Source organism: Meriones unguiculatus, chromosome 11, assembly GCF_030254825.1.
Source record: "Meriones unguiculatus strain TT.TT164.6M chromosome 11, Bangor_MerUng_6.1, whole genome shotgun sequence".
In the NCBI taxonomy this organism is placed as follows: Eukaryota; Metazoa; Chordata; class Mammalia; order Rodentia; family Muridae; genus Meriones; species Meriones unguiculatus.
Window position 1 is genome coordinate 99,144,654 of NC_083359.1, and position 548,616 is coordinate 99,693,269.

General features: G+C 45.2%; 5 protein-coding genes, 1 long non-coding RNA gene and 1 pseudogene across 29 annotated transcripts; 3 read left to right on the top strand and 4 right to left on the bottom strand.

Annotated features, from left to right (window-relative positions):
• The first annotated feature begins 91,411 nt into the window (after window positions 1-91,411).
• Window positions 91,412-297,298, top strand: Cdc42bpa (CDC42 binding protein kinase alpha). Of its 19 annotated transcripts, none has more exons than XM_060364788.1 (40): window positions 91,412-91,546; window positions 92,031-92,275; window positions 137,947-138,038; window positions 173,441-173,524; window positions 176,842-176,937; window positions 183,340-183,488; window positions 196,247-196,340; window positions 200,162-200,362; window positions 203,174-203,422; window positions 205,461-205,540; window positions 208,037-208,203; window positions 210,640-210,762; window positions 220,433-220,566; window positions 224,928-225,170; window positions 225,396-225,506; window positions 231,275-231,522; window positions 235,342-235,447; window positions 238,654-238,778; window positions 240,763-240,868; window positions 241,255-241,403; window positions 243,557-243,648; window positions 246,904-246,980; window positions 247,993-248,040; window positions 252,619-252,657; window positions 263,797-263,880; window positions 266,068-266,173; window positions 267,115-267,251; window positions 267,843-267,982; window positions 269,240-269,321; window positions 271,204-271,420; window positions 272,098-272,160; window positions 273,897-274,490; window positions 276,521-276,618; window positions 278,500-278,584; window positions 279,499-279,622; window positions 280,616-280,733; window positions 285,377-285,562; window positions 289,167-289,284; window positions 293,303-293,460; window positions 293,769-297,298. In XM_060364788.1, exons 2-40 carry the CDS (start codon window positions 92,098-92,100, stop codon window positions 293,898-293,900), a joined length of 5,433 nt encoding a protein of 1,810 aa, XP_060220771.1. In that variant the 5' UTR covers window positions 91,412-91,546; window positions 92,031-92,097; the 3' UTR covers window positions 293,901-297,298. The 19 variants fall into 19 exon arrangements, with proteins under 19 accessions (XP_060220771.1, XP_060220770.1, XP_060220779.1 ...); XM_060364801.1 differs by lacking the exon at window positions 91,412-91,546 and adding an exon at window positions 166,400-166,557 and having other exon boundaries at window positions 92,258-92,275; XM_060364787.1 differs by having other exon boundaries at window positions 91,540-92,275.
• Window positions 297,299-298,301: 1,003 nt separating this feature from the next.
• Coq8a (coenzyme Q8A) lies at window positions 298,302-328,705 on the bottom strand. 2 transcript variants are annotated; one of them, XM_021659758.2, is made up of 15 exons: window positions 328,567-328,705; window positions 314,849-315,034; window positions 311,684-312,097; window positions 311,376-311,442; window positions 306,290-306,364; window positions 303,475-303,597; window positions 301,852-301,937; window positions 301,586-301,726; window positions 301,136-301,217; window positions 300,918-301,011; window positions 300,598-300,739; window positions 300,323-300,430; window positions 300,142-300,207; window positions 299,862-299,948; window positions 298,302-299,115 (listed from the first exon to the last, which is right to left on the bottom strand). In XM_021659758.2, exons 2-15 carry the CDS (start codon window positions 315,023-315,025, stop codon window positions 298,828-298,830), a joined length of 1,950 nt encoding a protein of 649 aa, XP_021515433.1. In that variant the 5' UTR covers window positions 315,026-315,034; window positions 328,567-328,705; the 3' UTR covers window positions 298,302-298,827. The 2 variants fall into 2 exon arrangements, with proteins under 2 accessions (XP_021515433.1, XP_060220789.1); XM_060364806.1 differs by lacking the exon at window positions 314,849-315,034 and having other exon boundaries at window positions 328,567-328,676.
• On the bottom strand, window positions 323,824-323,893 carry LOC132646668 (U6 spliceosomal RNA; annotated as a pseudogene).
• A 152-nt stretch (window positions 328,706-328,857) lies between the features above and the next one.
• On the top strand, window positions 328,858-329,991 carry LOC132646506 (uncharacterized). The gene is made up of 2 exons (XR_009584804.1): window positions 328,858-329,731; window positions 329,845-329,991. It is a non-coding gene; the product is annotated as an uncharacterized LOC132646506 (long non-coding RNA).
• A 31,846-nt stretch (window positions 329,992-361,837) lies between these two features.
• Psen2 (presenilin 2) lies at window positions 361,838-386,227 on the bottom strand. 3 transcript variants are annotated; one of them, XM_060364808.1, is made up of 12 exons: window positions 385,252-385,706; window positions 384,944-385,164; window positions 375,897-376,039; window positions 374,536-374,750; window positions 372,698-372,839; window positions 369,392-369,459; window positions 368,534-368,754; window positions 367,839-367,937; window positions 365,028-365,111; window positions 364,608-364,709; window positions 363,628-363,746; window positions 361,838-362,554 (listed from the first exon to the last, which is right to left on the bottom strand). In XM_060364808.1, the coding sequence occupies exons 3-12, from the start codon at window positions 376,017-376,019 to the stop codon at window positions 362,399-362,401; spliced, it is 1,329 nt and encodes a 442-aa protein (XP_060220791.1). In that variant the 5' UTR covers window positions 376,020-376,039; window positions 384,944-385,164; window positions 385,252-385,706; the 3' UTR covers window positions 361,838-362,398. The 3 variants fall into 3 exon arrangements, with proteins under 3 accessions (XP_060220791.1, XP_060220792.1, XP_060220790.1); XM_060364809.1 differs by lacking the exons at window positions 384,944-385,164; window positions 385,252-385,706 and adding an exon at window positions 386,124-386,227 and having other exon boundaries at window positions 361,838-362,454; XM_060364807.1 differs by lacking the exons at window positions 384,944-385,164; window positions 385,252-385,706 and adding an exon at window positions 386,124-386,226.
• A 49,056-nt stretch (window positions 386,228-435,283) lies between these two features.
• Window positions 435,284-454,972, bottom strand: LOC132646548 (uncharacterized). Its single transcript, XM_060365099.1, has 3 exons — window positions 454,938-454,972; window positions 453,713-454,434; window positions 435,284-437,695 (listed from the first exon to the last, which is right to left on the bottom strand). Exons 1-3 carry the CDS (start codon window positions 454,970-454,972, stop codon window positions 437,532-437,534), a joined length of 921 nt encoding a protein of 306 aa, XP_060221082.1. The 3' UTR covers window positions 435,284-437,531.
• On the top strand, window positions 453,865-542,013 carry Itpkb (inositol-trisphosphate 3-kinase B). 3 transcript variants are annotated; one of them, XM_021654927.2, is made up of 8 exons: window positions 453,865-453,999; window positions 455,250-457,338; window positions 530,070-530,169; window positions 530,980-531,193; window positions 535,495-535,699; window positions 537,457-537,558; window positions 538,582-538,653; window positions 538,951-542,013. In XM_021654927.2, the coding sequence occupies exons 2-8, from the start codon at window positions 455,449-455,451 to the stop codon at window positions 539,164-539,166; spliced, it is 2,799 nt and encodes a 932-aa protein (XP_021510602.1). In that variant the 5' UTR covers window positions 453,865-453,999; window positions 455,250-455,448; the 3' UTR covers window positions 539,167-542,013. The 3 variants fall into 3 exon arrangements, with proteins under 3 accessions (XP_021510602.1, XP_060220793.1, XP_060220794.1); XM_060364810.1 differs by lacking the exon at window positions 453,865-453,999 and adding an exon at window positions 454,411-454,785; XM_060364811.1 differs by lacking the exons at window positions 453,865-453,999; window positions 455,250-457,338 and adding an exon at window positions 503,281-503,594.
• Window positions 542,014-548,616: the final 6,603 nt, after the last annotated feature.

A 548,616-nucleotide genomic window follows, 5' to 3' on the forward strand; every position in this document is an offset into this window, starting at 1 on the left:
GCTGTCTCTTGACTAACAGGTCGTATCCTTGTTTTCTCCCCGGGTGTCTTCATTTAGGACAGTGGTTCTCAAGTTGATGAGTGTGTCTGAATCACACAGAGAACTTATTAAAACACGTACCTGAGTTTCTGATTCAGCAGACCTCAACAACCGTGGTTGTGAGATGCTGCGGATGCTGCTGGTGTGAAACAATGCTTTGAGCGCCTCGGCCAGGCCGAGGGGTCAGGAGAAGGCCTGGTGAAGGGCTGACGGCACAGACATGAAGACCTGAGTTCGGATCCCCTGCACCCACATTAAAAAAAAAAAAAAAAAAAGGATGTCCCAATAATCCCAGGCCTGAAGGTTCCAGACAGAAGGGTCCTGTGGCTCAGTGGTCAGACAGTCTAGCTGAATCAGGAAACTCTAGGCTCAGAGCCTGTCTCCAGAATATGACCTGGGGCTGGCAAGATGGCTCAGGGGTCATATGTACCTGCCACCTACCTGACTACCTAACTCCAGTCCTCAAGACCTACACGGGGGAGGAAGAAAAACAACCCTTACAGGTTGCTCTTTGACCTCTGCGTGTGTGTCACGGTGTGCGGGTACCCACCGCACACAAAGTAAACACGGGCAATGGGAAAATTTAACAAAGCCGATAACGACTGAGGAAGATGCCCTGACACGGACCCCTGAATGCTCACGGGTAGGCGTGCACACGCTGCGCACACTCACTGCACACTCACGGGAACATATGCAGCCACTGCTTACGTCAGCCCTGGTGGCACGCGTCTGGGGCGCTGGCACTTAGGAGACAGAAGCCGGGGGATCACTGTAAACTGAAGGCAAATGTATCTAAATATCCAGTTCCAGAACACCTAGGGATCCAGAGCAAGAGCTGGCCTCAGAAATGAAGTAGAGTAAAGATGAAAGAGACAGGCAAACGTAAAATAACCGTGCTTGTGATGTGATTCTGTGGTAGGTCTTATCTGTTGCAAATAAGAGGTAAACGAGGCAGTAAGTGTTTCCCGGTGAAAAGATCGGCTGGGCAGTTTTGTACAGTTGTGTGTTTTACTCGTGTGTGTAACTGCCGTGGAATTAGAGAGTGGGAAGGGGCACACCAGCGTGTCAGCCCAGCAGTACCCTCCGATCTTACGGCAGCCCCTTCCCGTCGTCCTTGTTGGAAATTTGCATCCCTAAGACGTTCTTCCATGCTCTCTTACCCTAGCTGCCTCCAAACTCGCATGCTCAAGGCAGCCCACTGTCCCCTTTTCTTGTAGCTGGGACCACAGGACCACGGGACCACAGGGCCACAGGGCCACAGGGCCACAGGGCCACAGGGCCACAGGGCCTCAGGGCCTCAGGGCCACAGGGCCACAGGGCCACAGGGCCTCAGGGCCTCAGGGCCACAGGGCCTCAGGGCCACAGGGCCACAGGGCCTCAGGGCCTCAGGGCCACAGGGCCACAGCCTTGTGCTACCATGCTCAGCGGTGCACATTCTTTTTAGGAGTACAAATCTGTGTCTCGGAGTTTTACAGTAAAACTGGTATCCGAAGCCATGCCTTCAGGAGTCACTTTACGTTCTCATCTTGCTTGCCGTTCCCATGGCAACGCTTCCTCCACAAGCCGGTGGAGTATCTGTTGTCATCTGTCCGTGCCACCCTCGGAGGACCCATGTCTGGAGGTTCTGCAGTCTCCTGACACAGTTGAGAGCTGGTGTTATAAGAGCAGCCGGGAAGCAGATCCCTGAGTGTGTGTGCTTTGTGTCTGGAGAAAAGAGCGAGGCCAGGGGTGTGGAGAGATGCATTTTGTTTGCATGGGTCAGTGAGCACCCCAGACCATTCGCACTGTTAACATTCAGCGCCGGGAGGAAGACTCCTAAACCAACTGTGGTTCGCATACTTCACCAGGAAGAACAGAAGGCATCGCGCTGGTAATCTGTACTCTCTCTTCTTCTATGATAACATAATCTAATTTTGCTATGACTTTAATGTAAGCTGCATTTTTATGTGTTTGAGGGTTTTGCCGTAAGCCTGTGTACCATGTATATGCCCGGTGCCCTCAGAGGCCAGCAGAGGGCAGCAGATCCCTTGGAACTGGAGTTAACAAAGGGTTGTTAGCCTCCAAGTGAGTACTGGGACTTGAACCAGGTCCTCTGGAAGAGCAAGTGGCTTTAACCACTGAGACATTTCTCTGGCCCCGAGTCTTTAATTTTAAAGTGGTGGGCAGTCCCTGTGGAGTCGTGGTTGAACGTTGTTATTTTCTCTATGATCACACGCTGTGTACACAGGGAACCCTACTAATCTTTCCATTGTTCTCATTTATAGGAAAGGTTAAGCAGTGTCTTAAGGTGGTAACTTCATTTTTCGTAGTACACTTTGGGAGGTTTTGTTAATGCACATTATAAGCATGTATGAAAATCTCCTGATGAAACCGGTTCTTTTGTACAGTTAATTTACACAAACGAGAAGGGAATTATCTGGGAAGGTGGGCGGATTACAGAGGCTTCTTGACTTCTCATGGGGTTAGGTCCTGATAAACTCACTGAACATAGCAACTGCAAAATGCATCTATGACCAACCTCCGGAACACCTCAGCAAGGCAGCACACCCACCTGGAGCTGCAGGTGTTTTCTTTCAGGATCTGCCTTGCTTCCTGCTCCTGCCCCCTAGGGTGGGGCTGGGGGTTGGGGCTGGGGGGGTGAGGCTGCGGGGAGGGGAAATCACGGTGGTTACATTTGTGTTTTAATGTGCCTCACCATTAGATGGCGGTATAGTAACAGACATAACACCTCGGGGACGGAGGCCTGGTCTTTTTACTCACTTTAAATACATTCAGAGGGTTCTAAACGGGACCTTGTCAGCCCGCAGAGTAGATTTGCTTCTGGAACCTCTGCTGTAAGCCTCTGTGACAATTCAGATAGAGTGAACGCTAGAAACAGGATTTTCTTTTCTTCTCATTTGTTTAAAGATATAAAAAAATAGTTATGTGTGTGCATAGGTGTGTCTATGTCTGTGAGTTGCCCACTGAGGCCACTGATCTCTCGGAGCTGGAGCTACAGGTATTCATATGTGGATGCTGCAGTCTTAACGGGTTCTCTGCAAGAGCAGTATATACTTTTAACTCTAGACCCCTGCACTTTTGCATTTCCCTCTCTTCCTCCCTCCTGCTCTTCTTCCTCCTCCTCAGTGCTGGGAAGGGAACTCAGGGCCTCATGTATGTCAGGCAATCACTCAGCTACTAAGATGCAGCGGTAGCCCCAGAATTTAACTTTTGACTTTAGGGTGCCCTGTGACCTCCAGATTTGGGATAATGCTACAAGCCTCAGAATGCTTAGACACATGAGGAGGCATTGTGAGACATCTTGGCATGACTCCCGGCTTTGCTCCCTTTCTAAGTATGAATGCAAGAGTGATAACTACTTTATAGAGTCTCATAATGTAGTCTAGGTGCCCATGAACACTGGACCCTCCTGCCTCCCAAGGGGTGGAATTCCAGTCCTGTGCCACCCTCTTCTGCTCTCAACATAAACTTTGTTGCTCTGACATCCATACCCTATACATTTCTTCCCACTAGTGTTCATTTTCTGTCCCCATGTCCCAGCTTTCATAAATTTATGGGTTATTTATTTATTTATTCATTCATTTATTTTTAAGGCAGGGCTAGTGCGTGGTGACTTCTCACATTTGGGATGCGGGAAAGACAGGCCTGGCTTTTCCATGGTCCAGTTCCTCCTCCTCAGTTCAGGCCACCTGCCCTTTGACCCTCCTGCCTTGTTTTCTACAGTGAGTCAGTCACAAGGTGTCCTCAGGGATTCTGTGTCCCTAGAGGACACAGGAAAACTAGGTCAAGGGAATTTGCATGGACGTTTAAAGGTTTTTGAGAATGGCACGTTTGGTTTAATTTCTCACATAATTGAAAGGCTCTGATGGTATTAGAAAGCTAATGGGGCTGTTTGTGGGGCTGTAGAAATAGAAACAAATCCAATTAGACCTACTTTCAGAAAAGAAAACGAGACCAAGAAGAAAAAAAAAAAACACCCAGTGAAACAGAAATAAGAGAGTAGGTTACATTTATAAATGTTTTCCTGGCTTAGGAACCAAGGTGATAGCCTCTCCTGGGGCCTTGAGGGACCTAGACCCCTGGGAGCTCAGCAGCTCAGCCCAGGACCCACCCACTCACTGGCCCACTGACAAAGGGTACTTCCCCTTTTCGGGGAGCATGTCATTGTCACAGCCAGGAACTGGCTCTCTATATTCTACTCTGGAGCGCCATCAATCCTGGCCTTGTCCTAGTCTGGTACATTCCATGACAGTGGGAAAGCTGCCAAGGCAAACGAACCCAAACCTTGCCTGCCATGCCCAGTGTGGGCAGACAGCACAGGTCCTCCTGACTCTCCAAGTTCCAGGACAATGTCCACCATCGCAGGTGGCTACTGAGGCCCTCTCTGTTTTCTTATGAAATAGTTGTCACCATCAGGGTCTCTCACCTTCACTGGCCGGTGATCAGTGGGTGGCCGTGGGGCCATAGACATCCCACTGCCTGTGGGCTGGTCACTTGGATGCTCTGGAGGACATCTTCTTTGCCTTTGGGCACTGGGAAAGACTAGTAGGAGCCAAGGTGTCTATAGTCCCAGGGTGGGCTCTACAGCCCTTCCCTAAGTGGGCTTCTCCCTAGCATCCTGTCTCGCTCCTTCCCCACCCCTGCTGAGAAATCACATTCCCAGAAGATGGGGGCTTCCTCAAGACCCTGGGAAATCCACTGAGCTCCCTTCCAAGTGTACCCAGGGGAGACGATGCAGGGACCTCTCCACTGTGGCTTTACCAGGAAGCCTCTCTTTCTAGCCATGGGACACAAAAAACAAAACAAAACAAAACAAAACAAAACAAAACAAAACAAAACAAAAAACTGTGCTACATAAATAGCTAACAAATGTACTGTGTGTACAACAGCATTTGGTAAAACACTAATTCATGTTAGCTCTGGGAGGGGAAGGTGGGGGAAGGTGGATAAGATGTAGCCTTTGCATCTTTCCATGCTGTGAGCACTTGGGACCTGCATCTGGGTGAACTTCCCAGAAGGCTACACAGCCTTGGGAGGGAGTTGTGGAGAAAGAGGAAATGGGGCGGCATTGGTGAAAGCACTGGGCTTCCAGGAGAGCGAGGTGTGTGTGTGTGTGTGTGTGTGTGTGTGTGTGTGTGTGTGTGAGTGTGAGTGGAGTCCTCCTGGTATAGAGAGGTTGAGAGATATTCTTCATTTGCTCTAAGTGGAGTCTGGGAAGCTGTCGCCCGGCTCTGTGTTTTCCTCTAGGCTGCAGGGAAGTGCTCGGAAACAAATCTGGAAATGACTATCACAACAGTTAGGGATACTTGGCTCAAGATACCTGATTCCTGAAAAGAGAGTATGTTTTTGTGATTGAAAATGTCCATACAGGACTGGGGACATAGGTCAGTGGGAAAGCCTTGCCTCGTAGCACCCACAAGTCTCCAAGCTCCATCCTTAGAACCACTATAAAACACACACACATACAGATGTATAAATTAAATGTCCATACAATGATCTGATACCTCAGAGTGAGCAAGAAAAATCCTCGGAGGGTTTTTTCTCTCTCTAAGATTCACTTGTTTTTATTTTATGTGCATGAATGTTTTGCCTTATGTATGTGTACCATATGCATGCCTGGTGCCTGGAGAGGAGAGAAGAGGAAATCAGATCCCTGGAACTAGAGTTGTGAGAACCATGTGGGCCCTGGCAGCTGAGCCCTGGTCCTCTGCAAGAACAAGCACTCTTACCTGCTAAACCATCTCTCCAGACCCAGGAGTTCTTAAACTATCATCACCATTGTCATCATCATCACCATCACCACCACCATTACTATCACCACCATCATCACCATCACCTATTACCATCACACACCACCATCACCATCACCATCATCATCACCACCATTACCATCACCCCATCATCATCACCACCATCACCACCATCACCACCATCATCACCATCATCACCATCACCCCATCATCATCATCACCATCACCCACCACCATCACACACCACCATCACCATCATCACCCACCTCCATCACCATCACCACCATCATCACCATCATCATCACCACCATTACCATCACCCCATCATCATTACCACCATCACCACCATCACATACCACCATCACCACCATCACCCACCACCATCACCATCACCACCATCATCACCATCACCACCATCACCACCACCATCATCATGATGTATGAGATTGGAGGACAGTTTTCAGAAGTTGGTTCTTATCTTCTCCCACGGGATCAGGTCATCAGGCAAGTGTCTTTACAAGCTGAGCTATTTTGGCCTGGAGGTTTAAAACCAAAGGACAGCAAAGAACTTTCCTTATAGCTACATCTCAAAGGAGCTGTGGGTGACAAGATGTACTTGTTTGGACCGCATTCAATGAGCGGTGCTGGATCAAAAGGTGGATCTGGAGGTTGGCGGTAGCTGATGGCCCTTCCAGGACCAGCCCAGTCTGTAGGGTCCCTTGCCTTGGGTCCAGAGCAGGCAGAGGCACTGGGGAAAGTCATGCCAGCCCTGTGGACACCATCTTTTAATAAGACACACATCTGCAGACAGTTTCTTTGGGGCACAGTTTCTCCGTGTCTTCTGTAGCCTGTGCAAAAATCTCCCAGGCCCTCCTGTGACTCATAGAGGGTGGGAATTTCCTCCCCAAGTTTTGAGAACCTTATGCTGACATCTACCACACTAATTTTCACCCTGTGGTATTTTGGAAAACCATAAAGAGTCAGGAGAATTACCATGAGCAGAGCCTGAAGGCAGATGACGGGTCCAGTCTGGAGAACTGGGCTCTCCCGTCAAGTGGCCCACCCCCTCCTTAGGAGTCTTGATGAAAGACGTTAATGAAAACTGAATTAAGGTCCAACGTCCTTATAGGGCTCAACCGTCCGAATCTTTGCCACTCCTCAGGCAATGTGGTGTTCAGTAGGGTGTGTGTATCCTGGGTTTGTTTTTCCACGTTCAGCCCGGGCCACCGTCAGCAGCGCAGGCTGCAGCTGGTGTTGATTGGAGCAGAAGCGCTGAGTCACTGGGTGCTCAGTGACCCTTACATCACGCTATTGTCCTTTCTTCTTGTTAGGCCTTTGAGGACGCGGGCAGCGGTTTGTTTTGTTTTGTTTTGTGTTTGCCTGGGGCCTAGCCTAGCTAGGAAATCAGAGTGTAAAAACCGGAGGCGGCCAGGCTCCCCAGCCAGTGGCTCTAGCCGGACCTTTGAGCACAACCCTGCACCCTAGAATCGCCGCGGGAGGCGCCCCGGCTGGGCACGTGCCCTGGCTGTGGGCGCAGGCTCACATTTCTCGGCAGCCCTCCCCGTGGTGCTAGTTTTGACCGAGCTTCCCAATCCCTTGTTCTGCGCGGGGGTTTGGAGCACGCGTGCAACAGGTGGGGCTAATTTTAGTCCGTGTGACATAAATCCTCGGAGAAGTAGCGCCCTGACAGCGCTACACCACTTCGTTTAAATAACTATTTGGACTAAGCTAGCTTGTCATTTTATTAACCTTGTATTTTTGGTATTTATTATGTAAAACAAACAAACAACAAACAGAGAAAAAGAAAAAACGTAGCACAGAGGTGTGTGGTTGACAGGAAAGCATGAAGTAAAAATTAGGCAGGTACACACACCTACACAACCACTCACACGAACTCACAATCCCCGGTTTCAGTTCTCAGGGACACCCTTTCTCACAGAAATGTCCTCAGCCCATCACCCAACAACGATCACAATCAACTTTTTTTGAAACTTTAATGAAAACATGCCATTATCCATTTTTTTATTATAATTTTTATATGGTTGAAAATTTCATGTATGAGTACCGTACTTAATCATCCTAGCGCCAATTTTTCTTGTGCCCTTCCCAATTCATGACTTTTTGTTTGTAATCGATGCTGTGACACACACACACACACACACACACACACACACTGTACCTAGCCCATTTGATGTTGCTATGTGCTCATGCTATGTCATCACTTGGGACCGGATGATTTACCAGGCCCTCGCCCCTGGACATTCTCCCCTTTCTCAGCAGCCATCAGTTGCCTGTAGCTCTTCGTCTAGGGTTGGGGCTTTTTGAAATTTGCCCTGTCTGAGTTGGCATGTTAACTGAGGTCGTTGTAAAAGTCTTGGTTATTGCTTTTTGAGCCGGCGTCCCATGAAGCCCAGTTTGGCCTTGAACCCTATGTATCTCAAAGAATGGCCCTGATCTCCTCAGCCCCCTTGCCTTTACCTCTCAGGTGTTGGGATTACAACCACCATATCAATGTGCAATATTCCATTTCCTCCCATATATTTAATGATACATACATGACTACATTTATATGATTGGGGCCATATTATACATTTCATTAAATGAAAAGTGTACTTATATTACTAAACTGTATTTTAGAAGCGCTGTGTAGTATCTACAAAGATATGGATATGGTTATGTTTTTAGTTTGTTTCCATCACTACTGTGTGTGTGTGTTGCTGAATTGAACCAAGGGCCTTGTGCATGCTAGGCCAGTACTCTACCACTGAGCCACATTCCCAGCCCTGTCAGTACCCCTGGCTAGCTTATTTCTTTCTGTTCTGTCTTAGTCAGGGTCTCTATTGCTGCGACAGAACACCATGACCAGAAAGCAAGCTGGGGAAGAAAGGGTTTATTGGGCTTAAATAGCCACACTGTAACCCATTGTTGAAGGAAGTCAGGACAGGAACTCCGAGTAGAAACCCGGAGGCAGGAGCTGGTGCAGAGGCCATGGAGGGGTGCTGCTTACTGGCTCGCTCCCCATGGCTTGCTCAACCTGTTTCTTATAGAACCCAGGACCTCCGGCCCAGGGATGGCCCCACCCACCATGGGCTGGGCCCTCCCCCATCAATCACTAATTAAGACAATGCCCTATCGGCTTGCCCTATTGGCTTGCACTGGTTGATCTTATGGAGACATTTTCTCAATGGAGGATCCCTCCTCTCAGATGGCTGTAGTTTGTGTCAACATCTTGTGTCAACCTAAATCTAGCCAGCGTGCTTTCCTCTCACCTCTGCAGGATCCTGGACACATTTTCCTCCTTCTGATAACCATCTCACATCATCTCTTGGTCCTTTGGTGCCATGGCAACTCTTAAGCTTTGTCTGTCTGGACCGGGTGTTTCCAACCTTGAGCAAGCATGATGGTCTGCTGGGAAGCTTGTCAAGAGCTCGCTGTAGGGCTGGGTTGGTGAGAGAAGATCCCAAGAAACAGCGCCATGTTGGTCGTCTTGGAGAGCCACTGACACAAGGAAAGGGTGACCAGTTTGATTACCGTAAGCCCTCCTCCAGTGTCACTTCCTTACCGTTCACTCCCTCACATTTATCTTCTCTCCAGAATTCTCCGCTGGGTCACAGACAGCTTATTCTTGTTTATAGATGCGAAAGGCAAGATGTTTTCACAGCATTGGGCCAGTGCATACACAGCATTTTAAAGACCCCTCGTTTCATTCCCAGTACCCAAGATCAATAAAGTAAACATGATAAAATAATAGAAACAAAATTCTTAATGAGGGGTTAAACTTGAGAGATTTTAGAGGAGGCTGCCAGGAAGCAGAAGCCAGCGTGATTTGTCTTTCACTCTTACTACATCAGATCCTCCTAAGGGGCTGGCTCAAGAGGAAATGCACAGATGCCCAGACTATTTGCTAAAGGAAATGACACGTTCTCCTCTTCCCCACATCTGGTAATTTCTGAGAGACAGTCAAGCCCCGACGATGTTGCTGGCTCCTTGGAAGCCTGTGTCTTCTTTCCCAGGGGAGTGGGGGGAGTCTATTTTCAGTGGTCAGCCACGGGGATGCCTTGAGGAGAGGGCAAAGGGTCACCAGCAATACGGTCCTATTCTGGGACAGAAACACAAGCTTCCTTCCTGTCCAGCTCAGCCTCGGACTCTGTAAAGCTGAAATCTTTCACGGGGAGGGAACCTGAAAGGATTTGGAAATGCTCTTCTGGGCTGGGGCTGCTGGCTTCAGGATGGAGGGACAGAGTGGGTGGGGAAAAGAGGTTTGTCAGTACGCTCAGTGGCGAAGTTGCAGCAGAGTTGGGACCACTGTAAGGCTGACGGCTGTCACGACGTGGAGTGGCTTGGTGGCATCCCGCTGTAACTTTTGCTTTTCCTGTGGTTCCTGGGACAGAATGGAGGCCTTGTACGCACTCGGCAGGCACCCTCTGGCTGAGTAGCACCTCAACTTAAATCAACCATTCTCTTCAACTCTAAGGCATCTTCACAGTGTTAAATGTAGCATGAAGAAAAACCAGAAACTATGTGAACGGGGTGCCCTGAATGGAACCAGAAAGCTGACTGGGTTAGTGGACTTTATGTAAGTCCAGAGGAAACACCCTGAGACTTGGCTGGGGGTCAGGGGAATGTGTGTCTCTTCAGTGACCCCATCCATCGACTAGAGCAAGGTTAAGTTGAGGGCTGAGGAAAGAAACTCTCCTTAAATGAGCAGAGGTCCTCCTGGGTGGGGGAGGGGCTGGCGAGGGGCAGATAGGCCACCTCTGCCTTTGGATCTGAGGGCATTTATTGTACCAGGCCTTTGTTTTGCTCCAGCCAGGCACTCTGGTGAAGGCATCCTGGGAATTTGGCCTGCAAACAGAAAGGGCATTTCCTTGTGTGGATTTCCTGTTTAGGTCTGTGTAGAAACCCAAAGGCTGGCTGGCCTCATAAATCCTCTAGACATTACTGGTGTGGACACTCTGGCTGGATGCCATGGGAACACTGCACAAAAATAGAAAGGAGAGAAGTGCACTCATTCTCTGGGTGGGCTTCAGGCTCCTGTTTGCCAGCCCTAGACAGAGGAGATGAGCACCAGACTCCTTCCAGCTGTGGTGTCTTCAGGTTCCTCTTCCATCGTCAGGGTCCTGCCTGAGGCAGCTCAGTCATGGGAGGCACCTGAGACTTCACCAGGGGAAAAAAAGGCATGATAAAAGTTTTACCTGAAGCAAAAGGAAGTGGCCCTATATGTCTTTTAGAAGTTTTTGTTTTTTTTGTTTGTTTTTGTTTGTTTGTTTTGTTTGTTTTGGTTTTTTGGGACAGGTTTCTCTGTGTAGCCTTGGCTGTGTTGGACTCGCTTTGTAGTCCAGGCTGGCCTTGAACTCACAGAGACCGGCCTGCCTCCCCAAGCACTGGGATCACAGGTGTGCACCGCCATGCCTGGCTAGAAGGTTTTTGTTGTTTTTTTTTTGAATTCTGGCATTTCCCAGAATTTCCTAAACACTTGGCATATTTCACAAACGACAGCCTCTGGCCTCCAGCCTCCGCAGGGCTGTGTACCCTTGTGGCTGGGTTCTGACCGAGCGAGGTGATGAATAAGATATTTGTTGAGGAGATGTTGCTCATTTCCCCACTTCCTGTTTTCCTCACATATGTTCAGAGTACAGCTTGGCTTTCAGAGTTACTGGCTGGGTGAAAGAAGCCATGTTTTCATACTCGTTCTGTGGCTGAATTCCGTGACTTGGAGACTGACCAGGTAATACAGCGGCTCTCAACCTTCCTCACACCATGACCCTTTAATGCAGTTCCTCATGTTGTGATGACCCCAACCGTAAAATTGTTTTCGTTGTTGCTTCATAACTGTAATTTTGCTGCTGTTGTGATTCATAACGTAAATACCTGCGTTTTCAGAGGGGTCATGACCCGCAGGTTGAGAACCACTGATCTCACGGAAAGCTCAGATTGGCCTCAAAAGTCTTTTTTTTTTTCCCTCTTTTCAAGACCTGGTTTCTCTGTGTAGCCTTGGCTGTCCTTAATACAGTTCCTCATGTTGTAACTCTTGACCATAAAATTATTTTTGTTGCTGCCTAAAAGCTACAATTTTGCTGCTGTTATCAACCATAATGCAAACATCTGTGTTTTCTGATGGTCTTAGGAGACTCCTGTGAAAGGATCATTTGACTCCAAAGGGGTCGTGATGCAGAGATTAAAAAACGCTGGTCTACAGGGGTTGGGGGGATGGCTCAGAGGTTAAGAGTGCTGGCTGCTCTTCCAAGAGGCCCCGAGTTCGATTCCCGGCAACCACATGGTGGCTCACAACTATCTATGATGAGATCTGGTATGCTCTTCTGGTGTGCAGGTGTACATGCAGGCAGACACTGTATACATAATAAATAAATCTTAAAAAACCCAACAACACTGGTCTATGAACTGCAGGCCATAAAACCTGTTCTTAAAATGTTAAAAAACCCAACAACACTGGTCTATGAACTGCAGGCCATAAAACCTGTTCTCAGAGGTACTAACGTAACAGCAAAGGAACCTTGCCTCCAGGGCCCCATCCTGCTATTTAAATTTTAGATTTTACTTTTCTATGTCTAAAATGCACCACATTTCCCCTCCTCCCCCATTTTGATCTAGCTCCTCAATAATGAAGTGGGAGGAAGAGGGAGGGAGGAAGAGGGAGGAAGCCCCCTGGTCACGCTTTGGAGGTTCTGTCTCTGAGGGTCAAAGGTTGGGGCTGGTGGTGCGGTTTAGTGGTAGGGGGCTTGCCAAGCATGCACAAGGCCCTGTGGTCCAGCCCCGTCACTACAAGGGGGTGATCTGAAAGTTCACGTAAAGAAAGAAATATGCTTGGTGCTGGAGCTATTGTTCAATGGCAGGGTGCTTGTCTAGCCTGTGCGAGGCCCTGGGCTCGACTCCCAGCATTGCAAAAACAAAACAAAAACCATGTTTAATTCAGCGTTTCCCAAAGCGACCTGATAAGGAAAACCTCTATTTTGTGTCAATAGTTCTTCTTTTCTTTGTTTTTGTTTTTCGAGACAGGGTTTCTCTGTGCAGCCCTGTGGTTCTGGAACTCACTATGTAGACCAGGCTGGCTCGAACTTACAACGATCCACCTGCCTCTGCCTCCTGAGTGCTGGGAGTAAAGGCTCCACCACCACGACCCAGCCTGTAGTAGTTCCTAACAAGCACTTTGAAAAATGCTGCTGTCAGCCAAAAGATAATGTTCACTGTCTCCTCAGAGATATTTATATACATTCGTACAAAAACATTTCCATATGTTTATGCACATATCTTTCTAAATACATTACACATATATCCATATTTTCAAATTATTATATTGGCAGCTTGGATGGTGGTATCATGCCTGAAACCTCAGTACTCTGGATGCTACGGCAGGAAGAGCTTAAGTTTAGGACTAGCCTGGGCTTCATAGTAAGGCTGTCTCAAAAAAAGTTGGGATGAGCGTAAAGAGAGAGCCCAGCAGGTAAGAGGCGTAGGACCTGAGCTTGGGTTAGTTCCCAATATCCACATCAGGTGTCTCACAACCGACAACTTCAGCTCCAACGGATCTGATGCCCTCTTCCTGAAGAGCCCAGCTCCAGGAGCATCTGTACACACATGTACACCACACACACAACACACACAAACACTCACACATGTACAACACACACACACATGCTTGCACTCGCGTGCGCTTGCACACACACATGGAAACACACGAGCACACACTTAAAAAATAAATCTTTAGCGGGGCATGGTGGGTAATTAGTCCCAACACTTAGGAGACAGAGGCAGGTGGATCTCTGTGAGTTTGAGACCAACCAGCAGACAAAATATTCAAAACACTTTTTGAAAGTTGATAGTAACCTAGGAATCACAGCTATGAAAAGATTTTCACAAAAAAGACATTTGGATGGAAAATAGCTCCTAATCATTATTTCTCACCATTCCTGTGTTTTTAAAATTTTATTATTACAATGTATTCACTTTGTATCCCAGATGTAGCCTCCTCTCTCATCCCTCCCTATCCTGCTCTCCCTCCCTCTTCTCCTTCCATGTCCCTTCCCCTTTGGAGCTGACTTTCTATTCCATAATAGAGGAATCCTTAAGGAAATCATATCACACTCTATCTAGAATGTGATATTTCAATGGACTTGTTTAACTGGGCCACTGCACAGCAAGGACATCTATCTTGTAGCCATTGAATAACTGTATAAAATATTTATTTGAGCCAGTATCTACAGTCATTTTTCAAAAACCATAAACAATGGGACCTTTATTTGAGGATAGCATGTTGATTCAGGTTCTTCAATGCAAGATTTCAACCACTTTAACACTCAAGGGAGTTCCTGATATCAGCTCTTAAAAACAAATTTTAGAGATGGCCCCTGTACCCCTTACTAGGAAACCCACTAAGAAACTGAGCAGCCAATGTGCTTCCTTTGAACAGGGGATCTAGGTCCTCTCCATTATGGTCCTTAGTTGGAGTATCGGTCTCTGCAGGCCCCTGGGCCCAGGATTTTTGGCTGTTGTTCTCCTTGTGGAGTTCCTGTCCCCTCCAGGTCTTTCTATCTCCCTCTTCTTTCATAAGGATTCTAGTACTCTGCCCAAAGTTTGGCTCTGAGTGTCAGTATTTCCTTTGATACCCTGGTGGATAGAGTCTTTCAGTGGCTGGCTCTTTGGTGCAGCCTTGCCAGGCCACAGAGGAAGATGATGCAGCCAACCTTGATGAGACCTCATAGACTAGAGTCAAATAGAAGGGGAGGAGGCCCTCCCCTATCAGGGAACTAGGGAAAGGGCATAGGGGGAGAAGAGGAAGGGAGGGTGGGACTGGGAGTAGACAAGGGAGGGGGCTGCAGCGGGGACACAAAGTGGATAAATTGTAATAAACAAATATATAAATAAAATTAAATTTAAAAAAGACATTTGAAACACACAGAAGTTTTACTTTTGGATCTTGGTGGCTGGTAGAAAGAAAAGTGATCCCCTTCCCCGCTTTCTTTCTTTCTTTTTTGTTTTGTTTTGTTTTAAGACAGGGTTTCTCTGTGTAGCCTTGGCTGCCATGCACTGGCTTTGTAGAGCAGGCTGGCCTTGAACTCTCAGAGATCTGTCTGTCTCTGCTTCCCGAGTGCTGGGATCACAGGTGTGAGCCACCACACCCGGCTTCCTCCCTACGTTCTATTTTTGTTTTCTCCAAATCATCATGCATGTGAATTATTTCTATACTTGAGGTATGGAGCAAAATGAACCAGATAAATGAAAATAAAACCAGATCAATACTTAGAGTCCTGTTACTGTTCTCAGCCAAACACATTCACCTCTGTGCCAAGAGCACTTCAGTCCATTCTCTCACCTGTCTCAGGCATCACCAGGTCTCTGCATACCCTTCCCAGATGTTTCCAGGGCACATGAATCCTCAGAGAGAGGCATTCGTGTGTGCGCGCGTGTGCATGTGTGAGCCTGTCCTGATCGTTTCTACTATACTAAGTTGTTTCTGGATACTGTCTGTGTTCATGAGGGAAAGATTGGCATGTGGTTGGAATTCTTTGATAGCAACTGTGTATGTAACTCTCAGGTGGGTAATGGACTTACTGGAGAAATGTTTCTTAGCTCTCAGAATCCATAGGAAGGCTGGGGAGCTGGGTGATGAAATGAGAAACTAGAGGTTTGCAAGGGATAAAGATGCTGGTCGCCATGTCTGACACCCAAGCAAATTTCTGGAACCCCGTAGTAAAAAGAGGGAGCCAACTCCTATATGTTTTCCTCTGGTCTCCATAAGTGTGCACACACAATACACGTGGAGTTTGTTGTTGTTGTTTTGCTTTTGTTTTTTCAAGGCAGGGTTTCTTTGTGTAGCCTTAGCTATGTAGACCAGGCTGGCTTCAAACTCAGATGCACCTGCCTCTGCCTTCCGAGTGCTGGGATTAAAGGTGTGCACCACCGGGGGGTTCCTTGCAAAGAAGAAGGGCATTTACAGACTGGGCAGCCAAGAATAACCGGTGTGCATATTCATGAACAGCAGTCCCCTGATACCCACACTTTCAGTAACTTGTGGTCAACCACAAAAATTAAAAAAATCCGGAAATCCCAGAAACGAACAGTTAACATTTTCTAAATCAGCTTCATTGTGATATGTCCATTATCGCCTCAGTAGTCGATATTATTGCAGTTTATTTCTGTACCTAACAAACTTTATTGTAAGTATACGTAGGCTGTATGTTGCAGGGGTACCTGCGGTTTAGGCAACCCTTAAAGAGCAGTCGCATGGCAAGGCAGGCGCCTTCAAAGGTGGACTCTCCCGTGGCTTCAGCTACACCGATCGGTGCAAGCTGAGCATGCCCAGAAGCATTCTTGCCTATCACTTTAATCTCCATGGCTGCAAACTGAGTGTGCCTAGGAACAGAATGGACCAATATGTCTCTTCCCACACTCTTCTTGCCTGCTACAGGTAATTCATCTCTCTTTACTCAGTCGTGTCTTAGCTGTGCTTATTTTGGCTTCGGACTCACCAAGATGTAGGCCCGTCATGTTCCGCTACACAAGAGCTTGGAAAAGACAGGACCCAAAGCAGCCCATCTGTGGTGAGCAGTGGGCCTCCTCGGAAACGTGACTCACAGGGCGGCTTCCCTTCAACCCAGACTCCTGATATGGGAAAGACTTCTGTTTCCATGTGGTTACAAATATACCCTTCTGAGGAACTGACCTCTCTTAATGAAGATCACACTAAGTTAAAAGCTAAGAATTGCTATTTGTCCAGACCAAGCAGAAAGCCAGCTTGTTAGCCACACAGAGGAAAGGAGGGAGTAACAGAATGTCTGGAGAATTCTTCTTCTTCCTTTGAGAAATGTGCGGTTTACAGAAGTCGATTAAATAGATCTGTACTACCCCAGAGAAGGGCCCACCTTGTAGGTTCAGGGAATGGGAAAGGCGAAGAAAATGTAAACATGGATCTTTTTATTAACTTCCTTGTTTGGGAACATGTTTTTTGCTTGTAAATGTCCAAACACTGAGGTGGAGTCCGGAGACCAGAAGATGAAGTTCAAAGACAAAGTTGGTATCCCTGTGGCCCTTTTTGGATTCTTAGATACCAAATACAGACACAAACCTAGTCTGTGCCACTGGGAACCAGTGGGTTGGAATCTTAGGTGTGGTACTGGAAGCCAGTGACTCCTGAATGAGAAGAACCCCTTTGTTTTGGACTGGATCAGGATCCGCTCACCTCAGGGTGAGGTATAGTTTGAGAGCTTCGGGACACTGGCTTTACGTAATCTCTAGATTGCAATACTTTTTTTTTTCCCCCTAAAAACAAAGAGCTGAATTCTCAGTGTCAGTAAATGTGCAATTTTCATGGTTCCTTGGGGCCTTTTGAGGATCTTCTATATTCACAGAAGAGGGGTTTTCCTCCCCCCTCTCCCTCCCTTCCATAGTTTCACCATGTAGCCCAGGCTAGCCCTGAAGTCACCATCCTCTTGTCCCAGCCTCCTCAGGGCACCACCACACCCAGTAGGAAATGGATTCTGAGTCTAGATTCTTCAGCTAGGGTCCAGGAATCTTCTCAGAGATGAAAACAAGAAACCAAATCAGGTCTATCCCTTTGGGTGGGATATATTCTTACAGGGTGGACGTGAGATCTTGTTGATTCTAGGAACACAATTGAGAAGTGGGAGATCAGGTGCCCACGGAGGGCAGAAAATTCTGGATGGCTATACTGTAGCAGGGCTGGGTGCGAGAGGCCAGCCTCCCAGCCCAGATCCCCACTGCAGCGGAACTTCGCTGAACAGACAAGGTTTGATGAGCAGTAGGCCGGCACGCCCAGGTTATGATAACCGAAAAACCAGTGAGGAGTCAAGGGATGTCGTGGTATAGGAACCTTTCAATTCCTGGGAAGGTAGAGCTCAGCCACAGCGCCTCTCCTGAACTTCATAGCCTTGTGAGGAAACCTCTGATGGGAAAAAGCTATTAGGTAGATGAGGGAGGAGGGTGGGACAATGCGCAAGGGACTTCTATCTATGACACAGGGGCTGTGGGGACAGTCGGTGGGCAAAGCATCCTGTAACTTTTCATGTTGCAGCACCTTTGGCTATGACTCGCTCATGAGCAGAGAAATATGTTCTCAAGAAAAGTTGAAGATTTTAGGGTGCGAAGTTCGCCCTCTACCATACAAGTAGACCCATGAGACAGTCCCACTTATCTACGGCAGTGGTTTTCAACCCGTGGGTCGCGACCCCTCTGTGGATCGAATGACCCCTTCACTGGGGTCGCACATCAAGTACCCTGCATATCGGATCTTTACATTACTCCTCACAACAGTGGCAAAGTGACAGTTATGAAGCAGCAACAAAATAATTTTATGGTTGGGGGTCACCACATGGGGAACTGTGTTAAAGGGTCGCTGCATTAGGAGGGTTGAGGGGCGCTGCTCTAGAGGGTCACCTGACACAAACAGAAGATGGGGAAAACAGATTGTATGAATGTGACCACCGTAGGACAGCCAGGGCTGCAGGGAGCTGCAAAGGGGGAAAGGGTGCTGCCAGCCGGTACCTTGATCTTGGCCTAGTGAAGTGAAGGTGGTTTCAGACTGGTGAACACTTGGGAGAATACATTTGTCCTAAACTGCTTGTTACAGCAGCTATAGGAAACTAATACGGAGCCTGGTCACCACTCCGTCAAGAAAACTGTTGAGATGAAATGGAAAGATTGTATCTCACAGGAGGAAGCTGAGAGCTTCTAAGTAGGCTGTATCTTTCTTCCTTCTTCCTCTTTTATTATTATTTTATTGTTGTTGTTGTTGTTTTCTAGACAGGGTTTCTCTGTGTAGCCCTGGCCATCCTGGAACTCACTCTGTAGACTAGGCTGGCCTCACACTCAGAGATCTGACTACCTCTGCCTCCTGAGTGCTGGGATTAAAGGTGTGCTGTTGCTCCCTCCGCCCCCTTCTTCTTCTTCTTCTTCTTCTTCTTCTTCTTCTTCTTCTTCTTCTTCTTCTTCTTCTTCTTTCTTCTTCTTCTTTCTTCTTCTTCTTTCTTCTTCCTTCTTCTTCTTCTTCTTCTTCTTCTTCTTCTTCTTCTTCTTCTTCTTCTTCTTCTTCTTCTGACAGGATCTCACTGTGCAGCCAAATCCCAAGAGAATATTTCTATTGTGTTGTTTATTCTTCAACTCCAGGCCAGCATATGCGTAGAAGAAGCAAAACAAAACAAAATAAAAATTCTTTGTGATGACATAGACTTCCACAGTGAGATGTAGTGAGTGGAGACCTATATTATCATTATTTTTAAAAGTGAATGAAATCAAATGATAATCTTTTGCCTGAGCATCTGTATCCTTGGTGTAGGGGACCACATTCTCACCTGTGCCTGTCATTTTTCAAAATTGCATTTATTTCTTTATGCATGGGCATGGGCACGTAGGCTATGGATCCATGCATATGTGGAGATCAGAGGACAGCTTACAGAAGTTCATTTCCTGGAGATCAAATAGATGTTGTCAGGCATGGAGGCAGGCACCATTATCTTATGATCTCCTTAGCTCTCGCCTTATTTTTTATTTTTATTTTATATTTATTTATTTATTTATTTATTTATTTATTTATTTATTTGTTTTTTTAGGTAGGGTCTCTTCCAGAACCCAGAGCTCCTGATTCAATTTTACCCACTGGCCAGCAAGCCCCAGGGATCCTCCTGTCTCTGTTCAGAGCTGTGAGAGCCACTGAACTCCTGATTTATACGTGGGTCTTTATGTTTGTGCTCCAAGTATTTTACCAACGGAACCATATCCCCAGCCCTGACAATAACATTTTAATGTTCATGGCCTCAGCACTCATGCGGTTTCCTGACATTCCAAAAGATGCTCAATTTGGTTATGGACTGTGGTTTTTAAGTCTGAGAATTCTTTAAACAAATTCGAATGGTGGGCAAACAGAGGGTGGCCTGCCTGGCTCAGCTCTCTTCGACATGGGCGAGGACACTCCTCTGGAGCACAGACCTTAGAGACTTAGGTTTCCTCAAATCATGGCCATAGAACTCATGGCTATTCAGGCTTCCAAGCTTTGACTGTGACTCCAAAGACACATTCTCTCTCCTGCAGGGCATCCTCTCACCATGGCATTCTGACCCAATAGAAGAGGAGGCATTGCCTGACAAAGAAGGGCAAGGAGGTCTTTGTGAAGCTTGGCTGTGATACTAATCGCAAGACAAGCTGGAGCAGAGAGTCTGAAATAAATTCTGGCCGTATAGGAACTTAAAAGAAAAGGATATTTCCCTTTCTCAGCATAGACCCTTCTGCCAAGTTTTGCAGCCCTGTCATGCCCCCTTAAAACATCAAACATGATAGTCACATTCTATTCAGCAGTATCTTAGGCAACGGCCTCATATGTAAACTACAGACGATGATACCGTTGGTGACTCCATATAATTATACCCTTGCTCCTAAACCACATCTTTCTATGCATCCAAAGCACGTGAGAGGCGTTGTCGCGTTGCATTGTCCATCACTTTTGTTGGATAGTAGGGAGCAGGCACCACCCTTGTCTTCATCTCCTATATGTAGGGAAAGCTTTCCCAAGAGCGATCCATTGGCAATAAGAATCACTGGAAAGGAAATGGCTGGAGCCTTAATTTAAAAGACAGGACTTCCTGGAGCAGCAACTCCAGGTCCCCATGCTGGGATATTTCTAACTTCAGGACTCCTCGAAGCGAGAGGGCGCAGAAAGCTTGTTATTTTCTGTCTGTGGATGGCTAGGAAGGACCCGAGGACAAGATAACTCAGTGAACTCAGCGGTGCACATTGTAGAGTCTACAGGGATGTCCATTACGTCCTTCCTGTCCAAGACGGCAGAGACTTTGCAAACACAGCTCCACAAAGTAGGATCCAGGGCAGAGTCTGGAAGAAAGTGTGGTGCTTTAGAATTTCATGGGCTTTGCTGGTAGAAATGATCCCAAGGCAGGGATGTGGCTCATTGGGACCCTGATTGCCTAGAATGTGTGAGGCCCTGGATTCAATCCCCAGCCCCCTCGTAAATAAATACAATAAAGTAACTAAGAGGAGCAGTTCTGTCTTTGACACTAATTAGCTGTGTGAGTTTGAGAAAGTTTCGTGGGTGTTTTAGTTCAGTTTCCCGTTTCTGGAAATGGAATGCAGAGTCTTGGCCACGCAAGAGCCCACTAACTAAGCTGCCCCCCCCAAGTCCATTTAACACTTCCAGCCCCTCGGGATTTTCCTGTTCTTCTAAAATTTATTTTTATTTACCTGAAGCTTTTTTTCTCAGGCGAAGTCTCATATACACTAGGCTGGAAAATATGCAATATACTTTCTTCTATCTTTTTAGAGTCTTAGTCTATAGCCCAGGCTGACTCCAAACTAATATCAGTTCTCCTTACAACAATTCTCCTGCCTCAGCTTCCCAACTGCTGGAATTACAAGTCTGAGCTACCCCTCCCAGCATCTCCTACCTCTTTTGAAATGAGGAATATCACCGCTATCTGTACTCACCTTGCTGTGTAACAGCACCCCAGAAGTTACTTTTCTTGTTAGCTTAGTATTCACTGACTGGCCTGTTCTCATTCCTCTGTCTTATTTTTTGTTGCCTATAGAATGGGCACAATATTTTCTTATTCAATGGCTATGATGATAAAAGGAGACCAAATATGCAAAATGCTTTCTAAATATAAAACACTGTAATATATATCATCTTATAGAGATCACATATAAGATTATATATGATATATTATATTAGCTTATATATAATATATATTATATGTTATATAATATATGTTTATTATCTATTATTATATGTAATATAATATATATTATTATATGCTATGCATTAGATATGTTGCATATAATATATTATTATATGCTATACATTATATATGTTATATATAAGATTTTATATAATATACACGATATATAATATAATTATTATATATTATAATTATTATATTTATATATAATATATTTATTTTATATAATATAATTATTATATACTATATACTATACAGTATATACTATATATAATTGTAATGATTATATATTCTATAAAACTTTTTTTTATAGAATATATATGATATATAATATATTATATATAATCTTATACATTATCATTATATCTATCATACATACATATTGGACTACCAAAACCACGTACTCTAATATAGGTTGTATTTTCTGCCTGGGATGCCTATTTCTAATGAGTTATCAATGCAGAGAACATGCCTTTAAATCTGTAAGTTAGTGTTTTCCTGGACAATAGAAGGGGAGAGACTGAAATGGGGCAAGGAGGCCCTGGGCTGCAGCGGTATGGCAGTTTAGAGACTGTGGAAAAACAGACTGCATTTGGGGGCGGAAGTCAGGGTTACATGCCCTGCAGGGAGCAGAAAGCGTGGAAAACAGCTTTTTTGTGCCTTCTGGAATGTGAGCCGTTTTGTCCAGAAACTTCGAGGTAAAGGAAGTATTTGTTTAATTAACCGTAGCTAGAACTTAGTTGCAGGTAAGCTGGATTGCACTGAGCGGTGTTAATTGCTTCTTCCACTAAGATGTGTGCTTATTTGAAGCCAGGAGCAAGCCCATAGGATTTGAACCCCTAACCTTTAAAACACAGGCAGCTCCGGTAGCTACCAGGCGAACCGGTTGGTTCCTGTTTGCCAGGACTTGGAGTGCTTAGGCAGACAGAGCCCCATTGATTCCAGGGTCCCCCCAGACTAACACCGAGCAGCCGGAAGGAATGAGGTCTGTGGCCCTGAAAGGGTTCCGGAGCCTTGACTCAGTTACCACACTTTGAGGCGGGGCTTGCAGCGAACCCCCATCTGTCTGTAATGACACGTTGTGAGGAGAAGGAGGGCAATTTTCTCGGGCATCCCTCTCAAGCTAGAACACTCTCGGCAGCTTTTCTGTTTTGCTTTTGGTCTATAAAACTCTCCGGAACAGAGCGGGCACTGCCGGTGTCTCTGGATGGCAGAGCTGTGACCACATGGGCTGCTGTCCAGGGCTGGTCATTAAAATCAAAACTCTTTTCAGCCACTTGGCATTCAAATAACCTTTCTCCAAGCAGTCAGAATTGGACTGCCCCCCCAGCAAGTGATTTTAATGATCGCATCAGAAGAACAATTCTCTTAAAATAGAGTCAGACTTGAGCTCCAACAAAGAATTTTAAGTTTAGAAGAAAAGAAAGAGAGAAAAAGCTCAAGATTGAGAGCTGTTCTAACATCTGGCTGGGAAAAAAATATTTACTGTGACCTGAAACATGAAAAAAAAAAAAAAAAGAAAAAAAGAAATAGTTTGTGGCATTATGTAGCAAAAGGAACGAAGACATTCTTTAAAATAATAAAAAAATAAAAATTAAAACAAAAATGGCTTGAACCTTATTCTCTTCAGGTTTAAAGATAACCTATGCCAAAATCTGCTCTCTGGAATGTGTTTTTGGACCTGGCTCCTGCCGTCAGGTTTGGCTGGGACCGTGTCTTGGAATGTGTGAGTGTTAAAATCATACACTGCTCCCCTTCTTTACAAAGAGCAATACTCTGGCAGGCCTGGGTGCGCGCATTGAGTCTCTTCTTGCTGTAGTTCAGAGCCGTGGACTAGAGTGTGAGATTTTGGGTTCGCCTCTGTCTGTGCACTACCCTCCCTGACCACAGTGAAGGAGTGACTTTGGACTGGAGGTGGCTCGTGGGAGGCCACCTAGCAATTTGGGTAGAGACGCTGGATTAGAAACTCAGAATTTCCACCTCCTTTGAGACTCTGCAAACATGGTCCACAAACACAAAGCTTTCCTGAGGTGTTGAAGCCCGAAGGTGCACGCGAGCCCCAGGCACAGGGTGTGTCCTCACCTGGGAGCTTGGCCTGGGTGCAGGGGTCAGACGTGGACCAGTTAGTGAAATCATTAATAACTTGCTGGGGCAGAGTCAGAACTTAACATTGTCTGACTGCAAGTTACTGTGATCTACAGCATATCCTGATTCAATAGAGCAGGGAACTGCAACTCACCCTAAGTCTACTCCGGTCAGCAAAGAGCAGATCTGAAAAGGTATTGTAAGGTCTGTCTCATGTCATATCTCATATGTCACATACTTAGCAAACCAGTGGGAAACAGAACGTATGGTCTTTTACAAAACCCGAGAGTCCACCTCAGCAAGCTAGAGCAAAGAGGAAGCTAAAGCAGAAAAGGTCATCTCAGGAAAGAGGCAAATACTGAGATCCGCGTTGCAGGATCTTTGAATAAAGCAGATCTTCGTGCTTCAGTGGGAGGTAGAATGATCCAGGAGGACCCGGGAATGAGCATCACCAAGAACCAGAGTGCATCTCCAGGCTGTTTGAGGAGCCACGGTGGGTTGGGACTCAGAATTCTCTGCAACAGCAACAATGAGAACGTGGGATCAGCGACAGTATGTGTCTTAGGCAGGTTTCTATTGCTGTGACAAAACATCATGACCAAAAAGCAGGTTGGAGACGAGAGAGTTTATCCAGCTTACACCTCCACATGGCTGTTCATCACCAAAGGCAGTGAGAATGGAACTCAAATGGCAGGAATCAGCAGGCAGGAGCTGATGCAGAGGCCGTGGAAGGGTGCTGCTTACTGGCTTGCTCCTCATGGCTTGCTCAACCCACTTTCCTATAGAAAGGACCGTCAGCCCAGGGATGGCCTTACCCACAATGCTCTGGGCCTTTCCCCATCACTCACTAGTTAAGAAAATTCCCTACAGCTGGATTTTATGGAGGCATTTCCTCAACCAAGGCTGCTTCCTCTTTGATGATTCCAGCTTGTGTCAAGTTGACATAAAACAAGCCAGCACAGTATTCGATTCAGAAGAGGATCAGAGGAGATACTGAGCCATGGCCAAAGGAGCAGGAGTGACCAGAAGTGTCTCCCTCGGTCATGTTCATCATAAAACCGGAGCTATACTTTATGTTATCCATACATTTGTCTTGTACCCACACATTTGTCTAAGTTAACAATTGATAGCTTTTCTAGGGTGCCCCTATCTTCTTCCTATACTATGTCTGTTGACCCCATAAAATCACTAAAGCCATTTCTTTGTGTACTACCAGTCATAATTATTAGGGACTTTGGGGCCCTACTTGATCAATTAAATCTGTTTTGTGGTAGCGTTACCTGATCCTCTAATGTGATTGTAATCATAGCTGGGCAATCTTCTCCTTGGTTTGTTTTCTAGGGACAAATAAGTCAACTCCATGAAAGTCCTATGATATAAGGATCTGTAATTGTCCCTTCCCATCCTCAATGACGGCATCCTAAAAACTTCGATGCTGATAACTGCTCTAACATATATAGCCCAAACTTGAAGCTTCATCCACTTTATTTATTTATTTATTCCTTGAGCATGTACTCTGACCTTGACTTACAGTAAGCTTATCAGACTCAGTCCAGGCACTTCTGGTACTTACAGCTGACCGGGGGAATATAGACATGAAATGAACAAACAGTTCAATGCTTAGGACTACAAGACACATAAAGCACTGTGAGGGAAATGGATGTCCATTCACACCATTGGAAACCACGAGAAGGTAGCAGATTTTGATCAGGAGACCAAGAAGCTCTCTCTGGAAACAAACAAACAAACAAACAAACAATTCAAAGGGAAGAATGGTAAGGTTCTTTTTGTTTGTTTGTTTAGATTCACTTATTTTAATTTTATGTGTATGATTATTTTGTGAGCAAGAAGGTATGTCCACCATGTATGGACAGTTCTTGAGGAGGCCAGAAGAGGCCATCAGAGTGGTGGAACTGGACAGTTGTGAGCTGCCATGTGTGCTGGGATTGGAACCCAGGGCCTAAGAAGTGGCCAGTTTCCTTAACTGATGGCGCATCTCTCTCTCCAGCATCCAGGATGATGGATTTTAGGTAGAAGATCGTGGGGAGGAGGGAGCAGTTCAGTGTGTAAGTGAAGGATGTGAGATAAGAGGCTCTAGATGTTAGGACCTGAAACATTCCACGTGACTAGAGCGCCGCAGGCAGGAGAACAGCAGGAGGTGAGGCTAAATGACACAAATAAGCTAGACACGGAGGCACAGGCCTTTAATCCCAGCACTCGGGCAGAGGCAGGTGGACTCTGGGAGTTCAAAGCCTGCTGGTCTACGTAATGAGTTCTAGGCCAGGGGAAGCTACACAGTGAGGCCCTGTCTCAGAAAAAAACAAAACAAAACAATTAAAGTGACGTCTAATCATGTAGGTAGGTGCTTGAAGGCCATAGGATGGTGCTTTATTTTTAATTAAATACAATGGAGCATAGCCGTGTGGTAGAGCGCTTGCTTACTATGTGGAGACTCTGGATTCTAGCCCTAGCAGTGTCAATGAATGAATGAATTGATGGTGGTAATGGGAAGCTAAAGAAGGCTTAAGCATGTTCTCCAAAGTTGCTCTAGCCACTGGGGGTGGGATGGGGTGGCACAGGAAGGAGGACCGAGGAGGTTTCAATGGGGCTTAGGATCTCAGTGGCAGGAGTCCATTGGAGAGGCAAATGATGGGTGTGTGGCGAGGTACAGAGAACTGAGAAACAGTTTGAAAGTGGAGTCGATAGTATGTTGTAATGGCTGACTGTTATAGGAGGGGCACTTTGCAAAAAGATCTCTGGTCGGTCTGTGGCTTTAGCAAATGAGCCACTAGAAGGGAATTCTGTTTAGACAAAGAAGATGGGAGGAGGAGGAGCAAGACTCCTACTTCAGATAAGTTTGCCATGAGATATTTGAGCAGCCCTTTGGCTTACATCATCCTGGAACTCAGAAAAAGGTTCTGGAATGGCGATAAATATATACGTGTTAACAGTACTTGCTGGTATTTAAGGCTACAGGACTGGATGAGATCACAGAATGCAAAGTGTGGGGAGAGAAGAGAAATGGGCTCCAGAGAAAACGCAAAGTGTCTCTTACATATGGAGGAGAAAGGCCTGGATATGCGCATTGCATTAACCTGAGCCTAGGAGAAAAGAGGACAGAGCAGTGACATGGACACTGGGATGGTGTTTTAGTAGTGGTATCAAATTCTACGCTAACTAACTCTTCCTGAGAGGCTGAGCGGCGGTCTAGAGAGAACCGGGTTTGGTATTGTAGCTGTTTTGTTTTGTTTTGTTTTTTAAAGTAGTCTTTTTTAATTAATTGATTTTCTTATTAATTACAGTTTATTCTCTTTGTATCCCAACTGTAGCCCCCTCCCTCATCCCCTTCCAATCCTACTCTCCTCCTCTCTTCTTCACCCATGCCAAGTCCACTATAGGGGAGGTACTCCTCCCCTTCCATCTGACCCTAGCCTATCAGGTCTCATCAGGACTGGCTTCATTGTCTTCCTCTGTGGCCTGGTTAAGCTGCTCCTCCATCAGGGGGAGGTGCTTAAAGAGCAGGCCCCTGAGTTCATGTCAGAGACAGTCCCTGTTCCCCTTACTAGGGTACCCTCTTAGACACTGAGCTGCCATAGGCTACATCTATGCAGGGGTTCTAGGTTATCTCCATGCATGGTCCTTGTTTGGAGTATGTAGCTGTTTTATGTGTTGAATCTGAGAGCTGACGGCAACTCTTCCCAATTCTGTGAACAGTAATGACGGGTTGATAGCTTGAATTCAGCCATGGTGGGAGTGCTTGCATCACGGAAATTGGCAGACACTTCCAGAGGTTTTGGGTTGTTTTTGTTTTCTCTAAAAAATTGGTTTTAGATTTCTGTATTTTGTGTATGAGTACTTCATTTGCATGTATGTGTGTGTGTATCACATGAGTGCCCGATACCTGAAGAAGTCAGAAGAGGGTATTGGATCCCCTGGAGCTGGTGTGAGGGCAGTTGTGAGCTACCATGTAGGTGCTGAGAACAGAACCTGGGTCCTTTGCAAGAGCAACAAGTGCTCTCTGAGCCATCGCTCCAGCCCTTCTCTTTCTTTTTGACAGCTGTTTGTTAAATGTGTCCCAACATGCCAGTGCAGTGCCATTTGTGAGGAGGAGGAGGGACCTGCCTCCTTGCTCTATCAGGTTCCATCAGAAAGGTTCAGAAGATTTTTCATGGGTATGAGTTCTCTTCAGAGGGGCCAGCTGGGTGTCTAAACTTCCTTTGAAGTGGGCTCTTACCTTTGCCACAGAATTCTTTAAAGTCTTAGCCCATTGGTAACCAACCTTTGCAAATTTGATGCAGACCAACGTGGAAAAAAAGATTCAATGTGGTCGTATGAAGAATGTCTCCCAACCCTGAGATGCTATAATTCTGCAATGGCTGCAGAAATTCCAGGAAGTATAAGCAATAAACCACATTTCATTTACTCCTGGGCTTGTTTACATGGTAAAAAAAAAATCATTAGAAAATTCCAGAACTCAGGGACCAAGAAATTTCTCTCAGTTATTTTTTTTCTTAGAAAAAAAAAATATTGCTGTTCTATGAAGATTAGCTGGAAGGTAGAAAGTTTAATATTTTCAATACTGTAACAACTGAATTAGATCATTTGGTAAGCTAATTAGATAAACAGATGAAAGACAAAATTATTTAAAAGACTATTGCATTTTTTCTTCCTTTTCAGTGCTGGGGATGAAGTCCAGGGCCTCCCACACCCTAGACAAGCAATCTACCACTGAGGTACACTTTCAGCCCAAGAACTATTATTGACTATGCAGCAATCATGTACTTATGAAACAATTGCTTATTTATGACACAACATTGTAAATTCTGCTGCTGTCTAAAGGGGAGCTAAGGATGAAAGTGAGGACACCCAGTGTAGACTCTTCCATCTGCTAAGGGGGTCCCTGGAAGTTTGCTGTTTGACACATCTTTCCTCCAAACATGTAGCCATGATGAAGTTTATCAAGATTAAGAATGAAATAAACACGCTGTAGTTCAAAACTGGAACAGAAACACAAAGTTGTGAGCTGAGCTGAAACCACAGGCTTATGGGATTTGGAGGCTGGAACCAGGCAATCGTAACTAGAGTTTGGCTCTTCCCGAGTAAATGAAAATCAAAGAGCTCCTTGCCCAGATGGGAGACTGAAGCCAAACACACTGCTTGAAGCCACAGGAAGGGCAGGCTTCTCCTGCTTGTGAAAGGAGGCTGAAAGAGAGCCATTACTGCCCGAGGCTGCAGCACTCGCCAGCCATGGACTTTACGGACAGGGTAGACATAGCCATAACCTGAGACCAGCAGGAAGGGTAGCTGGTCCCATCTGCGCTGTCCTAGTGTCACTGGGGTGGGGACTTGGAAGCCTCCTTTGTAGTTGGAGTCTGAAGGGTCACACTCCATACAGCCAAGTGCGAAAGGCCAGCCCCCAGTCCACAGCACAAGGAGGGAAAACTGTGAGGCATTGGGGAGAGAAAGAGGGAGAGAGAAAGGGAAGGAGGGAAGGAGGAGGGAGAGAAGGAGAAAGAGAAAGAATATGCAAGCCTCATTTCCAAATGAGCTTTTCAAGCAAATTCAAAGCTAAGAAAACCACCAACAACAAAAATAAAAGAATGTGCATGTACTCCTTGTCCCAGTCACTGTTCTGTGGCTGTAAAGAGACACCCTGACCAAGGCAGATAAAAGAAAGCATTGAGCTGGGGGCTTGCGTACAGCTTCAGAGGGTTACTCCGTTAGCGCGGCGGGGAACATGGCGGTACTCATGCCATAGCTGAGAGCTATATCCTGCCGGGGGGGGGGGAGGAGAGAGGAAGAGAGAGAAGGAGAGAGAGAGACAGACAGAGCGACACACTTCCTCCAACAAGGCCTACCCACTCTAACAAGGCCACAACCTCACAGTCCTTTCAATCCCTTCAAACAGTTCCACTTCCTGGTGACTAAGCATTCAAATAGATCAGTCTATGGGACCATTCTCATTCTCAGGGCACAGGGTCACAAGTTCAAGGCCAGCTGGTTTGCTCTAAACAGCAAGTTTCAAGCCAGACAAGTCTATATAGCAAGGTTCTCTCTCTCTCTCTCTCTCTCTCTCTCTCTCTCTCTCTCTCTCACACACACACACACACACACACACACACACAAACACATGCACACAGGCATGCAGAGGCAGAGGGGGGTGTAGAGGTGTGAAAGAATAACTTCCATTGAGCAAAGGAAGGCACTATGGGGAAAAAAATCAATGTGAACAAAATCAGAATAGATTGTGAAAAGAATTAGAAATCTTGGAAATGAAATACATACTCATTAAAATAAAAAATCCAGTAGATAATATGTGCTATAGACTGAAGACAGTTTCAAGAGAAAACTAGAAAACTGGTGATAATGCTGAGACTCTCTCCATGGAAACAGGGCAGAGGGACAGAGAGGGGCAGTTATGGGCCTGGAGCGTCCCTGACAGGCTCTGACGTGTGTTCACTAAGAGTTTCCGAGATGCGGATAAAAGGAGTTACAGAGAAGCAGTATCTGTAGAGATAACAGTGAATCAATTTTTATAGCTGAAAAAAAAAAAAAGAATTGAGGGACTAGAGAGATGGCTCTGTGTTTAAGAGCACTTGCCACTCTTGCAGAGGACCTGTGTTCAGTTCCCAGCACCCACACGGTAGCTTACAATCATCCATAACTCCAGTTCCACGGGAACCCCTTCCCTCTTCTGACCCTCCAGGGCATCGGCCATGCACTTAGTGCACATACATACATGCAGGCAAAATACTCATACACATAAAATAAAATCTATTTTTTGAAAGAAATGAGCATCGGTGGGATAGCCGAGTGGTTAGGGGGCGTGCTTCTGCAGCTCTGGTGTGGCCACGTGTGTGGCTGTAACTCCAGCGCTGTGGGGCAGGCGGGGCTGCTGGTTGTCAGCCTGGGCTCCAGGTTCAGCGAGAGACTCAAGGGAATAAGGCGGGGGGCGATAGAGCAGGTACCTGACAGCCTCCTCCAGCATCTGCAGAGCATATGGGTGCATGAGCTCACACACGTGTGTGCACAGGCACTTCAACATACAACGCACACACAGGCACACACATGAGAGCTCATCTAGAACTCCAAGTAGAATAAATATCATCCACCTATACATCTCAGTGAAGTTATATGGCATTAAAGACAAAGAGAAAGTGTAACAGCCGTTAGAGGGAAGAGAAATGAGAATTTGACTGATTGAATGACATCCTCTAGGCAAAATCTGATGCCAGAGACAATGAAATTGGCTTTACAGTGCCAAGGGAAAATAACCGATGACCTGAAATCACACACCTTTAAAGATAATTATTCAATTGTATGGGCCACTAATGAGCATGTTCAAAAATAGGTCAAGCAAGATGAATAAAATAACACCGACTACCAGGAAGATAGGAAGGGACCATTTAAAGGTTTGAACTAACACACATCTTGATAGTCCAGACTTGCAAAGAAAAAGAAAATGTAGTTCTTTATTTTCAGGTCCATCTAGAACTTTTATAATAGAAAATTTTCACATGTAAGTTAGTCTCAGCAATTTTTTTTAAAAAACTGGTATCATAAGACTGTAACCTGATTATAATTCAAGTGAATTAGAAATCAGTACTAAGGATATATTTATATTGTCACGCACTTTGAAGCTAAAAAAATTCACCCAGGCGTTCGAGATTGAAGAGGAAAATGTGGGGCTGAGAGTCCAGCACAGTGGCAGGGGCTGCCTAGCCCTTAGATGAGGGTCCAGCACAGTGGCAGGGGCTGCCTAGCCCTTAGATGAGGGTCCAGCACAGTGGCAGGGGCTGCCTAGCCCTTAGATGAGGCTCTGTACTGAACACGAAAAGAAAACCTTAACCAAACCCACATCGTTCAAAAAGAAGTTGGACAGGGGGGTATGTACCCCCAACCCCAGCACTCAGGACCGAGGAAGAAATCCCAATGACAATTACCCAAACATTTGTAAGTAAAAAAACATTTAGACATGGGAGATGGGCACTGGCAAGATGACTCAGAGTGTAAAGGCACTTTGTCAGACAAACCTGGAGACAAATCCAGGGTCAAGCTCCGAATGACATGAAGACAGAGAACCATCACCACAAAGTTGCCTTCTGACCTGCACAGCTTCAAGGCGGCACGGGACACACTGCCCGCCTCATCATGTATTCACACATGCGCACACACACACTCACTCACACACTTATACGCCTCCCCTCCTGCAGAGAAACACATTTTTTTTTTAATTATGAAAATGAGAGACATGAGAATGTAAGGTTGGAAACAAGTCCTTCCAGGAAAACAACAGGGTAACAACGAACTTAAAGGAGGGAGAAGAGCAGGGAGCTGGGGATGGTGGCCCATGCCTTTCATCCCAGAGCTTGGGAGGCAGAGGAAGGCGGGTCTCTGTGAGCTTGAGGCCAGCCTGGTCTACAAAGTGAGTCCAGGACAGCCAGGGCTCTGATACGCAGAGAAACCCTGTCTTGAATATCAAAAAGAAAAAAAATGGAGAAGAAAACCTAATTATTTTCCAACACACCACAAGGTGAAGTGGCGTAAAACGACAGACATCTATTGTTTCATAGTTCTAGAGGCCAGAGTTTGCAATCAATGTGCCTTCTGGGCCATGCTTCCTTGCCGGAGCTTGGAAACTACATACTCCGTGCCTCTGTCACAGCTCTGGAACTGCACAGTCCCAGAAAACCCTCGTAGCACCATCATTCAATTCTGCCTCACCAACATCTCCTCTCCTTGCATCCTCACATCCTCCTTCTTGTGTGTCCACACTTCCTCCTCTTCCTCCTCCTTTCTTCTTCTGTGCTTGGATAGACTCCAGGCCTGGAACTGGTAAATGCTCTACCACAGTTTTTGAAATATTTCATTACATTTATTTTTATCTATTGTGTGTGTGCGCGCGTGCTCATGAGCATGACAGAGCACACTGTGGAGGTCAGAGGAGAAGTTTAGGGAGTCAGTTCTCACTTATCAGGTGGGTCTCAGGGATGAGCTCAATAAGGCTTCCGCTTTATTGAGAGCCATCTTGCACACCCCCTGCCTTTTCTCTAAAGGACATTAGACGTGCTAGATCAGGGGCCCACCCTGTTTTGACAGCATCAGGTTTTAGTTGACTCTATCTGGGGGCGGGGGAATCTAACATGAATATGGATTTTTTTTTTTTTAACAAGGCTGGTGTAAAACCAAATCAAACCAAAGCAAACGATTCAAACAGACATCAGGAATCATGAGGGTGGTCAATTTATATGTGGCCAGGAGGACTGTGAAAAGGATGCTAGGGACACTTTGGGTATTTGTAGCTTCTCAACGAATAAGAAAAACTAGAAAGCACAAATGATTCTCTCTCTCTCTCTTTTTCTTTTTGAGACAGGGTCTCAAATAGTCCAGGCTGGTCTTGAACTAACTGTTTAGCTAAGAACAGTCTCGAACTCCTGACCCTTCCGCCTCCACTCCACACCCCGAATACTCAATTACAGGCGTGCACCCGTGTGCCCAGATTAATGAACGCTTCTTTTTAAAATACAAGTTGACAGTCTTGTCCAACACATGAGGCTTCTTTGGTCGTTGTTTTGACTTATCTGAGTGCTTGGGGATCAGCTCTGGAATGTTATGCATGCTAGGCAAGTTCTCTGACGCTGAGGTTCACCCCTCGCCAGGAGCGTCTCGTCAGAATCAATTTGATCTGAAACACCACAGTCAAGAATCAACATCTGAGGCCTGGGCTTGGAGCACAGTGGCAGAATTCTTGACTTGGCACGCACAAGGCCTGGGTTCCATCTCTAGCACCGCCAGCAAACAAAAAGTCATGTCTGGCTACAGGTTCACTTCTGCCTTCTGTAGAAAAATAAGGCAGAGAGGAGCCTGCAGGGATTTTGTCAAAGTTTCGTTTTGCCCACTTGAACATAGTGCCTAATGGTTGACGTTAATTTCATACAGTGAGGACAGCCACCTGTACGGATAGCTCACCTCGAGGAGCTGCGAGGTTGAACAAAGTTTCATGCACAAATATGGATGTGGACTCGGTAGACAATTCACATCTGTTTTTACGGCAACTCGTGGCCATGGCAAGTCAGGCTATTTTAAAGATCTCGTGTGGCAGGCGACTCCTGACATCACTATTTAAAACAGCAGTGTCTCTTCCCTGGCCTCACACTGGAGCTCATTGGCAACATTTAGAAGAGAAAGTGACCGGTGCTAACAGCCAGCAGTGACCTGTGGGGTTAGGCAAAAAATCCCAAGAAGTCTCAATTCTAATCACTGGGTGGGTACTTTGTTGTATTTGGACACACCAAACACATATTTGCGCTTGCACAAATTTTTCGGTGTGGTTATAAAAATACGTATAGAAGAAATAATAATGTAACTACTGACAGATCTCTGGTACAGCTGCAGACTGCAAATATTTCTTCTCTATGTATATTCATATCCAATAAGAGATAGAGATCTGCGAACCCGCTGAGCTGGTATTTCACTGACAGGCTGTTTTCTGTCTGCTTCTTAGCAAGGGACGACACGTCCCGCATCTGATTCGCACAGAAGTCCTACCTCTGTGGTTCAGGCCGCATTCTTTCCACGTCGGCTTAACCGTTTAGTGGTCTGTGCGTTTCTGCTCCCTCGCCTTCTGATTCTGACCTGCTCTGTCCTTAGAAATGTCCCATAGCTTTCTTGACTGTTTTCTAGAAATGTTCTCTTGCTCACGTTTTCCACAAATGGCAACCTGTTCCCAAGGAGAGGGAAATTAGTGACAAATTCTTCAGTTCTACCTAAAAAGCACATTAAAATGAAGATACCATGGCTCTCTCTCTCTCTCTTTTTGCAGTATATTCTAACTTTATTTCTGTTTCTGTGATAAAATACCACATCAAAAAGTACGCTGGGGAGAAAGGGGGTTTATTTCAGCTTACAGTTCCAAGTTACCTTCCATCGTGGAGGGAAATTCAAAGCATAAGTGGATGGTCCCATTGCAAACACAGTCAAACAGAGCAAAATGAATGCGCCCATGCAGCCTGCATGCCTCCTCTCTCCTCACCTAGCTCTCTCTACTCTCACGTAGCCCAAAACCTCAACCCTGAGGTGGTACCGGCTGGAATGGGCTACATCCCCCTACCTGACTCCACAATCAACTCACTCTCCCACAGACACACTCACAAGCCAACTTGATCTGGATACTTCCTCACCAGAGACTCTCTACCAAGGTAAGTCTAAGCCATGGCAAGTTGACATTTAAAACTCTCACAGTGTACTTCTCCTATTTGACCTAAACTGTGAAGGTGTGGGCAAAATTTTGCTTTCAGTTTTTCCTTTTCAAGGGTTCTTTTTTTGGGGGGCGGGGGGGGGCGGTGAGGAGCTTGTCTTAGAATTAATATAAAGCCCAGGTGTAAGAGAACTCCGCCACACACCCAAGCCACGAGGTAAGCAATGGGGCCCATCGGTCACGGACAGAAACCTCCGACACTGTGAGCCCAGACCTACCCTTTCTCCTTGTAAGCTGATTCTCTCAGTTATCCGTCCCAGTAAGGGAAAGAACAGCATGGGTCATATTTTCCCTCTTGTTATTGGGCAATTCGAGGCTGGAATGTTTTCTATTCAGGCTTGTGCCTCTCTTCTTACCTAACCTTGTATTAGCAGAGGCTCATTGCATACTTATTAAATTAATGGAATGCCTTTTGGATGCTGGATAACTTGCGGCCACAGAAAGCATACAAAACCAGCCACTGTGGCGTGCCAGCCAGCTCGGGGAACCCTTTCAAGCTATGCCTTCATGGCTCTGCCTTCACATTTCTGTGGCTCTGGACTTTGTGTAACAATGGAAATATTTTATAATGTGTGTGACCCAACATGTTACAGCGGCCGCATGAAACCGAAGGATTGAAAATTTAATTATTGTGCAATTTAAATGAATCCATATCAAAAAAGTCAAGTATGTGGCTACCACATTAGATGGCACAGTCCAGACTACCTTGGCACTTGGTTCTGTTGAGTCTTCTTGTCCCTTTGGAACTTGCCTGAAAAGCTCTAGCTTGTTTGGTGAGACATGGGCTTCTTGTGCTCCAGGCTCCCAATCCCACATTCTTCATTTTTCCTAGAAGAAGAGGGGGCTCCAGCGGCTTCTCCAACGCAACCCCTCCCTTCTCGTCTGCCCTGACCCCTGCACTCAGGCTTGGTCTGTGATGTATAGGTATCACGTCGCTGTTTTCTGCTGTTGTCTTTGAGCTTTGAGCCCACATCTGTGCGTGCCCCTGCTCATGCTCGCCCGCCAAACTGCATCCCCGGCACTGTTTGCTGTTGTTTGTTTTGAATCTCAAACTTTTCTCCGAATATATATGTATATATATATATATATATATATATATATATACATATATATATATATATATTTAGCTGGCATGGGTATGTGTTTTATGTGAGCGGGTCTGCCCGCACAGCACATGTGTGGAGGTGTCCAGCACACGGTGTCAGATAGTGGTCCTCATCGCCCAGGTTGCTTTTGTGGCGGTCCCTTTTACTGTTTGCTGCTAAGCTGCACACTACAGGCTAGCTGGGGCTTTAGCGTCTGGGGGCAACTCATGCCTCTGCCTCCCCTCTGGAGGCAGAAGTAGGTGGACTGGAAGGTCAAAGCTATCCTGAGTTATGGAGCCAGTGTGAGGCCAGCCTGGCATATAAGAGACTCAGTTTAAAAAAAAAAAAAAAAGGGTGGGGAGTGGGTGGGCTCTCAAAAGAGCTATAAGTTTCTTCCTTCCTGTTAATATTTGTAGTATACACGGTGTCAGTTTTCACTATGGAGTTTTCAGACCTATATCATTATCCTTTTTTCTTGTTGTGGGTGAAGTCTGTGAATCTCAATGCAGAGATTTTACCAGCACACTGAGGGATTGTGAGGTCCTAAAAAGAACATCTGGTGAAAATAGGATATGAATTTGTCTTTATATTTATTTAAATTTCTCTCTCTTTAAATTTCTTCCCTCCTCTCCTCCTTCCCCCCTCTTTTCTCTCTCTCTCTCTCTCTCTCTCTCTGAGACAGGATCTCATACTATAGTTCTGGTTGTCCTGGAACTCTCTATGTAGACCAGGGTGGCCTCTAACTCACAGAGATCCGCCTGCCTCTGTCTCCCAAGTGCTGAGACTATAGGCTTGTACCACCATGCCTGGCTTAAAGTTTTCTCTTTAAGGAAAGTTTTTCTTTTCTTTTCCTTTTTCATTTAAAAGATGGGGTTCCACTATGCTGCCCAAATTGGCCACAGACTCCTGGGCTCATGTGGTCCTTCTGCCTTGGGTTTCTGAGTGTTGGGACCACAGGCTTGTCCTGACACCTAGGTAAAGCAGGCTTTTGAAAGCCATCTTTTTGTTTTGTGTGTGTGTGTGTGTGTGTGTGTGTGTGTGTATGAGATAATCAAAGCAAAGAAATTAGAGTTTTGCCTGAGTCTATGAAAGCACTGTTTTATCTTTCCTCTAAACACACTTTAGCATTCTTCAAGGAACCCAGCTTGGGACACAGTCCTTTGCTGACCGCACGCAAAGGTGGGAGCAGTCCTCACGACCTACACGGAGGGTCCCGAAGGAGCTCAAACAGAACTCTGTAAGTTTAAAGAGCTTCAGAGTTAGAGGGCCAGCCCTGAACGTGGCCTCTCAGTGCAACCGTTCTGTGGCCTGTGCTACGAACACTAGCTCACGAGGTCCAAAGTATGAAAAGAAGTGGCCAGAAGGGAGTGTTCTTGTGGGGCAAGAATTTTAGCTGGCAATAGTTAACCACATTTCTCCCGCTATTTGACATGTGTTATATAAGAGAACCAAATCCAAGACAAAACAAAAATAAAATGCTTTGACTATAAAGTGAAAACACCAAATGAGTTAGAACTGACTTCCTTTAAATGTTTTTTTTTTCTTTTTTAAATTTATGTGGGATGGGTTGCCTGAACCTTCTTTTTCTTACTTCCTGATGCCACAAAATAAAGTGTGTTATTTTCCCTACTATTTATTGTACTGCCAATTTTCATACATTAAAAATATGTTTTCAATTTTCTTGAAATGTTTATGAATTACGTGCACACATGCATCTGGACAGTAAATTACTTTTATGGTACTAAGAAACTCTGGCATTCTTCTGTAGCTTGCTGTAGTGCAAAATTTCACGGCATTTAGCCCTGACTTGAATTCAGTGCTCACAAAAATGAGTGGCTTACAGTTTGCTTTTGACTAGACACATACAAATCCCAAGAAAAAATGGAACAAATAGCTTCCCTCTCATCTGTATCTACACCAACCCCAATGCAGAAAAACACGCTCTCTATTCTGTAACAGTCAATCTGTTCCTGTTGATATAAAAATATTATCAAAATGTTTGTAGCTTCAAAGCTATGCTTCTGCTTTGGACGTCTGTCCTGAACTCTAGGGTCATGTGTATGATTTCCTCTTAGGTGTCCGCGATGGTTAGTATTCCCTGTCAACTCAGCACCCAAGAAGCAGGCTTCCGGGCGTACCTGTGTGGGACTGTCTAGTTGAGCCTCTGGGGATACCTGTGAGGGAGCTGACTGAGGAGGAAGAGCTGCCAGTGTGGGTGGAATCGTTCCCCGAGCAGGAGAGTTGGGGCTGTGTAACCCGGCAAGGACTGTGTGAAAACTCGAGGCGAGCACCGGCCTGCGTGCATCGACTCACTGCTCACGTGACTAGCTCTCCCACGCTTCTGCCGTTGCGATTCTTAACGTGGATCATCTATACACGCAAAAGAACAGGAGTTTTCATTTCCCGTCATGTACCGAGCAGGCGGGACTGTCACCAGGTTCTGTGCCATCTTTACAAGGGGTAGCCCGACTGTTGTCCAGGGTAGCTGCCGATTTCCAGTCTCACCAGGAATGTCTGAGAGGACCAGCCTCCTCTCGTTCTCCGCCACTGCTGCGCTTGAGCTGGACGCGTGCTCTTACTGCGCTTTTAGCTTGCATTTCACTGGTGCTTACATACTGCCTGCAAGCCCCTTCCAGTAAAGCGTCTAAGTGCTTTTTATTTTCTTCTTTTCCCTCCCTTTATTCTAAAATTGCATTTTTATGTATTACATATTTATTTACATATTTATATGTTATTTATTTATTACATATTTATTTGTTTGTATTTGTATGTGTGTACACAAGCAGAAGCCAGAGATCAGCGTTGAGTGTCTTCCGCTATTGCTCTCCACCTTATCTTTTGAGTCAGGATCTCAGAGCGAACCCAAAGCTCACTGATTGGCTTGGCGGCTTGTCCACCAAGCTCTGAGGGCGAGCCGGCCTCTGCCTTGCCAGCCTCAGGGTTACAGACGTGTACAACCAAGCTAGCTTTCACATAGGAGCCAGGGATCCGAACTCAGCATGCTCGTGTGAGAGAGCTGTCGCCCCAGCCCCAACCTCATTTGCATCAGGAGTCTGTGATTGACCTGTCACGTCTTATTTGTGAAAGTACTTCCTACGACAATGCCATATTTCTCAGAACATAATCCAATTGTTATGCAACATGTTTGTGTTTCAAAACAATTCCTTCCCCTACTCCTGCCAGAAGGATAGGGAACTTTCATTCAGTGTTAACTGGGAGAATCTGATAAGGCACCAGCAGGTAAAACTTATATTGTACCTTCTTCCTCCAGTCCAGAATGACGCCCTTAGTGTGTGTGTGTGTGTGCGTGCCTGAATGTGCACGTGTGTGTGGCAGGTGGGGGGAGATCTTGCTGTACAGATCTGTCTGGCCTGAAACTCACTGTTTAGGGCAGACTTAAACTTGTGGCCCGCTTTCCTCTGCTCCCTCCGTGCTGAGATTATAGATTATAGGCAGGAGCCATCACCACTGGCAGCTCCTTCATGTGTCTTATTCACATTTCATCTTATTTAAACCTTTTCTCATTCTTTGTAGCATTGGCTGTCCTGGACTCCCTTTGTAGGCCAGGCTGGCCTCGAACTCACAGAGATCCTCCTACCTCTGTCTTCGTGAATGCTGGGATTACAGGTGTGGGCCACCGAGCCAGGCTTTGTTTTTGTTTTTTCTAACAAGGGTTCTGGGAATGGAACTCAGGTCCTTTGGTTTGAACAACAAACATTTGCCCAACTGAGTTATCCTTTTATCCCAAACCCCAGAGGTTTTGACTCAGGCTCATCTGTACGAGATCTCCAAGTACTGTCAATTGTAGCTCAAGTTTCCCCAGCCTGCCCTGATGCTGCGGCAATTTCTTTTTGCTGGTTTCAGCTCTCCTGCAGCGTGATTCTTTGTGTCTTCATCTTGCCTGTCTCTCTAGCCTGGAAGATGGCAGTTTGCTCCAGGGCATCACTTTTTTCACTTTTTCAATTTGCTCAGCCTTTTACTTGTAGTTAAAATGCAGCGGCTCCTGACATGCCGGACTGACTGTGTGGCTTGGCTTTTAATCCACCATGGTGTATCTCTGAAAACAAAAACATCTTAATTTATATAAAATCCAATTTCCAATCTCTTTTCCTCATACAGATCAAGCTTTTGTGCTGTACCTAAGAAATGTCTGCCTAGCTCAAGGTCACAGGATTTTTATCCCTCAGAACTGTGCTTTCAAGTACAAATCAGATAACATCCATTACTCCTGCCTAAATCCTCCAAGGGTTTTCCTTCACCTTAGAATAAAACTGGAACTCTTCCTTCTGGGCTACAAAGTGTCGCCTGATCTTGCTTTCTGCTTTTCTCCCTTTTCTCTCTCTCCTCTCTTCTACCCATCTCCCCTTCTCACTGTATAGCCCTGGCTTTCTTGAAACTCCCCCTGCAGACCAGACTGGCCTTGAACTTACAGGGGTCCTCCTGCCTCTACCTCTCCCAAGGAAATGTACCAGCCTATGCTAGGCCTATTCTTGTCTTCTTGCTGTACCGCGTACCCTCCGTAGGGCCCTTGCACGTTCTGTCGCCTCTGCTTTCATTATTCTTCTTCAGATTTGGCTTATTCCTCAACACTGAAGACTTGCTCACCTTTTTTGAAATACTTTTTTTTTTTATGTCGATGAGTGTTTTGTTTGCTTGTAGGGACACCATGAGTGTGCAGTGTTCAATGCCAGAGGAGAATGTTTGATCCTTTGGCACTGGAGTTATAGATGGTTGTGAAAGTCCAGCAACCAAACCTGGGTCCTCTGCAAGAGCAAGTGTTCTTCGCTGCTGAGTCATCTCTCCAGCCGGGACTTGTGTTTGTTTTATCATCCTCTTGTGGGAGTTATTGTTAACAATTCTTTTTTTCCTTTCCTTCTGCCCTTCTTTTTCTTCTCCTCCTCCTTCTTCTGCATTGACAGCAAAGCTGTGTTTATTTTAATTTTATTTTTAAAAACTTTTATTGATTCTTTGTTTCACATCATATACCCAGTCCTGCCCAGTCTCACTAGTCCTGCAAGGTCTGTATCCAGCAGAAGAGATGACGGTTTTAGTGAAACTCTCTGGAGAGAGGAAGCCTGTCAGTCTGGAGCCTGCTGAGCAAGGCCAATGCCTGTTTTTTAAGAACAGTTGGCCTGTGATCCTTTCAATTAAGGAGGATGGGAGAGAGATCAGCAGCGGAACCCATTGTTTGTGTCCTCCAAGCCGTGGGACCCAGAGTTTACTGTCACTTTGAGGGCTCTTTGAGCTCCAGATTTTATTGCCTTCAGTTTTACTTGCAGAGCCAAAGCTCAACAGAAAAAAAAAAAAAAGTTGTGTCCACAAGCCTTCACGTCTTTGCTCAGTTGATTCTTCATGGAGGCCAAGAGTGAAGGGAGACTCAACAAATGTCCCTGGGACAGTAGATACTTCAAGTCACTCTCTAACACTAACTCAAGAGGATTATAGGTCCAAATGGAGGGGCCAGCAGCACCCAACTCCTAGAAGAATATCTGGCATGACCTTTCCATAATCTTGTGTTATGTGAGAGCTTCTTAATATGATAACAGGACACAAGCATCATAAAAATTAAACACACACAGGAAAAACTGAAGCCTAATAAATTAAAAAGATTAATTTAGATGAAATTCCTTATTCTGGGCTACAAAGTGTTGCCTAATTTTGGATAAATTGGACGTGAAGAACAAAACAAAAACTTTTGTGCTTTCCAGGGCAATGTTAGAGAAGTAAAAAGACAACCTATAGAATTAGGAACAAAAGTTTGCAAACCATATACCTGGCAAGAGACTTAGAATTCTTACAACAACAAAAAAAGATGAATAAACCACTTTGAAAATGGGCAAATAATTTCTTTAAAGAAAATGAACAAGGAGCCACTAAGAATATGAAAACATGCTTAAGGTTATTAGTCACAAAGAATGGCAGAGAAAACCCATACTCAGAAACCATGTTACACCCAACAAGATGGCAAAGAGGGACAGAAACAGGAGTCAGTGACAATGCGGAGAAATTCAACCTTTCTGCATCACTGGTGCAAATGTGAAATGGCACTGTTGCTTTGGATAATGGCCCAGCCATTCTCCAAAAGTTTATACATGTAGTTTATACATTGCCCATAAGTTTCACTTAAATAACCCTACCTACCCCCCAAAATGAACACAGTGTTATATCACATATGAACTTTGAAAAATTATATTAAGTAAAAGAAGCCAATCATGAAATATTATAAAAAATGTGATTCCATCTAAATGCTGTGTTCAAATGGACAATCTCTGAGTATCCCTGACTGTTCTGGAACTTGCTCTGTAGACCAGACTGGTCTTGAACTAAGAGACACCCCCCCCCAACCCTGCCTCTTCTCCCAAGTGCTGGAATTAAAGGTGTGCACCACCATACCTGGCCTAAATTGTATACTTTGAATGGTATTTAAATTATTTCTCAATAGAATGGGTTTTTAAGGATTTGTAACTGGTGACATTGGCTTCAGTGGTGTCTCTCCATTACTTGTTGATCAGCTTCCACAGGCTACATGCTGTAGTTATCAAGAGCATTGAGGCCCAGGGCTACCCTTGGCCCCTTAATTCACAACTGAATGAGTTCAGACATATATGTTGAAATTCAAGCAGGGATTTGTTTGATTAGAGAAGGCAAAATGAGTCACCATGCCCAGCACACTTGGAGTAACCTTCGGAAGAGATGCTACATCATTAGAACTCACTTGGCAAAGTAAAAATTTGTTAGTAAAAATTTCACAAAAGAGGTGAAGTGGAAGTTTCTGGTTTCTTCGGAAACTCAGTTCTGTCGTGTGAATATGTTTTTTTGTTTTAGTCCCAAGTGTGGGATGTGGGACTCTTTCCCCCCTGTGAAAACAGCCCCCGAGGAAAACAACCCCCACAGAAAACAGTCCCCGTGAAAAGGTGAGTGGTGTTTTTCAGCTGGAAACTATCTTGTATGAGGGGCATGGTTTTTGTGAGCTGGAAAACACCCTCGTGTGGACTCTGAGAAAAGATAAATAGAAGCCCACAGACAGTGAGACAGCGCTTTTTGCATCTCTACGTTTTGCAACGATTTGCATCTCTTTGTTGGTATTTGAAGGGAGAGACACTCCCAAGAAATGTTCTTGCTGCTTTGGAGGCATTTTGGCGCTTTGGCGGACTCTTGCCATTTGGACAGAGTCTAGATGATTCTACTGTTCTGCTGTTGTTGACTCATGTTGCTGCTGTTGCTGCTTTGCTGTTTTACTAAACTGCTGTTATCCTGACAACTGAGGTTGGTAATCCCCAAAGAACCTTTGATATCCTTATCAGCAGGAAGTAGCTAAATGAGGTCTACAGTCCCTTTTCCTACTAATCTTCTACTTAAGGTTGGGGGTTGGAAGGCAGGTAGAGGCATTTAAGAACCTCAAATAAAGTGTGTGTTTGAAAAATGTAAGCCTACAAAGCGGAATGAAAGCAATGGAGAGGGCTGGAGAGGGTTGAGTGGATAATCCCAGGCCCAGGAACTGTGACTGTGAAGGCCCAGAACTGTGGGAGAGACTACAGCATTCAGAGCATTCAGAGACTACAAATGTGGCTGGATGGAGCTTGATAAGGAGAAGCCTGTTTCTTGACTGCCTTCTCTCTGAAAATCCCTCTACATACATGTAGACTGGCTCTTACAAATACATTGCCTTAATTGTGTACATCCTGGAATCAGAACACAGCTTTGTGTGCTTTCTAAAGGTGGACATGACCAATTTGCATATATATATATATATATATATATATATATATAAATCCTCCATTCCAGATTAGTCATTTATAGCGTTAATGTAACATCCTTACCGGATGAAGTGAAAAGGGTGATTTCTGGTGCTCTAATTGAAGCTCAAGTACAGGTTTGCTCTGTGACCTTGGACGAACCATTTCTAATCACAGTGTCTTCATCTGTAAAATTAAATGATTGGGGTCAGTGGGCTGGCTCTCCGGGTAAGGGCAGCTGCCGCCAAACCCAACCACCTGAGTTTATCCCTGGGAGTCACATGAGAAAGGGAGACACTAACTCCTTCAGGTCATCCACTGACCTCCACACACGTGCTTTGGCATGCATGGCCACACGCATACAAATAAAATAATTAAAAAAAAATCAAATGGCTGGACAAGCACCGGCGCATCTGGAATTTATGTGCCGATCGACAGCTGCTGTTCCTCGGGAGCTCCAGGTGCCTGGATCAGTCTTTGGGGACCTGGGAACTAACTGTAGGCTTAACCCATGCCATGCAGTGAGCCTCCCAGCCTGCTTCCCTCTCCATCCGAGGCTGAAGCCCACCCAAAGTAAAGACTCCACAGACGTTCTAGCCCGTGTCCAGTGCTGGGGAGATGTTGGTAGGTGGCGGGCGGAAGTATGCATACGGTGGCCATTTAATGCTGGAAATGCATACCAGTGCCATGGCTTTAGGACAAAGACACAATAAGTGATGCCTAAAGTTAATTGTCAACGTCACAGACTCTAGAACCCTCGAGAGCTGAGCTTCTGGGCATGCCTGTGGGGATTGTCTTGAATATGAGAATTGACTAGGGGACATCCAACCTGACTATAGGCAGAGTGTTCTCGAGGCAGGGGATGCTGGGATGTATGAAATGGAGAAGCTGAGTGCAGCTCTAGGGATCATTCACGGGGCACAGAGAAAAAGACTTTCAAAGTAGTGAAGAATGCTTTCTTAAATGCTGGTGCTTTGTCTAAACACACAGGCACACATACCCATGCTAGCGCGCGCACACACACACAGGTACACACCAACACTGATGCCATTCAGAATTCTGAAGAGAGTTCATTTCTTTTGGTTCCTCAGTTCACCGAGACTGGTGCCAGTCATTATGATCTCCAAAGGCTCCATTCGAACCATCATCCTCAGTGCCTGCTTGAGTGCCCCAAAGCCTTGAAATGGGCATCACTTCCACCCAGTCTAAGCTTTTGATCAGGGTAGACAGACAGAACAATACAACACTGAGAAGTAAACAAACAAACCCTACCCAGAAAACATACACAGTTTTAAACATCGACGTTCTGAGCAGGGCGTAGGGCTTGTTCTCACGCTCTGGGTTAAGACTGTTGGAACCAGGCCAGGAGTGTGAGAGTCGCTCCCCTGGGTTAACACAGGCTGGGTGGTTAACCTCCCCGTCTCCAAACAGGCGGTCTTGAAATTCATTCAATAAATATTTATTCTTTTTAAAATATCAAAACCAAATATAAATTGCGTTTATTGATTTGTGTGTTTATTTACTTATGTGTGAGGGGCCTCTGAGCACCACACTACATATGGCTGTGAGAGGGTATGTTCAGGAGTTGGTTCTTTCTACGGGGGGGGGGGGGGTCCTGGCGAGCAAGTCAGGTCATCAGGCTTGATAGCAAGCCTCTGTACGTGCGGAGCCATTTCACACACCTTTTGTTTAACAGGGCCCCACAGAGTAGCCCTGGAACTATGTAGCCCAGGCTGGCCCCAAACTTGGAGCTCCTGCCTCTGTCTCCTGAGCCACAGGTATGTGCCACCACCCTTGGCCCATTTCCTTTTATTTTCTAAAAGTTACCTCTTGAACTTATGGAAAAATATAATGTCCATTTTCCTGCTTTTGGGGAAATCAAAGAAATACAAATATGGATCCTTTTTATGAAAGTTAAAACACTGGGCTGGAGAGCTGGATCAGTGGTTAAGAGCACGGGCTGTTCTTCCGGAAGATTCGAGTTCAATTTCCAGCAACCACATGGCGGCTCCCAACTATCTGTAGCTTCAAGGAGACCCAACATGCTCATATAGACACACACACAGGCAAAACACCAATGCACACGAAGTAAAAATAAATAAATCATTCAAAAAACAACAACAACAAAAAAAGAAAGACATCCAAATCCAACTCCAAATGGGCACAGCGATACTTAGATTTCTCCCTAAAATCAATTGGATCTTTATGTTTCACCCAGAATGAGTTAAGAGCCCACGTTCACTTATTCCATGGGAATTTCCATAATTGTCTTATTGTAAATTAATTGGATTTTTTTGTGGGTCAGGTGGGTTGATCTCATTTGAACCAGAGGCTCTTTTTCCTCCTTTGTAAAAGTCTATTTGTGGGAGGCAGCCGACCTAGGTGGATGAGGACCACGGCTTATTCGCACACAGACACGGCAGCTGGGGCTTCTCTGTAAGGAACGGTTAGACACAAAGGGTTCTGGGCGCCATCCTGCCAGTTGGGTCCCACGCAAACCATCCCTACGTTTGTGTTCCATTTTTCTGACTTGGGAGGACATCTCTTAGCAACAGCCGAGTCTCTCGTATGCTGGATCCTCTGAAGATCTGTTATGAAAATTTTAATGAGCCGGGATGGAGAAAATAGACCTAGGGCCCTCAAACCATTCCCTTCCCCCAGGACATAGCAACTGCCACAAACCAGCATTTCATACCACCAGACTGTACTCACAGCATGAAGGCTGGCTGGTGACATGGATTTGGTCAAGGATGTGATATCAACTTTTTCCATATGGGGGCTGAGGCTTTATGGAACTACAAAAAAATTTTTTTTTTTTTAAAGACAAGATCTTACTCTAAAGCTCACCTGGAACTCATGGGAATCCTCTTGTTTTAGTCTTCTGGGTGCTTGGGATTATAGGTCTGAGACACCACACTGAGCTTATAAATTGATTTTTTTTTTTCTGAGCTGTAATTTGATTTTTCTTTTTTCTTGCTGTCTTAATTCTAGATTTGCCTTATGCCAAGTAACACTTTGGGTTATAAATCCAGACTTTTCCAGAAGTTTTCCCTGGTTTTTATAGAGCTGATTTTAAAAACAGCCTCTCCCTCCCTCCCTCCCTTTCTCTCTCTCTTTCTTCTTTTTCGAGATTCTAAAATACCCTTTGCACACCCATAATCCTAGCACTCAGGAGGGACAAGCAGGACGATAGGGAGTTCAAGAGCATCTTCATCTGCACGACAACCAGGCTGACGTGGACCATGTGAAGCCCCGTGTCAAGAAATAAATATCGTAGCATTTTGTGTCCACTGCTCCCCCCTGCTTTCTGTCATACACACCAGAAGAAGGCACCAGATCTCACTATAGATGGTTGTGAGCCACCATGTGGTTGCTGGGGATTGAACTCAGGACTTTGGAAGAACAACCAGTGTTCTTAACCTCTGAGTCACCTCTCCAGCCCCCCCCCCCGCTTTCTACGCATAGTTATTATTATTTATTTGACTATGATTCTAGGCTTCTTAGAAAAGCCATAGCTTAATTTCTTCTATGTTTAGTCCATGGTACCTGTTCTAATTTTCTTTCCATTGCTATTGAAAAACAAAGTGGGAAAAACACCGGCCAAAAGCAACTTGGGGAAAGAAAGGGTTTATTTGGCTTACACTTCCATGACTAAAGTCAGAGGGAGGACTCAAGCAGGACCCTGGAGGCAGGAACTGAAGCGATGGCTGTAGAGAAGTGCTTCTAACCGGCTTGTTCTCCATGGCATGCTCAGCTGTCTGATACAGTTCAAGCCCACTAGCCTAGGGATGGCATTGCCCACGTGGACTGGGCCCTCCTACATTAATTAGCAGCGACGAAATGCCCACAGTTTGATCTGATGGAGGTAGTTCCTCAGTTGACACTCACTCTTTCTAGGTGACTCCAAATTATGTCAAGTCGACAAAAAGGTGAAACACCATAATAGATATTTAACAACATGCATTTTAAATCAGTCAGTCGTTGCATGGACGTAGGAATATGTACGGGGAGATGAGTGTGAGTTCCATGGAGGATAAAGACGTTACCAGACATAGCAGGATCTGGTGGTCCTTTGTGGTGCCAAATCTGTCCCTTTACGGGGCAATCAGTCATCAACTATAGTATTAGGACCGACTCGAATCCCATATTGAACATGAGGCCCAATGTGCAAAGCAGACATGTCTCGGCTAATCTGCCTGGGAAGTGAGTCTGGGTCATCAGAGCTGCTTTTGGGAGATGAGTTTCAGAGAAGGAGAGAAAAGGAGCCTGAGGACATAGGGCAAGTAGAGGAGTCTCGGGCATCATGGGAATGCCTCTGAACCAGCGGAGCTCAGGTCTGGGCTTAACAAAGAGATGGGAGACAGCTCGCCTTAAAAGAGCCTGGTGCATTTGCAAACCTTGATTCCTAGGAAATTGTCAAGGGGCAAGGGTCGGGCCCTCCGAGAATAGTTTAGAAGCACTTGTGATGATGCCAGGGGCCAAGGAACCAGCAGTCAGGCTGTCTGTGTTAGCTGTGACCGAGTGTGGAGAAAGTGAGGACTGCTGCTCAGTCCTAAGAGAGAGGACAAGCACCCCAACACCTTTCACCCAGCAACTTCCAGTCTGCCGACCCGAATAAGAAATGAATTTTGAAATCCTGAAATTGAGCCTCCAGGCAACAGTCAGATTCTCTCCCCTGGCCTCAGCCTAGTCACGGCCCCACCAAACCCAGCTTTGTCTTATTTATTTTCTAGTGTTGACATTTGCCAGAAAAAAAAAATTTCCTTTTGCCATCGGATGAGGAATACTTGTATTAAGAAAGGAAACTACGGAGTCCCCCACGTCTGGCTGCTTACAGAGAGGCAGAGGAGCAAGCAGGAGATACTTAACCTTGAGCAAACAAATGAGTATGTCATGGTCAAGTCAGAACCAGGGAGGGGAGAACGAAGCTTGCTTTTTGAAAGGACACGGTTCCAAGGAATGAAAATAGTCCCTCAGGGAGCCCCATGAAAGGGGTTTAACCCCCCCAAAATAAATTATCGAGACAAGTTAAAGCGGAATAGACTTAGCATCAGCGGGCTGCCCGTGCATGTTGGAGGTATCATTTAAACAAGCAGAGCCATGAGGCGCTTTCCTGTGGCAGAGTAAGGCGGCTGTGTGGCAATTGCCTGCCTTGCTGGTTAGACTTAAAGGGGTGTGTGTGTGTGTCGGGGCACACGTCCCTCTCTGGCTGCCGGAGAAAACTGCAGAGTAGGATTGTGGGAAAAGGTCAGATTTTATCCGTGGTGGCCGCCTGTCCGTCTAATCTGATGTTCTTAGCCCCCTGTGATCTCAGATCCCACATCATCCTTGCTGGTTTTACTAACAAATCTCTCTGCCGGTGAGTGTCTGTAGGCGTTGGTGGCCCGGCCTGTCCTCCGTTCCACTTACTGAATGCTGCTCAGAAACCAGACTGGGCTCTCTGCAGAGTGCCTTGGCCAGCGGGCAGAGAAACTGGTCCTGTTTCCTTACATTTTGAATGCCAAGGCATGGCTTGGTAAAAAGAGGATTATGCCAGACCAATGCTATTTCCTTTTACGCTAAAGGGGCAGGATCTACGGTAGTGGGAGGCGGCGGCAGAGACTGGGATGAAGTAGCCTACATGAATGTGAATAGGGGGGTTGATTTTATGTCTCAGGAGACTTAAAGCCCAGAGCCGAACCGCTGGTAACGATTAGTCTCTTGAAAAAAATCTCTAAGCAGTGCTGTTCACTAGCTCTTTATTAACCTCAGGACATCCTGGGCGAATGTATTCTATCACTAACTAACTTTGACAGAGATCTTAAAGTTGCCAGATTTGCAAAGGCCACCCATTTGCAGGGTCAGAATGCGATCAATTTGGATGTTAGGAGTGGAACCCAATGTGACTTTTAAATACCAGTAAGTGTCCATTAATAACAAAACCCGCTTTTAGCTCTGGCAGGGACCAGTGCACAGGGGAAGCTGCAGGAATCAGAAATACAGGCTCAAGGCGGCATTAAGCGCGGGCCACTAATGCAGGGGAAAGTGTTTCCCGGGTCAGAGTGAGGCACGGGCAAAATGAGTTAGCAACCCAGCACTATCATGAAAACAATTTACTGTGGCTCAAGGATAAATGAAGGAGTGTGCTACACAAGAAATCATCTCGCCATGGTGCTTAGGTGCTTGGCAGTTTGCTTTCTTAGAATCCTTTTTTTTTTTTTTTTTTTTTTTAGAGCAAATACAACAACAGTGATGACAGGATGGACAAAGAGCTGTCCGCTGTCCGTGCAGTTCATCCTGCTTCAGGTGCCTGTCATCCAAGATAGTATTGATGGACCGCAAGTACTTTTTTTTTGTGTGTGTGTGGGGGGGGCGCTCTTCTGGCAGGATCATATTTTACAGCTTTGAAACTCAGTTTCAACGACTAACGGGGAAAAAAAAATAGGTAAGCTGACGGGCTAAAATTAGCTGCTAATTATTTGCGGAGTCCTCCTCTGGCAGGTTCTCCTCGTGTTTGGCCCACTTTTCTTTGTCCCTAAGCTATAGGGAACATTTATCTTTTCAAAGAAATGCAGACTCACACTAGTACTTTCGAGCCTGAAATTCAGGCTTCTTCTGAACGGATTCTAATCAGTTACTGCTCTTGGCTAAGATGTTAAACCATGAATAAAAAAGGTTGCTGAGATACTCGCGTCTCTGAACCGCCACGCTGGGAGCAAACCCGGGGCGGGGGCTGCTCGGGGCGCGTGTGCGGAGAGGGGCCTCTTTGGACCAGCGTGATGACTTTGTCTTTCCTCCGTCCTGGCATCTGGTGCACTCTTCTCGCCTTGTACTTCTCTGTTTAGAAGTTCGTGGTGTAGGTCAGGGCTTCTTGGAGTTTACGGTGCCCTCGGATTACCTAAGGCGGATGTTTAGCCCAGCCGGAACATCACAGTGATATGCGTGCATCAGAGCGTGGACTCTGGGCAAAGCGGTACCGCAAGACGCACCAAGGATGCCTGAAATCTTGGTAAACAGGGCACCTGCTGAGGTGCCTCCCTCTGGAAAACAGTGACAAAATTGAAATCAGCCAGCGCTGGCTTCAGCACACTGGCTCCTTCTGTGGCAAAACCGAGATGCAGAAGCGGGCTCTGGTACAGTGATTCGTGCGTGAAGACAATGGACAGTGAGCCAGGACCTGTATCACCCCTTCTGCAGTCTGCATCAGTTCAGCCATCAACACCCCCCCAAAACCCCAAACCCAACAAAACAAACAAAAGCGAAGGCGTTGGAAGACCCGTGGAAGTGCTGCCATTTGCGACCTCCCTAACTTACAATAACCAGGTTAAGTGATGTTAAAATATCATAATTCTCCCCATGACTACTTAAAGTTTTAAATGTGTCTGTATACCGGCTAAATTTGAAATTGAAAACAAAAAAAATCAAAATAAACTAAGTTGGGAACCTTGTTTAAAAACGCAGGCTTGGATTCAGTCGTTTCAGGGTGGGGCCTGAGAATCTGCATTTCTGGGGTGTACTTATGGGAACTAAGTGCTGTGAGGCTTGGGGAGGGGAGTCCTCGTGATTGTGCGGTAAGGTTAACTCTGTGGCAAAAGGCTGGGGACGTAGTTCAGCTGTAGAACAGTTGCGTATCATGAGCAGAGCCCTAGGCTCTATCCCAGTCCACGAGAGTTGAACAAAAATCTCTTGCTCTTTCATTTTTCTAACCTTATTATAGAAGTGTAGCACATGCATGCAAATGCATGCAAATCACCACCGCTCAGTGCCTTTCCAAGCAGCTAAGAACACGGGTAGAGCCAGCCCCCGGATCAAAGCTAGAATCCGGCCAGCTTTTCAGGAGCCCTGGAGCCTCTCATTTCTCACAAAGGTAGAGGGAGGATGACCTCATTCCCTTCTGTGGTTGGCGGCAACACTCCGGCTTGCAGATGACTGCGGAGTCCCATGCTTGCATTTCCCCGGGGCGTTACCTAGCCTCCGTTCTGACTGAAATGGCGAGATGATGCTCCCCCGGCATTAGTGCCTGTATCTGTATCAAATGCAGCATGACTCAGATGGCCTATGCCTTTGGAATCAGACTGATGAATGATTGATAGAAGAAAGCCCTTTAGGTTTTCGTGAAGAGATAAACAGAATGCTTATGATCAGTGCTGCTCTGATGCCTCAAATGTGTTTGGTCCTCAATTTAGAATATAATACAACAGAATTCGTTGGCAGTGGGTCTGCCAGCATTTAAAAAATTATAGTTATGTATGTGTGGGAGTGTGTGTGCACATGCATGCATGTATGGCAGTGTGCATGTGGAGGTCACGGGACAGTTTGCAGGAGTTGGCTCTTTCCTTCTATCACGTGGATCTGCAGGCCCAAGTTGTTAGGCTTAGATGCAAGTTCCTTCGCCCACGCAGGGGTCCTCAGCCATTCTAACGCCGCACCCCTTTAATTCAGTTCCTCATGCTGTGGTGAGCCCCGACCTTACAATTGTTGAAGTTGCCACTTCATAATTGTAACGAACTGTAGGGATCGCAGTTTAGCACAGCTATAACAGCTACTGCTATGAACCATAGTGAAAAATATCTGATAATGCCACCCCTGTGAAAGGGTTGTTTGATCCCCAAAGGGGTTGTGATCCGAGAGATGAGAACCCCTACACTGAGACAGCTGTCCAATCCATGGGCCTGGCATTTGGTAAGGTATATCTTGCATACGTTTGCAGTTTGAGAAATGTGATGTTTAGTATTTGTTGTCAGCTTGACAGGATCTAGAACCTCCTGTGAGACCCACCTCCAGGCATGAATGTGGGTGTCACTATTACACGGGCTAGGGACTTGGACCAAATAAAAAGGAGACAGCAAGCAGAGAAGCGGCCTCCATCTCTCTCCGCTTCTTGGCTGTGGTCCAGTGTGACCTGTAACTGGCCAGTCTCAGGCTCCATCACTATGGCTTCAGCCCTGTTTGTGCCGCACTTGCCCTCAAGCTTGAAATAAACTCTTCCTTCCTTGAGGTGCTCTCATCAGGTATTTCGTGATGGCGGCAACACGCCAACGAGCAGGGATTGTTTTCCTTAAAATGTGATAGAAGATACCTGTATCTAGATGACATATTCCCAGCATTACTGAGGTATTGCTTAGGATCAGGGTTTGGCAAGGACTGAGCTGGGTAAGTTAGAGTAAAGTTTCTGTCATTTTGATAACAAAAGCACTCTGGCACTTATTTGATTCGGTAGCTTCTTCAGTTCGGTAGCTCAGGGTGCAGGGCTAGACATAGGACCCAACGCCACCTGCGAGTTAGGTAAGTGCGCCACCTCTGAGCCACACCCACCCCGGGTCTCTGATGCTAGTCTGTGTAATCTACAAAGGGTCAAACAGAAGTGGGATCACACGGCCGAAAAAGACAGTTGTCTGATTAAACAAAAAACTATACTTTGGTGATTCAATTTATACAATGGACTCAGTGACCCAGAATATAATTTTACCATCATCTAGAACTGTAGATTTAAGAGTCTCTGTGCTGTCATCTAATTCCTTTTTTTATAAAATGTTGACTCTTTTATTGTTTGTTTGTTTTTTGAGACAGGGTTTTTCTGTGTAGCCTTGGCTGTCCTGGACTCATCTTGTAGACCAGGCTGGCCTCTAACTCACATAGACCCACCTGTCTCTGCCTCCCCAAGTACTGGAACTAAAGGCGTGCGCCACCATGCCTGGCTATCATCTGAATCTTTATGGTAACTTTTACAAGAGGACTTTATGAATGTCTAGGGCTGATATTTGTTTTGTTTTTGAGGCAGGGTCTCCTGTAACCTAGGCTGCTGTACTCACCATGTAGCTGAATATGACATTCAACTTCTGGTCTACCTCCCCACTGCCAGGATTACAGGTATGAACTAACACCTCCGCTTTCCCCCCTCGTACTGAGAATTGAACTCGGAGCTTCATGTATGCTAGGCAAACACTCTACTGAGCTGATTTCCAATCCCACATAGTTGATTTTTTTTTGTATTCAATATTAATACTTTGCCAGGCTGCTTTGAAGGGATTTGGGGCTTTATAAAATTATTTGCATATTTTTTTTTCATTCTCTAATTGTTGTTTGACCCAGAGATGGTTGATATTTTCCTTTATAACTCAGGTAAATTCCCTGGAGATATGACCCAATCTAAGTTCCCAAATTTAGTCTTGGTAGAGACACTGACAACTTTCATATCTAAGTGCTTTTGAATGAATATGTTTAGCTGGTGGATATTAAAAATGTGTAACATGCAAAAGCTTAGCCATTCGGTTTAGACATCTGGAGGATAAGTATGATGATTAAAATGATACCTATACCATTATAGTATATTGATTTAGTATGTTCAAGAAGCTGGCTAGAGCTTGATGTACATGCCTACAATCCAAACACACAAGGAACCGAGGCAGAAGGATTGCTGTGAGTTCAAGGCCAGCCTGTGTACACAGTGAATATGAAGCTATCCTGGATATGAAGTAAGACCCTCTCTCAACACCAAAAACAAGACAAAACAAAACTAAAACAACAACATTGAATAGGATTATGAAAAAAATTTTCTTGTCATACATGCAGATCACTTAGTATGTTCTTGTCACTAAAAGCAACCAGAGTTCATGCATTCATTCAGAAGGTGCTGTATGTCAGATGCCCTGGTGGGCACTTGGAGCATGAAATGCATTTGATGTCCTGGTTGGACAAACACATAAATTAACATCCAAAATTACAGTGAAAATGTTTAAGACATCACATTCTACTTCATAGCAAAATAACCTCAAGCTTACCACAATAAACACTCAAAGAAGGCAGAGCGTCTAATGTATGGGAATCTTCTAAATTCAGCCTGGCATGGAGTGAGGTGGATGAAGCGGAGATTCTTCAAGCAGGCTGAGGTAGGCAAAAGAATGACCCTCCAAAGACATCCATGCCTTAATTTCCAGGAGCTGAGACTATGTAGGTAGCGAGGAAGACTTTGCAGAGACTATTGAGCAGAACGTTTTATCTACATGGGGCCTATGTAATTTGTACGAGAGTCAGAGCCTGGAGGAGAGGCTGGACAGAAGCCGTCTTAGTTAGGGCTTGTATGGCTGTGAAGAGACACCATGACCACTGCAGCTCTTATAAAGGAGAACATACGATTGGGGCTGGCTGACAGCTTCAGAAGTTTAGTAAACTCATCATGGTGGGAGCACGGCAGAGCGCAGGCAGACATGGCGCTGGGGGAGGAGCTGAGAGTTCTACATCCTGATTTGGAAGCAGCAGAAAAAGGCTGCGTGTCATATCGGGTATAGCTTGAGCATAAGAGACCTCAAAGCCCGCCTGCACAGTGACAGAGTTCCTTCAACAAGGCCACACCTTCTGATAGTGCCATTCCCTATGGCCTCATAAGCAAACATATGAGTCTATGGGGCCAGACCTAATCAAACCACCACAGAAACAAAGGGTAGCATGACGCCATTGTGGAGAAGGAGCCAGAAGCAAGGACGTCAGGCAGTGCTTGGGGTTGGACATAGGCAGAAGGCTCTGCACTGAGAACCAGCCTGCTGACACTTTGAACACTAGTCAGACTGACCTTGGCCCCTGATCTTCGAGACTGTAGGAGAAGAGAATCCATTTGTATCGGATGGAGCTGCTAAAGTTGTGGCAGCCTGTGAGAGCAACAGTAAGGAACAGACAGGGGGCCTCACTGTCATCCTTTCCAACACACAGCTATTGCTGATGTCTGCACGTGCACAGAAGTCCTTAGCTCCAGGCTTCTGGAGACCTTGTTTTCTTTCTTGTCATCACAGTGATCACCACTGTTTCAGTCAGTCACCAGTAGTCTCAAGCCTTCCACAGGCTCTCTCCAGGGTCCTCTCAACCACCACTTTTCACTTCAGCCCTCTTTCCTACCCTGTCTGCTCTCACCAAGCCTAGTACACCCACAACCCCACTGGTCCTCCAGTCCATGAATTCTACCACCTGTTCATTGCCCCTCACCCCATGATGTGGTCATTTCTCTTCACCCCAACTTAGAGTTCTTGGGCAGTCACTGTAATCATTCCCCTGCCCACACATTCGACTTCCTGGCTTCTTTCTCACTTTGACGCATTTGCTTGCCAGAATTCCACCCCTGCTTCTGTCCAGTTTTCAGCCTACTCCTTGCCTGCGTTTGGACAGCTGACTGTGGCTGAAGGAAAACACACAACCAGGCTGCGCTGGTTTGAACTTAGGCTTCCTGGCTGTCCCGTGCTTCCACAGATCTCTCTTCCATTTGCCCCCTGACAATTTTACACCTGCGCCCCTCTCCAACATTTTAACAGGTTCTTCCTTCCCTCTCCTTTACTTCCAGCTTGACAGCCAACGAAAACAGGACCATCCTTTGTGATGGCTCCTCCCACAGCTCCTGCCTGCCTCCCATGTCACTGTCTACAAGTTCATCTTGGCTCTGAATGTGGTACTTTTTGTGCTCCTGACCTGGGCCAGATTCTCCACTTTTGCACCAGTTCTTTTTCTGTTTCCTCTGATCAGGGTCTTTGGCACTGGCCTTCTTTTATTTTGAATGTCATTGTTTTCTTCCTAATTTTATGGGATCACTCCTATTTTATAACCAAACTCCTTGAAAGCACCGTCTTTCTATCCTCTGTGTCTGTGTCTGTCTGTGTCTGTCTCTGTCTCTCTCCCCCTTGTTCAACTGAGAATGAATCAGGTTGAAGGCTGGATTGTGGCACATATCTGAGGTACCAGTTACTCAGTGGGTGAGAAAGGAGATGGTCCAAGAGTTAGAAACCAGCCTAAGTGACACCGGAGATGAGATAAGAGAGAGAGAAAAAAGGGGGGGTACTAATATTTCTTTCAATGGCAAACCCCAGTAATCTAAGATCTCCCCCTAGGTACAACCTCTTAAAGGTTCTACCAGCTCTAATAGCAGGCCAGGGACTAAACCTTTGGGGAATAGTCTGGATCTAAATTATAGCACACCTCACACATAATCATCAACCATTCCTGCCAGCTGTACTTCTACAGCAGGTCAGGGTCCAGCTACTTGCCAGCCCTGTCTCTAACCTGGTGCCAGCCACCAGTCATCAGCTGTTACCATTTCTTTTTGGGGCTACTGTCTTGATCTCACGATTGGTCCCCTTGTTTCTAGGTACTGGCCTGCCTGTCCCCACAGGGAGAGTCAGTTTTCAGTGTACAGGTTACTTATCTAATGAATTTGTTAACTGAGTATTGACTTTGTCTAAAATATGAAATCCAATCTCATGTCTGCTCTGGAAACCTCTAGAGGGGCCACCTTTGACTTTGTTTCCTAGCTACCTGTCCTGGTAGCTCTTCTCCAGCTATGCTGGCCTCCTTGCTGTCCCCTAATATGCCAACTCTGCCTTCATCTCCGGGAGTAGGCTCTGAGGTCCACCTGGGAAAATGCATTCCCCTTATCTTGCTTCCTTCCTCTTTCAGAGCCCTGCTACATTTCACTATCTCAGTGGGCTCTTGGGAGAACAGCAGCGCTCACTCCCACCCACACTTCCTGTTCTCCTGCCCTCACTTTCTTTTCCTTTGTGGTATCGGTTTATGTTTTAATGATATGCTTGAATATTTACTTTCCTGCTTATTTACGGCCTAACTCCAGTCACTAGAATGTAAACTCAACAAGAGCAGGAATTTGGAGTTATTTTATTCATTGCATTAATCCCAGGACTCAGTAGTTACTATCATATGGTAGATGCTCCACAAATATTTGAAGAATGAACAGGCTTGCTAAATAAGGTATACAGGAATAAATATTTTCATAGGATATTTGGGTATACTTGTACTAAAAACTATTTGTTGTTTATTTGAAATTCAAATGTAACTGTGTTCTGTATTTTATTTACTAAATCTAGCAATGCTACGAATGAATAAACTCTCAGAGTCTTAAAGAATGAATAGAATTCTGTAGGAAGGCAAGGGGTAAGAGAGGACGTTCTGACTGAATTCGCAAAGGCTCACAGTGTGGAAGCAGCCGGGCATAGTGGTGCACACCTTTAATCCCAGCACTCAGGAGGTAGAGGCAGGCAGATCTTTGTGAGTCCAAGGCCAGGCTCATCTATAGAGCTAGTTCCAGACCAGCCTGGGATACACAGAGAAACTGTCTCACAAAAGAAAAAAAGAAAAAGAAAAAAAGAAAAGAAAATGTAGCTGGTTCTTAACTCTGCCAGAAGCGCTTTTCTGGAGAACACATTTATAAAGGACATATGAAGCCAGGCATGGTGACACATGTCACAACCCTAGCACTCAGGAGGTGAAGGAGGGAGATTAGGGAGTTCAAAAGTTAACACCCATTTCAGGTCTTGTTGTCATAGATGGTGCTCTAGTCTGCTTTCTGCTGCTCTGATGAGTACCACGACCAACACACCCTAGAGGAGTCAAGGGGTTTATTTCAGCTCTCACTGCCAGGCCACAATCTAGCCTTGAGGGCAACCAGGGCTGAAACTCACCGAGACCCACGGAGGAATCCTGCTCACCCGCTGACACTGCTCACTGCCCCACAGAACACGCACACACATGGGCCATTTTGATGATGGAAGTTCTTCTGCTGGTGCTCCTTCTTCCTGGCTGAGTCTAGGTTGTGTCGGATGGGAAATAAGAGACGAACCCTGGCAGATGATGATAGCACAAGGTCACGAGGAGTTCGGTAGGCTGGGTTTTCTTCCTTCATCATGTCCTCATTACAGAGAAGGGTACACAAGACATGAAAAGAACACCCTTCGGGCCACAGAGGACACGCTTCCCCCCTCTCGACCTATGAAGTCATTCACAACGACCACACTAATAATACTGCCGATATTTTTAGGTCTCATTCGTCTGGGCTAAGTCTCCTTCCTCACAGTGGAAGACCTTATGCGTTTATTGGTTCTTTTCATCGGAGGAAGAAATTTGCTTTATGTGGTGGACGCGCGGTGCCCACAGGCCTGTTGGAGACTGAGGGCCCGATTCACTCAGCTGTTGGGAGTGGTGGGGACAGGCTGACTGCACTCAGCTGAATTATTTCCTATGATTTACCATCAGCTAAAGAAAGCCACTTGGCTCCAGCCCCGCAGTCTCCCTAAAGAGGCCCAGTAGCCCTCTGTGGGATCAGCTGAAGTCTTCTGGGGCTTGAGCTCAATTCATCTCCTTCCTCCCTTGCCTCCTCAGCCCTTTTTCTATCCGCGGAGCTCTGGCAACTTCCCTCACTATGCCATCTCAAAGCCTGCTCCTCTTGAGGCATCCAAGGCGGCCGGCTCTGGGAATGGTCTGGGGGAGCCGACAGCTAAGTTACCTACAGGTCCCAGGCAATGAGGATGCCATCAGTAGTGGCTGGTAAAGCAAGGGACCATGCTTATCATGCTGTGGCCTTGCAACTGGCAAAGTTCTCCCTGCTGGCCAGCTGAGACAGGCCATCTGTGGTCAGGTGATGTGGTGACGCGGCCCCCGGAATCACTGTTAAGGGTTTGGTTGCCAGCTAATAGGATTCTGACCTAATCAAAGGAATAAGCCCTTTGGTAGATTCATAACATGGAGGCATTATTGGGAGGAGAGGCCTACGTGAAAAGAATTGGAGAAATGCACCCCACCTCTTGCCTTTTCTTCTTGCCCCCTCTTCTTGGTTACCATAGGGTGAGCAGTCCTCGCCTCACACTCGTGCTACCATGATGTTCTGTCTCGTCTGGAGCTCCAAGCTGACGTCGGGCTGAATCTTCTAGCAGTGTCAGCAGAAACAGACCTCCCCTCTCTTATGTTATTCATCTCAGGGCTTTGCCATAAGGGTCAAAAAGAATGGCTAACGCAGGCACGGAAGACCCAAGTAGAGCGGGTGGCATTATTGGCAGTTAACACAGAGCCCTTGCCCTCTGACTGGTCCCCTGTGCTGTCACAACGGGCACAGAAGCAGAGAGGCTATGGTGGCGGTTGTTTAGGCTGTAACCAGGCTAATGGCGTGGACTCCCACTCAGTAATGCTGATCCAGTGGCTGCTACTGCCAAGTGTCTGGCTTGGCTTCTACACAAATCACTGTGCATAGCCATCTTTTACACTAGAGACCATTTTGGTGCGAGCTCGGATCCTTTCTGTATCGGAAAGGTCAGCGATTAATCCTGGTAAGAATTAAACATATGGATATAGATTCGCTCTTCATGCCTTCCGATATCAACCAGCATTTTCTCAATGGTTGCCAAGTTCTTGATCCACAGATAGGGCTTACTACTATGACCTTGTACCCATTTGAGGGATCCCATTCACAGCAAGGATGTAGAAAAAGTGAATACAAGACCACGGAACCGGCAGAATCTACAGATATTATGGCGCTCAGACCCTGACAGACCGTTAGTAGGATGAAATGGACTTTGAAAAGACCACAGGTGCTCCGGCTTGGTAACTTGGCAGTGCAGGGTGCCACCACCCAGGTTTCAGGACACAGCCTGAGTGAGGTGGGACGGCGGGGCGTGGTACTGCACCCCTGACAGAAGGAGCACTTAGGTCTAGGAAACAAGTGGAGGCAGGGTGGGTGTGTTTGCCTTCACCATCTGTCAGCCGCTCGTGCTTCCCGCGCTTGCCACCCTGACTCTGCCAGTCTGGGGGGTCTTACGTGCGGAAGGGGAACTCCTACCATCAGGAACACAGCACTCGGCCCACTGAGCTTTGCCACCGCAGCCCCTCAGGTTTGTGTAATGAATATGAGAAGAAAAGAAGAAGTCATCATTCTGAGGGTGTGTCACACTGGGGACGAAGTCGGGGTGACTGACTGCAGTCGTCACAGGAAGCGGGGATGCTGATATACGCTGGCTCCTGGAAAATGGCTGTGACACTCAATTGTACTTCAATCTCATTGTACTTCCTGCACCATTCTGGTGGCAGGTTTAAGTGTACGAGTGCCACAATTTCAGAGAGACAGGACCTGCGAGGTTTCAGAGCGTCAGTGATGAAGGTCTAGGTCTGCCCATTAGGGAAGTCACTCAGAGGAGGAGAGATGCTGGCCAAGGGTAAGGGCAACCTGGGATGGGTGTGTACGGAGCTGTCTCGGGATTCACTACTGCAGAACAACCACCACAACAAATCAGAGCCCTAGAGGAACTGTTTATAGGACGTAATTTATGGAAACAGGCTAAGCAGCAGAAAGGGTGGACGGTGGGAGTTCTGGGAAGTGCTGTTCAGAGCCTCTCTTCAGAGTTGCGTGCAGTACTGTTTTCCCCAGCTACTGTGAGCATGGGGCCATGTGGTTCTCACCAGACTCTCTCTCCAATATGATGCTCTCAGCCCCTCTCTGGGGCCAGTTCTCTACCAGTCACCAATGGATGAAGGACAAGACCCGCTGTCCTGACTGATAGGTACTCTCCACTGATGAAAACCGAATTAAAGTGTAAAGGCAGGTTTATTGGGGGCAGCTCTTGGGAGGGTTCACTCTTCCCAAGGAATGGGAGAACAGGGAAATTGCCATGCAGAGGGAGACAGAAAAGTGGGGGGGGGGGGAGGAGAGAGAGAGAGAGAGAGAGAGAGAGAGAGAGAGAGAGAGAGAACCAAATTGTCTGGAAACATTTATAGTGAAGAGCCTCTGGGGGAGAAGAAGCCCCACCTGGTCTAGAAAGTTCAGCATAGAAAGTGGGGTGTGCCAGCCATGCCCTGTAACAGGTAGGGACTGAGGCATGCTGGGAGAACCTGGTGGCCAGGTCTGCTTTGGTTAAATAGGCACCCCAGCCACTTGTCCTGGGTCTGAATCCCAACACTGAGCTTCTCTTTAGCTGCATCCTGGTTTTTGTTGCACCTGCTCCAGTAAAGCACCTCCTAGCCAGTCCCTATTCCTTCCCATTGGTGCTAATCCCTGACAGACTTCTGCACACAGATGTCTAACTCTGAAGCCTGGGGGCGCCTGACCTTAGACACTTTCAGCTCCAATGTATTAAAGTGTATAAACAGAGAGAGTTAAATCACATGAAAAACCGCCAAAAGACATAGATCTGGTAATTCACAAAGAAATCTAAAGAGAAGCTGGATAAACTGTGCTACTGGTAAGAATGAGGTTGGGTCAGCTTTTGCGGGTGGAGAAAACTTATGTTGCGATGGTTTCCAGAGAGAATCAGAGCGATGCATAATGAAATGGGGTGTGTGGGGAGTAAAGGGAGTAAGATTAGGCGATGCTCTATAAAAGATGATAAAGACTCTTTTTGTATATTATTTCTCTGTCAGTCTCTTCCTTTCCTTTCTGTCTCTTCCCCTGCCTCTTTCTTGCAGCCTTGGGACTGAAACCCAGGGCCAACCACTGCTTTATGTTGGAAGATGTTTTTGTGCACTGTGCATTCAAATGCTGATTTCTGTAAGCAGAGATCTGATTACAGGCTGAACTTTGATGTTGTCATTATTATGAAGCATCTCCCATCTTGGTATAGTGTAAACGTTTTCTCCATCACCTTCTGATTGGTTAAATAAAGAGCCGAACAGCCAATAGCTGGGCATGAGAGGATAAGGTGGGACTTCCGTGCTCAGGAAGAGGGTCTCAGGTGGGGACCAGAGGGAGGAAGAGTGGCCATCTGGACAGGGATGAAGAAGGGGCTGCCAGGGTGAGACTAAGATGGCAGGTAAATGGGCCTCGTGGCTGAGAAGCATGCCAGACCAGAATTGTCAGGTTAGAATAGCTGAGTATCTGCTCAGCCATAGTGCTTGAAGCTTTTAATAAATATAAAGGTCTCTGCATCACTGTTCGGAACAAGGGTGGGCAGAGAAAACAAAGCCTTGCATTTTACAGGGCTATATCTAAGGCTTTTGGTATGTTAGCTCACCGTTTAATTCTGCCATTATGTGGATGTGGGTGGTTTTGGGGTTATGTGGTATGGCAACGCTGGCTTCTTGTTACAGTGATTCTACCCTCTGACACTGGAGTGCAGCTCCGCCCTTTCTTCACCATCCACATCTGCAGAGTGTGTTGACAGCGGGACTGACAGTCCTGACAAATATGTGGGCTACCCTTGGAATCCTTGGGCAAATTCCGGCGCGATCCTCATTACCACACTAATGTCCTAACCTGTTTGTCAGTACCTCACCTCTGCAGTAGCCCGTTCCTCTTAATGCCTCTCACTTTCTGCCCTGAAGCTGTCTGTAGAAGCTGGCTGGGCATCCTAACACAACGGCTATGCAAACTAATCAGGGGTTTCATTAACCTTTGACCAAATGCAAAAGGACTATAATTTGTACAAACGAACAGGAGAATCTTGGCACGATGCCCAACTGATGACTCCAGTTGCCCACAGCGATGACTGTAATAGTTAATTTTTATTGTTTACTTGGTAAGATTTAGAATCGCCATGAAAAGACAGCTCTGGGGGTATCCGGGGTGTTATCACAACAGCGTCATCAACAGTGAAGACCCTCGTTGAGTGTTGGCCGCGGCGCCCGTAGGCTATGGTCTTGGACTGAATAAAGAAGATTGAATGAGCCGGGTGCCAACATCCACTGCTCTCTGTTTCCTGACTGTAGGTGTGACATGACCAGTGCTGTATGCTCCTGCCGCTCTGCCTTCTCCACCATGATGCGCTGTTCTCTCGAACTGCAGGCTAAACAAAAGCAATACTGTATCTCGAGAAAGGCTGTGGCAACAGGCAGAGGGGTGCCAGGGCGACAGCTCCTGTCTCATCGCTATTTGACTCAACTTGTATAAACCCTTCTCAAATGCATATGGATGGGGCCAGGCAGTTACACGTGTAAAAAAGCCGAGTATAAAAGAGTGTGCCAGTCCTGACAGAGGCTGAGAAATGGGGGCAGAGACAGGAGAATTCCTGAAGCTCGCTAGCCAGCCAGTTTAGCCAACTCAGTAAACTTCAAGTTCAGTGAGACACTGACACGAAGACCAAAGTGGAGAGACATTCAGAAAGACACCAGCTTCTGACCTCTGACCTCTGACCTCTGCCCTCCACATGCACCCATCTCTCTCTCTTTCTCACACCCACATGCATGCACACACCTGTGCACACACATGCAGACACATGCTTGAACACACACACACACGTGCTTTTTCCCCAATGCCTGTAGAAATATGGTCACATGGTCACCGTCTTTTTCAAAGGTCTAGGTATTTTCCGCTACAACTTCCAAGGGACCTTGGCTGCCTCAATCTTCTGTGGAGTTGGAACATAACACTTGCCATCTGGATTGGGCTCCTTTTGATTCAGTGAGCAGGAGGTGGGGAGAGCATTGGATGCCCTCATAAAAATATGGGTCAAAGAGTAGGAAGTAAGCGCTGTGAGGATGTATGGATGGAGGTAGGTAAGTTACAGACAAACCCTGAGTATTTACGGTGGACTTCAAAGCCAACCTCAGTGGTGCACAACAGGTAGGATGTGCCAAAGAGGTGGAGACAGGAGGATCGCAAGTTCCAGGCTGGCCCATAGCAACTTTCACAGCAGTTATGCTTGTGAGGGTAGGTCCAGACATCAGTGTAATCTATCCACCAAAGACAACAGTCAGAAAGGGCTGACAGGGGTCCCCGGAGGACAGTCCCCAGCTGTGTGTGTGGTTACTGGCCTTCCTCAGGCTTTAGTAGTGTGAGCACACTTCAGCTGCAGAGTAGAAGGCAACAGAAAGAACCTGAAATGAGGATTTTTCCTTGCTGTTGACAGGAGGATCTATTGGTGTGTTCCACTATAAAGTAGCCGACCCTAGAGAGCACAGGGCCTGGGGGTCACACCTAGACACATTTGACCCTACAGCCATCTGGTATAAGTCACCACTATGCCACCATGTTTTCTACATCATCCGGATTAAATGTGGTCAAGTCCCACATGAGGGTCCTCTGGAGGCCAGAGAACCTGACTTTGTCCTGCCTAACACAGTCTTGCTCTGCAGTGTGGTGGAATAGAAGCGATGACTCGGCCAGAGTGGACTTCCACAGTAGCTCCTGACGCTTCCCACAGGCACCCGGTGTGCTCACCGGCATCTGTCAGCCCTGGTACTAGCAGATGAGCTAGTTGATCTGGGTGGTGGGGAAAAGGCAGGGTATTGTCGCCGCTTTCACTGTGTACACCTACAAGTGGCCTAGGAAAGCGCCTCGCTGTCACGTGGTCACAGGGGAAATGGCTTTGTTGTCAGTTGTCCGGTGATCACAGAGGAAGGCGCTTCGTTGTCACACGGTCCCAAGGTGGGGACGAATACATCATTTTTCTTTCAAAGATCGTAGATCTGGGTGTGTCAGGAGCGCCTCAGTAGAAGTGCAACCAGGTCTAGCTTGTGCTTAGAAGGTGATACGGGTCAGGGCAGCTGCCTCCAGGACACACCAGAATCTTTGTGTGGATGTACGCATGTTCATGTCTGCAGTAGTCCATCTCTGTACGAGTGTGTGTGCGTGTGTGGAGGGGGCGGATCAGGGGACAGCCCTGGCTGTCAACCCTCAAGTGCTCTATCCTTTGTTTTTAAGACAGGCTCTCACCAAGCTAGACCTTGCTGAATAATGTAAGCTAGATGGCCAGCAGGCCCCAGAGGTCTGCCCATCTCAGTCTCTCCAAGGCTGGTATTATACATGTGCTACCTCACCCAGCCCACACCAGAATCTTCAGTGGAAGGATTGTCTTCTTGTTGGGGCTGAGAAGAAACCGAAACAATGTGATTTTCTTACACACATCAGCAGTTATCGCCATTGGTGAGAGAAAAACATGAATGAAGGCCATGGGGGAGGGGAGCAGTTGGGTGTGGACGCTGGCACTACAGGCTGTGAGAGGATGTGAAGGCCCTCAGGATAGTGAGCCCCAGGGAAGCAACAGTGCCTGAGACGTGAAAAGTAAAAAGCTGGGCCAAGTAAAGCCCTGGCAGGGGGAATGTGGCAAGGTAATGATGAGGGAGGACCATGATGAGGCTCAATGACAGAACACTTGCCCATAGAGCACTTGGATTCAGGGCCCTGGGGTCCATTCCCATCATTGCAAAAGTAAAATAAGAGGGAAGGCAGAGTTGCGTTTCAAAGAGGGAGATGCAGTGTCATTCAAGGCTGAGAGAGTTGAAATAGTTCAACGTTGAGTCCGCAACATTTTATAGGGAGCCTAGTAGGTCCGATTGACCCCACTCTTTAAAAGGACAATACATCTTAAAAAGCTTCCTAGCCCCTCTCCCACGTGAAAAACTAATTTCAGGAAAGAAAATGTCAAATTATCATAAATATTGTTTTTAAAAGCCATTCTCAAGGATGGACATGGTGGTGTACCACTTTAATCCCAGCGCTCTGGAGACAGGGGCAGGCAGATCTCTGTGAGTTCCAGGCCAGCCAGAGTTACATAGTGAGGCTCTGACTCAAAACAAAGAAAAATAATTTTCATTTTTTTGTTAGAAATACTAGGTTCGTTTATTTTAGGCATTTTATAAACTACAAATTAGCTAAAAGGAAAGAATGCCCATAATTTTATCATTTAGATAAAAAGAAATGCCATTGTTATTTTCATATTTGCTGTCCAGAGGTATTATACATATACTTTATTTGAATACAAATATAGCATCATGCTGTGTGAGGTGATTTGTATCATTTTTGTCTGTCAGAAGAACCATAGTGTTTCCTTCAAATTACATTCAACTTAAAAGGAATCTTATGGTAAGAATGTTTTCTTAAATATTTTTAGAAATTAGTTTTAATTATGTGTACATGAGGGTGTCTCTGTACACAAGTCGGTACAGGCGTGGAGCCCTGAGCTGTCAGGTTCCCCCTGGGGCTGGAGTTACAGGCGGTTGTGACCTATGGTGTGGTTGCTGAGAACTGAACTCAGGTCCTCTGCAGGAGCAGAATGTGCCATCTCTCCAGCCTTTGGTATTCTTTTTTCACTTTATTTTTCCTGAGAAGTGCTGTATCATTCTGCCACGAATCCAGGGTCAGGCTGGGTTTAGCCTGGCTTTCCTTTTCCTCTGTTGAGCTCCACAGCCTCCCTGACGTGACATCATCAGCTAGCTGACCCACATATTGCATTTACCTTTATGGGCCTTGTCCTAGTTAGCGCTCTGTTCTGGGTAAACACCATGACCAAAAGCAACTTAGGGAGAAAGGGTTCATCTGGCTTACAGCTGACAAACCACCATCAGGAGAAGCCAGGGCAGGGGCTCAAGTGGGAAGCGGAAAGCAAGAACTATAGCAGACCCACGAGAAATGCTGCTTCCAAAAGCTGGCATGGCGGCATGCTTGTAATCCCAGCCCTATGGAGGCAGAGACAGGTAAATCCCTGGAGACCAGCCAGTCTCCCTTCTTGGGAAATTCTAGGCCATCTAGAGACCCTGCCTCAAAAATCAAGATGGGCAGAACCTGAGGACAGCTAAGGTTGTCCTTTGGCCGCTAAACACACACACACACACACACACACACACACACACACACACACACACACACTATGGGTAGCCATGAGGAAGAAAGTGAAGCTTTCCTGATCTTATTTTTTGTCAATTATCTACTAAAATGGAACTGTGAGTAAAGGAGAGCCAAGTCTAATCCCTCTCTTCTACATTTTCAAACTTAACATTTACTGTGAAAGGTCACGGAAAAATAGAGTGCTCATGTTTTACCAGGAGTTGACCTTTACATAAGACCCAATAATGTTTCTTTGGTTTTGCAATAGCCTTCTGCCCTGTTTGATTCTTTGACAGAAATTTAAAGAAGAGGCAACAATAATTTTAAGAATTAAAAAAAACAACAACAACCCACCCTTCATCTAGAATCTTCTTTGAACATTAGTAAGAGCTTGAATTTCAGAACCTGTGCTGACACAGTAGCTGGACTCTGCTTTAGTGCCACATAAGTAAGCCTTTGTCACAGGCTGTTTTAGACGGTTTCAAGGACCAAAGTGATGCAAAGCAATGCAAGGTTGAAAAGGCCAAGCCATACCCAGACTGATGCTCATTTGAATGAAACCATCCACTTACAGTTCATGCAAAAACCAGGAAATCCCAGGGTTATGGGATCCCCCAACTCTTATGTTGATCTAGCTACATAGAACATTTAATATAGTATATGCTATGCCCTAGTAATATAAACCATAATGTTATCATGCTGTCCAAAGAGAAAACAGGAGGACCAGATCATGGCTGAAATGAATGTGATTATAACAATCTTTGGATTTTCCTTATATATTTTTTTGTGTGTGTTTTCATCATGTATATCCCTAACCTGTATGTTTCATTAATATGTGCTCCCCTGGGGTTAGATAGAAGTCACATTAACAAAAATAATCATTTCTTAAGTAGAATCCTTTCTTGAAAAATTTTCAACCAGGAAGGCTTAAGTCATGTTTTTTTTCCAAAAACCCACAAAATATTCTGTTCTGTTCTGATTCATGTCACTTAAGTCTTCACAACTTTAGGTTGGCTTCATTTTTACCCCCTTCCTCTGATGGGAGTACATTTCTGCCAAGTTTGAAGTCTGTTCCAATCATTTTTGAATGATATAAATGCCAAAAAAAGAAAAAAGAAAAAGAAAAACTCAACTGTCTGTCTGGACAGGAGAAATTAGATTTCTTTAACTCTTGTTTTATTGCGGACATGTCTAACTATCTTTATAAAATATTTTTTTCACAAAGTAGAAAGTTTAATACCAATATGTTGACTTAAGACCCAAACTAAAATTTTCTAGGAAGGCCTTTGGTGAATTAGGAAAGATGACATTGTTTTAAATGTTATTAAGTTTAATTTTTCTGGTTTCGGTTTTCACTGACTTGAATGATCTAGGCAAGGCAAATGCTCTTCCTCAATTTCTCTTTCTCATGGTAACAGTGACAACAGCTTATGTAACAGGCCACTGTAGCTCCTGCTCTTTTGCTTGCCCAGCATGCTTTCCCAAGACCCTTCCTTGGTTTCTACCTCCTGTCCCAGGAGTCCGTCTCTGAACTTCGTGGTTTAGAGATGGGAGGATTGGATAGGAGGACCTTTTCTCCTCCCAGAAGAGCAATTCAGATTCTAGGGACATGTGGGGTACATGGGCTTGCTCAAGGCTTAAAGGGGTGACCATCTTCCTACCACCAGCGAAAGCCTGTGCACAGCAGAAGAGGGTCTAAATTGGCAAGGAGAGAAATGGTCAACAGCACGTAGGCTCCTGGGTGATGGCAGATGGAGCTGGTGTGTGTATTCATGAGTGAGCACAAAGACCCCCAAATGCAGGTCTTGTAGATCCTAATTGTTTTTTTTTTAATCTTATCTCACACAACAAGACATTATGTTTTATGCTAACGGTTGCTGTGTCCGTGTTTTACCAGCTGTACCTGAAACCTGGACGGTCCTGGTTCCAACCCACACTGCATAAAATAAGAAAAACAGTGCCTACAGATGTTGAGACCTTTACTCTACATTGCTAAGAAAGCAACTCTCTTGCCCTCATTCTCCAATATCAATACAATAACTCTGAATGTTCATGGATGACCATAGCCAGGCTTCATGTTATAGTGTATCGAAAGTTCTAACTTGAGGGGTCTGGAGAGATGGCTCAGAGGTTAAGATCACCGGCTGTTCTTCCAAAGGTCCTGAATTCAATTCCCAGCAACCACATGGTGGCTCATAACCACCTAAAATGAGATCTGTTGCCCTCTTCTGGCATGTAGGCACACATACTGTATAAATAATAAAAATAATAACTCTGAAAAGAAGAAGTTCTAACTTTGAGAAGGTAATTGGTTTTGCTAGCTTCCAGGGTTCAGTTCTACATTGCCAATCACTAAAGTGGCTCACCAGCTAGAAATATTGTGAGGGAAAGAGGTCCCGTTTGCCCTTTAAATTGTTGACAAAGAATAAATTGTATGGAACAAACAGCCGTGAAGATATACAGGATGGCTGACGTTACATTTTTATTGTTAGGCAATCTTCTTTTAGGATGGCTTCTTGTGGGCTGGGAATGATGCTCAGGGGGTAGGCGTGCTTGTACAGCATTCAGGAAAGCCCTGGTCGGATCTCTGGCGCCGCATGAGCCTGGAGTGGTTGCGCAGGTCTGTAATCCCAGCACTGAGAGGTAGAGGCAGCGGGATCATAATTTCAAGGTCATCCTCCGCTACATAATGAGGTTGAGGCCATCCTGGGCGCTATCATGAACCCTGATCCCACTCACCTCCCTGTCCTTTTATATCTGTCCTTGCCACCTCCCCTCCAAAAGAAAATAAAACCAAAACCAAGCCAAACCAAACCAAACCAAACCAAACCAAACCAACTGAATCTCACTGTAGCATGTCACAGTAGATCTCACCTTAAACCCTCTTGTCCACACATCTTTACTTACAAATGTTCATTGCAACGAGTCATTGGTCTGCTTTGAGGCCTCTGGCTTCTGCTATGCTATTAATGTGCTGGCTTCTCACTGGGACTCCTCTTGGATACCCTGTCATTGGCCTGTGTCACGGAGACCCTTCAGCTTTGGATCTACAGGACCAGCCCCTTCACATGCTCCAGCATTTCACAGATGGGGTGGACTAACCCAAAGCCCCGGATCTGGGCCTGGGTGAACGCTGAGTTGGCCATCCCGCCAGCCCACCAGCTAGCCAGCTCTCTAACACCCACACCACCACAGTGAGCGTTCTAGCTTAGCTGTAGCTGGCAAGGGACAAGGCCAACTCTCCTGCTCTCACGCCCTGTGTTACCCAGGGGTAGCGCAGGGCCTGCTTCCCTGGGTACGGCAGCCAGTACTGGCTCTGCATGGCCCTCGGACATCTGTATGGTTCCAGGCGGCAGCCTAGACCAGAGACATCCTCACGGTCTTTGGTGGTAATGTGGGCCATGAGCATCGGCAGAAATCCCCACCATGGATCTGGCCCTCAGCAGCAGCCCTGGCTGGGACTTCACCATGGCCTCAGGTGGCAGGCTACTCAAGTCAGGCTCTTCTTATCCAGCTCCCCCTCTTCGTCAGGCGCAGACTATTCCGATTCTCCTTCACTCCCGTCTGTCCATCACACACCTGCACATTGCAGCGGCCCCGCTGCGGGTGAGTGTGTGTTAGGTGGGCCTCTGGGGGTATTCCAACCGCCCACCCTGCATGGCAGCCTGGCCAGATTGCTTATTTCTAATACAAGGTATATATTTCATAGGAACACGCTCAGGCATACATGAAACTGGTAGAACCAAGACAGATACATTGACTGTTGAGGGGTGCCCATGAATAACCGGAATTGAATATATTTAAATAACCTCTGAATATACCGTCTACATTAGTGTGGAGATGCTTTTATTAAAAAGAACAAATTCAAATGAAATAATTATCGTTTTATGTTTTGAAATAATATATGTATACACATTTATGGGGATCTGCCACTCACTAATCTTGTTACTTCAGTGGAATCTCAAGATTCTTCAAACGCTCATGAGCTTTTTGTTGCCCGTGTATTAAAATTCAAAGATTGAAGCAGATGTTCCTTCTATTTTTTTTTTTTAAGTTAGCATCCTGCAGTATTGGGAGGGTTAGGAAGACATATGACTCAGGAAGGTTTCTTTTATCTCTCAGTTTGTTGTAGTCTCTGTAATTTTAAAGTTGAAGCTATGCCCCGCCTTTGTTTCGGGAATGGAGACGCTGAAGAAAACGAGAGGATGTGGGTCAGCATTGCGGTTAGAAGGAACAGAGTTCGAGGGAGGCTGGCCCAGCCCGTCCTTACGGAGAGCACCTCCTCCAACGCCACGGATCTGGGATTTCTCAGTGAATTTCACACTGAGCTCTGAGGGGGAGGGCGGTGACACTATTCACTCTGTTATTTAAGGACGAACGGAAACTTAGGAAAGCAATTTGTTCAGCTTTGTGCAATGAATGAGTTTAAGAATCAGACTTAATAAGCTGGAAATTTAGGAGACCGACAGTCGTTTGAGGATCCTGGAGAACTGACCCGAAGTGTAGAGAGTCTATGTCAGCAGCTTCCTTTCCTATCAACGCGAAGACTAAATAACTTCAAAGGTGGTGATTGCGTGGGAGCATTCCATCATTACTATTTATAAGAGTCCATTTGAAGTACGACGCCAACTCGCTTTCCACCGCTGCTGAAAACTAAGCAACCGGCTCAGAGACACAAAGGCGATGCGGTATGGTTAAACGGAAGTCTGAACAGTTTGTGTGAGCGCGCTCATGACAGATGGACTGAGGGGAAGTAAATGAAAGGCATTGAGGAGTTTGTGCAGAGGGGAGTGTGCATGTTTTAAGTCTGAGTTCTCTGGTTTAGAAGGGATTAACCAAACTCAACAGAAGGGAAGCCAAAGGAAACATTCGCTTCGTCTATGGAAAAAGTCGAGAAGACTTAAATTTCTCTCGATGGCGGTGGAGGGCTAGAGGACAACTTGATCCTTGGGAGGGCCAGTTCTCGCCTACTCAGCTGATAATATAAAACAGTCTCTGCCGCTCCGTTGAGCCTGTTGGCATAATTCACAACAGACAAAAGACACACACCCTCTGGCAACTTTGGGCTTACCATCCGGAGAATCTGATGTCTGATATATTTAATAAAAGAGAAAAGCTGGATATTACATCTCTGCTGAGCAGAAGCATTCCAAGAATGCACACAGAGAAAATAAATACGAATATGATTCTAGCAGAGAAACGGAGACAAATGTGGAGCTGGAGATACAGCAGATAAAGAGCAGAACTGGGGCTGGGGGTGTAGCTCAGTGGTAGAACACACTTCCAGCATGTGTGAGGCCCCAAGTTCATCCCGCAGGCACCACAAAAGCAAAAACAAACAAAGAATTGGATGAGTTTCATAAACTAAACATTTTCAGTGCCTGGAAATTTATTATATGCTGACATCAGTTTGGAAGCTCATGCATCCATTACTCTTGTGCTATAACCAAGAGTTATATTTTAACCTTAAATATGGCATGAAACTGGGTGTGGTGCCACATGCCTGTAATTCCAAGATTTGAGGGGTGGAGGCAGGAGGATCGGCAGTTCAAGGCTAGCCTGGCCTACAGGTGACCCTGTCTTAAAAAAAAAATTATCATTTGATCCAATGGACATAACAGACTACCATGTTGAGAAATTGATTCACATAACTAGTTATGGCCGCAAAAACTGTTTCACTAAGCCCTGAGCTTCGTGCATAATGAAGAAGGGCAGAGGAAAGCATGAGGATTGAGACCAAGGAGGGTGCCTGCGGCACACCGGGTGGTCAGCAGAGTCATAGGATAACAGTGAACGAGGCTGCAGAGGCCTCCCTCTACACTGCTACACCAGATGGCTGTATGCCCACCCAGCTAGATTTTCTTATTTTCCGGATTCTTTACCTGTTCTGTGTTTTGTTTGTTTTTGAAGCAGGGTCAGGCTATGTCACCCAGGCTGGTTTCAAACTTTCAATCTTCTTCCACCTTCCAAGTGCTACCCTTACTGGCATGAACCACACTCGGCCCCACTGCATGTATTTTCTATGCTCTGGCATTCGGGGGGTCTTGTGGACCTAATCATCATCCTTCCCAGGATTGACTAAATCCCACAGTGATCAAACTCATCTGTCAGCATATCTTTGATGAGCAAACCAACCAACCAACCAACCAACCCAGCCCTTATTTCTTATTCCATTTTCATCAGACACCTACATTTGGGGACCCTATCCCCTGCCAGCTACCAAGCATGTGTGAACCACCCCTGTAGCCCAGAGCCCACTGGGATTGTTCAAACTCTCTGAGCAGAACCTTATTATAGAGATTCCCTGTGTGCCCGCCTCCATTTCTTGCTGCCTAAATCACAATAGAATCTTCCACTCACAGATTTTATCTCCCTGGCAGCTTCCATCGTTTCAGTGTTTCCCATGGGTACCTTGTGTTTTGTGCCATGCCTCTTGCTTTTGGAAACTGAGTATGGTAACTCCCTTTTTTGTGACAGTTCTTTTCATGAGTCTGTGTTTCATGGTACCTACTCAATACATGTATTGGGCATATTTTTAGAATATTAGTATTCTAAGTGTCCGACTTCTTTCAGTTATCCGTACATACTGTTCAGACTAAACTTGCTCGCGGATGTCACCCACTTTATCCTTGCTATACCTCTTCACTAAGTATTTTCCTGATGCTTTGGCTATGACATCATAGTGGTTAGTTTCAGATGGCTCAGCAATTCTTTTTCCTGCTCTTTTGGAAAATAAGAAGTTTCCTCTGCTCTCAAATTCCTTTGTTTAGTGCTGTGCCCTTATTGGCCCCTGGATGAGCCTGGAATATAGCTGGACTAGTCAGTTTCCACGAGGCCTGGGTCTTGTATGAGAGAAGGACCAGAAATGATGGTGTTGATTTATTTTGCCATTGGTACCTGAAAGAAAAACATTTTTTTTTTGGTATTACTGTACTGATTTTATGTTGTCTCATAAGCTAGTGAAGTCCTACGTTAAAGTTAGTCCCTGTTGCTTGTGGAACCTCAACAGGTACTCGTGAATGAACAGAGAACCTGCCCATTAAAGTAAATTTCACAGGGCTTTCTGAGGGGCAGGTGGAGTTAAGAGGGCTTGAGAACAAAGACACTTTAAACGAACTCGTAAAGTATGCGTTGTATGTCAGCAACTCTGCAGTTCTTTCTGTACCTCTCTTTTACATAACCCGTTAGCCTCTAATAAATAATGTAGACGCACACATTGAAGGACAGATTGTGAGCTGACAGGTAGGTGGATGCAATCAGTTAATCCTTGTACTAAGTGGAGGTATTTGGTGTGTAAGAATGGTCTTGCTGGACTCTTGAATCCAGGACCTGCTCAGCTTCCATGAGCTCTGGGTTTACTCCCTACTACAAATGAGAGATGGATGATACAGAGATAGATAGATAGATAGATAGATAGATAGATGATAGACAAACACACACACACACACACACACACACACACACACACACACAGAAACATCACAGAAACCCAGAGAAACAAGAGACGCTTCAGCTTTCTTTCTCACAGTACAGGCCCACCCAAGCCTCCTTCACCAAAGGGTCAAGCAGCTGCCTCTCCCAGTATGCTCACTGCCCATCTGCACTGTCTCTTTTATTCTGTAATTGATCTGAGAAATGCGTTCACCATGATTTGAGAATACCTGAGGCAAACAGGCTTAACTTTTGGAACATAAGTTTTATTTATTTATTTTTTGCATCTCTCCTTTTGTATCTTTTGTCTCAGTCATTTTGCATAGATAGGACCATTCATGAAGAGACTGAGAAGGTATGAGACTCCAGGCCAGGCTTCCTTTGCTAGAAGTTGGTGCCAGAGCTCCAGAAAATGGTAGAGTACCTTGATGCCTCTCTTGGGCACCACGTGGACAAGGATAGAATGTGGGTAGTGCTGTTTTTTTGGGCAATTCCATCCTTAACAGCACATCCTTCGAGTTAGTCAGTGAATACTCATTTGGCTATATCTATTATCTACAGTTAATCATGTATTGTGATTCGGGAGTACTCACACCCTACCAGTTTTCTTTTGGAGTACCATCTCATGCTTAACACAAGCTAGAAGCAGTTTGGGCTGTGTGTAGTGGGTCCAACAATATTTGCATTTTTCAGGCCTTCCTATATCCAAAACCTTTACACCACATTTCCTTCTATTCAGAGATAAAGTCCATTTTGCTGCTCCCTGGATCTAAGCTGGACATGTGATTTTGCATTGGTCAGAGTACTAAGGTAAAAGTGAGAGAGTACCAAATCCAGTTGTGGACTTTTAGAGGTCTCGTGAATCTCTACCTGCTCTTTTGGGACCCTCAGATTTGCCATGTGAGCAAGGTCAAACTGTCCTGTTAGAAAATGAGACCAGGTGAAAGAGATCTGAGTCAGCTCGTTTGTCCCAGGGAGGCTCCAGATTGCCTAAACCAGTTTGTAGCTTTCACGGGTGCGTGAAAGAGCCTAGCAGAAGAGCCGCTATCAGAAAAGAGTCTAAGTTGCTGACCTTTAGGTATAGGTTGTGGTCATACGCCCACGATGCTGTCTTAGTTGACGTTGGGTTGCACAGACAATGGTGGTCCCACTAAGTTCCATCACCCTACTGCCGTTGTGGGCCTGAGGGTTTGTGTAAGTGCACTGTACAATGCTTACACAAGGACAAACTCATCCAACGACACTGCGGTGAATGCAGCCTTCTTATTAAGCGATGCACAACTAGGGATGCTTGATCGGTCAAACCACGTGGCTTTAAAGTGGATTGCTATGCAACAGCGCACTGATATTGTATGTTCTTATTCAGGCTAATTAGACTGCTTGAATGATTAAGACAATCCAGTAAGGCATTAAATCCTTTATCAGTGGGATCTCCAAGAAGAAGCTTTTGGATTCCCATACTGGGTCTGTGAGTGAGTTTTTCAATTCTATAATTCTCAAGTTCTGCAGTGTGGTGGGTTTTGTTCTATCATTCCAAAGATAGAAAAGCATGTTATTCTCTTATGCACAGGAATAAAATTTGGCACATTAATATTGAAGTACTCCCAAGTTAATAAAGAACACATTGAGTTTCTTGGACTCATAAAGCCAACTAGTATCCAGGTGTGGCGAGGCAGGCCTGCTGTCCCAGGACTCAGGAAGCCAAGTGGGAGGATTACTTGATCTCAAGAGTTTGAGCCAGCCTAGGTAACATAGTAAAACTATATCTAAAAATAAAAACAGAAAAAAAAACCAAATATGTATGTATGCATATATATGCATGCATATATTAAATAATTTATGTCTGTTTACATGTAAATAGTAACAACTGCTGAATCTCCTCAGATGCTGAGAATGTGGTAGTTGCTCTGTCCTAGAGGCTGGGAGCCTCAGTAGGTGGAATATTCCCACAATGGCTGTCTGATGCTGGGGGAACGGAGAATCTGGTAGTTACTCTGTCCACAAGGCTGGGAGCCTCAGCAGTCACAATCTCGTGCCCAAATATGAAAGGTTCCTAAAGAGCTGGTGGTCATTAGTCCACAATGAAAGCCTAGAAATGCTGGCTCTGACACTAGTGAAGAAATCATCATCATCATCATCAACACCACCAGCAACAACAACAACAAGGCAAATGAACTCCAAGGCAAGCAGGAAGCCAAGCAAGCAGGAGGCCAGTTCCTTTGCTTCTGCCATGCCCGCTTTGTACCAGGACTGCTGCTGGAAGGTGCCACCCACAATTGGGTAGGCCTTCTTCCCACAACAATGAAGGCAATCAGGATGGGCTTTTAGATGAGGCTCCCTCTTCAGGTGATTCTAATTTGTGACAAGTTGGCTTTAAAACCAACCCGAATAGGTGTACTAATGATTTTTCCAGTTCAGAAACTTCTGGCTCTTGCTGTTTTGAATCCTGCTTATGTGTCCAATGCTCTTATATTGAATTGTCTGTGCCAGGGACCTCGTGCACAGAGCTGATTGAGAGTAACACGCTGTGGCCATGAGCCCTCAGAAACTCTCACGGGGGTCCCCTTTTATGACTTGACTTTTTTTTTTTTTTCTGGCAGAGATGTTTAGTTCAGGACAGGTCCCCCGTTCAGTCACAGTGGGCTTGGACACAGTGGATCCTGGCACCAGCTCTGCCTCTTACTTTCTTCGCCTGTTTCCACAACTGCAGGTCATAATCCTGCCTCCCTCCTAGGTGTGTTGAGGGAAGCAGAAAAAAACTGAGTGAGAAAATACTCAGGACAGACTCCCTACTGGACGTGCACGGATGACCCACTTTTCACTGCCCTTGTGGAAAGCCCCGTGTGTAAACCCTTCCTTTATCCATCTGCCCTCAGCAGTTGCCAGCAAACACATTCCTGGCATTGTCTTCCTTTGGTGCTTGTCTCCTGTAGGTAACCAGCTTATCCAATCTGTGTTGTTTGCCCAGAGCTTGATGTATCCAGCAGGAACTTCCTGAAGAGTATATATATGCATTTTTTTTCTAAATAATTGAAATCTAGTTCATAGCAACCATTTTTAATAGAATGGACTCAGCATTATGAGAAGTTAAGGGGAAAGAGGGTCATGGTATGGTAAGGTAAGGGAATGTATAAGAGAGAGACACAGAGAGAGAGAGAGAGAGAGAGAGAGAGAGAGAGAGAGAGAGAGAGAAAGAGACAGAGACAGAGAGACAGACAGAGAGCTGGGCAAAGTGGCTATGCCTGTAATTCCAGTACTCAGGAGGCTTGGGCAGGAACACTGTCAGTTTGAAGCCAGCATAGGCTACAAAACAGGGAAAGGGAGAAGGAGATGGAGGGAAGAGAAAAAGAAAGGGGGGTGTCAAAGAGAAAGTGGAGAAGGAGGAGAAGGAAGAGGAGAGATTAGAAAAGAAAATGGAGGGTGCAGAAGTAAAATAAAATTGCTGCAGAAAGATGTGTTCACAGACTGAATGCTCAGACTTCACTAGCACATTGTCTGGCATACAGTCAGGGCTCAGTGTATGTTTACTGAATAAGCGTGCAGCATGTGTGAGAAAGATGAGGAAGAGCTGTGTAAAGTGTCACAATCATAGCACCCAATTGCCACCTTATTGTTCCTTGAAGGGGGTGTTATACCTTCCCTAGCTCTCCTGGTGACTTTCCCTTACAAGGCTAATTTGCTTGTAAGCCAGGCTTCAGAGTTCCACAATAGTTCTTCATTATTTAACCTTCTGGGGTTCCATACGGATAGGCTCAGCAGCAGCCAGCTAGGGGAGAAAGCGCTCGCACCTTAGCTCCTGCGGACACAGTCCAGTATACTAACGGGCAGGCCACCCAAGCTTTCTATCCAGTGCAGCCTGTGAAAGACATCCCAGGACTTGACCTCACCCAGAGTAAAGGCCAGACTGTGCCGCGTGTTGGGCACAGCAGGGTAGTGAGGGAGAGAGTTTTAGACCGACGGTATTTATCAATGGCTGTCCTGGTTTCATCCAGATAACCAGCAGTGATGACCCCATAGAGGACCTAGGCTAGGGGTAGATGAATTGTATGCTTCCATCGCTGTAGGAACTCTGACCAGTAGGTAGCAGGATGTCTTTTTGTTTATTTGTGTTTGTGTATGTTTACATGTTCATGTGTGTGCATATGCTCATGCAGGTATGAAAGCAAGTGTTTGTGTGTGTGTCTCTCTGTGTGTGTAGAGGTTAGATTTCAATATCAGGTGTCTTCCCCAATCACTCTGTACCTCATTTTGGGAGAGATGGCAGGGGCTGCCACCAAACCTGGAGCTCCACAGTTTGGCTTGACTGGCTGGCCAGCAAGGACCAAGCATCCTTCTGTCTGCTTCCCAGAGCTGGAATTACAAGAGTGTACTGCTGTGCCTGGCTTTTATTTGGGGGTCGAGGGATCCAATCCTGGGTCCTTACCCTAAGGTGGGAAGCATTTCACTCACTGGTCCACCTGCCCAGCTCTGTTGGTTTTCCTTTTTTTTTTTTTTTTTTTTTTTTTTATCTTTAAGACAGGCTTTCTCCCCGTAGGCCAGGTTGGCTTCAAACTCCTGGTCCTCCTGCTTCATGCTTCCAGGCACTGGGGACTACAGGCATGTCTGTAAGATGCTGTGGATGGGCCTTGCTTCCATAACTCGTGGAGTCGCATTCGTGTCCCAGGCACCTCAGGGAGCTGTTGGCTGATCCCTGGCCCTTCACCTGGTTGGATTGTGTGTAAGCGATTGCACTGTGGTTTCTGTCCCAATTCTCTGCTGAAACTGAGCCTGCTAGGTTGAACTCTGGATCCTCTCCTGGGCTCCTGCCATTTGGCCTCTTCCTCCCTCTTTTAATAACCCGTGCTGTTCTCACCTGGAATAATCGCTATCGTGTATAACCCCCAACCCACCAGACAACCACAGCTGTCTCCTCTCAAAAATGGCTCCCCATAGCCCTGACATCAGAGAATTAGGCATAGGAAACATAAGTTGGACATGCATGGTTTGGTCATCTGTTCCATTGTCCCCTCCTAGAGGGACCCGATTCTTCCCTCTCTGCTTGCTTTCTACAGCATGGATGTTGTTTTATTCCTGTCTTTATTGGAAAAATTCCTCTGTCATCTTTGGCACATCATTTTTGAGTGCTTTAAAGGTCACCAAAAGGTATTGTCCTCACTCATCTTCTCAAGGAAAATTCTTTGCTTCATTCTTTTCTACCATCATCTTTCCCTTCCAACTAAAAGGACATTGATAATATTGGTGCATCTTGTTTTATAATTCATAAAAAAGTATATTTTTGGGGTTTTATGCAATGAGGTTTGGAGATTATTTACCTATACCTTCTTCTCTGTGCCTGATATAAACTGGAGGTTTGCTAAGTACTTGTGGATAACTGAATGAACTAAGCTAGCTTGATAATATTTATTTATGTTTACTTTTTATGTAACTGGGATGGGACAAAGGGACTCATGCATGGTGAATGAGCACTCTACCTGTTAAGCTAACCCTTAGACTTTAGTAATATCTTTAAAAAATAACCTGGGCTCTGGAGCAGTGGTTCAGAGGCTAAGAGCCACTGGTGTTCTTGCAGGGGACCCAAATTCAGTTCCTACTACCCAAATCCATCGGCTGACAACTACCTGCAACTCCAGCTACAGGGGATCCAATGCTCACTCAAGGGACTTGTACAAATGTGTCCACAAGCATGTGCGCACACATACACACAGACACACACACACACATATATACACAGAGAGCGGGGAACAGATACACACACAGAGAGACACATACATGCACAGACATAATTAAAATAAAAACTTGTTTAAAAAGAATTTGGTATTTACTAGTGACTTAGTTAATGCTTTTGTGGGATAATTAATTACTGTCTTAAGTATGAGCTACTTAATGCTTTACCACTGTCTAGACTATTCTGTTTAAAAGTTTTGTTAATTAATTAATTAGTGTGTGTGTGTGTGTGTAAGTCTGTGGATGCACCACAGGACTTCTGTGGAGGTCGGAGGACAACAGTGGGAGTTGACCTTTCAATTTTTATGTAGAGGAAACATTTGCTTCCAAGTCACACATGATATTTTACCTTCAGGCTGTTAAATAAATCATGTCGTGATAAGGCAGAATGAGCAAAAAGATATGGATGGTTCACGCATTACTCAGGCCCACTGCTCAGAAAATGATCCTGCAGTGAACAATTGTTTATATAGGACAGCACATTATCATTAGTAGAAACAGTTTCAAAGAACTAGAAAGCTTAATTGCTACAGTCTGGATCTTAACGGTTCCTCCAGAGGTATCTCTGGTAGAGGCTTGTGCTCCCCAGGAGGGAGATAGGAGAGGGATAGAACCTTTAATGATGGAGCCTAGTAGGATGTTGTTGTACTTTGAATAAACAATGTCCCTCACGGGCTCAGGACTTGAGTGCTGCATCCCTAGCCTGTGGTCCTATTTTGAAGGTTGTGGAACCTGTTGAAAGTGGAGCTTGGGTTGTGGGTCTTTGAGGGTTGTAGCCTCCAAGGCTCTGGGCTTCTTTGGCTTCCTGGGCTATGCCAACACCTACTGCCCAGTCAATGGCCACTACCATGTGCTCCTGCTGGCACTGATGGAGCTGCTCCCATCCCCATGTCTCTTTGCCACGGTGCACTGAAACCGTGAGCTAAAACAAACCTTTAGCTCCTTCTGTTGCTTCTGCTGGGCATTTTGTCATAGCGACAAGCAAGGTGACTAATAGGAAGTCCTTAGCCTCTCTGAGGGTGAGCTCTTGAAGGGGAGTATGGGACTCCAATGCCTTCACCTTCCTCTATTTTACTCTCCAGACATAAGGTTAGTTTTGCTTTGTCATACATTCCTGCCATGATGTGATGCCGCAGGCCCCAAGTAACAATGGCATCAACCACAGTCGGGAGCCTTCAATACTTAGCGAGTTCACTGCTTTTCCCTTTATAAGCTGATTGTCTCAGTCATTTATTATAGTGATGGAAATCTAACACAATGTTGCAATGAAGAAAAATACTTTCTTTTTTTCTTCTGCTGTCATTCCTTGATGTGGTTCTCTAGGTTTTTCTATTCTAGCCCAAGCTGTTCTAGTATCTGAACAGGGAGTTAGGATAAGGTCCCACATCTATAAATTATAAATGGTGTTTTTTGTTTTTTTTTACAATATTTCTTACCTTCTGCTTGAATTTTTCCTTATGTTCTCCAATGCTTGGGGTCTTTCTTATTTGAGGGAAGCCCCAGTCAAGCTCTCAGATAGAACTTTAATTTTTTTTTCTCATTCCCATGAACGATAATTGCTCGTGACATCATTCTATGTCTGGGTTTTACCTTGGTTCTTGTTATTATTTTATTATTCTTTGTTACATTTCTCATTGTAAAGCACATTGCTGACGGCACAGCATTTCTTCCACTTGTAAATGCTGATGCTGCTATCCTCTGGGTCAGAGAGAGGTCACAGTCTATTCTAAAGCATAATCGCTAGCTCCAGCGTTTGACTGTGAGCTTAATTAGTCCCCCATACTGGTGTGGAGACACTGAACCTTGCAGCTGAATGGGACCCGCAGAGAGCATCTGTTCTCCTCACTTTACCTTCTGGCAGGTGGTTTCTGAGCCATCTGAAGGATGCCTGTTAGAACTGAACTGCACACTCCCAAGATACTCAGGGACCGCAGTCCCACAAGCTCTGTCTGGTTCTGGAACTCACTGTCATGATAATAGAGAATTTTCCCTTTGGTTTTTGTAAAATAAATCTTCTTTATTTTCTCTTGATTTTCTTACCTTTAAGAAGAAAAACATTTGACAAAAACCTCTGCAGGAAAATGTTTTCTGTGCTTCAAGGTTATAGTCAATTCATTTGGGTTTTTTTTTTAATTATTTTTTTTTCAGTTCAATAGTAAGGCATATTCTAATGATTGATTGCTAACATTTGTTTTACTTTATCATGGGGTAGGTTAGGACAGTATTTCACTCAAAGCACACAAGCTTTACCATGAAGATTTTGCTTTTAGTTTTAGGTTGTGTGTATATACATGTATGTGTGAGTGTGGTTTGTGCATGTGAATGCGTGCCCCAGGAAGACAGAAGACATGTCAGATAACTTGGAGCTGAGGTGACAGGTGGTGTGAGCTGCCTAGTGTGGCTGCTGGGACCACCGACTCAGGTCCTCTGCAAGAGAAATAGACACTCTTAACCAGTGTGTCATCTCCCTCGCCCCACAAGCTTTGCTTTTATTAATTTAATTCAGTGCTGTTTTTTGAGTTATGGTCTTGTTATATAGCCCAGGCTGGCCTTGAATTCATTATCCTTCTGTTTCAGATTCCTGAGTTCTGAGATGACAGCTTTGTGCCAGCAAGATTGGTATAAATTATCTCTTATAAAAAACATAAATATTACACATGCTAATGCAGTACCATGTGACGCTTTGATTGGTGTGTACAATGTTTAAGTCAGTTTAAGCATTTTTATCTCAGCCTTTTATCAGCTATGGTAAGAATATTCAAATTCTTCCCTAGTTTTTAATATATAGTGCAGAGTCTATGTATCTATAGTACATATCTATAGTCACCCTGTTGTGGGACAGTGCCCCCCAGATCTCCTTGCTTCTATATAACTTTACCTTAGTACTTATTGACCAATGTCTCCTCCCTGCTACTTTCCACAGCTTGTGGTAATCACAATTGTATTCTCAGTGTGTGTGTGTGTGTGTGTGTGTGTGTGTGGTGTAGTTGGGGAGAGAGTGGAGGAGGTTGGTGGAAGGGATGGGTGCAGAGGTCAATGCTGAATTCCTTTCTTAATTGCTCTTCGCTTTATTTTTTTTGAAACAGAACCTGGAGTTCAGCAATTTGGCGAGACTGACTGGCCAGCAAAGCCCAGGGATGCTCCTCTCTCCATCTCCCCAGGGCTGAAATGACAGGCACACACCTCTGAGCCAGGCATTTTACGTGAGTGTTTGGGATGTGAGCTCAGGTGACCACTCCTGTGCGGCAGGTACTTTACCCATGGAACCCTCTCTTTAGCCCTAGACTGTTCTTGAGACAGGATCTTGCTGTGTAGCTCTAGGCCAGCCTTAAATACATGATTGTCCTAGAGTTCTGTGATTATGGGCAGGTGGCATTCAGCTAAGCCTCTGCATGCTGTGAGATTTTAAAGGGAACTCCGTGAATATAAAGCCTCAGGTGCTTAGCAGAGAGGTCGCTCGGTGCAGGCCAATCATTCTTATTGCTGTTTGATGGCCATCAAATAAGAAAAGACATTGCTGGAGCCTAGCATAACTCCTCTGAGAGGCTTCACCCAGCAGCTGATGGAAACAAATTCAGAAACCCACAGCCAAACATTAGACAGAGCTTGAGGATTCATACGAAAGAGTTGAGGGAGCTGGAGGGGTCAAGGACTCCCCAAGAAGACCTACAGAGCCAACTAACTTGGGCCCATGGGGGCTCACAGAGATTGAACCATCGACCAAAGAGCATGTGTGGACTGGTTCTAGGTCCCCTGCATATACGTAGCAGATGAGCAGCTTGAGTCCCCCAGGGATTGGAGCGGAGTGGGAGCCCTCTCTGATGCTGAGGCCTGCCTTTGGATCCTGTTCCCCTAACTGGGCTGCCTTGTCTGGCCTCAGTGGGAGAGGATGTGCCTAGTCCTGCAGCAACTTAATGTGCCAGGGACGGTTGGTACCCATGGGGGATCTTCCCCTTCTCTGAGGAGAAGGAGAGGGGAGGATGGGAGAGAGGGGTATGTGTGTGCTGGTGTGGGGGGGTGGACAGGAAAGATGGGGGGTGGACACAGAAAGATTCTGTGATCAGAATGTAAAGTGAATAAATAAATTAATGAATGGACAGAGAAAAAAAAGACATTGCCAACATGCTTGGTTTCTTTAACGAAGTCTAGGGCTGGCAGTGCAGCTAAGCAGCAGTCCTTGCTTAGCATACACAGGCCTGGGGTCCAGACGGCTAGCACCAAAGAAACAAACAGAAATCCTCAGAAGCCAGGCAGGGTAACAGGAAGAGACTGACAGGGATAGCTCCTGGCTTTCTGAGGGAGCTTCCATGCTGTACAAAGAACAGGACAAAGCAGAGTGCGAGCAGAAGCCGCTGTGGTGTGCAAACAGCGTGTTGTCATTTCTACCTTCACAGAGGTTTAGTGGAGAAATCCAGCTAAACACTCATGTGAACAAATAATACACAATGCCATAAATGCATAAAATATTATGAAAAAGTATAAGAGAATATAGAATGGCGTGATGGGTGGGGGAGAGTGGATGAAGTGATATTTGAGCAAAATCTTGAATGGGGCTATGCTGTGTACGGGCAAAGAATATTCCAGGCAGAGAGAGTGGCAAAGACTGCAGAGGCTGGAGGCAGGAGTATGGTGGGGGGGATTGATGTTAGCACAGTAAACTGGGTAGATGGGAGTCAGAGGGGCAGTCGGGGACCAGATCATGGAAGGTCTTATGAGCGACAGTAGGTGTGTTGGTTAGTTTTTGTCAACTTAACACAAAATTAGAAATGTCTGAGAACGGGAAACCTTGTAATGGAAGTTGTTTTATTTTTTTTTTTTAACTCAGTCATGTTATGTAAACATGTTTTTGTTTTAACCCCAAGAGTGAAATTTTAGTTTGGGCTTTCGTTTGTCCACAGCTGATAATCGCCTCCTGCAGGACGTGCTCTTTGCCTTCATGCAGCACGGAGAGGGGCGTGGTCTAGGACTACGAGGGATATAAATACAAGAGCCCAGAAAGAGAAGGTGTGACAGTCTGGAGAGACCAGAGGTGGATAGTGTGGTGGCTTGGAGGAGACAGAAGAAGAGAAACATTTCAACATAGTGGCTTTGAGGAGACTGCTCGCTGTGTTTGCTGTTCTTGGAGATTGGTATAGTCCCAAAAGACCCCACTGACCCTAAATGGCTGGGAGAAATAAAGGGGTCTCTGCCCCCTCTCCCCACTAATCTTCTCTGTCTAGGGAAGGGTTAAAGAGTTGGCAGAAGGGAGGTAGAGGCTTAAATACCCCAAATAAAACAAGCGCAGCAGAATCTCAATGGAGAAAATGGCCAATAGTGGCCTGTAGGCAAGCCTATAGGGGACTTTCTTGATTGATGTGGAAGGTCCAACTCCATTGTGGGCAGAACCACCCCTAGGCAGATGGCTCTGGGTTGACTGAAGAGCAAGTTGCATGAGCTGTGGAGAACAAGATAGTAAACCATTCTTTATGGGTTTCTTCTTCAATTCCTGCCTCTAAGGTCTTGTCTTGATTCCTGCCCTGAATTCTCTTCATGATGGGCTATAACCATAAGCTAAATCAAACAGTTTCCTCCCCAAATTGTGTCTGGTCAGTGTTTCATCACCAACATGAAAACTTCCAGCCGAGACAGCACCTTTGCTCACATCACATCTAGTGACTGATGTTGTCGAGAGACGCCAAATGAAAGTGATTTATGGTCCCTACCAGCATGAAGCTGAGGGACGGTTGACTTTCACACAACTGAATGTCTTACATGCCAACTGCAAGGTTCCAATGGGCAACTCGAGGCCACATGACCTTACATGGTCCAGCCGGCCCGTTAGGTAGTCACTTCTGTTGCATTCTATTTGTTCCAAGTGGGTCACTTGAGGGGATACAGACCTAAACTCTCAGAAGAGATGTTAACTAATTTGTCACATTTTTCAAACCATGACAAATAGTATATAAAGCTTTAAGTCTTTTGTTCTTAAAGCTAAAGCATTCGTTTCAGCTCACAGCTTCAGAGGTTTCTGTCTACAGTCACTTAGCTCTCATGGCTGAGTGGAGTAGAGATGTTTATTTCATGGTGACTAAGAACAAAGGAAGGAAGGAAGAAGGGAAGGGGGAATAAAGGAAAGAAAGAGAGAGGGCGAGGAATATAATGAGGACAGTGCATAATCCTCGAAGGTATACTCAAAATAGCCTAATTCTTCCAACCGGACTCCACCTCCTAGAATCACTACCACTTTCTACAGAACATTAGCTATGAAGCCCTCAGTGAGCGAATGTACCCATCTGTGAGGAACCCTTATGACACAATGGCTTCTGAACGGTGCCGCACGGGGAACCAGACCTTCAGCAGACAAGTCTCTGAGAGACACTAGATCCAAACCTTAACAGAGTTAATTGAGAGAGCCCATTGGCAGGATGAACAGCTCTGCTGCACCGCAGGGTTTGGCGATCAGGAAGGTGAGGAGGACCCAGTAAAGGAGACCAAGAAAGGAGGAGGAGGAGGAGGAGGAGGAGGAGGAGGAGGAGGAGGAGGAGGAGGAGGAGGAGGAGGAATCTGTGTGAAGAAGCCATGTGAAGAAAATGCTTCAGCTGGGAAGCATGATCGGGGCAATCAAATGTTGTTCAAAGGTCAGAAGAGAGGTGGACTGCGGATGGATTTTTACTTCAGCGATATTGAAGTCACTGTGACTGAGCCCAGAGTTTCCGGAGTGTGCTAACTAGATCCTTCGACTCTCGTTTTGTTGGCTGTCAGCACCTAGGCTCCAGCTGCATCACTCCCATCCCCACCCCAGGACCAGGAGAGACACATTGCCTTGATACTGTCACCACATAGTAGCCTAGAGTCTTACTAAATGTGCCCTGTCCTGTGGATAGAATTTATAAAAGATCTTGCTGTCTTTTCAGTGTTCAAACTTACCAAACAGCACGAACAGTGGATACTCTCTGTGATATGTTTGACCATAAATAGTTCTGAAGATTCTGTTTGTAGGAGGGCTTGTTTATGTAGTGCTTTAACGAGAGATGAAAAGATAGTGGAAAATGGACACGATCCACTGACAAGCAGGTGGGAAATATTAGTCTGTGAACCCAAGTAACCAAATACATACATACACATGCACAGCACACCCCACACCGTACCACCCCCATCATACCACATCTCTGTCTCTGCCTCTCTCTCTCTCTCTCTCTCACACACACACACACATACACACACACGGATATAACTTTCTGTGCCTGTTTTTGTTGTTTGTGTGTATATATGATTTGAGGACTGACTACTCTGCACTTTATAAACCATCGCAGAGGCTTGTTCCTGGGAGAGGCTAACCTCATCCCAGCGGTCATTAGTCACCTGTAGTTCTCTGTCTAGGCTTAGGTCCCCACAGAAACATCCCCTTGCATGTTAAGTCCATTGAGAGTGACTTTGCCCCAGCCTTGTTTATGCAGCCATTTTTAGGAGAGTCCATTTCACAGCAGACTTCTCGGTGTTTTGGTTCTTACAATATTTCCACCTCACCCCTCCTAAGTGTTCCCTGAGCCACAGATGCAGGAGCTGTGATGTAGAAGTATTTGTTGGGGTTGGGCTCCCCACAGTCCATTGATCTCTGCATTGTGTCCAGGTGTGGTTCTCTGTGATGGTCTCCATTTGATGTAAAGAGATGTTTCTTTCGGGAGGGGTGCTGGCCACACTCACCCAGGAAAGATGGCCCATGCACAATGATTCAAGGGTACAGGTCTATAACTTAGCTATATTGACTTGTTTATAAAATATTGACAAACAAAAACATGTGTATATTGTTAGTATATTTTCCATCTGTGGTTGGTGACAGTGAGGACAAAAACCCTTCAGATACGGAAATCTGACTCTCCAGTAAGTCCTACCATGCACAAACCTTCCTTTTGACCCTATTATTATTGTATGTATATATGTATGTATATGCTCCATGTGTATAGTTGTACATTTGTGTGAGGTTGTAAATGCACTGATGTGGAACTCGCCATGTAGGCTAGTCTGGCAGGCCAGTGAGCCCCAGGGACCTGTGCGGCTTTGCCTGCTGTGTGCAGAGGTTCTGAGGGCCTATGGCTGTGCTTAACTTCTTACGTGGGTCCTGGGGGAACAGAACACAGGTCCTCCCCGCTTGCATGGCAAGCACATTCTCTACAGAGCATTCTCCCTAGGCCCTGCTCTCTATCACCGAAACTGTTTATTCTCGAGTAAATGTACCAAGCTAAGCATGGGGCTGGCTGTTGTAAATATTAATTGGTACACGGCTTCTTTTATTCTTAGCCCTGAATTGAAGAATTAATTGGAAAGCTTACTTTGGGGACCGCTTAAACACTTGTGTCCTTTCTTAATCTACCATTCTGTCTTCCTGTCTTCTGTCTTTTCTTTCCTGAAAGGTAGGGTTAATTGTCAACATCTTCATAAAACTCTCTGGTTCTTTCTGTCACACTGGGTGTTTTCTGTGGTATAGATTTAACTTTGGGTTCTTGAGCTGAGTTTCACAAAGACCTTCCCCCAGGCTCTTTTCCCAAAGAGCACCCTGCCAGACAGCCTGTGTTTTGCTGTAGCATGTCAGGGGCTGTACCACCACTGGGGCAGCTCCTTTCTTTGGCTTAAGCTCAGTTTCATTAACAAGCATGTTCACACTTCAACTGGAACATTTAAAATAGCACCCGCACAACGTGTTTAGTGTTTAGTTAATTATTAAGTCTCCAAGCTTGAATTATTCAAGCAAAATTGATTGGGTTCAACCTTTTTCCTTCTCTTTGTGCTTTAGAAACAAAATAAACTCTCTCCGCGACTCTCTGAATAATTTGGGAAGGGTTATTTAATAAGTTTCAATACCCCGGTCCGTGGGTGGTACCCAAGTGCGAATAGAATAGGTAGAGAGGACAGGCAGCTTGAGTCTTTTGTTAAAAATTGTGTTTAAGGCTGGGCTGCGGCTCAGTGGGCAGAGCTCTTTGCCACCCTGTATTCCTTTCCAAGCCCTGGGGAAAAAACAAAACAACAACAAAAAAAAAAACAACAGCATCTGCAATTCATATATTTCTATCACCAGTGTGACATTTAAAGATAACTTCCTCTATAATTGCTTTTAGACTTTAACAAATTACGTTTTATTTATCTGTGCACGTGCATGCCACTGCACGAGTCTGGAGGTCAGAGGACAATGTGCGGGAACTGGGTTCCCTGCTTCTATCGGGTTGCTCCCAGGAATAGAACTCAGGTTGTCTAGCTTGGCTGCAGATGCTTTTCCTGCTGAACCACCTGGACTGTGTGTGCTCTTTATTACTTATTCTCAAGAATAAGTGAAATTGTTAAAAATATGTTGACTTCATCCTTAAAAAAACCCTGGTGGTTGAAGAACATTTCTTGACCTAGATAGATAATTACAGAAGGTATAAAACTTTCCTTTACTGTGTAACGTGTTTGTTAGAATAGGGAGAGAGAGAGAAAAAAAAAAACAAGTGTAAACACCAATGACAATGAAATAACAACTATATTATCAAAAATATAACAAATACATAATAAAATATATTATCTACTTTAGGATTACATTTCATGTTTACAGTGTCATTTATTGAACAGACACACACAAAGATGTTTCGGCTGGAAATGATTAACCTTTTGTCTGAACCCATCTGAATATCACTCACAAGTCAAGGACACATTGAAAATAATGCAGTCCTTATTTATGCCAGGCAAGAACAGACCTGGAAAGTATAAGTTTCGGAAAAGATTTACAATAGCCTGCGAATCACGGCAACTTTAACCGGAGCCTTCATTTTCAGTCTTCACGCCTAGGCCTTCATTTCTAGTTCTCCCCCTGCTTTCGTATTACTGAGATGTAAAAATGATTCATTACACGCACTGCCATGGAAAACGGGTGTGGGGAAGGAACAGAAAACCATCAGAGGAGGGGGCAGATGTGGAGCGCGCACAGATAACAGAAGTGCGGTGACCCAGTTTAGCTGTCTGAAAAGTAGGTTCTTCCCCCAGCATTTTGGAGGGAACTCTCTCCCCAAAACCAAGCTCCCAAAACCCCGAAAGGGCCCCACCGGCAGCAGGTGCCTCGGCCCTTCAGGGACTCGCTTTTGCTGCATTGTGCTGCCGGATAGCAGAGTGGCTCTGCGGGTACCTGGAAGTGTGCTGACAGAGGGGGCTGTAGGTTTGGTGACAGTGGCGAGCTGTCTTGGTTGGGGGAGCTGGGTAACCTTGGGTGAGGAGTAACAGGCACGGTCTAGGATCTTTCCGGTGGGGAAAACACCGGGCTGCACACTGGAAAACTTTGGGGAGTAGCAATGGGAACCTCTCCCGTTCGAGGTCCCGCAGGCGCGACGCGGATGGTGGGGCGCACCAGCCTCTGATTATTCTTCAGTCCTGGGGAGATGACACAAGTGCGGTGAATTAGGAACACGGGAGAGCGGGGCGTGGGAAAGCCGAACGCGGGCAGGGCGGGCAGGTAGCCAGCGTCGGGAGAGGCTGGGAGCCGAGGGCACCCGTGCGGGACAGACCCGGCCCCGGCCCGGCTCGGGGGTGGTCGCGGATCCCGGCGGCGAAGCGGCGGGGCGCGGTGCCCAGCGCGTGCCTGGCCGGGCCGCCCGGCCGGACCCCGCTGCCCTCGCCCTCGCCGCCGCCGCCGCAGCGCCGCGGGCCGAGGCGGTCCCCCTCCCGCGGGGCCCGGGCTCGGCTGGGCCGCAGCGCGCCGCTGGGCGCGGGGTCGGGGGGCGGGGCGCGCCGCCATCTTGGATCCGGACGGTCCGCGAGCCTCCGCCTGCGCGCCGCGGCGCCGGGAGCGGCCTCGGGGAGCCCAGGGCGCGGGCGCGGAGGCGGGCGCGAGCGGCGCGGGCGGGCGGGGGAGGCTGGCAGAGGAGGAAGGGAGTGGTTGGGAGCCGGGCTGCGGCAGCCTCCGGTCTCCTCGGCGGCGGCGGCGCCCGCCGGTCCCGCGCCTCAGCCTCCCCGCGTCCGTCAGGAAGGATGCCCTCAGCCCGGGGCCGTGAAGAAGGCAGCGGAGTCGCCGCCCGAGCCGCGCCGGCCGCCCGCGTCCTCTGAATTCGTCAGCGCAGCCCTCCCCCCGCCCCCGGCCGAGGGGCGGCGGCGGCGGCGGCCGCGGGGCGCGAGCGGGAGCCCGGGCGCTGCGCCCGGCGGCACGGCGCGGTCCCGCCGGCGGCCTCGGGCCATGGGGCGGGCTCGCGCGGCCGAGTAGCCGCCGCCCCCGGGGCCCCCCGCGCCACAGCCGCCCGCAGCCCGCCTCGTCCCCGCCGCGCCGCCGGCCAGGCCCCGGGAGGAGCCGGGAGGGAGATGACGCGTCCTCGCCGCAGTCGGCTGGCAGCCGGACTCGCCGCGGAGCCCTAGGAGGAAAGAGCCCGGGAGCGGAGGCTCGGCGCGCCCCGGGCCGCGGGAGCCGCGGCAGCCGCGTCCCCGCCGAGGACTCGCCCCGGCGCTCTCCGAGTGGAGGTTGGGAGCATTTGCAGCAGAATATTTTGGCTTTCCCTCCCCCCTCCATACATTTCCCCCTCCTCCTCCTCCTCCGAATTTTCTTCCTCCCGGGAAGTGAATTGCTGATGCCAAGGGGACTTTATTCATTAATGATGCAACCGGATTCGTTTCAGGATTATGTTGCACGAATTGAATTTTGAATGAAGGAGTTTTTTTTTTTTGAAAGAAGTGTTGACTCTTTAGTTCGTCGTACTTTTAATTATTATTTTATTTAAGTATACAATTTAATTGTGTTATTCTCTTAAAAAATATTAAATCTCTATTTTATGGAAACTTACCCTCAAGATATATATGTTTATGGATGAAATTGAAGACGCTGCCGTCAAATGAGGTGGCTGGTGTGTTGGATGTTTAATTCAGCACCGGCATTGCATGACAGTTGTTGAAATAACAAGTGGTTTATTTTATTTTATTTTTTTAAACCACGTCTTTGAAATTTTAGGTTCAGATAGTTAACAGTAGACATCGTAAGGGCAATCACAAGAAAACCAGCAGAAATCGCAGCAAACATGTCCGGAGAGGTGCGTTTGAGGCAGTTGGAGCAGTTTATTTTAGATGGGCCAGCTCAGACCAATGGGCAGTGCTTCAGTGTGGAGACCTTACTGGACATACTCATCTGTCTTTACGACGAATGCAATAATTCTCCATTGAGAAGAGAGAAGAACATTCTTGAATATCTGGAATGGGGTAAGTTTTTTTTTTTTTTATTATTCTTAACGTGTAGTGGAGTATGAGCGTTGCTAACTCTAATGAAAAATATGCATATATGTACTTAACAAAAGAACAAACGCCCATTAGCGAAGACTTTCCTTCCCTAGGGGAGAAAAGCCAGGAGTATCGCTTTCGCCTTGGTGTTGGGCCTTGTGAACTCACAGCTTTTCGGGCAGCAATGAGAGCTTTAAAACTAGTGCCGGGGTGGGCAGAGGGGACTGAGCGCAGTTGTCTCGCACATGGCAGTGTAACAGCCATTCAGCGGGAAGGTATTTGTTGGTTGGAACATTCCTTCCCAGTCTTTGGAAATCACTGGAGATGGGAGGAGATGTTGAAGTCTCTGTGTGTATTTTGGGATAACAGGAACGTGGAGGTGGTGATCAGTGTGTTTAATTTCATTTCTATATAGCACAGGCAAGGGAAACATGGGCTTTCCAAAAATTACTGGTTTCCTGAGAGAAAATAGAAATAGTGTGTGTGAAGCAGACAGTATTTGGAGAATGTTTGGCTCCACCTGCCTTAGATTTTATTCTAAAGTGATCTTGTCTACATTGGTTAGAGTTTTGCCTCCAGTTTTCTCAGTGTGGATGTGACTCAGACGGCCTGTAATTGTGGACTAGATCAGTGATGCCAGCAAAGGCTGCATGTGACCTTCAAGCTAGAAGGCTTGTCTGAGTTCCTTGAGCCTCTGATGTCACTCACTCGGTGAGTGAAGACTGGCATCCAGCAGTGGCCACCCTTGCCCAGGCTGGTAGTGAGTGGTACCATTTAGCTAGCTGGAAGGATTTAGGCCATCTAGAATTTTGTGCTGTTGAAGTACCTTTGAGCTAGCTAAATGGTTTTTATATTGAAGATCTTTATTCCCAAGAAAGCTTCATTTTCTGAAGTAAAACTTGAGTGCCCATTGTTGTTTTAGCTTTCAAATTCATTCAGAATTTGTTTCTCAGGTCAGCTCCCAATTTAAGAATGCCTACACAGAGCAATTTCAATTCTCCAATTTTCCGGTATTAGAAGATTGCTTGCTAGTAGAGTGATGTTACAAGGTTTAAAAAACTGTGAATGGAATGATTTTTTAGAAAACAGTTTGCCGGCATCATGCTGGGAATGTAAGAAATCATAAACCATTAGTCAGGCGATTTCTCTCTTGAGAGGAGGTAATTTTTATGTTGGCACTGGCATCTCCCTGACTTTTTATGTGTAGGATACAATATTTTATGAAGCATATGGAATTTTACACCTGGTGTTTCATAAACTTAGGAATTCTGTGGTGTTTCTTTTTTGAAGACTTAAAAGGTTTCAGTACTCTCAGGGTTGGAATTTGAGTACTTACGGCTCATAGTGACACTCTGGACTGGGATTATGAGAGTCATTTAATCCTTTTCATCTGCAAAACAGTAGGAGAACTCTTTGTATGTACCAGTGTCAAATATAATTTAAAATAGTGTATGATAAAAGAGAAAACTGTATTTTCTTGGTTTCCTGCTATGTAGTAGTTTTATGCTATGGAGTATTTTGACATATTATTAAAATAATCTATGTATCTTTTCTTGGATGTTTCATTTTCTATGTTTATGAAAACACTCTGTAAACATACATACATATTTACATATAAAGTAAAAAAAGGTCAAGTGTTTGGCTGCATTTACTATATTTTTTAATTTTCTCTAGGAGAGAGTCTCATGTAGCTCATGGTGGTCCTGGCTTGCTAGGTAGCTGAGGCCGGCCTTGAATCCCCAGTTTTTCTTCCTTTCCGTGCTGGCATTACTGGTATGCACTGCTGTGTGCAGATTATATCCTGCTGGGAATTGAACCAAGAGCTTCCTATCCGCTAGGCAAATACACCACCAATTGAGTTTGATCCCCAGTCCAAATTCACCCTTTTCTTACTAATTTCATGTCTTACCTTTTTAGTTGTTTGATAGATGGCATGACGAAACCCTACAGTCTCATAAACCATTACTAGAGTTTTAAAAAAGATTTATTATTTTAAACCGTGTATTTGTGTGTGGGTCTGGTGTAGGTATGTGTTGCAACTCCTGAGGAGGCACCGGACATCTGATCCCCTTGGAACTGGAGGCCGGTGGTTGTGAGCTGCCTGACAGGGGTGCTGGGAATCAAGCTCAGATCCTCTGGAAGAACTGCTTGCCCTCCAAGCTACTGAACCAACTCTTCAAGAGAAAAGCTTAACACTTAAAAAAAATTATTTGTTTTATTTTTATGTTATGATATAATTACATCATTATCTTTTTCTTCCTTCCAAACCATTCCTTAGCTGCTTTCTTTCCAATTCATAGCCTCCCTTCAGTAATTGTTTTACACACACACACACGGACTCCTAAGCACATAAATACAGCGTGCTTACTCCGCAGAATGTCTCTTATATTTCTGTTTTCAGGGCTGAAGAGTTGGTTTTGGATAACCAATTAGTGTACTCTTCCCTGGGGAAGGGAGACTAGAATTTTGCAGGAATTATTTGAGGCTCTTAAGCCTCTGGCATGTTCTTCCTTCCATAAGAATTAACGCGTGGCAGTGTTGCAAGAGATGCCTCAGGTGTTTCATTTATAGTCTTTAAGCTGTTGGGGAGCTTAGGTTAAGAATGATAGTATCTTTGTATTTAAGTATTGCAATGAATCATTCCTTCTTCACATGCATTCAGTATATTTTGGGAAATGTTCTATATCGTTCCCACTTCAATATATATATATATATATATATATAGCTATCTAGATTAGGTTATCAGACTGTGAATTGACTTCAGTTTAATTGTTCAGTGAATTATTAGTTAATAATTATTAATAATTAAATAAAATTTTGCAGTGGAAATTTACAAGACTATTAAGGTTGATTTGACAATTTAGATTTGCTTCATGATGTCATCTTTGATTTGATTTGAATCATTCAAAAAGTATTGTTTTTAAGTCTTTAAAAGACCTAGTAGTTGAAATGGAACAGTGTAGTTAAATATTCCATAATACATGCTGAATATTTGTGTTTGGTATTTGCATTAATGGAAGTACCACCTCGTGCTGCATGTCTTTACAAGGAATGATTGGTTGCTTTTAAACATGCAGTCAGATTCTGTGTGTATCACTTGGAGCAGTTTCATTTGATTCCTAGTTAGGTCCATTTCATTTCTGGAGTGGTACAGTTAATGCTTTGTCCGTAACAGCACCGTAGTGAGTGGTACCGGCACCGGTGAGAAAACCGACTACTCCAAGTCAAGTTTGCTGCTTTTCTTCTGTAGCATTTCTTGGTTTTGGTGCTGACGAGAGGGAGAAAAGTAGATCAGGAGAGAGGAAGAAGGGATTAAGTCAGTGAGTTCTAGCTCCAGGGGATAAAACCACCTTAAGACCATAGGTCACTTCTGAGCTTAATAATGTATATTATTGTCTGGTCACAGCAAGCAAGATTTGAAAGCTTTCTTTCTTTGGTTTTTGAGTTTTTGGAAAGATTATGGTTTCTGTGTTTGTTTATATAGTTTGGATGTCTGAAGCAGAACTCGTCAGCTCCAGTGGAGCGATAAGGGTAAAATAGTGGTGACGTGAACTGATGTGTCAGTGATGACTAATACATTCGCTGCTCATAAAGTTGGTTTCCCTCTGCTTCTAAATGGGAAATTTGAATGTTAAGGAATTACCAATTTATTTAAAAAGTAGATGTAGGATAATACTCGGTACAGAAGGAACTGCCAGGGTTCTCTCTATGCCGATTACTTTGGCATGCTCTCTGATCTTTATTTTATAACATTTCATGTAAGTTACTGTTCATTGATTTTATAGCTTATTTATTCAGATTGTATGTTACCCTTATAAAATAGTCTGTTTATTAGACTTATTACTAGGTCACATCAGCAGTATTATGGGATAAGCATTTCCTTTTATTAGAATGGCTTTATTTTATATTTTTATTTTTGTTTTTGTTTTTGTTTTTTTTTTTTGAGACAGGGTTTCTCTGGGTAGCCCTGGCTGTCCTGGAACTCACTCTGTAGACCAGGCTGGCCTTGAACCATGAGAGCTGCCTGCCTCTTCCTCCCAAGTGCTGGGATCAAAGATGTGCATCACCATAACCTGGCATAGAGTAGTTTTAAAGATTATTCTCATTTTTTCTTGTATGAGCTGGAATAGTGATGGTTTGACTGAAAGGAACTGAGTAATTTCTAGAATACTTGGTTCTTTATGTCTACTGTTTTTCACTGTTAACTATTCCTGAGTAGAATTATTTATCATACAGAATTGTTAAGATATTCGTTGAATACAGTTGATTAAATTAATTTTTAAATAAATTCATTTGGGATCATTGTAATGTGTTTAAAATATAGGTAGAACACTTGTTTCTTTTACACTGGTCATGTAATACTCTGTTGTAAGAATGGGTATGGTTTATCTGAACAGTGTGATAGGTGACAGGAGCAAACTCAATAAGTGATAGGTTGATGCACCATTTTTTCCTCCTTCCTCCTTTCTCTCTTTCCTTTCTGCCCATTTCTTTCTCAGGTAGTTGCCAAATAATATTGGTTACTGCAATAACTTGTAATATTGATTACTTGATTAATAAGCAGTTTAAAATTATAATGTGTTATGAGTGAGAACAGGGTGTCCAGATTAGCATTAAGAATTTTAGAACTATTTCATATGGAAGCAAGGTATACCTTATGAAAGCAGTGTGAAAATAAATACTGTAATATGCTGGGTGTTTTATAAACTGTTCTGTAAATCTTAGGCCTTGATTACTTTACATGGTGATCCCAGTTTGCTTTAGGGTAAAAAGCTATTCAGATTTTTTCTTGTTTGGTAGACTTACTGACAGGAAATTGTGTGTAAAGCTTGTTCTTTTTCATCCAGTTGGTTGTGATAGTTTTAAAAACCAATATATAAAGTTTGACGAGCCTTTAAAGTTAGGCTAGAATAGAAAACATTCAAGTTCATCACACACAGAAAGAGTAAATATTGGTATGCAAAGCATTTGTGGGTTCCTGTATTTTTACTCTTATATCTTATAGCTTGAGACCAGAGGAGCTTAGGATGTTGTGTAGGTGCATATATATACAGATATATGCATATATTTGCATATATGTTAGCTAATAGTGAAAATATTAGAAACATGGTTTCTATTTTCAGAAAGGACATTTAATAGATTCAGGACAACAAATAGATAATTTAATGAGGGGGACTGTACATATGGACAAGATTTGGGGAACAAGATAGGAGGGTGAGAGAGAGGAAAAGGAGAGCTTGGGCTAGGGAGAGGATGAGATTGAGTGGCCAGAGGGAGGGTGAGTGAGAGCAGTTCCATTCTGTTCCTCAGGTGCTGCTTCAGACTTATGGAATGATTGGCTGTTTTTAATTTAGAAGAATATACTGGTTATAAGAATTAACCTCGGGGCTGGAGAGAGGGCTCAGTGGTTAAGAGGACTGCCTGCTCTTCCAGAGGACCCAGCTTCAATTCCCAGCACCCACATAACAGCTCACAACTGTCTCTAACTCCAGTGTCCGACACCCTCACACAGACACATGCAGGCAGAACACCAGTGTACACATACACACAAAACATCAGTGTTTGGCACTTAAATTTTTTTTTGTTCCAATGTTTTTTATTATATATTTTTATTCACTTTACATCTTTGTTGTAGCCCCATCCTACCTTCCCTTCTAGTCCCACCCTCCCTTCCTCTCCCCGTCCCCTTTTCCTCAGAAAAGGTTTGCTCCCTTTCCCATCCACCCCAGCTCATCAGGCTGCATCAGGACTGAGCTTGTCCTCTTCTCCTGTGGCCTGACAAGACAGTCCCACCGGGGGGGATGTGATAAAAAAGCTGGCAAATGAGTCCAAGTCCCATGCAGTCCCCGCTTCCCTTACTAGAGGACCCACACGAATCCTAAGTTGAGGGGGTCAACTCAAGCAGAGACTCCTGGTAGAAGAGGGCATAGAGACTGAAGGAGACACCCTCTAACTAGACTAGTCTAGCAGACGGAGGGGAACACCAACCCACCCACAAAAACTTTGACCCAAAATTTACCCAAAATTTACCTACAAGATGTGCAGGGGAAAAGATAGAGTAGATAGAGCAGAGATTTGTTTCGCCTAACCAATGCCTGCCAACCAAAGGCTTTCATACTAAAAAAAAAAAAAAAAGTTATTGCCTCTTTTATTTTCTTTTTGTGGCAATGATTAACTTTCATTGATTGTCAGAGGTGTATTATTAGCTTTTGAACTTGAGGGATAAATGGTAATGTCTTGGCTCTTTGTTCCTATTCCAGGTCAACTTGTGAGAATTAGTTTTCTCATTCTTGTCACTCAGAGACTGTCAGTGAAAATGACTTCATGTTTAAGTATTGGAGACCATGAATTACTCAGCTGTTTTTGCTGAATCTGCCTAAGTTAAGCAGTTCTTTCTAAAATCACTTCTTTTTCACTGACCTGCACTCGTAAGGATAAGCTATTGCAAACACAAGTGTGAGTGTCCTTTGATGTTACTGCATAGGAAACTGCTCTCAGGATGCAGAGGTCTCTCTTCTTCCCACCGATGCTGCTCAGAGCTTTGGGCTGCCCTTCTCCCCAGCTCTCACCCTTTGCAGGGCAGTTTTCATGTCTTTTTCAATCAGCTGGTGAGAATGGCTAGCCCTCAGTTGGTCAGCCTCTCATCTTGGATCTGCCACTGGTATAGAGCTGCATTTGGCTTTCATCGGAACAGGGACCACAAGGAGCTGGCTCCTCATTCTCAAAACCACAATTTGTCTTTGAGTTCTTCTCTGAACTGTTGCTTCTATTTTCAAATCAGAGCTTCTTTATCTAGTTTTCTTCTCTAGTTTCAAAGGGTGTTCCTTAAATTCATGGGCTGTTACTAAGTTCTCTCTCTCTCTCTCTCTCTGTTTGTGTGTAGCTTGGAAGTTTGGAAAATTAACTCAGATATAATTTAACTGAAACACTGCAGGTTGTCCTAGAATTTATAAAGTTTATCAGATTCCATTATCATTGTTTTGAAGACCGTCTGTAGGGTAGATGGCACATATTCTAATGCATATTTATAGGGAAGCATTGTTTCTTTTTAACTTTTTGTTGGAGTTAGAAGGAAATTTTGAGAAAATTGTGGTTTGGAAAGAGAATCTAGCTTTGTGTAAGTTGTATTTTTAATTAGTGCCTATAGACTTACAATTGTGTGTGTAAAAGTCACATGGTCTGAGAGATAAACTTAATCATGGTGAAATAGTAGTGATGTTGTTGGTGGAATTCCATTTGAGAAACACAGTGCTCAAAGTGGAATTGGATGGTCTACTGGTGAGCCTGTGCTGTCTCCTGGGATGACTGACATGTTTCTAAGACATCCTTCTGGTTCTAATTGAGCTTACTCTCCATGTAGAGGCATTTATACAACATTAAACACAGAAATTCTCACTTTGCTTTTATAGCTTCAGTTACTATAATTTTAACATGTTACAAAACTTTGTATCTGAAAATATTTTGTTCATTATGATGTTTAGGGAAGAAAATGCCTTGAACTCTTGCAAATTTCATAACCCATTGTGTTTGTTTTTTTCCCCCAGGGTAATAGTGTTTTAGTTAAGCAGTTGGTTTCTGTGATCTCAATTGTGTGAGAACTTTTATTATTGTGTATAATGGTGTATGCATTTCAAGTGTCAGCATTTATTTATTTACATGTATTATAAGGAAACCAGACTATCACTCCTCTTTATTAAGGAGAAACCTATGCATAACTGGTGTTATTTTGACAGCGTGTGAACAGCTGGAACTTTGTGATTACTGTAAAGTTTTATTCTAAGTTTTAGCATGGCAGATAATAATAATGCTACAGATAATAATAGCAATCAACTTGATTGCTCAAAAACAAGTGAAGAGCTTTGGATTTAGACTGAATCCTTTAATTATTGGCTAGGTGATCTAGGCAAGTCACTTAACTTCTTGAATCAGTGTTACATCAGCTGTAAAGAAGTGGACATTATTGCTATACTTTGCCAAAAGATGAAAGCCAGTTTAGAAGTTTACCCATCAATCATATGAAAGAAGGGGAGTTAGTATGATGGGGAAAGGACAGGAGCTCCACAAGGACCAAATATATCTGGGCACAGGGTCTTTTCTGAGACTGACATTCAACCAAGGACCATGTATGGATATAACCTAGAACCTCTGCTCGGATGTAGCCTGTGGTAGCTCAGTAACCAATTGGTTTCCCATAGTGAGGGGAACAAGGACTATTTCTAACAGGAACTCAATGGCTGGCTCTTTGACCTCCCCAACCTCCAAGGGAGGAGCAGTCCTGTTAGGCCACAGAGGAAGGCTTTGCAGCCAGTCCTGAAGATACCTGATAAAACAGGATCGGATGAATGGGGAGGAGGTCCCCCCATCAGTAGACTTGGAAAGGGGCACGATGGAGATGAGGGAGGGGGGGTGGGATTGGGAGGGAATGAAGGAGTGGGATACAGAGTTAATAAAATGTAACTGATAAGAAAAAAATAAAATAAAATAAAAAGAAGTTTTCCCATCATTTAGAATTTATTTTCTTGGTTTCAGTCCCATTCTGATTTTTTCTTTTTTGATGCAGGGTCTCATGGGGTCTTTGAATTTATTATGACCTTGAACTTCTGATTGTCTTGCCTCTGTTTCTGAAGTGCTAGGGTTAGAGGTGTGAAGTACCATGTTTGCTTTACATTGTGCTTGGAATTGAATCCAGGAACTTGTGTAGATGCTATATCCTCATTTATATCCCCAGCTTTCATTCTGATATTTAAATTTCTGTTCTATTTAGCATTAAAATAAAGGTAGAACTAAAATGCTACTTTGGGGATTAAATTCAAGCTAGTGTAAAGTAGTACTAATTAAAGGATATTAATAAATTTACTTAACTATCAATAAACATTTGTATCTTCTAGATAGTATCTTATTAAATTATTGTTATTACTTTTAAATTTTATTTAATTGTATGTGTGTGGATGGTAAGCATGCCTGTGCACCATGGAGGCCAGAGGAGGGCATCAGATCCTCTAAAATTATATTTATTGAAGGTGTCTTTCTCTGCAAGGCTATGCAAACAATCTTAGGTATTCTTCTAGGATATTTTACATTAGATTTTTTGTTCTTTTTAGCTAAGCTATTAGGGGGTTAAACAGTAAGCTGATACACGGTCTTTTCCAACTCCAGTCACAGCCATTATGCTGTAACTAGTAACACTTTACTTTTGTATTTGTATGCCTTCAATCTGCAAATTAGTGGTAGAGTTCTCAACCTCAACTCAGAAGGTTAAAATTCTTACTGATGTGTTGTTCATGTAATACCTTTTATGGACTAAAATTAGGCAGCACCCATGGATTCATGTGGTCTTTCAGTAACTATGAAGAAAATGAACACTCCACAAGTATTTCCTAAACTGGATTTTAAGAGACATACTGGATATTCCACAAATTATGGGTTAATTGGATATGTAAGGCTCTGGAGACATGCCTTTTTAGTTTATCATAGAAAAAGTTTCAAAAAGCTCTGCGCAGAAGCCTTAACTTTGTTGTGCACAGTTGTCCCAGATCACTCTAACTGGAACTGTGAGGAGAGCACTGACTGAACTTGGGGCACTGTGGCCACGTTAGGAAACCATAGGCGATGTCCAGAGTCTTTCAGCAGGTTTGGGAAAAGCACATTTTATTTTTAAATATTGTCACAGTGCACGAGAGCACAAACACAGGTAAGGGTTTGGCTCATTTCCGTCATCTAGACACCAGTGTAGCAGAGTTTAAGCTGGGGTGGAATACAGCCTCAGACAGGAAGAGCCGACTGTGTTGCAGAGTTCCGACACGCAGCTTCTGGTTGGCAGAGCTGCTTCTCTAACCTTGTGCTGGTTGTCTTCTCAGTAAAGCATGGTCATCTTCTAGTCGCTGGTTCAGAGAAACTGCATGAAATGGAACAAAGAGAATTGGATTTTTATGAGAACTTTGTAAAAATGGTGTAATTGTCCAGTTATAGCAAGAACCTTGTCCTTCCTTAAGTGTCAGCACTTCCTCGGGGTGGCTAATACCTCAAGTAACCCATATCTGGTCAAAAGTCGTCAGCAGTACTTCGAAGTGTTCTGTGCTCAGATGTAAAAAAATTCCTGCTTAACGTGACGAAAGCCCCAATTTGAAATTCCATTGCTAACTCCCTGGGGTTTTGTCCTGACCAAAAATGTTACCATAAAGAAACATTTAAAGTAGACCGAGAGCTCAGGTGTTTGGTGAACCTGACATATTAATGTAGTACCAGAAAGCATTTTCATACTGTACACTTATATTTTCTTACAGTTTATGGTTAGAAACACAGTCTTTGCAAAATGAGCATGATTTCTGTTTCTAACTTTTAAAGCTGCATGCCTTTGTAATGTGTCGTCCTTTCTGACTGGTGCGTGCTAAGCTAACAGCTCCTTCCAGAAGTCCATTACCGAGCTTGAGATTGTGATTGATGTTATCATCATGTTTCTTTTGTGTCTATAACTGTGAGGTAGTATCCGTTAGGAACAGCATCTCATGTTGTCCTGGTTTTATTCTGTTTCTGTGCACCTGGCTTGATTTACTTGTGAATATAGGTTTATACATTGCGGGGTCTTACTGTTTTTCACATCAGATAGCAAGTGGCCTTTAACATTATGTATCTCTAACTTGAAAGTATGTTCTTATATGTCCTGGTGGAATTTCATAAAACACGTAAATTTATTTGTGATTTCATGATTTGCCTCCTCCTCTTTTTTTTTTTTGCCTTGGCTGTCCTGGAACTCACATAGACCAGGCTGGCCTCAAACTCAGAGATATACCTGTCTCTGCCTTCTGAGTGCTGGGATTAAAGGCATGTGCCACCACTGCCTTGCTTATACATGATTTTAAAATCATGCTCAGTATCTTCCAGTCACCATGGATAGCTTTTCAGGATAGTTTCATTTAAACTACTTAGCATGCTACATACTTTGTCTTTTCTTTCTTTTTTTAGAGGTGTGGTTTCTCTGTGTAGCTTGATTGGCCTTGACTTGTGCTCCATCTACCCCGAGTGCTAGAATCACAGGCATGTGTACCTACAGCACAGCTTTCATATACTTATCTATCCATTAGATATTAACCTTAAAAAATTTTTAATTTAACAATTGTATAAAACTGTACAAAAATTGCACGTATAGTATACTTTTCCCCCAAACCATGAGACTAATCTGTCTACTGATGTTCGTGCCTTCTCAATGCATTTGTGTGCATATCTACATACTTTTACATGACCATCATACAGCTTTGAAATCAAGAAACTGACACTGATGAGACACTGTCATTTGGATTTTAGAATCTTCATTTTAGTTTATCGGTTGATATAATGATTTTTCTACAGCAAAGGAATTCAGTCTGGAGTCCTGTGTCACATGTGGATATGAAAATGCATTGTTGGTTGAGTCAGGTCTTTAGGTTTTTTCTTGACTTTCACAACGTGGGCTCTTTTGAAGATTGCAAGACATTTGCAATAACCCCATTTGGATATTCTTCACAGATTTAGACAAAACCTTGTTAGTATCACGGAAATGATACGGTGCTCTTCTGGCTGCATCTTGTCAAAGGAGGCGCAGATTTCATGCTGCCTTATAACATGTTATGCTGGCATTCACCAGGTTTCTTCACTGTAGTTATTCTTTGGGTGAGGTGTGGTGGCACATGCCTGTAATCTTAACACCAAAGGGGCTGACACAGGAGGATCATGAATGAAAGCCCTGCTGGGCTGTGTAAGTGAATTTGAGGCTAGCCAGAGCAACTTAGTGAGCCCTGTTTTAATAACAGTAATATGAAATAAAACAAACCAACCAACCAAAATCATGACAAAACAAGTTACTTTTTTCCCTTTGTAACTGTTGGAGAGGTATCTTAAATTTTTTTTTTTTATCTCATTAAGTTGTTCTCATACATAGAATGGCTTATGGTTTCTTGTGTTACTCATTAGGTTAGAACGCTTTACTACACATTAGTAGAGGAATTACCCAAGTGCTTCAGGAAAGAACAAATTGTACTGTACCCACATTTTTTCTATATTTGGAATGTTTCAAATAAAAAAAGTGAAAACATGATTAGGGAAGTAGACAAGGGCCATAAATGAATTGTATGTGCCATACTCAGAGGGTGAAATGCTATCCTGAAAGCTGTCAGTAGTAGCTTTCTATATTGAGGCTTGGCTTGACCCAGGTTTAGTCAATATGGGCTCCTTCAAATTGGCTTGTGTGTCCTTTGACATGTCCCATGACTTCTTGAGTACTTTCTTGCCTTCTGGGGTAACAAGATAGGCTTGTTCTGTTCCTTCGTTGACCCTGCCTTGGAATCAGCAAGTTTTCAAGGACTCCTGGCACCTTTTAGTAGAGGAACTTAACTCTGTAGGAGACAGGATGAGGTTTGCCTCCTGTGTACCCACTGCTTTAGTGGACAAAGCTGTTCTCCGTTAGTCCATCCAGATCTGCTGCACTATCTAGTCATCTACCTGTTCCATGTGTATATTGATATCTGTATTTCAAATCATGTACTTTGGTAGGTACTTGTTTCTGTCAGATTATATAGAAAAGATAATTAATTTGCACCATTATCCCTAATTCTAACACTACAGGGTTCATTCTAGTTTTTTTGTTTGTTTGTTTTGTTTTTCCATATTGTAAATTTCCTTACCAGCAGTCAGAAGTGTGGATCCTGTTATCTTTCACATATTTATGACACACACACACACACAGCGAGTACATGTATGTAGGTGAATGCAGGTGAGTGCATGTACTCTTTAGGAGGCTAGAGGCCTCAGCTCCCCCAGGAGCTGGCATTAAAGGCCACTGTGAGGCACTTGCTGTAGGTGCTGGAAGTTGGTCTCCGCTCCTCTGCGGGAGCAGTACTTGCTTCTAAGTGCTGCGCAGCTCCGTTTATTTACTTACGAGATCAGTCTGTGAGGATTTAAGTGGCCTTTCATCAATACTCCCCTCCCTCATCCAGACAGTCTGTTCACTGTGCTGGATTGTTGTTCTCCTCGCAAAGCCATACTCCTCACCTTGCGTTGTCTGACCACCGCACCAGACTTGTCTCTTCACCCCTGTTCCCCAGGCTCTGACATTCCAGTGCCTGTAGCCCTTTGTGCATGTCTGTACATGAGCTCAGCTCATGTACATGTGACTTTTTTTTGCTTTACTTTGTTCTGCCGTGCCCACTGGCTTTAGGTGTGGATTGTTCAGCAAGTAGGAATGACTATTTACCTAGGACATGCCTCTTTTTAGAATAGGAACACGGTATGAGAAAGGTTTCATTAAATGACTTTGTGGTATGAACATCGTGGAGTGAATTTACACAAACTTAAGATGCGTAGGATGTCAGCAGAAGACATAGTCATATGGGACCACTATTGTAGATGTCTGTCATCAAGCAGTGCTTATCTGTATACATACATTTATATGTATAATTTTATTTATATGATTTTTTTTTGAGATAGAGTCTCACTAAAAAGACTAAGCTAGTTTTGAGCTCAGCTCCACTTCTTTCCCTCCCAGCTTTTGGAATGCCCAGCTTTCCCTACTCACTCAAAAATTAAAAAAAAAACAAAACCCTTTAAAGATTTAGATAATATAACAGTCTTTTTGATGCATATCCTCTGAGCTTTAAAAAATGCAGAGTCATGGGACAACTAATATGGCTAAAGTACAGGGCAGCGTGCATTGGCCCCACAGTTCTCTTGGGCTGCCCTTTTGTGCTACACTCAGCGCTTATTTAGCTAGACGGAAAACTGTTAGTAATGAAGGAATGTCTGCTTAGTCCGGGGAGGCTTTACATCCTGGTAATGTTTTTTTTTAAATTCTTTTTAAAGACAAGTCTAACTTCCCGTGCCTTTCATAGCAAATGCATGGGATATAGCAGATTTAGCAATGCCCTCTTAGTTTTTATACCCAAGGCTAAGAGCCATCTATCTTTCTAATCTTGAAATGCTGCTTGAAAATTATGCCAGAAAATTGTTATTTCTTTTATTTATCCTGCTTTATTTCAAAAGTTATTTTTTTTCCTTTAAAAAAAAATCTAATTTTAATGGCCAAATGAAGATTCAGAAGTGATGGTTTATGATTTTCCTTCATAGCAGTTGACAGTCTATAAATAAGTGCTTAGTAGAATGAGGTAAAGAAAAAGAGTAAGGACCAGGGTAAAATGCAAATAGTCCAATTTGTTAATCAATGTTTTCTTTCATTTTATATTTAACTTTATTTGCACTGTAACCTGAATAAACTGCAGAGCCTAGTATTGATGAATTGAACATATAAGTAGAATTTCATTTTCTCTGCAACCCTACTGAAACAATAATAAAGATTTTTAATCATAACTGTTCTGAAATGAGAAGAACAGGGAAGGAGACCTGAAGCAGTTTTGTTTGTGAGGGTGAAAACATGATTGACACTGACTCCAGAGGTCTGAGAACATTGTATTCCAAGTTAGCATTCGTGGAAGCTGAGGACCCACCCAGTTACACTGGCAGAAGCTAACAGAAGTGGAGTGATTATAAAGGTTGAGATGTGGGCCCGGCTGAGACAGAGGGACCAATTAAAGCTGTTCGGAGGTGGGGAGTCTAGAGCTACTGCTCTCTTTCTGTGGACAGGCTGCTCATGCTCAGTAAATCGACCTCTTCTGGGTTAAGTGACACCAGGCATAGAACAGTGCAGGCATCAAATGCTGGACATCCGGGGAAGCATTTAAAGTTGCTTAGAAAATGAAGCAAATTGAAAAAGAGCTGTTACGTATAGTGGGACTTTTGAACCCGTTAGCAGTACAAATAATGACACAGAGGCTTTTTAATATTTTGAAGCTTAGGCCTTTAGCGGCACAGATTCCCAGTCTAGCTTAACGTGACGAATCCTGGCACTACATCATGCTGTGTAGCAGGCTATACTTCTCTGCTCCTGTTCATGTCCACCCACGTCCTGCTGGCAAATCTCCTGCCTTGCTTTCTTCTCTCAGCATACTTCTCTCTATTGGAAGTTCCACCCTCTACTTCTTGCCCAGCTATTGGCCAGCAGCTCTTTATTTCAACCAATAGGCAAGTGAGAAAGGACAAATATTTATAAAATATAAGACCAGTGATGGGCAATAGAAATAACAATACCAAGATCCAACTAGTTTGTAGCTCTCTGCTGGTTTAGTGATCAACAATTGAATATACAGAGACACACCTTCACAGATTATACCCTAACATCTCTCCTGTTAGCCAATATATGGCTTTTTCTCTAACATTAATAAACTATATACAATAAGAACAATTATGAGAAGTATCAGCTAAGACTTACATTCACAATGTCCAGTCGATTTGTATTTGGCAACCTTGAAGAAAGTATTTCACTATCTATCTTATCTTGATGAGGCCAAAGTTCTGTACCAAAATCACTTTCTTCTCACTATTAAAGCTTTCACATCCTCTAACCTTCGGAAGTTGCATTTACCAACCTTAAAACACCTTCTTAGACTCTGAAACACTTTCTTAGATCCTAAACAAGTTAAGCTTTTATGCATTCAGTCTTTCTAAATCTAATGACAAGGAAAACTGTAAGACTATAACTATCTAGTCTTTAATCCTGTCAGAAACCCGAGAAAGATAAATTTTACCTGAGTAACAGGACGTGCAGAGCAAGTCGCTTTGGAAACAAGAAATGACAGAGACTTACTGGCTGCCTAGACAGTCATCCAAGGTTCTTCTGTGTTGGTGGGGCACGCACCAGGCCCAGAAGATCTGATAAACTTTTTTTGTGAAGCAGGAAATTTGAAGGACTATCCTATTCGTATTTCAGCAAAATTGGGCAGTTGACTTTCCAGGGTCCTGCTTGTCCACAGTTTGGCCATAGGGCAGTTTTCTAATCAGTGGCCATAGGGCAGTTTTCTAATCAGTGGCCACATTTGAAGCAAGCTCTGTGTGGAGGTTCTTCAGTTCCCTTCATCTTTTTTGGAGTAGAATGGGGTGCTGCCAGGAGCTGATGTGTCTTATCTGTCAGAAAAGCTTTTTATTAGTGAAACATCATAAATGCCGTATTTTGCAGATCACTGAAGTGTTTGAGGACCATCTGTCTGTCTGTCTGTCTGTCTGTCTCTCTATCTATCTATCTGTCTGTCTGTCTACCTAATATCTGAATAGACAAACATTGCTTTTTCCAGCTATTTATTATCTGCTTAACTTTGAAAAAATATTCAGGAGGCTAAATAAAGCTTATTTCTGCAGTTAACTAAACTAGTACCTAATAAGACTACAATTAGCATTGTTTATACATGACTAAGTACTAACTTGCATTTCTAACTATCCTAAACAGTTTACAGTAGTAGCTTTCAAGGGCTAGAACTTTATATTTTTAAATGAGTTGCATACGCATAATACCTTAAACAAGAGTTGAATATGTAGATAGTATATAACCTTTACAAGAAGCCACAGTAATATAAAATATTTGAGACTTGTTGCTTTCTAGTCTAAAAGGAGATACAGTAATTCACTCCTACTTTTTTCCTACCCTTCTTTGTCCTTATATTACTGTATCTCCCGCACTTCCCTCTTTTACTCACAAAACCAGAGAGGAGAGAAAGAGATCCATGAATCTAACCTTTTTTATTTTGTTTCTTTCCTGACCATGATGAATAATGACTTGTACCCAACCCCCACCCTTTTAAAGGGAACATTGTAGGTACATTTCTGTATTAACACAAGTGTAAGAATGTACAATGTGCACAAATCAGCTATGATTCTCTGCTCTGAGAAGGGGAACGCATCTGTCAATTTTTATAAGTCCACTTGGACTGTATAACCAAACTCTAATATACATCTTAATCCATGCCATATGAAGGAATGGCATGAAATAATAAGTCATGAGGACCTGGTAGTCAAAAAGATTCATTGGCTATGCAGAGAGGTTCATGTCTCAGCCTGTCTCTTGAGTTGTTGCCATGTAAGAGGATCAGCAATCATGTCACTGGTTTTGCTGTTCTTCAGTATCTTTTCCTTCATGTCTGAAGCCATGATTTTCAGGGGATCTTTTGTGGTCACATCTAATCTTTATTAACTTTGAAGGAATTCACAGCATTTTGCTTCCTGTTCCCCAATACAATAATACATTTCCTGACTTCCATTCTGAGGTTACCATTTCCTTAAAGTATACAGGAAGATTTAATTCAGCAGTCCTTCCTAAAATCCAGTGTTTTTCAGCAGTTGTGCTATCTGTCTCATTGACATTTAAAAAGTTTAAAGTCAATAAAGCATTATTTAATCTATCTCCGAGAGACCTTATATCCCCCTTTCATTTTATGAGCATTTTCTTTAAAGTATGGTTAGATCTTTCCACAATTGTTTGACCTGTAGATCATAAGGTATACCTGTAACATGTTTTATGTTATAGTGTTTAAAAATAGTTTAATTTTACTGGAATATATATACACACATACATAAATATATTTACCAGCGCACTATCAGTTTTAATCTGTAAAGGTATCACTAAAATAACCATCTAACAATCACTTCTAATAAATGTGTAATTGCAGAATCAGGCTTTTCAGAACTCAATCCAGAAGTCCATTAAAATCTTGAATAGGTATTAATTGTATGATGTACATACTTTAATTTCCCAAATTCTGCAACATGAAACAGATCCATTTACCATATTTTATTTCTTTGGCTACCTTCAGGGTTACTTCCAGCAGGTAATGAGCTTGGTTATACAAGGAACAAGCAGGACAATAATATAATTTTCTTGCTTGTCGCCAGGTTATAGAAAATTTTTCTTTAAACTTCTATTTATGTGATGCCTTTTATGAAAATTTGAAGCTTCTACTACATTTCCTATTAATTGATCTATCTTCTTATTTCCTAATGCCAATGGCCCAGGCAAATTTGTATGAGCTCGAGTATGGGTTATATACAATGGATGATCTCTGTTTCAAATTACCTGTTGTAGCTGTATAAATAACAGTTAATTCTGAATCATCTGGAATAAGTTCAGCAGTTTTTATATGTGAAACAATTCTTTCTGCATATTGAGTCAGTAACTATATTAAAACATTCTGGAAAATCTGATTGAACCATGAGACTAGCATATAGTTCTGATTTTTTAACTGAAGCATATGGACTATGAATTACTTTACTTATATTTTCTGACTTATAACCTGTCATACATGATTTATTGGCATGTGTATAAAATGTAGGAGCTTTAGAAATTGGTGTTCCTTTCACTATATGAGGAAGAATCCAATTAGTTCTTTTTATAATCTGAAGTTGCTTGCTTTTGGGATATTTGTTGTTAATTTCTCCCAAAGAAATAACTGCAAGCTCTTTGCCAATCCTCATTGATTATCCATAATGAGGTAATTTCAGCATTAATGGAAGGCACTGCAATCTCTGCTGGGTCTGTTCCTGCTAATCGATGAAGTCTGTTCTTCCTTTCACAATCAACTCAGACATTTTCTACATAGGTCTTTAATTTTTCACTCTGTTTCTGTGCTAAAAATATCCATTCTAAGATGTTATCTTCTCTCTGCATAAGAATTCCTGTGGAGAATGAGTGGAAGGCAAAATAACTAAAATATGATCAAGCTTTAGATCCAAATGGTCCACATGTGCATCCTGTAATTCTTTCCTACCAGAACCATTTCTCTTTCAGCTTCAGCTGATAGTTTTCCTGGACTGTTTAAGTCTGAATCACCTTGTAAGGTTTGAAATAAATTATGCAGCAGTTCAGTAGTTAATCCAATTGTGGTCCTTAGCCAATTAATAACTCCCAGTAATTTTTAAAAATTATTAAGAGTTTGTATTTGGTCTCTTCTGATCTTTCCATTTTGTGGATGAATTTTTTATATTTATCTTATATTCTAGATAATTAATAGAATCTCCTTTTTGTATTTTTTCAGAAGCAATTTGTAATTTCTAACAAGGCAAAATTCTCTTTACTTCATCAAATATTTTGTAAAGTATCTTTATCAGCCAGCAAGATATCATCTATATAATGATAAATTATAAATTGAGGAAAGTGTTTACAAATTATTTCTAATGGCTGCTGTACAAAATATTGACACAAAATAGGATTGTTTAACATTCCTTGTGTCAATACCTTCCAGTACCTCCTAGTTGGTGTTTCATTGTTAAATGTGGGCACAGTGAAAACAAATCTTTATCTTGTTTCTCAAGGAGTATTGAGAAAAAGTAATCCTTTAAATTAATCACTGTAATAGGCCATGCCTTAGGTAACAAAGAAGTTAGAGGGTTTCCAGGTTGTAGAGAACCCATAGCCTGAATGACTTTACTGATCGCTCTCAAATCTGTCAGTATACTCCATTTTCCAGATTTTTATTTTTATTTTATTTTTTTTCTTTATTAATTACACTTTATTCACTTTGTATCCCCCCTGTGGTTCCCTCCCTCCTCTCGTCCCAATCCCTCCCTTCCTCCACCCTCTGCATGCATGCCCCTCCTCAAGTCCACTGACAGGGGAGGTCTTCTTTTCCTTCCTTCTGATCCTAGTCAATAAGGTCTCATCAGGAGCGGCTACATTGTCTTCTTCTGTGGCCTGGTAATGCTGCTTCCCCCTCAGGGGGAGATAATTAAAGAGCAGGCCAATCAGTTCATGTCACAGACAGTCCCTGTTCCTATTACAATGGAACCCACTTGGATACTGAACTGCCATGGGCTACATCTGTGCAGGGGTCTTAGGTTATCTCCATGCATAGTCCTTGGTTGGAGTATCAGTCTCAGGAAAGACCCCTGTGTTCAGAATTTTTGGTTCTGTTGCTGTCCTCTCCAGATCTTACTGTTTCCCACTTCTTTCATAAGATTCTCTGTACTCTGCCCAAAGGTTGCCCATAAGTCTCAGTATCTGCATTGCTAGTCTGCAGGGCAGGCTCCTGACTTGTTCCCTCTTTTCTCCTTCTTCTGATGTCCATCCTCTTTGCCTTTCTGGATAGGAATTGAGCATTTTAGCAAGAATCCTCCCTCTTGATTAGTTTCTTTAGGTGTACAGATTTTAGTAGGTTTACCCTATATTATATGTCTATATGAGTGAGTATATACTGTGTGCATCTTTCTGCTTCTGGGATAGCTCACTCAGGATGATCCTTTCCAGGTCCCACTATTTACCTGCAAATTTCATGATTTCCTTGTTTTTCATCGCTGAGTAATATTCCATTGTGTAGATATACCACAATTTGTGCATCCATTCCTCCACTGAGGGGCATCTGGGCTGTTTCCAGCTTCTGGCTAATACAAATAAGGCTGCTACAAACATGGTTGAGCAAATGTCCTTATTGTGTACTTGAGACTCTTTATTGGACCAGGGGTTCTAGTGCCTATAACTTTTTTTTTTTTAATTTAAAGGCATTTGATCTACCCAAAGAGGCTTGCCAGTTATTGGTAATCTATAAGCAGTGGCCCGCCCTCATAAATTTGGAGAGCCAACTTCTGTTGTGTCCTGCTGTCTTTGATACCATTTTTCATACCTTTATCAGGAATGTCTTCTATTTTATGGCTTGTCTCTGAGGTTGGAGGAATGCTACTTTGTGCTTTCCATTTTTGCACTAATTTTCTTACCCAAAATTCATAGCTATATCTGCCTCATATGGCTTTAACTTTACTACCTGATCTTCTGGTCCTATACTTTTAATCTATTTTAGAAGTTGTTTTACCTCATACAATGTTCTAGTCCCTAGGAGCTGTGTAGATATTTTTTGAAGTGGCCAATGAGATTTTGGGAATCTTGTGAAATTATTGTTACATCTGCTGTGGTATCCACTAGGCCTTCAATCTCAATTCTATCTAATTGGATTTCAACCTTGGTCTCTTATCACTTACAGCAGTGTCCCAAAGTATCTGTTTTCTGGTATCTTCAGAATCTTTTGTTCTGTCTATTGGAGCTGCTCTGTCTCTGTTGAATGGTTTAGCTAGGTTTTGGGCAGCGTTGTTTGTTCTATCAGGCTTTAATTTTTTAGTTGCTCTCTTTGGCTGACAGGAAATGAATGGCTCATGTGTTTTTTTGGGGGGGGCTTCAGCAAAGACCCCCACACAGTTTTCTGACAGTAGTGAATTGCCTACAGTCTTTTAGTAAATGACCTGGTCTTTCACAGCCAAAGCATTGGACATTCTGAGCTTTCATACTTTTTGTAGTTGTCTGTCTAATCACAACTGAATTGTAAGCATTAGATCCATAGTAGCTTTTTATTCATTAATTTATTTGTTTGATCTGTAGTAGGTTAAGTAGGTGTGGTTCTGGCCCTTAAAGATCTGATAGCCTTTTTGCATGCAGCATTAGCATTATCGAAAGCTAATGATTCAGTTAAAAATTCTCTAGCATCTGGACCTGGTATTGCTCTATTTAGAGCTGAAGTTAATCTTTGTAAAAAAATCAGTGAAAGGTTTGTCTGAACCCTGAGATATCTCTGTGAATGATTCAGATAGTTTTTCCCGTTGTTCAACCTTGTCCCAAGCATTTAAAGCTACTATACGACATTGCTCTAATATGGCATCATTAAACATAATCTGTATTCTTAATTCTGAATATTGACCTTCACCCAGGAACTGATCCTTGACACCATTAATGCCTCTAGTCCTAGTGCGTTGTTCCATAGCTGAAGCCTCATCTTTCTACCATGTCAGCCATTGTAATTGAGGGCCAGGTTCTAAGATGGCTGACATCATATCTCTCCAATCTTTTGCAGTTATACAGTATTTCATGGCCCAGTTATTAAATATGTTTTATGTAAGGTGAGGCATTCCATAAGCCATTATTGCTTCTTTAAATCTTTTTAGATCTGGCATCTCTGTGGGCTGCTAACAAATGACCTTCACACAATGTATACCAAAAACTGAAAAAAAATTGTGAAGGAAAGAAAAAGTTACTAATTTACATGGTTACTGTAATGTCGGCATTGAGTATTGATCTGACCAAAATTTGCAGGGTGATATAGGGAGGGGAGTTGAAACTTGCCTTAATCCTGAGTGATGACTGTGCATATGAATAATGGATAAATGTGAAAAATTAAAACATGGTTTTAGCTTTTATAGAATTAAAAAGTACATTTCTTTTAATCCTTCTTCATTGATCATATTTAAATATTTGTTCTTTTTGAGTTATTTCTGGGATTTGCAACTAAGGTGTCAAAACTGGACAGTGTAAATAGATTTGCATTAGAATTCATGAGTATGGTTTTTGAGCAGATCAGTGGTTCTTTTTTATTGGTTGGTCTGTTCTCATAGATGACAGTGTAAGTATCTTTCATCTAATTTAAGAGAGTAGTTTATTCTGGGAAAAGCTATGTAGGTTAAATCCTTTATATATGTTTTTAAACATTTACATAGCTACTTCTAAAGTTATACAAGGCACATATGTAATGCTCAGCTGTTTATGGAATTGAACAACCAGCAAATGAACTCCAACAGAGCAGTAAAGACAAAATGAATCACATAAATGATGTAAATTGTGTTTTGGGCTCTAAGTAATGGAGAATCCTGTTATAAGACCTTGGTGACCCGTCAGCCATCAAAATAAAGACACTGTGACCTTTTACTGTTTTAAAGCTAAGCTTAGGCCTTAGCGCGGCTGACTCTCAACTAGCTCATCTAAGTTAACCTGACCTTCTAGCTCCTAACCATAGTCTGTCTCCTGTCTCCTGGCAAAAAGAACCCTCCTCTTTCTTCTTCCCAGAAGTCCCACCTTCCATTTTCTCCCTAGCTGTTGGCCGTCAGCAGTAAGATACATGATACAACTTTTAATGTTAATTTTAATTTTTTTTCTTCACAATTTATTCATTATATATCCAGATGATACAACTCTTAAGCAGGACATTGTGACTTTTTTTAGAGTTTACAAAACAGGAGGCCTGTAATGGGTCATAGTAATGATAATAGCACAGAGACGCACCTTAATATAAAAATGTGAATGAAGGTCACCTCTACAATCCAGTACAAACTGGTTCCAAAAGTAAGAAAATTTTGCTTTTTACTGACCCATCAAGACCAAAGATGGCTTGAACCTTTTGGTTTAGTGGTTCAGCAAATATCCAGGTTCTGTGAATCTAGGGCAATGCAGACTTTTTTTTTTTTTTTTTTTTTTTTTTTTTAAACCACCTCCCAGAGGCTATAGGATGGCTTTGGAGCAGTGCGCTCCCAAGTTAGTGGGGAAGGAGAGAGGAATGGCTTTCTGAACCCAGGATAAAAGCTTCTGCTCTGGTCTCAAATAGCCAGAATTAGATCTCTGTCTGTTTGTGAGGGAGGCAGTCATCATGCTGGAGGTGATGGCGTTGTTGAGGTACCTGAGCTTTGTGAAGGAAGATGAAAAGGTTTTTTTTATTTTAATTAATTAGTTAATTTTTATTACAATTTATTCACTTTGTATCAAATTTAGAATCTGGGGAGATGGTGAGATGGTTTATTCATTAAAATGCTTGCAATGCAAATAAGAGGACTTGAGTTTGGAGACCAGGCAGCCATGTAAAGCCAGGCTTGTGTGCATCTGCACACTCTAGCACTCAGGAAAAGAGAGTAATGTGGGGTGGAGCACAGGTTGTTCTGGTTAGGTTTTTCGTCAGCTTGATTCGGACTGGGTTATTTGGGAAAAGGGAACTTCAATTGAAAAACATGCTTTTCATCAGAGTGGGCTGTAGGCAAGCCTGAGGGGCATTTTCTTGATTAATGATTGGTATGGGAAGGCCCAGCCTACTGTGGGCAGTGCTACCTCTGAGCAAGTGGTCCTGGGAGATATAAGAATGGTAACTTGTGGGTCTGGAAAGCTGGCCAGTAAGCAGCATCCCTCCATGGCTTCTGCTTCAACTCCTGTTCCGGCTTTCTTCAGTAATGGACTGTGTTCAGGACTATAAGCTGTAAGACGAGATAAAGCCTCTTTTCCTTACATTGATTTTGGTCAGTGTCTTAACAGCAACAGAAGGCAACTAGAACATAAGTGGACCCCTACACTTTACTGGCTAGTTAGTGCTAGCCAAATTGGTGAGTTCCAGTTTCAGTAAGAAACCTTCTATCAAAAAAATATGGAGGGTTTGGAGGAAGGAAAGGGAAGGGAGAAGTGATGTAAATGTATTATAATCTCAAAAATAAAAAAATGAAAAAAATAGAGTGATTGAAGAATACATCTACCTAATGTAGATGCCTCTCCATGCAGGCACACTGACTTGCATAAACATGTGTGTACATACATGCACACACCTGTGTAGCACATACATAAATTAAAATCTTAATTATAAAGAGAATCTGGGTTCTGGTTAGATTACAAGCAGTCTTCACTGCAGTTGGCTTTGTGGTTTACCATTTATTGAAGCATTTTCATTACAAATTACTAGTGCTACTGTAAAGTTTGAAATAACTTTTTGGCTTTTTTTGATCACCTATAAGAAATGCCTTCTCTAATGGTATAGTTTTGATTTGTAGAATCCGGGCTAGTGCCTCTGTGTGGAAGAGAGAATGGAATGCATAAAAAATATCTGTGGTTAAATTTTAATTTAAGAATTATATATGACCATTGAAATGTTACCATTTACACTTTGCCATTCTTTATTGACTTATCCCTCCTCTGAATGCCTATAAAACTTGTTTAGAGTGCTGCTTTGGCCAACAGTATGAACTTTGGATTATTACTTGTCTTGTCAATATATGTCATACTAGGATCATCTGTAATAACTAGAGATGGTGTGGTCAGGTCTGTTTAAAGTCATTTTAATAAATAGTTCTTGTGCAAACTAAGTGTGTGTGTGTGTGTGTGTGTGTGTCTGAATTTGATATGGTGGGAGTCATCTGGGAGGAGGGAACCCCATTTGAGAAAATGCTTCCATCAGATTGGTTTGTAGGCAAATCTGTGGATCATTTCTTGATTGATAATTGGTGTTGGAAAGCCCTAGCCTATTGTGGGTGGTGCCACTCCTACGCAGGTGGTGCTGGGTTGTGTGGAAAAGTAAGCTGAGTAAACCATGGAGAACAAGCCAGTAAACAGCCCAGCAAACAGCACCTTTCCATGGTCTGTGCTCCAGTTTTGCTTCTGGGACCTGCCTTGAGTTCCTGCCCTGACTCAGAAGTCATTTTCTTGAGTGTTCTAGTTGCAAGGTAGTCTCTCCCTCATCCTTCACCCTATTTTAATTTTACATGTATTATTGTTTTGCTTCATGTTTGTCTGTGCACCACATGTGTGCATTTTCTGTGGCGGCCAGAAATTGTTGGATCCTTTGGAACTGGAGTTACAGAGGTGAGTTCTGGGAATGGAACTGCTCTAGCCCCCTTATACTCTTTTAAAAAAGAAGTGTGCACTGTCCAGGATTTTAAGAGTTCTTAGGGCTAGAAGTACACTAGGGTACCAAGTGGGCATTCCTCACATTGCTCCTACTCCTCTGCTTTGCTTCAGGATTTGTCTTCTGGCAATTGTCTCAGTGAAGGTACTTGCAAAAATTTTAGGTCTGTGTAGTGTGTGTCTGTGGACTCTTAACCGTTGCTGGGTGCTCAAGCCCTCCAGGATTGACCTGCTTTTCCTCTGGCCTTCAGGGCAGGCCAGGGACCTGCAGACTTGGGGTCAAGGGAGGCAAGCCTGGCTGTGGGATGCTTCCGGGAACCCTCATGTTCCTTATGGATTTTTAGGTCCAAGGGGAGGGCCTTTTCTTGGAATTGTAGGGTTGGATCAAGGTTAGTGTTCTTGGGTCTTACAAGCTGCGGGACTTCAGCCTGATGTTTGTCTTAGGAACTTTGGGGTTTCTGTTTGGGTTGTGGACAAAAGGGAAAACTGAAGGTTAGGGCATGAAATCTATTCACCTCCATCTGCTTCTGGGTAAAACAGAACAACCAACAAGGAAAAACAATTCTAATGATAAAAATGACCTAAAAAAGTAGAATATTGTAGCGTTTAAAAGGTTTTAGAGAACAAGAGACTGACTTCCAGAGTTTGCTATGGGACTCATTTTCATGTCCACTCAGTGTTCTCCAGCCTCATCCAGGCCACAGTATTGGCAGAGGTTGGAAGTTGAGAGAAGGTGATGGAGAGGAACAGCAGCTTCGGCTGAGTATTTAGGCCGTGAGACAGACACCAGACAGTGTTGGTGGACCCTGGACCTTTTACAACAAGTTACAGACACAGCCTTAGATAAGTCATACCGATCTGAGTTGCTGTGCTTGGTCCCCTTTATGGGAAGCCTTTTCTTAATGTGAGGAGAAAAGGGACAAGCCAGGAAAATTGTTCTCTTGCATGCAAAGTAACATGCCTCACATAGGCAGATGTTCCTACTAGGAAACAAAATCCTCTAAAGGGAGTCTATTTTTAAGGTGTTACCATTCATTTGTATCTGAGTCAGTTAAAAATGCAATTAAAATATAAGCTGACAATCTTTCATCTTAAGAAATGTACTGTGGGATGGAGAGAATGGCTCAGCAGTTAAGAGCACTTGGCTGCTTTTCCAGAGGTCCTGAGTTCAATTCCCAGCAACCACATGATGGCTCACAACCATCTATATTAGGATCTAATGCCCTCTTCTGGCGTACAGGTGTACAAACAAATAGGGCACTTATATACATAAAGTAAATAAAAAAATAATTAAAAAAAAGTCTACTAATGGTCAGGAAATAATCTAGTGTAGTCTCTCCACAGTGAAGTATTTCTACCCATGGTATGTGACAACTTCTCAGGGCATATGTGGGTGCATAGAGTTTCAGTTTATAATCTTCCACTTCCTTAAGTAGTCTTTAAAATTCCCATCTGCTTGAGAACACTTGGAAGTCAGTTGATTTTTCTCTTTCTTCTGTTTGACAATTGCCCATTTCCCACTTTGTAAACTAAAGCATGCTTTTCATCCATCCCTAGTCTGGGTTATACATAGTATCTTGCGTTGGAGCACAACCTCGGCAGTTCAGGAACCTGCAACAGGTCTCAGCAGAGGAGACAAGCCTGGAGGCTCTGGGCTGCCCCGTGTCTGTGGGCAGCTGCTTTGGAGAACCACATTTCTTCTGGAAGATGTGGGATGTGAAGAGAAGGGACTGTTTGAAAAGATTAACTCCCTAGGCAAGGTAAAACAAAGAGGAGGTGCTGTCAAGTGTGGGGCTTTATCATATTTTACGAGTTCACAAGCCAGTGGCCGAGCCTGAGCATCTGTCTTCCTGGAAACTGTCCCACTGGAGATCCTGCTATATATGGTAGTAACACATTTATTTGAATAAAGAAAGAGGTGTTTCAACAGAATTGTCTTACTTTCCTTTTTTTTTTTTAAAAACAAAACAAAAAAACAAACAACAAAGTAGGTCACATTTCTCCCAAGTAATATTGGTATTGTTTCTCAAAAGTACTGGGAAGCCAGGCTTGGTAGTGCATATCCTTAGTCCCAGAACTTGGAAGGCAGAGGCAAGCTGATTTCTCTGAGTTGGAGGCCAGCCTGATATGCATAGTAAGTTACAGGACAGCCAGGGTTACATAGTGAGATCCTGTCTGAAACAAACAAACAAACAAACAAAACCAAACAAAAACAGATTCAGTGCCAAACCTGTCTCATCCTTGAATTTTCTTCATGGGATGATTGTAAATTAGATCGGTCTCTTTTATTTGATATAAGGCTCTTCTAGTTTTCTTTGACTTGTTGGTTATTTGACAAGTTGGGTTTTTCTAAGAAGTTGCACTTTCATTATTTAACTTGTTTGCAAATGATTTTTCCAATATAATATTTTTCTCGATTAGTTTGGAATTTCATATTATGAACTCTTATTATACTCCTCAATCCCCTGGTGTTTGCTCCCTGTGACCTCTACCTGCAAAAGAAAAAGAAGAAAGAAGGGGGAAAAAAAAAGAGAAACAAAACGAAACAAAACAAAACACCAACTCTATTTTGTATTGTCCATCTACTGGCTGGAGCGTGGCCAAACTCCCAGTGGTGCTCCCCATCCCAAGTAAAACAGTCTTTCTCTGCCTGCACCCCTGCCAGAAGCCATCAGTTGTGGAGAGCAACACTTCACCATTCCTGGCACAATTTTAAAGGGTTCTCCTGATGGCCTCCTTTTTAGGCTGTTACTTTTGCGGGGGTGGGGGGGAGGTTGGGGTGGAGATGGGCACTGCCACACAAGCCTTCAGTGTTTCTCTTTCTCAAGTGTGGGTCTGTAGTCGTCACTACCACTGCAAAGAGTAGCTTCCCCGCTCTTCACACTCAGCGGGAACATGGATCCTGGGCTTCTCCATGGATTCAGGCAACAGCAGGGATCATGAACGTCCACATGGTCTCCAGCCTCAGCACTGCTCTTAGCCAGCTCTGACTTTGCCTTTCTAAATACCATCTTAGTTGCCTCTTACAAGTGTTTTTTGTTTGTTTGTTTGTTTTTGTAACTTTCTAACTTTTGTTCCATTTTAAGTATTTTCTATTTCTATTTTCTCTTGGTTTATGAGTGTTTTGATTTATTCTGTTCAAAGTCACTAGTCGCTAGTTTAACATTTTCTACCATGTACCACACTACCATTTGTTTAATATTTGTATATTCCTTATGGTTTTCAAAATATCGTATCTTTAGCTGGGTGGTGGTGGTGGTACACGCCTATAATCCTGCACTCAGGAGGTAGAGGCAGGCGGATCTCTGTGAGTTTGAGGCCACTCTGGTCTACAGACCAAATCCAGGACAGCCAAGGCTACACAGGAAAACCCTGTTTTGAAAATAAATCACATCTTCTAGATTTAGGTTGCTTAAAGTTTTGTTTGCTTTACTGTCAATTATTGAAAGATGTACATAAAAATTACACCTTAATGGAAGATTTGACAGTTTTCTATGTAATTCTTGTTTTTGTTCATCATGGATTTTGATGCAAGGTTAGATTCATGAAGTGTAGAATCATTTTGCCTAGTGAGCTGCACTTTTTATTTAATAGTCATTAGTGCAGTAGGGTTTTTGTTTTAAACTTCCTCTTTTACCTTTATTTAAATTTAAGTTATATGTCTTATTTGGTTATTATTCATGTATCTTATCTTTTTAAAACCCTTTCATTTTCATTTTTTCTGAATTACTGAGTATGAGTGGCTTGTGGAAACATCTTATAACGGGCTCTTGCTCCTCAGTATGAAGTGTTGTAATTTTGACTGGCGCATGCGTGCTGTTTACGTTTATTGGATGTACACGTTTATGTGAGCATTCATTTTATCACTTCAGTACATTTTCTGTATTTACTTTGTATATATTGTCACTATTTTTGGGGTTAATTCTGTGTATTTTCCAGAGCCAGTATTCTTTCTACTTGTGTGGCATTTTCTTCTTCTGGGTGTTAGTTGGAACTTGCACATGTATGTTGGGTGTGTGAGGCCAGCTGCTGTCTCTTCTGCCTCTCCAGAGGCTCCTGGCTTCTGACTCTTACTGTGTGTGTGTGTGTGTGTGTGTATGTTTTTTTTTTTTAATTGGGAAAACTATAATCTGATCGGGATAGTGTGGGTATAGTGTCTGCTGCTGCTGGATCATAGCTCTTGGAAGGCTGGAACTGTAGAATTACATGGCAGTACTGCCACTGGGGACTTCTCCCTGCTCCTTACCCTACTTTGCAGTCACCTTCCCAGCTCACGGTGTTGACTTTGATCAGCTGTGTCAGGAGGTGCATACAACGCTGTTGCTAGAAAGCCAAGTACATCTAGTTCCAGCAGTCGTTCTGTAAGATGTTAAAACGTGTATTCCACCCACCTCCTCCTATTTCCATCTCCCCCTTTCTCTCCCCACCCATAACCTCTCTTCTCCTCTTCCATCTGCATTCCTACCTCTTAAATAGAGTCTAAGCTGTTCTAAAAACTTGGGATATATGTGTTTTTAGTTACAAAAGTAGAAATCCCTTCTCAGAGTCTCTATTAACTTCTTCCCTTGCAGAAATTGGCTCTGATTCTTTGTTCAGTGAGCATTTTCTTAGGTCTTGGTCATTGTTACTAACATTATTTGTTTTAAGAATTGTTTGTGTTGACTTTTAAGCATTGAAAGTCAATGTTTAGTCATAGTTTAGTGTTGCTTATATTATGGTCCTTTAGAAGTACAGTTGATTTGGGGTTTTGCTTATGCTTTCAAATTAAAAAAAATCTATATAGGAGATAAATGAATATAAAATACTGAGTTTGTTAAGAAAGGACTGAGTCTGAAAATTTTGAGTTCTACTCTAAGTAAGGAGAAATTAGAAAAATTCCCAAACATGTATAGTTTCTGTTTACAAACTTGGAGACAAAATTTTGACTAAGAGTAAAGTTGCCAGAGCTTCTATAGGTTATCTGTCATGGGAGAGAGAAAATCGTGTTTTGAGTTTGTTTTTAGTATTTGTAACTGGAAGTGCTCGGCTCTACTAAAGAGGCTGTTGACAGTGGCTTCAAACATTCATTGGAAAGCAAGAAGTCGGAGGGAGGCAGTCCCAGGCCAGTTCACTGGCTCAGCCACACCAGTACTGAATTAGGTCATGTTACTTGGCACAAGACAGCTGTCTCTTAAAAGGGTGCATCATTATCTTAAGCATCATGAGTAGAAAGAGGGGCGTAGGGGAAGGGTTTAGCCCTTGCTTTTACTACTCTGAGGAGAAACCCCCTCCCAGGCACTCTCAAGCCCTTTTGTATCATTGGTTCAAATGATTGAAAACTAGTTTTGTGCTCATGACTGACTGAGCATTATTAGACAAGAGGAGAGTGGTTGTTATGGCTGGCATATGGTTCGCAGAGTATCAGGCTTTAAAGTAGCAAACAAACCAGTGGTAAGCAAGATCCCCTGAATTCATGAGAACTGGTTTTCCGTCCTTTCTACTATTCATTTAATGTTGGTAGTGCTGAGAATGGAGTCCAGGGCCCTACACAACCTAAGCTTTCTGTCATTGAGTTCTAGCCTCGGCTTAGGCACTTCCTTGTCCCTGGAGTGCTTATAAGTCTCAGAACTCAAAAATTCTTACATTGGATTATCAGATTTGTTTTACTTTTGTTACAGGGTGTTATTATATATCCCAGGTTGACCTTGAACTCATGATTTTTCTACCTCAGCTTTCTGAGTGACAGAATTACTGCAGTGTATCACCATGCCTACAAAACCACATTTGTTCATCTCTTAATGGCACCACTAGCTCTATCCTGGGTGTTGAGCATCAAAATTTACATTATTCCATTATCTGAAGATCTTAGGTCTCTCTTTACTGGGGAATGCTGATTCCAGTTCTCTCCCTCCTAGGTCACCAGCATCACCTCATTTCTTTATGCATATAGATTTTAGGGGTTATGCCAGGACCAATATGCTTTAAATTAAAAAAAAAAGAAAACGTTTATCTTAATGTGTATACGTGTTTTGCCTTCATGTATGTATATGTACCACACATGTGCCTTCAGAGGCCAGATGAAGATATTGAATCCATTGGAACTGGAACTACAGACAGTTACAAGCTATCATGTGGGTGCTGAGATTGAACCCTGGTCCCAAGGAAGAACAATCAGTGCTCTTAACCCCTGAGCCATCTCTTCAGCTCCCTAAATTAAAAAAAATATTATTTTTATTTTAAGTGTATAGTGTATTTCTTGCATATATGTCTGTGTTAAGTGTCTGGATTTTTGTCTGTCTTGTCGGTGTCAGGATTTCTGTCTGTTTTATCTGTGTCAGTGTCTGGGTTTGTTCAATTGGCTCAAATCACATACTGTAGAGGCTGACAAATCCTGTGATGGCTGTCTGCTGGCAGGATGGCTAGGGAACCAGTCATGGTACTGTCTGTAAACTTTCAAGCAAAAGAATAAAGGATGTGATGATACAATCTTGAGTCAAGGCTAAAGGCCCAAGAGTCCAGTGGGTCAGGATGGGAGGTGAGGTTGGTCTAAGTCTCAGATAGAAAGATCAAAGGACCTGGAATATGATGTCTGAGAGAGAGGGGAGTGGGAAGGTGGTGGGGGGGGGGAGAAGAGCGAAGGGGAGGGGGGAGAGAGAACAAGAGTTATTACCATTCTCCCAGTGAATTGCATGATGCCTTTCCACATTCAGGGCTAGTTGTCCCCACTTAGTTTGCTGACTCACTTGCTAGTCTTTCAGGAAACACTCTCACAGATGCACCAGTGATGCACACAGATGCTTTACGAATTCAGCATCCCCCAGGCAAGTTGACACCTTAAATTAGCCTTCACGTTGGTACTCCTCTCTCTTATGAGTTTCATTGTGTATTTTTTATGGCTGTCCATTTTACTTAGCCTTCCTTGTGTATATTATGTGTTTGTGAGTGTACAGTGCCCATGTGGCAGTCAGGGGTCCACCTCAGGAGCTGGTGTTTGCCCACCATCTTGTTTGAGACAGGGTCTCTTTCTGTTAGCAGCCGCATACTCTAGGCTAACTTGCTGGTGAATGGCGATTGTCTTGTCTCTTGTTCCCTATCTTGCTGTAGGAACATTGGGGTGACAGGTGTGTAGTACTATGCATAGCTTTCTGTGGGTTTGGGGGTTCTTAGGCTTATATGGGAGTGCTTTACCCACTGTCATCACCCAGCCTCTTAACTCAGCATTTCCGTTCTGTGTTGTTGTGTGTGCTGATCTTGTGACCTCTGCTAATCCTTTTGACAAAACTATATGCACGTAGGGACTGTTTGCAAGCTTTGTTTAGTAACTCAGTTATTATCAGACTGTTTTTTTTAGTATGTACTCTGAAAGATGAAAAAATAGTTTAAAGTACTGTCGTTGCCAAATATCTCAGACACTTGGAACTTTATCTTTTATACAAATGATTGTGAGCCACCATTTGCATGCCCTGAATCAATCCCAGGTCCTCCGGGAAAGGCAGCACTAGTGGTGGTGAACGTCTTTGCATGGGGTTATTGTCTGTTTATGTTATCTTGTTTGAAGATATATTCTAGTACTAATCCTTTGTCTTTTAAATATTTGTCTTATAGATGTTTTTACTGTTCTTTTGGGCCTTTCCTTCTCTTTCCTGACAGTGTCTTATAATAAAAGTTTACATTTTGATGACATCCAGTTTATCTATTTTCTCTTCTTGCTGGCATATTTTGTTCTATATGTAAGAAATCATTACCATATCTGATGTCATACAGATTTCTCCATGTGTTTTCTTCTAAGACTTACAGTTTTAGCTTCTTAAATTTTTCTTTTTTTAATTGAAAAAAGTTATTTCATTCAGGATATTCTGATCACATGTTTTCCCTCCCCCAGTTCCTCTTAGATCCTCCTGGCTCTCCATCCACCCAATTCCATGCCCTTTGGTTTTAGGTCCTTGACTTATTTCAAGTTAGATTTGTGGATGATACAGAGTAAGGACCGAGGTTAATCCTGCATTTGTCTGTGTGTGTGTGTGTGTGTGTGTATGCACACGCATGCATGTGTGTATAGATGCACATGGAGATCAGAGATTGGTGTCAAGTATCTTCGTCAATCATTCTCCCTGTTATTTAAACTTATTTATTATTCCTGTTACTAGTGTATGTACGTGTATATGCCCAGTTATCCTGCTTGTGTTTTCTTCTTGGCACTTGTTTTGAAATCAATTGAACACATAGGTGTGTTTCTGAATTCTTTGATTTATTCCTTTGACCCATAAGTCATTATAGCAGCATTATACTGTTTTGATTATTGTAGTTTTGTGGTGAGTCTTAAAATTATGATGTGAGACATCTCTCATTTGCAATTGTTTTGGCTATTCAGTCTGCATTGAGATTTCATATGAATTTTTGGATAGGTATTTCTGTTTTTATTAAAACAATCATTACAGTTTTGTGAGGATTTGTCCTGACTCAGTAATTGTTTGGGCATCATTGTCATCTTAGTAGTATTAAATCTTTCCAATCCAGAATATTTCGTGTTTCCACTCATTTAGGCTGCATTTAATTTTTTAAAGCGGTATTTTATACTTTCATTATCTAAGTGTTTTACCTCCTTTGTTAAATTTATACCTATTTACTTTATTGTTTTGTTGTCTGCTTGTTTGTTTTAAGCCAGGGTCTCACTGTGTAAACCTGGCTTACTTGAAACTCTTTCATATAGTCAAGGCTGGCCTCAAACTCAGAGTGATCCACCTGCTTCTTCCTATTAAGTGCTGAGATTAAAGGCATACACCACAAAGCCTAGCTCCTTTTTTAAAAGTTTGATTGCAAATGTAATTAAACTATTTTCTAATTATTTGTTGTAAATATATAGAAAATTTCCATTTTATAATTTTTTTGAGTCAAAGTTTCATTAAGTTGTTCAGGCTAGCTTGAACTCATTCTGTAGCTCAGGCAGGCCTTAGACCTGTGATCCTCAGGCCCCTGTGTAGCTGGGGTCCCATTGGCCTGCTTTACAAACTGGTTTTAAAAGTAGCTTTAGTGAGATATTATATACATCTGACAGAACTCACAGACTTAAAGTATACAATTTAATGTGTTTAGTTCATTTGTGAGTGTGTCATTATCACCACTGCTCAACTTTAGGCCATTTTTACCACACCCCAAGATAATCCTATATCCATTAGCTGTCATATAAATAATACTATCCCTAAGCAACAACAAACCTATTTATAGGTTTGCCTATTTTGTTTAAGTGGGGTCAAGTATGAAATGCAGCTGACTTTTGTGTATCGATTGTATAAGCTATAGCTTTGCTGAATTCCTTTCTTTACTTTGCATTTTGCTACTTATTCGTTAGTGTTTTTTTATGTATGATATCATGCCACATGTAAGCATTTTCATATGCAAGCTGTTAACACAGCTTTCATTATCTATCTATCTATCTATCTATCTATCTATCTATCTGATATACTTGTTCAGGCTTTAACTTCTAGTCTTAGGCTCAATAGAAGTAGTCAGAGCCAGGCATCCTTACCATGTTTCTGATCCTGGGGAAACTTTTCAAATTTTTATTTTTCACAAATTATTTGATCTCTTAATATTTTCTTTACTTTTTATAAGTGTTAAATCTTGTTTGAAAACTTTGTATTTTGAAAATTACCATGTTATATATTATTTGCTACTGAAGATGATTTGTGAGCGGGATGTTTTGTTGAAATCAGACTTAGAATGGTTGCTTTCACTCAACTATGCATTTAAGAGTCCTTCATATCTCTCTGTGGCTTGATACTTCATTTCCTTTGTATGTATGAACTATATTCCTTTGAATGACTGTCCCACAAAATCATTATTTATATACCACTGCAAGCAGTATATATGTTTGACAGGTAAAACAACTGTAGACTTTTTGAAAAGGAAAATCAAGGGGTTAGAAGTTGCAAAAACAGTGTAATGATTTTGTGTATAATCTTCTAGGTTTATCTGTTAGGCTTTGTTTTTGGATATTTTGCCATATTGTGCTGTTTTTTTTCTTTCTTTGTACACAAGCATAAATATCATTTTGGCAGAATCTTCTAAGAATTAAATTATTGCTATCAAACCCCTTTAATTTCAATACCTCGGTCAGTAGAGACTTTTAGAGGTCATCTGTGGCAGGCTCCTGTCCTGTTCCTGTCTCCTGCTTCTGATGTCTACTGCGTTTGCCCTTCTGAATGAGGACTGAGCATTTTCCCTAGGGTCTTCCTTGTTGTTTAGCTTCTTTAGGACTATAGATTTTAGCGGATAAACTATAGTTTATCCTGTATAATATGTCTAATAACTACTTATGAGTGAGTATATACCATGTGTGTCTTTATGTTTCTGTGTTACCTCACTAAAGATGATCTTTTCTAGTTCCCCCTATTTGCCTACAAATTTTATGATTTCCTTGTTTTAAGACATTTTAAATTATTATCATTTATTACAGTTTATTCGATTTGCTGTCTGTGTCCCCCTCCCTCATCTCCTCCCAATCTCACCCTCCCTTCCTCTTCTCCCCCTATGACCCTCCCCTAGTCCACTGAGGACTTCCTCCCCTTCTAATTGACCCTAGCCTATCAGGTCTCATCAGGACTAGTTACATTGTCTTCTTCTGTGGCCTGCAAAGGCTGCTCCCCCTCCCCTCTGGGAGAGGTGATCAGAGAGCTTGCCACTGAGTTCATGTCAGAGACAGCCCCTGCTCCCCTTATTAGGGAACCCATTTGGAGACTCGGTCTATGGGCTACGTCTGAGCCAGGGTTTTAGGTCCTCTCCATACATTGTCCTTGGTTGGGGTATCAATCTCTTCAGGTCCTCCAGGGCTCAGTTTTTCTTTTTTTCTTTCTTTCTTTTTTCTTTCTTTTTTTTTTTTTTTTTTTGGCTCTGTTGTTCTCCTTTTGGAGCTCCTGTCCCCTCCAGGTCTTTCTGTCTCCCCCTTCTTCCATAAAATTCCCTGCACTCTGCCCAAAGTTTGGCTATGAGTCTCAGCCTCTGCTTCGATACCAGAGTCTTTCAGAGGCCATCTGTGATAGGCTCCTGTCCTGTTCCCTGTCTTCTCCTGCTTCCAATGTCTATTGCATTTGTTCTCCTGAATGAGGATTGAGCATCTTCCCTAGGGTCTTCCTTGTTTAGCTTCTTTAGGAGTATAGATTTTTAGTGTGTTCATCCTATATTATATGGCTGTTATTCACTTATGAGTGAGTATATACCATGTGTGAATTTCTGCTTCTGGGTTAACCTCACTCAATATGATCTTTTCTAGTTCCCACCATTTGCCTGCAGATTTCATGATTTCCTTGTTTTTAATAGCTGAGTAGTATTCATTTCTGTATCCATTGTTTTGTTGAGGGACATCTGGGTTGTTTCCAGATTCTAGCTATTACAAATAGAACTGCAACGAACATGGTTGAGCAAATGTCCTTGTATATTTGAGCATATTTGGGATATATGCCTAGGAGTGGTATAGATGGATCTTGAGGTAGCACTATTCCCAGTTATCTGAGATTGATTTCCAAAGTGGTTGTACAAGTTTACATTCCCACCAGCAATGGAGGAGGTTTCCCTTTTCTCCAGAAGAGATGGCTCAGTGGATAAGAGCACTATCTGCTCTTCCAGAGATCCTGAGTTCAATTCCCAGCAACCACATGGTGGCTCACAACCATCTATAATGAGATATAGTGCCCTCTTCTGGCATGTAGGTGTACCTGCAGATTTCCTTTTTTTTTTCAGACCTTGTATGATTTCCATTTTATATTTAAATTATTCATGCTAGATATAATGAGATCATGAAACATTAGTTTCACTTCAAGTATTTTACATTGTCTATAGAGTTAAACTGAAGCCTGGACCCAGCTATACCCAAGCCTAAATTTTCCTGACAAGAGCTTTGGCTACTCTAATCTATTTTCCACTTGACACACTGCATTTCTCTCTCTCTCTCTCTCTCTCTTTTGTAACTTAAAATTTTTTTAAATTAATTACAGTTTATTCACTTTGTATCTTAGCTGTAGCTCCCTCCCTCCCTCATCACCTCCCATGCCCCTCCCAAAGTCCACTGGAGACAAGAGCTCCACAAGGAGAGCAACAGAACCAAAAAATCTGGGCCCCGGGATCTTTACTGAGACTGATCCTCCAACCAAGGACCATGCATGGAGATACCTAGAACCCTTGCACAGATGTAGCCCATGGCAGCTCAGTCTCCAAGTGAGTACCCTAGTAATGGGAACAGAGACTGTCCTAGACATGAACTCAGTGGCTGGCTCTTTGATCACCCCCCCCCCCCCCGAGCGGGGAGCAGACTTATCAGGCCATAGAGGAGGACAATGCAGCCAGTCCTGATGGGACCTGATAGGCTAGGGTCAGATTTCCTTGTTTTTAATTGCTGAGTAGTATTCCATTGTGTAAATGTACTACAATTTCTATATCTATTTCTCCATTGAGGGACATCTAGGTTGTTTCCAGATTCTGGCTATTACGAATAAAGCTGCTACAAACATGGTTGAGCAAATGTTCTTGCTGTATAGTTGAGCATATTTTGGAAATATGCCTAGGAGTGCTATAGCTGGATCTTAAGGTAGCACTATTCCTAATTTTCTGAGAAGGTGCCAGATTGATTTCCAAAGTGGTTATACAGGTTTACATTCCCACCAGCAATGGAGGAGGGTTCCCTTTTCTCCACATCTTCTCCAGCATGTGTTGTCACTTGAGTTTTTTATCATAGCCATTCTGATGGGTGTAGGTAAATCTCAGGGTCGTTTTTGATTTGCATCTCCCTGATGACTAAGGATGTTGAACATTTCTTTAAGTGTTTCTCTGCCATTTGATACTCCTCTATTGAGGATTCTGTGTTTAGTTCTGAACCCCATTTTTATTTATTTATTTATTTTTAAATTTTATTTTTCTTTTTTTTTTTTTTAATTTTTCTTTTTAGTTACATTTTGTTAACTCTGTGTCCCAGCTGTATCCCGCTCCCTTATTCCCTCCCCAACCCCACACTCCCTCCCTGGTCTCCTCCCTGCCCCTTTCCAAGTCCACTGATAGGGGAGGACCTCCTCCCCTTTCATTTGACCCTGTTTTATCAGGTTTATATATACTGGATATCTTCAGGGCTGGCTGCAAAGTCCTCCTCTGTGGCCTAACAGGACTGCTCCTCACCTGGGAGGGGGGGCGGTGTCAAAGAGCCTGCCCTTGAGATCCTGTTAGAAATAGTCCTTGTTCCCCTTACTTTGGAAAACTAATTGGTTACTGAGCTACCACGGGCCACATCCGAGCAGAAGTTCTAGGTTATATCCATAGGTGGTCCTTGGTTGAGTTTCAGTCTCAGAAAAGACCCTGTGCCTGGATATATTTGGTCCTTGTAAAGCTCCTATCCTTTCCATATCATACTAACTCCCCTTCTTTCATATGATTCCCTGCACTCTGCCGAGGGTTTGGTTATGAGTCTTAGTGTCTGTTTTGAAACACCGCTAGGTAGAGTCTTTCAGATGCCTTTTGTGGTAGACTCCTGTCATACGTTCAATGCACATCCCATTTGTCTTTCTAAATGAGGATTGATCATCTTCGCCTGTGTCCACTTTCTTGATTATCTTCTTTAGGTGTGTAGATTTCATTATGTTTATCATATCTTGTAGGTCTATATAAGCGAGTATATACCATGTTTGTCTTTCTCTTTCTGGGATACTTCACTCAGAATGATCTTTTCTAGATCCCACTACTTGCCTGCAAATTTCATGATTTCCTCCTTTTTGATTGCTGAGTAGTATTCCATTGTGTAAAAATACCACAATTTCTGTATCCATTCCTCCGTTGATGGACATCTGGGTTGTTTTCAAGTTCTGGCTATTACAAATAAAGCTGCTACAAATATGGTTGAACAAATGTCCTTGTTGTGTACTTGAGCAAATTTTGGGTATATACCTAGGAGTGGTATAGCTGGGTCTTGAGTTAGCACTACTCCTAGTTGTCTGAGAAAGCGCCAGATTGACTTCCAAAGTGGTTGTACCAGTTTACATTCCCACCAGCAATGGAGGAGGGTTCCCCTTTCTCCACAACCTCTCCAGCATGTGATATCACTTGAGTTTTTCAATCTTGGCCATTCTGATGGGTGTAAGGTGAAATCTCAGGGTCGCTTTGATTTGCATTTCCCTAATGGCTAATGAGGTTGAGCATTTCTTTAAGTGTTTGTCTGCCATTCTATGTTCCTCTTTTGAGAATTCTCTGTTTAGCTCTGTTCCCCATTTTTTAATGGGATTACTTGGTTTGTTGCTTTTCTGCTTCTTTAGTTCTTTATATATACTGGATATTAGTCCTCTGTCAGATAAAGGATTGGTGAAGATTCTTTCCCAGTCTGTAGGCTGTTGTTTTGTTCTGGTGACAGTCTTTTGTCTTTTGCTTTACAGAAGCTTTTCAGTTTCATGAGGTCCCATTTATTGATTGTTGCTCTTAGAGCCTGTGCTGTTGGTGCTGAACCCCGTTTTTAAATTGGATTGCTTGGTTTGTTGCTGTTTAACTTCTTTAGTTCTTTATATATACTGGATATTAGTCCTCTGTCAGATAAAGGATTGGTGAAGATTCTTTCCCAGTCTGTAGGCTGTCGTTTTGTTCTGATGACAGTGTCCTTTGCTTTACTAAACTTTGGGAAAAGTGCATGAAATTTTATGAAAGAAGGGGAAGATAGAAAGACCTGGAGGGGGCAGGAGCTCCAAAAGCAGACCAACAGAACCCAAACCAAAACAAACAAATAAACAACAAAACAAAACAAAAAAACTCTGGGCCCTGGGGCCCCTGCCAACCCCATGCATGGAGAGGACCTAAAACCCCTGCTCATATGTAGCCCATAGACTCAGTGTCCAAGTGGGTTCCCTAGTAAGGAGAGCAGGGGCTGGCTCTCTGATGGGGAGGGGTGTGCAGCCTTACCGGGCCTCAGAAGAAGACAATGATGAGAGCTGATAGGCTAGGGTCAGATAGAAGGGGAGGAAGGACCTCCACTATCAGTGGACTAGGGGAGGGCCATAGAGGAGAAGAAGGAGGGAGGGGGCCACAGCTGGGATACAGAGTGAATAAATTGTAATAAATAATTAATAAAAAGATTTAAAAACCCTTTACTTTCACCGATTTCCTCAGAATAAATACACTGTCTTGCATTGCTTTGTAATATGGCTATCAACAAATTTAACTTCGTAATAACTGAGAAATTTGAAAATTGTCTTTAGTGTGTGTGTTCATAGACTTCATTCAGTTGTCATAGTGGCTTGTGTGAGGTCAGAGGACAGCTTGCTGGAGTCTGTTTTCTCCTTCCACTGTGGAGTTTCTGGGGATCGGACTCAGGCTGTCAGGCTTGGTGAAAAGGCCCCTTTTCACCCCTTGCCCACTCAGTCATTTTTATCTGTTCTGGAATAGTAATTTTGTGTACTCTACATACAATTTTGAAATTTAACTATTATCCCAATAATATTCTTACAGCAACCTCCATTTTTTATTTTTTTGATTGAGAATCCAATCCATAATTATTCCCTGCACTTACTTGCGTGTCTCTTTAATCTTTTGATGGGCCTTATTTTCATATCATTGCTCTATTCTAAAACTTGTCATGTCACAAATTATTTGTTTTGTAGCCTTGTTCCCCATTTAAGTTTGTCCAGTTGTTTGCTGGATTTGGATTCCGATGCTTTTCTTGGGCACAGCAACACTGCGTGGCTCCCTTCCACTGCTGGCTTGGAGTCAACCACTTATTACTGCGCTGTACTAGTTAGAGCTATTTCTCCAGGACCTTGGGTCTTCTGGAAGGATGATAAATAGGAAGTTATACCTGTGTGCCAGTGATTTCTTTAGTGCCTTCAGAGTGTGTCATCACTTGTGCATTTTTTTGCTAGAACTTGTAAAGTTGCTACCTATTGGTGGTTTCTTTCTGGAAGACTAATACACTGAGTCATTTTATTTATTGACTTTAGATTTTCAGGTTTGAAAAACAATTAGCTACTCTCTGTAAGAATAATTTGTTACAGTAAATTTAGCATCAAAGGTTGCTTATGATACTTAATCCCAGTCACGTTGTAAATTTGTTCAAATTTTTTCCTGTGGTTTTTTAAAAAAATCGTTTTTAATAAACAATCTTAAAATTTTTATATTAATTACAGTGTATTCACTCTGTATCCCAGCTGTAGCCATCTCCCGCATTCCTTCCCAATGCCACCTTCCCTCCTTCTCTTATCTCCTCCCATGCCCTTCTCCAAGTCCATTGATAGGGTAGGTCCTTCTCCCCTTCCATGTGACCCTAGCCTATCAGGTCTCATCAGGACTGGCTGCATTGTCCAACTCTGTGGTCTGGCAAGGCTGCTCCTCCCTCAGGGGGAGGTGGTCAAAGAGCCAGCCCCTGAGTCATGTCAGAGACAGTCCCTGTTCCCCTTACTAGGGTACCCACTTGGATACTGAGCTGCCATGGGCTACATCTGCCCAGAGGTTCTAGATTATCTCCATGAATGATCCTTGGTTGGAGTCTCAGAAATGACCTTTGGGCCCAGATTTTTTGGTTTTCTGGCTCTCCTTGTGAGGCTCCTGTCCCCTTCAGGCCTTTCTATCTTCCCCTTCTTTCATAAGATTCCCTGCACTCTGCCCAAAGTTTGGTTATGAGTCTCAGCATCTGCTTTGATACCCTGCTGGGTAGAGTCTTTCAGAGGCCCTCTGTGGTAGGCTCCTGGCCTGTTTACTGTTTTCTCCTCCTTCCAATGCCCATCCCGTTTGTCTTTCTGAGTGAGGAGGGCTAGTATCCAAATTATACAAAGAGCTAAAGTTAAAAAGCAACAAATCAAGTAATCCAATTAAAAAATGGGGTACAGAGCTAAACAGAGAATTCTCAATAGAGGAATATCGAATGGCAGCACTTAAAGAAATGTTCAACATCCTTAGTCATCAGGGAGATGTAAATCAAAGCGACCCTGAGGTTTCTCCTTACACCCATCAGAATGGCTAAGATCAAAAACTCAAGTGACAACATATGCTGGAGAGGATGTGGAGAAAAGGGAACCCTCCTCCATTGCTGGTGGGATTTTAAACTTGTACAGCCACTTTGAAAATCAATCTGGCACGTTCTCAGACAATTAGGAATAGTGCTACCTCAAGATCCAGCTATAGCACTCCTAGGCATATATCCAAAATATGCTCAAGTACACAACGGGGGCATTTTTTTCAACCATGTTCGTAGTAGCTTTATTTGTAATAGCCAGAATCTGGAAACAACCCATATGTCCCTCAACTGAGGAATGGATACAGAAATTGTGGTACATTTCCACAGTGGAATACTACTCAGCAATTAAAAACAAGGAAATCATGAAATTTGCAGGAAATGGTGGGATCTAGAAATGATCATCCTGAGTGAGGTATCCAAGAAGCAGAAAGACACACACCACATATACTCACTTATAAGCGGATACTAGACATATAATATAGGATAAACCAGAAAAATCTGTGCATCTGAAGAAGCTAAGCAAAAAGGAGGACCCTGGGTAAATAGTCTTTTTAAGCCTTTTAAAAAATTTAATTATTTTGTGAATGCCTTTGTGGATGTCTGTGTGTGGGTATGTACTGAGAGTGCTGGTGCCCTTAGAGGCCAGAGGCATTAGGTACTCCCGGAGCTGGAGTCTCAGGCAGTGGTAAGCTTCCCAGCTTGAGTACTGGGAACCAGATTTGCGTTCTATAAAGAGCAATATGTCTTCTTAACCACTGAGCAGCCTTTCTAGCCCCAAGCCTCTCTATTGTGTGCTTTTTTTCAAATTAAGCAAGTTGATTCATTTCGCTTTCTCTTTGTTATATAGGCAGGGTCTGTGCTCCTGAGTTTAGTTCTAGTGCTTTTTTTTTTAATAGACTTTTTCAGACTTGGTTTTTACTTATTTTTGTAAATGCCAGTTTAGTCTATATTCCCCAAAATTTCACATATAGTGTTTTACGTGTAGTTTCTCATTACTTATTTCTTCCCTTTTATTTCAGAGCTTATTGGCATTTTTTGCTTATCTTTTATTGATAGGCAGTTCATTGCATGATATAACAATTTGGTTTTTATGTTTTCAATACTTTGTGTTTTATTTTCAGTGGTTTTATGGATTGATATTGTCAAAATCTGTGGAATTGAATGTGTTTGAAGATAATATTGTCCAACTGTTACAGTGCCATATCTATGTGTTATTCAGATATAGTGTTTTGGTATCTGTTTGAGGTATCAGTTACAGAGAAAGATTTGAAGTAAAATGTTTTTCTAGGAAGGTGTGATTCTAAGTTTTGAGTTTACATATTTTGAAGTTATGTTATTGGGTACATAGATATTTAGAATCTTCTTTTCCCTTCCCCAAGACAGGGTTTTTCTGTGTAGCCTCGGCTGTCCTGGACTCACTTTGTAGACCAGGCTTGCCTTGAATTCACAGAGATTCACCTGCGTTTCTCTCCCTAACACTGGGATCACAGGTGTGTGCTGCCTCACCTGGCTAGTACTTAGACTCTTGCTGTGCTTAGTTGAACTTTTGTTTTTGCTCTAATGTCTATATGTAAATATTGAAATGACTTAATTATTTTCTGGAGGTAGGGACATTAATGCCAACTAGCCTCCACTTAACATTTTCTGTAAATTCAGTTTATAATCTACAGAATAGATTCACAGAAATTTAGAAAGGATCAAGAAAACATGTAATTGGAGGGTGTTAGTAAATATTCAGACTTTCAACAATAGTGATAAGGAAAAATAGTGAAAATAGACTATTGAAAACCAGTATTAGCCATTCAGTAAGGTTTATCATCCTATCCATATGGTAGAGTTTTGAAAAGAATGCCATTAGTAACCTGATTTCTAAAATAATGAATTTTTATAGAATGCTTAATTTTATAGAAATTACATACTAATTTCATAGTTGTCATTTGTAGAAACAGTGATATAACAACAGGAAATGAATCAACTATCAAAGTCTACTAAGAAGACACATAGGCTAGATACTTTATTAGACCTTGAAGTCATGGCCAGCTGAATTGTTTTGAAGGTTTTATTGCTCTATTTTTCACATTTACATCTTGAAACAAGCTGGAATGATGATGCTTCAGTGGACAGGACAGGGATGACAACTCCCAGGTTTAGTGAGCTGGGCTCTCCATTAGCGCCAAACTAGATGCAGACCCTCCAGGGGAAAGGTAATTATAGACACGGTTTGTTTACGAACACAGAAGGAAAACTTCTGAATGAAATCAAAGCAGAGGAATTTCAGCTGTCTATTGAAAGAACTATTAAAGTCAAATACAGGTTCGTCTCAAAATTTAAAAAAAGTTTCAAGTTCTGTAGGCTGCCTGAGTAGTAGTATGTCCTATCAAGACCATGAAAAAGAAAATAATAACTTCAGCGTCAGTGAACAGTTCTGGCATTACACATTACTGTGCCTGTTAGTGATGTTCTTGTCAATACCTAGCCATTTCAGATTTTAAACCACATTTAGTTATTAATGAAGAATTCTATTAATTTGCATTTCCCCCGTTTTTGTAGTGTGAGCAATATTTTTAAAAAATAAATTAGCAATTTTTATTAAGCCACACTGAAAATTTTAATAGTTTTTTTGTATAATTTGTTTACTTAGAGACAAGATTTTTTTTTTCTTTTTCTTCATGTTAGCATCTCTAACATCTTGGAAAATACTTGGTGAACTGGCAGTATTGAAATAAACTAGTTTTTAAACCAGAGTAACTGAAATTTGATTCTGGTAAGCACATGCTTTTTAAAATGATGTTTTAGCAAAGGTTAAAAGAATGGGGGTCTTAAGAGGAAATAAAGGACAGTATCTTTCTACACAGAAGCATATTCCCTAAAAGTTTAAGGCAAGCAAATGCCATAGAATTCTGTATGAGAAATAGGAATCTGACAAGTACCAGGTCTTGTGCAGGCAGGTAGTAACATAAATGGGCTATGAATGTCACTGTTTCCTCAGGAAGTTCAGTTTGTTACTCATTTGTTCAGTTCACTCATGACTCCCAAAGTTGTACTCTCACCCCCACACGTATATATACAACATACAACACACATAAATTATATACATATTTCTTGAGGGTGTAGTGGTACACGCCTATAACCCCCTTAGGCCGCTACTTTAACGGTAGAGGCAGCTGGATTACAAATTTGTCTGGGCTGCACAGTGACTTGCAGGTGGGCTACATGCCCGAGACCCTGTCTCAACAACAATAAAAAAACAAGTACACATCAAAAATGCAGTTTATAGAAACAGTGCTTTTTTGTACGAGTCAATTTGTGCTCCTGTAGTTTGATACTTTAAAGATACTTTGGTTTAGTCTTAATCATACTTTGAATTTTTACTACTTAAGAAATACACATCTATTGCATACCTAATTTGTACTGCCTTTCATTAAGAAAGTAACTGATATTGCTCTTTCGTTTCAGCTAAACCATTTACTTCTAAAGTGAAACAAATGCGATTACACAGAGAAGACTTTGAAATATTAAAGGTGATTGGTCGAGGAGCTTTTGGGGAGGTAAGAGATCCTTTATGGAATGTTTGCTAATTGCTGTAGAAGGTGTTTTATGAAGTGGTGAGAGATACTTGCTGTTATAGCAATATGGCTGATCAGAAAACAGATTAAACTTGTGCATGAAATTGTTTTCTCTGATGCTTCACTGTTTAGTATGTACTAAATTTTGTTTCTTGGCTGTTTTCTTCTTGTGCTAAGGCCATACTTGTGCTCATGTCCTACTTCATCTCCTGAGAAGTTGTGGTGTGTCTGGTAGTGTGTCTTCCTGCTGCTCCTGCTCTTCCTCTCATTGTGTTTTCATATTACTTTAGAATCACATTCATTTTTACACACGCGCACATACGTACTCACGCACACACATGTTCATGCACGCACACACACACACACACACACACACACACAGAGGGAGAGAGAGGGAAAGAGTGGGATCTGAAATTTGGGTTGAAATTCCATTGAAACTAGAGATGAGTTTATAACTAAATGAAATTTTAAGCTGAGTTAGCTTATCCATGAACATGATATATTTATTCTTTTATTTAGGGATTTGTAAGTTTGTAGCTTCATTTGGTATAGAGGATTTCACATTTCCCAGCAGGTTTACTAGATATTTCGTATTCTTGAGATTATTTTTAATTAAAATGGCTTAAGTTTCATTTTCTAATTTTTGAAAATACAGATAATTGCAATTATTTTTTTCATTAACCTTATGGCTAATCATAGTAATTTTAAGATCATCTATGTGTTGCGTTTTAATAACATACTTCCTCTACATCTGTTGAAACACTGGAAAGTTTCCTCCTTTACTTGGTTAATGTGTTGAATTCCACTTGTTAATTTCAAATGTTAAACTAACTTTACATTTATAAAGTGATTCCAGCGTGGTTGTGTCTTATCCTTTTAATGCACCAGTGGATTTGGTATGCTTTAAAAATGTGCATATTTAATTTTTTCCACCTTTTCTTGTTTGTTTGCTTGTTTTGAGTCAGGGTTTCTCTGTGTAGCCCTGGCTGTCCTAGACTCTGTAGATCAGGCTGTTCTCAAACTCAGAGATCCTCCTGCCTCTGCCTCCTGAGGGCTGGGATGAAAGGTGTGCACTACCATTACCTGGCCTTTTTTTCCTTCTTTTTACCTGTTTTTGATACAGAAATTGGCCTGTAACTTTCTTCTAACACCTTAATCAGATTTGGGGATCTTGGCTCTGTTAGTTCCACAGGAGTGTCCATTTCTTGCTGCTTTCTGCAAGCTTCTGAAGTGATTACCATTTTCCTTATATGCTTCTGGTATTTCACAGGCCAGGCCGCCTGGGCCTGGAGTCTGTTGCTGAGATCGTCAGTATAATAATTTTTACAAAATGGATTTTAAAACATTATATGTCAGTTTTGTTGTATTTGTTCACCTCATATAACTTTTAGAACTTAGCATTGTATTGCTCACTTAATGATTTATATGACCATTGATTGATCTCATTTTTAAATTTGTTTTGCTAGGGAGTTGTCCATTTTCTTTGTTTTTCAATAAAATAACCTTTAGCCTCTTCAGTTTTGCTGTTGTAGATTTGTGCTATTAACCTGCCACAAATTTGTACTTCTGATTTACTGGAGTAGATAATTTAGAATATTGGTTTCTAGTTCTTCTTATAAAATGTGCATTTGGGCTGTTTTCCTCCAAGCAGTATTATCTGTAGCTGGTGAATTTTGAGATGTCATCCTTCCATTATTTTTGCTTTAATTTCCAGTATGATTTTACATTTTGAGGTTGTTTTGTGTCTATGAGTTTAAAGCTTCATCACTGTTTCTAAGTGCCCTAAGGATTTTCTAGTTGTATTTTTGCATTGAATTATAATGTGATCAGAGCTGAGATAGCATATATTGTATGAGTAGAATTTATTATTATTATTAAATTAGTTAACATAAATTATAGTTTTTAATTATAAATTAATTATAATTTAGCTACTTAAAATTTCTGTTTTAAGTTTTGTTTTCTCTTGAGCTGCCATTTCTTGAGAAAGGGGTTGGCTTATTTCAGTTTTTTCTTGATTCCTTTTTTTTTAAATCTTGATCTATTACTTCCTAGAGAATTTTTTTTATTTCTTTCAGTTTTTGCTGATAATAAATACATTTTGTTTTCCTAATGATGAACTCTTGTATCATTTTAGAATGTTCTTGTTATCTCTGTGATGTTCTTCTGACATATGTTAGTCTGATATTAGTAGAATTATTTTTAACTGTTAGCACTAAATTTCTATCTGAATTCTTTTAATTTGTTTTTTGTAACCTTATAGTATATTTGCTGCTGAGTAGAATACCAGTTCCTTCTTGGCCCTCTGCTCGTGTGGACTTGTGTGACCTGGTTTTTAGTTTTTAGCTTTATATTAATAGAATTATTTACTATATATCATTGTTTCTAGCTTCTACACTCTACATTACACTTATGTGACACACCCTGGTTTTTATTTTCTCCTGTTCTTTTACTTTTGTTTATTATCCATTTATTTGTGTGTGTCTTTGCGCTCTCTCTCTCTCTCTCTCTCTGCATGTATGTATGTGTGTGGATGTGCCATGGCATGTGGTGATCAGAGGGCAAGGCAACTTGTGGGAGCTCTTTCTCTCTTTCCAACATGTGGGTTCTGGAAATTGAACTCAGGCTTGGCAGCTAGTGCCTTTACCCAGTGAGCCCTCGTACTGGCTCCACATCCTAGCTTTCCACTAGCTCACACCATTTCTGTATATGAATATACCATATGTTTTTATTCGTAATAGTTTTGTTGACTGCTAAGTTACTTGTGATTTTTTTTTTTTTGGCTGTTCAGAATATTGCTGTCAGAAGTCTTACATTTTTGGTGAGGTATAAGCATTTATGTATGTTTAATATGAACTTAGGGGTGGATTCCTGTGTTCTGGTAGGCATAGTTAGCTTTAGTAGACAGTGCCAAATAATTTCCTAAGTACTGAGTCATAGTCATACTCCCTGTAACACCAATCTCATTTTCCTGATCTTAAGCTACTTTTGGTAGGTGTGTAGTGGTTGGTGGTTATGATGACTCCATTTTGCATTTTCTGCTAAGTCTTAAAGTTCAGTAACTTTCATATCACTTCATATCTTGTGGATATCCTTTGAACAATAAACATTTGGGATTAGGGAGGTAGGAGTTGAATATTATTGGTATACTCTGGATGTAAGTGATTTCATGGACATAATAAGGTTTATGTATACAAAAAGTGCTTTGGCTTTTCCTTTCCTGGTAGGTCTTGTATTGAAACAAAGTTCAGTAATTAAGCTGTAATGATTAATGATTTCTGTGTTCATTTTAAGAAAATTTTTCCTAACCTGAAGATCATGAATGTTTTCCTTTCATCTTAAAAAAAAAAGACATTTTATTTTATGTGTTTGAGTGGTTTGTCTGCATGTATATATGGGTACTGTGGTGCCCACTGAGTGCCTGGTTCCTGAAAAGGTCAACAGAAGGTGTTGGGCCCCTGGAACTGGAGTTATTGAAGGTTCTGAGCCACCAGTGGGTGATTGGAATTGAACCCAGGAACTCTGCTAGAGCAGCAAGTGTTTTAACTTCTTTTTAAAAATTTTTATTTATCACAGGTAATTCACTTTGTATCTGAGCTGTAGCCCCTCCCTCATCCTCCATCACTCCACTCACTTTCATTTTTTTTTTTTTTTTTTTAGAAATTCTTTCTATAAAATACCAGGTGTGATGGTGCACACTTGTAATCCCAGTACTGGGGAGGCTGAGGCAGGAGTGAAACACCAGTCTTGGCTATTTAGTGAGTTTGAGGCTAGCCTGGGTTACAGGAGACCGTGTCTCAAAAACAAAAACAGCCCCCTCTTCCAAAACCAGAAATTCTTTCTGTAGTCTTTCCAGAAAACTTTTTCATTTAGGTCTGTGTCTGTGATCCAATTGGTATTGATTATTTTGTGTTTTCTGAAGTATTGTTGAAACGGATACCTTGCTTTTATTGAAATACTTTTGTTAGTCCTTGAGTATAGAAAAGAAATTGACTTGCGTTGTAAGTGTGGATGGGTTGTGAGCTGCCTGTTCTGTCACCTTGCCTAGCCTGTGTTAGCACCACAGTGAATTGATTCCGTGGCTTTGTACTAAAAAGTTTAGAGCATGCAGTGAATGACGTGGGAGTATAAGGGTTATGTTAGATTCTAGGACTAATCCATTTTGGAACCAGCATGTTCAATTTCCACCATGCCTACTAGTTTGGAGCTGAGTCATCGACTATATAGATAGACTTTGGGAAAACTGACATTCTCATTCTGTTAAATCCAGGAATTTCTGTTTTGAAAACTTGTGTGTGTATTGGTGAAGCACTTGTGTAACGGTGTGTGTAAGGTAGGTGTTGACTCTCACCTTCCACCTTGTTCGAGAGCAGGTCTTTTTGTTCATGGCTGTGTACTGGAGACAGCTGGCCTGTTAATTGCCGGGGATTCTGGCTTCACCTCTTAGCTGGAGGAGCACTGGGTTACAGTTTTTCTTGGGTCCTAGGGATTTGAACTCGGATTCTTATACTTGCATGGTTAGAACCCACTGAACCATTTCCGCAGCACTCTCCTTGTTATGTGTAGTTTGTTAAATTTATTCCCCAAGTACTGATGCTTTTTGATTTGATGACAAATGACTATAAACTTTTTATGTTCAGTATTATGTTTCTGATATGTAGGTACACTTGATTTGTATATCTGACCTGTTTTCCCTGATGTCCTATTCCATGTCTTTGTTTTGGCACAAGCTTAGGTGGCTATTGCAGAGTTGCACAGGTGTCATGAGGTGGACATGCTTACTCCATTGGAATTTAGGGAAAAGACATTAAAAAAAGGTTGAGAATTAAGGATTTTTAAGGATTTAAGGATTCAGTTTTCACTGTTAAATAATATGCTTTGATGGATATGACCTGTTTGATTAAAAAGTGTGTCCTAATACTAGTTTCCGAGGTTTTAAAATTTTAATCATTAATGAGTGTATATACTGGAATAATATAGATTTTCCTTTTTATTCACTTACTGTGATGATCTATTTTGATTTTTTTGATCCACTTAATTGCTTTATTTGGTGTTTTTTGGTGTATGTATGCATGTTTAGTTTTTTTGAATTCTTTATCTATTCTGAATCTTAACCCCATTAATAGTTGGTACACATTTGCCCTCATTCTGGAGGCTGTCTCTTCTCCTTGTGTCCTGTTTCCTTTTCTGGGCAGAACCTTCTTACCTTGATGCAGTCCCACTTGTTATTACTTATTATATTGTTTCATGAACTATTAAAATTCTCTTCACAAAGCCCTTGGCTGTCAATAATTTAAGTATTTTGCTTGTTTTCCTTCAGATATTGCCATAAGGCCTTTGATCCATTTTAACTGATTTTTATGTAGGATGAGAGTTAGAAATCCAGTCTTGTTTTTCTACATGTGAATATTCAATATTCCCAGCACCATTTATTGAAGAGACTTTTTTTTTCCCAGCATAAGTTTTGCTCTCTCTGCAGAACATGAGATGGCTATTGCTGCAAGGGTTTGTTGCTGGTTCCTTTACTTTGTTCTGTTAGTTAAGTACGGCATTTGACCTAGCTAGTTTTATGTCACCTTGACACAAACTATAGCCATCTGAAAGGAGGGAACCTCACTTGAGAAAACACCTTCATAGATCCATCTGTAGGATGTTTTCTTAATTAGTGATTGATGGTGGAGGGCGCAGCCCTCTGTGGGTGATGCCTTCCCTGGACTGGCGGTCCTGGGTACTATAAGAAAGCAGGCTGTGTAAGTGTTACATACAGCTCTGAAGGGTGTACCCTGGTGGTCAGGAGCCAGAAACAGTGCACAACAAGCCCCACGCAAGAGACTCACTGGGAAAGGCACAAGAGAGTGGCCTCCTCTGCTTGGGTGAGAAGCAGTAGGAGACTGACACTGAGACAGGCTTTCTATAGGCTTTCTCGAGGGAGGAGTTTTCCAGGGTGGAAGTTCCCAGGATAGGGATTGATGGGATTTCAAGCTAAGCCCAGTGATGGTAGGTTTTTGGGCTCAGGGATTGGTAGGTTTTGGTAGGTTTTCAAATCCAAAAGTGAGCTCAGGCCTTTTACCCTACAGGCTGAGCAAGCCATGAGGAGCAAGCCAGTAAGCGGCACCCCTCCATGGCCTCTGCATCAGCTCCTGCCTCCAGGTTTAAGCCTGGCTTCCTTCTGTGACAGACTACACTGTGGAAGTGTAAGCCAGATAATTCTTTCCTCCCCAACTTGTTTTTGGTCATGGTGTTACATCACAGCAATTGAATCCCAACTTAGACAATACTGGAGCATAATTTGAAGTAAGGTCTTGTGATACTTGCAGCATTGATTTTTGCCGAAGTGTGTGTGTGTGTGTGTGTGTGTGTGTGTGCGTGTGCACATCTGCCATGTGAAACATTATCCTTTGTATTACAAAACAAGTTTTTAATTTTAGTGAAATTCTTATTATTTATTATTTTCATGAGTTATGTCTTTGGTGTTGGTGTATTATTGATTTTCAACTATTAAAGCAATTCTTGGTACAGAGTCTGTTAGATTAGGATCATCTTTCAAGATGTTTTTCTCTTCAGTTAGTAAATTTTTGTAAGCTAGTCTTACGCCTGTATTCATGGAGAGTGTTGACCCATATTTTTTTTTTTGTTTTTATCATTTTCAGGCATTGAAATTAAGGTTGTGATGAATGTAAGTAAGGAGTTGGGGTGCTGTTTTTGTTTTTCTAATGTTTGGAAGCTTTTGTACTTAAATGTTTGGAATTTAATAATGCATCTATCTGAACTTGGGTTTTTAATACTCATAATTGCTTAACACTTAATGGTTATAGAGTTGGCTAGCCAGCTTTTTCTTTTTTGCTTCAGTTAGCGTCAGCTTCAGTATGCTTTATCTTTCATTTGCTAACATTGAAGTTACCAAATTTATTGTCATGAGGCTGTTTATATTTTTTTAAAAATTAATTTTGCTCTTAAAGTCTGAGGCAAGGTTCCTTTTATGATCATAGTGCATGCTTTCTTATTAGGGGTTTTCCAATGCTCAGAGCTACTTGTGTCTGTGTAGGTTGTCACTCTGTGTATACACACACACTCACATGCATGTTATGTGTGAATTGTATGTAAGTACACATGTATGCAGAAGCCAGGGCAAGAATTGGATACCTTCTATTGTTCTTTTCATAATTGCACTGAGATAGTCTTTCACAGAACTGGAAAACCGCCTTTGGGCCAAGTTTGCTGGCCAGCTAGCATATGGATGGATGTACCCATGTTTGCTCTCTGATACTGAGGTTTTATACAGGTGCAGCCATGCCTTGCTTTTTACCTGAGTGCTGGGGATTCAGACTCAGTTCTTTATGCTTCAAAGCAAGTCTGTTTACTCATGGAGCCATCTCAACAGCTATAATCTAAAGTTTTGTCTTTTATTTTTTAAACATACTGAACATCTGTTTTTACTTTTGTGATTCTTTTCTTTGGATTTAGTTTAATAATTTGCTTTCTACCTTTTCATGGTAGAAACCTATTTCTTTGCTTCTCTTTTATTTTAATTTAAACTGAGAAGCATAGATTTTGTTTTTAATGGTGGTTAGATTTAACCCAAAGGTTATTTTTTTATTATTGATTTCAAAATACTATTTAAATTTCTGTTTCAGGAGTTGTAGAGGTCATTCTTTGCTTTAAAAAGTTTGGCTGTTTGAGTTATTGTTTTCATACAGTGAGATAATGTTTTTCATTTTTTTCTAAATTCAAAATTTGTTTATGGTCAGAATGTGAACTGTTCTTAAGTAAAATTTCTCCTAAAAATAATGCTTATTCTGCGTTGAGTTTTTCCTATGCTTTCCTAATGTCAGCAAAATTAAGATGGTCAATGCTGTTATTAAGATTGTCCATGATTTATTGATTGCTTTTTAGTTTTGTCAGTGACTAGGGGAGTGTCTCCCTAGAGTGTTATATTCCCTGATTTTGGAAAGTGTTATAGCAAGCACATGCACTTTCAGAGTAGCTGTGTCTTCCTGTGCTCATCACTGTGGCTGCTTCTCTTTTATGTAAGGCATTGTTTCATATGTAGCATTTTGATTCCCCCATTAGTAGTCAGCTTTCCTATGGTTTGAGCCCTTTTACAGTTGTATTTAAAGTGAATCTTTTGTGGGTATATGCACTCAGGTTTTGCATTCTTATACATTATAATACTACCTACTTTTATTGGACTGATTAGACTGTGAGTGTGAAAGTTAGAAAGGAAGATTTAGAATTAACTAATTGCACAGTTTACAAATGCGTTATTGTTAGCGCACTTCTTCTGTTATGCTGGGCGTTGAACTCAGGGTCTTTTTCATGTTAGGCAGCTCCCACAGAGCAATGTTATCATCCCAAATGTGATGTTTTTATATAAACTTAAGATATTAATGAAACTGACTGCAAATACAAGAGATACTTCACTAATAAATATTTTTAGAAATAATTAACAAATATAGGCAACTTCAGAAGATTGTAGAAGAAAAAAACTTATAATAAGAGTAAGCGCTATTATTGGACAGGTTATATATATATATATGTACATATATGCTAATTATTTGATAGGGTGGTTGTAAAGGTTGCATAGAAAAATAAACATTTTGGGGCTGGAGAGATGACTCGGAGATTAAGAGCACTCACTGCTCTTCCGAAGGTCCTGAGTTCAATTCTCTATACCCACATGGCTGTTGACAATTGTCTGATGATATCTACTGGTGTGTAGATGTACAAGCAGGCAAAAGTACCTATACATGAAATATATAAATAAACAAATCTTTACAAAAACAGAAGCATTTCCACCCACTTGGACTTTCCTTTTGTTCAGGGTGATAAATATGGATCTATTTGCATTTTCTACATGTAGATAGCCAGTTAGACCAGCACCATTTGTTGAAGATGCTCTTTTTTTCCCCCGTTGTATGGTTTTGGCATCTTTTTCTAAAATCATAGGCGTGTGGGTTTATTTCTGGGTCTTCTGTTTGATTCCATTGATCCGCCAGTCTGTTTCCATGCCAGCACCATGCAGTTTTTATTACTGTTGGTCTGTGATATGCTTGAGATCAGGGATGGAGATACCTCCAGAAGATCTTTTGTTTTACAGGATTGTTTTAGGGATTCTGGGTTTTTTGTTTTTTCATATGAAATTAAGAATTGTTCTTTGAAGGTCTGTAAAAAATTTGTGTTGGTATTTTGATGGGAATTGTATTGAATCTGTAGATAGCTTTTGGCATGATGGCTATTTTCACTGTTAATCCTACCGATCCATGAGCATGGGAGATCTTTCCGTCTTCTGTTATCTTCTTCAATTTCTTTCTTCAGAGACTTGAAGTGTTTTTTTGTTTGTTTGTTTGTTTTCTTTTTTTTCCATACAGGTATTTTACTTGCTTGGTTAGAGTCACACCAAGGTACTTTGTTATTTGTGGCTATTGTGAAGGGTGTTGTTTTCCTAATTTCTTTCTTAGCCCATTTGTCTTTTGTGTACAGGAGGGCTTCAGATTTTTTTGAGTTAATTTTGTATCTAGCCACTTTGCTGAAGCTGTTTATCAGCTTGAACCCCCTGCTCAGTTTCCAAGTGGGTTCCCTAGTGAAGGGGACAGGGGCTGTCTCTGACATGAACTCAATGGCTGGCTCTTTGATCAGTTCCCTCTGGGGGGGAGGGGGAGCAGCCTTGTCAGGCCACAGAGGAAGATGATGCAGCCAGCCCCGATGAGACTTGATAGGCTCCCCTACCAGTGGACTAGGGAAGGGGAATAGGAGGAGAGAAGGAGGGTGGGTGGAACTCGGAGGAGATGGAAGGGGCTGCAGCCGGATACAAAGTGTGAATAAATTGAAATAAATAAATAAATAAATATAAATTAAAAAAATAAAATTGGAAGAGTTAAAAAAAATAGGCATTTCTAGAGCTGGGAATGGTAACACATATCTGCAGTCCTAGCTACTCAGGAGGCTGAGGTTGGTGAATGGCTTCTGCCCAGGAGTTTTCCCTGAGTCTGGACAACATAGCCTGCTCCCCTTCAAAAATGAACAAACACACAAACTGATTCTAAGAAGAATCATTAGAAAAACTCATAGCAAGTGCAGTGATAGACCTGCTATATCTGAAACCTCAAGAGTTAACCGATGAATAAGTACAGGGCAGGCCTGGAGAGGTGGCTCAGAGGTTAAGAGCACTGGCTGCTCTTCCAGAGGTCCTGAGTTCAATTCCCAGCAACCACATGGTGGCTCATGACCATCTGTATTGAGATCTGGTGCCCTCTTTTGGCGTGGTGGTGTACATGCAGACAGAACATTGTATACATAAGAAATAAATCTTAAAAAAAAAGTACAGGACAGACTCGCATACATATTTTTTTTTCTTTACTAAAGACAGTAGCTCCAACTGGCATGGATGAAAAACATTTAGTAGATGATTTAGAACACAGGATAGCCATTTGGAAAAGTCTTCTTATGGAGCAAATTAAAATTCATGCCATATCTTAGGGCAGAATACAAATAGATGAAAGATAGTGTAATAAATAGGACAAACATAACATAGATATCTATCAGTATGTAACTGCTTGAATAATTGTGGTTAAGCGCAGAGAATAAATCTTGCTTTGAGACTCATAGCCAAACATTAGGCGGAGCTCAGGAAATCCTGTGGAAGAGGGAAGAGAGGATTATAGGAGTTAGAAGGGTCAAGGACGCTACAAGAAAATGCCCCACAGAAGCAACTAACCAGGGCTCTTAGGGACTCACAGAGACTGAACTGACAATTAGGGAGCCTGCATGGGTCTGACCTAGGTTCTCTGTATGTATGCTGTGGTTGTGTATCCTGGTCTTCTTGTGGGACGCCTAACAGTGGGAGTGGGGTCTGTTTCTGATTCTTTTGCTTGCTTTTGGGACCCTTTTTCTCCTACTGGGTGACCTTGTCGAGCCCTAATATGAGGGGATGTACCTAGTCTTAGAGCACTGTGACGTGCCATGTTTGGCTGGTATCCTGGGGGGCCTTCTGGTTCCTGATGAGAAATGAGGAGGAGTGGATCTGGGGGAGAGGGGAGGGAGGAGGAGGGACTGGGAAAAGAGGATGGGGGGGGGAAAACTGTGGTCAGGATAAGAGAATAATGAAAAACGGAACCAAAAAACCTTGCTGTATTTAAGTAGAGAGATATGGATGCATTATGAAGAGGATAAGATAAGATGTAGGGGATGTTACTGTTACTTGTATTTCCATCACGTGCCATTGGCAGGGATTAGGAGGGCATGGGGTACATGTAAGCAGAGTGCATAGTGACACTTGTACATAGGAACTGTTTAAATTTTGTTTTGATTTTTTCTTATGTAACATTTTAGCCATTAAAAAGTTATGTGAAAGAACCTTGCAGTTTGAGGTGAGTTCATCTGCAGGTTCTCTTGAATCATCTCAACTTCTCTTAGTATAGAAGGAGGCAGCCAGGGCTCAGCTCACTTCATGAGGCTAGAGTAACCAACCTTCTTCTAAAACCTGACAATATGTTGGGTGAAGGATGCAGCATAGGAAGGGCTACTTATCACCAAAGTCAAGGACAGTGACTACCTCTTTGGGAAGGTGGAGTTGTATCCACGTTCATTTTCAGGCTGTAGTGCACATGGGAGTGTTTCTGGTCTGTGCACTCAGGACTGTTTCTGAGTCACAGTGCAGGCTAGGAGCATTTCCGGTTTGCTGCAAGTTTGGACTTCTTGATCTGGATTTCATTCATTGTGCATGTCGTGATTGTGTTTAATTTTCTCTCTATATATAATTTTATATCCAGTGCTATATTATAAAAGTACTAAACTTTTCTTTTTTCTATTTTATTAAAAATAGATTTTTTTCACACGACATATTCTGATTACAATTGTCCAACAACTCTTCCTCATTGCTCCCCATCTCCCCTCTCATTCAAATCCACATCTTTCTGACCCTAGTTAGAAAACAATCAGGCATCTAAAGGATAATAATAAAGTAAAATAAAAAGATAAAACAAAAACAAACCAGAATAGGACAAATCAAACAAACAGATGAAAAAAGACCTAAAGAAAAAGCATGGGAAACACTTAGACACACATGTTCATACACCCAGGAATTCCATAAAAACACAAAACTAGAAGCCATGGCATATATACTGTAAGTTTAAAAAGTGCTCTGACACAGCGTTATGAGATAATGAACCTCCAAAGATGTTCGTATTGGCTATCTACTGTTGGGCACAGGGCTTGCATTTAAGATTAGTTTGTATCCCAGTGAGATGCTGATGGAGAGAACGAAGTTTTCATTTGCTGGGGTTATCAGTTGGAGATAACTTCTAGGTTAGGGATTGGGGCTGTGTCCACTTTCTCCTCTTAGCACTGAGACCACATCTGATGCAGACCTGTGCAGGCCCTGCGCATGCTGCTACAGTCTCTGTGAGTTCAAGGTCTCTCTCTCTGCGTATTGTTTAGCTGTGAGTCTCTGTATTTGTTTCCATCTACTGCCAGAAGAAGCGTCTCTGATGATAGCTGAACAAAGCACTGATCTCCAAGTGTAGCAGAATGTGGTTAGGAGTCATTTTATTACTATGTTCCCTTAGCAGAACAGTAGTATTTGGTTTTCCCCTAGTTTTCCTGGCCTATCTGGTCTCAGGTTCTTGGCCACCTAAGCAGTGTTGAGGATGGGTTCTATCCCATGGAGCTGGCCTTAACTCCAATTAGATATTGGTTGGTTACTCCCACAAGCTTTGTGCCACTGTTGCACTAGTGCCTCTTTCAGGCAAGGTAATCATTGGAGATTGAAGAGTTTGTAGCTGAGTTGGTGTTTGCCTTTCTCTTTTGGTAGTGTGCAGAATACCTCTCAGTACCATAAATACTGGTCTATTGGGGTGAAGGTTCTAGGTAGGCACCAGCTCAACTTCTTTGTGTTTGATGAGTTGTGTAGGCGTTGTCTTCAGCAGTAGAGCCTTGGATTCAGTTTGTGGAGAGCAACCAATAGCCTTGGCAATAGCATGAGTTGTTTGGGGGTTTCCATGTGGCCTCTTTGGCCAGCAGCTCAATGAGATGTAACCTATTCCTGGCACAGGAAGCTTAATTTGATGACCAGAGATGTCCACTTGGGCTTCCACCTCCCCATTATTGGTCAATTTCATTTACATCCTCTCATATATGTATATATTTTAGGAAGCTTCTTTATTATTATTATTTTTTTAATTTTTATTTTTAAAATATTAATCACAGGTTATTTACTTTGTATCCCAGATGTAGCCCCCTCCCTCATTCCCTTCCAATCCCACCCTCCCTCCTTCATCTCCTCCCTGTCTCTTTCCAAGTCCACTGCTAGGGGAGGTCCTCCTCCCCATCCATCTGACTGTAGCTTATCAGGTATCTTCAGGACTGGCTGCAATGTCCTCCTCTCTGGCCTGGCAAGGCTGTTCCTCCCTCAGGGGGTAGGAGGAGGTAAAGGAGCCAGTCATTGAGATCAAGTCAGAAATAGTTCCTGTTCCCCTTACTAGGGAAACCCACTTGGATACTGAGCTACCATGGGCTACGTCTGAGCAGGGGGTTCTAGGTTATATCCAGACATGGTCCTTGGTTGGAGAAACATTCTCATAGAGGACCCCCATGCCCTGATATATTTTGTCCTTGTGGAGCTCCTGTCCTCCCCCAGTCATACTAACTCCCCCTTTTATTATATGATTGCCTGCATTCTACCCAAGGTTTGGTTATGAGTCTCAGCATCTGCTTTGATAGGCTGTTAGGTAGAGTCTTTCAGAGGCCCTTTGTAGTAGGCTCCTGTCCTGTTTCTTGTTTTCTCCTACTTCCCATGTCCATCCCATTTGTCTTTCTAAGTGAGTATTGATCATCTTACCCCAGGTCCTCTAACCCAGATACCCTAAATTGGTTAGAAGAAAAAGTGGGGAAGACCTTGGAACTCATTGGCACAGGAGACAACTTCCTGAACAGGACACCAACAACACAGGCTCTTAGAGCAACAATTGATAAATGGGACCTCATGAAACTGAAACGCTTCTGTAAAGCAAAAGACATTGTCATCAGAACAAAACGTCAGCCTACAGACTGGGAAAGGATCTTCACCAACCCTGTATCTGACAGAAGGCTGATATCCAGAATATGTAAAGAAATAAAGAAATTAAAAAGCAATAAATTAAGCAATCCGATTAAAAAATGGGGTACAGAGCTAAACAGAGAATTCTCTGTAGAGGAATATAAAATGGCAGAGAAACACCTAAAGAGATGCTCAATGTCCTTAGCCATCAGGGAGATGCAAATCAAAATGACCCTGAGATTTCACCTTACACCTGTCAGAATGTCAACGGTTAAAAACTCAAGTGACAACACATGCTGGAGAGGTTGTGGAGAAAAGGGAACCCTCCTCCACTGCTGGTGGGAATGTAAACTTGTACAACCACTCTGGAAATCAATCTGGCGCTTTCTCAGACAACTAGGAATAGCGCTTCCTTAAGATCCAGCCATACCACTCCTAGGCATATATCCAAAAGAGGCTCAAGTACACAATAAGGACATTTTGGTTGAAAATCTGTTTTGTTAGATATTAGAATGGCTACTCCTGCTTGCTTCTTGGGTCCATTTGCTTGGAAAACTGTCTTCCAGCCCTTTACTCTCAGGTAATGTCTGTCTTTGTGACTTAGGTGAGTTTTTTGTATGCAACAGATTATGTGTCCATTCTGTTAGTCTGTCTTTTTATTGGAGAGAGTTGAGTCCATTGATGTTGAGGGAGATTAATGACCATTGGCTGTTAGATGCTTTGATTTTGCTGTTGGTTGTGGTAGTGTGTATGTGTGCTTGACTACTTGTAGTTTTGTTGTAGTGAGGTTATTCGTTTCCTGTGTTCTTTTGAATGCAGTTAGTTTTCCTGGGTTGTATTTTTCCTTCTAGTAACTTCTGTAATGCTGGATTTGTGGGTAGGTATTGTTTAAATTTGTTTTTGTCGTTGAATATCTTATTGTCTCCATCTATGATGACTGAGAGTTTTGCTGGATATAGTAGCCTGGGCTGACATCTGTGCTCTCCTAGGGTCGGCATGATATCCATCCAGGCCCTTCTGGCTTTCATAGTCTCTGTTGAAAAGTCAGGTGTGATTCTAATGGGTTTGCCATTATATGTTACTTGGCCTTTTTTCCCTTGCAGCTTTTAGTATTTTTTTCTTTGTTCTGTATACTTACTGTTTTGATTATTATATGGCTGGAGGATTTTCTTTTCTGGTCTAATTTATTAGGTGTTCTGTAGGCCTCTTGTATGCTTATAGGCCTCTCCTTTAAGTTGGGGAAATTTTCTTCTATGATTTTGTTGAAGACATTTTCTGGGCCTTGGAGGAGAGAATCTTTTTCCTCTATTCCTATTATTCTTAGGTTTTGTCTTTTCATTTTGTCTTGGATTTCGTGGATGGTCTGTGTCAGGAATTTTTTGGATTTAACATTTTCTTTGACAGATACATCGATTTCTTCCATTGTAGCTTCTACACCTGAGATTCTTTCTTCCATCTATTGTAGTCTATTGGTTATGCTTACCTCTGTAGTTCCTGTTTTCTTCCCTAAGTTCTTCCTCTCCATGATTCCTTCCATTTGTGTGTTCTTTAATTTTTCCAGTTCTGTCTTCAGATCTTTAGCCGTTTTGTTGACTTCCTTCACCTGTCTGACTGTATTTTCCTGTTTTTGCTTCAGTACCTTCAGCTGTTTGTTTGAACATTCCTCTGTTTCTTTTATTTCTTTCAGTGATTTAATTATTTCCTCTCTAAAGGCCACAAACTGGCTGCATCTTCCTGTATTTCTTTACAGATGGCCATAATCTGTTTGTCTTTATCTTCCTCTAATTCTTTATGCATTTTATTTGTTTTCTCTGTTATCTTCTTCATAAGCATAGATGTATGGTCATCTTCTTGAATTTCAGCTACGCTGGGGTGTCCAGGGCCCCTTGCCCCTGGATAACTGGGTTCTGGAGATGCCATATTGCTCTGCCTTTTGTTGGTTGAGCTTTTACGCTGGCCTCTACCCATTGGGCTGTCTTCGGTGTTGGTTGTTAGTCACCTTTCTGGTGCTTCCTGGAATCCTGTGGTGGAGAGAATCCCTTTGGCAGGAAGATGATTTTTCCTGAAGGAAGCCTCCTCAGCTTTTTGGGTATGGTCACTGAATGGCCGGTGTTTCTCAGGAATTGCCACAGCTCACCTCAGGCATATAGACCTGAGTGGTAACTGTGGTCTTTGTTAGTCAAGGGGTTCTCTCCTCTCACCCATAGAAGTCCTGGAGACAGCTGTCCTCCTGCTGGGTTTCTTGCTTTGAATTTATGAACTGCTGCTGTTGTTCTTAGACTGTTTTCCAGGCACAGCCCTCTTGAAGAACCTGGGAGTCCTGTGGTTTGGTCAGTTTAGTTATGGATAACTGGTTTTCCCTTGAGCAGTATTGGGGGCTGATCTTGGAGGTCCCAGGCTTCTGTTAGACTGAGGTTGGGGCTCTGTGCCCAGTACCCAAGCGGTAATCAGTGGCAGGTGAGCACAGCTCTCATGTATGCAGTAGGAGCCTAGAGCCTGGAGCCTGTGGGAACCCAGAAACTTTTCCGGAGCAGGCGAGTGGTGGTCCCAAGCTGGCGACTGGGTGCCTGCAGGAACTTGGGAACTTTTTCCATGTGGGTATGTGTTGGGGGCGGCTGAAAGCTCTAAGCTCGGGCCTGCTGATTCCCTAGCTGTGGGTTTTCTCCTGACAGGGAAACTCAGTCTCTGGTGCTCTGGGGCCCACAGTTCTGTCTGGGATGTGAGTCAGGCACACAGCAGTTCTCTGGGCTGGCGGCTAAGGGCCCCAGTTCTGAGCTGGCAGCTGAGACACCCCCCCCCGCTCTGGGCTGGCAGCTGTGTGCCCGCTGGTCCCCAGGACCTTTTCCAGGGATTGACTGGGTGACCTGAGGTCAGTCCCAATTGATTCCCTGACTGTGGGATTTCCTCTGACCTGGGAATCAGAATCACTGGTGTTTTAGGGCCCAGAGTTCAGTCTCCTGGCGGCTGTGCCAACACTGCTGTCCTGTTCCTCAGACACAGTATTCTCCTCACGCCACCATCTCGGATCTCCCCCGGACAGTTGTGTCTTATATCTGAATTTACTGGAAATGCATTGGTTTCTCTCCATTTAGAATGATGTTGGCTGTGGGCTTGCTGTAAATTACCTTTATTGTTGAGGTGAGTCTCTATATACCTAGTGTGGTGGTTTGAATAGGTATGGCCCCGGAGACTCACCTGATTGACTGCTTGGCCTATGCAGAGTGGTACTATTGGGAGATATGGCCTTGTTGGAAGTAGGTGTGACCTTGTTGAAGAAGGAAGTGTACCACTATGGAAGTGGGCTATGAGTCTTATAAGCTGAAGTCTGTCCGATGTGGCACAGCTTCATTCTGCTGCCTGCAGATCAAGATGTAGAACTCTCATCTCCTCTATTACCATGTCTTCCTGCACACTGCCATGTTCCCATCATGACAGTAATGGACTAAACTTCTGAACTGTAAGCCAGCCCCAAGTAAATGTTTTCCTCTATAAGAGCTGCTGTGGTTATGGTGTCTCTTCACATCAATAAAACCCTAACTAAGACACTAAGCCTCTTCAGGACTCTTTATCATGAAGGGGTGTTGATTTTGTCAAGGGTCTTTTCTGTATCTAGTGAGATGATCATGTGGGTTTTGACTTTCAGTCTGTGTATATGGTGGATTACATTTATTGATTTATGTATGTTGAACCATCCTTACATCTGACCTGGGATAAAGCCTTCTTGATCATAGTGGATGATCTTTTTGGTGTATTCTTAGATTCAGTTTGCGAGTATTTTATTAAACGATTTGCAGTTAGGTTCACAAGAGAAATTGGTCTGTACTTCTCTTTGTTGATTCTGTATATGTATAGATATCAGGGAACTGTGGCTTCATAAAAAGAATTGAGCAGTGTTTCTTCTGTTTTTATTTTGTAAAATAATTGGAGGAGTATAAGCATTAATTGTTTGAAAGTATGATGGAATTCTGTGCTAAAACTACGTGGCCTTGGGCTTTTTTTGGTTGGGAGACTTTTAATAATTTCGCTAGAGGTTATAGTTCTGCTTAAATGGCTTATCTGTTCTTGATTTAACATTTATATGTGCTATACATCCAGAAAATTATTTATTTTAGATCTTCCAATTTGGTGGAGCACAGGTTTTTAAAATACGTCCTTGTGATTCTCTGTATTTCCTCAGTGTCTGTTGTTCTGTCCCCCTTTTGCCTCTAATTTTGTTAATTTGGATTTTCTCTCGCCACCATTTCATAAAGTTGACTAAGGGTTTGTCGTCAATCTTAGTGATTTTTGTCACAGAACCAACTCTGTTTCATTGGTCTCACCTTCCTCCTCTCCAACTCCAGTCTCCCTGGTCTTATTTTCAGTTTTGTAGCTTCTTCTTCTCTATCGTCATTCCAGGGGTCTATATAGAACCTGTTGGCACACCTAGCTTTCCTTCCATCTGTGGACTCTCTCAGCCCCACTCCCCTAGCCTCATTCTGTAGTGTTAGCTCCAAATACCTAGAAACATGTTCTTTCCAGGACCCCTAGTGGCCACAAGTAGTAGGATCTCAGAAGCATTCCCTACCTGGCAAACCACAGCCACCAAATACCCCTAAGAACTAGAGAGGGCAACAGAAAACAACGAACAGAACATCCACCTAAAAAGACGAGACCAGGTATCAGCACCTAGTATTACAATAATGTTAAATCCAGATGCCCAAATGCTAGGCTAAAAACATAATCAATAACAGCCAGGACAGTGTATCTCCAGCAGAACCAAGCAACCCTACTACTGTAGACCTTGGGGAATCCAATATAGCTGAAGCACAAGACAAGGACATCAAAATAGCTGTTATGAATATGCTCAGTTACCCTGATACCTAAACCACATACACACCCAACCAAGAAAGAGAATTACAGACCACAAACAGTGGAATGAAATGAAGAAAACTGCTCAGGAGATGAAAGTGGAAATGGAACCAATAAACAAATCCCAAACTGAGGGAAATCTGGAAAAAAAAAAATCAGGAACCTCAGAGGCAAGGCTCACCAACAGAATTCAAGAGATGGAAGAGAGAATCTCAGGCGCTGAGACAAGGTAGAAGAAATGGATACCTTGGTCAAAGAAAGTGTTAGATCTCAAAAAATCCAGACACAAAGCATCCAGGAAATCTGGGATGCCATAGAAAGACCAAATCTATGAATAATAAAAATAGAATAAGGAGAAGAAACCTTGGTCAGTAGCACAGAAGACATTTTCATCAAAATCATAGAAGAAAAATTTCCTGACCTAAATAAGGTGGTGCCTATCAAGGTACAAGAAGCATACAGAATACCAAATAGACTGGACCAGAAAATTTTCCTGTGATATTTAATAATCAAAACATTAAACATATACAACAAGGAAAGAATATTACAAGCTGAATTAATTTTTAAAAGCCATAATAAATCTGAAATGTATTCATCTATCAAATTAGCTTTAAAATTTATTAAGTACTGTCTATAAGGACTTTTGTGAAGAACTAGAACACCCTCCCTCCCTGCTTCATCTCTCTGTCTCTCTCTATGTGTGTCTCAGTGTGTGTGTGATATATGTAAACTTTCAAGTGAGTTTCTGGGCATGTGGAGACCAGGATTTGATGTTGGATATATTCTTGGTCATCTCCACCTTACTTTGTGAGATGGGTCTCTGACTGAGCTGGAGATGATTGATTCAGTTAATCTTGTGTCCAGTGAGCCCCAGGTCTCCACTTGTTCTCACCTGCTCACCGTGGTGTTCTATATGTGATACTTTAGGGTTTCCAAACGCAGGTCCTCATGATCATATGACAAGCCTTACCTCTGAGCCATCCCCTCAGGATCCTCCCCTTTGCTGGTACTAGAGATTGAATCCCATTTGCTTGGCCATTGTCTAGCATTGATCTACATCAATGGACCTGTTTTTATCTTTTAATTTGGGGACTGGCTTTTTAAATGCAGTGTATGGTCTTTGCTAGCCTTGAACTTACAATCCTCCTGCCTTGTGCTACTGAAGAACTGGGATTATAGGCTACCTCGAAGAAAACTTTTATGTACCAGTCTCAGAATAAGTAGAGCAGGTAAACAAATGAAGACTTAGAGACATGTTTCTTTTTTAAAGGGGAATTTTTTTTTATGAAACAGTTATCTAATACTCCATATTAAAATGATTGGTAGAATAAAGCAGTGTTCTTTAAACACAGTAAAAGCAGTTTTTTTTTTTTTTTACAGAAGATTAGAAATTAGATTAGAAATTGAATCAACTTTGTTTTTAGTAGTGACCATCACCTTTATTTTAAGGTACCCTATTAGAGTATATAGTCTACAGTTAACACATTTCTATTATTAAGAGAGACTATAAACTTAAACCTTCCTTGTTAGGAATTGCATTTTTATACTTAGGAAACATGAGGTCACATCCTTCAGCCTCACACTCAGTCTTGCTTGTAGTGATGTGCTGGTAGGGGAGTGTTTGGAGCAGCAGGCACTGCTTAGAACACTGTATGAAAGTCCTTATTAGGAGATTTAAAAGGCTGCCTTGTCAGCAGTCTGGCCTAGGAAGAGGATGAAGGATATCCAGGGTTTAGAGTTATTTTCTGTGAAAAAGAACTCTATTCCACATGAGATCAACTCAAATTGTGTACACAAGGTTTGGTCCAGTCCAGAGCTCTGCTCCAGAAACCCCATTAGTAATTGTGTATGTTCTTGAATATTATCTGAACTGAAAAAAAAAGCCAGGAGTTATGGTTCACATCTTTAATTTCAGCCTTTAACAGGCTGAGGCAAGAGAGTTTGAGGACAGCTGGGTCTGTATTCCAAGACTGTTTGTAGATGGGGATCAAGAATTCCTGTTTCCATTACCATGTTAATTCAACTTGTCGTTTTTAAGTGAAAATGCTTGGAAATTTGGTTTAGGCAGGCTATGGTAGTCCCAGTCCTCCCCCCCACCCCCACCTCCCGCTGGTGCATGCTAACTAGGATCCCTGATTTTATTACATAGCAGCTGTTTTTTTCAGACGCTTGGCCTCTTGACAGCTTGTTTATATCGTATCAGATACTTCAGATTTGGGCTAAAGGAAGTCAGCATATATGAAGGAGGCTTCATCTGTCAGTCCGTTTGTAGAAATAAGAACTTTGGTTTCTGCATTGGAAGGGATGCTGTAGACATTGTCAACAGAAAGTTTATCATCTAGGAAGCAGTGTCGCCATGCTTAGAGGTCTTGCTGTACTCACAAGTATATTTCTACCTCACCCTAAGGGATGTTAAGAGCCATTGAAATGGTGCTCACATGTGATGCTAAGTAACTGAGACTGCGTACTGTATAAATAAAAAGTTTGCTTTAGCTCAGAGTTTGGAGGCTGAAAATCTAAGAACTGCTCAGTTTCTGGTAGTGAGTTTTTATTACAGCATAGCAGAAAAGTAGGAAGGAGAAAGTACCGTGTGTGTGTGTGTGTGTGTGTGTGTGTGTGTGTGATGTGTGTAGTGTTCTGAAGCTTTATAGTAACCCACTAAGAGAAATAACTCTCTATAAGACCATCATTCATTTCTTCCATAGCTGGTGTCTACTACTAATGAGATAGCACCTTACTTAGAAGGGCTGTTACCTGAATGACCATTTTCACTTGATGGATATAGAGAAATCATCTGTCTTTGACACATTTGGTATGGGTTTTATTAGTATAGCTATTACTGAAAACAATGTTGAGGTTCCTCAAAACAAAACAAAAACAAAAAAACCCCTAGAAATGGAATTATCACATTATTGGCAATCCTATTGGATATTCATGTAAAGGAAGTGAAATCAATATGCTACAGAGATTTGTGCATTGCAGCATATTCACAATAGTCAATATCTGGAATCAGTGATGGATGAGTGGTGAAAGAAAGTGTGACACACACATAGACATGAACACACACAAGTGGGATGTCATTCAGACACAAGATAGTAAAATGCTATCATTTGTGGCAACATGAATGGAACTGGAGGACATTGTGCTTAGTGAAATACCAGGCACGGAAAAACACTGTTCTCAAGTCATTTGCAGAAACTAAAAAGGTTGAAGTTCATAGTATGGGAAAGAAAGGAAGAAGAAGAGGAGAGAGAAAGGAAAGAAATAGAGGTCACCGAAACAGGAGAATGGGAGGAGGGTAGAGGAAGTTTAACTTAGATAATGAGAGCCCAGAGATGTGTCAGGTGTGTGGTACTGGGGTGACTGCAGTCCACCACGATTAGCCTTGTGTTCAAAACCACCCCCACAGGAGCGGTGAGTGTCACAGGCCCTGAGGAAGGCCAGCAGCACCATTACTACCACTTGCTTAGGTATGTTTTCGTTTGTTTTGTTGTTGTTGCTTATGGTTTTTATAATCTGTGACCATTGTAAATCTGCTTATTAGGCTTGAAAGGGTTTTTATATATTTGTTCAACTTCAAATGTTATTTTCTTTTCTTATTTTTTTGTTCCTACCTGCGTTATGATCACCAGAGTGAGAATTCTGGCTTAATAGAAGTTGTCATAGTTGAAGCTGACTTGCAGGTTTGCTAATTCTTTAGTGTTCATAGACACCTGCTATTTTGTCATTGTTTGGTTTCATTTACTCCAGACTTTCCTGTCTATTCTTTCTGGGGGTTGTTTATTCTTATTTTTCTAAAGCTTTCAAGTGTATTATTAAGTTAATAATAGGAGATATTTCCAATTTCTTTTATGTAGGTAGGTAGGTCTATGAACTTTCTTCTCAGAACTGCTTTCCTTGTGTTCCATAGATATTATGGTTTCATTTTCACTCATTTCTATAACATTTTAAATTTGTTTCTTGATTTTCACCTTGACTCAGTTTTCTTTCATTAGTGGGTTGTTAAACTTGCAGTTATTTTGTGTACTTTCTGCTGCTTCTATTGTTGTGGCTATCCAGCTTTAATCTGCGGTGGTCGGATAGGATGCAGGATGTTATTTCAATTTTCCTATATTTGTTGAGACTTGCTTTGTATTCTAATATATGTTCAATTTTTGGAAAAAGTTCTATAAACTGTTCTTTAGAAGAAAGTGTATTTTTCAGTGTTTGATGACTATTACTTACATTATTTAACTTTAAAGTTTCTCTGTTTAGTTTTTGTGTGGATGACCTGCCTATTGGTAAACGTGGGGTATTGAAGTCACACATGATTACTGTGTTAGGTTAATATGTGATTTTTGATGCAGTACTGTTTCTTTTATGAACTTGGGTGCCCTTGTTTTAGTGTACTAATGTTTAGGATTGTAATTTCCTCTTGGTGGATTTTTTTCCTTTAATAAGCATGTAATGTCTTTTTCTATCTCCTTTGATTCATTTGAGATATTTAGAGAATGAAATAGCTATGCCTGCTTGCTTCAACTTGGTTCTGCTTGCCTGAAATATCATTTTTTAAAAATCTTTTTTACTCTAAAGTGGTATATGCCTGAGTTGTGCTTCTTGTGAAGAAACAGAAAGATGAATCCTGTTTTCTAACTCAATCTGTGAGTCTGTGTTTTAGGGGAACCGAGACCATTAGTATTGAGAGTTAGTGAACAGTGTTTATTAATTCCTATCATTTTGTTACATTCTTTAATACTTTTTTGGTTACCTGTTCTAGGATTATTTATTTATTGCATCTTCTTCAATGTAGTTAACAATTTCTTTAGACTAGAATTTCCTTCTAGTGTCCTTTATTGAGCTGGATTGGTGGACATAAATCCCTTACATTTGTTTTTATCAAGAAACATTTATCTTTCTCTTTCAATTATGACTGATAGTTTTGCTGGGTATGGTGTTTTGGGCTGACATCTGTAGTCTCTTAGTGTTTATAGAACATCAGTTCAGGCCTTTCTGGCTTTTAGTGTGTGCATTGAAAAGTCGTGTGGTATTTGAATGGGCTAGTCTTTATAAGGGGCTTGGTCTTTTTCTCTTGCAGCTTTTTAATATTCTTTATTTGTTCTATACATTAATTATTTGATTATTGTGTGTTGAAGGTGGTTTCTTTTTTTCCTTTTTTCCTATTTGGTGATCTTTGCATCTTGATAGGCTTCTTTCTCTCTCTCTCTCTTTCTTTTTAAGACAGGGAACATTTTCTTCTATGATTTCATTAAAAACATTTTTTTTTTTGTGCCTTTAACCACTGCTTCTTTTCCCTCCTGTATACCTATTACTTATAGATAGATTCGGTCCTTTCATAGTATCTAAGATTTCTTGGATGTTTTGTTTCTGGATTTTTTTTAAATCAGTTTAACTTTTTCTTTGACCGAGTGATCCATGTCTTATACCTTGTCTTTAAGACCTGATATTCTCTCTTTCATTTCATTCAATCTAAGAGAGGCTTTCCTCATAGTGTTTTGACTTCCTGAGTTTTTCATTTCAAGTTTTATTATCAGTTTGGATTTTTTTTTTAGTAATTCTGTCTCTGTTAAATACTATTTTCATATCTTGAATTGTTTTTATTAATTTATTCTACTATGTTTTCATGGTCTTCATTAAGGCATTCATTCATATGCTCTTTAAAGTCCTTAAACATATTCATAATTACTGTTTTAGAATCCTTGTCTTTAGTTGAATTGCCTTAGTTAAATTGCCTTAGTTAAATTTAACCAGTGCTTTAGTTAAATTGCCTTTCTCAGGGAATATGACAGTTTGGGTTGCCAGTTTCTGGAGGAAGAATATTGTCTTAGTTTATGTTTGCAGTGGAATCTATTCATCTGGAATTAGGACATTTGTGGCATTTCTTTGGTATGGAAATCTAGTCATGCCTTTGTTGGGTAGGTGTTCAGGTGGAATGCTATTCTGCTTATCCTGGATTTGTTTTGTATTGTTACTATGGTTTGTTTTTTAATATATATTTTGTCATTTCATGAGATTGAGGGTGAGAAGTTAAAGCATTTAACTCTCAAAATAGTCTATAAATAATAATTTACAAGGAAAACACTCACGTCAGTTTTTGGACTCATATTCTTGGCTTGCTTTTAACACTGATGTTTTCATCCTCTGAGAACCCAGTCCTTCCTAGTTCTGAGTTTGTGTATAATTCATAGAAATCCTCAGTCCTTTGCCCTAGATCCTAGATGTTTTTGATACTTTGGGTTTCTGAGCTGTAGTTTCATCCTATTTGACTTGGATGAAGTCAAGTTGAAATAACACTCATATATTTCTGTGCTTGTGGGTTTTAAGTAATACACTGGAGCCACACCAGGTTTGACATTATCAGGATCTCCTATTAAAAGGTGTCAAACTTAATGTGAGATCAAATCGAAGACCTTGAGCTACTTTCTCCAAAAGGCTAATCTTGATTTCCAGTTTGCGATCTCAAAGTGCATGTATCCATTAGTGGGACTGACGTTTCAGTCAGCCTGATACCCACTTGCTAGTACCACAGAGGGATGTTGAATTAGGAGCTTTCAGCACAACAGTTAGAGGATAGTTGTCAGCCCTAATCCATGTGAGGAAATCATATTGACAGAAAAGAAGGAGGTTTCTCACCCCTATTTTTCTTTTTCCCCCTTTTTTGGTTTTTCTAGACAAGGTTTGTCTGTGTAGCCGTGGCTGTTTGTGGACTCACTTTGTAGACCAGGTTGGCCTCGAACTCACAAGAGATCTGCCTGCTTCTGCCTCCCCAAAGGCTGAGATTACCAGCTTGTGCCACTATGCCTGGCTCACCTCTAGTTTTCAACACTTGTCTTGGATCCTTTCTTTAGAGGAACAACTTTCTCACCCACGTGTAACTTGAGTGCCTGGTAGAGAGGGAGAGAGGAAGAAGATGAGAGGAGTAGAGTGACTTTGAGACTTAGCCCTTTGGAGTGATGAATGTATGGCATTTAAGGTGTCTGGGGATTGAGAGCTGCAGTTGCCTGACCTGTGTGAGTCATCACCTGTTGGTTCTTTAAAATCATTATGTTTTGGAAGTCAGTGAAAGAATTGATGAGAAAGGAACCAGTGGAAGAACAGAAGCAAGGGAGGGATGAGTTGATAAAACAGTGTGACAGCACATGGTTCTTTTTCACTGGGGATGAAAAGAATACTGGACACACTGGACAGCCTCTGTGTAGTACCTACCCCTGTCACTGTGGACAGTATACTCGCTGTCTTCGGTGCTCAGCACAGTGCTTTTTCTTGCTGGGGTCATGAAAGTAGCAGTATAAAGATTTGCTTTCATTTCATGCTATCATTGGGCTAATGAAAGCAGTGCTTACTGTTTTGATTTGGATCACAGTCTAATTAGTAAGAGAAATGGGTACTTTTCTCTGCTTTTGTAATTTGGAGCAATTTTCCAATTACCTTACCTTAGATTTATCTATTTTAGCGCTTTCTTACAAAATATTTTTTCTTTTCCCTCTGTAAACCTGGCTTTTCATGTGTCTGTGTATAAAGTCTATTATGTGGAATTTTAAAATTTACTTTTCAAACATGAGAAGAAAATAAATAATGAACAGTTAGAAGAAGCAAAAAAAAATACTAGACAAAAATGTGCTTTGGGGAGAAATGATATTTGTGAAAAGGGGTACGATGTCAGGTCCTTGGGGGAGGCTGGAATGGCAATAACGTTTTTCTTTTACTTTTTGTTCTTGGATTTGGAAGAAGGATCTTGGAAAAGTTGTTTTGGTAGACAGCTAGGAAATTGGAGGTGGAAAGCAGGAAAGGAATTTTTTTCTTTTTCTTTATTTTTTATTAATTACAATTTATTCACTTTGTATCCCAGCTGTCGGCCCCTCCCTCGGCCCTTCCCAATCACACCCTTTCTGCCTCTTCTTCCATGCCCCTCCCCAAGACCACTGATAGAGGAGGTCCTCCCCCCCTTCCATCTGACTCTAGCCTATCAGGTCTCATCAGTACTGGCTGCATTGTCTTCCTCTTTGGCCTGGTAGGGCTGTCCTCCCAACCCCTCGGGAAGGTGATCAAAGAGCCAGCCCCTGAGTTCATTTCAGAGATGGTCCCTGTTCCTATTACTAGGAGCTCATTTGGAAACTGAGCTGCCATGGGCTACATCTGACCAGAAGTTCTAGATTATCTCCATGAATGATCCTTGGTTGGGGTATCAGTCTCAGAAATGACCCCTAGGCCCAGATTTTTTGGTTCTCTTGCTCTCCTTGTGGGGCTCCTGTCCCTTCCAGGCCTTTCTATCTCCCCCTTCTTTCATAAGATTCCCTGCACTCTGCCCAAAGTTTGGCTATGATGGGTAGAGTCTTTCAGAGCCCTCTGGGTTCCTGTCCTGTTCTCTGTTTTCTCCCTCTTCCGATGTCTATCCTAGATTTGCAGGCAAATGGTGGGAACTAGAAAAGACCTTGAGTGAGGTAACCCAGAAGCATAAAGACACACATGGTATATAGTCACTCATAAGTGTGACTTCTAGCCATGAAGTCGCTGTATTGTTGGGAATTGTAGGGTCAGAGGAAGGAGGGCAGCAGCACACTTGGCATTTCAGAAGATGGTGACGAAGACTGGTGGAGCTGCAGACTTAGAGGTTCAGCTGGGACTGAGCTTTAGGAAAAGGGAAGTGATAGCAAAATTATATTGCAAAAGTTATTTTACAAAATGGTCTGACAGAAAGGTTGGAGTATTGTAATATTAGTGTCCTTCACTAGGGCAAGTGAGTCAAATAGGCAGGAACAGTGAGATGTGCCCAAAGCCATAGTGCCTGGAGGTTTGGAGAGTGGAGTGCAGTCCTGGGGTGTTGGAAACCGACAGTCTAGTGTGAGTTGAGTCTGGCCACAGACACTGCTATCGAGACCTCCCTAGTCATATCAGAGTGATTAGTTCATGACTTTCAGTGTTTGACATTTAGCATGAGAAGGTATCTTTCCTTTTTTTTTTTTTTTTCTTTCTTGTTTTGCCTATATGCTTGCTCTATGTGTATTGAGTAAAGGCACACATAGATCACTGATTCCTGTAGTATTTTAAGACAAAATCACCTTATACATAAAGGTAGTATGGGCTGGATGACTTCTTACTTATTCCTAGTGAAACATCTCCTCTGGGCATATGTATTCTGTGAGTTTTACAAGCTAAGTGTAAAAATGCACAGACCCTAAACTGGTAATTATTTTCTTTGAAGTCTTGTTTTCTACCAGGCTCAATGGACAGGCTCACCTCTGGCATGGACATCTGATGGAAATATTTCTGTCAGTTTAATACTTTTCTCCCCCTATCAATTATGACTTTGTAGACAAACCATGAAAATAAATTAGTTTTAAAAGCTATTACAAGAAATACATACAAAGATAGTTGACATTGAGTAGCTCTGTGAGTCACAAATCTCACTACGACACATTCCTGTCAGTTACTGCTTGACTTAACGCTGGGTTTTCCTTTTTGCTTTCAGGAAAACCTTTAACTTACGCCCTGGGTGTTACCTGTCCACAGCTTCCTGGTGGCTCACCGCTTCTGCCTGCTCCAGCCTTGCTCCGGCAGCTTCCAGGCTTCTGGGCTTCAGAGCTTGCTGTGAAAGCTTGCTGCTTTGGCCTGCTACCCCTGCTTCAGGTGTCAAAAGCTTTTAATTAGCTTGCTTCCTCTAATTATCTGGTTCCTTATTTGTCCAAATAGTCTAGTAATAGGGCCCGAAAGAGGAGATTACCTGTAGACATTCATTTTTCTCTAAAGACTCTTCTGCTTAGGCTCTCCTGAGACTCGTGGGAGAGGAAATTAAATTTAGTGCATGCTTTGCCTTTGATGGTGCCAGTCTGGAGTCCAAAGGACCGACAGTTGTGGCCATCTCATATTTTATAATCTGTGTCTGTTTAATTGGTTGATGCCCAGGATGTACCAGTTTTAAATATTTTGGCTATTGCGCTCTGTGTAAAAATTACGTTTTAATCAACAGCATATTTCTGGCTATTTAGTATATGGTTTATAGAGATTTTAGATTTTAGTTTCTTTTTTTTTTTTTTGCAGTGCTGGGAATTGAACCCAGGTCTCATATATGTTAGGCCTGTCCTACCACAGAGTCACACTCCTGACCCTAAAATTTCTTTAGTAAAATGATTGATCATTCACAGAATAGTTTTTTTTTTTTTTTTTTTTTTTTAGTTTTATTGTTTGTTTGAGACAGTGTCTTCCTCTGTAGTGCATGATGGCATGCTGGCCTAGAATACATTTTGTAGCCCAGGCTGTCCCCCAGTTTGTTTATTTGTTGTTGGGACAGGATCTTGCTGTGTAACTCTTGCTATATTGGAACTCCCTATGTAGGCCAGGCTAGCCTTGAACTTGAAGCTATCCTTTTGCCTCTGCCTCCCAAGTGCTGGGGTTATAGACATGCTCCACCATGACAGACTAGCTTACAACCTTTTTAAGTGGGGGATGGTAGAGCACCCTTCTAACCTGTCAGTGTAGGATTAAATGAATAGCACATGCAGTGTGCCTAGCTTATGTAATACATTTACAGTGCAAGCTGTTTGTCAGAAGTGTTTTTAGTATTATTAATAAAAATAAAAGTAGGTGTTATATAAAAGAGACTAAAAATGAAAAATATATAAAACAATAAATGGTCAATAGCAACATAATAATATCCTATTTTCAAAGGTGAGACTTTGAAAGCCTGGTAGGGGAGCAATGTGAGCTAGACCACAGGCTTTAGAAATCATATAGGAAATGGATTATCACCAGCCTTATTTCTAGGTTTCAATTTGTGCAATATGTCTGCAGATGAAAATATTGATCCCTTATAATGTCCCTTGTAATCCACATGAGTCACAAAGCATTCATCTCTCCAGAACGTATGTCGTAAGTACTGTTGACATTTAGGCACTAACCATAGGTTATTGAAGAGAAGAGGTAGAAATTCCTACCACCAAAGAGCTTATTGGGAAAATAATGAGCAGTGTACATAGTTAGACTATATAGTGTGCATATACATTATGTTAAATAATCATGAGAATTAAGAGGAAAGGAAGCAAAGAAATGTAATAGAAAGTCTCAAAGGACATAGTGACACTTCAGTGAGGGAGTGAGAGAACAGAGTCAGTGGCCTGGTGGAGATAAATTATTCTAGGACTGGGGGAAGTAAGCGCAAGGGTCCTAAGGTGGGATTTTGCAAGGTGAGCATTATGGTTTGAGCAGAAGTAAGCTAAAGGATGGGGAGAAGAAGCCACGGAGTTCAGTGGGCCTTACAGTTTGTGATGAGGACTTGCCTTTTCTTTTTAACTTTAGGAAATCACTATAAGTTTGGAGCAAAAGAATGATGTCATCTGAGTTATATTTTAGCATATTGCTTTTGTACTGTTGAAAATACATTGTGGTGAATGAGGACGGGTAAAGGTGAGGTAAGGTGCATGGCAGGGTTAATTGGGGCAGAAGAGAAGGTGTGACAAATTTTGGCTATATCAGAGGTAGGCTAGATTTCTGATTTCCATACAGAACATGCAGAACCCCCTGGATATTGGGATCCTATGTAATGTAGTGTGGCCATTCTTGATTGAGAGGCTGCAGCTACACACAGTGATGTATAGGTTGTGCTCAGCAGCCACATGCTGACCATTTCTGTACTGTGTGCAGGTTCTCTAACACCGAAGAGTGTTCACTAGGAAGTATTAAAATCATCTCTAATGTTTTAGAAATCTATCTTTTTTCTTTATATTTTTTTAGTCTATAGTAAATGTACTTTGTTTTGATTGTGTGTGTGTGTGTGTGTGTGTGTGTGTGTGTGTGTGGCATGGAACCCAGAGCCTTGTGCATGCTATGCAAGTGCTCTAGTAGTGAGCTGCACAGCCTACTCTAAGGAAAGAAGTTGTAACGTGCCATTGGCTTATGTGATAGGTGGCTTTGCCACTTGAAATGCAGGATCTGAATTGGGAGTTCTGAGACAACTTTATTTGTGTTGTTTTTCCCCTGACATGGCCATGAAAATGAATCAGTTTTGACAGAGAGAGATGGATAAATTAGCACTTTGGAAGTTTAATCTTTTTTTCTTCATGGCATCAATTTGATAGTTCCAGGATGTTCCTTGAACTGACTGTTACTTCTCTAAATCACATGTTATTTCAGAAAAGGTTTCGCGTTGCTAATGAAAGTGTTTGGCTAGTGTGTCTGCGAACGTTTTCTGCTCTGCAGCAGCGTGGCACTCCTTACTACGATGTGCATGTGGGGCCTGAGTCTCCCACGTTAGACCCTGCATTTTCCAGTCACAAAGCCAATTAGCATATAAGATGATGGCATGTTACAGCATCCTCCTCTAGAGTGGGGTGTGCAGCTCGCTACTAGAGCACTTGCACATGTGTTGTGACCAAGATGAGGGGTCTGGGGTAGCTCATAGAAGAGGCAGAAAGGCAAGTAAAAATCTTACCTTTTTGAAGAACTTTAGAAGGAGTAGTTCATCCTCTAGTATTTGGGTGTTTATCCTTTTAATATGTATCATGGACAGTTGTGTTTTATGTATATATATTTGTATTTCATATATATGAAAATAGTTATGATCTGCAATGTTTTAGAAACTTAGGTTTCACATATTGTGAGCTTGAGATTTTCTCTATCAAATAATCTTAGCATTTCTCCAGTCATATGAATAATTCTGTTAGTTTATCATATTTTGTATATTTTTCTTTAAGAATATTTGTAGTTCTACTCTTTTGCTACTGAACACCGTACTGTTTTGAATATTATGACTTAACTTTTAGTTTGTAGATATTTTCCATTGAGTAAATTTCTGTCATAGTTATAAATTTAAAGCTGGAAATTGAAAAGCTGTTTCTCTTTAGTGTTGAGGGCTGTGAGACATACTGGCTGCCATGTAGCCGTAGTAGATGAGCAAGTGGCAGGTAGAGATGGGGAGAGTGAGTGCTTAATGTGGAGGTGTACATGCATGGGGACAGCTCGCACCCACTGAACACTGAACTGGACACCAGACCCTGTAGTAAGCTCTTTATATGCGTATTAATTATTTTGATCTTTACTCCATCTATACAAGGTTAGTACATGTATTAAACTCACGATTGATGAGAAAACTGAAACATTGAAAGGCAGTTGCTTTAAAGGAAAAAACCTAGGGTTCTGCAGTTAAATGATGAGATCAAGATTTATAAGCAGTCGTCTGTCTTCCGATTCTGCATTGCTACCCCCTTCCTGATACCCCCAGTAAGTGCTAGCTAAGTGTGGGGATGATCAGTGGCTGCTGAACACTCTGTTGAGCACTGTTCACCATCACTGTTACCTCTTCTGTGGTTCCTGACGCACAGTTTGTTCTTGGACTCTGGGCAGGCGATTTAGTGTACACACTGACATATCACCCTTTCAAGGCCGGGAGCAGCTCTCCATAATAAGCCTGTTTATGATGCTGAGGGAAAGCATGTTTGTTTTCACAACAAACATGATTCAGAACAAGACCAATTGTCTCCTGGCTTTTAGCACACACTGCTGAGTGAATTAGGAAGTTTTTTGGCTTCTGGGATTGCAGTCGAGGATTGTAGACCTGTGTGCAACTCTTAGCATAATGCCTGGCATTTGCAACTTGCTGTATGTTGTTGGGAGTGTGAAGGTTAGAGGACAGCTTGGGAGTCAGTTTTCAACTTTCTGCCCTGTTGATGCAGAGTCGCTTGTCTCTGCTGCTGTTCTGTGTACTTCAGACTGCCTGGGCTGGAAGCTTCTAGGTGAGTCTCCTGTCCATGCCTCACATGTTGCTATATGAATGCTAAGATGACAGATAGGCACCATTGCATCAGGCTTTTCACGTGGGTTACAGGATTGACCGAACTCAATTCGTTAGGCTTGCTTTGTGTGGCTACATACTTCACTGAGCATCTTCCACCATCTTAATTGATGATGTAACTGTTTATGACAGTTACAGAGATATGGTATGCACTAATTTTAATTATGTCATGATATTACTTTTATGACAGTATGATTTAGATACAAATTTATTAAGTGCCCCTAATATATACATTTGCTATTAAAACATTAAATTAGATTTTAGATTTAAATCTATTTTTTTCTGATTTCCTTGTTTTTTAATTGCTGAGTAGTATTCCATTGTGTAAATGTACCAAAATTTCTTTGTCCATTCTTTGGTTGAGGGACATCTAGGTTGTTTCTAGATTCTGGCTATTATGAATATAGCTTCTATGAACATAGTTGAGCAAATGTCCTTTTTGTATGGTGGAGCATCTTTTGGTTATGTGCCCAGGAGTGGTATAGTTGGGTCTTGAGGTAGAGCTACTCCCAATTTTCTGAGAAAGCACCAGATTGATTTCCAAAATGGTTGTTCAAGTTTGTACTCCCACCAGCAATAGAGAAGCATTTCCCTTTTCTCACATCCTTGCCAGCATGTGCTCTTACATGAGTTTTTTCATCTTAGCCATTGTGGTTGGTATAAGATGGAATCTCAGAGTTGTTTTTATTTGCATTTCCATGATGACTAAGGATGCTGAGCATTTCTTTAAGTGCTTCTTGGCCATTTGAGGTTCCTCTTCTAAAAATTCTCTGTTTAGGTCTGTACCCCATTTTTATTTTTCATTTTTTTAATTTTATTTTGTTTTTTATTTTAATCACAGGTCATCCACTTGTATCCCAGGTGTAGCCCCCTCTTTTTTTCCCTCCCAATCCCACCATCCCTCCCTCATCTCTCTGCCCCCTTCCAAGTCCACTGATAGGGGAGGTCTTCCTCCTCTTCCATCTGACCCTAGTTTATCAGGTATCTTCAGGACTGGCTACAGTGTCCTTATATGTGGCCTAGCAAGGCTGCTCCTCCCTCGGGGTGGGGGGGCAGGGGCGAGATAAGATGATCAATCCTCACTTAGAAAGACAAAGGGGATCGAAATTGGAAGTAGGAGAAAACAAGTAACAGGACAGCAGCCTACTGCAAAGAGCCTCTGAAAGACTACCTAGCAGTGTATCAAAGCAGATGCTGAGACTAATAACCAAACCTTCAGCAGAGTGCAGGGAATCATATGAAAGAAGGGGGAGTTAGTGTGACCTGGAGAGGACAGGAGCTCCACAAGGACCAAATATATCAGGGCACAACCAAGGACCATGTATGGATATAACCTAGAACCCCTGCTCGGATGTAGCTCAGTATCCAAGTGGGTTCCTTAGTAAGGGGGACAAGGATTATTTATGATATGAACTCAATGACTGGCTCATAAATCTATTTTTTTTATCCTTGGAAATACTCCTTTGAATTTTCAAAAGATCTGTACATATGTTGTTCTTGCTTGCATGTTATTATATTATTGTGTTAACTTCCCATTACTGTAACAAAATACCTCAAGTAATCCACTTATAGAAAGAAAATTTTATTTTGGTTTATAATTTTGGAGAGTTCAGAATGTAATTAATTAGCACCTGCTTTGGGGCCTGTAGTGACGCAGCATATCGTTCTGGGAGTGTGTGGCAAAATAAAACCATCTGACTCTTGAGTAGGGCCTGATAGGAGGAAAGGAAGGGAGGAAATAATTAAGTGAGTTCAGGGTCCACAAACCCCATCAACTTAAGGCCACCCAATCATTATAATTTTTTTTCCGATTTCTACTGTCATCCAAAGTGCTATGCTGGGGACCAGACCTTTACCACCACATGGACATTTGAGGAGTACCTAGTATCCAAACTGCGGCAGATAGTATTTGTTTTCTTCCAGTGGTGTGTCCCAGTTACTGGAAATGTTGTCAATGATCATTTGCCTTTCTTTTTATAGTTTAGTTTCAGTCCTGTAACAAACCCAAGAAGCTGGAAGGGCCCTAAAGAGATGATCTAGTTAAATGGAAATGTGAGAAACAGAAATGTAATCTGTTAACTGTGAGAATAGTCTTATTTTTTTCTTGGCAACTTTTGATCTATAACTGGACATATGAAATAAGCATTTCCTGCTTTTTATTATTGGAAAGGATATATATACAGTCCATAGTCTATAAATCTGTTGGTCATAACTGCTCTTTGGTGGGAATTGGGGAGGAAGAAAAAGAATGAATTGGAATACATGCCTAGTGGGTGAGAGTGTGGAATAAAGCACACCATCGTCTTCTGTTCCTTTGTATTGCTTGTTCCCCTGGAACATCTCTCCCCTGGGAGCTGCATTCCCTGTATCCCCTGCTGGAATCTGGCATGTGTTATCTCGTAAGATCTGTGCTTTCATACTGTGCATCTCGGTCAGTTTCTCAGGAATAGATGCTGAGTGTAAATTCCTAGGCAGAACACATGGAAAGGAAGATATAATGTACAATAAGCAGCAGACACTGCTCACAAATAAAATTATTGGCTTGGTGTATGTTCACTAATGTAATTTTATATTTGATATTATTTAATTTAGGATCTTAAAATTAAGTGGCATTGAAATAACTGATAATTAGTATTTTATTTTTTTCTTACAGAAAGGAAAATGGAAAATGGATAAAGTAAGTTTTTTGTCATACTTTCAAAGTTGTATTTTTATTATCTTTTTTAGGTTGCTGTAGTTAAACTGAAAAATGCAGATAAAGTATTTGCCATGAAAATTCTGAACAAGTGGGAAATGCTGAAAAGAGCTGAGGTAAGTCTTTCAACCTTGTAAAAACTGATGGAGCATCAGTTGTTTTTCATTTAGACTATTTTGTAGCATGTTGGTATTAAAAGCCTTATGGATGTTGGAGTATTTTGGTGAACTCATGCGTAGTCTGAATATGTAGCAAGGAGGACTCAAATTATTAGTGCATTAAATTATTTTACCAAAATTAACTGTGTGTTTGTGAGAAAGGAATTTCAAAACAAGAGGGGTCCCAGAACCAGCCGTGTCACCACAAAGTGCAGTCAGTGTAAAGCGGCCTGTGAGGTGCTCAGCAGAGGGTGATCCCTGGACATTACTGTGGACAGAGAACTGGCAACAGGAAGCTGTTCTCTGCCTGCACAAGTATGCGCCATGGCACCTGGGCACCTGCATACATTTGCATGTAGACGTGTGTGCACATTGCGGCACACACACACGGAATAAACATTTAAAAAGATAAAAAGGTAGAGGAACTGTGACGTGCTCTCAGTCACAGATGTTATTGGCTGCTCAAGGTCTCCAATTATAAGGGAGGTCGACATGATCTTGGGATAATTTTTACATGAATGGGTTTTGTAGGTTGTGTGCATGTTGCAATATAAAACACTTTCCAAATTAAACTTATTTTAGTGGAAATTCTGGGCTTGGGGAGGGGGAATACATTTAAACATTGGAAGCTATTGCTTAAATAAATGTTTACATTATTAACTCAGAATATGTAGCTGTGTGTGTTTTTCAGCACACTTGCCAATTAACAAATTATCAAATGATTTTTTGTTATAGTAAAACATTTTTATTGACTACTTAAAATGAATGTCTCAGTTTTTATTTTTTATTTTTTGCCATGTGTGGCCATCAGATATATGTTAAACTATATACTTTAAAGCAAATTCAAAAGCTGCTGGGTCAACCTAGCATTTAAGAGATAGAGACAGAGAGATTAAGAATTCAAGTTTGTCCTTAGTTATATAGCAGTTGGATTCAAGGCTAGCTTGGGACACAAGAAGAACATGTCACAAACAAACAACAAGATTAATTTGATTCTTTGTTGTTAAAAAATGGAAATTTTAAGATTTTTTTCAATTTAAAATTCAATTTAGTTTTCAAAATGACAAAAGATTAGACTTTAAATATTCTTTTATTATTTGAAAAGATTTCTCTGGAACAGTATTTTATGAATGAAAGAAGCCTTTATTTTCATTCCCCAAAAATGAGAAGCCAGACAGGTTCTAGTAATCAATACAGTTTGTTGTTTTGTCTGATGATTTTGTCTGTTTTTATTGTATGAGTGTGTGTGAATGTGCATGTGTGTGAGTATACATATGCATGGTATGTATGAGTATATGATGTACGTGTCATGGTACCTATGTATGAAAGTCAGAGGACAGTTTTCAGGAGCTTATTCTGTCCTTTGGGACATGGAGACTAAACTTAGATCATCACTTTTTACTACTGGCCGAGCTATCTTGAGGCCACTGTGCATGTAGTTTTGATATGCTGTATGTGATTGCTAATTTGAGTCATGTGGCAGCTTTGCAGAATTATCACTTATGTGTGGACCTTTAACTTCTCTTTTAACATAGAAAGTCTTTAAATTTTTTAAAATTTCTTTTCCTCTCATATTACCTCTTGATTGCAGTTCCCCTTCTTTTCTTCTCCCAGGTCCTCTCCCTACACACTCCCCATACACACACACACATACCCACACACATGCACGCATGCAAACGCACTCCCACCCACCTACCTACCTACCCACTCCTCATTTCTCTTCTAAAGAGCAGGCCTCCATGGATATCAACCAAACATGACATGTCAAGTTGCAGTAAGACTGAGCACCTCCCCTCCTATTAAGGCAGGGCAAGGCAGCTCAGAGGAGGAAAAGGGTCCCAAAAGTAGGCAGCAGAGTGAGAGACAGCCCTTGCACCCACTGTTAGGTGTCCCACAAGAAGACCGAGCTCCACAACTGTAATGTACATACAGAGGTTAGACCCGTGCAATCTCCCTGTTTGTCTGTTCAGTCTCTGTGAGCCCCTATGAGCCAAGGTTAGTTAATTCTGTTTTTCTTGTTGATTTTCTTAAGTGATTTCTGGTTTTTTTGACTCCTCTGGATTTCCCAAGGCCCCCTTAATGTTTGGCTGTGGGCTTTGCATCTGTTTCCATCAGTTGCTGGGTGAAACCTCTGTTGATAGTCGTTCTAGGCACCAGTCAATAAGTCTATCAGAATATCATTAGGGATCATTTCGTGGACTTTTTTTGTCCAGTCATGTTTAGTTCTATCCTAGGTCTCTGGGCTATCCAGACTCTGGGTCCTGGCCTTCCAGACAGTGTCAGAGTGGACTCCCTCTTGTGGCATGGATCTCAAGATGGAGCAGCCATTGGTTGGTCACTTTTACAATTTCTGCGCCACCTTTCTCTCAGCACATCTGTAGGCAGGACAAGTATAGGTTGATGGCTTTGTGGCTGGGTCAGAGCTTCAGCCGTGCCCCCCCCCCCCACTGGAAGGCCAAGGCCTGGTTAGAAGGGAGGGTCAGTTCAGGTTGCACATCCCCATTGCTAGGAGTCTCAGCTAGGGTCACCTTGGCAAATTCCTGGGCGTTTCCACTGCACTAGGTTTCTAGCTCATCCACAAATGTCCCCCTCCCCCCATTCTAGTCATCTCTCCCAGGACTCTCTTCCTCCATCATTCCCCCACCTGGTGTTTCCTGTTTCTATCTGCACTAGCCCCCAGTCCACCTGCAAAATTTAGGCCATTTCTTCTTCCCTGGGAGATTCATGCATCCTCTCTTGAGCTCTCCTTGTTACTTAGCTTCTCTGGGTCTATGGATTGTAGCACGGTTATCCTTTACTTATAAGGGAGTACATACCATGTTTGTCTTTATGGGTCTGGGTTATCTCACTCAAGATGATTTTTTCTAGTTACATCCATTTGCCTAAAAATTTTATGATGTTTTTTTAACAGCAGGATGATACTGGGTAATACTCCATTGTATAAATTACCACTTTTTTTTTTTAAAACAAGGGAAAATAGGGAATAACCTTGAATGCATTGGCACAGGACACAACTTGCACATGCACTAAGATTGACATTAGTAAATGGGACCCAATGAAACAGAAAAGCTTCTGTAAGGCATTTATATCATCTTGTTAATAGGTTCGTCTGTGGTTACATTAAAAAATTCTGTGCATTTTTCTGTTTTAGACTATGGTAATTCTAAAAAATAGTAACCTACTTAAGACTGTGATACAAATTTTGAACAGCTGTTTGGGTAGTGTTTTCTAGGTTTGTGTGAAGTGTTCTTTAAAACATTTTCTTTCCCTTCCAGACAGCTTGCTTCCGTGAAGAGAGGGATGTGCTGGTAAACGGAGACAATAAGTGGATAACCACTCTGCACTATGCTTTCCAGGACGACAATAACTTAGTAAGAAGTACATGTTTTTGTGTCCTTAGTCTTTTGTTGACTGAGTTTAGCATCATTTTTAAAATGTTACTTAAATATAGGTTATTTTTTAATAGAAAATTACTGCATTTTACAAAGCATAAGTTGTGTACCTGTATGAGAAATTTTTTTTCCGAGAAATTTGATGTTTTTCTTAAATTGTATTTGCTTACATCTTTAAATAAGAAATCCCATTGAACGTATGACAGGAGTCTACTGAGCGCATCTGAAAGACTCTAACTAGCAGTGTTTTCAAAGCAAAGACTCATGACCAAACCTTTGGCAGAGTACAGGGAATCATAAGAAAGAAGGGGAGTTAGTCTGATGGGGAAAGGATAGGAGCTCCACAAGGACCAAATATATCTGGGCACAGGGTCTTTTCTGAGACTGACATTCAACCAAGGACCATGTATGGATATAACCTAGAACCTCCACTCAGATGTAGCCTGTGGTAGCTCAGTAACCAATTGGTTTCCCAAAGTGAGGGGAACAGGGACTATTTCTAACAGGAACTCAATGACTGGCTCTTTGGTCTCCCCACCCCCGAAGGGAGGAGCAGTCCTGTTAGGCCACAGAGGAGGGCTTTGCAGCCAGTCCTGAAGATACCTGATAAAACAGGATCAGATGAATGGGGAGGAGGTCCCCCCTATCAGTGGACTTGGAAAGGGGCACGGTGGAGATGAGGGAGGGAGGGAAGGACTGGGAGGGAATGAGGGATCGGGACACGGCTGGGATACAGAGTTAATAAAATGTAACTGATAAAAAAAAAATAAAAAAAAAATTTATTTAAAAAAAAAAAGAAAGAAATCCCAAACTCCCACGTGGCACGCTGGGGTTGGCTACCCAGAGGCTATTTAAGCTGTGGGCTGGCTTTCCCCAGGGTCAGATGATTGTTCAAGGTTCCTGAATAAACTGCATTGAAAAAAAAATTATTACTAGTCAACAATAATATGTATACATTAATATTAGTTTCTATGTTATGCACAAAATATATTTTGTGATTAATATTTAGAAAATTGGATTATTTTTCTCTCATTGTATTTTAAATTGTCTATATCAAAGTATAATTACCTTCTTAAAATGTAGAAATTTTAAACATGAAAAAAAAAAAGAAATCCCAAACTAAATCTAAACTGTTGAATTTCCTTCAGTTAAATTCTATAGGAGGGGATTCAGGAGTTTTTCTTCTTATGACTGTCCCAGTATATTTTATTATTTATTAGTAGTGTTCTGCTTCTTCTTTTTAAAATTTTTAATCCATTAATTATTATTATTATCACTTAAAACGATTTATTCAATTAGTATCCTGGCTGTGGCCCCCTTCCTCATCTCCTCCCAGTCCCACTCTCCGTCCCTCTTCTCCCCCTATGCCCCTCCCCTAGTCCACTGATAGGGAAGTCCTCCTCCCCTTTTATCTGACCCTAGTCTATCAGGTCTCATTAGGACTGGCTGCGTTGTCCTCCTCTGTGGCCTGGCAAGGCTGTCCCCACCTCAAGTGGAGGTGATCAGAGAGCTAGCCCCTGCTCTCCTTACTAGAGACCACACTTGGATACTGAGTCTATGGGCTACATCTGAGCTGGGATTTAGGTCCTCTCTGTGCATGGTCCTTGGTTAGGGTGTCATTCTACACTTTTTAAAGTGACCAGGTGCTACGTTAAGTTGAGCCACACTTATATTGACATCATGGACCACTTCATGAAAGCTTGGGAGGAACTGAGGGAAAATTCACAGTACTAGAATCTGTACCACTTGAGTAAAAGGAAGAATGAATAGAGAAACTAGAAACAGTGAAGTAGAAGTCAACGGATAAATAAGGTTAAGTTTGCTCCATTTGGGTATGTACCTCCTTGGGCTGCTGCTATTCATAGTTCTTCATGTTTTGATCCACTATTATGTCCAGATTTATATCTTATAGGAAAGTATTCATCTCTTGAGAAGCTGCTATGTACCATACTTGGCAACTGGAATAGAAATAATAGTGGACAGTTTTTGTTAAATATTTGCTAAATGCTTACTGCATCTATGCTCTCCCTTAGGTAGTGTTCTTTGTGTCTGGAGAGAGACTAAAAAGTTCTCTTTTCTCAGTGTTCTTTTACATGAATTATACCAGATGATAAGTCTAAACTCAAGTAGGTAATATATGTGAAGTAGTTTAGATGGTGAAAACGCTACATTTTCAGGGGTATAAAGTCAGTGAAGATGCTACCCAGCCAGTTATAGCTTGGTAACATTTTAGGTTCTTTGCACATTGCTGTACCATGACATTTTTATTATTTTTTATTAATAATGCATACCTATCATGTTGGAATAATGAAAAAAGGGTAGTCTTCAAATATACTTTCCTGAACAAGATGGATTAGATAGCAAAGCATTGTGTTTATCATGCTAACACATCACCCCTCTGTACTGATAGAATATAGCGGACACATACATTGTCACATACACCATACATCCACCACATTCCCGGTTCACAGAAAAGAATTGATTGGAAAGTCAGTAAATTTAAAATGGAATGCTTCAATATAATTTAATGTCTAAAAATTAAATGAAAATGAGTCTGCAGCCAGCCATGTGGTTTCTAAGATGGTCATTTATTAGATAAGAAAGGCATTTACTGGCGTTCAAGCCAAATCATGCTTGACTGCAAAGCAGAGCAAAAACGGTCAGTTGCTCAGAGAATTGAAGACATCAGGAGCAGTACTGATTTTAAAGCTAAGAAAATGTGGAGATTTATTTATTTATAGCTGTAATAGACATGAGGTTTGTTGGATATCAAGTCAGATCCAGAGGTTTAAACAATGTTACTCCAATAGTATATACCTTATATGTTTACAGAATATAATAACTTTTTCAAAAATTATAAAATTGGGCATAAAAGCAATTTAGTAGGCAGCAAACAGCATTTAAAAATTAAGTAGAAAGGAAAACAAAAGTTCATGATGATCATTGAGAGAGAATACTGACGTATGACTGTTGTGACAGTTTTCCTGGGAGATGTGAGAAACCGATTTGTGTATGTTATAGCCACTGAGTTACAGCATCAGCCAGAACTAGAGTTCTCACTGGGCCTAGAGCGTGCCATGTCCTCACACATTGGACTTTTTTGTTTGTCTGCTTTTTGAGCAGGTCTTCACTATGTTAGCTGAGGCTTAAACTTGTCCTCCTGCCTCACCCTCTCCCAGTGGTTGTGGCTGCAGGTATGTTCCACCATCTCTGGCTGAAATGTTGGTTGTAATTGGGTTGCTCAGATCAGCAATGCTATTATCAAATAAGTTTGTTTACTTGTAGGCTGGCCTTTAACTTGCTATGTAGCCTGAGCATCACCTTGAACTTCTGACCCTTCTGCTTCTACCCCTTGAGTGCTGGGGCTATGATCAGTATGTATCATCATGCCCAGTTTGTGCGGCAGTAGGGTTTGGATCCAGGCTTTGGTGCAAGCCAGGAAAGCACTTCGTGACTAAGTGACATCCTCATCTCCATAGTTACAGTTTGATCCTATGAAGTGACCTTCCCAGAGGACAGTGGTGGTGCTTCTTACTCTCCCTGAAACATGGCCACTTGCTATCTTGGTGCTACTTTGCTTTTCATTTCTTGACACTCTGTAGAAATCAGGCATGTATTACTTGGCTAACAGTGACTGTAATGACCTCATTTTGTTGGCTTGTTTGTCTTCAAAACAGTTGGGAAGCACTGTTCATTTTTAGGAGTATTTTCTTCCTTCATCTGTTTTAGGACTGTTGCTTCTTGTTTTTTGTTTATTTAAATTAGTTTTTAAAATGCTAACCATATTAGGTAAAATTTTTAAGTTAGTTCATGAGTAAAAATCTGTCTTACTAGATAACTTAGTTTTACTAAGAAATTATTCAGAATGAACAGTGTTGACACAAACATAGGCAACACCCACAGAAGATAGTTAGTGCCCAGGGGCAGAGGTATTTTGGATCTTAAAATATGAGGAAGGCACATCTCAACTGAATGAGAGAAAATAATAGACCATGTAGCTGTTCAGCTTAGATAAAAGGCATTCAATTTATTAGAAAATAGTTTTCTTATCCTGACATATACATTTTAGACAAATCAGTGAGCCAAATACATGCTAGTAAATGGTCCAGTACAAAACCAGATCTCTAGCTCCTTACATATTTTTTGAAGTTTGCAATGATCTTACTGAGTAAGCTGCCTTTGTCTTGGGATCTACATGCTGCAGCTACCTCCCTAGCAGGGTTACTGACCTGTTTAGCCACATCTGGCTGGAGTCTTGACAAAGGAATTCCCTACATTTATTCCTGCCACCATGTTTACGATTCACTGAGGTTGATCATTAGTTCCCCATAGATTATAAATTCCCTGACGCATATTCTTTCTTATTTGTTGTACCCTCGCCGGATGAGTGTGATGTTACCACATAGTAGGTACTCTTAAAAATTGTTTATAGATTTGGTGAATTAATGTATTTGTTCTTCTGGTTCTGGATTCTGTTTTACGTTCTTGTGGAAAGCTACCATTTTATCATAAGCCTGTAACAACAGTAAATGCCACAGGGGGGCAGTGGCCACCTAGGATGGTGCTAGTGGATAGGGGCAGGGCTAGATCGCATACAGAGGTAATAGGTAGTAGACTCAAAAAGGCCTTGGTTGAAGTCAACCTGTGAATTAGATAGAAAGAATGTTTCGTTTTGATCTGTTTTTTTTCCCTTAGGAGTTTTGTGGATTTTTCTCCTTTTCCCCCCCAACTTGATGGATTCTGTGTTATTAGCAGCTAATGTACTTCTGAGAACAAAGTAGAGGAAGGCTGTGAACCCAATTTAGGAGCCATGAAAATGTAGGAGTACTTGCATACTTACGTGGTTTTGTGTTTTTCATGGCAGACATTCAGTAAAGCACCTTGAAAGTTTGGGAGGGAAGGGTATAGGGTTGAGTAAGAGGAGGCGTACACAGCCCCTACAAGGTATACGAGAACTTGGAGAACCTCGTTTTAAATGTTAACTATCAAATAATATGTTCTAAGGAATTCAGTGTTGTATCTTCAGATATTTTGGGAGTCTGGTGTAACAAGAATGGGGTACCCTTTTAAGGGAGAAGCCCTTGGTGAAGGGCCTTCTTCTCTTTAGCCCATGGCGGGCATTTATCCTCAGTGTTTGGTACATAGTAGTCCCAAGTGGTCCTCAGTAAATATGTAGTGAGATATGAGTTATGTTCTATGACTTTCTGTGTATGAATATTAGAGTCTGTTTTCACTGCACAATTTCTGTGCCTTAAAGTCTCTTACTAAGGCTGCCTTGGGATCTGCCTGGTGCAGCTACTCCCCTATCAGGATTACTGACCTGGGTAATTAAATCTTCTTTTAAGTTAGAAAACAAATGTTTCTTCTCCACATCTGTCTCCATTTCTTACAACCTGATAATGTTATAGAATTTTATTAGACTGAATTAACTTGTTAATAAGCTTCAGGGTAGAGTTAGTTAAATATTAGGCTTACTAAATACAAGAAAGCTGTAGATCAGGACTTGGAATGTAATTTTCCTAACATACATTTTCTGTGCTTATGATTTTCATGTATCATAATGAAATTTTAAGAAAGAAATTTTAAGCCAAATTCATAATGTCAGCTCAGTGAGATCCTAGAAATATTTTTTATCTTGTAATAAAATTGTCGTTGGGCTAGGGAGATACGTTAGTGGTTAAGAGCACCTGCTGCTCTTGCGGAGGACCTGGTTTTTGTTCCCAGCACCCACATAGTAGCTTACATGTACACTATAACTCCAGTTCCAATGGACCGACGCCCTTTTCTGACCACCATAGGCACTAGCACACATGTGGCATAAAGACACATGCTGGCCTCAAAATCAGTAAATCTTAGGACAAATAAGGTCATTGTAAGGTCAAGGCATGCACGTGGTACGTAAGCATATGGGAATGTGTAAGTCATATATATTTGGAATGCAATCTAAAATGGAGCAAACTCTGTAACATCATCTGTCATCTGACTCAGCCTGGTGAATATTCTGATATATAACCCTTCTTTGGTACACATGTACACACCTGCACACAAATATATATAAAATGGGAATATTTCTGTGTGTGTATATTTGAGAAAATCCATTCTGGAAGTGAATGATACGATCATTTACTTGGCAAAGGACAAAAGCAGCAAAAATGGTAATCCTTTCTTCTATACCAAGTTTTAAAAATTTGTTTCATTGCTTATGAAATTTAGAAGTCTAACTATTATTACTGATAATTATCTTACATACTTAAATGTTAGCTAACCACACAAGTAATTAACCTTCATATTATTCACTCTAATTCTATTTGACCCTGGATGCATTAAAGTACGTTAATTTTGCCATAATTATTTGTTGAGTGTATTTATTTTTGTTCACAGTACCTGGTTATGGATTATTATGTTGGTGGGGATTTACTTACCCTGCTCAGCAAATTTGAAGACAGATTGCCTGAAGACATGGCTCGGTTTTACCTGGCCGAGATGGTGATAGCGATCGACTCAGTTCATCAGCTCCACTATGTACATAGGTGAGTCGCCAATCTGTCATTCCGTTGGCCGGTATGACGTTACAGCTAGAAGCAGCTCTGCTGCTCCCGAGTTATTAATGCTGGCCTTAGTTACACTTCATCAACAAACAGTGTATTTTGAGATTGCTTTGGCTTTGTGGTTTTACTGGTACTATTCATCTGCATTAGTGAACTGATGTGTTGGCTTGTATGTACATCTACTATCTACACATGCCCACTTCCAGTCAGAATTTTTTGTGGAATACTTTGAACACACTCATGACTGAGTTTACATGTAATGTCCTTCCCAAAAGGAGTATGCAGCAGTCAGTTTCCTGATAGTTGGTTCTTATATACTGATGTTAGTTAGAATTCTAGGTCATAAATTATAGACTTGTTATATATATTATTTTTCTCAGGAAAAGACTTGGGCAGGGGAGATAGCAAAGATGAACACCTGAGTTTGATTCCCAAAACCATGTAAAAGCTGGACAAGGCAGCATGTAACTGCTGGGTAGAGGAATGCAGATCCCTAGAGATGGGAGGGTGACCATTGAGTCTAGTCAAGTTGATGAGCTCCAAGTTCATTGAGAGACCTTATCTTGAAAATAAGGCAGAGAGTGATTGGGGAAGATGCCCTAAATTGACCTTTGGCCTCCCATGCACACGTACCCACAGGTACACAGCATATAAAAATGGATGTACACACACACACAGGAAAAGACTTTGAAGGATTACATAGATATAAAAAGGGCATTTCTTGTTTAAAGAACACTGATAGTTTTGATGTTTATGGCATAATTTTATTATAAACTGTTTGACAGGTAAACAATTCATCATTTAAACTGTTTTCTGTGTGAGCTAAGCATGGTGGCACACCTGATGTAACACTTGAGAAGTAGAGGCAGGGGCTTTGGAGTTCCAGACCAGCTTTGTTGTGGAATCAGGTAGAAGCCAGGTTGGGCTAATGCATTTTCTTACATACCGTTTATCACTGGATTGAAAAAGCAGGCCTGTTTACAAAATGGCTTTTATACAAGATTTTAAAAAGTATAATAAAATATTGAAAAACATTTAACGATTTAAAAAAGGAGGCTCTTTGTGCTGCCTATGACTGTAAAGGGTGAGGAACCTTTATGCAGTGTCGTGGATGGTTCCAGACTCAGAGCTGAGGAGAGACCTCTGTGACAACCTCTGTCTCCCACTCCTATCCAAGCCCGCAAAAAAAGTCTAGACAGGAAGTCATTGAAGGGAACTCTTAAAAATGTGGTAAGGATGTAAAGTGTAACTCTTCACAGTTGATGGCTTCTGGCGAGGGTAGGGCTGGGAAAGAATCAGTTTTCTTTTAGGGGCTGGCCCCTGGGAGTTTGAACTTGCTCCAGTGAGTATACAGCTTGTTTTTCTCTCTCTTTCTCTCTCACTCTGTCCCTCTCTCTTTTTGTTTTGAGGACAGTTATAAGGGTGAGTCTAGGAAGTAGGAAGTGAATGGGATTGAGGTGCATTATGTGAAATTTCCAAGTAATAAAAAACTCTAAATTAGAGAGAGAGAAGAAAGAAAAAAAAAGAAAGGATGGATCTCATCAAGGTACCAGGGAATGAGACTTTACTGGACAGTGCAAAGAATGAGTAAGAGGAAGATGCTAAGAGTAGTAGGTAAAGGGTTACTGCCATATTAGAAAGAAACCATCACAATTTTGGAAGTTGGGCTTCATTCATTCATTCACTTATTCACTTATTCATTTTGAGGCAGAATCTCACTATGTATATGTAATTAAGACTGGCCTGCAATCCAGTCCTTCTGTATCATAATTCCTGGCATGCTAGGCATGTGCTACCAAAGCATGGTCTTTATCACAGATTACTAAGTATCATGCTACAGACTTTATGGTATACCTTGGCATCTAGTAAACTGCTGTTCATCACCATTTTTGGGGTATCTTCAAGTTGAACATATGTTTCCTCTCATTTTAAGTGTCCTTCTTAATCTTATACATTCACTCATGTTGGAGGCTTATCAAGTTTATATTTTTCCAAGGTATTCTAGCTACTCCCTTGGATCAGACACATGGTGGAAGTGAAGGAAATACTCTCTCTTTTTAAGGAGCTTCTTGAAGCTAGAACTAATGATAGAATTGAATTGAGTGAGAGTAAAAGGAGAGTTAAAAAACATTTGTGTAAAATGTGTTCCTAAGCATTATGGAGATAAACAAATGACTCAGAAAGACCTGTTGGAAGAAGCTGGGAAAAAAAAGATTGAAATACTTTAGCTAAGGAAGAAGAGCCAAAGCAAGTAAGTTATATTCAGGGAAAGAGCATGAAGGTTTGCCATTGTATTTTCTTGTTGAATTTGGAGGGATGTTTACGGGGAGGACGCACATATATGTCGCTTATAACAGTATGGGTGTCTGAGGACTGCCTTGGGTGCCGTTCATCACACCTTTGTTTAGCAGTCTCTCTCTCTTCTTGGTTTAGTAAGCGAGGGCTTTGTAGACTGAGCCATCTCCTTTGGCCTGCTTTACACTGTTTTGTGGGAGCTGCTTCTCTCCTCCTGCCATGTGGGTCCTGAGATTTGAACTTAGGGTTGAGCTTGGTGGCAGGAGCCTTTACCTGCTGAGTCATCTCCCTGGCTCTCTTTTATGATTTGAGTGTTAAAGTCAGCCCTTGAACACATAGGAAATATATCCATCATTTTCTGTGCTTGTAGCATACTGATTTCTTCTTGTATTTATTAAAATACTTTTTGGGAATCATCAAATATTTTCTTTTCATTAATCTGTCAAAGTCTAATCTGTTTAGACTTTGCTGTGGCTGTGCTGTGGTGCAGAGCTTGAAGCATGAGTGCCAGCTTTTCTTGGTTTCCTGAGTACTCAGTATGCATTTTAAGGCTATACCCTTTCCTTTCAGTCATCTCTGTTGAGGCAGAGAATTTGGGAGTTTAGTTGACATCTAGTAACGTAGGAGTGTCATTTGGTCTGCTTCAGGGTTGATACAACTTTCTGCTAAATGTTGGGTCATGGTAAAGTACGTGCTGATTTTAGGTTGATAAAAACAAGTATTTCTAAATATGTTAACTAAAATCAGCAGGGACTTGCAGTTCAGATCGTCAGCTACAGTGCCATTTATCAAAGACACAGAATCTGTCCAGAACGACAAAAGAAAACAAGCTTGCTCTGGATAGAATGCTGTATTTGGTTACCATATGTACTAGTTTTAGATGACAAGAAGGAAAGACCAGGACTTTTGTGACATCTTCTAACCTTTATGTAGATAATCATAATGTTGGCTCTAGCATGGACTTTAATAGCTACGCTGTGTGGAGGTCAGTGACTAAGGTTTTACCCTGGCTTCTGTTCTTGAGCTGTTTCCTAGGCTCTCCTTGACAACAGAGGAGCACAGTTGACCTTCATACGAGAACTTTCTTAGAAACTACTTTGAGCTTGTTGGCAGATTTTGTTTGTTTGTTTTTGTTTGTTTGTTTTGTTTTGTTAAATCCTGTTGCTGGGGATAAAACCCAGGGCTTTGGGCATGTTGAGTAAATAAAGGTTTCACCATTGAGATACAGCACCCAGCAGCAGATTCACACAGATAGATAATACTAGAAAACAGGTAATGCTTCAAAATTGTGAATTAGGGTAAAGTACATGACATGAACATTTCAGAGACACTAATTTCACTTCTGTAAATCTTTTAAAATAATTGTTTCCACGAATTTAGTTTGAGATGGGATAAATGTGGGTCTGGAAGATGTACAGGAAATATGATCAAAATATATTATAAGAAATTTGCAAAGAATTAATAAAAATATTTTCAAGTTTTATTTTTTAAAAACGTTTTCAACTAAAATATTTGCCCATATGGACAAATAATAGTAGATTAATAATTATTAAAAATGAGGAGTCACTTCATTTTAAATCTTCCAAAGGTAGTTTTTAAAAGTCTAAAGTTATAAATTTCTCATTATTAATTTTATTCAATAGCATTAGTTATTGTTCTTGATAATAATCACGTTTTTCAATTTAAAAATGTTAAAATTCATCTTACATTCTTGTTGTAGCCCCATGGTAATAATCACTCTTATGTTTTTAGTTCATAAGACTTGTGTTTTCAAATTTTCCTTACCTTATCTTTTTTTATGACCCAGCATTAGGTATTCAATGAATGTTTATTTAAAATTGTGAGATTAATTGTAAAATATTCTAAACTGGCTTGATATATAATTTATATGCCGCAGTTTTCATTTATTTAAAGTTTATAGTGGTGGTAGCGTGTTCACAAACACATGTGCCCTTATCATGGACCATTTTAGAACATTTTTATTACTTCAGAAAGAAACCTCATCGCCTTACCTCTAACACTCCCCAGCCCTAAGAAAACATTAATTACACTCTGCCTCATAAATATACTAATTTTGGGCATCTCATATAAATCAGAGCCTATAACATGTAGTCTTTTATGACTGCTCTCTTTTGCTTAGCATAATGTTTATAAAGTTCATTAATATTGTAGACTATATTTGACTATGCTTTCCTGGAGAAAAACAATAATAATAACAGTAGCAGCAGCAACAATAACAATAAAGTACTGATGTAAATCCTAGGATGACCAGGTATAAGAATAAATTGGATAAAGACTTAACAAAGCACTTATTTTTAGATGGGATTCATAAAGTAAAGAAAATATATTTGAAATGAATGAAATGATAGATATCTCCTCAGTGAAAGGGAAATTATAGAAAACAAACAAAAACCAAATAAACAAACAAAAATAAACCCAAACCCAACACAAATGGGAATGCTTTTTAAAAAGATTTATTTTTGTTTCCTTTGTATGAGTGTTTGCATGTATGTATGTGTGCCATGGGCATTCCAGAGACCAGAGACCAGAGAGGGCATTAGATTCCCTGGAACTGGAGTTAAGGATGGTTGTGAGCTGCCATGTGAATTCTGGTAGCTGAATCCAGGCCCACTGCAAGAGCAGCAAGTACTCTTAATCTCTGAGTCATCTTTTCATCCTGCCACCATCTTCCTTGGAATTGTTGAGAGACAAAAGTACAGCATTTTAAAGAAAATCTACTAAAGAGCTTCAGGAGTGGGAATTTGATTGTAAGTTAAGGAAATTACCTTCATGCAGGAAAAAGAGCCAACAACAACAAAAACAAACGACCCAAAGTTTTCATGTTGGGACAATAAGGCAAATTTATAAAATTACAATTGGAGCAAACAGTTTCAGTCCTAGAAAACCAAACTAGTGCATCATAATCAAACTGTGGAGTACAAAGATAAAGGGGTCTTCAGAGATGGTTTAATATTTGGAGAAGACAAATGAATGGTTTAGGTGCCTTTTCAAACCACAGAGGCTAATGATGGTGAAATATTCTCAGATGGCTGAAAACAAGAAAGATATCTGTAAGTAGTTCATATGCAGTGGCAATTTCTTTTCTATTATCATTATTACATTTTTTTTAAAGACAGGGTTTCTCTGTGTAGCCTTGGCTGTCCTGTACTCGTTTTACAGACCGGGCTGGTCTCAAACTCACAGAGATCCTCCTGCCTCTGCCTCCCGAGTGCTGGGATTACAGTTGTACGCCACCACACCCAGCTCAGTGGCAATTTCTTTCTTTAACTGTAGAAAAATATATTTTAATATGTAGAATCCTCCAAAGAATTCATTTTCCTTATTCTTCTTAGCAAGAAATCTTCAACAAGTTTTTAGAATTTTGGGAAATGATAACAGAAGAAAATCTGGCTTTTCAGGGAGTAAAAGAGAGAACAGTAAATAATAAGATTGTTAGTCTGTAAACACTGTTTTCTCTATTATATTCCTGAACACATGTGCTCATTTAAAGCAAAAGTTAGCATAGGTACTCAAGGGATGAATATATATCCTATAAAGCAATTGAAACATAATGGACAGTGTGAACTATAAACTCCAGCATAATTACTGACCTATAAATCAAAGGAAAACCGAGGAGTGGGAGAACAAGTGGTTTATATGGGAAAGAAAAATAAAAAAGCAAGTTTATTATTAAATTTTGCTATGACAAAGCTTTGTAACCAAAATGAATTAAATATTTATGATATCCAAAAATGTGAACAAGACAGACTTGCAGGTATAAATAGGGCATGCAGAAATATTAGAGAATTTAGGGGATGTTATTCCAATCACATCTTCATTTTGGTTTACTTGAAAATCAATCAGAATAAGCACTGGTGGTGCTTTTTAGTTACTCTCCATTGAAATAGAAAAACAAAGTCAAAAGGAAAGTTGTCCTGGTTGGGAGAATTTATATTAATCTTTTTCAAATGGTTTTCAGTAATTGAAACAGTGAGAGTACACTTGTCATTTTTGAGCCTGTGGTATCTGTGATGTGAAATAATACATAAAAAGGTAACTGACCAACCCTCTATCTGACAGAGGCTAATATCCAGAATATATAAAGAACTCAAGGAGTTAAAAAGCACAAATCAAGTAATCCAATTAAAAAATGGGCTATGGAGCTAAACAGAGAACTCTCTGTGGAGGATTGTAGAATGGCAGAAAAACACTTAAAGTGATGCTCATTGTTCTTTGCCATCAGGGAGATGCAAATCAAAACGACCCTGAGATTTCACCTTACACCCATCAGAATGATTAAGATAAAAAACTCAAGTAACATCACGTGCTGGAGAGGTTGTGGAGAAAAGAACCCTCCTCCATTGCTGGTGGGAATGTAAACTTGTACAACCACTCTGGAAATCAATCTGGCGCTATCTCAGACAATTAGGAATAGTGCTTCCTCAAGATCCAGCTATACCACTCCTAGGCATATATCCAAAAGAGGCTCAAGTACACAATAAGAACATTTGCTCAACCATGTTTGTAGCAGCTTTATTCGTAACAGCGAGAACCTGGAAACAACCCAGATGTCCCTCAACAGAGGAATGGATACAGAAATTGTGTACATTTACACAGTGGAATACTACTCAGAAATTAAAAACAAGGAAATCATGAAATTTGCAGGCAAATGGTAGGACTTAGAAAAGATCATCCTGAGTGAGGTATCCCCAAAGCAGAAAGAAACACATGGTATATACTCACTTATAAGTGGATACTAGACCTATAAGATAAGATAGCATAAACATACTAAAATCTATACACCTAAAGAAGTTAAACAAAGAAGAGGACCCAGGGTAAGAAGATCATTCCAGTTCCGTGGGATGTGACACCTTTTTCTGGCCTCTGTGGGTACCCACATGTGGGCACCTGCATGTGTGTACATATGTATACACATGCAAACACATACCAAGTTTTTAAAAAGTGCATGAGCTACTCTATGTATTTTTCTTATCCTACAGGATTTTTTTTTATAAATAAAATTTTGATGTTAGCTTAAGTTATACTGTTTAGATTTAGGGTCAAGAGAGCTAGTATTAAAACTCTCTAGCTTGCAACAGTTGCCACAAAGTAAGCACAGTTCATTTGTTGTTTTTAGTATCTTTGAGATGTTTTAGAAAAGCACACTCTGTAGGCATTTTGTGCTCCATTGGTGGGCTTCATCCATTTTTTTTTTTTTTTTACTAGAAAGAAAGGAAATCTGGACTCTATGATGAGGATCTCCACCCCCCCCCCTTCCCATTTTCCCTTTATTTCTCTCTGTCTTGCTACGGGAAATGGGAAGAGTGATCCTGTCAGAACAAATAGAAAAATAAAGGTTTCTAGACTTTTAGGGTCATGTCAGAAGGATTCAGGAGCCAAATTGGAAAGAGTACCAAATGTGGGGATTGGTGGTGCAGGGGGAATGTCAGCTACCTCTTTCCTTCTTCTATTTGGCTCCAAAGTCAGGCTTTTGATTGCAAGATACTTTTCTGTAGAATTCTAAATGGAAAGTAACAGTGAAGTTGGTATAATCTCCCAAGGAAGCAGGTAGGCCTGGTGAGTCAGCCATAGAAAGCATCCCAGAGTCCTGGGACCCTGCTTTTGTTGTTGTTGTTTGCTTGCTTTGTTTTCTGTTTGTTTTGGAGACAGGGTTTCTCTGTGTAACCTTGGCTGTTCTGGACTTGCTTTGTATTCCAGGTGTCCAGGTGTACGCCAGTGTGCCTGGCTTTCCAGTACCGCATTCTCCTCCTCTTCTTTTTCTTTCTTCTTTCTTCTTCTTAATTTATTATTTATATACTCTGCCTGCATATGCGCATACACACCAGAAGAGGGCACTAGATCTCATTGTAGATGGTTACCACCATGTAGGTTCTGGGAATTGAACTCAGGACCTTTGGAAGAACAGACAGTGCTCTTAACCGCTGAGCCATCTCACCAGCCCCATTCCCCTCTTCTTAAGTGTGAGTGAGTAGCCGTGGATCTCAGGCTTCTGTAGAGAACCTGTGAGGCTTAGTCACAAGCACTTTTTGTTTTCTCCTATTTCAGAATTAAGCTAGAAAATAGGTGACACCCTGATTGTGGACTTCCCAGTTTCCAGAGTTCTTTGTTTACTTTTCTTCTTAAACTTCTTCTCTTTTCATAAAATATCATCTTGTTTTACTCAGCCTCTTTTTTCTTTTCTTTTCTTTTTCTTTTCTTTTTTTTTTTTAACATCCATTCTCTTGTAGGGAATAAAGTGTTTCCTGGTTCAAGAATTACAAAGTGAAATCCATTAAACTCAGTGGCTGGCTCTTTGATCACCTCCCCCTGAAGGGGGAGCAGCCTTACCAGGCCACAGAAGAAGACAATGCAGCCATTACTGATGAGACCTGATAGATAGACTAGGGTCAGAGAGAAGGGGAGGAGGACCTTCCTTATAAGTGGACTTGGGGAGGGGCATGGGAGGAGATGAGGGAGGGATGGTGGGATTCAGAGGGAATGAGGGAGGGGGCTACAACTGGGTTACAAAGTGAATAAACTGTAATTTATTAAAAAAATAAAAGAAAGAAAGAAACGGTCCATTTGGGACTGTGAAGGGAGTAGTAAGATGATCCAAGGACATAAAACACATGCGCAGAAATGTCACAATGAACCCCATGTTTTTTTTTTTACAGTGAACAAATGGCAATACATTTAAAGGTTAAAAAAAAAACTTCAAGAAAAGAGAAGGTTAAAAATCTAAGGGATGTGGCTGTGGATGTAGCTTGTAAATTGAAAGACCTAAGAGGGTAATTTTACACCAAAATAAATAAATGGAAGAGAAGACACTTGAGGGAAAAGACAACTAAAGGGCTGGAGAGATGGCTCAGGGGTTAAGAGCACTGTCTGCTCTTCCAAAGGACCAGGGTTCAATTCCTAGCAGCCACATGGCAGCTCACAACTGTTTGTAACTCCAAATCTAAGGGATTTGAAATCCTCACACCAATGCACATAAAATAAAAAATCAATTATAAAAAAATATGTCATTCTCCCCAGTAAACATGAATAACTATCATCCAAGAGATGGCAGATGTGTTGCTCGTATGAAACACATTGTGTTGTAGAAAAGGATTCTTCACACAATAAAACTTTCCACATGAAAATTATGATAATGTATTTAAAGAAAAGTTATCAGTACTGTTAGAAAACAGAGTTGAGGGAATATCCCAGGAAAGACGTAAAATCCCCAAATACCTGGGCTGCTAGACGTGTTGGCAGGGTCATGGATTGTAGGGTAAGACAAGACCAAGTGAATAATAAGTCTTTTACAGTTGAGGAATGTGAAATTCCGTATTTAAAGGGAATGCTAAATGTTCATCCTGTGATAGAATAGACCCACTTCTTTGCACACAAAATCCCTGGGGAGGCACAGGTGAGCGAGGCATGTCAGTGTGAACTCTGTAATGCTTAATCAGTTGGTAGCTGGTAAAGGCATAGACTGAGTTTTTCCTCCTTTGTGCCTAGTGGATACTGCTTAATGTGCATCTCTGAGGATGACTTCTTTTTGACTGAGTTTTGAGTTTTCAAGGGACTTTTTGCTGGGTATGGATTCAGAGGTTACTGCAACATGACATTCCTTTTGACAAATCCTATTTAGGAATACTTAATGTGACTTTTATTATTTAGGCCAAGACAAATGTATAAACATCACAAAGGGTTATATCAGTCATTATAGCTTTGAATACTCATCAGATTATATTTACCGATAATAATTAATAATTATTATTATCAGATAATTAATCTGATCCCCTTTTCCTTTCTTTTGTTCATGCTGTCTCCTTCTTCCCCTCTCCTTGTCTTTTCCTGTTTAATTTTCTATAATGGGTTTAGGTAATTTAAAGTAAGAATGCATAAGATAAATTGATACTAAGATGTGAAGAGGAACAGAGATCGCAGTGATTAAGAAATTATATTTGAGGGGCTGGAAACAGGGCTCTGGTTAAGCATGTTTACTCTTGCAGAGGACTGTAGTGCGCGTCCTCACACCCACATTAGGTGCGTGCTGTCCACCTATAACGCCGGCCCCAGGGGAATCCAACTCCTCTTCTGGCCTCCACAGTCACCTACACTCTAGTGCACCTCCCCCTACAAGGCACATGTGCACACACATAGCTAAAATAAAGACTTGTAGAAAAAAAAATTGTTTAGAAGTAAAGGGAGACTAGTTGAATGGCTCAGTGGGTAAAAGTGCTTGTCACTGCCCTGAGTGGAGAGAATGAATCAAGAAGCTGTCCTCTGACCTCCACATGGACTCTATGGAATGCATGTACTGTCCCAACAGCAATAATAAATAAATTTTAAAGCAAATTTCACAGGGAAAAAAACTTCCAATTCAGCTTGCGTGATTCCATATATCTCTTTTCTTTTTTATTTTTTCCTTGTATAATTTTTTTTCATGCGAAAAAACACAAGTTTTAGAGCAGGCTAAGTTCTGTAGGGCTTCAACGTACTATCTGTCAACAAAATCTGTTTCTGAAGGTGAATTGAACAGGCTTGAGGAAATTTACTGGTTTCGTGTTCCTGTCTACTACTACTGACTGCTATTACAGTTTTTAGATAACAGCTCGTATAAATTCTTAGAGTATAATGTAGTTTTTAAAACGCGCTCCTAATAACTAAACCAAAAACCAGTTAACTTATTTGTGGATTTTTGCATATTCCCATTTTTCCCTTGTATAATTTGTTCCATATTCAAGACTCACAATTTGCAATTTTTATTAGTCTTTTCTCCTTGATTTTAATAATATGTTAGATAATGTAGTTAATTTAGAGTAAAGCACATCTATAAATCACAAGAAATGGAGGAATTCTGTTTTGATAGGGTTTGTTGGGAGAAATACCTTATAGTAAATTACAGAGAGGTTTTCATCCTTTGTCCCTTAGAATTTCGTGAAGAATAAGTGTGTGCCAAGCCTTTTCTAGGTTTTGGGCTGGTACTATGTCCTTTAGTGTGGGTCTTTGGAGATAGTTGGCCAGTTAATCCACTTGATACATGAAAAAATTCTTGCCATTATATATTCTTGAAATACTTTACAGCCTGAAGCTGAAGGAGACATAATTTTATCAGTGTGGATTTTTTTCCCTCTACTGTGGATACAGTAATAGTTTTGGCAAAATAATAGATGATTTTAATATTCAGCCCAGTTGTATTATAATACAATATGGTTTTAAAAACATATAGTATGTGAAGGAGAATTATAGTGTGATCAAAAATAAAAATACGTATATCCCTTTGGAAAAGTGTTCTTCCAAACTATATGCACAATCCAAATGTAGGAGAGATTGGCATGATGCCATGGGAAAGAAAAATACAGATCTTAACTTAGCCCTCAGTGCCAGTGCCTGCACAGCATTCTGACTCACGATGTCTCTAGTTACTTTGATGGTTAGCCAGAGTTAAAAAAAAAAAATACCATTTTGTAGGTTAAACTAATACCATTAAATTCACATTTCATGATTACCATGATAATATTTGTATAATCATGTTCTGGCTACCTGTCATTGCACTTGAATTCTTTGAAAAAAAAAATTTTTTTTTTTTTTTTTTTAGCGGGACATGGTGGTGCACACTTGTAATCCCAACAATCAGGGAGGCAGAGACAGGTGGATCTCTGTGAGTTCAAGGCCAACCTTGAACTAAGTCTACAATGCGAGTCCAGGACAGCCAAGGCTACACAGAGAAACTCTGTCTTGAGAAACCAAAAAAATAAAAAAAATAATAAATAAAACCCTACCTGCAGTTCAGGAGGGTTTGTTTGACTTGTCTTTCCATATCAGTTATTCAGAACTGTTGTCAGTTAGTTATTCAGGGCTGTTATGGGAAAGGGATGAGGGGTTAGGAAGAGGCTGTGTGCAGCTCTGAAGGTGATCTATGTAGGAATGAAAACATCACACCATACTTCATAAATGTATATAAATACTGTATGAATAAAATAATTATATTGAAAAGTAGCTTCTCTCTCTTTAGCTTGCTGTGTAGCAGCAGCCATATCCAGTCTCTTTAAAGCTTTGTCTTTCTGTTATTTATTCCCGTGTGTGTAGAATGTGGAATCTGGAGGCAGAGTGCCTGGCTGTAAACCCTGCAGGAGCCTTGAGTAAGTTCCAAGTGGCTTAGCTTCCTTGTCTGTAGACAGGTAAAGGGCCACACACTGGGCATCTCTGGCTGGATATCAAGCACTTAGGTGCTCTTAGCGTGTAAAATTCTAAACAAGTTTTAAGGTTCTTTAGTTTAAGACAGGGTTTCTGTGTGTATTCCTGGCCATTCTGGAACTTGCTTTGTAAACCAGGCTGGCCTCAAACTCAAAGATCTGATTGCCTCTTTTAGAGTATTATTTTAAAGCAATTGAAGTTTTTCATGTAAAAGGTATCTGATTATTTTCCAACTAAAACTTAATTCTTTTTTTCAGAGACATCAAACCTGACAATATATTGATGGATATGAATGGACATATTCGTTTAGCAGATTTTGGTTCTTGCCTGAAGCTGATGGAAGATGGAACGGTAAATAAACATGCATTATGAATTATTCTACTCTCAAACATTTCCCTCGCATGTCTTCTATGCTCCAGATACCCTCCGCTTACACTGTCTGTCTATCCAGCCATCCATTTTGTCTGCGCATTACCACATTCTACAAAGCACTGGGCATACCTGCTCATGAGGCTTGCTCACACAAATCAGTTCATCTACTCGCTTGAGAATGGCACTTTTGAAAGCTTTTTTGTCTTCCTTTTTAGCAGATACATTACTTTTTTTGAAATGTTTCTAAGTTTTTAGAGTGATAAAGAATGTAAGCTTCATATAGAAAAAGAAAACCCAACTTTGTCCTCGTTCATACTTTTTTCTGAATATGTAGTTCTTCTGAGGGACAATATTCAACAAATGCTTCTTTTTTCAAGAAGACTCTGGGTAGCATTAGTTTTGTGTTCCCATTTGCTTGACTTTTGATGATTAAATCTTTTAAGTTCTTGTTCCATTAAAGTATGTTTTCAAAATTCACTGCTTTTTATTTATGTATCTATGGTGTGTATGTGTATGTGCTTGCATTTGGGTATGTGGATATGGGTGCATGTTGAGGTCAGAGGACAACTGGGTCCTTGCTTTCTACCTTACGTAAGACAGAGTCTCTTATTCACCACTGTGTACATAGCTTCTGGGAATCCCCCATCTTTGCTTCCCCTGTTACAGTAGGAAACTGTATTATAGGCCTTCTGTACCACGCCTGTCTATACTTGGGTTCTGAGGATTCAAACTCGGTCCTCACACCTGCATGGCAAGTGCTTTACCCGCTGAACTTTCTCCCCATACATACTGCTTAACAACATTAATAAGTTCCAAAGCTAAGAATGTATCACATTATTCTTGACTAGTATTTGACTCTGAAAATTTATTCTTAGGTGATTTTTGAAAATGCAATATAGTGGCCATATTGAAAAAAATAATTGGTACTGAATTATCCTTCCTACTGTAGATGACTATAAAGCTAAGCATGTTGTTTAAAACAAGTTTTTTTTTAGGCAGTGGCCGTGGAGGCATGTACCAACTCAAAGGTATACCAGACTCCCAATTGCCCAGACTTGGGACCATTCCTGACTGGTGACATGGCCAGAGTTAGAACACAGAATAACAGTTGCTCAGCATGTGGGAGAAGGCACGGCATACGAGGTAGCTTTAGCTGCTGGGATCTGCGAGGCTCGGTACTGGCCCTGTGCAAAGGTGGGCCAAATGTCCCCCAAACTAACCACAAAAACTGGGCCATCTGCACATTGCCCTGTAGATCATAGATGAGCGGTGCCCACGGGAACACAGAAGAAAAGGCCCGAGGGTCATCATGGAGCAGGGCTGGAGGCAAACAGAACCGTGAGGTTTTGGCCATTCACTTTGTAACAGTTAGTATCTGCTCTGGTGTTTCCAACAGTCCAAAGCTAAGTTGGGTAAAACAAACCAGAGTTTGAAAGTGATCCTGCCTAATGAATGATCTGGCCTTACATAGGGAACAGCCTATCCATGCCCCGCCTTTACAATTGCATAGGAAAGGCATTCCCTGTCTCTTATGCAGTTTAGAACTTGCTTTCTTCTGTTTGATTTTACAGGTAGTTTTATGTTGATTAATTTTCATTCACGTTTTTTAATGCTTGCAAGTCTGTTTGGTGTTATGTTTTCCCTGTGTTTTGTTGAGTTAATACCTTGTGGCAGGGAGGCCAGAGTAATGGGGTTTGATCTTGGAATCGAGCCTCTGACGTAAGGAGGCAAGCACTGTACTTCTCGGGTCTGGCCACGTACCACTTTGAACCTGTGTGCTTCCATTTCTGTCTATCTTGCTTAAATAAATTATTTTAACTGGTTTCTCATTTATTCACTTGGTTTTATTTGTTTTCCCAGTGTTAAATCTTTGTCCTTTAGCAGGTGATTTTTCTACTCTTGCATCTTGTGACTTAGGCCATACCTTGTGCTATTATTACTGTAGGTTTGGCTTGTTATTTGCACAGTGCTTTTGTTTCTCTCTTTTTGTTTTTCTTTCCTGTCACCTTCTGTGCAGCTCAATTTTAGCTTATTTACTCTCTTTATCCTTGGAAGATAACATTTTAAATATTTTAATGCCTCTCTTTAGTTTTTTAGAAAAAAATATTGATAGTTTACTTAATGTAGAGATAATCACTTTCCCACTACATTCCCAGTCAAAATAATCAGCTTATTTTATTTTGTACCACATACAGAAATTAATTTAAAATAAGTCAAAGAGCTGTAAAAACCAAAACTAAAAATCTCTTAGAAAACGTAAGTAACAATATTTATGATAGGATTTGGCAGATTTCTTGAGAATAACACAGAATCACAGCTCTCCTATTCCACAACGTTAGATTATATCCTCCTCAAAAGCTTGTGTGCATCCGATGACACAGTGGACAGAGTGAACAGATGGCAGACGGAGCTGGACCAGTATCTGCCAGTCACTTTTCCAATCACATGATAAGAGTCTGTGAGCAGCTATAGATTGTAATTGGGCTCTGGCCCGTCCAGTCAGTGTGGAAGGCTCAGGGAAACATATAGTTCTTTCCAGGAGCTTTGCTTACAAGCTCAACAACAGAAAAAACAGCCCCAGTGAAGAAGAAGAGGAATTTTTCAAAGATTTACAAAGGGAATATGTACATGAAAGGTGCTCAATAAGACCTATCATTACAGAAGTGCAAATCAAAAACCCCGAGACCCCATCATAATGGCATCTCCTTCCCAGAAGGACAGCTGCTGCCAGTCAGAGCAGTAAATGTTATTTGTGGATGATTTAAGAGCCCCGGTCATTGTTAGTGAGAGTGTAGAGTTCTTCCAGGTACTTAAAATAAGGTGATCCTTTATTAATTCATAGTTTTCATTTGTCTGACTTGTTGTAATTATAGTTACAACTTTTTAAAATTAAGAATTTTAGTTTTAAAGTCTATACTCCCCCTGTCCTTCCGAGAGACAAGGTTTCTCTATGTAGCCTTGGCTATCCTGGACTGCCTTCCTGAGTGCTGGGATTAAAGGTGTGTGCCACCATGCCTGGCTTTAAAGTCTATACTTTTTTCAATAAGGTGGGTTATTTGTTTGTTTGTTTTTGTTTTTGAGACAAGGTCTCATTAGATAATATCCTTGGCTGGCCTGGAACTTGCTTTATAGACCAGGCTGGCCATAAATGTATAGAGATCCATCTAGGGGTGGTATTTAAGGTGTGTACCATCATGCCCAGTACAACTAAGAATTTGATGTATATAATCAAACTTCAGTCTTCAGTGTTCTTAGGTTTCTATTTAGGAATTTAAAATTATTATCAGTGTTAATCTGAATGAATTGTTTCTTTTCATATCTGATTGTAAATTTTCAGTTCATATATATGTATATACATATGTATGATAGCTTGATTGCACAGATAAATGTTTTTTTTAAAAACAATAAGAAAATTGATATAAAAGTGCTATAATCTAGCACTTGGGAAGCTGAGGCAGGAGGATTGCAAGTTGGAGACTAGCCTTAGATATATAGCAAGACCTTGTTTCTGACAACCAAACCAAAATTAAACAATAATAATGCTGTAAGTGAAATATTCATTTTAATATTAATGACTCAGAAAGTATTGTTCCCTGTACGCATAGCTAGAGTAAAGGCTCTGTAAGATTATGAAAACTAATAACATAAAGGCCATATAAAATCATTCTGTAAACCAGGAGACTAAATTCAGGTGGCAAATATGTCTTGTTATAATTTTATCTACTGTATATCTCAAGTAGCTATTTTTAATTTAGTTATTTTTTAATATGGTATGTTAATAAAAATATGAACTTCTTTAGGTCCAGTCTTCAGTGGCAGTTGGAACTCCAGATTATATTTCTCCTGAAATCCTTCAAGCAATGGAAGATGGAAAAGGCAGATACGGACCTGAGTGTGACTGGTGGTCCTTAGGAGTCTGCATGTATGAAATGCTTTATGGAGAAACACCATTCTATGCTGAATCTTTGGTAGAGACATATGGGAAAATCATGAATCACAAAGTTAGTATATTTTACTTTTTTTTTTTTTACAAATTTTTACAGTAAATCATAGTAAAGTAATGTGATAGTAAAGAGAAAGTACTTTTTTAAAATTTATTCCATTAATTACACTTTATTCACTTTGTATCTCCCCATAATCCCCTCTCTCCTCCCCTCCCGGTTCCACCCTCCCTCCCCCTTCTTCACTCATGCCCCTCCCCAAGCCCACTAATACGGGAGGTCCTCCTCTCCTTCCTTCTGATCTTAGTCTATCGGATCACATCAGGAATGGCTGCATTGTCATCTTCTGTGGCCTGGTAATGCTGCTTCCCCCTCATGGGGAGGTGATCAAAGAACAAGCCAATTAGTTCATGTCAGAGACAGTCTCTGTTCCTATTACAGTGGAACCCACTTGGATACTGAACTGCCATGGGCTACATCTGTGCAGGGGTCTTAGGTTATCTCCATGCATAGTCCTTGGTTGGAGTATCAGTCTCAGGAAAGACCCCTGTGATCAGAATTTTTGGTTCTGTTGCTCTCCTTGTGGAGCTCCTGTCCTCTCCAGATCTTATTTCCCACTTCTTTCATAAGATTCCCTGCACTCTGCCCAAAGTTTGCCCATAAGTCTCAGCATCTGCATTGCTAGTCTGCAGGGCAGAGCCTTTCAGAGGTCTTCTGTGTCAGGCTCCTGATTTGTTCTCTCTTTTCTCCTCCTTCTGATGTCCATCCTCTTTGCCTTTCTGGATAGGAACTGAGCATTTTAGCAAGAGTCCTCCCTCTTGATTAGTTTCTTTAGGTGTACAGATTTTTAGTAGGTTTACCCTATATTATATGTCTATATGAGTGAGTAGATACCATGTGCATCTGAGAAAGTACTTTTTACAAAACAATAAAACATATTTTTTGCCTTAGGGGACAGTCATTCATAATCGTAATCGATGGAATAATTAGTTTTAACTTTTTCCTTTATTTTGTTTAGAAGTGCTCCTATGTAGAATATTGGTCTATATAGTTGAATAACAGAGTTCAAAAGTAGTTCTTTAATCAGTTTTTACTATATAGTATGTACAGTCATGACAAGCATGCTTATAAAAATTATCTGCATTATTAGTAATAAATGAAGTGTGAGTGTGAATAAAGATAAAAATGAGATTCTTTGAGGGCAGCAAGATGACTCTGCTGCTAAAGCTCTTGCTGTGCCAGCCTGGTATTCCTAAAACACACTGAAAGATGGAAGGAGAGAACTGACTCCACAAAAAGCTGTCCTCTGACCTTCACACGGGCAGCATGACACACACACACAGGGCACTCACGCACACAGAAACACCACACACAGAAACGCACACACAGACCCCACCATGAACACACACAACAGTCAGAGTTTTGTTTTGTTTTTAGTGAAATTCTTCTGTCAAACTGGCAAAGACAAAATGAAACATTGTATTCTGTACTCCAATAAAGGCAGGGTAATGGGCATTCCTCAGATTTTATTGACAGGGCTACAAATTGTAAATTTTTGTCACAAAGTTAACAGTTGTACATCTTGAGCCTTAAAATTATGGTTTTAGAGCTTTTGATGGAGCAAGGTTAGGTCTAGAAGTCAGCCTGGTGGAGATAGCTAGAACAAAGGTGTGTATAGAGTATATCTGTTCCAGTGTTAATGGTCACAGCACACTGGCTGAAATCTAGATACACAGCAGGAACAAGATCACAGAGCTGTCATCATACAGCACTAAGTTAAACAGAATAAACAGTACAAAAGAAGAGTAACTTTCTAGTTTCAAAAGATTGTGAACAGTTGCGAAAGTCTGCAATATGAATCTGAATATGCCAGAAGAATAGGATAATCTCTACCTTTTAGTTGATTCTGATGTAAATGTAATTAGTTGTTTTACACATATAAATCAATTTTATAGACTGTGTCTTCTACTGAGCAGCAACAACAGCACAGTAAGTAGTTATAAAGAGCTGAAGGGAAGGGAGAAGTTGAGGCTGTATGTAGTAGCATTTGTAGCATGTATGCCATTCAGAAGGGAGTCACTTCAGTGTAGCATGCTGCTGGAGAGAGAGTAGCATGCTGCACAGGTCTGGAGAGAGTGTTCAGGTCAAGACCCTTCCTGTCAATTGTTAGTTGTATAGCATTGAGAAAATGCCTATTACCTCAGTTTCCTCTTCTACTAAACTATCATAATATCACTTCCTACCAAAGGATTATTATGAGGATTAAATGGGTTAAATAAGTAAATCACTTTGAATTGTGCTAGATACATGTTAAATATTCAAATGTTTAATGATTAGCATTAAATGTTTAATGATATTTTATATTGGACATGAACATTATCAATAGTCTACATTATTTTGAAATACTGAGTTATATTCTGCTACTTTTAATCAGATCCACCTCATTTTAGCAGCAGCTTAATATTCTGTAGCAGTGGTTCTCAGCCTTCCTAATTCTGTGACGCTTTAATACAGTTCCTCATGTTGTATTAACCTCCAACCATAAATTCATTTTGTTGCTACTTCATAACTAATTTTCCTACTGTTATGAATCATAATGTAAATATCTGATATTCAGGATATCTGATATGCGACCTCTAGAGGGGTCATGACTCAAAGCTCTATAGCATCTTTTTGTAGTTCATCTGTCATGAAGTAACTTAGAGATTTAAAAACCCTTTTAGGAAAAGAATTTGTTTCTCATTATCCCTGTATAGTGCTCTGTGACTTCAAATACTAGATTTTTTTCAAAGGAAAATGCATTTAAATAAATTTGCCACCATTTTGTAAGATAATTGCTGACTTGCATTGTACAAATGTTATTTTCTGTAGGAGAGGTTTCAGTTTCCACCCCAGGTGACTGATGTGTCTGAAAATGCTAAGGATCTTATCCGAAGACTCATTTGTAGCAGAGAACATCGACTTGGCCAAAATGGAATCGAAGACTTTAAGAAACACCCATTCTTTAGTGGGATTGATTGGGGTAATATCCGAGACTGTGAGGCGCCGTACATCCCGGAAGTTAGTAGCCCGACAGACACGTCAAACTTTGATGTGGATGATGACTGCTTAAAGAATTCTGTGAGTATGACATGAAGGTGTCCTGTCCTTCTGTTCCTTTCTTGTTTTTGTTTGGTTTGCTTGTTTGTTTGTTTTGTTTGTTTGTTTGTTTTCCGAGACAGGGTTTCTGTGTAGCCTTGGCTGTCCTGGTCTTGCTTTGTAGACCAGGCTGGCCTCAAACTCACAGAGATCCGCCTGCCTCTGCCTCCCAAGTGCTGGGATCACAGGTGTGCACCACCGCACTTGGCTCCTCCTGGTTCTTTTAAGTATGGTTATAAAGTAATATTTTTTTATTCATTAGTTTGGTGCCAGTACTGTTTTTCTCTTACCAGTTATACATTAGTTTTTAAACTGTTAATTTATTCAGTAATTTTATATCTTTGGTTTTAGTTCAATGCTGAATTTAATTTTATATTAACTTTATATCACCTTTTACCATTAAGTACTATGTTCAAGATAAATATGAGCTGTTAAACTATTTAAACATCACAAGAAGGAGTTAGGATTTTAGATTTTCCTTACCAGTTTTTAAAATTGTATTCATTGTTGACAGAAATTCTGAGTCATTCTAAGTTAAGTAAACATTCAGTTGATTTTCATTATTCACAGTAGTTATATTTTACAAAGTTATGGTGAACACCAAGTTAGGTGACATTGACCATTGCTGTGTAGGCCCCTTAAAGAGTGAGGAGGGGCATATGGTTGGGGTTGGAAGGATGAAGAAAAGGAGAAATGTCAGTATAATCTTAAAGAAACAAGGGTGTGGTCTGCCTCCAGTCACATTTTTAGCAATGTTGAATGTACTTCTATTTAAATTTTCAACAATGTTGAATGTACTTTTATTCAACAATGTTTATATGTACTTCTATTTAAAGATACTGTGCATAATCATATGTACTGAGCTCATGACTGTCAGCAGTTAACTCCCTAAACAGTTTATCTGACACTTGTTTGCTGTGTAAAGGCACATGATTACCATTTTACTTTGCAACATCATATGCAGGCCAGGCGTGGAATCATACACCTATAACTATCACTTGGAAGAATGATGGGAAAGGATCTTGAGTTCATGGCTAGCTTGGGTTAGATAGCAGGACCGTCTTGAAAGTAAAAAAAAGAAAGAAAGAAAGCAGTTATCAGACAGCAGTTCTTTATACATAAATACTATCATAAAAGGCACAGATGTTTAGAATGAGCCAGGGACATCTGCTTCCACTGTGAGAAAAGAGCGTTCATGTCTAGTCTCAGCATGAGGAGCAAAGGACAGCACTCATCCCCTATGCTCTACACACTTCTTCAAGGGCCTCATAAGCACTGATGGTACCTGTTTTCCACTTGCAAATAAGTTTAGCTTGTAAACTGTGATAAAACATGCCTATAATTTCAGCACTTTGAGGCAGACATAAGAAGATCATAAGTTTGAGGCCAGTCTGGGCTACATAGTTAAGCCTTTTCTCTATTAAAAAAAAGCTAGACAAATTTTCAGATACAAAATATGTAAAAAATGACTATAATTTCACTTTTTTCCCCTTTGGTTTTTTTGAGACAGTTTCTCTGTATAACAGACCTCTGGGCTGTCCTTGGCTGGTGTGATAGACCTGTTTGCCTCTGCCTCCCAAGTGCTGGGATTAGAGAAGTGTGCCACCACTCCTGGCCCTATAATTTAATTCTTTTAAGTTTATTTAATTTTATTATTTGTGCATTTGTAAGAAGGTGTCAGAATCCACGGAATTGAAGATAGTTGTGAGCTGCCATGTTGGTGATGCAAATTGAACTCAGGTCCTTTGGAAGAGCAGACAGTGCTCTTAACCACTGACCCATCTCTCTAGCCCCATAATTTCATTCTTAATTAGGCTTTTAACCTTTATGCTTGTTTATTAGAGTTTTGTAGTAGCAGTGCTCAGAGTCTGCCTTTTGTATCACCATCTCTATCAAACTTGTCACTGTCTCTAAATTGAGTGGTTGCATATGCCCATTGACAGTTAAAATTTGTAGTCTAATCTATGGGTCATAACTATAGATTTCTTACCAGATTGGTATTCTTTTTATTTTCTCTTAGGAAACAATGCCCCCACCAACACATACTGCATTTTCTGGCCATCATCTACCATTTGTTGGTTTTACATATACTAGTAGCTGGTAAGTTTCAAAAGTCAACATAATTTGGGTAATTATGTAAGTAAGTTGAAGCTTGAAAATGAAATGTATGGTTGTAGTTATGGCATAGAGCTGGATTTAAATGTATAAAAAATAAATGGTAAGCCTACTCAAGAACCAACTGTTTGGAGGGAGATGAGGACAAGTGATGTGAAAGTTGAACCTGATGGAAACAGGGCAGGAAACAGCACCAAGGCACTTAATGAATATTCTGCATATGTCAAGCACCAACATTTCCAACCCAGTGTCCACAGCACTCTCTACTCTCCACTGTTTCTGTCCTCTGGTCCCCCTCTCTTAGTCCCAGAGGAATCACTGCAGTCAGCTCCTGTGGGCCATGTCAGTCCCTTGGGCTGTCTCTCAGCTGCTGGACTTTGTGAGTGAATGTTCATTTTGTTTTTTAACCTAAGCAGTTCAAAGTGCTGGAGCAAACAGATGTTTCTTAGCAATCAGACTAGCTTTAAACTGAGGTTCAGCAGTTCCTAGTACCGTATGCAGTGTGATACACGTATGGAGTCACCCTGGTTTGTTCTGCTCTGTATGCACCATTTCACACCTCATTCTTGCCCTTGCAATCTATGGTGACCCTCATCCTCAGCTGATGATCTTGCTTCTGCCTCCCTGAAGACTGACATCAGCTGCAGATACCAGCTGCAAGTTCCTGCTACCATTTTCTGTGTTCCTCAGATTCACACAGGCTCTTCTTTTCAAGGGTGATGCCTGGATGCTCCTTCCATCCCCTTCTGCTTGCCCTAATATGCTGTTCACTTTTATGTCACAGCTTTTCTCATTTATGTGCCATCCACTTCTTTACACCTTGCCCAACCATCTTACCAGACACATAATTATTTCTTCCATTTTAGAATACATAACCTTCTAGATCTTGTACCTCATACCAATTATTTCTTTGCTGCACAGCCAAATTACTTCTCTTCACTGCCCATCATTTAAATACTGTTCTTCCTTGAATCCACTCATTTCAGGTTTGTGCCTCGGCACCTCATGCAGACTGCTTTAGCAACATCACCGGTGGCTCCTGTGTTACTAAGTGGAGGGACTATTTCTTAGTTCTAGTCTTAGTTGTCTTTTCTCACCTTGGCTGCTCCACACCCAAAGCATTTATCTTTGTGTCCGTTTCTCAGTCTGTAACCCTGAGGCCTCCTCTTCCTGATTTCTGAATATTAGAGTGTGGGGCTCAGCCATGGAACTTTGTTTCCTAGTGACATGAAAGTGTGTCTCTTGTGGAGGACCCCTTGTCTTCTATTTGAGATCTGTCTTTGCTTCCTGTGGAATATTTTTATAACTTTTGTTTTCTACATCTATCAGAATTGCCCTGTGGGAAGATAAGCTAACCTGTGTTCCTTGTTCATGGCCAGGTCTCTCTACTCGCTAATTCCCATTTCTTTCTGAGTTAGCTACAAACCAAGGTTCTTCTAACCCTGTACAACTGACTCAGTCATCTTTCTGTTCCTACTGCTCTTCCAGTTGTCCGTGTTGCTCTTGCGTGAGCCTCCCCGACGGCCCTGGTGTCTGGATGCCCAGGCTTCTGTTCTTGGAATGGTCTTCATTCTAACACCGCCTTGGCTTTCCTTAGTTACCGACATAAACACCGCTTTCTGTTACTCCACCTCAAGTTCTATCTTCTCCCTCTCAGCACGTCTTTCCTGCTTCATATTTTCTCTTTAGAAGTTAATGCTTTCTAATGTACTGAGTATTTTATGTACTCTGTCCCTGTTGGTAGAATATAAAATATTGGCAGGAAACTTTGTCTGTTTAATTTTTTTAATTAAAATACAATACAGCATTATGCCCTGTTCTTTCCTTCTTCCGGTTACTCCCATGCCCACTCAACCAACTCCTCTCGTGGCCTCCTTCCCATTCCCATTCATGCGCGCGCGCACACACACACACACCTATAAATACATAAATACTTCTTTGAGTCCATTCAGTGTTACGTGTGTGCATATGATTTCGGGGCTGTTTAGAACAAGATTAACATTTAGGCATTTCATCTCTCAGAAAGACTGATCCTTCCTCTCTCAGTTCTCATTAGTTGCTGTGGTTCTTTATCTAGGGGTGATTCACTGATGGATGTCAGTCATCTCAACTACCCTTATTGTGCAGTCAGAAAAGCACCTCATTTTAAAGTCTTGAATTTCAGTTTCTATTAATGAATATATGCTGGTGGCTTTAACTTCACTTGTCAGATTGTTTTAAACTAATAGCCCTTCAGTAAACTTCACTTTATAATTTATGGAGTTTTAAGTTTAAAGATAATTTGGTGATATAAGTTTTCATTTAAAAATACTTCTACAAATAGGTTATGGTAATTTTTCAGAAAAAAAATTATAGTCATTTTGTGGGATTCTAGATGTTTTATTATTGATATTCAAATCTGTGTCTTATGTGAAGAAGTTTAAAATTCTTTTTTTCTTCAAACTTTATTGCAATATGAACCTACATATCTTTTTCATTCAGTGTTCTTTCTGATCGGAGCTGTTTAAGAGTCACAGCCGGTCCCACCTCACTGGATCTTGATGTAAATGTCCAGAGGACTCTAGATAATAACTTAGCAACTGAAGCTTATGAAAGAAGAATTAAGCGGCTGGAACAGGAAAAGCTTGAACTTACTAGAAAACTTCAAGGTAAGTATTTTGATGGTTTGTGTTTTTGGTTTTTTGTTTGTTTGTTTGAATTGAACTTAGAGTGTTACAAGATGCATTATAAGGGATTGTTTTCTTTTCAGAATGAGTCTTCCATAAATAGCAGAAAAACTATTTTAGGACAAAAGGTGGTTTCATTTTTTTAATATATAAATTGTTCTTCTGTGTCTTTTGCTAGTAATTGGTAAACACCTCATATAGTACTCATATTCTATATACAACTTCAAGATAAATTGATCACAGGTTATTTACTTTGTATCCCAGCCATACCCCCTCCCTCTGTCCTTCCCTTCCTCCCTCCTAATCCTACCCTCCCTCTCACATCTCCTCCCTGCCTGTTTCCAAGTCCAGTGATAGGGGAGGTCCTCCTCTACTTCCATCTGACCCTAGCTTATCAGAATAAAATGACCGCCTACAGACTGGGAAAGGATCTTCACCAACCCTATATCTGATAGAGGGCTGATATCCAGAATATATAAACAACTAAAGAAGTTAAAGGGCAATAAATCAAGCAATCCAATTAAAAAATGGAATATGGAGCTAAACAGAGAATTCTCTGTAGAAGAATATAGAATGGCAGAGAAACACTTAAAGAGATGCTCAGTGTCCTTAGCCATCAGGAAGATGCAAATCAAAATGACCCTGAGATTTCACCTTACACCCATCAGAATGGCTAAGATAAAAAACTCAAGTGACAACACATGCTGGAGAGGTTGTGGAGAAAAGAACCCTCCTCCATTGCTGGTGGGAATGTAAACTTGTGCAGCCACTTTGGAAATCAATCTGGCACTTTCTCAGACAATTATGAATAGTGCTTCCTCAAGATCCAGCTATACCACTCCTAGGCATATATCCAAAATATGCTCAAGTACACAACAAGGACATTTGCTCAAACATGTTTGTAGCAGCTTTAGTCGTAATAGCCGGAACCTGGAAACAACCCAGATGTCCATCAACTGAAGAATGGATACAGAAATTGTGGTACATCTACACAATGGAATATTACTCAGCAATTAAAAACAAGGAAATCATGAAATTTGCAGACAATGGTGGGTCTAGAAAAGATTATCCTGAGTGAGGTATCCCAGAAGCAGAAAGACACACACGGTATATACTCACTTATAAGTGGGTACTAGACCTATAAGATACTATAAACATACTAAAATCTGTACACCTAAAGAAAGTAAACAAGAAAGAAGCCCTGGGGTAAGATGATCAATCCTCACTTAGAAAGGCAAATGGGATGCACATTGGAAGTAGGATAAAACTAGTAACAGGACAGGGCCTCTGAAAGACTCTACCTAGCAGTGTATCAAAGCAGATGCTGAGACTCATAACCAAACCTTCGGCAGAGTGCAGGGAATCATATGAAAGAAGGGGGAGTTAGTGTGACCTGAAGAGGTCAGGAGCTCCACAAGGACAAAATATATCAGGGCACAGGGGTCTTTTATGAGACTGTTTCTCCAACCAAGGACCATATATGGATATAACCTAGAACCCCTGCTCAGATGTAGCCCATGGTAGCTCAGTATCCAAGTGGGTACCCTAGTAAGGGGAACAGTGACTATTTCTGACATGAACTCCATGGCTGGCTCTTTGACCTTCTCTCCCCCTCCCCCTGCCATGGAGGAGCAGCCTAGCTAGGGCACAGAGGAGGACATTGCAGCCAGTCCTGAAGATACCTGATAAGCTAGGGTCAGATGGAAGGGGAGGAGGACCTCTCCTATCAGTGGACTTGGAAAGGGACAGGGAGTTTATGAGGGAGGGAGGGTAGGATTGGGAGGGTATAAGGAAGGGGGTTACGGCTGGGATACAAAGTAAATAACCTGTGATTAATAGAAAAAAAATTATTTTTAAAAAATTAAAAAAGAGAAGATTTTGCAAATCTAAAAAAAATTGATCTGTATTTTATCAAATGTTTTAACTAAATTGTTGAGCCAAAGTCATCTGTAGATAGATCTTTAATTTCCTCTATAAAACCCAGAAGGTCTTCATGTCTACACACTGTGTGTGTATATATATATATATACATCTAAACTTTTCTTCATGTCTTAGTTCTTCACACATTATCTGAAGTGTGATTTTCTTTTAGTCTTTTAGTCTCAAGATGATGGTCTTCCTTAGGGGAAAAAAAACATGAAAGATTGAATAATTAATTCTTTGTCATAGTTGATGAACAGTGCTTCAAACCCCAAACCTCATATATTAGGAAGTCCCTTCATTCAAGTCTATTTGGGTATCTTGTTTACAAAATTTATATGTTCTCAATGGAACTGTATGCTTTAATGTATTCTTAAGTGTTTTCAATGAGTTTTGACCTGTGGAACTTGTTTTAAAAACCTGTGAAGAGATATGTTGACATTCGTTTTAAAAATTTTAAATCTCTGGTTTTAATTCTTTAATTTTTTTTCTTTTCAGAGTCAACACAGACTGTCCAAGCTTTGCAGTATTCAACTGTTGATGGTCCACTAACAGCAAGCAAAGATTTGGAAATTAAAAGCTTGAAAGAAGAGATTGAAAAACTAAGAAAACAAGTAACAGGTAACTTTTTGAGGTTCATCATTAATTTAGTAGATTTTAAGAAATGGTTTTATTCACACATCACTGTTGAGTCCTGTTGATGTTGTGAGTTATATGACACTGAGGAAAAGGCAAATAAAAATTAATGCTGATTTAATAGAGCTCATAATTTGATCTGGAAAGTAAGTATGTAGGTCACCATTGCCACACAGATGAAAGAGCTTTGGGAAAGTAGATAAAGGGTGGTACATGGAGAATACATAGAAGGCACACCCACCTAGAGAGAATAAAGATGACTAACGGACCTACTTTAGTGATAGAATTTGGCTGGAAAATGGTGTATATGACTGGGAGATAGATGTAAGGTTTGAAGAAGAGGGTTGCTGCAGACAAGAGAACAGCACACATACAAACAAATCATGAATTGAGGGCTATACATTTGTCATTGATTTTACTGTACCCTCTAAAATTTCAGTATGTTGTATTTTCTTTTTTGCTCAAATGTTTTACATTTTTTAGTTTGACTCTAATTGAGAAAGTGCTTTGTGTTTGAAGAATTAACTACTCTATTTTTCTGATCAGTTTTGTAATACCACCTGATGACTTCAGTTCTCTTAGAGTCGTTGGGGTTTGTTTTTATCCTAAGATACAGTTTTCTTAACTTACATTCCCTAGCCACTTGATGAATGTGTGTTCCCGCTATTCTAGACAGTTTGTTTTATAAATACTGATTAGATCCTGTTGCTGAAGAACGTTGTTGAGGTTTTCTATAGTGTTGTTGGTTTCTGGGTAGTTACGGTATTCATTCTTAGACAGGCATGATTTCTTTCCCGTTGAGTAGGCTCTAAATCTACTTAGACAGCTGTTGGCTCCTGCCAAGGTGTGAGTGCCACTATTGCATCCTCTAGGAATGTCTTGCTTACCCGTCATTGTTGTGTTCATGTGCACACTGAGATCTCTTTAATTGTTAGATGGAGCAAAAGTAAAGTCCTAGTTTGTTCTCCACTAACACTGAGAATCTCGTAATCCTTACCAGTTTTGTATGTGTGTGTTGTTTGTTTGCTTGCTTATTTGTTTTGAGAACTCCACCTTTGTGGGTGTGCTTTGGCGTCTCATTTTAGCCTCAGGTTGAAAGTGCAGATTCATCTCCCATGGTTGACAGGGATCAGCATGGGGATAAAGAGGTATCAGAGATCTGCCTACCTCTGCCTCCTAAATGCTGGGATTGAAAGTGTGTACCACAATGTCATGTGAGTTTCTGTGATGTTTAAATCAAATATAGTAGTTTTCTAAGACCTTTTTGTTTTATTTTACTGTTGTTTTTTCTTTTTTAAAAATTTTCATTAATTACACTTTATTCACTTTGTATCCCTCTATAAATCCCTCCCTCTTCCCCTCCGAATCCCACCTTCCCTTTCCCTTCTCCGCCCATGTCCTTCCCCAAGTCCACTGATAAGGGAGGTCTTCCTCTCCTTCCTTCTGATCCTGGTCTATCAGATCTCATCAGGAGCAGCTGCATTGTCTTCCTCTGTGGCCTGGTAAGGCTGCTCCCCACTCAGGGGGAGGTGATCAAAGAGCAGGCCAATCAGTTCATGTCAGAGGCAGTCCCTGTTCCCATTACTATGTAACCCACTTGGAGACTGAACTGCCATAGGCTACATCTGTGCCGGGGTTCTAGGTTATCTCCATGCATGGTACTTGGTTGCAGTATGACTCTTTGGAAAGACCCCTGAGCTCAAATTTTTTGGTTTTGTTGCTCTCCTTGTGGAGCTCCTGTCCTTTCCAGATCTTACTATTTCCCACTTCTTTCATAAAATTCCATGCACTCTGTCCAACAGTTGGCCGTAAGTCTCAACATCTGCTTTGATAGTCTGCAGGGCAGAGACTTTCAGAGGCCCTCTGTGAGAGGCTCCTAACTTGTTTCCTATTTTCTTCTTCTTCTTATGTCCATCGCTTTGCCTTTCACGATGGGGATTGAGCATTTTAGCCAGAGTCCTCCCTCTTGATTGGTTTCTTTAGGTGTACAGATTTTAGTAGGTTTACCCTGTATTATATGTCTGTATGAGTGAGTATATACCATATGTGTCTTTATGCTTCTGGGATAGCTCACTCAGGATGATCCTTTCCAGTTCCCACCATTTACCTGCAAATTTCATGATTTCCTTCTTTTTCATTGCTGAGTAATATTCCATTGTGTAGATGTACCACTGTTGTTAATGGTACAGGGTTTTGGAGAATGACAGAACCTATCATGGCCTGCTTAACAGGAAGGGTGCAAAGACCTAAGTTGTCAGTTACTTACAGTCATCAAAGACCAACCTTAGGCAGTGACTCACAAGTTTGTTGTTTCATACCAGTGGAAATTAAATATAGATCCTTCTTGGGCATAAAAAATGTTTTGTTCATGCTTGCCCACAAACAGGTATAGTTAAAGCCCCATTTCACTTGTTTACCTGTCAGCCATCTTTTTGTCTTCTGCCTGTCTGTCTGCATATGCTTATTCATATCTGATTCTGGCTTAGTTGCTGACACTGACTTATTGCTGACTGTTAAGTCATTTGGCCACCAACTACCCTTGGACCTTGCAGGTATCTTACCAGCTGTTCATTATATGAATGTCGTTTGTTCCCAGAGCCACTGAAAAGGAGCTGAAGCGTTCTTGGTTAGCTTTTTTTCCTCTATGGGATAGTCTGGGCTCTCTTCTGAAATAAGTCAGATATTTTAGAAGCCATTGTTTCTTAATACTTGGCCCATTATAGATTATTTGTGTTAGATACAGTGTATTAAAAGCAAGAAAATGAAATAAACAATATTGCCCAGCATGTTTTTCCCAAAGGAAAAAGGTCTTGTAGAAATTAGGTAGCTAGACTGTCATCATGGGCCTTACTTCCTCAAGCCTGTTTGGCTCTAATCAGGTCTTCTTGGCTATCTCATACGAAGCTGCACACCCTTTAACTCATTTTAGTGCTCCAGACTTTGTGCTTTTAACAATTTATCTTTTAAATCCAGCTGCTGTTCTTACTGAAATATATAAAAGTAACTTGTAGTTACTCTCCTAAAGGTGCTCTCTTCTCCTTCCTCACTAATAGAATATACGACAGCTGTTTCTTGGTCCTTTGTCTGGGAAGACCAAGATTTGGGGTGATAGGGGCCTTTTTCCCCCCTTTTACTTGTTGGCTTTTCTGGGTTGCCATCTCTTTTGAAAATTTTTTTTCACAGTTTATTCAATTATATATCCTTATTGAAGCCCTCTTCCCTCAAGTCTTCCAGGTCGCACCCTCTCTTCCTCTTCCCCCCCATCCCTTTCCTCTAGTCCACTGAAATGGGGAGTTCTAGTCCTTTGCCATCTTCCCATAGCTTAAGACGCATGAGGACTACTTGGGTCCTTTTCCTCTGTGGCCTCTCAAGGCCACACTGCCAGGGGCAAGTGATCAAAAAGCAGGCAACTGAGTTCATGACAGAGGCAGCCCCTGCTCTCCTTACTCAGGAACCTACATGGAGACTGAGCTGCCAATAGGCTACATCTGAGCAAGGGTCCTCTCCATGCATGGTCCTTGGTTGGTACATCAGTCTCTTCAGGGCTCAGAGGTTTTAATTTTGTTGGTCTCCTTATGGGACAGGTCCATTTCTGGGATACATGAAAAGAAAACGTTGGAGCTCACTACTTTTATTCCTCAGGTCCCAATGTTCCAACTTGTCTTACCACATTTCATCATTTCTTACTTATTCATTGATCATTTATTCATTTTAAATATGATGTCTAGGGTTTTTATTTTCTCTTAATGGAACTATGTGGATTATCTTTTGCCAAAAACAGAAGTCACTGGAGTCAGCTTTTTCAGATAGGGATCTGTTTATGTTGCAGCTTTAATAAACCCGCTGCAGTGTTTTCAGGATAAAGTAAGAATTTCTCAATGCTGATTGAAGGCCTTCATTTCCATGCATGTGCTTGTCTCCATTGCTTCATTTCTAGTAACTACTTTCTTTATTATGCCCTGATCCTACCCATATCAGATTAGTTTTAGATCCCATTAGTTCTTATCCTTCATATACATGAGTGAGTCCCTGGCCATCTATTTTATTTTTCTCCTTTCAAACTTCTATTTTAGTTTTCCCCATTTCACTTGTTTACCTGTCAGCCATCTTTTTGTCTTCTGCCTGTCTGTCTGCGTATGCTTATTCATTTGTTGGAAACATTTTGTAACCCCCTACTCATCCATAACGTGTTTTATTATTAACATATTTGTGTCTGTACATTGTCTTTCGTTACCTTACCATAAAAACAAAAGCTCTTTGAAAGCAGGAGCTATGAATTGATCTATGTTTTTATTTTATTCACTAGTGTGTTCCACACATCTATAGAAGTAGACTTGGCTCATTAAAAGCCCAAGTCAGTATTTGTTGATGAATAAGTGAAATGTCACTTCAAAACCATCTCTACCATTTCCTAAAGTTTCTGTATATTGTGTTAGCTCAGGAAAATCTAACTAACTTCCGTTTTTTACGTAGCGTGGAGAATGTCACCCTGTCTTGGGAAATTTGTTACTACTAGTTCTTCCCAGGTTCCTTCTTTGCTCTTTTCCCACTGTCTTCCTACATCTAACACTTGTCAGGCTGCTCTTGACTCATACTTTAAAAATCCTTTTCCAGTGCTGGAATAAACTTAGCAAATTCGGTAAAAATACCATTAAGAGAAAGAGTTCTCTTGCTTTGGAAGTGTTCTTACCTTACGAGGTTTCTTGTGTTGGATATATGATAGTCTCTTCTATATACTTTCATTTCATTTCTCCAATACCTGTCGTCTGTTCTTCCGTCATTCCTTCATCATCTTTTTAAAAATTATGGTAAAATATATTGATCAAAATTTACCATTTTAACAGTTTTAATACTTCACTGAGTAGTATTAACCACTTTCACATCTTGTATAAATGTCATCACTATCTTTTTCATCATCTCAAAATGGAACAAAAATGAAATAAAAACTTTTTCTAGTTCCTCAATCTTCTACTTTCTGCTTCCATAAATTTGACTTTTCCAGTAGCTTCATATAATAGAAGTGCATGTATTCATTGTTTTCTGTTTGGCTTGTTTCATGTAGTGTAGGGTTCCTAAGTATCATCATGTTATAGGATGCATTAGAAATCTCTACTTTCTAAAAGCTGAGTAATGTTCCATTATATTCATATAATAGATTTTGCTTTTGCCTTCATCTGTTGTTGGACACATGGGTTACTTTTACCCTTTGGCTATGAGTAATAATGCAGTTATGAACACATACAGTGTCCTTGTAGGTTCTTGTTTTTACTGCTTTTGGATATATATGTTGTAGTGAAATTGTGGATTATATCTTGTTTAATTTTTTTCAAAGGAATCAAAAATACTATTTCCCATAGCAGTTATACAGTTGCTTATTTTCACTGTTAACATGTAGCCAGCATTTGCTACTTTGTGGGTTCTTACTTCCACCCTTCTCCACCCCTTTTCTTCTCCCCTTTTAACCCTCTGACACTAGAGCTGAGAGAAAAAGGATAGAGAGGAAAGAAAAAAGATCCCTGAATAACGTCAGGGATGGGGAAAGGTGACTTTTCCATTAGACTACTTCCTGCTGATTAGGGGCATTGAGCTCCGTGGGGCAAGTTGGATCTTTGCCATCAGGATATCTGATTTTTTTTTCTTGTTGTTTCTTCTTTGTACACGACTACTTAACAAACTGCAATCAACAACAACAAGCAACCAACCAACCAACTAGCCCACAACCCACATGCTGGGGCTCTAGCATTTATATACTTCTGAAAAGTCCCCAGAATTCCAAATGTCACACAATCACAGAAGCTACCTGCAGCTGGCAAAATCACGCCTCTGTTAGAGCTTGAGGCACATCGTTGTCAGCTGCTATGATAATAAAATTCTTACTATATTACCATGCATGTGTTTTTTTTAACTGTAAAATTCCCTTTATTTTAATTAAATCACACATAAAACACCATACAACTAGTTTAAGGAAACTGCTTCAGCAGTCCCAGTTTCTGTCCATCTCAGTAAACTAAACTTACGCAGTTAGACCAGCCATTGCCCTTATGGCTTTACTCTTTCACTGTCAGTTGCACTTCTGTTTACTTTCCACCACACAAAAAAAAAGGCAAAACTTTTTCAGGGTGGACATTCCGTATTTGGGGTTGCATTGTTATTCAGACATAAATTGTTTGCTTGGGTCCTAGGAACTGTATCAGGCCCTGGAGGCATGTCAATAGCAATGAAAATAAAGCTGTACTGCATTAACTGTTAGACTGACTACCTGAGATACTTTCGCATTAAAGCTAGAGGGAAAATGCAAGGCCCTCAAGACCTGCTTGACTCTGAGGAAGAGTATCAAAAACCTCACTCTAGTTTTCTCAGGCCCTTGAACATGTAAGACACCTACCAACTAACATCAGACTTCATGTTACTGTCTTCTTCTAGTTTCTAGAAAAATTAGAATAAAGTTAGTGATTTCTAGACTTTTGCTAGTATCTGCTTTTTTCACTACAATTTGAATTCTTAGAAGGCTGAGTCAACACTTATTTTTCTACTAAATTTCTAGTGTTTATATTAGCTTCTGGTACCATATAACAGATAGTAAGTATACATTTGTTGAGTGTCTACAGGTAAAAAGAATTTTATACCCTTTTTGATACTTTTATATGAAATATAAAGAGTATTTTGTTTTCTAAGTGAAATTTTATTATGTGTAATATACTTTTGAAATTCCTGTTATTGGGCATCAAACCTGTACACTCCATCTCTGCTAATGTAGAACCAGCCCTGGTGGCTGGCTACTCAGTTAATGTGCCAACAGTGATGAAAGAAACTCACCTGTGTTGGGCAGTGCTATTGCGGTACCTAGAATGAGGAGAAATACTGCTGGATGTGGTTTTCCATTTTCAAAACAGCTTGATCATCTTCGTGACCCTCTAGTGGAATTTACATCTTTTCCCCAGATACTGTGTCTTCATTATCTTCTTCCCTTGTAGAATGAAGACTTTTATTCCTCATGTTTTGATAAGACACTGAACATATTAAAAGACTGGTTGTTTACTAAGGTAGATGTGAGTTCTGTATATTAATTATTTTAAAAGATAATTAAATATGGGGAGATCGGCCAAATAAGTTGGCAAATGGGTTTTTACAATACAAGGTAAAGAGAAAACCACTTTCCAAAACCAGAACTTTTTTTGGAGTTGGGAGATATACTTCTAGCGAAGCAATAGACTACCCCAGTGTTTCATTTCTTATACTTTTACTGTTCAGCATGTCGTTAGCATTCACAAGTTCACAGACTTGTAACTATCTTAAAGCAGACCCTTTCTTCATAGAGGAGTATAAATGACCACTGTCGCTTATGAAGACCCAATATCCTGAATTACTGGCATCTTAGAATACAGTAGTGGTTCTCAACCCTTTTGGGGGCGAATGACTCTTCCATAGGGGTCACCTAAGATCATCAGAAAACACAGATATTTACATCATGATTCATAACAGTGGCAAAATTACAATTATGAAGTAGCAATAATTTTATGGTTGTGGGGGTCACCACAGCATGAGGAAGGGCTGTAGCATTGGGAAGGCTGACAACCACTGCTCTAAGAAGTTATATTCAGGTTTTTATGTGTAGATACAAGTATTCATTTTTCTTCGTTAATGCCTGAATAAGATCATTAGTCAGTGTGCTCAGTGTATGGGATTCCGAGCATGATCGCTCTAATCAGCATGAGGATAATTGAAATCTTTTGCTTGTATGAGGAAGGATAACCATTGTTCTGTCTCAGGCTTCTGAATTTTATACCACCACATCTAGCTTGATAATTGATATACTAATAATATTGAATCTCCCAATCCATAAACATGGTATAATTTTCTACTTCTTTAAATCTTTGACTATTTTTATAGATGCACATATTTTTCTTTTCTCATTTAATTTATCAATCATGGTTTGTCTTGTTATTGTTATATGTCACTACTTTTATCAGTATGTAAACTTGTTGGCATACTTTTTAAAAACACTTTTATTTACATTTCTTTTATCTTTTTCTCCCTACTCCACCCCAATCCTTTCCAACACTCCAACACTGGGTAGGAGAGAGAAAGGGTTAGTGGGAAAGGGGCACAGTTCTTTCTTAGCTGCTTCCTGCTGGTTAGGGTCATCAGGTTCCTTGGTTTCAGGAGATCTGGTGACCCACATGGATCATGTATTTGAACATGGCTTCTTTTCCTTTTGTTGCATACAAAGAGAAAAACCAATTATCTTTGTATTGGCTGTTCTTGTCTTCTTCAGAGCTTTTTGAGGTTATTTTAATGTTTCTTGCTTTCCTTTAGCTACTTAACTGTTGTCTACACCAGGGATCACTCTTCAGCCATGAATACTTGTTTCTAATGTTTTAATTAGATGCTTTGTTCCTTAAATTGTTACATTAGTTCTGTATTCTCCATTCCACTATATTCTTTAAAATGTCATTTTATGGATACACATTTTTAACTCTAAGTAATTACAGAAATTTTCATTGATTTAGTTACATTATATTTTTGCTTTAGGTTGCCTTCTTTGTGTGTGTGTGTGTGAGTGTGTGTATCAATGTTTGATTTTATGCATCATATTAGGCAGGCCTGAAATATACCATGTAGCCCAGACTGGATTCAAACTAAAGATTCTCCTGTCTCAGATTCACAAGTGTTGGGATTACAGCTGCCTGTTGAACCTGGCCTTGGCTGGTTATCTGTTTAGTGTCCGTGTTTGCCCTCTACCCCTGAGTGTATTTGTAAACTTTATTTTGTTTTCATCTTGTGAGTGTCTGGATAACTCTGGTCAGACCAGCTGCTTGCTGTACAGGTGCTTTGGTACTCCTTTCCCACAGCATTTTGAACCCAGTTTGATCCCATCTAAGTTCATGTTTAAAATTTTCTATCTCAGGAAAGTGTAATGCATTTTAAGTTTTAAATTACTCTCTTACTCCAATTAATAATTAAAGTATTTTCCAGTGTCTTGCCAAGTTTAAACTATAATTTAATAATTGGGCTTTTTATTTATTTGGTTCATCAAGTCAGGTAGTTGTGTGGAACAGTTTTGGTGAAGTGAAGGCCATTAATGCAGTGGTTTTCAACCTGTGGGTTGCAACTTCTTTGACCAACCTCTATCCCCAAAAGTATTTATGATTCATAGCAGCAGCAAAATTACAGTTACGAAGTGGTGATGAAAACAGTTTTATGTTTGGGGTCGCCACAGCATGAGAAACTGTCTTAATGGTCACAGCATGGTGGGGGTTGAAAACCACTGGAATAGACCACTTTTAAATTACTGTGTGTAATTTATATATGTTGAATATATGTCTTAAATATAATAGATTATAAGCTTTTTTTATATGTTAGTGTAAAATAATTTCTCTAATAGTAAGTTTTATTTTAGAAAAATGCTTGTTATCTGGAAGTAATTTCCAATTGTGTGCTGTTTGGCAACTTATTCAGAATATGCTAAATCTGTCTTATCTAATTTTCCCAAATGAAGTGAACTACCAGTATCTTCATCTAAAAGACGAGGAAAATAAAAAGAACTGCTATTTCTGGATAAATACTGCTGTTACTTGGTATCAGCATATCAGTGTTTGCCTTTTTCTGTTTAGTGTGTCTGAACTAAAGGCTTTGTTTTGATTGGATGTTTTAGACGTGAACCATTTGAAACAACAGCTTGAAGAAGCTACCTCTGTGAGGCGAGAACTAGATGACGCTGTTAGGCAAATCAAGGCTTTTGAAAAACAGATCAGAACTTTGCAGCAGGAAAGAGAAGAGCTAAATAAGGTAAGCATATATGAGCGGATCCTTAAAGCTCTTTCTACATGTTTCATCTTTTATAATTAGAATATTGGAAGCATTCCTAATAAATGACAATATATTTATCTATAAAAATTTTAAATGAAATTTGCATGCTAACCTAAAATGTTAATTTTAAATGGCTTAACATTTTTCAAGATTGATTTTATTTTCAACTGTGTGTATATATGGAGATATGTGCACCAAAGTGTATGTGCCTATTGAGGCCATGGGCCCGGGATCCCCTGGGACCGGAATTACAAGCAGTTATAAGTTGCCGAACATGGGTGCTGAGACCTGAGCATGGCCCTTTGCAGGAATGGTATGTGCTCTTAACCATTTTTTGTGTATGACATTCTTCATTAGCTAATAGTAAGAGAACTCAAAATTTTTAAGGTTTTAAAGTTCAGAATGTTTTGTTCATTTGGGAAGTTAAAAGTCTTAGCTTAGAAAGGAATGTTACCAGGAAGACATAAGAAAAACAAAATAGTATATCTATAAAAATTTTAGTTCAAGTACACAAAAAGGACACTTGCTCAACCATGTTTATAGCAGCTCTATTTGTAATAGCCAGAACCTGGAAACAACCCAGATGTCCATCAACGGTGGAATGGGTACAGAAATTGTGGTATTTTTATACAATGGAATACTACTCAGCAATCAAAAAGGAGGAAATCATGAAATTTGCAGGCAAATGGTGGGATCTAGAAAAGATCATTCTGAGTGAAATATCCCAGAAGGAGAAAGACAAACATGGGATATACTCATTTATATAGACCTATAAGATATGATAAACATAATGAAATCTATACACCTAAAAAAGATAATCAATTGAGCGGACATGGGGTAAGATGATCAATCCTCATTTAGAAAGACAGATGGGATGTGCATTGAACGTATGACAGGAGTCTACTGAGCGCATCTGAAAGACTCTAACTAGCAGTGTTTTCAAAGCAAAGACTCATGACCAAACCTTTGGCAGAGTACAGGGAATCATAAGAAAGAAGGGGAGTTAGTCTGATGGGGAAAGGATAGGAGCTCCACAAGGACCAAATATATCTGGGCACAGGGTCTTTTCTGAGACTGACATTCAACCAAGGACCATGTATGGATATAACCTAGAACCTCCACTCAGATGTAGCCTGTGGTAGCTCAGTAACCAATTGGTTTCCCAAAGTGAGGGGAACAGGGACTATTTCTAACAGGAACTCAATGACTGGCTCTTTGGTCTCCCCACCCCCGAAGGGAGGAGCAGTCCTGTTAGGCCACAGAGGAGGGCTTTGCAGCCAGTCCTGAAGATACCTGATAAAACAGGATCAGATGAATGGGGAGGAGGTCCCCCCTATCAGTGGACTTGGAAAGGGGCACGGTGGAGATGAGGGAGGGAGGGAAGGACTGGGAGGGAATGAGGGATCGGGACACGGCTGGGATACAGAGTTAATAAAATGTAACTGATAAAAAAAATAAAAAATAAATAAAAATAAAACATAATAAATACAAAAAAATTTTAAATACAGATTTTAGGCCTTAAATGCTATTTTATTGTCTTAATTTGTATTTTCTAATTTCTAATGTGGTCATGTATCTCTGACACATCTGTCCATTATGTATTTTCATTATAACTTGCTGGTATGAACACTGTTAAGTTATAATTTAAAATCCCTTCCATGCTTTACTTGTTCTTTAAATGTCATTTTCATTTCCAAAGAAGCATGGGAAAAAAACTAAAGTCATTTTCATAAGAACTTGTGTGTCATTTAAACACTACTAGACATAGCAAGAAAATTTATTCATAACTGAGATTACATAACAACACAATAGAGAAAATAATATTCAAGCAGTAGGGAAAAGACTCGAACCATATGTTGGTAAGTACCGTGGATTTCATTAGCAATAACAAAAGTGGAACTACGCCAGCCTATACAATTGAGAGATAAGTAGTTTTGCCATAGTATAAATTGTGTTCAGTTGTTTGGTATATAAAATACTGATTAATATAGAATGAAGTCCTTCTGGGGTTAAGTTATACATCTAATTATCAGTAAGGAAATAGAGTTAAAAATAAAACAACTTTATGTTGATAAGGGAGATATTATAGATTAAATTGAATTAGCTGAGTACATTTTTACTTTCTATTTAATGCAGTTTTGAGTTTTGGTTTATATAAATTCGTCTAAACCTAGGGTCATATAATAGCACTTGGCATTTATGGCAGCAGTTCTTTTTCCTTTAATAATAGTGGAGTAATATTAGTGATTTATAAGTTTGTGTTTATCAGCATTATTGCACAGTCAAATTTAGTTAACATAATAAGCATAAAAATCTGGCATCTTGACTTATAGAAACACGTTTTCTTTCGACAATTTTTACTACATTTTAATGCTAAAAACCCTGTAAGCATATTTTGAAATGACATTACTAGGGTTGAAAAGAAGCAGATTTACCAGTAAGGTATAATTTAAAAAAAAGTGAATAATGAAGAGGTGCTTTGGCTAATGTCTTAAGGGCAGGAGGGAAAACATAACTTTCTTTGCATCCTAACTAATGCTTGTTTGCTTTTGTCTTCTTTATAATAACCATTTTGACAGCTGTAAATAATATCTAATTCTGGTTTCTTTGTTTTTCCTTTCTGTGGTGATTAGTTTATCTTGAATAACTTAATGTAGCTGTTGGCTTTTTCTGTGTCTTTCTTTGAGCACTGTGCATGTAGGGCCTCTGCTTATTTTTAATTAGTTTAGCAAATATTTTATTTTTATAATAATGTCTGATGTTTTCCAGATTCCAGTTTTTATAGTCTCTCATACAGTACAGAAGTTTCTGTGTTCAATGATGTTTCAAATGCTGTATTAATTCTCTGAGTCAGTCTTGTCTATATTGGGACTTTCTCCTAACACAAGCTTCCTTCTCGTCTAATCTGCTTTATCTAACTTCTTACATGGTGAAGTATCTCTAACCACATGTCTATTTATCATTTGATGGTTTTCTCTTTACAAAATGCCTTAAAATTTTGCAGATTTTTTTTCTGATTGTCTTTTGTTATTTATAAGAATTCTTGAAATTTTCCAATGTCTTTTACTAAATGTCCAGGATAAAGATAGCTGTCAGTGGTGTTTGTTTACCCTCCTTGACTAACCAGAGCTTGTAAGTGAAATGTGCATTTGTCAAGATACTTGTTAGTGCATTTGCTGGCTCATACATTATTAAGAAATTAGAGATTTTTTAAAATCTCCTAAATTTTATTCTACTTTTTAAAATCTAGTCTTTGATATTTGTGCTTCTGAACACTAGAAACTCATTTTTACTTACATGTTGTTATGGGATCTTACTCATTTTCCTTGGGCCCTGGTTCTTGTGATCTCAAGGAAAGGATTCTTGCAAGACAGAGACACACAGCATAGGTAGAGATAGGTGGGATTTATTGTAGCATAAAGTAGAACCCCTTCAAGAGGTGAGGGGGACAGTGGCCAAAGGAGCCTTTGTAAAGCACTGCACATTCTCAATGGGTGAAGTTGACAATGATCAAAGAGGCCATTGTGTTTACTTACACTTAGGTATGCTTTATACTATTTCTGAAGTCTTTTGAACAGCTTTTTCTGAAGGATGTTTTGTGTCCAGGATATTGACGGGCCATTTGGAGTGGGTCTTATGGAAGAGGATGACAATCTATCCTTGACTTCTCAATGTGCATCCTTCCAGCCAGGGCCAGAGATTTGACTCAGAGCTCATTTTTGTAACCAGCAATCAAGAGTCCTGCTGCTGGTTATGAGGGAGGAGTTTGTTACTATGAAACTCCAAACCTGCTAATACCTAACTAGCTGCCTAAGAATTGAGTTTTCCTTTATCCAGTATGGCTAACCAGTTACTTGTGTACAGAATTGTTCATTCCCCAGTTGTGCAATGGCACCTCATCACATAGCAGATTCTCTCTTGACATTAGTCTATATCCCTTGAAAACTGTGATGAAATTTTCATTGAAATTATACGTCCTCTTGCAGAGGACTCAGGTTCAGTTCCTAGCACCCACATGGGAGCTAGCAATTGCCTATAACTCCAGTTCTCTGGGTATGATGCCCTCTTCTTGACTCTGCAGTTTCTGTGTGTACCATGCACACACATAATGCATGCTAAAGACACATACACATAAATAAAGAGAAATTTTAAAAAGAGTTTGAGAAGGTAAACAAGTCATCACTGTCTTCCCTTCATGTCTTTAGAAGTAGTCCATTTCCTTCAGTATTGTCCTGAGGTGAATTATTTTGCCTCTTCATGACCTAATAGCTACTTTGATGGCCAGATTTGGTCTCTAGGTTGCAGATTTAGTAACATATATTCTTTTTACAAAACCGTAGGAACTAGTCCAGGCTAGTGAGCGATTAAAAAACCAATCCAAAGAGCTGAAAGACGCACACTGTCAGAGGAAACTGGCCATGCAGGAGTTCATGGAGATCAATGAGCGACTAACAGAATTGCACACCCAAAAACAGAAACTTGCTCGCCATGTCCGAGATAAGGAAGAAGAGGTGGACCTGGTGATGCAAAAAGCTGAGAGCTTGAGGCAAGAGCTGCGCAGAGCAGAAAGAGCCAAGAAAGAGGTTAGTAGCCAGGCGAACCCCATAGTATCTGTGGAATAGTACTTTCCACTGCACTTAGACCAGTGAAGTCGTGTGCGCTCTGTTCTTCAAGTTTTCATAACAGTTATTTTGTAGTGTGGTACTAGTAACTAGTGTGAATCTCACCATTCAAGCTGTAAATTCTTTTGGGGAAAGGTATTTTGAAAAACTAACCGTGAAATCCGCACTTTTCCTTTTATTTTAAAGCTGGAAGTGCACACTGAAGCTCTAATTGCTGAAGCATCGAAGGACAGGAAGCTTCGAGAGCAGAGCGAGCATTATTCTAAACAACTGGAAAATGAACTGGAGGGACTGAAGGTATGGCTGACTTTTATGACTCCTAATGGATTTTTGTCTCCATAAGCTTAATGGGAGTGTTAGCATACTAATTAATTTTGGTGAAGAATGAAAACTACCTGTGCTTCTAATCTAGTATTCTTAATTCTCATTAAGAATAGGAAGCTGATATGGATTTACTAATCACACCCAGTTGTTTGGTGAAGAGTAGGAACCCACAAAGGACTGCCTACCTGTACAAGATGTCCTGGTAATCTGAATACATGTGAATAAGAGACCAAGACTAGTGTCCTTGACATGGCGATGCTCATGTCACTAAAACACATCTGCTCAGGACTCCATCTGCTTCCCCAATACCTACTCGTTCCTTAGGATGTTTTCATACAATAACATTATCTGTAAAAGGTATATAATTGTATACCATATTTTAGTTCTTTCAGAGATCCTAAGAATTTTTATTCCAGTCAGAATAATTTTCAGTAGGCTTGGTGGCACTGAGCTGTAGTCTCAGCTACTTGGGAGGTAAAGGCAGAAGGGTTTTAGGGTCAAGTCCTGAGCAACTTAATGAGACCTTGACACTAAAGGAAAGGTGTAGAGTGGGCTGGAGGTTAAAGCTCGGTGCTAGGATGCTTGCCTGGTGTGCAGAAAGCACTGTGGTTAATTTCCCTAACCACTGGGAATGGTCATGAATGACTTTACCAGATGCAAAGAGAGAAAAGCTTATACAATAGGAATTCCACTTCTTGCAGCATGTAGCGCTTGAAGGATTCTGAAGTGAGCTAATATAAGACAAGTTAAAGTATCTATATGCAGGTTTATTGGAAGCAGCTCTCAGCTGCCATGCGTGGGAGGAAAGGAGAGAAAAAGAGAGGCACATGCAGAGAGAGAGGAGAGCGAGAGAAAAGAAAGGAACCAAGAATGTCTGGGTTATGTAGTGACGGGGGAGGGGAAGCCCCTGCCCCTGGGTTGGAAAATTCAGGGTAGAGGGTGGGGTATGCCAGCCACGCCCTGCAGCAGGTAGGGATGGAGGGCTGCTGAGAGAAGCCCAACATATAGATCATCAGTGTAACTTTGAGGTATTAGAACACTTGTTCTAACAGATAATGTAGAGCTTTTACCCAACAACAGCAGAATGCAAATCCCATTTAAAGATGTGTGCTAAACTGCAGAACTGACCATAGGTTAGGCCACAAAACAATCTCAGTAAATGTAAAAAGGCTGAATTCCAGCAAAGAATCTTCTCTAGCCACTGGAACTGGAAACCAACAGAAGAAAACTTTGATGCTCAAAAATATGTGGGCATTAAACAGCACACCTGAAGCAGCCAGTGAGTCAAGGACAGCACACAAGGAAATTAGGATGAGAATGGATCACATCATATCAGAACTGTGGATATTGGTTGTGAAGGCATTGTTCACAGGGAAATTTGTAGCTCTAAATGCCTGTTTAAAAAGACAAAAGCCTCAAATCAATAGCCGAGCAATATTTTACAGAACAGAAGAGGGGGCAGGAGAGCAAGCTAAACTCAAAGATAGCAGAAGGAAAGAAAAAGATGAATGGAAAGGCTGAGGGTAGTGGCCCACACATGTAATCACTGCACTGAGGAGGTAGAGGGCAAAGAACAGGAGATCAAGGTTGTTTGGGATACATAGTTAGTTGAAAGTTAGCCTGTGTTGCATGAGTTCCTGTCTCAAAACAAGACATAAAAACATTAGATCAAAAATAATAAAATAGAGAATAAGAAATAATAGTGAACCTAAAAGTTTATTTGAAAAGATTAACACAGTTGACAAACCTTCAGATAGATGGGACAGGAAAAGTAGAGAGAAAAGAACAGGAGGGTGCAAATCTTTAAAATCAGAAACAAAAGTGGGTGCTTTATTTATGGCCAACAGAAAATAAAAGAACTGAATGCCGCTAGAATAGGTGACCTAGATGAATGGACAAATAAGCTAAAATAACTCAAAATAAAATAGAAAGTCTGGACAAATTTGTATAGCTAATAAAAAAATTGAATGGGTAATTTAAAATCTTCTAGGAAACAGGTCTGTGACCAGACTTCCCACTAGTGAACTGAACCCGAGATTTTAAGAACAGTTAAAATAAGTTTTGCTTATAATTACTACTTTAAATTAATAATATAACTTAAATGGATGAATTATGTGATGGGCAAATATCAGCATTTCGTAAAGTTTTTTTTTTTGTCTTGTTTTGTTTTGTTTTTAAGTATCACTGTTATGAACCTAACTACTAGTCATTCCATACCACTACTATGTTAGCCTGCCAGGGCTGTTACAAATAGTAAGTGGCTTACACAAATGTTTGGTCGTCTGCGTCTGCAGGCTAATGCTCAGCTTCAGCATGGTGGAGTCAGCTTCTGGTAGGTTCTGGTTATCTCTGATGTCCCTTGGCTTTGGGCTGCATCCCTTGATACGTCTTCACACTATATGGAATTCTCCTGTGTGCAGTGTTAGTGTCCAAATCTCTTTTTTTGTAAGGACACATTCGTGTTGGACTGGGGACCGCCCTAATGACCTCATTTCACTTAATTCCTTCTAAAAGACACTTTAAATCAGGTCACATCCTGAAGTACTGGGTGGTTAGGTGTTCAACATATGAATTTAAGGAGACAATTCAATCCCGGACACTTACATCTTTTGTAGAAAGCATCTTCACTACTAAAAAATGATATTTATAATTTTAGTGATTATAAATAATTAGAGAAGAATATCTGCAATCAGTATTCTACAGTTAAATGTTTTAAAATGTTAAAAATGTTTTTTAAAATGTTAAAAATACTTCATTTTTTTTGTGTATGAATGTTTTGCCTGCATGTATGTTAAGTGTGTGTCTTACCCTGGAACTAAAGCTACAGGCAGTTGTGAATCACCGTGGGTCCTCCGGAAGCGCAATGAGTGCTCTTAACCACTGGGCCATCTCTCCAGCCTCTGACTTTTGTAAAAGGATAATTTCCATTGACACTTGTGTGCTACTTTTTTATTATATTATTTTGATAAATGCCTAGAATAAAGTGAGTACATCATTTCAAAACACATATTTTTGCAAATATGAAAGGCCAAGAAGTTATAGTAATTCTTTGCATTTCTTGGTTTATTATGACATAAACTGTACTTTTCCTGTACAGTTTCTATTTGCCCATTTAATATCACAGTCCTAATATTTTCCTTGTCAATTCATATACATTTTTTACACAGTAAAATTTTTTTCTTTTTCTTAGTTTTCAACATCTACTTTCAGTGCATCATTTGTCTTATAATTATATTGTTCAATTGTAAAACTATAGACTATAGAATATTTCTCTTTACTCAGTGTTTCTTCTGTTGCTACAAAGCTTGACTTGTCCTGAGTGATTATAAATATTTAGTTTTGTTTTCTTTTAGATGTTTCTATAAGGCTTCAAAAGTATTGAACTGTTGAATGTATTTGTAGTTTGTTTAGCGAAGTGGTATGTTTTTGTTCTCGTGTTGCTACTTGGTGATTCCAGTTCCACTTATTAACTATTGTCTTCCTCATTGATACTTCCATGTTGAATTCAGTTACTCATTTGGAGAAGATGTATATACAGTGATAACTGAATTAAAGACTCAGTGTGTATTTTAGTTGTTTGAAAAGCCTATTCCTATCACGGTTTTTTTTTTGTTGTTGTTGTTGTTTTTGATTTACTTTTTAGTATTTCTTTGGCTATTTTGAAATTTGTTCTTCACAAATGAGAAGAATTTTTTTTTCATCCTTTCCTATACTCAGTACTTTTCTCACCTCTGAAAGGGACTTTTTTATTAAAATTATATGGAAAATAACATGAAAAATAATGAAAGCATAGGCATTTGATCTTTCAAGTAGTTGGTATTTTTCTATTTAAATATTTCATATTTATAAAGACTTGAAGTTTTTTTCATTAAAATGAGGAATATCTTACTGTTGTTATTCCTTATGGGTGTTATAGCCATGTTTTTGTTTGTTTGTTTTTACTATTAACATTTTTATTATGTTTTCTTATTGCTTAATTTAATATCTAGAATTATTTTGGGTTTATCTTCTATGGTTTGTAATTTCTGATACTGGTATATCATTAGTATCTTTTAGAGAAACAATTGCATAAAAATAAAACTTTCTGTTTTCTTTATAATATTCACTTCCATTAAGTTTCACATGCTGGTCAGCCAGAGTAACTGAAATTCCTGTGATACAAGAGCGATAGACGAAGACATCCTTTCTGTTATAGTATTTCTAAATTTAGTGGATGAACTTCTGATGTTTCACTATTATTATTTTGTCTGGTGGCTTAAAATACTTTAACCTGAACAATTTACTGAGTTCTCTATTAGTTTTATTGTAGGGCTTGAACTAATATTTTGAATTATTGAATTTTATTAAATACCTTAAAAAAGTAAAGGTACTGTTCTGGAGAGATGGCTCAAAGGTTAAGAGTACTAGTTGTTCTTCCAGAGGTCCTGAGTTCAATTCCCAACAACCACATGGTGATTCACAACCACCTATAATGAGATCTGGTGCCCTGTTCTGGCCTGTAAGCAAAACACTGTATAACATATTAAATAAAATAAATTTTTAATGGTCTTTTTATTTATTACAATTTATTCACCTCTTCCATGACCTCTGCTTCAGTTCTTGCCTCCAGGTTTCTCCTTTGACTTCCCTCAGGATGGACTGTGACCTGAGAGTTCTAACCTGAAATAAACCTTTTTCTCCCAAGTTGTTTTTGGTCATGGTGTTTAGCACATAATAGAAACCCTAACTAAGACAGTAGCTAATGTCTGTGACCTACATACTTCTATCATGGCCTAAGTGTGAGACTCTATTTTAGGAAAACAAGCCCTTTTCTCCTTTTCCTGAATGTTTTCCCTAAAAGCTAAAAGACTTGCTTTTTCCTAATGGAGACATGAAGATGTTTAGACCTTTATCATTTCTTTCTTTACGGTTACAAAACAAACAAACAACAAAAAAAAAAACCTCCTTTCTTTTCTTCTTATACATTTTAAGGCATGAATTTAATGCAAACTTCTTGACTACCGCTTATTAGAGATCAGATGGTTAGATTTTTTTTTAAGCATATATCAACAAGAATGCTAGGTAGAAATATAAATGTTGTGCTGGCGAGTTTTCATCAGCTTGACACAAGCTAGGATCAACTAGGAAGGAGGAACCTTGATTGAAAGAAGGCCTCCATCATTTGCCTGTAGGCAAGTCTAAAGGGCATTCTCTTGATTAATGATTTATATGGGAGGCTCCAGATGACTTGATGTGGTATCTAGACTGCTGCTGGTCTGCATGGCATAAGAAAGCAGGCTACGGAAGCCCTGGAGAGCAAGCCAGTAAGCAGTGCTCCTTTGCAGTTGTGCTGGACTTCTGCCTCCAGGTTCCTGCCCTGAGTGCCTGCCCTCACTTCCTTCCATGATGGACGTGACCTGTAGGAAATAATAAGCCCTTTCTTCCCCAGATTGCCTCTGGACATGCTCTTTATCATAGCAACAGGGAGCAAACTAGAATAAAGTTAAAAAGGAATTATATAAATGCCAACAAAAAGCTCAGATTAATTTCTGGTCATAGTAGGCAGGCTTTCCAAAATATCAGAGACACAGACCATAAAAGCATATAAACCGAGGAAAGTATTTGCAATGTATGGCAGAGAAATAATAGCCTTACATATATATTTTTGTGTGAGAACATATATTAAAATGGCATGTATATAAAGTCCCTGATAGAAAACAGTTCTCTTATTTTATTTCTTTAATCTTTTGTCATGTATATAGCAAAAACAAATTAGTTACTCACCAGGAATCTGCAGCATAGAACATCAACAAGAGATAACTAAACTGAAAACTGACTTGGAAAAGAAAAGTATCTTTTATGAAGAAGAAATATCAAAAAGAGAAGGAATTCACGCAAGTGAGATTAAAAACCTGAAGAAGGAGCTGCATGACTCAGAAGGCCAACAACTTGCTCTCAACAAAGAAATTATGGTTCTAAAAGACAAATTGGAAAAAACCAGAAGAGAAAGGTAAGAATCAAATTATTTTCTCATCTGGCAAATATCTACTAAGTGTATGTCGTGTACCAAGCTTAGGAAACGCAGGCAATAGGCATATGCAAGTCTCAGCAGGGACAATCAGATGGTCAAGCAGAAAATTATAGTGCAGCTTGGAAAAAGGTGGGGGAGCAGTGTGGAAGCAGCATAAGAGAGATGCAGGAAGGACACTGTGTACGCACAAGCTGCCCAGCAAGAAGTATGCCTGAGCTGGACCTCAAGGAGAGGGAATGTCTCACATTCAGAAGACATGTACTACTTGCTGTAGCTAATCTGCACATGGAAAAATGGGTGTGGTAAGAAATGAGACTTCAGGTAAATTCATGATTTAAGGTAAGGCCTTTGCACTGTATCCTAAGGGACTGAAGGAAAGTTATGTGATGGTGCTTGTATTTTGGAATGTTCACTTGCTACCTTGTAGAGAGTGATTTAGAAGCAGCCAAAGAAATCCAGCTGTAAAATGAGGTATAACTCCATAGATAGTATTGAAGTTGGAAGGAATTGTGATAGATTGAGGGATTCTACTGAAAAGACAGAATCTGCAGGACAGAGGGAAGTGGCTATCAGAGGGAGCATAAGCAGTTATCAGTAGCAGTGAGGTTCTAGGTTTCAGCCAACTGAATAGATGCTGTTGCCATTTGTCCTGTGTTATTGGAAGTCCACATTTTTGCAGTTTGGTGCATTTTTGACAAATGTAAAGTACTATTGTATGTGCTTTGGTATGGGAGTGAGCAGAAGTCTCTGTCCTCATGGAACCTTCTCTCAGTAGGTGAAAGAAAATAAAAAGAATAAGGGAGATGTAGAACACATTACATAACGTCCTGTGCTAAGAACAAAAACAGAGGAGGAAATAGCTGGTAGTGGGAAGATTAAATTCTGTGAACAGCAGGGAAGAGGAAATGAGATGCTGGAAGAAATCTTACGGAGGAGGTTACTTTCTAGTAAAGAGTAAATAAGGAGTGAAATTTATATTGTGTGTAAGAACATTGTACACTGAGGAGGGCCCATCTACTCAAAAGTCCTGAGCAGGCCTTGCGAGTCTTGCGTGCTCGTTGTAAGCGAATTTCAGGTGTGTATGTGAAGTAAGCTAGTTTCAGGGCGGGGATACATAGAACTCTGGGAGTTACTCCCACCTCCGGTGTTTACTGCTGTCATCTGAATGTGATCAATCATTCAGAGCGTGAGCACAGATAGAGGAATGTCCTCACACTGAGCTCTGGGGCATTCCAGTCTGTAGAAACTGGGAGGTGAGGAAGAACTAGCAAAGTAAATGAAGAGTGATAGCAAGAAAACCAGGCAAGTGTGGGTTTTGGGGACCCTGATCAAGAGAGCATGTCAAATCTGTCAATGTGTAGGACAGTTGGAAGTCTAGACCAAGAAAAGAGCTGCACATTTGTGTTTAACATCGCATGACTTTGGTGATGACAGTCTCAATAGAAAAGTGGTCCCAGGAGTCCTGAAGAAGAGCCAGTGGGGCAGTGTGCAAGTAACATTGTGCTTGAAGTTGTTACTGTACAAGCAGGCAGTGACATAAATAGTAGCTGGAAAGGTGTATCTCAAGTCACTGTGCTCATTGGTGGTGGTAGTGGTGTGTGTGTGTGTGTGTGTGTGTGTATGTGTGTGTGTGTAAGAGCTCAGCCTTACTCAGTCAAATGTAATTTTACGTATAGAAAAGAAGAGAATGTAGAGTCAGTAGCCCAGGTGCAGTTAGCTAGGAAGGTAGGTCTGGGTTTTGTGTTGAGTTGGGACTTTTGATGTGAAATGCTCAGGAGACACTGATGTGGGATGTGTCATCAGTTTAAAGCCCCGGCAAGTTTCCAATACAGATCCCAAGCTCTACTGGTGTAGTAGATAGTAATTGGAGCCAGGTGATGAGGTTGAAATACCCTAGGAGGATATTGGAGAGGAAGTGAGCACCTGAGATGGCATTCTGAGGAACACTGGGATTTACAGGAAGGCAGAGGACGCCAGTAGAAGCTGCATTCTCTAGAGGAAGGGTGGGCATCCCTGCACAGGTAAATTGCAGTGGTGGCACAGGGGGGGCTCACAGAAACATTTGCTTTGCTTAGGTGGTGGGGCAGACCTTCAATTCTAATATGGTGCGCTTATTGTCATTTTAACATATGACTTAGTTTGCTTAATGCTATTTAAAAAACAATGGCTTTACATGAAAGTTTACTCAGTTTATTAGTGAACATATTCTTCTGAAAAGCTTCTTTACAATTTTTTCCAATTTTGTTTTCAAAGTTACTCCTGTGTCAGGAAAGATTTCTTAATATAATTAAAAGTGACATTTGGGGCTTTAAATAATACATATTTGCTTGCAGACTGGATTTTTTTTAATTTATAATTTATCTTTAGTAATCAAGTATTATAGGAAATGTTAGGGTCACCCATTACTCAGGTCTTTTATTCACTTGAAAACAATTATATAAAATTACTCAGAATTGATCTGCACAGAATTTTATTTTAGTGCTAACATCCTCTAACTGCCATAGACATAAGTATATTTTTCAACACGACAACACAGTCTTCAGAAACAGCTTCCCCCTTTTCTCTTAGGCGTTTAGAATGGTTTACTTCTAAACAGTCATAAATCAGTCTTACTTCATAAATATGCTTTATGTTATTTGTTGTGCAGGTTAGTGTCTAGCTGTAGGAAGAGAGAAGGGCTGGGAGTATTGAGCAACTACTAGAAATATAATGGTGGCTGTATATATTATACAGATATAGTCTGGCGATGAGAACAAGAAATTCCATTGTGGCCAGATATTCGCCAGCCTACCTGCTCCTTTAGTTACACCTTCTAGTGTCTCTGTCCAGTCAGAGTGAACAAGTGGGGCTCAAGCGTCTACCTGGCCCAGGACTTTGCTCAGGTGTTGTGATGCAGCGTGGGTGGCTATGACAGCTCAGCAGTGTCTGTAGACGGAGTGTGCCTGAGCGCGGTTTCCAGGGTAAAGGGCTAGGGTGTGGGACAGTCCAGCAACAGTGAAGTGGCAGGCAAGCAGTCGGCCAGAATGCTGTCATTTTCACTGAAATCGCTTCTGTTGTAGCAGTTTCTACTATCACTCGGAGACTCAGAGGGCACTCAGAGAATGGTGGCCTCCGTCCTACTGTGGAGTCCTTACTCGGAAGGTCCTCTGAGTGTTCTTGGGAGTGACTGTGGTCACTGAGCAACCGGGAAGTAGAGCTTTTACGCTATCATTCTCCCTGTCTGGGCAGGGAGGAGGTGGCAGTTACTGTCACTTTCATTTTGGTAGCTTATTCATCAACTTTCCCTGATTGTACATTCTCTATTAGTTACTTCATCTCAAATATTAATTGTGATATTACCAAATTTTATTTTCTTTATAGGCTTATCTGAAATTAGTTCATTTACTAATTTTTTTATTCTCCCACACTTGAATATAAATTCTGTAAGCAGGGCTTGTTCACAAAACTCAAGAATTTATTTGTTGGGGCATTTTATTTTTTAAAGAGAGAGTCTCACTGTATAGCCCTGGCTGGCCTGGAACCCACTATGCAGACCAGGCTGGCCTCCAACACCAAGATCACTTGGCCTCCTGAATTCTGGGACTAATGGCACACACCACCGTGCCAGACACACTGTAGAGTCTTGGAAAGGTTTTTCCATGCCTGACCGTGCATAACACCATACTCTGTTCTTTGTGACTGTACCTATAGTTCAATCTGATTTCTTTGTGTTTGCTATGTAACTGTTATATAAATAACTTTTTCAGTTGAATTTTTACTCAATTCTCTCTTTTGATTTTCTGTTTTAAATTGTGTTAGTCAAAGTGAAAGGGAAGAATTTGAAAATGAGTTCAAACAACAGTATGAACGGGAAAAAGTATTATTAACTGAAGAAAATAAAAAGTTAACAAGTGAACTTGATAAGGTGAGTGATTCGATCTCATTTGGGGAGGTGCATGCTGGGTGTGAAGCACTGTGCTTTCTATCATGGTTGTCACTTTATAGTCACTGTGTTATTTACAGTCCTTATCAGCTCTCCACGTTTATATGGCAGGTTTTTGTTTTACCCATTCCATTGTGGCCAGATATTCTCCAGCTAACCTGCTTCTTTAATTATACATTCTAGTGTCTCTGTCCAGTCAGAGTGAACTACCCTGGGGCTCAAGCGTCTACCGGGCCCAGGACTTTGCTCAGGTGTTGTGATGCACCATGGTTGGATATGACAGCTCAACAGTGTTTGATTTGTGTCCTACTCTTAGTTTTGTCTCTTCCGTTATTTTGCCCTCTTATACCTCTCACCATCACCACCTTTTTCTTTTGAGACAGTGTTTCATGTAGCCCACGCTGGCCTTGAACTATTTTATAGCTGAATTTAGCCGTGAGTTACTAATTACAGTCATGCACCACCATCGCCAATCCATTTGTGTGTGTGTCTGTGTGTCTGTGTCTGTATATGTAGGGACTTACTAATCATAATGAATTAACTAAAGTTATATGCTAACAAATCCTAAGAGCTGCAGTTGACAATGTTAAGGACAAGGGACTTCTGGTGCTGTTCTAGTCCATTCATCAGCTCAGGATCAAAGAACTGCAGTTTCTCCTTGAAAACAGCTATCAGAGCTCCCTTCTCCCTGGAGGGCCTCTCTATAATGGAGGATAATCTTTGTTACTCACTCTTACTCAAATACCCGTTTCACCACCGAGTATCCACATAGACATATTTATAATAAGAATTGACCGAATATTTGGGCTCCTTTATCCCAGTCAAGATGACATAAAAAATTAAAAACAGTATGATTTCTCATCACAGAAACAGTTCTGTGAAAAGCTTTTCTCAGAAAAAATGTCTCTATCAACATTACATGTTTAAAAGACTGACTTAGGATCTCTGAAAAAGTACAAGAAAGAAAAAATAAAACACAACAACTAATGGCAGGTGGGGACCATTCATCAGAGATCAGAAAAAAAATCATGAGATTTTTTTTATACATGACATACATGAAAAAAAATTTCCAGGCATAGCAGCAAACCCTAACAAATCACTGAAAAAAACAGCAGGAGAATAAAACAGCACAAACAGAATTACAAAATGAGTAGTAAAACAAGGTAGTCAGTATAAACATAAGTGTAAGAGTTCACAGCATGGAATAATTCGTAAGTTGACTTTAAAATAGCTATATATATAATATGTTCAAGAAAGGAGATGTGGTGAAGAATTTGAACAACTATTTTATACATAATAATCAAATAGAATTTTGAAAAATTAAATTACCAAAATACTTAATAGAAAATTTTACCAGTGTATTAGAAACATGTAAATACACAACTAACTAACTAAAAAACAAAGATTAGGTTTGGACAGAGCTCCAAAGAAAAACTAAATCAAAACAAAAAAGAGGGCCTAAAGTTGTGGGAGACATGACATGATGAAAAGAACAAACATGGAACTATGTTTTCCCAAATGGAGAGGTGAGGGAGACTGTCACAGAGACAATAGCTGAAGAGTTGATGGCCTAAATTACCCAAAGCCTGTGTGTGTGTGTGTGTGTGTGTGTGTGTGTGTGTGTGTGTGTGTGTGTCTGTGTGTGCGTGTGCGTGTGTGTGTGTAAACAGCCATGTATTTTTAAATGCTGGGAACTATGAAGGTGCTCAGTCATGGAACTACCCAAAGCAGAACCAACTAGAATCCTAAAAGCAGCCAGAGAAGGCACACGGTGCTCAGGGGGTAAAAGACTGAAAGCTGAGCTCCGAGCAGGAGAGAGGAAAGAAAGCAGCCCAAGAGAAAAAGAAAGGGCACGTTCCCACCCCGAAACGAAGCAACCGCCACTGTAAGGCGCGAACATTCAGTTTCATAAAGAGCCTGTAAATAAAATGCTTAAGGCACATCAGTCACGCCACATTCCCAGTGGACCATGAGTTAGCCTGACAGACTACAGTTAGTTGTGTTGTTTTTTTTTTTCTTTAGCATGTTGAAATAGAAATTTCAACAGTGGGAAGTTTGCTTTGAAATGTTTGAGTGTGTGTGCACGTGTACAAGAGGCTAGAGGTTGACAGTGGGTATGTTCCTCAGTAGATCTTTCTCCCCGTCCCAACCCCCTTTTAAGCTCAGGTCTCTCGCTGAAGTTGGATGGTGCTCACTGCTTCAGCTGGACTGGATGTCCAGTGAGCAACAAGGATCCTTACATCACCCTATGCTGGAGTTACAAGTTCCGTGTGCATGCCGCCACACCTGTCCTGTTTACATGTGTACTGAGGCCCAGAACACAGGTGTTCATGATGCACAGCAAAAAGTTATTGACTGAGCCATCTTCTCAGCCTCAAATTTAGTTAAAATTGTTTATATTTAAAATGAAAGAGCCTCATTTTAAAATAATATATTTTACAGATAAAGTTATATGATTAGAATGCATTTTTTTTTTCCTGGAGGACAAGTGACAGAAGATTGCTCTTGAGAGATGGGAGTTGTTGAAGTTGGGTGTTGGGCTCATGAGAATTCACTTACAGTATTTATTTGTTTATAACCGTTAAGTACATTATTTAATTTTCTACATTCTGTTGGACTAATATTCATCTGTACACAGTTTCCTCTTATTTTTATGATCTTCAGTTTTATTACACAATGTAGATAGCTGGCCTACCTGCCTGTTTGTCTGTACATCATGTGCCAGTAGAGGCCAGAAGAGGGCACTGAATCCCCCGGTGGGAGTGCTGGCTGTTCTTCAGGGAATCTGGTTTTGATTTCTAGACACACACATGGGGGCTCACAGCCAGTTTTGTGTGTGCTTGTAATTCTTTATAAATTTTAAAAAGTTAACAGGACATTTGCAGAAAAAGAGGGTTAGGATGAGAGAGGAAGAAGGAAGAAAAAAAAAGATCTGTCCTGCAGAATTGGGTGATCGTTCTCAAGTTGTTGAAGAATAGTCACAATTAGAACCAATTTCATGTAGAGCTTAGAGAAAAGCAAAGAAAGTGGAAAAATTCAAAGAGCTCATTATTACCAAGTTCTTCAGTGTGGTGTGGAATAATAACATTTTTAGTGAAAGATTATACATTATTAGATGGAAAAACGGGTGTTAAGTATTGTAGTGTCCTGTGCCTAAAAGCCACTCATGCCTTCAAACTCCCTTCCAGCTCACTGCATTGTATGAGAGCTTAAGCTTGCGCAACCAGCACTTGGAAGAAGAGGTCAAAGACCTAGCAGACAAGAAGGAGTCAGTTGCCCACTGGGAAGCCCAGATCACAGAGATCATCCAGTGGTGAGTGCTCTTGCAGACTCTGCGCTGGGGCCATGGGCTATGACAGGGTTGGTGTTACTGAGTGCCTAGCACCCTTCATCATCTTCATCCGCCGTGGAAATATGAAGTTAAGCTTTCTAAGAATGGAAAGGTGAGCCTTTAAGGAACTGAAGAAGTGTTCCCACTTGCTTTTGATATTCTCTGAGATAAATTCTGCTATATTTATGAGAAAAATGTAGAAGATGACAGTATTGTTTGTAAGTATATCAGTTCACATACAGCATTTTTAAAGTCTTAAATTGTTGGGGCTTAGCTTCACAAACTATTTCCTGTACTTTCAGGACTAATTTGGAATATTTGGCCTATGAATTTTGTCATCTTAATTTGCTAAATGGCTGCTACCATGCTTATAAAAGTTTGCATGCGTTACACTACGTGGAATAAGTGGATTCCAGTGAAGACTTTTATTTCCTAACAACTTTTATATTTCTTTTTATATTTTTTAAATCTCTGCCCATTTTAACCTTTATGTCAAAAAAGCTAGTTATTTTATATATACAAACCAGTTAATTATTTATTGAGGATTTTAATTTCCTGTTACAGCAGCTTAATTTGTTTTGTTTTTCTTTATATAGTTTTCTAACCCCCTTCTTAAATCAAAAGTGAATAAAATATATTTTAAGTAACTTTACTCTAATAACTCAAATATATCTATACTGATCTAACTGTAGAGTTCTTCTGATAACTAATTTTTGCTTACAGATATGCCCAGATTGTAGAAATTTACTTGTGTTCCAAAAAACAGACCTGTTAGTTTATCAGTGTTTAATTCATATCCACATACTTGGGCTTACATTTAAAAGGGAACATTTTAACATTTATCCAAATTTCCAATGGTGATGAATAGTAATAAAGGATGGGACTGAAAAATTGCTTTCTAAGCTGTTTTTCCAAAGCCTGTGATCCTAGACCACACTCTGTTTTCCAGTGACTACGACAATGGGAAATCCTGATGAAGGAAGGAAGGAAGGATTTTTTTTCATTTATTCATTCAGTAGTTCATTTGTTCATTTTTAAATTCAGCTTTTACCATGTTGGCAAGGCTCACCTCAAACATTCGGTCTTTCAGAAGGAAAAAAGGTCTGTCATCATCTGTACACTGCAGTGAAATAACTGCCATCATAAGATGTTAAATACTAAGAACTGTGATGAATCATAATAAAATAAACTTAAATGTCATAGTGAAACATGGTTCATTTATTTACTGGCCCGTAATTCAGTTTGAAATAACTAGAAATTCCAACAGTAGGACATTTGCTTTTTTAGAAAGTGTATATGTATGTGTGTAGGCTAGAGCCTGACTTTAGGTTTTTTTCCTCAGACATTGTACCTTTTTTAAAAAAATTATGATTTAACAAATTTTCAGTTTAAAATCATAGTGGTTTTATCAGCTGTGTGATCTTAAGATAGTAACTTGAATTTGGATTTCTTTAAGCTTTACCCTTTATTTTGTTGTTATTTAATATTTTTAGAAATCAGGGATGGTGTTATAGCATAACCCTGATTTCTGCAGAATATCATATTTTACATTTTCTAAATTTGGTATACGTTAGCTGTGAAGAAAGTATATGTGTTTTGTGAAATAAAATGTATCTAGGTAATGAGAAATCCTAGTAGTCTTCAGAAAGAAGACTTTCTGTGTTTGTCCAGTGTGAACTCTAAAGGGTCGTTGTTTGTGGTTTGGGATGATTTACTGATTTATCAGCTGTAATTACTTGGGCTTTCCTGCCCCACTGCCAGCTTCCTGGCACATAACTGCAGAGTTAGGGAATGTGTTCCCACCTCTTGACAGGTAGCAGTAGTAGTGTGACCAGTCTTAAAAGAGTTCGTTAAGTATCTCTCTAAGTCCTTGGCACTCGGTTCTTAGTGAAGCTTTAAGTTATGTGCATCACTGAATTTTTTCCTGTGCTTTACTTGGCACTTGATGTCCATCTGTGTATTCTAGGGTGAGTGATGAAAAAGATGCGCGAGGCTATCTTCAGGCCTTGGCTTCTAAAATGACTGAAGAATTGGAAGCGTTAAGAAACTCCAGTTTGGGGACACGCGCAACAGTAAGCTCTGGCATTTCACATGGAGGCTCATCTCTTTAACAAGCAGAAAGCACATAATAAGTGACTGCTATAAAACTTTTCATGAGAAATAACTTAGTATAGGTCTTTTTTCTAGTTGAAGAAAATATAACATGTTACTGTTAGCTGGTATTGTATAGCTAGTCATTATTGGAGGAAGTGAAAAGAAAAACCATTATTTATGACCATGCATGCATATTTACTGTTATTTCTGGATTTAATGAAAAATGCATTTTCATAAGTTATGTGTCAGTTCCACTCATTTATCAGCAATATTGCTTATAAAATAGCTGCTAGATGGATTTGTATTATGAAATTTAATGTTAAGAATAAAATAGGATCTAAGAGATGACCATATAATTCTGTAGGATATGCCCTGGAAAATGCGTCGTTTTGCAAAACTGGATATGTCAGCTAGACTAGAGTTGCAATCAGCGCTGGATGCAGAAATAAGAGCTAAGCAGGCCATCCAGGAAGAGCTAAATAAAGTGAAGGCGTCCAACATCATCACAGAATGGTAAGGCTCGTGATAGTCCTCACAGTGGTGGAAACTGTGACAGAAGTTACGTGGTTAGTTCCTAACTGATGTTCTTGTTTTTTATTTTTAAACAACAACAACAAAATGATGACCAGAAGATTGGGAATACGATTCAGAATCTAGTGCTTGCCTGGTATGCTCAGGGTTCTGGCCCCAGTTCTGCCTGCTCCCCACCCCCCAGCAAAAGTGATAAACAGGCTTGGGGAGAGAGCTCGGTCCTTAAAGAACTTGCCTCATAAGCATAAAGACCTAAATGTGAGCCCCACATTGAAATAAGAACATGTTGGAGCCATGGCCTCAGCCTGTAATCCCAGGGCTGGAGAGGCAGAGACAGGAGGATTCCAGAACCCCCCTGGCTAGGCACCTAATCAGATAGATCAGTGAGCTCCAAATTCAGTGAGAAGCTTTGTCCCCAAAAGCCAGGTGCAGAGCTTTTGAAGAAGACGCCTGATGTTGACCTTTGTCCTTCGTGTGTGCACACACACACCTAGACACACGTGAAGTGGGGACCAGAGAAAGATGTGAAGATTTGAAAGGGAAAAGATAGAGTTCTAGTGAAAGTCTTCTACAGACCTGTTTTCTTCAGGCTTATGGGCTGTTAGTGTTAAATGATATGCCATTCTTTATTTTTCTCCTTACTTGTAAAGTTTAAGTAACTCAAATTTTACTCTATTAAATCTAAAATTCTCTCACATTGTGTATAGAATGCAACTATACCACCAGAACAAAATACAAACATCTGAAAATTACAGCCTCTACCATGGGTCATTTCATTAATGTTAAATTTTGTGGGCATTTGTTTGTTTGAGATGTTGAGTCTTATAATGGTAAAATAATTATGATTATTTTCCAGGTTCCTTTATTTGTTTAAAAATAAGCAGACACCTCTTCAGGGCAGTTAGCTCGTAAGCATTCTCACCTGGATTCTTGTCACAGTAGTAAAGCAAAGTCTATTTCAGATACATATATGATAAAATGAAATTTTTAAATTGGATTAGAAATAGAGATGGTTTAAAAATAAGTCACACAATTTGAATGATGGCCCAGCAATTGGGAGTTCTTAAAGGTTTTGTAAGGGACCAACATTTGATTTTTAGCACCCAGATCAGGCACCTCACAACTGCCTGTATCTCTAGTTACATAGAATCCAAAACATTTGGGCTTCCACAGGGAATTTTCATGCATGTGGTACACATAAATTCATACAGGCACACATACATAGATGTGAATAAAGATAAATAAATCAGTTAGTGGGTAACACAGTGCAACAATAGTGAGTTTACATTAAAATGAAACTCTGAATTTAAAAATTCATCTGGCTCAAAAATACCAAAACTTGCAAAAGCGTGAGAAGAAACACAAGGCTACAAATTTAGTTTTGAGTGGTGAGATGCCGTAAGACCTAAGGTATAGCCATTATTTCCTACCAAAGGGCAGGCACACTTTCCTTGAATTCTGAACATTTTGTTGTAAATGGCAGAGGCACACATTAAGTGTTTCTCTTAAATATGCTTTATGAGGCATTGAAAGAGAAATGAAGTAAACCTTGCATAAGGAACTACTGAATGTCATTTTCAGTATTGTAATTTGGGGTTTTTTCTTCCTTTCCTAAGGACATTGGGGTTTACACATTTGCTCATAAAGCAGAACTGGGTCAGATTGAAAGATAAACTCGTGTGTGAGCTAGCTACATGGTGACATATGGACAAAGCCTAACAGAATTCTGAAATTAACCTTTGCTTTCATAATATTGTTGAATGTATTAATCCAGCTCAGGGTCAGCCCACTGCTCTGTAGGGCCCATGTGGCTCCCTTCTCTGTTCCTTCCTGTGCTCACAGTGCTGCAGCAGTCCTGGGCTTACCGCTCTCCACTGGGAGTGAGCCAGTGCTTTCTTCACACGCGACAGGCAAGTCCTCTGTGGCTGAGCTGCACCCCAGCCCTGGCAGCCATTTTCTTTACGGAAATGAATGAGCCCGGCTGGCTTTATCAGTTTGCATAATAGCAGGTGGCAGGCAATAATTGCCTTGCATGCAGTAATTTACAGTCTTCTAATTTAGCATCACAGACATTTAAACCAAAAAAGCCCAGCTACACAAAATTAACGACTGTTTTCCTTTCCTACTTATTTAAGTAAACTGAAAGATTCAGAGAAGAAGAACTTGGAACTGCTGTCCGAAATTGAGCAGCTGATAAAGGACACTGAAGAGCTTAGATCTGAAAAGGGTATGAGAATGTGTGTTTGCGTCAGGACTTGGTGTTCTTAATGTCCTTTATTGCATGACAGCCAGCTTACTGCATAGATGGAAAGTTCTTCCCATTAGCAACCACACATGCACTATCCGTGAATACATACAGACATTGGCGCATGCGAGTGTATGCACAAACACACGTACATACATGTACACATATGTACATACATGTGCACATACATGCAGACTGGCTGAATTATGTGTGTAAGTTAATATACATCATATCAAGAATTTTTAGTTACAGATATGAACAAAGTCTAAAAATTCTAAAATTAACCCTTGGTTTCATAATACTATTAAATTTAATAATGTAGCTCAGGGTCATAAATTTGACTGTTTAACTGTTATAAAGTATTTCATGAGTAACTTTTGTGATTGGGCTAACAGTATTTTGTGATGTATTTATAATGTTCGCACATGTCATGATATAGTCACTTCAGCAGTGGTGCTGCATGTTAGCATAAGAACTTAGTGAAGAAACTTGAAAAGGAAGAGGTTGCTTTTGAGACAGGGTCTAACTGAGTAGCCCCATGGTGTCCGTGAATTCAGAATCCTCTCTCCCTAAGTGCTGGGATTACATTCTTTAGCACTTTCTGTGTGCCTCCACTGTACAAAATCTTGTGGGTACAGTAAGAACTGACAAGGAAACAATATAAAATATTTAAGATGACCAACTCCTTATTAATAATTTTAGTAGTGAGGAATTATCTTTTTCCAGTTTGGTGCTTACATTGCTTATCCTATGAGATGTCCCAGAATTCATTAGTATTTTCTTGAGAACTTTTGTTTTTCTTTTTACATGGAACTAGCTCAGAGCATGTCATAACCCCATGACATTAATTTCTTATGCAGTTTTTCCATAATGTAGACATTATAAGGAAGATAGATGATTTAGTAAAAATAAATTCAGAATGTGACTTATTTTATTAAGGAGGCATTTTATATACAATTAATCAAAAATCCATTTTTCTGACAAAGGCCACCATCAATTACTGGGTTAGTTAATGGACTTTGTATTAGGCTAAGGGTTTCTCTGTCATTTCCCATCTCCGTAGCACAAAGAGGGATAAAGCCAGTTGGGTCTCTGTATCAGTTGTACTGCGGAGAACAGAGTAATAACAGAATGGCCCTACAGTATTTGATGGTACCTTTGTTGTTGCTGATTGAATTTCTTAATGCGCAAATATGAATAGGAACTCATATTATGCTTGTTTTTAACTTGTGAACAGCAAGGGCAAAGTATATTAAGGAAGAAAAACTATTTAACACATGAGTATCTTAGGGTCCTAAAAGCAATTCAGCTAGAATGATACCTGTGCCAAATAAAAGTGGCAGATCAAATTGACTGCATTATTTTTAGATTACATCCAAACTTAAAAATAAAAGGCTTTCATATCCATAGTGCCGTGCTTTATGAAAACATGTTAAACACAGGCTTTCTTACTCAGAATATTCCAAAATTTCATTGTGTTACGATATAATATAATGTGCTATCCAATATGTTTACAAAATGAGGGCAAAGCTCTCGTAAAAACCATTCATGGGGGGGGTGCGTGCCAAGGTGCACACGTAGAGGTCAGGGAACAACCTTCAGGATCTAGTTCTCTTTCCCCGTGGGTCTTAGGAATTGAACTCAGCTCGTCAGGCTTGGCGCAAGAGCCTTTAGCCGCCTCAGTTGTTTGTAATAGGCTCATGATAAACATTCGTTGACTAAATACCTTTCTGAACTGCCTATTTGATAACTATGATATATTAGAATAATAATGTTGAGAAGCACATAAATCAGTGATGGGGGCATGATTCACTGTGTAAAATGCTTACTTTGCAAACATGAGGACTGAATTCCCCCTATTCCCATCTCTGAGGGGCGGTAAACCTATGATCTTGGCCCTGGAAGACAGTGGCGGGGGGGACGGTGAGAATCCCTGGAGTTCACTGAATCCCTGGAGTTCACAGCCATTCTAACCAAATGGCGAGCTCTAGTTTTTTTGGGAGACCATGTTTCAAAACCGAACAAGACAGAATGGAGAGCAATAAAGGAAAACACCTAACAACCTCTGACCTGTAAATGCCCATGCAGGGGCATGCATGCAAACATAGATGCCCTGTGCTAGGAGAGGGGCGGAGAAACACAAGCCAGTTGATAACTCTTCAGTAGAGAAAATTCAAAGCTGTGGAGTAGGGCTGGGGAGATGATTCAGAAGTTCAAAGCCCTGGCTGCTTTTTCTAGGGGATCAGGTTTAAGCTCAAGCACCCACAGTGTAGCTCACAACATTCTGTAACTCCAGTCCCCGGGTGCTGACACCCTCTTCTGGCCTCCTTAGATACTGCATGCATATGGTGCACAGACAGACATGAAGGGAAAACACTCAAATACGTAAAACTTTAAATTTTTAAAAATTATATGATAGGCTAATTTTGCTTTATCTTCCCTAGTATTTATCATTATTTTTATGTTTTGAGAATTTTTTTGAGATTATATATTTAAACTTATTATCATAGTCAAAAGGCATATGAGAAAAACTCATCTGAGAAAAACTGAATTTTGGATTCTCCATTATTCAGTAAAATAATATCTAAAATGGGAAAAAATGAAATTAAGATACTTATTTTATTACTCTGTCATTTATGAAGTGAATACTATGTTTTATAAATGCTGAAAAGCTTATTTTGAAAATGTATTTCAAAAGAGGTACCTTGTTTAAGTGGTAAATAAGTTTATAAAACAGCTTCTAGTGTTAGATTTTTTAAATTTCCCAAAATGATTATATTTTATTTTATTATAATATATTACGTCAGTGGTTTTCAACCTTGTGACCTTTTAATACTGTTCTTTATGTTGTGGAATTAATTTTTGTTGCTACTAGTAACTGTGAATTTGCTGCTGTTATGAATCATAATGTAAATATCTGGCATGCAGGATATCTGATATTGACCCAGTGAAAGGTTTTTCAACTCCCAAAAGGGTCACAATCACAGGTTGAGAACCACTGAAAAGAATTGTGCTAACTAGTGACCCAGAGGACTGTCTTGGAAACCAGTCTAGTTCGGCTGTTGGGTCTGGGAAACACTCACGTATTTTGGGTTTTAACTATATAGAGTTAGTGCAGTCAGCCTCGAAACATAGTAGTTTATTGTAAAACACTTTAGTAGATTGAGATAGGGGAGGTTATCCATGAAAATTAGTTTTAATTGTGCTACTTCAAAAAAAGTTGCTGCTGTCTTCTAGGTATAGAGCACCAAGACTCACAGCATTCTTTCTTGGCATTTTTGAATACGCCTACCGATGCTCTGGATCAATTTGAAGTAAGTAACTGCTCTGAATACCTTCTGGGGTCAATTTAAAACTCACTATGGGATCTAAAATTTACATGCAATGAAGCTTTTATTGCAGCCACATAAGAGAACCTAGAATCATATAAATAAGTGAATAGAACATGTAAGGGAGGAATATGTGTGCATTCTTACGGAAAGTATGACCACATTTGTATGTAATAAAAACATCTAAGAAAGTCTGAAATCAAAAGTTGTTATTAGACTTAGAGGCAATTTCACCCCCCAAGAGACAGTGAATGCAGAGCAAACCCCAACTTTTGAAAAAAGTTTTCTTTTCTGTAAAGCTTTGAGACACGTAAAAATAAGTGAAAGCATGAGCACTCACTGTAGCTCACCACTGGCTCATGTATGCAGCAGGAATGTTTTTCAATAGAAGTGTTAGCCTACGCTCTGTTAGCTGTACTCTGAAATAGTGATTTTGTAGCTCTTTGTCATTCTTTACCTTATTATTTAAATATTTCTTGAAAAAAATCAATATAATGTCAGAGTATGTTTTATGTCAGAAAACCTAAGTTACTGTGTGTCACCTCATTCGGCAGTTAGAAGTCCTGGGTTCTGTATGCAAGTCTCTGCTCTAAGTACTGGAAGCATGCAGTGACCTCAGGAGACAGGTTCCCGCTCAGACTCTTACATTCCAGCAGGAAGAATTAGAAGCAGAGATTCTAATGACCTATTTTAGTTGTTATTTTCAAAGGTGTATCATTCATTTAATTACCAATGATTTGCCATGAGCTTTCATTTTACTACTTTGGGTATAGTAGCTGAATTTCATTTCTTTGGGGAAGGGAAAAAGAATCACTCTTTGGAAAGTAATCCCTAAGTTTGTTGACAAAGGTAACAGTGACTACTTTTCTCATTTGTTTATTTGAACAAATGCCATTTGCCTTTCAATTGTTTTACAAAATTTTGATTTATTATTTGTTTGTATTAAATTGCTTCATCCATATTTTCTATTTTTTTTATTGCTGAATTCGTTAAATAGGATTCCTTTTCTTCTTCCTCATCCTCACTGATTGATTTTTTGGATGACGTAAGTCTTTGATTTTCAAACCAATGCATCCTTCAGTAAAAAAGATCAGTGAATTGATTTGAAGAATTTGTCTAGTAATGCAGTCAGTTTTGGAAATATCACTTGGAAATTTATGTGATCCAAATGCTTCCTTCTTATCTTAAATATAATAGTCTATCATTATTAAGTGTAATAAAGTAAAAAAAAAAAACTTTTAAGAATGCTTTGGCCTTTGGCACATCTCTTTGCAAGAAAGACTAGAATGCTTTAAGTATTGTCACTATATATGATAAGTTGTTCATTTTTGTTTTTCATGGTTTCTATTTTATTTTGTTCTTTTCTTTTTAGCACCTTGCTCTTTCTGTGTTGGTTTAAAATAAGCCTCTGATGGAGTAATCAAAAAAGTGACATTTTAAAAGTTAAATTCTGATAATTTTATCGTAACACAGAATATAAATCAATTTTCAATGTGGACAGATTTCTAATGTGGAAAGTGACTTTAAGCAAACGTATGCACTGTATGCCTCATAAATTATCTGCATTAGTATATTCCATCTGAATTAATTCTGAGAGTTTAATCATTTAGAAGTTTCTAGTGTGTGTGATACATTCGTTTTCTATCTTCACTGCCAGTTATATACATACTCTGTTTTACTTTAGATGAATCACTAATCCTTGACATAGAATTTTGATATTCTGTTGAACATGCAGATTTTGCAAAAATTAAAAAATTAAAGAGTTTAAATGTAAATAATATACATTAAAGTATTTTAAATGAGGGGAAATTCATTAAATATTTTAATTCTAATATTTTGTTAAAGTACAATATCATGCTTACAAGATGACTTCAGCATAATTTTCCACTAAAATTTTTTATTTATATAATTTTTTCAAATTCCTGAACAACAAAGAGGCTTTTGGGTATGTTTGGAAATATATCAAAACCTGTTTTCCTCCAAAATGGAAATTTTTGCTGTTGTTCTTAAAACAATAAATTTTGCTGGGTGATTCTTATAGTATAATTGAAAGGTAACTATCCTAAAAAAAAACATCATATTGCATGTTGCAGTCTGCTATTTGGTAAGTTTAAAACAATATTGTATCATTAGAAAGAATAAAGAGAACATTTGAGAAATTACAGTGATAAACTATTTTCACTTTTTCTAAAAAAACTCCTGTCTGCATCTTCTTTCCCAAAAATACTCAGATTGTCAGATACACTGAGAACAGTGTGTATTTCAGCAGACGAATGAACTCTTCTCCATAGCGATCTGTGAAGTGTCTCCTTCCTACTTGCAGGGGAGCTCTGGGGTTGCTTCTCCAGATGTAAGGAAAGTGCACCCAAGTCATAGGCATTTCCCAGCCCTATTTTCCCTTTCTGCTCCCCCAGCACAAGCTCATCTTGAGCACAGAGCTGCATTTTATAATAGGGCGGTGGAAAGGAACAGAGTGCACAAAAGCTGCTGAGTCTTTGCTCTGCCTTACAGTTTTTCCAAGGCCGCTCATAAGCTGCCTATTCCGTTTTCCAGCATGGGGTTTCAAAGAGATTGCCTGGCCTTTCAATGGCTAGGTTTGCTCATCTGACAGAGAGTTGTAGTTTTGGTACTACTCTCATAAAGTCATTTGACCATTCAAAGCAATTGCTTATGCTTTCAAGAATTTCTCAATATTTCCTATGAGGTTGGTTCTCGTCATTTACTCTTTAGCTTCATTTCTTGACTGCAGCGTTACTTCACTTAAATGCTTTCTTCTATCCGCTCTGATAATATGAACCACAATACCTTCTTTGAAATTGTCAAATCCCATTATTTTGGGGAAATGACATTTTTTTAATTGGAGGGAGGGCTAGCAATAAGCTCCCATTTTAAAAAAAGTTGTCTGTTCTTAATTTATACTTTATGATATAAGCTGCTTGTTTCTTTTGTCATTGTTCATAACTATGACCATGTTTCCCAGTGTTAACTGTTCACTCGTTTTGTCATTAAAGTCATAGTAAAATAAGATTTCAGTAGAAGCATTAAATCTTTGATATGTGTATGTTCCACATCTAAGATGCTGTAAAACCCAAGCTCAGTAGCTCTCTTTGTAGGCACTTAGATTTTTAAGGGATAATTGACTCTTGATCATTCTTTATCCTACACCTGGTTATGTTGTGCATCTTGCTTATACTGTGTGACTTCCCTTCATTACATAGGTTCTGCTGCCTAGCTAACCTCAAATGCCATCCTTCCGGTCATCCTCTTCTATCCTCTACTATTGCTACAAAGAATGTTGGAGAGGTGGCATTTAACTGCAGCTGGGTCCTCCGTGTGTGAGACAGAGGAAAGGTTGTGTTGGGCAGAGTCAGAGGTTGGATTTGTGTTCCGTCTACATATCATCTATCTTCTCAGTGCCTCCCACACAAGGCCCACGTTGCCCTCAGGATTCTCAGTTGCACTGCTAGTAGCCCTCTCCCAAATTCACCTTCTGCTCCTCTACTTTTATTCTTTTATTTGGACCTGTGAGAACTATCATTTCACTGGGCATGGTGGTGTATACCTTTGAGTCCGAGGACAGCCTGGTCTACAGAGCGAGTACCAGGACAGCCAAGGCTACACAGAGAAACCCTGTCTCAAAAACCAAAAACAGAAAATAAACAAATGAAACTATGAGTTCATTATTTAAAACAACACAGAATCATTCTTCTATTCACAGTTTTTCCTCAGTTTGTCTTGTCTATTCATTCACAATTTATATGAGTTCTGGAATTTTTATCAGGATGAGAAAATGGTAAGAACAGTATGCTTCTTTTTTAAGTCAAGCTGTGTAGTCACTCCTGTGTATTAAGAATATCTTTGGTGTAAGGGAAGAAGCTTGTGTAATTCCAGTCTTTTGCTCCCAGGAAAAAAAAATCAGGCAGAGCCGGGTGTGTGCTCAGCACTCTGAGGCTGTGTTGTAAGGGATGAGCTATGTGGGCCACTTACACGCAGAGTGTGGACTACAAAAATACTGAGTACAGTAATACTCAGTAAATAAGTAGAAAGCCTTTGTTTATCACATCTTCCTGCTTGTAAGAGTAACTTCATCAAGAGTGACTTTTAGGGTATTCAACTTTAGGGAAGAAGGGAAGTATAGATAAAGGATTTGCTTAGCATCCCTTAGGACACATAATGGGGACAGGAGCTCCACAAGGGAGAAAAAAAATCTGGGCACAGGGGTCTTTTCTGAGACTGATACTCCAACCAAGGACCATTCATGGAGATAATCTAGAACCCCTGCACAGATTGCAGTTCAGCATACAAGTGGGTTCCCTAGTAAGGGGAGCAGGGGCTTTCTCTGGCATGAACTCAGTGACAGGCTCTTTGATCCTCCTAATGGGGGAGCAGCCTTGTCAGGCCACAGAGGAAGACAATGCAGCCAGTCCTGATGAGACCTGATAGGCTAGGGTCAGATGGAAGGGGAAGAGGACCTCCCCTATCAGTGGAGTTAGGGAGGGGCATGGGAGGAAGAGAATGAGGGAGGGTGGGATTGGAAGGGGATGAGGGAGGGGGCTACAGCTGGGGTACAAAGTGAATAAACTGTAATAAAAATAAATAAATTAAAAAGCTATTAAAATTAAAAAAAAAAGAAATAGAGGGCATCATGACAGGAGGCCTCTTAGGAAAGGCATTCCTGTACTTAAATAGCAGTAGAACAAATAACATAATCCCTTCTTCTATGAAATCACTGTCTCTTCTACCTTTATCCTTTCACTCAACTCCATACATATCATGTACCCAGTCCTGGTTAGTTCTGATTAGGTCTTGTCTCATGATCTGTGTATCCACCATAATGAGGACAAGTAGAAATTGAAGTTCTAGTATCTGAAGTTGAGATGTGAAAGAAGATGTTGTATCCGTAGTCCAGCTTTCTGTCCACCTAATACTGCAAACGAGAGAAATGGATTATCTCAGCAGGCAGAGTTTAGGCATAAACTTTAGCATCATATAAAAGCTCAGTGATGTGCTGCAGAATTTTGAATCTCAGTAACTGTTCCTCCCACCATAGTGTCTTGATGTTACCATCGGTCTCGCTCGCTGTCTCATTACCATTCTCTCATAGCCAGTCTCAAGATGAAATGTCGTCAGAGTGGACAGTATACAACTACATGTTTGTTTTTCTCTGCTGTCCGTGCTGATGATCTTAAAAGCCACCTTTGAAAAGAGTAGGAGTGGGTAGGTAAATATATAAAGCAAAGCTGCTTAAGTATATATTTCATGGTGATGTATGTATATTGGTAGGGTTCAAATAAGTATTTTTTAAGTAATTGCAAACAGTAGGTCAAAATTAAATAGAGCGGTTGTTATTGTTTGTTGATGATGTGTTGAAATTGCCCACTACTTGATGAATGCTGCTGTGTGACTCACTCATTGTGCGTGTGTCACTGAGAGCCTCAGCCTAAGACCACACCTGAGCGTTGTCTCCTTCCTGTTTTTATCCTGCAGTTTTTCCTGGACATAGATGTACTTGAACATATCAAAACAGTGGCTTTGTGCTTATGTCTGTATCTATGTGTTGATACAGAGGGTGTGAAGCCTTTCTTGTGAATGTGTGTAACATGGTGTTCTCTCTCTGTTGAAGCACTCCCCGTCCTGTACTCCAGCTAGCAAAGGCAGACGTGTAAGAGCCTCTCGCACGGTGTGCTGTCCCACTGCCCACCGCCTACCTCTCATTCTTTGCCTTTGGCTGCAGAGCCCTCGAGCATGCGCCACGTGTCATTCACCACTGCATGCATGTGCTGCTGCTCTTGCCACCATTCTCCTCCTCCCTGTGTTTCTCTATTTATCCCTCCATTTGGCTTTGGCTGCAGAGCTTTAGGAATGTTCTTCATGTAAATTTATACAACTAAGCCTCCAAAATAGTAAGATATCTTTTACAAATATGCTTTCTAAGTTTACAAGGTAAATGAGTTCCTCACAGGGAATCTGATATAAGCAAATATGTAGAGTGCTGAGGCAGTTTATAGACTAGATTTTACATAGATCAGTTCTGGAAAAATTGTGATGTATGTGTGTTCATTTAATGCATGTCAAAGGAATTTTCCTAAATATCTTACACAATATAGATTTAGGAAAATAATTTTAATAGTGAATTTTTTGTAATCTAAGATAATTTCAAGATTTAAAAAGATTCTTTCTATGCATATTAACACTGGAAACATCTTCCGTTGCCAGCTAGCTCCACGCTTCTTGATCAGCCATTTCTCTCCTGTGGCTCTGATACGGCCCGGCAGGGAATTAGGGTGTTCAAAGGTCGAAGGCTTTTATAAACCAGCCCCTGTCACACACCACAGAGGAGCACAGTTCTCCACTGCTGTTGGACTGGCTTTACATGTATGGTATTCAACAGCACTAAGGGACACTCCCGGGGGGTACGGGCCTTCAGCTTCCACCTGTCGGCTTCAGAGTTCCTAGGTAGGGAAAGGGTAAGATGAAGCACTTCCTGGTGAACATGGTACCTAGTAGAATGGCCACAGACTCCGGCCTTCTTTCTGAGCTGATGAAGGGCTGTTTCGCATAAACATGAATAACTCTGGCGTTACAGATAATTTTAGACAACTGCTGTTGAGTAATGCGTAGGCACTTCAGCTGGCATTGTTGAACTCACTAGACTGAGTTTATCTGAACTGTTGGTTAGTTTATAAAAGATTCCCTGTTCTGTAGATGTTTTGGACTGGTTGGAAATGTATGGAGTTAGTTAAGCCATTAGGTACTTGGATCTGTGAGACTAATCTTGGAGTATGGCAGCTGTTTTGTGATAGGAGGCCAACGTTTGTTTGCCCATCTGACCAGAGGAATGACGAGCCTGTGAGCTGAATGAATTTATGATGGCTTGTTTTAATAAGGTTGTAATTCAGAAAGGTTTTGTTGTATTGTTGATTTCACCATGTATTAGTTATATCTGATTAGTTAGCCAGTGCATGTGAGAGATTTGACCACCTACTACATTTCATTGACTCAGAAAATAAGAAAAAATTGAGGGAAATAACTGCTCTGTGGTTTTTACTCTTAATCCTGCATCTTTATACTACGGCACCTAAATAAGCCACTGTTTACCAGAACCTCTGAGCTTAAAATTGCGTACGGTAGCTGACTTTTTTTTAAAATTTGTAGTGTGTTTATAAAGGACATAATTGGAGAAATGTACGTTAGGCAGTAGTTAAATCAGAACATTTTGGTGGCATAGTAAAAGTAGTCTTTGGGACACGATTGTAGCATTGTTATTTCAGTAGGACACAAATAGTTACCATTCCTAGTCATGGCTTTGAGTCTAACCTTGACATATGATTTCATATATATAACATGTTTTTAGATGGTTTAATGCTTTTATAAAATTCTTCCCCTTGAAATATCACAGAAATAAGTAAATGTCCTTATTTGCTTATATGGCCATTTCTGTGCTATTAGGCCTCATTTGCAGGTTGAAGACTTAAAGTTCTATTGAGTAGTATTTAATTTAAGCATATATAAGAAAAACTTATAAATAGTATTATTAATGTATGGCTACAAATGACTGGAGAGGATTCCATCTGATTCTTTTAATACTTAAAGGTGCAGACTGTCTCATTTCAGATTGTTCTTTTACAATTCGGAGCAGAGACTCTAAAGAGCTAACAGTCGGCAGAGTGCAGGGAATCATATGAAAGAAGGGGGAGTTAGTATGACATGGAAAGAACAGGAGCTCCACAAGGACCAGATATATCTGGGCACAGGGTCTTTTCTGAGACTGATACTCCACCAAGGATCATGTGTGGATATAACCTAGAACCTCTGTTCAGATGTAGCCCGTGGTAGCTCAGTAACCAATTGGTTTCCCATAGTAAGGGGAACAGGGACTATTTCTGACAGGAACTCAATGGCTGGCTCTTTGGCCTCCCCACCCCCCCAAGGGACGAGCAGTCCTGTTAGGCCACAGAGGAGGACTTTGCAGCCAGTCCTGAAGATACCTGATAAAACAGGGTCAGAGGAAAGGGGAGGAGGTCCTCCCCAATCAGTGGACTTGGAAAAGGGCAGGGAGGACATGAGGGAGGGAGGGTGGGATTGGGAGGGAATGAGGGAGTGGGATACAGAGTTAATAAAATGTAACTAATAATAAAAATTAAAAAAAGAACTAACAGTCGATATTCAAGTCAGTATACTGAAAATAACTTTAAGAGAAATTTCCATAGAGACTAATAAGTTACGTTATTTGTAACTAGTAAGATTATACTTGAAGCTATGACCTTAAGTAATTTGTTACAGGATAATACAATATTGTATTTAGTGTTTTCCAGATGAAATATTATTTCTGTAGTACTAGAGGTTAGCCATAAGCTCAGTTAACTGAAATAACTATCACTAAAAGTTTGAAGTATTCTGAATATAAAACATTAGCCTTTATTTCAAAAATGCATCTAGCTAAAAACAAATTGATAATCAGTGGATTTTTATTTCAAATTATAATTTATAATACCTGATTCAAGCACTATATTATATGCAAACTGTTTTTACTAAATTGTCATTTGTTATCTATATCAATTGTCAGTCTCCTTTACTTTATTTTTCTTTTTATTTATATTTTAATTATTACAATGTATTCATTTTGTATCCCAGCTGTTGCCTTCTCCCTCGACCCTCCCAATCCCAGCAAGTCTCCTTTACTTTCAAACAAGTTGCATGCAAGAGTGCTGTGGCTTGTATGACTCTGGCTGCCCTGCAATGTGTCAGGCACTGGTGAGGCATGCTCACGATGGGTTGTCTTAGATGCTGTTTACTGGACAACATGCTGTGCAATCTGAGGAGCTCTTGGTAAAATCATCTAAAAAAATCAGACAGTTGCCTGCTCCTGGAAAGAAAAACACTTTTGTCATACTACTTTAAAAAATACATTATGAAGATAATGTGCTAGAAAAATCTTAATACATTCAAAGACCATTATGGACTTCTTGCATGGCACTGTCATGCATTAGGAACAAAAATCAAAATATTCAGCTTTTTGTTATATATACACATACACACACACATATATATCGTAGAACATAAACAAAACTGACAGTATATTAAATGTGTTTTAATTCCTGCTCTACTACTTAAGAGAAAATGAACTAACAAAAATGAAATGGTATTTTTACAAAAATATTCTTTCTCATTGGATTATAATTTTAAAATATTCAGTGAAATTTTTACACTCTTAGATTTGTTTCTAAGGCCTTTCTTTGAAGAAAACCAGAATATGCCATCTATTTATGTGGTTTTTTTTACTATTTACCTTTTTATCATTTCTATAATCAACAAAATAACTATTAAATTGATGTAGCTCTGCTTTTTATGAATATAATATTTTTTTATTTTTGCAACATTAGTAACTAATTAACTACTTAGACTTAATGCTATAATATCTTCAGGAGTATCCATGGGTTAAATACAGTAATAATGGTTACATTTGTTTTTACGCTTTTAGAATACTCTTGTAAAAATGTTATCTATTTGTGTATGTGTAAATTATTGTCAGCTAATCTTAAAATCAATCTTCAGTTTATTTAATTCTAGTACATAGAGTGAATATCCTGAAATTTTAATTGGATTAAGTGCTTTTTAATGGTAAAAATAAACCATTAATTACAAGTACATGCTAAGGATTAGGATTTAATTACAGTTAATTATAGTGAAAACTATTAACATCTCGGGAAAACCACAGCCCTGTTGCTGATAACTAAAGCTGTAATGAAGAGAACATGTGACATGCTTTGCTCGTTTGTCTGGTTAAACTCTGTTTGAGATAATATTAATACTGGCAGCAATATAGCAATGATATGGCAGCGCAGTCTGTTTATTTCCTTTGCTCTCTGCTTTTAATAGATTCTTTTAAAAGACCTGCAACTTTTTTTTACATTTGATGTTCAAATTCTTTTTGCCATAAGTGTTTTCAAGGAGCTTTGTTCCTTGCATTTATGAGAACTACACTAGAAAAGTAAAATGGTAATCTTTAAACTTCATTATTTTAATATTTTTTTCAGAAATAATAATTTATTGTAAATCATATAGTTGATTTTTTAAATATTCCTATTTAATACCATATAAAATATTACTCCAACATAGTTACTTAATTTCTTTAAAAAAGAAAACTAATTTGATTTTTACATGAAATTGAATTGTAGTGAGAACATACAGCTCTAAAAAGCACATGTAGTGATTTTTGTTGTTCTCTTTTATTGTAATTAGTACTGGTTTGCCTTTCTAAAATATAACTGTATTTCTTAGTATAGTCTGGGTTTACTTGCTACAGCTAAGGAAATCATTTTTATTTCATTTTTGTATTCTTTCATTTTCATTAATTGGTAAAAACTAGTTAAGAATGAAAGAGAAATTAATACATGCCAGAAATTATTCAAAAGAAAAAAGTTTCTAGTGATGGCTTCAGGAGTTATTAAAGTCACAAATTAAACTGATAATGGTGTTTTGTTTTTTTTTTTTAAGTGTCTCACTGCCATGTCACATTTTTCATGGGAACATAAAACACACTAACAAATGTCTCAGCACCTGACTCTGGTTTGGTTGGTGACACAGGGACGCTCTTAATAGGCTGCCAGTTCTGTGAGGGGAACTCCTATTCGCCCACATGCCGAGAAGATGGTGGAGCTGCATGCTCTGATTCTGGCGTTAGACTGCAGATCCCCGTCTTTTCCCACTTAAGTCAATGTTAGTGGAAAACAGAAAGCTCTCTGTCCTTGATTTTAGAGATAATGAAATCATAGGACCTAGAGGTAAAAGTCAGTTGGACTCTTTATTCCTATTCACAAAATGATCTTCTACCCAGGATTTTCTGTCCAGCAGTCAAACATTAGGACTCCAAGCTTTCATGATAGAGCAAAATATTTTAAATTAGTCTTAAAATAGCACAGTTTTCAATGTGTAACAAATCTTCCACTTGGACACTCGATAAAAACTTATGTGATCGAGTCCATTTTAAGTTCTTACTGTAAAATATTTCAGAACTAGATACTAACTTTGCAGTTTATGTAATTAAATAGACATTAGAAAGAGGAGAGTGTAGGAAGTGAGAAACACTCATGCTTTATGCAGCTAATAATCTAATCTGATTACCTTCTCCTTAGCTGTCCCCAAATAAAGCTATGAACAGGGCAAATTTGTCTTGAGTCTCATTTGATACTTTTAAGTCTCCTCTTCCTATTCACAGGTCACTGTCAAAAAAATTTAGCTTGGCCTCTATGATCCTTCTTGCTTTGAATGTTCCTGTCGTGAAGGCAGCTTGGTAGAACATAGAGGACTAGCAGGGCAATGAAGAGGTGGATTCACGCCTAACTCACAACTTCTCAAAGCTTATCAATTCATGGAACCATCTGGGTTGCACATAGAGAGATGGTAGTTTGTGTCCCTCTGTAGTTCCAGTTCTTAAACTCTAAAATGAAAGACTTAAGTTGATTAATACCTCTGTTGGTTATTCTCACCAGACCCTTACCTTGTGGATTGTTTCAGTGAGGGCCTGTGTCCACTACCCTCAGAGGCCGTGGATACCCACGGAGGGCTGCTCCTGGTGTTCGGTACTAGTCTGTAATTCCTGCAGAGTTGACAGATTATAACAGTTCTCCATATTGACCAAAAGTTGATTGTTTTATATGAGCAACATATCACAACTCCAGAGCAGTATCTGTTCGGTTTCATTTCTGTTTTGTGATTTTAAAAAAATATATGCATGAATAATAGATAGATAGATAGATAGATAGATAGATAGATAGATAGATAGAAACACTTGATCAAAAGCAATATAGAAAAGGATTTAGTTGCTCATAATTCTCATTTTATTATTTTAGGGCAGTCACAAAGCTGGTCACACCATATCTGTAGTCAAGAACAGAGAGAAATAATGTCCTCATGATGCCTGCTTGCTCTCATCTAGCTTATTCTTGTCTTACATAGTTTGGAATTCCCTGCCTAGGGAACAGTGCTGCCCACAGTGGTCTGAGTCTTCCTATATCAGCTAAGCATCAAAAGAATCTCAGTGATACGCCACAGGCCAACTTGATCTATACAGTTCCTCACTGAGGCTCTCCTCCCTGGTGACTCTTAAGTTGTAGCAAGTTGACTTTTAAAACTATCTACCACAGTATTCTATTCTAACTATACATGAGAAAATAGCCCCAAAATGAGAAAACTGTTTGTATACTTAAACATGAAAGCCCTGATTGGCATGAAGACAGGAGCTGGAAAGTTAATGTCTAGGAAACTGTTTCTGATCTATTTCTGATCACTTACTTAGAGTTTTAAGAGGTTTTATTTGTTCACTTAGCTTCACATACAAGGCTCTATTGTTTCAATAAGTGTTCTAAACTACTTTGTTAATTCATATTATCATGTCTTTACTTAAATCTTTGATCAGTTTCGATTTAGGGGTCACATTGTCTACCATCACGTCTCCTCCCCAGGAGTAGCCATAGTAATAATAAGAGAAACTAGTCATTTGTTAGAACATTGTTCTTTTTTATATTCAAAGCAAATTATCTTCTTTAACTCAGTCCTAGTAATTTTTAAAATTGCCGGGCTGAACAAATTGTCTATGAGTATGCTTCATGCTAACTTTTAACCCAAAGCATTTTCAGTTTCTAAGGATGTTTAGCTTGAAAGGGTGCATCTGAAGTAATATTTTTACTGCTGTAAAATAAGATTGACATTAGTGTCAGACACAAAGCCCATGTTAAATTCTTTTTACTTCAGTTACTACCCAGAGAAGAACTAAACTTCATTGTCTAGGACAAAATTATGTGTAATCTATAACATATCTTTGTGAAGTACTCATTTATTTTACATACATGATTTTTTTGTGTGTGAAATACAAAAGTTTTACATGGAGTACAGATAACATACGTTGTAAGCCAGTGCTCATGAGGTGAACAGCAAGCTTGGGGCTGCAGCTTTGGTTAACTGCTTAGGAATTGTTTGAATGCTTGCCTGTGCCCTTTGCCCATAGATGGCCAATCCTAATGAGTGTCACTACTCACCCGTAACTCCCTTACAGCTGCCAGATTATAGCAGTCTTCCATATTTAGTAAAATGTTTGTACTAAAACTAGTGTTTTTGCATAATGCCATCTCTCCTGTGAATATTCAAACTGAGGGTTTGAATATTCCTCCAGAACTGTTGTCATGACCATGCCTTAAGAGTTACGTGTTGTTAAAAAGTGATTTCTTGGGTTTTTTTTTTTTTTCCTGACTTATTTTCCTAGACTAATTCCATTGACAACACTTACACATGGAACCCAAGCATCAAGTTTTACAACCAGTCAAGGTCTCCATCTCCTTCCACATCTAGCGAAGCTGAGCCAGTTAAGGTGCCTCCTAGAGCAGCCTTGCTCCACAGGAAAGGAAATTGAAAATTTTAAGTGAAATCTGTCTAATTAAGTTCATTGTGCAATAAGTTATGGTTCATAGAGGTCATTACATTTTGGTAATACAGAAAAATGTAGAAAATTACCACACATATTCACCTGAAATAGGCAAAAAAAAAAAAGGTAGATAGATAGCTAAAAGTCTTTAGTTAGAGTGTAGAGATATGCTTATGTAAATATTACATTCAAAATTATGGAAACATTGACATTAGATACAAATTGTATGCACATGGCATTGAAAGTGCCATTCTTGATTCGTATATTTTAATTCTTCTAATCAATTTAATAAAGCATGATATAACTAATCAGTGCATCGTAAATGTAACTTAAAAATGAAATTGTAAATGCTATCACAACTGAACAACTGTGTCATCTGTATAGTTTCTTCTAACCGCCAAATTAGCCATGGGTACTCACTCAACTAAACCATGTCTTGTAATAGTCAAAAATACTGTTAATAATTTATGTCAGTCAATTTCTTTAAGCAGCCCATTGGTCAGTTTTCTCCCCCAAAGAATATTTGCCATTTTAGTTGGAAGAATATGCATTTAGTTCATTAATTATATCTGCTTTATAAGCTTTAAGCCATAGGTGTTGAGTAATGATCTCATCAGTCACCACCAAGAAGAGTAACATGGTGACATCATCTCTATGGATTGCCCTGGATCTGAAACACATTTCTTTCCATTGTTTTGTTCTGTTTTTAGAAATCAACTGTGTTTAGAGCTTTACAAAAACAGCAACAACCATAACTGCTATCAGGAAATGCTCTGTTCTCACCATGCATAAACATTCTCCTCTGGGATGCTTAGACTGCTTCCAGCCCTTTGTTGCTACAGTCAGTGCTGATCATCTTAGGATTTTTGCTTTTGCAGGAGGGCAGTTTGAGTGCAAACTAGTTGTATTTTGTGTCCTTTAAACTTTAAGTAGATCTTCCTGAATTGTGTCCCAGAGTCCCTGGCATCATTCTCATCCCAGACTTAAATGAGAGCCCCTCATCCCTCCACACCCCTGCCAGCCTTCAGGTCAATCAGATATTTTACTGGTTGGATGGTTATGGAGGAGCATTTTTGCATTAGCTTGGCTTTCTCCCTTTTCTAATGGTATTTAGCATCTTTCTATGTGTCTGTTGGCTACTAATGATTTGTTGTTGATGTCCTTTGTCCATTTGTTTTATTAATTTCCTGTATTGTTTTTTTTAATGTTCTTTTTTTAAGTCTGAATATGAGTTCTTTGCTGGGTATATTGGTTGCAAGCGTTTTCTCCCAGTCTGAAGATAATTTTTAAATTTTGTGTTACCTTTTCCTTTTTTAAAACTTTTGGTCAGCTTTGTCAGTCTTCTCCTGTGACTTCTCTTTTTTTGTGTTTTTTTTTTCTGATTTATCTATTTATTTTTTTATTACAGTTTATTCCCTTTGTATCCCAGCTGTAGAATCCCACCTTCCCTCCCTCCCTTATCTCCTTTTTGTGTTTTTAAAGTCATTTTCTTTATAAAAATATTTTTCTTCTATATTTTTCTTCTCAAGATTTTATTATTGCTTTTATGTGTTTTATTCTTTAATCAAACTGTATTGCTCTGTGGAATGGGAATTGGGATTCTAATCTTTATTCCCCATATAAACAACTGAGTCTCCTGTATTTTGTCCTTTGCAGTCCTGTCTCCCCTTTGCATGCATGCGTGGGTCTTGGGAGCTTCTTGTCCTTTTGCTTACTCTCACACTGAGTGTCAGTCATGAAGTCTACATTGTCTTAATTACCATAGCCTTAAAACAGTTTTGGTGCTGTTAGGGTAACACTCACAGCTACGGTGTTCTTTTTCTGCTTGACCCTAGTTTTGTATACTCCCTTTAGTATTCGTGTGTCTATGAGAGTCTTGTGTTTGAATTGCATTGAATTAATAGATGTGCTTGAGGAAGATTGGCGTCTTCATGTTGGACACTCCCACCTGTGGAGATGGAGTGCACGGTGGTCGGTCTCTCGTTCTCCAGTAGAATGAGTCACGGTGTTCTGTGCTGCTGTTGATTTGTCCTAGCACCCTAACACTTGGTGCTGGCTGAGTAAGAGCCAGTTAAATGCAGTTTTTATTAGGCATTGTTGATCTTTTGTCCAGCACCTTTGCTTTTAATAACTTCTCTAAGACTTTCTGTAGAACTCTTAATGGCAGTTTTGTTTGCTGTTATGTTTTATTATCCTCTGCATAAGTTTTTTGTTGTTCCTCTTTTATCTTTTATATTTATCTTCTCAAATGTTAAATTGTAGCTTGGGCTCAGTACTCTCTCAGCTGCTCAGAAGTAAACAAAATTTAAATTGAATGTAAACTCATAGTTCACAGAAAACTGAGATACTCAGTCAAATTCCATATCAGGATCACAATTTATATATGATTAGTTTTAGAGGTTATGGTTAGAAACAGGAAACTACCCAGCTTTCTCTAAATATTTTACTATTCTGTGACTGTTTACACAAGGTTTAACTTGTTTTTCTTGTGTGCTCGCATAATATTCTAAAAAGAAGTCACTGTCTTTTTTTTTTTTTTTTCTAATTAGGCCTCCTCCCCAACAATAACATTCAATAAAATCACTGGTTCTTTTTATTCAAAAGAAATATTTTATACAATAATTCACAAGGTAGACTTTATTTTAATTACAGTAAAGATAATGGTTTATAACTAAACTTTAATTAAATTCATAATCCCAATAATAATAATTGTGTTAAAATCTACATAAATATATTCCATATACATAATATATATTCTAAATATGAAAATCAAATGGTTAAAAAGAGTCTTCTAAGCCTGGTACTGCATTTGCTGGGCAAACCTGAGCTTTGTCACTGATATGCACATAAGTAGGAGAGAAGTAACTTGACAAAGTTGTGCGCTAACCTCCAAACCTTTATGTTCATCTAGCTCACACATATACATCATGTATACACATACACAAGCACGCTCATGTGCGTACATGCACACAAATTCATGCATAATAAAATGTTGTTTAAGAAAGCAATCTTCTAAACATTATCATAAATCTTGCTGGATATTCAGGTATTTTTAAGTGTCAGTGTGACAAATTCAAATGAATGTGAAAATGCCTTCATTTTTGTATAAGTTACATGCTGTGATTTTCGTTTTATTCTGTGGATTTTATTTCCTATTTATTTCTTTTTCAATTTCCAAATTGAAATGATTGTAATTGAGGAAAATACTTCCTTTGTAAAGATGGTGAGCTCAGACTTAACCCACAGTTCTGTGAGAACTTGGCCCTCAGGGAGGTGAGGCCGTGTCTCCTTAGCATTGTTGCACGTTGTCTGGTCTGACTTGCTCTAAGTAGAGTGAGCAGCGTCTCACGACGTTCCTTCCCTCTTCTGCCCGGGATTCAGATCGCAGACCCTGCTCCGCTTCCCGCTCACACGCCAACGTTACGGAAAAAGGCGTGCCCGGCGTCAGCTGGCTTTCCACCTAAGGTACTTGCTCTAAGCTCAGTGTGCTCCAGAAGGTGCTTTGGTTGTTTGCTGTGAGTTTTGATACTGATTTCTTCAAAGCTATAAAATTTTTAAAAATTAAAAAAAAAACTTGGGAAGAAAATTCTATAATGAATACAAATACCGTTCTGAAAGTTGGAAGAAGTATGCAGTATTTAATTCTTAAAATATGTTTCAAAGCCTATTAGAGGAACCCTGAAGAACCCCTTTTTAAGCATTAAGTTGAGACCCCTTGTCAGAGAATGTGAGTCTGAGGTTAACCAAACACTGAAAAAGAGAGGTTGAATGAAGAGTAAAGGTGGCCCTCTCCCTCCTCCCATGCTCCTGTGGCTAGGGCACTGTACATGACAGGTCAGGAAGACTGAGCTTCTTGTCTAAGCCCATGCAAAAAACATTCTAGAAACTGGAAAACCAGTGGTCTTCTTCCCCAGAACATAAGCTGCAAATAAATCACAAGTGAAAGAGGTCAATGGCTCTGAAAACTGATTTTTAAAAGTATGAAAGAACATCTGCTTAAAAAAAAAAAAAACCTACATACCATTACAAAATGAGGCCAGACAGAATATTAATTTAAAGTAAACATAATAAATATCCTTACAGAGACAGGTGATGCCAGACAAGGTAAAGCAGTGATAAGAAGTAATCTAAAAGTACTTGACACAAGGATATGACTGCTGAAGTCCACAAAGTGCTTTAATAATAGAGTGAGAAGAAGAAATATAGCAGAAAAATAAGTCAGTTAGAAAATGAGGTGAAAAAAATCTGAAAGGTAAGCCATATGACAGGAATGGTGTCAACATTTACAGAGTATAATCTGACTTTCAGTAAGAAAGAGGTTGAAGTAAAAAGATAGTGAGGGTCTAGAATGATGGCTCTGAGGTTAAGAGCACTTGCTGTGCTCCACAGGACCAGAGTTCTGACTTGAGCACCACTATTAGGCAGCTCACCACTGCCTGTAACTCCATCTTCAGGGATTCAGGGTGCCCTCTTCTGACCTCCAGGGCACCTTCATGTCTTAGCATATAAAGTGACACACAAACACAGCAAAAATAAATCTTTGTATTAAAAAAATGCTCCAAATTTTTTTTTCAAATTAGAGATGAAAAGCTTCAGTAGGGAGCTGGAGAGATGGGTCAGTGGTTAAGAGCACTGTCTGCTCTTCCAGAGGACCTGGGTTCAATTCCCAGTACCCACATGGCAGCTTACAACTGTCCATAATGCCCATTCCAAGGGATCTGACACCTTCACGCTAATGCACATAAAATAAAGATAAATAAATATTTTAAAACAAAAAAATGAAAATCTTCAGTAAAAGATACAAGAAAACACTTAAAACATGCTCCGAATGTTTAAATGTTTCTGAAGGAATGTACATATTTAAGTGATCAGAACATGACTAACGACCAGTTGGAAATAGGAAAGCTTGGAAATAAAATGTCAGGCAAGAGCTGTGGCTCCTCTGTTGAGGTGCTCGCCGTGCAACCTGATAGCCTGCACTTCTCCCGGGAGCCCATGTGAAAGGCCAGATGCTGCAGTGTGTATCTTAGCACTCCAGGGCAGGTGGGAAGCAGAGCCTGCGGGTCGTAGTGGAAGCTCAAGGGCCAGCTGGCCTGGAGTACACAGTACAGCAGCAGAGATGGTAAGGTGCAAAAAGAAAACTGACCTGAAAGTTGTCCTCTGACTACCGCAGGAGTCCTGTGGCACCTGCACACATTCCGTCCCTCCCCCGATAATAATAGTATCTCCCAAGATAGAAGAGAAAGGAAGATTTGAAGTGATAGATGAAAGAGTTCAAGAGAAAACTGAAACTAAACTACTTTAGAAATATAAACTCTTATGAAAGTCAAGGTCAGACAATGACATAGAGACAGAAGATCGGTCAGTAGCTGAGGAAAGAAGTGGAAAGGATTAAGTAAAAGACAGCTATCAAAGCCTGGCAGAAAAGAGCCAACATTTGTAAAATAAGAGTTCCTGACAAGTCAGATACAATCAGAAACAGTAAAAGTTTATAGTCAAAAATTCCAGAAACAAAAGTAAACTTGAAGCTGTACGTGGAAGTATGTGCAGTGTGCATGAAGTTTGTCTCTGGTGAGTGAGAAGGGCCTGCAGCTCCGTGCAGACATGCGGAAAGAGGCAGAAGGCCTAACTCCCCTGTCATTTATTTTGCAGCGCAAGACTCATCAGTTTTTTGTGAAGTCTTTCACTGCCCCTACCAAGTGCCATCAGTGTACCTCCTTGATGGTTGGTTTGATAAGACAGGGCTGTTCCTGTGAAGGTAAGAACAGCAGCGAAGAAAATACAGGTCTTCATTTTCTAACAGTACTGTTGCTAACAGGGTACGCAGGCTCTAAGCAGATGGTTTGAGTTCCATCACTGCTGCCACCCATCTCGGACTCTAAGCAAGTGTGTAACAGAGATGACAGAAAATGCCCCATGAAGTTAACACTGATCCAGCTTCTACTGGAAGCTTGTAGAATATAGCTCCAAATGTTCCCCTTTGTTTATACCTTCATAGTCACTGAAACACTTGTTTTCAGTTGGTAAAAGTTGCCAGTTACCAAGGCTGGGGAGATGCTTCAGGAAATAACATGCTTGCCACAGAAACGGAGGCCCAGAGCTTGGGTCTCCAGCACACATGTAAATGCCAGGTGGCCCACCTGTGGTCCCAACCCTCAGAAGGTAGAAACAGGAGAGCCTTGAGGATGCTGGCATGCTGGACCAGCTGAAGTGCTGAGCTCCAGCTTCAGCTGGAGACTGAGCCTCGGGAAATCAAGAGGGAAGTGGCAGATGGAGGAGGATGCCTGACATCAGCCTTGGACTTCCACATCCCACACGTATGTGAACAAGTACTCATACGCGTGCAAACACATACATGCACACCACACTCAGATTAATTAAACAGTGTTGATTGAGACATTGAGTAGCTGAATCAGCCATGTTATATACAAGGTTGGGGTTGTTTTTTTTTTTAATCCATTTGGTGCTCACTTTGATTACTAATATTAAAGAGAATAAATAATAAAAATATTTACTTCTCTATGAACTTCTGAAACTGGCAAGCTGCTAGATCTGTTTCCCTAGTGATAAAATGGTTGTTTAGAGTAAAGTAGAAAGCAAGAACTCATCTGACATAGCACCGGGCATGCAGTTAGTACAAGTAAAATTTGTTGTTAAAATGAAATTTTATCTAAATTATCTTTTTTTCCCCTCCAAAAGTGTGTGGATTCTCATGTCATATAACCTGTGTGAACAAAGCTCCAACTACTTGTCCAGTTCCTCCTGAGCAGACTAAAGGTCCACTTGGCATAGACCCACAGAAGGGAGTAGGGACAGCGTATGAGGGCCATGTCAGGGTAAGTACCTCTGTTAGCCACTCAGTAGCACAGTGCTTGACGTAAAATGTAATGAATCAAACTCATTTAAATAATATTTTATCGAGTCATGATTACTTGGAAATGAATTCTAAAATATTACAAAGTGTTCTGTGCTCTCTGTATCTTGAGATTTACAAACATTGAAATCATCATAAAAGAGTCTTCGGCCTCTGGTCTTGCCTGAGAGGTAGAGTGCAGCTGAGGTGTAAGTTAGGGACTGTCAAGGCATTAGTGTGCCATCCTGGGTAACATTTACAGTATGAACTGAATATCAGTATCATCATCACATTTGCCTCTTACACTATTTCTCTAAAAAGCCATGAATAACTTTTGTTTTTTGTCAGTTGTCAGTTTGAAGTGGTACATCAGAACCCTATAAAAACCATCCGACCTGAAGTGTGGTCTCCCTTTCCCCATACTAGTATCATCATGTTCCCCTTGCTGCCTTGTGACCTAGACTAGGTGTGGGCAGCCTCAGGTGTCACCTTTAGTGCACATGGAACCAGCACTCTCGCTGTCATTTTCATTTGAGCTTTGTTTGTTTGTCTATCTGACTGAAACTAAACTAAGATCCCTAAGCCGGCTGGAGTGAAGAAAGGATGGCAAAGAGCACTGGCTGTGGTCTGCGACTTCAAACTATTTCTTTACGATATCGCGGAGGGAAAAGCATCCCAGCCCAGCTCCGTCATTAGTCAAGTGATTGACATGAGGTAAGCCCAAGGGAAGAAGACGTGTGTCATTGCAGCAAAGGAATTAAGGTTTATGCTGTTTTGTTTTATATGACTATGCTTTGGCTAAATAATTTTGTGTCATTTTCAGGTTAGCCCTACAGCTACTGTGATATACTAGAAAGTAGCAAGTTAGGGGTGAGTTAGGGCACGTTGACTTATACATTGAGTGTGTGGAGCTATAAGTCAAAGTTTGGGTCTAAAAGACCAGTTTAAAGGTTATGTAGTAAAAAGAGTTCTAAATTTGTGCTGTTCAAGTCATCACCTGAAAGTCCAAAATGATTCAGTGTCCGTAAAGGGGACATCTCATCCCAGCCCCAGACAACATACTGCAGTAGCAAACATTAAGGATCTGTGTTTCTCTAGCTCCATTGTCCAGATTCTTCATGTGCACCAGATTCCTCGAGCACCTTCTTCCTCCTTTTGGGGGACTTTAGGAACTGTCTGGTTGATTTTTATTTTCTCCTACAGCTTCAGCTGTTATTCCTAATTGATGGACTCCACATGTCTGCCATTCAGATATAACTGTTGCTCAAAATGCACATTTCCAGCTATGCATAGTGATGTCTGAAACAGTGAAATACAAGGGATCAGTACAAGAAATATCAGCAAGGGGAATTCGGTAGATCTGCTAATGGACTGAATGAAAACTGGGGCCTAGGCAAAAGAGAGTGCCTTAGCCCACACAGTTAAGGATAACATGGACAACAGCAAAAATGTCTGTTAAAACAAATAGAAGGCAGTGTCAGGACTGTTAAGACAAAAGGAGTGGCGGTACTGATGACATTACAGGACAGAGGGATAAATCACTGTCTTAGGTGCAGAAGACACAGTGCCACATAAAATAGACTGAGTACATGTGAGACTTATTGCAGTCAGAAGAGTCCATTGGGACTGGAGACTAAGAAATGCCCTTCTGCCTATGTGTTTCCTGTGTGTCTGTGAGCCAGCAGTTATGCGCAGTGCCAGGGTGAGCTGATGAATTACCTTGAGCACTGTCTGCCATTAGGTGGAGAAAGTTTGCATTTTGTTTTGTTTTAGGTTGAGATTGGGTGTTTAGGACTGGAGAGATGGCTCCACTGTTAAAAAGCCTAGACTCACAATCAAAAATAGAAGAGATTGGATGTTTATACACTTAAACTTTGATGATTGCTTTGTATATGTCATTTGGGTGTATAAGCAAAACCATACACAAACAACATGTAATAAATAGCCTCAAATGTTTACCTTTTATTTCAGAGATGAAGAATTTTCCGTGAGTTCAGTCTTGGCTTCTGATGTTATTCACGCAAGTCGAAAAGATATTCCATGTATATTTAGAGTAAGTCTTGAATGTCTTGAGCTATTCATTACTCTGGGTGTTTTTGTATGTGTCTCTGTGTGCATATGCATGTGAAGGCCAGAGGTTGACATCACGTATCTTCCTTGATTGTTGTCCACCTTCCTTACTGAGACAGAGTCCCACTGAGCCTGCGGCTCGCATCTGTAGGAGTGTAGCCAGCCTGCCCCGGCGATCCCTGGCTCTAACCTCTGGAGCGCTGGGACAACCGGCAAACCTCTCCAGCTTTTACCTGGGTTCTAGGGTCCGGACTCCAACCCATGTGCTTTATCCATTGAGCCATCTGTCTGCCACCGGATCACTTGTCTATCTGTCTGTCTTTCTTTTCTTTTTCTTTTAAGTTTTTTCAAGACAACCTTTCTCTATGTAGCCCTGGTTGTCCTGGACTCACTTTGTAGACCAGGCTGACCTTGAACTCACAAACATCTGCCTACCTCTGCCTCCCTGAGTGCTGGGATTAAAGGCATGCACCACTGCACCGGATTGATACTTGTTTTTAATGAGTATGTTTTGCTACTCTGTATAAAACATAAATAACATCACTAGGACAAGACCAAGACCTAGTACTCATTTATGTAACCATACTATCCAGGATTTACCTGAATACAAAATTGAGCTAAGATTTGTAGAATGCATTAATGTTTCTAAAGTGTTCTTCATGTTCTTCTTAGTCCCAGTTAATCTTCAAATAAATATTACCGCATGAGATTTCACAACTTAAAAAAAAATAAAAGTTTGTCTCTATAAAACTCCAATTTTAAAAATTGTGTTTCAGTTGTCTATTTCTTTATTAAAAAAATATTACAAAACTTGAGTAGTGCTCTTTTTCACTGCTCTGTGGTGCTAGCTGATCTTCTTCCTGTGGCTGCATCCAGCTTATTAGAGCAGGAACATCCAAAGTAACCTTTTTCTTACATCTGCTGGCTGTCAGTGTCAATTCTTTTCATATTTTCTCCCTCCCCCTCACTCTAATAATTGCACACAAATAATTGCTGATAGCCATCATGGTGAAATGAACAGTATAAATTTGTAAAGCTATTTTATAGTTATATCTTTCCTACTTCCTATTTGTGAATCTAAGGAAGGTCAAAGATTAAACCTTCTTTCTAGGCCAGCAACTGTTTATTCCCTCCTAGCTACCAATGGAGTCTATAAAGGCTCACTTACCTGTAACTAATTTACAGTAAAATTGTGTTGTCACTGATGTTTAGAGCATTGGTGAGTATACACATATATATGTAATATATGCATAATTTAAACTGCTCTGATCGACTTGTAAGCCTTCATTTGCATACTGTTTCAAGTCTTCTAATCTTTAATGATAATATGAAGGATTGTTAGGAAGTACTAGAGGCTTTCAAAACAGCCTGATGTGGTGCTTCAGATCATAGAAACATGCTCTAATCGCATGCCCTTGAGAAATTGCTTTCCCTCTATCATGGATTTCCATATGTGCAGTTAGGACATAATTAGAGTTCCTGTCTCAGGAAGCTGTTAAGAGAGTTAAGTGACTTAATATTTGCAAAGTACTTTTCTCTTAATATTTGCAAAGTACTTTTCTCTCTGGTACACAACAATTTTAAGGGTCAGTTGTTAAATTAATATGTAGAATGCATTTTATGGTGTTTTATGGTATTTTGTAACAAAGGGCATGAAATGATAGTAACATTTCTTTTGGCTTGTATCCCTCTTGTTTGAATTGTAGGGTTACAGTGAGGCTGTCATTTGGTGTAGCTAAAGTTTGCTAAAGCGATAATTTAATAAGTGTTCGTTTCACTGATGAGTGCTAAGCAAGTGAGCATAATCCTGAAGCTAGTTTAAAAGATGTCTGTTTTCTAATGTTGTGAACATTGAATTGTTTCAGGTCACAGCTTCCCAGCTCTCAGCACCTAGTAACAAATGTTCCATCCTGATGCTAGCAGACAGTGAGAATGAGAGGAGTAAGTGGGTAGGAGTGCTGAGTGAACTACACAAGATTTTGAAGAAGAACAAATTCCGAGACCGCTCAGTGTATGTTCCCAAAGAGGCTTATGACAGCACTCTACCCCTCATTAAAACAACGCAGGCCGCTGCGATCATAGGTATGAACTTTTGTCACTCATCACATTGTCATGGCTGTTTACTGATCTATGTTTTGAGCTGGCACCAGCTTTCACGTAGGAGTCTCCAGTGTCTGGCATATGTGCAGGTGTTTGTGGGATGGATGAGGCCTGTCTCAGGTCTGTGGTTTTAGCACTTCATGACTAGAAATGTGCTGTCTTCCTAAAAAGTCAGCCTGCTAGCCTTTCTCTGCTTTTGGGGATTGAAACAATTCCTGGAGTGTAGGTTTCGTGTGTGATGTGTGTCATTGAGGAGTTTTGAAATCCCAGAACATACCGCATGCTAGCAGCGCAGGGCAGCTTCTGCATGTGGCGGGTTACCGGTTGCTCTCCTCTTAAGTACATGTCCCACTTCTGCTGCTGTTAGAAAACAGTGAGACGTGTAGTGAGTCAAATGCCGGGTTTCTCCGTCGTGTTTCTAGAACAGATGATGTCTGTGACACTAACAAACTAGGTGTTTAATTTTCTCATTATTGGATAAGCAGATTTTTAATTGCTTGTTCTATTTTAAAAGGCGTGAAGAGACGTACTGCTGTAGTCTGAGAGGAAATAGAATCATACTTTTTGATTTATCTTCACTATTATGCCAAATTTTCTCTGCTTTATTCTGTTCTCTTTACATGATTTGTAGCTGATGGAAATGTTTGTGTCTTACATAGATCATGAAAGGATAGCTTTGGGGAATGAAGAAGGATTATTTGTTGTGCACGTCACCAAAGATGGTAAGAGAACACGCAGTAATCTGGAGGAATCTTAAACGATATGTTAGAACACTCCTGAACCTAAAGTCTAAGAGCAAGATTCTGTTACTAAAATGTTCCAGATAGAATTTCATATATTTTTAAATCAAAAGATTTTGTTTTCTTCCTCTCTTTTTTGAGATAGGATTTCACTATGTAACTCTGCCTGCCCTAGAACTCATTGTGTAGACCATGCTGGCTGAACTCATAGATATGCCTGCTTCTTCCTCCTGAGTGCTAGGATCAAAAGTATGCACCACCATACCCGGCTTTAAATCAAAAGGTTTTTTCAATTTTATTACCCCTTTTAAGTTCTAAAGCCTCAATTGTGTTATCCCTCTCCTGTCGTTTCATTGAACAGTTCCACTGTGTCTAAGATGGCGCGTAAAAGAAAACTACAAATTACTTTTCATGCTTAGTAAAGAGATATGTCTAGAATTCCCCTGTGGTTCACTACAACAGGTTTTTAGGTCCTTAGGGGGAAATTTATGTGCTGAGAAAATAAAGCAAACCAATTGAATTTGCTATTCATAAACATAGCATTTTAAGTTCTGTCTTTATATCAGGTTAGATCTTGAGAAAGCAGTCCATTTAAACTTGATGAGCTTGTTACCCATAGCAGTGCCTTGGGAGGGTTAGGAAGATCCTATCAGTTGGTGAAGTACTTCCATGTGAGCACGTGATTCCTAGAACCCACATAAAAAGCTGGGCATGGTGATGTGTGCTTGTGATCCCAGCCCTGGGAAGGCAAAGACAGACAGGCTCCTGTTAGTCACTGGCCAGCCAGCCTAGCGTACTTGTCAAACCCCAAGTCCCAATGAGTGACCCTGACTTTAGTAAACAGAGGTGGGGGGAGGGGAAGATGACTCAGCAGATAAAGGTGCCAAGCAAGCCTGGTGACTTGAGTTTGACCTCTGGAACCCACATAAAGGTGGAAGAAGAAAACTGACTCCACAGATTTGTCCTGTAACCACCACACCTGTCCTGTGACGTGCACCCTCACACATACACACTTTAAAATTTTTAATTAAAAAAAAAAAAAACACCTCAAGGCAGACAGCTCCTGAGAAAGAACACCCTAGGCTGATTTCTGGTGGCCACATACCTGTACATACATAGATGGCCATACATGGACACAGAAAAGAAATACCTGAAGAGGTAGGGCTGGAGAGATGACTCAGCTGACTCAGAACAGCACTTGCTGTTCTTGCAGAGGACTCCAGGGGTTCAGTTCCCAGCATCCACGTGGTGACTCACACCCTCTATTACGTATGTTCCAGGTGATCTAATGCCTTGGTCTGGCTTCCATGGAGACAGGCACGCAAGTGATTCACAGATATGCACGTAGATAGAACACCTATATACATAAAATACCCGAAAAGAAACATGAGCTACACAATTACTTGGATTTTTAAAATGGGAACTCCATTTGAATTTCCTAGAATTTAGTACCAAAAACCAACTTTGTAAAGCTAAGCATACTTTTACACAGGGATTCCCTGCCTTGACTGACAATGCTGAACTCAATTTTGAACTTAACATGAGCTCTCAGCTATCAGTGGGCTAAATGGCTTGATAATGGGTTTAATTATCTTCCTTTTTCTCTCTTTGTTACTTTTGTGTGTATGTGTCTTTAATATGGGTTGGGTTATATACTTTGGAGTTTAATTTAGGTACAATTAATATGACAGCTTTGCATTTAATGTTTTTTCCTGTAGAGATTATTAGAGTTGGTGATAATAAGAAAATTCATCAGATTGAACTCATTCCAAGTGACCAGCTTGTTGCTGTGATCTCAGGCCGAAATCGCCATGTCCGACTTTTTCCTATGTCAGCTTTGGATGGACGAGAGACGGATTTTTATAAACTGGCAGAAACTAAAGGGTGTCAAACCATAACTGCTGGGAAAGTGCGCCATGGAGCTCTGTCCTGCCTGTGTGTGGCTATGAAAAGACAGGTCCTCTGCTATGAACTGCTCCAAAGCAAGACCCGGCACCGGAAATTTAAGGAAATTCAAGTCCCATGTAATGTTCAGTGGATGGCCATCTTCAGTGAGCAACTCTGTGTGGGATTCCAGTCAGGATTTCTCAGATACCCCTTGAATGGAGACGGGAGTCCATGCAATATGCTCCATTCAAATGACCACACACTATCATTCATTACACACCAACCAATGGATGCTATCTGTGCAGTTGAAATCTCCAACAAAGAGTATTTGCTGTGTTTTAACAGCATTGGCATATACACAGACTGCCAGGGCCGAAGATCTAGACAGCAGGAATTGATGTGGCCAGCCAGTCCTTCCTCTTGTTGTAAGATTCTCCTTCTTATTTGTCTGCCTTCTTCCCTTTTTGCTTTTCCATTTGCTTTAAATATAATCATTTTACTAACAGCTTGTTTTTTTAATCATTCTTAAGTCTTCCCCAAGTACTGTTATGTTGCTTATGTAAAATAACCATACCTTGTAAAACCTAGACAGATAGGGTCATCTTTAAATGCTTGTAAATAAAACTAATCTTTCTATGGAAACTTACTGAGAAACCTTTTTTTTTTTGTCTCCATGTTGTTGTATTTTGAAATAATTCCAAATTGTTCTCTTCATTGTCCCCCCAAATACAGTATCCTGAAGTAGCAGTAGCACATAAGACTTAATGCTGGAGAAGGTACTCAGTGGGGGGTTTAGCCAGTTCTCAGAAGGCATAGTGTAGCCTTTATTAGAATTGTTACCACATTTCATATTTTACAGGTATATACGTAGATTTAAGTTTACTTGTTTTACTCTTTCCATAAATACTAAAATATTGATATATCATTTAATACCTTATCACTGAATAATAATAAATATTGAACACATTTTACTCGCCTATATGCGATGAAGTCATGAGTGAGGTAGATGCAGTGCAGTCTGCTCTCACAGAGGGAAGGCTGCTGACAGACAAGTGCTTGGAGAGAATGCCGTGTTGCGGTTGCATTCAGCAGAGAGACTACCTGATCCAAATTGCTTTGTTAGCACGGAAGCCTCTTGAGCCTGTTTAACTGCTGAGAGGAAAGAGCCATTAGAGGATCAGCAGAAAAATGTGGACTATTTGGAAAATACAGAAAATAGGATAAGATGTCCCAGAAGGGTCCAGAGAGGGTGGAGTTGAGAGTTCTAGTAAAACAATTCCTGGAGGAGGAGGTGGGACCCTCTCCCCTGCAGCAGGGATGAGACAGGGATGGAGGGATAGGGCATCCAGGTAAAGGCAAGGGAGAGAATGTATGCCGAACACTGAGTGCACACGACAGATAAAGGAGGAAATCTATAGTAAAAGAACAGCCAACAGCCCTCTGATCTGCCACCCAGATTGAACTATTCATAGTGTTTTATTTCTTTTGAATAAACATTTTTGTCAGTGACATAACAGATAAATGCTGTTTTTGTAGCAGAGTTAGATCTAATGTAAAGTAAAAATCAGACTAACTCATCTCTAGCTAGTTGTGCAAGTGATTCAGTTGGAACCATAGTTTGAGTGAATCACTTATTCTCTGCTGGTGTCACCATTCCTCCACAAGTGTGTGTTGAGCATCTGTTCTTGTCATGCGGCTGCAGGTGACACATGTCTGTAACAGAAATGTGCTATGATACACATGTCATGCATATCTTGCTTTTCTGTTCTGGACTAGAACACGTAGGTAAAATTGTCTGCATTGTGCATGTTTATTTCACTGTCAGCAGCATAACTGCTTTAAAAGCCCAGTACTTTAAAATGCAATGAAATTTCTTACTGGACAAGGTGTGTTAGTTAATTGACTCCTTCTGTGTTGGGCTTTATAATGTAAGCTATAGCATATCAGTTCTTTATGATTTATGTTCTGTTCACTTCAGAAATGGCTTAAGATAATTTTGTATAATAACTGTGGGGCTTTGAAAAATCCCCTCTGCAGTTGCTTAGGCTGGACCTGTCAACATGTTTGGAGCTTAACGGTAGCCCGTAGCAGCTCAGTCTCCAAGTGGGTTCCCTAGTAATGGGAACAGGGACCGTCTCTGACATGAATTCAGGGGCTGGCTCTTTGATCACCTCCCCCCTGAGGGGGAAACAGCCTTATCAGGCCCCAGAGGAAGACAGTGCAGCCAGTCCTGAGGAAACCTGATAGGCTAGGGTCAGATGGAAGGGGGAGGAGGACCTCCCCTATCGGTGGACTGGGGGAGGGGCATGGGAAGAAATGAGGGAGGATGGGATTGGGAAGGGTCTAGAGCTGGGATACAAAGTGAATAAGTTGTAATTAATAGAAAAATAAATTAATTAAAACAAAACAAATAGTTCACAATAGTTAACAGGCCATGCCTTTCTTCCTTTACCAGGTTACAATGCACCATATCTCTCTGTTTATAGTGAAAATGCAGTTGATATCTTTGACGTAAACTCCATGGAATGGATACAAACTCTTCCTCTCAAAAAGGTAATGGAATACTAAAATGTGGGCCAATCTGGTTAGTTACAACCTAGAAAGTCAGCATAATGTCTGCTACTTTTGGATTAAAGCGCTCAGAGGGAGTATACTTTTCATGCACCAATAGGCAGTGATTAATCCCTTGATTTTTATGGGCTAGAAATGTGAAACCAAAACTGTTAAGGTGTCTAATGATTTAAAGATAGTGATTTCTCATATGCCTAATAAAACGTAATATTTTCCATTAATGTTTCTATTTCTATAACAAAGAAAATGTTTACAAGCAAGGAATTAATTACTATTTTGTAGAAAAGAAAAATAATCATTTTATATAGATGTATGTGCCATTAGTTGAGAGTCAAGGTTGAGAAATGTAGGAGGCTAATTAACAAAGAAACAAGTAAAATGATAGTCAAGATAATTAAGAGTATGCCCCAATTTAAGCCATATTATAATGCAAACCCTCATAAAATTACTACATTATATAAAGCAACAAAAATATGGTCCTCAAATGTATAAATTTGGACTGGCCACAGTTTTCTATTTCATTTTTGTCATTCAGCTTTTGCAATATACAAGTCTGTGTCCTGTAGAAAGACTAACACTGTGAGCTCTGTTCCTTCCCAAGAATGCAGCCTCCCAGCATGGCTGCCTCCACATGCACTGTCTGCATGCCACACCTGTCCTGGCAGAAGAGTCCGCCCCGATCTGTGCTCACCATCCTGCCGCTTGCCTCAAAATAGAGGGGAAATTCAAGTGTGTCTCAGTAGCACTCAGTTTTGCGTGGCTTTACAGTTTATTAAATTATTGAAATTATCAGTTTTTTCCTTGCTGTCTTTGCTCATTTATTGTGTTTTTAAGATTCATACGTGTTGCTATATGTACTACATACAGTTTGTTGATTTTTCACTACTATGAAACTGTCTTTCGAGTGATTAGTATTTATTCATTATCTGGTTGGCAGCATTACTTTGAATTCTTTGTTATTGTCACCATTTCTGCATATGTCTTGATGCATGTGTTTATCATCCTCCATATTTCCCCGTGCAGGCAGTGCCCGGTCATATTTGCTCACTTTGTTGTTGAATTTGCCATTTTTTTCTTCCTGGTTTATTGGACTTGTTTATGTGGATCCTGGGTTACTAACACATGGGATAAATTTTTTCCATGTTTGTGACATCTGCTTATGTTTGTGGTGTACTTTCCTGAACAAAATTATTGACTTTGCTGAAGTAAGGTATTATTCCTGTTGTTTAGGCTATCCTTTTTCTCTTCTTAAGAAACTTTCTTACTTCAAGACCATAAAGATACAGCCTTTTATTTTCTTCCAGATTTCCCGTTTCTGACTTCAGCATGTTGCTATGTGCAGTATTTTGTGCATAGTAACTTCTCCTTGCTTCACATGTGCCTGTGATCTGCTTAGAACTGAGTTGAGATGTGTGCTGTGAAGTGTGGATCTTACATTGTTTGTGTGACTGGCTCCTCCATCACTGCTTAGGAGTGACCCTGTTTCCGTCAGCACCTTCATCTCCACATAGTGGGCATTCAGTGTTCAGTGATGAGAATTTATAAAGCAGATGTGTACTTTCTAGTTTAAATTTTTGGTCACTGGTGGTTTTCAAGGGTCTTAAGGTTTATATATTTCTATGTGGTTTTATTTGTCCAGGATAGACTTCCTTTAATATATTGTTATTATAAGTTAATTTATTCAAATTAGGTTGATAATACGTATTCCTAGTAAAAATTATTAACTTGAGACTTTTAAAAGAACTATATTTTGACACAGGTAGGCCAGAGGTCTTAATAGTGTATTCTTAATAAGTTGACTAAAATTTTTATGATTCAATTTTAAAGGTTTTGTTGAAATACAAATTTTATTTTTATTTTTAGGTCCGACCTTTAAACACTGAAGGATCATTAAATCTTTTAGGGTTGGAGACCATTAGATTAATATATTTCAAAAATAAGATGGCAGGTAAGAAAATATATTAATAGGATCAATTCAATGGAAATATTACAACAGTCCAAGGCTGTGAAGTGCCTCAGCCCATATTTGACTCAGGCGTGTCTCACTCTGCAGTGTCTGATGCCCACTGTCAAACTCTGGCAAGACAGTACAGACAAGCCATAAACAGACAATCCTGTTTAAGCTTGTAGGACTGTTATAAGCAAAGTGTTTGACTCTGACACATTATTTGCCTGAGGAGCACCTGGGTAAATAGAGAAGATATGGTTGACTGTGTCTTCTGTGCCTGTAATACCATAGAACCTCATTAGTGGGTCCTAAATTATGGACACTCCTCCAGAGTCCCACTTGGGGACTTCAGGAATCCATCTCCAGTCATTTCACACACAGCACCTGTAAAGTACTGAAGACAGTGTGAGAAGAGGCAGAGGAGGTTACAGGAATGAGGACTGAACACAGGAATCCAAGGAAATGAAGAGGGGAGAAAATAATGTGTGGGAAGTGGAGTTTGGGGAGGGGGTAGTCGTTGTTTTTAAAGTGGAGAAATGAATGGGGCTGGAGAGGTGGCTCGGCAGGCTGGGGGCACACTGCTCTTCCAGAGCCCTGGAGCAGCTCACTCTCTCCAGGAGAAGGAAGACAGTATAAAGATAGTGGAGTGGGGTGATGTCACAGCATGGCACCAGGACAGCTGTAGTTTCTAGAAGAGTGCAGCATCTTGTATTTATAATTAAAAGTGGGGCTGTGTTTTATAAGCTATGCCTAACTGATTCCACTGAAAATTATTGCTGCTTTGTGATTTTTAATACATTAACTCTGGATTATCACAGTTGTACCTATTATACAATTGATTGCAATGTCATAGAGATTAATGGGAAGAAAGAACTTTAACCATTTAAATAATATCATTATTTTCTTTCTCACAGAAGGGGATGAACTTGTAGTTCCTGAAACATCAGATAATAGTCGAAAACAAATGGTTAGAAATATCAACAATAAGCGGCGTTACTCCTTCAGAGTCCCAGAGGAAGAGCGGATGCAGCAGAGGAGGTATGTGGTTAGCTTGTGCTCAGCATCTGTCTCTGCTTCCAGCGTCCAGCCATACTGCCAGATCCATCCATGTTGTCATCACCCAGAGGACGGGCTAGAAACAATTTAGCGGGAAGACTTGGTATCTGAAAATTTCTCACCAAAATTTGTCAGTTCTGGTCAAAAATTGTAGGGTCAGGGTGGCTTATTGGCAGAGTATTTGCACAGCATGAGTAAGGCCGAGGAATCAAGCTCCACCTGGGGACAGATCCTCCAGCAATGGGTGGCACCCTCAGTGCCATTTTAAGTAATACTTTCAAAGTTATGAGAGTACAGGGATAAAGTACCATATCTTCACTCTTTTCTTTATTTATACAGAAGAGGTATAATTTCTGGCACATGTAACTGTAATATAAATTATCTGTGTATGTAATAAAGTTGTATATGCCTAAGGAGTACAGAAGCCAGGCATGGTGGCTCACACCTGTAATCTTAGCACTCAGGAGGCTGAGGCAGGAGGATTATCTTGAGCTTGAGGCCAGCATGCCCTGAACTAAAGGGTAAGACTATTCCTAAAAAATTAAATATTAAAAATAAAAGGAAACTCAGATTAACTCTATTCTCCATAAGCAAGCAGATGTTACCATACTAAAAACCATTTCTAAAATGTTATTTATTATAAAAGATACACATATAATTTTTAAAAATTGTCTGCAAAGTAGAGCAGGAATTCTTTGATGCAAGGGTACAGCTCAGTGGCGCAGAACTTGCAATACACGTATGTGTCCCTGCCTCTGGTCCCTAGCACTGAACAAGCTAGACAAACAAATGAAACCCTAAACCTCAAGATCTTATGTAAAATTTAAAAAGCAAAGCAGTCTAAGGAATTGAACTATTAATATATTGTTATTTCTACTTATAGCCTATTTTTTAATAAAACAAAGTATGCTTTATTTTTAAAGTTATATTGATTAAATGTGGAAAAACTGTCTAAACAGGTGTTCTACCTTGCAGGGAGATGCTACGAGATCCAGAAATGAGAAATAAATTAATTTCTAACCCAACTAATTTTAACCACATAGCACACATGGGTCCTGGAGATGGAATACAGATCCTAAAAGACCTGCCCATGGTAAGAGGTGTGATGAGTGGTGTGAGTATGAACGGGGGGAGGAGTCAGTGTCAGATTCCTGGGGAACATGTGTACATAGGCTGACATACATGCACAGCTTTACAGAATGTGTTGTATAGTGAGAACATGTTCCTTCAACATGTCACAGCACGTCTAAGAGGCATGGTGACATACCTGATAGAGAAACTTAAAATTCAGAAATCTGTCAAAACTCAAAACAAAAGTTCTTAACCCTAGAAAAGTTTCCATTTTGCAGATACAATTTTGCTATTGTTAGTGGAAGAAACAGTCATCTTTGAAAGGTTCTGTAACAAATCCCAGATGCAGTTACCAAAACTTTAAGGTTTCACTCAGTTCAGAAAAATACTTGGGTATTTTTTCCCCAGAAGTTCACAGGGCTTCATCATTCATAGTCACACCTCTCAGCTAACTGTGAAATTAAATCTTGTTCCTTTGCTCAAATCTAAGCATTTTTCCTGGTCAATTATGTGTAAAAATAAGTACAACATAGGAAGACTGTTGTATTTTAACAACATGGAGATTGCATCCACAGACCCATTATGCTGAGGTTAAAATTACTAGTGGAAATATCAAATTATTGAGGCTCTATTTGCTCCTAAAATGTCAGTGTCAGACACTCCTAGCAAACTACTAAAATCCAATATGACCCTTTGATCAGTAGGGATAGCTGCTCAACTGGACAAAGAATTTTAAGAATAATTCCTAATCTTATGGCAGGTTTGGAGAGGACTGTGCGTACTGACCCTAATCTCTTCCTAAGGACATTGGTTTAATCTCCTTCTCAAGACAGTGGTAGAAGAAATGAGAGAGAAGTGATAAAATGTGATGTGCAATAAAAATCCAATGTGAAATAATAGGATATAAAGAGTTTTTCAGTTATTTCCTGGGAAGAAGAAATAAGTCTCCATTCATTTCAGTCAAAATACTTGCTTGTAAATACCCCATGGCCGTGCTTTCTTACCTTTAAGATGATAGTGGTGATGGCAGCCACAGCGATATTCCTGTATTGAGTTCAGATCATTCACCATAGTTCAGATAGTTACCCTTTGGGATTTATTAGCTGTTCTGGGTAAATATGAAGTGTACATGAACTAGATCACAGTAAAACACAGCGAGAAGCTCAAAGTCAGACACGTTGGACTCAGCTGCTGTGTCCATTGCTTTGTTTGTAAGGTGGTCTGCTTTTCCGTTTCCACCGGGGGTGAGAGCACGGGCCTCTGTATTTCCCACTGCCAGCCTTGCTCCGGAGTCCTCCACGGTGGCCTGTGCCTTCATCTGAGCAGTGCCCACGGTGCAGTCCTGCAGGCCAAGCCCTGTTACTCCCATTCTTGCTACTTTATTTCTCTGTATGGAAGTTACGGTGCTAGGCGCAAAATGCTTTAGTAGAGAGAATTTTTATAAAGAATAGTGAACAGTCAAATGTGACTGTATTCATAGGCTGTATGTGAAAGATCAAGTACAGTGCACTCTTTGAACTGAGCATTTGGTAGTTTGCTTATAAATGTGTCCTATTGAGGAATGGCGAGAAAAGCAACTTTAGACGCATAAATATGTTGAAGAGTAGCATACAGCGAGTTAGTTCAGCAGTAGCAAGGTTTTAACAGATATTAACCTTTCAAAACTAAAAGATTTACTTTTGTTGCATTCTGATGCATAGGTTTTTTTTTAAATCATATTTTAACTTTATAAAAGAAATTACAGAAAATTTTGGTAGAAATTCTGTTGTACCCCTTATATTGCAGTATTTTGCTCGAGGTGGAATGATCTCAGGATTTAGTGTTTCTCCACCCAGGCTCCATCAGCTGAAGCATTGTCTGTGTTCTGAAGGTCTTCCCAACCTTCACATGCGATGGAGTGGGGACCTTGAATTCTAAATCACAGTTCAGTATTATAGGAAACCTTAACATGCCCCCTCAGCTTTACTTCTTTTTGTGTAACTTTTTCTTGTTGTTTTTTGAGTCAGGGTCTACTTTGTAGCCATGGCTGTCCTGGTACTCTCCATGAAGACCAAGCTGCCTTCAAACTCGTAGCAATCCAACTGCCTCAGCCTCCAGTGTCCTGTCACATGCCTGTTCACACGCAGCCATACTTCTCTCTCCCTTCACTCTCATACCACTTAAAAGAAATCTTCTGTTTCTTTTGAGACCGAATGTTTCGTAGCTGGCCTTGGCTGGCCTTGAATTTACCATGTAGCCCAGGCTAGCATCACATTTGAGCCTATCTTCCTCCTGCCTCAGCCTTCTAGGTTCACCAAGTATCCATTCCCATATCCACCAGAAATCTGTGTGTTTGTTACTGTTGCTGAAAAGGTTTTTATTATTAAGCAGAACAATCTCGGATGGCTTGTCATTCATTCACCAACTGGCTCCGTCTGTATGACGTTCCATGCTGGCTACCGACTCCAGTTAGACTGCTTAATTTGGGCTATTGGTTGTCACCTGATTTTGTTAACTCTCCAACCACCTCCCACAAGCCCACCTGAGATTAAATCCCTACCAAATCACTCATTTTTTAATGTGCCTTCTATTCTTTGAATGTTTTTTTAATTGTGTAAGATAAACACTTATTTTTCCCGAATTTATGAAGCTGTTTCTTCATGTGCACATGTAGGCATCAGAGATTGCATGTGTCCAGATTCTTCTGTTTCCCGTTATTTCCACATGACTTCTCTCATCTCACATCCAAGGATCTATGACCAAGCTAGCTCTCTGAAGCCATGTGTTTAATCACCTGACACTTGCTTCTTGAGCACTTCCTTTGTGCCCAGGACCACACTTAGCTAGGAGCAGACGCTTCCAACAGCACAGCGCTGTTGTCTGTGGGAACGCTCACATGGAGCAGAGAGCTTGAGCTTTAATGGAATCTCACTGAAATATGTTCTTTCCACCCAAATGCAATTATGAATTAACAGCGCCCCCCAAGAAAAGATGAGTTACGTTTATGTGGTAACATTTGTAAGAGCTTCCAAGTCACAAAGCCATGTTACCATCTGTGCAAAGAACACATGCCCTAGCTGCTCTTATGTCTCATCGTATTCAAGTCAATATCATGTTCCTGTGAAACACTTAAGAGCTTAAAGTTTTAAAAGGCTCTTTAGAAGTGTAACTCTGTTTCATTTGTACCAGACATCCTGAAATAATGTTGCTTCTATCTTAAATATGGAATAGGCAGTAAAGCTTGGAGGAGGCACTTTCTTATCTCTTATCTCAGATGTGAACCTTTCATTTCCTTCTTAGTGAGTGGTGAGAAGATAAGCAGTTAATATGAAGCAGCATGTGAGTCTTAGAATATACTCTGAATTAGTTTTCTTGAGTCCTTCTAATTTATTTACCTATGGTTGTTGTTAAGTGGTTGCTAGAAATACAGGAACGTCTTCCTCCAACCTAATTCAAGAGTAATTTATCATCATAGTATTTATCACCATATTCCTAGCACAGTACATTTCCCCTGTTCTAACGTTGTTAATGAGCAAAACATACTGAACTCAAGAACCTCCTTAAGAAGCTGTTTGGTTTCTTGAACTAGGAGTGCAGCCCAGTGATAAAGTGCTCCCTTCCTAGTGGGTACACGAAGGGCCTGGGCTCAGTCCACGACACCCTTAGCACCTCCCTCTCCAAAAAGACAGATAGACAGAGAGAGAGAGAGATCAGTATTTTCTTCTTTTTGGAGACAACCTTAGAAAGTACTGATTTTATTCACATTTCTAAAATAAAAGAACTATCTTTTAGGCTTAGATAAGTCCTGAGAATTTTTTTTTACAAAGCATCTTACCTCACCTGGATGATCCCTGCTTGGTTCAGTAAGGCATTCTCCCCAGCACCTCCTTCAGTTTCCTCTAGTGAAGGGATCCTGTGTTCTTCAAGAACTTCAGGAAACAGCTAGCCACTCAAGTGGCCCCTCCCACGTGCTCACTCGTAAGTAGGTATTCAGCAGGAGATATGGAGCCTTCCCTTCAGACTTTTCTCTGTAACCTCAGTATTGTTTTATTTGCTTTTTAAAAAAACCACACTTGAAAGTTCAGAGGCAATTTTTTTCGTTGTTGAAAGCAAGCTTGTTCTTTGGGGTGTGTAAATGGAGATGAGCTGGGCTGTGCACAGGTAACATAGTGTAGCCCACAATTCTCACTGTTTTTGTTATAGGGAATTATGATGGCTAAAAGCCAGGACACACCATAAATCCAGAGCTGAGAAATGGCTGTAGAGTCTGAGAGAGAGGTTTGTACCTTTATAGCTAGGAGAGGGTCTTAGGTCCCTTAGGTCCCTTATCCTTTCCTTAGCTGTTTCTTGCTGCTTCTGTGCTTGATAGAGTTTTGCAGTGCTTTTGTTCTATCACATAAGAAGATCTTGAAGACTCTGAAGCTTCTTGGGTCTCTGGAAGCCATGCTGCTACTCACTTAACTATGGTAAAATGGGAGTAATGTTATCATGAAATGATCTTTTGAAAATCTGCTAGTTTGAGTAATTAATTACAGAATTTAACTCTCGAAGGCCTGGAAGAGTTTCACTGGGACTAGTTCTGAGTGAGATGCCGCCTTGTTCTTCATGTGTGTGTTGTCTGGTATCACTCACCCTGATCCATTAGCATCACCTTACACCTTTTTCTTCTTTCTGTTGTTTTGATAGCCAGGTTTCCCTTATCCATCCCCTCATCACCACTCCAGTCTGATCTCCTCTCCGAGCAACTTTGAGCACATCTATCACATGACTGTCAATTCTGCTGAACAGTTTCTCTCTCCCGATTCCATAAACCCTGGGTGTCCCCCATCCCTGCGCTCTGCCCCTGGGACACCACACTCTGTGACTCTGAGGGTATGAACGGCTGAGTTGAGCTAATCTGGACTAACCACGTGTGCATTCGCTAACCACTGAGGTGGCGCCTTCGGGGAATGGTTGCCCTTTCCTCCTTGGCTGCCAGCTTCAACTACTTTTTACCTTCTCCTGCTTATCCTCCTCTTCCTCCTCTTCTCGGTCTATCTTGTTTCTTCTTTGGGGTAAAATATGGAGGAATAAAGGGCTTCTGTATCAATTTTGAAACAGCTGTGGAGGATGGTCCTTGTTGGATCAAGTTTTCCCATTATGCTGTTTTCCATTCTGGATACCATCTTCAAACAAAAACAGCCCAACTGGATCTTTATTCTATTAAAACAAACAGGAAGAGGATCCCTGGATTTCTGAATACTCTCACGTTGTTAATGAACAAAACATACTGAACTCTATAACCACTTCAGTTCAGAGAAATGTTTTATATTTTATATTTGATAAGATCAAGGTCTGTGAAGAACTTATCCACAGTCCTATCAAAAGTCCTCAAAGTAATGGTAGAAATGCTGGCAAGTAACAGGAAGAAATCCAAAGCTAAAGTTAGTTTTCACAAATCTTTTAGTTACTGATGTGGATTTAATTGCAACCAAGACCCAAGTTAAGAAAAGTTAAGGACAACAGGGAAAAGGCTGTTATGTCCTGAAGAAGCATGGCACCTGCTGTTGTCCTTTCACACAGCCCCATGCCTTCATTATCATGGGCCATGCATTGAAATGGCTGCTGAACAGAGGATCTGTTTTATTGATTAATGTTGTATATATGAACTTCAAAGGAAGTTAGTTTTGTGGATATTAAAGTATTTAAGTTATACCATGCAAATTTATTTCCTGTAATGCTTCCAGGTTAGTAAAACAGCAACATCAATTTTTAAAATGTTTAATAAAGTAATTTTTCAGTAAGAAAATTAGAGGGTTAAAAAGCTATTTTTGTTTGTATTATCAAATTACTTTAAATTAAATTACAGTGTCTTACTTGACATAATTACCATGATAAAATCAGCCTTAGTTTGCTGGCAGCAGGAAGTAGATGCCGGGGAATCCACAGTCAGGTAGAGCCTCTCTGTGGGAAAGACTGCTTACCAAAGCTGAGTTGAGCAGGCCCAGCACTGGGAGTTTGCCCTACCTTAAGCATAGTTTTAACTAGAAAATTAAAAAACTTTCCTTTCTTGTTATATTGTAATAGAGTTTTATCATTTGACTAAATGATAAACTCATATAAAATATTTTTCTGTTTATCATTTCTTTAGTATTTTAATTTTCAATGGTAGTTACTGGCATATTTTGGAGGCTTATTCCCATCATTTGTTCTAGGCATATTGTAGAAGAGCAACCCGTCTCAGCTTTGAAATAACAGCTTGACTCTGGCAGTTTCCTCCTCCAGGAAACCCTGTTGGCAATGTTTGCACACACTGTTATGTATCATAAGGTTGCTCCTGTGTGTGCAGATGCTAAAATGCTGCCTTTGACTGTCTTGACTTTAATTTTTAAATTTTTCTGAGATAAAATAATGCAAAATATTTGCTGTAAACAAATAACACAGAATTACATGGACTTTGCAGATCTGCTATAGGAACCAAAATAACAATGTTGAATTGCTTCTCTCGGGTGCAGGCGTTTGGGAAAGCCCAATGTGCAGACACCCCTTCGTGGGTTGTTATGATAACTGGGAAGTGAGTGTTCAGTTCAGACCTCGTTAACAACCTAAAATGTTTAAGCACACCACTGAATTTCCTTTGTGCATCTTTCCTGTTACTGCCTCGTTTCATGGACATGCTTTAAATGATTTGATTGCTGCCGTACTGTGTAGACAGCTGTCTTTTGGTCACTGTTAGCATATGGGGCAGCATCATGACTCAGTGGATGAAAACGCTCCCCACACATACACACATGCGTGTGCACACACACACACACACACACACACACAAATAAACATTTAAAACAAAGCATGGGTAGGAAACAGCAAGGTGTTAGTAGTATCTGGTGAGTTAACAGGAAAATTGGCATCTTAATGATTTCATTATTGCTCATATACCCTACAGTCTGGGGTATTCCCTTGACAATGAGGGAAAAGCAAACATTTCTAATGCACTCATCAGCATGGGAAAACTGCTGGCTGGTTAATGTATTTTCCAGTCTTTTTTGATTAGTTTTATTAGCCTTTGCCATCATGGGATTTGCCGAGTGTAGAAACAAGAACGCGGAATTGAGGTAGCTTAGTGGGTAATGGAACCTGCTGCCAAATCTGATGACCTGAGTTCAAAACTCAGGACCCACATGGTAGAAGAAGAGAAACAATTCCACAGTGTGGTCCCCTGACCGCCACATATGTATTGGTATGCATGTACCTATGTACATACACACAAACACACACACTTTTTTTAAAGGAAACAAACAGAGGTTCCCCGGGTAATAAAATAAGAAGCCTGGGCAGTGCATAGAGGTCAGCTCCTCTCAGGAGAGTAGCACTGCCAGCCCCATTAGACTTACTTTCCTTAACAAATGCATTCTTCAGGAAAGCCACAGGGTTTGATGTTTGCACAACTTTTTAATAACTGTTTGCATTTTCCCAATGTCTTGCCTGATGCATGCTCATTCCTTCCAGAAGAATTCTGATGTAATTAAAAAGGTTGCTGACACCGGTGCTCCCAGATGGGCCCTGTGAGTAGACCAGGGCAGGAGGCCCACATCGTGGGGCAGCATGAGTGCTTCACTGCTGCTGCGGGTGTGACCACTGTGACTGTCAGAGCCCGTGAGGCCCTGTTAGCCTGAGGGCGGGAGAAGCTGAGGCCTGCTGCCATAGTGTAGACAGATGTACTCTGTTTCACTTCCTGGCCTGTGCTCATGACACACACAAGCATCCACTCACACCCCCCCCCCCCCGCGTCCCTCTCCCCCAACACACAGCTTGCTTCAGAAAACATTTGCAGGAATGTAAGACCATGTCCACCCAAGACAAAGCATTGTAAATGGTGAAAGCGGTGAATAGCACGGCCTATGCGTGTGCCTATCTAAGATGTAGAAAGCGGATTTAAGTGTCTGCACTCCTGGATTCTGGCCAGCACCAGCATCCCTTCCTTCTAGCCGAGAGCACTGGCGAGACAGTCATGCTCCCTGGCACAGGTGTTACTGCTGTGATGCGCAGCGCGGGCTTTGTGTGCCGCCGCCAGTAAGATTCCGCACACCTGGCCATGAGTAGGACACATGGTGTCAGCAAGACATTTGTGTCAAGAATCTGATTTTAACTGACTCTCCTCCACATGGGCTCACTCAGGTCTCTTAAGTAAATAATCTCATCTGTAGTTTCTGTTATCTGCAAATGTCCATGTAATTCTGTGTTCCACCTGTAGCTAACCATATAATATTTTCATAACCAAAAAAACTGCTTATTGGTAAGTATTTCTTGCCAGTGTAAGATTCATTTCATGTCATGGCTTCCAAGTCCTGCTGGTGAGAAAGACTGGGACTCTCTCACTCCCAGTATTGATTGCTCTGGTTCAGAGCTCTTGCCACCGTGGGCATCAGTGAAAGGTAGAACGCCTGCAGAGAACCTGTGTCTTTCTGTCTGCAGACCGTGCCTCTCTTTTGTGTTTTAGAACCCACGTCCTCAGGAAAGCCGGACAGTATTCAGTGGCTCCGTCAGTATTCCCTCCATCACCAAGTCCCGCCCTGAGCCAGGCCGCTCCATGAGTGCCAGCAGTGGCCTGTCTGCACGTAAGTGGCCAGTTTGGGAGGTGCTTTGCCAGCTGGTCATGGTGGGGAGTTAAAAGTGGAGATGAAAGCACAAAGAAAATGTGTCCCTGGAAATAGTCTGGCTGTTTGCCCAGAAGCAGCTTCCTGTTAGCTGATGGGGACCCATGTCTGCCTGTTGGGAGTGTGCAGCGATACCCACAGCAGCATGTCTGAGTGTGTGTGAACACATACAATCTCATGGAGTTCATCGCAGCTGTGGGAGTTCCCACATGGTGATGGTGACTATGGACTAAGGCATCAGCTTTGAGTGTCCAGCAGACACTCTCTGTACCCCGACACCAGGGACCTCAGCAAAGCCTTCTTTACTCCCAAACCACTGATGGCTGAGAAGCCATTTGCATTACACCCCTATTCCTGTTTCAGAGTCTTCAGTCAGAAAACATAGTCATTGCCCTGTATTATTGGATCACCCTGGTACGTTTGTTGCAGTATATTCAGTGAACATTGATTTCTGTACTGCTTTGTTTTCAGATATCCTTAGGTTCAGTCTTGCCATCCTCATTATAACTTATAGGATAACAAGCCACCCCACAACTTAAAAGCATGAAATAGCGAACAGCTGGACGTGGCAGCACAGGCCTGAAGCAAGAGAATAGCGAGTGTCCAGTCTGAGCCATGGAATGAGACTCTGACAAGAACAGTTTGGGGAAAGGGGTTGGGAAGAAGAGACAGGGAGAGTAGGGAAACAGGCAACACAGCATGCGTTTATTCTCTCACATGGTTTTGGGGAGTCAGAACAGTTTAGGCTCTTTCATAAGGCTGCAGTCAACTCAAAGCCGCTTTCCTATGATTGGAATATCCAGCCCAAGCTCAGTCCTGTGGTTGTAGGAGGCTGTGCCTCTGCACTAACTTGGTTGAAGGGCTTCATTCTCACCAGGGTAGGCCTTGTTAAGTGGGTTTGTGCTGACTTCCCCAGAGCAAGAGAGCTGAGGGGCAGAGGGACAGAAATGGCAGGCAGACACATATCACATTAGGACAGAGTGTGTTCTGGAAGATCTTCCTTCCTTCTTTCCTTCTTTCCTTCCTTCTTTCTTTCTTATTTATTATGTGTACAATATTGTGCCTGCATATGCACCTGCAGGCCAGAAGAGGGCACCAGGTCTCATAAATGGTTGTGAGCCACCATGTGGTTGCTGGGAATTGAACTCAGGACCTTTGGAAGAACAGCCAGTGCTCTTAACCCCTAAGCCATCTCTCCAGCCCAAAGATCTCCTCAATGTGCAAGATAACAGTCTTAGAACCTGGAGTTGGCTTTGATGTCACCTAATCACAGGATCCCCAGTGTACACCTGTTCTAACAGCAAGGAGGGGGTCACCTAGGGGAGTGGCTACAGATGGTAGAGCATTTTCTGGAGTCTTCAGTGTATTTGCAGAAGTTGAAGCGAACACATTGTAACTTGCTATCATCTCCCAAAATCACCCTGAATCATGGATTTAAACCATAGCTCCAGGTCACCAGCTACAATAGACTGGCTTGCACTTAAAACAGGTGGATCCAGGTTAATTTTTCTCAGAATTACAAACACTAATATTAATTTCTGCAACAAAAATTCTGACTGGAACATTCATACTGTGCAAAAATAGCCTTCATGGAGCCCAGCATTGGCTCCGGTCTGTTCAGATGAGCTTTTTCCATCACATGAATTTGCATGGAACTTAAACAAACAAACAGAAACTTTCTTTGTCTTTCAGGGCTTTTCGGATTTGTTAAGATTGTGGATAAAGGTGGGACCTAAGACACAAAGATCTCAGGGTAGCTAAGGTGGGGATTGCTGTTGGCAATATGCAAACTGCAGCCTAGTGGGGGGTCTCACTGTCCTGCAGGACCCTTAATGCCTTCATCAAGCTATGCCTTTGCAGATTCTCAGTTAAAGACCTTTAACAGAAATATGAACAAAGACATCCTAGGATTTCCAAAGGGCATTGCTGTTTCTCTATGCTTCTGCTGGCTTCATGTGTCACCCATCTATCCAGGAAGGATAACCAGCTAGGAAAGATGAGAACTAGGGGAGCTATGCTGTCACCAGAAGCAGACTCAGTCTTCCCAGACCTGGATCCACACGGCTGTGGAATATGTATCCAGTCTTAGATGTGGTTTCTGTTGTGACTCTGTCAGTGACAGGCTCTTAGGGGAAACTTCACCCTCTAAGAAGGGTGCCTCTTACTCCAAGAGATTCAGCGCCTACCACCTACTGCACCGTAGAATCAGAGTAAAGACTACACTGTCAAAGGTATGTCCAGCATTGTGACCTCAGTCAGCCAACCGTGCATTCCACTACTACAAACCCTTTACATCAAACCAAAAACAGCCCACCCCTCCCCCTTTTTTTAAGGATTTGAGTTTAATCTTTTTATACAGTCCCAGTGTTTGGAAGGTAGTGTCTGGAGAGATGGCTCAGCACTTCAGAGCACATACTCTTCCAGAGAACCCAACTTTAAATTCCAGAACCCACACCAGGTCCTCCCAGGCATCTGTAGCTCTCGATCTAGGGCTGCTTCTGGCCTCCTTGGGCATCTGCACTCATGTGCACATACCCCCAAAGACACATAAACACAATTAAAAATAAAAATAAAAGTTTAGGTAGATACTTCTGTGTCTGTCCCTGAGATGGGCTTCAGTCCTCCACTATTCATGAGTGATGTGGGAATGAGGAGCCTGTAGGCGGGCACAGGAAGTGTACTGCAGGCCCCTTCTCCCCGCCGTGGCTTTGTGTCATCCTTCATGCAGTGAGTTCTCAAAGGAACATAAGGGAGGGTTTGGTTTGGTTTGGTTTCTCATGCATAGTTAAGGAAAATAGAGACGGAAGAAGGCAAAACAGCCTCGTTAAGACATGAAGACAGGATGGTGTGGAAAGCTTGTGGTTTGGACTTTCTGTGCAGAGTGACAAATGACAAACATTAACATCAACTGAACACTCAGCTAGGTATTAGGAAATGAAATAAAAATGACTGCCTTCCGTCAAGTTGTACTCCAGGGAGACCGTAGACCTATGTCAAAGTAAAGAGTGCATTTCTAAAGGAATTTCCCTCCAAATGAGAAGTGGCTTCTTGGTAACTGGAGTGGTGGGACATGTGTTGTGCTGTGCCGTGAGAGGACAGCATCAGAGAGTGGAAGCCCATCAGTGACCATCAGAAGACCCTTAAGTCGGGAATTTGGGTCTAGAGGACCTGGCAAAGTCCTAGGTGCGGTATTTCTAGAATACCAGTTTACAAACAGTGCTGGTAGTCTCTGGAAGGAGTCAGGTGTGCTGACGGCTGTGAGGGGCTTAGGGAGAGAAGGGACCTTGGGGGTAGCAAGGACAGTCTTCCAGGCCAGCTTCTGTAGTGCCTTTCCGAACACTAACACAGTTGGTGGTCAGTAGCTGGACTTGCAGTCATCTGCTGGCATTTTTTGTTGGATTCGTACTGTAAAAGGCATTTACAAAATCAGCAAAATGTTGAAACAGCCTGTAACTTACAGTGTCCTTGATTAATCTTGAAATTTGATTAAAACTTCTTAAGCAATAACCAAAAAATGATGAGAAACACGGAGAGCTTTTGAATGAGCTCTAGTTCCCGAGGGTCTTTTCCTGCCGTCAGTGGTGCTGGTCCCCTTGGTCGAAGCATTTGAGTGTGTGCCTTTGTTTTCTATGAGTTTCTGAAAGGCAGCATTTGCCTGAGGATGGCTGGCTGCTGCTTAAAATGCAGCCCATGTCTTAGGAGCCTGCTGTGAGTTCTGGAAAGGCAGAGATGCCTCATGTGTTGGAAGTAAGCCCAGCCTGTCTATAGCACGACAGATGCTGGGGGAGCCCTGGTAGAGATGCCCACCTCAGTGGCAGGTGGCCCTGGAAGGATTCTGTGGGCACCACGTGGCCTGGGCACCAGCAGTCACAGCCAGGGAGCGACAGAAACCCTTGGGCTTCGGCCTTGTCAGCCTGTACACTTTGCAGAGGTGTGGCCTCTTTCAAATACGCAGTTCTTCCCAAACGGTGCCCCGTAGGGTCATCAGCCCAGAATGGCAGTGCGCTAAAGAGGGAATTCTCTGGAGGAAGCTACAGCACGAAGCGACAGCCCATGCCCTCTCCCTCGGAGGGCTCCTTGTCATCAGGAGGCATGGACCAAGGGAGTGACGCCCCGGCGAGGGACTATGATGGAGAGGTGAGTGTGCTGTGGACGGCGGCTGCGCCTGTCACACATGCTTTGTCCGTGCTTTGTCCACGCTGATCCACCGCCTTGCGTATGTCTCGGATGGCAGGGTCTGTCGTCCCCACACGTGTGAGCGTGTGTGTGCGCCCACATGCACACGTGCCCCTGCTTATGTCTGTTCTCCAGTCATCTCACAGAGGCACTGTCTGCTCACAGAAGAGAAGCCCAAGGGTGGTTGGGTGTGAGTGCAGGAGGGGGCCCGGGGCAGTGAGTGTCCTTCCTATTACCACTCAGCTTTTTGCCAATGCCTTGTTTTGCAGGACTCTGATTCTCCAAGGCATTCCACAGCTTCCAACAGCTCCAACCTGAGCAGCCCTCCAAGCCCCATTTCACCCCGAAAGACCAAGAGCCTCTCCCTGGAGAGCACAGACCGCGGGAGCTGGGATCCGTGAGCCCAGGACTGCGGCAGCCGCAGGCAGGGACTCTGCAACCGGACAACGTGCCTGGCAGCAGTGTCACCTTCCTCACCACTGCAATGAGGATTTCTCTGCAGCCAGGCCCGCTTCACCCCGCCCCCCAGGTAGCTTCTGTAGACAGACTGCGCAGACGCAGCGCTCAGAGTAGACTGGTTATGTTCTCACCGTAGCCCTCACGTAGCGCCCAGCAGCCTCCATGAGCGTCAGCCCGACTGTGGCCAGGGAAAAACCCTCACGAATTAAAACAATGCATATTTTACTACAATACAGAGTTTAAATAAATACATAAATGTAGAAGTTAAATACTGAATGTATATAGTCAAAGAAGCATCTTGTGTTCAATGAAAGATGGATGCGTATATAAGAAAGATCATTTAATTTAAAGAAATGTGTTGTTTCTTGTCTGTTTCCCAGCTAAGTCATATACAGGGTAGAAAGGCCTCAAGTGACATTTGTAAAGAGAGAGCAGAAGTCAGGTCCCTGTGGTGTCTGTCCTCAAGCCTGGGCAGGCTGAGGTCACTGGGAAATCTAAGGGATGTTTGGAGATAAGCGCCATCGTTGCACTGACCTGTAACCTGGACACCACCAATGGCAGTGAAGCCGCTCCAGCCACTCCAGAGGCATGCCCGCCTCTCAGGGCAGTTCTTTAGTGATCAATTTGAACATGTTCTCCCCCCCCCCCGTTATATTTTAATATCTGGCACAGATGGATGTGAAAGACAATTCTGTCACCTTGTGACCCTTCCCATTATAAAGGACATAGGGAGAGAGTCATGACTTCTGAAGGTCATGGAATGGTTCCTCTAGCTTTTTGTCCTGGCCAGATCCTGTCCTTTCCCGGGTTGCAGCGAGGAGTCGTGGCTTGGGCACAGCTTCCCTTTTTGGTTAAGGGTAGTTGTAAACTTCCTCAACACACGCTGCTGGGGAAAAGCTTCTCCTTGCTAAATCATGCAAGACCTCAGAAGCATGGGCTTGAACAGCCGTGACCAAATATGCCATCCCATCTGAGGGGACAGTGGGGCCTGTGCATGGGCCCAGGGGTGTGCTGGTGGCCACTGGATTGTCAGCCAGCTTTCCCTCTGGCTATCTGCTAATGCACTTGTCCCAGGAAGCAAGATGAAGACCAGAACTCCTCTCTACTCACGTTTCACCAGCCAGAACAGGAGAGAAACTACAATGCCCTGTGCAGACAGAGGCCCCACCACTCCTAATTTTTACCTCTTTGGAGCTGAAAAGTCCCTATTTCTCCCCACTTTAAACCACGCCTAAAATAGATTTCCAAAGTTGCTAACCTGCCCAGCGTGCCCTCAGCCCATCATGCTGCCAGGCCCTGAAGACCAGACTCCCAGGTACACTGCTGTAAGGAAGGAGGTTAGAGTTGGGGGAGGGAAGGTGGTGACAGAAGCCCTTCTGGTGGGGTCCTTTTAGACAACGGCTTTGACAGACATTCAGTCCTGGCTCCCAGCATGTAAGTACATTTCCTTTTGGATGGGCATTGTGTCATTCTAATCTAAATCTTTCTGCTTTTGGAAAAGAAGTATAAAAATACTTCTGTACATCCAAAACTGAGGGTCAGACTCTGAATTTGGTCAGAGCCCTATTTTACCTACTTGAACTTGGCACTTTGTTCCCTCCCCTCAGTCCTCTCCCCTGCCCTCCTACCCAGGCAGAAACCTGCCATGCTGAGTGAGACTGAGACTGATGGAACTCCACCCTAAGCCTTTGGTTGTAGCTTTGACAACCAATTGTGAATTTTTGTTGCTACAGGTGCTTGTTTGTAAAAGGACCCTTCTAGAGTCACAGTCTAAACCTCCCTAAAATTCAGCTCCACCGCAGTGAGTCCCTCATAACAACTGTCTATTGGACTCATCTATTGGCCTGTCTAGACAGTTGGCCTTCCTGTCAGAAGCTATGGAGGAGGATGGGACAGATGACAGACAGGCTTCCAGGAGACAGAAACAAAGATTCCTTAAAGCAGTCAATAACAGACCAGAGAAAAGGCCTCAGACCCTTTTTGAGATCTCTCTCCCCACCTCATGCAAGGTATTTGAAGTATGTGGGAGAAGTGTAGGGAAGAGGGAGGTGGGATTTAGAGGCATTTCTGGCTTAGTGTCTATGGGTTAGTGCTTGGTGCTATGTCCGGCCTGTTTGCTATTTATCCTTTGAATCCTGACTACTCTGTTATGTGGGGTTTGGGTGGGTATACAAAATATATTACAGTTTCTTGTTTTGTTGCCAAAAACAAAAGCCTTCCTTGTCAATGAGTGCTAAAGCAGATTTCATGTGTATTAAATATATATATTTACATACATATATACAAATATGTGTATTAAATATATATGTGTATACTCCGTATGCTTAGCCATTTGCGTTCCTTCCCAGTGAAGACAGCTTTAAGACCCCGGGGGGGGGGGGATAACAAAAGGCCTATCTGACTTTCCAATGAATCCCTAAGCCAAGCTTAAGGGGGCGCTTCAGAAATTCCCATCATCCTGCCAGCTCTTCCTCAGCCTCTCCTCTTTCATGCTAGAAGCCCGTCATTTTGTTACTTAATGGCCACATTTACTTCTAGGAAAGTTCAGCGGGCTTGTGTTGGACCTCAGGTATCCTTAAGGAAGGCTAGGACACACTCAACTAACTCCCAGGTGCCGAAGCCCACGTGCAGCCTTGGCAGTGACCAGAGAGTCAGTTCCCCCAGCTCAGTAGACCTAGTCCCACCCCCCAACACGGTTGCATACTTTGCCCAAGACCACTGGCCACCTCCGGTCCTCCCTGGCCCCACTGCACAGCATCCCACTGCACCCTTGAGTGGCTCATTCCCTGTTGAAACCCTTAGCCGTCACAAGTCCAGAGTTCCTAGTGGAGCCCTGCTACAGTGAGTGTGTCTCCTGCCAGTGCCAGCACCACATTCTCCCATCCCAGTGACCGCATCACACAGGGCCCTTCTCAAGTTTTAGGACACTGACTACAAGTCAGCTTCGATGCCATTGGAAATAAAATGACCTGCCTTTTTATTTGATAGTACAATACCATTTATTTTATAAATTTTTAGGATTTTTTTCTCATTGTAATATTATTGTACAGTTTTGCATGGCCTCGGTGTAATCATTTTTGTTTAGAATATGATGCTGACCAGTGTGTGTGTGGAAGGGAAGATAATGCTTTGGCCTCTAGGCACTCGGTTGGTTTGGTTTCATTCCTGATGTCTTAGGGAATTTCCTGAGTGTCTGCTACCAAACTATGACATGGATTCTTTTGCACAGAACTATTTAAGGTGGGATAGTCAAAAATGTAACAAAGATTTCTCACCAATATTTTATGTTGGTATCAATTAACCAGACTTTGATGTACTGCAATAAAATAAGGAGCTGTTAGGATTGAGTATTCTGTCCTTTTCTTCCCCTACGTAAAGAGTATGAGGAGTCCCTGGCTCTGGGGTCTCTCCTCGTTGTATGGACCTCTTCTTTGTATCCCAGAAGACAAAGGTCAGTTTGGCCCTGGGGTTTGATCTGGAACTTGGAGCTCCTGAGCCACACTCTGGAGGCCTTCAGCCTCAGGTTTGCCTGCAGCGTGAACCTCGGGGCAACCTGATTGCTGCCCGTGGCCAGACAGACACTTTGAGGAGCTGGATCCCTACTTTGGTGCCTTAGAATGGTGCAGCTGGCACACAGGTAAGGCTGGGTGACCCTATCCGAGACCCTAGAACTGCAACTGAAGTCCCTCACAACCCTCCTAGCCACTGGGACTCTTGCAGGTCCACAAGTCCCACTGGGCCTCGAAGGCAGCGTCTGTGGAGACCAGGACTTGACTTGGCAAACTTTCCACAAAGAAATGGACAAGAACACCATGTTCCCATACAACTCTAGCAGCACGGTGAGCCCAGTGTGGTAAAGGGGTGATAGTTAGCCAGGCCGCCAGCCAGGACCTAAAGGGCACCTTGTTCCTGTCCCAGCCTAGTCACTTAGTGTCTACTGTGAAGTGGCCACGGAACCCAGAAGCTCATTTTCTCTAAAGTGCCTAAGAAGCCTCGTGAGCCTAACTACTCTCAGGAGGAGAGGGCTAAGCAGGAGGATTACAAGTTCAAGGCCTGCCTGAGCACCGTAATGAGATCCTGTCTCAAAAGTCTAAAGGCTAAGGGTACAGCCCAGTGGTAGAGTACTTGCTTCTGTAAGACATTGGGCTCAATCCCCAGTGCCAATAATGCCCTGAGTCAGAGATACGAATACACAGAAATTCTTAATATCTGCCATGTTGCCATGGCCTGTCCCCACCAAGAGCAACCGATATACTGGCTCAGAGGCCTTTGGAGGTAGAGTATACCACTCAGGTCGTAAGTGGGGCCACCTCGTTCCCAGGATTCACGGAGGGCACAAGAAATGGCAGTCCCCAACACACTTCTTTATTGAACGAAAAGGTGTAACTGTAATTCAAGACATACAAACAGAGCCTCTGTTGATCCCCTAGGCCAGGGATAATAACTACCTCTCCTGGAACATGCTGGAATCCTGCTGCTCTTCCAGCCCTGCTTTAAGGGTCTGCTGTCCATGCTGGGATGGGGCTCGGATGGCTGCCCTATTGTCCTGAGCTCCAGGCCACAGGCTGGGATGGCAAAGGGCAGGGACACAAGTTCACCCAGAACCACAAGAATTCATTCTGCATGGCCAACGAGGCCCCAAGGGTGGGGTCTAGTCTTACTTTGCTCCATGTTCCTGTGGGCATCCACAGCAGGGAGGAGATGGCAAAAGCAGCCTGCCTTATTGTCTTGACAGTTCAGAAGCAGCAGTTGGGGTCTCTGCAGAGCTCTCTTCCCACTCCTGGAGGCATGGCTCCCTCTGAACATCCTCCGTCTGCCTTGCTGAGCCTGAAGGAGCGTGACCCCTCGTCAGCCTGGTCCATGCCTAGCCTACTGCAGCCCAGCCTTCATCCTGCAGTAGTTACTGTAGGCTTCCTCGAACATGGCCTTGCAGGGGAAGCGAGCCTTCAGCTTGGAGCAGATGAGGAAAGAGCCACCCATCTTTCGGTGCAGAGAGTAGGTCTCCTCTGGGGGCGGGATGAGGCGGTGCTTCAGCATGACGGGGATCAAGTTATGGATCTTTTCAGTGGTGCTCTGGGTGCCAAAGTCAAAGGGCTCTTCTGAGGCAAAGGCCTCCCCCAGGATGAGGATGGCATCCAGGTGGGCATCCTCCATAGCCTGCATCAAGAGGAAGGGCAGAGATGACTGGATCAGAAGCCCTCAGCCCAGTCCTACCATAGCTCCTGATTTCAGCACCAAGTGCTTGGGCCTGGAGGACATGAGAGGTAGTGGCAGGACAGCTTTGGCCTGAACAGTGGTATCAGGTAACTTCGACCCCCAGCAAGCAGGCAGACACAGGAGCACATGTGAAACACAGCATTCACTCCGTCCTCACAAAGCTGTTCAAGCAGGCTTCGGCCACTGGGCATTGTTGTGCCCAGATCCTAGCACATGGCAGCACTTTCCAGACACAGGGTGCATGAAAAGTAGCCCTCACCAGCAGAACACTGGAGGGGCAAGGGGCAGGTGGGCCAGGACCAAACCAAACTAGCTGCACAGAGGAAGTAAGAAGTCACCTTGGCAGGTGGGAAGGAGATGGAGGAGGGCCACCCATCCTGATGGTGTGAACCCAGGTCAGGGAAGGTCAGCTCCCTGACAGCTGCTGGGTGAAGAGGCTCTAAAGCCTTGGGTAATCTGCCCACCCAAGCAGGCCAGCCCCTACCTCTCGGTGGCCAGGGTGGGCAGGCAGCACCAACTGGTAAACCCTAAGCAGAACAGTCCTGCTGCGCACTACACACTTCCTACTAGGGAGGCCTCCAAGGGCCCCCAAGAGCCCCTGGTTCTTAGGTGCCAAGGGAAGACACAGCCATGCCTACAGGGAGCTGAGCCTGAATCTCCATTGTAAGCCTGGGTGCTTCACTCACCTTGACCTCATAGCCAGTTAGGAACTTCATCTCTATGGACTTCTTGAGCACGGCCTCCCTGTCCTGGTCAGCAGCAGCCCGGATGACCTGGAAGAACAGAGGCTCCAGCCTGCCCCACAACCCTCCCGAGTGTCTCCAACCCCTGGCCTGGGGTCACAGGCAGCTGGGCGGACATGACGGGCTGTGCCCAGCTCCAGGCGGCTCTTCCACACTTTTCAGTCCCCAGCATTGGCTCTTGGCCTCTGAAATGCGTGGGCCAGGGTCCCATTCCTGTTCTTACCTGAATGTAGAGGTCAGTAAAGGTTCTGTCGTATTCCCGAGTTGCTCCGAAGTCCAGGAGAGCCACCTACAATGGAGATGCAACACTGCAGCCCTGCCCCGTGGTGCTGGTGCATAGGGCAGGGAGAGGGGGTCTCTTCCAGGCCTGAGCCACAGGTCTCTGCTGCTAACCTTCACCTTACCTTGTGCTGCTGAGGGTCATAAAAGAAATTGGACCAGTTGGGGTCAGTCTGCATGACATGGAACTCAAACAGCTCCCTCAGGCACAGCACCAGAATGTTGTAGCAGATCTGGGGACAGGGTGGAGATCTCTAAAATCTGCCTCCTGAATCCACCCTAACTGCCCCAACAGAAGGCTGCGCTCACTGCCCCTTATCCAGCCTCCCCAGGGAGGGCTTAGAGTCCCTGTTCCCACCACCAGGTTCCCAGCACACAGGCTGGCATAGCATGAGCGCACCTCGTTCCGAACTTCCTGGCTCAGCCCTTCCGCCTGGTCCAAGGGGAAGCCTGTTATCAGCTCGGTGGTCAGCACGTGGGGACTGCATAACTCATCTACAATCTCAGGCACGTAGAAGAAGGGGTGATCCTTCAGCAACTCCCTGTGTGGAGAGGGAGCTCACACCTAGTCTGGACCCTCCACAGCCCCCAAATGGAGAGCCCACCAGGGGGAAATCTATTCTGCAGGGGGGAGGGTGTGGCCAAACCCTGGCCCAGGGCCGTCCACCCTTCCTGGCCACTTGGTGTCCCTCAGCCTCCCAGGGACCCCACAGGAGCCACCTGAACTTCTTGGCATAGGCAGCCTCTCTCTGGTAGTCACACTCAAGAACAAGCTCCCGCCTCAGCACATCAATCAGGTGCTCGGGGAACAGGCCTGTGACAGAAAGGGTCATCAGGTAGAAGAGGTAGCTCTGCAGACCTTTCCCCTGGCATTCCCAGGACCCAATCCTTGTGCCCGCCCCTTCCCCTCCCACCTCATGCCTGCAGCCCAGCCTGACCTTCTGGAAGCATGTTACTCATGTTCAGCACAGCCATGAGGTTGTTGACGTCACTGTTAATGCTCTGGGCCACGCCGGGGTACTGCAGGGAGGGAAGGGGAGTTACCTGGGGAGGCAGCAGGTCAGGCTGTCCCTGCCCACTAGCTTCTCAGCCATGTCTGACCGCATACAGCCCTTGGCGTGGATGAAACAAGGTTGCCAAGACCTAACCCATCACCACCCTGCTCTCCATTTCTCCCCACCCTATCTATCCCCAGGAAAAGCCTCTGGAGCTCCAGCCTAGGCCCCAGAAGGCCATCCTGCCCCAAGAATGCCGGGAAACAGCCCCGCCCTTAATTCCTCATCTAGCAAACTCCTTCCTGGCACCCAGTGCAGCCAGATGCTACAGACAGAGAGACGGTGCCCCTGCAGCCCTGTGAGGACAGTCCCGTGCCACACAGGGCCAGCTACCTGGATCTTCATGGCCACCTCACGGCCACCCTTCATTCGGGCCAGGTGCACCTGCCCGATGGAGGCAGCCGCAAAGGGCCGCTCCTCGAAGTACTCCAGCTTGTCCCGCCAATGTGGGCCCAGGTCGGTGTTGAGGGTTTTCTGGAAAGAGGCCAGAGAAGACAGGATCCCAGCCTGGTTACCTGGGGTTCCCTAAAGTGCACTCAGCTTACCCACTCCCCCTTGGTCCTCAGATCCCCAGGGTCCCTCCCTCCTGCCAGCCTCACCGTCATCTGTTTCAGTGGCATGAAGTCAGCACTCTGCCGCACCCGCTCAAAGATCTTGGCCAGATGAGGGTTGATGAAAGCATCATCTGGAAGACAAGAGTGAGGCTTCCATCAGGGAGGGATCCACACAGGCCCATAACAAGGCTACCCAGGTACCACTTGCCAGTGTGGCCTCCTGAGTAGGACATGGCACCAAGCTTTACCCTCCCTCACCCTGGGACCTGAAGCTCAGAAACAATGACAGACGTAGCCTCAGCTTCCTCCTGGCAGACTCCAGAATGGGACTCTAATGGAGACAGGGGTCCTCTGTGCCGGGATGGGCACACTAGTAAGACAGCAACCAACACAAGGCACAAAACTTTATATACAGCTCAGAGCTTCCCCTCCCCAGAAGAGCAGCTAGGAGGCCTGAACCCATCCCTATGACCAGACAGGGAGACAACGTTTTTCTAACTAACAGAGAAAATTTAGATTGCACATAATCTGACCGATCCTTTCGCTATGCACTTCTTTCCTGTCTAACATAGTGAGGCACGGATTATCATGAACACATCTCTGGGTGGTTTAACTGAGAATGGCCTCCATAGACTCATTTATTAGCATTCTTGGTCCCCAGATAGTGGAACCGGTGGGGAAAGATCAGGGATTAGGAGGTGTGTCACTGAGGTTTCAAAAGCCCAAGCCATTCCCAGTTGGGTTTCTCCCTCTCCCCTCCTCTCACCTTTCTCCTTTCTCCCACCACCCCATCCCTTCTCCCTCTCCCCTCTCACCCCCTCCTTCCTTTTCTTCCTCTCTCTCCCTCATGCTTGTGAGCATTCAGTTTCTGCACCAGTGCCATGCCTGCCTGCTGCCATGTTCCCCACCGTGGTGGCCACAGACTCTTTCTCCTCTAAGTTGTCTTAGTCATGGTGTCTTACTACAGCAATATACAAATAACTAAGACAATGTCCTACCTTCCCCATGTGCTTGCTAACGACACCCACACAGCCCTAACATGCTTCACAGCTTGCATCCTGCTTGCTCTTGGCCCTGAAGCATAGCTCCTGACCCTAGCAACCCACTGAGTTTGCCTTCATTTGAATTCTCAGACACCACACCATACCACGCCCCGTGTGAGCATCACTGGGCTTCACGTATGTGCTGTCCACACACCTTGCAGCAAGTCTACGCCCAGAGACATGGCCTCCAGGCAGTGCCCTACACCCAACACCACCCTGAGAGTTGAACCTGGTCAAGGGAGTAAGCCCACCCTGCTCTCACACCTGCCCATTCAGAGCTACTGGGAAGCCCAAGACTTCCCTTAATGCAACTCTGCCCCTCACTCTGGTGGCCCAGTCTTCTCTCTCTGAAATCGCATGGTGATCCCCAAAGCTGAATTGAAAGCTCCCCCACTGGCTCCCAGAGACCAACACAGCAGGCAGGACGGCAGGGCCAGGCTGCCATGCTGAAATTAGAGACAGCCTCTGAGTTTCTCAAAACCTCTACCCAGAGGCAAGATACACAGCCCTGGCTCCCGCTGAAGATGATAAGCACCTCCATGTCACAGTACTGCCACAGCAGCTCTCCTTCCCACCCCTACCGGCTACACCTTCTGCCGCTAGCCCCACCTTGGTATCCACTCACCCTGGATGCTCAGCATCTGGCCCAGCTTCAGCGCTGCCCCGCGCACCTTGCACAGTGTACTCACGATGCGCTCTGCATTCGCCTCTGACAGGAAGGGGCTAGAATCCAGCACGGCTTTCTTCCCTGTGGGACAGGAGGGGCAGCAAATAGTCAGGGTTCAGGAAGGGTGACTGGGAGAAACCTTCAGAATGCCGGGGCACAGGGACTCGGGCAATATATACAGCTGTTTGGTGTCCATGGAAACGGCAAGGAAAGCTCAAGTCCCTATGCACATCCTCCATGGCCCCCCAAAGCCAGGGAGGCCTCCCCTGCTAGTGGGGCAAGCCTGGCAGGAGACGCCTTAGCAGCATGGAGACAAGAGACAAGCCTCTACCCTACTGTCCTGGCTGAAGGGTCTCTGATCACCAGGAGATTGTGCACATGCCACATGGGTCTTGGCTGCAGGAATAGCTCCATACTCAAGTGTCAAGGGCAGCACAGTGTTTGGGTATTGTTTCTCTCCTCTGCCCCACAGCTTGGCACAGCCAACTGGCCCACTGACAACCCCTTCCAGTGCACAGGGTAATGGCAACAGCTGGGTGATGACTCCAGGGAATTGACAGTACCAAATGAATCCTGCTGCCAGCCATCAGTGTGGCCAAAGGGCATCGTCGCTTCTGCCCACATATCAAATCCACCCTGTGAAAAGGTAGGAGCAGGCCCAAACGGGGGGGTCTACACTTCTAGGTCCCTCTGTCCTCCCTGGCCCTGCTAGAGTCAGGGCTTTTGTTACTTTCTAGGAGTTGCTGGGTCATGGGAGCCCACCTCCAGGCTGCTCAGCACCTGGCAGCTCCTTCAGAATGTACTCACAGGCCTGGAAGGCCAAGAGCAAGGACTTAACAATTGCCCTTGTGCCAGGCAAACATCAGCCTGCTCTGGCAAGCCAGAGGAGGAGGCTACCATGGGAGGAGAGTTACAGAGCCCTCAGTCAGTCAGCCCCAGTGACAGACAGACAGGCTCACTCCTCAGTCTAGACAGGAGGACAAGATATGCAGGGTAGGAGGGTCATTCCACAGGAAGTCTGGGCTGCCCAGAGACCTAGCTACAACCTTGAGGTAGGACCAATCCAGGACAAGTGAGTCTAGAAGGGACCCTGGCAACAGCAGAAGGCAGAGTCAAGAGTGAGCAGTCCTCCCGTCCTCCCCAGGCCCTGGGACACGAGGCTAGGAAGACAGGAGAGGGCAGAAACCCAGGCAAGGCCACTAACTCCAGAACAAAGGAAGCAAACTGCCCCTCACCTGTACATAAACCACACTCAGCTGAGTCCGCGTCTCCTGGTACTTGGAAATGGTGTCTGGCCCCACCAGCTCTCCTAAGCATCTCCTCCCCAGCGTGAACTGATTGTCACAGGCTAGAGACACATCCCCCATCCAGAATGACCTGGGCCAGCCAGGACAAGACAAAACCGTGGGGGCATGCCCAATGCAGGACAGGGTCTTCCAGGGCAGAGCTTGCTAGCCTGGACAGCATCCTCAAGGTCAAGGCATGCTAGGTGTATTAAGAGGCCAGAGCAGGTCCTGTCTGCCCAAGGCCACTTACCCTGGCCAAAGCCTCACGACCTACTGGCAGGGCTAATGGAACCTAAGCCTCAGTCACTGCAGCCCCTGACAGGACTCCAGCTATGAGCTTGGAACCACACTGACTGCTCTCTCCTCTGAGACAAGGTAGGGTGGAGAGCACCTGGCAGAGGATGCTGGGTCTTGGGAAAGCTAGCTTCTCACCCAGAGAAACACAGGCTTCACGTCCCAAAGTACTTCGACACCAGCACTAAAAATACCCATGCTAAATCCCATTCTTGGGCCCCTTCCAAGGACGCACAAGGTACCCATCCTAGGACTGGGGTCTGGGGGAACATGCCAGTGCCCTGTTTCCAGAAGAGGGAGCCCCGTGGGTCAAGTGTTGCCTGAGCAGCTGGCACACCCCCTCAGGGTCCAAAAAAGACTGTGGCCATCAAGAGGCCCCATGAATAGGGGTAAAAGCTACGAGGGAGCATCATGACACTCGAATAGGACCACGGCAGAGGGCGCCCAGCCCAGAACCTCAAATACATTTTGGGAAATCCACTAACAGGAACCCCTAATGGTTCTGCTGGGTAAACTCCTGGCTACCTACCCTCAGAGAGGGGCTCACATGCCAGCATGCCAACATTAGCACACCCCTAGGTTTTGGTGCAGCCTGAGGCAGAATATTCTCTAGCTTGTACAGCCTCAAGGGGCCATTCAACTTGTGTTCCAGGCAAGCCTGAGCGACCTGACCCTGGGAGGCAGAGAACAGAGATTAGGTATGCTCTCTGTCTCAGAGGCCAAAGTCTCTGGAATGGACCAGGCCTCTCTGGGTCATGGTCAGTGGAGGGAGCACACAGTGTGCCTGACCCAGAAGCCTGTATCCTGACCCACAGGAAGTAGGGAGCCCTGTACATCCGACATGGCCAGACTACCGTTGAGAAGTTTCTCGGGATCAGGGCAGGAAGGGAGAACAGGAACACAAGGGCATGCAGGCAGCGAGCGAGTGACTATGGAGGTGCATATGCTGGCAGCAGCACGGGTGTGGTTGGCCAGAGCCAGAAGGGGCTGGGGATTGGCTGGGGCTGAAGGGAGGAGCCACCTCCAACCATCCATTACCCAGATGAGCAGTCGCTCAACCCCAGGAACACTGCCCACATGAACTAAACTTTGAGAGGGCCCCTGCAGTCGGGGCATGGCTGGCGCTCCTGGAACAGAGGCGGCCTGCAGGCTGGCAGGCTTGACCACCACTCTCTACACTGGGCCCTGCTCACCTGTGGAGTCCTCGGAGCGCAGACTCTTCTTGGCGACTTCAGCCAGGGCCCCAAAGCCCAGACCTACAGCCAAACCTGAAAGGGTAAGAAGGGAGGTGCTTGAGTGGCCAGGACCACCCAGCCACCAGGCCTGGAGAGCAGCCGGCGGTTCACTTGGAGCGCGCCGGGCCTCGCTGCGTACAGCACTGAAAGCGATTAAGAACACACACTGGTGGTTTGAGGACACTTGCTCTGGGTACCTGCCTCCAGTGAGTCTGCACATCGCCTTGGACAACCCACACACTCATGGGAACACACAGACTCCATATTGGGAGGGAACAGCACAAATGGGAAGATGAAGAAGGCTTGGTGTGGGGCCACTTTCCGGTAATAAGACCATGGGAGACAACCCGCACTTCAAGTCTGCAAGGGCGTCAGAGGTCACTTCCTAAGTCACCACTGTAGCAATATAAAGCAGCTAGCAGTAAGGCTGGAATGTTCCACACAGCAAAAACACAGGTGTCCCAGCTGAAGGCCCTGGAGCCAGAACAGAGCCCAGCCCACCTCTCCTGCCACGCTGGCTGCGCTGGCCATGACTGAGAACCGTGGCCCTTGGCTCGTCCCTCCCAGCAGGTACTCGAGGCCAGGCAGAAAGCCTGGGAGTCCTCCTCGGGGCCCACGCCTTCCTGGGAGCTCCCTTCTCAAGGGCTGCCCAGAGCAGGCACACCACTCAGAGACAGCGTGAGGTGAGTGAGACCGTTCTCTGGCCTTTCTACAATAATAGCACGTTAAAAAAAAAAAAAAAAACACTGGATTTACTGGAAAATCATCAAAAAAAAATTATTTAAGCTGAGCATGGCTACACATGCCCGTTATCCCAGCATCTGGGAGGCAGCAGCACGAGGTGTGCCACAGTTCAAGGCCAGCCAGGGATACAAAGCAAATTCCAGGATATCTAGGAGTATAGAGTGAGACCTTCTCTCAGAAAAAAACACTCAAGTAATTTTTAAAATGCTTTTTAATTAAAAGGTAATTCTTTTACACAGTTGATAATATATCTTATCTGCCACTAGGTGGAGCGCATGCTCTGCTCTGGCTATCCTGCAAGCAGCTCCTGCCTCAGAGGGCGCAGAGAGAACTAAGGGCATACAGGGCCCACACTCAGGTCCACGGCACTGCAAACACGCTTGCTTTTCCCAAACAGGGCAGTGATGACAAAAGTTTCGTATCAAACACATGCATGACTTTAAATGTTCAGAGGCCATTAAAAAAAGGCAAGAAAAAACATGGAGAATGGAGTCTACTGTATCTAACCCAGTATACCCAAAGCAGAAACCAATATAAAAGTAAAGGCATTTTCCATCTGTGGGCGTGTGCACTGTCTTCATACCCTGTGGAAAGGCATCTGCGTGGTACACTGAGGGGTAGGACAAGCCAAAGTGGAAGAAGCCACAGCTCCTGTAATGCCCAGAGACATGACTGAAACATCCTGCCAGGGACGTGTTGGCACACTGGGATGTCTGTTCTCTTTAACACTCCTCCCATCCCTGCCACTCTGGAGGGCACTGGGCACTGGAGCCACAGTCCAATTAAACATTAACTCCTCACCCCCTTCTTCCTCACCCTACCCAGCACAACGTCTAACTTAGCAAAAGAAGGGGGCACGGCCACATTAACCTTCACCAGGGTCCATGAGAGTCCCTCCTGCTTAGAACAAGTCCTGGGACAAGCCCACAGTAAAGGCAGGTGAAGTCACAGGCCATCAGCTTGCCCAGCCGAACGTACAACATTCAGGGCCCTCCTAAACATACTCTGGCTAGACTTAGTGCTGTGTCCAACTGTTCCTGGCTGTCTCTGGGTTTCCAGGCAAAGTACAAACTCTACAATGGGGAGACTGTTCTTAAACAAATGCCTGAAGGAACACCCTATGAAGGAGGCCTCAGTAGCTTGTTCAGTGGCTGCACCAGGCCCAGGTGCTGCCAACGGAGGGGCAAGCTCCTGCAGCAGGCAGACCAGGATGTAAAAACAAGCTTACCCAGCCAGCAGGCATGATCTTGGCCTCCCCAGTTCTATGAACCCGGAATAAACTGGCTCCCCGCTCCCCGCCCCCACCAGGCCTGGTGTAATGGGATTCTTGGAATCCCCTGGCCAGCTCAGTCTTTGTCCAGAGCCAGGCAGACCTGGGGTAACTCAACTGCGGGAAGAGGGAAACCTCAGCTGAGATCTGCCACCTTCAGGTGCCCTGCTTCTGCACCCAAGGATCTCACAGCCTGCCTCTCCTCCTGTGATCCATGGTCTGGAAGGGCCTGTTCTCCATGTCACTGGGAGGAGAAAAGCACTCTTGGCAGCCTGGCCTTCTCCCTGGCCTGTCAAGCACATTGGCCATACATAGCAAGGTCCCAATATTTCTCTCATGAAAGGCGGAAAAAAAGTGACGGGGCATATAGCTCTCCTGCAGGCAAAGCAGATGCATGGCGGGCCTGTGTCCAGGTTGGGAGCCTGTTCTGGGCAACTCAGGAGCCCCACCCCCCTACTCAAGTCCTTATAGAGGTCACTCCACTTCCTCCTAGTCACAGAGGTGAGAAAAGCAAAAACAACTTTCAACCACAGGGACCTTCACAAGCTGGCTGAGTGACAGCGAGAGCAGGAGCAGTAAGTCACCACTCCTGGTGGTGCTAGCTCAGCCTGCTCAAACTCCAGGGCCTGTTTACACAGCAAGGCCGAGAGGGGCCTCTGCAGACGCTGCAGACCAGGCCCTGCTTGTACTCAGGATGGACCCAGGGTCTTGTGTGCGCAAAGCAAGGTCTCAAACTCCCTGAACCACATCCTCAGCCCTAAACCCCACTTTAATTAATACACGTGGCTCACTCACTCGTTAGGAAAGTCCACATAGAGCAGACAGGTGAGTATTGTCCTTTGCTTCTAGGTATTAACAGTCTCCTCCTGGGATGGAGAGATGGCTCAGAGGTTAAGAGCACTGACTGCTCCTCCAGAGGTTCTGAGTTCAATTCCCAGCAACCACATGGTGGCTTACAACCATCTATAATGAGATCTGGTGCCCTCTTCTGGCATGCAGGTGTACATGCAGGCACAAAACAATAAATAAATAAATAAATAAATAAATAAATAAATATGTAATTAAAAAAAAAGTCTCCTCCTGAGTGTCTGGCATCTAACAACATTCTCTACTGCAGAGAAGATGAGCTCCTGGGACAGGAGCTACAGCCCAGGTACAGGGGAAGAGGAACAAAAAAGAGGGAGAGATAGCACCCTGAGGCATCTTTTCCAAGGGCCTCGGGACTTGTCTTCTGTTCCCAGAACTGCACCAGCCAGGAGGGAAGACCTGATGGGTCCTCTGCTGGCTGCACAGGAAGGGAGGGACCTAGTTCAGGAACAGCTGCTTAGATGCCCCTGTACAAGACAGGTCTGTACTCAGCTTCCTCCTCTGTGACTGCACAGAACAGCAGCCTCTCTCCTGGGGCTGCATCCTCAGGGTGTATCATTCCCAGCATGCTCCTGTCACATTGTTTCCCCGCTCCCCGCTATCCAACACAAGGTAGAGAATTTGCTCTATGACATAGTACAACCACCATGACATACTGCCTCACTCCAGGCCTAGAAACAGTCAGTGCCCACAGCCAGAACCTCCTGAAACCTCCTGTTGTTTCCACATCTTTTGGCAACAGAGGGGGAAAAAAATAAGTGATACAGACAGAATATAGAAGAGGGCTTATCTACCAGAAAAGGGTAGACAGAAGGTCCTGGGCCGCCCTGACCAACTCAACACCAGCATCATCATGAGCCCACCAGGCCTGTTATGTACCTTAACCATCTGTCCAAGGCCAGTACGTGAAACAAGCCCCCAAAGCTCTTCTTTCATTATTTGCACTGCCTGGACAGCTGAGGACAGCTCCAGAAGCCCTGTCAGAGAGCCCCACTGCGAATGGCTGGCACTCTCAACAGGACCTCTGCAGATGGACAGTGGACACACCTGCACAGCATGGGAGTCCCTCAGGAAGAGCACAGGTGTGGTAGGTCAAAGGCTGTTCGCACAAAAGCAAGGACAAAAGAAGTCTCCAGCAGTGCAGCAAACTGAAATGGCTTTAACTAACAGCGACAAAGGGCCACAGCATGTCAATACCATTACACTAACAGCCACAGATCTGTGGGATCTGGCAAATGGGTTCTTGTTGGTATAATGTTCTTTTAAAATGTATACGCCTTACCCTTGTTAATTCAAATGCTGATTTCCCCACCCCCAACTCTCTGATTTCAATCCGGATATTGCATTGTGATACTCATTATAAACATCCTGTCTCAACTCTTGTGTAAATAGGACAAAATAAAGCAACTAGATACAATGTTGTGCAATGGGAGGAGCCAGAGGACAGGAAAGAGGGGAGGAGAGAAAGAGCAGGAAAGGAGTGGGAGGAGGAGGAGGAGAAAGGGTGAGAAGAGAGGGAAGAGAGCTGGAAGAGAGAGCTTGGAGGACGTGGAGCATGAACCAGACCTAAGATTTCACAAAAAGCTAGTATAAGGTGGGAAATCTAAATGTTAGGAAACTGAGGGCTTGGAGGTTTAGGAGGGAGTAAATATTGGCCAGCATTGTGTTCTAGGTTAACTAAAAACCCAGTCTCTGTGTGGTGATTTGGTTATACAGCTGCTGAGGATTAACAGCAGCATTACCAGAAGATAAACCAATAGTAAATATTAATAACTTCTTACAACAGGTTCTCTAAATGGCTGGTCCCTGAGCAGAAACTCCTCCACCTAGGGGGCCAAAGGGCCCAGTGAGGAGCCTGTACTCACAACTGGGGTCTCCTCCGGTGGACCCCAAGAAGGGTCCACCACGTAGTTCAAGCTGTAGCTCACAGAAAGATTCAGCCACACACCAGCCCCAGGGATAAGCCAAGATTGGGGCTAGAATCCTGTAAGCAGCTTACCATCCTCAACAGCTAGTTCATGGGCAACAAGCCACACGCTACCCAACAGTGGGCATGGCTGGATTCCCAACCACTTCCACCTTAACGTACAGTGGCCACTCAACCAGGACAAACAGGGCAGGGCAGTAGGGGAGGGGCAGCACAGGGAAACGTGGCCACCTCACCTCCAAAGTTGGCCAACCGCCCAATCCGGGTAACTGGCACCTTCCGCTCCCGAGCCCGCTCACTGAGCTGAAGGGAAAAACAAGAGAGACCTATGGAATTGACAAAACTGACAAATGAGACACGGCAGCCTGAGGCTCGTGCTGCCTGCACTTCCCCTCTCCCCTCCCACCAGCAGCAACTCCAGCTGGCAGCACTGTACCAAAGCTTCCATATTCCTAAACACACAGCATCCCAAAGTAGGAGGCAAAATAAGGGCCAACACCAACCCCACCGGGAGCAGCAACCACCTGGCTCCTCACAGACCTACCATCTGCTTGTGTGGCTTGCTCTCAGGGCGAGCCTTGGCCTGCCGGGCCTTCTCTATGTCTTCAGCCGTGAGGCCCCCCACAGGGGACTGGTCCTGGTGGAAGAATCTTCGCTGGATGCCATTAGCCAAGAACAAGTCTCTGTAGTCTACAAAGAGCCTCCCATTGGCTCTGCCCATAGGAGAGGTGGCCTGTCCTGAGAGCCCGGCTTCCCTGAAGGGTCCACTAGAGACATAGGTAGCAGCTGGGCCCTCACTGTGGGCATGACCCAGGGATGAAGATGATGGATGGTCTGGCGAAGAGGTTTCAGAGAAGTCCGTGAAGGCTCCAGCTGCCTGTGGTGTTGAGAACTGAACCTCAGCTTCCAAATCTTCAAAGTTCTCAGCAGCATATGACTCTTCATGCTTATCCTGACCCTGGAGAGATCAGAGGCCAGTGTGAGGGGCAGATGTATCTGGAACTCCTCCTGGGGAGGGTTCTTGCATGTGACTGCCAACCAGCCCTCCAAGGGTGATGCTATGCTAAGACTTGAGGTCCCCTTCAAAGCCTAGGAGGCAGCAAAGAGCTCCAACCTGCTTCCTTGGCAGGTGTGCTGTGTGATCTCAGGCAGGCGGCCCTATACACCACTGGCACCTACTGTGGGCCCAGACAGAGCCAGGGAGGGTGCACATGACTAGCAACAGGTTCCTCCCCTATGAGGCCAGGCCAACACTGAGCCCATGGGGCTTTTAGGAGAGAAACCAGGACAAAAGATGAGGAGAGCTTCCAGAAGTGTAAGCAGCAGACAGATGGAAACTAACGGGTTTTGCAACACCTCACTGTAGACACAGACCCTACCATCAGCCCTGGCATGTGGCTAAGGGGATCTTGCCAGAGGTGGTCAGAGCCTGGTTGTCCTTGTCAGTCTCAAACACAGAGGGGGCAGAGGACACCCCATGTTTCCTTTGTAAGCTATAGGACCAACCTTCAAGACCAGATTCAAATTTTTAACCTGGAATGAACCTTAACAAGTCCCTAAGCATTCTGAATGACTTCTACATCTGAAAATAGGGCTCTCACTGTCCGACAGTGACGGGTTTACACCCAAGGTCACAGAACTACTGCTGAAGGCTATAATTAAATAGCACTGTGTGCCAGAGTTGGGGGGAACGGGAGGGTTCAGGCCTACGGCCAGGTCCTTGGTTCAAATGAAATCTGAGCAAATGCCATGGCCTACGTGCTCTCCACATGTCATACAGCAACAGCAGGAGACCTGAGCCCCGTGTGCAGCTACTTGAGGTCTTCTGAGGACTGAGAGCAAGCCTTGCTCTCCCAGGGAAGTGGGCGGACTAGGTGCTACTCTCTGTTCCCCAGGAAACAGCCCGAGAGTAGATGTGACTGAGACAGGGACAGACTGCAGAGAAGGACTCCAAAGCCAAGGGCTTGCTCTTTGCCACCCGACGTCTCAGAGTAGAAGCAATGAGTCCCTGGGGCTCTGGGGACCTCACAGCCAGGGAAGGCCTGGTAATGAAAAGTCAGGGCAGAACCCCCTCCCATCCCACAACTCCGATGATGGCCTCCTAGTCTTATGTGACTGCTGTTACAGTAGCTGGGGCCCAGTCTCTGCAAATACCTGATGAAATGTGTGAATAAGAGGTACAAGGGCTCCCAGAGCAGGGCTCTGAAAAGAACCAGAGCTCTAAGAGTCAGGGGCTAAAGGGAACCCACGTGGTCACTGCACGCAGGGCCTCCTCCATGGCATCGGGTTGTCCATCTTCTGTCTCCAGTGGCTAAAGGAGGATGACCCTGCCTGTTCTAGACTCTGGAGGAAGTCCTGAGTGGAAGCTTGCACACTGGTGAGGCTGGTCTAGGATGCAGTCTTACCTTGGAGTGACCCAGAGCACTAGGGCAAGCTCAGCGTCCAGCTTTCCACAGGAACAACACCCACCGCCCAACCTCAATACCAGGAGGGCAAGGCTAGGAAAAGACAAGGATTTTCGCCCTATGGCTTAATATAATCAAGGGTAGGCGTAAGCACATAGACCCGTCCATTCAGCAGCAAGGATCTCAAGTATACAGGATATAAAAACTTAAAACTAGAGGTACCTATGGGGCGAGGAACACAGTGTCACCCTTGCCTAGGAAGGGGCTGGGAACCTAAACCTGCACCTTCCCACAGACCTGCGGAGGCTGGGGACTGGGACAGCCCTGCAGCCAGAGAAGGATGAGACCTTTATCCGGAACTGTGAGAAGAAAGAGTGCTTGTTTAAGCCTGCAGTCCGTGGTCTTCTGTTATAGTAACAGCACCTCACAGAGGAACCTGATCTGCCCTAGTAGGACATGCCATAGGACTGAAAGGACTCAGGAAAGAGGCAGGGCAATCTCTGCAATGCACATGAATGTCCATGAACGCACACACACACAACCCTTACCCTTTCAGGCTTCTGAATTGCTGGTAGGCAGTACTATGCTATCCCCAGGTCTATCCTGATACTACCTTGGCTTAAAAACACCCTTTGATATAAGACTCTAGGATTCCTGGGTCATTTCACAAAGATAACCTTCACCCCAACAGCATGAGGGAAAGGGGGAGACAATACTGTCCTCACCAGAGGGCACCCTGGAAAGCAGCACCTTCAGCAAATAACAAACGGATCTGAGGTGAGGCTCAGCAAGCCTTGCCTACAGGAGGAGCCTTCAAAGGCTGAGGCTGAGCCAGGCTGATCTACACGTGAGCCCTGTCTAAAACCTAACCCACAGCATGCTAGTACATGAAAGATGATTTGAAAGACCTGCCTTTTCAAATGGGGCAGTCACCCACAGACTTAGACACGGGGAGCACTTTTCAAATGAGGACTGAACCTGGAAACCAGGAAATGGGCCCTTATCAGATTCCAAATCTACCATACCCTTAATCTTGGCCTCCCCTGCCTCTAGAACTGTGAGAAGTGGGTATTATTTCCGCTTCCTAGTCTGGTGTTCTAGTATAACAGTCAGATTCCCACACAAGGTCCTACCCTACCCTAAAATAATAGTGGGATGCACCAGCCACTAGGCTCACTGGTCCCATCTACAACAAGCTGTCTGTGTCTGCGTCCTGGTTCATTCCCCGGTCTCATCAAGAGCTCCAAGCCTGACTGTCTGCCTCCCAACACCCACATACACCCACTGCTGTAAGGACCTCTCACCTGCACCTTCCCAAAGACCATGCTGATCTGCTCCACAGCGGTAGACTGCAGGGCCCTGGCTGCCAAGATGAGCTCCCCACCAAGGCCCAAGTTCTGCAGGTGAGTCTCCACAGCTGCCTGGGTCAGCTTGGCAAGGCCTTTGGCCAGCATGATGGCATCCCCCAACATAGCAGCCATCCTTGAGGGCTGGAAGAAAAGGGGCGTTAGGAAAAGGGATACCACCTCTGACACAGGTTCATCCATCTACACACTGACCAGGCCCCAACCAGACTCTAAGCAGAAGGCAAAACTGGTGGTTTGGTCTTCCCATGGATCTTCCCTTCTGACTGAGGTAAAATGAAGAGACAGGAGAGGAGCAACACCCAGGGCAGTGACCAGTACCACCAGGCTCTGACCAATGCCCGTGTATTTCCTCACCTGGGCTCAAAATCACCTCTGAAATCCTCAGCACAGAGGGCAGAGGGCTTCAGCAGAACCATGACTAGCATGTGGACTAGCTCCTAGTCTGTCGTTCTTTCTGCTGAGCCACAGGGATGTGCTGAAGCAAGCTGGCCCCGCCCCGAGCTGTTCCGTGCAGGGCCTAGGGATCCACTCATGACAGTGTGCCTCTCCCCAGGCCCCGACAGCTGCGGGTACCTGCCTCTTTCAGATCAGAGTGCACTGCCTGGTGAAGCATGGGGCAGTCACCCACAGACTTAGACACGGGGAGCACTTCCTTGACCCGAAGGTCAGCCAGGGAGTCCGCACTGCAGTCCAGCACTAACAACAGCAGACAAGGCACGGAAAGCAAGAAAAAGCAACCATGTGCTGCCGTGGAGGCCCACTGCCTGCCCCTCCTGTGCCGCCTCCTTGCTTGCCTTTCCTCGTTCTACTGGCCATAGCAGAAAGTGTTTCTGAAGTAGGTCAGGGTCAGAGATGCTGAGATCCAGAACCCACAGTGTAGTTAGGGCCAGGCCTAGTTGGTCATTAACTACCTCTGAGGTATATTTATGGGTTAAGATAAGTCCTGTTAACATGCTGGAAGCTAAAGCAAAAATAGGAAGAGCCAGAGATCCCTCTGCAAGGAGCACCGTGCCCAAGGCAGGCAGCAGCACTGCTATGCCAGGTAGGTAAAGGGCAGCAGTGTTCTTTAAGTCCCTCAGACGAGTGTGACCGGCACTCCAGACAGGGACCTGCGTAAGGTAGGAACTGAGCAGGGACCCTGACACACATGCAGAAGAGGGGGCGCTCAAAGGGGCACCCGCACTCATCTTTTTGCTGCGTTAACACAGAGAAGCAACGGCGGGGACAGGCGCGCAGCAGCACTGGAAAGGCCCTGACCAGAACGAGGGGACATCTGAACATGTTGGCCCTTAGTCACTCCAAGGATTCCAGCAGAGCGGCTCAGCCCCACGGCATGGCAGAAAAGACCTTCATTTAAAAGGAGAAGAGGGGGTGGGAGGATGGAGAGGGCTCAGCGGCTGAGAGTGCTTACTTCTCTCACAGAGAACCTGAGCTCAGTTCCCAGCGCCCACAGCTACAGCATACAACTGTGGAAGCCCAGTTCCAGGGGGGAGATGACTCTGGCCCTGCCAGCACCTGCACCACATGCACACACCCACACACAGACACATCATCTTTAAAAGCCTTAAAAGGAGACTAGTTATAATAGTAGAAACTCACTACCAAAGAGGCCACAACTATAAGGCTGTCCATAACGTGCCCTTAGGCAATAGCTTTCCCTTCACATCCTAGCAGTTGGCACATAGGAGCTCAGCCTTTCTACGCACCTCTTAATATTTAGAAACAATTCCTGTGGCTGCCAGTCAGTGAAGAGTCAAAGAAGGAACTAAGTAGCCAACGCCACCAGCAACCCCACAGTGACCCTGGGGGAGGGGGTGGTGCACCTAGGCCTGGCATGGTCTGGGCCTCCTCAGACAATTGGTTCACCGACTTCCAAGGATAACATACTGCCTGGTCCCAGGCTACTCACCCTCCCATCTGAGCCAGTAGGTTTGGAGAAAACGACCATACACTTATCACCGGGTTCCCTGTCACACTCTAGGTTTCTGCTCTGGCCTCCTGATTTGATGGCAATAAACAGGTGAACAAGCCCACAAGCCAAACTGCATGCAGTCTGTGCTCACACTGGCCTGTTAGCAGCTCCTAACTCACAGCCACCATGACCCCCAACACCACTGACACTGTCTGGTACCCTAAAGTACCAGGGCCCTGGAGAACCTGGATAGGGTGGCTGGATTTTGAAGGAGATCTGTACCAGAAATGCATTCCTACCAGTGGTCCCAAGACCATCATGTCCCAGGGATCCCCAAAACCAAGCCTTACCCTGGGTCACCTATAAATTACACCCAGAAAACCAGCACACAAATCTCCCAAAGACCATGACTTCAGTAGTTACAAAACCTCACCTGTCCATTACCTGACATTAAATCTCTTCAGACCATCCACCTAGACCTACTTTATTCAGACTCTGACTTAAGGCCTGACACAAATTCTGCCTGAATTTTCCATCTAAGTTACTATACCCACACACTAAACTTCTACAAGAACAAAGCTGGTGAGTGATTCTGGGCCTCCCTGGCCCTCTACACTGCAAATGTTTAATTAAAAAATAAATTAAGGGCCAGGAGGTGGAGGCGCACCTCTTTAATGCCAGCACTCCGGAGGCAGAGGCAGGTAGATCTGAGTTTGAGGCCAGCCTGGTCTACAGAGCAAGTTCCATGACAGTCAGAGCTGTTACACAGAGAAACTGTCTCAAGGAAGAGCCTTACTTTCCTTCCTGCCTGAACAGTTATATATGACGTACTAGTGAATTCCATAACGGCGCCCAGTCCTGCCCTCGACACTGGAGCCCCGAGTCACTGGAATGGAAAGAAGGTCCCTTACAGATTTCTGGACAGTGTGCTCGAACCTGTTTTCCTCAGATCAGCAGCTACTGCTAGTAAGCACAGACGATTCTTTACGAGCATGAGGACTGTCAAAACTGCTGCGGCTGCCCCACGGCCACCCCCTTGGGTAAACATTATTTACCCACTGTGCAGGGTCATGCTGGGCCTCCCGCTCAGTACAAAGTGAACCAACTGTTCACAGCCTTATCAACACAGGCAGTTTTCTCCCAGGGAGTCCCTGTCCTCCAGCGGCAAACAGGAGGTGAGAGAGCAAATGACGACCAGAAGGAAGCTGCTTTCCACAGCTCTTCTCTTCCTGGTTTTCAAACTTGGGGCCACAGTGACCTATAATTCAACCTCATCAGGCACTCAGCTAGGGGGCATTTACATCATAACTCATATCAAAAGCCCAGAAACCCTTTCCATATACAAGAACCACATCAGCATCATGATTTCACAGACAAGTATCAGAGACCTCATGTGGACTATTAGCCCCCTACCCTACACCAGCCCTGACAACAGGGTGACCTGCTGGTTTGGGGACCCTGTTCCTGAGTAAATGCTCTCTTCTGAGGGGAGCAAAGATCCAGTTCCCTCAAAGAGGTAAAGCTGTGTGAGAGGAGAGATACTCACACTTGGAGAATATACCAGTGAGGGACCATGCCAACATCCTTCACTCATTCCTTGCACTGCACCTAGCTTGTCCCTGCAGGCCCTGGGTTAATGTGTGCTAGCCATGTGCCCAAAGCACAACAGCATGCAAGTACATCTATAATTGGCACCAACACCTGGGAAGCATTGGAGGCAGAAACAAAGGAGGTACCTTGGAGCCGAGACATGGCCCAGCCCTTCCACCACCGGCTGGGTGACTCAGCTTCTTGTACGCCTCTTCTGGTCCTAATGTTAAATTTCTATCAGGAAAGTAAATAAAGACAGCCTCAAAAGAGCCAGAATTCCAATGAACAAAGCTAGGGCACAGAGCCTGAGAAATTGGCACAGGTAGCCCAGAGGCAAGTGTCCCCAACCTCTGGAGGGTTTTCCTGCTGACCATCATTTACCAACATTCCTAAAAACCTTCCAGCCACCTCCTGGAGTCACACCTGGATGGAAGTTATCTGGGGCATTATGGACGTTAAAAATAAAGTCTCTAGGACTGACAAACACGCACAAGGGGTGTGGACCTGGCTAAATACAGAAAGACATGTGAGCAAAAGTAGATGGGCTTTTTTCTTTTTAACGTAATAAATACAATAGACAATTTCAACAAGCACAAAGCTAACAAAAGCATCAAATGCTCGTCCACTAGGGACCCAGGAGGGAAGGGAGTCTCATCCGGCAGGAAGGTGGCCATATGCACCCCACTTCATAGCCAGGACAACCCAACCTGTCACTGTTCTCACAGGGTGAGAGCAAGCTGAAGATGGTATATGAAGATTCACCAAGCGTCAGTCAATGCCCTTCATAACTACAGGGCATCACAGAGCTCCCAAGCCAGCAAAGCTCTGGTATTCACACCTCTGAAAGCCAGGGTCCACCCTCCTCTGGCTCCTTCCCGCCACAGCTGCCACTAATTACTTGGGATGGCTGAGGTAAGAAGCTAAACAGCAAACTGCACAGGAAGTCCTCAGCCCTGAGCAGCTTTCCCCAAATGGGCGGCACGAGCTTGCTAGTGCACATCTGTGCTCAGGGTCTCCCAAGTACTTCAACCTTGATCCCCTCGCCTCGTGAAATAGGCCTACTCATTACTCTATCTTGCCTTGACCTTCCCATGCATCCCCAGGCTGCCAGCCAGAGCAGTTTCTTTAAAAAGAAATGTCCTGCCAAAGTACTCCCAGACTCCATGGCTTCACTGAGATCCCTAAGAGGCAGACAGAGCCTTCCTGACCTAGTGCTCTCAGCCTCCCCAGCCTAGAATTACTGTGTCCCTTTCACCAAATGTGTTCCAGCTAGGTTAAACCATCCCTAAATTTCATGGTGTCTCCCCTGAAGACCTGGGCTCCTGCAAGAAGGGAACGAAGCGTGTTTCCTCCCTCCCCAGGGGCATCAGTCTCAGATTCCTGTACCTGCATGCCACTGCAGCCATGATCATGTTCTTGGAACCTATCTACTATCTCACTGGTGGCTCTTAGCCACAGGACAAGAACCACTCTGTCTTCCTGTATACACTCCTGTCCTTCCAGCACCAAGCAGTACTTTACAGTGATAAATACAGAGTATATAAAAAGAATTTAGCTAGTCCCGCAAAGCATGAGGAAGCCTGGTACTTGCAAAATTGGCTCAAACCTGTTTGCATCTTTGATCACAAATCAATCAAACTTCCAAGAGCTCCTAGGCTAGTCTGCAGCAGCGTCCCTCCAGCTTCACTCTGCAGCAGAAGGAACTGGAAGGTTGAATGGACAACTGGGCGAGGAGTCTGTTTCCAGGAAGGGGCCATGTGCCAACTTTGCGAGCCCTAGTCCTTCCAGAAGAGGAGGAGAGGGAACAGGGGTGACTGGCACTCCAGACTAAGCAGAAAGCCTCCACAGAGAGACGTTTTTCAAGTTTCCACCTGCTGCTTTTTCTCCCAAAGCCTGCCTCTGCCACTACACAAACCCTTCAGATGTTCCCTCTTTTTCCAGGAGTCCTACAAGCCTTTGAAAAAGGAAACGAGACGGGTCATTCTTAAAGGTGACAGTCCCCAGAGCCTACCACCGAGAGGACTCAGCACAGTCACTTCACACATTCTTGTCTCTGGGAGATCCCACGGAGCTAGTGAGTGGCCTTCTGCCCCTTCCAGGGAAGAACCTTCTTTTTCCTTTGGGCATAAGCATGTGGATTTCAACCCTCCAAGGGAACTGAAAAGTCCCATTATATCCTTAACATTTTCCCTTTTCCGACAACAAGGGAAAAATAAAGAACTGTTTCCTCCCAGGACTCAGAAGAAGGAATGCATTAGAGTAAACAGACTTCAAAACCAAAATCCATGAATCCCTGTGGGCTAGATTTGTCCTTTGCCTCCACCATAGAGTCACACAGTGAGAATCAGCAGTCACATACCCCAGTCCCCTAACTCCAAGGCTCTGTCTGCAGAGCCGGCAATGTCCCACAGGGCTATCAGCTTCCAAAGGCAACTTAGAACTAGACACTAGGAAAAAGAAAAGAATGTGGAAGAGAACGGCTCTCTTGTCTTCCCAGCAGCGAGCAACAGTGGGCTTCAGCACAGAGCCAGGCCTCTGCCAGCTTCTGTCTGCCTCTGCTTCCTCAGGAACCCACACCAGGAATATCGGTCCCCTTCTCCTCCCAGGGCCATTCTGTCTGATCACAACCTAAATATCCTGCCCAAATCCCTCAAACTGCCTTTCTTTAGAAGTGGAAGGTGGTAATTCAGCACTAAGGACCAGAACCACAACACTACTGGAAACAGGTTAGGTGAGTGGCCTAGTTACTTTCTGTTGCTGTTAATGATGCCACAGCTGAAAGCAACTTGGGGAGGAAAGGGTTTATTTGTCCTAGATGTCCAATCACAGCCCATCCCTGGGGAAGTCAAGGTAGGAACTCAAGTATGGAAGGAAGCTAGGGCAGAAGCTGAAGCAGAGGCCACGGAAGGGTTCTGCTTACTGGCCTGCTCCTCACAATTTGCTCACCTGCCTTCTTACACAAGGCAGGAGGACCGCCTGCCCAGGGGTAGCACTGACCACAGTGAACTGGACCCTCCTACATCAATTAGAAACCAAGAAATGCCCAATATCCCTGCCTACAGGCCAATCCCACGGAGGCTTTTCCTCAGCTAAGATCCTGTCTTCCCAGACAAGTCTAGGTTTGTGTCAAGGTGACAAAAATCCAAACAGTGAGTAGCAGTATACACAGAAGGTGGGACAATTCAGCAATTTAAATGACAATAGGAAAAGTTTTTGTTGACAAAAATATATTGCATGTTCCTGCGGAGGGAAAAAAAATGTCATCACAGAGCTTTTAAAAGCATGAGGCTTTCTCTGGGTAGTGGGATGTTAGATTCTTCTGAAACGTATTTGTTCTCTAAAATTTTCTACAAAGGATGTACTATTTGAATAATAGTTTTTTGAAACTATTATTTTTGAAAACCCTTAAATATGTTGTTAAAAAAACTTTTTAAGTAAGCACACAAATATGTACTTTCAAAAAACTATTCCGTATCTCTCTAGTGCCTGTCCAGGGTGGAACGGACAGTGGGTTAAGAACAGATCAAAAGGTTATAAATAACGCCTCTCTGGGTCCTTGGTTAGCCCTGTTCCTCAGACAACACCTGCCCCTAACTGGCTGCCAGGCACATAGCCTGTGGGCATCTCACTGTGGGGAATAGGGTTCAACTGCCCCTCTCAGAATGGTGGTGAGAAAAATTACTTGGCACAGGCCTTCCTCCCCACTGGCACTGCATCAGAGGGCAGAAATAGCTAATGAGTGTCGATGCACACACAAAGCCCCTGGAATTCCTAATTTAGAATCAAATAACAAGTACAGTGACTATATTTTCTCAACAGGAGAGACACATATGACTAGTGTCCTTCAAGGCAAAAGCAAACCAAGACTCTGGGGCCATCACCAGCCTCCCTTAAAGCAGCCTGGAAGAAAGGAGGGCGAGCTAAAAGCCAGCTGCGCCTGTCACTGCAGCCATCTGCTCTGCGGAAACAATGAACTCCAATGATTTAGAACCTGCCCAGGAATTTCACATCAAAATGAAAACAGCTCAAACCTGGGCCAGCCATAGGGGAAACTACTCTTAAAGATTATCTGCATTTGTCAGCCCTTGCTGCAGGAGTAAAGCCCCTAGACAGTGGACAGTGACAGGAAGAACTAGCAGACCTTGACCATGACAGCTTAAGTATGCATATGTCTCACCTTCTACCCTCTAGTTAGAACCCCAGGGAGAGATCAGGGACGGGGCAGGGGAAGGTCACCACTGGATCGCTTCTTAATGTGGCTACACTGAAGAAATCTCTTTTCTGATTTTTTTCACTATTACTTTTGCTCTTTTCATTTGGCTTATCAGAGATGGGTGGCTGGGCCTGGCTTACTAGAGCAGCCCAGGCATAAACTCTGACCCTAACTCTGATAACACTACTGCTGTAAACAGAGTTGTACCGAATCACAGCCATGTGCGTTCACTTATGTTCTGCCTACAATCTGGTTATTAAAGTGTTGTATTGGTTTGGTTTGGTTTCAGGAAATCAATGGCCCACAAAGTCCAAAATACTTATGTTTTGTCCTTCAAAGATGAAGTCTGTAGACTCCAATTCTAGGGTAACCAACCAGAACCATAATTATTCCAGGACAGCTAAAGAGGTCACCAGAATTGTATCCTAGCAGGCCAATCAGGATGGTCCTGGGACAAGGATTCCTACCCCATGAAGCTCATCTCCTGATGCCCAGAAATGAACTTGACCCACTATCCAGAGGGTAGGAAGGTAACCCCCGAGACCTGCTCATGACATGCTCAGGAGTGGGAGTAGGAGGGGGTGCCAGATGCCAACTTCCTGCACAGATCCATTCTCCCCATAACTGTTAGCTGCCTGCATCCTCCTCCTTGCCCTACACAGAAAAGCCCACAGTCCACAGCTTGAGCTCTTACAAATCTACCACCTCTTGAACCCTTAGATTCTCTAATCAGTTCCTGCCAGGCAAGCACTGAGAACAATCAGAGCACAGAGGTGGAAGGCGGAAAGCACACAGCAATATGCACTGTGCCTCCCCCAAGCCTCTCCCAAAGCCCCTCTTGACTACAGGACAGTGGCCGAATTCTGGAGAGCCACTGGCTGGTCAGCCTGCCCTATACAAGAAGCCATTCCTCAGTGACGCTCACCATGAATCCCAGCCTGATGGGGCCCTGGCACTGCTTATTATAATTCCACACCACTCTGGAGGCTGAGGCAGGAGGATCATGAGTTTGTCAGCTTGAACTACATAGCAAAATCAGACAAACAGATAGATAGATACAGACAGACAGACAAACAGACATGGATATGTGTATGTATATATGTATTTTAAAAGTATTTGGCTCAGATAGTGACCCAGCAATAAGGTTAAGTCCTCCGTAACTGGTCACTTGGTCTGAACCCTAGCTCTGCTGCTGATTTGCGCAGGGGCCATGCTAATCTTCTCTGTATCGTTCTGATTTTACTGTGTGTGCTGCCGAAGCGAGCACCTGACTTGCCAGTTAAATTATAGCAAGCTTAACTTTAAGCCTCAGTTCTCCTGTCTGCACTTGAGTGTAGGTTAGATCCCTACACTCTAGGGTATTTATGGCACACATTGTGTATCAAGAACCATACCATACACACTTGTCTGATTATTAACATTATGACCGTGCAGATACCCTGGTATACACCTAGTGAAAGCAAAGGGAGCATAAATACTCCATAATACCTTTAAAACAGATAATACCTTTAAAACAGACAGACTTAGCTCTCCTGGAAAGCCCAGGGTCAATTCTAAGCCAGGGAGACAAGAAGTGCTGGGAAAGAACAGGCCGGTCCTCACCAGGGTGGTTTATTTAGCAATGTGCTATGAGGCCCCACCCAGGAGAGGTGGCTCAGTGTGCTGACAGGCAGCTGAAAACACCTTGGAAACACAACAGGTATGAACACCGACGGACAGTCCTTGCACCAGTGCTGAACACAAGAAATGGTCCTTGTGTGCTTTTCCTCCCTCACCCCCAGCACATACAGGCAGGGACGTGGCAACAGCAATTCAAACTCAGATTTTATAGCAGTCAGGCTGTGCGATTCCTCAAGCTAACTTCGGGAGTCTGCAGACACAAACGTGTTTTCCTCAATTCGTCCCCCTCCTGTCTACAAGAGGGAAGGGAGGAGGGAGAAGGCTGCTGCTCAGGACGCTAGTCTGCCCTTTGCTGGCCCACTGTTGGCTACCAGCACCTCAGTGAGCAAGAGCCACCAAATTGCTTTTCAATTTCTCAAAGAACTGGGACCGACAAACGGCAACCACAGGCAAACTATCAACAACTTGTTCTGTCTCCCTCCTCCATGCCAGGACTGGAGACAAACACACACCTGGCATTCTGTGTGAACAGTCTCAGGACATGTCACCCAGCCCAGCGGACAGCAGGTCTTCTGGCTCCTGGACAGCACACTCAACAGACTGACAGACAGAATGACAGCAAAGTCATGTTGCCAGCTTCAGCTTGGACACCAGCTACCTGTGACCTTGGGGACACCAGTTCTGCTCCTGGGGCCAGTGTTCCCCATTTCCTCGCGTGCAAATCAAGACAGTGCCATTTACCCTCAGAGTACAGAGGCTGACAGGCTGCCACACGGAGCTCTTTCTGAAGAGATTTAATCAGGTCTGGAGAGAACGATTCCGAAAAGAATGAGGAGGGCCCATATAGAATTCTACAAAAACAGCCAGGGAGGTACAGCCTGGAGAAGCCCAGTGAGGTGCGGAGGTAGAAGGCACGGAAACAGCTCTGTTTTAAACACATGCATGCGTGGGCACACACTCACACTCACAGCTTTCTCTTTCAGTGGCCCCTACAGGATACTGTCCCTCCTATACTGAGCCAGGACCTATTCCTTCTGAAACAGACCTCTTTGCTCCTTCTACCCTAGAACATGGGCAATCAGATATGAGTTCATCTCAGACCCTCCTCTCTCATGGCCTTTTTTCTTTCTGTCTGTGTCTTTCTTTCTCTTTATTCTGCCTGTCCCCCTTTACAAAAGCCTTTCCTTTCAATCCCACAATTCAGGCCCAGCCTCCCTAAACCAAGCACAGGCAAGCTACTACAGACTCCACTCTCCTAAGAATGGGGCACTAACGCTCCTCTGTGACCCCTGATGTGCCCCCCAACCTACCGCCAGCATGACTCTTCACTTCCTGCCGCCCTCCCGTATTCCCACAACCCTCGCTCCTGGTGGGCCCATCCCTCAACTTCCTTTACCAACTTCTCTTCACCTGTTCCACACGCCACAGCTGAGCCAGCTCAAGCAGGTCCTAGCCCTCCTGCCTACCCACGGTGTCCTGAGAAGGCAGCTTCCTTCATATACTTCCGGAGAGGCTATGCAAGGCCTCCCTCCACACAGGCTCCCTGAGCCATCTTACCCGCATCTGTACCACACGCCCATCCAAGTACGCCAAGCAACAACAAGGCACGCATGGGAATTCTGAAGGGTGACAAAACTATTCTACCTTGGACTGTGGTAGTGGTTAAGTGATATGTTTTTCAACTGTGTGGAAAATGGATGAACTTAATGCCTGCCAAGTTTCATCTTAATAAAAAAGCATAGAAAAAGGATAGTTCTGGTAGCACGAAGGCCATTATGTCTGATACTAACATTAGCCTCCTCCTATGGCCTCTTTTTAGTACTGACACCATCACACAACTCCCTCCCCATCTAGGACTCTGAGCCCTACGTGCTACCTGCATATACGCCCACACGCGGAGTCCTATGGTCCCTGTCTCCACCACCTGCGACTCAGGTCACCTTGTCCTCAGAGGCTGCCTCCCCTTCGCTCCCGTTCCCATCACATGCAGTTACATTAGTGACAGGACCTGTGAACTCCCCCAACTATCTCCTTCCCCACTGGCTCCCCCCAGCTCTTGACTGTTAACAGGAATGTTAGAACTATTTCCAGTTGCCAAACCAAGACAACTCTTTAAATGTTCCTGTCTAATTCTGCACACGGCTCTGGTTTCAACTGACAAAGATAGTGACTCAGTGTCCGTGACTCTTAATGGAAAGTTAGCCTGCCAAGTTTTGAGCTTCCCAATAATAAATCTCTCTTCAAGAAGGAAGTGACTGCCCTTCAAGACCCTTTTCTGTGGATAACAAAGAGCACCCCCAAAACCCCTACTTGGAATACCCCGTCCCGCTGTGGAGCCCTCACACATTCTCACAGAACACAAATTCACAGTAGGGGCTTGGGATGTTTTTCTTTTCTTTCATCTTTTATGAGCAGCCACCATTTTTTAGGACCTAAGTGCAACACATAAATTCAGGGTTACACTGAAAGTGGACTCAAAGTCGAAGCTTCTTTCTTTGTACAAAAAAAAAAGAGGCATGGTTTCTGGTACTTACCAACTATAAATGAATTCTATGCATGTGCAGACAATGCATCAAAGCACTTGCATACGTGTGCATGCATGTGTGTGCGTGTGCAGCCAGATACTCCCTGCAAACACAGGCATGCCCTCCTTCCACATTACAAGATCGACCCATGTCTACGCAGAGGATGTAGATAAGAAAAGTGTCTCCCTCGGAGAGGTCGCTCAGCTGGCACTCACACAGCTCCCACTTGTCTGCACACTGCTGAAGAACCACCCCATGGAGGCTCCCTCTGCTTACCCAAGTCTCCCAACGTTCCCACGGGCAGAAACTACCAGTTTTCCACATCCTCCTGATTTGAACCTACCAGGCACATCCGTCAGGCACAGAGGCCCAGGGTTTGTGCCTCCATCTCTGCCGGGGAGATTCACCCCTACCCCTGTCCACTCACGGTTGCTCCATCCTCACGGGACATGACACTGTCCTGAATCTCTTGGCTACTTGTGGGCAAGCTGCATGGAGGTCCCTGCACAGAGGGATGACCCTGTCTGGAGTCTTTCCTGCATAGTTCTCAACCAGATTTGCCCTTCAGTGGGGATATGGCAATGTCTAGAGACATTTTCAACTGTCAACAACTGGTGGGGCTGGGGCGTGTCGTTATTTGTTTAGCAGATACAAGCCAGGTATTCTGCGACAGGCACACAGCAAGCACAGTACACAAGAATGGAATTAAAGTGTTAAAGGTCTGGAGTTGGGAAGTGCCATCTTAGGTGGTTCATCAGCCCAGAGAGAATGCCCAGATTGCCTGCCTCACTTTCCCTTTGAGTCACCTGAACCAAAAATGATCACAGTTCAGCTGCCTTCATTATATGCAAGGCTAACTACAGCATCCAAAACTACCCTCTGAGTCCTGTGAGCGCTGCTCTTCTCAGAAGGGCCTTCTTCCGGCCAGTATGGCCACCATCCATAGAACAACTAGAAGATTCGCACGATCACTAGTCCAAATCCTTGGGCAAGACCAGTTGGCCCGACACACCCCAGCCGAGTCCTGTCCCACAGACACCAAGCCGAAGGGAGCCTGAATCCGTTTTCCATAGAACTGCAGGCCCAACCCAGACTGGAAGCCTGCATCCTGCCTCTGTCCCTTCAGGAACCCCAGCCAGTGGAGGGTCCCAGCACCCAGACCCGCCCCTACAGCCTTCTGGCCCCTCACGCTTAGAACTTGGCTTGGCTGTTGTGACGCGACAGCTTCTGTGCAAAAGAATGCGGGAGTTCAGTTCAAACTGCTCCTGTGGCCACCAGTGTCTGGAAAAGAGGAGGGACGGAAAAAAAAAAAAAAAAAAAAAAAAAAAAAAAAAAAAAAAAAAAGGAAAGAAAAGGAAAGAAAAGAAAAGAAAAGAAAAGAAAAGAAAAAAACGAGGAAAAGGAACAAGGAAGGCGCATCTTCCTCGACTTCACCCCAGCCCCAGCTGTGAAACCCAACAGCTGGCCCGGGTCGTTCTGACACCAACTACACCCAGCCCATGCACATTTGGAGGGTCTCAGAGTTCAGATCCTGAAAAGGCAGCCACGTGCGCGGACGATGCAGAGGCCAGGCGAGAGAACCCCGGGCGCCTCCCGGAACCCACGGCTCCACGCGCGGCCCTCCTCTCGCTCGCTGAGCCAGACCCAGGGCTGGAGACGGCTGCACGCTAGCGTGGCCCCAAGGCTCCTCGGCTGCAAGGGGAACTCGCAACCCAGGCCGCGCTGTCACTTGACCGTGTAAGAATGGCACCCGGGGTGCTAAGGGTAGCGGCAGGCCTCCAGACGGCAGCCTTACCGGGCTGCAGGAAGGTAGGCTCCTCCGTCGGCTGCACAACGCCTCCGCGCGCCCGCACCGGTGCGAACGCCCCGCACCACGCTCGGAATCTGTTTACCTCCGGGCCCGCGTGCGCACGCCCCACCGCGCTTGCCCCGCCTCCGGGCGCTCCCATTGGCTGCGCCCGCCCTTAGCCGCCCCAATGCCACAGCACGCAGTGGGAGCGTGCGCGGCTCACAGCCAATAGGGACTGAGGGTGGAACGACAGCGACCAATGGGAGGCCGCGCTGGAGGGCAGCGTTTCCCCTCTGAGCCCGTCCGCTGCCCTTTCTCCCTGGTTGGGAAAGTCGTGCTGTTGTTGTTCCCGCGTGCGTTCTGATGGTTGGCACGAGTTCCCCCGGCGACCGTGTGTGTTAGGTCGGTACCGACACTAGCTTCGCTGGGATCACAAAGGACCCCCTCCCCCCAGGGACTGGACGAGGCGAGGTTTGTTGCCCTGTCAAGGATCTTCCTGGGTTCCTCCGAAAGCCCTTGGCCTAAGTGCGATGGCGCTGACACCAGGGTCCCATCCCCTCCAGCCTTTTATTCAGACGAATTGTGCTTGCTTGTTGTGGGCGCCAAAACAAAACAGGCCTGAGGGGCGCGCTTGAGCCTCTCTGTTGACCCTCATCGCCTGTAGGGACTGCTTACCCAGAGAAGATGGGATTGCGACAGCAGCTGTCCAGGGCCACCCTTGTACGGGATGGGAGAAAATACCTACCCTCAAGGCCTTTCCAAGATGCTTCCATGCCAGCTCAGCCCTTTGACCCAGCAATGCCAAGCCAGCTTCCCTCCAGAGTACCTAAGGCAACCGCTATCCACTCCCACAGTTATTTTCCATCTTCATCAGATTAACATGATTTTGCCCTTATTCCCTGGGAGAATAATGACCTGCTTTATTATAGTTAAAAATCATATCTCTGTGTGTGTCAGAAAGAGATATTTCCTCATTCCTGTGAGTTAACCGGGAGGTCTTTTTCGGTTATGAAAACAGTATTGTGGTTATGTTTGTAAGTATCTTATGTTTTGTGGATACATTGCAGGTTGCTGAAAGACAAAATATGATGAAAGGAACTAGCTTCAAAATATTAAAGGGCAGGAGAAGTGAATGGACTATGATTTAACACTTGTAGAAAAGGAATGGTGGGTATGTTGGGGTTCACATTATCTGTGTGTGTCTGTAAGTCTCCATAATAAAAAGATGTGTTTAAAAAAAAAAAAAAAAAAAGATGTGTGCAACTCTTTTTCCTATCACCATAGAGCAATAATGGAATCAGAGGCCCAACATGGTCAAGATTCGACTTCTCCCAAAACCCAGCACCATAGTTGGGGAGAATCTTAGGCGGAAGATGTCATCAAGGAGTACTTCAAAAGCAAGAAGTAAATCAATAAAATTCTGACTCCTTTAAGCCTTGCCCTTCACTGGCTGCGGCACGCAGGAAGAGCAGGCCCTGTATCTCGCCTGGACAGCACAGTAGAGCTGACCCTGGTGGTAAGGGTGTGGGTGAGCCAGACCCAAGAGCAAGAGCATGGGAAAGCTGGGCCTGCCATTTTTCTGCCCTGCAGTGACATGAGGGAGGGGGATGCCCTCCCCCACCCCCTACCCCTTGCCTTCTGTGGCTGGTGGGAGAGCAGGCCCTGCTCCTCACCAGCTGCAACACCTGGGAGAGGAGGCTCTGCACCTCGCCTGCAGGGGTTTCGAGTAAGCCAGCCCCAAGGGCAGGAGAGCAGGAGAGGTGACCGTACCTTGCAGGCTCTAGCATTTAGTGAGTTAGTTGGGGCGGTGCTGGAGAGCTCACCCTGGTGGTGTGGGTCTAGGAGAGCTGCCAGGCCGACCAGCTCAGCCACCACCCAGGCCCACATCCAGAGCTTTGAGTTGGCCCATCCCAAAATCTATACCATCTGTGAACTGCTGGAGCATGTCCTGCAGATCCAAAACTGCAGGATCTCTGTGACACGTGGCAACAACAGGATATCCAAGAGGAGTCCCAGTGAGGATCCAGTGTTGGTAGTGTGTCAGGAGCCAGAGACCCAGACCAATGACTCACCGCAATGAATATTTGCAAGTAAAGAAGTGGATAAAACGGTGTACTTTGGGACACACCATGGCTTCCACAACAAACTTTTTTCTCTTCTGGGGTGGGGGAGGAGGTAGCAAGGACGTAGGGTGGGTAGAAAGGGAGGGGGTGAGTGGGATTGGGGTGCATGATATGAAATCACAAAGAATCAATAAAAAGTCAAATTAAAAATTTGACTCATAAATAAAAAAAGACACTTTGAAAGAAAGCCCATGTTGAAGATAACCCTGATAACGAAATGCCAACTGGAAAAGTAACAAGAAAATCACAGACGTTACTCTATGTCCCTGTCAGCCTCGCTACATCACGACATCTGACCAAACGTTGACAGGATTGTTGCTGGGAAGAAGATGGCGGCATAATTCAAAATTAGCGAGAAAACGTGACGCATGGATTTCATCCCTAGGCACTTACTCTGTGTTCCTGCTGTGTCTCAATGGTGGCGGGATCCCCTTCTTAACTAGTGACTTTTTTCCAAGCTTTTCTTTAAATGTCAGAAAACCTGGACTGGAGAGAGGGCACAGCAGTTAAGAGCACTGGCTGTTCTTCCAAAGGACCCAGGTTCAAATCCTAGCACCCATGTGGCAGTTTACAACTGTCTGTAATGCCAGTTGCAGTTCTGACACCCTCACACACACAGACATGGAGGCAGAGCACCAATGTAATTACTACTAATAATAATAATAATAAATGTTTTAATGTCAGAGAACTTTCCTTTTTGTGTAACTCCCCTAATGGGTGTGGTATAATAATGCAAATTTATGTAGTAATGTGTGCACATTGAAACAAATATGTATGTGTGTGTGTGCATATATGTATACATTCTACCTATAACCAGAGATACCAAGACTTTGGATGAGACACAGAATGCTTCAACACTTCTCTCTGGTCTCAAAACTGCTTTAGTGGCAGAGATAGGAGACACTTAATTTTTCCCACGAACATACAATCCACCTGAAATAGCTCTTGCTCTTCAACCTCATCTGCATTTTTCTGTTCCCATTTTAAAACAACAACAACACAACCCCTGAAAGGATTCTCTACCCTTACTTTATCCACTTCTTTTTCTTTGGTTCTTCCCCAAAGCGATCCAGCAAAGCTTTGATAGTTTTGAACTTGGATGTTTCTCTCAAAGCTCACCTGTTAAAGGTTGGTCCCAAGGGACTGCCATGGGCAGGCTCTCCGGTGTTTAGGAAGCCTGGCCTTCTGGGAGGAAGTTGCATCGCTGGGTTGTGACTTTGCAGAGAATATTGGGAGCTGAGACCTTGCTCTGCTTGCTCACCACTGCCATAGGTGAAGAGTGCTGCCCAGAACACCATTCTGCTGTGGCATGCTGCCACATGAGAGGCCCCAAAGCAACAGCCCAACGGACTGGCCCCACACCTCCAAAACTGTGAGCCAAAATACACCTTTCCAATTTAATTTGGTTTTCTTGATTAGTTTGCCACATTATTAGGAAGCTAAGGCTTTTCCTATTTAAAATACAAGTTTTAAGCATGCATTTTGATCAAAACTGAGAGACTCCCTGCCATTATTTGATTCTTTCTATCCAGTTTTATTTTTCCAAAACTCCCATTGAATGAATATTTACATACCTGATATTATCCTGAAGTTTTGAAGCTCTTTGTTTTCCTTCACTTTTTCAAGATGGGTGATTTCAGTGAACTCATTTCCAGTTGTGCCGTTTCTTCCTCTGGTCCACCCACATGTGCTGTTTGACTATGCTAGGGAATTAGTCGCTTTATTTATTGTGTTTGTCAACTCCAAAGCATTTTATTATTCTCATCATCTTTTGTGTATCTCTGTTTTGTGGTATATCATTCTCATATTTTTGTTTTGATTTTTTTAGACCTACTTCCACTCAGCTCTTTGAATATATTTAAAGTAGATAATTAAAGAAATTTGCCTAGTTAGCCCAATATCTTTTTTTTTTCTCCTGTATTTAGGCTGTTTGTTCATTGTAGCTTTAGGTGTCTTGTACTGTTGTTAAAATCTGGATCTCTTAACACAGCATGGGCTCTTTGGAAATCTGATTCTTCCCAGAATCTAGCGCTGTTGCTTTTATAGTTGTTGTTTAATAACATTTCAAAACTAATATGTAAAGTCTGTATTTTCTTCTTGTGTGTGACTACCAATGTATCTGCTTACTTTACTAACCAAGTGAGAAGAGAGACACAGATCTTCTTCTTAAATGCCCGGAACCACTAAGTCACCTGCCCCAAGCCACTGGATGCTTGTTGGAGCATGCCTTCAACACTCAGCCAAAAAGTTGACAACTCTGCCTTAACCTAACTTCCTGCTTGCACAATCTCTGGGTCACTCGGAGGTGAAATCCAAGGGCCTTCACCAGTTGTTCCTGACCATAACATGGCCCAAGCATGTTTGTGGCTGTCAGTGGTCCTAGGGCTGTATGGACATCTCATTCCCCTGCAACTCCCTTCAGGCTTTTTGCTTAGTCTGTTGTTTACCCAAAAGACCTAAGACAGCTGAGCTGCACAGTTAAAGCAGGTGAAGGTTTCCCACAGTAGAAAACTAAGTCAGGTCAAATAGCGGCTTCTTTTTAAAAGGCAGTCCTCCAGGAACCACAGGATGATAAAAGAATAGCAGTTTTGGGAGGAGAAGCCTTTGTATTTCTGGCTCCGTTTGGTTCCCTGAGATGGTAGCCTAGCCATGCCAGGATTGAACGGTCATCATTTTCAAGACCTCTGTGTAGCTGGTGTGAGTGAGGGACTAAGTCTGGAGCAAGCTAAAACCTCTAAAATTCAGCCCCCTCTCCTCAATAAATATTCTCTAGGATGCTGCTGCAAACCTTCTGTTAGTTGTCAGCGTTCTAAAGAAAAGAGAATTCAGTCTTTGCCGGCCTCTCCACTATCTTTGTGGAGGACAGAATTTTCACATCTTTGCCATTTTTGCCACCTCCTTCTTAAGACAGTTACTTGGCTTGGCCCTGAACATCACCTTCTCCTGCTACCATCACCACCCTAGTAATGAAGAGATTCTAAAAAGACACTCATTCCCCTCCCTTTGGCCGTCAGGCTACTGAAACAATGGACCCCCAAGAAACTGACATTTCCTCAGGAGTCTATGAGAGGGAAAGGGAAGGATGAAGCCTGATGCCAGCCAGAAGGGGAGTTTGTCTCCTGGAAGGGTTCACACCGTTCAAGCAGTGTGTCAGATCACCACGCAGGGGAGACTGGGGCTGAAACAGTGAGGAACAGAACCAGCCCTCGGCCAGGACTGCGTAGCTATGCATGCCTAAGGCATTCTGTTTGGACCTAAACCTCCTGTCAGGACCCTGGCTCTTGACCTGGGGTGCTCCGCTGGACTGATGTGTTTCCCTTCTCACTGTGACCACACTGAATAAGTGCTCCTGTGTTTTGCAGTTTTGCTTAATTAGCCTGTTGACTTAACACTAGCTTGTTAAGGCTGCCCAGCCCAGGCTCCGACCCTAAGGACTCAACACGTGTAAGCAGTCATACCTTCCACTGCTCAGACCCAAAACCTTGGCCTCCGCCTGGGCACCTCACATCAAATGCAAGCACAAATTCATGCAGCCCGTCTTCGAAACGACTGCTGAGTCAACCAGTCCTGACCTCAGCATCACCGAGGCCCTAGGCTAAGCCCGCATCATTTAGCACCTGCGTCATTAGACAGCTCGCTCGCTGGTCCTCTGTTCATTCAGATCCTCCTACAGTGGCCTTTTGTTTTATTTTAGAGCGAAAGGCAGACCAGGCCATTTTTAAATTCTCTTCCCACTGCTGACTTCTCATCTCACGCAGAGTGAAGTCCTGAGACCTCTCACAGCGCTCCAGGAGACAGCGTGACCATGCCCACGCGTATCTTTCAGGTCTTGTGTTCCGCTGCCCCCTCCTTTTCTCGCTTTACGCCAAAGGCACCCTCAAGGTGCCCTACGAAGAACAGTCCCAGGTCCAGGCCGGCACTGGCCCTCGCCTGTGTTACATCGACTGCTCACAATATGTCACCGCATTGCTTTGCTGAAATGGAACCCAGTCTGACCCTTACTAGGGCATTAAAGGGACTCAAGACTCTTTTACCTTATTTTCTTTCTGTCTCTGGTGCTTTTTATTACTGGCTGTATTCCTTCGGTTATCTGGGATGTAAGGGAACTCTGTGAGAGCAAAACCTTTCTCTGGCTCACCCCTATAGCTCTAGCAGCTGGAACAGTTGCTAGCAAAGGGAAGGTGTTCAGTAAAGACCACATAGTCTGGGGTAGAATCCCGACTCTGTCTTTTACTGCATGGCCCTGACTTTCTGTGCCTCAGTTTCCACCTGTACAACACTACTATCTATATCTATTAGGTTGTTGAGAATTAAGTGAATAAATATATGCAAAGTACTTAAGATACTTTCTGCCTGTTACGTTGTGTATATTAATATAATTTTACTTAAATGATAACCCAGCATTCTAATATATATCACATATTTAAGAAGATACAGTATTATCCAGATTTTACAAAATTTTACTATATTTCTTTTTTTTTTTTTTTAAAGACAGGATTTTGCTGTGTAGCTCCGACTATCCTAGAACTCACTCAGTAGACCAGGCTGGCCTTGAACTAAAGATCTACCTGCCTCTGCCTCCCAAGTGCTGGAATTAAAGGCTTGTGCTACCACCGCCTGGCTGTGTTGCTATATTTCTTTAGAGATGTTGAAACAAAAAAATTAAATTTAAAAAGGTCTAATATTTTCTGCAATTTCATCTAATTCCTTAGTTATCATACCTCAAGAACTTTCACATTATCTCAATGTCACTGGTCCCTTGATACAGCTGAAAAGGGATTTTGACATTCGGCACACCAAATCAGCTCACTTGCATTTGTTGTTTTTGTTCATTTGTTTTCAACTCATTTACTTAGTGACCTCATCTTTTATTTTTAATAAATCAAAGTACAATCTTAGTTCATAATACTCAGCAAATCAGTTCCTACATACTGTGTGCGACAATTTCTCTAAGACAGATTTTTAAGCTGGAAAAGCATAATTTTCAATCATAACTTCCAGACCTGGAGGGAAAAAAGTCTTGAGGCACGTTTGCCGACTTGTAAATGTCAGGCTCCACATTGCCTAGTCCAGTTCAGAATTCCCTTTGATTCCTGGGACCTTTGCCATGTCAACATGCAGCTAAGCCTATAAACAAGGACTGCCTCATGCTCAAAGCCAGCGCAGGAGGAGCTGTTCCGGGAGGCGAGCACTGCCCTGAGTCACGGCTGGGCACCTGCTCTCCACGGCCCAGGCCCTCAGCAGATCTGCAGTACGGAAACAATGGTCACTTAATAACTCCTTAAGTCACCTAATACAACAGGAATTAAAACCGATTCCGGGGCCGGGATCTGCCTCCAGGGTTTAGCACTTGCCTCTCATACACAAGGCCCTGGATTTCCAACTTCAGCAATGCCAAATCAACGAGATTACTGGAAAGTAAATCAAAATTTCCAGTATACCTTGACCAATACAAACTGCCTGGAGAACGCTGGATTAAATAATCACAGGCTTCCCTCTGCCCTAAAACTTGTCTTTTTATTAAAATGTTTGAAAAATCAACATTTCAAAATGTATTCTTTTAATTTTAATATTTAAATAAATATTCAGAAAAAGCATTTTGAACAAAACCTTTTGATAAATTTATTTTTACTCCCTCATAAGGTAATGTGTTCGCTTACTTTGTGAACAATTTTTATTTTTAAAATATTTGTCGTGGCCAGGTTTGGTGACGCATACCTGTAATTCCCAGCACCTAAGACTCATAGGCAGATGGATCAAATAAAGCAAAAACCAAACAAAAGCCACCTGCTGTGAAGTTCTTCCCCCTCATTACCTGGCCCCCCCATTCTCCATCATACCCACACACCCCCACACAAACATTACCGCTACGTAGAGCCTCTTCTTTCTTCCCTAAGGGATTGCAAACACATAAGTAAACACACCTACACAGACAGACAGACTGCTCTGGTCAGCTTTCTTTGTTGTTCTAGTTTTTATTTTCTTTTGTTTAGAGACAGGCTTTCTCTGGGTAGCCCTGGCTGTCCTAGGACCCATTCTGTAGACCAGGCTGGCCTCATATTCGGAGATCCACCTGCCTCTGCCTCCCAAGTGCTGGGGCTGAAGGTGTGTGCCGCCAAGCCCAGCCTTTTTTATTTATTTAAAAATAACTGCTTTAGGGGCTGGAGAGATGACTCGGTGGTTTAGAGAACTTGCTGTTCTTGCACAGCACCTAGGTTTGGTTCCCAGTGCCCACACTGTGGTTCATGCCGCTCATAACTCCGGTTTCTGGGGTCTGGTGTGTTCTTCTGACTTACACGGGTACCAGCCATTTATGTTGGGCACATACATGCAGGTAAAACATTCATAGACGTAGCCAGGCACACACCTCTAATTCTAGCACTTGGGAGGCAGAGAGAGGCAGCTCTCCTAGTGTGATGGCTTCATGGTTATAAGCACTTGCTCTTTCAGAGAAGTCAAGTCTGATTCTCAGTACCAGCGTCAGATGGCTCACAACCACCTATAACTCCAGCTCCAGGGGATCCAATGCCATCTTCTGGCTTCCACAGCACCTGAACACACGGGGAATACACATAGACACACATACGTACATATAAATAAAAATGTTTAAATAAATTCAGTAATAATAATAATAATAATGGTACTAGCAATAAATAGCTTTAAACCGTGGTTTTCATTTTTGTTGTTGGTTTGGTTTGGTTTTGGTTTTTTCCTAGACAGGGTTTCTCTGTGTAGCTGTGGCTGGCCTGGACTTTCTTTGTAGACCAGGCTCTTTTTTATTTTATTTCTTTTTATTAAAGGCTGGATTTTTTTTTCATTTCCTTGTCTTTTTAAATGGTTGTTTTTGTGTTGTGTACATTGGTGTTTTATGATGGTGTCAGATTCCCTGGAAGTGGAATTACAGACAGTTGTGAACTGCCATGTGGGTGCTGGGAATCGAACCGTGGTCCTCTGGAAGAACAGCCAGTGCTCTTAACCACTGAGCCATCATCTCTCAGCCCCAACTAAGGATTTATTAGCAGTCTCATTGTCCTACAGATGGTCTCTGCTCTTTGTTTTCCTAAGCAGTGCTGCACTCTGAAGTATATACCCCTGCTTCATTCTGTGACTAACTTGGACCTCAGTGGAGTGAATTGGTGGTTCACTGTGGCAGGCCAGGGCAGGGGGCCTGCTCTCCTCAGGGGTCTGAAATCATGGTTCACTGACTCCAGGATGATTCTTCAAACCCATAACTGTGTAGTGTTGGCTCTTCTGAACCTACTTTGTAGAGCAGACTGGCTTTGAACTCACAGCAATCCACCTGCCTCTGCCTCCCTGAGTGTTGGGATTAAAGGCATGTGCTACCACATGCTTTCTAGTATTAATATAGTAGTTTTCCAATAGAATCATGATCACAAACTTTACTTATTTTTAAAATGATATTCCTATAAATTGTTAGTTCTTGTTTGTTGAACATTAAATTCAAGGGCTTTTTTCGAAGTTTGTTCTTTGACAATTTCACACGCATATGAAATTTAGCCTGGCTAAATCTATAACCCTTAGAGGTAAAAAACAAAAAAGTAAACAGACCCGATATCTGGGGCCCTGGAGTTATTTCTAAATAAAATAAGATTTCATACATGAGTTTTGTGCTGCTGGGGTAGGGCTCAGCCAGGTGTATTGGAGGCAAACCATTGCTGGCCATAATCTGATGTCACAAGACTTTCCCCAGCCCAACGCAGGCCTATTAGAACAACTGAGGAATTCCCAACCCTGTTGAACTGAGGCAAGATTAATCGCTGTAATTAGCTGCTCAATTAGGACTCATTAAACACGCCACAGAACGACCTCCCACTCTGCCTGTTTCTGCCACAGCTGAAACCGGCCCAGCTCTGCCCAGTGAGCTACAAACTGCCGACTCCTCTGCTTCACTCTGCCTGTGCACTGCTCCTTTCTGTTGGGTTAATTCCCTCTCAGCAACACAGTATCACATGAGCACTAGCCAAGGATCATCTTTGGCTTAGTTTTTCTACATTTAAGTTGAGACATGATGTATATTTAGAAAAAGGCACAGACCTTAAGTCTACAGTTCATATATATATATATATATGAACTAATGAAATGTATAACAAATTCTTACAAATGAAATGTATAGCCACCACCAACATCTTATCCAAAATAAGTTGGTTTTCAGTTATTTCCTTTTGCCTTCTTAGTAATTTGGGGTTTTGCTAATTCATTAGTGAAAGGAGAGATACTGCTGTGTTTAGCTTTCTAGTATTAATATAGTAGTTTTCCAATAGAATCATGATCACAAACTTTACTTATTTTTAAAATGATATTCCTGTAAATTGTTAGTTCTTGTTTGTTGAACATTAAATTCAAGGGCTTTTTTCGAAGTTTGTTCTTTGACAATTTCACACACATATGAAATGCATTCTGATTATTTCCTCATCCTGTCATCTCCCTCCCTTATCAATCCCACCTTCCCCCCCCCACCTCCTAGATTCACTACTATTGGTTTTATTTTGTGACCCATTTAAGTTTTGGGGTTTTTTTGTTTTTGTTTTGTATGGGGGTTTTTTTGTTTGTTTTTTGTTTGTTTTGAGACAAGTTTTCTCTGTGTAGCCTTGGCTGTTCTGGACTCGCTTTGTAGACCAGGCTGGCCTCAAACTCACAGCAATCTGCCTGCCTCTGCCTCCCCAAGCGCTGGGATTACAGGCGTGTGACACCACACTCGGTGACCCATTTAACTTAACCAATGTCTTCTGTGTGACAAACGGTACCTGGTGGGGTCAGCAGTACACAGCTGAAGGCAATGACTGTCTCTCTGCATCTAACTGTGACATCTAATTCAGCAACGAGGGGTAGGGTCTCCTGAGCTCCTCCTCCCCACAGGCCTGCCTGCTGACCAGCCACTTGTACAGATCCAGTGCAAGCACGCACAGATGCTGTGAGTTCCTGATTGTAGTGCAGGAGCGTTTGTCAGAAGTGGTCCTGGGCTGGGCGGCAGCACAGTCTGCAGAAATCCTGGTGCAGGCACGATGGTCTTGGGAGGCCCAGGAAGAGAGAGGAAAGGAGAAAGCCTACTGGGAAGGCTGATATGAGCAGACTCCTGAGAAAGCAGCAAAATCTTAAGAGACCTAAGGAAGAGAAAGGAACAGGTCCTACCTGGTGGAGAGGTCTGAGAACATCCTGTCATTTGAGGGTTGTTTTTTGTTGTTGTTGTTGTTGTTTTTCTGTGTTTTCTTTCTGGTGTTGGTGATGGAACCCAAGGCTTTGTGTATGCTAGGCAATGCCCTACCACTGAGCTTAGCCCTAGCCAGAATAATAATAATAATAATAATAGAAGAAGAAATAATTGCTTGTCCTTCCAAATACCCCTTTCATGTCTCTCTCCAGCTCACTCCCCTATCTCGCCCTGAGGAACTGTTTTATGTTGGTTTCATGTAGGGAAAAATGACTGATTATGACACGGAGTGGGAAGTAGTGATGACTTGAAAGGAACCTATGATTCAGCCTCATGCCCTTGAATCCTCATTTGGGGTAGGTGTCCTAATCACTAAGTACATACTGTCTTTGTTCTCCTTCACAAAGCCACTGGGTGCTATGTAAAAAGAATTCTGTTTGTTTTTAAATTAATAAAAATAATACAAGTTTTGGGGCCATTTCCATATTTGGGCACCAAGTTACAAACTAGAGAATCAGCAGGCATACCAGAGGGTAGACACCGGGGACAGAGCCAAATTCTGCAGAATACCCATCCTCAGCTTCCTGAGCAGCACAGCCTTGGATTACAGAAGGGAGCCTGGGCTGGAGAGGACAGGAGACGGGCCCCAAGCATCAGAAGCCAGGCAGAAAGTACCACATGGTCAGAGCCCTCTGTGGGCAAGAAATCACTTCAAGGCATGGTTCCAGAAACTACACAGAGGGTTTCAACTCACAGCTGAGGACGGACCAAGAACACTGTTTTTGCTAATGACAAGGAGGCTAAAATTCAATGTGGCTGCTGGACACAGGAGCACAGGGTAGCCAGGTGCCTCAGATGAAGTCAGTGATCCTGACTAAGAGGCTTGAGCTTACAAGCCTCGGCAGAGCACAGCACCCCTCCACTTCTAGACAGTCTCTTTCTTTGCATCAACGAGAGAGGTGTCATGTAGAGGCCCTGGGCACGATAAGCACCCCCAGCTAGTTGCGTTCACCTCAGTCCCCCCCAGTTGGGGAGCACACAAGAGTACATGAAGGACGTCTACAGAAGGGAGAGGTCTTACTGCTGGGTGTGACGAGCCCCAGAAAGAGAGGGCGGGAGTGCTGCCTCCAGAAGCATGCCTCAACCTCCCTCTTACTGCAGTTGCCAGGGGCCGCCACCTGGGTACTTGAGAGTCCACCTAGAGCACTGAGCGAGCTGAGGTGGTAACCCTATGCCAGCAGCGAGCCAATGAGTAGAACAGGCCTCCCTGAGGAGTCCTACGGCACTCCGAGGACTCACACCCACCACCAGGGTGGGACTTGTGGGACCAGTGTGGCCCCACACCTACCTGGACTGTGAGGGGCATGAGTGCAGTTCCTGTGCTTTCTACTGATCGGGCAAAGAGAAAACATCTCCATCGCCTGGCACCTTGATGTGGGTCGCCATCCCGGTCACTTGGGTGACCCTCGGGGCAGTATCACTTGCCTTAGCAGACATTTTGTAAACTCCCTCTCACAGGGGATGCGACCTTGCTCCTCAACCCCAGCCCTGCTCACCTACAACCATAAGCCCACTCACTCTCTAGGACCTAACTTCAGTGTTATCTGCTTAGGATCCCTTCATCGGTGACAATGGAAGTCGGGTTTCATGGTTCTCTGTTGGAGCGTTTCCTGGCCTCCTTCTCACATTATACCTAACGGCACAGTGTGGGCGTTTTTCAGCTTGGCTTTTGACCCTAATAGGCTATAAACTACATGTCCTTATATCCCCCACAGTACCTCATACCTCAAAGCTATCCCTTTAATTGTTAGCAAGGTGTGGTCCACACTGGGAATAGTTAACATCGTAGCCACGATCAGTTCGAGTGGGAGACGATTCCAAACTCTCGCTGAGATGACAGGTGTTTTACCTCAACCAGTCAGCATGTGGCAGGCCCACTACGACTGGTCCAGTCAGAGCAAAACTCAAGATTTCTACTCAGCGGAAACTGAAGCCTGTCTCTCCCCAGAGTGGCTGTAGCTCTGGTGGTTGTTTGGACCTATCTTGAAGCTATCGGTTAGCCAGACTGAAGAAGAGTCAGGCCCTCTGAGGAGTTCGGGATAGAGGAAAAACACAGACAGAAATGGAGTTGGAGCCCTAGTTAGGATGTATAGAAAGCCGAACATAAATGCTTAACTTTTAACCCTGTGAACTCACAAATACTCTTCCTGGTTTCTCTGAGCAGAGGTGCCCTGACTAGTGTGTTGGAAATGATATGGCATAAGTCCAAGATCTGGTGGCCCCTTTGATTCAGTCTTTGATGAAGGTCTAACAGCAAATAGCACCTTGGTGAAAACAAATGGGACCAAGAGACCATGTCTACCTTAGTGAGGTTTCTATTGCCATGATAAACACGTGACCAGGAATTAAGGGTTTATTTGGCTAACGCTTCCTGATCACAGTCCATCCATCCTTTTGAGAAGCCAGGACAGGAACCCAAGGCAGGAAACTAGAGGCAGGAACCCTGCTTACTGTCTTGCTCACCCTGCTGTCTCAGGATCCCCTGCCCGGGGATCACACCACCCACGGAGAACTAGATCCTCTTACACCAACCAGGACAAGACCCCAACAGACCCACCTACCAGCCAACCTCACAAAGGAGTTTTCTCAGTTAAGGTTCCCTCTCCTCAGATAAGTCTAGGTTTGTGTTAAGTTGACAAAAACCAACCAGTACAATGACCAACTAGGAAGCTGGAGAGAAGGTGGCCAAGCTCATAAAAAAACCCACCCTCAAGAAATCTGTGTCCCATGGGAGCAACATTAATCCCTCTTGGAGGCAGCTCCTTCATTGAACCAAGGGCTTCCCACTAAGCCCCACCTCCTAAAGGTCCCAACGCCTCCCATTGCTGCCACCCTGGGACCAAACCTCCTACCCCTTAGGGGCCACACTCAAAACTATATCTAAACCACAAATCACAGCAAGAGTATGTCACACAACATTATGGCAAGCCTGGTGGGTTTACACATTCACACACACACACACACACACACACACAGTCACACTCACAGAGCCTAAAGGAGAAAACACCCCCAGTCCCTGAAAGGCTTACAAAATTGCACACTCTACAGCAATGGTTCTCAACCTTCCTAACTCGGCAACCCTTTAATAAATACAGCTCCTTATGTTGTGGTGACCCCAAGCATAAACTTATTGTGTTGAGACTTCATAACCGTAATTCTGCTACTGATACGGATCAGAATATAAATGTCTGATGTGCAGGATATCTGATATGGGACTCCTGTCATTCAAGGTTGCTCCCGACAGGTTGAAAACCGATACTTTAAAGCATCACTTGACAAACCGAGAAATACAGGTAACTATTTTTTCTCTTGTACTAGGGAGTAAATCCAGGGTTTTGTGTTTGCTAGGCAAGCGCTCAACCACTGAGCACATTGAAAACCATTTTAAAGTAGGTTTTTGTGGATTTCGCTATTGAGATAGCTCTGTAATTTTAGCCTGGATTACTTTTTAAAGATGTCTTTTTACTTTTGTGTCTGTGGTTGTATGCGTGTGTGGGAGGGTCACGTGCATGCAGGTGATCAGAGATAGGGATGCTCTGGAGCTGCAGCTACAAGCAGTGGTAAGCTGTCTAATGTGGGTCCTCTGGGAAAGCAGCAGGCATCCTCAACCCCTGGGCCGTCTCTCCAGCCCCTCACACTGAGTTCTTAAAAACTATGTAAGATTCTAACATGTGGTGATAGAAAACTGTTTTCCTCTGAAAAACATGTATATTGTTGGTGACACTTTTATTAGTATTTAGAGAAATAAGATCTGCTTTTAGCTTAATGCTCAGATTGTATTTCCAGCATATTCTGTAGGCAGCGGAATGGGGTTCTGACCCATGGAAGGTGATGGTGACTCCTTCGTGGTGGCTCCATGCCTCGACCTTATTGACAACTGTGGTTTAAGGTTTTGCAACCTGCTTGTCCCTGGCCTTCTCGGCAAGCATTCCCAAAGCCCTCTCTCCAGGGGCCTCCTCCTTATGAGCTGGGACCATATCTTGTGCCTCTTTCATAACCCACGCCCTCCCCAGGCCATGTGGAACACCGGAGCTTCTCCAGAGCTGGTGGACAGCTCATGGAAATTTCCACAACAGTTGTCCACCCCACCCCCACCTGGGACCCGGCTTCTGAGTATGACCGGCCCAAGGACACTGAGCCTGGCTCTGGGTCAGGCTCAAGGGCTATTTACGACTCTTTACCTCAGAGTTGGCATGTTGGTGCTGTGTACTCAGGAAACCTCCTGCCCTGGTCAGCACAGCCACACAAATCTGGGGCTGGAAGAGAAGAGAGGGTATGCTGGGCATGCCAACCTGTCCCCCACCATGGCTGCATGGTCCACTGTCACCTTACTCTTATTCATTGAAATCTTTGTTGGGAAAGAAGAAAACCTTCTACACTAGACAAACAACCTGCTTTTTGTATTAACAGGCTGTCTGAAACGCATCCTATGACAACTGGGGAGCTTCTTAACGAACTCACAACTCCCACGTTTCCCCTAACTGTGCAAAACCTGCCTCCCACATGCATTCCTCTGAGATCAGAGCACTGACAGAATCAGTCATTCGTTCCCACAGGGCACTGAGGAAACTGCAGCGAGAGGCTGCTCCCAGCGCCTGGTGCCAGAGGACAGTGGGTGAGGAGCCACCCAGCCTCCACGGGAGCAGCTGTTCTTCATCCCAGGCAAAAGCCCCAGAGCCACAGAAGCTGAGCATGAAGCTCGGCCCGGTATCCAGGCTGTGTCCTGAGGTACACTGTGTGACTCTTTTGACCCCAGACGTTTTTTAAGAGCCCTGTTTACCCCACTCCTGACTTTATTTGATGAGATCTGCAGTATTCTTTGACCAGTGGGTGCCTGTGTTAAGCACCATATGCCAATTGGAGCCTTCTAAATAAAATTGGTTCAAACTTCACAGCAGAAGGCTAAAGTCCTCCAAAGGCCGACCAGTGCCTGGAGGCAGGCCAAGGTAAAAGGCGGGAATAGCCTTCCCTCATCATTGCCCCTGGCTCTGAGCCCTGCATCTGCTGAGCTGGCATATGACCATCTCACTAACTGTGAACTGTCCCTATCCGGTGCTGTGCTGGCCCCTTCAAAGAACCACAGGGATCTGGATAACAGCTCCAGGTTGGGGAGTAGATGCCTCCAAGTTCGTTACCCCTTCCTGTAGACATTTTGTAGGCTGATTCGCATCAAGAATCAGCCTTGCTTGCTTCATTTCCCCATCTCTCCTCCTTACCTCCTAAATGCCCCCACACATGCAAAGTCTTCTCTCACTGCTCTGTGGCTCCAATCACCCCTATGTCATTCTCCTGCCAATCTCAGCTATCCAGATTCAACCGTATTCTCTACGGGTGTTTTCTTCTAAATTCTTGCTAAAGGACAATTCCATGTCTCGGGGAGAAGTGAGAGAAGCCCTTCCCTGGGTTCAGGCCCCACACCCAGGGCCATGTGTTGGGAAGGTGAAAGGGAGAGAAGGCCACCATCACCTGCAAGTCTGGAATGCTCAGATTCTGCGCCAAGATCTGGGAAGGAAGGAGAGTTTCATAAGAAGTGGCATGCACAGCTAATCTTGGGAGTCAAGATAAGAGGAAATACGGCTCACTCAGAACCAAGTGAGGCTGTGAGTTACAAATGATTCTTCTTGGAGAAGAAAAGTTCTGTAATCAAGTACAAAAGCAAGGGTTGCCTTAGTCCTTTTTATTCCTACAACAAAAGATCCAAAGAGGCATTCTTTAAAGAAGAGGTGCTTATTTAACTCACAGTTTTAGAGTCTAAGAGTCCAAGAATGAGTGGCCTACTAATTGAGTCTCCCACCATGGCCTCATGGTGAATGGCATCACAGTGACACCCACTGCAAAAGTGGCCACATGCGTGTAAAATAGGAAGCCGATGAAGGAGGGAGCAGGCAGAGCCCCTTTTATAAAAACTCATTCTTGGAAGACAACTACTGTATTCTTAAGATGAGTGTTAATCTTTTCTGAAGACAAGGCTCTCAACGGCCTAATTACTTGTCACTAGGCTCAATCTCTTGAAGATCTCATTGCTTCTCTACATCACTCCACTAGGGACGAGCTTCGAGAACACAACTCTCTGGGGAAGAAATCAGATCAAACCTACTGCCATGAGGTGGATGGTCAGCAGGGTGCTCTTCTGCCCTGGCTGACGAAGGCTCTGACATCTTGCATCAACCGTACTCTACACAGGGTTTAATGGCCAAACTTAGTAGCGGTGGCTACCTCATCAGCCATTGCTCCACCAGCTGAAATACGATTGCACAGCCACACCAGGCTGTCAGCTATCTGTACATTAAGATAGCAAAATTATACACTATTTTGTGTGGTATCTAAGACTCCTGTGGACCCCTCAGTTTCCCTACATAAGAAGGAAATAATAACCAGGGAAGAGAGTTAAGATACAGTTTTGGTTCTGAGGAGACAATAAGAAAGCACTTTGCTGTTTCAGAAGACCTTGGTCTTTTGATCTTGGTATCCCAGGGTACTGAGTGGGATCCTAATAAGTTAAACTTTATCTTGAAGAAACCTTGGTGAGCAGAATGCTGCTAGAAGGATGAAAAGGCCCACATTGTCGTCTTGATTGTCAAAAAGACTACGAGATCTGAATCTAAAAAGTGTACACTGGTGAACTAGACATTAACGTGGGAGTGGGCTAAGGAGACGATTAAATGAATCAGAGCATTCAGAAGGGTACACACTGAGCACTAAGAGCTACTGTGTCATCCAGACAGGCTTCCCCTCCTTTTAAAAGAGTTGGCTTTAACGGTGTCCATATTCTTGAGAAGTTTATCCCAGGCAAACAATTTAAAATGCTGTAGAGGATACAAGATCCTTGTGCACACATGAGCACTAGGGAAAGCAGGAAGGTTAAACACGAAGGCTTGCCTCTTCAAAGGAAGATGTTGGCCTGTTCTCCACCCGGGATTCTGGGAACGGATGCAGTTTACAGCCAATGTTCTTTTGCTAGCTGTAGGGCCTGGCTTCCCCTGAACCCGCAGACTATGTTACGCTTGTTTCCCCAGGCTTTCCCTGGCAAGTCTTGAGTGTTGCTTCTCTGTCAACAAAACCCAGCCTTATGAGAGATGTCACATGTACTTCACAATAGCCTAAGTCACTTCTGTGCCATCTTAAGGCCAGTCCTGACTCCCGACTCAAGAATTCTCCCCTAGATCCGTGGCTCTCCACCTTCCTAATGCTGTGACCCTTTTTATACCGTTCCTCATGTTGTGGCGACACCTACCATAAAATGAATTTTGTTGCTACTTCATAACTGTAAATTTGCTACTGTTCTGAATCGGAACATAAACATCTGTGGTTTCTAATGGTCTTGGGTGACGCCTGTGAAAAGGTTGCTTCTCCCCCCCCCCATCAAAGGAGTTGCGGCCCACAGGTTGAGAAGCACTGGGTTAGACTCTTATCCTGAGCACCGTTTCTGGATCTACAGGACCCTTCTTTACGGAAGAAGCCATATGTACTTCATAAAGAATTTCAGCGTAAACAGGCTCTGATCTTTGTTGTGCACATGGGACTGAGTTAATCATCGCCAGGAAACTTCTTCCCAAAACTGTGCTGTCCTTCATTGTGGCTAAAATAAACTGCCCAGCGTCGGACTAGATGTTTAAACCACCCTCGCTAATTAAGCCGTGCCGAGCTGGATTTCTTTCTTGCCTCTCATGGATAATTCCTCTGCCAGCCTTCGCACTTGCAGGGATCCCCACAAAATATGAACAGTTGTTTTGCCTACAAAGAAGTAATTGTGTATTTATAACAGCAAAAACGTTAACCTAAAAGTATAATAGTGAAAGAATGGTTATAAAATTTATTAATCATTGATATAATAAATTATAATGCAGCCTGTGAAGTTACTTCTGTAGATTGCTTAAATGACCCAAGGGAATATTTATTACGATGGGCTTGGGAAAGGGCTCAGTGGGTGAAAGCATTTGCCACGCAAGTGTGAGAACCTGAGTTCAAATCCCAGCACCTACGTAAAGCTGAGCATAGAACACATTTGGAATCCTAATCCCCTGCGGAGTGATGGAAAGTGGAGCCAGGAGTATCCCTGGAAGCTCCTGGGCCAGGTAGCCTAGTGTGCACACATGAACAGCTGAGACCCTGCCTCACACAGGTGGACGACAAGGGCCTACTACCAAGGTTGTTCTCTGACCTCCAACACCCACGGCATGTGCCCACACGCACACAGAAGTATCATATACAAACACAGAAGAAACATAAAACATTCATGAAATACCATCAACAAAAAAAAAGGAAAACACTAAAAATAGAACTACTGTGCGATCCAAAACTCCCACCACTGAGCAGATCTCCAAAGAAAATGAATCCAGGTACTGAAGCCGCTTTCTCATGTTCATTGCAGGCTGTTCCTAACAGCCAAGAGACAGTACAGCCTCCGTGCCCACCAGTAGATGAATGGGTGGAGAAAATGTGGGACATACATATAACGCAATGCCCTAAAAAACAGCCTCAATAAGAAGGGAATCCTGTGATCTGCTGTGACACAACTCGGCCTGGAAGACATGGGGTAAAGAGAGCCAGGCAGGCACAGGAGGACAAGCACCAGATGATCTTGCTTCTGTGTGGAATCTAAAGAGGTTGGATTTCGAGAAGCAGAAAGCAGAAGGGGAGTTAGCAGGGCCAGGGTAGGTGGGGGAATCCAAAACCCCACTGGAGAACTTAGTGCAAGAGAGCTATCATACAACATAGCAATAATATTTAAAAACAGTACATCCGTTAAATGGCTGAAAGTAGGGCAGGAGAGACCAGTTGGTGCAAAAAGCTTGCCTGGCACGCCAACACCCGGGGTTCAGTTTTTATGGCTGCATAAAAATTGGTGTGACCGTGCAAACCTGTAATCCCAGCACTTGGCCAGTGAAGGCAAAAGGATAAGAAATTCAAAGTCATCCTCAGCTGTGTGGCAAGTTCAAGGCCAGCCTAGACTACATGAAAGAGAAGTACATCTCAAATGCAGCAATGGGCACATACACAGTCTCTTGGGCATGTGATACTGTGCAAGCACCGACTGATTCTCTGTAGATGCCTTATGCCATGTGATTATCACAACCCTATGACATCATGATTGCCTCTGTCAGTGGAGGACCTGGAGACCAAGAAAAGTCAAGACCTTGCCCAAGACAACACAGTTTAAACACAGTAAAGCAGGACCACAACCTGGATCTTCAAACCCTGTATTTTCTTAGTCACCAGGCCCACGTTAACAAGGACTGTTGATTTTTTAGTGTCATTGGGGTGACTACAGCTGACAGTGAGTACCTATAATGGAGGGAGAAACATGTCGGGGCTGGAGTTACAATCATTGAGCAGGAGCATTGTAGTGACAATTTTGGAATTTTAGTTTTTTTAAAAAAACACGGCAATATAAAAAGAATATGTTTTTGTTCTAGTCCCAGGTGTGGGGATAAGGGGCTGTTTCACAGCAGCTGACTATGATGTGCCCTGGGCTCTAGCAGAGGCATGGTTTTGCCAGCTGCAGATAGTTTCTGCAGTTGTGGGGTGTTTGAGATGCTGAGGACTTTTCAGAAGGTATGTAAACGCAGGGCCCGATAAGCCATTCAGGTGAGCTATCGGCGGGTTGTTCGTTGCGGGTTTGTTAAGCAGCCGTACACAAAGAAGAAACAACAAGAAGAAATCAGATATCCTGATGATGAAGATCAATAGTGCCCCCAAAGAGCTTGCCACCCCTAATCAGCAGGAAGTAGTCTAACAATAAGATCACCCCCTCTCCAATCTCTGACTTTATTCAGGGATCTCTTTCCTTTCTCTTCCACCCTTTTTTTCTCTCGTACCTAGTATTAGGGGGTTGGAATGGTGGAAGAAAGAAGAACCCACAGAGTAGCAAAATCTGGTTACAGAGAGCATGGGCGATGTGCGGCCTGGACCCTTCCCTCCTGACCCTTCTGACTTTACTTTCTACTAGCCCACATTTGGCCACATTAGGTTGCTTTAAGGCTACTTGGGGAACTGAGGGGAGGCTGAAGGACTGCGTTAAATGGTCTCAAAGCCTTGCTCTCCATGGCTAGAGATTCCCATGCCTTGCTCTGATGCAACATGAGGCCCTGGTTATGGGTAAGATTTCACCTGTGCCCTGTACGTTCCCTCAAGCCTGGGTAGAGAGGCCTGCACATTCTCTCCCCTCCCCACCTCACTGCACCTGTTGTGTTAAAGGTTTGGCTTCCAGCCTGTGGGGCCACTGGAACCTTTGGGAGGACAGGCCTAGAGGAGGGGCATTAGGTCACTGGAGGCATGCCTTGGAGGGATGGCTGCTGTGCTGTTCCTCTCTGCTTGTTGGCAGCCATGTTGAATAGGGTTCTCCCATCAGTACCCATTCCTGCCATGATGCACTGTGCTATCACAGGCCCCAGAGCAACAAAGCCAGCAACCATGGACCAAAGCGTCTGTAACCACAACCCAAGATAAACCTTTCCTCCTCGTAAGTTGTTGATCTCGGGACATGAGTTTACTCACCATGATGCAAAACTTGCTAGGCCGGTGGGATAGCTGTGTGCTATTAAACACTGATTGGCTCCAAGTGCTCTTCCAGAAGACAACGCCCACAAGAGCCAATACTTCCAGGTTAAAGCTGAGACTGGAAAGGGGCTCTATGAGCCTCTCCGTCACTGCGAGTGAATGCCGATTCACCAAATATCCCCCTCCCCTCTAGTGGTCAGGCTCTTGCCCCGGCCTGGACCAATATGCTGATGCTTTCTCCAGGGATATGGTTGGGGGGAAACAGGGCTAAGTCCCCCACAGACCTCTGCGTCAGACACGGGAAGAGGCTGGAGCCAGCAGACTGACTTAGGGAACTCGCTGCCTTGGGTGACGGCCTCTGGGGCTCCTAACAGCATCTGCTGCCCTCCTGTGGCAATGCCATGAGGTCAGCAAGAAGGACACAGAGGTGTGAAGGGGGCGTGGCTTTAAAGCCACCATGAGCACAATGGCTTTCCTAGGGATGGCCTGTCTCAGGCCCTCTCACCCAGGTAGAAGTTTTTAAAGACTCTAAAACCCGTTTTGTGGGTTAGAGTCTCCCCTGGTAGAAACTGCATGTCAGAATTTCAAAAATTAGGTGCTGACTCTTTTAAACTGATAAGCTTCCTGTTTACATAAACAATGGTTTTATGAGCATTGTTTTGCCAAAAAAAAAAAAAACTTGAATGAAAAGAATGGCATTTAGTTTCACTACTGCAATTTCTTAAAAATTCATTTTGTGTGCGTGCATGCGTGCTCAGAACCAAACCTGAGCCCTCTGGAAGAGCAGCTATTGCTCCTGACCAGTGGGCCATCTTGACAACTTCACTTTTGCACTTTTTCTAAAGTTTATCTTAACGTTTATTTATTGTGTGTGCGCATGCACACGTGCATGTCACGGCACATGTGCAAAAGTCAGAGGACAACTCTTTCAAGTCAGTTCTCTGCTTCCATCATTAGGGACCCGGGTATCAAACTCAGGCCCTGAGGCTTGGTGGCAAGCACCTCTGTGCACTGCGCCATCCTGCCGGCCCAAGGAAATTATTTTTTAATAGACCAGAAAAGACTTACAGAAGACAGTTCTGTTCTTTTCAGCAGTCATGCTATCCTGAGTCACGTGGCTTCTGGGAAGCCTGGGCATACTGGAGAGAGAAGGAGAATGGGAATCCAGTCTCATAGTGTTATTAAGACATCATCCTGTCTCCCAGGCACCACACTCCCAGGCCTCTTAGGTCCTTAGGACCCTAAGGACACGTTGAAAGCCATTGCTGTTGGCAGTCGCACTGAAAAGATAAAACACTCAGGAATAAACCTTCCCAGAGAGGGGAACCACTTGCAAGCTGAAAGCCACAGAAGACGGCTAGGATAAGTTAAAGAAGGCATGAATAAATGAAAGGGTATCCTGGGGTCATGGGTCAATAGTGCTGAAAGGCCACAGCAGCCAGATTGGCCTACACACAGATTCGGTCCACTCCATGTCCCGCATCAAAGCCCTCAGCTGTGTCCACTTTGCATTCTGCTCTGCCGCCTGCCACTGCATTTGTGGGGCTCTGATTGGTGAAAGACACCCCGCTTGACCTTGGGACAGACCTTGACTCTTGAAAACACACTCTTCTAGTGACTCCAAAAGGTGACCGAGGGCTTGCAAGTCTTTTCTTTTAAATTTCTGTTTTAATTGTGTATCTGTGTGTGTGTGTGTGTGTGTGTGTGTGTGTGTGTGTCTGTGCACACGTATGCACACAGATGCCCACAAAGGTCAGAAGTAGATATCGGGTCCCTGCTTCTGGACTTGCAGGCATCTGGCTGGATGTGGGTGCTGGGCTCCGACCCTGCTACTCTGCAAGCACGCTTAACTGCTGAGCCATCACTTGTGAATCTTGTCATTGCCAAAACGAGACAAAGTTCCAGGGCTCCCTCGTGTCCCTGCAGTGAGGGGAATGGGAGCCTGAGGAAGCACAATCGGGAGGAAGCCCGATGCTTGCAGAGGAATTAAGAAGCACAAAGGCCTCTCTTCACCAGCGTGATCTGCACCATTTTTTTTCCCAAAAAGTTTTCAGTGACTCACACCAGAATTTTCTAGACTAGAAGGGAAGCAATAATGAAAACGTCAGGATCATGAGTTGCCCAGGGAACTTCGCCTGCAACATTTTCCATCCTCTTCAGGAGATTTACAGCAAAGCTGTTTTGGAGAAAGTAAATGAACATCAAGAATCCTTGGAAATTTAACGACACCCAGGACTGTACCACTTGTGCCCCAAGGTGTGTGTGGGGGGGGGTGAGTGCAGCAGGAGGGCTGGTGAGATGGCTCAGTGGGTAAGGGCTTGCCACGAAAGCTGATGAGCTAACCCAGGACCCACAGAGTGAAAGGAGAGGAACAGTGCCCCAAAGCAGGCCTTCCTCTAACCTCCACGTGTGTGCTGTGGCTTATGCCTGTGTTCTTCCTCCCCCCCCACATACACTAAATGTAAGGAGAAATCTCTAAACCGGAACAGAAAAAGCACAATGAACAGCGTGAACACACTATTGGAAGCAGATAGCCACCATGAGTGATGTGTGTGGAGGCAGGAGGGAGACACTAACTTGCCAGCCAGACACCCAGAGGGCATGGCCAACACAGAAGATCCAGAGGGACATGTGAGCCTCAGATACCGAAGGCAATGTAACCCAACGACACACTGACCATGTCCTTGCTACCCTGCCCCCCAGGGGGAGCAGTAACACGAATTTGGTGATGACATTGTCCCATAGAAACGTTTCTGACTGCAGTGCTGCAGGACAGTGAAGAATCTCACAGCCCAGAGATGTCTGACCTGGCACTTCCTGCATCAGAGAGGGAGCCTGAAGAGTAAGCACCGTGCCTCTCTCAACAGGAAAGGGGACCTGTGAGGGGGAGAGGGACTGGCCCGGCCTGAGCTGCCCGTGTCCCTGATCACTGGGACACAGAACTTTACTCTGAAACTTCTGGCTGACCCAAAGGCCACTGACACCACCTTAGCTGCCAGCTCGCTGGCTGTGGGCCACCCTGTCACAGTTCCACTTCCTTGCTGTCTGAAGGCAGCTGGCCCGTGTGGCACCCACTGTGCCGCAGTCTGTAACTCCCTCTTCTGGAGTGCCTTCTCTCTTCATGATGGAGGTTGGGTTCTCTGATCCTCTCCCTTCTCACAGGGGTCCACTACCTCAAGACTCAGGGAACAGCGCTGCTTTGTGCTAAAGCATTTCTGGGGTCACTGCACGTGCGCCCCTATGTCCTGTGCGACGACATAACACCAAAGTGTCCACGCAGTACTATAGTTTAGCTTGCCCAGTGCTGAGCTCTTAATGTCATCCCAGCAAAACATCAAGGTGATTAGAATATGACCATTCAGAGCGGCGGGTTCTAAATAACAAGTATTATCATCTGCTGTGGAGAAATGGATAAAGGACTTGAGCAGATATTTCTCTGAAGAAGACACAAATGGCCTAAAAGCACAGGAAAAGACGCTCAGATCCAAAACAGTCAAAGTGGCTATGAGATACTTCATCGGGATGGTCAACCAAGGAGGCTAACACGCATTGGCCGGATGTGGAGAAACCAGAAATTGCAGGCGTATGATATGCGGCGAGGATGTAAAATTGTAGAGTCGGTATGAGAAACAGCCCCTCAGAGAGTCAGAATTTGGACAATTGCATGAGCAGCAATCCCATTGCTGGGGTGCGTGCGGGGTTTCAAACAGATAAGCGAGCACCTGTATTCAATACAGAACTGCTCTCAATAAGGCTGGCCATAGGCTCAGCGGGTAAAAGCCGGCTGTGGTGCACGTGGTGGAAGAAGAAAACTGACTTCCGTGGTGGTCCTGTGATTGTCATACGTGCACCGTGGTATGTGCAGTCTCCCCGTGTAATAAAAAAAATATAAAACAAAATACAAGTCACAACGTCCAAGAGGTAGCTGCAACCCAAGTCTCCACCACTAGGGGGCGAGACCAAGACCATGCATACGCACCGGCACACAGTGAAATATTTTTCGGCCTTTTCAAGCGATGGAAAGCGCTTTACGTTCTGCAACCCAGACTGAACCCTGAGGACAGCGTGCTAATTCAAGTAAGCAAGACATAAAGCGACCTGTACTGCACGAACTGGCTCGTGGGAAGGGTCTGGAGAGCTCAAAAGCATAGCAACAGCTAATAGGTCCGGAGGTGTAGCAGCCTGGGCACTGGGGCAGCGGGTGAGGGTACTTAATGAGTACAGAGTTCGAGTTTTGCAAGAAGGCAAAGTTTTGGAGCTCTGTTTCACAACAACACAAATGCAGCCAGCACTGCTGGGCTGTACACTTCAAACGGGTGAGGATGACACAGCTCACGGTTTGTTTGTTTACACACACACACACACACACACACACACACACACACACCTGCATGTGCCCCCCACACACACATGTAGAAATATGTCAGCTGAATCCCAAGTGTACCCATTAGATCCCGTCCCCCAGTGCTGCTGTTACACGGGCCATGGGGACGAGGGAAAGGACAACCCACAAAACTGAGTTTACCAGGAATGAGTTGCGATTCCGTTGTTCAGCAATAGACAGCATGCAGCTTACGTTTCAGAAAAATGAAGAAAGTTACTGGAGAGAACAGTTCGCCATCCTTCCTTCCACCATTTCTTCCCCGCTAGCTAAACTCTGCAGTATGTTGGTATCTGCCCCTCCCCCATGAGTTGGCCTTGGGCCAGCCGTGACAATTCTTGTCCATTAGCACTGGTTGGTTTCGGCATGGAATATGATACAGTTTTGACCGGTGAGGTTTAAGGAGAGGAAATTTGCCTGGGAATTTCTAACAACAGTTTCCATGGACCAAAAAGAGCGACTTAATCCATTTTCCATTGAGTAACAGAATATCTGAGACCTGGCAATTTATGAAGAATGGAAGTCTGTCTGGTTCTTGAGGCTAGGAGATCCAAGAGCATGGTGCCTGCATTCTTTTTCAGCATCTGGTAGGGAAGCTGCCCCTCAGAAGACACAGTGAATGTGTCGATCAAGCCTGTCTTCTTCCTTTTCCTTCTAGGTAGTTGCAGCCTCCTGATTGTTCCTTGTTTTCACTCATGGATACCCAGTGTTAAGCCATCCTGTGGAGTCACTGGCTGGGATCCTCTCACGTACTCCGACCTGAGCATAGCACGTAGCACACATGCTCCAAGCAGCTCTCCTTTGTCTGTCCTGTGCGTCTAGAGATGGAAACATCTTTCAGAGAATCAAAACCCAAGGCTGTGGCCCAGGTTCGGGCTCCATGATGCCTGGAACACACCAGGTATGCGGTAAGTTCCCGTGCAGGCGAAGGACTTCTGACCTCACTTCAGAACTGATCTGCCCCGGTCTGCCCAGGTCCTGTCTGTGACTACTGCTCACGGAGTCCCTCAGCTGCCCTAGCCTGGGCACTGCCCTCAATCCAGGTGGGCCTGAGATGGGGAGATCTGATGGCCAGCACTGGACAGCAGGCAGAGCCCAGCCAAATGTCTGGGGCAGGCCTCATTCCCTAGCTGTGTGCAGCACGTCTTATTATTCTAGACTGGACTCTGCTGCCATTGGGAAGTAGTTTGAGTCGTTCTACCACAGCTTTTGAACTCACTTAACCACTACTTGGATTACCTGTGATACCTGGAGTTTGGGGATCTGTAAGGTGTTTTAAACTCTTAATTTTTTTTTTTTTTTTTGAGACAGGGTTTCTCTGTGTAACCTTGGCTGTCCTGGAACTCACTCTATAGACCAGGCTGGCCTCGCACTCACAGAGATCTGCCTGCCTCTGCCTCCTGAGTGCTGGCATTACAGGCGTGGACCACCACTGCTCATCAGCTTAAACCCTTCACTTTATAAACCTTAGAAAGTGAAGCCCACAGAGACGCAGTGCACATCTGCCCATCTGCCCGTGGTTACCAACAGTGGACTAGAAATGACCTCTGTGGGCACCTGGTTCCCATGCTTCCTTATCGTTTCAGGAACTGGCGGCCGGAGGGGAGTCCTCTGAGTGCACGTTCCTGTCTTTAGGAAGAGAACTCGCGATCTTCTTAAGTTAGTGAGATGTGAAACAACAGAGGGACACTTGGGCTCAGTTCCCAGCATCCACATAGCAACTGACAAACACTGTGACACCAGTTCTTGGGGTTTAACCCCCTGTATTCTAGCCTCTGCAGCCTCTTCACACATGTGGTGTGGACACATACATGCAATCAAAACATTCATACACATTAAAAGATAGGAAGCATATTCAGAAGTGATAGAGAACAGGCAGGACCAGGCCCATCAAGGCAGCCAGCGGGGAGTGATGGGGGAAAACTTAACTGAATGAGTCCCAACTTCTGCTCTGAAGGAAACTACTACAGACGCTGGCTCTAGTTTTTCATAAATAAATGAAACCAAACCATGGTCATCAGCCATTTCAGAACAGGAACAAAATGAGAAATGAATAAATAAAAAGACTGTGGGAAACCCTGAGTTGATTCTAACAGAAAGCATTTTACGGCCATCTTATTACACCTTAGTGAGTTTGAGAAGATGTTAGACAGTGCCTTCATCAAAAACAACATCTGGGTAAAAGGGGGATGATTAAAATTTTTGAGGAGGAGGGATCTTTAAACAGGACTGTCAAAAAACAAAACTTCAGAGAGCTGAATGATAAATTATTCTATAGGGAGGGGCGGAGCAAGAGAATAGCTATGTGAGAAGAGAAGCAAGCTGAGACACCTACCATGAGAGGGGATCTCAGGAGAGAAATCAGGAAGTACATAAGAGCATCTTCTGAAGACTGGGGGGGCTGAGCACTATGGCTGCACAAGAACACATCCTCACCAGGACTCCCACAAGCCCCCTTTTCGTTCTCACCATCACAGTTTGGATGCTTTAACCCAAGGTTAGGGAAGGATGCTGGTTAGGGTTACTGTCGCTGTAATGAAACATGACCAAAGCAACTTGGGGAGCAAAGGCTTCATCTGGCTCGCACTTCTACAAGGCGGTCCATCACTGAGGGAGGTCAGGGCAGGAACGTGGAGGCAGGCGCTGATGCAGAGGCCATGGGTGGTGCTAACTGGCTTGCTTAGCCTGCTTTCTTATACAACCTAGGCCCACCAAAAGTGGACTGCCCTCTCCCATGTATCACTAATTAGAAAATGCCCTACAGCCAGATGCTACAGAGGCATTGTTTTCAATTAAGGTTCGCTTCTTTCAGATGACATGAAACTAAAGAGCACGCCAGGTTCTTCTCTAAGCACTCTTCCACAGAGCCATTCAGTTCCCACTGCCTGACCAGACCCTGTGTCAAAAAAAAGCAAACAGGACTCATTTTTCTTAAAAGGTTGTTGGGATTATAGACAGAATGGCAATCTACCAGGGTATGATAAGCTGTTGCCAAGAGGTCATCTAAACCTTCTAACAAAATAAAGGCAGGATCTGCTACCAGGAGTGGGGATGCTGGGAACAAATCCTCAGGAGAAACACAGGTCTGTGGCACCCTTTTGTGCTGGGATGCTTGGAAAATTCCTCATTTAGGAGACAAAGTTCATGTTCATCAAAATCCTGCCCAACACATGGTCGTGGATCTTTCCTTTATTTCTCTGCTGTGTGCCCAAGCTGATGCTTCTTATCGCGTCTTTAAAAAATATTAAACTAAATAAAATTAAACTAAAGCTTCTTGCTAAGAAGATTGTGGGCAAGCTGCTAGGATAAGCACTTGGGGTGGTGAATGTTAGGGGAGCATATCTGGGGTGTTGGTGGAAGGGGGAGGAGGGAGGTGGAAAGATGGAGGTAGAGGAGTGATAGGGTGAGCAGAGGCATCTGACATAAAAACACACTTGGAAATTAGATAAGGTTGCATTCAACTTTATGTCCTAGAAACACTACAATGGCTTAGTCAGACAAGGGTTGTTGTTTTTCTGTTTTGTTTGGTTTTGTTTTTACAGTGTAACAAGGTTGTAGCAAGCTGGGGTGGCTTCCTGAGGAGGTCACTAAGTCCCCAGCCTCCTGGTAATCTCCTCCTCTGCTATGTTCACTTTGCCAGTGGCACTTGTCTTCACGGTCACACTGTGACATCTCACAACGTCACATCTGTGTCTCACGAAGGAGAAAATAAGGAGGCAGAGGGCGGATTACCACTGACTGTGCCCCTTTTTAGAATCAAGAAAACAGCTTCTGGAGGGGGGTCCTCCACCAGGCTTCAGCTTAGCCCTCAACGGCCAGAGCTGAGCGGGATTTAAACAGTCATCAGGGGTTGAGGCAGTGAGTGACATAAACTCTGGTCACATGAGGGTTCTGCCAGTGAGGAAGACTAGAAACTGGGGGAGGCAAGAGCAGAAGGAAGTCATGTGAGTGGATAGAATCACACAGGGTGACTGTCAACAGAGAAGAGAAATAAAAAAACAGAACCACCCAAAACCACATTTAGAGAAAAAGTAGAAAAACGGTCAAGGAAAGAGGAGGGAGGGGTGATTTCTAAATAAAAACAGGAATGGAGTTAGCAGGGTTTTGAGTCTTACCTGAAAGGATGGGTTCCAGGCAGGAAAGGGTCTTATACATGGTGCCTGTGACAGCAAGTGCCAGTGTGGAAAAGGCCCTTTCTTTTATAGGGGAATAGAGACAGTTAGAAGGCACAGGGCGGGAAGAGGGATGGAAGCAAGGGGTGAGCTTGCAGGCTCACCCGACACCTTCCCACCCGTGGTGGGGTCACGGAGGAGAGTGTGGACTGGGAACGAGTCATGTTCTCGTTGGGTGACCTCCATGCCAGGTCACCCTCTCACGAGGTAGACTCATGTGCTGGCACCTGTGTTCCACGCTGCACAACCGAGACGCTTGGCATCTTTTTGAGAAACTGGGCACAGTTCTAGATCAACCGTCCTCTGCTCAAGGTCTTGTGGCCAGGGGCTCTCGGGAGCTGAATCTTCTCTCCCCCACCGCCCTGAGGCTCCATTCACCCGGCAGGCCCGGTCTGGGGAAGCCAAGGCCGTGGAACAGAGCGTAGAATCCAGAAGTCCATTACCTGCTTATGGAAACTTGACATGTTAGGAGAGGTCTACAATATATGAGCAACTGGACACAGAACACCCCAGTTAACTTGCTCCTAAGTACGATCACAAAAACCTCACACGAGTCAAAAATCTCATCATCAAAATTAAAACATTAGCTTTTAGAAAAACCTTGATGGTGTAGAAAGATTTCATAAGATTCAAAGGCACATAAACCACAGGGGTAAAAGATACATTAAAAAAAAAAACTAATTAAAACACATTAAAAACTAATTTTTTTACATTAATTTTTACATTAAAAACACATTTTAAAACTAATTTGGCACGGCAAAAGCCCCCTCAGGGAGGGTAGGAGGGCCACCCGCAGCCCACAAGATGTTCAGGGTGGACAAGAAAACATAGGTAGGACACGTGAGATGAGCCGGTATGTTGCCACAAAGCCCGGTGCTCTGATTCTAATCCCTGGGACCGTAGAGTGAAAGGAGCGCGTCCCTACATATTGTCCTTCAAATTTCAGATGTGTGCCATGGCCTACCTTCAGGGTCTCCCATCCGCCACCACTAGGTGTGTGCCGGATAGAAGGACCCGCCCGCCACTCCAGGTCTTTCTGATCTGTGTGTTCCAGCTTTCCCTCTGCCCCCATGTTTTCTCTCTCTGTCCTTCTCTGCCCTCATGGCTATGTCCCTGTCTGTCTGTCTACCTGTCTACATGTCCGGTCATCTGCCCCCACCTCTCCTCCTGGAGGCCTTAACTCCTTTCCCCTTTCCCTTCTCCAAATAAGCTTTCTTATACCAGCTATGTTGCGTGATGTAATTATATATTATAACAGATAGCATTTCTCTAAAGAAACAAAAATAAGCCATCATCTGAAATAAAACCAGCTGGAGTATGAATTGACTTCAGGCCTATCAAGAGTCTATCCTGGATGAGGGAAGGCTGGGCAGGCTCCCGGCCTCCCTGAGGAGCTACAGGCAGCTCATGGTTTCTGAGGAGGGTCATGGTCCTTAGTCCTGTATCCTCTGGTGATCTGCCTGTGCTCAGGTAAATAACCCCTCACCCACGCTCATGAGGAGCCCTAATTGAATGCACCAGGCCACAAAGAGTGGAAAAAAAGAGATGAATGTATCAGGGGACTTAGTGCGAAGACAGGTTCTCGTGGGAAGGGGAAGGGGAAGGGATATGAGGGGGGGAAATATGCTCAAAGTATATGATCCATGAGCTTGTCAAAGAATTAAATAAAAAAGAATAAACTGACCTGAGGATGGGGACAGAGGCAACAGGATTGATGTATCATTTTAAAAATTCACTTACTTCTGAGACAAACAGGAAGCCATTAGCTGACTGGCTCAGCGGGGTTTGCAGACCTGCCCACTGTCCTTTCCAGGATGTTTGACTCCATCTTAAGCGCCAGCACTTTCCGTCTTTTCCACGCCAATTTCCGGTTCTTCCTGCTATGAGGGTATCAGGGCGAATCTACTCTAGGATCTTTCCTTTCTCTCCCATGATTCTCCCACTTCACTTTCTTCACAGGCGTGTTTTCCCAGTCCTAACGCTTGTCTCAGCCAGGAGCCATTGGGTCCCTCAGGGACCAACCGCGTCTCACTCCCTTGGTGTCATTGTTTAAGTGGTGGTGGGGGCACACCCGTATTTCCACTTTGTTCTCTGTGGCCTCCGCCTCCAGCATCTCCTGTCTAGCTCTTTCGTAACATCTCTTCAAGCTGCTGAGACCAAAACATTTACCTAGTCTTCTCCTTAGATGCTTCACCCCGGAACTGCTCTGCGGAAGATGAACATTTCCATGATTGACATTAGTTTCTCTCCTCCAGCCCCTGGGAGCTCTCACCACCAGGGGTCACTCCTGCACCCGCAGCCTCTTCTGGAGCTGAGAGACAGAGCTAGCACATGCCTGCATTTTCTCAGCAGCCCCAGCAGGACAGGAGCCTGCTCTGCAGCTTCGGTGGCCTCATGTCCACACCCAGAGGCACTTCTGAGATTTGGCAACCTGTGCCAGGCTGACGCAGCGTGAAGGGAAAAGCTGGCCTGCCTTTCACCACTGGCAGGAACTGAGAGCAACTCTCTGAACTTAGCTGGTGCCCTGGTCCCTTGGTTTGCTGGCTCCTACTAAGGACAGACATCTGTCAAAGGGACCACTCGGCATTTTAGCAACCCCCTTGCAGCGTTTCTGACATCACACCCTCCCTACCAAGGCCAAGGCCAGGGGATCTGTGGGGATTCTGCAGGCTTTTGTCCCAGTACTTCCCAATGCCCTGTGATGACACTTTCTACTTAAAGAACTGAGTACAAGGCAAGGAGAGGCAAGGCTTAAGCCTCTCTTCTTCATGATGGGTTAGGTCCCTCCCCAGTACCCAGTACACATCACCTCTGGAGAACCCCAGGATGCAGGGATGGGAGCCAATGTCAACAAAGGGACCAAACACCAACATTCCAACAGGAGCATCTATTTATTGGTATTAATATTAAGCCACTTCCCAGCAGTCACTGCAGTAGTAAGAACAGGACTCAGCTTCTAAAGGTTCTAAAGTAACAGAGACACCACGAACAAAGCACTGGGAACATTCATGGCTGCAAACTGGCTTTGCTCCTCTGGTCGGGGTGATGGTGCTGAGCATCCTTCCTGATCCCAGACGCACATGTTCCTTCTACTCGGCCCTGGAGGATTACAGACCTGGACGGGGCCCAAGTCCTCCACAGCCTGATCCACACGCGTGACCTCATCCCTGAAGATACGCTTGCTGGGCATTCCACCGGTGCCACAGGTAGGTGCAGAGGCAGGAAAGCCACAGTCTGGTGACAGGACAACTAGCACCAAACAGCAGCTTCTGCTTCCTCATTGCGAAGTAAACACAACACTTTTTTATTCTTTTTTTTTTTTGTAAGGAAAAAAAAGTTTGTTTTAAAAAAAAATATGGCACTAGAGTGTAAAACTAGTCACTTGCATCCAGAGAAGGTTCCTACGGCTCTGAGGGCCACACCCTGTCTCCCGTCAGATGTAGAGCTGGTGGGAGGCCAACGTGTCCATGAAAGGACGCACCAGGTTGTCTGTGGAGAAGTAAAAGATGAGGCCGAAGGTGATGGAGATGGGGAGGGCGGGCAGGGCCTTCTTGAACACTGCGAGCAGCAGCAGGGTCAGGCACAAACCCTGCAGGACAGGGAGATGAGGGAAATGGGTGACTACCATGGCAGGTGGTGCAGCCCTGAGACTACCATGAAGTGCCACAGCCAGGCAGCTGCCTTTCCTAGACAGGCAGTAGCCCCTCAAGGTGCACGGGGCAGGGTTCTCTCCCATAGGCACCCCAAGGTCAGGAGCCACGGGGGCTGGTCACAGCTCTGCACAGGCCATGTGGCTTCCCCACCGAGGAGAAGCAGTCACATAGGATGGTGGGAGTCTCTCTCCAGGGAACATGCACTTACGGGACACTCGGAGGAGCTAAAATAGAATTCTCTGAGGGGCTCGGCAGCGGACACCAAGGAAACCACAGAGGCCATTTAATGCACCCCTTCCCACCTCCACCCTTGGGGTCCAGGGTGGGGACAAGGCACCGAAGTACCTGTCCTGCCCTTGGGACAACAGGGTCCAAGTCAGACGGACGGTAGGGGAAGAAGGGGGAGGGAGAGGTTCTCTTGTCCCATCCCTGACACATGCGTGGGCAGAAACAGCTCTTGCAGACACTGGGCAGAGTACCAGGCTTCCCACCCAAGGGTAGCACAGGGTTACAGCCTTCTCAGGACTCTAACATCTAAAAGGAAGCCTCCTCCAAGATGACATCATCGGATATGTCCACTAGCTTGAGCCTCCAGACTGCGGGGTTGGAGAACCCAGGATTCAGCATTCTATGGGGGTCCCAGGAGCACAGAGAACATGTAGCTGTGGAATGGGAGGGGTGTCCTCCCACACTCCGCCCAGGCTGTACCCACAGTAAAAGCCTTTAGGTATTTCATCTCCCATAAATCTCACAAGATCCCAGGAACTAAGGGTCAAGGGCCAGAAGCTTTCATCCAGGCCCTAGCACTAAGGTACAGTGAGATCAAAACCTCCTGTCTGCTCCCCTGGTGCTCTCTCTAAGGAAGGAACATACCTTCCTTAGACCACACTCTGAGGTGGGCACCCCTCCCCTCTCTGCCTTTGCCCCTGAGAGGGAAGACAGAAACTATAAGTGCCCTGTGAGCATCCCGGAAGATGTGACCCCCACCTCCACCATGCAGCCCACTCACAATGAGGATGGCGATAAAGCAAGCCAGGGTGGTGTTCCAGTCTCCATTGCCAGCGGCTGCTGCCTTGCCCACCAGGACGCTATAGAAGATGAAGTCTCCCAGGCCGAGCTTCACGCCCCCTATATGGAGAAAAGAAAGTGGCCCCTGTCCAATCCTACTCATAGGACACTTCAGCAGGAAGAAGGAAGAAGAGGAAGAAGAAAAAGAGGAGGAAGAAAAAAAAGAAGAAGAGGAAGAGGAGGAGGAAGAAGAAGAGGAGGAGGAGGAGGAGGAGAAGAAGAAGAAGACGAAGAAGAAGGAGGAGGAGGAGGAGGAAGAGGAGGAGGAAGAGGAGGAGGAGGAGGAGGAGAAGGAGGAGGAGGAGGAGGAAGAGGAGGAGGAGGAGGAGGAGGAGGAGGAGGAAGAGGAGGAGGAGGAGGAGGAGGAGGAGGAGGAGGAGGAGGAGGAGGAGGAGAAGGAGAAGGAGAAGGAGAAGGAGAAGGAGAAGAAGAAGAAGAAGAAGAAGAAGAAGAAGAAGAAGAAGAAGAAGAAGAAGAAGAAGAAGAAGAAGAAGGAGTAGTAAAGGGCTGGCAGGACATCAGCCAGCCACGGGACCTAGTAAAAGGGTCAAGGAACAAGATGACGGTATCCCTCAGCAGCAGTACCGAAGACTAGGACTAGGACTAGACAGACTGCCTAGGAAAAGATTGGGGGTACAGGGACAGAACCAGGGAGGGAGCTGACCGACAGCCAAGGCAGAAGCCGGGAATTTAGGCGAGCCACTTGGTTAGAAGAGAAAGGGACAGTCGCTTACTACTGGGGCCGCAAGCCGCTTCGAGGTTTAGCATGGAATCAGACTACGGGTATTTTTAAATAAACTTAGTGCCACCCCACTCCACTCCCACCCCCCAACCCCCCGGAACATGGATGACACAGCGACAGGAGACCTGTGGAGGCCCTGCTGCCTCGTGAAACAGGCCATCTGAGCTTGGGCACCTTACTTTCCTCCTCTTCTTCCGGCTCTTCCCCTGGGTAGCCAGGCAGGGGGGCTTCAAAGGCTTCAGGGTAGGAGGGCTCCCCAAAACTGTCATAGGAGTCTTCCTCTGAGCATCCAGGAACAAAGGACCACCGCCATCACACGCGGTGAAGAGTGGCAGGGAGAGACAGAGGCTGGTCAGAAGGTACAAAAGTCCGGAAGGCTCGCCCCCACCAACCCCCACCAACATCCAGCAAAATTGAGGTGGGAAACTGAGGCACGGGATGGACAGTCCAACCCTCACTTATTCCCTAAGACAGGTGTCAAAGTCTGGCTATCAGGTAATGTGACCCTGCCGTTCTGAGCCTTAACTCATAGAGGGGCGGGCCACATGGGTGCAGATGAGGGGCTCCCCTGAGTCAAGGCTGTGAACCCCTATACTCACCCATCTCTGGGTCATAGAGGAGCTGCAGCGCTCCTTGGGAGGAGGGGTCTAGCTTTGCCATGCCCACTGTCCACACCATGGCAGCTACAGAAAGAGCAAAGGGGCACACACGCTTCAGGTTGTACTCACAGTAGCTGCCCCTGACCTGGAGCCAGGCTTGTCCCCAGGAAGCCTGTGCAGCCCCCTCCCCCCCCCCCGCCCCATCCTTCAGTATGGCTCCTGCTTGGCTGATAGAAGCTTCGGGGAACAGGAGTTCAAGGTCACTGGCTGGGTGGGGACTGACATTCTACCTTTGTCTTTTTTTGCCCTCCTCTCAAGTAACAGCTTGGTGAACTGTGTCTCTTTAAAAATCATCTTTGGTTTCATTTTTGGGGGTTTCAGCTTATTACAAGAAGGGAGGCGTGGAAATTCTTCACGCGAGGGAATCGCTCAGAACGTCAGTGAAATAGGCAGCTTCCTGTGGCGCCGGCTCAACAGTGATTTCAGTCCCCATACTTTCCAAGGCTGTCACCGTCTCTAAGCAAGAACCAACCCTCCCTCATGCTCTAGAACTACGTTGGTGCCTCCGCTGAATCCCTCCACCCTGTCCTTTGGAGCCCGATCCTACAGCTGCTACCGTGGCTTGCGAGACTCTCTCTTGAGAGTTTTCTGAACACGTGTGTGACCTTTGGTTACAGTTTCAGCTTCCCTCCTTCATCCGAGACTGTCAAACAGCGGAAGAAACCTTCTAAAAACCTGTCTGCCGTGATTCTTACCACTGCAGCAAGAACCTCAATTGTCTTTTTTTTTTTTTGATGCAACCTAAAAATGTAATCATGAGGGCCTAGAGAGAGGGCTCAGCGGTTAAAACATAGTGCTCTAGCAGAGGTCCTGGTTCAATTCCCAGCACCCACATGACAGCTCACAAGCGGCTGTGACGCCAGCTCCAGGGGATCTACTGCCCTCTTCTGGCCTCCATGGGCACTGCATGCACGTCACGCACAGACAGCCTTTGCCAACCAGACACACATATATGTAAAATGAGGACAACTTTTCAGTCCTGAGGCTGAAGGGCTGGTTCAGTGGTTAGCACCTGCTGCACAACCATGAGAAGCAGAGCTCACGCTCCAGCACCATTAACAAGCTCGTGCTCTTGTAAATGCCCCTGATTCTACGTGAGGGAGCTGATCGTTTCCTTCTGGCTTGTGTGCATGCGGTGTACACATGTTCACATGGACACACATGCATACACATGTGTATGCAAGTATCCAAAATGCAACACTTGCAGCTCAGTGGCACTCTCTGTATTCAGATCTGTGGCACAAATATCAGCTCTTTTCCTCTTACAGGATTGAAACTGTACCCACTAAACAGGCCTGGGACCCCCGCCTCCCTAATTCAGGCCCCTGTATTCACCACACACTTAGCAGGCCGTGGGATCTTTCAGGAGCCAGCGTGGCCCACTGCCATGTGCAGGGCTCACACTGTCAGGCCTTCCCCTCCCTACCTCTCTCTCCTCCCACCTGCTCTGGCAGCACTGGACTCTGGGTGCTCCCTGAACACACCGAGCCCAGGCCTACCTCAGGGTCTTCGCACTTGCTGCTCTTCCCCCTTCCCCAAAGGCTGGCCTCCAGATTTCTACCCCATGCTAACCCCTACCTAAATCAGGTCTCTGGTCAAGGGTGACCTATGAAGGAGGGCTCCTGGCCATCTTTTGCAAAACAGCCTCCCCCATGGCCCTGAAGGCCTTGGCCCCTTACCCTCCTGCCTTAGTTCACCTCCAAAAATGAATTCCCATGGACACAAACCTCCTTTGCACATGGGGAAATGTCTGGCCATGGGCACTCAGACTGACCAGAGCCATCTGTCCCTCATCCTTAGAACATCCCTGGGATGTACTTTCAAGCCAGAGGACATGCTGCTGGCAATTCTAAGCTTGATTCCTTATTCATCATTACCCAGATCTGCAGATGGCTTCTTGGGTCCCGGAGGTACCAGCACCCCAGAATCACAGACTCTAAACTTAGACAGACACAATGTCAAAGAGAGTGACCTCTGCCACCACAGGGCGCAAACGATTTACATGACCTCCAGGTCAGTCACAGGGCCTACCGGTAAGCAGAGACTCAATTTAAAGTTGACATCTGTTAAATACATATATAAACCCATAGCCCTCTGACACGACCCCAAGGCCAGGGGCAATCCCTGTGCCTTCCTTTCAGGGATAACCAACTTCCACCGCTACGTTGCTGTCCATGAGACCCAGAGATAAGTGGGAACCCAGCTCTCCAAATCCTGCAGGGTTGAGAGCTGGTTGCAAGGTTCTAAAGGGGGTAGGGTCACAGGATGTGGCCTGTACCCTGTGCGGGCTCCAAGATGGTGGAATATGGCCATAGGGGGCTGGAGAGGTGGCCCAGTGGTTAAGAGCACTGTCTGCTCTTCCAAAGGACCTGAGTTCAATTCCCAGCACCCACACGGCAGCTCACAACTATCTGTAACACCAATTCCAAGGGATCTGACACCTTCACACTAAAGCACATAAAATAGAATAAATTATTATTTTTTTTTTTTAAAGAATATGGCCACAGGATTGTCCATAGCCTGTGTACCCTGCTTCTAACCCTGATTTCCAGCCCACCAAGGTCATCAGAAGTGTAACCCTCAGAAGTGTGGGCACAGATGTGGTGACCCTCATAAGCGTTATCATGATTTGATCCTCATCTTTGGTTAAGATAGAACACCTAACCTGCCAATTCTCAAAACCAACATTCATGGCTCCACCAGAGGCCACCCTCTGATCCCACCATCTGGCAGAGGAATGGGACTACTCACACGAATATATCAGGGCAGGAAATATGGGCTCATTTCTCTCCTGGGCAGTTTCCACCAGCATTCTCAGTGGCCCTTTGGGGCACAGCACAGCCACAAGATCTGGGAAAAGAGAGACATCCTTGTCATATTAAAGGGGACCTTGATTCCCAAGCAATGCAGCGAGGAGCCACCCCTCCATCACCAGGAACCTAAGTGAGCGCCGGGCCACACCTTGCGGCTGGACTGGTGTCCCAAGCCCACCAACCTGGAGTTTGCACTGGCTGGAGTAGAAGCAGACAGAGGGGAATGTCCTGCGTGCCTTCTCACCTGTTATAATCTGATGCGAAATGTCCCCCTAGAGGCCCATGCTTTGAATGCTTAATCCCTAGCTGGTGACACTGTTTTAGCATCTTTAGAAGGTGGGGGGCTAGCTAAGGGATTCAGATCACTAGGGGTGGCCTTTCGAAGGTCAGACCCAGCGCCTGGCTCCAGTAAACTTGCTTCCTGATCTACTGCAAGGAGCCTCTGTCGCTTGCTGGTACTGGGCCACGCCCCTTGCCTTCCCTCCTCTGATGGACCGTCACTGCCTGAAACGATGAGCTAAAATGAACCTTTCCTCCCTTGCACTGTTTCTGTCGGTTATTTTGGTCACAGCAATGCCAGAGTAAGGACGACACCGCTCCACCCCTGATTCACCCGGGCTCCGAGCTACCTACCGTACACAGAGATGGCACCCAAGATGACCCAGGCGGACCACTCCGGCAGGTACTTGATGAACACCAGGGCCATGAGTGCGCTGATGACGATGAGGTAGGCCTGCTGCAGCAGCAGCGGCCCCTTCCAGTGGATGCACACCATGCCCACTGCCCCGAAGTTCCAGATGGCCAGGAAGAGTGTGGGATAGTCCATGGCCACGTTGTAGCTCTTGAGCACTTCCCTGCAGGCCCAAGGTGCAGCAGGGCGTGGGACACTGGGGGTGGGGTGGGGTGTGCCGTACCCTGAACTGCCCGACACCCTCCACTCCTCAGCCATTAGGTCCCAATCTGGGTTCGAGTTACAACCTGCCCATCCTCCATTTCCATGGGCCCCGCAATTAACCTCTCGGTATTTCGGGAATGTGGTGGGGAGAGAACCAATAGCTGGGACACAGGTCACATATCCATGTGATGCCCCTTCCTCCCCACCCCCCACCCCCCGGAAAGCCCTATGCGGAGATGGGTCCTCTAAAAGAGTATTTCTCCATGAGCCTCTGGGTCAGGCTGATATCCAAAATCAAAGGGCGAGAGGGCAGATGCACCAGGCTTAGCCACACAACCCCCCCAAGTAGAATGTAACTTTGAGGGCTTTCCACCTTCTGAGTGTGTTCTAAGGAGGCTTTGCCAGGCCAGCTTCCTTTGCTCATTTTAAGTCAGGAACCAGAAAGAAAGCTGTGACCAACCACGGAGCCCACTTCTGTGTCAGAGCCTGGAGGCCGGAGCTGCTGACTCTGAGGAACCCAGTGACATCTTTCCCTGTCCAGGTCCTTCTCGTGCAGCTAGGCCACAGGGAGCGGCTGCTCAGCCGCCAGCACTCACCCGAGGTAGATGTAGGTGAACAAGAACAGGAGCATCAGGGAGGACATGATCAGCCAGCCATGGATGAACTGGGCAGGGGAAACAAGAGGACCGCTGTAACCGCCAGCAGGATGAAGACACCAGGAGATAGACAATTCCATCTGTCCTTCCCTTTGGCTACCAAAGGCTTGAAATGATGGACCCCAGGGGTGGGAGTGGCCCACACCTTTAATCCCAACGCTTGGAAGGTAGAGGCAGATGGATCTCTGAGTTCGAGGTCAGCCTGATCTGCATAGTAAGTTCCAGGACAGCCAGGGCTACACAGAGAAATCCTATCTTGAAAAGCAAAAAGACCCCAAGGAATGGAACCCAAGGAATCTGAATTTCCCTAGGAATCTCAAGCTTTCAGAAGGAAAGCAATGAAGCCTGGTGCTAGCCAGAGGAGCTGGCCTCCAGGGAAGGAGTTTCACATACTTCTGACAGTGTGTCTGGCTGTAGTGAATCTGGGTGGTGACAGGCAGGACCACGCGTGCCCCAGGACTGCTTGGGCATCATGATCTCTTACCTTCTTTAAAGCCTACTCCCACGTTAGGACCTGAGAGACGGACCTGATGGGGAAGTCAGTGGATCTGAGGGGTGGGTCACTGGGTCTCTTTGTCCCACTTTCCAGTGTAGCCACACTGACTAAATCTCCCTTTTCTGCCATTTTACTATTGATTTGGCTTCTAAAAACTGGCTTATGCATGACAAGCATCCAAGCCTGGCTTGTTGGGGCTGCCAGAAACACAGGTTCTCTTGCTAAGTCTGGTGACACACGTGTGCATTATCTCCGTGGACCGGAGCCAGACCATCCTTCTCAGACAGGAAAGGCGGACCCCTCAGGGAGTTATTCCTAGTCACCTCCAAGTGTCTGGAGGAGGCGGGGGTCCTAAGGGTCCACTGTGCTGGGCGATCCCCTTCACACTTATCATGTGCAAAGAGCATGCTGGCGGTCTTTCTTCACAGACACCCTAACTCTCTGAAGCCTGCAAAGTTCCTACCAAAAGGCATCACAAAAACAGACACTAGATAGCAGGTCGGATGAAGGTCAGTCTGGACAAAGGGTCAGGAGGCTCACTGGCTGCTGTCTGGACAGAGTGGTCAGGGCAAGCCTCCTGAGGGGTGTGATGGAAGGGAAGTCATTCCCACTAAGGAACTCAGGAGAGGGGCCCCTCCTTTCTTGGCTGACCACGGAGGGGTCGAGGAGAAGATGGTGCCGCTTCCCCCTAGCCTCATCTCACTTTTGAGGACTCCTTGGTTATCCTCTGAGCCCACTGGGTCTCCAGCAGAGTTTACCTGGAGGAAGGGCCATGCTGGACTGTACACTCAGCCTTAAAGGAAGGGAAGGGGCAGCCTCTGGAACCTACTCATGCTCTTTATCCCAACTATGACTCAATTGTCTGGGCTTTGTCCGCTCAGAACTGCCCAAAGACCCCGACTGTGTGGATGGTCAAGCCACTTCTGTGGGACTGTCCACAGGTCACACACTGAGTACAGCAAGATCACGCCCTATGCTGTTTCTAGCTTGTGGTCTTGTTTTCTTTCTTTTTTGGGGGGGCGGGTGTGGAGGGGTTCGAGACAGGGCTTCTCTGTACAGCCCTGGCTGTCCTGGAACTCGCTCTGTAGACCAGGCTGGCCTCGAACTCACAAAGATCTCCTTGCCTCTGCCTCCCCAGTGCTGGGATTAAAGGCGAGCACCACCACGACCAGAGGTTGTTTAGTGTTTTCTGTGTCCAAACAGGTAGCCTTCCCCCAGCTTCCCAGAACCTTCCTCCTCCCTCCTCGTTTGGAAGCCCTGTCTCATTTACATGGGCAGTTGCTACGGATGAGTTATGCTTCCATTCAAGAACATTTCCTGGTAGCTCCTCCCACCGTTCAACCCCATATCACCCAGCCGAGCTATGGCTGGCTCTCTCTCTCTGCACCATGGGCCCCTCTCCTCTTCCTGCTCCATAAACACAGCTGCCAGAACACAAAGGGCCAGCTATGCCTGTGGTGGCCGTTTTGAATAGGTAATACCTAGCTCAACGTCCTGTTGGTCTTAAAGGCTTCAAAGCCTGCGGCCTGAAACCAGTGTCTAAAAGTTGATGCACAGCCAGGCCTACTAGCACAGGTCTGTGATAGCAGTCTAACTGGTGAAGCTGAGGCAGGAGGATTGCCTGGTCAACTTAGCAAGACCTTGTCTACAAAAATCATAGAAAGTGGGCTGGGAGATGGCCCAGGGCATAACGGTGCTTGCTGCCAAGCCTGACAACATGAGTTCAACCCCTGGAGCCCACATGGTAAGAGGAGAGAGCTGACTCCTGCCACCCCTTCCAACACAAGGGTTGAGGGAGCAGCTCAGGAGTCCTAGCATGTGCAAGGTCAGAAATTCAATCCCCATTTGGGGAGCCTGGTGTGGGGTTATGACATCTTTGGGGTCACATGAGATATGACTCTTTCATCATTCCATGGGGAGGCTGAATCCAACCCAAAGGCTTCCCAGGGCCAGGAGACCTTGATGTTAGGCTGCAGACCTCACCTCCAGGTGGTTCTCCCGGCATTCCTCCGTCCCCACCTGTTACAGGGATTGGCTGGCACACCCTCTCTCTATCCTGAACTTTCCATCCCAGGGGCAGGGGCTTCCCTTCCTCCTTCTATACAATCCAGAAATTTTGGTTCCCTTCTCTCTCTCTTTCTGTATGTGTGTGTTGTGTGTGTGTCTTCTCTCTCTCCTCTGGTTCTCTCTCCTCCTTTCTCCATTTCTTCTCTCTCTCTCTCTCTCCCTCTCTGCACGCGCATTTTGCTGTCTGCCTCCACATGGCAACCTCTGGCCCCATTCTTCAGGACCCAATAAGCCTGCATTTATATACTTGAACTTGAATTAGCTTCCTTCGCCAGCAGAAAGAATGATAACATCCCTTACCCCAGCACACGAGCATCCCTGTCTGCAGGGAGACAGGAAGATTAAACATAAACCGAGAGAGAGAGAAAGTCTTGGGGTGAGGGAAGCTAAAACAGAACTTCAGAAGAAATAAAATTAACTTCAGAGCAGAGTGTCAGAAATACTGTGGTGAGGAGCTCAGAGGACATTGGGTGAGGTGGAGGGCATACAGTTTTAAAGTCAGCATCAGGTCAGCGTCCCACAGTGCCAGAGAGCATGAAAAGGCAAACTGTTCAGCAGAGGGAAGAAAACCTGGGTATGGTTTTAGAAAGTTGCCACATGGCAGTGGCTCTGGCCGCATCATGGCAGGAGTGGGGTAGAGGGGACGGGAAAGAGGGGGAGGGGCAGGGGGCCACAGACCTCACCTTGTAGCAGCGATACTTGTAGAGTACCACCAGGAAGATGGTCATGACCACGATGACGCTGATCATGATGAGGGTGTTCAGCACGGAGTTGAGGAGCCGCTGGCCCACTGAGGGCGTGTCCTCCGTGAAGGGGGTGTAGATGCTGAAGAGGTCACCAGAAGAGGCTCAGTGTCTGCTGCCCCGGGGAAACCCCCATCTCAGTGACCCCCAGGCTGACCATGGAGCTCCTAGAAACTCCACACTGCTCTGTTAGAACCCCGGCACTGGCTGGGCCCTGATGGAGGCGGGCCATTGCTATCTGTATGAGTGGCCTCTGCCTCTTGGTCAGTTGACTTGTATCCCTCTGATAACCGGAACCATCATGGCAGAAAGGACAGACTACAGCTCACTGAGCCCTCGCTCCTCCACTTGACTCTCCCACCACCAGGACCTCAGCTCTGGCTGCCGGCTTCTCCGTGTGATAAATAGTTTTGATTGTCAATGTGAGTGGCTCTGGAATCAACTAAGAGGCATGTTTCATGTTGGGTCTGTGAGGGCATTTCTGGGCAGGAGCAACCCTCCCAGGGGTGGACAGCTCCTCCCATTGTACGCTCAGGTAGGAAGAGGTTGGGGGGAAGCAGTGTTGCTTTGCCTGCCTGCCTTTGTCACTCCTTGCTAGTGAGATCATCTGCTCTGTTGGTGCTGCTGCTGCTGTTGCCACCCTTTGCTGACAGAACCTCAGCCACTGTGGACTAAAGGCCAGCAGCTGTCTGGGAATCTTCCAGGCATTCAGCAACAGGTTGGGACTGCCGAGGTATCCAGCCTTGTGGACCGGAGCAGCTATGGGGTTCTCAGCCTCTTCAACGTGCAAACAGCTGTTGTTGGACTCCCTAGCCTTTACTGTGTAAGTTGAGCTAATATATCCTTTTTCATCACACACATTCATTGATTCTATGCCCCTACAGAATCCTTACAATACACTTCATCAACGTTCTGTAGCCTAAAACTCCTGCACCCTCTGCCCCACCCTCCCACCCCTACCTCCAACTGCAGCCACAGGCAGTACTGCCCAAGTCTGGAAGCAATTCCCAGGCACCTTCCTCTTCCCAGCTCAGCTTGCCGGCAGCCATGCTAACCCCGCCCTCTCTCAGCCTTCCACCTGTTGCTACCATGAGTCCCCCACAGGCCACAAACTTCCCTTCCTCCTCTCTTCTAAAACAAAGGAAAAGGATTCAAATTCAAACTGGACATCAAGTGTCTGCGGGCCGAGATGCTGAGAATGTACTCAGCAGTGAGGAGCCCGGGAAGGGGAGGGTGGAGGGCTGGGGCTCCGGAAGGCCCCAGCTCTCTGTGTTATGTTTATTAAAGCTGCAAAAGGGCCTGATAAGTCCTCCTCATCTGCTCAAAGTGTGCTAGTAAATCATCGGGTCCAACCCTGCCACCTCACATCTAAGGGAGCAGAGACCCAGATTCACCTCAGGTCACATGGTGTTTGAGACACAGTGGGCCAGGACCAGGCACCTGGTACCCGGAGCTCAGTGCCATGGTACCAGTGCCACCTGTAGCCAGACCCCACTTAGCCTTCGGCGAGTACTGTGTGACATGTACATTAGCCTAGTTAATTCCCAGGTGGCCCCATAATTAAAGCCATGAAGCAAGAAAATGGAGGCACACAAGTCAGATATGTGTCCAGACAAGTCATGTGACTGGAGGCACTGAGAGTGTCAGGATATGTCCCAGTCCTTGCCGCTGCTCTCCATGGCCACCAGTACAGAGCTACAGGCACAGCAGCTGAGGGGGCCTATGACCCCCTTAAATCATTGCCACCTCAACCTCCCGATGCCAGGTTCCCAACTCACAGCTGCCCATTCTTCTCCGTGTAGAAGCGCACGGACTTGATGGTGGCCACCACCACAACCATGCACAGCGTGACAGGCACAAACAGCATGATCACATGCTTCGCCCCATACTTGAGGGTCAGCTCTTCCTCCAGGCCCGGCGGCTGCCCAGGAACCCCGTGGCAGGTGTAGCGGTCTGGATCCTCCTCACAGTCTTCCTCGCTGTCCTGGCTCCTCTGTGGGAAATCACGGTGAGCTACTGACACCATGAAGGGGCTTTCGGAGGTAGATCCCAGGAGGCTAAATGCTGCTTTCTAGACATGAGAGCTGTGAGCTTCCATTTAGGTCTCGGGACATGTAAAAAACTTAGGACAGTGGTGAAGAAAGTTTAAAGCTAGCCTGCACAACCACAGCAGGGTACATCAAAGACCCTGGTCCTTCCCAAGGGCAGGTAGTAAGGCCCCTAACCAGCATGGCCACATTGGTCTGGGAAGAATCTCCTACAGGCTAGGGAGGAGATGAGGAAACAGAGATCAGGCTGGTGACCTTGAACTGTGAACCCACTGGAGCTCAGACACTAACCTTGAAGAGAACAAGGAGAAAGGGTTTGGGATTTTAAGGTCAAAGGATTAAGGATGGCTGGAGGAAAAAAAAGCCCTCTGGGCATGGAATGAGATTAACCTCAGATGCGGTTTGCCTGACCAAGCTGAAATGGTCAGGCAATGACTGACTACTAGCCAGCTCCTGGCCTGAGGCTACAGCAGTACGGGTCAAAGTGAGGCTAAAGTCAAGCCTAACTCAGGCCAACTCATTCTGCAGCTACTCTGTCTGGCTACCTACCAGAACCCTGCCCTGCTAAGAGCTTTTCCTCCTACCATCTTAATGCTCTGTCTCAAGCACTCAAACTCACAGTTCTGGAGATAGCAGCCTGCATTTGAAAGGCAGGTGAGGGGTGGGAGGCGAAGGGGGATGTGCCAGCCAGCCCAGTGCATGCTGTAATTGTGTACAAAGCCTTTACAGACAGAAGACACACATGCACCGTGGCCAGTGGACACCACTTTGGCCAGTTTTCATGTTTATTTGCTCTTCCTCAGTGGAAGAACACCTGGTGTCATCCACGGACTAGTCAGCTCTCTCTCTCTTAAGAAACACCTAACAGAAGAAATGGTCCAGAGGTCCTTGGGCAGACACCATAGAGAGCTCCAACCTGCTCATCTCACAATTAGGACATTAAAAAAAAAAGGAGGAGAGGGCTGGGTCCCCATAATTAAGCCCCACTAAAACAGAGACGCCCTGACTATAAATGAATAAATGAATTAATAAATAAGACACGGGAACCTCATGGTCCTGTTCTGAGGCCCACAGTTGATGTTAGAACCTACCCACTGGGCAGTGCTGTCTGCATCCTCCGGTCCTGGCCGGCCCTCCGGGCTCTCAGCTGACATCAAGGATGTCCGCTCATCGCATACCTCTTCCTCGCTGTCAGAGGCCATGAATGTGAGCATGGTTTTGCCTCCAGCAGCACCTGGAAAAGAAGCACAGGGACCTTGTTCCGCTTTCCTGCTAGGCAAAGGCAGTGGGGGAACAGGGATGGCACGGCGGCTTAAACACCAGGCAGAGGTCTTGCCTAGAACAAGCTTCCCATATACACACATCAAACAAGCACTCAACACAGGAGTGCCAAAAGCCAGCACGAGGCCGCAGCAGCCTGCTTGGGACCGGCTTGAGCAGACTCCTATCACATGGAACAAAATGTCCAATCAGAAAAGTCAGGGTCACTCTCAACTGTCAACATGTTTGTTCAGTCAATAAACATCTGGAAAATCTAACTGTGCTTGGCTCTGGAGCTACAGCCTTGAGAAAGAAACACTTTTGTCCTGTAAGAACAACAACAACAACAACAAGATCATGACAAGTGACATTTCATCAAGCTGATGACTTGACCTCAGAAGCAGAAATCCCATGATCCCTAGAGAGGACCCATGCCAGAGGTAAAGTAGAGCAGTGTACAGGACACGCCATCTCAAGGAAAGTTGGGTGTTGACGAGTATCTGACTAGCTGGTAACTTTGAGGGGAAGGGCAGAGTTCAGAAGGAAGTATCCTGATTGCGGTTGGGGTGGGAGGGGTTAGCCTGAAGGGAAGCCATTCTTGATGGGAGGAGCTGACACAGGGCACAGAAAAAGGGCAAAAACAAAACAGAACAAAACAAAACAAACAAACAAAAAACCCTAAGATACTGGCCAGGCTGGACTAAGAGGAAGAAACAGGATGTCACCAAGAAAGGCTCAGTGTGATCCAGAAACCCAGTGTCTGTGGGTTGAAAATGGGACCATCTAAGGGTACCTGAGTGTGGGGTACATGTAGACTAGTCTTAGACTTTAAATGTGGCAGCTGAGTCCCAGAAGCCAGCTAAGCCACCCAGTCAGTAGTGGGACATGACCCTTGGAAGGACCCACTGAGGGGTGGGGAGGACTTAGGTCCACCCCCAGGACTTCTGCACGAATCTCAATGTATTCCAACATAGCAGCACCCTGGGGCCCAGTACAGCACCAGGTCCCCATAGTTTGGGTCAAGGCACAACCTCCTAGAGGATTTGACTGTGCTCACTTTTGGACAGAACCTGCCACTACCAGCAGCATCACCTTGGAGTTGAGCTTTGTGCTGAGGTAGGAGCAGGCCTGCTCTTTGCTGAAAGCTTGTCTCCAGACAAGTCATTCTTGGAACGCATGTGATCTTCAAGTGACTAGACAGGGTCTCTCCGCCAAGGCAGGGCCTGCGGCTGCTACACCAAGAACAGCCCTCCTGCCTGTGGCCTGGGTAACACCCTCAATCCACCATTGCAGAGATGGTACAGGGCCTGCCTTTGTCTCTGATTTGGACCTACTACAAAGGCACCCTGTGTCTTCAGAGGATTTGCAAAAAGTGAAGCCCAGAGCCCCCAGAAGCTGCCTCTCAGGACCACCAAACACTGGGAATGGGAACACAGCTGCAGAATACCACAGACACAAGAGGGAGGTGACGAGGACCACGCACCATCCGAGTTCAGAGGCAACAACGGGTCGCTCTTATAGCCCGATGTCTTGGGTCTTGAGGACTGAGGGGGCGGGGGATGGAGTCAGGAAGGTGTATAAGCTGTGACTTCAGGAGACAGGACATTCTGGAAAGAGGTAACAAGATGGGTACTTAACAGGCTCTTGCCTCAATACCACCAACGGACTGATACGGTGGAATCAGGGGACCTGGCAGGGTGGACTATCCCCAGGAAGGGTCTGGCTGTCTGGCCAAAGGGAAGAAGGGAGCCTCATCAGCCCAGGTAGCTCCTAGGAGGACAGAAGAGAAGTCCCCTTTATCTAGGCTGCACACAGCAGAGCATGGCCTAGGTGAAAGCAGTCTACTCCCCCAATACTTGGAATTCTGGAAGCTCAGCTGAGCCTAGGGCCCAGTAGTGGTTCTACTCCCCGGAGGCCGGGCCTTGGAACCAACAGTCTACACAAGAGAACACAGTTCAAGGGGACTGAGCTGCACCGGTCAACCTGCCAGGGGCTCTGGGGAAATTCTTAACCAGGCAGGGGTCTACAAGACTATAAGGTCTCAGGTCCTTTTTGAGGCCTGTCTGTCATATTGTAAACACATACCCGCTGGGCCCAGGAATTCTCACTATCCCTTCCAGCAACTGTGAATTCTCTTCTCACAGACATCTGGATCAGGGGTATGCCTCAGTGGCAGAGCTTGGAATCCTTGAAGCTTCAGGTTCCATCCCCTGCCCCCCAGGAAAGCAAGTGATAAACTTCAAGGTTATCCGTAAGCCTGGGTGCTCTGTGTCTGGTCTCTTCAACACTATGTTGCGCTACTGTCTCGGCTGTTGTGGTCAGAACCCCGACAAAGCAATTCAAGAGGGACTTTATCCCACCTCACAGCTCATTGAGGTGAAATCAGGGTGGGAGGAGCTTAGCTAGTCAGCCACGCCCCATCGACAGTCAGGGAGAGAAGGGTGAATGGATGCTGCAGCTCCTGCTCCTTTCACACAGCCCAAGGAACTGTGCCACCCACCTCCTAAGTGATTGTAGATCCTGTCAAGCTCACAGTTCACCATCATAGCTGTACATTTAAAACATAGATCTCCTAAGCTCCACTCCAGCCCAGTGTCTGGGCAACGCTTTTGCAGATGGTGACCCTACACACTCATGGCCTGCCTAGGCTGGGCCCAACTCAGGAAGACCAGGGAGCCTCTTACCCAGCTCCTTCCCACTCCCGAGCCCAGAACCCATCACTACTTGACTGTGGGAATGCGGATTTAAAGTGCACAGCCCTTTGTCCCAGACACCAGAACTGGTCAGAACTGGGAAGAACGGAGTGAGAGCTTCTCAGACTAGCAAAGTCTCCAACAACTGGGAAGGAGGAAGATCCTGGTGTCGGATGTGGTGGTGGTGATAGTGTGTGTGTGTGTGTGTGTGTGTATGTGTATGTGTGTAGAGAGCGTGGTGGTAGTGTGTGTGTGTGTGTGTGTGTGTGTGTGTGTGTATAGGGGGCGAGGGGTTATATCTATGATAAACTGTATCTATAGTACCAAAAACAGGAAACCCCAAAGCTATGCAAAGACACAGACCTTTTGATCCGGAAATGCTACATCTTGAAATTTTATCTAAGAAAAAAAAATTCATACAAAAATATGTGCTGTAGTGATTTGTTATCACAAACTTAAAAATGACTGAAATTTCTGGCTCTCTGGTACAGGAACTCAGGCCCCACCTCCCCTTATCTGCAATTCTACTTCCTGTAGTTATGGTTATCAGTGGTCAAATGAGTCCCAAAAACATGAAATGGAAAATTCCAGAGTAATCAATTCATAAGTTTTAAATAGCTTTCACTACAGTGTGTCGCTCTACTTACTGGTTTGCTGCTATTAATCTTTTGTTGTGTCCAATTTATAAACTAAACTGTCGCAAATATGTATGTTCAGAAACCAAAGCAAAACAAAACACAGCTTATACAGGACTTGGTTTTCATCAGCACTTCAGGTATCCATCTATTCTGTCCATCTGACTGGGACTATTACAGGAACAGTAAAGTCTTACTGCAAACAATACTTGGTAACAATTAAGAGAAGTTAAATTAAACAGACTGTAAGTGTTCTCATAATCATTTGAATTATACACACAAACACTGGTAAACTATTACAAAACAGGAAAGGCCATTATCTTTAGACTGGTGTGACTGGGAGATTTTTTGCTCTTCATTTTTCTGTATTTCTCAGTTTTATTTATTTTTTAAGACAGGGTCTCATGTATCCCTGGCTAGCTTCTAACCTACTATGTAGCTAAAGATGTCCTTAAGCTTTTGATCCTCCTGCCTCTACCTCTCAAGTACTTGGATCACAGGCATGCTTTTACACCCAGTTTATTCCATGCTAGGGCGAGAGCCCAGGGCTTGCACACTAAGCAAGTACTTTCTGCTTTCTAGAGTTCTCTCTCTCTCTCTCTCTCTCTCTCTCTCTCTCTCTCTCTGTGTGTGTGTGTGTGTGTGTGTGTGTTAATAATCATGATGCGTTGATTCTTCAACTTACTGATTTTTTTTTCTTTTGAGATAAGGTCTCACTATGTAGCCCTGGTTGGCCTGGAACTGATGGGTAAACCTAGCATGCCAGAAACTCACAGAGTTCTGCTTCTGCCTCCGGAACTAAAAGCCTGTGCCACTGCACCTGGCACACTGAGCTGTGAAAGGAAACAGTAGGCATCAACACACGGGGTTTCCTCTCCCTCCTGAATCACCTGCTTGACCTGGGGAAATAGATGAAAATATGGGAAGCCAGTGACATTTTCTCCAAAGCCCTGAATGACAACAAATGCCTCTTCAGCTCCCCATTAGAATCCCTGAGGGCAGGTCTGCAAGGCTTCTGTGTGGGCTCTGCAGCCGGAGAGAGCACGGAAATCCTTAGAGGGAAAAATCACCATGCGAAATGAGCGCAGATAAACAACCCTGCTGCATCCACACCCACGTCAGAGGGAGGCAAAGAGCTCCTGGGGGAGCCTGACTCAGCACCGGTGGGGGTGGGCATGACGCCTCTCCAGTGCTGAGACCACCCGACCAGCTCCACACCCCAAGGGTCCACAGGAAGCACTGAGAAGCTGGCTGGGAGGAGCGGAGCGAGCGCTGCGGGTCGGTTCTGGAAGCTGACGGATTAGGTACCCTCTGCCCACTTTGACTAACTCACTGACTGGAAGTGAAACACTGATTAGCCAAACTCGGGCATCTGACCCACACAAGTTCCCCAACCCACTGGTGCCAGTAGTTCCTGCAATTATCATGGAAACCAGGTGACCCAGTTGCCTCCAGCAGCTTTTCGGTGGTACAGAGAAGCAAAGGTTAGCTCTAATGTTTAAAATCGGTAGCCCTGGCAGGAAAGAGATTTTTGAAATGCCACAGAAAATTCAAGTGCCTCGTGGAGAGTAATCCTCCAAAAGCGAACTAAAAACTCCTGACCACAAACATGTAGGTCTGCAGGAGGTTGGGATTCCCTGACACTTTTCCAAAGGGCCAAGAGAACAATGTCCTTAGCTTTCAAAAGGTCACCTTCTGTGGTCACATGGCTATTTCCCAGCATTCCCATGACTCCTGGGAAGTTCCGGTCTTCCTGTACGTACACTAGGAACGGGCTTCCCCCAACCAGGCAACACCCGGTGACATCCCCCAGTTTCCAGGCCTACCTCTAACCCTCAGCACCAGACCATGTATTTGGCTGGTCCACCCAGCACTTGCTGAATGGTTCTCCTGAGATCTCAGGCAGAGCTGGAGTTAGAGAGCCAGATCCCAGCCTGCAAATCCTCCAGTGGTGCCTCCTGATCCTAGGCTTAGCCTCTGGATTAAGCTCCATTACCTACTTCTCTCTTGAAGTGCCTATATTGGGGCAAATTTCCTCCTTTCATGAAGCAGCCTGGGAGAAGGGTAGTTAAGGGGAAGAGACAGGGAGGATCCGTCCCCCTAGGATACCACCCTCAAGTAAAAACTAGAATATTTTTTCTCTTTGCTTTTCTTTTCTTTTTTGAGACAAGGTCTTGCTGTATAGTCCTGGCTGTCCTGGAACTCGCTCTGTAGAACAGACCTCACAGAAGAACATCTCTGAAGATGACCTCACAGAGATCCACCTGCCTCTGCCTCCCAAGTGCTGGGATTACAGGAGTGTGCCACCACCATCAGGTGCAGAATATTTTTTTCTTAATATGAAACACAGCAGGCCAGTAGTCAAACAGATTCGTGTGACATGAACCATACTTCCTGGGCAGCTCCTGACCATGCAGTAACAGGAGCTATTTCCTCCTCTGTAAGCAGCAGAATACATTGCCTTGTGAGGTTGGGGAAACAGGGTAAAGCATCTAGCCACAGCGGGTATTCAAAAGATAGGTGTTATGGAGACAGAAGGGGATTAAGGAAGCCAAGAGGTGCCCTTCTTTGGAAGCTAGGGAACTAGTACAAAGGCCAGGCCCCAGGGAGATCCTGTTTCCATCCAGCCTCAGCCTGACAATGGGAACATTTTGTCAAAGGAACTGCACGTCCATAGGATGATGTCAAAACTGGGTTGAACACCCCCCGAGAGCCATCAGTTGGTGCCCTATTTTACAGTTCAGGGTAGCTGGGGGTGAAGGGAAACTAAAGGTGTCAGACGAGGACCAACAGTTTATGGGTCTCCAAACTGCTCACAGAACATCATTCCCTGTACAATCAAGCCCTTCAGGTTCCTGCACACATACCAGGCAACCAACCCACACCCTTGGGCTCTTTGGGAGAATACTCATGCATTTAGACGGCATGTGTCTTTGCCATGGAAAAAGATGTATCTGGAAATGGCCCCTGCCCACTCCCAGACCCTGCCCACTCAAAGTTCATCTTATACACCTCCATCTCCAGACCCAGAGGCTCTTCTGTAAGGCTCGGGGTAGACCTGCCAACCCATAGCAATGAGGGAAGGAAACAGCCTCCTGATTTTCTGGTTCGGTTCAGAAGACAAGTGGGAAAGTGTCCTGATATGGGGTTGGTAAAAGAAATAAAGACGTTTTCAATGTCTTGCCACACCTACAAAATCTTGTTTTCCAAGAAGTGTCAGGTGGCTTTCTGTTACTAAAACAAACACTGGAGGTACAACTTACATCTAAAAACAAAGTGGTTTACTTTGCTGCAGCTTTACATGCTAACCCGGGGTCAGCTGGGCCTGTGGCTTCGGGCCTGTGGTACAGGGAACCTAGTCAGCTCAGGTCCACAAAGTGAAAGAGGTGACAGCCTCACACCTCCAATGACCAGAGGCCTTCCAACAGACCCCACCTGTGAAACACCTGCAGGTACCCAGAGCAGTTACTGGGGGGCTAAGGGTGAAGGGATGTCTTTTTAAAGACATGTTTTCAGATTTCTGGCTGAGGTGTGACAGGAAGGTAGGAAGCCTTCGGCCACCTGTTCTCTCAATCGGTGGAGCAGCTAGAGAGAGCTGTCTCCCTAGCAGACGCCTTAACTTCCCTGAGGATTGACTTGGGTTTATTCTTTCCCCTAAGTGTTCAGGTGGCAGTGATCTCATCCCTCAGTGGGGGAGGGGGTGGAAGTGGGGGAGGACACTCATGACTTAAGCACTGCTCCCCAGGGACCACAGCTCCCACGACAGGTGGGAATAGTGGAGGAAACAGTTGCTGTCTGCGGGGTCCCAGCTGAGCAGCGGCCCAGCCTCAGAGAAACGGCTGAGAGACAGCCACAGAGGTTTTTGTTAGAAAGATCCACGTGACCAACACATACATACACACACAGTGTTGGTGGTGCCTCTCCCTCTCCTTTTGGTTTTCTAATAGGAGAACTCACTACTATAATCAGGATGACATTAAACTCTGGATCCTTCTGCCTCTCTACCTTCAAGTGCTTGAGATCACAGGCATTTTGGTTCGGCCTTGAGCTCAGAGACCCGACTGCCTCTGCCTCCCAAGTGCTGGGACTAATGGTTGTGCGCTAGCATGTCCAGCTTGCATTTTGGTTTCTTTAGGGTGAAAAAAATGTATGCTGAAGTGATGGCACTTGCCTAGGCTCAAATGCACAGGGAGAGGGAAGCCGAGGCAGGAGAATTGCCATTACTTTTAGACCAGCCCTGGCTACATAGAGTACCAAACCAAAGTTACACAGCAAAACCCCAAACAGGTCTCAAAACACAACACATTTTTTAATCCCTCCCAGGTTCTCAGGAAGTTGTTAGTGAAGACCCCACAGAAACATCCCCGCCGTCACAGGTTAGAGGTGACTGTGGTCCAGGTACAACCCCAGAGGTACAGGAAGTAGTACATGTAGCAAGGTCTAAATCCTGCACCGATGGGCAGCGGAGCCACACACACAGCTGGGCAGAGCTCAGGTTCCCAGAGTCATGATAACTGTTTTGGTGTTTCTCTAGTTCTGTTTGATGATTTACATTGTTGTGTGTTTCATTCCTTTGTGTGGAGACAGTGTCTCACTATGTAGCTCAAATCGGCCTGAAACTCACTGCACAGGCCAGGCTTGCCTTGAACGCACAGCAACCCTCTTGCCTCAGTGATTTTATACAGGAATTACAGACATGAGCTATCGCATTACTTAAGTTCTTAAGACACTTTTTCAGTTGTATTTTATGTATATAGGTATTTTGTCTGCATGTATGTCTGTTCAGCACATATATATCTGTGCAGCACATGTGTGCCTGGTGTCCACAGAGGCCTACAGAGGGTCCCCAAGAATTGGAGTTACAGATGGTCGAGAGCCTCCGTGTTGAACGCCGGTCCCCTAGGAGTGAAGCCAGTGCTCTTAACTGCTGAGGCATCTCTCCGGCCCGTTACTAAGGCTTTCTAATTACTGTGATAACCAGTGGACAGAATGGCTTTTTATCATGAATGCCCCTCTCCTATCACATGGGTATGTCACATGGTCACCACTACCAACAACCCAGAGAGGCCAAGTCTGGCAAGAGACTCTCACATGGCGAAACTGTGCAGTGGGCCCCTGGGCACTCACAGAAGGGCCACTGGACAGGGTACAGTCAGACCCCTCTGCTCCAGGCCATGGATGGCCAGCAGCAGTCTCTGGCAGCATCTCTCATCTGCATCTGCTTCACCTTCTCAGATGGTAGGAATGTTTATTTCCACGTACCAAGGCATACAGCCTAGATCTGGGGCATGGGTATATCCACATAGTTCTTCAAACCTGGCACAGCTTCCCTCCCATCCTGCACCTCGGCCACGACCACCCCCACACTCTCTATCCCTGCCAGCCTGATTCTAGCCACTGTCCTGGGAGCCAAAGAATGAACCTGGATGGCCACCCCTGGGCTGAAGTCAAGACGCTGGCCCCTTCACTGGCTGAAAACACGGAACCTGACACTTTCTCAGGCTCCCACAGAGCCATCTACACCCAGAGGGGAAGCTGAGGCTTACACACCTGAAGCAGCTTATAGAGAACCTCTAATTACTGCCGGAAGTCTTGGCTGAAGGCCCGAGAGGCGCAGATGTCCACAGAGGGACTATACAGACATCGGGTACACACACACTCTGGATGATGGGGTCTCTCCGTCCCCAACAGACTATTCTGGAGATGGCTGTCCATTCTGAGTTAAACTGATCTGCGTCTGCTCTGGTTTTAGATGCTCTCTGATCCTCCATCTGTAAATGGATGTAGATATTTCAGCAAACATTCATATCTTTAAAGGCGAATACGTAAAGCAGAGATGCTAGGACACTTCACCTAACTGGTAAAAGACTTGGGTCTGGATAGCAGAAGCAGAGGCCCAGGCACCAGCTCGAAGCCTGGCTCCATTGCATCTTATCCAGGAGACCTTGGGAAGCTGCACTTTTCAGTTGTAAGAGTTGTTCTCCCCCACCGTCCCTTCTCTCCCCTGGCCGGCCTGGCACATGCTTGGCAAGCACTCTACCATAGAGCTACATCCTCAGCCCTAGGCGCAGTGTCTTCATCAGTGTAACTCAGTGGCAACTAGCTCTTGCTCTCGAGTTCCTTCAGCGTTCAAAGGCTTGGTTCTGGGCGTCTCCCCGCAGCTGTAAGAGACTTACAAAACACCCAAACACGGCTGGTAACAGAACGCCAGCCTCTGAGCCAGCCTCAGGCCCTGTCGTGCGCCCCGCTCCCACTCCCTCGTCACCTGTAGTAGAGCCCAGGTAGACCAGGGCAGGTCCTGGGTAGAAGGGACCAAAATGCGTGGTCGACACAGCTGTGTGACCCACGTGCACTGGCCCTTTAACACCTCGCTCTGCGCCTACCCTTCCATGGGGCTCCAGCGGCAGGAAGGGAAGCTGAGGGCACCCGGACGCAGCCAGAGGCCCAGAGCCTCTCCCTACGCTCCTTCCAAGCCCCAGTTCTGGGTCAGCCACACGGACGCCTCCCCGGCGCCTTCTCCTCGCCCCCGCGCCGGCCGCAGAGGCCGAGATCGCCGTAGGGGCCTCAGCCTGGAGTCCCGACCCTGGCGCCCCGAGGGGGCCGCGGAAGCAGCGGTCGGGGCCGTGCGCGAGAAGGCCCCCCGCTGCATCCGAGCTCTCCACGCAGCCGGCTACCCGCGATCGGTGACAGGCACCGGGCCGCGCGCACCCAGCCCCCGCCCTCGGCTCACCTGCTCCGCCGCGGCGCAGGGGAGAGTTTACGCCGCGGGCGGAGCGCCTCTCAAGGGCTAGCACCGGCCCCGCCCACTGCCCCGGTTCGCCCACGCCCCGGACACGCCCCCGACGGAGACACGCCCAGTGCTCTGGCTCCGCCCCCGCCCCGTCCCCTGGGCGGTGCGGGTTCCCCAGCGCACTTGCGCCTTAGTTGGTTTACAGAGAAGCGGAGGGTGCAGGAGGTCCAGGCCTTCGCTGTGCCTTGCCCTGGAGACCGCGACGTCACACTGACACTGACATCTGAAGTAGTGCCTTTTCTTCGGGGCCTGGCAGCGCCGCGGGGACGGGGGGGGTGGGTGTTTGCTTTGTGATTTCTTCCGCCCCCCTCTCGGGTTGCATGCACTCTAAAATGGAGTCTAAAGTAAGCTAGTAACATCCTGAGCATTCGTCCTGATTTTCTGGAGTGCTTCAGCGGCATGGGGGACTCTGGGTAAATATGAACCGGGACAAAATTGGACGGAGACCTTGGGAATCTGCCTCGGGGGTGGGGGTTGTGATCGTAAGTTCGGGGTCTGTAGAGTGAGTTGAAATTGTCAACAGTTGGTCATAGTTGTCATTATCTAAGCAGGAAGCCCTGAGTTCAATACTGGTGTGTGCATGGGGGTAATTCTGTCACTAGGAGTCCACTGTCAGTCATCACATACATTAGATCTTGCCTTTAAAAGGAAAATATATGGCTGGGCAGTGGTGGCACACACCTTTAATCCCAGCTCCTGGGAGGCAGAGGCTGGCAGATCTCTGATTTCTAGGCCAGCCTGGTCTACAGAGCAAGCTCCAAAACACTTAGGGCTACACACAGTAAAACCTGTCTTGAACCCCACCTCTGCCACCCGAAAAAAAAAGTAGTCGTTTTTAACTTAAGGTATTTAGCGAATTCAATGGGTACAGATCTGGCTTGTAAGGCTCTAAAGCAGTCCATTGCTCAAAAAATAAACGTTGCACACACTGAGAAGTTTCTTTCCAACCTCTCCCTGGCCTTGATAGCCATCGACCTACTTCTGCCCGTGGACTTAGCTCAGTGTATTGAATTTTTTCTTGACACAACTGAGAAAGCCAGTTCTACCCAGCAGATAGCATAGAATCACAGAACCGAATCTGAAATCTTTCTGTCTGCAGTTCCTCACCTTCTCTGGGCCTCGGTCTCCCCATCTGTGAAAGGACGGTGTGGTAGCCTTCAGAGGAACACAGCAAATAGAGAAATAGCGGGGCAGTGGGGCAGTGCACACAAGGAACACTTGGTAATTGCTTCCCTTCCTCTACTTCCCTTCTCTACCCGCGGTGTGGGGTTCATTCTGTTTGACATTGAAATGACAGACTGTAGTACTCTTCACAGGCCTCCTGCCCCTTCTCTGCCCTGTCCAGCACACAGCAACAGTGCCATAGGGAAGCCGTGGCCAAAAGTTCTGGACCTTGGGTATGCTCACCACACCTGAAAGAGCCCAACCATGCTTGAGTTGAGGCGAAAGTTTAGTTAAGGCTCCACCTTTTAACTGGTACCCTTGGCGGTGCGGATTTCAGCACAGCAACTTTGAAGGGACAAAATCACCCAGACTACAGCATATGCAGAACCTAAGCAATAAAACAACAAGGCCCAAAGACTTGGCAGTTATCTGCTATTGCACAGTAGCCTCACCTAGTCTGGTCTGGGCCGTATATTTAACATTTAGGATCTGACGGTCTGGGCAACGCTTTCCTTCTTGGACTTTTATAAAAGGCTTTCTTTGTTACATATTTATATTTTGTGAGGCAGTTACTTTAAAATTAAGTACTTGAGTTTTTTTTCTTAATCTTTAGACTTTGTAGAAAATTTGTAAAATACAAAAAAAAAAATAAGTAGAAGAAAAGTTATGTGTTCATGTTTTTGTTCTGTATCTTTTTCTCCTGGTACCCCTTTTGAGACTACTGTATGGGTCTCATGTTGCCAAGGATGGTCTTGAACTCATGACTCTCTAGCTTTAGCATCTCATTGAAAATTTTCTTACATGAGAATTTGGAAAAAAAAATATTTGGAGTTGGAAGCTTTGCTTCTCAAGAGAAGTAAAAGAACAGGTGAATAAATGGATTCTAGGAATGGTGGACATTGTATTACCCAAAGGCGTTGCCGTTGGAGTCACACAGAACCACAGTCTGCATCTGAACAGCGTCAATAGGGCTCCAGAGAAGACAGCCACACTGCCAGGGACCCCTGCCTCCAGACAGACACTAGCCACGTATCCCCAGGTATCTTCAGTTGTGAGGTAGAGACTCTAAAGCAGGCCTTTCCTTGCTAGGGTATGATGGCTGACATTGCTTAACCACGTCGCTGCCTTGAGTGCTACTTAGGAAATCTACAGAGCAGACTTCTAGGGTATTTCCAGGGATAATTGGCATGTGGGTCCTCAAACTGAGTGTGAAAGAACTGCCCTGAATGAGGACAGCATTGTGTAGTAGGCTGGGGACCGAAAGGAGAGAAAGGCAAAGAAAGGGGCACGCTCACATACATGTGTGCCTCCTCTTCTTGAACAGGTGTTTATTACCTCTGTGCTAAGGGAAGCTGACTCTTCAGCCTTTGAATGTGGACTGGATGCCCATCAAGGCATTTCCAGTTCTTGGGCTGGGGCTGCATCATTGGGCCTCCGTGTTGTCAGGCAGTGGTTCTCAACCTGTGGGTCATGACTCCTTTGGGGTAAAACAGCCTTTTCACAGGGGTTCTATATCAGATATCCTGCCTATCAGTTATTTACATCATGTAGCAAAATCATAGTTGTGAAGTAGCAACAAAAATAATTTTATGGTTAGGGGGATCACCACAACATGAGGAGCTCTATTACAGGGTCAGGGGACTAAGAAGGCCAAGAACTACTGCTCTGAGGCTTTCAGTCTAAGCAGCTCCTGGTTCCCCCTTTCCAGTCTGCAGACAGCGACTGTGGGATTATCTAACCTCAGATTCTATAGGTTAATCTATGAAGTCCTGCCTATAATTGTGTGTGTGTATACAGACACATCCATACACATGCCTATATCGTCTATCTGTGTGTATATTTATCCACAAGCATGCATACACGTGTGGCTCTCCCTCATTCCTGACGTCATTGCCACCTGTCCTCAAAAACAAGGGAGCAGAAGCTACAGACTGAGGGTTTGGTCGCCCGTAAGCACGAACAGAAATGATCTTTCGGGACCAGCTTTAGGGAGGCGTAGCAATTTTATTCAGGGTGAAGAGGCTAATATAGGACTTTGGGGAGGGGTAAGGGATATTCAGGGTAGGCAAAAGTCATTGGCTGAAAGGCTAAGATATTGAGGTGCCTCATTTTCATGGAGAGGCATTCCAGGAATCTCAGGTGCTTGCTGGCTGGGTTCTTATCGGGAGAAAGAGAGTTGGACCTGTAATTTCTCTAAGGACTACAGACATTTCTCAGGTGTGGGGATCTGGGCCCCCCAGGTGGAGAAAAGGTAGCCTTGCCAACAAAGGGAGTCCTCCATTTTGCACCAAGGTCAGGAATTTCCAGTCACCTAAGACTGTGACCTTCGCAGCAGGGTTTGCTGACACACGTGTGTGTGGGTGTGTATGCATATATTACATAAACATACATGTACATAGATGATGATGATAGATAGATAGATAGACAGATAGACAGACAGACAGATCTATGGCCTCTCACACACTGAGATGTGTCCCACCCAGCCTCTAGTGTAGGGCTTCTAGAGGCAGATTAGGTTTTCTTGGAGGCTTCATCTCATGAGCCTCATTGATTAAGCCCACCTTCAGCTCTAGATGGGCCAAGACTGAAGTCCTAGCTCCTAAGCAGGTTGCAGTCTGACCGCCTCCTCCTCCACCACTTCTGCTCCAAGCCACTCCCTCAGTTCCTGCCCCGACTTCCCTCGATGATGCACCAGGCCTGTAAAAGTAAAGCAAGGGACCCCTTCCTCCTCTAAGCTGCTTGTCTTCAGAGGGATCACAGCATCAGATCACACCTCGCTTATGCAAAACAGGGATCTTGCCAGTGTGGAGAATGCTGGTAATCAAGATACACAGCGGAAGGGAAGATCTGTGACGTCAGCATGGCTCCCGGCTCTGCCTTCCCGAGTTTAGAAGCTATTTTCTGGCTCGGAGGAAGACGGGTGGGGGTGGGGTGGTAGCTAATGAGGGTTGCAGGCTACCTCACACAGTGAGGAGCATTTAGGTTGCAAAGCAACTCTGCCTAACACACTGAGGGTGTATAACCAATGCAATCATTTCAGGGCATAAATCTATAGAACCCAGGAGTGCTAATCATCGTAATTCTAAGCCAGAGACTTGATGCTGAAAGAATTCCACCAATACCTGCCCCTCCCCCACGGCTGCCAATGTCCAGCAGCTCTCAGATTTACAAGGGGCTGGGAGGACTGTGTCATAAGCCACTGCCTTTTGTTCGGTCTTCCCCATTTTCCAAGGCAGCTAATTTCATTTTAATACAGTTTTGAGTCTATGAAAGAGGTTTATTTGGGAGAAGGCAAGGGGAAGGGAGTTAGGGCCTGAGTGGGCCATGTGTGTAAAGAGAAAAAGAGACAGAGAGAGAGAGAAAGATGGGGAGAGGGGGCCGCCCCAACAGAGAAAGGGGAGAGAGCAATGAGGTGGCAGGTGGGTCCTTTTATATCTGATGTGCAGCTGAATTGCGTCTGCTAGGTGCGTCTGCCGCACACGTGGTGGGGGGCACATGATGACATCATAGGTTACTAGGCAACCCAGAAGCAGGCTGCCTATATGCTAACGTTCCTCCTGTTTTCTATAATTACAAAATGAGGATGATGGACTGCTTCTCGTGTAAGGCAAGTTAAAGTATATAAATGCAGGTTCGTTGGAAGCAGCTCTTGGTCTCCATGTGTGTGTGAGAGAGAGAGAGCACCAAAATGTCCAGACTACATGGTGAAGAGGAAGGGAAGCTCCTGCCCTGCTAAGTTTAGGATAGAGGTGGGGTTTGCCAGCCCCGCCCAGCAGCAGGTAGGGACTGAGGAATTCTGGGAGAACCTGGAGCTGCTGGTCGTGGGCCTGGAGCACGCCATTTGCAGTCTCAGCAATGGTTCATGTTTATTCTCCCACACACAACAGCGATCAACTCCAGACAAGTTATCTCAAAAACATGCAGTTTTCAAGCAGCCTGTAACAACCCAAACCAGGCAGAAACTGGAGAGCGTCTGACCCTAGAGGAAGGGAACCGAGTTGTTCAAGGTCTTCTTTACAGATCTCCCTGGGGAGCATAGACTGCCTGTGGAGGAGCTATCGCCAGTCCCAGCCAGGTTGGCTCTGGGTTCCACAGATGTAGCTGGAGGCTGCCAGAGTGTCTGGACTGTGAGAGGAAGGGCCGAAAGGAAGGCAGCTGCAAAGTGAAGCCCCTTCTCCCCCCCCCCCCCACAAATATGCCCAGAATTCTCCCTCAAATCCACGGCTGCTCCAACAGGTATCACTCTATCACAAACAGGATGACGAAAGAGAATTCGTCAAGAAGATGTAGCCATACTATCTGTACAGGGACCGACCCAGGAGTCTTCTACACAAGTGAAACAAAAGTTCGCATTAGGGAAGGAATTGGAAAAAGGCACAACAGTAGTTAGGAAGTTTAGTAGTCCTATCAGAATTTGCTGAAAATACAGTCCCTCTCTCTCCTCGCCTGCCCCCACACCCGGACATAGCCAGTGAATCCATATATTCAAGACCAGCCTGGTTTAGATAGCTAGTTTCAGGTTAGCTAGGGCTGCATAGCAAGAACTTATCTCAAAAAAAAAAAAAAAAAAAAGGAACCATAAAACATCTCAAATAGTCAAAATAGTTTTGCAATAGTTGGAAGACTCACAAGCTTGATTGCAAGATGTCTGGAAAGCTGTGATAATCAAGAACAGCAAATAAGAGAATAGAGAAGTCCTAGGGAGATGGCCAGTTGCTTTTTGACAAAAATGCTAAGGAGATTCGATAGTTGAAAGGAAGTCTCTCTTTTTAGATTTTATTTCACTTTTTTGTGTATTAGGGTTTAGCCTAATCTGTGCACCACGTGCAGGCAGTGCCTGTGAAGGCCAGAAGAAGGTGTCAGATTCCCTGGGAGTGGAGTTACAGACGGAAGCTGCCGTGTTGGTGCTGAGAATTGAACCCCGGTCCTCTGAAAGAGCACGTGCTTCTTAACTGCTGAGCCATCTCTGCAGCCCTAGAGAAGTCTTAACAAATGGTGCTGAAATTATTGGATAAATGTACGAGGAGAATGAATCCTGTCCCCTATCTCATAAATCTAAAGGTAAATGTTGATGATATAAAGTACCTAGGAAAAAGTCATACAAATAGTCTCATGGTGTCGTGTGCAATACATATATGTGTATATGCGTATATGCGTGTGCGCACACACACAGAAGATCAAACCTTTTCCACTGAGTGTTTATGAGATCCCCATAGTGTTCTGAACCGTCTCCCCGAAGCCTTTGTCCTGTGAGCGTCTCTTCACCTCCCCTCTCCTGTCTTTTTCCTTCTCTTCTCCTCCCCTCCCTTCTCCTCTTCCACCCCCACCCCACCCCAACCATGTGGAGCCTCCAAGCACAGCTACCTACAAGCAATAAAGCCTTCATTTCCATCTGTGTCTCTCCCAGTCACTGGCAGGATAATCTGTGATTTAAGACTGTGATATAAAAGGGATACAAAAGCATGAAGTATCTAAAAACAAAAACAAAATAAAAAAAAAGCAGTATCCACACACCTTGGGATGGGGTGGGTTGCAGTCCTCCCAGTACCGAGAGCCATTCTGAGCTCGGCGTTAAGGTGCAGGACTCCCTCTCCCCAGCAGGGCCTCCTGCTCTCTGCCTGACTTCACCTGGAGAGTGTCTCTAGACACAGATGCCCCTAACCACATTTGATATATGGCCTTTGACACAGCTCCCTGCTAGCTCTCTCCTCCTTGCACCTATAGGATAATTAGGGACTGTGTTCCCACTCATAGGAGTGTGCTGTTCATGCAAATCAAGCATCCTCGAAGCGCCTCGTTCTAACCAATCACATACACCTGTCCTGGGAGCCCCCCTCCCACTCCAAGGGGTACACAGCCTTTGTTCTCTGGAATTCAAGTTGAGCTAGCTCCCTGAAGTGGTTCCCGGAGTGGTCATCCTCCGTCCTGCTCACGGCCTTCCACGCCCAGCTTCTCAGCTTCTGCTCTTTCTGCCTTCGTGTGCTGGCAGCCGACAGCCCCCCAGGGAGGAGGAGAACCAGCTATAGGCTGGGGTGGAGTATGGCGCATATGCACAGCCTCAGCACCAATGACTAAGCAGAACGGCGCACTACAATTTTAAGTGTCCATTTTAACTTTTATTTGTTTATCTGCCCTCCCCCCCATGGAATCTAAGACGAAAGTGTTTTTGTCAGGCTAGGAATCTGGGAAATGTTATTTCATTTCTTATTTATGTGTGTGTGTGTGTGTGTGTGTGCGCGCGCGCGCGTGTGCATGTGTGTACAAGTGTGGAGAGAAATTTGCTTGTTTTCAATGAGACACAAAAAATACTATTTTTTTCTTTCAGGCCCCTTGCTCTTGGGTGCCTGCGTCCTCGGGCAGAGGGAAGATTTGGCAGCAGAGTGTCAGGCAGCCCCTGGGAGGGTGTCCTCTGTCCTACTAAGGGCACTTATCTCTCCCTGCACATCACTTCTTTCTAAGTGGCCTCATTCTGGTGGATGCAGTGTGAAATGGGCTCATCTTCCAATTCATTATTAAAACAAGTTATAGTCCTTGTGACATTGGAAAGGAGGCAAAGCAGATAGCGAGCTGAAGGAATAGGAACGTGGTCTTACAGGAAAGTGGCCTTATTCTGGGCCATCTTGTGATGCTTGGGAAGTGTAAGTTAGATTATAGGAGCTGTGGGGAAATGGTGAGTGGGTGAGTGAGTGAGTGAGTGAGAGAGTGAGTGGCTTTAGTTGGCACCAGAATAAAGGCCTAGGAGGTGGAAGTCTGTGCAGCAGGAGTTATCAAAGTGATAGGCTTTTGGTACCCACGCTTTATCCTCAAGCTAACCTGGTCCTGGCACAAAGTGAAAAGTCACACAGACCGGTTTCAGAATTACCTGGGCTGTGTGAGTGCTGAAAATGTGAGACGAAACTCACAAAACAAGCCGACTATTACATCCTCTGTTTAGTCACTTGGAGGGGGCCAGGTGAGGGGCATGGTGGCCGGCTCCTTTCAGGATTCCTTCTGTTAAAATTGTTCTCTGACTCAACATATAACCCCCATGAGGGGAAATCAGTTTCATTTTCCTACTTCATAATACTTGGTTCTGAGTAACTTTTGGCCAAAAATCCAATCTGCCCCAGAAAGGACACAGACTTGTCACCTATGAGGACACTAAAAAGAACGTGCTGGGAAATTTTGCCAGCAGAGGTATTTATGTACATCAGTTAGCTTGCACTGACTAAGGTTACTTGCTTAGTCTAACTTTGGACAGGCTCCTGAGTCTTCCTGAGCCACACGTACATTACTTCCTGGTAAAGCGTGCTTTCAGCAAAGAATTATCCACAGAGCATACCAAGAACCTCCCAGGGCGGAAGGAACCAAACAGAAAGTGGTCCTGACCCCCGACTCTGGAGACTAAGAACAGGAGCTGAGAGAGGAGCGCTGGGTGGAGCTCTGTGAGCTCTAAAACTAGGAAAGAAAAAGAAGAGGGCGTGGATTTGGGAGGGTTGCTGCTGGGTAAGGCAGGCAGGAGTGGGGCGTGGCCCTGGTCAAAATACATGCTCTACATGTATGACATTCTCAAAGAATAAATAAAATGTTATTAATATAGATTAGACAGACAGACAGACAGATGATAGATAGGCAGGCAGACCAAACAGTAACTGAGATGGCCTGTGTCCCAGGCAGGGCTGAGTTCCTCGCATGGTCACACATTCACACCAGCCCTCCATCCCTGATTGGCCCTCAGGATGCCAGGACGTTCCTTTCCTAAAGTCCCAACACGTTTGCTAGCCTCTGATTTTCTTTACTCTTACCTGCTCCACATCTTCTGACTTTGCCTGAAAGTCATTCTCTCAGTAGTGATTTTATTTTATTTTTTAAATTTAAGTGATTTTGTGTGTGTGGGGGGGAGAGGGTTAACATAAAACACCTTAAAATGTATTTTAAAAAATACTACTGTATCTTCATTTATGATGTTTCTAAATTTGCAATTGTCTCTGGTCCCTAAGTTAATCCAATTCTGTTTATTTATGACTCCACTTTAAATAGCATTCATTCTTTCCATATTTTATTGACTGCTTCTCTTTCTATCTATCTCCTTCCACTTCCCAATTGCTTTGATCTCAGATATGTATCACCACACCTGACTATTCTATTTATTTTTTAAACTATAGCAAAAACCACACATGCACAAAAATAAGATTTGTCATCATTTGGCCACTTTTAGGCATAGCCTCTAGGGTTGTAAGAATGTTCATGGCGTGACTCATCACCACTATCCCATTCTAGAACTTTTTAAACTATTAAAGATTTTTTTTTTTTCAAGACAGAGTTTCTCTGTGTAGCCTTGGCTGTCCTGGACTTGCTTTGTAGACTAGGCTGGCCTCAAATGCACAGAGATCCACCTGCCTCTGTCTCACAGAGCCTGGGATTAAAGACATGCACCACCGCACCCGACCATGTATTTAAGATTTCAGGACATTTTTAATGTCACCGAATAAATGAGCAGGTAGTACAGAGAATTCCTGTATGCTTTACAGCAGTGGCACACGGTATCAGAGCTACTCTGTCCTTGATCGTTGGCACACTGGTGCCTTTTTTATATCACTGCTATTGGGCTTTGAGGTCCCAGGTAAGTCAAATAAGCGTCCTGGAGCACAAACACTGGGCCAGCTGAGCTGCAAAACTGAGGAGGCTGCTAAGGGGTGTAAGGGCAGTGTATACAGCATAGACACACTAGTGAAAGGGATGAAACGTCTCTGCTGCTCAGAGCGGGATGGCGGAAGATTTTGGAGAGTCACTTGAAATATAAACTTATTTCTGGCATTTTCCATGTGATTTTTTTTTTTTTTTTTTTTAGCTTTAGTTGACTTTTGGGCACTTGAAATTCTGGAAAGTGAAACTGGGTATTTGATGCCGCTCCCTTTCCTCCAGACCCTGGCAACCACCGTGCCCCAACCTACGTTATTTCAGTGGTTATGTATATTACATCAGTTGAGCCCTGCAGTGTTTGTGTGTGGCCCACTTCACTAGCACAGTGTCCTCGTGGTTGCTACGGGCGGCGTGGATCAGAACTCTCTCATGCTTCAAGTGGAATAGTCTTCTGTTGAATGCATCCACCAGAACTCTTTATCCTGTTCAGCCACCGATGGAACTTCACTCTTCGGGTCTGCAATTCCCTCCCCAGTGTGTGCGGCACAGGGGCACACTTTCTCTCCGATTTAAGCTTCGCGGGGTTGACATCCTCAGCGGGGGAGGCGGCTTAGCCAGCGGATGGAGGAGCGCCCCATGGCAGCGTGAGATGTTCTCGCAAAGTCCTCGGCTTAGGAGGGGTTTTTCTGCTACTGTGTGAGTTCCCCCAGAGAACAGCCCTGAGAACCTCGGTAGGGTTCTCCCAGGCCCTTGGGGGACCAGTCACCAGCCTGCCCGTCCTTGGGCGGGACAGGAAGCAGCATCTTAGCCACTAGAGGGCGCCAGCACCCTTTGTTTCGATCTCTCTAGAGACACACAGGGAGGAGCCCCTTTCCTGTTTACCTGGGCCTGCGGCTGTTGGGGCTCTCCTTAGGCTTCGACCTTTCACCTTTCAGATGGGAGGTCCGATTGAAACAACGAAAGGGACATTGCCCCCAGGGATCTGGGGTGACATCCTCAGAAAATCAGGGTCCCTGTGGGAGGCAGGCTAAGGGGCTAAGCGGTCGCCTTGAGGCCACCACCGAGAGCTGGGGCAGGGGAAACGCACCCTTTTCCTCACATTTTTGAGTTTTCAAGAACAGAACACGATTTCAAACTAAGAGAAGGGCGTGCTGTGGTCTGAGTGGCATCCTCTGTGGTACTCTCTGGAAAGCCGAGTTCTGTGTGGGAGGCCCTATGCACCCTTTTTCTTGTCTCTCCAGTGCAACTTGCCACTGGTACTTGGATCATGTGAGCCTCCCAAGAGGTGACAATGGAAGAACCCGGGTCCCACCCAAAGAAGTAGCTCCCCCTTCTTAGGAGGCCCAGGGTGTGGCCCCGGAGTCTGCCTGCCCCTGAACATTTTATCTCCTCAGGTACTTAACAGACAAACCACAAGCTGAGAAAGTTTCCATCAGACTGTGTCCTCTGGAACCATTGCAGTTTTAACATGGCAGCGAGCTGACAGAGTCTGCAGTCTCTTGTGCAATCCTGAGTCCTGGAGATGTGGCACCTTCCAATAGCCCACCTCACTCCAGCCCTTGCTTTCCAGTCAGACTCCCCACCTTCCAGTACTGGTGCTCAGCGGTCATACAGGGGTTCACACACACACACACACACACACACACACACACACCTACAGTCCTCTTAAAGAAACAGGGCCATTGAAAAGGAATAAACAGATTACTTGGTACTTGTCTTAGCTCAGGCTGTTTCTGTTGCTGAGATGGAACACCACAGCTAGGCTTTGGGAAAGAAAGGGTTTATCTCATCTGACAGCTCTCAGGTCACACTCCATCGCTGAGGGAAGTCATGGCAGGGACTCAAGGAGAGAACCTGGGGGCAGGAAGCAGAGGTTGCGGAGGAGTGCTGCTCACTGGTTTTATACAATTCAGAATCACCTGCCCAGGCGTGGCAACACCCAGAAAAGGTTGGGAGCTCCCACCTCAGTCATTCATCAGGAGAATTCTCCCACAGCCTTACCCAGCGGCCAATCTGATGGAGGCGTTTTCTCAATCAAGGTTCCCTCTCGCCAGCTAATTCTAACTTGTGTCAGATTGGAAAGACTCTAGCCGGCACAGTACTCTCCTTTGTTCAATGGGGGCTGGTGATGTTGAGCCAACACCTCTCAGTTTGGCATATTGTCAAGAAGAATGGAGGTGGTATGCTGGACTATGGTCAGTCCACCAGGACAGGGGACTTTGTGCAGTCCGCCAACTGGCTGTCCCCTGAGACATGATGCCGTAGAATGTTGGTCCCAACTACACCCATGTTATAAATCCCTGGGACATGGGACTATGCTGCCTGGTGTTTAAAGGGGACTGTGCAGATGTGACTGAGTTAATGTTCTCGGGATAACGAGATCATGCTGAGAAGGGTGTCCCCGTGAGATGGAGACAGGAGGATCTGAGAGCGTTGACAACAGAACACAAAGAGGGGCTGTGGGCCGGGAGAAGACACCAGGCAGTGTCCAGAAGCTAAGTAGGTAAGGGCGCAGGCTCTCCTCTAGAGGGGAAGCCAGCTGTGAGCACCTTCCTTAAAACCCAGTGAGTCCACAATTATGACCTTTACAACTATAAGAGAACGAATGTGTGTTGTGTAGAATCACTGGATTTGCATTCAGTCATTACAGAAGAGACAGGAAAATGGCAACAGCATCTACCTGTTGAGGGTTGGTCTGGTCCTATGTATTCAAGTTCTAAATGCTGACCTCCTTCCGTACACTTTGTTGTGTAAACTCTGCTCTACCTAATTTGAAGTTAATTGGTTAATAAAAAGGCTAGACAGCCTATAGCTGGACAGAAGAGAAGTAGGCGGAGCTTAGGTCCCAAGTTTGGGGTCAGAGGCGGACGATGAGGTGGGAGAGAGAGAAGCCGAAGAGAAGGAAGTTGCCATGGGGCAGTAAGGATCATGAGCACAGTAGCCATGAGGGCTGGCCTGATGGAAAAGAAGCAGCCCAGGCAGGAACAATTATGCCAAATAACTTGGGGTGTGTAGCTGGGAAATAGCAAAATACCTTAGAGGTTTGATCTGCCCAGGTCTAGTGCTTTGAGGCTTATTGTAAATCTAAAAGCTCTCCGTGTCTTTTATTTGGGAACTAAATGGTCTAAAGTGGGATAGAAGACCCAAATAGATATTTAGGAGCAAAGGGGGGGGTATAGCAACCCCCCAAAAATAGTTATTGCTCCATCTGACATTTTCACCTCTTCACAAGACAACAAAGAACACACACACACACATATACATACACACATGTACACACAGAGAAACACAGAGAGAGAAACACTCTACCTGTGCTGCTGCAGATGCAAACTATCATAGACCATGAAACAAACATGTCATTTATGCTGAAAGTGGGTGGACCTTTTTCTTGTCATTTCCCCTAACCAGTGCAGCACAGTGATTATGGACTTAGGATTTGTATCACGTTAGGCGTTAGAAGTCATCTACAGACGACTTCCCAGTATTTAGGGAGATGTGCATAGGATATATGCAAAAACCACGAATTTCTGCGTAAGGGACCTGTCCATTCTCAGGTCCTGGTGACTAAGTTGAGGAGGAGTGTTAGATAAACGTGTCATACTTACGACTGCTTAGCTACTTTTCCTAATTTTAGAGACCTCCAGGCCAGATGTTTTGCAGGCAGGTCACAGACATGTTTCTCCATCCATGAGGGTCCCTGGGTGAGCAGACTCATGTAGACATACCTTCTTGTAGCCTGTGGAGCAGCTCTTGAGAGCTCCAGGGCAGCCATGTTGGTGGCGGTGTCCCTTCTCGGTACCCAGCTGTCAGCAGCACCCGTCCTCTGTAGAATGGGAAGGGGGCATGGGTGCCATCTTATACCTCAGCAGCCCCAGGCCTGACTTCCTGGCCTTCCCCACGATTCTGTCAAGATCAGCGGTTCTCAGCCACCCTAAAGCTGAGACCCTTTAATGCAGCTCCTCATGTTGCGGTGACCCCCAACCATACAATTCCTTCTGTTGTCACTTCACAACTGTAATTTTGCTACCGGTATGAATCATAGTGTAAGTATCTGATGTACAGGACGGTCCTAAATGACCCAAGGTGGGTCACAACCCACGGGTTGAGAACCGCTCATCAAGATTCTTTCTCGCTGAATCTGTTTGCGCCAAGTGTCAGAGTAAAGACTCTTCACGTCAGAGGCATCGCCTCACGGCCTGGGAGGGGCCTGTCCACTCTGATGCTTGAAGGTGAAGCGTGTTCCGTTTGCGGCCAAGCAGAGCTGTTCAGTGAGATCCAATGTGCAGATGTGTTCCCAGCTCCAGCTGCAGGGCGTCACAGAGCAGCTGGACTTCATTGGGCCTGGGCAGCCACAGGGAAAGAGATGGGGTCAGACAGTAACCGAGCTACAGGTGAACATGGAGTTTGCAGGTCGGCTTCAGGAAGGACTGTCTGGGGAGATGAAGGGCGGCAGGCTCCTTGGACGCAGGCGAGGAGGGTGCTGGGAGTTATCTTTCAGAGCTGTTTCCCCAGGGATAACAGGCTCCTGTTTCTGGTTGGGGAGGAGCTTCTTGGCCTCCTGATTTTTCTCTCCTTCCCCCTCCCCCAGGAGTCTGGGCCAAGCTGAGGGACAATCAGCCAGATGTGAGCCAGGCCTCCACACACATCACTTCCAGGAGCTCCTGTGAGGCCCGGAGTGCTGCCAAGGTGATGACAGATGTGCCTTCGTCCCTGCCTGGGTCAGCTGCGGGTGAAATCATCTGTTCCCCCTGCACTCCATCAGGACCTGTTCCTGGGAATTCTGAGTCACTTGGCAGTTTATAACATCACTTGAGGAACCAGAAGTGTTGTGGGAAGGACTCTGTAAAAGAGGCGCTCGGCCTGTGCCTTCATGCAGAGAGAGGCACTTGAGCCGGAGCTGAGAAGGCTGACCAGAAGATTCAACAGCATATAGAGAATCAAGGCAGGGGGCAGTTGCTAAGGCCTGTAGCTCCTGCAAAATCAAGTCCACATCTTTAGCACGTTTCCACACTCTCCAGGGGATGCCGAGAGTAAGTGTTCTTGCAACTTACAAGAAGGTGCCATGGCTATCGTCAGGAAGATTTTCCCCTTCTACAGTACCACCAAGAATTTTTTTTTTCACTATCATCACCTATATTCTACCTTTAGATGGTGCGGTGGTTTGAATAAGAATGCCCCCTATAGGCTCATACATTTGTATTTTCAGTGACCATGGGATGGCACTATTTTAGAAGGAATAGGAGGTGTAGCCTTGTTAGAGTAGGTGTGGCCTTGTTGGAGGGAATGTGTCACTGGGATCAGGCTTGGAGATTTCAAAAGTGCACGCTCAGCCCAGGGTCTTTCTCTCTCTTCCTGGTGCCTGTGAATCAGCTACTGCTCTGGCACCATGCCTGCCTCTGTGCTGCCATAATCCTGCCATGATGATAATGGACGAAGCCTCTGAAACTGTGAGCAAGCCCCAATTAAATGCTTTCTTTTATAAGAGTTGCCTTGGTCATGGTGTCTCTTCACAGGAATAGAACAGTAACTACGGCTAAATCTTGGGGGAGTTTGGGGAGATAGAACCCAGGGTCTAATGGACTCTGCCATGGAACTGTACCAGTACTTATGGCTTAAGGCTGGAACAGCCCAGCTGAAAAGCCTCCAGAGGGCCAATGAGATGGCTCAGTGGGAAAAGGGGCTTGTGCCAAGTCTGATGACCTTAGTTCAATCCCTGAGACATACATAGGAGAAGGAGAGAACTGACTCCTGCAGGTCGCCCTCTGACCTCCACACATGCGCCATGGCATGAACACGAACACACACACACACACACACACACACACACACACTGAATTAATAAAATATGATAAAAACATCTCCTGGAAGCTTAAGACCTTGTCCATGGTTCACAGTTTAATAATAATCAACAGGGTATTACGGCATTTAATCAGGTCCTTTCCAATGTTTCTTCAGCGAAATACATTCCTGTAAAATGTAATCATTAATATATACAACCGTCCCAAGAAAGGAGTTCCAGCGGTTATGCTAACGGCTGTGTTCTCTCGGTGGGAAGATAAGGATAGTCGCTGATGAGAGAAAGCTCAGTATTCATGCCGAGCTTGTTAAGAGGAAAGCTGGGAGACAGGCTGCTGGTGGACCCCCATCCTCCCTTCCTTGATGGCGTGTGGCTGTTACCTATCACACGAGGAAGCTTAGTCCCAGAGAGAGAGTTTGCTTTGGGTGGGATCTTATTAGTCAAAAGTTCAAGTACAGTTCTGATAGAAACCAAGACTGCTATCCAGGGCAAAACAGAACCCAGCGGGCTGTGTTCAAGATGCCTGCTGATATGTCAGTAAATAAGCTGAAATGGTGGCTGATTTGGATACAGAGAGTTCTAGCCAAGCATTCACGTTTGCTTAATGCTTGTGTTCCCAAGTATGTGCTCATTTAAGAGAGAATCCTTAACACAGCTCTGGGACACACGGTGAATCCAGGGGGCTAAGGCCCACCCTCTCAATCAAGGGCTTCCTGAGAGGGACCCCTTGTCTCCTCTGCCATCAGATGGTCCGTGGAGGAGGATCCCTGTTCTTTTCTGTTTCTGGAGTGAGTGCATTGCTTTTGTAACATGGACCTTCTTGGCTAGCCTCTGTGCAACAGGAAAATCAAAACATTGTTTCCTTGCTTTTCCCAGAGCTAGACTCTCATCAGACAGACAGAAACAACATATCCACCTATTGTCTTACCCCAGGCCGACAGGATAATACTTAAATTTTCGTTGTTGTTGGGGAATGAATGAATGAACATAATGGCTAGGATAAGAGGACGGTAACCTTCTGAAGGTTTTTATTACCGTTGCTATTATTATTAGTGTGTGTACTGTATATATATGTGCATCTTAGGTGTTTTCCTTGTGCCGGTATGTACCGAGGCTAAGGTCAGGGTACATGTCTACCTCAACTGCTCTCCATATTATCTTCTGAAGCATTCTTTCACCGAACCCGGAGCCCATCACTTAAGCAACACAGGCTGGTCAGCGAATCCCTAAGGATGTTCTGGGATCCACGGGTCTCTGTCCCCCCCCCCCCGCCCAGTGCTACAGATGTGTGTGCCACCGTGCTCAGCTGTTACCTGGATGCCGGGAACCAGACTCAGGCCCTTGTGCCTGTGGCCCAGATACTTTGCCATCTCACCCAGCCCCTCCCTCTTTTTTGGTTTATTTTGATGCCTAAAGATTGCACATTGTGGAGGTATCGGGACAATACCTCTTGACACTACAGTGACATGCAAACCTGTATTATTAAGGCGGTTAATACCGATTGCAAACTTGACAGGATCTAGAAAATCCACTAGGTGACAGATCTCAGGGCCTACCTGTGAGGGACTTTCCCGACGAGGTTAACTGAAATGGGAAGACTTACCCTAAGTCACCCCATTCCATGGGCTGGGGTCCTGGACAAAGCAGGAAGGGGAGCCGGGCGTCAGCAGTCAGCTCTGGCTCCTGAGTGTGGCTGCAAGAACAGCTGCCTCCCCCGCCTCACGCCACGGCTTCCTTCAAGAGAAGAAAAAAGCCCCTTCCTTAAGCTGCTCCGGTCAGGTGTTTTGTTGCAGTAAGAGGAAGGTTGCTAGGACACGCAGGTCACTTGTTTCCTGGGATTTGAACTCCTAAAGCTGGCCACAGACAGTTTGAAAAGATCACCAACTCATCTTCTCCAAGGCTGGCATCATCAGTTCCATTCCAAGATGGCCTGCCCCGCCTGAGTGACCCATGAATGGTGTTGTTTGTGTGTGCTGTGAGGTGACCCCAGCCCTTCCTGCATTCCAGGAAACAGGATGTAGTTACTCTCCAATAATCTATAAAGTACCAAAATTACCTCCTCGGCCTTCTGAAAACGATGGCGAGCTGCTAAGTACAATCGCAGCAGGCGGACACAGTCACGTTTGCTCACATCCTGCTTTGGAACTAACAAAACATCCCCTTTAGTTCTGGGTTTCCTTTCCCTCCCCGAAGGAATTTGCTATTGTTTGTAAATATAGTATACCCTGATATGGGCTTTATTTAACCATATTTCAAGCTCAGACTTTCTAAACATTCATGTCAGAGGTAGACTTCACACACAATAAAATGCACGTTTCAGTGATTTTCATCAAGCCCTGTGTGGGCACCGCTGGGCTCAAGATAATTATCTTCCTCATCCTAAGGAGTCCACGATGCTCTTGGTTATCAACTCTCCCATCTACCCTCAGCTCCAGGCAACTACTACTGTCTCCACTCTGTCATTAGAGAGTCATTTCCATGACTTCAGTTTAAATGAGAATATATACCACAACAATAACATGGAGTTCTACATGCTTCCACTCTGCAAAAGGCACATAGGAAACACATTTTGTTTTATTGAGACAGACTCTCCTGTAGCCAAAGCTGGCCTTGAACTTGTGATGTAGTAGTGGCCGGATGGAACTTCTGCTCTCCCTGCCTCCATCTTCCAGGCACTGCTATTACAGGAATGTGCTGCCATGCTGGGCTAGGGGACTTTAATAGGAAAAAAAAAAAAAGAAAGTAGCAATCTGTATGTTACTTATGAAGACACACAGAGTTTATCTCTTCGAAGACCTTCCTTCATTAGTGTGCTCAATTGTTTTATTGCGTTCATATGTGGCATGAACAACCGTCCTGGGTGCCTGGTACACTCTGAGGATTCTGGCCCCATCACGCCTGTTGTGCAGAACCAGAAATATCTGCAGCAAACAAAACTTGGAGATGAATTAATTGGTCTATACTAGACCTGGGCTCCACCTAACGTGTTCCCATAGGGAAAGGCAGGCTTGGAACCCCCACATAAATATGCTGCTTGCCTTTCTTTCCTAGAGATTTTCGATTTTCTTAGCTGGCCACTTTCAACTAAATCTCTAGGTTATGGAAAAATAAAGAAATAAGGATCTTTCCTCTCAGCAACTCATTTGAATGGAGGAAGACTCCTAATGAGCACATGTAAATCATGGTTTGGAATGTTTGAATAACCAGATGGTAGAAGCAAGGACTCCGACGTTTCCTGATAAACACAGGTGGGCTGCTGCTGGCAGAGGCGGTTTTGAATTTGGACAAGAACGGTGACAGCAGCACTTGAGTGCGGCTTTGTATCTACTGGCGGTCCAGACGACGGGGATATGAGACGAGTTCTGGACCACGATGTTGTGTTTCGGCATGGAGCTTAACGTTTTAATGTTTTCAGTGGTTTGGGTTGTCATTCCCCCCCCCCCCCATGAATGCACGGGTATGGATTTCCCCAGTGTCATCTCCAGAAGAAAGGCCACAGATGGGTAACAAAGACAAGAAAGGGTAAGAATACAGATCAGGCATCAAAAAGCCAGTTTTCATTTCTAACATGGTAAATCCAAAGGGTTGGCCCTGGGCTCACACAATGTCCCCTCTGCAGTGTGCCAGCGGTTTGAGAAGCTCCAGGAGAGGTGAAATGTCTTTTGTTACTCGATCTGAAACCCAAGCTGGCCACACCCTCTGGCCAGCTTCGGAGTAGGAAAAAGGCCTCAGGGTGTCCTGTGCTGGGGACACCAGGTGACTGTACAGAGTCCATGCCAGCCAGGAGATCCCAGCAGGTGCAGGGCTGACGAAATGCGCAAGCGTGGAGGGTTTTCCTGCCTGGGTGGGGCTTCGAGGTGAGTCACCCTTGGTGGGGAGGGGAGCTACGGGGGTTCTCCTCCACTCCTGTCCTGCCTGCTCTTTCCGGTTTCCTCTAGGAGAGCTAGCTAGCTGCATCGGGAACCCTAACCTTCCCAGGAACCCTTACCTTTGCTTTTATTTCTTCTTACAGATTCCAGAGCTAAAAATGAGGGTCAAATGGCAGACAGATTGTGCTCTCCATCAGCAAGCTACCGCTATTTACTAATCATGGGTTTTAAAACCAAAACATAAGGGGGCGGGTGTAGCCCAGTGTTGGAGCGGCAGAGCGTCTCTAGTGTTGGCTGAGAAATGATTTGTCTAGTGACAGCCTCCAAACAGATCTTCAAACAAACTCAAAACTTACTCTCAAACTGTTATTCATACCACGTTTGTGTGCCCCTGGCTTTGGGTGAAGGTGGGACAAGGCACTAATAATGATAAAAATGCTGATGTTCACTTTGCTGTCACAAACGTTTTGTCATCTGTCTTCTTGCAGGTTACTGAGCTGGTACGGTCATGAAGTGAGGGGAATCTGCTTTTGGGGCCACGTATGAACCTATAAAGTCAGTTTAGGCATGTATAGCATCATCGGAGGGGCCTGTCCTACAGACATCTTCCTGACTTGGGGGAGATGGTCTGATGACGCCTTAGGGAAAGCATGTTAATCTTCATGGCATACAGCAATGCAGCTTTGTTGGCTAGTTTTATTTTTTAGGTCATCATGAAGTTTTCCTCTGAACTCTTACAGTCACAAGACACAGACACCTCTTAATTGGCTCAAGTAAATTTGACTCCGTATCAGGATGCTCTGATGTCTCAGGGAACCCCGGGGCAAGTCACCTGGGCTCATGATAAACACACACGTGTCAAAGGCACATCCCACTTCTGGATCTGTGAGCAGAGACTCCTGTGACCTGGCAGGAACGGACAGAGTCTGCCCTGCTCAGTCAAACAGTATAACCTGCAACCTCAGAAGCACTTGGAAACCAGGAAAACATCCTCTTACATACAGGGATTGAATGTGTGACCAAGAAAACTTAATAAATGGCTGACTGCTCAATCGGTGCTGCCAACACCCCTGTATTCAATATACCAAAGTAAGTGCCAACCTAACTGAAGAACAAGCAGTTTTAAGTGTTTTTAAAGCATGCCCTAAAAACTAAACCAGACTATATAGTATTAAGGGCTTGGCAAACAGAAGAGAGTAGCTTCTAAGCCCAGAAGCCATAGGGGAAAATATCAAGAAAACATTGAATGAGTTTGATGTTATTGGGTTTGTCCCTTTAAAAAGGAATAAAAGAAAATAAAATGTGTGTATCTGTTTCTGTGGGTGAGGATGTGTGCAGGTACCTGAATAGGCCAGAAGAGGGTGATGGATCACTTGGAGCTGGAGTTAGAGATGCTAAGCAACTGGATGTAGGTGCTGAAAATCAAACTCTGGTTCCTCTGGAAAATCAGCCATCTTTCCAGGCCCTGAGTGTGTGTCTATAAACACTTTGCTTATACTATCTAAAACATCTTCCAAATTTATGAAGATGTCTCTCTCTTTCTCTACAAACACACACACACACACACATACACACACACAAACACATACACACACAACACAGGGGATTTGACTTAATCTAGAGCCTTGTAGATGCTAAGCAAAGCACTCCCCTACTGGGCCGTTCCCAGCCCTATTCTTACCTTTAAAAGCATAGAGCTGTTAGGTGACTTGCCAGATCCTACAGGAAATGGTAGAGCCCTCGTGCCCCCTAAAACCATGGGTTCCTCAAGCCCTGCTCTTACCCTCTGTGCCTCTCACCTCCTGCTTACAAATTTAAGTTAAAGGGAGGAAAGTATGAAGGGCATCAGTGGTGCATGCCTTTAATCCCAGCACTCAGGGGGCAAAGGCTGGTGAATCTCTGAGTTCAAGGCCAGCCTGGTCCAGGATGGCCAGGGCTACACAGAGAAAACCTCTCAAGACAAAACAAAAACCCAATGTGCTTAACAAAAAGGGAGAGGAAGGTGTGGGGGAGGGGAGTTCATGCAGATGACCCTGGGCTTGATTCTTAAAACTGTAGTAATATTTACTGAGGGTACACTAATAGAGACATTTTAAAAAGAAGAAGAAGGGCATAGTTTGCACACCTTTAATCCCAGTACTTCGGAGGCAGAGATAGATGGATTTCTGTGAGTTGGGGGCCAGCCTGGTCTACATAGTGAGTTCTGTCTAAAAACAAACAAACGATGAAATAAAATTTTAAAAACAAGAAAAAGAACAGACCTTGTCCCCTTCTGCATTTTTCTTAACATCTGCTTTGTGTAGGTTTTCTCTTAAAAGCACCTGAAATCACAAGCCAAGCGGCTCAAGGTCATCTCCAGTCCCCATTCAGCGGCTTCATGAGCTATTCAAATGAGGGGTGTTCAGCGAAGGGCACAGTCAGGCGGCTGCCCCGTTACCAAGCAATTTCTGTGACTATGCTAAAGCTGGCTTGGAATGCACTCAGTCTTCGGCGGTTAGCTGGAGATCAGCAGTCTTCACAGAGGGGTATTTTGTGGAGTCAAATGACCTCCTAGATTTTCCATTTGTGTAAGCAGGAGCGAGCCCAGCCACCTCCCCAACTGCCTTTGTTAGCACAGCCTTAGGACCCCATGAGGCTGCTCTAGCTAAGGCCCATCAGAAATGACCTGACAATGTCAGCACCACAGAACACTTCCCCACACCACAGAAAATCAGAAATCCCGGAGTCATTTCATGCTCCTTCGGCAGCTCCCCTGGGGAGGCTACTGTGTCCAAGAAAAACAGCACTAGGGCACCTCCCTGGACCTGGTCCAAGGTTAAAGTTGCGTTCCTGGGGCGCCAGCACCCCCACCACCCATGTCACCCTGTGCACAAGGCCACTGTGAACAGTTCTCAGGGCAACCTGTAGAATCCTCTTAGAAGTCTACTCATTACTGTCATGGCCACCACGGTCCCTTCCACAGGGATTGGAACCGATGAGGTGTCCCGCCTGAGCAATCCTGTCGCCTGGAGCTCCAGCCTTAGGAGGACTAATGGGATTTCTCTCAATTCATTCTGAACAGGGAAAGAGAAGCACAAACTATATTGTCAAGGGAGAAACTTGAACTTAAGAGAAAGGGTCAAGCGGTGGCAGCGCACGCCTTTTGTCCCAGCACTTGGGAGGCAGAGGCAGGTGGATCTCTATGAGTTCAAGGCCGGCCTGGTCTATGGGGTGAGTTCAAAGTCATTGAGTAGTGGCTCTGGGCAGTGAGATTCTGTCTTAAAAAAATAAATAAATAAAAGGGGGTTGGAGCTCAGTGGTCAATAGCACTGGCTGCTCTTCCAGAGGACCCAGGTTTGATTCCCAGCACCCACACGGCAGCTTATAAGCACCTGTGACTCCAGTTCTTTTTCCTGGCCTCTGAGGGTTCCTGGTATGGACATCGTGTAGATACAAACGTATAAGCAACACACCCACACACATAGAATAATGATAAACTTGTTTTTGAAAGTTTTTTTAAAAAAGTCCCCAGGGTGTGTCTCAGTGCCTGGAGAAAAGAAAGCGGGGCAGAAGGAGGAGGAGGAGGAGAAAGCAAGAAAAGAAAGTGTAGACATATGGGCAGAGCAAGCTGCTGGATGAGAATAGAGAATGAAGGAGATGGGCAGGGCAGGTGAAGGTTCTCTATCAAGAAAGAAGGGGAGAGCGAGCGAGAGTGAGAGAATATATTGTGTTCTTTTGAAGCTGGGCTCTGGAGCTCTTCCTGTGTTTGGGTTTCCATAAAATCCCCATAATGGCTGCTGCTTCTGGAACCAATCAGGCCTGGGTGAGACTGTTCCTGGCAACTACACAAAGGCTCCAGATGCTGTCTGAGCCTTTCCCCTCCGTGCTGCCAGGAGCTTCCTCACCTGCATTATCTGAAGAGCCAGTGTGGGTTTCCCAGGTTATTCAGAAAGAGCATCAACCAGCTGTCAGCCCATCTGGTCCCCCAGCCCTCCCCCCTGGCCTGGTCCCTCTCTGGAGCCCCTCATTCCTGACACCAGGGAGGAGCAGGCAGGCCTGAGAAGAGACTATAGCTATGCCCAGGGGCTGCCCCTCATGGGGAGGACCATCCTGAAAAACTAGGCTCTGTGAGGGCTGTGAGTCACCTGAACACCAGCAAGTTTGCAAAAAAGAACAAAAGTACTTTCCCGGGAAACAGAAGGAAGCAGCTGGCTTCCAGGCAAATCAGTGGTCAGCCAGCAGGGAGGAGAAGCCCTCCTGGAAGTGTTCTGGAGTGACCGTGTCCTCACGGTTCACAGCGCACGCTTTCCCCAAGCCTGGAACAAAGGACATTCCACCGGAGAACCTTTCACCTAGACAGGTGGATCCCACGGGCCCCTGGAGAGTGTGTCTCAGAAACATCCCCATGGGTGAGCCGGGCTTATTTTCAGACCTGGGAGCGGGAGCGGAGTTTCCTGTTATTCATTCTTAGTCGCTGTCAGGTCCTCATTGCCCGCTGGGCCTTCTCCAGCGGACCCAACCACCACCATGCCGAGGCCCCTGCTGGAAAAACCAAAGGGAGTCCCCAAATAAGATGCCCGAAGGCAGCCATGGGAGCCTGATTCTTCAGAGGCCCCTCACAAAGAGCAGGTGGAGGTAAGGAAAGGAGCACACTGATGCTTATTTAGCATTTCCAGAAGCTGAGCCCAGGGCACATCTCATACGGATAATATATAATACAAAATATACGCGCATGTTTTATTTAATTGTTGTTTGTCCATTGTGACACAGGAGATGGAACCCCATGCCTCGTTCACGCTAGGCAATCCCTTCACCATGGAGCCTGTCACACCTCAGCACTTCACGCTTTAAAAATTCCATTTATTTACTTGTGTGTGTGTGCTTGTGCGTGTGTGTGCGTGGCTCGCATGCCATGACGTGCCTGTGGAAGTCAGAGGACAACTTGCAAGAGTTGATTCTCTCCTACCATGGGGGTTCAGGGTGTGAGACTTGTCAGCAAGACTCACGGACCCAACTTGTCTTTTAGGCCCTTTATGTGGGCAACACACTCACACACACACTTTTAAAGGCTTTTTAATAGAGCAAAGGGAAGACAGCAAAGAGACTGTTTAGAATTTTTCTTCCTTGCAAACAGACCATGATCATTTGAGAGACTCTTAACTCTCTTTTGGCACATCCCTCTTCCCCGCTACAAGGCAGAAACAAAAAAAGTGCCCCTTGAGAGAAGAATTTAAATAACTTGGCAACTATAAAATCTGGCATTTACACAGTGAATACACACAGTTGAGCGTCTTGATTGAATATGTGTGTGTGTGTGTGTGTGTGTGTGTGTGTGCATAGAAGAGTGGAAATTTGTGTGGAGGCCGGAGGTCTTGATCCTCAGCACTGCCCACCTTTTATAAAGATAGTGCCTTTCTTTGGGCTGGAAGTGACCAAGTACGCTAGGCTGGCTGACCTGCAAGCCCAGGGATCCGCCGACTTCCTCTTCCCATGCTGGCATTACAGGACTCACCATATTCAGTTTTTTTGCTGCTCTAACTCAGGTGTCTGTGTTTGCAAAGCAGGACTTGACTTACTGAGCCACCCTCCAGCCCCAAATATACATTTTTTTAAAAAAAGACAAAATAGCTTCTTTTACTCCCAACCCCTAAAGGAAACAACATATGTGGCAAAACTGGATAGTCCCTGTGACCTCCCAAGGGCAGAGTCAGGCCTATTTGTTTATCACTTTGTGAGAGCCATTGTCAGACATACATTGGTGCTCACTAAAGATTTGGCAAACAAATCAAACCCTGAGCTAGCCCTGGTGCCTGTCAGCCTGCCTTCATCGTCTCTTGGATAGCTTCACCCACCCTCTTGGCCTCTGGATTTCTGGGGTCTTATGAAGTACGAGTACTACTTGGTTCCTGATCTTTGCAGAATTGCTTTGCAGTCTGTCGGCTACCTTTCCCGAGCCTCTACATGTTCAGTTTTAGAAAGATCCCTCCATCCATTCAGACTCCTAGCCCGTGAGTTTGGGGCTCCTCCCAGACGTGGGTTCATCCACTGGTCTCAGCAGGTCTCTCTCTGACTCTCATCTGCGGGCCTCGGCTTCCTCTCTGCTCCCCCCTAAACGATTTCCCTTTCCTGAAATCTTCCCAGAGACAAAGTGTTTTGATTTGACAGTTCACCCCCCCACGCCTCTTCCAGCTCCCTCACAGGGGTGCCTGAGGTCACCAGTGTCCCCTGTCCAGCCCTGTGTCTGGATGTGGAACTCAGGCAAAGGGTACGGTGTAAAATAAACTGTTCTCCAACGACAGATGGTTCTCAGGTGGAAAATTAAAGCAAGAAGAGAAGAACAGTACTATCTATTCCAGCTCTTCTGTCTCTCTCTCTCTTCCCTCCTTTTGGGGGAAATGTCATACATAAAACAGAAGGAAGCAGGATTTCACTATAAAATGTGTTTTCTCAGGCAATCACAGCAGCTGTTCTGTGGAGTGGTCAGACCGGGGCTGCCGAGCTAGATAGAAATAGATACTTAGTTGACTATGATGAAGAGAAACCTGCTCCCCCACCCTGGGGTCCCTTCTGACTCCTACAAGGATGTTCAGGGGTAGATCCCCCAGATGGAGGGTGGGGAGTAATAGGGGCTTCTCAGTAGGAAGGCCAGCTGGTCTTCAAAGGGGACATGGGACACTGCTCTTTGTCAGGACTAGCATAGCATCTAAACTGTGTTAGACATCTGGTAAATGGGAGTTTATACGTCAGCTCAGTCAAGAAGCCCTTAACACCCCGTCTCAGAGCAGGGCCTGTAGCCACGCACTCTGTAGTTTTCAGGGTACTTTCTAAGCCTGGTGGCATTCTCACAGGCCACTGGTTAGGGACAGAAGATGCATCTCCCCCCCTCCCGCTCCCCAGACTCCAGATCTCGCCTCTCGTGGTGGGCCTTCCCTGCCTGGGGATTTCATCCCAGAGTCTCCGTTGTGCACATGATGCCGGAAACCCTTGCAGGGACACAGTGAAAATTCCCGGAGGCCCCTTATTCAACATGTGTTAAGAATTTCAAGATAGGAGTTGAAGAGAGAGTTCAGTGGTTAAGAGCTGTTTGTGCTAGAGGACCAGTGTTGGGTTCCCAGCACTCAGGATGGCTGGTTCACAGCCACCTGAGACTCCAACTTCAGCTGATGCCTGAGGGATCTTCTGACCTCAGAGGGCACACACATGTGCGCGCGCGCACACACACCCACTTGTAATTAAAATTATCTATATGTAAATATACACATATATGAATTTGAAAATAGCAGAACATTAAAAGGAAATTAGAATACCGACTTTTGCAGGAATTTGTGGACAAGTACAGGATAGCTATTTATGAGACAAATGTTAAAAAGAAAATTAACAGCTTTCTGGGGTCAGTTCTCTTCTTCCATCATTTGGGTCCTACTGATGGCAGGGCTCCGACTCAGGTCATCAGGGTTGATGACAAGCTCCTTCACCCGGTGAACTAGCTCTCTGGCCCTACAACAGAAACTTTCACACTTCCCAGGATGCCCTTCTTATTCCTCCCTCCCTCCTTCTCTCCCTCTTCTTAATTTGTTAAGTGATTTGTTTTTGATACCTACTCTACGTCAGGCCCTTGGCTAAGCCCTGAGAACATGAAATTGTTTGTTACCTCCAGTGGCCCGATTGTCACAATTCATCATGATGGAGAGAGCTGGGGACCTAGAAGAGAGGGATTTAATCCAGAATGAGGAGAGTTGTGTCGGGGGGAGACGAGAGCCAAAGAATGCTTCCTGGAAGAGTTCAGCAAGAAAACTCCATTTTGTAAGATTCGTGTCATAGTTACTTTTCCCTTGCTGAGATAAGACATCATGACCAAAGGCACCATACAGAAGGAAAATACTATTGGGCACTTACAGAGGGTTTCAGTCCACAGCTACAATGGTGGGGGTCATGGCAGCAGGCAGGCATGGAACTGGAGCAGTAGCTCTGAGTTCATATCTTGTTGCAAAAGCATGATGCACAGAGAGCTAATTGGGAATGGTACAGACTTTTGAAACCTCAAAGCTTAGCCCTAGTGACACACCCCTCCTCTTCTCCAACAAGGCCACACCTTCTAATCCTTCCAAAACGGTTCCACCAACTGGGTGGAGACCAAATATTCAAATATAAGAGCCTATGGGGACCATTCTCATTCAACTCCTAGAATGTGGGAGATGGGTATGCTTCTCAGTTTGACATCCTCCCGCTGAGTCTGGTGACCTGGGAGGGGTGGTTAGTAGAATGAGTAAAGATGGCATCAGGTAGGGAGGCAGAAGAGCAGACAGGCTGCTAAAGCCTTGAAATATCCTCCAACCAGCCTTCCTGCTACTCCTCCTGACAGGTATCTCCAAGACATACTTGGAAGACCATTCTGAGCCCAATCTTCTCCAGGACTGGTGTCCTTCAAGGAGGCTGTTGGACCAGCATCCCCTGGGTTTGACTGTGGCTTCAATGTGCCACAGAGCTGTCAGAGCGGGGTGGGTAATCAGGTAGTCACTGAGCCTTTACTACGTGCCTGCTGCGGGCACAAACCCTCGGCCCTGAGAGGGCTGACAGTTTATGATGTGTATCATGAGCTCAGTTCAAACAGAATCCCTCAGGCCTGACCTCCACTACATGACCATGTCAGGATTCTCCTGTGTGTGCTGCGCAAACACACATTTCCTGGGGAGATGGGGAAAGGTACCTGTCCACCCCAGATAAGGCCACAGCCACAGACCAAAGTTTGAATTCACTGGCTTGGGGACACTGATGAGTTTACTGGGTACAGAGCATAGGTAAGGGGTTACAGGAGTGTGGGTGACTCCAAAGCAGCCACACTCAAGAGAGTTCTGCCGCAGAGTGAACGATTGCTTCCCCATAGTTGCAAAGATGAAGTCCTTGCCAGCCCCTGCCACCCGGCTTTCTGTTAACCTTCCACATTCTGTGTACTCTAGCAACTTCTGAGACCACAAGACCATATGGAGCTTAGCAGAATTACATGCATTTGGGAGGCAGGCAGAGGGAGGAGCGGTTGGAATCTCAAGTGGGGGTCTATTGACTCTCCTCATCCTTTCCCTCCACGAGGGAACATCAACAGGTTTGATCTTGAGAGTTGCTTACAAGTAGGCCCAGCTGCTCTGATGAAGATTGTAAAGGGGGTTTTCTGTAACCCATGTTTTTCACCCACACCCTTGCTCCCAGAAATAACGACTCTGAGGCTTAAATAGTTACAAAAGTCTAGGCCAATATATCTAGGCATGTTCCATGACTTGCTCATAATTAATATCCTGTTTACTGTACTCTAAATTCTGTCATGTGGTTGGTTACCTCTGCTCATGTCTCATGCGTCTGCTCTACTCACTGTACCAGGGTGAATTTTTGGCCTCCTCACTCTATCCCAGCATTCACTCTCTCTACAGGAACTCCTCCCTCCTACTCCCTGCCTCAGCTATAGGCCAATCAGCTGTTTGTTGATAGGTGAAGAATCCATACGGTACACAAGAGATTATGCATACAGAAGATGGTACTGGATGTTATGTTCGAAGAACAGTAGTCTACAGCAGTGTGTATACACACTTGTGGGCAGGTACACGTCCGTGTGTGTGTGTGTGTGTGTGTGTGTGTGAAGGTCACAGGACAACTTCGAGTGTCATTTCTCAGGCGCTGTTTACTTTAAAAAAGCGAAACAAAAAAGAGGGTCTCTCTGTGGCCTATAACTGGCCAAGTGGTCCAAGCTGGCTTGACAGTGGACCCCAGGAATCCTTTGTCTCCGCCTCCCCAGAATTAGGATTGTAAATGTGTCACCACACTTGGCTTTGTAAGAACTGGGTTCTGAGGGTTTAACTCAGGTCCTTGCAAGCACTTTAGTAAATGAGTTGTGTCCTTAGTTTTCATGGTTGTTCTTCTTCTTCTTTTTTTTTTTTAATTGTTTTTTTGTTTGTTTTAAGCTGTTACCTGGGTCCAGAGAAATGGCAGCTGTTAAGCGTGTCTACAACTTAAGCCCAGCATGGTGGCGCATGCCTTCAATCCTAGCACTCAAGGAGGCAGAGGCAGGTGGAACTCTGTGAGTTGGAGGCCAGCCTGGTGTACAAAGTGAGTTCCAGGACAGCCAGGAATACACAGAGAAATCCTGTCTTGTCTTGTAAAACGAAAACAAACAAACAAGCAAGCGTCTACTACTCTTGCATAGGACCAAAACTGGGTTCCCAGTACCCACATCAGGGAGCTCACAAACACTTGTGAGCTCTAAGGGACCTGATGCCTTCTCGTGGCTTTCATCAGTACTCCCCCACCCCCACACACACACTTAGAAGAAAAGAAAAAGAGCTACTAGTATTTTTCCTATCTTGCAAAGATGTTTTCTTACGAGCTGATGAGATGTCTCTATAAAGTGTTCACTGTCTTCAGAAATAGTTTTGTTCCTATGACGCCTGCACAATGAGTAAGTAAGTGAGAAGAGCACACTTTACCTTCTCCTGGTGTCGCAGTAAAGGATGCTTGCAGCTGAGCACAACTCCTCCTCCTTAGACTTCCTGACCTCTGGGTATTTTTACACTGGGTGTCTCAGGTTCAAGGTTCCTCCTAACAGGAAGGAACAGCTCAGGCGCTGTCTCTTTGTGGCCTGCGTTTACCTTGAACTCCTTTGGCCTGCATTCCAGAACTCTCTAGCTCTCCTGCAGTTTCAAAGGAACTGTGTTACTTCGTGTCCCCTCTCTCTCATGGCCCCTTATGTTCACGCCAAATTTCCTTACAGTCATTTCTTGGGTGTCACTTGGCCCCTGTGTCTCCCCTCCTGCCAGCTGCCTAGGGCCACCTGGGACAGATAGATGAGGCTCAAAGGCCAGGTGGTGATGGAATTACAGGTGGTGGTCCCTGTGCTGTCCAGGAAGACCAGCCAGGCTACCACTCGTTGGCGCCTTTACCAATGAGATGTCGCCTGGCAAGGGATTCGGGATCACTCAGCTCTGGCGTCACCCCTGCCACTCTGCTCCTTGCCTCTCTTCACCCATTCCATGCCAAGCCAGGAGGGGCCTCTGCTGGCCCTGCATGCTCCCTGCCCATGCCTTAAAGCCACCCTGTTGGTAGCCAACGCAAACTCCCAGCATCCTTTACCACTTGAGGCCTTAATGAACTATACGATGAGTGTCCAAGCCCTATGAACTGTCCACCAACTAAAGGTTAGAAGAGTGTTGTTGTGGGGTGAGCAGCAGGCCTGAGCACCGTCCCCAGGGCTGAGGACTAAGGACACTGAGGCAGAGCACACAAATGATCCTGTATTGCTGCAGGTCAGAGTGGGCAGCCTAGGTGCCGGTCGGGACCAGGCACATGCAAGGCTCCCTCTTTGATCATGTTTGGGGCCCCAAACAGAAACACGTAGTTAAATAGATCTTGGGTAGACAAAGGAATGGAAATCCAAACAGCGCTGGAAAAGCCAGGGCCATCTGCAGGGAGCAGGAGGTTGGACGAAACACCAACAGCCGGTCAGCCACAGGCGACAGGCAGAGTCCAGAAAGGAGGGTGTACTGGGGAAAGGGACCAGGCGGAGCAGTGGCCCCAGAGGCTCACACTTCCGGTGGTGAGCCTGGTCTCAGAAAGATCTGCCACCTCCTCCTCCTCCTCCTCGTTCTCCGGGATTGGCTTCATCCTCACCCTTCAAGTTCCAAAAGGACCTGACTAGACCTCTCTCCTCTGCTTCCCTGTGAACACATGCCTCCAGTGGAGACATCTGGGAGGAGTGTGGCTAAAAGGCAGAGGCTTGGTGAAAGGCCCAAACATTTAAATATGGGTCACCTGGGTGTATCGGTCCCTACAAACTTGAGAAGAGTCCACAGAACTGCCAAAAGGTGCAAATTACTGGGCAAGAGGCATGGAGCCCTCGTGTGAAGTGAAATGGGAGAGTGGACAGTAAGGGCTAAGGTGCAGGGGTTGGCCCTGGGCTCGGACGGAGGTTAGAAGAGCCACCTATTGAAAACCCACAGTAAAGGGGCTGTGTGGGCTAGTGGGGAGCCTGGAAGTCCCCCACAATGCCTAGCTACATGAAGCTCTTAATGTTCAGACAAGCATAAATAGTGTGTCAAGGAGCTCCTGAGTACAGAAGGTGGCCCCAGTGATAACGGGGGTGGGGGTGGGAGGGGAGAGGAGAGGGAGGGGAAAGATGCTGCTGATGGACCAGTGAGGAAGGGATGGGCCCCTAATTCCAGCCAGTGCAGAGACAATGACAGTGGCCCAGAGCTGGCTGGCCTGAAATCGCCTCTTTCCGCAACCAGGCAACCACACCAGCGTCACCACCTGTCCTCGCCACCTGTCAGTCTTCAGTGGGCTGGGTTGTACATCTGGTCACCTGACAAATGTCTGCCTCTCCCTCTGGGAGTAATGTCAAGCACTCCAGCACTCCACACGATTATTGGAGGGAAGAAAGGCGGCCGTGAAAGGGCAGAGGAGGGACTTAGGCGAGCTTTGGGCGGTAGTGGGAATTGAACCGAGGGCTCTGCTGCTGAGTCACGGCCTGGCCCTGAGCCCTTGATGCTCACTTCCACTTCCAGGTTCCCAAGGAAAGCAAGAATTTGATTTCTTTTCCTTTCCCCAGTAATAGAAATTAGAGTAAACATGCCACTCAAGAAACAAATTGTAGGGCTGGGCTGTGGCTTGCTGGAAAACCACTTCCCTGAGATTCCATTCTCAGGCCTGAAAAAAGAAGGGAAGAAGGGGAAAAAAATGGAAGAATGAAAAGGGAACTTTCTTCCATATCTTTCTTCTAATCTTCCTTCCTTTCTTCTCTTCCCTCCCTCCTCTTTTCCTCACCCGGTTTCTTTCCCTCACTCCCTCTCTCCTCACTCCTTTTCCTTTCATTCCCCTCTCTCCCTGCCCCTTTCGCTTTCCTTTTGCATAATGGCTTTGTGTTGAAAAGAGTAAGGGTCAAAGTCAACACGCTGAAGTGTGTAATTGGAACTGGACGTGGCGCCAGGTGCACTCCTGTAATCCCAGTACTCGGGAGGCAGAGGCAGGGGGATTGCTGCACGTTTCCTGGACAACATAGAAAAGCTTCATCTCAAAACACCGTAGTTAAAAGTAAATGAATAATAAAGCATGTACCAATGGGGGAGGGGACGAAATGAGTGGATAATTTTAGGAAACAGAATCATGTCATGCTTCAGGGAGCTGGGACAAGGTCAGCCTTCTCAGACTAAACAAGAGTTTTAGGGGCCAGTGAGATGGCTCGGGGAGCAAAGTGGCTTGCCGCCAAAACTGATGACCTGAGGACCTGAGTTCAATCCCTGGAACCCACATGAGGGAAGAAGAGAACAGCTGCCCCTCACCTCCTCTGGCCTCCACAGGAACGCATGTGCATGAATAAGTAAATGTAATTAAAAGGTTTAGCATATATACAGCTAGAAATGATTGCAGAAGTTAAGTAGGATCTAGAAAGCAAAGCACATGAGAAATGATGAAGAGATGGCAGCAAAGTCTGAGTTAAAAAAATAGGGAAAAAGAATGACAACAAAACCTATTCTCGGTAGGTCACATTTTGGTCATATTTGCATACAGCATTTCCCTCTTCTTTTCCTTTCTTTTTAGTCCTGGCTATGCTGGAGCTCACTACGTGGCTGAGGATGACCTTCAGTGTCTTCATCCTGAGTGCCGGGATCACAGGCTAGGCAGGCATCCTCCCAGGGAGCCAGCACACCCCTCCTCACTCCCCACCGCCTCATTGCCTTCTCTCCTTGTTTTAAGAGAAACAAAACGAGATTGATAATGTCCAGCCTCTTCAGCTGTCGCTCTGATTCTTTCCTCAGGAACAAGAATGGCCAGATGTTTGAAGTTCTTGAAGTCCTTCAAAGTCTCGTTAAACGTTCTCGCCTGCCAACCTGGGTACACAGAGACATTCCTTGGCTCTTTCTCATCCCTTTGCTTCCAGCCAGCCTCTTCTCTTCATCCACTCTCTTTACAGCCTCATGGGCAGCTCACGACCTTCCACCCTCCTCACCAAATTCTTTCCGAATAAATTTTATTCTTCTGCCCCTCCCCTGCCCTTTTCCCTTTTTCTTCACTCTCCTATTTTGAACTTCCTCAAGTCCTGGCATATTGGACCTGCCCTATGTAATTACTGCTAGTTAGCTTTGTAGCACTGTAACAGAATCCCCATGACTGTCATATTAAAAAGAAGAAAGGTTTACTTAAAGTCATAGTTTAGGGCCTTTTAGTTCATGGTCAGTCGGTCCTGTTGGTTTGATGCCTGCAGTAACCGACCATGTGTGCATGGACATGCATGCAGAGGAAATGATTCACCTTCTGGTGGCCAGGAAGCCCCACCCCCAGGATGTTAGTGATGCAAAGACCAACTTCATATATATATATATATATGTATATATATATATATATATGTATATATATATAGTGGGATTTAAAAAAATGTACATTCATAGCCAAGGAGAACTATCTAATGTTAATGGACAGGTATTCTAATAACTCCATGGTGGATCCTTCTCCAAGGGCCCGATTTCCTCCCATTGGATCCCACCTCCTAAAGATTCCGCCACTTCCCAGCAGTGCTATCTCGGCTATCTAACCTTCAACAGATGTGCTCTGGGTAACGTCCTGTGCCATGGCAGCTGCTCCCCTTTATAAGCTCAATGGCCTCTGTTTTAAGTGGTGAGTGTGTCACGGCTGTGCCTTATCAGACAAACTAGAGAAGCGGGATCATATCTGCTCCTGTGTCTGTCATAACAGCGCAGAGGTCGGCTTCAACAAGGCAGTAGTTGAAGTTGTTTAGTGAGTGAATAAGACCTTCTGAAGTGTGCGTGTGTGTTCATGTTATGTGTGTGGGGGTGTGCTCACAGAGGCCAAAGGTCAACACTGGGTGTCTTGCTCAGTCTCTGTCTACCTTATCTTCTAAGGAGGGAGTTTCTTGTGGAATGTGGAGTTCATTGATTTACCTACAGATGACCAAACTGCTCCACAGGGTGCCCTGCCCAGCTTTTGACTTGGGAACCTGAACTCAGGACGACATGCTGGTGTGGTATGCACTTTCCTAACTGAGCCATCTCCCCACCTCCTGAGAGGTTTTTCCGTGCCCCTTCGGAGGCTGATAGCAGCCCTCTTGCTTCTAGACAATCCAAGGAATTCTTAGCCTTCGGTATACAGACCTCGAAGCCTTCGCCAATACAAGCAGAACCACATTTCAGTATAACCTAGATGCCTCGCAGTCACATGCACTCTATTTCATTCATGTCACAACTTCACTCTGAGAAGGGGAAGCTGGGACATTGGTGCCAAAACGGAGCTCAGAGCTCCCAGGCCCTTTTGACACATGTAGGTGTAAAGAAATGACGTTTCCTCAAAGAGACTTTACAAAGAAGGAGGATCTCTCTCTGCTTCCTGGACTTCAGACATGATGACTGGAGCTTCAGCAGCTCTTTGGAGGCCTTAGAAATGGAAACCACAGATGACAGCATAACACGATAGCACTTGTGGTTTCTGGCCAGCTGCGTGCTTCACCAGCCTTGAGAGGATCACTTCCAGACCTCCTATGTGGAAGAGGAAATCCACTTGCAGCTTGCTTTGGCTCCAGCTTCTCTGCCCTTCTCCATCACTTGATGTTAGGTCTACTGCAGCAAGCCTTTCTGAAGATCGGTTGAAAGTGAGCTGGGAATGGTGGAGCACATGTTTATCCCAGCACTGGAGGCAGAGACAGGCGGATCTCTGTAGCCTGCTCTACAGAGTGAGTTCTAGGACAGCCAGAGCTAAGTAGTGAGACCCTTGTATCAATCACTCAATCAATCGATAAATAAAACAAACAATCTTTTTTTTAAAAAAAAAAGGAAGGAAGGAAGAAAGAAATTGGTGTTATTAAAGAGTCTTCTGAAACTACCTTTCATTCTCTAGAAAATCATCTCCAACCCAGAGAATGGATTTTTCAGTGCCTGGCCTTGCACCTACTATCAAAACAAAAGTGCCTTAATATTTTTATTGCTCTGATGAAACACCATGACCAAGACAACTTCTAGAAGAAAACCTTTAATGTGGCTTATGGTTTCAAGGAGCTAGAGTCCGTGATGGTGGATGGGGGACTGGACGAGAGCTCACATCCTGGTCCACAGCTCCTAAGTGGAGAGAGCACTGGGAACCAGAGGAATCTTTTGAAACCTCAAGGCTCTGTGACACAACTGCTTGAAAGGGGCCACACCTCCTAATCCTCCCTGAACAGTCCTCCTGCTTCTAGACAACCAGCAAACAACTATTTATATGAACCTGTGGAGGCCACTCTCTTTCAAACCACCGCATGTTGTTTTGTTTGTTTAGTTTGATTTGGTTTGGTTTGGTTTTGGTTTTAGAGACAGGGTTTCACTGTGTAGCCTTGGCTGTCCTGGACTCTCTTTGTAGACCAGGCTGGCCTCAGAGATCCAACCTGCCTCTGCCTCCGGAGTGCTGGGATTAAAAGGTGTGCAACAGCACTGCCCGGCCCACCACAGCTTTGTAACCTAAAATAATATCACGTTTTAAGACACCGTGATAGCTGGTCTCGGTGGTGCACACTGCAATCCCAGCATTTGGGAGGCAGAGGCAAGTAGATTTCTGTGAGTTCGAGGCCAGCCTGGTCTACCTAGTAAGTTCCAGGACAGCCAGAGCTACATAGAGAGACTCTGTCTCAAAAAAAAAGTAATAGAATAAAAAGGGAAACAAAAGATGTGATGATTACTGCAGGCTATAGCAGCTATTGTCCTCAGGAAATTCTGCTCTTCACTGAGGGGCTCTATCTGTGAAGAGGTAAGTAGCATCCAACATGGAAACAATGTCACCAGCAGGTGCCATGAGACTCCATAAGAGGAAACCACCAGGTTCTTGGTGGGCAGGACAGGGCAGTGCTACAGCACTTGAGGAAAGATCTGGCATGAAGGGGCAACAGGGAGACACTGGCTGTGAGCTCGGGGAGGGGGGCGTGCCTTCAGTCAAGTTTTTCCTGATTCCTCCAGCTGGCATTGAGCCTCCCCTCTCTCATGGTCCATACAGCCTTGTGATAGCCTCTAATGCTACACGTGACCCACGAGATGTCAGTACCGTACAGGAGGACAGGGACACCCTGTTTTTATGTCCCTCTCACCAGACTCCCTGAAAGGATGGTTAATGGGCTACTCAAATTCCCCTGGGTGGGTTTGTTATCAGCGTCTGCGCCACAGCTCTAAGCAAGCTACCTCCACCTGGTATTTCTTTCTTTCTTTTTTTTTTTTTTTCCACCTGGTATTTCTTTAAAATGACATAAAGGGGACCAAAGCATTGCTCAGTTGGTAGTGTGCTTTCCTAGAAGTAAGGAATCCCTGGTTTGAGCCCCAGCAACACATAGAACTGCGTATGGCAGTACACAATGTGTAATCCCAGTGCCGGGAAAGTAGAGGCAGGAGGATCACAAAGCTAAGGTCATCCTTGGCTGCACAGTCAGTCTGTGGTTTTCTTGGGCTAGGCCCTGTCATACATAAGTCACTGTGGTCCATTTTCAGTATGAGGTGCACTTAGAGATCACCAGAGAATCACAGACAGCAGGAGTTCCCTGTCTTTCCGAGGAGACAGCTGGCACCCATGGTCCAGGCTCATCAGAGGACTGAAGATGGGGAGAGAAATGATAAAAAAAAAAGGTAGATAGATAGATAGATGATGGATTGGTAATGGAGAAATGGACAGACAGGCAGACAGATAGATAGGTTTGCACACACAAAGCCAAGTATAGGGTCTCACTTTAAAAAACAACAAAAACTTTGTTTTCGTTTGTTTGTTTTGCTTTTCTGAACAGTTTCTCTGTGTAGTCCTGACTGTCCTGGAACTGTCTCTGTAGACCAGGCTGGCCTTGAAGTCAGAGACTCACCTGCCTCTGCCTCCTGAGTGCCAGGATTAAAGGCGTGAGCCCCACCATCCATCTTGGTTCTCACACTCTTTTTTAAGCTCAGCATTTAGGAGGAGGGAGGATTGTCAACAATTCAGGGTCTTCCTGGTTTACGTGGTGAGTTCCTGGCCTCCAGAGCTCCATAATGAGATTTTGTCTCAGAACCACAAAATGAATAAATAGCTCTATCTAAAGGGCTTGCTGACAGAATGTGTGCTGTGCACTCATGAGGTTGGGTTCCATCGCCAAAATTAAAATCACACGACAATCACATGTATTGTGCTTTTAAAATACCAGGAAAACATTTACAAAGGAAGCTAATCTTTCATCACTAATGCCGCATCCAAAAATCCTGGGCATTTCAGTGTGTCCCCATAGTGACACAAACAAGTGCTGGGTTTTTTGTTTTGTTTTGTTTGTTTTGAGTTTTGTTAAAGCCATGCATGTTGGCACACACCTTTAATCCCAGCACTCGGGACTCAGAGACAGGCAGATCTCTGTGAATTCAAGGCCAACCTGGTCTACAGAGAGAGTTTAGGACAAACACAGGTACACAGTGAAACCCTGTCTTGAAAAACCAAAAAAGAAAAAAGAAAACCTGTATTTAATGTCTCTTGAGTAGCTAGCTTCTCATCAGTAAGAGGCTGTGTGTGAGAGTGTGTGTTAGGGTGTATGTATTTGTGTGTCTATGAGCATGTGTGTGTCTGTGTGTGTGAATGTGTGTGTGACTGTGTTTGTGTGTGTAAACATGTATGTCAGTCTGGGTGAGTGTGTGTGAGTCTGTGTTTTTTAGAGTGTATGCATTTGTGTGTATATGAGCATGTGTGTGTCTGTGTGTGAATGTGTGTGTGGCTGTGTGTAAGCATGTGTGTCAGTCTGAGTGTGTATGTGACATTGTGTGTGCATGTGTGTGTAATGTGAGTGTGTGTTTGTGTTGAGAGTGAGTGTATTGTGACTGTGACTGTGTGTTTGTGTGTATATGAGCATGTATGTGTGAATATGCGTGTTTGTGTGTGTGAGAGCAGCCCCATATCCCACACCTGGGATTAAAATAAAAACATATTCAGGTAACATAACTGGGTTCTTAAAGAAAACAAGATTCTCAGTACACGTAGGGTGCAGCCTGCAATCCCAGCCTTTAGGAAGCAGAGGCAGGAAGATCACCCACAAGCTCCAGGTCAGCCTGGTCTACAAAGCGAGTTCCAAATCAGTCAGGGCACAGTAAGGCCCTGTTCACAAACCAAAACAACTACACCTCACCTTTGCTTTCCAGTCTTATGTATGAGACAGTCAGGTGGGCTGGAGCTTGGTGGGAGGGTACTTGCCTTGTTTGCAGCATGTCCTAGGTTCAATCCTCAGGCAGAGAACAAAACAAAGCAAAAACTATACAGTCAGGACAGGAGACACACCCACGTCTCAGAGTTATCCCAAATGCCGGCCATCAGAGGTCACATGCTCTGGCAGGAGAGGGGAAGAGTCCGGAAGCACATCCCGCAGCATTCTACAAATCTAGCCCTGCTCTTCTAGATCGCCATTGATGGACACTCAGGGAAAGATGGCACGTGGCAAACAGCTGCAAGTCAGTGTCCACAGGAACGAGTCCACGGGGACTAGGACGCCTTTTTACCGCAGCAGCTCACGGCTTGTAAACATTGTTTTTAGTTCCTCGGGTGAAGGAATGACATCAGAGCTATACCCATGCTGTGCGAATATGGCTAGCGCTGGGCCCAGAGCATTTCTTTGTTCTATCTATCTATCCCTAGGCCTACACTTCTAGCCTCTGTACAATCTAATCTTCTGCAATCCTGGACCTTGAAGGCTTCAGCTTCCAGCTTCTGTCTGCTATCCTAGACCTAGAATGTTCAAGACTTAGTGCTGAATGCACTCACCCTTTCTAGCTCTTTCTGACCTCTCACTGGCTGGTTCAGCTCAGCTGTTCCAGCTCAAACTTCTCTCCAAGCTGCCTGATTCAAGCTGGCTTCTCTTGGCTTCTGACTGAATTGCTCTGCCTGGCCTCAAACTAACTCTGGCAATGTGTTCTAATCTGGCTCCTTCTCATTCTCTGGCTTGTTTTCTCTGTCTCTATAAAACTGTCCAGGTAAAATTGCCACACACACTTCCACACTACACTACTCCTTCTCTCCCTGCGCTGTTCTTACGTAGCCTCTCTTTCCTGTCCTGTTCTCTGACTCATCCTGTCAAATCTCTTTGATTCATTACTTTGTCTGCCTCTCAATTAGACCTCACTTTCAAACATGCTGCTTCCTCTATAAACTCATTTTACTTTCATTGTTTGGGGCTAAAGGTGTGTTCTAAGGGTGTGTCCGTATCCCAGCCAGATCATACTGTAATTCAGGGCCTGTCTGTGTCCAGCCAGATCACATAGACCTAGAAGGTGATCTCTTGCCAGAGCAGCCATGTTGCTGGATTAAAATTTCTCTATGATTGTTACTGTTCTCACTGCACTGTCCACTCCACAAGCATTTGACTAGCCATTTGCATTTCTTCTCTGGATCCTGTGTCCTGAAAGGTGGCTTTCCTGGCCATGGTGTGCATGGACTAGACAGGGAATGTTTAATGGAGGAGGCAGGCCTTGTGCTCCATGGAGACGGTATGGCAAGGAGTAAAGGAGAATGCATCATGAATGCTGTTCTACTCACACTCGAATCCTGGGCAACGACTCCTTGCTGCGTGCATTCTCTTTGCAGTGGAAGCAATAGCAAAACGATCTCAAAGAGCGGCCATCAGGGCCTGAGTGTCTTTCCTGTCCCTGCTCCAGGGGAGGAAGAGGACTTCCTGCCTGCCTTCCTCCCAACCAGAGCCAGCCACATCTCTCAGTCATACCTACTGTTCCAGTGACTCCAAAGACCAGTGCTGGAGATGAGAGCCCCTTCAAGACTTTGAAGACCCACAGATGCGGCTCCTGACTTGGCCACATCATCCGACATGGAGGATTTGGACTGCGTTCCCTGTTTCCTGTGGCGGTAGCGTAGCTCAATCGCATCGAGATGGGAAATACATTTTTTTTATGCAAGCCAAGGCCAAAAGCACAGGAGCTGGGGTGGGGGTGGGGCTAAGGAGAGGAGGGGGAAATAGGAAGTCCAAGGCTGACACCCTGCAGGCCAGAGAAGCAGCCTGTGCTCTCTTCCGGCCCTAAGAATAAAATCTCCCTGATAGGGCTGTGCTCTTCTTCCCTATTATGGATATGTAGTTTGGACCCGGAGAACAATTGCTCCCTATAAACAGAGGTGGGCAGCCCTGCTCGCCTTTCCTTTTCCTTTGAGAGTCATGCAGGCTGATGTGGCCCTAGACACCCTCCAACAGCAGATTACACTTTGTTTGAATTAATAAAACCTTGTTGGGTTTATTGCTGGTTTTAGGGCTCAGTCCCTTATTTGGCTTTGGAAAAGGACCCGTCTCTGCTGATTCATAGCTCCCCTATTGTACTGGGTACACAGAGGAGATAAGGACAGCCGGAGGCTGGGAGCAAGGCGACAAAAGACTCACACAGCACATGGAGATGTAGCAGCCTCCGATGCCGCCCTATTGCTGTCCCTTTGCCTAAGCACAAACGCTGATTGACTGAGACTTTTGTTGATGAGAAGGGGCTTCTAGGGACTGGGAGTTTATCCACAGAGATCTTGTTAAAGTAGAGAAAGGCCTGGTGGTGATGGTGGGGGCCTTTGTGGTCACATACAGATGGGCTCAACACTGGCTCTCTGTGTACCCCAGGGTATTGCTATCCCCTCTGAGCCTATTTCCTCACTTGCAAAGACAGATGAAGAGCACCAAGGAAGGGGATGGCCAGTGAAGCACAGCAGTGCATAGGTCCCTTAGGGGAGGCTGGCTGGCTAGCAGTCCTTCAGGGCCCCAGTTAACCAGACAGGGTCCCCACGGGTCAGATTCAGCCATATGGGCTTTGTAATCTGATTTCACACTTATCAGGACACACAGGTTTTTGAAAGGTCAGTTAATGTTAGCCTGATCACAGATGTGAGAGGGCCCTGCCACAGATGCAAAACGAGACATTTCAGCCGCTGGACAACTGTATGCTTTGGGCGCTCATAGTTGATGGGTGAGTAGGTGGGAAACTTGGTTGAGGAGCCGTGGGAATAGATGGTACTGATGAAATTAAGTGATCTATTAGCTGCTTGTTCCACGGGTCTCTTCCCCACACCAAGCAGCTTTGCTTTCCTGCTGCTTACATTTGCCGACTCTCTATCCGCTCTTCCCTCCTAACCATGCTTCTTAACACCGCTGACATTTTTATTCAAGAATCTGGGGTACACTCTCTCACCCCGTGGGTATTTGTGAGACTGGTTTCACTTGCAGCTTCTGTTCTACTCCAACCATAACTGACCAAAACCAAAACCAAACAAAAAAACAAACCCGGCAGTGGTGGTGCACACCTTCAATCCCAGCACTCCGGAGGCAGAGGCAAGTGGAGCTCTATGAGTTCGAGGCCAGCCTGCACAGAGCAAGCTCTGGGACAACCAGGGCTACACAGAGAAACGCTGTTTCAAAAAACCAAACCAACCAACCAACCAACCAACCAACCCACCCATGGGGCAACTAAGGAGAACTGTCTGTGGCTCAAGGTTCAAGTATCTCAAAGGATGTGCCCTGCAGGGTCCTAACTTCTTCCCACTGGTCAAAATTGTCACTACTTTCCCAGAGGAGCACAGGCTAAACACAAAACCCTCAACAAGAGAGCTTTGGGGAGACAGACAAGATCCAAACTACAGAAATGGCAGGAGGGACCCTGCATATGGGCATACGGGGCGTGAGGCCCAGATGGGCCCAGATTTTTTGCTTGAGCCAGATATAATCAAGGTCTTATAAAGGGACCAGAGTTCGGGCCAGGGAAGACGATGATGTGATGTGTGGAAAAGGAGTGTGTGTGTTTCGGGGGTGGGGTGCACTGCCCTCTGAAGAGAACAAAAGAGGCCACAGGCCAAGGTTCACCTGAGGCCCCTGGAAGTTGACTGAGGTCAGGAAGTGGACGGCTCCTCCCAGCCTCTGTTAGGAAGCCTCGGTGAAATGCCAGTAAGCACAGAAACAGGACTTTCAGAGACACACTTGCATTGTTTAAACCGCTCGGTGTGCGGAATCTGTTAGGGGGTCACAGGGGACTCACAGTGTGCCTGCAGGAACGCCGGACAGCTGGGCCGCGAGACTTTCATTAACGGAGGCTGGACCGACCCAAACTCCATCACATAATTTCCAGGGAGGAGTAGCCTCCTCCAGCAGCCCCTCCCACTTCAGAAACTGGCCCAGACACTTCCTAGCCTCAGTGATCCTTGAGTGGCCGTCAGCGTCTCCGTAAGCCTGTGCTTGTCACCGCCGTGTTTAAAGGGATTTTTCTATAGATGTCGCCATGCCATCCCTCGAGATGTTTTCCATGGCGGCTACACTCCAGGGTCAGCTAGTGTGCCAGGGAGCCGTCACAACTCACCGAAGACAGAAAAGGTTTGTTATGGTTCCTGCTTTCAGAGGGCTGAGTAGTCCAGGGTCACGTGGTCCTGTTACCTTGGATCCATGGCAGCACGGGGGCGTCTTGTCAGGAGCACATGTTAGGGGTCTGGACTGCCCGCCTTATGGCAGGCAGGAAGTGGAAGGAAGGGGAAATGGCAGGCATCCCACGAGCCCTCTCAAGAGCACACCCCCAGTGCCCTAACGGCCTCTAGGTTCCACCACCTCCGCAAAAGTACAAGCTGGCCGCATGCGGGACACTGAAGGTCCAAACGGCAACACACTAAGATAGATGTTTTCCATTTTTACTGCCTTTGTTTGACCTCTAATGGCCTAGTTAGGACTTCCTACCGCTTTTTCAGGGGGTGAGATCTGTAAGCACGTGTGGTATATTATGCACTAATAAACTATTTGTTAGAGAAAGAAGCCTTGATCCTCAGCTCTCAACCTCTGTCCTCCTAAGTGTGTGCCTGCTATCTTTGGGCTTGCATCTTCCCTGAAGAGCATCACTCTTGCCTCTCAGGTGGGCCTGATGAGCACATGCAGCCTGTTCAAAAAATAGTTCCACCCCTCAGCTGTTGTGGACTCTGTGAGTTCTGTGTGGCTCACCTTCATCCTGGGCTGTGACCTAGTCTGGAAAGTTCTCCGTGGAGTGAAATCAGCGCGCAGGCCAGAGGAACATATCCACTTGCAGAGTTCCTGTCCCCTCCACACCTGCACAGATGGCCTCAGGCTTCTCCTCGTTCATTGCAAGGGTGGCAGATCCCACACCCTCTTTCTGCAGCTGCTGCCCCAGGCTCTGTCCGGTTTTATTTGTGTTTTGCTTTTTGAGACATTGTCTCTCTGTATAGCCTTGGCTGTCCCCAAGGTCTCAAAATGCAGACCAGGTTGGCCTTGAACTCACAGAGATCTGCTTGCTTCTGCTTCTTGAATGCTGGGGTAAGCATGTGCCACCATGCCTGGCATCTGTTCAGTGTTTTAAATGCCTGCAACCCAATAAATGTACTAAAAACAATACATGTAACTTTAATACTAGAAAACATCTGCCTTGTTTGCTAGCCCCCTGTTCCTGAGCTATAAAAAACCTCATTTTCCCATGTCTAGTGCTGATCTTTGAACCCTTTATTTAGAGAGAGACAGCCCATGTACACAAATATGAAAGTTTGCTTTAATTATTTGGCCATGAGTTTCACTGTTGTTCTTTGTCCTCAGATCTCTGGGATTAACAAACCCTGGAACTAGGCATGCGCAGGTGACACCATCCTGTTTTACAACAGCTCTGGGGACTCAAACTCAGACCCTCTACCTTCATGGCAAGCACTCCACCCACTGAGCTTTCTTCCTTCTCTGCTGTCTTTTCTCTGAAACAATAAACAAACTTCCCACGGGGACCACAGTGAAAATCTAACACAAATGCAGCACTTTGGAAAAGAAAAAAAAAAAATTCAATGTTTGACCATCCTTCTGGAATTTCTGAGATGATGGAGTTGAGTTATGACAGAGTGGTAAGGTTAGTTATTTATTCTGTTTCTGTGATAAAATATCACAATGAAAAACAACGTAAAGAAGAAAATTTTTTTTTGGCTGACAGCTCCAGAGGGGTGGAGTCCAAAATGGCAGAAATAGGAAGCTGAGCGCTCACGTTTCTGCAGGACGAAGGCAGCAGAGAGAGCAAACAGGAACTGGGGTGAGGCCTTAAACCCTCAAAACCCGCCCCAGGAGAATGACTTCCTCGGGTAAGGCTGTAAAAGGTTCTATAACTTCCCCCAAAGACAGCCACCGGCCGGGGACCAAGCGTTCAAATTCATCAGCCTATGGAGGCCATTCCTCATTAAACCACAACAGGCCTGGGGAGTTCTAAATAGAACCTGGGCTTGGTGAGCTGCAGGCTGCCATGAATGACATCCCAGGGGTGCTTTTGTGTCCTCAGTATCATAGGGGATTTGTTCTAGGACCTTTCTCCCCTGCAAGGGCACCAGTATCCATAGGTGCTTAAGCCCTTATACATAATTGCACAATATCTACACATAACCTATATATCCTCCTGTAAGCACTGTGGAGGTAGAGGCAGGTGTGTCTCTGTGAGTTCAAGGCCAGCCTGGCCTAGAAAATGAGTTCAAGGCCATCCAGGGTCATATAGCAAGATTTTGCCTCAAACACAACATAAAACAAAACAAGCCCAGCATGTCCAGGTTGTACAGTATTTGAAGCCGTTTAAACATATTCACTTCCTCTCTTTCAAGCACCTTTTCAGGAGCCAGTGAGATGGCTCAGCAGGTTAAGGCACCAAGCTAGTGACCTGAAATTCAGGTCCCAGCATCGATGTGGTGGTGGAAGAGGAGAATGCACTGCTGTATCTCTGTTCTCCGGCACTCACAGTAAATACGTGGGTGAGTAGGTAAATACATAAATAAATAGATAAATAAAGGAAATTTAAAGTAACCCATCTCCTCACTGTTTCTGTGAGTAAACCTGCACTGCTTCTGATTTAGACATCACTGTTCACCAACAGAAGACCATCTGTGCCCCTAAGAATAAAATTCACGCCTTTGATAGCCTGTTGACTCAAAGTCACGTGAAAGACACCCTCTTACACATATTGAAGTTTCGGGCAGTCCCAGAGACATTTCTCATCATGCATACATAGCTCCAGCTGGCCCCAAGCTTGTGATTCTCCAGCCTCGGCCTCCCAAGCGCAGGTATCACAGACATGACTCATCGAGTTCGGCATGCCTTATCACTTCTTCCTGAGTGACGCTTCGTTCACAACCGCTGTGGGTGCTGCTCACGTCACAACTGCCCTGCTAAGATGGGGATAAAGGCCAGGACGCAAGAGTCTGTATCCCAGAACAGCTGCAGCCCAGGATGACAGACATTCTGACAGTCTGCCCAGGCCTAGCCCCATAGCACACGAAACCAGGTAACAGCTTCTGGTCAGTTGGAAACACCCCAATAATAGAGCTAACTGCTGTCCCACAGTTGGCAGGCCCATAGCAGAGTGTCACCAGGCTGATAATGTCATTTGTTCTGCTGAGAAAACCCACTCACACCTTAGGGGAAATTTAAGGTACTTCTGCAATGGGACCCTATCTAGACCTTACAATTTGAGCATGGACTGTTCTGGAACACAGAGCACATGTCCATTCTGAAGCCCTTACCTCTGACTGACCCCAAACCAAGGCCTCTCGTCAAGCATCTGAAGACACACCTGAGGGCTGGCGGGCAGCACTCTCCACTGAAGCTGGAGCTGGAAGTTATCCTGGGTAGACCCGGAATCTCTGCGTTAGGAGCCGGGATCCAGGTCTGCACCAGCTGTTCACTGGCTTGTGACCTTGCACCATTTCTTTCACCTCTGAGGCCGCTCTTTCCTCATCTTGGAAACAAAAGCCACCTCAGGTGATTATTTCAGGTCCCTCTTGCTCTGCAACTCTGTGACGACTCATCGGCCAGAGGGATTCCTTCTGTGTGTCTTGGAAGGCATCCAGCTCAGGATTACTTATTCTGAAAGGCAGCCGTTCCTGTGTTTGCTGGCCTGGGAGAACCCAGACATTTTATGATGTTACAGGAGGGGTGGCAGGGAGTGCCTGGCAGGGGTGTCCTCTGCCTCCGGCTGCGTCATTGGCACAAGTTCAGCCTCTTCGGCGGAGCTTCATCCCACCCTTGTTATGTGGTCAGACCTGCTACCTTCAGGGAAGTACACACAAGACAATAGCTCCCTTTGACAGGGAAGAAGCCTTTCTGCCATGGTAGGCAGCCCCCAAGCTCTGTTAAGAGAGTTCTGCCAGTGACTACTTTGTACCATGGCTTATTTTCATTAACTCAATCCATACATGTTTAAATGGAGGCTTATGGGAGCCTTTTGCTACTATAACAAATACTTGAAATAGTCCATTTTTGAAGAGAGAAGGCTTGTGTCGGCTGATGGATTCCTGTCTACGATCCAGTGCATCCATGCTTCTTAGACTTCTTTGGGAGAGAGAGTCTGGTAACAATGGCAGGGGGTCACCGTGCGGCAAAGCTGTGCACTTCATGGTCAAGAAGTGTGAGGAAGAGAAAGGGGTTCCCATCAGGTCATTAGAGCTTCCTTCTAAGGCAAGCTGCAATGACCCAAAGGCCACCCGCCAGCCTCACCTCTTAAAGGTCCTACCACTTCCCCAATTGCACCATGGACCGGGGTCAAGCCTTGAGACTGCAGGTCTTCGTGGGGCATTCCAGCTCCAAACTGTAGCAAGGGCACTACCGACCTCACTGTGTGTCGCTGTGAAGAATAAACCAGCTCAGCTGGTCTTGGTGATGTGTGCCTATAATCCTAGCACCGCGAAGGCGGTAGAAGCGGGAAGATTAGGAGTTCAGGACTAGCATAGTGAGCCTGAGGCTAGCCCGCACTGCAGGAGACCCTACTTTAACAAACAAAGAAGGAAACTAGTTTACTTGAAAGGTGAATGGTACAAAATAATTTCTGATAGTGTCTGCCCTCAAGTCCTTTATTGGTTTTTTTTTTTTTTCTTCACTGCTATAGAGAACACCTGATGGTTGGGGAGGCAGAGGCAGGTGGATCTCTGTGAGTTTGAGGCCAGCCTGGTCTACAAAGCTAGTCCAGGACAGCCAAGGATACACAGAGAAACCTTGTCTTATAGGAAAGAGAAGAGGAAGAGGAGGAGGGAGAAGAGGAGGAAAAACATGAAACAGAAGAACTGAAGGCGGGGTGCATTTCAGCTAGTTTGAACATATGGCTCATCAAGGGTGTTGAGGGGGATCATGGCAGCAGGTGCTCGAAGTGGCTGGTCACATGGTGTCCCCAACCAGGAAACAGAGAGATGAATGCTGGCGCTCTCCTTTACATTCTCCTTTACGTTCAGTCTTAGTCCCCAGGCAGTGGTGTGGTATGAGAGCTCCCTGCTCTTTCCCTTCCTTTCTGGAAACACCCTCAGAGACACGCCCAGAGGTGTGTTTCCACGTCGGCTCTCACTCCCATCAAGTTGACAGAGTAACTATCACAGGCCAGCCGAAGAGAACACCAGTGCCTGCCTTCTACCCGACACCCCTCCCTTCCTTGTCCACACAGGGCCATCCTTCCCTGATCTTCGGGGCCACAGATTTGTAATGCAATAGTCCATTCTTGGAAAATGAGTCGTAACCCATTTTGTTCGTTTTGAAGCTGCACTTAGCCACCGGTTTCACAGACTTGGGCTGGTGTGCAAGCCCGCCACATGGTTTTTGCCAGATAATTACGCTGGGGCAAATTCACATCGCATATACTGTGATGATAATTCTTTCCTTTTAAGATAACAATTCTCTGTAAAATGAATATGCTATTCTCTGAAAGGTTTACAATGTCCTCTCTCCATCTGTGGGTTTCCCCTTGACTACTCCCTTTGATTTACTCTCTTATAAGGTAAGATTTTTTTTTTATAACGAGCAGGATGTTTATTGATTTGTGTGTTTTCTGAGGACTCGTGGACCTTACATTCTTGGAGTACTTTCTAGCTGGAGACTTGGGCTTCTGCTAACAGGGGCTGTCGCTCAGCAGCAGAGTGTTTGCCCAGCATACACAAGACTGTAGGTGCCAGAGAGAAGGAGAAGAAGGGATTCAATTTGATGAGTCTGCAGAACCATGCTTCCCTGCTTGCCTGTCACTTGGTCCTTCCAGTGACTCTTTAAAACAAAACAAGAACCAGAGTGACATTGTTAAGTACATTCTCGGGTTGTTTCCTTGTGTTGCGGGAGTGGAATTGGTGGAGTGACAGGGTGTGTACATAATTAACTTGACGAGATGATGCCAAGTATTTTTTTTTTTTTTTGAGTGGTCAGAGGCCTGCAGCTGCGTTCCTGGGATCCACCTGATCTTGTATGTGGCTGCGAAGAAAACTGGACCCGGCCAGCGTTGGCTCCCCTGGTCTGGTCTGCCTGTTCTGTTAAGATGCTTGAAGAATTTCCTCTAAAAGATTTGTTTTCGTTCATTTTAATTGTGTGTAGGTGTTTGTGTCTGCACGTGTGTATGTGCAGGTGAGTGGGAGGGCAGCCTGTGGAGCCAGAGACATCAGGGCCTCTGAGTTGGGATTACAGATGGGTGTGAGCTGCCTGAAATGCAGGCAGGGAACTGAACCCAGGTCCTCTGGAAGAGCAGCAAGAGCTTTTAAGCACTGAGGCATTTCTCCAGCAACATCGGAGTCTGCGTTAACTTTTGCTCTTAATTGTAACATACTTCATTGAGTACTTCCTTCACATTCTCTATCACATTTTCTTACAACACACTAGTCTGTTTATTATTATATTCAGTACTCTATCTCAGAGAAACATACTTAATCACGCCTCACAACATTTTTTTAAAAATTATATTTATTTGTGTATACATGCCCGCCGTGGCATACATGAGGCAGTCAGAGGGCAATTTAGAGGAGTCAGTTCTGTCTTCCTACCATGTGGCTTTCGGGGTCCAGACTCAGGTTGGCCTAGCCACCTCCATATCCCTGGTCATACTTCTGAGCGCATCTTTAATTCCTTGTACTGGGCTCCTTCGTATTAACTGCCTTTGACCCCCTTCACTACCCACACCTTTGTTGTCTGATTATCATCAGCTTTTCCTGAAGGTTTTAGCCCAGAGGTCAATGGTATTGTTTCTTCTCATTTATATTTTAATTCCATGATGATGTGGCTCCTCATTTCCTTAAATCTAAGATCACTTTCCCTTCTGTTTCTGTTGTTCACCTGTGTGAGCAGTTTTAAAACGGCTAGCATAACATACATACAGAAGCAATCTAGGGAGATCATTCTGGCTCATGATTCAGGGGATCCAATCCATCACGGCCACAGAACAGCACGGCAGCTGGAGCAACTGGCTCCATGACAGAGGGAGCTTGGTATTTGGCTTGTTGTGTCTCTGTGGTCCAACAAGTACAGAGCTCAGGCAGAAAAGGAAGCCCACTCTAATCCCAAAGCCCATCTCTTGGGGACTCCCCAAAGATCACCACCAGATGGGGACCAAGTATCCCAACACATGAGTTCATAGACGACATCTTGCTTTTAACTTGTACCAGCACCCATCTTTGGGTTTTCAGTTTATTTGACGGGCTCATGCTTTCGTGATGCCGTGCAGCGTGGAGAATGGGAGAGGTGGCCATCTCCTGCCTGAGCTCCCCGAATCCCTCTCACATGGTTCCTGACCATTTCTTGGCATTCATTTCTTGTGTTCATTTTCCCCTTTCTCCTCACACTTGGGTTTCACGTTTGCTTTGCTTTATCTTTTCATTTTGCTCATGTTTGGGCAACTTCATCCCCTTGTAATTGTTCCAAACTTCCTTCTGTTCTCATTTTTCTCCTTTGGTTTCCTGTGCAGAAGGTGAGACAGGGAAGGCTGGCGGGCAGAGCAACCAGGCTCTGTCTGCCGTGTCTCTGGACCTGTGTCAGCAGTCAGTCTTCCAGTTTGGATAGCACACACAGTTCCTTCAGGGAGGCAGAACCTTCGCATTGTTGACCAAATTTAGCTTGTTGCCCTGGAGCCTTCACTTTGGCCGAAAATCAGTCCAGTTCTTCACTTCCCCCATCTTACCCCTTTCCTCCACAATGGCAGCCTCTGACTTTCCAGTCGCAGTGGGAAATGCAAAAGTAAAAATAAAAAAATAAAAAAATTAGCAAAAACTCTGCATTTAAAGATGGGGAGAGATCAGGGACAGAGTCCGCTTCCATCAACCTCCAGGGCTCATAAAATGTCTCTAGAAATAAGAAAAGAAAAGCGTTGCAGATGGGTGTCACGCCTGTCACCAACTTGAAGTCCTCCGGCTGCCTTCAGCCACGGGAATGGTTTGCTCCTTTTTGCATCCACTCAAGTGCACAGCATGAGTCATCTGAGGTTCCAAAACCCAGCAGGACCAAGGTACGATCATGCCCTAACTGGTGGGGCAAAGCTGAGGCAGGGCGTAGACACCCCAGTGGTAGTGTCAGACAGGAGGTCGGGGGGGAAGCCTGGGAAGGTTTACCTTGGGCCATGACTCAGAGCCTGGAAACAATGACTTCAGCGCAGATCGCGACCTGGAAATCAATCTAGTCAGCTGTCTGGGTTGGAAGAGAGATTTCCCAGCTTCCATCCTGCCTTCCTCCAGCCCACTTGGACATGTTTGAGGCCTGGGGTGATGATTTCATCCTGAATCTCCGTGTGCAGTCTCAGGGGCTGCTGGGGTAGCCACAGTCTCTGGGTTGGATAATGGGGGAATCAAGCTGACGTGGCAGGGTTGACTTGGACCTCAAGGGACTTCAGTGACGAAACTGACATGCAGGTCAGAGCCAGGAAAGACTGTCTCCATTGGGCAGATAGGAGTCTGTGTTTTATGGGTTTCCATTCTTCATTCAATTAGCAGAGATTTCAAAGGTAGGCCCGTGGCCAGTTGTCACAAACATAAATTACATTCATTAATGACACAAATGGCTGTCTATTGCTAAATAAACACTAATTTTACTGTAGCTAATAACCTTTTAAAAAATTATTTGCTACAGTGAGTAAATATGTCTGTCCATGTTGGGATATGTCATGTGAATCTGGGTAGTCTCCTCATGTCCTCCCACCTCAGACCCCTTCAGCACTTGCGGCACAAAAGCGAGGAACTGTGTTTGAATCCGCAGAGCCCACAAGAGGTTGGGTGTGGTAGTGCACAGGTCTGAGATCCCAGTGCTCCAACAGGAGGGTGAGTGGCAGCGACAGGAGAATTCCTGGGAGCCACTGGTTTGGCTAGCTTGGCATCTGCAACAGACAACACCGAGACATGTGAGAGAAGGCGGCTCCTTCCTGCCTCCAGGCCCGACAGGTAACACTGAAATTCACAGTGCAGAGAGCCTTGCCCCTGACTTGTCTCCAGCTAAGCCTCCATCCTCACGGCCTGTTATCTCCTCTGTCTCCTCTCACCTTGCCTTCCTTCCTTCTCAGAAGTCCTGTGAGCTCTACCCACAGCAGCTGAGGAGTGGCGTGAGTGTGGGCTTTAATGCCAGGCCGACTGAGTCCAAACAAGCCTCCACAGCTGTGTGTCAGTTCACCTCTCTGAGTTTAACTGTTCTTATCAGTTTTAAAACACTGAAATGATCTTATTCAATACTTTTCACCCCTTCTTTTTAATAAACCTGAGCATTCACCGCTGTTGGGGCTTTAGGCTGCAGAGGCAAAATGCCTCCTCCCTACGTAGTCTCCTTACGTCCTCCCATCTCAGACCCCCTTCATGACGTTGGTGACCTCATCTCTCAAAGAAAAAAAGAAAAAGTGTGTCACATTTCTCAAGCTGAGGCTAGAAGGTGGTAAAATCAACTTTAGGCCAGTGGTTCAGAACCTTCCTAATGCTGGGACCCTTTCATACAGTTCCTTATGTTGTGGCGACCTGCAGCCATAAAATTATTTTCATTGTTACTTTATAATTTTGCTGCTGTTACGAATCAGAATGTAGGCTTCTGTTTTCTGGTGCCCTTAGGCAACCATTTGCCTCCACACACACACAAAGAAGAAGTGACCCACAGGTTGAGAACCACTGCTTCAGAGGCTTGGCGCAGCCTCTGGGAAAGAAATGAGACAGAATGGAACGGAAAGGCACTGCTGGGGTGTACCACCCTAAATGCTCAGTTACTCCTGTGTTGTGACAGCATCTGACAGGACAACTTAAAAGAGGAAAGGCTTATCTTGGCTCATGGTTTTTGTTGTGGTGGAGGGAAGATGTGGAAAGCAGCTCAGATGATGGTAGCAGGTACATCTGCTAGAGCTGATTCATGTCAGGGCAAACCAGGATCAGGGATGGAGAGGAATCTGCACCGAGCATAACCTTCAAGTGACCACTTCAGGGACCCTGTTCCACCACCTAGACCCTACCTCCCAAAGCTTTCAGAACCTCCCTGAACGGTGCTGACAGATGAGGACCAGTCATTCAGACATGAGCCTGTAAGGGACCCTTCCTTCCTTCCTTCCTTCCTTCCTTCCTTCCTTCCTTCCTTCCTTCCTTCTTTCCTTCCTTCCTTCCTTCTTCCCTCCCTCCCTCCCTCCCTCCCTCCCTCCCTCCCTCCCTCCCTCCCTCCCTCCCTTCCTTCCTTCTTCCTTGCTAGAGATAGAGCAGAGCCCATGCATGCTAGACCAGGGCTCTACCACTGAGCTAGACCTCCGCCCCAAACCTTTATTTCTGTACAAAGAACCTGCTTCATGTGTATCTCCACAGAGACTTGGCCGGTAGGAGACCCAGGAATACGCTGAGTAATGGTATAAAAATGTCTTCCCAAGTAGCTGCCAATTTAAAAAAGTTTTAAAGGCTATTTGTCTGTGGAAGTGGGAGGCAGTGGAGGGCGTCTTATTTTGTAATTTATTTTGGTTTTGCTCTTGCAGAAGACTTCTCACAATACAGTTTATTTATAATTTGTTTGTATTTATTTAAGTAACTTTATAACAAAAATGAGTTTGTTAGCACTAGGATGCCCCTGAGAATACTTTTCCTTTAAAGGTGAGATAAGGAGTTGTCGAACCTTGTATTCTAGTTATAAAACTACTCAGAGAATCAGAATTAAATCTCAGAGAAATTAAAAAGCTTTGCCCCAAATTATACAGCAACTGCATTGCAGCTAACAGCATTTGAAACCTGGGATACCTGACTCCTAAGGCCAAGATTAAGGACAGTGCTCTCTTGTAACATTTTAACTTGCCACGAATAATTTGGCCACAATAGAAACTTAAGTTCTGTATGAATGAAAAGATGATGGAGAATGAAAAGGATGGGTCGGTGGGTGAATGGGTGGGTGGATGGGTGGATGGGTGGGTGGATGGGTGGGTGGGTGGGTGGATGGGTGGGTGGATGGGTGGGTGGGTGTTGGCTAGGTGGACAGATAGGTGGGCGGGTAAGTGAATGAGTGGCTGAGTGGGCTCATTTGGGTACCACCTGCATCTGATCACTGAACTACAGCATTCTGCTGACATTTTTATCCCTGGTGGGGAAATTTGGCTCTATGGATGATGGAGGGCACTCCTTTCCTAAGTAAAAGAATGAAACTTCTCTTTGCTAGCAATGAAGGATTCACAGACGTTTATGGCCAGCAGGCTTCAGCAATCATCTTTTCTAATGCCCTTTTATAGTGAGTGTTTAGATGATTATTTAATGACCATTCCATTTTTTTTTTTTACAACAGGCCAAACTTCATTTCACTTCTTATTTATTTATGTATACATGTTTTGCTCTGCTAAGGATAAAACCCACAGCCTCAGGGACTCCAGGAAAACTCTGTCTCAGTGACATGCACCTAAGGACCTGTAAATCATAGTAGTCTAGCTTATTTGACCTTTTCATCCTTCAATTTCACAGCCTATAAAGCAGAGATGATAATATTATCTACCTCTTGGATTAGCATTATAATGAAATGCTTAATCCATGACATAGAGCGTTGAGAACCGGCACCTTGTACAGATTTAAATAACTAGCAACATGACTATTAGTACCTAATGGCAAAGACTTGGTATTAATAATTGAGTTGCACATCAGTTCCTTAACAATAGAAATTTTATTTATTTGTTTATTTATTTGTTTTTGTTTTGTTTTTTTCAAGGCAGGGTTTCTCTGTGTAGCTCTGGCTGTCCTAGAACTAGCTCTGTAGACCAGGCTGGCATTGAACTCACAAATATACACCTGCCTCTGCCTTCTTGAGTGCTGGGATCACAGGTATGTGCAACCGCGCCCAGCTAATGATGGAATTTTTTAAATCTCTCTTTTTTTTTTCTTTTCTTCCTTTCACTGTGGAGAGTTAGTTTAAACAACACCTTGATTAGACTTAGTTCTTTTGCTGGGGATGGTGGCACACACCCAGTCCTACGGAGGCAGAGGCAAGTGGATCTCTGTGAGTTCAAGGCCAGCCTGGTCTACAAAGTGAGTGCTTTTACACAGAGAAACCCTGTCTCAATAACAGAACAAAATTTAGTTTTCTTTTCCTTCCTCCCTCACATCTTTCCTTCTTTCTGAGACAAGGTCTCCTGTAGCTCAGGTTGTCCTTATGGTTGCATATAGCCAAAGTCAATCTTAACGCTTTATTTTCCTGCCTCTACTTCCCAAGTGAGAACTACAGTTTTGGGATTTTGTCTAAATGAGGTCTCTACTCTGTGCTGTTAAACAGCATCTACAAGATGGGGCCAAGCCGTGTGCTCTTGAGGGAGTGCTCCCTGGAAAAATGGCCCAGCCTTCCTCCCCTCTTACCATCTGTCATGCCTTGAATGGTCCATTTGTGCTATGCTGCTTCTTGGTCTGTTTTCTTTGGAAGAAATGTTTGTTTCTGACATCAGCGTGTGGGCATCTAGGCATACTTTGGGTGGGTTTCGGTTCTCCAAGTGATGTGGGTTGGTAATGGTGTCACCCACAGTGAGAGCATTTGGATGGGAAGATTCAGGCACAGCCTCTGGTCCCAGTGTTCTTTGGGTGGGTTTCGGTTCTCCAAGTGATGTGGGTTGGTAATGGTGTCGCCCACAGTGAGAGCATGTGGATGGGAAGATTCAGGCACAGCCTCTGGTCCCAGTGTTCCTGGAGGAAATACTGTTCTCAAGCTGTGTCTTCAGGGTGCTTTCTGGGTATTCTGTGACTCTAGAGAGGCTGGACCCTGGACCAGGAGGGAAAACACCAGCCTCAGGCTCCATCTTCTCAGTTCTTCCTTAGCAGGAGGACATGGCCTCTCAGCAGGGAAGAGGGCAGCCCAGGAGAAGCTCCTCCCCTCCTTCCTGCCCTCCCATACAAGCTTTAGCTTAGCATACCACAGTGCACAAAATAGATTGAGTTAAGGTTTACTTTGCTTTTGTTTTTTCTTTTTGAGACAGGGTCTGAGATTACAAACCAATCTCCCACTCCTCATCCTACCCCCTTCCCTCAAGTTCTGGGATTCCAAACCTACACCACTAAGCTAGATACCTTTAATGACAACCCAAAAATCTTCTCTTTTGCTGGGAGGGCTGGAACACCATAGAGGGAAAGATGTTCCAGCAGGTAATAAGAAGTGAACCTGTCAATCCCAGGACTCAACAAGTAAAGGCAGGTGGGTTTCTGTGAGTTCTGGGCCAGCCAGGGCTACACAGTGAGTGAGATCCTGCAGAAGGAGGAAGAAGATGAGGAGGAGGAAGAAGAAGAGGAAGGGAGGAGGGACAGGGGAAGGAAGAGGAGGAAAATAAAATCTATATAGAAGTCAGAACCAGTTGGCTCTGGCTGTGATGTTTACCACAGCAGCAAAAGCAAACTAGAACACATAGCTATCAATCAACTTCTCCATGTGCCCGAGAACATCATTCTTTGCTCTCCTCCCTACCTCCTGAGCCCCTCTCATCCTTTATTGTAGCCTCACCAAGCCCTAGCCTCTCTGTGTAAATGCCCTTGTACGTAATGTATCCTTGCTATTAGAAGACTTCCTTTGCTGCCTGCCAAATGTCTATTCACCCTTATGGCCCAGTGAAACCCTGCCCTTGCCTGATGTATTTTTACCCCTTCTTTGAGCCCAAGGTCAGCCCACACCTGTGATTCCCAGGTACTTAGACAGCAATGAGACCACAAACCACGCTGAATGGTAATTCTGTTTAAGCCCAGCTCCCTTCTGAGTCTCTCTGAGTGCTCTGAAGACAAACACCACCCTTCTTCATTGCCTTTTTTTTTTTTTTTTCTGCCTGGAAAACCCAGTAATGGTTTGATGGATATGTGAAAGGCATTAATAACAATGCCCAGGGCTAAAAACAAGATGCTCATAAACTGGGAAGCAGCTACATAGGCTATGTTGGTGGAAGTGCTGTGGGCACTTGAAACTCTGCCTTCGGACAGTTTGCAAGCAGTGGAGATATAATCTCTGCCTTCCCTTCACTGTGAGGGAAAGGAGAAATGGAGGCATGAAAAACTTCCTCTTCCTGACAGAGATAGCTTCTGTGCTGTGTTAGAATGTTGCAAGGTGACATATTTTAAACTTCTGTCCTTAAAGACTCAGGACGGAAATAAAACCTCCTTTCCCATTCCTAAAACCTTACATGGCCTGGGCACGCAGCACCCATCCCTAACCCCAAGAGTATTGGAAGTCGAAGATTTGCAGCCACCCTGGACCATGTGAAAAAAAAAAAAAACAAAAACAAAAAAACAAAAACAAAAACAAACAAACAAAAAAAACAACAAAAAACTGAAATGATAATTCTTGCTTTCTTTCCCTCTTCCTGGACTTCTTGTTGGAGCCCCTTCAAAAACCAGGCCCACTGTATCAAAGCCTCAAGGAAAACTGCTGCACAGAAGCTTCCTGGAAATCCCACACTCACGATCCTGTTCTCACCTTTTACTCTTGTCCTCCAGATGTCATGCAAGCACATCTACGCAGAGGGGGGTACTTCTCATAGCACCGATCGTTTACGCTGTCTGTCAATGACAGGGTGTCTTAGCTGGGGTTACTATTGCTGTGAGGAAACATCATGACCGAACCAACTTGCAGAGGAAAGATTTACTGGGCTCATGCCTCCACATTACAGCTCATCATCGAAGAAAGGCAGGACAGGAACTCAGAGCAGAACCTGGGTACAGGAGCTGATGCAGAGGTCATGGAGGGGTGCTGCTTCCTGGCTTGCTCCTCATGGCTTGCTCAGCCTGCTTTCTTACAGAACCCAGGACCCTCCTCCCAGGGGTGGCACCACCTACAATGGGCTTGGGCCGTCACCATCTGTCACTATTTAAGAAAATAGCTGGGCAGTAATGGTGCATGAATGTCTTTGAGCCCAGCACTCGGGAGGCAGAGGCAGGCAGATCTTTGTGAGTTCAAGGCCATCCTGGACTTCACAGTTAATTCCAGGACTGCCAAGGCTACACAGAGAAACCTTGTCTTGAAAAACAAAACAAAGAAAGAAGGGAAAAGAAAATACCTGATCGCTGGATCTTATAGAGGTATTTTCTCAATTGAGGTATCTTTTCTGATGACTCTAGCCTGTGTCAAGGTGACATAAAACCAGCCAATAGGCATGGGATGGAAGCTATCAGTGGAAAAGCACCTATCTTGCACATGTAAAGTCCTGGGTTCAATCCCTAGCTGCCCTCCACACCCCAAACAAACAAAACAAAAACCAGACATTTTCATTCACAGACCCAATTATTGTCTTAACCTAAAATGTTGCCCCCAGGCTAATGTTTGGGAGCTGTGTTCCCCCAGCAGGCGGTGCTACGGAGGGAGGCTGGTGATCCTTGCTGGGGAAACTGGGATTGGAAGCTGCTCAGCCCTGGCTTGTCTGTTTCCAGGTCCGACATGATGTGAACTGCCTCAGCCACAGGCTCCTGCAGCCCTGAACTGGACTGCTCACCCTCTTCACTAAAGCAGGTGGCAGGCTCTGAGACCTGATCTCACAGATCTTTCTTTTCTTACGTCATTTGTGTTAGGGCTCATCCCAGTGACATAAAAGTAATGTGTGGAGAAAGGCTTAGTGTAAGATCTCAGGGTCAGGATCTTCAACGACAGCAGACAATATGGTTTTAACTTAAAATACAGTCTGTGTGTGTTTGTGTGTGTATCTGCCTGTCTCTCACTGCGTGTGTGTCTCTCTCCGTCTCTGTGTGTAATGTGTCTGTCTCTGTGTGTGTGTTCAGATGTGGAAGTCAGGTGCTGTCCACCTTTTTTTGTTTGTTTGGTTTGGGGTTTGTTTGTTTGAAAAGGAAAAAGGCTCTCAGTAGCCTGGAGCTCACAAAGTAAGCTAACAAGCCCCAGAGATCTGCCTGTCTCTGCCTTCCCAGCGCTGGGATCACAAGTGAGAGCCATTGTGTCTGCCACTTTGTTTGTTTTATTTTGTTTTGTTTACATGAGTTCTGGGGAATCAAACTCACATCCTCATGCCTGTGAGACAAGCATTTAATGGACTGAGCTATCTCCCTAGGCCTAAAGTACGGTCCTGACATGATGTTTCAGCCGGGGTATTCACGTGTGTGAGATTGCATTTAGATCTACGCAGTGGGATCTCAATCGGAAACGAATAACTGTATCAGTGTCCACAGGGAAGCGGAGCATTCCTTGGGTTTCACTGTAAAAATATTTCCAATCAGCTTGAGTTTCCCTTTCCAGCCTCTCAGATCTCCCTTGAGAACCCTCTGCCTGATGATTCTACATGGTGTGAAGTCCACAGTCAACGCTAACCATCACACTTGGTTACCAGGCTGCTGTTACTGGGACACAGTCAACCTTTGTGGGGGGGCAGTCTGAGGAAGATAAGTCCTCGGGACCCTACCCACTTCCTTAATTTTTGGTCTCTGGCTCCCCTGAATGAATGGCTGCTCTCACAGCCACATTACTGGCACGATAAACTGCGCCACCCTAGAGCCACAGGGCCAAGAGGTCACGGACCTCTTGAACCCAAACAATCTTCCTTTTTATAAGTTGACTGATTTAGGCATTTAGTCATCAAGTAACAGCAGCCCCACAGCCCCATACCTGGAATTAAAATGAACACACATTCTTATAATAATTCTGTGGTTTTTTTTTTTTAAGACCAAAAGTTCCAGAATTCTCACTACAGAGCTCACAGGAAACCCATTAGTAGGCCAGGCAGACACTGGTCCTTCAGTGGGTATGTAAGTACCTGCTCTATTGGAGGCATTGCAAATACAAATAGCGTAAGGCATCAAAAAGGAGGAGACAAAGGGATGCAGAATGCCAGGGGTGAGCTTAGTCAATATTGGATGAGTGGAAGAATAAAGAATGAGCTATTATGACGTCGGGTGTGCTCAGAAATGCATCTAACTAGGAGTGGGGGCAGGGCAGGGGAAGTGAATGTTCTCTTCCCTATATCAACTGGGATCACAACCTTGCTGTTTGCATTTGCTCTCTGGCATTCCGTCACTTGATGACGATGGCAGAGGGCAGCAAAACTGTGTGTGCATAATTAGCCTTTAGATAAGCATTTCGATAAGTGCTTACATAAGTGTTTTTCTGTGCGGATGCACAAGTGTGTGTGTGTGCACGTGTGTGTGTGTGTGCATCTGTGTGCGCGTGTGTGTGTAAGGGGATGCAAATGTGTGTGTGGGCATGTGTGTGTGTGTGTGTGTGTGTGTACACATGGAGGACAAAGTGGATGATTGGGTTAGGCGGAACAAAGCTGTTCTAAGCCAGCACAAAGAGGTACAGGTTTGTGGGTGGGAATCCCTGAACTCATGTGCCTAAGGATGGACACAGAGCTAATCAGGGCTAATCAGAGCTAATCGGGGACACCTCAGGCTAGTGAGGGCAACTTTCTGTCTCTCTCCATGGTTTGCACGAGGCAGTTTCCACTCAGCACCTAGGTTCCATGTCCTCTTGTCTCTCCACACATTCGTTGTTCATTCTTGGCCTCTCCCTTAGAGCTGTCCCTTGGGCCTCACGAGCCCGAAGTTTTCCTCACTTGGTATCTGTGACATGGATTCTGAAGAATCCAACTGTACGTCTTGTGTTTCCATGCCAGGGTGCCAGCCAGCCTGTGGATGGCACTATTGTTCGCCACGGTCTAGTCAACTGTGGGCTCAGAATCAGTACACTGGTACCGAGCATCTCCTTACAGGAACCTGGCCCAGTCTCTCGGCGTGGCTGTGGGCTGCCGGCTGGCATCTGTGACGTAGCTGGATATGCCTGAATATGTGCCTAGCTGTCTGGGTGTGGGGCTTGTTTTGATTCTGAAGCTACAACAGAGAGGATGGCTAGACAGGCTCACGGGGCGCCTCCCTCAACTGCTGCTGTTTATCTGGAGGGAAAACGGCGCCAGGCTAAGAATAAGAGCCCTGGAAAGCCCAAGAACCTCACACTGAGTTCGTGCCGTGCACAAGGCAGGGTTTGTCCTAGAAGTAACTCTTGAATCTTTTTTGGAAGTTGGTGCTAGCGGGTTGAGGGTCTACTCTTTAAGAAGGCATAACGTTTGGGGTGTTTAACATGCACTGCTTAATAGCTTTTCCTAAGAATGCTCAGAGGCAGGATTATAATGTGTGCTGTTTGACAGATATAAAGCCAAGTTCCGGTTACCTGCGCAGGGGTACACCGCTACATCAGGAAGAAGCTCAGCACTGGCTGAAAGGTGGGCCTGGTGTGTTCTGGATGTCCTGGTGTCCCCATTAGACTGGAGGGCAGAAACTATGTTCCCTGTATCGATCATGGGCCTGACACACAGTTCACATTCTATAGTGGATCACCTAAATGACTGCTTTCTTGCATTCATCAAGGGGAAGGTGAGTTATACAAAAGAAGGAACCTGGGAATAGGACTGAGACAGAGGACAGCGCAAAGACGCTCTGCTGTTTCTGGCCAAGGCCTGGGAGTAGATGGGATGACCTCCCTTAGGGACTAAGCTTGGCCTCAGTCATGCCTTGGCCCCATGGGGTTTATGGAGTGAGGGAAAGGCTGATGAGACCTTTGCCCCAGCCAAGCGCAGTAGTGGAACAGTCTTTCAGCTCTCTGCAGCTGGGGAGCTGGCTCCTTTCCTGGTGTACTGCTTCCTCGGTTCTTTTGAATAGCCACTGATGGCCTGATTTGGTTCTAAAGTTTCTCGTTTTAACAAGCATGTATAGACCTATTCAGTGTGGGGCTGAAAGTCTAAGGGTGGGGAGGGAATTAAACTAGGGTCCTAGCCCTTGAAAAGCCCCGGTAGAGGACAAAGATAGGGACATTAACTGTTACTGTACAGTGCCCCAAATAACAGACTTACATAGAAAATGGAATAAGGACATGTTAGTGTTAGTTCATGAAATACACAGTAAATACATCAAGAAACGACTCCACATCAGTGATGGCTAATCTTGGTTGTCAACTTGACATGCTGGGTAGAAAGAACTTTTCCTCTTTCCCCCTGGCCTGCAGGCTTGTGTGTAAGGCATTTTCTTGATTGCTGTTGAGGTGGGAGGGCTCAGCCCACCATGGGCGGTACCATTCCCTAGGCAGGAGGGCCTGCCCTGCGTAAGAAAAGTAGGTGACTAGAAGCCTGAGGGCAAACCTGTGTTCCTTCTTGCTGTCGACTCCTGGTGTGAGTTCCTGCCTCACTGTCCCTGCATGATGAACTGTAAGCCAAATGAACCCTTCCCTCTCTCAAGTGCCTTTGTTCAGCATTTCATGGCAGCACCAGAAAGCAAACTAAGTTGACATTTTACCAAGAAGGTATGTAAGAATATGTCAGGTGTGGTACCGGGCAGGGGCCAATAGCATTCTCTTCAAAGGCTGCATCTGTCCGTACTGTGCGTGTTTTTAGCTGCTTGGTTTTGGTTTGTTTGTTGTTGTTGTTTGTTTGTTTTTAAGCGGGGTCTTGTTATGTTGCTCCAGCTGGTCTTGAACCCCTGATATTCATGCCTCAGTCTCCTGGGTGCCGAGATAATAGGTCTCTATCACTATGCCTGGCTTTTTTAAAAGGTACCTTGCTATGGCTGATAGTAAACAAGGTGTCCGTATTTACCAACTTATTTATTAAGTGAGCTTTTAATTCATTAAGTAAAATCAACTCATTGCTCATTTTTCCATTTGATAAGTTTTCACACATGCATATCCTTATGAAATCAGCTCTATAACCGGGAGAGTGAACACACAGCTGAGGGGATGGCTTGGCAGTTAAAAAGCACTTGCTGCTCTTCCAGAGGACATGGCTCCCAGCACCCAGGTCAGGTAGCTCACTACCTGTGTAACTCCAGTGGCAGGGTATCTGACCTTCCCTTCTCCTCACCGTGTGTACCCACATACACGTGGCATACATACACACATAAATAAAAATAGAAGTAAATATTTTTGTAAAGATACTTCCTCTGTCTCTTTGCCTTTCTCATTTCTTGCCCCTCCTCCACAGCCAGATATGTCCAGACAATTACCCGTCTGCTTTCTGTCACTACTCCTTGTGATTTTTTTTTCTCTAAATGAAATAATATAGGAAATACTTTTTTATCCTGATTTATTTCATTCAGCTTAGTTATTTAAAGCTTCCCCCCATGTTGTGATGGCCAAGAGTCCTTCCTCTTCCTCATGAGCAGTGCTCCAGAATATAAACAGCATCACCTAGCACTTTTATATACATATACATAGTACTATTTTTTAATTCAAATAAAGCAGCTATGCATATCTGTGCATATATATGCATATATGTACGTGTGTGTGTATATATATATATATATATATTTACCAGTCCCAAAGAGTGAGCCCAGAACATTTCACATGCTAAGCAAGCACTCCTCCACTGAGCTATATTCCCACTTTTATTTTTTTTCACTAACACTTAAAAATTACTGTTGTTCTTTTTCTGTGTTCTTTGTACTGTTGAAGATAGTGACTCACTCTGTATCCCAGGCTGGCCTTTAACTTCAGAACCTCCTGCCTCTGCCTTCTGCATGCTGAGATTATAACTATGAACCACATACCCACTTCTGTACATTTTGAACTTTTAAGTTATGGTGTGGTGCGATTAATCTGTATGTAGCTAAGAAGTACTGGGGCTGGGAGATGGCTTAGTTGGCACAGTACCTGCCACTGAAGCACACAACCTGAGTTTGGATTCCCAGCACTCATCTGAAAGGCCAGGAGTGCTGGTATGAACCTGAAATCCCAGTCCTGGAGGTGAGGGCTGTGGACATAGTTGGACCCTTGGAACTAGCCATGCCAGGGGAGTGAGAGACCTTGTCTGGAAAAGTTTGGGAAGAAAAGGAAGAAGGAAAGAAAGAAAGAAAGGAAGGAAGGAAGGAAGGAAGGAAGGAAGGGAGGGAGGGAAAGAAAAAAAGGAAGAAAGAAAGGAAGATCTATATTGGTCTTTGACTTCCACATGCACATCTCTACATGTCTACATCCATAAAGACATGTACATACCACACACACACACACACACACACACACACACACACAGATTTGTTTACCTAAAGTGTCAAGAGGTTTTCCGTTTTTCTCTTGGAGACAAGGTCTCATGTGTAAGAGGCTGGCCTTGAACTTGCCATGCAGTACCACCTCCACTGCACTGGTATTAGAGCCGCATGCCACCACACCTAGTTTATGTGGCCCTAGGGCCCAGACCCCACTTTGTGAAGGCTAGGCATTTTACCTCCTGAACAACACCCCAGCCCCTCCTACATGTTCTTATGAAAATTTTACGTTTTTATATATATTTAAAGACACCCCCCCCCCCATTTTATTCTATGTGCACGGGTGTTTCACCTGTATGTGTGTGTTCACACATGCATGCTGTGCCTGTGGAGGCCACAAGGGGGTTTGGATTCCCTGGGAGGTACCGATGGTTGTGAGCCACTGTGTGGGTGCTGGGAATTGAACTCAGGTGCTCCAGAAGAGTAGCCTGAGGACCCTCGTTTTATAGTAACTTCTGAAGCAGGTGATGTTAGTTTTTCTATTTTCTTTTGTCAAAGCTGTTTTGCCTCATCTAAATCCTTGTGTTTCCCTGTGACGCTTATGAAATAAAAACAAATCAAAATCCACTGGGATGTTGTGTTTGCGTGACATCAAGAATATTGAGTCCTCTAATCTAAGAACATGGTATATCGATCCATTTATCTCGGCAGTGTTTTGTGGGTTTTTTTTTTTCCCTAAAGGAGTTATTCATGATCTATCATGCTTATCCCTAAATATTTCACAGTCTTTGACATTATTACAAAGGTGCTATTACTGTAAGCATTTTTAAATTTCTGAGAGGCATACAACGGGCCAAATTTATTGATCTTCTGCCCTTCAACCTTGCTGTTAAAAGGTAATTACCTGGTCAAGTCCTAACTCCAGCACCTCAAAATGAGATTACAGTTTGCTTTTGGACAGCAATTAAGGTTAAGCTAGGTATGCTGTGCCCTAATCCAATACGACTGGGGACCTTGCAAGAAGGGGAAATTAACCTTGGTGCTCACAGAGGAAAATCACGTGAGGATCGAGCAAAGACAGTCTTCTGTAAGGCAAGAGAGGGGCCTCAGAAGAAGACCAACCCCACCAGCCCTAAGAAAAAACAAGTCTCTGTTGTTTCAACTAACCAGGTTGTGGTTCTTTCTTAGCAACAACAATTTATAACACGTTTCCTAAATTTGTTTATGTTTCTAGTAGCTTTTTGTTAGTTCCACTAGATTTTTTTGAAGACATGCATATTATCTAATATATATATATATATATATATATATAATAGTTTTGCTTCTTTCAGTTTAAATGCCTTCTGTTTCCTTCTTGTGTGACTCCACCATCAAGTAGAGTCTTTGTCTTTTGAGACAGGGTTTCACGTAGCTCAGACTAGCCTTGAATTTGCAATGTATTTGCCACTGGAACGTTGGGATTATAGGCGCGTGCCACCTCACTCAGCTTTCTGAGTACAATGCTGAACAGAAGTGGAAAGCGCAGACACCCCAACCTCCTCGTTGTAAAGCACAGCTGCCCAGCCCTTCCTTGTTAAGTGCGATGCTGGTGGAAGGTTTTACACAGCTACCCTTTTTTACATACGGATTTTATAGCTCTGATCGTTAAAATACCATTCCAAAAGTGAGTAAATGAGGTCTCAGAAAAGTTAGGGAGTACCTAGCTGTAAATAACCGGTGCAAGGAGCAGCAGCAAGCACGGACTTTGTGAACGGTTGCCCTGGCATTGGTCAAGCTTTACCAGCTGTGGTATTGGGAGTGGGAGTTGTGCGCATGTTGGCCAAAGGTCTTGTCATTTTGGGCTTTTCTGTCTTGTGTAAATGAGGCCTGTAACAGCGCCTACCTGACAGTGTTTTTATAAGGTTGAAAACAACGTAAATTGTGTTTTTCTTTCTCTGGTGTGTGTGTTAGGGGCAGGGCAGGGGTTGCTGGGACAGCATCTCAGGTAGCCCAAGATGACTTCAAACGCTCTAGGTAGCTGATGGTGACCTTTGAACTTCTTATCCTCCTTCCTCCACCTCTGCAGTGCTGAGATTACAGGTGTGTATCACTGTGCCAACAGGCCTGGCTTAGGTGGTGCTGAGGATCAAATGCAGGGCCTGGTGCATGCTGGGAAGGCATTCTGTCACCTATTTTATATCCCCAGTCCTGTATTCACAGCCCTAAAACAGTGTCTGGAGAGTAACGAATTCTACATTGAAATGTTACCTTCGTTTTGTGGGAGCCAGCTGGATTCATGCTGACCTCCAAATTTGGGACTTTCACCCAACCAAGCCCTCTCCATGTCACTGAATTATCACCCAGTCATCCCTTGCATCCAAGTCACAAGTCCCATCTACAGTGTCCTACCTGACAGTCGCTGGTAAGCCTAGGACTACTCAGAGATTAAGCGCACATTCGGGAAGCACGTTCTCAGCTCGGGAAGGCTGACGGAGTCGCCTGTGTGAGGTGATAGCAGCTGGACCACCCTCTCAGCAGCTGGGAAGGCCGTCCTCCGTGTTCCGTGTGTGCTCTGCTACACTCTTCAGTTGCTTCTGCGGTGACACCTGTCATGGTTCTTGGGCAATCACGTCTCAGATTAGACTTCAGAGCTTGAGTCTTCTGGGCTGGATAACCCTTCTTCTTGCCACTAGGGACGGAGAGGAGTATAGATAGAGGTGGCTTCTTTGTCTCGGGATAACTCTAGAAAAAACCTCGCCTCATTGCGGATGGGAGGAAAATCAGGTTCAGTCCTTTCAGGGCATGTTTTTAAAGAAAAAAAAAATCAGAAAGGACGAGTCTGATTGCAGGAATCCTTGGTTGGAAAAGCTCTTGGTGTGGAATTTGCTTGAGTCTTTTCCTGACCAAGCAGCAGGTTGCTTTGTTCACTTCCACAGTGCTGTTACATAAACAAGCAAGAAGCCAGCCGTCCTTTGCCTCAGGCAGGCAGGTTTTCCATCTGAATTTTGGCTAATCAGGATACAGGGGCAGATTCAAGCTTTGGATCCTTAAATCTCCTGAGCCTCACAGCTGTGTTTTCCTGTTTCACAAATGTTAAGGGTTTAAGATTTAGGGAATTATGCAAAACACACTTGCAGTGCTGGGCTTAATTCTGTGTGTGTGTGTGTGTGTGTGTGTGTGTGGTGGGGTTCCCCTGCCCCGTAAAGTTCATTGGTGCCCTCCCCATTTATTTGAGGGTGGAGTTGAACGCTTGAAAACAGGAAAATTCACAGGAGACTGAGCAAGCGGCTCCAGATATCGATCAGGCCACAGCTCCAGGACCATGCTTTTTCTTAAAATAACTTTGAGAACTGAGTGCAAAAATATGCGAGTGGCACAGTCGCTTTGAGCATTTATAGACAAATGCATAGCGCGGAGCTCCTTCACACATCCACCAGCCACACTGCAAGCCCTTCAGCGGCTCCCAGCCTTCCAAAATTACTTCCCCGATGCACTAACAATCTGCAACTCTGCAAGGAAATGCCCTGTAACAGACCTTCTAAACGTTGCCTATTGTGCGGTGTACAAGCACGAAAGCTGTTCGTGCAGGCTCTTACCTCCTTCTACACGCCGAAAGCTCCCTCACTAGCGCCTTTGTTTAGCACAAATACTCAAAACTTTATTAAAAACAGCTTTCAAAAGGAGCTTTATAAACTAGACACCAGCAAAGTTGAGAGTGGAAAATAAATCGTATAGCTTTAACCCGCAGAAGTTAAAAGCCCTTTTTTTTTTTTTTTTTGGTTAGCTAACAATGGAAACTTTTTTTTAAAAGTGTTTCCCTCCCTCGGTCTTGCCAAGCAATAGAAAAAAAAAAAAAAAAAAAAAAAAGAAAAGAAAAACTTGTTCCGCTGAGTTCAACCCCAGACAGGCTCACAACTTCCTTCCTGCTTTCCTCCCCCAAGCCCCCGCCTTTCTGCCTCCTCCCCCAACCCCCAACTTTTTTTTTTTTTTTTTTTAAATCTTACATTGAACAAACACTGAAGTAGCCGGGAGCAGACGCTGACAGCGGTCGTGTCTCCAACCAAGCAAGAAGCCGCGCAGGGTCGGCCTGGCGTTGGCCCCTCCGGGATCGCCTGGCCCCTGCGCCGGAACATTCTCCCTTCTTGCACCCCACATTTTTCTCCTTCCATAAGTTGTTGCGGAAATCCCTTGGGGACTTTTTGTTTTTTGCTTTAAGCCACCTGGTCTGTGGGAGCCCCGAGTCCCTGAGGCATGTCGCCGGCACGGGACCTGGGAGTTTGAGCAATTGCAGGTAAGCGTGGCGGCTCCTTCCCGGCCCTTGCTTCTGAGCCCTCTTTCCGCTCCATCCGTGCTGGGGCCGCTCTGGGTGTTCCGGGGTCCGAACGCAGCGCAGAGGGGAGGGCGTTCGGTTTGGGAGTGTGGCATGGAGCGACCCTGGGGGCAGCGGAGACGAGCCGCCTCTCCCACCGCCTTCCGGGCCGCCGCGCCGCCTCCCCGGCGCGCTGCAGGCGTCCGGGGCTCGCACTGCCGGGCGGGCGGCTCCGCCGGCGCCGGGCGAGGCTGCCCGGGATGCGCGAGGCCCTGCCCTCGGCTGCACCGCTCCGGGGGGCTTAGTTGTCGGACTCGGCGGGGCTGCAGATTCTCAGGCCTGTACGCTCGGGAGGCCTCCGGGCTGCAGCCGCGCGAGCAAGCCGGGAGTTCCTCGGAGGGGTGTGGGTCCCGGAGCCTGCGGGGTTAGCTGGGTCTTTGCTGAGAGGATGCACGCAGGACGGAGAGGCTTGCGGGCATGCACGGCCTTACACCCCCTACACACACACGCTGCAGGGGGTGAGGGGACCGTAGGGGGCCTCCAGTATCGATTCCGGTACAGGATACTGCGGAGTTTTGGTCCCGGGCGCGCGCGCACGCGCGCGCCTGAGCCCACTTTCACAAAACACACTTGTTTGGAGACGGACAGGCATCAAGCTAAGTGCTTAAAAGTGCCCTGCGCTCTCCCAGGCCTTTCATAGGCCGAGAGTCACAGCCCTAAGCCCCAGGGTCAGGAAAGAAAACGGCGGGCACCCCAGCGCCCTTCCAGGTCTCGGCTCAAGCAGCGGTTTGGGGAAGGCGGGTCCGGGTCAGGTTCCCTGTGACTTGGTCCCTGTCGTCCTGAGAGGGTGGAGCAGTGATGCCTGTCATCCTCGATAGCCGGTGCTTGCCCTGGCCAAAGGCACCTGGCCAGCCTCTCACAGGGACCCAGCGGTTGGACCTCCTCCCTCGGCCATCCCGCGTGGCTGCCGTGACTAATCGTAGAATTTGGGATTCTAAGTGTTCTTAGAGCGTCTCACGCGCTGGGGGAGGTGGACAACGGCTGGAGGCCACTGAGGAGGCCACCGAGGCGGCCCAGCATGCCTCCAAGCTGAGCATCACAGCCCCTGTAGGCTAGCCCTGCAGGGGCACCCTGTCTCCCCAGCAGCCTGGGGGCCTCTGCGGGTGGGCGCCCTCGCCACGCTCCCCTCGACGCCTTCCTGAGTCCTGACTCTTCTCCTTGTGTCTCCACAGCCGCGAGATTGTTTATGGAGCTCGGGGCGGGGGCCGAGCCCGCAGTAGTGGCCCTCGCCCGCCGCCTAGGCCATGCTGCTCCCTTGGCGCGCGGAGCCGCGGCCGCCGGGCCTCCGGGACTAAGCCGGCAGCCGCGGGAGGAGGAGGCGCCGACGGCGGAGCGGGACGGAGAGCCGCGGCGGCGGGCGGACTCAGTACTATGGCTGTGTACTGCTATGCCCTCAACAGCCTGGTGATCATGAACAGCTCCAACGAGCTCAAGAGTGGCGGCCCCCGGCCCAGCGGCAGCGAGACGCCTCAAGCCTCCGGGAGGGCCGCGCTGAGCCCCGGCAGCGTCTTCAGCCCCGGGAGAGGCGCCTCCTTCCTCTTTCCCCCGGCAGAGTCACTGTCGCCGGAGGAGCCCCGGAGCCCTGGGGCTTGGCGCAGCGGCCGGCGCAGGCTGAATAGTAGCAGCGACAGTGGCGGTGGCAGCAGCAGCAGCAGCAGCGGCGTGAGCAGTCCCAGTTGGCCTGGCCGCCTGCGAGGGGACGCGCAGCAGGTGGTGGCTGCTCGCACCCTCTCCCCACCCGGGCCGGAGGAGGCCCAGAGGAAGCTGCGGATTCTGCAGCGCGAATTGCAGAACGTGCAGGTGAACCAGAAAGTGGGCATGTTTGAGGCGCAGATTCAGGCCCAGAGCTCTGCCGTCCAAGCGCCCCGAAGCCCGCGTTTGGGCAGGGCTCGTTCGCCCTCCCCGTGCCCCCTCAGAAGCAGCAGCCAGCCCCCCGGAAGGGTTTTGGCCCAGTGCGCCCCAAGTGAGGAACGGAGGACAAAGTCCTGGGGAGAACAATGTACAGAGACCCCAGACGCCAGCTCCGAGAGGAGAAGCAGACTCAGCACACATCCGTCGAAGGACAAGGAGGGAGTGGCCCCTCTTTTAGTCCCAGCCAGCCCGACCAGGTTAGGGATTCAGGGTCCATGTGCTTCAGTGAGGACGGAGAGGGCTACTCCGGCCAGTCCTCGCTGTGGCTCACCCACAGCCATGGAAATCAACAAGAGGGTCGCTCCCTCACCGGAGCACTTTGGAACTAGCTTAGCATTGCTCACTAAAATGGCAGCTTCAGCCGTATCCGCAGGACCACACCCTGGACATGATTCTGCCCCCATGGAAGCAGCCTGCAAGCTCGGGGGCACGCGCCCCTGGGAGGCCCAGATCGAGAGACGGGGCCAGTTTCAGGACAGGGATACAGGCTCAGCCCCAGAGCTTGGCCGGACCCACATTAGGGAACCCCCTGGGAGAGCGGAAAGAGGAATTCATTCTGTTGGTGGACAGGGCTCCCAGACACCTGAAGTCATCAAAAGGCCAGAAGAGAGGACTGTGAATTCCCAGAGCTCAGAGCCCTTGGAGGACCCGAGATGGTCTAGGCTGCCTGGAGACCCGGGCTCCGTAGGTCCTGAGGAGGCAGGAAGTGGACCCCAGCAGACCCTGGACTTTGTGAGAGGGGAGTCTCCAGCAGTGGGCTTGCCCGGCGGCAGCCAGGCAGCACAGCCAGGGACCAAGGATGTGGAGGCAGGGATTCACTGTGGCAGAATGCTGGAACCTTTACCACCTGGGGTGGTAGCAAGAGATTTGAAAGGACCCCAATGCCTCTCCGGGGACGGGATGGGTGTGCAGCCTGAAAACCCCTTGGTTTGGCAGAGTGCCGTGGAGGAGGCCCCCACGATCTGGACGTGTGACACAGGGGTACAGTTGAAGGGGGCTTGGGGAAGCCAGCTGCATGACAGAGATACTCACCCTAGCTGCCAAGAGATGCTCCCAGACCAGAAGGACAAGGCCTCCTTAAAAGAGGCTTGCAGCCCCAGCAACATCCCGGCCATCCCTTCAGTCATCATCACAGACATGGGTGCTCAGGAGGATGGGGGCTTAGAGGAGATCCAAGGAAGCCCTCGGGGTCCTCTGCCTCTGAGGAAGCTGTCATCTTCCTCTGCCTCCTCCACTGGCTTCTCCTCTTCCTATGAGGACTCAGAGGAGGACATCTCCAGCGACCCTGAGCGTACCCTGGACCCCAACTCAGCCTTTTTGCATACCCTGGACCAGCAGAAGCCCAGAGTGGTGAGTGTTACCAAGCAGTTTTTAGAATTCATGCTTTCAGCAGACCTTGGATGCTCCGTGTAGTCTGGTTTTCTTCTTGCTGAGCGGTAAAGACTCAACTAATTTTTCTCTACAGGAGAGTTTGTTGTGGGCACAGAGGCACCAACCAAGCCCTTTGTAGACTGGGCAGTGAGTTTGAGTCATTCCTACTGCACACGTCTTTAAAAACAGGTTTGAAGGAACGTCGTGAATGTCAACCATAACAAACCTTCCTAATTTCCAAAGATAGTGGCCAGTGCTGCTGAATGTTGCTTTCACTTGATGAAACGAAACACTCAATTTCATGATTCATTCAGGCTGGCAAGGATAGCTGTTGGCTTAACGCAGCCACTGTGAATAAAACAGTTCTGTGACAGGCCCCTGACCTCTGATGATGTGGTTGTGTGGTTGATCTACGGGATGAGCAACCTCTGAGCCTTACTCGTAAGTCAGGCAGGACTTGGCAGTATCACTGTAGTCAGCCTGACTAAAGTGCAGTATGATGTGTGAATTAAAATGAAAACCATCTTTTGAATCAAATAGGTGTTTTCTTTTGCAGCAGAATGCTTCATTTGGATTGAGTTGTCTGAGTTAGGCACTTGGTGTCTCCTGAGGAATATAAGTTGGTTCCATTTTGGGCACATGTTTACATGTGTGCTTGGGTTCATTGCACTGACTCTGTCTGTGGCAGGGACAGATACTCATTCCTACCATATGGTTAATCTCAGCTTTGGGCCGAGGTCAGTCTCTTCTAGATGTAAGCTAGCGCTTGTTGAAGCTAGCACTTCTAAAATGGTATGGCCTTTCTCTTGTCTCTCCAGGGAGGATGGGGAATTTCCTTACCTGGCATGCAAGAGGTTGTAGGGTTATCTTGTGGGGGAAAGCTGCATGGTATTTTAGTGGGTAGCCTTCTGGTTTCATCTTGAACGTGAGATTACACCCGTTTGTACCCCAGTAACTTTCTCTTTCCTTAGTGGGTGCATTACAGTTTGGCTCAATGTGCTTTACTAAGATTTTGGACTCTTAAGACGTCATTCTTTTCAGCTCCTACTGCAGAAATCACAGTCTCGTTTTGGAGGTCAGCAGTTTCTTTCCCTGGAACTCTGCTTTCTGCTGATGATCTAGAGGCAAATGCGAATGCAAAGTAGAGTCGTAATCAGCCTGTTGTTCTGTGGCCAGGACAGGGCTCCAGGCATCTGGCACCTGCTGCGGGGCACAAGCATAGCACCTTCAGAGAAGGAGTGGGCAGGCAGCCTGCCTGGAGGGGATCATGGGGCTCTCTCTCTGAAGGCGAGGCCCGGTTTCTCTGCCCTCTGCTCTGCAGTTACCAGTGAAAGGGGGTTCTTCCTCCCAGTCTCCCCATCTGTTTTGAAACCCCGAAGCATGGCTGGCACACCCAAATAGCTCTGAGCTGTTACCCAGTTTCCATTTGCCCTTTCTTGTGGTAGCTGAGCTGGTCCTACCCACTGCTCATCTAAACAGCTCGTACATCCATGTTTGAAGACAGAGTCTTGTCTGGAAGTGAGTTAAAGGGGAGGGAAAGAATGACAGGTAAATTTTCTTCTTCTTCGTTTGTCAGAGTAAAATACCAAATGAGTAACCGGGGAGGTCATTGGTGTTTTCAAGGTAGTTAAAAGGGCCGGAGTCAGAAGTGAGATGCTGTCCCATCCTACCCTCCATTTTTGAAGGTGTTTTTTTTTTTTTTTTTTTTTTCTTGTTTTTTTGAAAACCACAGAGTGGAGTTAGGGAAAAAGAAATCCCCTGCCAGCTGTGCTCTCCGAAGCATGTGAGGCTGTGAGGGAAAGAGAGAGTAGAAAAGAAATGTGTGTGCATGCATGTATTGGGGTCAGAGGAGTGTGGGTAACCAAGTGGAAATTATGGGATCCTAGGGACTTTTGTGCTTTGGTTGAGAGCTTATGCTATGCACAGAGGTCTCGGGCTAATTGTGACGGGGGAGCCTATCTAGAACACCAAACCATCTGCTCCTTGGGTCAAAACTCACTGATTACTCAAGACTGCTGTTTTGTCTGCGGAAGGCCAGACATCTTGATTGGCCCGGGAAGGCCTGTGGGCTGTTCTTTTGATGTTTGGGAGCTGAAGCCTAAAGACCTGCTTGTGCTTCTTCTAAACCCGTCCGAGTTCTTCTGGGCTTGCCTCTGTGTGTACAGCAGGACTACACTACATCTGGGCATGTTCACATTTGCTCACTCGTGCTCACCCGTGCTCACCCGTGCTCACCCTCACCTTCACATTGCGCTCACGCACAACACCTGCCCACGCTCACACCCCTTCCTTCACTCAGACACGTAGGTTTGAAATGGCATGTCCACACAGCCAACCCTGTCCCGCAGACCCACACTAGACCCGAAGGATTTTTACCACGGCCCTGCCTTACCTCATACCCTCCCCTGCACATTGACTCACGTGCAACTGAGTGTACAGGCAGGGGTGTGACAGCGTACCTACGCCTTAAGGATCAGACACTTGGGATTTGCTTGCAAATAACTATCATAGTCATCTGTCTACAGCAGCTTAAATTCAGGTCCGTTCATGCTTCCTGTTTCCTGAGATCTGAACAGAACCAAATGGCACTGAGCAAGGATGGTGCTCTCTCTCTTCTTTCCCATAGCTGAAACCATTTATTTTTTTTCTAATCCTCCCATATCATTCTACTCAAGAGTCAGGGGCATTGAGAGTCCAGGTAGAGAGTATGCCATTATAATACAGAAACACCTTGTAAAATAGGTCGGATTGATTTGTTCCATAATTTTACTACAAGTAGTAATGTGTATGTAGAAAAGTGAAACAAGGTGCCAGCAAGATGGCTCAGCAGGGAAGGGTGCTTGCTGCCAGGCTCATGACCTAAGTTTGATACCCTGAGCCTGCATGGTAGAAGGAGAGAATTGACTCTGGCAAGTTGTCTATGGCAGGCACAACCACACACACACATCATGTACACACGTATGCATATACATGCATGCATGCAAAAAGTCAGAAATCAAAATGTAAAAAAAAAGTATATTAAAAAAACAAACGAACAACCCAAACAATGGTCTAGTACCTGTAGGCCATATAAGGAAGTAAAATACCAGAGAACCTCTGCCTTCTTGGTGCATTTTACTTTGAAGGGCCACTGGAATTTTGTCTCTTTGGCCTTTATTGGGGGGAGGGCTACCGAGTTTGTTTGTTTGTTTGTTTGTTTGTTTTTTTAGTGAACAATGAACTTGTACACATAGCAAAACGTAACCTGTTTGAGATGGTTGTGTGTGTAGCGATTTTATGTTTGATTGTCAAGTGGTGAGCACTTCTAAGTGGAAACTTTTAAAAGGAAGGTTTATTTTCTTTCTGTTTGTGTATGTGTGCATGTATGTGTAAACACAGTTGTGTGGAAGTGCCTCCAGAGGTCAGAGGAGTGTGTTGGATCCCTGAGGCTGGGGTTCCGAGCGGCTGTGAGTTGGCTGGTGTGGGGATTGAGAAAGGAGCTCCAGGCCAGCAAGGGCAGCAAGAGCTCCTAAGTGATAAGGCATCTCTCCAGCCTCCTGAAGCTTTTGATGAAGATGCTGAAGGCCCAGGATGTGGGGACAAGAGTCAGATGGCAATTTGTTTCCTAAAGATGGGTGCCCCACCTCTCTCCCTCTCCCTCTCCCAGACAGGGGCGTCTAGATCTAGGGGCCCTGGGGTCATTTATCTGAAATTCTGGGAGCTTACTCTGATGAAGAAACCAAGATTCAAAGGCTACAGGGCCTGGGCCACACACTGAGAGGCCCTGGCTCTCTGGCTCCATTTTCTCGTTCTCCATTGTGCATAATCTGAGGATGACTCAAGGGGGTCCATCTTAACTTTCTGCAAATGTTTAATTCTAGACACTCCGCTCCAAACGTGGCAGATGGGAAGCATGCATCAGCATGGCTGGAAGTGGGACAAGGATTCTTTGGCATGGACCTTGGCGTTAAGGTCCAAACCAGGCACCTTTAAATGTGTGTTTTTATTGAAGCCAGTTGACCTGTCTGCTCTTCCTTCTTCCCATCTACCAGAAGACCGGTTCTTTGTAATGTCATATTAAAAAACAAACAAACAAGCAAAACACCATCATAGTAATTACTCAGATCTTTGGGATGGTGCTGATAGTATACCAGAAAATTAACACCAATGGATGTGTTCTGGCTACAAATAAAAAGAACCTTTGCCCCTCCCCCACCCCCAAGATGTATAAGTTTGGAAACTGAGGCTTTGCTGACACAGAACCAACATGCCCCTTCAGAGTGTTTTGAGCCAGATTAAATAGAAACAGAGGAAGAAAGATAGAGTCTCAACATTACTTTTGGTGAGAACGTTTAAGCTCTGCAAAGATACCCTTCGGGACATACCTTGCCTTTGAGTTTTAATATGAAAATAGTAAGCGTGTCAGCTTTTGACCGCAGAGAAATGGATTTCAAGTATGACATACATCATACTCAGAGCTCTGTTTGCAAGAGCTGAGTTGCCACCAAGCCACTTCCTTACTTTGTTGGCAGATGCTTGCTGAATGTAGCTGCAGATTAGACTCCTTTTATATAGTTTATTTAAATTCCTAGGGGTATTGATAACATTGTTTAGGCTTGTTTTATTTTGTCTGGTTCCAACTTCGTCACCTAAAAGTAGATTTTTTTTTTTTTTTTAGAATTTAATGGAAAGAATTTTATCTTGTGGAAAAACCTCTGTAGATTTTAGATAATCAAAAAGTGATTCAGGATTAACTCAGGAATTCTTTTAAATTAGGCTGCGAAGCCAGGTGCGATTGTGTGCGCCTGTAACCTCAGCACACCCTCAGCCAGGCTATACCGCAGGATTTCCAGAGTGAAGCCAGCCTGGACTGTATAGCATGCACCTATCTGAAAAATTAGCAAATAAATAAATTGTGCTGTGGTCACATTATCAGCGTGGATAGGATAAGAGCGAACAGTTTGGCAAGCTGTACTTGCACCCTAGGCTCCATCACAGATACGGTTTGTTGTGGGGGGTGGTGGTGCTGTGACTCTTATGCGTAGCTTCCTACCAACTGTAAGCTCTTCATTTTTTTCAAAAAGTTCGCTGGAGTGCCACCTGCCCCTTTGGGATTTCACGGGACCTTGAGAGTGTTGCGTGGCCGTATACTCCTAACTCACCGAGCCAGCTAATGACGGGTCTGCAGCATGAACAACACTCAGCCTTTCCTAAAGAACCCTAGGGCGTGTCCACCTGACTGCGGACATCTTGGAGGTCTGGAAGAGTTAGCTACCTTCGTCTGTAGGTCCCAGCTGTCAGCCTTGACTGGTAGATTCTGTCACAGACCTCCAGCTAGAGCCTCCTATCTGCCTTGTCATCTTCTCCCTGAGCCTTGCTCCTCCGTCCCGTCTTACCGGTGGGCACAGTAGGTCTAACCCGCTTTCCAGGTGAACTATTAGTTTAAAGACAGCTTAAGTCTCCTTGGCTAGAAGATAAAGACGCGTAAGCATATTTTCATGTTAAAAATAGCAGGATGTTTTCTCCTGGTTCCATGATGGACGTTGTCTACATAGCCAGGGCATTGTGCAGGCGGGAAGCTATAGAGTTCTTTTTCTCCAGTGGTCACATCTTACAGAAGAAGCAGCATGGCGGTACATGCTCAGTGTCGTCATAGGACCCGTGTTCACATTCTTCTTGTGTAGCTTCTCAAGTGGGTAGGTTCCTTACTTACCTTTAAAGATCCGCCTGTGCTTTAAAAAGACTGGTCATGAGCCACTGAGAGGGCTCAGTGGATAAGGCACGTCTGTGTAAACCTGACGACCTGGGTTCAGTCCCGGGATCCTTCTTCATGAGGGTAGAAGGAGAGAACTGACTGTTACACAGTTGTCTTCTGGCCTCCAAACACACCCTCATACACATCGAACACACGCATACAACAACAATAATGAAATAACATGAAAAATAAAATATGTGTCCAATGAGGGAGGAGGGGAGAAAATAAAAAGGTGTCTAATATTACCTATCCATAGGACAAGCGTTAAACTGTCCTAAAAATGAGTGAAGGGAAAATAAGACAGTGAGGGCAAGTTCGTTGATGATCTCCTTGATCATCAGAGACAGGCAAGCTCCAGAGACAGGCAAGCCAGACCTGGCTTTAGGAGGCCTGGACTGTAAGCCACTGGAGAACCCGTGAGAGTCAGTGTGCCTCACGGAGTGCTGAGCTAAGGTGGTGAGGAAGGGCCTTGTGTGGTGTGGAAGGGTAGTGGCTCGGTAAATAGGCGACAGCCTTGTTGGGAGATTGTGAGCGCTGGAGATGCAGGGGAAACGTGGGTTCACATGGTGTGGCGGGGGAAACATGGCTTCTGTGGGAGAAAGTCTCCGTAGCAACTCCAAGGCCTCACCGTCCACTCTCAACCCAACTCGATCCCGCAGAGCAAGTCCCTCCACCTGAAAGACTGCAGTCAAATTTGTTTTCCAAAGACCGGAATTCCCCAGCTGCTGTGCAGTTGGCGTCTCTCAGTGTCCATACACTGACTGCTTAGCATAAAGCTGGTCATAGCGTCACGTCAGTCCCTAGTACGCATGGGCAGGGTTGGGAATTTCTTTTAGGTTTGGGCTCAAAGGAGGAGGACTGGAGAGCTTGGTCCATAGACATACGTCCCTGCTCTGCATGGGTGTCACAGACCCGGGTCGGCCTGCCACATTTCTGTAGAGGATCGTTCTGGGGAGACTCCCCTGACATTTCCTATTTAAGGGCAGGAACTTCCAGGGTTTGGGCAGCGGGGACTAGTTTAGGCTGTTTATTTCCCTAGTCAGCAACACTCTGACATGTTTCACAGTAATTCTGAGAAGAGCTCTCGGTAAGAAATCATATCTTTCCCTCTTACTAAGATTTGTTTTGGACAGTATATTAATTTGATATCATGTGATAGAAGCCCACTCAACAAAAGGTATCTCTTCAGGACACTAGCCAATGTGACTTCTATTTTTCTTGAAATTTTTATTTCTCTCATTTTAGACCAGCAGTCAGGCTTTCTAAGCAACTGTGGCCTCACTGAGGGGGCTGGTCCAGCATGCTGAGAGTCCTGATTTTCATTCCCAGCAGGAGAGAGAGAGAGACAGACTGAGAGAGACAGAGAGAGAGAGAGAGAGAGAGAGAGGAAGGAGGGGCTAGTAAGATGGCTCAGCAGGTAAAGGTGCTTGCCTCCCCAGCAGTGCAAACCTGCCTCCTGGAGTTTAATCCCTGGAACCCGTGGAGGTGGAGTCTCACCAAGTTGCCCAGGCTGGCTTTGGACTCACTCTATACCCCAGGCAGGCCTTGAGTTTGTGATTGTCTTATTTCAACCTCCTGAGTGCCTGGATTACAGGCCTGAGCTCTAACGAGTTATGTATGGCCAGCCCTGGTGAGGCCTGGCCACTATTCATTCTCGTGTATGATTTCATTTGGGGTGGGAGGAGGCTGTGTTTTCATTTCCTCACCTCTGAATGAGTAGGAACTGGTTCAGGCATGCTGGGTGGTAGAGGTTTAACTGCCGTCACCCTCCTGGAAGCTCCTGAAGCTTGCTGTCAGCCTGTTAATCTTCCGTGTTGTGTTACTTTTGTGGTGAGATTCGGATAGAAAGGGAAAACGGAATGATATAGAATGACAAGCACAGACGTGGAGATTATTTCCGCTGACCTCTGACCAAGATTAGGGCCAGCCTAACCCAGAGATGAGACGTGCTGATTCGATGCAAGGGGCTGGTCCTCTCTGGGAGGTTATCCTCCTTGCTTACCTTCTAGCGTTGATCCTGAGGCATTGTGGGAGGGCACGCACAAGGCGCTTTTGCCCTTGGCTTTGGGCTTTGAGTATAGTTTCCTCGCATTAACCATCCTAAAGGGTTCTCTCTGCAGCCTGCCCTCTCTTCCCCAACCCATTTAATCAAAACGAATAAATGATTGTATTGTTTTTCAAGAAGCACTGTACATGGCTAGTGCTTGGCATTTTTTTGCACCAGTGGGGAATGACAGCCTGCTTCAGTGGGGGTGGGTGGGGTACATGGGAGTGTGTGGGTGTGGTGTGTGGGTGGGTATTGAGGGGTGTGAGTGGACTGCCTGGTGCCTGGCCATCTACCCCGCTCAATCTGCAATCTCTTTTGGCATACTGTGAGCTCGTTAGTGGGACCTGGGCAGTCACAAGGGAGGCCACTGCACCCCCCAGGCAGCTCCCTACCCAAGTGTTTTTCCGATTTCTGCTGACATTCTTTCCAGGCTCAGTTCAATTTGTTTTCCTCCTTGCCATGGCGATTGATGACGGGGTTATGAAATGGATAATTGGGCAGGATCTCCTCTAAGTGTTTCTTCCCCAGCTCTGTGGGAGCTGGTGTTTGTCTAATCCCCTGCTGGTGCTGATGCACACGTGGGTCCTCGCTTCTCCTGAGCTAGCCACCTAAGAGGCAGGTTTAGTAACAAGCCTCCCCAGCTGTGGGGACAGGGTGCTGGCCCGGGTGGAGAGGAACATGGGAGTATCACTTCCGTCATCCTTATCTCACCTGAATCTGGTAGCAGGAAGCTGGAGAGAGACCTGTGTGCTACAGCGACTTACACAGTCTGATCTCTTAACAATGCCAAATGGAAAATCCAGCCGCCTGCCAGGGGCTTGAGAAATGGCAGGGAGATTTCGTCAGGGTCAGATAATCCCGAGGCGCAAATCGCTGAACTGAGGGTAGGGAAAACACACCAGTGATTGTGTGTTGAGGCTGGAAGGACGAGAGGGCACTGTTAGGGTTTGAGGAGCCGTTACAGAGTCCTTCACAGGTAGCTGCACACTGTGATCCAGGAGGGCCATTCCCCCTCCTTCTTGTTTCTGTTTGTTCTTGAGATGGTGTCTTGTAGTTCAGGCTGGTCCTCCTTCCTCCATCTCCTAAGTCCTCCTCCTCTTCCTTCTCCTTTCTCAATTGCCATCTTAGTCATCACTGTAGGCCCCACTTCCTAGGGCTGTCTTGATTCAAAGCCATTTGGAAGACCCTGGTCGGTGGACCATTTCAGAGCGTACCCTAGGACTGCTTTAGGAAACTGGAAACAATAGTGACTCCTGGCCTCAAGGAGAGTTTGAGTACTGTGACGCTGTTTTTAAAGTTGTTTCAAAAGAAGGATGGGGGCCTGGAGATATGGCTCAGTGGTTAAGAGCAGTGGCTGCTCTTTCAAAGGACCTGGGCTCAATTCCCAGCACCCACATGACAGCTCATAATTGTCTGTAACCCTAATTCCAGGGAATCTGACACCTTCACACTAATGCACATAAAATAAAATTAATTAAACAAATAAATAAAGAAGGATGGACCGGGGCAAGCACTAAGCCAGCACGAGGTGTTCTTGCTCATTTGCTTAATGAGAACTTGCAAGGCTGCATCAGAGATGATGGTTCTGCTTACAGCAGGGCTGGTCCTGACATGGACATAGCAGAGAGCAAGGAATATGGATGAGTGGACATTGCAGCTGACACCCCGTTTCCTCTTCAGCTGGACTGTAGTTTCCTTCTGCCTGGGTGGCAATCCTGGCCAGAGTCACCAGGATGCACTGCCTCCTCAGGCTATGGCTTGCTCATCAGTGAGTCGTGAGCATGAGGGACACAGCAGAAGGCAAGTGAGATGTCACAAAACAGGGGTCTGCCATTTTCAGGACAGGACTGTACGGATGAGGTGGGACTGTACTCTATGTAGGATCTCAGGGTGCTTAATGGTAACACCCACATTTCGACCTCAGCTATGGTCTAAAAACTGAAAGAAATTCAGGCTTGAATCTTGAGTTGTCTTTTGGGTTTTTCAAGACAGGGTTTCTCTGTGTAGCCCTGGCTGTCCTAGAACTCATTATATAGTCCAGGCCAGCCTCGAATTCAGAGATCCTCTCACCTCTGCCTCCTGAGTACTGGTATTAAAAGCATGACTTGAGTTTTGAAGGTGGGTATCAGGTGGGAATTACTAATTACCACCTGACGTAAGTGGTGCCCCCCTGTGCTGGGTCCCTCGTCCATATTGTTCAGTCTTGGCATGTATCTGGCAACTTCTGCGTTTCTTCCTGTGGAGCTGGATCTCCCTTCCAGTGGCTGCCCATATGGTTGGCATTTATTCCTGCCTGCTGGTACCTGTGCTGAAGAGGATGGCTTGACAGATGCTGTCTCTGTCCTTGGGGATCTGCCCTCTGATACTTGGTGGTGCCAGCAGACATGCCTGTGATTAGCAAAACTCATGAACAAGTTGTATTGCCATTGGCCAAGCACATTCATTAAGCATGAGTTAATAAATAATGAGTCGGTGTGGGCGTGTGAAACTTAGGGAGTTGGGTATGTGGTGCGGAACCGGAGTTGGGTTTGGACAGCCGCCACTGGGTACAGAGCGTGGGGTGAAGAGATGATGGAGTTACGGCCTCTGTTGGAAGTTTCAGTCAGAGACTGTCCAGGATTCGAAGGCTCTGTGAGGCCCGAATGAAAGAGGGCCACCTTGCCCAGCCCAGGACTGGCTGTGTGTGTAACGCCACAGAAATTGGCACTCAGCTGATGGAAGATGCAGGGCTTGAGCAGTTACTTCATACCTGGGAGGCTAACGGGGGGGTCCTGGGCTTCCCATATTCAGCTGATTAGAGGGACACAGTCTGGAAGGATGGAGGGACCTCTACCCAACAAATTACCACCAGTCGGGAAGGAGGTATTGGGGCTGAATGATGGGGGGCATGGAGACAGGCCATTCTCTGGGTTGAGGCTAACTAGACGCTTTCACTTTCTTAGTGTGCGAGTTTGGTGAAATGTCTTAACCTTTCAATACCTCAGTTTCGTCATCCATAAAATGGGCTGGACAGTTCCCAAGCAAGGTTCTTGAGTCTCTCTCGTGTGAGGGTAGTACCGTTTGAAGTGCCTGGCAGACCACCTGGACACAAAATGCTTAGTAAACCCTGATGGCATGCCTTAGTGGCAGCGATGGAACCAGCCCTCGGCCTCTAGTACTGGCTTGCAACCTCCTCCATCCTTTTCCCTTCGAAGGTGAAGCAGGGTGCCTAGGGATTATTTCTGATTTGGGCATTTCTTTCCCTCCAAGAAATAAGACGGTTCAGGAGCTTTGGTGCTGGGATTTATGAAAGGTCTGTGCTGGAGCAGCCAGGCTTCGTGGCACCAAGCAGCAAAAATGGTCCCCCGGAGAACACAGAGCTTGAGTCATCCAGACCTGAATCCACACCCTTGCTCTGTCTCAGACTTTGCCGAGACTGTGGGGGTCTGATTCCGTTCCCTCCCCTCTAACAGGAGGACAGTGGCCTTCTCATGGGATGTGAAATCATGGGACTCACAGGTGATGCAGGATGGGGCTGGGATAGAGGGAGTCCTCCTGTCACTCCATCACTGAGCATTGCTTTAGAGCCGGGCTCCATCTTGCCATCACCAAGTGCCCTGCATCACAGCCTTTCTTTCATCTCAGGTACAGGACAAAGCAGACAATGGGATTTACGTTGTCAAGGAGGTCCCTGGATTGTAGGACAGGCCTGGTTTCGCTACCAGGACTCAGAACGTGACGTCTCACAAACAATCCTCTGTATTCAGCTGCTGGCACAGGGTGTCTGGTTACTGGCTCCGGGGACTAACCTATTTGTTCTGTCTTGGAGATGGAAAGAGGCTGAGGTTACATTGGCACAGAAAGCCCTGAGTTTGGGGGTGTGGGAGGCCCACCCCTTCCCTTCACTCCCCTCAATCCTCTGCTTTCTTTTAGAGTCTTCGTAGCTTATGAGCACAAATGACTGAGATGTGTGTGGTGTGTTTGTGGTGTATGTGTGGTGCCTGCATGTATGTGTTTGTATGTCTCAAACAACAAGGTGCATGGGACCTGGGGATGGTACTCGAGAGTGTGTGTGTGTGCATCCCTGTGCCTCTTTTGTGGAGGTTAACTGGCTTGTCACATGTTTGTCAGAACAGGCCCTTCTGAGTTGCAGATGCTTTTTTGACTAAAGACTGATGATACCTGACAGCTATACACTTCACAAGGACTTGGGACCAGGAAGCTGTGGTCTGTGTAGCCCACTCTGCACCCCTCTGACCTCTGCCTCTCCCGGGACTCCCTAAGTTCCAGGGCTGCTTTTCTGCCATCAGCCACGGGCCAGGACAGTAGAGTGGGATGAAAACCCAGCTGGACAGAACTGATGAAGCTGGAGGCTACCAGCTCCCGTCTGAGTCACAGGCTGGTCTGCGGGATCCTCGAAGACACTTCAGGAGCCTAGGTTGTGTGGTGACAAGTTCTGTCCCAGCAGCACAGGCTAATGACCCCACAGTGGTGGGCGCCCCTGCGCTTCTGCCGTGACCGGGGTGCACGGTGCTCAGTGCAGACTTTCCCTCTTGCCTGTGATGTGGGACTAGTGCCTGAGGAGGTCAAGAGGACCTTGCTGAGGCCTCGAGGCCCCTGTCTGTTCGGGAGGTGGGGAACTCATTGTTGGAGTGCTGTGTGGCTTTTGCACAGGCATCTCTGCACTCTCCTGGCGCCTTCTGTCATGGACAGGATGGAGGGACCGATGGTCTTGGAGGAAGGAGACTGTGAAAGATCCTGTTAGCGTTACAGGAGGGCAGTTCATTTTAATTCCAAGTGAAAGCCTTATGGAGCAGCATCTGGGCTACTGTTTACCTTGCGGCATTGCACAGAACATTAACAGTCACCTGTCTCCAGAAAGCCATCTCCTGCAGTTTGCTGTTCTCTCTGAGAGGCTACATGGGGTTACACCAAGTCCAAGGCTTGGGACCGGGGCTGGAATGTGGCTGGAGAGCAATGTGCTTTCTGGCATGTTGGAAGCCCTGGGTTCATCCTTGGAGCTGAAGAGCGTTCTTGCTGATGGTCTAGCCTGACCTACATCTCCTGGTTTGTTGACTTCAAATACCAAGGTGCTTGGGGATGGCAGGAGTTTAGGTGATACTGATCCCTAAGGACTCAGCTTGAGGGGGCAATGCCATGAATGGCCCACGTGCTGGGTTGCTGGAGATGACTCTGACTCTAATTTGGGAAGGTGTGACACCGACTTTGGAAATATTTTAGGAACGTTAGAAAATAATTTATTGTGGCCTTGGAATTCGAACCCCTGAATATTGGCTTAAAAAGCTGATGGTGGACCGGGAGATGGCGTGGGTGCTGAGGCGTTTGCCTTATGAGCGTTAAGTACACAGATTGGATTCCCCAGAGCTCCCTCGGGAAGCTAGGCATGACGATGTGTGCCTGGAGCCCCAGTACTCAGAGGCACAGAGAGGTGGGTCCCTGAGGACTGTCGGCCAGCCAGTCTAGCTTAAATTGGTGAGTGCCAAGCCAAGGGCACAGATCCTTCTCAAACAACAAGGAGCATGGGAACTGGGGATGGTACCCAAGAGTGTCCTCTGGCCTCCAGACACGCACACACACATTGCACACACACCAAAGACACACCGAGATGGGCTAGAGGCAACTTAGGCTTGTAGCCTGTCTTATGAAACTCGCTGGGGGTCGTAGTTTTCCTGCAGATTTAGTGTTAACTAACCGCGTCACGAGCCGCTGACAGTGCCAAGCAGCTTTAGTATGTACACTGACAGTAAAGGTGATAGCAGCCGTGGCTTTAGGAGCCTGGGCACTGCATAAACTGCTTTGCGTGATTTTTGCAAGGTGTGCTTTACCTTCCTCCTTTCAGGCGAGGAGACCGAGGATCAGGCAGATGCGACTGTCAGTTCCAAGTTTGTAGCCAGGATCTGAACTTACTTGCTGTGTTTCCTCTGTTGTCCGTAGGCAGGTGGCTGGAGATTGGAGGAAGGTAGCAGGGCCCTGAGTTACTTGGGGATGGGGAGTGTGGGCTTTGGGAGGACCTAGTCTTGAGTGTAGTGGATACAGGGGGAGATGGTGGAGTGCTGGGAGAACCGAACTGATTGTTGCTTGGGTGATACTGTATCTAAGGAAAGAAGAGCAGTGCGTGTCCATGGCTGCCCCCTGCAGCATTTGAGTCTGCTTCAGGATCAGTTTTCTGTTCTGGAGGTGGAAGTGAGAGGGGACCTTTCCTTCCAAATGAATGTGTCTCTGTTTAAGAATGTGGACTCCGTGGATGCAGCTGTAGCAAAGGTGAACTAGTGAAGCTGCCTTGCCGCCCCCAGGTGATGGGGAGGAAAAGATGGCATCTCCAGGTGCCATTCTGTAGCCCCACCCCTAAGGGCCTCTGCCTGCTGCGGGGAGAGAGGACAAAGGATGGCAGATCTGTTCTGAAGATGAACTGGTGTGTGTCTTGATTGCAGCATGTAGGCATTCTGGAGCTGCCCTGTTGAGTGAGCTGGGTGAAGCCTGCTGAGGACTGGTAACACATTAGCAATCCAGTTGGAATTTAAGGCAGTCAATATGGGTTACTTGCCTACAGTAACCCATATTGTAAACCAGGATATTATTCTCGGTTGGGTGAGGAGAAGGAGAATGCTTTATTTCCAGAAGGGCCAGTGGATAGAGACCTGGCCCTGGCCTCTGTGGCTAGTTGCCTTGGGGTTCCTGACTCACAAGAGGGGGTGCTCTGAATGAGGCGTGAACTCCAGGAACACTGTGACTCTTCTTAAAGATAAAGGAACATGGCCATCTGCTCCCTGTGAGCACTAGGAAGGCCATTTGGGACTGAGGGTGACCAGTCCTGGGGTACAGTCAGTCTGGGTGGAGTGATGGCAGCCTTTCAAGGATTCCCGAGTTTGAAGTTACTCAAGGTCTACCCTTTATTCCTCTAAAGCCTCCGAGGAATAAAGGATGTGTGTCCGTGTCCCAGTGTCGGGCTATTTCAGATGACGTTTTTGTGAGCATTTGCATGCATGCTTTTGTGTAAGCAAGAACCCATTTCTCCACAATAGCTGCCCCGAGTGCCATTGCTGGAGTCTCTGCATGGGAGAGGCGTATTCACTTAGGTTTGGTTGTTTCTTTTAAAAATCCTTCTTAACTTTTGGCTTATTTACTTGATTTCAAGAGACCTCCAGACTGCCTTCCTCTCACTCCACACTCTCTCACCAGTGTAAGTGATGGAGTTTCTCCACATCCTTGCCAGTCTGGGGCATTGCCACTGTTTCACAGTTGAGCCGCTCAGACAGTGAGGCATTAAGGCTGCACTCTTGTTTGTTAATATTTCTTTATTTAGGGGTGTCGGGGATTGAATTTAGGACCCACGCATGCCAGGCAGATGCTCTACCACTGAGCTACCACATCCATAACCTTTTATTGTGCTTTTAATTTGTTTGCACCTAATGGTTCGTGGTGGTAAATGCCCTTTTATGTTGTTATTGCAGCCTTGTTTTAAATTATCTGGCATTTAAAAAAAAAAAAACGGGCAGGATGAGGGATTTGCCACAGCAATCAAGTGCTTGCCTAGTATGTGTGAGGTTCTGGGCTCTAACACTGGGGGGGGGGGGGAAGAATTGTACAGAAGTTCTGTAAAAGTGTGTGTGTGTGTGTGTGTGTGTGTGTGTGTGTGATGTGCTCAAACCTTAGGCCCCACTAGGAATTCTGCCTCTTAGGGATGTAGGAAAGGGTGCCTTTTTGCTCTTACCCCCTTCTAATCTAGACTAGTGCACTGCTCTTTGGTGGACCCCCTCGGTGGTAGCTGTACCGTGCAGGCAGCCAGGGTGGCAGTCCAGCCCACAAATCCACCCTGTCCCACCCTGTCTCCACAGGACCCCTCCCAGGCTGACTCAGGTGTTGTATTTAAGGAAAGTTGTCTGTGGTTTGGTTATTGGGCCTGAAAATAAAAGCAAACAAACAAGCAGATGTCAAATTGTCTCCTCACTGCCACCATTGTCTTGGGCTCCCACTGGGTCTCTGTGGAAAAAAACAAAGCACCCATCCCCATCACCCCTCAAAACAACCTAACACAACAACAACAACAAGCAAAAACCAGCAAAGGAGACTCCGAATGTAGAGCAGAATCCCCGTGTGTCCCTTAAACCGTCCTGCTCCCACATGCCTTCCCGCGGTGCACATGGGTCCTTTTTTTCTTTAACCTTCTCACTAGCCCTGACAGGATGAGTTCCTTCGAAGCCCAGGAGGAGGGCCAGTAGAGGACGGTGCCCCACTCTGGGTGAAGCCCACGTCTGCCAGTGCTTCTTACCCTTAGGTCTCTCTCTACAGCCTACGCCTGCTCTTTGGGTTCAGTGCTGTGATTTCATTGTGCTAAAGGCTCTCGAAACGCTTCTCCTTTTTTACTTCAGTGTTATGAAAAATGGATATTTAATTTAGAAGCATTAATCACATCAGCTGGTGACTAAAGGCAGCAGCAGGTTTGGGGATTCCTTCTTGTTCTGAGGGCTCCGCCAGCCTGCGCGCCAGCTGGCGGGGGAGGGCAGGGTGGTGGTGGTAGTGGGGCTTGCCTCATCAGGAAGCAGGGGAGATGCCGTGAGTGTGCTTAAGAATGTGTTTGTCTCTGTCTGTCTGGCCAGTGTGGTGGTCTTTGACTGTGAAGGCAAGCAAGCACCTCAGTCCAGGTTGGAAGGAGTGCTGAGAAATGAAAAGGCATGTGTTGTCTGCTCCTCAGTACAGGATTTGAAAAATCTCCTTTGGTGAGTTTCTGTTGTCACAAAGAAAGGATTGTTTTCTATATGGACCTGAAGGGTTTTTATATGGATCCTCAAAACCTCAGAAAGAGAAATAGTCCGTGGTTTCCCAAAGGTTCACAAGAATTGCTCAGATCATTGTGGTGGTCAAGCTGGGAGGTCCAAGTTCAAATGTGTAGCTGAAACAAACGATGGTTCACTCTGACTATTTTTCTGGTTTGATTCGTTTGGAGAAATTGGAGCTGGTTTGATGTTGCCCATCAGATTTTTTTAAAATCTCTCTTGCTTTATTTGTGATTCAAATTAAAATTCGATATTTGTGCTGGGTGTTAGCCCAAAGATCGAAGCTGGTTATCAGCAGAAACTCTGACTCAGTTCCCTTCTTCTCGATGGCCTTTTTGTTTGCAGCGAACTTGAATTCTTCTAGATGGGTGAGTGTGTTTTATCTTCTGCTCTCCCCAGGGATCCCTGTGCGTGCCAGACAAGCACTCTATGAACCGAATTGTACGGAGCCCCGTCTTCTGGGCTTTGAAAATGTTCTGACTCAGGGTAGTAGGGCTTTGCACAGAACTAAAGTAAGAAATGTCCCAAAAGAGGCACAGATTATGCATGCATGCATATTCTCTCTCTCTCTCCTTCCCTCCAGGGTTTATCTACTTGTTACAATGAGTAACTTTCTAAGGTGGTGAAGGGGGTAGCCCAGACTTACTGCATACTGGCAGTTATCGATAGTTACATGGGGATGCACATGCCAGTGGCAGAAGGCACATTACAATACTTGACGCCTAAAATGTACCTATCACATGGCGGGTGGTGCATGAGACGCCGAATGACATGCCTAAAGCTGCAGCAATACAAGAGCAATACAAGGAGGTGACCTCAAACATGCTCGTTCTGGGACTGAGTATCTCAGCTTTGGCACCATTGGCATTTGGGGACAGTTGATTTTGTTGTTGTGGGAGACACTGTAGGGTACTCAGCAGCTTTCTTGGCTGAGAACATTTTGTCAATCCAAAAGGCCCTTATGGTTGGGTGTCCTGGCACTCACCTGTCATCTAAGCAACTCAGGAGGCTGAAACAGGAGGACCGTTTGAGCCCAGAGCATGCTGGGTGGCAGGCATAATTAGACCTTGTCTCACGTATTCCTAGGTATCTCTATCCCTTATCAAGAGACACTATTGTAAAGCTTCCTCTTATAACTATTACTTTGTCTAGTTTTCCCAGAGAAGGGAGTGTACATTCCATAAGTGTGTTTGTAGAGATATGTACAGATTTCAGATGGAGACAAAGGACAGATGCCAACACTGTCTAAGGCAGAAAAAGAAATGTTCTCAGAGGTGGCGCCGATGAATTTGAATTTTGAAGGCATTAACCTGGTCATGGAGGAAAATACTGCAAACGTGAGAAGACAAGGCAGACTTGCAAGGGGTGCGTGTGTGTGTGTGTGTGTGTGTGTGTGTGACTGGGAGTTTGCTCTGGGCTCTTCTCCCCCAATCCCTCACCCCCTGCTGCTTTCTTGTTTTCTTCTCTTGGCAATGTGATTCCTGCTCAAGATCAGGATGAGCAAAGTGCATTGCAGTAACAGACGACTCCCCATTAAGCTGCTGAAAGCAACTACCCTATCTTCCTTGCTACAGACCTGACCTGGGTACCTCAGCTACCTCTTGTCCTTGCCTAGACTTGGGCTGCTCATGCTCATCACTGTGGCCAAGGGAAGAGCGTGACGGGTTACCAATATCACTTCTGCTCACATTCAGATGGCCTCACTGGTCTCATGTCGTTACCAAACAGGAGCCAGCGCATGGAGTTCCTGCTATGTGCCCAGAAGAACTGGAAATGTCTGAGTTAAAATAAATGTCTAGGACTTTGGGGTGCTTGTTTGTTTTTGTCAATAGAGCCAATGGGTGGTAGGCTTAGGGCATTAATAGTCAACGGAACACCAGGGCACATCCTTTAACTGTTCATGTGGTAGAAAGAACAGCTTGGAAGCCTGAGCACAATGACATGGGAATGGCACCGCCCTTGGAGCCGAACTTTGAGGTGCTGTGTCTCAGAGGACATGCCACAGCAGTTCCTGAGATGAGCCTGGAAAGCCCAGACACAGTCCCCTCTCCCTGCTAGAAGCTCCTTCAGGCCACAGCTCTGCCCCAAGCCCTGGGGCAAGGAGATAGCAAGCTGGCTGCTGTGGATCTAAAATGGGATGGGACCGGAAACCTATGACCAGGGCAAAGTCCTTGTCACTCCTGACAGAGGGGCATAGAGGTCTTAGAATAACAGATAAAAATAGCAGTTGATTGCCACTTCCCGCCTCCTGAAGCATTTTCTCCAGACCTGATTCCACTCTGTTTCTGAACCATGAAGTGGACATTAAGTGTGGGGTTGGGGTAGGCACTGGCGCCCACTCACCAGACAAATGCAGTCGGTTTGGACACTGGAGTAGGGACAGGGCGGAGGTGGGAAGAGCTGGCTGGGCCCAGGACCTGCTTACCTCTGGCTCTTTTCAGAGCCTTTATATATGTGAGCAGTTGTGTATGTGCATGTGTGTACACAGGCAGTTTATAAACATACAGCACATGTGTATATATGTGTCTGTACATTTATGTTGTATATGTCCATGTGTGTATCTATGGGTATGTGCATATGTGAATGTGGTTACATGCTTGTATGTATATGTATAACGCGTGTCACTTGTATGTGTCTATATGAGGGTATGTATGTGCACACACATGTATACATGGATAGGTGTTTATGTATGATGTGTATTTTGTGTGTATCCCGTAGATAACTTTTTCTTTGGGTATGGCATGATGGAGCAGTGAATGCGCAGGATGCTGTGGTGGAGCCCGCAGACTGCTTGGTCTGTAACCTGCGGCGGTGGCAGTGAGAGAATGGTGCTGGTAACGGGACCATTGGCACTCACTAGTAAGCCACTGCCACTCCGCAACACGGTGTCTCGGGAGGTGCTGGAGCATAGGTAGGAGGTGTCAACTGAGGATGAGACTCCGGTGGTGCAGGTTTGGCAAGGCCGTCACCAGCTCTGCTGAAATGAGGCTTTTCAGCGACCCACGGACGCTGTAAGGACGTTACCCTCACCCCTGCTCCTGCAGGTAAGCCTGACAGTCATTAGTTCACCGATCGCTTGGACGGAATCATTGCTCTGGTCTGTTGTTGGCTCCCTACCTGGGTAAATATAGCTTTACTCACTGTCCTCCCAGGAAAGGTCACACGATGGCATACACGTGTGTTATACCTATGTATAGATGTACATAATGCGTGTGTGCTGCTTTGTATGGGCGTGCCTGTGGTTGTGTACGTGTTTGTGTGTTTGAGTGCGAGCGTTTAGCTGTGTGTAGCTGTGGGGTGTCTTCATGTTTGCACCCAGGAGGGTATGATGAATGCTGTGAGTTGGATGGGCATCTCTGTCCTGAGTGGCAGCTTCCTGCCTTGGGTTGCTGGCAGCTTCTTCATCCTTTGGCACATGCCCCTGGGCACTCAGTGGTGGCACTCTGACCTTGTCATACTCTGACCCAAACTCTTCTTTTCTCACCTAGAGGGCAGTGAGGCTTCCATGAACAGACCCTCCTGAGCAGGCACCCGCAGCCTGGTTATTCCAGGGCTGGCAGGAGCCCAAGAGCTCAGGGTGCGGAACAGACAGGTGGGCTGAAGGGAGACACACCGTCTGAGGAGTGCAGGACCAGGCCAAGCGCAGCTCCCCTCCTCCCAGGGGGTGCTCCCCGCCCCATGACCGACATGCCTTCTGCACATTGGTTTTCTCAGCTGTGAGATACTCGTACTGCCTGCAGCTCAGCACAGTGTTTGCAAATGTCTGGGCTCTGGAGGTTTGAACATAGGAAGCCTGGCAGGAAGACACGCACACAGCCTGAGTTTTCTTTGCCTTTTTCAGCTGCCTGCCGTGTGGGAGTGGCTGCCAACACCTGCTTCCCCCTCCACTCTGCTTCGGATTAGGGCTGAGTATGACTAGAAAGGGAAGAGACCAGAAGGCTGTGGGCCTGGGTGGGTCCTGGGAGCTCTGGAGAAGGCCATGAACTGCTGGGGGCTGGGGCAGCAGACTTAGAGAAAGGGTTGTCTTCTGAGTGAGCCTTACTGGGATGGGAGGGGCTAGTTAAGCTTGCTGCTGCCTATGCCCTGAGGTTTCCGGAAGACACAGGTGCTATGTATAAAACCACATGGTTACCTCTGCCTTGCGAAGTTTCCATTTCCACCCTCGGGCTTACTGCACAGTGCTGAGTAGGAGGCTTCCTGAGGCTCCCCCTGGAGCGTGGGGGTCAGACCAGGGATGCAGTCTGTGGGCAGAAAACCTTTCCCCAAGGAGACCCGTGTGGAGCTGGCTGGAGAAGAGGGAGAACACAGGAGGGCAAGAAAATTACACCTTCCTCCCATCAGACAGCTCGAGGTGTGGCTGGAGCAGTGGACCTCTGAGAAGGGCGTGGGCAGCAGCACTCCCAACAAATTCTGCCCAGCCTTTGGCATCTCCGTGGCAAAATGATGGGAGGGCCAGATGGGTAGGTTACAGCTAAGTTTCCTTTACCTGACGGTTCTTTGGGTGGTTTTGACACACGGAACATGACTGGCATTTTAGGTAGAATAGGTCTCCTCCTGTGGTCACTTAGTGTTTTTGGTCCTTGAGAAACCCTTTCAAGTCACTGGCCTCTCTTTCTACACACACACACACACACACACACACACACACACACACACACACTGGCTAGGGGCAGGTAGTATATCTGGTTAATGCCCACTGGCAGAAATTAGTTCCCTTTGGTAAAAACTCAAGAGGACAGAGCCAGAGTGGAAGGACCTAGGGAAGGAAACCAGCATCGGGCTGACAGTGAAATACCTTGAATGCTTACAAAGGGCGTTGGCCTAATGTTTTTAAGTGATAAAGCTGTTTTTTCATCCTCTACGAATTGGAGAATCCTCATGTTTGTTTCTTTTCTTTCTTTCTTTTTCTCATCCCGGGACCGTTACTCCCTCTGGCATGGCCTTCCTGGCTGTGTGGTGATAGAGTTGTCCAGGCCGTATGCTTTCAGGAGCCTCACTCACCTTTGGAGCTGGGCGCTCTGGAGTTGTTCTAAGGAACTTTGTAATTGTCAGTCTAACTTAATTATGAGCCCCCTTGGGTAGGAAACCTGTCTTCCCACTTGCTTCCTCTGGTAACTGCTGGCATCCTGAACTCAAAAGAGGTGTGGATAGGGGTCAATGAGGGACATGGCCAGTGCTGTGGTATACCAAGGTAGGGTTTAGTGGCCATCTCCGTGCTGACCTGGCAGAGCCACTAAGAAGACAATTCAGTAGGGTTGAGCCTCCAACTCACTCCAGATCCAGATATGATGAATATCTGGATGTGAGGGTAGAGAGGCTTTGGGAATTGCTTATTCTCTGGTTAGTTAGTGAGTAGCCAAGACCTGTCCCTTCCCTGGCTGGCCCTTGGTAGAAAGGAACTGTATGGAGACCTTGAGTCAAGGGAGTTTCTCTGTTTGAGGTCCTGGGAGGAGCTAAGGACCCTTGGAGAGCATCTAAGGACTATGACAAACAGCAAATAAGAAACGACATTAACTACAGAAACGACTGTGAGAGAGAGGAGATGGTTGGCCAGAGCATCTCGCAGCACTTTGTCCTGCTTCTCTATCAGGAGGTACTTTCTCTTTGCATTGGGCTCTGAAAATCATGTGGTCACCTAGCTTGGTTTCTTCTAGCCAGCAGCTTCTCTCTCTGGAGATCATTTAAAGACATTGCTGAGATCAGGGACACTCCTTTTCTTTTCTTTTTTCTTTTGGTCTCTTTTCTGCTCTTCTGAAGTTAAGTGTGACCAGTTCTGCTCCACACCTTAGAAACTGTCCAGTCAGAAGAGAGGAGTCAGTTTTGTGGCTCGTTGACCATAAATCTTCCTGCCAGTGAGCTATTTCTTTGCAGACACTTACTATGTCCCCAGCTCTGGGCTGGTGTTGGCTCTGGGCAGGACCAATTAGAGATGGGAGACGGGAACCATAAAGCGAAGTTCCAGGAAATGAGGCTCTGGGCTCACACTTAGCTTTATTTAAGGGCTTGTTCGCAAGCACAGGGACAGGGCTGTGCCACGCAAGTTAAACATTGCCCCTACCCCCGAGGGGACAATGCTGAGTGACATGGCCTGGTGCAAAAAGGTTGTGAGGACAACATGACCACAGATAAGGTAAGTCTATAGACAGTTGTCACAAGCATGACTCTGCTCACTGTTGATTTCCACCCTCGGTCTAGAATTGTGGGTGTCTCACACTAGACAACCAGGCTGCAGGGTTCGTCACAAGCTCTCATGGTAGCATGGACAGATGTCAGGAGCCACTGTGCCCTCCTCCCCCCACCCCCACCCCCAGGTCTCTCTCAGAGCCCTCTCATAGTTTCCAACCCTCTGAAGATCATGGTAACAGCCCCACCCACCCATACATTTTAAGCCCTGTCATTTTGTTTGTTTGTTTGTTACTATAAAACTTGCATCAGACATTCCCAGACCGATGAGGGACCCCAAGAGGTCAGACAGACACTGACTGTGTTACTACAGTCAGGCTTGACAGAGAGCAGCCTCGACAGTCATGGGACAGGGGAGGCATCTCTGTGTCTGATGTGTTGCAGAGGTCTTTGGCCCTAGCCTAGAGGGTGGAGGGGGTACCCTGGTTGGGACATACCTGGGTTTTGTCAGTTACCCCAAACGCAAGCGTGGGTGCACGTCCTGTCGTTTCTCAGCAGCTTTTGTGGAATGGCTGAATCCAGAAAGGATGGGCTGGTGGCCCAGAGGCTTCTGAAGACCCCCGAGAGAGGGTCGGGTGTGGGGACTCTGTTTCTGTGGCTGCTGACTGCTTGATAAAACGTCTGGTGCTTTACCCAGGCCTGGGCAGAGCTCCTGTGTACAGTGCGATAAATATGTCAGGGCCTCTTCTTCCTCCCCTGCACGAGGCTTCCCCAAGGATGGGACACAGTGAGGGCCTGTCACAACCAGGGCTAAATATGCCTCTGTTGGAAGGCTGTTCCTGTTTCCTGATTGGCTAGTGGCAAATTGCAACCTCTTGGCTCAAGCAATGCAGAAAGCATTTCATCTCAATGATTTGCGGCACAGGCATCTCTGGTATTGGCCAGTGTATCAGCAGAGTCTGCACCCTTTCTCGTATCTATGGCATGTTGTCTTTATGCCCTTCAGTGGTCTTGGATGGCTGCTGTGAGTCTTGATGTCTGATTGGAAACGTTGTAACATCCCACCGGGAAAGAAGAAAGGAAGGGCTCACCCTGATGTCTAAGCCCAGGATGTCATTCTCAGGAACTTCCAGCGACAGCATCTATGTGTGTCTCTTGAACTGAACATGCTGAGAATGACGTCATTCTCATTTCCTTATTTTGGATTTTTGAGATGAGGGTCTCAGGATGTAGCCCCATCTGACCTGGAATCTCTCTATAGAGACCAGGTTGGACTCAAACCTCCCATCTCAACCTTCTGAATGTTGGGACTGTAGAAAGCTTATCTCTTATTTCATCATTTTGATGCTGTTTCACACTTTCCTTTTTCACGTATTGGCAGAGGCCATCTGCTTGCCGTTTGAGTGTAGACCAGCAGTCATGTATAACGTTGGCAAGTTCTTAGGTGACAGCTGGAGTTCTGGATGTCTCCCACGGACTGTCTCATTTAACCCTCATGGCAACACATTTTCATGAGAGGAACTCACATTCCTCATGTTTAACTATATGCAGTGAGCATATGGTGATGAGCCACAAATTGATGTGCGTGTGTGTGTGTGTGTGTGTGTATACTGTGAGTGTGTGCACACATATGTAGGCACACACATGCTGTGGTGTGCCTGTGGAGGTCAGGGGACAACTCTGGGAAGCTGGTTCTCATCGGCTTTGTTGGCGGTGGTGTCTCTTTGGTTGTTCCTGTTGCTGTGTGCTCCAGGCAGGCTGACTCACCTTCTAGGTGGTCTCGTGGCCATGACTCCCACCCGGCTGGAGAAGTGTTGGCTTACAGGTGCACACTACTGCAATCAGGCTTTTGATGTGCGTTCTGGGGATCATGGGCTGCCATGTTTATGCAGAAAGTGCTTTTTACCCACTGAGCCATCTCCCTGCTCCGCATCTCAGCTTGGACCACTGGCATCACCCTTCTTTCCCCTTGGAGAGCTGCCGTCCGTGGTGGCAGTGGTCACCATTTATGCAGCAGCATATTCGTGAAATTTCTCTTTTTCACTCTCACTTTAGTGACTTCACTGGGCAGTGTTCCACTGCGGATAACATAGTGTCTTAGTTAGTATTGCTGCAATGAAACATCATAACCAGAAAGCCAGTTGGGGAGGACAGGGCTTATTCAGCGTACACTTCCACAGCACAGCTCATCACCAAAGAAAGTCAGGACAGGAACTCAAGAAGAACTGGATCCTAGAGGCAGGAGCTGATGCAGAGGCCATGGAGGGGTGCTGCTTACTGGCTTGCTTCTCTTGGCTTTCTTAGCCTGCTTTCTTATAGAACTCAGGACCACTAGGTCAGGGACAGCATCACTCACAATGCTCTGGCCCCTCTGGATCTCATGGAGACATTTCCTCAACTGAGGGTCCTTCCTCTCTGATGACCTTAGCTTGTGTCAAGTTGACGAAGAACCAGCCTATACACATCAGGTCAAAGGTCAAGAGATAGACGTGGTTTTCCCACACTACTCTGGAGAAGCTGAAAATGAACCAACTGTAGCATCACCTGCGAGGTCTAAATTTTGCATCTTCTCTGTTACAAGTCTCCCTATGCAGCTGAGGCCGGCCTTGACCTCTCAATCCTCCTGCCTCAGCCTCCTTGAATGCTAGAATTACAGAGACATTCCTTTACATTTGGTTCTGTCAATTCATTTTTTTTTTAGGTTTGTTTTCTTTTTAGTTCTGTGTATTGGGGAGAGAGGTATGTAATGTGGGTACAGGTGTCCTCAGAGGTTGGAGAACCTTAGGCTACAGCTGCTTCTAAGCTACCTGACATGGGCGCTGGGAACCAGATTCAATCCACTGAGCCGCCTCTCGGCCGCTGGGCTTCACTTGTGCTTTGACTTCACTACTTGTCTCACATTTTAAATTCAAAATCCTTCAGTTTTTTCAAGAGGAACTCTGCTCCCTTGTCCTGGGGTCCTTTAGTTAACCAGTTGCACGCATTGTTCATGACTGTGAAGAAGCAACTGGCCACACATTCTGAGCAATGGTTTTTACTGCCCCCCCCCCATATGTAACCAGCTTTTGTAATGAGTCTATGGAGCATGGAAAGGTACCTGACCTGTGAAGAGTGGGTTTTGAGTATCCTTTTTTTTTTTTTGAAGCCCACAGTGGTAGTTAAGCTGAGGGCTGATGCCTGGGTGTGCTAGCTGGCTGGTGGTGGCCGTATCCAGCCACCCTTGTCTGCTGGTCATTTGTCCACCTCAGCAACCGAGTGGCAGCTGCCACACCCAGGCCCGGAAAGCCAGACAGAGCGGCGGCTGGAGACTTCATGGAATCCTTGTAATTTGAAATGGAAAGGTCTGTTGGCTTGTGTGGTGTCTTCCTCCCACGGGCTTCCCAACCAGCTTTAGAAAGTGACATATAATTTGCCCTGTCAACCAAAGCACTCAATTTTCTGGGCTTTATCTGTGAATTCAAGAGCTGGGCTAGCTTGGAGGTTTGGGGATGTCACTGAAAGTTGGATACTCTCTTCATAGGCCCTTTGCCTTTCAGGGCATCTACAACAAAAAGACTGTACCCATGCTAGTCTTTGGTTTTGGAACCCAAAGACTTTGATCTGTGGCAACCCTCTAGACTATTTTTGTTGTTGTTGTTTTGAGACAGGGTTTCTTTGTGTAGCCCTGGCTGTCCTGGCCTTGATTTGTAGACCAGGCTGGCCTCCAACTCAAAGAGACCCGCCTGCCTCTGCCTCCCTGAGTGCTGGGATTATAGGCCTGTGCCACCTCAACTGTCTAACCCTTCTAGACTTCAAGAAGGCTTCCTGTCAAAGAACCCAAGGATGGAAGATGATAAAAGGGCATCTCCTGGACTGAATTTGGAGGGAACCACTGCCCAGCACAACACAGTTTACTCTGTTTTTACCTATAGTTTTCTTGTTTATTTTTATTACTATTATATGTTTATCATGTGTATCAAGTTCAAGTTTGTGATGCTATGTTCTTTTACTTCAAGTTAACTCTTTTAAAATTTTTGTTCTGCTTTTTGACTGAAACACTGAAATCTGCTGTGTTTGTGGAAAGGGGAAGGACCTGGTGAGAGCTCTGACCTTCACGGAGTGGAAGGGAACACCATCTCTCGTGTGCTCCTGACAAGGCTAGCAACAGCCCTGCTGGGATAACTGTGTGCCCTGTCAAAGCCCCTCAGCAGCTTGAGGGCATGAGGGAACAGGCTGGCTGGGTTGATGTCTATCTGTGCTTGGGAGGTGGAAGGCAAGAGAAACATCTGTCCTGCCGGCTCTATCCTTGTGCTCCCAGCACCCTGGGCCAGCTTGGTTAAGAAGCCTCAGTGCCCTGAGACTTGGAGACGTTATCCCTAAGTGACCTGTCTGACAGGCCATCTTCGTGAGTGACTCCACTGACAGAAATCTGCTCTCGGAGCTGGGGAGGAACCCCCGGCACGCCTACCCTCCAGCTGCGGAGGGCTAGCCGGCCTCCTGCAGCCGGAGAGTGGAAATCACAAACGGGAACCTGCTCGTGGGAGGTTGGAGGGATGCGTGCCTGGAAGTGTACGCTGGCGTTCTGCGTGTTTGGGCTTGACCCAGGAAGTAGGCAGGACGCGGGGCAGAGGGAGTGAGAACCTTCTACCCAAGTTTTGTATTTCTGAAATCGCTTCCCTTCCTCTGACCACCAGAAGGTTTCTGGGAAATGTGAGCTTTGTGATAAGGGAATCACCTCCTAAATATTTACAAACTTCTCGGATGCGTTGGCTGCCTAAGAGGGTGGCTTCAGTATGAAGTCTCTCAGCTTCTAACCTTAAACTTTTCTTAGATTCTGTGGTTCATGAGGGTTACCAAATGCTGCCCTTATTTACTACCTATTTGGGAATTCATCTCCAAACATTTAAGACCTTGGCCTGGCAAGAGCAACAGTGTGATTGCTTTTTAGTTACTAAAGTACTCGTGTGATAAATCTCGAAGTCTGAGTTTTGGGAGGAGTTTGTCCCACAGTGAGGTAAAAAAAAAAAGCCGTTTAGAAAGGTCATGCCAGGTCAGGATTTAAAATGAACCCCAGGCTGGGTGACATTTACAGGCTTTCTCTTATAAAAAGGCTCTTACTGCGCTGGGCACCGTGGTTTGGAGTGCCCGTAACTTACTGTGCTAAGTAGTTGGTGATTTCTGAAAAAGGCCTGCCTGTCAGCCTGCCAGGATGATGTGCTGCTTAATCTCAAGCCATGTAAACCTCCTTCCCTGGTGGCTTTTATCTCCAGAGCTTTTGTCACTTCAGTTTGCGCATTTCCCTAGGGAGAAAATGTGACACTCTCCAGAAAGACAATTTTCATTGTTGCCTGTTCAGTTTTTCATAGCGAGCCAGAAATAGGTGAGTCGACTTCTTGTTCAGTCTCATTCATCTTCACGAGGAGCACGTGTGCGTGCACACACACGTAATATAGGAAATTTGCATTATAGCATATAAAAGAAACTGTCAGTAACCAGTTGTATTGGCAGTGGCTAGCCTAGATTATATAACGTTTTACACGATAAGTCACGTTAGTGCTTTCGTGGTTGTGTATAATTACATCGGAGACCTAATTTAATAAGTTAATAATTTGTAATAGGATTTTATGGCATGCTAAACATTCTGAAGTACTTGTACTGTTAACGTTTATTACCAATTAGTATAGTGGCCCCATTTTGACGCTGAGAAGGAAACACTGATTTCAGTTTAAGACGGAGTAAGGTCTCAAGATACAAGCAAACGATACAGACACGGGCCCTCCGAAATCTGGGGAAGCAGAAGTTTCAGGGCTAAGAAAATACGCTTCTTGCAAGCTATCAGTGGAGTTGGGCATTGTAGCACCCTGAGAAGGGAAGATTAAAAAAAAAAAAAAGAAAAAATCAGTCTGGACGTTGTTGCAACAGGTCATCTTTGAGGGTTGTGGGCTTACAGTGTCCCTCGCAATTCTCCCCAAAGGCCCTGTGGTGCTGTACATCTGTAACCCAAGGCAGGAGAATCGCCAGTTTGAGGCTAGCCTGGGCTGCACAGAAAGGCCAGGCCGTCTCATAACAAACAAGGAATGGGCGTGGCTCAGTGACAGAGTACTAGTACCATGACTCTTCTATAAATAGGGACATCCAAACACAAGCACATCCATTCCTCCCAACACCAGCGGAAGTGGCAGTGATGGGACAGTTGTTCCCAAAACATGGTGTAAGGGCTATGCTCTTTTCCTCCCACATAGAGCAGGCACCCAGAGTGCCTTGGAGCAGGGCAGGCCTCTGTTGCCTGGGTAACGGGCCGCCTCCATGTCACGTGACCGCTTCTAACCGCTGCGCATGCGGAGCGCGGCACGCCTCCCTTCCCGGGCGGGCGGCTACCTTGCCGACCCGGCTCTGCGGCGGCGCCCGCCTTGGATGAGGTTCTGTGGGTCTCCGCAGCTCAGAACGGCCTGGGCTAGGGTGGAAGGACCTTAGATCGCCCTGTCGTGTACAAATGGCTGTAAATATGGAGCGAGAAGTGTAGGCTGGTCTCAGGGCCCGGGTGCGGAGAGTCTTTGTTTTTGCGGAGCTCAGCACTTCACCTCAGGATGCTGGCACTCCGCCCTTCTCAGGCGTGGGCGGCAGGCCTGTGAGTGCAGTCAGATTTTCTAGCAATATCTCTGCTGTTTTCTTCGTTCACCCACTCAGACATTCCCCGTTTTTCGTCGTAATCACTTTCTCTCACTTAAACACACACTTAGCCTTTGGCAAGCAAAGCTGTCCCCGTTAGACCTCCGTGTTGAAGCTGCTGAAACTCAGGGCCCATTTGCTGTAGATATTTTACTGTTACGAAAACACATCACCACCTGCAGTTACACTAGCTCAGAGTTTTCCTCCGTAGGGTCAGTATAGAGTATCAGTTGCAGGGAAAGATGTATAATTAGAAAGGAATAGAATTTGAATTCCTATTCCTTAAGGGTACGGCAAGAGACAGAAGAAAGTACTAGAGATGGGGTTCTAGACTGACAAAGTGGGGAAGGATGTGTGAATGGGCCGTTTACCACCTGCCCCATATGTTCAATGGTTCTTGGAGCTGAATGATTAATTATGACATTAAGTGATTGAGTTACCATGCCAGTTCGGCCAACCCAGTCCTCCCTGAAGGCGCAGCGTCTGCGCTTTGTGACAGCCATGAAGAGGCTCCACGAGGAGTATGGCTAGTCCAGCAGAAAGGAGTTTTCTGTACCCCACGGCCATGCCACCGCCGCTGCCCGGGCTCTACATAGAGGAAATGTCCCTGCCCTCTGTCAGCCAAGCACTTCCTGCCTTTGCCTGTCTGCTTTCCATGTGTGTGCATGAGGCTTGGAAGCAGAGAGGAGGATGGGACCTTCTGGTCAGGGAGCCTTTGGTCAGCAAGAAATGGCTGATGCTTCTTACTGCTGCAGAATTAGGAGCCATGTTCTGGTGATGAGTCAGGAGGCTTCCCTTGCTTTTCTCACAGTCAGGTGCGGGAGTGAGTGTGGCTGAGTGTGCTTTCTTTTCTGGCCGGCCTGCTCAGTGGTGGGCTTTTACGAACATTTTTCTCCACCCCTCCCTGCCTTGCTGACAGTTTGTTGAGTGTTGTGGATCTTTGGAGTATAAAAGCTGAAGAGGTCCTTGGGGAAGATGGAAAAAGTCAAGTTTTTAAAGTAGGTGGATTAGTAAGAAGCTTAACTGCACAGAGCCTGGCAGTCATTGTCTGTTGGGGTTTTGTTGACGTGATACTCCTCCTGGGAGGACCTGACCTTACAAGGCAGGGAGTCTCCCTGTGTGTCCACAGCCCAGCTGGCTTTTGATCACCGTACAAGAGCATTTCAGGTTCTTGGGCATGGAGGAACATGAACAGGCAGGGTCATTAGACAGTTGGGACAGAGGGAGACGTTTGTCCGAGCTTAGATCCATGTGAACCATTTTGGACAGTCTGCTGGATGGTTTCTCAGTGGAATCAGAAGGAAGTGCCAGAAACCCAGAGGCCGGGGCAAGGTGCCCGTGTCTCTTTCACATTATCTGCCTCTCTCATTTAGGGTCTGGGCTCCTTCTTCATCTTGCAGGAGCCCAAGCTTGTGTTCTTCAGGCCCGAGAGCACTTGTGGGAAGAAAAAGGCTAAGATCACAGGCCACGTTTCCATCTCGGCCTAGCCAATCATTGATAGCATTTTAGGCAAGAGAACTTATCTTCTGTGAAAGTTCCTCCCGTGGGGACCGGACGATACTTGTGGCCTTGCATATGTGGTACAAGTATCTGGAGACTTCCCCAGTAAGGCCTGTAAGCAAAAGGGCTGCCGGGAAAGATAATGGTGACTAACAGATATGGCGGCGCTCTAAATGCTGTGGATGTTTTGGCTTCTTTAAGTCTCAAAATGACCCCATGATGTAAGTGCTTATTAATATATCTCTTTTGCTTGCAGACAAGGAAACTGAGAGACAGGCTAAATACCTTCTTAAATGTCAGAGAAGACTCTGGTTTGAACACAGGCTGCCCGGAGGCAAGCCAGTCTCTTAGCTGATCCCCACACCTTTGGTATAGGCAATGAGTGTAAGGGTGTTGTTGTTCTCAGCAGCCAGGCATTGGGAGGGGGTGCCACAGACACCCCCAGAGATGATTCTCTGAGCCCCAGCTTGTGCCCTTCTTTTCTCTCTCAGAGGGCCATGGCAGGGTGGCAGGGGGCTCCTGCTTCTGCCATCCTGCCAACTAAGCAAATGGCCACTGAGTACTTTCCTCTTGGCTGACGCTGTGTCCGCCTCCTTGGCCTAACAGGCCCTTATTATCAGCATGTTAAAAAGCCAGGGCTGTTTCCTTATGGGAGGTGGTGGGGGTAGGAGGCGGCCAGAGGGCCACAGAGAGTTCAAGGCACCAAGAGAAAACCTTGTGTGCATTGTGTGTCCCTGGCAGCTCTTTCCTGGGCCTTCCCAGCAGTCCTCAGTGTCCGAGGAGACTTGTTTGATTCTCCGTCCTGAGATGCCGAGCTCAGCTCTCTGTATTTTCAGAGTATAGGAACGGTGGGTTGGAGGAGGGCCAGCCTGGGAGATGAGCAGAGTGACAGCGTTGGCCCTGCCTCGGGCCCTTCCTGGAGCCTCAGCACACCTGTGAGTATGCCAAGTGGGAGCAGGCCAGGTGGGATGAGCAGCCATTGGGGGGCAGGGACCTCTGTAGGGTCATCTTGGCCTTCAGGACCTTCACAGGTCAAGCCTGTCCTCCTCCTGCTTGACTTCAGGCAGCAGCACTTCCTTTACACGCCATGTTGCTCTGTAAAAGCATCTTCCTCCAGCCTCCTGGGACTAGGTAATGACCCACTCATGTGGAAGAAACCTGTCACCCTAGCCTTTGGCTTTCCCAGAGAAGGTTTAATGGGAACCTGGGATACAAAATGAAGTGAGAGGAAATGAAATGAAATGAAATGTGGAGTTGTGCTTCCCAGCCTGAGGGTCCCAGCCCCTCCTCTGACTGGCACAGCCCAGTCCCCTCAGAGCAGCCAACATCCCAGTCCTGATCCCTGACCCTGAGGTCAGCCTTGTTTCACCTGGGAATCACAAGGTGTCCGAGGGCATTCTCATCTTTCCCATTGACAGAAATTTTCTGAACAGCTGGTCCGTGCCAGGCATGCTGAGTGCTATAAAGACAGAACGAGGCAGATCTGTGTTCCTAAGGAACCATCCAGTTTAGGTGATTCCTCTTGGCCTCTTGACAGTTAAACTTATGACATTTAGGGAATAACAACCAAAAAAAAAAAATAGAAAAAAAGATTGATGCAGCTGAGTAGATTCAGTGCTGTTCGGCTCTGGGGTGGTGTCTGACTCTCTTGACAACACAGTCGAGAGACCTTGCCTCTGTCTGGTAGTTCTGGTCCTGGTGGCAGCCGGTATAACTATGACCAAGGCTGCACTCAGAGGGTTTGACCTTTCTTAGGGACTCTTACGAAGTTCTCGGAAATTTTTACAAGTACCCGTTTAAGTTCTGTGCCCAAAATACTGGAGGCACTCTCTCCTGCACTAATGCTGTGCAGGGCAGGGAGTGCCTTGACCTCAGTCATCTCTCTTCTCTTGCTCTTACCATTGAGGTGTGGGAAAGTGGCTTTAAAGTTCGTCTGTGGGGAGGCCTCAACTCAGTTGGTTCCTGAGTGGAAGTAGCCAGCCATCACTGGCACATTTAGAAAATTAGGCCCAGGAAGACCCTCCTCCTGACTTCTAGTCACCCCTCCCATTGTTCCATGGGTGATAGTAAGAAATCCATGTCCGAGCTCCATGCCTATAATCCCAGCACTCGGGGAGGCAGAGGCAGGCAGATCTCTGTGAGCTTAAGGCTAGCCTGGTCTACAAAGCAAGTCCAGGACAGCCAAGGCTACACAGAAAAACCGTATCTAGAAAAACCAGAGAGAGAGACAGACAGACAGACAGACAGACAGACAGACAGACCCTGGTCCTTTGGTTGTTAGTACAGAGCCACGCCTACTTCAAAGTGCCCTTTGCCCCCAGAAGGGGAGTTTTGGACCATCCGACCTCTGTGATTGCTTAGCTCCAAATGCTAGGACTAGCTGGGCATCATGGTGGCACACACCTTTAATCCTAACACTTGGGAGACAGAGGCAGGCAGATCCTTGTGAGTTTGAGGCCAGCCTGTTCTACACAGTGAGTCCCAGGACATCTAGGGCAATGTAGAGAGATCCTGTCTCAGGGAGGGGGTGAGGTGGGAATAGGACTTTGGTGGGAGTTGATAAGGCAATTAGAAAACATTCAGAGCACTAACAGAAAGAAAAGGTGGTGTGCTTCTTTTCCTCCATTACTAATGTCAGGCGTGAATTATTTTTGGGTTCAGGAAATGTCAGATACCCTTTAGCAACCACTTTGTCCCTAAATGGACCCTGAGAATTAGTACCTGCTGATGCTGTTCCAGGCTAGTGATGCTCAGAAAACTCAAGAGACTGGTGTCGTCCAGCCTGTTGCTTCTGCTCCGAACCTTGGGTTTATAAGAGGTAAAATCCTGTGTTCTATGTAGTAAATTATGATGACTGTCTACTTGCCAACGTTACATGTTATAACCAATATCAGATACCAGGGAGTGTATTCTGTGTGCCAAGCCCTGTAGGTGTGTGTGTGTGTGTGTGTGTGTGTGTGTGTGTGTGTGTAATAGCCTAATGATTATGTATGTACTTATAGTTTAACTTTCACTTAACCTTAGACCCAAAACACGAGGTTGGTGTTATCCCAATCTTACAGATGTGGACACAAAGGCCTAGAAAGATTTAAAAACCGACCCACATTCACTCTTTCAGTGACTGGTAGAGCCGGGATTTGAACCCAGGGTATTGAATTCCCTAGGCCGGCAGGTAAGAGCATTAGTGAATGGGTGATGAGCAAAGCTGAGTTAGGAGCAGGAGGGACATGATGGAAAAGGGAAAAGGAAAGAGAAAGAATTCTGGGAGGCTGACCCCCTTCTGTCCTGCCTTTATCTTTGCTTCCCTCTCTTGTCCCCATCCCGACCTTCTCTTTTGCCCTCTTCCTGCTCCCCACCTCCTCCTGTTCTAAAGAAGGACTCATGGTGGTAGGTGGTCCGTGTGGTCCTTTCATTTCCTGTTTCTTCCACGTGCTCCTCCTCTTCTCTGTGTTACGTATGACTAATGCCACAGCCACCACCACCTCCGCACCTCCCACTGCCCCCAGAAGAGTCAGAGTTCATGTGAGGGAGGTGGGAGGCTCCTGGTGGACCAGGCCCTACCTCAGGGGCAAGGTGCCTGGGTGCCTCCTGCGTCAGGGAAGCTTGAGATCACAGAGGCATCTTCAGAGTCACACTAGACTGTCCTTCATGGAGCTGAAGTCCTCGCCACCACCAGGTACTGATGCACTGACTGCCGTCAAGCCAGTGCCTGCCTCACGCTGCACGGTCCATTTCCAAAATATGGACCTTTCTGTTTTAGTGTTGGCTTTGGCCTAGCATTTTAATACAAGTTTGACTCTTGATCTCTTGTGATTTATTGCATCTACTTTCCCTCTGGGCTGTTTGAAAGGGTAGGAAGCATCAAGGGACCTATAGTGATATCATCCTGTCAACCTCTCTTAGTCTTGACCTTGACTAAACCAGATCAAAAGCTGGATTAAGTCAGTGGCCTAGTGGTTTTCAAGATGCTCATGCACTCACGTGTGTGTGTGTGTGTGTGTGTGTGTGTGTGTAGGTGGGTGGGTGTGAATGTCTCGAGATGTTTCATTGTCATACTGTCAAGATGGTACTGCCGGCCTTTAGCAGGTAGAGGCCAGGAGGAGTACTGCTACCTACCACACAGGACAGCAGAAATGACCAGCTCCTAAGGGTCAAGGTTGCTCACACTCATATGCTGGTGGCGGAGTCCTAATGTTGATTGGAACATGAGCATAGTGGCGCCTGCCTCCTTGATTGAGGGGGCTTAAATGAGCAGGGATGTGAAAACTGTGAAGTGCCCTCGTCGGGAGCACTGTGATGCACCCCATGTTGCTCTTCACAGACTTGAGGAGCTGTAATGAGTTTAACTAGAATTGGACTCAGAGGGGGGCCCAGGGATGCTCCAAGAGGAGCAGCCTTCAAGGCTTTTAGGGACCATCTCAGCAGCTTCCGTTAGGTAATTGTTTGATCTCAAAGGGACACCGCCCTGCTTCAGAGTGGGGTTCCTGCTCCCGCTTTCTGCATCCGAGCACTTTTCCCACGCTGTCCTTCCTGGGTTGGTGGCTGCACTGAAAGAGGATTGCTTTTAGTCCACCGAGACTTTATCTTAGGGAGGCCATGCCTACTTTTTCCTGAAAAGATTACAATCACTTGTGTAATCTTGTCCTTAGTTTGAAAAAACATTAGGCAAATGTATGTTGTTTTTTTTTACCTTTAATCCATATTCTCTATGTTATCTAAACTTAGATTGTTAGCAATGATTCTCTGAGCACACAGTGGGTTCTTTAAGGCTCTCCCACTGTGGTTAGGGCCTTGGGGAATTTGAATTTTCCTGAGAGCAGTGGCTTGGGGCATTTTGGATATACTTGAGTTATCTATATCCAGAGAAAATGGAAACCAGGGTTTCCTGTGGACTTTAACTCAGGAAGGTGGGACTGACCCCGTGGACCACTGTGACCCTAAGGAGTCACTGTTTTCAGGTGGGAGCTGGTTTGGATGGTCACCGTATCCACTTTCTGTTGCTGTGACAAGATACCCAGGCTGGGTAACTAAGGAAGAAGGGAATTGCCTCGTGCTTCTGAAGGCCAGGGAACTCTGGAGCATTCTCTTGAGGACTTCTTGCCTCACCGGCCTCCATAGATCCATACAGAAAGCGGTGCTGAAGTCCAGAGAGTATCACCACGGTGAGGAGAACAGATACACTAGCTGTGGGGTCCTCTGAGCGCCATTACCGGGACCCTTGTAGGAGTGCATGGAGACTCACACAAGCCTAACTCACTCCCAGCAGGCTTACCTGTAAGTATGTGAGCGTATAAACTCAGAGATTCCATTTCCAGTTCATTAGCTTCTGAGGGACACATTCAAACCTCAGCGCAACTGACATGTTTTCATGAGAAAAAACAGACTAGGGTAGGACAGAGAACAGCAGACTCCATTGCACGGAGCAGCGGGGAGCACCGTCTATGAGCTCTGTTTTCAGTTTTATGTCTGTGGAAGCGAGGATTATGCTGGCCCTGCTGGAATTAGACTGCTTACAATGAATCACGATTTAAAACTGTCAGAGAGGGGCAGGTCAGTGGCCTCCATGGACCCCACACAGGAAGCAGTTCTACAATCTAGACGTTAGATTCTAGAGCATCACTGTTTTTTCCAATGTAGAGAAAACGTAGAAGGAGTACTCAGCATGGCTTAACAGTAGGCCAGACGAGGGAGTGGGCTGTGACAGAGGGCTTGACCACTTCCAGAAGGCTGAGGTGGTGTCTCATGTGTTCTGCCCTGGACTTCCAGCGTAGGAGCCATAGTGCTCTGCATTGTCTGTTCATAAGAAGTGACCAGAAGTGGCTCTTGAGTTGGTGCTTGTGCTGGCTGGTTTATGTCAACTTGACAGAAACTAGAGTCTTCTGAGAGAAGGGAACCCCAACTGAGAAAATGCCTCCATGAAATCGGCTGTAGGCAGGCCTGTGGGGCATTTTAAAATTAGTGATGGATGTGGGAAGGCCCAGGCTAGTGTGGGGGTACTTTGCCTAGGCTGGTGGTCCTGGGTTCTATGAGAAAGCAGGCTGAGGTAGGCAGTGGTGGCGCATGCCTTTAATCTCAGCACTTGGGAGGCAGAGAGAGGAGGATCTCTGTGAGTTTAAGGCCAGCTTGGTCTGCACAGTTTCAGGACAGCCAGGGTTGTTAAACAGAGAAAACCTGCTTGAAAAGAAGAAGAAGGAAGAGAGGGAGAAGGAGAAGTAGAAGAGCAGTAGGCAGTGAGCAAGCCAGTAGGCAGCACCTCTCCATGACCTCTGCCTCAGCTCCTGCCTCTAGGTTCCTGTCCTGTTTGAGCTCTAGCCCTGACTTCCTTCACTGCTGGACTGTGATGTGGAAATATAAGCCAACTAAACCCTTTTCTCTGCAGCTTTTGGTTGTGGTGTTTCCTCACGGCGGTAGTAACCCTGACTAGGACAGTGTTGCCTCTGGAGCGTCTGAGTCCCCGAAGAAAGCAGTGCCTAAGCCAGGGCTCACATGTCTGCTAATTCCTTGGTCAATACAACCATCAGCAGGAGGCTTGATGCGCTGTGTCTGGGATTTCAGGTGAAGCCGGAGCCCGTAGAGGCTGACGGCCATTGGCTTAGGTGCCCGGGGAAGTTCTGTGTCTGCTCCTAGGATGTTATGAGTATTTGCAAAGACACTTGCACAAAGCAGTGTTGTCATACGGGACAGCTCTGCTCCCCTTCTCCTCCTCCTTGCCCCACAATCCTGAGTATATTTTGGGCCTTAAGGATTCTACATTTGAACATTGAAACCCTTGAGTGACGTGCTACCCCAAGGACTGGTTCCTGGGAGTAAGCAGGTTGGGGGTTGGGAGACTTGGTGTGACTCTTACAGAAATGGCCAGCATAGTTATTACCTAGACCACTAGGCTCTGGAGAGTTGGACATGGCCACTGGGGCCCAAGCACAGCTTCTCCGTGGCAGTGCAGGGTGAGGTCAGGAAGTGGCTTATGGGAAGGAGCTCAGGCCACAGCTTGGGAGGGCTTTCTTTAGAAGCTCCTCCATTACCGAAGATTTCCACTTTACTATCTATTTAGGGAGGCTTTGGGGCTTCTGTTTATGGATGTCTTCCCACCACCTCGTGTGACTGGGGTCACAGCAGCTGCGAGGAAGGTCTTTCCACTCAAACGGAAAATTGGGCTGGGCTGGGACCTGTGGAAAACTTGGAGAAGTTGAGAAACCAGGCAAACAGGATTGAAAAAAAAAAAACTATTTTAGTGTAATGGAAAAAGTACAAACTTTGAGTCTTAGCCCCGCTTCTTGAGCCGATTGCCTGGTTCTTCCATTTTCTCACTTAAGATGACGTCTAAACGTTAATGAGTTTTGAAGGCCCATTGAGAAGTAGGGACATGACATACATATAGTAGCCCCTTGCTGAATACTGATTTTTTTTTTTAACACTTGTTTCTCCAGGGCTGTTAGTTCTCATTGCTAGTCCTGTGGGTTCACTAATTGTCAGAATGTACCTGGAAGCCCAGAGCCAAAAACAGTCCTTTTGTAGACTTCCCGGGGACCGTGTGGTGAGGTGGTTGGGGACCTCTGAAACCCGGCTGCTTCCTGGGCCCTTGCTGCTTTCTGGTTGGTTTGGGGCAGTTTAAAACCCAGTGCATCGGGCTGGTGAGAGGGCACGGTGGGCAAGGCACTTGCTGCCAAGCGTGACAACCTGAGTTCCGTTCCTGGCTCCTGCCTGTAGAAGGAGGGAATTGACTCGTGTGAGTTTGTCCTGTGACCCCTGCACCCAGGCTGTGACACGTACTTGTATACATATAAATAAAGGAATAAATAAATAAGAGAAACCTATTTTTAAGAACAGACCAACCCATCCAGCACGGATGGCGAGGGTAGCCGTGCATGGTATGGCCAGCAGCCTTTGCAAGCGGAGCACAGTCACTGGCATGGCATCAACCAGCCACCTGGCATCATGACATTTCTTTTTATTAGGAAATGTTGAAGTTCGTTCGAGAACAAAGTTTTCCCGACCACTTTAGCCTCAGGACTCACAGTCTCTCTTCAGTGTTCCCCTATAAAAGGTGCCCCCCACCCCACCCCCATGCTATATTGAGCCAACTGAACTAGCCAAAGTGGTATTTTGCAAATTTCAGGGTATACGGGGTGTCTGCTAATTCTGGAGCCTCGCCTTCCTGCTTCTGATTCAGGCTAAGGTGGCGGCAGCGGGACTTTCTGGGGCTGATTTTAGAAAAACTGCTTACTTACTGTGCACACAGAGCCTGCCTTAGCCAGCCTGCGCCCAGCTTGGCTCTGACCTTTCTAACCTGAAGCCTCCTGACCTGAGGCTGGGATCAGAATAGAGGCTGGGATCAGACTAGAAGAGGTTGATCATGCAGACTGCCCAGTGTTCCTTTGAGGAAGATACTGTGTGTCCTTATCTCCAAAGAGAAGAAGCTTACGTTCTTTAACTATGAAACAATATACATAGAGATAAAAATTGCGATTTTCAACTGTATAGTTCAGTAGCATTAAATACACTTACATTATTGTGCAACCATCACCACCATTGTTTCTGGATCTAAATCTTGCACAGCAGGGTCCAGGGGTTGGAGGTGTAACTCAGTGGCAAGAGCACTTTTCTAGGGTGTCTAAGGCCCTGGGTTCTACCCTAGCAAGGCATCAAACTAAATAGCAAAATTGTATCCTTGGAAAATAACTCCCCATTCTTTTTCCTCATCTGCAGCCAGCTACATTCTACTTTCTGCTTGTAAATTTTACTGCTCCAGACAGGAGTGGAATCCCACAATATTTTCCCCTTTGCCTCCAGCTTTTTTCACTTAGCGTTATGTCCTCAAGGTTCATTAAGTTGTAGCATGTGTCACAATTAATTCTGTCCTTCCTTTCTTTTTTTCCTTCCTTCCTCCATTTATTTTCAGTCCTTGACATTGAACCTAGAACCTTGAGGATGCTAAGGAAGCCCTCTCTACCCATCCCCTCAGGTCTCTTTTACATACTATTTGAGACAGAGTCGTGGTAATTTTCCCAGGCTGGCCTTGAACTCTGCTGCAGAGCCTTGAATTTGTACTCTTTCTTCCTAAGCCTCTGAAGCAGTTGGAAGTACCAGGTTGAGGTCTGGCTCCAAATCCTTCCTTTTTAGGAGGGCTGAATCATATTTCCTTGTATGTATGCGCCACATTTCATCCACACAGTCATCTGTCAGTGGACTTTTGGTCTGCTTCATGTCTGAACTATTGTCAGAAGCCAGTCAGGACGTGTTGAGATGAAGACCCGATGTCCTGGCCTCTCGTGAGGTGGACAAGTTGAACAGACAGACGGTCCTCTGTGTGAGTGAGCACGGGCGTGCGAACGTGCCTGAGCATCTGTCTTTCTCGGCTGACGTAAATAGTCGGAGTGTGAAAGCCCTGTTTTATATCTGAAGAAACACTCCTTACCCACTGTGCTGTCAGAGGCTTGATGCAAAGGTAAACAGGAGGCGCGTGCTTGACGTAGGACGGGGACTGGGCCAGCTCTGGGTCAGGTTTCCCGCTGGGGCCTCCTCTGAGTCAGGCTCCCTCCTGGATCACCAGCTTCAGGACGCTACCCTGGTATGGTGAGCACCAACATGGGCGTCCCGTAGCCCCAGCCCAGCAGGAGCACCACAGTCTCCTGCTTGTGTGCTTTTGGCCAAGATACTTTAATTTCTGTCAGTCCTTGGTGCTCACCTTTTTAAGAAGGTTGGAGGGTTGTATACTAAATGCAACATACCAAAATGTGTTGATTGCCCAGTACTGGCTTCTAGTGTGAGTCCTCCTTTCCTCCCCTCACCCTGCCAGGAAAACCCTATTCAATTACCACAGGAGCCCTCCACCACGCCTACCACAGCGCCTGGCACACAAAGGCGCTTAACTTTATCCCGCATAGCATGAAGCGGGGCAAAGACTGTTCTGTGGCAACACTTTCCAGAGAGGTTTTAAGTAAACACAACACCCCTAGAAAAACTTTGAAAAGATTCTTGTTTGGATGGGTAAAGTCTGTTTTTGTTGTTGTTGTTGTTTTTGTTTTTTTGTTTTGTTTTTTTTTTAAACAAAACCCTAATGTTAGCCTCATTACTTTTTTGGTCGTTCACTCCCTATTTGTCTGTGTGTAGAGTGCTTTTAAGAGATTACTGGCTAGACCTTTAAAAATAGGCCAGTTGTCAGATGTCTTGGCAAGAGAATGTATCCCAATGGCGTTAGGATTTTTTGAGAAGTTAAACATCTCTCCTTGGAGAGGATTGTTTTTATCATCAGCTGCTAAAAATTCCCAGGAGGTCACAGAAGAAAACTCAGTTCCAAGCCAGGGATGCGGAATCTACTAGATTAAAGTGTTCATGGTGGGGTAGGGGCGGGGCTTGTATATTGTTGGAGCCATTCTTTGGGATCTTACCATCACCTCTTCCCCTGTCCTCTTGTATTTGGGTTGAGCAAGGAGCGTCATATCAGCCTCTGTAGGTGGCTTGTGGCTCTGGCAGAAGTGGACAAGGATTGTTGCTGGGTGCCAAAGGACAGGTAAATGGCAAAGATCATTCTAGCCGCATCAGAACCCTGCCTTGGCCTCGCAAGCAGCTGTAGCACATCGGAGGGTCTCAGCAGCCCTGTGGCCATAGCTGGTCCCTGAGCAGTCTGCTGCTGTGATGAGCCTCGTCAGCATCAAGTTGGACGGTCAGTTCATGCATGCGTGGTTGCCATGATGGTGGAGATCTGCTTTTTCTCCTTCTGGCCCACATTACAGCTAGTGCTCAGCGCAGCCGAATACTGGGTGATGCTTCTAAACAGGAAGGCAGTCCTAGCAGAGCCAAGGGGTTCCACACTGGGCCCGGGGAACGGCTCTGTAGTGTGGCGCCTGGGGCATGCTGTCTATTTAGGCTTTGGATTTCCAGAGCTAACTTCACACCAGTCACATGTAGGGAGCTGCAGTGAAAAGGGCCTATGCTGCCTTCCCAGAATTCTCAGGGGCTGTTGAGATCTTCAGTCACAGTAATACTACTGCCCAGGTTTGTCACTTTGGAAGGACTAACATCAGAAGTGTGACCCATCAGGAATCTTGGGCCCTTTCTTTTCACCTTTATTTGAGCTTGTGCCCAAGACTTGCTATTAGCTTAGGCTTCCACTGTTTGTTTGAAAACAAAACAACAACAAAACCCCATAGGCTCTTTGGAGGCTTTCTCCAGATGTTTTCATTTATTTGTTTGATTAGTTGCTTGGTTGGTTTGGCTTAGGTTTGGGTGTTTGTTTTTTTTTTTGTTTGTTCTGTTAAAAATAAGGAAGGCTGGCTGGGAGCTCGCTCAGTTGGTAACAGTGTTTGCCACAAAAGCATGAGGTCCAGGGTTTGGATCCTCAGCACCCACATAAAAAAAGCTGTGTGTGGCTATATGTGACTATGTTTGGCTATGTGTGGCTATATGTGGCTGTGTGTGTCTATGTATGGCTATATGTGACCATGTTTGGCTATGTGTGGCTATATGTGTCTGCGTGTGGCTGTGTGTGGCACATGCCCCTGCTGGCTGGCCAGCCCAGCTAAATCATCAAGGTTCAGCGAGAGACCCTGTCTCCAGAAAACTTGGGTTTAGAGATGACTTAGAGCTTTAAGAGCACAGACTGCTCTCGCCAAGGGACCAGGTTCAGTTCCCAGCATTCCTGTCGTGTTGCTTAGACCTGCCTGTAGCCCCAGCTCCAAGGGGCTCTGACATCTCAGGCCTCCGTGGACACTGTCACTCAGTGTACACATCTAGACACACACATACACAATTTCAAAACAATACAAGTAAACCTTCAGGAACATAACAAGGTGGAAAGGGATTGGGGAAGACACCTGATACTGACCGTGGCCTCCGTGTGTATCCGAACACATGCACCTGTTCATACATGTATGTGCGTACTCACAGATGCACTCGCGTGCGCGTACCCACCCACACACACACATATATACAAAAATCGGGAAAATTACGGATGACAATAATGGAGTGTACATTTCAAAAAGATAGTGGGATGGTTTGTTTTTTTTTTTAAGTTAACCATTAGGCGATAATTAACATTTGGGAGATACAATTAACCTGATTTAAACATTATATTATGTTCACGTGTGTCACAATACCACACGATTCCAATTAAATCAGTTTTTACGTGCCAGTTTAAAAATAAATAGGGAGTAGCATGCCGCCCTGTTCAGGAAGGGTGACTGCCACCAGGCCTGACACCTTGAGTTCAGATCCCCTGAATCTGTGTGGTAGGAGGAGAGAAACAACTCCTGCACGTTGCCCTCTGGCTTCCCCACATGCCAATACCCACACAGACACAGACACCTTTCAAAGAAATGTTAAGAGGCTGTTAATTAAGAACTCAAGAAACCTGTTCTCTGTGAGTGCCTCTGGTATGTTACTTATGCCTCATAAAATGGGAATGAATAGTACATACAAAAAAAGAAACGTTTTTGGGAAAAGCTGCTGGAAAGCTTTCTTGGCTGGCCCCAAGGTGTTGGGAACCCCTCAGGCATCTGTGGAGGTCATGAACACCCTAGGAGAGTTCAGAGGCTTTTTTTTTTTTTTTTTAATCTACGTCCCCCTTGCAACAGGCCACACAGAAGTGGACTCTTGTGAATGAGCTGTACCGTGGCGCAGACAAGCCTGCCGGAGCTTGGTACCCAGTTGGCCCATCTGCGAGTCCCAGGGAGGGCGGAGGGCATGAGTCTCCTCCACGTGAGCACTGGCACCCTGGAGCTGTTGGGCCTGAGCTCCCGCCAGCCTCCTCGGCTTAGGCTGGCAAAGGCAGGGCCAGCTTTCGTCGCAAGGCTTGCTGTCTTCTTTCGTGGTGGGTGGCACCATGGTCACTCTCCATGGATGGGGGCAGAGTATAACTCCCCGCTGGCATCAGGAACAAAGGGTCTGAGTGTGCCATGCATCCTCGGCACCCCAGGCCTGTCTGCCACCCCCTAAGACCTCAGTGTCGGTGGTGACAAGTGGTCACCTCAGATGGCAGCCACGGAGCCTGACCCTGAGAGAGTTTTGCCCAACGCTTCCTACGTCACGGTTGCGGCCTCACTATTCTGGACCGGAACTTATTATTTGGTTCATGCTGAACTTATTTGAGCCTAAGTGTTGATGACGCTTTAGAAAGTTTCCTTTTCGTTGGTATCCCCTTTTGCTCAGTGTCTACAAATACACTAGAAACCCAAGAAAACAAATGACTTGCCTCCTCCATAAGTCAGGATGCTGGTCCAGGCTGACTCCCCTGCCTGCAGTTTTCAGACCGTGGTTTCCCTGTCCCAGCAGGCTTTGGTTGTTGAGTCTTCCAGAATTGCCACCCACCCTCCATGTCTTTGGCCACCTTGTACATTGCTGTTCCCCGATAGCTGTCTAAGCCAGCTGTGAGGAGTCCACATTCCTACCTGTTACTTTTCCTCAGTGCTATGATAAAGGATCTGAAGGGAGCAACTCAATGGAGGAAGGATTTGCTTTGCTCAGATTGCAGAGGGTACAGCCCGTCTCTGCAGGGAAGCATGGGATTGGCTCCTCTCACCCCAGTGTATGTGGAAGCAGAGAGGGACTCAGGTAGGAACCAGCCCTACAGCCTTGTAGCCCTTTGTCTGCCAGCTGGGGCCTATGTCCAAATGGTTCTACAACCTGCCAAAAATGGCACCGCCAACCAAGGAGCATTATATTCAAGCACACAAGCCCGGATGGGTGGGTGGGGGGCATCTTATATCTAAGTCTTAACACTTAGGAGGAACAGAGACACACACTCAACTCAGACTGTGGGCTGTCTTTTTCTGATGTCATGCACAGCTACCCATCGTATTTTACAAAAGATTGCTGTTTGGACTGGGGGCTCGTGGTAGGTGTTCTGTGCGGCCTACAGTCTGGCTGTCTGTACTGGGCCTTAGGTAGTACTATGCCTGGATTGTGTGGAAGCTTATTACTTGTGGTTGGAGGAGGTTGGGCCCCAGAGGGAGGGGAGGAACAATGCAGGACCCCCAAGTTTCCCCACTGAGCCTAAAGGCACTTGAGTGGTCCGGCCTTTGCGAATTCCCTCCTTTCCTTGATGGCCCACGTGGTGCTTGGCTTCTGAACTTTCGCCACTGCAAAACTTTTAAGAGGACCTGAGTCTTCGGGTAGTATCTCCGGGAACCCTGTGCCGTTTCCCCACTTTGATACTTACTGAGATCCCCCTTTCTAATCAATGCCAGGCATGTCTAGAAATGGCTTTAGGTCTAGTAAGCAGTTAATGTGCTGGAACCGTTCCTTGGCCATCCAGATGCAAGCACAGGTGCCTTGTAGCCTGGCCCCTGCCCACCCACCTCTAGCACTTCATCACAGGGCACAGAAGCAGTTTGGATGCGAGCGGGCTCACTCGGCTCTCCCTGGGTTGTCTTCCAGCGCTACCCTGACGAGTGTCGCGTGTGTCGGGTGGGGTCTGTGAGCTTATCTGCCGTGCTGAGTGGGCCAGTCTCTTTCTTGCAGCAACTTGCCTTGTCAGTCTTGGGGTTGGCTTCTGCAGTGTCTCCTGTTGACATCTCTGTCCCCGCCCTGCTCTTCCCATACTCTGCTCCCACCCTGTCCCACTCTCAGCAGCTCCTTGTGTTGTTCCTTGCCATGCTGCCGAGAGAACAACCTTCCTCGGCGTTGCTTCCCACCCCGGCACCAGAGTTGCGTGACCAAGGAAGCAGAATTCTCCTGCGCGGGCGCATAGGTCAGATCCCCAGACATTCACAATCCCACAATTGGGCATTGACAATACTGATCGCAAGTAGAAAATTCCACACCTGACCTCATATAATGGGTGGTAGTCCAAATACAGTCTCTCTAAAAAATGCTGTATAAAATTACCTCCAGGCTGTGTGGGTACAGCATACATAAGACAAAAATTAATTTCGAGTTAAGACTTGAGTTCTATTTCTAAGATATCATATCTCGAAATGTATATGCATATACATATATCATTATGTATATGCAAATTTTAAAAAAACAGAAGGCAAAAAGAAAAGAGAAATCCAACATACTTCTGGGCCCAAGCATTTTACGTAAGAGACACTCAATCTTGTCTCATGTCTTCAGGCTTTTAACCGGCTAACCTGTGTGTTCATTTTATAAACATTGAGCTAAACACCTGTTACATGCTAAACATTCCTGCTGGGCGAGATCCATGCCTGGTGGAGGTGGAGGTGGTCAGATCAGAGAGCAGAGGCTGCTCTGGAGGGCAGGGCCATGGTGTCGTGGGCAGGCGGGGAGGGCTATGCCTGTCCCAGGACTTGGTAGATTTCCTGCCAAAGCTGGAAGAGGGGAGCACTGGGCCAGCTCTTCACTGTTGAGTTGGACTTCAGTAGCCGGCTGCTGAAGGGACCAGGATTAAAGATTGAAACCTGTGTTCTCGATGGCCAAGAGACCTGAGAGGACGAGGCAGGACTGGGAAATGGTGAGTGGACCTGTGTTGCTAGTACCTAGGGGCAGGGGTGGGGCCCAGCTGGCTGGCAATGTGCTATAGAGCAGGTACTGAGCATTCATGCCAGCACAGGCCAGATTTTGAAGTGAGGCATTCCAAGGCTATTTAAAATTTAAAAATAAAAATAAAAAAAATACATGGTTACAAGAGGACATATCAGATTTTGAAAGGAATATCAACAGATCTAGGCATAAAGGCATAACCCCAGTGATGGGGACCCACCGCCTCTGTCCTGAAGGGCTATTTCCCTCCTGGTACCTGGAAGAGTCATCTTGCTTTCAACAGCTACACAGGCTTTGTTTGTTTGTTTGTTTGTTTGTGACTGTGTGGCTTTGGGTGGCCTGAAATTCTTAGAGAACTACCTGCCTCTGCCTCCCGAGTGCTGGGATTAAAGGCATGCTGCCAGGTTCGGATCAGATCAGCACGGGTTTTAAATGGGAAAAGAATCTGCTCACAGAGATGCCAGTGTAGTCCTGGTAACTCAGAAAGCTGATGTATCGTATGATACTAACTTGAGGCCAGAGGTTCTACATCATAGAACAAAAAAAAAAAAAAAAAAAAAAAAAACAAACATGAGGGGGGAAGAAATGTGACTGATTTTTACCAGTTTCCATGTAGGGCTTGAAACCCAGCTGACTGTGCCTCCCAGCCTTCCTCACACTGGGAAACGCTGGCTGGAGGGTGTGGACAGTAGAGGTTGGAGGAGCTGTGCACCAGGAAATGTGGGTTAGCACATGGCCCTGGCAGAACTGGACTTGGTTCCTACCTGTGGGCCCCCAAGAAGTTGTGGGGTATCAGCACTTGGCTTTCTGATCTGTAAAGCTTGTCGTGATGGGTGAGCACATCTTTATGAAAACAAATGAAACCACTGGACAGTACTTCTTTCCAAAGACCCTTCCCGGGATGTGGCTGGTTTTCCCAAGGGCTTGTTCTCGTGTCCTCTACTGCGGAAGGGATGTTTTGTAGATCCCTTCCCAGGGCAGGGCTATCATACACTGCAGCTGTAGGTGTGCCTGCCGGGATAGCTGTACATTTAGAAAGAGGTGCAGCTGCTGATGCCCCTCCTCCACACCAAGAGAAGCATGCTCTTTGAAAGTAGGCAAGGTAATGGAGCCTGCCAGCCCACTGCTGCTTATAGACCAGCCTTTCCCTTCTGGAAGCCTCATGCCAGGCAGGCTGGCCAGTAAGGGTTTGGCAAAAGATGAGTCACAGTGATGAGGAACATTTGTTTCTCAGAGGACCCACATTCAGTTTCCCAGCACCCACAGTGTGACTCACAACCATTTATAACTCTGGTCCTGGAGGGTGTGAGGCCCTCGTCTGACTTGCTTTTAACACAGAGGTGATTGGGGAGATCAAGGCTGTGCCGTGGACGTAGACACTGTAAAGGTGCTCCGTGGTTGACCTTTGTGACTTCTGGTCCTCCGGCAGGTGGCCTTGCCATTCTCTCAGATGAAGAAAGACAGGAAAGTGTGATGTGTTGTCCAGCTCAGTTTTAGAGTTGGGACTGTAACTGGAGCTTGGATTAGCTCTATACCCACCTACACTCCGTCCCTCGGCTCCCGTTCGCAGCTGCCCTCAGGCTTTTTAATTGGTTTACAGGCAAGGCGCACAGCATGGTAGAGCAGGTGGGTTCTTACACATGGGTTCAAGCCTTAGTTCTGCCTCTAACGAGTCCGTCCTCTTTGAGCTTCTGTTTTCTCGTTAGTGAGCTGGGCTGGTCTTAGCTCTGTGCCATCCTCACTTTATAGGGGTGCTCTGAGCATCGGGGGAAATGACATGCGCAAAAGCGCTTCCTCGGTGCCACAGATGTTAAAAGGGAAAGGAGAGGTGAGGAAAGGTAATAGTGGTGTCAGCACCAGGAGCCATTATTGCTGCAAGGTCAGGATTCTTTCCCCCCTCCTCTCTGCCACACATACCTGTCCGCGTCCCAGTGTCTGCCTCTTGGGTCAGTTTGTAAAGAACATCGGGCTGGTTGCCCGGCTAGCTGCTCCTCTGGGGCCTGGCTCCCCTCAGAGTCGCGCAGTCGGGTGGTGGGTGTAAGGGCTGGAGCAGACAGACCTGTCTGCAGAACTCTTTGCGATAGCATAATGTGTCCACCACCTACCGTGGGAGGTGGAAATGAAGCCAGAGACAGCCAGGCTGTCCTGGTAAACACACACCCTCTCCCCAAGCGGAATTTACAAGTGACCTGGGGTGGGGAACAAAAGCGAGAGGCGTCCTGGATGCTTGGTGCTGCCCTGCCTGCTTCCCACACCACTTTCAGTTTCTGCGGCTGCTTCCAGGGAAACAGGGATCTCTAAAGGGTCCCTCTGAAGGGAGCTGTCAGCCGACTGCATCTTTTCTTCACCTATGAAACACGGTGAATTCTGTGGTCGGTTTACCTGTTGACGGTCGTAGGTAGCTCATGGAGGACCTTGAGTGGCTCAGGAAATTACGGGTATAGTAATTCTTCCCCCCTGCATTTCACCGAATGCACACAAGTGCCTTTGAGTCGTCCCTGTTTCCAAGAACCAGATTGCGTGCTGACTGATACTTAGGCTTTCTCGGCCCTCTTGGACCACTCGGATTAAACGCTCTCCAGGTGGATCCGGCCTAAGCTGCATTTTGGAAAAACTTTGGAAGCTTTCATGAGTCCTGGTGCCAGACTGCATTCTAAGCTGCTTAGGTCAGACGCTCTGGGAGAGGGACTCCGGCAACAAGTCCTGGGTGATGCTGATGTGCGGCCAAGGTTAAGAACCACCTCGCTGGCAGCCTCCCCTGTGCTTACTCATGGAGATGGGAGCTGCCTGGGGGGTCCTCCAGGAATCTGAGATGGTTTTTAGCCCATCATTTCCAGATAGCTCTGCAACTGTCCATAGCCTCCTCGTTCTGTATGCGACATAAGAGTCCTAGTATAGGTGTCTATGATGCTCTTGAATACAGATTTTTTTTTTTTTTTTGAGACACCTATAGTCCCAGAAACAGGCCCTGCTGGGTCCAGCGGGCTCCAAGGCAAAGGGGCAGCCTGGTCTCAAACTTGTTATGTAGCCGAGAATAATCTTGGGCTGCTATGAGGCCGCCCCTGTCTCCTGAATGCTAAGATCACAGATGTGTGCCAGCATGCCCTGCTGGAAGACACTTATTTAGGAGGGGGACATGGGACAACTGCCCAAGAGTTGCAAATCACTTTCTTCAGGATGCTAAAATGACCAATAAATGGTCCTGTTTTGCTCACTTTTTCAGTGCTCAGGCTGAGGCGTGTAAATGCTGTAGCTGGAAAGGGAAAAAGCCCAGCTCCCAATCTGCACTGTGCAAAGATATGTAAATTGTTTTTTCTTTTTTTCAGACAGGGTTTCTCTGTGTAGCCTTGGCTGTACTGGAACTCACTCTGTAGACCAGGCTGGCCTCGAACTCAGAGATTCACCTGCCTGTGCCTCCTGCGTGCTGGGATTACAGGCGTGTGTTACCACCACCACCACCAGGCTGTAAATTGATCTTTAAAGCTTATATTTAATATTGGAATCAAATATTTTACCTTGATGAGGGCATTTTTGCAGAAAGCCGAATTAAAGCTGGATTAGGGCTGTGGTTGCATCAGGGTCTCTAGACTCGCCAGCTCTGTCCCAGCTCAGGGAGTGAATGGAAGCTCTCCTGAGTAATGACAGGTATGGAGTATAAACCCAAAGTATATTACCACTTCTGTAATGTCTATAGTAGCAGACTCGATGGCTAATCCACAGTAATGACAGTGGGACGGTGGTTCCCAAGAGAAGAAGAAAACAGCGTTCTCTCCAGGGGCCTGCAGTAGTGTGTGTGTGCTACTTGCCCAAGGATAGTTTTTTGAAAAATCACTGGATTTGACATGGTTAGAGGAGACAAGTTGAGCAAGGCGCTCAGGTAAATGTCCACACAGGTGACACTCCCACCCCCCACCCAAGTGGAGATTTCAGTGATTCTCAAGGACCTGGCAGGCACAGAGACTTGGCCTCAGAGGATTGCCACTTGGTTATCTGAGGGAGCTTTTTTTTTAATTTTTGACACTATGAAAGAACACAGCTGCACCCATTATTCACAAAGCCTGAGCGCCCTGAGTGGGGTGGAGATGTCTTGCGTTCACTTTGAACTTTCTCCCTTGTTTGACCCCTAGGGATAGGCACTGCTGTGTCCAAAGGCTTCAGGGCAAGGGGACAGGATAAATCCTCTTGGTAGAGAAAGTCGCTTTAAATTGTGTCCAGGACATCAGAAGTTCAGATCACTTCCACTGTCTGACTTTGCTTTTGCGTTAACTAAACTGAGTCGCGATTCTGGACAAATTGCTGCACAGACGCCCGGCTCTGTGTACCTGTCCTTGCTGGGAAACTCTTTATAAAGAGTACCCTTCCTCTCTGTACTGTGGAGCGGTGGCTTTTCTTTCCAAGTCCCCAGATTTTTTAGCATTCATTCTCCGGGTCGTAAAAGGGACGGGTTTCTGTTCCTTCTACTTGTGGCCACAGACATTCCTACCTCCCATCTCTCCCTCCAGACCGACTTAGAGTCAGTGCGGGCGATTTCAGGAAGCCTGGCGCTTTTTTAGGGCCGTAGGAACTCCGGCTTCCCCTGTTCCGCTCCGCCCCTCCCTCCTCTGCCGGGCCCTCCCTCCTTCCTGCCCACCCCTTGGTCTGCTCCGCCCTCCTTTCCTGGCGCTGCGCCCCGCCTCTCACACCCTTGGCCCTGCCCCCGAGCGTGGCGTCATGGAAAAGCAGGGTGGAGCCAAGCCCTGGAGTCCCTGTCCCCGCAGGCCCCAGCCTCGGGGTGGATGGGACAGCCACCCTGGCGCGGTCCCTAGCGCCCGAAGGCTGTGCAGACTCCGGGGTGATGGCCTCCGAGGCTCAGTAAGAGGCCAGGGAGACATTCCCGCCTTCTCCCCTGCCTGGCGTTCTCTGGATGCCTCTCAGATTTTTCTCTGCGGCCGAGAATGAGGCCTTTTACACTGGTGAGGGAGGGTTTCAGAAGTGACATGCTTTCTTGGCTCTTCCCTGTGAAATGAGATTTAAAATAGTAACACTTAACGTTTTGTTTTGTTTTGTTTTTTTAAATGTTCATGTCTGTTGTTGGTTAATTCAGAAAACGAAATAAAAATCTTTGCAGTTACTTTGGTAGGCTTTCCCCTAAGCATTGCTTGCTTTCATTGCCGTTCTAATACAGTTTTAAATTTAGCCCTGAGTTGCCCTGAGGAAGAAAAATGTCCATCTCTTATCTTTCCACCCAAACACCAGTTGAGAGAGAGAGAGTAGAACAGTAAGGATATTCCTCAAGAACCATTCCATCCACGGCATCTCAGAGACCCCTTGTTTCTGCTTTTATGTGGCTAATTTGGTTCATTTTCCTCTTGGAGGCTGAGCCCGTCAACATGTCAGTATTTTGGCTTGCAGTTGTCATACTGTGAGACCAGATTAGCCCCTCTTCTCCAAATTCTGGGAGCATAAATTACGAGACTTGGAAGAGAGCAGAAGCAGGGAGGGGATGGGGACTCAGGAGACACGTGGGGAAAGAGATAGTCTTCTTTGGAATGTGCGTACAGTTTAATTTTCACAAATGGCAGGATTACCATTGAAGCGAACAGGCGTTGAGAGGCAGTGAATGCTGCTTTGGAAAGGGACCAAAGCGGCGATCCCTGGGGAAAGTGGCTAGGGACTCCCACAGACAGCCTTTCCCATGCAGGCTTACCCTCAGGGTACCCCACTTCCTGTGTCCTGGCTGCCTGCCCCTTTTCTCTATCCTCGGGTATATTGATTGACACCTGCGGGTGCTTCTGGGGAGGCCTCAGCTCTACACACAGGAAACCACCTTCCTGGTAACAGAGTGAGGCTCCCGTGAACAAACCCCACCAAAGCCTTAGCTCAGCCCTGTTTTTTTTTTTTTTTCGTTTTGTTTTGTTTTTGGGTTTTGTGTGTGTGTGTATGTGTGTGTGTGTGCCACAAAGTGAGACAGTTTCAAAAACATAACAGCAAATAACAACAACTGAAAGTATTAAAAAAAAGTAGCTGGAGCTGGGTGGTAGCTGGGTGGTATAGCTCAGCGGTAGAGTGCTTGCTTAGCAGCCCTCAGTCTTTGGACTGAGCCCCCAGCAGCCTTCCCCACCAAGTATGGACTTCACCCTTCCTCTCCCAGACCAAGGGTGGCCGTGATGATAATAATAATAGTGAACATGAGGAATCATTTACTGCTAGACACTTTTCCTATTGATTGGCAATGTCCCAAGCTCGCGATACGGATACAGAAACCTGTGGGCACGGATACAGGCTGACTTGAAGTTGCGCGGGACTAGGGAAGACTCGGCCAGAACGAGTGCTAAGCTGTGGTCTAGAGACCAGTTTCTGACCTTTCTTCCACTTTAGGCTACTCAGCTTCCTGCTAGGGCTCAGCCATCGCCCTGGGTTGCCCTGGGCTGGCCAAACACTATCTACCGCCCTCTGCAAGGGAGTCAGAGGCCAGTGTCTCCGAGCACTCAGTAAAATAGTGTCCCTGATTCTGTCTCAGATGTGCCTGGTAGCACACTTCTGTGGAATTTTCTTTGACTTTCTCTGGGCCACTCTGCCCTGGCTAGTAAGTAAGTGTCATTTACTTGTTGGTTTCTTTACAAAACCTCCCTATCTGAATGCTTTTCATACCACAGCCGACAGACAAGTATGACCAGAAGGCACGTTCTGGAGTTCTTCAGATCTACCTAAATCTACATCCCGCTATTGACCAGCAACCGTCTTTTTAAAAGAATTCCTTTTCTCTCATCCTTTCTTTCTTTCTTTAATAAAAGGTGTAATATAAAAAGCATAGGTGTTGCATAGGCTTCTCATAGGTTGCATTATAGCAAGTGATGTGTGTGTGCGTGTAGAGGTGACAGTTGTCTGCCTCTCATTCTGATCCACGCTTCCCATGGACAAGTTACTTCAGCTCGTCAAGATTGCTTCTCATCTGTAACACAAAGTAGAGGGCTACAGTAACTGGCATCTGTGTCACAAAGAAGGGACGGAGGGCCTCTCCAATCTTCTGCTCACTCTTTCGCTAGGCCTCTCCAGCTTTACTGTTGGAGCCCCATACTCAGCTGCCTCGGCTGACTGAGCTGGGCCTAGCAGCGCAGAGGTACACCTGGAGCCACATCCAGGGTGAACTTTGAGGTTTAGGTGTGTCTGAGGTTAGCAAGCTAATAGGAGAGCCTGTTGGAAACCTCGCCCTGCTCTGTGCTCTCCGGAGGAAGCCTCAGGCAGCTCCACCTGCTTCTCTCTCCAGCACACGTACCTTCTCCTGCCTTCTTCCCCTTGACACAAAGGGGTGTCCCCAGCCCTATGGCATCTTGCCTGGGTTGCTAATAATAGGGAAGGGTGCATCTGCCAGGGGGTGAGGCAGACGCTGTCCCAGCTCTTTCACGCCAGTCCTGGCACAGTAGGCTGGGTCGGTAAATACCCTTGTGAGCAGAATAAGTCTTTGTGCGCCCTGGAAAATCTTTCTGTCCCCTTCCTGGGGGTCACGGCATCAGAAGGAAGGTTGATGGGGACGTCTTTGTCCTTGAGATCTTGGCTGAGCAGCATTCCACATAGCTCTAGGCGTTCAACCCGACGCAGAGCTGGAGAGGGTGTGCTGCCGCCCACAGCGCCAGCCGCCAGGGTGGGAGGAGGGTTCCAGGAGATGACCTTTAATCCTCATCTAGAAGGCGACAGGGCAAGGTTGTCCGTGTTCTTTTCAGGGCTCAAAACCCAAAATACGTGAAAGGATTAAAGGGACAGAGTTCCGTCTCCCTGTTAGGCTTATGGCGACTGAAGCAACAGGCCGCTTGAGTGTGTTGCTTGGAGAAACTGATTCAGAAATCAAGGACACTTCTGGGCGGCTAGTGTGGGTTCTCCACCCCACCCACTTTGGCTTTTTTGAGATGGAGTCTCACTCTAGATCAAGCTAGACCCTCTTCACCATCTTCCTGAATCAGCCTTCTGAATGCTGAGGTTATAGATGAGGGCCATTCCGCCCAGGACCCCCAAATTCCCTTTATGACGTAAATCCCTTAACAAATCAGAATAAAATCCTCTTCTCAAGGCAGTTTTCTGAATCTCAGTAGCTTGAACTCGGAGTGCCTTGTGGCTCCTAAAGCACTTTCACATCTGTTTTCTCATTTGGCTTCCATAATAACCTGGCATGGGGCAGGGCTTGTCTTGTTATCCCTATTTTGCAGACGAGGAAGCCAAGGTTGTCAGAAGGTTGATCTGCTTTTCAAAGTCCCCATGGTGGGAGTGGAGGGTGGGGGAGGGGTGGCCAGCAATGTGGAAAGGGCAAAAGAACCCCACCTCTAACTGCAGCAGCAGGGCGGAGACCCTAGATCCCTTTGAACTATCGTCTTAAAGAACGTAGAAGAGCCTTGGGAGTGTCAGGACCTGTGGGTAGTGGTTTAGACCAACTGACACTCTTTGTTTCCTTAGAATTTGCCAGTAATATTGAAACCAAGATGGCTGACTCTCTGTGCCAGACTTAGCCTGTACAGTGAAACGAGATGGGATGGGGTGTCTGTGCTTATGTTTTTTTCTGGATTGCTTTAAACATTGGAATCCCCCTGCAGGTCGTTCTGAGTCTGAAGACTCTGTGTAAGGCGTTAGACTGCAGCCAAATGTTCATTCGACTGAGTTACTGAGGATGAAGACTGCCTTTGGATGGTGGAGACTGGGAGCGGAGGGCTGAGGGAGGCTTGGGCAGTTTAGCTCCTCCCGCCTCTGCTTCTTAGACTTGCTGTTCTCTGCAGAAGTTCAGGTGGTGCTCAGAGGGTGACCCAGGCTGGAGTGGAGAGGAGCTGAGGAGGGCTTAGGAGCCAAAGCAGGACTTGGAAAAGCTCTGGGCAGGTTTTAATGTGCCAGAGTTGATACCCAGTAGGTATAGGCCCCAAGAGCTCCACCTGTTTGCCACCCTGTGTGGCTCTCACAGCAACATGGTCATGTAGGCCCAACAGCAATGATTCCCGCCAGTGCATAGGAAGTGGGCACCTAAAAGTTTTCCCAAGTTCCATAGTTAGGGATGACTAGGCAGGCGATGGAGTTCTGGTTGGTCAGCTGACCTACCAGTGTTCAGTGTTCGCTCCAGATTGCCACCTCACCTCCTTCCTTCTCCTCCCCACAGCTCCCCAGAGGCTCCTGGCCATTCCTTGTCAATGATAAGGGAAGTCACAGTGAGAGCTCTCTCCCAGGGCCGAAGCGTTTCTGAAAGAAAAAAAAAAAAAAAGTGGACTGTGATACAGTCTGTGCCTGAGTTTGGGGTGACTGTGGCCGGGGGAGCTCTGGTGCAAGTCTTTCCAGGTGTGGCTTCTGCTCTCAGGCTGCTGATGGAAACTGCGAAGTGTTCCATTTTCCTGTGTCAAGCAAGCATTTCCCCTTGGGGTTACAGCAGCCGCCTTCCTCCTCAGCACCCAGGGGCGGGTGAGCTGCTGCAGAGAGAGCTCCAGGCTTCTTCTTCTTCTTCTTTTTTTTTTTTTTTTTTTTTTGGTGTAGAGTTTTGACAGTCCCCAGCAGTGGCCTTGGAAACAGCAAACCCAAACTGCAGCTCTCCTGAGCAGCCTTGTCCTCTGCCCTGTAGAGAGGGAACAAGCAAGAGTCACCATAGCGGTGTTGCAGAGTCCTTGGCTATTGGGGGAACAGTACAGCCAAGTGCGTGTGGGTAAATAGGAAGGTCACAGCCTTGGCTCGTCATCAAGAATGAACTGGAGCAGATGCTACAATAGTTGTTCTGAATGTGGGAGCGGAGGAGAACAGCAGGTACTGAGCAAAAGGACAGGACGAAGGACGGCAAAATGGGAAGTGGGCGAGGGGTAGGAGAGAGTGGCTGAGACTCTGGAAGAGTCAAGTTAGCTTTAGACAGTTGAGAAACACGTTCCTGCTTTAAAAGTCACTTGCTGGTGTGGGATGAAGAGAGCCCGTTTCTTAGAGCTTTCAAGCCTGAGGAATTCTGTGCAGACAACTGTGGATCGTTGCTAATCACCCCTGGACAACTGGAGTCAAGTGGAAATTGGAGGAGCAGGGGAACATACGGCAGTAAAACATCCCAGCCCGCCTGTCCCCTACACACGCTGTCGCTGAGCCAACAAGGAGGAAGCACGTCAAGACACCCTTTGTGTTTCACTTAACCGTTTTTCAGTGTTCAGCAGAACAATGAACATAACGGGCAAGGAGCCTCATTGGCCAAGAGCTCTCTGAGGAATAGGTGGGAGTTTCCGACCGCTCTCCTGACAGATTTGCAAGACATCCAGATGCAGACATCCACGCTCATCAGCCTTCCTACTCTGTGTGGTTAGATTAAAAAAAAAAAAAAAAAAAAAAGCGGAAAGGCCAAGAAATGTAAATAGCATGTGGTTTGTGTGTGTGGGAGTTGACATGTATTGGTACAATAGTGTGCCTGTACTGTAGATACATTTATACACTCCGTATGATACCTAGTTCTACAGCATGCGAACTATGATAATACTATAGTGGTGTGTTCGTTACCCTCTCGTTGTCACGATAAAATACCCGGCCGAAGCAGCTTAGGGAAGAGAAGGTTTGTTTTGGCTCACAGTTCAAGGATGGGGGAGGTCACGGCAGCGGGAGAGAGAGACAGTTGGTCACAGCACTCCCGCCGCCGTCAGAAAGCAGAGGGAGGGGAATGCTAGTGCTCAGCTCTCTTTCCTTTTCTTCAGTGTGGAGCCCCTGCCCACGGGATGGGGTACTGCCCCACACCGCATTTTCCTCAGAAACACCTCAGCATTGCACACTTTCTCATGATCACGTTGACTACAGGTTGGTACTTGGCTAGGCTAGGTTTTGGTGCCACCACCTGGTTGCTGCAGTTGGCCCTGAGTCCCTTGTGTTAGCTTTCCTTAAGCCATCCCCACTCCTAAGCAGGGTAGAACCTTTGGACCATGTTCCAGCTGTTTTAAATGGCACAAGAGTGTCCTTGTGTGCCTGCTGCAATGTTACACATGCTCACTAACAGGTTAATGGCTCCGATAGACCACAATTCTGGGGGTGGCAAGGGGTTTTACTTTGTTTTTTAATGACTAGAATTGGGGCATGGGAGTCAAGGCAGGGTCTCTCCATCCTGTTCCCCCAGATCTGTCCAAATTCATGGCCGTCCTGGGAGCTGCTGTGGAGAAACAATGAGGGGGTCACACTAGCCAGGTGAACCTGCACCCATCATCAAGGTCACCTCTCCTGAGGCAAGACCCGGACTCTTCCCTGTACCCCCGGTGTGGTGTTCCCACTGGTGCTGGTGGGCAGACTGATCTCTGGCACAGAGGCGTGTCCCCTTTCCCTGTTGACGGTAGGAACGTTATCTCAACAGGGACCATAGCTTCTGGTTGGAGTGGGACTTCAAAGGAGCTGTGCCTCCTCCCACACACTGAAAGATATTTTCTGCTTAATGTGGAGCAATGGAGGGTCTCAAATATGTGTGTGTGTGTGTTTCTCTCTCACTTGGACAATTGCAACCCCCTCAAATTTGATCTTTTCTGTCTTCACTCTTTCTCATTGGCTTTTCCCAGGTCCACTCTACACAGAAACAGTTCAATTTAGAACATTGCCTGCTTAAAGTTTATTGAGGCTTCCCACCCTGTATAAAGCCTTACATCAAAAGAACAGCCTGAAAATCTCTGTAGGGACTGACTGGTTTCAGCCCACTCCCCGCACTCTGTCCCAGCACACCCAGCCTCAGGACGTGCTCACGCACGTCGCCTTTACCCTCATTTTCTTTCCTTCTACCCATGCGTGGCCCAGCTACATGATCCCTGCAGAAAAGGTGCTACAAAGAGCACACAGCCCTCCCCCCGGCCCTCTGGCCACTCCCTGTCCCCATACCTACATCTAGCAATCTTCAGAATGCTTCCATCATCCAGTGCAGTATTTATTTGTATGCTCTCCTTTGACCTAGAATGGAAGCTGCTTTAAAGTAGGGACACAGACCTAGAGCAGCAGCACACACAAGGTTTTTTTTTTTTTTTTTTTTTGGTTGTTGTTGTTTTGTTTTTTTTTGACAATAAATGGATGACTATGTTAGCATTTAATTAGTGCTTTCTTAAGGCATCATGCTTGTAGCATGTTTGAGATCATGGCCCCTGCTCTCAGTGGGTCCATCTGTTCTTATTGAAGATTTTCTTCAATCTGTGTCATCGCTGCTGCTGTTTTCACTGATTTTTTTTTCTTTAAGGATTTATTTTATTTTTCTAATGTTTCTAAGGGTTTACCTACAGGTATGTCTGTCCACAGAGGCCTGCTGCCCTCAGAGGCCAAAAGAGGACATCAGGTCCTTCGAGTTGGAGTTACAGATGGTGTGAGCCTCCATATGAGTGCTGGGAACTAAACCCAAGTCTTCTGCAAGAGCAGCGAGTGCTCTTAACTGCTCAGCCATTTCTCCAGCCTCCTGGCTTGTCTTTTAACACTTAGAAGGCCCCCACCAAGCTATTATAGCTGTCTTCCATCATGTTGGCCCCTCATCAATATTCCTAGGCTTCTGCAGTTCCCCGAAGTCATGGCAGAGCAGTCGTACTAGGCAGAGAACAGGTTTGGTCTTGACATTGTGGGACCAACACAGAGGGAAAGGAAGTTTGGTGTCTCTCAGAGGAAGGGTTCTGTTGAAGGGCACTGTGTTCTCATATTAGACACAGGAAGAGGCACGGAAGAACTGGGTAAGATAGTGCTGCAGTTTGCTCATGTGATCTCTCTCTCTCTCTCTGTGTATGTGTGTATACATATATGTGTGTGTGTGTATATATATATATATAACTTATAAAAATAAGCTAACTGCTATATAGAAACTGAGTAAACAAAGTAGGGGCAGACAGATGGCTTAGTGGTTGAGAGCACTTGCTTTTATTTTACTGAGGACCCAGGTTCAGTTCTCAGCAACAATATGACAGTTCATAACCACCTGTAACTCCAGTTCCAAGGGACTTGGTACTCTCTTCTGGCTTTCAAGGGCACCAGGCACGCACACAATATACATAATACATACAGGAAAAAAACATGCATATGTGTAAACCAAAACCTATCACTGGAATGCTGTCATCATAAATAAACACAGACCCTGTTGGTCATGATGGTCATAGTTCTGATTGAGACAGGTTCTCACTGTGTCACCCTGGCTGGCCTGCAACTCACCGTCTAGACCAGGCTGGCCTTACACTCACAGAGATCTACCCGTGTGGCATCAAACCTGTCTTGTATTGCTTATTAATCTGTCAGTTTACATTCCATCATACTAAGAAAGGGTGTGAGGACACTTGGCAGCCTCTTTGCATGCACTAGGCTAGAATATAAGAAATATCAGAGCAAAGGGTCAGAGAGTTTATCAAGGTCAGTGTAAGAGCACAGTGCAGAAATGTGTACTTAAGACAACCACTCTTACCAAGGGCTTCGCGGCCTTTTAAAGCCAGTCCATCTAGAGCCATTGCATGCAATTCAGTGGTAGAGCATGTCTCTAGCACATGTAAGATCCTGGATGTCAATGCCAGCACTGCCAAAAGAAACAAATTGTGCACATTTTTATGGCCTGGCCTCCTTCCCACCTCCACCAGCGTAATATTACAGCAACAACTTTCATGTCACTTTTTTAGTCTCTGTAGTTGAAGACAGAATGATCAGTTAGGTCAGTGATCGGTTAAATCCTGTGCGGATGTACCCACGTTGTTTAACCATTCCTCCATTGTTGGAGGCTGGGCTATTTTCAAAACTATTGTCACTGGGAACAATGGCTTCATTAACATTTCTGTGTTTGTAACTTTTTCCATATTTTAGAGTGTTTCCTTAAGTAGATCTCCAGAGGTTAAAAATAAGTAAATGAAAGGTTGAGGCACTCTTGGAGCCCTAGAAACCTATTCCCGAGCTGTTTTTTATTTTTATTTTTCCAGAAAGTTGTGTGCATTTTGGGAGCCTGTCTCCATGGTGTGTTGGCCTGCGTGCCACTGTAGCCTTCTTTGCAGAGTTCACCTGTGCTTTTCTTTTTAACCTTTTGATAATCTGATAGACAAATGGTGTATTGTTTTCATTGCATACACACATGTATATGTGCTGGACTATACCTAGGTTGCTAGGTTGTCTGTTGGCATCTTGCAGTTTTGTTTGAGTTCTTTACGTACAGAATCTAAGCCTTTGACCATAATGTGTTTTATAAAAGTTTTTCTCCAGCTTATTTGACTCTTGCTTTTGACACTTGGGCAGTTTTACATTTTGGTAGTCAGAGTTCTTGGCCGCTTTCTGGTTGGTGTTCCTTGGCCCGAGGTGATTTGGGTTTAGCTGTTTCAGATGACTCGCCTTCCTTTCCTAACTTTTTTCGTCGGAAGTGACAAGTGGCGTTTCTAGCATATCTGGCTCCAAAACTATATTTTGAAAAAGAACAAAAACAACAATTTATTATTTCTGTAGTGACAAAAATTATGTTCAGCAATTAATGAATGAATAAATCATAATGAATGCAGAAAGTGAAGCCTCTGCTAATTTTATGTATATGAAGAATTTTATTATGAATTGTATGTATAGAATCATGCACATTTTTAAAGGCAGAGTTATCAATGGATTAAACACTTGCCAACTACTTTTTTTGGAAACTGGCAAGTATTCTACTTAAGTATTGGTTTGTAGCAGTAATGAAAGGAACATTACAGTTTCTGGTTTTGAGATGTCTATAAATTCATCATATTTCAAGAAAATGCATCTTTTTTGCATATTGTTGATCTTGCTTTTCTCTGAGTTAGTCAATAGCTCTTTTTAGTCAAGTTCATTTGAAAGGTTTTTTGTTTGTTTGTTTGTTTGTTTGTTTGTTTTTCCACCTGTAGCAACAGATACCTGGCTAGATGAGGAAAATCTAGCATAATGTTACAAAAATCCCATCACTGTGAATTGTAGAAGTCACAGTACCTTTCTTATCTTTAGATTATCAGATGTCTGTGCTATTGACATGTTTTTGTTTGTGGTGTGTGTATGTGTGTATACCAGCGTGGCGGTAAGCTGAAGCTGGGGTGGCCTGTCCGTTTGCTTTTCCACCTTCGTCTTTGAGACAGACTCTACTGAATCTGCAGTGTGCTGTTTTGGCTGGAGTGACTGACCACTGAGCTCTGGGTGTCCACCTCCATCCCTCGGCACTTGCATCTGCCCTTGGCTTTTACATTCAGCCTAGAGATCCAAACTCAGTCTCACAAACACTTTAGCCATCTCCCCAGCTCCCATTATCATGCTTTAAACACAAACCAAAGCCCTAAGTGGTTTACCTCAGATGGCAGGATGGAGGCAGTGGGGCTCTGTTTCCATGCCTTTACAACAATCATTCTTCCAGACTCAACTTCTAGACTGGGCACGAAGCTCAGGAATATGTAATCACAAAGGGTTTGGGGACAAACCAGCTCACAGTGAGTTCGGCTGAAAGAGAATGCTGGGAAGTCGCTCATGAAACCTGGGGGGCTCCCTCCATGTGGGTCTAGAGCTGTCTTTTTTTTTTTTTTTTATCATTTTACATCCCGATTGTAGCCCCCTCCCTCGTCTTCTCCCAGTCTCTCCTTAGAAGGAGGATCCCTCCTCCCTTACCAAGTGACCCCTGCCTATCAAGTCTCATCAGGACTGTGTGTATCCTCTTCCTCTGTGGCCTGGCAAGACCGCCTTGCCCGGGAGAAGTGATCGAAGAGCAGGCCATAGAGTTCTTGTCAGAGATGGCCCCTGCTCCCCTTACTAGGTGGCCTACATGGAGACTGAGCTGCCTATGGTCTGCACCTGAGAAGGGGACCTGGGTTCTCTCCACGTGTGGTCCTTGGTTGGTGCATCAGTCTCCATTGGCTCCCTTAGGCCCAGATTTGTTGTCTCTGTTGGTCATCTTGGGTGCTTCTGTCCTCTCTGGGTCCTTCTGTCTCCCAACTCTTCAGACTCCCTGTGCTCCGAAACAAGCAGATCCGACCTCAGGTCACCTGGCTAACCCCTGGAATAGGGCTGGCTTTATAACCAGAGTTCTCTGAATGAGCTTCCATGTAGAGTATGATACTTGTAAGGGACAAGAGGTACCTCTCTGTGTATGTGACGCATGTGTGCATATTAAGAGTCTAGGGCTATGGGTGTATAGCTAGCTCAGTTGTGGAGCATGTGCCCCGTAGTACTGGGTCTAATCCCCAGCATTTGGGGCTAAAAGGGGAGGAGGGACTAAGACTGACACAGTGTTTGAGAGTTGGACCAAAGGTTGAGGTGTGGGTTGAAAGATGGTGAATCAGTGTGGCCTGTCTTCTGCATTTTACAGTCCCTACAGTTTAACCTTCTCTGTCCCTTGGTGCTGCACTGTTTGCTGCTCTGTTGTGTGCCCTCTGTTCCTCTGCCTCTGCTCATGCTTTCTCTAAGCCTGAAGCCCTCCTCCCTTCCACCTTCCCTCTGTCCCACATTCTGCTTTCCTTTCACAGCTCTTAAAGATGCAGCAGAAATGACACGTTTCCCCCCAGAACGTCCGTCACTTATTCCCCAAACTAGTGCCTTCCTTCTCTGTAGCCGGATGACTGTGCCTTCCTTTATAAAGCTGCCTGGCATCCTCTGCTGTTCTGCTCTTCTTTTCCTAGGCTTCATGCTCCCTGGGCTTAAGCCTGAAGCCAGAACACAGTGGGGTGGCCACAGTGGATGCATATGGTCTGGGTTGTGCTAGTTAAAACAGAGCAAACGGAGACAGGGAATGACAAACCAGGGCCCCTGGACTTCCAGGACAGAAGGGAGGTAGCGAAGCTGTCACTGTCAGAAAGGGGCTAGCTGTCCTCACTCAACCTGCACCTCTCTTAACCCTCTTAAAGGAAGCTAGTGCAGGCAGAGAGTACACAGCATTGGGTAGGGTGGGGTGAGCTGCGGAGCTGACTCTAGAAGCAAGCCCCTTCCCAGCCGGGCAGCCTTTCTGTCTAACTCTTTCTGTTCATGTTATAACCAACAGAGCCTCGTGGACCTGCCTTTCTCATTTGCCTGGCCCTGGCCAGCCCTGGCCTAGGTCTGTGGGAGAAAAGTAGCCTCAGCCTTGATGGCTACAGCCAGGAACAGCATTGAGGTCAGAGGATGCAGGTGGTCTGATAGGGCCAGGGACTTTCAGATTAACCCTTGAGTAGCCAGCTTGGCATTTGTTTACGTCTGGCCCTGGGGCTAGGCTCGTGTCTTACTCTCTATACCCATGTGGCCAGCTCATGCCAGGGCTTGGAGGCTCTTCCTCTGGTTCTTGGCTCCCAGGAGTGCAGGAGGCATCATTCTGGTCTAGAAATCTCAGCTTGCATCCAGACAGACACCTTCAGTTAAGGCTGTAGATACTGAGCAAGATTCCCCCTTCTGCCTTCTCAGCCAGAAACTAGGTCTTGGAAGGCTCATGGCTATTTCCGCATGCATCCATTAGTTCCCAACTTTGTGAAGGAAGTGTGCTGCTGAGGCCTGGGGTCCTCCCTCAGGAATCGTTGCTGTAGGGAGTGATGCTCATAATATAACCAGACCTTCTGAATGAGCTGTAAAGCCAGCAACAAAAGGACTGTGGACTGTGTGAGGTGTGGAGGAATAACCCTGAAGAAATAAGAAGCCATTCAGGGGGCACAGGGCCCCTGGATGTACAGGGCCTTGGAAGGCACAAAGCGGAGGGGTTGAGGAGCCACCATTTAACAATAAATCTTGGTTCTCTAAGTGAGGCAGGTGATGGCCAGCAGATGGGCTGCCCCAGGCCCAGCAGCATGACAAATCTAGGCACACATAAATAGGCCAGTTTTGCAGGGAGAGAGGGCTTGGAGGGTAGTAACCCAGAAGAGCCCCAGGCATAGACTGGCGTCTGTCTGCAAGGGTTTGGAGAAGCTGAGCGTCATGTAAGAGAGAGAAGCGCATGGAATGAGTAGGACCTGGGGTTCTTGGCCTAGGAAAGCAAGTGGGATCAGGTACCCAATCCCAGCACCAGGTGTACTTGGCACATTCCAAACCCTCAACTTCACTTTCTACCCTCCTAGGTGACCTCTAAAGCCTCTGGTGTGTTTGTTCCTCTGTCCCCGCCTTGGCTACTAATCCAGTCCAAGACACTGGCTCTGTGTGTGCGTTAATCTCTGTTCACAGGTGGGCACAGATCAGCCAGCTCATGGTGTGGTGCTCAGTTCCTCGAGCCCTTCTCTTGCTTTCCTTCCTCATCCTCCCTAGAGAATAAGAGCCACATGTGCCCATCATTTTCTTCTGATGGAGAAACAGCCCTCGCCATGTTTGAGGTCTGGGTCTTTGGGCTTTCTGTGGCGCGTTCACGTTTGGTTGTTGCTTCATGCAGATGCTGTCGGGCCAGGCTGGTGACAGGTTAAAATAGGACCCCATGCCAGGCTGCCACTGTTGAGTCCCAGGCTGCCAGGACTGCAGGCTCAAGTGTGTCAAAGAGGCATCGGACCTTCGTATGAAATCTGATTTACAAATTTTGTCAACTAATTTAGAAAAAAAGAAAAAGAAAATTATATATTAAAAAAATTATAACGGAGCAAAGTTAAACCTGGTGGCTGCCGGTGGAGAAATTCTGTCCCATGTCACCTGATCACTTGTTACTGATAGGCTCTCCGCCTGGATCTTTGAGCTTGGGGAAAGCGGCTGGCTGCCTGGCCTTTGTATTAGGGGAAGGAAAGAGCTGAGCTTGGGGAAAGGGGAGCAGAAGCAGCTTGCGGCTGCACTGTGCACACATCCCAGCACCCCCTGTCCCCAGAACACGCACTTTCCATTTTCCTCTTTGGTCATCCTGAATTCTGGAACCCTCTGGTAGTTAGTTTATGCACTCGCTTCCTTTTCCGAAGACTGAAATGACGACTGCTTGAAACTATTTTCCTCTGGTTGGGTTTTTCCTTGGTGACCTCACTCGGAGACAGATGTGCCTAATAATAACATCAAAAGTTAAGGGGAATAAATCAGCCAGCTGCTCTGTTCCCTAGAAGAGATGCTACGGTTTCTAAATGTGGGCTGTCCCCAGAGGCCTGGAGGGGGCCCAGCTTACCAGACAGGGATCTGGTCACTTGGAGAGGACAGAGGTCCTGGGACAATTTGTTCACCCTGTGCCATTCTCAGGCTCCATCCAGACTCAGAGTTCATAAGATGCCTGGGACACACACACACACACACACACACGCACACACACACACACACACTACCCAGATAGATAGCAGGTTAACATCCCTCTCCTCCCAGATTCTCAAAGTGCCTCGCGGAGCTGGGCAGAGGCCTCCACCACGTCGTCTGCGAAGGTTGAAATCCCTGGGCGGGAGGACCCTCAGGTCCTAGCGTTCCTCCACCTCTGCCATTCCAGATGTTCCCAGATGGCTCACTCACGCCCTCAGGTGTCTCACTCCCTGGTACCCATGGGGAACGAGCTGTAGTTGCCTAAGAGAACCAGCAACCCTCTGTAAGCTATGCAGACAAGACGGGGGGGGGGGGGGTCTTTTGTGGACCGAGCACAAAGGTTCTTGGGTAGAAAGTACAGTGACGCTTATGAGTATTGCTGCTGTGTTTTTTGGTTTTGCTCTCTGTCAGCGTAACGGTCTTGAGGTGCTCGGTGGTACCTCGACAAGCAGGTGTCAAGCCCCTGCAACCTGAGGCAAAAAGTGAAGGAAGCACTCACTGTGAGTGCCCCTGCCCTTCGGGGTGGGAGACCCCCTCCACTTCAGTGGGCATACAAGCTGCCAGGGTGCTGGTTTGAGCATGACCCCCAGTTCTGTCCCCTTGGGGACACTGGCAGAGGTGGGCTATGTCCGTGAGGCAAGCATGCTATCTCTGGAATGACCCTGTGGGATACTGACACCGCAGGCCTAAATAAGCACCCACTGCCACCAGCAGGGCCCCAAGTTGACAGATGCAGGAGGGACAGTGATGAGTCACAGTGTTTGTGAAAGTCACACATCCCCACAGACGTCAGGATGACCTGGGCCTCCCGTTCTGAGGGTGACGCATCTAGCTCTCACTTGGGGGTTCACTGGTGTGCCTTTTTGGCAGCCCGTTTCCTGTGCCTCGCCTCCAGCAGTCTGCACGTGAACAGAGGCATGGCTGCTGAACTCAGACTGGCAGCAGCCTGTCAGGAGACGGGAACTGGGTGACTCATGGCCCAGCCCGGAGCTGCAGTCAGCTTCTACCGGACCGGGCTGCAGAAGTGTCGTTGGAAGGCGGCTGGGGTTTTCTAGTTCTCAGCAGGTCTGCGCTGTGTCACAGGGTGCTGTTCGCCACAGGCAGCTCAGCGCTATCTCTCAGGAATATGAATTGCTCCAGTGTGTCTTGCTTGGAAATAATTTTCTAAATATAGCTGTGTGATCCGCCTGTAAGCCCTTCCTCAAAAGTTTCCTTGTTAGAAATTCCTTAGGTGGGAGTTCCCAGCCCTCAGCCCCGGAGTCAGAATTCCTGTCCCTTCTACACTTCCACCTGTGTCTTTGGGGTTTTGCACTTATAACCCAGGCGGTTTCTCCATCTCAGGGGCTCTGAGGGTTACAGGAGGGCTACGGAGGCCGAGTTTCGGAACCAGGTTTCCTTCTGCAAGCTGCTTGTGAAAGGGGAGTGAAGGTGACATTTGAGCTCCTTCCCCTTTCTGTGGCAAACTTCCCTTCAGAGCCTGGCTTTCTAAAACGTCATCTCCTCGCCAGGAGAAAGCAGTCTGCGCTCATGCACATATGGCCACCCAAAGAGCTTGCTGGCTGCATGGCCTTCTGCCTCAGGAACAAGAGAGGTGTTCACAGCAGCCCAGAGTGCCCTGGCTTGGGGTGGGACCCTGAGTGCCCTGGCTTGGGGTGGGACCAGAAGACCCACTGGTGGCAGGGTGGCCGGCCTCCCTGCCAGACTCCTAGATCTGAATAGCCTGTGGCGTACTCACACGTACTCAGAAGTGGCATAGGTGTTTGGAGCAAGCTGTTTCTCTGGCCGGGAGTAGGACTGGCATTCCCCTTCTCCCCTTTTCCTGGAAAGGTGGGACCCAGGCTGGGAGCGGGGAGGAGGAGGGTGTCAGGCCCTGCTGCCAAGCCAGAGACAGCTTTCTGTCCTGGACATCATCTCCTGCAGGCTCCTGCAGGCTCCAGCTGTCGGGAGCTCAGAGAGCGGACGAACCTTTAAGGAGGCTGAGTGTCCCCGACTGCAGCAGGCCGCGCATGGGCAAAGTGTGACTTAACTTTGAGAACAGCCTGTTGCTGGCTGATGGTGTTGGCCAACTGGTGTTTCCATTTCACGAGGATGGAGAAAACTGAAGCTCAGGAGGTTTGGTAACCGGCCCGGGACCGTCAGCCAGGACTAACAAGATCTGAGCCCAAGTCCATCTGGCTATAAAAAAAAAATCACATGTTACAAACGACAAAGGAGACAGCCTAGCTGAGTGGCGCAGACCTGGGACTCTCAACAGGCTTGCCGCTTACCTCAGTGTTCACATCTGTAAAGCAGGATGATGAGGGCACCTCCATGGCAAGCTGGGATAACCTTAGTATGTGTTCCTCGTACCTATCACACGCTTAGTGCTGCATGCCATCTGCCTGTCAAAGGCATGCAGCAACACAGGTGAGCTGCTTGTTACTGTTTCCACGCGCTGTGGCTCTGCCCCAATCCTGCGGAGCCTTGGGCAGAGAAGGCGGGATTGAGTGCTCTGGCCCCTAAGCCTGTGAAGTTCTCCTTAGGAAGTGTGTTGAGAGTGTCCGTCGCTCACCCACCTTGGCTAAGATGGAGGGTGCAATTGTCTGCTGTCCGGCGAAGGCCCTCAGTAAATTTCCACCCTCCAGTAGCTCAGCCTTGTTTTTTTTTTTTTTTTTTTTTTGGATTTACCAAAGTAAAAATAAAAATCTCTGGGGAGGCCGAGAGGGAGGGGGCCTGAGGAGGGTTGTGGGACAGCCATGGTGCCTGGCTCCCTTTCCCAGACAAAGCTAACTGTCCTTTGTCCTCTGCCTTTTTCCATGAGGAAGAGGACTGAGCCTGCCCCCCTCCGTCTTCCTGTTGGCCATCCCAGTTTCCGACTATTGTTACTTCCCTCTAGGCCCAATGCGGCCATCTGAGCCTGAGGGAGGCCGAGGCGGGCCAGCTCCTGGTGCAGGCATGGCTTCTGCATGGTCAGGCGTTTCCGCATCTGCTGCCTCCTCCTCTTCAACTGCCATTATTTTTAGTTCTGGGAGGAGGAGGAGGGAAGAAGCCAAGTGGTGACCTTCACACCAGAGACGCAGATTGCTGGGCCGCCTGGCAGGGAGGCCGAGGAGCGCAAGGACACCTCAGTTCTTGGGTAGCAACAGCAAAGACCGCAGGGCCCTTGGGTGGCAGCACAGGACAGTCAGGCTTGGGGAGAAGAGTGACTTGAAGCAAGGTCTCTGGTGGGAGAGCTTTCTTCGCTGCTGTCCCTAGTGTCCTAGCTGCCTGTGGTGGCCGCCAGGCACCCCAGAGTCCCAGACCAAGAAGAGAAGGGAAGAAAATAGCCTGAAACCCAAAACCTTTCGGGTCTCAGGCATTATGGACGAGGGCTGTACAACCTGGAGATGGAAAGGAAGATGGCATGCCCCACAGGGTGTCAGGCATGCAAGAGAGTCAGAGTGTGAAGTGAGTATAGGGGGACATCCAGAGTGGCCCTGCGTCTGTGCTGGGACCTTCTTTCTCTGTTAGGTGATAGGGTGTTAGGGAGCCATGATGGCATTCTTGGGGGCAGGCCTGTCCTTGCTAGCTGTGTCCAAGGCCTCTTCCCAGGTTCTGGATGGGAGGGAGGGAGGGAGGGAGGGAGGGAGGGAGGGAAGGAAGGAGAGTGGCTGGTGCAGCATCCCTGGCAACAGTCTGGATGCTGCCCTTGCTCTAGAAACTGAGACCCGAGTTGCAACAGAAAAAGGCAGCTGAGCAGGAGGGCCCCTGGGGAGCTACACGGAGGCTTCCTGTCCCTGCCCAGGATGTGCTGCTAGGAGTACACCGACTTACAGCTGGTCCTCAGCAAGGCGATGTCTCCCCATGCCTGAGCAGCCAGGGCTTGGCGCTCGTGAAGACCAACCACCCTCGCTCTCCTGCCCCAGGCCAGCGAGAGATTCCAAAGGAGATACAGAATGAGTATCCCTACTCCAAAATGTCCCACCCTCCGAGCATTCTGAACGCGTTCATGGTCACTGCACACCGGAAACTGTGTACCTAACCTCGCCTGAGGAGTCACAGTCAAAACGCAGGTGCACTGAAGGAGTAAGATCACGTCTGGGCTGTGGGAACGAGGTGTGTGTGAAACAAAAGGAGTTTCACCTTGGGGACCTGGGTCCCGTCTAAAAGATGCAGCGTGGTGTGTGTGCACGTATTGTGAGGTCCGGGGAAAGTCGGAAACAATTCTGGTCCCAGAGATTTCACATAAGGCGTGCTTAGCCCTCCTGGGCTCACGAGTGGCTCAGCGTTCTGGGTTAATTCCCATCCTGTGCGGGGAGTCTGTAAAGAGAACAGTTCTAAAAACAGTCCACACTGCCCCCTTGTGGCTAGGTGGGGAGGTAGTGCAAAGCGGCTGAGGCTTCTTCGCTTGGTTTGAAAGCACTGTTCCTTCAGGGGGTTGTGGGGGGGGAGTCAGTCGTAGGTACAGGCTTGTCTTTAGCCGCAGTTTTCTTCCTTAGCAGCTACTGGGCCTTTCGTTCTCTCTTGTCTCCTCGGAGCGCAGCTCACTGGCATTTTCGGCAGACAGTTTCTAAGCAGGATCCAGGAAGGGTCATTGAGTGTCCTACCTGCCTGGGCCTGCACCACACCACCCTCCTGGGACCTCTGCCAGGAGAGCACAATGAACAAAGTTGGCCGTGAGGCCTGGGAGAAGCACCAGGCTTTCCCTCAGAGAGGGCGGGCGCGGATCACTAGGGAAACCCTAGCTGCTTTTATGGAAAGACCAAAAGAAAAGAGAAGGGGGGGGGAGGAGAAGGGCATTTTCCCAAACATGGAGAACTCAGTGACTTTGTCTTTGACTTCAGCAAGAGCAGAACAGAAGGTCTAACCCAGAAAGAGCCGTTTCCCATCCACCGTCTGTCAAATGTGCCGGCCCGAGTGTGTGTCAGCCAGGGCCTTCTGGGAAAAGCCTGGGACTCGGAGGGAGGGGAGGGCAGGTCTGTTCAGGCCTCCCCCGTCCGAAAGGTCAGTCTTGTGACAAAGTGACAAAGTGCTCGCTGTCTGTGTGAGGCTGTTTTATAACTAGGGGAGAGACGAGGGGCGTCTCATCCTGTTGGCTGAGACAAAGTCTTCAGAGTTAAATGGCAAAGAGTTGGAGGCTGTGTGACCTGGAGCGGTGCTAATGTCTCCGAGCAAAATGGAAACAAGCCGGCCAGCGCCAAGAGGCTTCCCTTGATGTCAGCACGGTACCTAGCAACGCCACAGACACTCAACACGGGATTTCCCTGTGCGCGCATGGTCCAGCCTTGTCGGACAGGATTTTAGGAGAGTTGAGGTGCAGTGATATTTTAGGTATTTCACCCCCATCTTTCTTGCCCTAAAGAGAGGGAGCAGGGGAGAGATTTTTTTCCTTGAACATTATAAAAATAAATACAGAGTCATCAAATTATTGAGATAAGAGAGACCTGCTAGAGGGAAGGTAGCTAGCTGGCGCCCTGGGCCAGGCGGGAAGGGACTTTCGCAAAGAGTCTAACCTCCTTGTGGGATCAGTTTTGTTGACCCACAAAATGTGCCCCCGCCCCATAGGTGATGTTGGCCATTTGGGGATCCAGCTTCATTGAACTTCTAGAACAGTGGTTCTCAACCTGTGGATCACGACCCCTTTGCGTGGGTTGAAGGACCCTTTCACAGGGGTCACCTAAGACCATCCTGCATATCAGATATTTACATTATAATTCCTAACAGTAGCAAAACTACGGTTATGAAGTAGCGACGAAAGTAATTTTATGGTTGGGGCGTCACCACAACACAAGGAACTGCATTAAAGGATCCTGGTGGTAGGAAGGTTGAAAACCACTGCCCTAGACAGAAAGAGATGGAGACGCTAGGCTCCGGAGGTCAGGATCTAGCACTGTGGGCCTGAGGGCGGGGCTTTATAAACGGTCAATCCACATTGGCTCACCTCATGGCCACCCCACTTTCCCTCTGGCTCTTTGGAAATGTCTGGTGAATTCTTGCCAGCACTGTGTCTGTGTCTTGGAGGAAAAATAAAATAAACAAGAAGAATCAGAAGTCAGGACAAAGTGAGTATTTATGGCTTGCCTGACCTTCGCCATGTGCGGAGCAGAGCACGTGGCCAGAGGGAGCAGAGGGAGGCCCGTATCACCGGAGACTCCACGGGGCCACAGGGGACCCAGTTACAGATGGGGGCACTGAGGTCTCTGCTTGTCCATCCAAGGGCCGTGGGACCTGGGAGAACAGGCCTCCGCACTCCAAAGCTTGGTGGCTCTTGGCTCTGTCACCCTGCCTCTGTGGACAGAGACCAGCCCTGTGGGGCCTAGGCAGTGTTTAGACAACAGCTGACCATGGAGGGCAGTGGGTCACTTCAGCTCTTTGTTTAGTGGGGTGATACGTCCCGAACCTGGCAGAGGACTCATCAAACAGGTACTGGGAGGAGGGCATGATGCAGGCAAGGATCTTGCAGTGGCCATCTCCCGGAGATCTGCTCCACAGCAACAGCCTGGCCATGGCTGTGCCAAGGCTGAGGCCAGAGCCTCGTGAAAGCCATGGAGAGCTGGGCTGTAAAAACCGACACCTGCCTGTCCCTGAAAGGCCGCCCGCCACCACCCTCCCCGCCTAGATGGTCCACCATGTTTGGATAAAGGTCCCTTGGTTTTGTGCCAGGCCCTTGCTGATAGCTTGAAAGAAGTAGGGAAGAGCGCCCCCCCCACCAACCCCAAAGCCTGTGCTGGGAGCTCCCTTACCTCCCCTTACCCCGATCCTACCATTCCTTTTCTGACTGCTTTGCAAAAGACGTCATGGGCCACACTTAGAAATGACTCTGTCCCTTCCGTTTAAGGTGTCACATCCCTGTAGCATGGCCCCTCTGTGGAGCCCTTTTTCCTCAGTGTTCATTTATCATAACGTGTGCAGATAAAATGTGCAGTGACGCCTTGCCGCCGAGTGACAGTGACCCTCTAGTCCAAGATCGCTGCTTTGGTACAAAGGAAGTAATTTCCCAGAATCCTAGCACCCATGAGTCCCGAGAACCTGCTGGAATAGCTGTCTGCCCCCCACCAGACAGATGATGAAGCCAAGGCAGTGGGAGAGTACGTGAAAAGGAGCAATGTGGGCTTCATCGTTCGCTGCCGAAGGAGGGTCTGGGTTAAGGAGCCCTGGATTCGGAGCACTGTGCTTGCCTCCTTCACTTGCCCATGAACAGCCCCTAAGAAATCCCCTGGGCTCCTTGCTCAACCTGTTTGTAAACTGTAAACAAAGCTATCTTCTTTACAGGGCCAACAAGGTGTTCGGAGGCCACCTGTGGGTGCCTGAGCCGTCTGTGTGGCCCCTGGGCATTGAGTTCCCTTGTTTGAACTGATTCTCATCAGAATGGGTGGATGTACCTGTCACTCAGGGCGCTCTGTTTGCTGCTTTCTAGAGCAAGTCATGGAGGAAGATAAAGAATATGGTGCAGTGGTCCCCCTTTGTCATGTCCTTCAAGAAGAAGTACCCCTGGATCCAGCTGGCCGGACATGCAGGTAGTAGACGCGGCTCCCCCAGACTTTCCGGGTCAGTGTGGGAGGGGGGCTTGGGCAGGGCGCTCAGGGGGACAACAGCCCTACGACAGACCTGGCCGAGGGTGCCACCCCCACACTGACTTGTAAGTGCGCCTGCATTGCCCCGTTCTGCGGGCTGCAGCATCCGAGGAGATAGTCTCCACCCGGAGGGGACTTGACCTGGGGGGGAGAAGCAGCCAAGTCACCCCCTAGCTACCAAGGTGCTGGCAGCGTCAGCCAGCCCCCATATGGAGCCCTTTGCCACGCCGTGTCCTCTGGGGAAACCTCCATAGCCACCTGCGGGCCTGGCCCCCCGAGAAGTCACAGGCCAACAAGGCTTAGACCAAGACGCATAAATACTCCCTGCGCGTGTGGCCCTGAAGGAGCGTTGCCCAGACAGCCCGTGCCTGGGACACACACTCTTTAGCCTGCTCTGCCCCCTGTTGAGGCACTGAGAGTTTTCTCCTAAGACCCGGGACACCTGCTTGCTGAAGAAGTAGAGGTGGGGGCAGGGTGCTCAGAGTAGTGAGGAGTGGATGGAGCTGTACAATCCTTGGAGGTGAGGAGCTTGGAGTCAGAGGAGACGCAGACAGGCTGCAGCCAGGTCTCGAGGCCATTTGCTGTAAGGGGCTTGTCTACAAATGGCCACACCTTGAACCCTCGGGTTAGCCAGTGCTGCAGTAGGAGTGGGGATTCTGATGCAGCTTGCAAGGGGCTGTTGCGAGGGGGGAGGGGTCCCAGCTCTGCCTGGCTTCCTCTGAGGCTAGTGGCTGTCCTCCTGCTTAACTGCAGGGAGCTTCAAGGCAGCTGCCAACGGCCGCATCCTGAAGAAGCACTGTGAGTCCGAACAGCGCTGCCTGGACCGGCTGATGGCCGATGTGCTGAGACCCTTCGTGCCAGCCTACCACGGGGACGTGGTGAAGGACGGGGAGCGCTACAACCAGATGGACGACCTGCTGGCCGACTTCGACTCACCTTGCGTGATGGACTGCAAGATGGGCGTCAGGTGAGCCAGGCTTCTTTCAGGGAACGTCCCTTCCCATCGTGCCTGGCTGTGCGGAGGACACGGGGATGCTGGCTCTGTCCTGTCAAGAGCTTCTCTTCTCTAGTGAGCCAGAGAAGATGAGGCAGGGCCCTGGCTGGGGTCTGAGCCTGGGGGCGGTTGGGGGGAGGCAGGAAGCAGGCAGAAGGAGCTGCAAACTAGTCAGGTGGGGTCCTTGAGTGAGGTGAGTAGCCAGCAGGGAGGAAGCAAGACAAAGACCTCCTGTTAAGTGAACTGAGAGGGACCACAGAGCTGGTTTGTAGAACATGCTGGTTTCAAAAAAAAGAAAAAAGAACCTGACGCTAGGGTGTGGCTAAGGATGGAGACTCGGAGTTGCAGAGGCCCCTGTTGGTGGGTAGGCCTTGGGGTGATTCCAGACCTTGCCAAGAGCTCCAAAGCCTGGGCCGAGCTCCATAGTCTGGAGGGCATAGAGCCTCAGGAGGAAGCAGACAGCACCCCTACCTTCAGCCTCTAAGATTTTCAGTGTGGCGTGTCCAGCCCAGGGAGCCTGATTTTGGCTGCAGACACTCACACTGGGCAGTAGACTGAGCTCAGAGCTGAAGCCTATATCAGATTTGAAGAGTCCAGCTGGTCTGTTTCTTTAGCACATGGGTGGCTGCATGAGTGTGTGTTTTTATATATATATGTGCCAGAGGTCAACCTCAGGTGTTGTCCCTCAAGGAACTGTCCAGCTTGTTTTTTAAGACATCTCTTATGGCCTCAGCCTCTCTGATTGGGTGGGCTGAGTGACCATCCAGCCCAGGAACCCACCATCTTCAGTCTCTACTTGTCTCGTGCTAGGATGACACGCTCACACCACCTTGTGGGTTCTGGGGGTTGAACTCACGTCCTTATGTTTGTGTGGCGAGCACTTTGCTATCTCCCAGTCCCTCAAATGTTGTGTTTCCTCCCCTCCTCCTTCTCCTCCTCCTCCTCCTCCTCCTCCTCCTCCTCCTCCCCCTCCTCCTCCCCCCCCCTCCTCCTCCTCCTCCCCCTCCCTCCATTTCAAGACAAGGTTTCTCTGTGTAGCCTTGGCTGTCCTGGACTCGCTTTGTAGACCGGGCTGGCCTCGAGCTCACAGAGAGCCACCTGCCTCTGCCGATACTGTGTTTCTTATATGAAGATGTCTAGAAGGAGGAAGGAAGAGCTAGCTCAGTGTGCTTGAATCCTGCCAATCAAAGTTCCTTTCTTTCCTTCTCATTCCTCCTTGGAGTTCTGTCCTAAAGCCAGCCCGTGCCAGCTAAGACATGTCCCCCTGCCCTTGTCCCCAGGGTTGGGAGGGGGTCGTGGAGAAATACAGGCCCTGTTGTTGGCTCTTCCCGTCACTAGCCACCTCCTCCTGTGTCCCAAAGCCCTGGATATCTTGGCCCACATGAAGCCAGGTGGGTGAGGGAGAAAGCAGAATGTCCCTGCAACCACCGCACAGCCTCGGATCCTGGGATACCTTATTTCTGTCTCTAGAAAATTCTTCCCACAATGCACTAGGATATGCCCACTCAGGCAGAGGCCCTGCCCTTCCTTCCAACATGGGAAGACCAGGGCTCAGTCTACCTGCAGGAGAAGGTGGGTACAGTCCCCCCCCCCGCATTCTTGCAGGTGCCCAGACAAGCCAACTGTACCTGAAAGTCAGCACTGCCCAGGCTTCCTGCCTTGTGTGGCTGGCTGCTCCCTGGGAAGCCACAGAGACAGGGCACCATTCCCCCAGGCTTCCCTCATCTCCTAGAGCTTAATAGCTTCTCCCTCTTTATACCTCAGAGCTCTCCTATCCAAAGGGCTTAGTTAACCCCATCCTGGTGGGGTTAGGGAAAGAGAGATCTCCCCGGAAGTAGCACTCACCCCACCTCTGTCTTCCCTACACATAGAGCTCTGAACACTATACTAGGTGCCTCAGCCATACTGTCCCCTGCGTGTCCACAGCAAGCCACACTGGGAGGGTAGCCTATACTACCATTTGAACAGGAGTCTCCAGGGACACCTATTTAGGTAGCAACATAGCACAATGTTCCCAGGCCTATGGACTTCACACTAGTGCCTCAACCGTGGCCTGCCCTCCGTGGAGACATGCAGGGATCCAGTTTCCACAGTGGTCCCTGGAGTCCTCTTTGGGCTATAACTTGTGGCTTTCTCCCAAACACAGTAGCACAGAAACACAGCCCTCTGTGCCTGCACCAAGATAAGCAGCCTGTGGTTGTCCCCAGAGGATATCCTAGCTGCAGGAAGAGGCTGGCCCATGCGTCCTTGTCAAACGCCAAGTCTCAGGGCCTGAGACAGAGGCTTATGAAAATGGTGAGAAGGCCATCAGCTGAGCCAAAGCCTTAGCCATGTGCAAGACGCGATGGTACTGATGGAAGGCACGTAGGCCCTGGTGGCATCTTAAGCCAGGGTGTTTCTAGGGACCTGGCTTCAGGTGAGCAGGTGCTCACACTGCTCTATCCTTGGGCTCATAACTTCCCACTCGCTGTGGCTGTACCTTCTGTCATCCAGCCCCCTGGGCCCCGGAGAAGCTGCTCTGGCCTTGGCCTGCTGGTCTCCCATGGACTTAGCACCCCCCTTACTTTCTCTTGAGTCAGCCACGGAGCAGGTCTCTTCCCCCCCCCCCAGATTTATTCTCTGAGCTCCAGAAGTCGATGAACAGGTCTCTGCTCCCCCGTAAGGGCTGGAGCTCAGGCTCTTCCTCTGCAGCAAGGCAGCGATAGGTAGTGGTGGTGGTTCCTCTGATAGACGTGTTACCCAGCCAGCCTGTGTCCATCAGGAACATCTCCTTCAAGCCTTGTTCTGGGCCTGAGGAGCAAGTGACTCTGCCTAGAGGGAGCTGCGGGGCCCCTTTTGAAGAGAAGTCCATGTGAACAGGACGGTGACATCCGTGTCCGCTTCCTGTTTAAGGAGCTACTGAGAACCCTTTGTGGAAGTTATCACTGCCCGCCCTGCAGGCCAGGGCTGCACCCTCATGAGTGTCAGGCGTGAATTCCTCCCCCATGGTCCACAGGCCCCTGACAACTTGGTGTTTGCATGCACAAGGGTGTGCTGTGGGCACCAGTGTGCACAGACACATGCAAAGACACAACCGGAAGCTAATGCACCCTCCCCTTCCTAAACAACCAGGACACGTTTATACATGTGTCTCCCAGGAAGCTGGGAGTTTCCTTCCGGAGTAAATACCAAATGGGTGCAGCGGCTTCTGAAATAATCTCTTTTGTTCTGTCTGTTCCGGGACCCAGACTAGCAGTCTGGGAATGATGTGGGGAGATATATTGGGACAGTGCCTGGTGGGCAGGGGAGAGAGTGGACGGGAAGGGAAGGGAGGGTGCCTCTGCAGCAGCTCACACCCACGCAGGCCACAGGGGGCCCACTTCCCCATCCTGCAGCAGACTGCTGACTGCTGCCTCACGAGGGCCCTGGGCAGCATGCACATGGGTGGAAGGGCTGTAGCAGGGGAGAAGCCTGGGGTGTCACGCTCCCAGCTGGAGGGGGTGGTGGTGGTGGTTGTGGGCATAGTGCTAAGACCAGGATTGATCCCCAGAGTTCTGGGCCAATGACTCCGCCCCAGGCTGCTGTGAGCCTGGCCCGTCTCTGCCTGATCCCTCCCCTCGGGGCTCAGTGTCCCCATCGGGTCAACATGCAGACTCTCTCCTTACTGTGCACAGGGAAGCACATGAGACTGAGCGTGTTTGTCTTCCCGGGATCGGAGGCTTGGTGACCTCGTGTGGAGAGGGGTGGGGTAGGGGTGCCAGTTTTATCTTTGAAGCACGCCTGGGCTGCAGAGCCCTGGGCAGCCCTCTCCAGCATAGGCCATTACAGAATCCCCTGCTGCAAACTGCCAGAGATGCAGCCCCGCCTCACGCTGCTCGAGGACAGGGAGGCAGATTGGAAGGACAGAATATGCTTTCCAGGCTACCAGGGCACAGCAGAGTTCAAAGGGGGAACCCCGCCCTTTGTCTCTTTTTCACAGACTGACCACTCTCCCGCCATTCCTTCTTTTGATGACTCTAGAAGAGCCTCCTTGTTGGGCTTTCTGAGCTTATCAGGCCTTCACCGTGATCCCAGCATCTAGGTGCTCTGGGTGCATTGAGATGACCCCCTCTCAAATCAGCCCAGACAGTACATGGCTCTCTGTCTCTCTCTCCTCATCTTAGATGTTGCTATATTGACTATTGTCCTGGGACAAGACACAGCCAGCCAGCTCAGGGTTTTCATCCACCAGACATGACTACAGGGAGCTGGCTGTGTCCTAGCCCCAACACTCAAGTCCTTCACCTCCCATGCAGGACATACCTGGAGGAAGAACTCACCAAGGCCCGGAAGAAGCCTAGCTTGCGGAAGGACATGTACCAGAAGATGGTTGAGGTGGACCCCGAGGCCCCCACTGAGGAGGAAAAAGCCCAGCGAGCTGTGACCAAACCACGTTACATGCAGTGGCGGGAAACTATCAGCTCCACAGCTACCCTGGGCTTCAGGATCGAGGGCATCAAGGTGAGAGCTGTGAGGTGTGGCCTGAGGTTGCTGAGGCCTCTTGGTTCTCGGTGATAAAGGAGGCCTTGGGGTGCCGGAGTCTGTACACCTCACCTATACAGGCCTAAGTGTGGACAGCCAGCCTCGAGGGTGTTGGCTCATTCTGCAGTCTTACGTGCAAGTGGACTGGCTATGGAGGACCATCAGACCTTGGGGTTGGGGTGACTTATCTGGACAGCTGTACAGAGGGCCCACATAGGAACCAGTTTATATACCTGCCACAGGGAAGGTGTCGGTTCACTGCCAGTGAGGTACAGAGGAGGGGAGATGTGTGTGGTTACCTGGGATCACCTTGGAAACTGCATCCCCCAGCCTTTCTTCTTGGATGCCCTGAGAAGGACCTCAGAAGACTGTCCTTGTCCCTGTGTTCTAGACCAGGTCCCTGGGTACCTGATTTGCAAGACCCAGCTAGGAGCAGGTTGAAGAGATACAGGCTCCGCATTGTCTCAGGTGGCTGTCCCTTCAGGGAAGGTGGCAATGCACTCCGAGGCCCTGGTCCTCCCTTTCTCTGCCCAAGCTTGGTCTTCCGGGGCCCCTTCTCCAGCCTGGAGTCAGAGTTGGGTAGCTGAAATAAGGGGAGGCTTCTGCAGCCTTCTCTCACATAGTATGTAGATATGAGTTCCCATGGATGATTGCCAGTGTCTCACTGGCTTCTAGAGCTGGGGATTGAGAAAGTCATTTGCCCTTCCTTGTCTTTTGAATCCAGCCTTTCCTCTTGGCAATATCCAGCTCTCTGATTGGATGCAAATTACAAAAACATATCCTCTGTCTCTGTGTAGTCTGTCTGAATAGCATGCCATGGCACCTGTCATGCAGGCACAGGTGCTCCTGGTCTCTGGTCTCTGCATCACACAGCCGACAGCCTCCGCTGGCCCAGAGGGGCTGACTGAGTGCACCGTCACCTGCCCTCCCTCGTTTTCGCTAGCAGAGAGGAGGGCTTCCCTGAGGTCCCCTCTCTTGCTCCCTCGGAGCCCGCTGCCTGCTGTTTCCCTGCAGGACGCCTTCCTGATGTTTCAGCTCTCGCCTGCCTCCAAGCGGAGGTAGACTGGTGCAAGTGTCATGGCTCCTGCTGGACCCACGCTTTCTCCCCCTTTGTCTCAAAAGAGCAGCACTCTGTGTGTTTGCCCAGGCTGTCCTACACAGAAGGAGTGCTGGGCTCAGAACATGGAGATGCTGAATCACGGAGCAGAGATGCAGCGATGTGGGCTTAAACCTTGGCTTTGGGGAAAATCTTCAGAGCAGCCCCTCGATCTGCAGTACATTACATGATCCAAACTGAATGTCTGCATTCTAGAATCTCAATAGGAACACGTGCACATATATGCACGTATGTATATATGCATGCACGCACATTTCCTTTTGTTAGCCTGACCATCCAGATGGCTGCTAGCACAGCAACGGGTCAGACCATTAGTCACGCATGGGTCCAGGGACCAAGCTCCTGAGCAGGAGGTGAAGCTGTCCATTACCCAGGGCCCCTGCTGCCCTTCTCCATTATTGCCTCAGACATCCCTCACACCGCCAGGACTTCCTAAGGTAGTATGTGGCCAGGCACCCAGTGCCACTCTATGGCCTCCTCTGTTGGGTCTGTGACAATTGCCTGGTTGCTCCTGGCTTGCTGTACCATTTCTGGGCACCTGACCATCTCCGCAGAGCATCGTGAGGGTCACGATCATGGACAGTCTGTCCCATGGGCCCTCTGCTGACTCCCTCCTCAGAAGGAAGATGGCTCTGTGAACCGTGACTTCAAGAAGACTAAGACGAGGGAGCAGGTCACTGAGGCCTTCAGAGAGTTCACGAAAGGAAACCGGAACATCCTGGTGAGTCAGGGTCTGGGGTCGGGGGACCATCCCTTCTCTGTCCTGACAAGGGCCAGGAATGGTGCTGAAACCCTAGCCCTATATTTGTGTAGGAAGATGATGTGGCTGTCCCCAGAATCGGTGCTCAGAGAAGCTGGGGAACACTGACTCATCCTCCTCAGTCCCTCTGCCCCAGCACACTGCCCTTCCATGTCAGGGAACAGCTACGGCAGGAGTTCTTTAGCACCTGTTGCTGGCTCGGTGTTGAACTGAGTTTTCACCACAACCCCTCAGTAGCCCTCTGGTGAGGACAAGCAAGCCGACATTCCCGTCTCAGTTTGACAGACAAGAAGATTTGAGAGGTCAAGGACACATAGGTGAGAAAGACTGAGCTAGGATTCCTACCTAAGTTGGCCTGACACAGGTCCCTGCACTTCTGGTGCCTCTAGGCAATGCCCACAGCAGGTCTGCAGTGCCAGTCTCTGGTTCTGGGACACCTGTCTGGATCATTTCAGTCCCCCGGAGTCATGCCACCAACTGCATTTCCAAGAGGGGCTGATTGCTGTTGCAAGGGAACCCAGGACACTGCTGAGCAGCCCTGCCTGGCTGTGTCACTGCTATTCGAATGGTCATTGAGGGGACCCTGTGTGATCTGGGCTTCCCTAGTGGCCCTGTAGCCCCGGGTGATGAGACTCACAGAGGCTGGCTGTTGGGGATCATCAGAGACCCCATTACCAACATAGGAGGAGATACCATGGGCTTTCCCTCTGTTAAGTCAGGGGCACAGCACTCTGTGCTCGGGAAGTTACCATGGCAACCAGTTCTGGGCTCTGCCTCCTCTGGCTGGCATGCAGGGATGGGCTGCCCCCTCATGGAGGAAGCTGAGGGACCACATACTCCTCTGGGAAAGCTGGAGTAGATGAGGAGGTTGGGTTAAGTGATTTGTACATGGTCACCGCTACTTGTAATTCAGTGAGCCCCATGCCTACACAAACAAACACACACACACAGAACATGTGACACTCTGTCCATCTCTGTCCTCAGATCGCCTACCGGGACCGGCTGAAGGCCATTCGAGAAACCCTGGAAGTCTCTCCCTTCTTCAAATGCCACGAGGTAGGATACGCATCCTCAGCCTCGACAGGCACATCGTACCTGCATGTTCAGCACCCATCACTCCTAGTTCCAATGGGAAGTGAAATGGCTGACCCACGCCTCCCTCAGGATCATATAGCCCCACAGATACCTGGGTACCCCAGCTGAGTCTCCTCACAGCCCCGCTCCCTTCCAGGCCCTACTCTCCCCCAGGCTCTGCTCCCCTCCCTCCTCCCGGCCCTGTCATGTCATGTCTACCCCACCCCTGTCCCGGCCCTGCTTCCCTGTTCCCTTTCTCACAGTCCTGCTTCCCTCCAGGTCATCGGCAGCTCCCTCCTCTTCATCCACGACAAGAAGGAGCAAGCCAAGGTGTGGATGATTGACTTTGGGAAGACCACGCCCCTACCGGAAGGCCAGACCCTACAACACGATGTCCCCTGGCAGGAGGGGAACCGGGAGGATGGTTACCTCTCAGGGCTGAACAACCTCATCGACATCCTGACAGAAATGTCCCAGGAAAGCCCACTCACCTGAGGCCACTGCCACCTCGCCTACCCATGCCACCTCGCCTGCCACCTCTGCCTCTCCCATCTCTCTCGCTGCCCCTAATTCTTCTCTCATTCCTGCCTGGGCGCCCACCTAGAACAGAGCCTCCCATCCGCACTACAGGACTCCTTGGAGAAGAAAGACATTTTCTAGGTCTTCCCCGCCCCCTTTCCTACACAAGGGCCTGGAGGTGGCGTTTCTAATTCTCTCTTTAAACAGAGCTATCTTCCGGAAGAGAATTACACAGAGCTAGGCCCAGCATCCTGTATAGTCAGTTGGACTTAAAGCCAGCGTGGATCGAGAAGGCCTTGGGTTCCCTGGCTGCTGAGAGTCTTAAGAGATTGAGCTTTGCCTCCCTCTGGGAGAACCCCCCCACTCCAGGAAGTTCAGGGCCAGCCTGGCCACTAGTGGAACCCTGATGCCCCCTGGTGGCCGGTGCTATCCGTATACACAGCCCCATTTGTGTCTTGCTCCACGGGCCCCTGAAGCCAGGCCAGGGTCCTAATTTCTGGGAGTTTGGAACACAACCCCTGGGGATCTGCATGTGGCTTATGAGCAAATACCCCTCAAGTGAGAAGCCCCAGCCTCCAGGGGCACCTTGTGGCCTTTCTAGAGATGCTAAAACAGGACACCGTCTTGCTGGTGTTAAATGCTTGAGGTTCAGGCCAGGCTAGAAGGAATACAGGGAGCAGCGCTGCCCCTGAATTCCCAGGGGACATTCTGCACAGCTGAGCTCTCCAGGGGTGATGCCTCTGCTTGCTACCTTGCTCTGCCCTGCTATGGAAATGTCCAGAGCTGGGGAGAATCCTCAAGGCTCACACCAACCTCCAGGGATCTGCAGCAGCTCTGAGAGCCTGCCACGCCCAGGGAGGAGACTGCCCTCTTTCCGTTCAAATCCTCGGTAGGCAGGCAGCCCTGCCACCGAACCTGGAGCCCCTCCATAGGCAAGCCTAACAGTCTGGGCTGCACTAAGCCTTAGGAAAGCAGGATTAGGGCTTCCTGGAGTGATTCCTAAATCTCCCTCGAAATCCTTTCTTGAAGGACTTAGACCAGCGTTTCTCCGTGTCATATGGGTAGTCCCCAGGGTTTGGAGGGGTACCCAGGGCTGCCCCAAGCCTTCTCCTTCCTGGAGTCCTAGGTTTCTTGAAGGGCCATGGTGGGGGGGGGGGGAGGTTGCCCTTTGGAGCTCTCCTGAACCTCTGGGCCTGTCACCTCCTCTTTGACTGAGACACTCGTGGTCACACGTACGGATGTTCTTCTGGGTACCAGGCCAGTGGGCACTGCTTAGGGACCAAGAGAAATGAGGGTAGACCAAGGCGTACACACGTGGCAAGATGTGCTTTGAGCCTACCCCAGCTCCCTGGGCTTCCTAGAAGAAACTGTTGGCTCATGTGACACGTGTGTTTCCCCTTTCATGCTGGGTGGGTGAGTGACAGTTGGTGGAGGCGGGGGGTGGGACCCACGGGGATGTATAAGTACAGATTTTAAAAAAGGAACTCATTTAAACTTCCTGGCTCCTGTTCAGATCGGTGGGTGAGCTCCTGTGTGGGCTGGCTTGCTAAAGGCCATGACCCCTGCCCCCCATCAGCAAGTCCAGACCTTGTGACAGCATGTGATGTGTGTGTGTGGGGGGGCAGGCAGCCTGGAGTTGGGGAGGGCAGTAGCAACCGGGCAGCCAGCTCTGGGACTGTCCGGCTGTAGTTAGTTGCTTGAGGGCTTGAGGGGACCCCGTGGTTTGCTGGGAAGGGGCACCATTCATTCCAAGAGTCTACAGCTATGATCTGGGCAAAAGTTCTCTCCTGCTATCTCAGAAAAATGTTTGCCAAAGCAAACTATGCTAGGAACAAAAACGCCAGGGACCAGTTTCGTGTATGTAAGAGAACAAAATTTGCTGAGCACTTTAGGAAGGTGCCGCCTGTCACAGTAATGTGCTAAGATGCTGTGACTGGGGGCCAGTTAGCAAGAGCCTTGGGACGATGCTGGGCAGTGCTTTGTGCTGGGTGTACTGTAGGTGGGAAAGTGGCGTGGAAAGGTGTCTTTCTGGGGTTCTGTTGCCAGGGTGCTTTGCTTAGTTGGGTTTTTTTATTTACCATGCTAGCACCCACACTATAGCTTCTAAACCCACATCCATCCTGCCAGAGGCATTTCCTTCCTGCCCCACTGGGATGGACAGAGCTCAGATGGAGTTTCCCAGAATCTCTGGCAGTCTGATAAGCCATGTTCACAGACCTGGTGGAGACTCCCAAGGTCCCAGCCGCACAGGTGCTGGGACATGGGACCTGTGTGCATGTACCTGTGTTCAGGGTCCACAGGGCCCTCCTGCTCTTGGGCCACCAGATTTCTTGGTGGTCAGCCCTGCTTTGCACACTCCGAAGGCTGCTTCAGCCGCTTTCCCCAGACTAGGCTGTAGTGCCCTTTAGGAAGTTGTTAAGTTATATTTATTTTGTTTTTTGTTTTAATTGCACAAAACACTAAGATGGAAGGCTAGGCTGTTCTTCCTGAGCTCTGCCTGTCTTCTGGGGCCTCTCCTTCGTGTCCAGAGAAGCCCTGAGCAGCTGTGGCCCCAAGACAGACGCTGTTCACCTTTGGCCGGCTATGTTTAGCTTCGAGATTGCCTGCATTCTGCCAACCTTGTGTGTATAGGCCCCACCCCCTGCTCCAGGGTGCTCGCCCACCAGTGCCTTCTGGGGAGGAGAGAACCCTCCCGCACCCTGACAGGCTCCCGTCCTCTCTACTCCTCCCCTCCCCAGGACTGTTACATCCCCATGACCCTGTGCCCTGTCAGTCAACTGTAGATGCTATCTCTCTCCCTAATAAACGCTTTGGAGATCATGATGAGCTTGATGTGATCCTTCTGGCCTCCCCTTTCTCCTCCCCCGCCCTCCAGCTACCACAGAAGAGCTATGATGACCTCCATCAGTGGATTTCGGGAGGAGTGTGCTCTAATCTGCAAACAGTGTGAAAAGACTTTATAAGGGGTCTTTTCCACATACTCTACTACAGCTTTAAACAGCGGCCCCAGGACGTCAACCAGTGACCAAGCCGCCCATGCCCCCCGCCCATGGTGAACTCTGTGCTGGGTGCATCCCATCACTCACCACCCATCGGCTGTAATAACAAGACTATAGTCTCCACCGATCAGAGGGGGGAAACTGAGGCTTAGAAGGTCAAGCAACTTGGCCTGGGGAATGGGTAGAGAGAAAATATTTGGAGCCAGACCTTGCTACCCTTGTTGGAGGAATGTCGGAGGCAGAGAGCTGGGTTCCAGACCCGGGAGTGGCTCAGTTGGGAGCCTTGGCTGTGTCTCAGGGAGACACTTGAGGGCAAAAGCCTGGCCACATATCAAGGGCACTTCACAGCTGCTCTCCGGCTCTGCTATAAACTACAGCCACCAAAGGACGCTGGTGTCTGTGTCTTAGAAGGCCGCCCAGCTCAGAGCCCAGAAGACTGATTTTAGCTATTGTGGGAAGCTGCAGACCCTCCCGGGCAAAGCCATCCCATAACCCCAAGGTGTTTGCTAAACCAAGTCCCTAGGAGAAGCCTGCAAGTTATCTGCCAGTCTGCCAAGTTGGGGACCTGTGCTCATGGCCATAACCCTGGGCCTGGAAAAGATGTTCCCTAAAGAACCTTGACCCATCCACAGTCTTTGTCCTTGCTGTCCAGAACCATCTGACCAGATCACAGCCCTGTCTTCAGGCGTGACAATGCTCCTTGTCACCAGCACCTAACCTTCTACCTGTCCTCCAGGCTGATAGCTACAGGAGACCACGATCACCCAGACACGCAGCCCTCATCACCTTCACCTTCACCTGAGGTCTTCTTTCTAGCCGACCCGGGAGCATCCGGAGAAGCGGGTAGCCCGTTGCCTGTTGCATCTCAGGATCACTTTTGGCACCGAGTGCCTAAGCCTGGGCCCACAAGAGGCTGGTCCCTGCCAGCACAGGGGGCAGCAATTGTGACCAACTTCATTTCACGGGACATCTTCATGGGGTGGAGGCTCCACCTGACTGGGGACAGGGAGGCAGGGCAGGCCTCTATCCAGTTCAATTCCTCAGCGTCAGCCCCTGGGGAGGAATGTCTGCAGTGGCCCAGCCGTGCCTGACAGCACAGGACTGGGCCTACTAAGTCACTTGTCCCAGGAGGTGGGGAGAGAAGGCAGCATCACCCCCTGTTACCAGATCCCCGAGAGCAGCTCCAAGGCCACACTCTCTGGCTGGTCTCCCGCCCCTTCCACTGACGGAGAGCGGGGATGGTGGCACTGTCCTGCCGGCCCAGAAGGAGAAACAAGCTGAAATGAGGGTGTGCTGGAAGCAGCCTGCTGAGCTGTGCGGTAGGAGTGATGAGCCTGGGGACTTGGATACATTTCTGTGTCTGCCAGCGCCATGAGCCGTGCTAACACACGCCCTGCGTGTCTGTCTTCGCTGATGCGTGAGGGGCTCAGCCTATCAGTGAGCCCTAAAATACGTCTGACTACAGAAAGTCTTAATCAGTTCATCATTCGGCTCCTTACCCGGGGGTGGGGAGGAGCCAAATCCTGCCTGAAAGTAGCTGTGACCAATGGTTATGAATTGTTAAGTGTCAGGTAACTGAAAGCAAAGTAGTTTAATACTCACAAAAACTCCATGAGATGAACCTTGCCAGCCCTGTGTTCTAAATGAGCGAGCTAGGAAACGACAGAGCCTGGCTTTGGGTCGGACTGGAGACCTGCCTGTGATTCTGCATGTGTGCCTCCCCGCCAGTCCATGAAGTGTGTCCATGAAGTGTGTCACAGGATTCCTAGGACAGCCCGCCAATGCTGGCGCCTGGCCTATCTGGGTCAAGCGCCTGACCATCCCTGTTCTCCCGCAGGCCTGGAAACGGGCCGGAGACCTGAGACTGCTAGAGTGAAGCACTGTTTGTTCTAGGCTTAGGGTTCTAGGCTCCCCTCCAGGAGGCTCAGTGTTGGCATCCATGACATCCGGTCCCCTTTCCCTGCAGACTGAGGTATCAGAACAAAGTCTGCCTGCCAGTCACAGCCTGGCTCACACACCCTTGCACAGAAATGCAGAAAACACATCCAGTTCCCGAGAATGCCAAGAAACAGCGTGTGTGTCATTTTTTTTTTTCTTCAATTTCATTTTCACTGTGACAGCTGTGGCCTAGCTCCTGGCATTTAGAGCACTGTGCACAGACCTGAGATGACACATTCAATAGAGAAGTGAGACTGGGAAGCAGGCAGAGCATGGAGAGGAGGCATTTCTGCACCTTGCAAAAGACGGGGGAGGCTTGCAGGGAGGGTTTGTAAAACCAGGAGACACCTTAGGTGACAGCCATAACCCATGATAGACCCCAATAAAAGGTTCACAAGAAAAAAATTATCCACCGGGCCTTGGGGTCCTACCCTGTGTTTTCCTTCCTCCGCACACAGTCCTGGGGACCAGGGCTATAGTAGACATTTAGAGGCTACCAAAGCAGACCAGCATCATTCTCTGTCCCAGCCTTTCCTACCTGCACCTTCCCAAACCTGTGAATGAACAAACCCGGATTTGAAGTGGGGGCAGAGGAAGTTCCCACATGAACGTCTGTCCTTTTCAGTGTGGTAACACGTGTCACTTTAAAAATAATGTCTGCATCATTACGGACAAGCAGAATCTATGATAGTTTCTGACAACAGCAGCCCTGCTCTATTTCAATGAGGAAAAAAATTGCCCAATTTTAGTCATGCTTTCTGAGAATGACTGGAGTGGTTTCAAGACAGTGAGAAACAGCGGAGAAACAGCAAGGCCCTGCCTCCTTCTGGACATCAGGGTGCACTGCACGATGGCCCTAGGACAAGAAAGCTGGTCAGGGAATGCATTTAATTTACAAATGATACTTCAGTGAATACCAGAGCCCAGGTTTAAGGCACAGTGAAGATAACAGGGTGTGTGGTATGATATAAAGAGCACCACGACAGAGAAAACAAGGGGCCCCATAGGGCAAAGAAGAGCCTGACCCAGGACAGGGACATGAAGGTCACTTAGGAAAGGCTTTGCAAAAGTGCGACTGAAACAAGTTCAGAAAGCTGAGTGTGAATTATGCGGAGGGTTTCGGGATGGAGGGTTCAGAGGACACAGCCACACGTGGAGAACGCTGAATGTGGTGTGGCTCCGAGCGACCAGAGCGGAGGGTGGGTGTGGAGCCAGCGACGTGAGCACAGCTGGATCTCAGGGGAAGAGAAGGGGAGCATGTGGATCTCAGGGGAAGAGAAGGGGAGCATGTGGAATTTCTTCTCCTGGTGACAAAGCTATGACATGAGGACACTCCTGCATGGAGGAGATGATGCTTAATCCACAGAGAGATGCCAGGCCCTGCACTGAGGACAAGGTCATAAGCTGAAAGGAAATTAAGGAGGCAGTGAGGATGCCATGGCCATGGTGAAGAGTCCTCTGGGGCCCACAGCGTGGAGAGAGCCAAGCTGGTCAAGTCAGCCGCTCTCACTCCTGTCAGGCCAGAGAGCCCTGCTACCCTTTCTCAAGGCTTGGCTTGGCAGTGTCTTCCTGTCCAGCTTCTTTCAGGTTCAAATGGAAATTCTTTGAGCCTCTCTGCTCCCGCAGGATTGCGGTTAATTGCACAGCTAACTAGCCAGCACTTCAGAGAGGCAGCAAGCCAAGGAAAACAAATCCTGCTTATATGTTAGGTGCAAAGGATTCCTTGCATACAGGGTTTTCCATTTTAGGGAGAAGTGGGAGGGGCAATTTCCAGGTGTGCTTCGTGTTACTCAGCAGCCAGACACTTTTAATTCCAGTTACCTGCCTCAAGGACACAGCTGAAAGGAGAAAAATAAAGTCAATGCTAGTTTACTGCATAGTTTGTGCCTGAGACATCCGGCCCTCTCTATAAAGTGACACCCATCCCAGCTCCTGATTTGTGGTGAACACCCTGGGTATGGCTGGCAGGACACTGGCTGAAAGGCTAAGAATGCCCAAGGCCCAGCTGCTGCCTCCTGCACTCATTTCCAAAGGGCTCGGTCCCTGCCACTGTTACCTCGGGTTCCAGTTCTTCGGCCCTCATTCACTAGTCAGTGACTTCAGGTAGACCCGAAGTGTCTCGCCAGTGCTGAGAGCAGGCAGTGTGCTGGTTCAAACACATCAGTAACAAACTCAGAATCACCAATAATGCATCGGTGTCACCGTACAGGAAAGAAACTAAAAAGCACTTTCTCTTGGAGTAATTTACCCAAGCGGGAACCTGGATTTGAAAATTCTTTGCTTTCTCCCCCCTCCATCCCTGTCTTCCATCTTTGCCTGGATGTTAGCTGAGTCTAATCTCTGCCTGCCTGAATGCTGTCTTAGGACTCTGTCCCTGTATCCGTATCTGTGTCTGTGTGTCCCTAACAAAGCATTTTTCCTCCGTATTTACTGAACAGCACAGAAAACATCACACGGGGAAGGAACTTGGGTACTTTACAGAGGCATCTTCAACAGAGTTGCCCAAGAGATGAAAGTTTTCTGACTCCCAACTGGCCCAGATTACAAACAGTATTTGTGTGTCGCTTTTACCATTTATGGCAGTCACTTTTAACCTATTTCCTGGTTCTGGCATTTATTACTGTAACATAAATAAACACTTGCATTACTGTGGGTCAGGGGCTCCGAAGAGTACATAAGATCACAGCGAAGAGTACATAAGATCACAGCGGTGCATAATCTTAGGTTGTGAACATTGTTGCATGGGAAATCCAAGGCAAGAAAGGTTGGTAGTTACATTGTTCTCTAAAAGGCCGGTTAAAGAAAGGCTGAGTACGCAGTAGGATTGCAGTCTTTTTTGGTGTTTCGTTTTTTCAAGACAGGGTTTCTCTGTGTTGTTACCTTGGCTGCCTTGGACTCGCTTTGTAGGCCAGGTTGGTCTTGAACTCACAGTGATCATCAGCCTGCCTCTGCCTCCCTGAGTGCCGGGATGAAAGGCGTGGCAGTCTTAAGTGACCTCAAGGTATGTTATTAGCCTTGTCTGTGTGGTCCGGCAGGAGTTCCAGTCTCTTAGAAGGTAAGCGATGGATCGCCATGGTGCATGGTGGGGTGTGGTGACCCACAATCGCTGTGGCTCTCCACAGGCCATTAGGATGATGGAAACAACAGTGTGTGTCTATGTGTGTGTGTGTGTGTGAGAGAGAGAGAGAGAGAGAGAGAGAGAGAGAGAGAGAGAGAGAGAGAGATGGAAGGTGGGCCCCAGTCTGTGGTTCTACTACAGGAACCTTTAGGGAGTGGGACCTAAGTTAAGGGAGCCAGTATGCTGGGAGAATGGCTCTGAGGGTTCCAGGAACCTGCCCCCTTCTTCGTCCCTCTCTTGGACTCCTGCCGTGAGGAGAGCAGCTCCCTCTGCCTCAGGCTTCCACCACCCTCAGTTTCCTCGCTCTATGGTAGGGAAGGCCGCACAGCGAGGCTAGGCAGGGAGAAGGCACACCTGTCCCCAGATGTGTATGTGGGTGACAGGCGAACAGGCCTTCACCTTCCCTTCTCTTGACTTCGAAATGCTGGACCTGTTGGAGAAAGTGGGCCACTGGGAGTGTGTTCTTAAGGGTGTCATCTTGCCCCTGGCCCTTCTGGTTACTGCCCTGCTCTTCCTGCTTGCCACGATGTGAAATTCTCTGCTTCGCTATGCCCTATGCGTTTCCCAGCATAGATTAAGATCCCTGAAATGATGGAGAGAACCACTCCTTCTTCCTTTGAGTTATCTTAGACAGTCTGTCCCAGGTGTGGGGAAGCTAACATGGGTTGTGGGTCGCTCTGAGGAACAGGAAGAGGCTGGTCGTTCCCCTTGGCTTATGAGGGGGCAAGCACTGGTCCCTGACCTCCCCGAACTGATGGCAACACTGCAGGCATGCCTTGCTCTGTCCTCCAGCTGCCGGCCCTGAAGCAACCACAGCAGATGAGGTGCTTTGCAGTCCATCTTGATGCTATAAACCTGAGGTGCCCTGGGACAGTGGTTCTCAACCTGTGAGTTGCAACCCCTTTGAGGTCACCTTTGCGGTCACAGGGGTCACCTGAGACTGGCAGAAAACACAGATCTTTACGTTACTATTCATAACAGCAGCGAAATTGCAGTTACAAAGGAGCAGTGAAAATAATTTTATGGTTGGGGGTCCCCACCACATGAGGAACTGTGTTAAAGGGTCGAAGCATGGGGAAGGTTGAGAACCACCACTCTAGGATGTCCCATAGGTACAGGGAAGCACAGAGCCTAATTGTCCCCCAGCATTGATTTTTGCTAACCCAAGTGGCTTCCATCTTACTCAGTTTTTCCCCCTGCCTATCCGAAACTTTCTAGATGCTCCATTAATCTGTGTGCGCTCTGGAGTTTGCTTTGCTGTCGATCTGTACTATTGGGATCAGCCAGGATACAGAAATCATTTTAATTTTTCCCATATTTGTTGAGACTTGCTTTGTGTCCTCATACAGAAGGATGCTCCGTGGGCTACTG

Excerpts from the sequence above, each read along its gene's own strand:
- Psen2 (XM_060364807.1), bottom strand. The coding sequence starts at position 376,019 with ATGCTCACATTCATGGCCTCTGACAGCGAGGAAGAGGTATGCGATGAG. Across the intron at positions 369,460-372,697 it reads ACAAGTATCGCTGCTACAAG|TTCATCCATGGCTGGCTGAT; the intron begins GTGAGGTCTGTG and ends TCCCCTGCCCAG. Across the intron at positions 365,112-367,838 it reads TCCTGCCCTGATATATTCGT|CTGCCATGGTGTGGACAGTG; the intron begins GTGAGTAGTCCC and ends CTCTTTCTGTAG.
- Itpkb (XM_021654927.2), top strand. The coding sequence starts at position 455,449 with ATGGCTGTGTACTGCTATGCCCTCAACAGCCTGGTGATCATGAACAGC. Across the intron at positions 530,170-530,979 it reads CCAGCTGGCCGGACATGCAG|GGAGCTTCAAGGCAGCTGCC; the intron begins GTAGTAGACGCG and ends GCTTAACTGCAG. Across the intron at positions 535,700-537,456 it reads TCAGGATCGAGGGCATCAAG|AAGGAAGATGGCTCTGTGAA; the intron begins GTGAGAGCTGTG and ends CTCCCTCCTCAG.
- Cdc42bpa (XM_060364788.1), top strand. The coding sequence starts at position 92,098 with ATGTCCGGAGAGGTGCGTTTGAGGCAGTTGGAGCAGTTTATTTTAGAT. Across the intron at positions 274,491-276,520 it reads AGCCAGTCCTTCCTCTTGTT|GTTACAATGCACCATATCTC; the intron begins GTAAGATTCTCC and ends TTCCTTTACCAG. Across the intron at positions 276,619-278,499 it reads AAACTCTTCCTCTCAAAAAG|GTCCGACCTTTAAACACTGA; the intron begins GTAATGGAATAC and ends TTTTATTTTTAG.
- Coq8a (XM_021659758.2), bottom strand. The coding sequence starts at position 315,025 with ATGGCTGCTATGTTGGGGGATGCCATCATGCTGGCCAAAGGCCTTGCC. Across the intron at positions 312,098-314,848 it reads TGGTCTTTGGGAAGGTGCAG|GGTCAGGATAAGCATGAAGA; the intron begins GTGAGAGGTCCT and ends TGATCTCTCCAG. Across the intron at positions 301,012-301,135 it reads GAGTAACATGCTTCCAGAAG|GCCTGTTCCCCGAGCACCTG; the intron begins GTCAGGCTGGGC and ends TTTCTGTCACAG.
- LOC132646548 (XM_060365099.1), bottom strand. The coding sequence starts at position 454,972 with ATGGCCGAGGGAGGAGGTCCAACCGCTGGGTCCCT. Across the intron at positions 454,435-454,937 it reads GGTCCAACCGCTGGGTCCCT|GCTCCGGGACCCACACCCCT; the intron begins GTGAGAGGCTGG and ends CTAACCCCGCAG. Across the intron at positions 437,696-453,712 it reads TACTTCAGTGTTTGTTCAAT|ATGCCAAGCTAGCCAAACCA; the intron begins GTAAGATTTAAA and ends TGTCTGTTGCAG.